The sequence below is a fragment of the Homo sapiens genome, chromosome 12, assembly GCF_000001405.40.
Source record: "Homo sapiens chromosome 12, GRCh38.p14 Primary Assembly".
In the NCBI taxonomy this organism is placed as follows: domain Eukaryota; kingdom Metazoa; phylum Chordata; class Mammalia; order Primates; family Hominidae; genus Homo; species Homo sapiens.
Window position 1 is genome coordinate 10,826,762 of NC_000012.12, and position 576,716 is coordinate 11,403,477.

At 37.4% G+C, this 576,716-nt stretch overlaps 18 protein-coding genes, 3 long non-coding RNA genes and 9 pseudogenes across 29 annotated transcripts, besides 11 other annotated features; 3 read left to right on the forward strand and 27 right to left on the reverse strand.

Annotated features, from left to right (window-relative positions):
• Positions 4,325-5,143, reverse strand: LOC100420580 (taste 2 receptor member 7 pseudogene; annotated as a pseudogene).
• On the reverse strand, positions 19,088-22,714 carry PRR4 (proline rich 4). 2 transcript variants are annotated; one of them, NM_001098538.3, is made up of 4 exons: positions 22,613-22,714; positions 21,611-21,646; positions 20,284-20,374; positions 19,088-19,189 (listed from the first exon to the last, which is right to left on the reverse strand). In NM_001098538.3, the coding sequence occupies exons 1-4, from the start codon at positions 22,674-22,676 to the stop codon at positions 19,183-19,185; spliced, it is 198 nt and encodes a 65-aa protein (NP_001092008.2). In that variant the 5' UTR covers positions 22,677-22,714; the 3' UTR covers positions 19,088-19,182. The 2 variants fall into 2 exon arrangements, with proteins under 2 accessions (NP_001092008.2, NP_009175.2); NM_007244.3 differs by having other exon boundaries at positions 20,284-20,606.
• PRH1-PRR4 (PRH1-PRR4 readthrough) lies at positions 19,088-344,864 on the reverse strand. The gene is made up of 10 exons (NR_037918.2): positions 344,661-344,864; positions 220,259-220,427; positions 208,021-208,124; positions 146,894-146,960; positions 57,393-57,514; positions 56,300-56,335; positions 55,456-55,937; positions 21,611-21,646; positions 20,284-20,606; positions 19,088-19,189 (listed from the first exon to the last, which is right to left on the reverse strand). It is a non-coding gene; the product is annotated as a PRH1-PRR4 readthrough (long non-coding RNA).
• On the reverse strand, positions 54,204-344,850 carry PRH1 (proline rich protein HaeIII subfamily 1). Of its 4 annotated transcripts, NM_001291314.2 has the most exons (7): positions 344,661-344,850; positions 220,259-220,427; positions 146,894-146,960; positions 57,393-57,514; positions 56,300-56,335; positions 55,456-55,937; positions 54,204-54,295 (listed from the first exon to the last, which is right to left on the reverse strand). In NM_001291314.2, exons 4-6 carry the CDS (start codon positions 57,454-57,456, stop codon positions 55,474-55,476), a joined length of 564 nt encoding a protein of 187 aa, NP_001278243.1. In that variant the 5' UTR covers positions 57,457-57,514; positions 146,894-146,960; positions 220,259-220,427; positions 344,661-344,850; the 3' UTR covers positions 54,204-54,295; positions 55,456-55,473. The 4 variants fall into 4 exon arrangements, 3 of the variants coding, with proteins under 3 accessions (NP_001278243.1, NP_001278244.1, NP_001380918.1); NM_001291315.2 differs by lacking the exon at positions 57,393-57,514; NM_001393989.1 differs by lacking the exons at positions 146,894-146,960; positions 220,259-220,427; positions 344,661-344,850 and having other exon boundaries at positions 57,393-57,494.
• TAS2R12P (taste 2 receptor member 12, pseudogene) lies at positions 68,173-69,120 on the reverse strand (annotated as a pseudogene).
• Positions 74,689-74,983: an enhancer, noted in NCBI's record as "tiled region #13514; K562 Activating DNase matched - State 13:Ctcf". NCBI's record gives its function as "activates a minimal TATA promoter and a strong SV40 promoter by Sharpr-MPRA in K562 cells {active_cell/tissue: K562}" and the evidence as "EXISTENCE:reporter gene assay evidence [ECO:0000049][PMID:27701403]".
• On the reverse strand, positions 81,165-82,801 carry TAS2R13 (taste 2 receptor member 13). The gene has a single exon (NM_023920.2). The coding sequence runs from the start codon at positions 82,535-82,537 to the stop codon at positions 81,626-81,628; it is 912 nt and encodes a 303-aa protein (NP_076409.1). The 5' UTR covers positions 82,538-82,801; the 3' UTR covers positions 81,165-81,625.
• Positions 102,475-108,084, forward strand: PRH2 (proline rich protein HaeIII subfamily 2). 2 transcript variants are annotated; one of them, NM_001110213.1, is made up of 4 exons: positions 102,475-102,576; positions 103,508-103,543; positions 103,901-104,319; positions 105,465-108,084. In NM_001110213.1, the coding sequence occupies exons 1-3, from the start codon at positions 102,513-102,515 to the stop codon at positions 104,299-104,301; spliced, it is 501 nt and encodes a 166-aa protein (NP_001103683.1). In that variant the 5' UTR covers positions 102,475-102,512; the 3' UTR covers positions 104,302-104,319; positions 105,465-108,084. The 2 variants fall into 2 exon arrangements, with proteins under 2 accessions (NP_001103683.1, XP_047285057.1); XM_047429101.1 differs by having other exon boundaries at positions 103,901-105,559.
• TAS2R14 (taste 2 receptor member 14) lies at positions 110,649-112,502 on the reverse strand. The gene has a single exon (NM_023922.2). It carries the CDS (start codon positions 112,444-112,446, stop codon positions 111,493-111,495), a length of 954 nt encoding a protein of 317 aa, NP_076411.1. The 5' UTR covers positions 112,447-112,502; the 3' UTR covers positions 110,649-111,492.
• PRH1-TAS2R14 (PRH1-TAS2R14 readthrough) lies at positions 110,649-344,850 on the reverse strand. The gene is made up of 5 exons (NM_001316893.2): positions 344,661-344,850; positions 220,259-220,427; positions 208,021-208,124; positions 146,894-146,960; positions 110,649-111,816 (listed from the first exon to the last, which is right to left on the reverse strand). Exons 2-5 carry the CDS (start codon positions 220,292-220,294, stop codon positions 111,493-111,495), a joined length of 531 nt encoding a protein of 176 aa, NP_001303822.1. The 5' UTR covers positions 220,295-220,427; positions 344,661-344,850; the 3' UTR covers positions 110,649-111,492.
• Positions 115,149-116,348: an enhancer, noted in NCBI's record as "MED14-independent group 3 enhancer chr12:11094509-11095708 (GRCh37/hg19 assembly coordinates)". NCBI's record gives its function as "activates an origin of replication core promoter dependent on BRD2, BRD4, P300/CBP and CDK7 cofactors, and independent of MED14, by STARR-seq in HCT116 cells {active_cell/tissue: HCT116}" and the evidence as "EXISTENCE:reporter gene assay evidence [ECO:0000049][PMID:35650434]".
• Positions 115,156-115,356: a silencer, noted in NCBI's record as "peak1572 fragment used in MPRA reporter construct". NCBI's record gives its function as "represses an SCP1 promoter by STARR-seq MPRAs in K562 erythroleukemia cells {active_cell/tissue: K562}" and the evidence as "EXISTENCE:reporter gene assay evidence [ECO:0000049][PMID:32103011]".
• Positions 137,642-138,625, reverse strand: TAS2R15P (taste 2 receptor member 15, pseudogene; annotated as a pseudogene).
• Positions 148,142-149,020: an enhancer, noted in NCBI's record as "OCT4-NANOG hESC enhancer chr12:11127502-11128380 (GRCh37/hg19 assembly coordinates)". NCBI's record gives its function as "activates a minimal SCP1, AML or CMV promoter by ChIP-STARR-seq in naive and primed H9 embryonic stem cells {active_cell/tissue: H9 hESC(naive and primed)}" and the evidence as "EXISTENCE:reporter gene assay evidence [ECO:0000049][PMID:30033119]".
• On the reverse strand, positions 159,152-160,151 carry TAS2R50 (taste 2 receptor member 50). The gene has a single exon (NM_176890.2). The coding sequence runs from the start codon at positions 160,097-160,099 to the stop codon at positions 159,200-159,202; it is 900 nt and encodes a 299-aa protein (NP_795371.2). The 5' UTR covers positions 160,100-160,151; the 3' UTR covers positions 159,152-159,199.
• TAS2R20 (taste 2 receptor member 20) lies at positions 169,200-171,543 on the reverse strand. The gene has a single exon (NM_176889.4). The coding sequence runs from the start codon at positions 171,112-171,114 to the stop codon at positions 170,185-170,187; it is 930 nt and encodes a 309-aa protein (NP_795370.2). The 5' UTR covers positions 171,115-171,543; the 3' UTR covers positions 169,200-170,184.
• TAS2R19 (taste 2 receptor member 19) lies at positions 194,858-195,859 on the reverse strand. The gene has a single exon (NM_176888.2). The coding sequence runs from the start codon at positions 195,808-195,810 to the stop codon at positions 194,911-194,913; it is 900 nt and encodes a 299-aa protein (NP_795369.1). The 5' UTR covers positions 195,811-195,859; the 3' UTR covers positions 194,858-194,910.
• On the reverse strand, positions 203,626-204,646 carry TAS2R31 (taste 2 receptor member 31). Its single transcript, NM_176885.2, has one exon. The coding sequence runs from the start codon at positions 204,572-204,574 to the stop codon at positions 203,645-203,647; it is 930 nt and encodes a 309-aa protein (NP_795366.2). The 5' UTR covers positions 204,575-204,646; the 3' UTR covers positions 203,626-203,644.
• Positions 221,545-222,553, reverse strand: TAS2R63P (taste 2 receptor member 63, pseudogene; annotated as a pseudogene).
• TAS2R46 (taste 2 receptor member 46) lies at positions 234,604-235,533 on the reverse strand. Its single transcript, NM_176887.2, has one exon. It carries the CDS (start codon positions 235,531-235,533, stop codon positions 234,604-234,606), a length of 930 nt encoding a protein of 309 aa, NP_795368.2.
• Positions 240,856-241,056: a silencer, noted in NCBI's record as "peak1573 fragment used in MPRA reporter construct". NCBI's record gives its function as "represses an SCP1 promoter by STARR-seq MPRAs in K562 erythroleukemia cells {active_cell/tissue: K562}" and the evidence as "EXISTENCE:reporter gene assay evidence [ECO:0000049][PMID:32103011]".
• Positions 244,490-245,184: an enhancer, noted in NCBI's record as "OCT4-NANOG hESC enhancer chr12:11223850-11224544 (GRCh37/hg19 assembly coordinates)". NCBI's record gives its function as "activates a minimal SCP1, AML or CMV promoter by ChIP-STARR-seq in naive H9 embryonic stem cells {active_cell/tissue: H9 hESC(naive)}" and the evidence as "EXISTENCE:reporter gene assay evidence [ECO:0000049][PMID:30033119]".
• Positions 250,531-251,533, reverse strand: TAS2R64P (taste 2 receptor member 64, pseudogene; annotated as a pseudogene).
• On the reverse strand, positions 264,526-265,552 carry TAS2R43 (taste 2 receptor member 43). The gene has a single exon (NM_176884.2). It carries the CDS (start codon positions 265,466-265,468, stop codon positions 264,539-264,541), a length of 930 nt encoding a protein of 309 aa, NP_795365.2. The 5' UTR covers positions 265,469-265,552; the 3' UTR covers positions 264,526-264,538.
• Positions 281,915-282,415: an enhancer, noted in NCBI's record as "H3K27ac hESC enhancer chr12:11261275-11261775 (GRCh37/hg19 assembly coordinates)". NCBI's record gives its function as "activates a minimal SCP1, AML or CMV promoter by ChIP-STARR-seq in naive H9 embryonic stem cells {active_cell/tissue: H9 hESC(naive)}" and the evidence as "EXISTENCE:reporter gene assay evidence [ECO:0000049][PMID:30033119]".
• On the reverse strand, positions 306,197-307,883 carry TAS2R30 (taste 2 receptor member 30). The gene has a single exon (NM_001097643.2). It carries the CDS (start codon positions 307,481-307,483, stop codon positions 306,524-306,526), a length of 960 nt encoding a protein of 319 aa, NP_001091112.1. The 5' UTR covers positions 307,484-307,883; the 3' UTR covers positions 306,197-306,523.
• Positions 332,015-332,933, reverse strand: TAS2R18P (taste 2 receptor member 18, pseudogene; annotated as a pseudogene).
• Positions 344,433-349,255, forward strand: SMIM10L1 (small integral membrane protein 10 like 1). The gene has a single exon (NM_001271592.2). The coding sequence runs from the start codon at positions 344,596-344,598 to the stop codon at positions 344,800-344,802; it is 207 nt and encodes a 68-aa protein (NP_001258521.1). The 5' UTR covers positions 344,433-344,595; the 3' UTR covers positions 344,803-349,255.
• TAS2R67P (taste 2 receptor member 67, pseudogene) lies at positions 352,780-353,701 on the reverse strand (annotated as a pseudogene).
• Positions 359,232-360,176, reverse strand: TAS2R42 (taste 2 receptor member 42). The gene has a single exon (NM_181429.2). The coding sequence runs from the start codon at positions 360,174-360,176 to the stop codon at positions 359,232-359,234; it is 945 nt and encodes a 314-aa protein (NP_852094.2).
• A 2,414-nt stretch (positions 360,177-362,590) lies between these two features.
• LOC107987435 (uncharacterized) lies at positions 362,591-458,874 on the forward strand. The gene is made up of 2 exons (XR_007063209.1): positions 362,591-363,350; positions 450,709-458,874. It is a non-coding gene; the product is annotated as an uncharacterized LOC107987435 (long non-coding RNA).
• On the reverse strand, positions 369,253-370,257 carry LOC100420583 (taste 2 receptor member 7 pseudogene; annotated as a pseudogene).
• On the reverse strand, positions 439,153-442,946 carry PRB3 (proline rich protein BstNI subfamily 3). 2 transcript variants are annotated; one of them, NM_006249.5, is made up of 5 exons: positions 442,845-442,946; positions 441,872-441,907; positions 440,839-441,387; positions 440,415-440,712; positions 439,153-439,268 (listed from the first exon to the last, which is right to left on the reverse strand). In NM_006249.5, the coding sequence occupies exons 1-4, from the start codon at positions 442,906-442,908 to the stop codon at positions 440,432-440,434; spliced, it is 930 nt and encodes a 309-aa protein (NP_006240.4). In that variant the 5' UTR covers positions 442,909-442,946; the 3' UTR covers positions 439,153-439,268; positions 440,415-440,431. The 2 variants fall into 2 exon arrangements, with proteins under 2 accessions (NP_006240.4, NP_001381791.1); NM_001394862.1 differs by having other exon boundaries at positions 440,415-441,387.
• Positions 463,470-463,971: an enhancer, noted in NCBI's record as "H3K4me1 hESC enhancer chr12:11443165-11443666 (GRCh37/hg19 assembly coordinates)". NCBI's record gives its function as "activates a minimal SCP1, AML or CMV promoter by ChIP-STARR-seq in primed H9 embryonic stem cells {active_cell/tissue: H9 hESC(primed)}" and the evidence as "EXISTENCE:reporter gene assay evidence [ECO:0000049][PMID:30033119]".
• Positions 463,972-464,471: an enhancer, noted in NCBI's record as "H3K4me1 hESC enhancer chr12:11443667-11444166 (GRCh37/hg19 assembly coordinates)". NCBI's record gives its function as "activates a minimal SCP1, AML or CMV promoter by ChIP-STARR-seq in primed H9 embryonic stem cells {active_cell/tissue: H9 hESC(primed)}" and the evidence as "EXISTENCE:reporter gene assay evidence [ECO:0000049][PMID:30033119]".
• Positions 471,113-471,708: an enhancer, noted in NCBI's record as "H3K27ac-H3K4me1 hESC enhancer chr12:11450808-11451403 (GRCh37/hg19 assembly coordinates)". NCBI's record gives its function as "activates a minimal SCP1, AML or CMV promoter by ChIP-STARR-seq in primed H9 embryonic stem cells {active_cell/tissue: H9 hESC(primed)}" and the evidence as "EXISTENCE:reporter gene assay evidence [ECO:0000049][PMID:30033119]".
• PRB4 (proline rich protein BstNI subfamily 4) lies at positions 480,316-483,675 on the reverse strand. Of its 2 annotated transcripts, NM_001261399.3 has the most exons (5): positions 483,574-483,675; positions 482,609-482,644; positions 481,888-482,121; positions 481,460-481,680; positions 480,316-480,438 (listed from the first exon to the last, which is right to left on the reverse strand). In NM_001261399.3, the coding sequence occupies exons 1-4, from the start codon at positions 483,635-483,637 to the stop codon at positions 481,478-481,480; spliced, it is 537 nt and encodes a 178-aa protein (NP_001248328.1). In that variant the 5' UTR covers positions 483,638-483,675; the 3' UTR covers positions 480,316-480,438; positions 481,460-481,477. The 2 variants fall into 2 exon arrangements, with proteins under 2 accessions (NP_001248328.1, NP_002714.2); NM_002723.6 differs by having other exon boundaries at positions 481,460-482,121.
• A 41,384-nt stretch (positions 483,676-525,059) lies between these two features.
• PRB1 (proline rich protein BstNI subfamily 1) lies at positions 525,060-528,830 on the reverse strand (annotated as a pseudogene). Its single transcript, NR_160307.2, has 4 exons — positions 528,729-528,830; positions 527,758-527,793; positions 526,313-527,241; positions 525,060-525,168 (listed from the first exon to the last, which is right to left on the reverse strand). The product of NR_160307.2 is annotated as a proline rich protein BstNI subfamily 1, transcript variant 1, non-coding (transcript).
• Positions 532,884-534,083: an enhancer, noted in NCBI's record as "P300/CBP strongly-dependent group 1 enhancer chr12:11512579-11513778 (GRCh37/hg19 assembly coordinates)". NCBI's record gives its function as "activates an origin of replication core promoter dependent on BRD2, BRD4, P300/CBP, MED14 and CDK7 cofactors, with strong dependence on P300/CBP, by STARR-seq in HCT116 cells {active_cell/tissue: HCT116}" and the evidence as "EXISTENCE:reporter gene assay evidence [ECO:0000049][PMID:35650434]".
• On the reverse strand, positions 564,779-568,806 carry PRB2 (proline rich protein BstNI subfamily 2). Its single transcript, NM_006248.4, has 4 exons — positions 568,705-568,806; positions 567,734-567,769; positions 566,033-567,216; positions 564,779-564,887 (listed from the first exon to the last, which is right to left on the reverse strand). Exons 1-3 carry the CDS (start codon positions 568,766-568,768, stop codon positions 566,066-566,068), a joined length of 1,251 nt encoding a protein of 416 aa, NP_006239.3. The 5' UTR covers positions 568,769-568,806; the 3' UTR covers positions 564,779-564,887; positions 566,033-566,065.
• Positions 568,807-571,875: 3,069 nt separating this feature from the next.
• LOC124902878 (uncharacterized) lies at positions 571,876-573,127 on the reverse strand. The gene is made up of 3 exons (XR_007063211.1): positions 573,050-573,127; positions 572,534-572,716; positions 571,876-572,079 (listed from the first exon to the last, which is right to left on the reverse strand). It is a non-coding gene; the product is annotated as an uncharacterized LOC124902878 (long non-coding RNA).
• Between the last annotated feature and the right edge of the window lie 3,589 nt (positions 573,128-576,716).

Genomic DNA, 576,716 nt, shown 5'->3' on the forward strand with positions numbered 1-576,716 from the left:
GTAGATACTTACTCTAAATGATCGATTTAATTTTTAATTAAAATTTAAGCTCAACTCTAGGTATGACAAGTTTCACAAATATGTCACAAATCTGTTGCTGTTGTTTTATACTTATGGTTATTACACCCTTGAATGCAGAAGATTATGTTGACTACCCTTGACATGAAAGGCTCTTAGGAATAATCTCTTCATTTAACACATTACTGTTTGCTGGCACCCATTCATTTATCCAACAAGTATTTACTGAATGTCTAGATACAACAAGCTCTCTTTTGATCTTTGAGGGAATATAGTGGTAGACAGAATTTCAAAACTTGTGTGATTTATGGAGTGTATATTCTAATGAGGGAGGTGGGAAACAATTAAGTAAATCAACATACTGATCTAAGAATTAAAAGTGAAATTAAAAGTGAAATCTAACATTTATTGAGCTTTTATTATATTCCTAGCGCTATGTTAAGTATCTTTTTCTCATCTTAATTTCACAAGCCTTCAATCCTTTAAAAGAGGGGCTATTTTTGTATTTACATTAAATATGAATAAACTAAGCTTTGGAGAAAAGAAGACCTTCTCTCACTTATCCTGGCATGACTACCATAAATAAAATTGCACAATGATTTCAAAATGAAGTTAAATTAAGCTTAGGAATAGACTACAAATGATAGCAAAACAAAACAAACCAACCAAAAGCAAGTAGAAAACTTAAATTCTCATGGGCTGCACATACTGAAATTGACAGATAAGAATATGTATAGATAAATTAGCTAATGTATACACTGTTTACAAAAAACAAGATGCAATTTCAGAGAAGAGCAGCAAGAGACTGTTAGAAAGAAATTGGAACATTTGGGGAAAAAACTTCTAGAAATGGAGAATATAATTATATAAAATGTAAATGAACTAAATACTCCAAGTAAAAAATTAATAGTAACAAAGAAGAATTTAAAACTCTGACTGTATACTGCTTACAAGAAACACAATTTAAATATAGAAAAGGAAAACTTTAAAGTAAAATTATGGAAAAATAAGCCATGCAAACATCATCCAAAAGAAATCTGGCATAATTATAACAATATTCTATAAAGCAGACTTTAAGGTAAGAAGCAGCATTAGAGAAGAAATGGGGAGTGTACTTTATAGTGATAAAAATGCTCAAATCTACAGAAAGGTAGGGTAATCCCAAAAATTTATGAACCAAATAATCTACCAAACATTTACAGAAAAGGAAAAATAAGACAAATCTACAATCACAATGAAAGACTGTAAAATACATAACTCAATAACTCATCTTAGAAACACCAAAAATCAATAGATGGAAAATACATGAAAAAACAATTGACAAACTTGTGTTCAACGGTAAAATAATTCATATTCTTTTCAAGTGCACATAGACTATTTTTACCAAGACTGATCATGAATCCAAAAGAATATCTCACAAGTGTTGAATGTTCTCTGAATTCAAAGGAATAAAATGAAGTTCAATAATAAAAAGATAACTAGAGAAAGAAACAATTTACTAAGACAAAAAACCTGTAAATACTCTTGAGTCAAAGAAGAAATAACAAAAATTACAAAAATATTTTTAAGTAAATAATACAGGTTGTGTATCCCTTATCTGAAATGTGTGAGACCAGAGAGCTTTGGATTTCGGATTTTTTTTTCTTTTTTTTTAAGTTTTGGAACATTTGCATCATACTGATTAAGCATCTCGAATTCAAAAATTTGAAATCCAAAATGTTCCAATGAGCATATCCTTTGAGCGTCATGTCAGCGCTCAAAGAGTTTCAGATTTTGGAGCATTTCAAATTTCAGATTTTTGGATTAGGGATACTCAACGTGTAATAAAGAAATGACCTATTAAAATTTACATAATCCAATTAAAGCCATTCTTTGAAGGAAATTTGTAGCCTTGAATGCATCTTTTAGAAAGGCAGGGTAAAAACAGATGAATTTTGTTTTCATCTCAAGAAGCTAGAAAGCTAAGAGTGAAAGAAAATAGAAGTCAAGAAATTATAGTAACAGCAGAAATCACCGATAGAAAAGAATTAGGTACAGTAATATACTAATGTTGGTCAAAAGAAAATACAAATTACTACAGTCCTTAGAGATATCAGAAATATGGCCTGGGTGTGGTAGCTAATGCCTGTCATTTCAGCACTTTGGGAGGCCCAGGTGTGAGAATCACTTGAGTCCAGGAGTTTGAGACCAGCCTGGGAAACATAGCAAGACCTTATCTCTACTAAAAAAAATAAATAAATAAAAATAATTTAGCAGGGCATGGTGGTGTGCACCTGTAGTCCCAGCTACTTGGGAGGCCGAGCAGGAGGATTGCCTGAGCCCAGGAGTTTGAACTTGCAGTGAGCTATAATTGGGCCACTGCACTCCAGCCTGGGTGACAGAGTGAGACCTCATCTCTCTCTCTCTCTTTCTCTGTCTCTCTCTCTCTCTCTCTATACATACATATATATACATATATATATATACATATACATATATATATATATATAATACTATATAATATAGTTACATATCCTTGTATATAATCTTTTATTATAAGACAATACTGTGAACAACTTTATACAAAATTTCATCAAGAATACTTATAAGACTATTACAGGCTAATATAGCCTGAACATAGATGCAAAAATTCCAAACAAAATAGAGTCCAGCGATATATAAAAGAATAATTCATTATAACAAATGGAGTTTTAAAAGCCAATTGTGAGATTAAAATGAAATAATTGAAGATACAGTCAATTAACACAAAAGAAAGCCAGAAAAAGGACAGAGGGACAAAAATAAGTGAGATAAATGAAAAACATTGAGCAAAATGCAAGACTTACAGCCAACCATACTGATAATTACATTAAACATGATTTGACTAAACACTCTGATGAAAAGATAGAGATCATCAGAATGAATAAATGAAAGCACAATTAAATGTTATGCCTAGAAGATAAAACATTAAACATAAAGGCACAGATAGATTGAATGTAAAGGAAAGAAAAAGCTATACTATGGAATTTGTAACCATAGAAAGCAGGACTGGTTCTATTCTCAAAGTGGCTATATTATCAAGACAAGTAGTAGAAAAATAGAGGGAAGTTGTATAATGATAAAATATTCAATTTATCAAAAATACTTAACAATCCTGAAGGTGTATCAGACTAATAATTGTGACTCAAAATAAATAAAGCAAAATTAACAGAACTAAAGCAAGTGATAGGCATAGCAAAGATTTAAAAACCCCTTTGCTGTGATCTGCATGTGTCTCCTCCAAAGTCTATATGTTGAAACTTAATTGCCAGTGTGCCAGTATTAAGAGATGGTTCCTTTAGGAGGTAATGAGGGCAGACCTCTCATGAATGAGATTAATGACCATTTTGATGTGCATTCTAGGTATGTTAACTCTACATGCCTTAGATTGTGCAATAGTAACTGGGCTCTTATGAAAGGGTTTTAACAACTTCCACAAGTTCTAGACTAATTTCTGCAGTTACATCAGCAGCAAAAATATTCACAAAAACAATGGTGCCACTGCATTTCAGCCTGGGCGACAGAGTGAGACTCCATCTCAAAACAAACAAACAACAAACAAAAAACATAAAGTAACTGGCTAAATCCATATTATTACAGAGACAAGATTGTTACCTAGAGGAAATAAGTGGTTTTCATTCTATTTTGCTTACTTCTGTTAAATTTCTAACATCCACCTTCTGTAGATCTGAATGAGTGGATTACAACTTATTCACACCTCTTTTTTATATATAGGTGATTATTTTCTCTTTAAAATATTTTAAAAACTATTTTAGAGGTCAGTCCTGGCCCAGGAAGAATTTATTTATTTTATTTTATTTATTTATTTATTTATTTATTTATTTATTTATTTATTTATTTATTTATTTTTGAGACAGAGTCTCTCTCTGTCGCCCAGGCTGGAATGCAGTGGCGCGATCTCGGCTCACTGCAAGCTACACCTCCTGAGTTCACGCCATTCTCCTGCCTCAGCCTCCCCAGTAGCTGGAACTATGGGCACCCGCCACCACGCCTGGCTAATTTTTTGTATTTTTAGTAGAGACGGGGTTTCACCGTGCTAGCCAGGATGGTCTCGATCTTCTGACCTCGTTATCCGCCCACCTCGGCCTCCCAAAGTGCTGGGATTACAGGCCTGAGCCCGCACCCGGCCAGGCCCAGGAAGAATTTAAATGGTACTTACTCAGTGACACAGGACATATACAAAAAAAGAGTACGATGAAGCAAGAAAGATTACACCAAGACTTCTTGTTGACTTCTCTCTGAGGCCTACCTGTGTAGCTAAGAGTGCCCGTCCTTTCAGGCCACATTTCAGGTGCCAGAGAATCCCCAAGAAAGTTTTCTTCATTTGGCCGTATCCAAAAATCACAACATATGAGTGACCCAAAGAATACTGACTTCATATCATAAACCAGATATCACAACCAGTTTGTTCTGTAGCAAAAAATACCCCTGTAAATGTCAAGAAAAGGGCAAATTTTTATAGAGCAACAAGACAAAAAAGGAAAACCGTTTTCTTGGCTCTGAAATGGGCCCGTATACTGGGGTTCTGCAATCCCTGAAATTGAACCTAATGTGTTTCATGTGTCTTCACGAAGAAAGGAGTAACAACAAAAAGAAAATCGAAGAAATAGAGAAAGAAGAGAGAGATCCAATAAAGAAGATTATTATATTATTAACATTTTTATTATTACTTACATTGAGTAATCCAGTCATATGTCTTTCATATTTTTTTGGACACGATACCAGAAGACATCAAAAGTGTACGTCAAAGGAAAGTTGGTAAACAGAAAAGGCAGATACCAGTGGAAGTATGAAAGCTACCTTGTTAATTCTCCATTTTAGCCAAAAGTAAAAGAGATAGGAGAAATTGACGATCTTTAGGAAATAAAAGACAGCAAGACAAGTAGCAAATCAAGTGCACAAGTGGTTGGCCAGTCTCCGGACAATGGTAAGGATATGGTTTCTTTCCCTAGCATCAGGGATTTTCTAATAGAAGAATATTGATTCTGGCTAAGGCCAAACTAGTAAGAATGAAGCCAACCATGCATAACTTCTGATTTCTCATCCAGGCAATGCAATCTGTGAGTCCAATGAATTAATTTCCTACATTCCTTTTATAAATCCCCTACCTATTACAGTCATGAAAACCTCCAATATATTCAACATGGCTACAAAGCGAAAATTCTGATCTGCAGTTTGTTGTGTGACTAATTTTCAGATGACTTACTGGATAATAACATAGATCTTATGTTTGATTGTGCAGTGTTTTTATTTTATCATGGCTTTTCTTTTTAGCTATAAAGTTTAGCAAACTGCAGTAAGACAGTGAAATCACTCTCTGTAACATTCATTGAAAATTTCTAACTACCTCTGCTAAGAATTTCCAGTCTTGGTCCAGCTGTCAGCTACAAACTGTAAATTTCTTTATAGAAAGATGATCACACTCTGGGGACTGTTGTGGGGTGGGGGGAGGGGGAGGGATAGCATCGGGAGATATACCTAATGCTAGATGACGAGTTAGTGGGTGCAGTGCACCAGCATGGCACATGTATACATATGTAACTAACCTGCACAATGTGCACATGTACCCTAAAACTTAAAGTATAATTTAAAAAATTAAATAAAAATAAAAAAATAAAAACAAAATTAAAAAAAAAGAAAGATGATTGACAAACCAAATTATCATTTGCTAACATGTAAATAAAGACACAGACTAATTTTCATTGTTTTGAATAAAATTAGTTCTCCTCTTCCAATGAAGTGTTTCATTTGATTTACAAATCTGAAGTTTGAAACAGAAACCTTTCACCACATTAAAATTATTCAACATGTAGGGAAAACCAGCAATCCTTATGCTAATTAATTATAATGCAGTCACAGTGTAGATTGCTACATTACAAAGTAAAATACAGAGCTTGAAATTTTCAAGAAACTTGGTGGGCAATATATGAATCTAATATGAGTATCATAATTATCAGGAAAACTTCCCCCACCGCTCCCCACCCCCCACTATAAAGATGCAGGCCTTTCAAATAATCTGTCAGTAGCATTTTAAACACATTTTTAAAAATGATGTCTTTCAGTGAAACATAAGCACCCCAAACTAAACATGGAAAAAGTGAACTTCTTTTGTTTCCTCAAAAACAAGATTCTAGCACTTTGGGAGGCTGAGGCAGGCGGATTGCTTGGGCCCAGGAGTTTGAGACCAGCTTGGGCAACGTAGCAAAACCCCGACTCTACCAAAAATACAAAAATTAGCTAGGTTAGGTGTGTTGGCACACGCCTCTGATCCCAGATACACAGGAGGTGGAGGTGGGAGGATCACCTGAGCCCAGGGAGGTTGAGGCTGTAGTGAGCCACGAAAAAAAAAATGTTTTTTTTGAGATATAAGAGTCTTCAAATATTTCCACAGAACTTTGTTAAGGTTACATTGTCTTGAGGGGAAAATGCTTAAAAAGTCATGAATATACTTAGGATGATCTGTTATGTGTATATCCATATACACAGATATAGGTACATATATGGCTACATATACATAAACATATACATGTATACAAATACACACAGACACATCTATTTATACACACATTGTACTGTGTTTTGTCCTCTACTTCTCTGTATTTTAGCTTGTCTGGTTTTTGTTACTTGGATTGCTTCTTTTTTTGCATTATTTTATTATTTTTAATAAACGCAATAATTGTACATATTTATGTGATACAGTGTGATATGTGAATACATTTATACAATGTGTAATGATCAAATCAAGGCAATTAGCATATCCGTTTCTCAAATATTTAACATTTCTTCGTGTTGGGCACATTCAAAATTTGTTTTTCTAGCTCTTGTAAAATATACAATAAATTGTTGTAATTGTAGTCACCCTACTGTGCTATAGAACACTAGAACTTGTTCCTTCTACCTGGCTATACTTTTGTATTCATTAACCAACCTTTGGCTATCTCCCTCTCCCTTCTCCCCTATCACATCTCTAGGAACCATTATTCTGCTTCCTACTTCTACGGAATCAACTTTATTAGCTTCCACATATGTGTGAACATGTCATGTTTGTCTTTCTGTATCTGGCTTATTTCACTTAACAGATGTTCTCCAGTCTCATGGATGCTTCCATAAATGACCAAATTTCCTTCTTTTAATGGCTAAATAGTATTCCATTCATTATGTGTATATATCATGTTTTCTAATCCATTCAAATGTTAATGGACACTTAGGTTGATTTCATGTCTCGGCTATTATGAATGGTGTTGCAAAACACATGGGAGTGCAGATATCACTTCGACATATTGATTTCCTTTCCTTTGGATACATACCCAGTGGTGGGATTGCTGAATCATATGGTAGTTATATTTTTAGTTTTTAAGAACTTCCATTCTGTTCTCCATAATGACTAAACTAATTTATATTTGTACCAACAGTGTGTAAAACTTCCTCCTCCACATCCTCACAAGCATTTGTGTTTTTTTGTCTTTTTGAAAATAGCCATTATAACTAGAATAAAATAATATCTCATTGAGGTTTTTATTTGCATTTCTCTGATGATTAGTTATATTGAGCACCTTTTTATATACCTATTGGCCATTTGTATGTCTTCTTTTGAGAGATATCTATACAGTTAATTTGCCCATGTTTTAATCTAATTATTTGTGTTTTTGACTGAGTTCCTTCTATAGTCTGGATATGAATTCCTTGATAAATGAATAGTTTTCAAATATTTTCTCTTATTCTAGAGGTTGTATCGTCAGTCTGTCGATTGTATATTTGTGTATGCTTTTATCAAATCAACATAATGTAAACTAAATGAGATAAAGCTAAAATGGTCATCGCTTGCTTAACATAAAATGCATTATTCATCTAATTTTATTGTTACTATTATATAATACTATAATTTTAATTTTGCCATTGATTATATAGTTGCAATTCTGATGGAAACAGTGAAATCACTTTCTTTTAACTTATTTCAGGCAGATAATTTCATCAATGAGGCTCAATGATCTATCACCAAACATAATAAAAGAAGTTGGATTAAATGAAAGGGATGTGTGCTGAGTTATTTGTTGTCTTCATTTTTGAGAGAATTACCAATCAATTCAGGTGTGTTTATGAGGATTTAGATTTCCTTATATTCATGTAACACCGAAGGTTCCTCAGGACACAGAGAGAAGCCTGTTTCAGTTTGCTGTTCCATAAAATCAGAAAAAAATGAATGACTGAATAGATAGAAAAATGCTAACTCAAGAGCAAAAATCTGTGCCACAATGCTATCTAGATTAAAATAATTTCGCTTTATAATCGTATTGCTCAAATAGTATATAATAAAGAGGAGCAGGAATGAAATTATAGATATTAGGGGATGTCAAACTTATCCTTGCATTCTTATTGTACAAAATTTCCTCAGTTTACATTTAAGCCCACATGTAAAATTACAGCAGAATATTCTGGAAATTGCCCAACAGGTGAGAATAAAATCTATCAGGGAGAGTTTCCAGCGCCTGATCCAATCAATGCAGTGAACCAGCACCATAACTCTACTTCTCTGAATCCCCATTATGAAATCTATAGCAGAAATCATTGTAAGCATATTCTTCAACATGTTTGCCATGCTTGATTATGGGATCTCTGCTTTCTGTACACCACTGATTTATAAATAAGATGTTATAAATTTGTGTATCCAAAGCTTTAGTGTTCAATATGTTTCTTTATCCTGTGCTGTTGATTGACACTGGAAAAGAATGGAATGCCTCCAGTGTGCTCCCAGACAAAGTCCTAGTTGTCTTTGAAAAACGAAAACTACCTTTATTTTTCTCAGAATTTCAGCTAGTGATTTTCAAGGCAGATATTATATTACCTGCTGTTGTGACACTGTTTATAATTTCCTTGTAAAGCTATCAACTAGGATTTGAATTCTGATTTGTTAAAATACAAAATAGAGATTTTAAAATATTTTTTGCATCTTTTTTTCCTTAAGATTTAAATGTTTTTTATTCATTCACCTTAGTTATAAGCTAGAAACATTAAAATATGGTGTCTTCATGGATCTCCTGAGAAGCAAGGCAGTCATTGGGATAAATGCCTATATGAGAAAGCAAGGAGAGAGCGAAAGGTGAACAGAGCTATTGTACTAGGATATAACTTTGACCCCTGTGAAGGAGAGAGAGAGGGAAAGAAGGAAGGTCTTAGGCAGCAGTGCAGTCCTGAGAACATTTCAAGATGTCCAGTAGGGAGTTATCAAGCCCAAGGTGCAAATTAGAGGAGTCCTGAGTCTCCCAGGAGCAGGCCTGACCATTGAATCTGCCCCCTTCTCTGTCTTTGGCTGAAAGCGGCTCATGGAAGTGAATGGGGTGATAGATTTCATAGCATAGGTGCCATGCTTGTTAGCTGTTGGGGAAATACGATTAAAAACAAAGTCTCCTCCCAACCCAGAAAGTCTCTCCACAAATGTAATAGAGAAAGAAAATAGTTTTCTTATTAAATAAATATTAAACCAGAATCTGATATACATTACAGGCAACCTACTAAGAGACTGCAAAGACAGAAAGAGATCTCACCCGTTTTTATATAGCCAATATATGCATATGACCCAATATATACATTTTCTCAAGTTAAGTGATAACTAATCCCCAAGAGAGAGGACTTGGCAGCATTATTTATTACGCATAGTTTATCTTAAATTTACCTGGAAATTGGGGTGGCCATCTGTGTTAGTTAACAGACTTTAAACAAAGGACAAATAAACACAGATCTTTATGTAGGAGATAGTCTTGCCATTTGGAGCCTGGTGGCCATTGAAGTTAGGCTCCTGCTCCCAGCAGAAACTGAGAGATAAGGGTGCTTATTTGTAAAAGAGATGATTAAGCTTCTTTATTTTTAGTGTGTATTTGCCCTTCTGCAGCTAATTGTGCTCCCTCAGGACAGAGATTTCAGAGGCACATTCCTATCACATGCCACAAATGTCTAAAATGACAGTTTATCTTCTTACTCACCTCGCCAATACATATTATGTATAAAGTACCCAAGGTTTAAGTAAATACACAAAATCTGCTTTCTGATACTATATCAGGATCGCTTAGAGTCTGTGGCAGTTTTGAAACATGGCTGCAAACTCTTTGATCCTCTTCCTTTTGAGGCCTAGGGTCTGCAGACCTTCCTCTTAAAACTGAGTGGGCTTGTAACTGCTTTAAACAATGACGTGTGGTGGAAACGACATCATATACTTTCTAAGGCTATCAAGAAAAACTGTATGGCTTTTCCGTTACTCACTGGAAAGTTTCCTCTTACAATCCTGAACCACTTCATAAGAAGTCTGACAAAGTTGAGACCAGCATGCTGTGAGGAAGCTCAAGCCACACGAGGAGGCCACATGTAGGCAATATAGTCAACCATTTCAAATGAGCCCGTACTTCTGATCATCCAAGTCCAGTGATAGACATGAGAGTAAAGGTCTGCTTGGTTATTGCAGCCCCTGCCACTTGAGTCATAGTCCGCTGTCTACATATTCTAAGGTGAAGGTCTAGACATTTTGAAGAAGAGACAAGCCTTCTCATAGTGCCCTGTCTGAATTACTGACCCACAGAATCTGGAAGCATAATAAAGTACTGTTGTTTTACACCCACTAGGGCCTATTGGGGTGGGGGTTGGGGGAGGAGGAACATCAGGAAGAATAGCTAGTAGATGTTGGGCTTAATACCTAGGTGATGGGCTGATCTGTGCATCAGACCACCATGGCACATGTTTACCAATGTAACCGCACATTCTGCACATGTACTTCAGAACTTAAAAGTTGAAGAAAAAATACACAAAATAAAATAAAATAAAATATTGTTGTTTTGTATCTCTGAGTTTTGGACTCAGGGTGTTTTAAAGATCAATGCATAACTAAAATAGAATTATTTAGCACATACATAAGGAAAGTCTTTTACTAGCTTAGTTTTTATTTTCTTAGCATCATTATTTATAGTAGCCAAAAGATAGAAAAAAACCCAAATGTTCATCAATGAATAAATAAATAGACAAAAGGTGGTTTAGTCATGTAATCAAATATTATTTAACTATTAAAGGGAATAAAGTACTGATACGTACAACATGTATGAGTCTTGAAATTATGCTAAGTAAAAGAAACCAATCACAAAAGATCCCATATTATATAATGCCATTCAGTCGAAAGTCCAGAATAGGAAAATATACAGATGCAGGAAGAAGATTAATAGATGCTTAGGCTGGGGTGGGGAGAAAGGTGGGATGATGGGGGAATAGGGAGGTGATATCTAATGGATATGGGGTTTCTTTTTGAAGTGATAAAATGTTCTACAATTGACAGTGGTGATGGTTGCACATGTCTGTGGAATATATTAAAAATCATTTAATTGAACACTAAATGAGTGAATTGTATATTATGTGAACTATATCTCAATTAAAGCATTTAAGGCAAAAACAAGTTACATATGACATTTTTCCTTATAGAATATGTAACATCTGTGTATATTTTTCATAATTTTATTATACCTTGTAGTAACACTATTAGCTCAGTCATCTTTAATTCTGGTGAGGTATAAATAAAATACCAAAAGCTTTACATCATTTCACTTTTGTTGACTATTACTTATTGAGAAACTTTTTACTCTTTGGATGAGACATGATAGGATAGGCTATGCTGTAGCATCTACAATGTAAGTTTCATGAAAGGTTCATTTCTCGGTTCACATTACATGACTAATTGAATTTAAAAATGCAGAGTGAGGTGAGGATAGTTTTCATGTAGTCTCTCAGGAATACAAGCTAGTGGAGTATCTAACACTAAACATGTGTCTTTCAAGTCCCTCACTTAGGAAGAAAAGAGACACGAAGAGCCTTCTTTTACATATGAATATTCAACTGTTCCAAAATGATTAGTTGAAAAGATAATCCTAATCTTTTTTTTTCAGTCTTTAAGTGCTCTTTTCTTTTATTCTCAGCCCCCTTTATTGTTATTATTATTTTCATTTCATTATTATTATACTTTAAGTTCTAGGGTACATGTGCACAACGTGCAGGTTTGTTACATATGTATACATGTGCCATGTTGGTGTGCTGCACCCATTAACTCGTCAGATTTTATGTTTCTTTATCCTGGCTTGATAAAACCCATTGTCTCAGGACTTTTCTTCTAAATAGAAAAGTAGTCTGAAGGCTCGTCCTGATTCATTTTAAGACTGTAGTATTTCTCTTCTGCCAGTTAATATGTTTTCACTTTTTCTATTTTCTTTTTATATCCAATACATTTCAGTATGAAATTTTGTGATGGTCCACTAGTCTGATGTGCACAATTTAGCCAGGAATAAATATTAGTGGATTCAAAATAGGCACTCAAACTATCTGTCCAGATTTTTTAAGTGTTGTTGGTTTTTTTCTTTCTTTTTTTTTTTTTTTCAAATTTCAACTGATGAATGAAAGTAGCTGCCTAGAGAATAATGAGGTGGGTGCCAAACCTGGGTTCATTGAAGGCGTTATAGCACCTGTGCCATGCTATAACTTAGATAAGTGACCTTATCTAAGCCCATGGCTTCAAATGCCACTGAAACTGGTGAATTTATCTTTTAGGAATGGAAGGGCTATAGAGATATTTGATGAAAGAAAACTAAGAGGATTTGTCACCAGAACATCTACCTTTTAAAAGGGGGCTAAAGAAAATTCTCTAGCCAAGAAAAATAAAAAAGAAAGTTTCAAACAAAAAGATTAAAGAAAACACAATGGAAAGGAAGAATGAATAAATTCATCTTCCTTTTCTTCTTCAGTTTGGTAAATGTATTTGACAGTTGAAGTTACAATTATGACATTATCAGCTGTGATTGTAAACTTGATTTCAGTAACATTTGAAGCCATGGGCTTAGACAAGGTCACTTAGGAATAGTGTAGATATCAGGACAAGTAAGACCTCTGAGACAGCCATGTGGGAACTCGACATAGCAAGCAAGCGATGGGGAGCCCCACCCAGTGACTGTCTTCACTCTAGCAGCTCTCAGTGAAGGCTTCTGTATTAGGCCATTCTTGTGTTGCCATAAAGAAATAGAGGGGCCCTGCATGGTGGCTCACACCTGTAATCCCAGCACTTTGAGAGGCAGAGGCGGGCGGATCACGAAGTCAGGAGATTGAGACCATCCTGGCCAACACGGTGAAACCCTGTCTCTACTAAAAATACAAAAAATTAGCCGGGCGTGGTGGCGGGTGCCTGTAGTCCCACCTACTCAGCAGGCAGAGGCAGGAGAATCACTTGAAGCCGGGAGGTGGAGGTTGCAGTGAGCCAAGATCGCGCCACTGCACTCCAGCCTGATGACAGAGCGAGACTCCATCTCAAAAAAAATAAAAAAATAAAAAATAAAGGTAATTAATAAAAGAGATTTAATTAGCTCATAGTTCTGCAGGGTGTACAGGCATGGCACTAGTATCTGATTAGCTTCTGATGAGGCCTCTGGAAGCTTACAATCATGGCAAGAGGCAAAGGGGGAGGAGGCGTGTCACATGGTGAGAGTGGGAGCAAGTAGAGGAGGCGCCACACACATTCAAACAACCAGATCTTGCATGAACTCAGAGCAAGAACTCACTAATCACCGAGAGAATGGTGTTAAACCAGGAGTGTCCAATCTTTTGGCTTCCCTAGGCCACGCCGGAAGAAAAAGAATTGTCTTGGGCCATACAAAAAAATATACTAACGATGGGTGATGAGCTAAAACAAATTGCCAAAAAACTCAATGTTTTAAGAAAGTTTATGAATTTGTATTGGGTCATATTCAAAGCCATTCTGGGCTGCATGCAGAATGCTGGCCATGTGTTGGACAAGCTTCTGCTACACCATTCATGAGGAATCTGCCCCATGATCCAATCACCTCCTACCAGGTGCTATCACAACATCGAGAATCACATTTCAACATGAGGTTTTCAGGGGACAAACATCCAAACCATATCAGCTTCCCTGTGCCAAGCATGGATGGAGCTGAGAGCTTTATATGGGTTACTTACAAAATATACATGTTTTATACAATAATATTAATAGTACAAAATAATTACTTTGTACCAAAAATTAATTGTACAAAATATTAAAATATTTAACATAACATTTGTACAATGTATATAAAAATATAAATATCCCATAAAATTTGATAATAGCATATGCTATTTTATTTCTATAATATAGACACTCTTCAATACTCAGCAACTTTGTTCACATTAGACCACTTTTATTTGTAATTATTGATATGTTGGGTCACAAACCTGCCATTTTACTTTATGATTTCTGCTTATCCGTTTTTTTTTCTTTTTTTGTAATTGTTGTTTTGTACGCCTTGCTTTCATGTGTGTTACTTTAATTTTCTTTTTTTAGAATTCCATTGAGGTTTATCTGTGGTATTTTTGAGTATATCTCTGTGTGCAGACATCTTAGTGGATGCTGTAGGTTTTACAGCACATGTAATAACTTATCATGGTTTAATAGGGTCAAAATTTTAGTACTTTGAAAGATGTACGGAAACCTTATTCCTTGATTCCCTATATGTCTCTTTACCCTCCTCTGTTCCTTATATAGTTGTCTTAAATATTTACCTATATACACTTAAAATCGCATCTGATAATGTCATAATTTTAACTTCAGCTGTCAAATAAATTTACCAAACTGAAGAGGAAAAGGAAGATGAAGTTATTCATTTTTTCCCTTTCCATTGTGTTTTCTTTAATTTTGGTGTTTTAAAGTTTCTTTTTTAATCTTTTTTCTTTTTTTTTTTCCTGGATAGAGAATTTTCTTGAGCCCCTTTTTAAAAGGTAGACCTTCTGGTGACAAATCCTCTCAGCTTTCTTTCATCAAATGTCTTTATAGCCCTTCCATTCCTAAAAGACAAATATACCAGATATAAAAACCAGAATTGAAAGTTATTTTATTTCATCACATAGACAGTGTTGTGCCACTTTTCTATGGCTTTCATCTATTTCTGATGTTTCCTGCTTCCATTTGTATTGTTTTCTCTCCTATAGATGAGCTATTTCCTCTAGCTGCTTTCAAAATTTGTTCTTTCTTTTAATTTTCAGATATTTTACCATGGTATACCTTAGTTTGGATTCTTTGTGTTTGTCTTGGTTAGTTTTATGCACTGAAAGTTTGTGTCCCCTCAAAATTCATATGTAGACATCCTAAATTCAATGTGATGTTATTTGGAGGTTAGGCCTTTGGGAGGTAATTAGGGTTAGATTAAGTCATGAGGGTGGGGCCCTCATGTTGAGATCAGAGGCCTTATAAAAAAAAAAAAGAGAGAGAGAGAGGGAGAAGGAGACAAGAGATATCTTTTTCTTTTCTCCAACATGTGAGGATACAATGAGATGATGTCCATCTATAGCCAAAAAATGTCTTCAGCAGAACTCATCTGTGCTGGCATTCTGATCACGGTCTTCCAGCCTCCAGTATTGTGAGCAACACATTTTTGTTTTTATAAACCACCCATTCTATGGTATTCTGATACAGTAGCCTAAAATGGCTAAGAGATTTTGGGTTTGCTTGAATTTAGGAATCTGTGGGTTTTTGCCTATTGCCAAATTAAGGAAGTTTTCAGTCTTTGAGACCTTTCTCAAAGTTGCCCATTTCTTCTCTCCTTCTGGGACTCTGATAACACAAAAATTAGGCCTTCAGTTATAATACTACAGGTCCCTGAGGCTGTGTTTATAGTTTTTTCCTGCTTACCTTCATGAATTTTTTATGTGGTTATTGTAAGTTTCAGTTCTAAAATGTCCATTCAGTTCTTTCATATATTTTAATTTTTTGGCTGAGATAATTTTTAAATTTGTTTCATATATGTTTGTAAGCAATATACTGGAAGCATTTTTATGATGACTGCTTTAAAATATTTTCTGAATAATTCCAACATCTTTGTCATTTTTGTTCTGGAATCTTCTAATTACCTTTTACATTCAAGTTGAGATTTTTCCTGGTTCTTTGTATACCAAATGATTTCTAAATGAACCAGGACATTTTAGGCATTATGAGACTCTAGAACTTATTTACCTTTTCTGTCTTAGCTAGCTTCCTCAGACACTACTCCAGCAAGGCAAGGGAGTGAGGGAGGGACACTGCATTACTGCCAGGTGATGATAGAAATAAAGGTTTCCTCTCAATCTCTGTTGACACCTAGGCAGGCGGAGGTTCCTCATTACTGCTGGCTGGAGGGTGGATTCTGGGTCACCACTGGGCCTCCACTGATAGCCTGTCTCGGAGGAAGAAGTGACTTGTTACTGTTTCCCACATGGCCTCCACAAGCACCACCTGGTATGGAAAGGAGGGTGCTTCTTCATTGCTGCTTTTAGAGTAGATCCAGCTCCCCATTTGCTCTCCAGTCATATCAAGGTGTGGAAGGAGAGTGAGGGGCTTATTACCACAAGTTGGGGATGAAAGTTCCAACTTCTGCTATTCTGAGATACTATTCTGGAGGAGGGTTGGGACACCTTGTCACAGCCTGGCTGGTATGAAGATCTAAAGATCTAAGCTCTTCACTTGAGGTAATAGTGTTTTCTGTGGTACTTGACTACAGTAGAGTGGTTATTGTCGAAATGTTTTCTGCCTTGGTAGACTATTTCCTTGACCTTTGCCTAAAATAATAGGCTTTTGTTGGGAAATTCTCATATGTGCCTGTTAGTATTTCTATGTTGATGGCATTTTCAGCTAAAAGTCTGCAAATTATAAAGCAGAAAAGAAAACTTAGAGGATTCATCACTATACAATTTATTAAGTCCCTACCACATCTGCCTTGGTCTCTCCAGGTCTGAGTTTTCATATATTTTATATATAATGTTCAGGGTTTATAGTTTTTCTTAGTAGAAGGAATAGGGCAAAATACATTTACTCCATTTTTCTGGAAGCAGAAATTGGTTTACTTTCTGTAAGAAAGCAGTTGGTGAATTTCTGTCTAAATTCTCTGCCTTTTCAAGAGGAACTGGGCTTTACTTCTCAGATAACAACTGAGCAACGATAGACCTACAGGTGGCATTACTCTCTGTATAGGTAGAGAATAGGCTGAATATTAAATGTTAAGGAGCAGAATCATTGGAATTTAAATGAGGAAGGAGACTTAGTTTTTATTCACGTTAACCAGCCACCTGATGACATGCAACAGTGCGTTTGTTCATCAACATACCTTTTAGATGGCCTTTCTGCTTCTTTTTTGAATGGCTTTAATGCTAAAGAAAGCAAGTGTTTATCAAATAATCTATTTTTTAGATAATTCATTATTAGAAGTTAATTCATTATTAGAAAGATAATTTATTATTAGAAGGTAATTCATTATTAGAAAGAACAAAACGAGTCTTTTTTAATAAAAGAATAAATAAATTTAAATGTATTGAACTTTTATTGTTGTATGTCATGTAGGGTAATTTTGTATACATGTTGCATTTTACAAGACTTAAATCGTGTAATTTTATATACATCTTGTAGGGTAATTTTATATACATTTTATAAGGTAATTTTATATATATTATGCATTTAATTCTTGTAAGTAGCCCTCTGCCTTAGCCAGTTCGAGCTGCTATTAACAAAATATCTTATCTTGGGTAATTTATAAATAATATAAATGGATTTGTCATAGCTCTGGAGGCTGGAAAGTTGAAGATTGAGATGGTACCAGATTTGGGGTTGAGTGAGAGCCCATTCCAAACAGACAATTTCTCCTGGCTTCTCTCTCATGAGGCAGAAGTATGAAAGAAACATGAACATTGAGTCCCTACATGTCAAAAGAGATGGAACAGCTCAGCAGCCTTTGGGAGCTTCTTTTTGTAGGGAAATTGATCCCATTCATGAAAGCAGAGTCCACACGACTTAGTCACTTCCCCCAAAGACTCCATCTCTTAATACTATTGCATAGGGAATTAAGTTTCAACATAAATTTATTTTGTAGAGACATAAACATTCAAACTATAGCATTCTGTCCCTGGTCATCCCCCGAAATATATGGTCTTCTCACATACTAAGTACATTTATTTCATCTCCCAAATCCCAAAGTCTTAACTCATTCCAGCATCCACTTTAAAATCTAAATCCAAAGTCTTATCTAAATATCATCAAAATCAGATATGGTGTGGCCAATTTTCTAATATTGAACCATCTTTAACATCCTCATCCTCTTTCAACGTGGTTTATTATTCTTTTAGCATACTGTTCGTTTGTTTATGTACTATTGAATAGTTTCCCTAACAGAGTATCCTTGCTGTCCTATATATTTTGTTTAATGAAACTCAGAATGAATTCAGAAACTTGTTGTTTCCTGTACTTAAAAAATCTAAAAAAGAATTATGTGCTTTTTAATGATAAAGATTAGATATTAAAATTTTCTGTATTCAGCGACATTGGAGGTGATAATGAGAGGTAGCTGGAGACAGTTACATATCAAATTCTTTTGCTTCTTAGGGTTATTTTCTATTCAACTTTGCCTCAGCAACTTGAGTTAAATTTGGTAGTCTATATTATCTGACAATAATACTGATATTGCTGGAATTTTTACAATCAGAACAGAGTTTTACTCAAATTTCTTGCCCTTTAAAGTACATTATGCTGCACCCTTTATGAAATCCACTCAAGTTTTTAAAAAGAATGGTGAACGACTTAGGGAGGAAGAGAGCTGAGCAATGAAAAAAGAGGAGAAAAGAGCATAGTGAGTTTTATAGAGAAGAGATCTAGAACTACATTTATGCCCCTAGAAACCAGGATTAATAGTTTTGGAAATTTTAAGAATTCCCCAGCACTTGCAACTCCCTCTCATTTGTTATATATTCCTTGTTTTCCTAGAGTTACAAGAATATCAATGAAAGATGTAAAAATAATTTTAAGAATTTGCATTTGTGCTATGCAATCTAGGACAGAAGGGGAACAATGGAACTCTTTCTCCTTGGCAGCTGGCTTTATTAAGATAAAGGAGGAGGGAAGCCTGCTGGAAGCATCAATGAGCAAGAGTCCCAGATATTCTTAGATTGTATTAATGGCCCTCAAATTCTAGACTCAGAAACACCCACAAAGAGAAGCAACAATCAGAAATTGCATGCTATTAATATTTTATTGGTATACTGAAGAAAGAGTTATGACCACATTATTTCAATGTCATGGCTTTCTGAAGGAAGTTATCTTCTTATTTATTTTCTGAAACAAAAAAAAAAACCAAGGAAATTTATACACAACATACAACATGGCAAAACTTATCTAATTCCTTGATGATATTACTGAAGTAAATTATTGCTTTCAAGATTAAGAAAACAGATTTTTTTATGGTGTTTATGTTTTGGTTACTGTTCAAAACATTCAAGGTTATATTTATGAAAATGACTGCAACTTGAACCTGTAGTAGTGAAAAACTAATACAAGCCTACATATCAATTAACAGTGGTTGACTGAGGAAATCATGGTACAGTCACACAAGAGAATAGTATACAATTGTAACAACAAAAGAAAAATGTACAAATAAATCACCAAGAAGATCTATAGGTCTCCGTGAAATGATAAAGTTGTCTAAGACATGTATTATTTGAAATAAGCAAATACAGATCTGCATATAAAATAATATGTCATTTGTGGGAAAAATAATGACGTATGCTTATATACATATAAATATTTCCAGGAGGATGTTCAAAAAATTAAGGGTGGTGACTTTTGGTGAAGGGTGTGGGTAAGTAGGATAAGGCGTCACTTTAAGATTTAGCTTCATACCATTCTGTTCAGTTAGATTTTTTTTTCCTTGAGCATGTACTAATTTCAAAATAAGTATTTTAAAAATTAAATAAGATATAAGAGCATCAAGTTCAAGTATCATTTAGCAGGGACACTGGACCTGAGAGGCTAGTGTGAGGCAGGACTGAGCAAAGAGTCCTCTGGCGGAAACCTGAGAGAAACCTGAGATGGAGAGTCCTTGGGTTTGAGAAGGCAGACTCAAAGACAGGAGGCAGAGCACCAAAGGGAGAGCACACCCCACTTCCTCATTACCAACTCATTTTAATGAGACAAGTCATCTTAAGAAAAAAGTTGGGGAGGTCAGTATTTCAAAAGATAAGAATTCTTTGAACCACTTGTTAAAAATACAAGGACTTGCAACCTTATCCAAGAATATCTGAATACAAATCTTTAGAAATGGGGTCCAGGATTATGTAATTTCAACATATTTCCAATTGATTTGTGAACACGATAAAGTTTGGGAATGGTAGCAGTTTGGGCATTTAATGGAGAATGAACTGGAATCATACCTGCCACTGAATTCTAGATTACCAGAGTGGTTGCTCCTGGGGATGTCTTGCTGGTCTGTCCCTCTGGAAGAATGATGATGCTTCCTGCAGGCTGACAGAAGGAAATCGGGGTAGAGAGAGTTGACGGTGTCCTCGTCGGGGTGGTCGTTGCTGATTTTGAAAAGGAGGTGGGGGAGGATGGCGGTGATGGCCTCCTGGTTTTGGTGGTCTCTGCTGAGGACCATCATCTTGGTTACCACTATCACCAGGGGGTCTAGGTAGGAGTCCTTCAGGAGGAGGTCTCTGGGGTCCCTGATCTGGTCTCTGACTTGAGTCCTCTACATCTGTGTGAGTAATTAATGGACAAGAATGCATGAGCTCAGTGAAGAAAAACTCTCCTCTCTTTATACTTCTCTCACCTTACCACACAGCCCTGTTCTCCCCAAACCTGCTGCTTGACTGTCAACTTCTTTTGTGCCCACTGTTTTTTTTTTCTTTTTATGCAGCTCTCAACTTAATCCATGTAAGAGTGATATGGAAAGTCTCATTTATTTGCTCCTGTGACAAGTATGTTTCCTTAAATGAAAAGAGGGGTTCTTGCATATCTTAGAGTTGCCAGAGGATGTCTCCAAGGACAGAAAAAAAAAAAAAAGCAAAAGCATTATAGCTTTCAGTTATGTTACTGGTTATTTTTTATTTTTATTTTTTGGTTGCTGTAATGACTTACAAACTGTGACTCCATCTCTGGGCACCTAAGCCCTATGTGGAAACTAGAGCTGATTTCCCAGGCTCCTGGAACCAAGTAGAGAAATACTAAGAGACAGAAGAGAAAGACAATGTGAAAGCCTGCACATGATCACTAAACAGCTGTGGCAACTATTTATCATCTGTAGTGACACAGCTGAGTGGGTCAACACAGAGAAAAGACATTCATGCAGTGATTTTTTTGTTTTGTTTTGTGTTACTCCCTGAAGCCACATAACCGTGCGGGGGAACACTGGGGGAAGAAAGAAGCAGTTAAGGATGGAGGAGTCAGAATGAGAACACTTCTCATTTGTTCATCATCTCTCAGCAGTCATTCCAGCCTGGGAAAAAAGCCTGCCCACTCCTATTGTCCTCAAAGCCAGGCATCTCTGTATTCAAGTTGGTGGCCTGGCTCATGGTCCCCAGAATCAAAGATGGGTAAGAATTGCCTATATATTTAGGGGCACTAATATTAATCAATGCCTGACCCCTCTTACCACCTCCTCCCAAAAAAATGATGAGAAGAAGACACTGAAGGAAACTAAAAAGAAATTCTAGTGGAAAAAGAAAGAAAAGAATTGGATTGAGGATCATTGGGATTTACCTGGTATGGTGAAAGTAAAGTCTTCATAGTTCACATCTAGGAAAAGAAGCACAGGATGAAGTGAACATTACCTCATAAATCTTTCAGGGCTCATAGTGGTCTATAGGGAAAGGGGTCTTCTGGCCACACCCTGTGCATCCCCTAAGTTACCTCATCAACCATGTTCTGTGAAGCTGCTGGAAGGGGAGGAAGATGTTAGGGGAGGCAGGATTGTTACTATCGCTGAGCATCAACCACGAATTCAATAGAAGAGTCCCTTTTTGTCATCCTTAGGATCCCTCAAACCCTAATGCTAATTTAGGCACACTTCTCTGGGTATTTTCATGTCATATTTTAGATCTTTACCTTCTTCCTTCTTTAAATATTTTGATCATATTCACAAGCTTGCCCAAGAGGAGCAACCAGGAGTAAATATTTGGATATAATCTTACACATGCTGCCTGCAACATATTGAAATTTTAAATGTGATTGGAAGAAAAATGGGAATTTGGGGACCTGATATTTCTATACCACTATGTAGAAAGACACAAATGTATTATCCAGTCCTCTATGTCTGACAGTACTCTGATGTTTGTTTATCTCTTTCATTGATTCTGCATCCCCTGTACAGCAAGGACACCATCATCGCTGTCCACTGAGATTACTGTAGCATCTTCATAGCTGGACTTCCCTGGATCAGTCTTGCATTCTCCACTGCATCCTTCACAGCACAGCCAGGTCTTTCTAAAAATACAAATCTTACTTTGTCATTCCTCTAATTGAAATTCTCTATTGGGTTCCAAGTGTATATCAAATAAAGTATAAGGCCTTGGCATGGAATGAGGGCACAACAGATGTCATCCTTGGAATGAGAGCTCCAAAGCCCTACCCTTCTTCTCAACCTCCTTCCTCCCCTCCTGCTCTTCCGCTGCAGTGGTGTAGGGTGAACCCCTGAGGCCCTAGAAGAGTCATGGCCCCTCATCCCACTCCCCATCTCCTTTTTTAAAAAAATAATTTTTTTACCATTATCTGTGCTCTGAGCTGAGCTCAGAGCCAGAAGGACCACTGAGAGCAGGACCAGCAGCATCTTGAAGGAGGCTCTGGAGTTGCTCCCAACTCTGCGTTGAGAGAAACATGGCAGCTCCCTTTATAAACATGAGCAGAACAATGGCACCTTTGAGCTCCATACTGGGTGGACCTCACCACCTGAAAGATTAGGTTTTGCTTTCCTCTCATAAAGTTGAATGCGTCTCTTATTACTTTTTGGGATTTTAGCCCAGCAGGATGTGGTGGTAGGATGTGGTTAGGTACAAACTGTGACTTGAGCATAGTTTCTGAAGAAACAGTATCCAAGCAATCAGCACAAATACTACAATTGAAGTTTGGTCATCATTTGATTTTCAATTGGGTTAGACAGTTAGTCTTTCCCCTTCATTGGTTGTCTGTGTGCACACGTGCTTACGTTTGTATATGTTTGTCAGCAGTGATCTTATAGCCAGAAGTGAAAATGATTAATATCTCTAGCTATTAGTGTAGCATAAATTCCATTTTTATAGCATATATACCTATATGGATGATATGTAGCTTAATTTCATAATAATATAGAGATCATTTCTGTTTAATGTTGAGTTGTGTGAGGACAACACACACTTGGGCACACGTGGATGACAGAAGTTTTACCCTCAGGCTACTCTGGCCCAAAGAGATTAAGATTCTCCTAATCTAGCATTAACCAGAGATACTTTATTGTTGTAGAACACAGGTATTAAAACATTCTATCTTTATTAATACCCTGGAGGTTAGTAAGGCAAAATTGGCCACAGAAAGCACCATTAGATTTCTGCATCAGAACAGTGTGAATACACAGTTCCTTGAACAAGCCATGCTATTTTATGTCCCTAAGACTTCTTCCATGATCTTTCTCTTTTCTAGAATGTTCTATATGATTCAGTTTAGGTCTTACTTCTTGTACCAAATATTTTAATCACACTGGTTATTGAGTGGACACAATAATACAATCTAATTAGATAGTATGATAGCCTGTTGAAAGCCTCAAGTATTACATTGATTTTCTATTTTTTAATTAGTTTCCATTCTATTTGCTTCTCAGATTGCCTTTACCAAAGATTATTTTCTCTGCAATATTCTTATACTCATTCTTCTTCACTCTTGTGCTGAACCTTACTTGTTGATATGTTATATTGTGAATCAATCCTCCCTATGTCTATGTTTTATATCTTACTGCTTTCTTCATGCGTTCTGGGAGAAATCTTTATTTGATTTTCTAAACAAGGTTCTGTACTTCTCTTTGCTTGCTTTCTTCTTTTTTGTTTTTAAAATTTGGCACCAAGGTTTTGTGTTTCTGAAAAGTTTGGTAGGGTCCTGAGTTGGTAGCTTAATCTTCACCTGCTGATTTTTCTGTCCTATCTAGTAGTTTTCTGCTTATATTTTCATGGAACCCCTAGATCAATCAGTATCACCAGCTGCCACTTTTCATTACAGGCATTGTATAGGTCTCGTATTATTGTTACATTTTTGTACAGGGCTGGTGATAATTTGAGGATAGCTTGGTTGGAAGTATGACAGGGTCGGGGGAATGTGACTGGAAATCTTAAAGACAGGCCTCTTGACCATTGTGGATAAGTGGATCCTGTGCTGTGCAGATGAAGGTCTGGTCTGGCAATTCTGAAGGGTTGGAGGTAATATTACAGGAAGATTTTCTAATCAATGGTGTTTGTTATGGATAACTTTACTTTGGCAAAGTGACCAAAAAATAAATATTTTCTCTGGCATAATTATGGACATATTTTGAAGGTGAAATATATTATGAGTTAGCAATTCTTCTCTATGTGGGAAGCAGAAGAGTTCTAGCTGTGCTTTAGGGTTTTATGGGTGAGAGAGAGTAGTTGTTTGGGCCTACAGACCCAGCTGTGTTACTAGGATTGCTGCCTCTGATTTCACCAGACACTGTTTAACATGGGAAGTGGAGATAAGTAGTTCTGCCTAGGTGGCTTATGGTAGACCATCAGGTAGGAAAGGAAGGTCAGCGAGAAGGAGCAGAGGGGCGTGCCATGCAGACATGATTCACTGTGTGGGTGGCTGAGGAAACTGCAGTCCTGGTGGAAGGCAGGCTTCTCCTTGGCTGGTGAGTGCAGGAAGACAACAGGTGATGCCTGCAAATATCACTCAGCTCAGACCCTTACCCTGACATTCTCCAGTGTAAGCAATGAGAGAAAGAGATTAATGTATCAGGAAATAATAAACATCAGCTATGATCTCACCACACACAACCACAACAGAGGTGACGGAGGAGCTGAAACAGACACTGTCAGTGAGTGAGGGTGGGGTCAAATCGAGAAGCAGGACTGCAGCAGGAGCTTAGGCACTTGTAGGTGAGTGGACACTCTCAGCAATCCACTTGCCTTTTACAACAGATGAAAACTTAACATACCCCTAATATAATTCTTGATTTCTACTTCCTAAAACCTGCTCTCCTTCATACTAATTTGTTATGGCTACCCTAAAAAAATGCCCCACAAGTGGCTTAAACAACAGAAATTTACTTTCTCATAGTTCTGGAGCTTGAAGTACAAGATTAAGGTGTCAACAGGTTTGGTGTCTTCTGAGGCCCTGTCTCCTTCACTTCTAGATGGCCGGTTCTTGCTGTATCTTCACATGGGGTTTTATCTGTAGACGTGCATCCCTGGTACCCCTCTGTGGTCTGTGCTAATGTTCTTTTCTTATGAGGACAGGTGTCAGATGGGATTAGCACCAACCCTATCAGCTTCATTTTAACCTAATCACCTCTTTAAAGGCCATGCTGCAAATAGAGTCACATTCAGTGGTATCGGGGGTAAGGGATTCAACATGAGAGTTTGGAGGGAACACAATTTAGCTGATAACACCTCACAATCTTTTCTCAGTTCATGACATTTGTTTCACTCAACCATTCAAAAACATAAGTGTCACTCTTGATTGTTTAGTCTCCTCCGTGTACTGCCCTTAGCAAATCCAATTGGTTCTACCTTCAAAAGATATCCCATATATGATCAGTTTCATAATCTCTATCAGAAGGTCCTGAGTCAAGCCATGATTCTCCCTCCTGGAGGACTTTCAACAGTCTCCAGCTGATCTTGGTGACATTCCTGCCCCTCACCACATCCCAAGCAGTTCTCCTTACAACAGCCAGAGTGATCTTTTAAAAATAGAATTTAGAACATCAGCAAGATGGCTGACTAGAGTTCCCTGGCACTCATTTCCCCACAAAAAGAAATCAAGAAAACAAACAATTTTATGTCAGCCAGTGTGATTTAAAAAGTATGCTGGAGACCACCAGGGGAACAGAAACACCTCTGTGAAGTACAGAAACTCAATATAGCATCCTGCCTCTGACATACTCTCTCTTCAGTCAAGGTTGGCTCAGGGTCATCAGTAACTCCATTCTACAGGAAAAAGTAAGCTGTAGTTCCCCAGTGGTCCACATTGCCATAAAAAATGTCAACAATCTTTGCCCCACTGTTCTCACTGGCACAAAAACCAGTCTGGAGAGCAGTTGGGATTTCCAAACTGCATTGCCTTACATAGTAAGAGACCACCTTGAGCACCCTCTGCCCCTGCAATGTAAGGTGCTATGGCTCAGTGCCATCTCCAAACTGAACCTACATAGAGAGTGTGTCTTGCTTTGAGCATCAGTAGCACCTGGCTCTCTATCACTTGAGGCCCCACCATCATTCCAACACATTCATACAGGTATCTGCAGCACCATGACCCTAGCTTCCCAGAGCCTAGCCAGATAAACTAATCAAGACCCCGGCATCCGAACCCATGTGGTGCACCACCAATCCAGGGAAGAAGTGAACAGCAGGGAAGCCACCCATCTGCCTACTAGCCACGACACCCACATGCACCCACACCTCACAACCAGCTAGTCTGCTGAGCCTGTGCATGCTGGTGCCCAGCCTGAAAACTGGTCCTGTGGTGGGCCCACCCCCAGGACTACAGCCTGCTTGGGCCACAACAACTCTGAGTTTGTGCATGGTCTAATAATTGGTCCTGCAGTGACCCTGCCTCCTCAGATGGGACTCTGCAGAGATGGATGGCCCTGCTACACCTGTGAGCACTGACAGCAACCCGCCCACCCAGCAGGAAGACAGCAGTGCATGTAAGTGCACACACCTTGAGAAAAGGCTCTTCCCACTGCTGCTGGTGGCACAGTTGCTGCTGTCACCACCGGGGGCTGCAGCAGTGAAATGCCAGTTGGACCCAGCAAAGTGGCAGGATCCTCAGCATTCTAGCATATGCAGTGTTCTGCACCTCAGGCACTGGAAAGGCTGTGAACCAGACATAGGGAGCCAAAGCACATGCTTTCCAGAACCAGAGAGCTGCCTCCCTGTGGCTGCTGACACAGACAGCAATGTCACCCCCGCAACACAGCAGCAGAGATGCTGCACACTTGCATGCAACCTGGGGACAGGCCCTCTCCATCTGCTGCTGAGTCTGCTGATGCAGCTGGGGGCCAGAGCATGTGCCACTGGCAGTGACCTGACTTCCACCAGCAGCAGAGCCACTGTGAACTTGCACGTACCCTGAGGACTGGCTTATGCTGCTGCCAGAAGCCAAAGTGTGCTCCACATTGCCAGAGAGCTGCCTGCTAGTGGCTGCTGCCACTGACAATAACCACACCCTGCCCTAGCAGCACAGCTGCAGCAAATTTGCATGTGCCTCGAGGACAGGCTTTCTTCAGGTATTGCTCCTGCTATTGGGAGATCCAAGGATTACCCCATCCAACTTACCACAGCCAACATCCATGTACATAACTAGGGGGACTGAGGACAGGCCTGCCAAGCCTGGTTCCATCATCCCAGTGCCCAGGCACACTACCCAGGGGTGTGGCAATCATCCTGCTTTGTCCACCACCACTGGCATTTGCACATTCCTTTAGGAGGACTGAGAATGGGCCCAACCAGCCTGACAGTAGCACTGTAGCCAGAAACAATATGCATGCAACATCTGAAGGTCTGGAGACTGGCCCCCAGCCCATCACAACCACCTCTAACACCAGAGCTTGCAACTTGAGAATCTGAGGGTTGTCCAACCAAGCTACAGAAATTGCCCATGGCAAGCACATTCCCAGAGGCCTAAAGGCCCACCCACCCTTTCAGCCTACCATTGCAACTGCTAGTACCCAGGTAAGCTACTTAAAGCCCCCAGAATTGTTCTGCTTAAAGCTGCTAAAACTGGTACAAACATATGTTGCCTAGGTGCCAAATATAGGCACTCTCAGCCCACTGTTACCCCTACTGGGGCCCAAGAACTGGCCCACCTAAAATCTCTGTCCCCAGGAAAACCTCACTACAGCCTCCAATCACAACTACAGCCTAAGCCACTGAGGAAGTCACAGACACCACTTATGCTGTTAATAGCTGAAGGAATAATATAAGACCACCTTACTGTACACACACAGAATCAAAGCCAAAGTGTCCTACTGAATCAACACCACAGATACATCTTCAGAAAGAAAAGTTAATGTTTTGGATCTATGTCACTGCCCAAATCTCATGTTGAATTATAATCTCCAATGTTGGGGGAGGGGCTTCATTGGAGGTAATTGGATCATGGGGGTGGATCCTTCATGAATGGTTTAGCACCATCCCCTGCGTACTATTCTTATGACAATGAGTGAGTTCTCATGAGATTTGCTTGTTTAAAAGTGTGTGTCACCTCCCCCCCACCCAGTCCTTCTCCTGCTATGTAAGATGCCTGCTCCTGCTTTGCCATTTGCCATGAGCAAAAGCTCCCTGAGGCCTCCCCAGAAGCAGATGTCACTATGCTTCCTGTACAACCTATGAAACTGTGAGCCAATTAAACCTCTTTTCTTCATAAATTACCCACTCTCAGGTACTTCTTTATAGCAATGTGAGAATGAACTGATACAGAAAATTGGTACCGAAGAGTAGGGCATTGCTATAAAGATACTAAAAATGTGGAAGCGATTTTGGAGATGGGTAATGAGCAGAGGTTAGAAGAGTTTGGAGGACTCAGAAGACAGGAAGATAAGGGAAAATTTGGAACTTCCTAAAAACTTGTAAATTGTGACCAAAATGCTAATACTGATATGGAAAATGAAGTCTGGGCTGAGGAGATCTCAGATAAAAATAAGGAACTTATTGGGAACAACTGGAGCAGTCACTTTTGTTATGCTTTAGCACAGAGCCTGGGTGCATTGTTCCCCTCCTTTAGGGACTTGTGGAACTTTGAACTTGTGAGTGATGATTTAGGGTATCTGGTGGAAGAAATTTCTAAGCAGCAAAGTGTTCAAAATATGACCTGGCTGCTTCTAACAACCTAAGCTCATATGCCTAAGCAAAGAAATGAGCTAAAACTCAAATTTGTATTAAAAAGGGAAGCAGAGTGTAAAAGTTTGGAAAACTTGCAGCCTGGCCATGTGGTAGAAAAAAAATTCCCATTTTCTAGAGAAGAATTTACCCTAGCTGCAGAAATTTGCATGAGTAAAGAATAACCAAATGTTAACAGCCAAGACAATGGGAGAAAGACATTGAAGGCATTTCAGAGACTTTCGTAGCCACACCCACATCACAGGCCTGGAGTCCTAGGAGGGCAGAATGGTTTCCTGGTCCAGGCGCAGGGCCCCACTGACCTGCACAGCCTCCAAACACTGTTTCCTGCATCCCAGCTGCTCCAGCTCCAGCTGTGGCTCAAAGGGGTCCAGCTGCAACTTGGGCTGCTGCTTCAGAGGATGCCAGCCATAAGCTTTGGCAGCTTCCATGTGGTGTTAAGTCTGTGAGTGTGCAGAGTGCAAGAGTTGAGGTTTGGGAGCCTCTCTTTTGATTTCAGAGGATCTACAGAAAAGCCTAAATGTCCAGGCAGAAGCCTGCTGCAGAGGCAGTGCCCTCACAGAGAACCTCTACTAGGGCAGTGCAAAGGGAAAATGTGGAGTTGGAACCCCTACACAGAGTCCCCACTGGGGCACTGCCTAGTGGAGCTGTGAGAAGAGAGCTGTCATCATGCAGACCCCAGAATGACAGATCCTCTGGCAGCTTGCACCATGCACCTGGAAAAGCTGCAGGCACTCAATGTCAGCCCTTGAGAGAAGCTGTGGGAAATGAACCCTGCAAAGCTACAGGGGTGGAACTGAAAAGGCCTTGGGAACCCACCCCTTCCATCAGTATGCCTGGTTGTGAAACATAGAAAGTCAAATGAGGTTATTTTGCAGCTTTAAGATTTAATGACTTCCCTGCTGGTTTCAGATTTGCATGGGGTCTGTAGCCCCTTTCTTTTTACAGCTTTCTCTTTTTTGGAACAGGAGTGTTTACCCAATGCTTGTACTCCCCTTGTATCTTGGAAGTAACTGTTTTTTGAATTTACAGGCTCATAGGTGAAAGAGACTAGCCTTGTCTGAGATCAGCCTTTGGACTTTCGACTTTTGAGCTAATGCTGAAATGATTTAAGACTTTGGGGGACTCTTGGGAAGGCATGATTGTATTTTGAAATGTGAGAAGGACATGAGATTTGGGAGTAGTGATGGGCTGAATGACATGGTTTGGATCTGTGTCCCCACCCAAATCTCATGTTGAATTGTAATCCCCAGTGTTGGGGAAGACTGGCATGTTGGGAGGTGACTGGATCATGAGGGCAGATTCTTCATAACTGGTTTAGTACTATTCTCTCACTGCTGTTCTCATGATGGTGAGTAAGTTCTCATGAGATCTTGTTGTTTAAAAGTGTGTTGCATCTCGCCCCCACTTGGTCCTGATCCTGCCATGTAAGACTCCTGCTCCAGCTTTGCCTTTTGCCACAAGTAAAAGCTCCTTAAGGTTTCCCCAGAAGCATATGCTTCTATGCTTCCTGTACAGCCTGCGGAACCATGAGCCAATTAAACCTTTTTTTGAAAAATAAATTACTCACTCTCAGGTATTTCTTTATAGCAATGTGAGAATGGACTGATACAAAAATCTTCCCCTATGAAAGCCAATTTAAAAAACAGAAGAAGCAACTATTTCACCAGATGCGCAGACATCAATGTAAGGACACAGGAAACATGAAAAAGCAAGAAAATATGACACCTCCAAATCAACACAATACTCCTCCAGCAGTAGATTCCAATGAAAAAGAAATTTATGTAATGTTGGGGAAAATATTTAAAAAATGATACTAATGGAGCTCAGTGAGATAGAAGAGAACACAGGTAAAAAATAGAAAGAAACCAGAAAACCATTTCAGGATATTAAAGAGAAATTCAACAATGAAATGGATATCATAAAAAAGAATCAAACAGAAACGCTGGAGATAAATAAATCAATAAATGAAAGAAAAATACATCTGAAAGCTTCAAAAATAGAATAGGTCAGTGAGAAGAAAGAATATCAGAACTTGAAAACAAATATTTTAAATAACCCAGTCAGACAAAAAAAGAGGGATAAAATGTGAAAAAGATGAACAAATCCTACATGACATATGGGATGCCATAAAGCAACCAAATTTTTGAATTTGGGTTTTTCCCAAAGGCAAAATGAAAGGCAAAAACATAAAAAACCTATATAATGAAATAATAGAAGAAAACCTCTCAAGTCTAGCAAGAGAGTTAAACACCTAGATACAGGAAGCTTAGATAGATACAACCCAAAAATATTTTCTTCATGTCACATTATACTCAAACTGTCAAAAGTCAAAGAGAAAAACACTATAGAAGTGGCAGAGCAATATGGTGGAATAGAAGGCTCCACCAATCATCCCACCCACAGGAACACCAAATTTAACAACTGCCTACATAATCAAAGCACTTCCATAAGAACCAAAAATCAGGTGATCACTCAAAGTACCTGCTTTTAACTTCATATTACTGAAAGAGGTACTGAAGAGGGTAGGAAAGACAGTCTTGAATTGCCATCGCCACCCTTGTCTTAACCCAGCAGCAACTACATAGAATGGAGAATCTGTAGACTTGGGGAGGGAAAGTGTGGTGATTTTGAAACTTCGCATTGAAATCAGTGCTGCCTTGTGACAATGGAAGGCAAAACCGGGGTGAACTCAGCTGATGTCCACCCACAGAGGGAGCATATAGACCAGCCCTAGCCAGAAGAGAACTGTACATTCCAGCAGCCAGAACTTGAGTTCTGGCAAGCCTTGTCACTGTAGGCTAAAGTAGTCTGGGTCTCTAAATAAATTTGAAAGGCAGTCTAGGCCACAAGGACTACAAATCCTAGGTGAGTCCTAGTGCTCAGCTGGGCTCAGGGCAAGTAGACTGGTGGGGGCGGTGGGTACATGACCTACTGAAACATCAGCTGGGGTGGCTAAAGCAGTACTTGGGCCATCCCTCCCTCAACCCCCAGCTACACAGCTTATGGCTCCAAAAGAGACCACTTCCTTCCACATGAGGAGAGGAGAAGGAAGAGTGAGGAGGACTTTGTCTGGCATCTTGGATACCAGCTTAGCCTCAGTAGGATAGAGCTCTGGTCAGAGTCATGAAGCCCTGATTTCAGACTCTAGCTCCCAGATGACATTTCTAGACACACACTGGGCTGGAAGGAAACCTACTGCATTGAAAGGAAGAGCCAAGTAATGAAAGAACCAATCACCTGCTGATTAAAGAGCACTTGGGCCTTGAATAACAAGCGGTGATATCCAGGTAGTATGCTGTGGGCCTTGAGTGAGACTCTGAGATGTGCTGGTTTCCAGTGAGACCCAACACATTCCTAGCTGTGGTGGGTATGGTCAGAGATTCCTCCTGCCTGAGAAAAGCAGAGAGAAAAAGTAAAGGGGACTTTGTCTTGAACCTTAGGTACCAGGTCAGCCACAGAGAAGTATAACACCAAGTGGGCTCTTGAGGTCCCCAATTCCAGGCCCTGGCTCTTGGACAGCATTTATGGACCTGCTCTGGTCCAGACGGGGAGCCCACCACTATAAAAGGTGAGTCCTAGATCTGGCAGCATTATTCACCACAGGCTGAATGAAGAGCCCTTGGTCCTTAAGTGAGCATCAGTGGTAGCCTGAGAATATTCCCATAGGCTTGTGGTGATGGTGGCCAGGGGGCAAGGTGCCTGCATATGAAAAGGGAAGATTAGAATGGGAAGAATTGCATCTACTGGTTTGAGTGCCAGCTTAACAGCAGTACAATAGAACACAAGGTAAATTTCCAAAGTTTTGGACTCTGGTCCGTGGCTCCTGGACAGCATTTTTGGACCTGCCTGGAGCTAAGGGATCTTGCTGCTATGAAGAGAAGCACATAAGCCTATCCGTAAGCCCCAAAGCAGTACTAAGAAGGAAGATTATTGCTATATGTGCCTACATCAAAAAATAAAAAAACTTCACATAAACAATCTAATGATGCATCTTAAAGAACTAGAAAAGCAAGAGCAAACCAAACCCGAAATTAGTAGAAAAAAGAAATAAAGACTAGAGCATAAATAAATGAAATTAAAATTAAAAAATACAACAGAAGAATGAAACAAAAAGTTTGTTTTTTGAGAAGATGAACAAAATTGACAAACCTTTTGACAGACTAACCAGGAAAACAAGAGAGAAAACCCAAATAAATAAAATTAGAGATGAAAAAGGAGATATTACAACCTACACCACAGAAATTCAGGGGATTATTAGAGACTACTGTGAGCAACTATATGCTAATAAATTGAAGAAACTGATAAATTCCTAGACAAATGTAACCTGCCAAGATTGAACTATACAGAAATCCAAAAACCTGAATAGACAAATAACAAGTGATGAGATCAAAGCCATAATAAAAACTGTCCTAGCAAACAAAAGACCAGGACCTGATGACTTCAATGCTAAATTTTACCAAATATCTAAAGAAGAACTAATACTGATCCTTCTCAAACTATTCTGAAAAATAGAAAGGGAAGGAATACTTTCAAACTCATTTGGTGAGGTGAATATTACCCTAATATGAAAACTAGACAAAGACACATTAAAAAAAATACAGGCCAATATTTTGGATGAACATTGATACAAAAATTCTCAACAAAATGCTAGCAAACAGAATGCAACAGCCCATTAAAAATACAATTCATCATTACTATGTGGCATTTATCCCATGGATGCAAGAATAATTCAACATGTGCAAACCAATGAATGTTGATAAATCATATAAACAGAAGGAAGGACAAAACTAATATGCATTGCAATAGATAATGAAAATCATTTGATAAAATTCAACATTCCATCATGATAAAAATCATCAAAAACTGGGCATAGAAGGAAAATGCATCAACATTATTAAAACCATATATGACAGACCCACACCTAATATCATACTGAATGGGGAAAAACTGAAAGCTTTCCTCTAAGATCTGGAACATGACAAGGATGCTCACTGTCATCATTGTTATTCAGCATAGTACTGGAAGTTCTAACTACAGCAATCAGATGAAAGAAAAGAGAACGGAAGGGAAGGGAAGGGAAGGGAAGGGAAAGGGAGGGAAGGGGAGGGAAGGGGAGGGGAGGGCAGGGGAGGGCAGGGGAGGGGAGGGGAGGGGAGGGGAGGGGAGGGGAGGGAAAAGAAAAGAGAGCATCCAAAATGGAAAGGAAGGAGTCAAATTATCTTTGTTTGCAGATGATGAAACTTTATGTTTGGAAAAAAATAAAGACTCCACAAAAATGTATTAGAACTGATAGAAACATTCAGTAAAATTTCAGGATACAAAATCAACATACAAAATTCAGTAACATTTTTATATGCCCACAGGGAACAGTCTGAAAAAGATCAAGAAAGTATTCTTATTTACAATAGCTACAAGTAAGATAAAATACCTAGGAATTAACCAAAGAAGTGAAAGATGAAAAGTATAAAAGTATAAAACATTGGTGCAAGAAATTGAAGATAACACACTAAAATGGAAAGACATTCTATGTTCACGGATTGGAAGAATCAGTTTTGTTAAAATGTCCATACTACCCAAAGCACTCTGCAGATTCAATGCAATCCCTATCAAAGTATCAATGACATTCTTCACAGAAACAGAAAATACAATTCTAAAATTCATATGGTACCACAAAAGACTCAGAATAGCCAAAGCTGTCCTAAGCAAAAAGAACAAATTTGGAGGAATCACATTACCTGACTTTAAATTGTCTTAAATACTACAGAACTATGGTAACCAAAATGGCATGACACTGGCATAGAAACAGACATGTTTGGACTGTGAGCCTGGCCTCTATGAACCATCGTTTCAGCTCCTGATTGGTCCAGAGCCAAGGCCCTGGGCCAAGCTGAGTCACAAGTTCTCCAAGACAGCCCATGGACTAAGTGCATTCCTTCCCCTTCCCAGTCCATAAACACCCTGGACCCCAGCCTCATAGAGGGCAATCCATTTGGGTCCCTCTTTCCGCTGGCAGAGAGCTTTCTTCTTTTGTTTGTTAAACTTATGCTTTAACCTCACATTGTGTCTGTGCTTCTCAATCATCTTGGACGTAGGACAAAGAACTTCAGATATTATCTCAGACAATAAGAGACTGCTATCTGGGTCCGTTGGCAAAACTACAACATTACAACAAGAAAACTTTGGGGAAACTCTCCAGAACACCATAGTGGGCAAAGATTTCTTGAGTAATACCTCACAAGCACTGGCAACTAAAGCAAAATTAAAATTAAAAAAAAACTTCAAAGATAAAAATTATTAAAAAGAGAAAAGCATCCAGTCATATGTAAGGGAACTATCACCAGATCAAAAGAGAATTTATCAACAGAAAGTTTATAGGCTAGGAGAGAATAGTATGGAATATTCAAAGTTCTGGAAGAAACACTTTCAGTCATACATACTATACTCAGAAATGTTATCCTTCATAAATAAAGAGGAAATAAAATCTTTCACAGATAAGCAAAAGCTTTAGACTAACCTTACAACAAGTGCTCAAGGGAGTTCTACATCTAGAAGCAAACAGATGATAATCACTATTTTGAAAATACATAAATACTCACTGTTAGAGAAGACACACAAAGAATAAAGAGAATCAAGCCTTATTATTTCAGAAAACTAAAAGAAATGATAAACAATAAGAGAGGAAGAAAGGAAGAAAGGGACATATAAAACAACCAGGAAACAATGAGCAATATAGAAAAACCAAAACCTCACATGTGAATAATAACCCTGAGGTAAACAAATTAAATTCCCCATTTAAAAGATATATAAGTCATATAAAAGGGAACCTCCATTAGATTAACAACGAATTTGTCAGAAGAAACCTTACAGGCCAGGAGAGAATGAGATGACATATTCAAAGTATTGAAACAAAAAAAATCTTATCAGCCAAGAATACTATTTCCAGCAAAGCTATTCTTCAAAAATGAAGTAGAAATAATGGCGTTCCTAAACAAGAAAAACTGGAAATTCATCACTACTACACTGGTCCTACAAGAAATCCTGAAGGAAATTCTATACTTTAAAGCAAAAAGACAATATGGTCCATCACAAAAACACACACAAGTATAAAACTCACTGGTAAACCAAATACACAAATGAAAAAGAGAAAGGATTCAAATTTTACCACTACATAAAATCAACAAATGACAATTATAAACAATAAAAAATATAGAAAGGTAAAAGGACATATGAAATAACCAGAAAACAATTAATAAAATGACAAGAATAAATCCTCCGGTAGTAATAAGCTTGATGGTAAATGAACTAAAATTTTCAGTTTAAAGATATAGACTGGCTTAATGGATTTTAAAAAGCGTGACACAAGTATATGCTGCCAATAATAAAGTAAATTTCTCTGTAAAGACACATGGACTTAAAGTGAAGGGATGAAAAATGATATTCTATGCAAATAGAAACAAAAAGTGAGAAGTACTATACTTGTATCAGATAAAACAGATTTTAATTTTTAATTTGCAAACAGCAAAAAGACACAAAAAAGGTCATCATGTAAGATAAAGGGATCAATTCAGCAAGAGGGATAATACAATTCTAAATATTCAAACAACACTGGAGCACCCAGATATATAAGGCAAATATTATTAGACATAAAGGGGGAGATAGATTCCAACAGAATAATAGTGAGGGACTTCAATGCCCCATTCTCAGCCTTAGACACATAATCCAGAGTGAAAATTAAGAAATAAACATTGGATTTTAACTGCACTTTAGACATGTCTCAAAAAAAAGTATACGAATGTCCAGTAGGTATATAAAAAATGCTCAACATCACTCATCATCAGGGAAATGCAAATTAAAAACACAATATCATCCTTCTCCAGTTAGAATGGGTATTATTAAAAAGAAAAAAAAAACAGATGCTGGTGAGGATTCAAGGAAAAACTCTTACATACCGTTGGTGGGAATGTAAATTAGTACAGTCACTATGGAAACAATATGGAGATTTCTCAAAATAACTAAAAATGGAATGACCATATGATCCAGCAATTTCACTTCTGGCTATTTATCCAAAGAAACAGAAATGAGGACATCAAAGGGATACCTATATTCAAATGTTGACTGCAGCACTATTCACCATAGCAAAGATATGGAATCAACCTAAGTGTCCGTCAGTGGACAAATGGATTAAAAAAAAACAGTGGTATATATACACAATGTAATACTATTCAGCCATAAAAAAAGAATAAAATCATGTAATTTGTAGCAACATGGATGGAACTGGAGGGCATTATGTTAAGGGAAATAAGCCAGGCACAGAAAAACAAACAGTGCATGTTCTCACTTATGTTGATCACACAGAGGTAGAGAATAGAATAATGGCTACAAGAGATGGACCAGTGTTTGTGAGGCAGGAGGACAAGTATGAAGAGAGGTTCATTAATGGGTTCAAACATACAGTTAGAAGGAATAAATTCAAATATTTGATAACAGATTAGGGTGACTATGTTTAACAATATTTCAAAATAGCTAGAAGAAAGGACTTGAACAGTTCCCCAAACATAGAAATGATAAATACTCAAGATGACAGATACCCTAACTTGATCATTATACATTCTATATGCTTATAACAAAATATCATGTGTCCCATAAATATGTACAAACATTATGTATCAATTTTTAAAAATCAGGATTGATAGCTTTACTGCTGAATTCTACCAGACATTTAAAGAGGAATTGATACTAATTATCCTGAAACAATTCCAGATATTGCAGAGGAAGTAATACTTCCAAACGCATTTTACAAAGCCAGCATTACCCTGATTCCAAAACCAAAGATACAACAAATAAAAAAGCCACAAGCCAACATCCCTGATGAATATCAATGCAAAAATTCAACAAGATTTTAGCAAAGTGAACGCAGCAGCACATGAAAACGATCATTCACTATGATCAAGTGGGTTTTATTCAACATATACAAATCAATAAATGTGATGCACCCTATTAACAAAATGAAGGACAAAGGCCATATGATCATCTCTATAGACACAGAGAAAGTATTTTATAAAATTCAATATCCCTGCATAAGAAAAGCTCACAAGAAATTAGACACACAAGATATGTACCTCAACACAAAAAGGCCATATATGACAAACCCACAAGTAACATCATGCAGAATAAGGAAAGGTGAAAGATTTCCTCTAAGATTAGGATAAAGATAAGGATGTTCACTTTCATCACTCCTATTCAACATAGTATTAAAAGTATTAGCTAGATATACTAGGCAAGAGATAGAAACTAAACAAATTGAAATTGAATAGAAGGAAGTCAATTGTTCATCTTTTCGGATGACATGATCTTATTTATAGAAAACTCTAAAGACTTCAACAAAAAACTGTTAGAATAAATCTGGTAAAGTTGCAGAATAGAAAATCAATGTACAAAAATTAGTAGCATTTCTGTATGCTAATGGTGAACTATATGAAAAATAATTCAGAAAACAATTTCATTTACAATAACCAAAAAAGAATAAAATACTTAGGAATAAACTTAACCAAGGAGATAAAAGATCTCTAATACTGCAAACTATGAAACATTGATAAAAGAAATTGAAAAAGATGCAAATAAATGAAAAGATACTCTATGTTTATGGATTGGAACAATTAATATTGTGGAAGTGGCCATACTAATCAAAATGATCTTCAGATTTAATGCAATCCCAAACAAAATACCAATCAGCATACTTCACAGAAATAAAAAAAGCACACACATATTTTCCGTCTTTGAGTAATGTATGCTCTGAAAGGGGAAAAAGGCATTGAGATACAAAAGCACATTATAAGATAGAAAGCTCTATGTGCCATTTCCTGTCATTTACCTTGATATTAGATCCAGGAAACTCTCTCTATTTTTAGGCCAAATTATTAGCAAACTTAATTGCCCTTCGCCATGTAATTTAACATAAAACACAGGTTCTGGGAATTAAGATGTAAACATCTTTGTGAGGCCTATATTTTCCTCCTGCAGAGAGAACAGGTAATCTTACATCTCTCAAATTTGTTTCAGTTGTGTATGGAGACAGCTATCCCTGATTTGGTAATGTTTAAACTAGACTTTTGCAAAAGGATATGTATGAGTTTATATAAAATTTGATAGTATTGCATGTATTTATACTGTGCAATATGTATATGCAATAGTTTAAGTGACAAAACTAAGTGGTACAAATTTACCTTGAGGTTGGCTGCATTTGTAAGTTGGGGCAGTCACTTCTTTGGAGTGTTGTGCAGACTTGGGAATGAGAAGCTGTAGATTTCATTCTAACTCTGCCACTTACAGCAGGACAACCACTTGCAAAGCCCAGCTTTCTCTATTAAAATAAGACCCTAAATCTTCCCAACACCAATAATGAAGATGACATTCTCAGATCAGGAAAATGAAGGGTTCTTCAGAAGGATCATCACTGTGTCAGGGGCAGCAACTGGAGATCTGAACAAAATAGCTACCTGGGCATCCAATCCCTCTACTGTGAAATGCATGATTCTCCAGACCTTTTCCAACACGCATAGAGCTTTCTGATCGTTTTAGTGCCTACTCTTAAGTATGAATTGAATCAAAGGTTGACCAGACAATTGAAGAAATTCTCCATCAAATGAGACTCAAAGAATCAGAACAAAGTGTAATTCTGAAGGAAAAGAGGTAAGATAAACAGCAGAAGAAACGTTTACAAGACTATAATTAATATATTCTGATATAACCATAAAACATAAAAGGATGCTATCAAATAGAAGATTGACCAGAGAACACAAAAGAATATGAGCAATTGTAAATTAAATTGATAAGTTCAATAAAATGTAAAGTTAAGGAAATCCCCTATGAGGTAGGGCAAAAAGGCAAAGATATGGTCCATAATGTGAAGACAATTAAAAAATTCACCCAACATGAATTTTAGAAAAAGAAAACAGAGTATATATTGGGAAAGACATTATCAATTAAATACTGCCATACATTACCCAGAACTTATGGATAATTCTCTCCATAATGAAAAAAGCCATTGATTATCTAAAAGACCAGATTTAACATTTTCAGGCCCCAGTGCAGGAAGACAAATGGAGGCTCACATACTCTATCTCTGAATAACCATACATTATAAAGTAAAATCGACCCTAGGTTCAGGTTAGGTTTCCATCCAAGTCCTGAAGCCTGTCCCTTGGAGACTGCCCTTCTAACCTGGCCTAGAGACAGAAGAATCATGTGTTTCCCTGCACCAACACTGACTGATCCTGCAAGCTGAGAGGTGGGAAAATACGGAGTGGCAGGGCTGTCTGCTGGAGCAGTGGGCAGGAGCTGAGATGAGGCCCAGCACTGACCTGGCCAAGAGACAGAAGAATCATGTGTTTCCCTGCACCAACCCTGACTGATCCTGCAAGCTGAGAGGTGGGAAAGTATGGAGAGCCTCTAATGAGTTTTCAGTTCAGCAAATCTAGTTACCAGTCCCCAGATTTCTGTTTGATTTTTCAAAATTATTTCAATCTCTGTTAAAATTCTCTGATAAATCAATAAATTGCTTTCCTATGCTATCTTGCAGATATCTGATTTCCTTAAAATTGTTATTTTGAATTCTTGATCAGAGAGCTAACCAACTGTCATGTCATTGGGGTCAGTAACTAGTTTGGTACCTTTGTCCTTTTGGGAAGGCCATGGCTCTTTGCTTGCTGTTGTTTCCTGTGGGTATACTTCTATGTCTTTCCATAGAAGGGTTATTAATTAATTCCAGTTTTTCAGGTCTGGGTTGTGTTTGTTGTTATTGAGTCTATTTGCTTGGCAAATCCTCACTGCTGGGCTGTTGCCTCCCTTTTGACTCTAGGTGGTGTCTCAACCTCACTTTTACCTTGTCTTTAGTAAACGGTTGGAGTATTAACTGTCCGAAATGGGAAATGTCCCAAAGGAATTACCCTGGAAGTATGAGAAACTTGGCTAGGGGTTATGGTCTGGTGACCTAAGGAATGTACCTCCTAAAGCATGGTGCTATTGAACATCTACCCTGATTTGGCTTCTCCTTTGGCCAAGTTATGAACAGTGTCCAGAACTGGAGATGATCTTCCCTCCTCCCTATTTTGTCTCTTGCTCTCTTCAGGAATATTCCTCCCTGAGGACAGAGAATATTCATCTTCCCTAAGGGAGTCATAATGCATCTCATGGGCTAAGGAAGAACAAGTTTCTTGCCAGGGAATCCAAGGTGGTAAATAATCTGTTTGAGAACATCAATTTCACTTTATTCACTCTAAAATCCATGAATTGGGGGAGATTCTCTGCATGTGTGGTGCCAGGAAGAATAGGAAGGAGGGACATCATGGAGGTGGAAGTCCCATCTCCTACTGTCTTCTTGATGATTTTCCACTTCTCTTTGGCCCTGAGAACCATCTCATTTTCATACTTGAGCTATGTATTTTTCCTGACATAGATCTCAAAGCTCTATATTTGTTTTTGGTATTCTGTTTGTTGGGGTAGTAAGTCAGCTTGCCTCTACAGCAACACTTTGGAACTAGTGGGTAGCTATTTTGTTGAGACAACCATATGCTATCTCTGAAACCACACTGACCCTTCAGAAAATTCCTCCCTCTTCCTGACCTGCAAGAATAATAATCACTGCCGACACTTTGGAGCTGGTCTGGGTTCATCCCATTCCATCCAGCACTGCTGGCACCCATGTACTTCTCTGATGGGTCTGAGGACAAACCTACACAGCCTGTGCCAAGACCATTGCCAGTACGTACCTGCATGTGACACCTTGGATTCTTAGGACTGGCCTACATAGGCCATTGCCATCACCATTACCACCAGCACATTCAACCTGGAAGCCTGAGGGTTGTCTTGCTACTGCTATTGCTATCACCCATGCCAGGCACATTGCACAAAGTCTCAAGAACCACTCACTCACCAGGCCCACCACTGCAACTTCCAGCACCACAGGAAACTCCCTGGAGGTACAATAATTTACCCAACTGAAACTGTGGATATTGGTGTCAATGTTTGTTGTCTGGAGGCTCAAAGACCGGCATGCTCATTCCACTGCTGCCACTAACATGTGTTGCAGACTGGCCCATCTAGTACCCCTGTTCCCATCAAAACCTCACAAAAACTTTTACTAACAACCTCAGTCTTAGCAACTGAGGAAATCACAGACCACTGATCCCGACTAGAGACAAAGAAACCATACAGATATTATGCTAGTGTATACACCCAGAATCAAAGCTAAAGTGCTGTATGCAACCAACACTACAGATATATCTATAGAAAAAATAGTGTTCCCCTATGAAAGCCAATCAAGAAGAGGCTGTTACTCCAGACGTGCATATACTAATATAGGGACTCAATAAACATGAAGATGCTAGAAAACATGACACCCCTACAGGACCACAATTATTCTTCAGCAGGAGATTGCAACAAAAATAAAATCTATGAACTTCTAAAAAATTCATAAATATGATATCATAGAAGCTTAGTTAAATATAATAGAGCAAAGATAATCAATACAAAAATCTGAAAAAAATCAGAATATGAATAAGAAATTCACCAGATACCTAGATGTCATGAGAAAGACCAAACAGATATCTTGGTAGTAAAGAATTCAATGAATAAAGTAAAAAAAAAAAAATATTTTCAAAAGCTTCAACGATAGACTAGGTAAGGCAGAAGAAAAAAATTCACCACTTGAGGACTAGATTTCTGAAATAAACCAGATAGAAAATATAATAAATCATCTAAATAAAGCCAGTATTCAATATAACATACCATGTAGTTACCAAAGGTTTGATTCTGAGTATTCCAGAATACTCAAGAAGAAGAGATGGGCAGAGGCATGACAAAAATTTTAAACTAAGCACATGTACCCTAAAACTTAAAGTATAATAATAATAAAATAAAATAAAAAAAGAAAAAAAAATAATAGCTGAAAATTTGTCAAGTCAAGTCTAGCAAGAGATTTAGACATTCAAATAGAGGACCTCAATGATACTCAAATTGACACAACCCCAGAAGTCCTTCTCCAAGGCATACAGTGGTCAAACTGTCAAAAGCCAAAAGTCGTTAATTCTAAAAACAGTAAGATAAAAGCATCGAGTCATGATAATGGAACCCTCATCAGATTAACAGTGATTTTCACTGTATAAACTGTGAAAGAGAGATAAAATCATATATTTAAAGTGTTCAAAGAAAAAAAATCTGCCAGCCAAGAGCACTATCTTCAGCACAGGCGAACTTCAAAATGAAGTAACAATAAAGTTTTTCCCTGAAAAGCAAAAACAGAGAATTCATCACCACAATGACTGCCCCACAAGATATGCTTAAGGGAATTCTGCTCCTGAAAGCAAAAGTACAATATCTACCGTCATGAAAACACAAAAAATTTAAAATACTCCCTAGTACAGCAGACAAATGAAGACTTGAAATGATTTAAATTTTACTATTATAGAAAAATACTAAACCACAATAATAAAAAGTGAGAGAAAAAGAAACAAAGTATATGTAAAACAAACAAAAACAAATAACAAAATGAAGTAATTTCTCACATATGAATAATAATCTTGATTGAAAATTGATTAAATTCTCCACTTGAAAGACATAGACTGGCTGAGTGAATTTTTAAAAAATATCCTAACTATATGCTGCTTACAAGAAACTGACTTCACCTAATAAGACACATATAGACTGAAAATGAAGGGATAGAAGAAAATATCCCATGTAAACAGAAACAAAAACAAGTCGAAATAGGTATATTAACATCAGATAAAATAGACTCTATGTCAAAAACAGTAATGAGAGAAAAAGAAGGTTATTATTTAAGAATAGAAAGATCAATTTAGCATGAGGATATAACAAAACTAAATATATTCCCCCAACACTAGAGTATACCTAGATACATAAAGCTATCATTATGACATCTAAAAGGATAAATAGATTCCAATACAATAGTAGTGTAAACTTTAACACCTGACTCTCAGCATTAAACAGATTATTTAGACAGAAAATCTACAAAGAAATATTGGACTTAATCTTAAGAATAAGGGGACCCAATATACATTATAGACATTTTTATTTAACAGTGGCAAAACATACCATTTTTCTTATTAGCCTGTGGAAGATTTTCTAATACAGACCGTATGTTAGGCCACAAAACAAGTCTCAGTACATTTTGAAAAAGCAGTATACTTTATTTTCATATACCACAATGGATAAAACTAAAAATCAATATTAAGAGGAACTTTGGAAATTGTAAGAATACATGGAAATTAAACAACATGCTCCTGAGCAACCACTGGTTCAATGAAGAAATTTAGAAGAAAATTAAAATGTTTTTGAAATATGACAATGTAAACACAACATACAGCACAAATAGTGCTAAGAGGGGAGATGCTCTGAATAAATTCTTTCATCCAAAAGTAGAGAGATTTCAATTAAACAACCCAGTGATCCACCTGAGGGAACTAGAAAACTAAAAACAAACTGAACCCCAAATTAGTGAAAGGAAAAATATAGTAAAAATAAGAGCAGAACCAAACAACTAGAAACTAAAAAAAAACAAACCCAAACTCAATGTAATGAAAAGTTGGTTTATTGAAACAATAAATAAAATTCCTAAGTGTCTAGCTAGGCTATACTATATATGTGTGTGTATATATATATATACACACACACACACGTATATATATATATGCTATACTATATATATAGTATAGATATTGTGTATCTATACATATATAAAAATATATATATAGACAGAAAAAACTGAATGAAACAAAATCAGAAACTAAAAAGAAGATATTACAACTTATATCATAGAAATACAACTGTATATTTTGGACAATAATACACTAATGAAACCGTATGTTTTGAACAAGTATACACTATAATTGAACACCATGGAAAAAGATTAATTCCCTGACATATACAACTCACACAAAATGAGCCAGGAAAGAAGGGTAAACCTGAACAGACTAATAATGAGTAAAGAAATAGAATCAGTAATAAAAACGAAATCTCCCAACAAAGCAAAGTCCAGGCCTAGATGGTTTCACTGATGAATTCTACCAAACTTATAAGGAAAAAGGAAAAGCATTCCTCATCAAACAATTCCAACAAATTCAGAGAAGAGAATACTTCCTAACTAATTTTACAATGCCAGGAATACCCCAATGCTAAAAACATACACGAACACAACAACAATAACTATAACAAAAATTAGAGGTCAGTATTTCTGATGAACACAGACACAAAAATCCTCAAGAAAATGTTAGCAAACCAAATCTAAGAACACATCAGAAAGATAATTAGCAATAATCAAGTGGTATTTATCCCAGGGATGCAAGAATGGTTCAGCATACATGAATCGATAAATGTGGTACATCACATTAACAGAATAAAGACAAAACCAAATAAGCATATGAATAGATGTAGGAAAAAGCATTTGATAAAAGTTAGCATCCATTTATGATAAAAGTTCCCAACGAACTACACAAAGAAGGAATATACCTCTATATAATGTAACCACATGTGACGAACTCACACCTAACATACAGAATGGGGAAAACTGAAAGCCATTTCTCTAAAAACTGAAATAAGACACCACTCAGTCAACATTTTACTTTATGTCATGTCCTAGCGAGAAGAATCAGGCAAGCAAAAAAAATAAAAGCCATCCAAATTGGAAAAGAGGAAGTTAAATTGTTCCTGTTTGCAGACGACATAGTCTTATATTAGGAAAAACACACTGGGGCCTTTCAGAGGGTAGAGGGTGGAAGGAGAAAGAGGATCAAGAAAAATAACTAATGGTACTAGGCTTGATACCTGGGTGATGAAATAATCTGTACGACAAACCCCCATGACACAAGTTTACCTATGTGACAAACATACAGTTGTACGTCTGAACTTAGAATAAAAGTTAAAAAAATTGTTAACATAAAAAAAGAAAAATCTAAACTCCACCAAAAAAATTTAGGACTATTCAATAACATTGCAGGATAAAATATCAATATGCAAAAATTAGTAGCATTTCTATATACTAGCAATAACCCAGCAGGAATGAAAAATCAGCTATGAAATTCCCTTTACAAAGCTATAAAAAATTAATTACTCAGTAATACATTTAAGCAAGCAGACTGATGTTTACCAGCTATATGACTGAAAATGTCAGGCAATCATATTGAGCTTTTGTTTTTTCATCTGAAGAGTAAACATAATGCAAGGAATTATTAAAGGGCTACCATAGGAATAAAAGAGCTAATGGTATAAAACATTATTAGTATTATTAGTATTGCATAGTATCTATGCAATAGTGTAAGTCAGAAACTGAAATGGCAGAAATCTACTTTTAATAACCATTTACATTTAATGTAATTATTGGTATTTTTGAGCCATTTTTGTTTTTCATATTTATACTACTTTTGATTGTTTTTCTTTTTCCTGATCTATGGATTCCTTGAAAATGTTTTTTGATTCCATTTTAGTTGATCTGTAAATTTTTTGCGTGACTCTCTGTACAGCATTGTTAGTGGTTGCTCCGTGTTACATTATGCATACATAGCTTTTCACAGCCTAGTGCTGTGCACATTTTACCCTATTCAGTAAAATATGGAAACCTTGCTTTCCTGTCTTTTTAACTGCTCCCCCTTTCCCACTGTTTGTAACAGAATCATATTAAATATATGTCTATGTGCATTTAGTGCCACAGTAAATTTTGTCATTTTTGCTTTGACATAAATTTATTGTCTTCCAGGTTTGCAGCTCAGAAATCTGAACTGGGTCTCACTGCGTTAAATCCATGTCTCAAGGCTGAGTTCCTTCCTGGAGTCTCTAGAAGAAAAGCTCATTATCTTGCCACATTCCTTGGCCCTCTTCCATCTTTAAAGCTAGCAATGGCCAGTTGAGCCATTTGAAACTCATGCAGAAAACGTGAGAAGAAAGATATTTTGTGTTTACCTACTTTGTATTTCCAATTTTTGTTTTTGGCTTGTTGTCATTGTTGTTGTTGTTGCTCATTCTTGTTGTTGTTGCTCATTCTTGATGTTCCAGAAAAATCCTATTCTATTTTTTCCTTTATGATTAGTGACCTTCATAGAACCATTTTATAAGATAGGTCTGTTGGAAAGAAATTCTCTTAGATTTTTTTTTCTGTCTTCTAAGAATGCCTGTATTTTCTCTTTATTGATGAGTAGTTATATTGGACATAAACATCTGGTTGACATTTTTTTTCTTTCAGCACTTTGAATATTTTAGCTACATCCTATTGGTTATTCTGCTCTCTGGTAATAACACCACTGTTACTCACATTGTGTTTTCCCTATAGCTATGGTGTCATTTGTTTCTTGCTGCTTTCAAAACATTTTTTTTAGTTTTTAGAAATTTGACTACAGTGTTGCTTGCATGGATTTTCTTGGGTATATTCTGGTTGGCAGTTGCTCATCTTCTTGCATCTGTAGGTTTATGCCCATTGCAAGTTTGGAGAATTTTCAGCCATTATGTCTTTGAGTTCTCTCTCAATAGCATCCTCATTGTTCTTCCCTTCTGAAGCTCAGATTTTATCATTATCACATTATTTGTTATAACCTTTCTTGTTCATAACAGTATTTAAAATTTTACCCTGTGTTCGAGTATACAGTTTCTATTAATCCAGCCTCAAGAATACTGACTCTTTCCTCCATCATTTCCTTTCTGTTAGTGATCACACCAAATAATATTTTATTTAATTTTTTACACTACATATCTCAGTATCAAAATTTCTATGTCATTATATTATATAGTTTCTTTTTTCTGCTGGGAATTTTTTTTCCATTTAAATTGAGAGTGTACACATTGACCTCATAATGGATGTTTGTAACACCTGCTTCAGTGAGATTGAAAATCTCACCGTTTTAATATCCAGATTGTTTCAAGGTTATCATCTCTTGATTATTTAACTCCTTGAGAATTGGTCGATTGTTTCTGATTTTATAAAGTATGTTGAGTAATTTTCTATTTTATCCCACACACAGGACTTTCTCTGTTTACAGTACACAATAAGTTCAATGAAGGAAGTTTTGGACATTGGAGGGTAGAGGCCTTCTTGCTTAATTGAGATCCACTCACTGGTTCAGATAGCAGGGGATTTTGTCCCACTAACATTTTTCTACTTGGAGCTTCTGCCTGGATGATCCTTTATGGCTCTTACGAGATAAAACTATAAGTATATTTAACATCATAGCATACATAGTGTGCACTGAAGGGGTCCCAAAAAATTCCTATTCACAAAGTCTTTTTTAGTTTTCTTTTGTGCATCATTTGCTCAAATCTCAATTGAATTTGAGGACTTCATTTTCCTTTCTTCCCTACAGTAACAACACAGTTTAACACCTGCTTAATTAGAGTCTATTACAGTACCCGGGTAGGCCTGCTGTCTTCTGACTGGGGATTTATAGAAAGTGGATAATACGGCTGAGGTAAAATCAACGACTACAGGCCTGGCGAAATGGCTCATGCCTGTAATCCAACTACTTTCAAGGGCAGAAGTGGGAGAATTCCTTGACACAAGGAATTTGAGATATGCTTGGGCAACATAGTAAGACCCAGTCTTTATAAAAAAATTACAAAAGGATCCTGGCTCGGTGGTTTGCACCTGTAGACTCAGCTATTTGGGAGGGTGAGCTGGGAGTATAGATTGAGCCTGGGAGAGCAAGGCTACTGTGAGCCATGATTACGCCACTGCACTCCAGCCTAAGAGAGAGAGCAAGTCAAAGTCTGAAAAAACAACAATGAAAACCACCCAAAAAACAAAAAAGACTAGGGCCACCAAAAAGGCTTTCTTTTTCACTTGACTTCTTGCTCCAGGGTTTACCTTTTTAAAGTGCACCTCCCAGTGTCTAGGGAGTCTACAGACTTGGAGTCTCTTCCTTTCTTGCCTCGGTATCACAAGTGGCTCCATCCTATATCCTTCAGCACTCCTTCCCCATTTCCCACAGAGCCAAGTAGAATAGTGATTTGAACACATATAAGCAATTTTAATCCCTACCCTCCTTGATGCTTTACAAAATTTTGGGATGGATCTGTTAAGCTTTTGTCTCATTTGAGTCAGGGATATCTCAGGCCCAGCTCAAATCCTTAAAGGAACTGAGATCAGAGTAGAGGAATAGAAGTGATAAGGGAGATATGTATAAAGTGTCTTCATGCAAGTAAACAAGACACATTTAATTTCAAATTCAAGCAGTGCAGACATTGCTCAAAACCAATTGAATAAACATTTGAATTTTAGGTCTCCCCAAAGGTCTACAACAGTGATGGAGTATCTTTAATTCTTCTACCTCTTGTTCTCTATGGAAAAAAGCAAATGTAAAGGTGTCATTTGGTAAGTTTGTTTCAATTCTACCATCAGATACTCAGTTTTCAACCATTTCCCTATCCTACTCATTAATGAACAGCATAAGGGAAATTTTCATACATTTTGGTCAACATACCAGCTATTGGTGTGTCCTTTTTACATTAACTGAAGAATAATAAATAGTCTTTACAGATGTTACGAGATTACAAAACAAAAAGCATCCAAAGGATCTAAATTAGGGTGTAATGTGGATGCCTAATGGTTTTCTATCAGAACTCTCACCAATTGCCCTGTCTGATGAGAGAAATGAGCAGGAGCTCTGTCGTGGTGAAGGACTCTGCTGAAGCTCCCCCAGGCATTTCTCTACTAGAGTTCTGGCTTTCTCAAAATATTCTCAGAATAAGCATATATTGTCCTTCTCTGGCCCTTCAGAAAGTCAATAAGCAAAATGCCTTGAGCTTCCCAATAAACTCTTACAATTACCTTTGCACTTTCCTCATCCACTCTTCTTTGACTGGACCACTTCCACCTCTTGGTAGCCATTGCTTTGATTGTGCTTTGTTTCATGATTGTACTGATAAAGCCATGTTATATCTGCTGTCACAATTCTTTGATGAAATGCTTCAGGATCTTTATCCCCTTATTTAAATTTTCAGGGAAGCTTCTTCTCTTGTCTGTAGCTGCTCTGGTTGCCATAGTTTTGGCATCCACAGAGTGAAAAATTTGCTCAACATTAATTTTTCAGTTAGAATCATGTAAGATGAACCAATTAAAAAACATGAAGGGTTGGCTATTGTTTGTACTCTTAATCTTCATTCCTCTTCTATCATGGTATCAACAAGATACATTTGATATGAATACTCTGTCACCGTAGACTTGAGGTTCAGCACCATTTCATCCCTTCTTGAAATAACATATCTACTTGTGAACTGCTGATTTCTTCAGCCATTATCCATATGAACTTTTCAGAAAGCATCAGTGGTTTTACCTTCTTTCATGCAAGCTTAACCATAAATTTTCTCTTTGTTTTCACTTTAATTTTAGAAAAATGTATTTTGCTCTTATAGGGGATGTTTTGAAACTCCTGTCTTATTTTTCATTATTCCTTGAAATAGCTCCTATTCAGACATCTTACAGCATATCAGTTTAGGTTCATTTTGATGCCAAAAAATGTGGAATCCTTTTATGGTATTTCTTAATATAACATACATTTTCATGAACTTTTTAAAGACCTACTACATTACAGGAAGGCCTTTCAATAATATAAGAATTGCTACAGGTAACATTGAATTTTCTAGTTGATTAGGCAGATTAACTTTCTGTTTTTCTGCTGACATAAATAGTGATGTGGGTTGAGAAGGAATATAATACCAGTGGTCAAATATTCTGCAGCTATGTGGAAAGTCAAACAGTTGCAACTAAGTGTCACATGCTTTAAGGGAGTCATAGAGTAGCTGCTTGGGCCTAGCAGGTACCCTGATGTTAACAGGATGATTGTCTCTGGTTTCACCAAACATTACTTCAAAAGAGTTACTGGACATGAGCAGTTTTGCCTAGGTAGCTTACAGTAGACCTTCAAGTAGGTAAGGAAGGTCAGAGAGAATGAGCAGAGGTGAATGCCAGTCAGATGTGCCTCTTTGAGTGGGTAGCTGAGGAAGTTCCAGTCCTGGTGGGAGGCAGGCTTCTCCTTGTCTCCTGAGTCCAGGAAGAGAACAGGTGATGCTTCCATATATCACTCAACTCACACCCTATTCCTGACCCTCTCTAATGTCAGAAATGAGTGAGAGAGATTTGTGTTTCAGGCAAGAATAAATATTGGGTATCAACCTACCAGACAACCAAAACAGAGATTACCAAAGAGCTGAAGGAGACACTGTGACTGACTTAGAATGGAGTCAAAGCCAGGAGCAGGACTGCAGCAGGCGCTTAGGCATCTGTACAGGAGTCAAGGACCTCAGCAATCCACCTGTCATTTAAAATGAATGTAAACATACCGTGTACCAAGTAGAATCTTGATTTCCACCTTCTATAACCTGTTCTCTTTAATATCAACAATCATTAATTTCAGACCAAGAAACCAGAATATATTGAGAAACACATCAATGAAACAATACATTTCCCAGAACTAAAGGTTAATTCTCCATATCGAAAGGGCCCAATGATTATCCAAAAGCCCAAATTTAACATTTTCAGGGCTCAGTGCAAGAAGACAATTAGTGGCTAACATACTCCAACTCTTAATAATCACACATTATAAAGCAAGCTAGACTCTAGGTTTAGATCACATTTCCATGTAAGTCCTTCAGCCTGTTGCTTGGAGATTGCTCATATAAGCTGGCATAGAGACTAAAGGTGTCTGTGTTTCCCTGTAACAATCCTGACCCCGCAATCTGAGAGGTGGGAGGAGGGGGGCACAGGGCTGTCTGCTAGAGAAGCACACTAGACGTTGGGCTGGAGCCCAGGACTGATCTGCCCAAGCTTCGAGAGCCCCTGCCAGGCATGTTATGCTCCCCTATGCCTCACTTCTGAGTTTGGACTAGTGGCAATGTCTACACAGCTCCCAATGATAACCCTACTGAGCATAGGACTGGCAGAGAATAATAACCAGAATATACAAACAAACAACTCAAAAACAACAAAATAGTCCATTAAAAAGTGAACAAGAGATAGAAATGGACATCTTTTCAAATAAGACATACAAATAATCAACAGTATGTGAAAAATACTCTATATCACTAATCATCAGAGAAATAAAAATCAAAACCACACTATCACCTTACCCTATTCAGAATGGCTATGATTAAAACAAACAAACAAACAAAACAGATGTTGGGATGGATGTGGAGAAAGGAGAGCTCTTATACACCCTGATTGGAAAGTAAATAGTATAAACTCTATGGAAAACAGTATGATTTCTCAAAGAACTAAAACTCGATTACTATTCAATCTAGCAATCTTACTACTGTATCTATGCAGAGGAAATGAAATCAGTATATGAAAAATAAATCTGCACTTCTATGTTTATTGAAACACCATACACAACAGCAAAGATATGGCATCAACCTAAGTAACCATCAATGGATACTAATGGGTTTGTAGGTAAAGAAATCGTGATATATACACAATGCAATACTACTCTGCAAAAAAAAAAAAAAAAAAAAAAAAGAAGGAACGAAATCACTCCTTTTGTAGCAATACGAATGGAACTGGATGTGACAGATAATATGCTATGTGACAAAGGCCAGATACAGAAAGTCAAGTATAACATGTTGTCACTAATAAGTAGGTGCTAAAATGTGTTTACATAGATATAGAGGGGAGAACTATAGACACTGAAGCCTTGGAAGAGTGAGTGGGTGGGAGGGAATTAAGAGTTAGACATTAATTAGTAAATGCAATATTTGTTATTCTTGTTATGGAAACCCTAAGGCCATGATTTAACCATTATGCAATGTATACATGTAACAAAATTATCTTTGAACCACATATATTTATAAAAATAAAGTTTAAAAATAAATTGAGGGTGACCGGGTGCGGTGGCTCACGCCTGTAATCACAGCACTTTGGGATGCCGAGGCGGATGGAACACGAGGTCAGGAGTTCGATACCAGCCTGACCAACATGGTGAAACCCCGTCTTAACTAAAAATACAAAAATTAGCCAGGCATGGTGGTGCATGCTTGTAATCCCAGCTACTCAGGAGGCTGAGGCAGGAGAATCGCTTGAACCTGGGAGGCGGAGGTTGCAGTGAGCCGATATCTTGCCACTGCAGGCCAGCCTGGGTGACAGAATGAGACTCCATCTCAAAATAAATAAATAAATAAATAAATAAATAAATAAATAAATATAATTGAAGGCAAATTTAAGCATATTTTTTCAAAAAAGAAAAAGAGGGAGATGGAGTAGGAGAAATAAAAAAGAAGGAAGAGGAGGAGGAGGAGGAAGAAAGAGCCTGCATTTCTAATTGTCATAATTAAATTTCCATAAGCAGATACTATTTTTTTTAAAAAAAACCTAATTAGAATTTTACGGGTCTGATAAGAAAGAAAATGCTAAAAAAAATATGAATACTCAGTGTGTTCCTATTTTGTTTGAAAGCCTAGAAAAAAACAATATCAGAGACTATTCTACTTAGATTTTTTGGACAAAGAAATCTTAAGATTTTTAACTCGGGAACATTTAATTCCTCACAATTTCATGTCTGCTGTTCTTTCCTAAAATCATTATTGTGAAGCAGACATGACTATATCCACTAGTGTTTCATGTATGTGATCTGCTTAGTCTTCATCCTTTAGGGGAGCCATTTTGATTATTCAAAAATTTAGAAGAGGAAACTTAGGCTCTGAGACTTAAGTAGCTTCCTATGAGTCCAGAGTTAGCAAGACATAGTTCTTAAACTGCAATCTGAGAGATTCCAAATTCTTTGCCCATTCAAGTCAGGCTGCCTCTGATGAAATCCATTTAGGTTTTCTTAAGAATAGTAAGACTCATAGGCAGGGACAGAACTGATCAGTGATAAAATATGGGAAAATAGGTCTAGTGGCTTCTGGGGAATAGAGGCATAGAACCATACTCATTTCCCTAGAAAACAAAATCGGTTACTTTTGAACTTGTTAAAATTTCTCTCAGCTTCTGGGATTTTCTTTCATTGGTATTGTTTTGCTTACATTCATAAGCTGACTAGAATATCAAGAAATGACCTGAAAATAATTGTACAACTTAAATTCGAGCTATAGAAGACAGAGAAGGAAAGAAACAGTGGAACTCCTTCCCCAGGTGGATGACTTAATAAGGATAAGGAGGAGAGAAGCTTGCTGGAAACATCAAGGAGAAGGGGTCCTGGATATTCTTACAATGTGAACATGGGTCTCAGATTCTAGAGTCCCAAACACTCAGAAAGAGACACCACCAGCAGAAATTGCAAGCTGATTGTTTTATTGGTATACTGAAGTTAGAGCATGATGCCATGTTTCACGGCATTTGAAACACTGTTATCTTCTTATTCACTTCCTGAAAAAGACAAGCAAACAAGGAAGATTACAGACAACACTTGACATGGCAGGAAATGTCTAATCCCTCACTGGGGGTTACTGCAGTGATGGAGATGCAAGCCCCTACTCTTGCCCTCTATCCCTTCTACAGCCCCCTTCTCCTTAGTAATATTTTCTTTGTTCACTCTTTAAGCCATTGCACATAATGTGATTTAAAGTGTTGCTTAGATGAGAAAGAGAAACAATTATTGTTATGTGTTCATGCTTTGCTGCTGTTGGTTATGTAAGGGCTATTTTTACAAAGATGGGCACTGCAACATATCATATAATAGTGAGAATGTGAATCCAGCCTTAATATCCAGTGACAGGGATTGGTTAAATAGATTACGGAACAACCAAACAATAGAATAGTATACAATTGTAAAAACAAACTAACCAATAAACACTGAAGAGATCTAAATGAACTCATGAGAAAGTTTTCTAAACAATAAATTTTTCCAGTGAGTAAGACACAAATCTGAATATACAGTATGGTATAAGTGCTTGTAATAAAAGCATTATATATATTTATGTAGCAATATATATTTCAAAAAGTAGATTCCAAAGAGTAAAAGGTGGGGGTTTTGAGAAGGATAGAAGGGAGGAAAGATGAGTTAGGCTCTTACTATTTAGCTCTGTACATTTCGGTTCAGTGAGATTAGTTTTTGTTAGCTTAAGCATGTATGACTTTAAATGTAAGTATACTAAAAATGAGATACCATTTTACAACTGAAAGTTCAAGGACCACTTAGCAGGAATACTGGACCTGAAAGCCTGATGTGAGGCAGGACTGAGCAAAGCATGTTCAGGTGAAAACTTTAAATGGGAGTCTGAGTTTGAGGAAAGAAAATAGAGAGAGCCAAAGGGGGAACATGGTTCTATGTCCTCATTGTCAACCCTACTTAAGACATGTAATTTGAAGATAGTGATTCTCAAAATCAGAATTGCCTTCAAGAGCTTCTGTAAAACACAGGGTCACAGGGTCTTGATACTCTATACAAGAATATCTGAATAACAATTTTTAGAAATGTGTTCCAGGACAGGGCAATATTAACAGGTTTTCAGAGGATTCATTGGCACAATGAAGTTGGAGAACTGTAGCAGTTGGAGCCTTTGATGGATAATAAACTGGAATCGTACCTGTCATTGAATCCTAGATTACTGAGGAGACTGCCCCTGTGGAGGTCCTTGTGGGCGGCCCCCTTGGGGAGGTGGTCCCTGGGGCTTTCCAGGAGGAGGTGGGGGAGGACCTTGCTGATGGCCTCCCTGTTGGGGTGGTCCTTGTGGCCTTCCTCGAGGAGGACGGGGATGGCCTCCCTGTTGGGGTGGTCCTTGTGGCCTTCCTTGAGGAGGAGGGGGATGGCCTCCCTGTTGGGGTGGTCCTTGTGGCTTTCCCTGAGGAGGTGGTGGACCTTGTTGCTGCTGGCCTCCTTGTTGGGGTGGTCCTTGTGGCTTTCCCTGAGGAGGTGGTGGACCTTGTTGCTGCTGGCCTCCTTGTTGGGGTGGTCCCTGCTGAGGGCCATCATCCTGGTTCCCATCACCAGCAGAGGGTTGAGATTGCTGTCCTCCCAAAGGTGGTCCCTGACGCTCCTCATCTAGGAACTGCTCAGAGTCTCCTCCATCTGTGTGAGTTGAAACAAGAAGAGCTGAGCTCATGCTGGAAAACCCTCCTGTCTTCATACCTCTCTGTCTTCACCACACGGCCGGCCCCTCTCTGCCTGACCTGCCTCTCAACTCCCAACCTCCCCCCTTCCCAAGGCTTCCTAATTAGAACTCCTCTTAATCCACATAAGGGTGATGAAAAATTGAATTTCTTTACTCATGGTCCCCAGAATCAAGGTTGGGAGAAAACTGTTTGTATCTTTGGGGCATTGGTATTAGCCAATTCCTGACAAGAAAATGGTGATAAGAAGACACTGGAGAACTCATCAATTTTTCAGGGAAAAATGGAGACAGAGTTTACTGAGAATTTATTGGGATTTACCTGATATTACGAGGGGAACATCTTCCTGGCTGACATCTAGAAAAGAAGTACAGGATGATGGGAAAAGTTACTTCCTGAATCATTCAAGGCTCATAGTGTTCTACGAGGATAAAGGACCTCTGATCACACCCTGTGCATCCCCTTTGTGATCTCATCAGCCACTCTCTGATGCTACTGGAAGTGGAAGAAGATGTAAGGGAAAGCAGTATTGTTACTACACTGAGCGTCAACCAGGAACTCAACATAGAAGGGCCCCTGTTTGTCCTCTTTTGATTCCCCAAGCCTTGATGAGGAATGAAGATACAATAGGTCTTCTGATCCTCGGCATGAAAATTCTGCAGTCCCATCTGTTTTCTCATCCTCCTCTCTTCCCTCCACTTTCCTCCTCTATAGCATTTGCCTGTAAACCCTTAGCGCTTATTTAGTTAAACTGCTCTGAGTATTTCAATGACATATTTGGGGATTCTTCTGCCCTCTTTCATCTGTAAATATGTTGTTTATGTTTGCAAGCCTTCTCAACAGGAGCCACCAGACATAGCCACTTGGATATAATCTTACGCATGCCATTCCCAGCACATTGAAATACTACATTCAGGAGACAGAAAAATGACAATGTTTCACTCTGGTTATTCTCTAACTCTATGTAGACAGAGACAAGTGTTTACCCAATTCTCTGCCTCGGCAGTAGCTCTGACATGTGTTTATCTCCTTCATTAATGCTCATCCACTGTACAGCAAGGCCACCATCATCCCTGTCTACTGGGATCAGTACAGGATCTTCACAGCTGTACTTCCCTGAATCTGTCTTGCATTCTCCACATCCTTCACAGCAGTCCCATGTCTCTATATAATGCAAATCTCACTCTCTCACACCCCTAGTACGAATTCTTTATTGGATTCTATTTGTGCAACAAATAAACTATGAGGCCTTGATGAGGAATGGAGGTACAATAGATCTTCTGATCCTCAGCATGAGAACTCTGCAGTCCCATCTGTTTTCTCATCCTCCTCTCTTCCCTCCACTTTCCTCCTCTATAGCATTTGCCTGTAAACCCCAATCAGAGTCACAATATCTTCCCCCAATTCATCTTACCTTCATTTAAATCCTGAGCTGAGCTGAAGGCCAGCAGGGCCACTGACAGCAGAATCAGAAGCATCTTGCAGGAGGCTCTGGTGTCACTCCCAACTTTGTGCTGGGAGAAACGTGTCAGCTCCCTTTATAAAGACAAGCAGGACAATGGTGCATTTGAGCTCCCTACCAGGTGGGCCTCCTCGCCTCAGAGACTGGCTTCTGCTTTGCTTACTTCAGGTCAAGTGTATCCCTCATTTCTTTTGGGACTCTAGCTCAGCAGGAAGGGTTGGGTAGGATATTGTTTGTGTCTAATTCCTAAAAGGCACAACTATGACTTGGACAAATGTTTTGACGGAACTGTGTCCAAGCAGTCGGCACAGTGTCAGGATTGAACTTTAGACATCTTTTGGTTTTCAATCTGTTTGGAAAGACTGCTATTCTGCTTTTCACTGTGCTTTTCATTTCTGTGTATGTGAGTTTGTGTGGGTGTGTCGGGGGGTGGACACTGATCCTACAGCTAACAGTGAAGATGGTCAATATCTCTGACTGTTTTGATAGCCTCTTTCCATCTCTCATGATGTGTGTGCGTGGATATTTTCACATTTAGCTAAATTTTTCATGTAACAGAGATGGTCTTGCTTATCTGTGAGATGTGTGAGGACAGCACACTCCCAGGCACACATATATGAGAGAAAGGTGCTGGCAGCCTGCTCAGGCTACAAGAATTGTCCAAACTTCTGTGAATCTCACTACACTCAGGCAAGCCTTGGTGCTATACAACACAGGCAAGCTAAAATATTTGTATTTTAAAAATATCTTTAGGGTTTATTAAAGCAAAACTGAACTCAGAAACCACCAAGGAATTTCTAGACCTGAACAAACTGAATATATGGTTCCCTAAGTGAGCCACACGATGTCATATAGCTAAGACCTCCACTTTCTCCAGAATATTCCATAGAATTCATCCTCTACTTTATTTCTTCTAATAAATATTGTAATTGTCATCACTGATAATTAAATGGCCACAATTATACATTCATCTAAGATAATTTGTAATACCTGTCCAAGCCTCAATTGCCTTGATTGGTCTTCTGCTTTTACTCAGTAATTATGTCACCTGTTTCATCAGAGTGTTCTTTCTCACCAAGGATTTTTATCTGTAATATTCCAATACTCATTCTTTCTCATTCTTTTTCTCGCACTTATTTGTTGAAATTTTGTATTCTGAGTCTACCTTGCCATGTTTACTTTTCGTCCTATATCTTTTTTTTTCTCCCTACAAAGGTGTCCTTTATTTATCCTTCTAAGTAAAGGTGTGTGGTACTCCTCACTACCTTTACTTTCATTTTTGTCTGTATAATTTGACAATAAAAAATTAAGTTTCCAAAAAGCCCTGTCAGGGTCCTGGTTTGGTAGCTCTCTCCTCAGCTGCTGATTGCTCCAAAAATTAAGTTTCCAAAAAGCCCTGTCAGAGTCCTGGTTTTGTCGCTCTCTCCTCAGCTGCTGATTGCTCTGTGATACCTAGAAATTCCCTGCTCATCAATTCATAAAATATACTACTCAGAATCACCAGCTGCACTTTCCATTTCAGACCTTGAGTAGGTCTTGTGTAATTTTTCACTTTTTGTGCATGGTTAGTCTTTATTTGAGGATAGCTTGGTTGGAGGCATGGCTGAGAAGCCAGGTGACAGAAAATCATAAAGACAAGGCCCTAGACAGGTGTGCATGAGTGGATCCTGTGCTGGGCATATGAGGGTCTGGTATGGCTCTTCTGAAAAGTTGCAGATAATAATACAAGAAGGCTTCCTAGTAGATTAGATTTTGCTACAGACGACATTGTTCTTGTAAGGGACCCAGGCAGATTGGTATTTTCCCTGGAATAAATATAGACCTATTTCAGGGGGGAATGCATTCTTAATTGGCAATTCTTCTCTGGCCCTGTGGGAAGTAGATCAGCTCTAGCTGGGCCGTATGAGTTGTATCTCAGGCACAGAGTAGTTGCTTGAGCCCAGCAGCTCCCAATGCGTTATGGAGATTATTGTCTCTGGTTTCACCAGGTACTGTTTCCCATAGGACCTGGAGATGAGCAGTCCTGCCTCGGTGACTTCAGGTCAACCATCATGTCAAAAAGGAAGGTCAGAGAAAAGGAACAAAGAGGAGTGCCAGGCAGATATTGCCTGATGATGTGGGGGACTGAGGAAGCTGCAGGCCTGGTGCAAGACAGGTTTCTCCTTGGCAGCAGAGTACAGGAAAAGAACAGGAAATCCTCCTAAAGGTCACTCAGCTCAGGCCTGCTCCCTAACCTGCTCCAATGTCAGCAATCAGCGAGAGACTAGTGTATCAGGAAAGCATAAATATCAGCTATGCTCTCACTAGACACATCAAAAACAGAGGTAATGGAAGAGCTGAAAGGGACACTGTCTGTGAGTGAAGGTGGGTGAAAGGGAGACGCAGGACTGCTGCAGGAGCTTGGGTACCTAGAGGTGGGTGGCAGCCCTCAGCACCACACTTGCCTTCTACTATAGATGTTCATATTCTGAGGCCCTGAAGGGCCAGTCTTCAACATATGAAATTTTAGGATTCATCTCTCATAACACATCCCAACATTTTCTCGGTCACTGACAGGTGTTTACCTAGTGGTTCAAAAATCCTCGCTCCCTCCAGGAACTTATGCATTAGCCGATCTAATTGCCTCCACTTTCAAAATACGTCCCAAATATGACCACTTGCCTGATCTTTACTAGAAGGTGATTGTTCAGCCATGATGCTCTCTCCTGGAGGACTTTACCAGCCTCCAGCTGGTCTTGGTAATGTTCTTCCCCCAGCTCATCCCATATCAGTTCCCTCACAACAATCAGAGTGATCATTTAAAAGTAGAAATTAGGTTATATCACATTTGTGCTTCAAATCTCCTGTTTTTTCTTCTGCACTTGTGATAAGATCCAAATTTCATGCCTCAGCTCTTTCACACCCACATGCCTCACTCTTTTTTGAAAACCAGGAAGCTCTCTGAATGGAACAGAAAGTAGAATCTTCTTCGACTTCACCATGCTCTAGTTTGCCTGGAACACTAAAGATGGTTTGCCAGGAAAGATGAACATTGACAGAGGGAATAAACTTCTCTGAGAGTCAGTGAGTTTCATTGGGTCGCTGTGGTCTGGCAGTGTTATGAATTGGCAGAATTATTCTATTAATTGCACCAACTAAGCATTCTGATAATACAGTTAGCAAATAAACACAATAGTCTCTGAGACTTCAACTTGCTTTGACTTGTCTAAAAAGTTTGGTGACACTATTATGGCCAATTAACTATTAAAAATATCTTCTATATTTTTAAATTTGATGTTAGTGGTCCATAAATATATATATTTCACAATTAATTTAGCATATTTCTTTTTTTTTTTTTTGAGATGGTGTCTTGCTCTGTCACCCAGGTTGGGGTGCAGTGGCATGATCTCAGCTCACTGCAACTTCCACCTCCCGGGTTCAAGCAATTCTCCTGCCTCAGCCTCCCAAGTAGCTGGGATTACAGGTCCCTCGCCACCATGACTGACTAATTTTTTCCCATCTCTACTAAAAATACAAAAAAAAAATTATATCTAAAGAAATTAAGTCACATGGCTAGGGTCACTGTAGTAAATGAGGAAAAATTAAGTTGATTTTCTCTTCTCTTTGTAATTCCAGTTTAACCGGATGTTGTCGATGTTGTTTTCAATTTAGAAAATATAGCAAATTGTTCATTAGCCATGAGTATCACTCTGCTATCCACCACTTTCTAAGAAGGCGCTTATTTTAGAACAAGGCTAACACTAAATTACAGGAAATTAAGTAATTGTGGCAAACTAGAGAAGCATAGTATGTATAATAGGTCTTACTCAGTTAGATCCACCTGTCAAGGCTGAGTCCCTTTCTGGAGTCTCTAGAGAAGCACCCATTTTTTGTCCACATTCCTTGGCCTTCTTCCATCTTCAATGCCAGCAATAGCCACTTGAGCCTCCCATCACATAGCATCACGTCGCCCTTGCACTGACTCTTCTGCCTCCCTCTTCTGCAGTTAATGACCTTATGGTTACATTGAGTCCACCTAGATAATCCAGGATAACCTTTCTAAATTCAGGTCAATTGATTCGCAAATGTAATTTCCCTTTGTCATGTAAGTTAATATATTCACTTGTCTGAGAATTAGGAAGTGTGTGACTTTGGGAGACTGTTAATCTTCATAGAACACACAGGATGGACACCTTACCCATCTAGACCTGGTTTGGCTCAGTGAGAGTTGGAGAGACTCACCCAGGCTTCTTCCAGATATTTGCATGAGAATATGAATGAGTTTATGTATAATTAGTTGTTATACAAATATTTGTGACTTAAAGTATATATCTATGCAAAAGCGTAAATCACAAACTGAGATGGCAAAAATTTACTTTCAATAACCATTGACACTTAATGCATTTTTTGATATTTTAGAGCTGTCATATTTTTTGTTTTTTATTTATACTACTTTTGATTGTTTTCTTTTTCCTGATCTCCTATGGGGCCACTGAAAGTGTTTTATAATTCTATTTTAGTTGATCCGTATAATTTTTGAGTGTATCTCTCTGAACAGTGTTTTTAGTGATTCTTCTATGTTTTACTTTACATGTACATAGCTTATAATCTAGTGGTGTACACTTTTTACCAGTTTTAGTGAAGTATGGAAACCTTACATCCCTTTATAATTTTTAGGTCAAAATGAATTTATTATTTTTCAGTTTTGTAGGTCAGAAATCTGAACTGAGGTTCACTGAGTTAAATCCATGTGTCAAGGCTGAGTTTCCTCCTAGAGGCTCTAGAGAAGAATGTCATTTTTCCACATTTCCTGTCTCTCTTCCATCTTCAATGCTAGCAATGGCTGGTTAAAACATATGAAGAAAACTCAAGTGAAAAAGGAAGATATATTGTGTTTGCCCACTTTCCCCCTTTCTCTTATTTTTACTTCATTCTTGATGTTCCACAAATTTCTCTTCTATTCTTTCCTTTATGTTTAGAGAACTTCATTTGGCTATTATTTAAAGATAGGTTTGTTGGAAAGAAATTCTCCTAGGTTTCTAGCTTTTCTTTTTTTCTTAGAATGCCTGGATTTCCTTTACATTAATGAAGGATATTTTTATTGAACATAAACATCTGGTAGACCATTTCTACTTTTGAGCACTTTAAATATTTGTGCTCCTTTCTACTGTTATTTCTGGTTTCTGGTGATAATAACCACTATTATTTATATTGCATTTTCCCTATAACTATGATGTCATTTCCTTCTTTCTGCTTTCAATATTTTGTCTTTAATTTTCAGAAATTGGACAATGAATTTTCCTGGAATGGATTTCATTGGTTGTATTCTGGTTGGGATTTGCTCAGCTTCTTGAATCTGTAGGTTTATGCTCTTTGCTGTGTTTGGAAAATTTTTGATCATTATTTCTCTGAGTCCTTTTTCAACATCAACCTCTTCTGCTTTTCTGAAACTCAGAATGCATGAATAGTACATCATTTGTTATAGCCTTTCATATTCATGATATGATGTATAATTTTTTCAATTATTTTACCCTGTATTGTTTAGAGTATATAATTTCTATTGATCCAACCTCAAGAACACTGTCTTTCCTCCATCATTTTCTTTATGCTATTTATCATGCCCAATAAAGGTTTTTTAAGACATTATATTTTTCATTTCTAAAATATCTGTTTTCTTAATTTATAATTTATAATTCCTATTTTTCTGCTGACAAGTTTTTCCTTTCCATTCATTTTGAGTGTCTACCTTGACCTCATGAAGGATGGGTACAACAGCTCCTGTAAAGTCTTTGGTCATTTTAATATCTAAGTAATTTCAAGGTTGTAATTTCTTGATTGTTTCATTCCTTGAGAAATGGTCGATTTTTTGTGAGTTGTTTTGAGTACATTGAGTAATTTTCTGTTTTATCTTGCACAGAGGGATTTTCTCTTTTTGCAATACACAAAAAGCCCAATAAGGGTAGGTTCGGACATTGGAGGGTGAAGGCACTCATGGTAAATTATGCTCCACCAACTGGCTCAAATGGCCAGGGAGTTTGTCCCACTAACATTTTTGGTGGTTTTCCCTGGGTCAATCTCTCTGGCACTTATGAGATAATATTTTAAGTATTTAATATCACACCATACATACAGATATAAAGACAATAAAAAGCAGTGCATCGAATGGGTCCAAAGGGCCCTATCCACAAAGTCTTCCTAACTTTGGTGTGTGTGTGTGTGTGTTTGTGTGTGTGTGTGTGCACTGTTTGTTCAATCCTCATCAGTTGAACTCAGGCACTTCTTTTTCCTTTTTCTTTCTAAACCTGCTTGTTAGAGGCTGTCACAGTAGCCAGAAGGCCCTGCTATCTTCTATTTGAGTATTTATAGAATGCAGGAAAAAAGAGGGTAAACTATAAAGAACGACTGTAGGCCTCCCCGGTGCAGTGGCTCATGCCTGTAATATCAGTACTTGGAGAGGCAGAGGTGGGAGGACTGCTTAAGGCCAGGAGTTCTAGACCAGCCTGGGTGACATAGTGAGACTCCTCTGTCTTTACAAAACACTAAAAAATTATCCAGGCATGATGGTGTGTGCCTGTTGTCCTAGTCATTTGGGTGGCTGAGGTGGGAGGAAAAGAAGGGAAGGAAAGAGGAGGGGATGGGAGGGGAGGGGAGGGTTGGCTTTTTTTTTTTCCTCTTGGCTTCTTGCCCTTCTTTCTAGTGCACCTCCCAGTAGGGTCTCTTTTGTATTTCCTCACATGCTATTGTCCTCCATCCCTCAGCACCCCTTCCCCCAACCCCCAGAACCAAGTAGAATGGTGATTTGTGCACATATATCCAACAGGGCTATACTAATTTGAGTCCCTACTCTCCTTGAAGCTTTGCAATATGTTGGGATGGTTCTGTAGGGTCTTTGGTGTCCCTTGGGTCAGGAAGATCTCAGGCCCAGCCCGAATCCCTAAAGCAATTGACATCAGAATAGAGGTAAAGAAGTTATCAGGGAAATATAGAGAAAGTGTCTTCAGGCCAGTATGCAAGACACATTTACTTTCAAATAAGCATTATTGCCACTACTCGGTGGTTAACTGAATAAGCATCTGAATGTAACAACTTTGGGAGATCCTTAATCTTTTCACCTTTCCACCAAAGGCCTGTAACAACTTTGGGAGATCTTTAATCTGTCTACCTAATGTTATCTGGAGAAGACAGCTAAATCTAAAAGTGTCATTTGGAAGTCTGTTTCAGTTCTACCAGTGGTACTCAATTTTCAACCACTTCCCAATCCTCCTCATTAATGAGCAACATAATAGAAGAATATTTATTTACCAATTACAAACATTTTAGTCAACATGTTAGCTACCAGTTCCCATGGACTTTCAGCAAATCCTATTAATCAGCTTGTAGGATCCTTCACTTTCTCCTCAGAAGGCCAGGTCTTTGGGCTGTGTTCCATCCTCGTTGCCAAAATTATTATAAGCTAACAACTTAGCTTGTCACTTGTTGTACTTGCAGAAGGCAAAAGATGGTTTATTATTCACTGAAGTACTAGCAGTAGTCAGAGGAATATCATCGTACTATTTCTTCAAGCTTCAGTCCCCTCACAGGGATAAGATGAGAAACTGATGTTACATGTGCAAGTAGTGGTGTCTATCAAAAGAGAAATCTCAAAATTAGGAAACTCCAGTCTTAAAAACTTTGATCACTGTGAGTAACCTGTCCATCTTGCCTTCTGAAGAAGAAGCTTTACACTGGAATGTAAGCAAATATCTCTGGAGAGAAGAAGAAGAAGAGAAGAGTCTTTATCTTTAAACAAATCTGCCTTCTGACCAAGAGGGATACCCTATTTCTAAATCCCAAGGCTCTTTGCCATGACCTGGTCTTGGGCAAAGTGAACGAGACTCCTAGGGCACAAAACGTAAAAAGGCATTCAATAGGTTGCAGGGCCCTAAAACCAAGTGGCTCCTCAAACTTTGCACCCTGCATGCCTTGCTCACCTGATCCTAGTTGAGGCCCTTCTGTTTGCTCATCAAACATACTGTTTGCTCACAAGATAAGAGCTAGACCATGCAGAAGTGCAATACATTCATGGAGAATTTTTTTCCCAACATCCATTCCCAAGATCAAGGTTACACAGTTGCCAAAGATTGTAGAGTATTCTGAATATATCATCTATTTTCTTCCTGGACAGAACTAAATCCATCAGAAGTAACTTTTTTAAAAAATGTTTCTTTCTTTTGCATACAATTTGTTTTTATTTTAGATTAAGAGATGAGTCCAGAGGTAAGGGGGACAGGAGAACTGTGACATCAGGGATGACACTACCCTTTGAGAGCACTGGAGCAGTTAGAAAGGATTGAAAGTGAATAATCTTATTTCATAAGGGGTATGTCATTTTATGATTCAAATTAAGTCTGTGATTATCACTTAGCAAAATTGCTAAAATCATTATCAGAATATCCCATATCATGATAGGAGGAAGAAAAAGAAGTAAAATCTAAAATTGTTATGGAGGTAAATAGAAGACTGCCATAAACAAGCTATCTACAGAATTATGGGGCTTAGGAATTCACAGTACCCTATAAACAAGAACACAGCTTTGAGAATTTCTATACTCTAATTTTTAAAAATGAAGTATATTTTGTGAATTTTTCACCCACAAATTATTTTAACTGGAAGCCATCACAGCTCATTAATCAGCAATTGGTGAAGGACTAAAGCAGCCCAAATCATTCCTGTCTCAAAGTAAGGCCTGCTTGTAAGCAAGTGTGAACTGGGGATGTATGTGCAGAAATCAGAGCCTAAGTATGGTAAGCTGGACATTTCAGAGATAAGGAAGGCAGCTGGTGTGTGTGAAATCTTATATCAATAACTGATTTTATTTTTTCAGTCCTAATTGCTATTATGGAATTTGTGCTTTTCATTATTACATCTTCACAAAGCATGATTTTTAACTTTAGAACAATTTACATTTTATGCTGGATAATTCTGTTGTGAGGGACTGTCATGTGCATTGTGAGATATTGAGCAGCATCCTTGTCCTCGTACAGTTATCAGGTAAAATACAGAGTGTGTCAGTTCAATTTGAATTTCAAATAAGCAACAAATAATTGTCATTGTCTGTGTATCCAATTATCAATGCTGCAGGTCTGTAATTGGTCCTCCATAGCACACTTACATTATGATGTAAACTCATATTATGGTTATCACAAGTAATACTTATTTATAAATTTATTCTTGTTGTTTTTTCTTTTGTCTGAAATGTAAATTTAACTAGGCCTCCTATATTTTTATTTGCTTAATCTGTTAACATTACAATAGATGCCAGCAGCATCCGTCCAATTTTAACTGAAATGTCTCCAGGCATTATTAAATGTCCCCTAGGGGGGCAAAATTGCCCTGTGTGGAGAACCACTGTCCTAAAGGGATTTCATCCTTTGCACATGGAAATCTCGTGGTCTATTCTCTGGATATTTTAATTTTATTCACACATTTAAAATTTCGTTTTAGGCCTGCAATGTCCAGGTTATTTTTCTAGGGTTTACTTTTTGTTCTATCGATTACCATATAATTAACTTTTTAAAATACTTTCTGCAATGTTGAAAATTTGTCTTTTGTCTTTACTGCTGAAAATTATATTATTTGCTTGCAATATGTTCTTTTTTTTCTTAGAGAGAACGTAATTGTTCTTCAAAATCTGCTTCCAATTATTTCATTTTAAATATTTATTACTGTTACCTTAAACTTGCGATTGTGTTCTTTTATTTAACCTGCTATTTTTACATGCTTTCTCATTACATTTTTAAGAGGAGACGTTCTTATTAAATTCAATTCTGTAAACTGATTGGTTATCCCTGATTTGTTTTTCTTTTCAAAACTTTATTTATTTTTCTTTCTTTACACAGTGACTTTCATCAAATGAGATCCTGTATTTGTTACTATCGTCTTGGTCTTCTATATTTTTATTTACTAAACCTGGTAACTCTACACTAGATGCCAGCAGCAGTCCTCCAATTTTGCTTACTTAAAATCTTACTGATTTTTTAATACGTGTCCTTGCCTTCCTTACACAGTTAACCAATTGAGTAAAATTTTATTGTTAGTCCAAAGATTCAGATTCTACAGTACAAGTCTGTTGTAGATGGTCAAGATTGTAACATTTTTGATGGTCAAAGTTGCTTAGTGTTTTTAACTGAAAATGACTGAAAATATTAACAGAATAGGGCTTATATTTGGAAATAACTCTTAGTGATGTACATTTCAATTGACTTTGTTTCATATCCTCAAAGTTTTCACTAAGCTGTAGACTCTACTAACTATTTTCATTTGAGTTTTCCTTTCTAGTTTTAAATTATCAATTGATCATCATTTTTAGGATAGGAACTAAATCCCTATGTGTTTGTACATATAAATCTGATTTTATATACACTCTATACACATACATAGATATTATAATTCTTGATGTATTTCTATTCTATTCTAATGCTTATGCAACATATTAATAAAATTTAAAGATAGAGTAATCTATTATATTGATCACAGTGCCTAATGAAAAATGCATTTTCAATATATTAGAATTTTACTATTAAATACATAATCTCCATATATGGTGCAAACAAGGTAGCAATCTGTTCTGCTTAATTTAAATCAGCAAGTATTTTCAATAATGCTCAATATATCATAGAACATAATGAGAAAATAAGAGGTAGGTGAAAGAAACAAATGTGTAGCCCTCCTGTTCTTCTTCCTTTTTTTCTTTCTGAGAATATCATCACTCATATCAGGCATGTTTATAAAAATGAGAGATTATGTCCTTTTTGGCATACTTCATCTTCTTCAGGACACAGAGAGAAGCTTGCTTCAGTTTGCTGTCCCGTAAAATTAGAAGAAATGAATGGCCAGATGGATGGAAAAATACCAGCACACTACTAAAAGTCCTTGCCGCAACGAAGTCTAGAAGAGGACAGGCCAATGTTAGTATGATACTGATGAAATAATGCACAATAAAGAGGAGTAGAAATGAAATTATAGCTTTTATAGGTTTTACATGGGCTTCTGTGCTGGGATCCCTGGAATAAATACCATGTAGCTTCATCTGCCTGGTGTGGCTCCATAAGGAGAGGATTAAGAGAAGAATGGAAGCCAGTGTTTCCACAAAAGGAAGGATGAACATCATCTGAAGGAGAAACAGAGAAGTGAAATCATGCATGGTATCCATATAATTAAATGTCAAGTTGCCTTTTATTGTTACCCGTTCTTAGATTAAACTATTAATTATTATTTCCTTCAGAATGGAAGTTGTGCAGAAAGAGATCGTTGCCTCTAGTACAATAAAGAGAAGCACCTTGTGAATTTTCCATTTCATCCAGAGGAAAATGGGATTGGAGAAGTTGGCTACCTTGAGGAAATAGAAGACACTGAGGCAAGTGGTACAGGACAGGCAGAAATAGCTGGATCCTGTCCAGAGAATGTCAAAACTTACTGCAAGATTCTTAGAATCAGGCATTTTCTCATAGCCTATATTGAAAGAGGTAGCTAAAATTGTTATCTACAGGAAACATATCCTGGAGATGGCCAAGCAGTTGAGAATAAAATCAATCAGGGAGACCTTTCAGTTCCTGATTCAGTCAATGATATTAACCAATACAATGAATCAATTTCCCACAGTCCCCATTATGAATTACACTACAAGAATTCTTATAAACAGTGTCTCCCAAATGCTTGACATGCCTCTACATAGTGAATCTCTGCCTTCAATACACCATTGGCTGATTGATCCTAGCTGCACTGTTATAGATTTATATATCCAAAGGAGTGACTTCTTTCTGTTTTATTGATGGCCATTGGTGTAGTCTGGAGAGATCCAAGGTGTGTTCTAAAATTAGATTTCAACTAAATTGTAAAATATACAAGTTTTTTTCCCTTGAGGGTATCAGCTAGTGATTTTCAAGGCAAATATTATATTCCCTGCTACTATTGACTCTGGTTGTATTTTACATGGAAAGTTCTGCATTCAAATTTGAACCCTCATTTGTTAACATGCAAAATTGAAGTAGATTCTCCTTTATAGTTTTACAATGCCATCTTTTGCTTAAAGGTTATTCATTTGTATGATGTATCCCTTTGATTCATCTACCACCCTGGGCTAGAAATTCTAAGCCCCCATATAGAAAAATGCAGTATATATTTAGAGTTTATGATCAGCATATTTCTTCATTATCAACCTCACTAATGCAGATTATTTATAAAATATGCAAAGTTTAAGAAAATGGAGAAAACTGCTCTCTGATATAATACCAAATCTTTTAGAGAGTATGGAAGTTTTTGGCCAGGCACGGTGGCTCACGCCTGTAATCCCAGCACTTTGGAAGGCCAAGGCAGGTGGATCACCTGAGGTCAGGAGTTCGAGACCAGCCTGGCCAACATGGTGAAACCCTGTCTCTACTAAAAATACAAAAATTAGCTGGGCTTGGTGGCATGCTCCTGTAATCCCAGTTACTCGGGAGGCTGAGGCAGGAGAATCGCTTGAACCCAGGAGGCAGATGTTGCAGTGAGCCGAGATCACACTACTGCACTCCAGCCTGGGTGACAGAGTGAGATCCGTCTCAAAAAAAAAAAAAAAAGAGAGAGAGAGTATGCAAGTTTTAAAACATACGATACATACTTTGGCACTTCTTCTATTGATATCTTAGGAGTCTGTGTACTCTGTCCTTAAATCTAGAATGGTTTGTGACTAATTCAACTAATAAAAATGCTATAATAATTCTAAAGCTAAATCATGAAAAGCCATGCAGTTTTTTCTTAATCACTGCAATATTTACTCTTGGAGTCCTAAGCCACATGTAAGTAGTCCAACTACTCTGAGGTCACAATGTCCAAACCCACATGCAGAGGCCATGTGCAGGCCCTCTGGCTCATTATCCCACGTGAGCCCAGCTTTTACGTCCTTTTACCCCAGGTACTAAACCTATGAGCCAAGAAAGCGATATTTGACCTGTCTGATACGGTAGATACTAGCCACATGTCACACGTGGCTTTTTAAATTCACATTAATAAAAATTAAATAAGATTAAAAGTACAGAGCCTCAGTATTACTAACCATATTTCAAATGCTCACTAGCCACGTGTGACTATTTTATAGCCAACATACATAGGGGATATTTCTATCATTGCCTATCATTGACATTTCTATGTATTTCTCAGCTCCGCCTTAGATAAGTTCAGCCCCTGGTCACTTGAATTGCCCCCAGTTGTTCATAACTTTCTGGCTAAAGGCTTAGACATTCTGGAACAAAAAGAAGCCATCCCTGCTATGTCTTGAACAAAACCCTAACCTACAGAATCTTTAAGTGAATTAGTCTATTCTTGCATTGCTATAAAGAAACACCTGAAACTGGGTTTCTGTAAGAGGTTTAATTGGCTCATGGCTTCACAGGCTGTACAGGAAGCATGGCGGCATCTGTTTCTGGGGAGGCCTCAGGAAATGTATAAAGATGGCGGAAGGCAATGGGGAAATCAGATACATCTTCACATGGTTGGAGCAGGAGGAAGAGAAAGATGGGGGAGGTGCCTTACACTTTCAAACAACCAAATCTTGTGATAACTCACTCACTCACTATTGCCACACCACCACCAAGGGGGAAACTGCCCCCCATAATCCAATCACCTCCCACCAGGCCCCACCTCCAACATTAGGGGTTACAATTCAATATGAGATTTGGGCGAGGACAGAAATTCAAACCATATCAACAAGCACAATAAAATGGCTGTTATTTTACACCATGAAGTTTCTGGGTGATTTTATTATGCAGCAATAGAGCATCAGAATAGAATTATTTAGCATATGAATGGTATCAATATTTTGTCATTTCTAATTTCCATGTCTGTTTTTCTCTTCTATCCCAAATAAAGGTATCCATAGCATCTTTATTTTCCTCAGTGTAAGGGGAACTTGTATAAATTTTCTATAATTTTTTCATACGTTGAGCTGAACTTAATCTTAATTCTGATGAGGTCAAACCAGGAAAGGCCAATTAGTCATGTTCTTTGTGTAATGCAACTGCTGCATTTCCCTCCCAAAGTAGCTAGTCCAAAATTTAGTGACATTCAAAACCAATGGAGATATAATATAGGCCTAAGAGGAGTCAAAGAAATGAATGAGTTGGACAGCCCACCAAAAGATACACCCTAGGTAAATTCACAAAGAAAACTCCATGACTAAAAGAAAGGCTAATTGTGATAGGCAAACATGAAATGCAAACAAAACTGAAACTGAAATAAACAAAGGGAAATTCAGGAAAATATTATATGCTGAAAAAGGGTTATTTTATTTGTCTTATTGAATATCTTCTTTGTTCCAGCCCTCTAGGAGGTGGGATGAAGCATTAAATACAACTATTTTTAAATGCCCTTAATAAGTTGACATTCTGAAAAGATGAACTCTAAACATATAACTAATAAAATATATATCATACAGATATAAAATATAGTTTATAAGAAGTTGCAAATATAAGTAGAGAGGGTCAATAGAAAGCATGTCAGAAGAGGGGTTGAAATTTTAAATAAGGTGCTTAGGGAAGGACTCATTGAGAAGGTGATGTCTGAACAAAGACCTAAAGTAGGTAAAGAAATTATCCATGTTTTGTCTGGGTAAAGTACATTCCAGACACACGGAACAGCATTATCAGTGTGCTAACATTGGATGTACCTAGTGTGTCTGAGGAAGAACAAGGAAAGCAGTGTGACTGTTGCGGAGATGAGAGAGTGAGACCACTAAGAGTGAAGTCTCAGAAAGAAGAGGCATGTGCCCAGAAGGCAGCACATACAGTCAAAAGAGATTATTTTAGAACGTTAATATTTAACGCCTGCCCTGCTGTGTTTTGTACTTGCGTGGTGCCTACTGCTCCTCTCTTGTGGCTGATTTCTCCCTTTTGGAATGAGAATGTCTATCCAATGCCTGTACAACAACTGTATCTTGGAAGGAAATAAATTGTTTTTTATTTCACAGGCTCATAGCTGGAAGGAACTTGACTTCCAGTCTCAAATGAGACTTTGGACTTCAGACATTTGAATTGATGCAGCAACGTGTTAAGAATTGGGGGACTATTGTTGGGATGGAAAGATTACATTTTTTTTTATGTGAGAAGGACACGAGTTTTCAGGGGACCAAGTCAGAATGCTATGGTTTGTACACGGTTTGTTTGTCCCCATCAGAACTCATATTGGGATTTGATCCCCAAAGTAGTGGTGTTGGGAGGTTGAGCTTAGTGAGAAGTGTTTGAGTCATAGGGTTGGTTCCCTCATGAATGCCTTGGTACCATTTTCAATGTAGTGAGTGAGTTCTCACTCTCACAAGACTGAATTTGTTCTAGGGGAATGAGTTGTTTTTCATGAGAGTGAATTGTTATAAAGCCAGGATGCCCCTTTGGTTTATTCTCTCTTCACATGTGCCCGCTTCTGCTTTGACCTTCTCCACCATGGTTTGACCCAGCACAAAAGCTCTCAGCAGAAACTAAGCAGATGCTAATGCCATGCTTCTTGTACAGCCTGCGGAACCATGAACTAAATAAACCTCTTTTATTTATAAATTACTCAGCTTCAGGTATTCCTTTATACCAACACAAACAGACCAAGAAATTGAGGAATAATATTTATAAAATTATTTCAGTGAATTAAATTAGATAAAATGGACAAATTCCCTGAAAGAAATTACTGAATCAGGCACACAAAGAAATAGAAAATCTTAGTGTCTATTTTTAAAAATTGAATTCTTAATTTAAAACTTTCACACAAAGCAAGGGATGACCTGAATGTTTATTTTCATCACATATTTAAGAAGAAAAAAATACCAACCTACATAAATTTTTCAACAAAGTCTCATAAAGGTTAACTCTGTGAGCTTTATTTCAAGAAGGAAAGTGGGAATCTACCAGAATCATAAGGACACACAGATCCCAGGGAGGGGAACATGGGCAAACAGCCCCCATGATGGCACCCAGTTAAAAAAGTGAATGAAGCTCCAGTAGGTGAGAGAGGCAGAGAGCCTCCCTCTGTGACTCACCTTTCCACTGGGGATCTGAGCAACCCAGTGCTCAGAGGGAAGAGTACCTTGTTTCTCCAAAGCCCTGGAGATAACTTGGAGAAAGGCTTAGAGACATTGTAAGGGAAAGACACTGGGAAAAGGTTCAGGCCTTTTCTCAGACCCAGGACTGAGAGCAGGATACCATTTTTAATTCAGATGCCACAAAGTCAATCATTCTTTGGTAACTAAGCAGCGTAGCTGTGCAGGCATTTTAGTCTTGGGCCAGATATTGGAGCACCTGCTTTAGAGCAGGGTGGGGACCTCCATGGCCAGAATTGTGGGGAAAAAAAACCTTAGCAGCAAACACTGAAACTGTGCTATCCCCCATCACAGGCCTGGGGCAGGAGGGGAGCTGCTACAGCCAGTTTATCCTATGTGATGAGACTTGCAACCAGGCAGCTTAGCTACTTGGAACTAGTCTGTGTGTGTCATTGCTGGGTACCCCACCCTGTTCCCCTGTGATTGTGGTGCAGCAGACTCTCCTCCACTCTACCTCTAGGCAGAAATCTGGGCATTTGGATCACTCATTCACCTGGTTCAGCAGCTTCATCTGCTCCACCCTTCTTGTGCAGAGATCCTAGAATAGGGAGGCCCTCTCTGCTTCATGCCTAGGCAGATCCCAGGATTTTGGAGCACCTGCTAGCAAGGTTCAGCACCCTGAACCACCTAACCTTCCTTGACGTAGGTCATGGTGCAATGGGGCCCTCTCTGCTCCACAGCCAGGCAGAACTCTAGATATCTGAAGCACCCATTCACCTGGCTCAGCAGCCTATCCTCCCCTACCCTTCCTGTGCAGAGATTTTGATGCAGGGAGGTCCTCTCTGCTGCATACCCTAGCATTCAAAGCACCTGCTCACACAGACTGGCAACCTGTGCTGCCTCACCCTTCCCGTTCACAGATCCATGTACTGGGCTGATCCTCTCTGTTTTATGCCCAGGCAAATATCCAAGCATTAAGAGCACCTGCCTGCCTAGTTAAGAAGCCTGAGTCACCCCATTTACCCTGTGCAGAAATCTTGGTTGGTGGGGGTGGGTTCTGCTCCACAAGCAGGCAGATTTCCAGGTATTCAGAGCCCCCACTCTCCTGGATTAAGAGTTTAGGCCAATCTCTCCAATATCCCTGTGCAAAGAACTTGGAGCCGAGGGGGTTACCTAGCTCCACCCCTAGACAGAACTCTGGTCACTTGGTAGCCACTCAGTAGATTCTCCCTCAGTGTTGGTGCTTGTGTCTGCCATTGGAAGACCTATAGGTGGACCTGCCTTGTCTGGCCCCACCCACCTTGCTCCCCACAACCCCCAAGGCTGAGCAGGGAGTTCACACCACTGTGTACTCCATGAGTCAGACCATTATCTGCAGCAACAGAGAGTTTCTTCCAGTAAACAAGGATCAAATATATAACCATCACATTGTCCAAAACTGGCTCTTACCTATAAGTGCCATCTACTGGCTTGTAGGTTGAACCGCACAGTCTAATATAAAACCTGCAACCTGTAAGTGCATAAGGCTATAGAAGCTGGGCAAAAGACCTACCCAGAATTCTCTAAAGTCATACCTCCTAAGGAGGGAGGGGGAATGGAAAGGGAAAGAAAAAAGAACAATAATATTATAGGGAAATAAAGAAAAAAATCCTACCTTATGGAAATAATTACAAAAATTAGAAGTGCCAGTATTGCCAGAGGAGGAGGAAAGAGAACAAGAATTCTACCACCATAAAAAAAGTGAATGTAATGAAATCAACACCATCAAAGGAGCACAGTACCTCTCCAGCAATGGTCCCTAACCAAAACAAAAGCTCAGATATGACAGATAAAAAATTCAAAGTATAGATTGCAAGGAAGCTCAATGAGATGCAAGACAAGGCTGAAAATGAATACAGAGAGATTTCTAAAGCAATCCAGGAAATGAAGGAAGACATAAACATCTTACAAAGAAATCAATCAGAGCTTCTGGAATTGAGAAACTTACTTAAGGAATTATAAAGTACAATTGAATTCATATAAAGTACAATCTCTCATAGACTGGACCAAGCAGAAGAGTTTCAGACCTTGAAAACTGGTCTTTTGAACTAACCCAGAAAAAAAAATTAAAAATAATTTAAAAATATGAATACAGTCTTAGAGCAATATGGGATTATGTGAAGCAACCAAACTCATAAACTGCTGGCATTCCTGAGAAAGAAGGAGAAATAGTTAATAACCTGGAAAACATATTTGAGGAAATAATTTAAGAAAATTTCCCTAATCTTGCTAGAGAGGTAGACATACAGATACAAGAAATCAAGAGGACACCTGACTGATGCTATAGGAAATGAACATCACCAAAGCATATAGTCGCCAGACTATCCAAGGTCTACACTAAAGAAAAAAATCTTAAAGGCAGCTAGAGAAAAAGATCAGATCACATACAAAGGGAACCCCATAAGGCCAAGTATATAGCTCAGCAGAAACCTTACAAGCCAGGAGAGATTGGAGGCCTACTTTCAGCATTCTTAAAGGAAAGAAAATTTTCCAACCAATAATTGTATATTCCATCAAACTAACCTTTATAACTGAAGGAGAAATAAAATCTTTTATAGACAAGCAAAGGGTAAAGGAATTTATTACCACTGGACCAGTCTTACAAGAGATCCTTAAGGGAGTTCTAAACATGAAAATCTGCTACCAAAATAGCACACCTAAGCACATAGCCCAAGACCCTATAAAGAAACCACACAATAGAAACTACAAAGCACCCAGCTAACAACTTCAAAATAGAATCAAAACCTCACATAGCAATATTAGCCTTGAATGTAAATGGTCTAAATACCCTCACTTAAAAGTCACAGAGTGACAAATTCAATAAAAAACAAAAGTCATCGGTCTGCTGTCTTCAAGAGACCCATCTCACATGTAATGTTACTGTTAGGCTCAAAGTAAAGGGTTGTAGAAGGATCTGTAACACAAATAGAAAAGAAAAAAAGAAAGAATCACTATTCCTATATAAGATAAAACAGATTTTAAACCAACAACAGTAAAAAAATGACACAGAAAGGCACTACATAATAATAAAGTGTTCAATTCAACAAGAAGACTTAACTGCCCCAAATATACATGCACTCAGCATTGGAGCACCAAGATTCATGAAACAAGTACCTCCAAACCTATAAAAAGATTTAGATACCCACTCAATAATATTGGGGGACTTCAACACCCCACTGAGAAGATTGGACAGATCATTGAGGCAGAAAACTAACAAGGAAATTCTGGACTCTTGAAAAAACGCTCAAATAATTAGGCATTGAAGGAACATACCTCAAAATAATAAGAGCCATCTATGACAAAACTACAGCTAACATTACACTGAACATGCAAAAACTGAAAGCATTCCCCTTGAGAACTGGAACAAGAAAAGGGTCCCCACTCCCATCACTCCTATTCAACATAGTATTGAAAGTCCTAGCCAGGACAATCAGGCAAGAAAAAAAAAGGCATCCAAATAGAAAAATAAAAGCCATAGTCAAACTATATCTCTTTGCTGATGTGAATCCATACATACAAAACCCTAAAGACTCTGCCAAAAGGCTCCTGGCACAGATAAAGGACTTCTGTAAAGTTTCAGGATACAAATCAATTCACAAAAATCAGTAGCATTTCTATACAATAAAAATCTTCAAGCTGAGAGCCAAATCAAGAATGCAATCCCATTTACAATAGCCTCAAAAAAAAAAAAAAAAAAAAAAACAACTAGGACTACAGCTAACCAAGGAGGTGAAAGAGAACTGTGAAACACTGCTGAAAGAAATCATAGATGACACAAACAAATGGAAAAGTATTCCATGCTCATGGATAGGAAGAATGAATATTGTTAAAATGGTTGTACGGCCCAAAGCAATTTACAGATTCAACTCTATTCCTATCAAGCTACCAATGTCATTTTGCACAGAACTAGAAAAAAAAAACTATTTTAAAATTCATATAAAACCAAAAAAAGAGCCCAAATAGCAAAAGCAACCCTAAGCAAAAAGAAAAAAGCCAGAGGAATCACATTACCTGACTTCAAACTATACTATAAAGCTACAGTAACCAAAACAGCATGGTAATATTATAAAAACAGACACATAGACCAATGGAACAGAATAGAGAACCCAGAAATAAAGACACACAACTACAGCCATCTGATGTTTGACAAAACTGACAAAAATAAACAATGGGGAAAGGACTCTGTATTCAGTAAATGGTGCTGGGATATCTGGCTAGCCATAAGCAAAATAATTAAACTGAACCTTTACCTTTCACCATATACAAAAATTAACTCAGGATGGGTCAAAAATTTAAATGTAAGACTTTATACTACAATAATCCTGGAAGAAAACTTAGGAAACACCATTCTAAACATTGGCCTTGGGAAAGAATTTATGACTAAGTCCCCAAAAGCAATTGCAACAAAAAACAAAAATTGACAAGTGGGACCTAATTAAACTAAAGAATTTCTGCACACATTGTATAAACTATCAACAGAGTAAACAGACAACCTATAGAATGTAAGATTTGCAAACTATGCATGCAACAAGGGTCTAATATCCCAAATCTATAAGGAATGGAAACAATTGAACAAGCAGAAAACAAATAACCCCTTTAAAAACGAGCAAAAGACATGAACAGGCACTTTTCAAAAGAAGACATACGAGCAGCCAACAAATATTTTAAAAGGCTCAACATCACTAATCATTAGAGACACGCAAATCAAAACCACAAAGAGATACCATCTCACACCAGTCAGAATAGCTACTATCAAAAAGTTAAAAAAAAAAAAACAGATGCTAGTGAAGCTGTGGAGCAATGGGAACGCTTGTACCCTGTTGGTGGGCATGCAAATTACGTCAGCCACTGTAGAAAGCAGTTTGGAGATTTCTCAAAGAACTTAAAATAAACTACCATTCAACCTAGTCATCCCATTACTCAGTATGGTGTATGCACGCCACACTTTTTTGGTCTAATCCATTTTTTTTTTTTTGAGACAGAGTTTCACTCTGTTGTCCTCTCACTCTGTTCACAAGAAAATAAATCATTCTACCAGAAAGACACATGTACTCTCACAATTTCATTGGAACACTATTCACAATAGCAAAGGCATGGGAATCAACCTACGTGCCCATCAACAATGGATTACAGGCCAGGCACAGTGGCTCATGCCTGTAATCCCAGCACTTTGGGAGGTCAAGGTGGGCAGATACCTGTGGTCAGCAGTTCAAGACCAGCCTGGCCAACATGGTGAAACTCTGTCTCTACTAAAAATACAAAAATTAGCCGGGCGTCCTGGCACCTGCCTGTAATCCCAGCTACTTGGGAGGCTGAGGCAGAAGAATCGCTTGAACCTGGGAGGTGGAGGCAGCAGTGAGCTGAGATCATGTCACTGCACTTCAGCCTGAGAAACAGAGTAAGATTCTGTCTCAAAGAAAAAAAAATGGATTAGACCAAAAAAGTGTGGTATATATAGACCATAGAATACTATGTAGCCATTAAAAAAAAATGAAATCATGTCCTTTGCAGCAGCACGGATGCAGCTAAAGGCCATTGTCCTGAGTGAATTAATGCAGAAACAGAAAACCAAATACTGCATGTTTCACTTATAAATAGGAACTATACAATTTTAACTAACACTACTAAGTGATAGAATTGAGAATTGTACCTCTGACTCCAGACTCAGTCCTTAACTATTATAGTGTTTTTTGTGGGGACCATATGAGTGCAGAGGTGAAAATACTGACAGATATTGAAAGATGCTATTGGGTAAATAAACTACAAGAGAGTTCAGAGAAATTAATGATAAAAATGATCATACTACTCCTCTCACTTACCTAACTTTTAAGCAAACCCATTTGGGAGGTCCTTTCTAAAAAGAAAATAAAAGAGAGAAAATGAGAATGCTCAAGTAGATAGTACTATTGAAACAGGTTACTAAAAATGCATGTGGTATCACCAAAGAACCTGTTCTGACAGCAGAGAAAATGAAATTAGGCTTTCTGTCCTTATACTCAAGGATAACTGTGCCTTATTGCAAATATTTATTCCAACTGTTCCATAAAATATCTTTGAGTTTTGAAAGCAAAAAAAGTTAAAAATAATTTTCTTACAGGAAAATAGTTGATTATTGAACTTCATTAAAAGTTTTTAATGTCCTCTCTTTGAAAGACACTGTAAAGAAAATGAAATGACAAGCCTCTGGCTGGCAGAAAATATTTATAAAACATATGTCTGATAAAGAACTTATATTCAGAATGATATGGTCTGGCTGTGTCCCCACCCAAATCTCATCTTGAATTGTAGCTCCCATAATTCCCATGTGTTATGGGAGGGACTCAGTGGGAGATAATTGAATGATGGGGGTGGTTTCCCCCATACTGTTCTCATGGTAGTGAATAAGTCTCATGAAACTTGATGTTTTTATAAGGGGTTTCCCCTTTCGCTTGGCTGTCATTCTCTCTTCACTGCCACCATGTAAGACGTGACTTTTGTCTCTGCCATTATTGTGAGGCCTTTCCAGCCATGTGGAACTGTCAGTCAATTAAACCTCTTTTTCTTTATAAGTTACCCAGTCTTGAGTATGTCTTTATCAGCAGCATGAAAATGGACTAATACAGAGACTATATAAAGAACATTTACAACTCAGTAATAAAAACAGAAAGCAATGAATCAAGCTAAGTAGTTGGCAAAAGGTTTAAACAAACATTTCATAAAAAGAGGTTGTATGAATGACCCAAAGCATATGAAAAAATCATCAGCCTCACTAGCCATTAGGAAAATGTGAATTAAAACTATGATGAGATGCCATTACATTCTGACTAGAATGGCCAAAATAGAAAACAAAACAGAGTACCTACCAACTGTTGGCCAGAATGTGAAATAACTGAAACACTCGTATATTGCTGGCAATAGTATGAAATGGTGCAACCACTCTATAGAACTCTGGCAGTTTTTTCTTAAGTTAAACATACACTTATCATATGATTTGACATTTTTACTCATAGGTATTTACTCAAGAGTGAGGAAATTGTATATCCAGAAGAAGAGAAATACATGAATGTTGATATCAGTTTTATTTATAATGGCCAATAATTGAAAACCATTTGAATGTTCATTAACAGGAAAGAGAAATTTTTTAATGTGGTATATCCAACACTACTCAGGAACACTGCTCAGGAACAAACTACTGATTAATACAACAAAACAGAAGAACTTCAAAAACATTATGCTGAGTTAAAGAAGCCTCACATATAACAATACACACTCTATAACTGTATGTGTGTGTGTGTGTGTGTATATATGGCATCTATATATCTATATCTATAGATATATAGATGCATAAAATTCTAGAAATCAAAAACTCTCTTATTGTTACCAAAAGCAGATAAGTAGTTGCTTGGGAAAAAGGGCTGGAGGGGAGAGGGTAAACTGCAAAGGGCACTGACATTGTGGTCACACAAGTGTATACATTGTCAAAACTCTAACTGAAATGTGGACTAACATGTTGCATTTTATTATATGTAAATTATACCTCAATAATATTTACTTTAAAAGGCATAATGTAAAATATGTATGTACACATACATACAATATAATTACTAAAAAACCGTTATCTTTTTATGTGGCAGTTACTCATATTAAACTTTTTAACCCTCTCAATTCTCTCAACACATCAGTATAGTAATAGTGGCAAGTCCAAACTTCCCTAATTCTATTCCAAATAACTGTTCTAATTATCTGTAGCTCACCATTTAAATAGGAGTACTTGAGATAATAAAATAATTACCTAAATCACCCATCTCAATGAATGATTTAGAATTGAAGAGCCATTGCCAAACAAAAGATTGTAGATTTACAATTAACATCTAAGTATGCTGTAGTATATGTTTTTAATTTACAATAGAATCTGCCAATAATTTCCTCAAATAAGTTTCAAATTCCTAATAATGTAGAAATACATGTCATAAATACATAATATTCTTAGGTAAGATGCTATTATAGAGAAGAATTTAAAACATTTACAGTGACCTTCACAATAAAAGAAACCAGGGGAAGCATAAAATATCTTTTAAACTCCTTGTAGACTCCTGTTTCTGTCTGCAATATTCAATAATCTGTGGTCTGAATGGCTTATGAAATTGTGAGTTTCTCATCGTTTAGCCCATACCTTAGCTGCCACCAAAAGAAAGGCCTGTCTTAACTTAGCGTTTCCTAGAATCAGAAGAAAGGAGTGGCTTGAAGGAGAGAAGACTCCAATCGTCTCACAAAGCATGTAGATCACTGTGTTCTGATACAGCTCAGAAATCCATGATATGAGAACACATAGAAAGAAACTAGCATAGAATAAAAGGAATGAGATCACAATTTTCAAGGCATTTGTATGGACCTTGGTCCTGGGGTCTCTGTGTCCTTTGTAATTGAGTTGCATTTTCTGGAGATGTTTCTGCAGGGAGAAAATTAACAGGAGAAAAGAGATGAAGGCCACAGTAAATGGTGTTAGACTGAACATAGTCATAGTGAATTTGACCGACACTGAAAATGTTTCAAAGTCACTCATACTGAAATTCCAAGTTGTGTTTCTTTCATATCGGTCCAGCCAGTCTTTTATATGCATGTTTATTTGTATCAGATTTAAAAATAAGAAGACCAAGGTTCCTAGCAGTATCATCAGAATCACTTTGTTTACTCTCCACTTCAAATAGAGAAAAGCAGGGCTAGAGAAACTCGCTATTTTGAGCAAATAAAAGATGCTGAAGATTGTAGCAAGCCAGAGATTGAAGTGATTAGAAACTATCCAGCTAAAAATCATAATTCTTAATCCTGTTCCAGACACAAATATGGCTAGATAATGCAGAGCTAAAAACCAACTTACTAATATTTCCCAGATCAGCCCAATTCTGGAGATTGCCAAGATAATGAGGAGTTTATCGACTGAGGACAGCTCTCTTTTACTGACCCAGTCAATGCAGTTGATCAGTACTATAAATCCATTGCTCAAATTCCCAATTATGAATTCTGCAATTATTACAAGAGTGAAGATACTCGGCAGGGCACTTTCCATGTCAGAACAGAGAAAGTTCAATGTCTAATGTCACTGCTGGTTATTCACTGATCTAAAATGCTATTCACATCCTTGAGTGTCCAGTGGAGTTCTTCTTCCTTCTCCTTTTTCTGCTCCTTCTTTCATTGTTGGCTCAACGTCAAAGCAGAAATCTCTAAAGTTTGCTGATCGATCTTCACATAACTGTTCTGGTGATATCTTTATTTTTCTTCAATTTCTCTGCTGAGCCCTAGCTAAGATATTTATGTCTTCACCATGGGCAGAAATATTTCATAGATGATTATGCAGCAAAGTTAAACTCACATTTGCAACCATGCAAATAAAGATATATTCTCTTTCATTGTTTTGTACTTTTTTGCCTTGTCTGAGCATAGAAAATTAGATTCAACCAGCTTGAGTTCTGAGGTACAAATATTATAAAAATCTGATTCATAGAATATGTAGCTAAATGAAGCTTTTATGGCTAATAGCATAGCCAATGAAGCTTTATAAAATATGCAAAGACTTACCTATGCTATTTCAAAAGAGTGCTCAATTTCTTGTGGAGCTAAAGCTGGATCTGGTCAATACTGTGACTAAAGAGAAACTCGTTTACAAAGCATCCATCTTTCTCATTCCCTGCCTCATCACTACTTAGCAGTGCTCACCACCATCCCTCCATAGGCACCAAATGCCTTCACATTTTATCCGCTTTTCCCCTCATATTTCTTTTTTAAACTTAAAAGTGATAAAAAAACAAATTTTACAAAATCAGCAACAGCTACCAAAGAAAGCAGTACTATATTACATCATAACTTGCAAAACTGAAAACCAAGCAAAGAAATAGATACACTAGTTCCCCTTATCCATGAGGCCTATGTCCCAAGACCCCCAGTGGATGCCTAAAACAGCAGATAGTACCAAACTCTATATACAATATATTTTTTTCCTGTATTCACCTACCTATGATAAAGTTTAATTTGTAAATCAAGCACAGTAAAAGATTACAAAAATAACTAATAATAAAATAGAACAATTAAAACAATATACTATAATAAAAGTTGCCAGGGGTTGTGGCTCATCCCTGTAATCCTAGCAATTTGGGAGATTGAGGCGGGAGGACCGCTCGAGCCCAAAAGTTTGAGACCGGCCTGGGCAACATAGGGAGACCCTGTATCTAAAATAAATAAAAATTAAAAAAATAAAAAGTAAAAAAATGTGTTAAAATATATAGTGTGGTGTCTCTCACTCTCTCAAGATACCTTACTGTACTGTACACACCTATTTTTGGACTGTGGTTGACCTTGGGTCACTGAAACTGCAGATAAGCGGGGACTAATGTGTTCATTGTGAAGAGTCAAGGTTCCTCACCCCGCCCCACTCTTTCAAAAACTACCGAAAAAAAGTGGATTACCAAAATTCTGAAAACGTGGAGACTCAAGAAAGATTGTCTAATTCAAAATTAATATAAATAAAACACTTTATCTTGATTATAAGATAATAAGTAGCCATTTAGCTAGATGAATACAAAGCTATTTTTATTTAATAAAGATATAATTTGTGAATTATGAATGTTTGTATTTTATTACTCATGCAATCTTTATTGGGTGATCTACAGAGTACTAAAAAATTTACAAAATAATTGCATCATCTTTAATGATTTGCAAGTTTCAATTATAACTTAAAATAGGTAGATATTTTCTATTTTGTTGTTATAATGGTATATTTGTCAAGATAGAATAGAAAATGTCTCCTTTAACAGTTTGTTAGGTTTGTATATTTATGACCTTTAAATATGTAGCTATGTGGCATGTGGTCTTCCATTTGCATTCTTGACCCAGGGCTGAAGAGATCTTTTATACTTTTTCATTTTAGGGTGTTCTTCCTACCTATCTAGAGAAAAGGGTTTGGGGATGCCGGTCACAACTTGATAATACCCCAAATCTGTACAAATAGGCCTGAGGAATGGTACTGTACTTGCTGGTATATGAAAAAATACCACAGTTTTTAGAACTTGTGATATAACACATGACAAAGACATAGAGAATGGATAACAGGCTTGCGGTTCTGAGCTGCATTTTCCTGGTGTGTTTCCATAAGAGAAAACATTTAAAAATATAAATTTAATCAAAGAGATGTAGTCTCTCACTTCTATAAGAGAAAGAGAATAGATGCTAGGGAGCATCACAGAAAAACTTTTTCAGCAGTCTGAACTGAAAAGGAAAATGAGGCAAAGGGCAGGAAGAGGAAACAATGAAAGGTTTGAGTATGTAAAGTATTTTTTAAGTCACTGATGGATGCAGTTTGCCAACGTTGTGTTAGGATATTTGCAGCTATGTTTTTAAGGAATATTGACATTTAATTTTCATTTCTCATATTGTGCCTATGAGAATTTGGTATTAAGATTTAGCTAACCTCATATCATTTGTTTAGAAATATTTCTTTTCTCTTTTTCATTTTTGCTGCCTATTATTGTTACATATAACAAATATAGAACATTTAATGAAGTTTAAATGCTATAGTATAAAGTGCACACTAATTTAAAAGCCTCCCATGGCAAGAAAGAGAACTTTGTAAACCCCATAACACCTTATTTGCTCCTTTCTAATCACAACCCCTATCTTCATTCCAGAAGTAACAACTATCTGCAATTCAAATCACGTTATTGTTTAACTTTGTATATTTTAATTTGAATATGTATCCCTAAGCACTAGCTTGGTTTTGCCTGGTTTTGGATTGCACATGAATGGAATAATACTGTACACAATATTTTTGAATTTAACTATTTTTGATCAATATTATGTTTCTAAAATTAATCATGTTGCATATAGAGATAGATCATTTATTCAATTGCTGTATAGTATTAATGGAATGACAATTCAAAATTTATCTAGTCTAGTGGAAACACAAAGTTGGTTTATTTTGAGTTTGGAGACTATGATGATGATGATGCTACGAACATTCTTTAACATGTAACTTATTATTGAGTACATGAGCATACATTTCTATGATCTTGATCTGGAACCATTCCGTTGCCTATTTCTTCTGGTCTTGTTTTGGCAGTTACGACTTTCTAGATATTTGTCAGTTTCAATTATTTATGTTTTCATGTAATTTTGATTATAATATCATCTTATTAAATTTTTAATACCAACAGAATATATCCTTTAAATTCTTCATATTATTTGCTTTTCTTTTCATGATTTATCTTACCAGAAGTTTGCCTATTTTGTTAGTCTATTCAAGTCTGTCTTGGTCGATCTTTTCAGATGTATTATTTTTCATTAATTTCATCTCTTATATTGTTATTTAATTATTTTTACTTCCGTTGAGTATGTTTGCTGTTATATTCCTGGCATACGTTTTCCTCTTAGAATTTTTCAGCATTTCTCACAAGGTTTTACTATATTTTATTATACTTAATTTTAAATATTTTCTAAATTTATTGTGATTTTTCTTCCACCATAGACTATTTTTAAAATATATGTTCGAGTTTCCATTTACATAAAATTTTCTCTGCTAAAATTTATGTTATGCATATATGGTCAATTTTGATAAATGTTTTGTGTTTGCTGAAAATAATGTGTATCCTGTAGCTTTGGGGTGCAGTGTTTCATACATCCACTAGATCTATTTGTAATCATGTTATTTAAATCCTATTTACCTTTTCTGAGTTTTGTCTTTTTATTCTATTATTTCTTGAGATTTAATGTTAAACTATCCTGCTATGAGTATAGGTTTATCTATGTCTTTTAGAAGTCCTGTCAACTTTTACTTTACATATTTTGATGCCATGCTGATGAGTGCATAGAGCGTTAGAATTGTAGTATCTTCATGGCAAATATAACCTCTACTCACATGAGGTGACATTATCTATTCTAATGTCTTTTTCCTTAAAATCTATTTAGCCTCACGCCTGAAATCCCAGCACTTTGGGAGGCCGAGGCGGGTGGATCATGAGGTCAGGAGATCGAGACCAGCATGGCTAACACATGGTGAAACCAAGTCTCTACTAAAACTACAAAAAATTAGCCGGGCATGGTGGCAGGCACCTGTAGTCCCAGCTACTCGGGAGGCAGAGGCAAGAGAATGGCAGGAACCTGGGAGGTGGAGCTTGCAGTGAGCCAAGATCACACCACTGCACTCCAGTGTGGGTGACAAAGCGAGACTCCGTCTCAAAAAAAAAAAATCTATTTAGTATATATTAAAATGATTACATTAGCTTATTTTTGTTAGTGTTTTATGGTGTGATTTTTCTAAATTTTACTTTTAACTTCTCTTTGTTATTAGGATTTAGATATATATCTTGTACATAGCATAGAGGTCGTAAAATGGGACCTAGAGCTATATGCTAACATTTTATTCCTTGTAGGATAAGAAATGTAGTCTTGTAGGAGTCCCCTCTCCCCCTTGAAGTTGTATATTATGTAAATTTTTGGTCAATAAAATATTGTGGAAATGACATGTTGCTTCAGAGTGAGAGCATTTACTCACCACTATAAGACTGCAAATTTCTCATCTTCTTGCCTTGACACTCAAACAAGGGTCAATAAACCATCTATCAGCCTGGATTCTTTTGTGACCACTATGAGCACAGGACATGTAACAGAAATCAAAAACAAAAACAAACAACAAAAACTTCTCCTACGTGGAGTCCCTGAGCTTTGGGGATCTTGTTAGTACAGCATAGACTAAGCTATCTTGGCAAGTATGAGACTGGCCTCTTGAACTGGTATGTTACTAAAACAAAACACCTAACTTATGTGACACTGGCTTAATACTTGATTCATTGGCAGTGAGTGGCAAGAAAAAACATTACTGTTTACTGTAAAACAAGATAGGGAGTGGCAAAACATTCGATAGCAGTCACCTGTGGTTATGTGGGAGGTAAATCACATATTTGAAAGTTTTGTAACTCTAGAAAAAAAATATAATTGAATATATTAATGGTTCATTTGACAATTAAAAAAATTGACTTTAGAAAATAATTGCCTACTGTCTAGCTAAATAGCAAACAGAGGGAGATGCTCTAAAAGAAAATGATATTTATTTGGGAGTAATATTGCAATGAGAATACATGTGCCATAGTAAATTATGTGTGTATTCAGGGACATTAGAAAAGACAAGGATTTCTAAAAGAGGAAGATTACATAATTGTTTTGAGATAATTAACCTTGGATCCAAGGATCAGGAACAAGGGTGACACCTGTCTAAGGTTAGACAAGGAGGTTCTGAGCAGATGTCCTTGCAGAAGTATCTTTTTGTGTAGGGTTGCAGTGGCCTTTGTGCAATGTTGTTGTTTTGTAGAGTCTTTTCTGGTAGCTCTTGTTATAAGTCGTATTTACATTAAGAACTCTCCCCTCATGGCCTTCTCCAGCTCCATTTGTCAGAGTTTTAACACAAGTGACTTCATTTTGATTCTGACAATTTTATACTACTTTGCAAGCAGGAAAAAAATATATCAGAAAGAAGAGTCTAGAAACTTGAGATTTTGCAGAGCTGGAAGAGGCAACTGCTTCTCAACACTGAATAGTATTTGAGTTTCTAAGCCTGGTTAAAACTCAGCCATGGCTGGGCACGGTGGCTCACGCCTGTAATCCCAGCACTTTGGGAGGCTAAGGCAGGTGCATCACAAGGTCAGGAGATCGAGACCACCCTGGCTAACACGGTGAAACCCCATCTCTACTATTAATACAAACAATTAGCCTGGCATGGTGGCGGGCACCTGTAGTCCCAGCTACTTGGGAGGCTGAGGCAGGAGAATGGTGTGAACCCAGGAGGCAGAGCTTGCAGTGAGCCAAGATCATGCCACTGCACTCCAGCCTGGGCCACAGAGTGAGACTCCGTCTCAAAAAAACAAAAAACAAACAAACAAAAAAACTCAGCCTTAAGACTAGGATTATCTCAAGGGTATGGTTGTTACATCCATGTTAAAAATTCTGACTAGATTATATTTACAGAAAAAGGTTCAACTGACAGTTACTGCTCTTTCAGTTTGACAAGGTAATATCAAGGCAGAGTGATTAAATATCTGGTTTCCTGAATGAAGCCTTACAATGCTCAAAGTATCTGATATTAAATCCAGAGAGAAAAGCAGAGGGGTGAAAAAGCAACAAAACACAGCAAATATAAGAAGCAGCAGACTAGACAAAAACTGTGACTTGTTTGCTTGTATGTGAAGCTGACAGGAATTAAGTAGACTAAAAAATTGAGTTTCTTAAAAAATTGTGCTTCTGAAAGAAATGCCAACCCAAACTAGGTCACACGTGTCAAAGTATATTAAAATGGAGGCCAGGTCTGAAGAATCCCTAGGCAGACAAAGCCAGTTAGGTCTCATATGACCTTAAAACTGATTGATTTACAAAAGTAAGCAAAAATTAACTTGAGCTATTTTTTATAAATGCCTATAGTAAAGAAAAACAGAACTTAAACTCAACCAATCAAAGACAGCCAACAGGATAGCCAAACATTTGATTGGTTAGCTATAAAGTTACCTTATTTCATCTGTCCTGTCTTTGCTTTTCTTCTTTGTCTGTCCTATAAAAGCATCCCCATCGCGTTCCCTCGGTAGAGCTCCGGAACCACCTCAGTTTGGAGCTTTCCAATTTATGAACCATCATTTGCAAATAAACTTTTAAAAAACTTTAGTGTGCCTTAGTTGACCTTATTAACACATGTTGAGCTAAAACCCTGTATTAGTCTGTTCTCATGTTGCTAATAAAGACATACACAAGACTAAGTAATTTATAAAGGAAAGAGGTTTAATGAACTCACAGTTCTACATGGCTGAGGAGGCCTCACAATCATGGTGGAAGACAAAGAAAGAGGAAAGGGACATCTTACGTGGCAGCAGACAAGAGAGAGTTTGCAAGGCAACTCCCCTTTATAAAACCATCAGATCTCATGAGAATTACTTATTCATTATCATAAGAACAACATGGGAAAGACCCGCCCACGATTCAGTTGCCTCCCACTGAGTTCCTCCCCATGACACATGGGAATTACTCGGGAGCCACAATTCAAGATGAGATTTGGATGGGGACACAGAAAAACCATATCAAACCCTGTTCCAGAGATGCAGTTTAACATATTATGAGACAAATGGGAGCTCACAGACAATATGAGAATCTCTTGAAGATTACACTTTTTTTCCTAGTTCTAAAATTACATCTTTTTTAATGAGACTTATATTCTTCCCCCAACTCAGAACATTTCCTTGTCTTTAAGGGAGACCTGCCACAGATAGAGAACCATAGAAAATAACAGTAACAACCACATAAACTGTCATGTTAGCTATGAAAAGAGTTGGTGGAAGGAATGGGCTCTCACCAAGACAGTGAAAAATAGAGGTAGGTGGTAAACAAATATGCAAAAGGACCATTCAGAAACCCAAGCAAACTATCATTCTCCCCATTTTACTGGTGCTATAAATACCTGAAAAAAAGTGCCACAGAAATGGATTAGTGTTATCATCAACAAATATATTTGAGCCGGGCACAGTGGCTCACACCTCTAATCCCAGCATTTTGGGAGGCCAAAATGGGAAGATATCTTGAGCCCAGGAGTTTGAGACCAGCCTGAACAACATAAAAAGACCACCTCTCTATAAAATAAGATAAAATAAAATAAAATAAAATAAAATAAAAAAAATAGCTGGGCATGGTGGTGCACATCTGTAGTCCCAGCTACTTAGAAGGCTGAGATGGAAGGATTGCTTGAGCCCGGAAGGCCCAGGCTGCAGTGAGCCATGCTTATGCCACTGCCAGTCAGCCTGGGTGACAGTGAGACTCATATATATGTATACATTTAAATATATGTATACATGGGTGAGACTCATATATACAGATATGTATATATTTGTACGTATGAGATAAGCTGGTGAGAATGAGGTCATTGAAGCAGATATCCTGTTCCTTGCCAATTAAGTCAGTGATGAATTCCATAGTTAATACCACCATGAAAATGTCCTCCTCTATACCTGGCTTCTCTTCAGAGAGAAAAATTCCTAATTTTATAATTTTTTTTATTTTCAACTAAGGGATTAATACAATAATTAAGGGATTAAATATTTAATATTTATTGTTTCAGTACTTCTCTCTTGCTATGTCCATTAATTCCATTGCTCATTGTTAATTTGTTGTTAATTACATTAAAATCAGTTCTTCTGTAGGATCATGTCATATTGATCTTTATGAAATCAGAGCAATCATTTTTCAAATGATTCAGCTGGCAATTTTCATACTAACAAATATTTTAGTTTTTTATAAGAGCCACAGGTGATAACTTTCCATATTCAAAAGAATACCCAGTGAAGTCTAGTGTTCTCAGATGCAGTTACGGACAGTTTTCCTTTCACTGTTTTCACTTGTTGCTTCACCCTAAACTTCAATTTATGTACACATTACAGTCCCCAATTAGGAGACTAACAGGATGTTGAAGAATGGCATTGGCAGGACATTTCTGAATTCAGTAGCAGGAATGAACTCAAAACCAGCAGTACTGAGTCAGTTCTTGTTCTCTTCTGACTGAATTCGTGTTCATGGAAATGTTTCTGCAAGACTGAGTGGTCACAGTGTCAGAAGGCTCCTCAGGTTTTGCCTCTTCACACATGTCCATTTCCCCTTTGACCTTCTGCCATGTCAAGATACAGCTGGAAAGCCCTCACCAGAAGCTGAGCAGATATCAGTGCCTGCTTTTGGAACTTCCCAGCCTGCAGAAACATTAGGTCTTTATAGATTGTCCAGCTTCAATATTATGCAGCCTTAAAAAGGAACAAGATCATGTCCTTTGCAGGGACATGGATGAAGCTGGAAGCCATTATCCTCAGCAAACTAATGCAGGAACAGAAAACCAAACACCACGTGTTCTCGCTTATAATTGGGAGGTGAACAATGAGATCACATGGACACAGGGAGGGGAACAACACTTAGCGGGCATGTTGGGGCAGGACGGGGGTGGGAGAGCATTAGAGAAAAGAGTTGATGCATGCTGGGCTTAATATCTAGGTGATAGGTTGATAGGTGCAGCAAACCACCATGGCACACATTAACCTATGTAACAAACCTGCATATCCTGCACATGTACCCCAGAACTTAATAAATAAATAAATAATACATTTTTAAAAGATCCACATGATCAAAAATGCAAAAAAAAATAAATTATCCAACTTCAGGTATTCTTTTATAGCAACATAAAATGGACTAAGACAAAACTCTGTGGTGAAATCTCCAATTATTTGTAAGATGAAGTCGTAGAAATGGGTGAAGTCCAAAAAGCAGGTTATAATCTATATAAACATTTAAGACTTTTATTAATATTGACAAAGTCCCCTACAAAATGCATGCACCAATGTAAGCTCTCACTAGCATTAAACGAGACTGCTCGTAACTTTGCACACATTATAATTCTATGTAACAATTTACAAAAGCAAAATGTGGCCAATTTGAAATGCAAAATAGAGCACTTGTTATTCATTTTACCATAGTACTATACTAAACTTACGTTTTTGTTTAAATGTGAGGCTGAATTTTTTATATATGATAATCTGGTTTTTAAAATTATTTTTATCTTTTTTATAAAACAGTAAAAGTATTAAATTTTTTTCTACTGTTTATATTGCAAATAGACTTTAAAGTTTTTAATCTATTATTTACCTTTCTATATTTATTTTCTTGAGGCATTCAGAAATTCTTCCAGTCATGCTATTAAATGCATTCATTTTAAATGTACTCTGCCTTTAATATCATGTTTAAACATGTCTTCCCAACTTTCAAGATTACAAAACAATTCTTGGTATTTTCTCTGTTTGATTGTTTACTTTTTCAATTCTATATTTAATCCTCTTATTTACTTTGGAAGAAGAAGTATGTTACACATTTGTCTTATTTCAAATTGCAATATTGTTGTTACAATACTAATTATTGCAGGGTTAATTTTTCTTCACATATTTAAGATGGAAAAATCTATCTCACACAATATATTTGTAAACAAAAAAAGATATTTATAAACTCTATAATTTTTTTGTTGCACTGGAGTTTCCTCATTCTTTCATGATGTTATTCTATGCCACTCTTTAAAGAGAAGTGTTGGAGGACATGAAAGGTGAGAGGATAGACATGTAACTATTTGTTGGACACCTAACTTAGGATGGACAGATTATATTATTTTTATCAGCAAATGTGAACTCATCAGTCTTTTCCTTAATGACATGTGCTTCCTCAAATTAAAGGCAGTAGAGTCTTATTTTGATTTTCTTGTAAAAGTTTTAAAGAATTGTTTTCAAATCTAAAGTGATAGTACATCTAATGTAGTTTTTCTGTTTGTTGTGAGTTAGAAATACAATTTTGTCCCAATATTAAATGACAGAGGTCTCAATATCATTAGTTGAACAGTCTACGTTTTTTTTTTGTTGATTTCTAATGCCAAATCTATCACGTACGGAGGTTCCTATGTGATAAGAATAAACAATCTGGTCTCACCAGACCTGTCTTTAGTTTGATCTGCTGACCTATTACTTATTATATACATTTTATTTCTGTGTCACAACCTTCATTGTTTTGATTTTTTTAATAATTTTTTTGAGACACGGTCTTGCTCTGTCTCAAAAAATATTAAAAAAATTTTTTTAATCTTTTTTTTTTTTTTCCTGACAGAGTCTTGCTCTGTAGCCCAGGCTGGAGTGGCTCAATTAAGGCTCACTTCAGCCTTGACCTCCTGGGCTCAAACAATCCTCCTGTTTGATTCTCTGTGTAGCTAAGACTACAGTTGCCACTATACCCAGCTACTTTTTTGATGCTTTTAGAGACAAGGTCTCACTGTGTTGCTCAAGTGGGTCTTGAATGCCTTAACTCAAGTGATCTTCCCATCTCAGCCTCCCAACATGCTGGGATTACAAGTATGAGCCACTAAATAAATAATTTAAATAAGTCTTGCTATCTACTGGATACCCCTACCTTAATTTTCTTTTTCAAGAATTGTCTGAATTATTTTTGAATACTTAATTCATGTGTAATTTAGGACTGTTTTGTCAATTTGAAAATAAATTTCTTTAAGATTCTGGTTAGAATTATATTGAATATGTGAATTAATTTGAGCATAATCAATGTCTTTGAAAATTAATTTTTGCATATCTATATAGTTCAAATCCTTCACTAAAGTATTATAGTTATGTAATTTCACAATATATAACATCATGAAACACTTTTCTGAGACTTAGTCATAATCAAAATATAGTTCTTATTTGTAATAAGAAAGGGAATTTTTTTAATTCCACATTTTAATGGACCAGTGCTGGTGAATAGGTGTAATTTTAGCCCATATATATTGATATTGTACTCAGCAAGCTTATCAAATTTGTGTTATTTCAAAAGTTTTCCTGTTGATTTTTAAATTATCTAGGTGGAATTACTACTATTAGTATATAATTTCTTTAAATTTCCATCCAAATTTCTATGTAACAATATTTTTGTCAAAGTGTATTAGTTAAATGACCTAACGAAATTGTCAATAAACAAGTATCTTTGTCTTAATCTTGATTAAATGAAAAGCTCTATGTTACACTAATAACTATGCTTCTGTATTTGTTTAGTAGACATACAAGTTATTAAATGTTGCTTCTATTTAAACTTGGTTTGGGTATTTATCTTGATTAGGAGTTAAATTAGATTAAACATTTTTGCAACATCTGTTGAGATAATTTTATGTAAATTAAAATTATTTACTTTCTAGTTTTAAATTATCTTCAAATTCTTAGAATGAATCTTTTCATTTGTAATATATTTTAAGTATATATTATGAGACTAATTTACTTTTACACTTTTTTTTAGCAGTTTTGTGCCTGTATCTAATTGCCTACCTTCTCATTATTTGCTGTCCTCTACTGTTTTTACTCACTTTGAGAATAATTTTTTAACTTCTTAAAATAAATGAGAATAAAACATTTAGGTTCACTGAAGTAGTTTGGAGAAGGTAAAAATTATGACATTTTTAAACTTAGTAAAAGTTTTTTATAAATCCATCTGAATTTGATATCTTGTGTATATTTTGATAGTCCATTCAAAATCTTTGAAATTGTTGATTTATTAAAGTTTTTTACTACTAATATAAATTTTTGTTAACCTATGCTTTTTAAAAACTTGGCAATTTCAACTGAGTTTTTAAATTTTGGAATAAAATTATTTAGAACTTTGATTATATAAAGCTCTGCTATTTAGTATTTTCTACATTTCATCAATTTTTCTGCTTCTCGTATTTCTTGATCAGTACCATCAGACTTTTGAATTTCCTAATCTTTAAAAGATTTTGGTTGTACTACCATTGTCTATTATATTTTGATTTTCTATTTATTTATTCATTCATTTATTTATTTACTACTTTGATTTTGGTTGACATCCAAAAGCATAATTACTGCCCTTCAGACAAATTCTAACTTTTCCTTTTGCTGAGTCTATGACTTGGGAAATTTACTTAACCTTGCTATCCCTTGGATTTTTGTTTGTTTAGTTTTTGAGACAAGGTCTCACGCTGTCACCCGGGGCTGGAGTGCAGTGGTGCGATCTTGGCTCACTGTAGTTTTGACCTCGCAGGCTCAAGTGATCCTTCCACCTCAGCCTCCCTAGTAGCTGGGACTACAAAGGTGCACCACCATACCCGGCTAATTTTTGTATTGTTTGTAGAGGGCAGTGGGGTCTCACCATATTGCCCAGGCTTGTCTCGAACTCCTGAACTCAAGCATCCACCTGTCTTGACCTCCCAATGTTCGGGGATTACAGGCAGGTGCCACAGCACCCTGTCATGCCTCTGATTCTTTAAAAACCAAAGGGAATGAGACTGTTTTTAGGAATAAATATAAAATAAATAGCACACCTAAACCACCTAGAACAGTACCATGTACTAAGTAAGCGCAAGGTACATATTAGCTCCTTCTTAACTTATTCACCCTTCTTTAAATTTTTCTGTTGTTCATTTTTCTTAACTGAAGGTGAATATGTGCCTCATTCATCTGGAAAACTTTTTTATAAAACATGTACTAATGGATATGGATTCTTAGCTTTAGCCGGTTTTTTCATTTTGATTGTGAAAAGCTTTTTCGTTGCTGAGTTCTAAACATTTATCTTTTATGTAGAAATGTTCATCTTTTTCTCAGTTATAGAGAATAGTTCAATTTTCAAACTTTTTTGATTGATTTAACATTTTACTACTTTACATTCTACGTAATACTTATTCCATGGAATCTGTTCTTTGTTATAGTGTACATGGTTTAGGTGTGTAAATGTTTCATGTGTATTTGAATGTTTGTGTCCAGATTTCTGTCAAGTACAGATTTCTACATAAAAGTATTGAATTAATTTTTGCTAATTGCATTCTTAAAATATTCCATATCATTCTTTCTTCTGCTTGATATGGCAGTTTATTAAGTGTGTCTTACATTCTTATTATTTGTGGATTCTTCAGTTTCTGTTTGTGAGGCTTCTGCTTTATCTATTTACGTAATGCATTGTTAGGTATGTCCAAATTCATGATTATTGCATCTTTTCCATGAATTTTTTCTTTTTCTTTTTTTTGAGACGGAGTCTCGCTCTGTCGCCCAGGCCGGACTGCGGACTGCAGTGGCGCAATCTCGGCTCACTGCAAGCTCCGCTTCCCGGGTTCACGCCATTCTCCTGCCTCAGCCTCCCGAGTAGCTGGGACTACAGGCGCCCGCCACCGCGCCCGGCTAATTTTTTGTATTTTTAGTAGAAACGGGGTTTCACCTTGTTAGCCAGGATGGTCTCGATCTCCTGACCTCATGATCCACCCGCCTCGGCCTCCCAAAGTGCTGGGATTACAGGCGTGAGCCACCGCGCCCGGCCCTTTTTTTTTTTTTTGAGACAGAGTTTTGCTCTTGTTGCCCAGGCTGGAGTTCAATGGTGTGATCTTGGCTCAGTGCCACCTCTGCCTCCCAGGTTCAAGTAATTCTCCTTCCTCAGTCTCCTGAGTAGCTGGGATTACAGGCACACGCCACCATGCACAGCTAATTTTTTTGTATTTTTAGTAGAGATGGGGGTTTCACCACATTGGCCAGGCTGGTCTTGAACTCCTGACCTCAGGTGATCTGCCCGCCTTGGCCTCCCAAAGTGCTGGAATTACAGGCGTGAGCCAACATGCCCAGCCTTCGATGAATTGTTTTATTCTTACTACTCTGTAATCACCTGTCTTTAACTGTTACTGTTGTTTACTTTAAATGTTATGTGATTATTAGTTATAATTCAGTTAAATATGACAAATATAAACAAGCAATTGAATATATGCATGTGGAAGAGCATCTATCTTTCACATAACTAAAAAATACATAGGAAAGTTTTTGTGGCACAAATTGTCCAAGGGAATAGTGTGATTCTATCACCAACAAATGATAGGATAATAGACATTAGGCATAAGTAGCAGTTACTGTGCTCATTAGTTAGTGGTAGATTCTACCCATTTATTTTCTGTCACTGTGGTTTTCTGCTTTAGGTATGCCTCTTGAAAGCAGAACATAGTCGTGTTTTGTTTTCTTATTTATTCTCTGTCTTTTGATAGATCAAGCAAATTTATTTAAATTCATGAACATTTCTGATAACATTGAACTTGCTTTTACTGTCTTATTAAAATTTTGCTAGTTATCACTCTCTTTTCACTCTTTTTTTGCTTTGAGATTAAAGTGATAAGTTCTTTTTATTCATTTCTCCATCTGTTTTTTTTTTTTTTTTTTTTTTTGAGACGGAGTCTCGCTCTGTCGCCCAGGCTGGAGTGCGATCTCAGCTCACGGCAAGCTCCGCCTCCTGGGTTCACGCCATTCTCCTGCCTCAGCCTCCCGAGTAGCTGGGACTACAGGCGCCTGCCACCACGCCCAGCTAATTTTTTGTATTTTTAATAGAGACGGGGTTTCACCGTGTTAGCCAGGATGGTCTCCATCTCCTGACCTCATGATCCACCCGCCTCGGCCTCCCAAAGTGCTGGGATTACAGGCGTGAGACACGGAGCCCAGCCTCATTTCTCCATCTATTCTAAGTTTCTATTTTTATATAACAAATCATTCCCCAAATTGCAGGCTTAAAACAGCAGTTTATTACTTTTTTCCTCACGATTCTGTGAATTGCCTGGACTTAGTGGATAGTCTCTCATTGTGGTATTTCATGTAGTTGCCATCAGATAAGGGATGGGACCACAGTCATCTGAAGGCTCAAATGGGATGAACATCTACAATGATCCAACTCAATGGCTGACATAGGGAGGATTCCCTCTTTTTCTACTGATTGGAATAGTTTCAGAAGGAATGGTACCAGCTCCTCCTTGTAACTCTGGTAGAATTCGGCTGTGATTCCGTCTGGTCCTGGACTTTTTTTGGTTGGTAGGCTATTAATTATTGCCTCAATTTCAGAGCCTGTTAGTGGTATACTCAGGGATTCAAATTCTTCCTGGTTTAGTCTTGGGAGGGTGTATGTGTCGAGGAATGTATCCATTTCTTCTAGATTTTCTAGTTTATTTGCATAGAGGTGTTTATAGTTTTCTCTGATGGTAGTTTGTATTTCTGTGGAATCAGTGGTGATATCCCCTTTATCATTTTTTGGGGGGTCTATTTGATTTTTCTCTCTTTTCTTCTTTATTAGTCTTGCTACTGGTCTATCAATTTTGTTGATCTTTTCAAAAAAACCAACTCCTGGATTCATGGATTTCTTGAAGGGTGTTTTGTGTCTCTATCTCCTTCAATTCTGCTCTGATCTTAGTTGTTTCTTGCTGTCTGCTAGCTTTTGAATGTGTTGGAGAGCAGTTTCTCATAAAAGCTTGTGGATTCAACTGTAAAAGTGGCAATCCACTCTGACTCCCCTCTCCACTGCAGAGAGCTTTCTTCTTTCACTTATTAAACTTTTGCTCCAACCTCACCCTTTTGTGTCCACACTCCTTAATTTTCTTGGTCATGAGACCATGAGCTCAGATAACACCTTAGTAATAATATCAATGACCCGGACCTGTTTTGGTAACACCAGCTCTGGGGCCAGGACACAGGGGCACTCTCAGGCAGAAGACTGAAATCTGTGCAAGTGGTATACAAATTTATCCCTTCATACACAAATCTCAGGCCAGTCTCTCTCTTGGACTTCTAAAATTTTACATTCATTGTGATGAGAATCAACATTTTTGGTTCATTTCAAAGGACAGGCTCAAGTTTTGCCAATGCTAATATGGCTCAGCAGAAAAATGCATGTGGCTTGTATTAAGAAAGCACATAAAGGATCTACATTGACTGGGTTTTCATAATCACAAAAAACGAATAAATTTGTATGAGTATCTTTATATGAAGGCAAGGAGGAAAACAGGTGAATGGAAGCCTACGTAAATGTGCTTATGATTTAAAACAAACTTATTTCCTCAGGAAAAATATATTTTTCACCTCACCTGTTAAAGTCTTAGGAAAGCTTAACCTTGATAATCTCCTAATAACAGAACTTATGTTTCTTTTCTGAACCTCATTCCTTCTCATATTGTAATAATGAAATGAATAAATGAATAGCAAGTGAGTAGTGGTGCACACTAAACTCTGAGTACTGACTGCCTTCTATTCCACTTAATACCTTTATAAGAACATTGTTATGTACCTAAGTCATGTCATCTATAAAACTAAGGTAATGATAACAATCATATGTCCCTAATATAATGGTTTTGATGATTAAGTGGAACATAGTAAATGTTTAAAAATGTTTTCTATTATAACCAATTTGGCTAGGATAGGTGGAAAGAATAGAAATATGATAATTAATTGTGAAATGTATAATATATATTAATAGGTCATCAACATCAAATTAAAAAATATAGATGATTACCATGATAGTGAAACCAAAGTTTTTAGACAAGTCAAAGCAAAGTTGAAGTCTCAGAGACCATTGTGTTTATTTGCTAACTGTATTATCAGACTGCTTAGTTGATACAGTGAATACAATAATTCTTCCAATGTACATAAACTGCCAGACAAGCAACTCAATGCAATTCACTCACTCTCGGAGAAGTTTATCCCCTCTGCCAATGTTCATCTTTCCTGGCAAACCATCCTTCAGTATTCCAGGCAAACTAGAGCAAGGTGAAGTTGAAGAAGATCCTACTTTATATTCCATTCAGAGAGCTTCCGGGTCTTCAAAAAAGATTTAGTCATGTGGGTGTGAAAGAGCTGAGTCATGAAATTTGGACCTTATTGTAAGTCCAGAAGGAAAAACAAGGGGTTTGAAGCACAAGGGTGATATGATCTAATTTCTACTTTTAAATGATCACTCTGATTGTCGTGAGGGAACTGATATGGGATGTACTGGGGGAAGAATGTTACCAGGACCAGGTCGAGGCTGTTAAAGACCTCCAGGAGAGAGCATTGTGGGCCGAACAACAAGCTTCTAGTAAAGATCATGCAAGTGGACACATTTGAGATGTATTTTGAAGGTGGAAGAAATTAGATAAGCTAATGGGTAGTGCCTGGAGGGAGTGAGGATTTTTGAACCACTAGGTAAACACCTGTGAGTAACAGAGAAAAAGTTGGGATGTGTTATGAAAGATGAATCCTAAAATTTCATATGTTGAAGACTGATGCTTCAGGACCTCAGAATGTGAACATCCATAGTAGAAGGGAATTGTGTTGTTGACGGCTGCCACCCACTCTAGGTGCCCAAGCTCCTGCAGCAGTCCTACTTCTCCCTTTCACCCACACTCACTCCCAGACAGTGTCCCTTTCAGCTCTTCCATCACCCCTTCTTTTGATTTGGCTGGTGAGAGCATAGCTGGTATTTATACTTTCTTGATATGCTAGTCTCTTTTGCTGATTGTTGACATTGGAGAAGGTCATGGAAGGGACCTGAGCTGAGCGACCTTTAGGAGCATTTCCTGTTCTTTTCCTGTACTCTGCTGCCAAGGAGAAATCTGTCTTTCACCAGGCTTGCAGCTTTCTCCGTTACCCACATCATCAGGCAATATCTGTCTGGCACCCCTCTTTGTTCCCTTTCTCTGGCCTTCCTTTTTGACATGATGGTTGACCTGAAATCACCAAGGCAGGACTGCTCATCTCCAGGTCTAATGGAAAACAGTATCTGGTGAAACCAAAGAAAATAATCCCAGTAACCCACTGGGAGCTGCTTGGCTTAAGCACCTACCCTGTGCCTAAGATACAACCCATCAAGCCCAGCTAAAACTGATCCAGTTTCCACAGGGCCAGAGAAGAATTGCCAATTAAGAATGCATTCCCACTTCAAATATGTCTATATTTATTTCAGGGAAAATATCAGTCTGCCTGGGTCCCTTATGAGAACATTGTTGTCTGTAGAAAAATCTAATCTATTAGGAAGCCTTCTTGTTTTGTTATCTGCAACTCTTCAGAAGGGCCAGACCAGACCCTCGTATGCACAGTACAGGATCCACCCATGCACATCTGTCTAGGGCCTTGTCTTTATGATTTTCTGTCACATGGCCTCTCAGCCATGCCTCCAACCAAGCTATCCTCAAATAAACACTAGCCGTGCACAAAAAGTGAAAAATTACACAAGGCCTACACAAGGTCTGAAATGGAAAGTGCAGCTGGTGATACCGAGTAGTATATTTTATGAATTGAGGAACAGGGAATTTCTAGGTATCACAGAGCAATCAGCAGCTGAGAAGAGGAGTACCAATCCAGGACCCTGGAAGGATTTTTCAGAAACTTAATAGTTTATTGTCCAATTGTAGAGACAAAAATGAAAATAAAGATAGTGAGGAGTACCATACACCATTGCTTAGAAGATTAAATAAATGTCATCTCCCACAAGTCATGTGGGGAGAAAAAAACTATATAGGAAGAAAATTACAAACGACAAGGTAGTCTCAGCATATAAAATATCAACAAATGAATGTAAGAAAGAGAATGAGAAAGAATTAGTATTAGAATATCATAGAAAAAATCATCTTTGTGAAAGAAAACTCTGATGAAACTGGTGACATAAATACTGAGTAAAAAACAGAAGACCAATCAAGGCATTTGAGGCTTGAACAGGCATTACAAATCATCAAGTTGAATATATAAGTATGGCCACTTAGTTATTAGTGGTGAAGACTACGGTATTTGTTAGAAGAAATAAAGTAGATGATGAATTCTATAGAATATTCTGGAGAAAGTGGAGGTCTTAGCTACATGACATCGTGTGGCTCACTTTGGGAACCATGTTTCAGTTTGTTTAGGTCTAGAAATTCCTTGGTGGTTTCTGTGTTCAGTTTTGCTTTAATAATCCCTAAAGATATTTTTTAAAATACAAATTTTTTAGCTTTCCTGTATTGTACAGCACCAACGCTTGCCTGAGTGTAGTGAGATTCACAGAGTTTGGAAATTTCCTGTAGCATGAGGAGGCTGCGGGGCAGCCTTCTGTCATCTATGTGTACCCAGCAGTGTGCTGTCCTCACACAACTCACGGATAAGCAGAAAGCATCTCTATTACATGAAAAATTTAGCTAAATATACAAATATCCATGCACACACATCATGAGAGATGGAAATAGGCTATCAAAAGAGTCAGACATATTGACCGTCTTCACTGTTAGCTGTAGGATTGCTGCCCAACCCCCTGACACACCCACACAAACTCACATACACACAAATGAAAAGCACAGTGGAAAGCAGAATAGCAGTCTTTCCAAACAGATTGAAAAACAAATGATGTCTAAAGTTCAATCCTGACACTGTGCTGATTGCTTGGACACAGTTCCGTCAAAACATTTGTCCAAGTCATAGTTGTACCTTTTAGAAATTAGCCACAAACAACATCCTCCCCAACCCTTCCTGCTAGGCTAGAGTCCCAGAAGAAATGAGGGATACACTTGACCTGAAGTAAGCAAAGCAGAACCCAGTCTCTGAGGCGAGGAGGCCCACCTGGTAGGGAGCTCAAATGCGCCATTGTCCTGCTTGTCTTTATAAAGGGAGCTGACACGTTTCTCCCAGCATAAAGTTGGGAGTGACACCAGAGCCTTCTGCAAGATGCTTCTGATTCTGCTGTCAGTGGCCCTGCTGGCCTTCAGCTCAGCTCAGGACTTAGATGAAGGTAAGCCGAATTGGGGGAAGATATTGTGACTCTGATTGGGGTTTACGGGCGAATGCTATAGAGGGGGAAAGTGGAGGGAAGAGAGGAGGATGAGAAAACAGATAGGACTGAAGAGTTCTCATGCCAAGGATCAGAAGACCTGTTGTGCCTTCATTCCTCATCAAGACCTCATAATTTATTGATTGCACAAATAGAACCCAATAAAGAATTTGTACCGGGGGAGTGAGAGAGTGAGATTTGCATTTATAGAGACATGGGACTGCTGGGAAGGATATGGAGAATGCAAGACAGATTCAGGGAAGTGCAGCTGTGAAGATCCTATACTGATCCCAGTAGACAGGGATGATGGTGGCCTTGCTGGACAGTGGATGAGTATCCATGAAGGAGATAAACACATGTCAGAGCTATTGCTGAGGCAGAGAATTGGGTAAACACTTGCCTCTGTCTACATAGAGTTAGAGAATCACCAGAGTGAAATATTGTCATTTTTTTCTCTCCTGCATGTAGTATTTTAATGTGCTGGGACGGGCATTTGTAAGATTGTATCTAAGTGGCTATGTCTGGTGGCTCCTGTTGAGAAAGCTTGCAAACATAAACAACATATTTACAGATGAAAGAGGGCAGAAGGATCCCCAAATATTTCATTGAAATACTCAAGAGCCCTTTAACTAAATAAGCACTAAGGCTTAAGGAATCATGAGAGGACAAACAGGGGCCCTTCTATGTTGAGTTCCTGGTTGACGCTCAGTGTAGTAACAATCCTGCTTTCCCTTACATCTTCTTCCACTTCCGGTAGCATCAGAGAGTGGCTGATGAGATCTCAAAGGGGATGCACAGGGTGTGATCAGAGGTCCTTTATCCTCGTAGAACACTATGAGCTCTGAATGATTCATGCAGTAACTTTTCCCATCATCCTGTACTTCTTTTCTAGATGTCAGCCAAGAAGACGTTCCCTTGGTAATATCAGGTAAATCCCAATAAATTCTCAGTAAACTCTGTCTCCATTTTTCCCTGAAAAATTGATCAGTTCTCCAGTGTCTTCTTATCATCCTTGTCAGGAATTGGCTAATATCAGTGCCCCAGAGATATAAACAGTTTTCTCCCAACCTTGATTCTGGGGACCATGAGTAAAGAAATTTGATTTTTCACCACCCTAATGTGGATTAAGAGGAGTTCTAATTAGGAAGCCTTGGGAAGGGGGGAGGTTGGGAGTTGAGAGGCAGGTCAGGGAGAGAGGGGCCGGCCGTGTGGTGAAGACAGAGAGATATGAAGACAGGAGGGTTTTCCAGCATGAGCTCAGCTCTTCTTGTTTCAACTCACACAGATGGAGGAGACTCTGAGCAGTTCATAGATGAGGAGCGTCAGGGACCACCTTTGGGAGGACAGCAATCTCAACCCTCTGCTGGTGATGGGAACCAGAATGATGGCCCTCAGCAGGGACCACCCCAACAAGGAGGCCAGCAGCAACAAGGTCCACCACCTCCTCAGGGAAAGCCACAAGGACCACCCCAACAGGGAGGCCATCCCCCTCCTCCTCAAGGAAGGCCACAAGGACCACCCCAACAGGGAGGCCATCCCCGTCCTCCTCGAGGAAGGCCACAAGGACCACCCCAACAGGGAGGCCATCAGCAAGGTCCTCCCCCACCTCCTCCTGGAAAGCCCCAGGGACCACCTCCCCAAGGGGGCCGCCCACAAGGACCTCCACAGGGGCAGTCTCCTCAGTAATCTAGGATTCAATGATAGGTATGATTCCAGTTTATTATCCATCAAAGGCTCCAACTGCTACAGTTCTCCAACTTCATTGTGCCAGTGAATCTATTGAAAAGCTGTTAATATTTCCGTGTCCTGGAACACATTTCTCATGAGTTTTGTTCAAATATTCTGGGATAAGGTAGCAAGATCTTGTTTTTAAACAATCTCTTGAAGGCAATTCCAATTTTGAGAATCACTATCTTCAAATTACCTCTCTTAAATAGGGTTGGGAATGAGGACATAGAATCATGTTCTCCCTTTGGCACTCTGTTTCCTTTCCTCAAACTCAAAGACTCCCATTTATTTAAAGTTTTACCTGAACACTCCTTGTTCAGGACAGGCTCAGTCCTGCCTCACACTAGCATTTCAAGTCCAGTATTCCTGCTAAATGGTCCTTGGACTTTTAGCTGTTAAATGGTATCTCATTTTTTAAAACACATTTCACATTTAAAGTCATACATGCTTAAGCTAACAAAAACTAATCTCACTGAATAGACATGTACCAAGCTAAATAGCAATTCATTTCTCCTCCCCTCTACCCTTACCAAAACTCCCACTTTTTACTGTTTGGAAACTCCTCTTTGAAATATTTATTGCTACATAACTATATATAATTTTCCCACCACTAATACCACACTTTATATTCAGTTCTGTGTCTTACTTATTGGAAAAATTTATTTCTTAGCTTTCACATGAGTTTATTTAGATCTCTTCAGTGTTTATTGGTTAGTTTTTTTTTTTACAATTATATATGATGCTATTGTTTGGTTTTTCCATAATTTACTTAACCAATCCTTGTCACTGAACATTAAGGCTGCTTTCACACTGTCCCTATTACAGGATATGTTGCAGTCCCCATCTTTCTGAAAATAACCCTTAACGTATCCAACAGCCACAAAGCATGAACAACCTAACAATAATCGTTTTTCGTCCTCATCTAAGCAACAGTTTAAAGCACATTACGTGCAATGGCATAGAAAGTGTGAACAAAGAAAATGATATTAAGGAGGGGGGCTGTAGAAGGGATAGAGGGCAAAAGGATGGTTTTGCATCTTCCTCACCGCAGTAAACCAATGAGGTATTAGACATTTCCTGCCATGTCAAGTCTTGCCTATAATCTTCCTTGTCTTTTTCAGGAAGTGAATAAGAAGATGACAGTGTTTCAAATGCCTTGAAACATAATGTGATCATGCTCTAACTTCAATATACCAATAAAATAATCAGCTTGCAATTTCTGATTATAGCATCTCCTTCTGAGTGTTTGGGACTCTGGAATCTGAGACCCATGTTCACATTGTAAGAACATCCAGGACCCCTTCTCCTTGATGTTTCCAGCAAGCTTCTTTCCTCCTTATCCTTATTAAGTCATCTGCCTGGGGAAGGAGTTCCACTGTTTCTTTCCTTCTCTGTCTTCTTAGCTCGAATTTAAATTGCACAATTATTTTCAGGTCATTTCCTGATAGTCTAGTCAGCTTATGAATGTAAGCAAAACAGGACCAATGAAAGAAAGTCCCAGAAGCTGAGAGAAACTTTAACAAGTTTGAGAGTAACTTATTTTGTTTTCTAGGAAAGTGAGTATGGTTCTATGCCTGTATTCCCCAGAAGCCACTAGACCTATTTTCCCCTATTTTATCACTGATCAGTTCTGTCCCTGCCTATGATTCTTACCATTCTTAAGAAAACCTGAATGGATTTCATCAAGGCGGCAGCATAATTTGAAGGGCAATTGCGTGTGAAAATTGATGTGACTTGATTTACACAATAGTCAGAAAACATTTTAGAAATTGATGACTTTATAATGCAACCAGGAGTATTGAAAAAAAAGTAAGCAATGAGCTCAAATAATTAAAAAAGAGAGACAAAATACACTTGGGAGAACAGAAATAAGAATTAATGAAAATTTAAAAGATTAAATGAATGAGAAGAAATGATTCATAAATTTTGAACTAACAGTAATAACTTCTTGAAAATCCAATAAAATTGGCAAAAGATTGTGAAAATTCTGGAAGAATAAGGGAAACAGATAATCTTCAGAGTAATCAGGTAAAGCTTAAACAAGTGTTTTAAAAGATGAGTTTTTCCTACATTCTGAAAAGCAAACATGAAAAACTGAACACAGTTTTTACAGATATACAATATGGAGTGACTTATATACAAAATGACCTTAAAAATATATTAAACTCATTATAGTAGTTAATATCTAAGTAAAATATGATGAAATTTAATAGAGAATTCACTCCTCCCAAAAGCACCTTCATGGAAGATTCCTCATTAACAGGCAGTCCTTTAGTATGCTGATTTATACAAAATGCTGAAAAGAAGAGAAATACCCCAAGTTCTTGAAAAAAAATTTTTTGATATGACTACTCTAACAGTAATAACTATAAATCTCACTTTAAATAATTTAAAACAAATTAAAGTGATATATGAGTTAAATGACCAAGCAGACTTGATTCCAGGAATGTTAAGGAATGTTCATTATTTGTTTTGGATAATGAAGTCAGCAGAGGAAAAAAAAATATGACCATCTCAAAAGATGCCAACGTTGTCTTTGATAATATTTAATATATTTTTTAAAAAACAATTCTTGTAAAATACTTTTTTGATTAGCCTTCTGACCATGATTAAAATGGTGTACCTCAAAGTAGCTGCTAACCTTATGTGTATCTGCAACACCCTGAAAAATTATCTAATAAAAAGGCACAAAGAAAAAGCTTGTCAATGTTGTGGATAATTAGAAAGTGAATAATTTTATTTAATATTAGATAAACAAGCACATAACAGAGATACATATATTCAAATGGAAGGAGTAAAATTACCACCACATGCAGATCTGTTTTTCTGTCCAGAAAATAACAAGAGATTCTACTCAGGTAAAAAAGGAAAGGAAGGAAAACCATTGTAATTAAAATAAAATTTAATACAATAGCCGTTTATTAATTCAACTTCTAAAGAATCTTTGTGATTACACAATGACCAGCTAGTAAATATAATAAGAAAATGATTATTCACAAAGGAACCAAAAGGCCTAGTCTTCGAATTTTTAATGCCATTGTGATAGCAAGCATCTGATTATTTTACTCTAAGTTATTTCCACTTCTGATTTTAAGAACAGCTTCTTTCCCAGGGATGGGTTCCCCCTAGTGATGTATTCTCTTCACCACAAGAGTTTGCAGCTCTGGCTTTCTTTCTGCTCATCTGTAAAGATAACTACAGCTCCTCTATAAACCATCTCACCATTATTACCGAAATCAGACAAATTCTGGAGATAGTCAAAGCTGTGAGGATTCGAAGATCTCTTTCACATCTTGACCCAGTCAATTCCGTTCACCAGTGTTATGAATCCATTCCCCAAAATTCCAATTAGGAATTATATATTTATTATTATAATGAGGATACTATACAAGGCATTTAGCATGGCTGCAAAGAGAGAGCTCCAATGTCTAAATGCAACGCTGACAATTTCTTCATCTATCACATGTACCTGTTATACATACTTATTAATTGGATGTGCAGTTAATTTCTTCCTTTAAAAAAAAAACTATAGGCTCAATATGAAAGTAGAAAGCACTAAGGTGTACTAATGAATGGGCACATAGCTTTTTTCACAAAAAGATTATTTTGCCCCAGACAGCTATCTGCATTCTGATCCAGATACTGTATGTTCTTAACATAAAGTGAAATTTCTCATACTTCATGATGAAAGAAAAAACTGAATTCTCATTGTTAATAAACAAATAAAGACAATTCTCTGCATCATTGTGCATGTTTGCTTTATCTAATCTCTTCACAATTTGCTTATTAATTTTAATTGTTATCAATTGCATTAAAATTCAATGGATAGAAGTATAACATATAGCAAATATGTAAATTAGTAGATGGAGTATATTGAGCACTAAAATCATCTCCACTGAGGAATGCTGAGGGAAGACTGAGGGGATATTTTCATAGTTTATCCAAAGCTCTTATAATTCAAAGCATTGAAATTTACTGAATGAATCCAGAGGAGCCATAACTCCTGAATGCTGAGTGCTGATAATTTACATTTATTTATCAATTAATTGTTTGCAAGTTCCCGTATACACACACTTTGCAGAATAACCTTATAGGATTATTGTCCAGGAATGACTGCTGTCTTTTTGGCAATAAGAATATAGGGCTCAGGAAATCACATGGATTCAAAATCTTCGATTTTCTAATAATTAATTCTTGCTTCCTTCATTAATATTTATTAAGCTTATCCTGACATTAAAAAATATTATATATCAAAATATTTTAAAAACATAATTACCCTTGATATTCTCTAATACTTAACTGAAAATATCCAGGAACATTTGAGAACCATTTACAGGGCTTATGAAAACTGATAGAACTCTATATTAATCCCACACAGCAGCCTCTTTGTTAAAGCCAGATAGGGACAATATTGAGAATGCAGAGGAACATCTGCAGAGCATGAATTGTCCTCATTTTGTACTTCTCCTCTACTCAGTAATACCCACTCCCCTAGAGTTATCAAAGGTTGGGTTTTATTCAGCTTCCCCACACCTCTGCTGAGCAACATCTGTTCTATGGCTGTTAAATCTTACTCCAAAGTAAGTAAGTATAGGTTTGCTAAACAACACGGTGGAGTTAAATCCCAATATATTCTTATTTCTTCAAGAAAATTTTTAAATCAATAGAGAGCAATAAACTACATCAGCAAAGATCTGTAATGTTGTCTATATGATCCTCGAATTTGGAGGGATCCAGATTGAGGAGTTAAGCAGGCAAAAATGGGAAATTTTAAGAAAAAACTTTCAAGGATAGGAGCGCCAACACATGACCCAGGCAGAGGTAGGATGGACATTACAGGCTTGGCATCTTCCAGGATATTGAGCTGAATCTGAGGAACACACCAATTCCTACAAGAATGAAAATGGGGTAATGGAGTAGGCTCTGAAACTGAATTTTCATGGGGCATTCGATGATGAAGCAGAACCTAGGCTCCAGGAAAGCTAGAACTCACTTCAGAGGAGCTCTCTGCTATTGCTCTCCTATCCCTCCCACCACCCCGCCCCCACACACATACACACACCCCTGCAGCTTTCTTCCCTTAAAAACTTACTACTGGGGAAGACAAACCAGTAAGGTAGATAAGACAACAAGAATTCCTACATATTTTATTCCAGTAAACATAAGGCCCAGGCTAAGATCAAAAAATAAGAATAGGAAATAATAATATTTGATTCTTCCAAAGTTGCAAAGAGAAGCTTTCTAAGAATGCATACTTATGTGCAGTTTTCCTCCTGAGTTGTTTCTAATATGCCACTTGAGGTATACTTGACATGCAATAAGTTGTACAGATATAAAGTGTACAATTTCATGAGTGTCTCACCATGTGATACTCATCACATGTGAAACCATCACTATAATCAGGTAACAAACATATATAGTACCCCCAAAACTTTCCTTTATGTTCCTGTGTTATTCCTCCAACTTACCACTGCCCATTCTTTATCAAACCCCCAGTTACCAGGCAACCATGGATCTGCTTTCAGTCACTATAGATTACTTTCCATATTCTAGAATGGTATATAAATGGAATCATACATCATTGTGTTTTCTCTGTGCCCACAGATGCCTGTTTCTTCCTCTTTTTATAAAGACACCAGTCCTATTGTACTACGGCCTCACTGTATGGCCTAATTTAACCTTAACTACCTACTTAAAAGCCTTATATCCAAATACAGTCACATTGAGAGTGTGGGCTTCAACACATGGATTTTGGAGACAAACAAGTCAGTCCATAACAGTCTTTCTGAAGCAGATTGGTTATTAGCATTTTCAGTAAGGACGTATGTTTAGTAAACAGCCCTCATCTTTTTTTAAGGGGAGAGGGGAATGTTATTATTTAATTCAAACCCCAGAACAAATTTTTAGCAAAGAATTCAGGATTACGGTTACATTCCTTAGCCCTTGAAAAAATGAATCAACTGTCTTCTGGCATACAGTTCTTTGACACAATTTTTCATGTTATTCAAACTGGGATTATCTTCCCCTTTTGGAGATTACCTCTCACTACCTTGCAGCTGCTTTCTGAATTCCCATTTGCCTCTAAGGTTGCAATTTTATTTCTCTCTCTCTCTCTCTCTCTCTCTCTCTGTGTGTGTGTGTGCGTGCGTGTGTATGAATATGTATATTGTATTTTATTAAATCTAGAATGCATAGACTAGAAGACATGTCATTGTTTTATGTACCACCATTAACAAGTATCATTATTTTAATTGGTCAGAGGAGAGGGAAAATATGATCATCTTAATAAACAGCAAAAAATTTGATAGTTTTTAACAGAGATTTTATTACAATACTATACACAGGAAGATAGGAAACAAATATTCTCCCTGAAGAATATTTTTAAAAGAATTTATCTCAAAGCTAGAGTCAGTATTACGTTTATTGTTAAAACACTAGAAAACACTCCATTTGCAAAGACAGCAGTTACGATCAGGATTACTTAACACTTTGAATGTTCAAACCATTTCATTATACAACTGATACCAAAAAAGAATTACAAGTAGTAAAATGGAGAAGTAAAATAATCATTATAAGTCACTATATGCAGATGATATAATTTTCTATCTGCAAAGCCAAGAGAATGAGCAAAGCAAATGTGGTAGTTTAGTAAGGCAGCTGGCTTCTAATTCAACAAACGAAGCAAATTACTTTTTTGCATACACGCTAATCAGGTACTAAATATTATACAAAAATTAAAAACACTTAATATAGGTACTAAAATTCCATATTCTTTTATGTACTTTATCTACCAGATTGAGATGTAAGTTTAAGAAGCCTATTTTTAGTAACTGTGTCACATACATACATACACACATGTATTTTATACATTATAGGTTTTCTCATTTAAAAATCTCAAAAAAGGTGAATGATTGATACAAAATCTATATTATCTGTTTGTATAAGAACTCTTTATAGTATTCGCATTCTTCTCTGTATGGTAATATACATACTTTCATATATCCTAATTTGTGATATGTTTGGATGGTGTTGATTCCAAGCATATCTTTGTAAAATTCACAAAGTTATACACAATGAAAGAATCTTAAGGAAGTATAAATTTATATAACATACAAGAATTTCTTAGGAGCTATTTTTTTTCTAATATATTCAAGATGATTCTCTAAATTCTTTGTGACCTGAGGGCTCCCCATCTTTGAACATGTACCTCAGCCACAGTAGCACTGACAGAGAGGCCTGTCTCAGCTTCTTGTTTCCAAGAATCAGAACACATGAGTGACATGAAGGATAAGCCATTCCCATCACCTGGGAAAGAATAATTAGATTTTCCTCCAACCTTTCAGAGGTCCAAACTGATATGAAAAAAGACAGAGAGAAAATGGCATAGAGTAGGAAGAAAGTGATCACACTTTTAACTCCTCTGTGGGCTTTGGTGCTGGCGTCTCCGGATATTTTGACAGTGTGCTGCATCTTCTTGCGATGTTTCCACATGGAGAAGATGAGGAGAAGAAACATTGCCAGGGACAAAGTAAAGGGTATGAAAATGAACACAGTGCTGGTTAATACAATAAGACTGGAAAATCGTGTAAAGTTACTTGAATCAGAACTGCAAGTCTTGTTTCTTCTGTATCCATTGATACTGGCATTTATATGGATGTTTATCAGTGCAATATTTAAAAACAAGAAGACCGAAGTCACAAGAAGCAGCACCAAAACCACCTTTTTAACCCTCCACTTTAGGTAGAGAAAAATAGAGTTAGAAAAATTGGCTATCTTGAGAAAATAAAAAGTACCGAGGCCTGTAGCTAACCAGACACTAAAATGATTGATCACTGTCCAGATATTAGTAAGCATTCTGAACATTTTTTCAGTGGCAAATAAAGCTGGGAAAAACACAGACACACACCAGCTTCCGAATATTAACCAAACCAGGCTAATTCGAGAGATTGCCAAAGCAGTGAGGATCCGATCAACCGAAGAGATCTTTCTTCCCTTGACCCAGTCAATACAGTTCACCAGTGCTATGAAACTATTTCCTAAATTTCCAATTATAAATTCCACAATTAAAACGAATGTAAATATGCTCTTTATGACACCACCCATTGCCTGTAAGAGCATGCCCCAATGTCTAATATCACTGCTGAAGACTTCTTAATGCATTCATCTAAAATGCTATGTATATCTGATTCTTGAAAATTCAATAATATATTCCCTTTAAAAAGGGAATGTTAAACCAGCAACCATCCAGATTTGCTAATGGCTGGGTTTAAAGCTCTCTTCATAAAAATCTCTGTATTTCCCCAGACAGCTCAGCTGAGCTTCATCCAGATGCTGTGTGCCTTATACACAGTAGGCTGAAGTCTTTTGTAGCTGGTGAGAAAGGAAACACTGAATTCTCATTTGTAAACATGCAAATAAGGACATATTTATTTTCATTGGTTTGTGTGTTTTTTTTTTTTTTTTTTGTCTTATCTACATACTTCAGTCTGTCAAATTGAGTTCTGGGGAAGTATCATTACAAAAATTGGTATATGAAACTTTGTAAGCACTGAGAATTTTTACATACTTCCGTGTTTGGGTGGAGAAAAATGGGGAGATGATGGTGAAAGTTTACAGAACCTCAGTTAGACAAGAGGAATAAGTTTTGTTCTGCTTTTCTGAGATCTATTGAACAGCATTGTGAATATGGTTAATAATAGTGTATTGTACATTACAAAATTGCTGAAAAAGTAACTTTCAAATATTCTCACCATAAAAAAATATTTGTTACCTGTTATCTGTTATATTTATTATCATTTGAATACGTTAATTAGTTTCATTTAATTATTCCACATAGTAGTCATAAATCATAACAACACCTGATACCTCATAAATGTATGCAAGTAAAATATGTCAATTTACAATAAAAATAAAGAAAATAAAGAAAAATCAGATGGTTTTTTAAAGTTAAGTCTGTAAAGGGACTTATTCATAGTTATCCAAAGCTCCTCCTACAAAGTAGCAGAGTTTTCTAATAATCTTGTGGAAGACATTATTCCTAGAATGCTGGGTACCAAGAATAATACTTTTCTATTATTTTACTTTTTACAAGTACATGCCCAGCAAACATGCGCGCACACACACAAACACACAAACGCATACATTTATTTGGGATCTAAATCTTTTTCTCTTTTCACTTAAATAATTCAGGCTTTTTACTTTCAGCATTTATTATGCATCTAGTTCATGTTTAGTACTGTGATAGTTTTAAACACATTTAAAAAGACTTGCAAGTTTATATTAAATAGTAATACATGTAAATATTCCGGAGACTTTGGAAATATTTTCTCTGTACATGTGAGAAGAGGTAGAAATCTATCTATTGTCTCATAAAGCAGTCATTGTGTTTGAATGAGTTCATCCACATGGCAAGAATTCTTATTCTGTGCCTCTCCCCTGCCCAGTAGGGCATATTGCTTCATCAGCACCAAATACCTTCACATTTTTTTCACATATACTCACTCTCCCAGCAACATCTACTCCATGATCCTCACTACAGGGACCAATGTAGATAAAGGATGACATACTGTCTAGCCAAGACGGGGAAATCAGCAGCATGATACAGTCATTCTTCTTCAATAGCTAAAAAAGTAAGTAAAGTGAGCAAAGCACCAATGAAACAAATTCAGCAACAGCTACCAAACAAAGTAGAAAAATATGCCTCATAAACGTCAAAGATGGCAGAGAAAGATGTAAGGTGTTCCACTATGAAGAACTGATCCCTCACCTTCAGTCCCCTGAAGCAAAGCTAAGCAAAAATAAAATAAAATAAAACCAAAATATCTTGGAAATTACCGTATATTTAGTCAAGAGAGCTATTGAAAAGGCAAACTCAGCTAGCATGGACAAATATTAAGGAAAAATCCCAAGGCTAGAAGTACAAACGTACTATCCACATAGAGACAAGAAGGTTACCCTGGCCTCGCTATATCCAGGCAATAAAGATGAGGTTGGGAAAGAAGACAAAGAGAAAGACAAACTACCATGGTGGGTGGGGGGTTGTGTGGTGGGTTCTGTTGAGACTTCATGGATACTTTGAAAAGAGAGCAGAGCTCACGTCTCCAGTGAGAGCTACAATAACCCCAGAGGGTCTCGCCCAAAGGACCTCAGCACTTGCATCATTCATGCTGGGTTGAAAACACTAGGTTTTCATTGGAACAACAGCTCTTAGGGAAAGGCAATCTTTTTCAGAAAAAGAGCAGCAAAAATAATAATTCCCACACACTACATCCAGAAATTAGAATAAAAACTCAGTTCCTCAGAGAAGAGCAGTGTCTTAATCCATTTCAGTGTCAAAGTTACATTTAGGTGTATACAGAACAGATTAGTGTGTTTCATTTTAACTTTTTTATGCATCAAAATTTATGTACTAACTGTATCAAATGTTTGAATTTATTTATTATTAAAATTTATTATTTATTTATTATTAAAATTTATTATTTATTATTAAAATTTATTTGAATATTTCTCCCTTCACTTCTTGTATCATATTTTTGGATTTCCTTGCATTGGGCTTCACTTTTCTCTGGTGCCTTTCTGATTAGCTTAATAACTAACCTCCTGAATTTTTTTTCAGGTAAATCAGGGATTTCTTCTTGGTTTGGATCCATTGCTGGTGAGCTAGTGTGATGTTTGGGGAGTGTTAAAGAGCCTTGTTTTGTCATATTACCAGAGTTGGTTTTCTGGCTCCTCCTCATTTGGGTAGGCTCTATCAGAGAAAAGATCTAGGGCTGAAGGCTGTTGTTTAGACTTTTTTGTTCCAGAGGGTGTTTCTTTGATGTAGTATTCTCCCTTTTTTCCTATGGATGTGGCTTCCTGACAGCTGAGCTGTAGTAATTGTTATCTCTCTTCTGGATCTAGTCACCAAGAAAGTCCACCAGGCTCCAGGCTGATATTGGGGTTGTCTGCACAGAGTCCTGTGATGTAAACCATCTGTTGGTCTCTCAACTGTGGATACCAGCACCTGTTCTGGTGGAGGTGGCAGGGGGGTGAAATGGACTCTGTGAGGGTTCTTAGCTTTGGGAGTTTAATGCTCTATTTTTGTGTGGTTGGCCTCCTACCAGGAGGTAGTTCTTTCTAGAGAGCATCAGCTGTGATAGTATGAAGAGGCACCGGCAGTGGGTAAGTCACTAGAACTCTCAAGAGTTTATGCCCTTTGTGCTCAGAATACCAGGGTGGGTAGGGAAGTACCATCAGGTGGGGCAGAGCTAAGCATGTCTGAGCTCAGACTCACTCTCTCCTGCTGTGGCTGCTAGGGGGGATGGGGCTGAGGTTTCCAGGTTAATGGAGTTATGCACCTAGAAGGAAGCTGCCTCTGCTGAGTCATGCAGGTTGTCGTGGAAGTGAGAGAACGCTGGCAGTCACAGGCCTGACCCAGCTCCCATGCAATCCAAAGGGCTGGTCTCACTCCCACCATGCCTCCCCAATGGCACCCTGTCTGTTTCCAGACAGTCGGCAAGCAGGGCTGAGAACTTGCCACAGGCTACCCACCTCCTAGCTGTGAAAGAAAGTAGGACTTTAGTTCTTCCCCTGCCTATTTAGTCTGCACAATGGATTTGAACTCTTCCCTCAGTTCTGGCCAGGAGGCTTCTTGATGACTTCAAATTGTTCCAAAATTCAGCTGGTGATTTCCTTCTCTCTGTGGCATTTCCCTCTTGTCACCCTCCCAAAGGATCTTTGTGATGCCACACAGGAATAGCCTGCTTGAGGACCCAGCGAGCTCACAGGGCCTTTTCTACTGCTCCCTCTATTCCTGTATTTTGCTCAGCTCTCTAAATTAACTCAGCTCCAGGTAAGGTTGTAATCTTTTCCCATAAAATAGACCTTCAGTTTTCCCAGGGGAGGTTGTGTTTGGGGGCAGAGGATCTCCCTTTCCCACTTCTGCAATTTGGGCCTTCACAGTATTTGGGGTGTCTCCCAGGTTCTGCAGGAGCAGCCCACTTTCTTCAGAAAACCTGTGGGTCCTCTCGCATTTCCTGATTTTTTTCTGCAGTCTTTCTGGAGCTAAAATTCATGATGCAAGCCTTCACAAGCTCCTCTGTCTTTCCAAGTCAGAACTGCAATTTAGTCCTGCCTCCCATCCACCATGATGGAGCTGATTGTTTTTCACATTTTAGTAATAGCCATTCTGACTGGTGTGAGATGGTACCTCATTGTGGTTTTGATTTGGATTTCTCTAATGATCAGTGATGTTAAGTTTTTATTCACATGCTTCTTGGTCACATGTACGTCTTCTTTTGAGAAGTGTCTGTTCAGGTCTTTTGCCCACTTTTTAATGTGGTTGTTTTTCTCTTGTAAATTCAAGTTCCTTATAGATGTTGGATATAAGGCCTTTGTCAGATGCATTGTTTGCAAATATTTTCTTTCATTCTGTAGGTTGTCGATTTACTCTGTTGATATTTTCTTTTCTTGTGCAGGGGCTCTTAAGTTTAATAGGATCCCATTTGTCAATTTTTGTTTTTGTTTGATTGCTTTTGATGTCTTTGCCATGAAATCTTTGCTCATTCCTAGGTCCAGGATGGTATTGCCTAGGTTGTCTTCCAGGGCTTTTACAGGTTTCTTTTTACATTTAGGTCTTTAATCCATTTTGACTTGATTTTTTTATATGGTACAGGGAAGAATTTCAGATTTGATCTTCTGCAGATAGCTAGCCAGTTATCCCAGTGCTATTTATTAAATACGAAGTCTTGTTCCCATAGCTTGTTTTTGTCAGTTTTGTCAAAGATTAGATAGTCATAAATGTGTGGCCTTATTTCTGGGATCTCTATTCTGTTCCATTGGTGTATGTACCTGTTTTTATGCCAGTACCATGCTATATTGGTCACTGTAGCTCTGTAACATAGTTTGAAGTTGGGTAATGTGATTCCTCTAGCTTTGTTAGCTCTGTTGTTTTCACTTAGTATTACTTTAACTATTAGGGCTCTTTTTTGGTTCCATATAAATTGTAAAATAAATTTTTCCAGTTCTGTGAAGAATCTCATTGGTAGTTTGATAGGAATAACATTGAATCTGTACATTCCTTTGGGCAGTACAGCCATTTTAATAATTGATTCTTTGTATCCATGAACATGGGATGTTTTCCCATTTGTTTGTGTCTTCTCTGATCTTTTTGGGAAGTTTTTTTATAATTCTTATTGTGTAAATTTTTCACTTCCCTCGTTTGCTGTATTCCTAGGTATTTTTTGTGTGTGTGGCAATTGTGAATGGGATTGCCTTCCTGATTTGATTGTTGTTGGTTTATAGGAATACAAGTGATTTTTGTACATTGATTTTGTATCCTGCAACTTTTCTGAAGTTGTTTATCAGATGAAGGAGCTTTTGAGCCAAGACTATGGGGTTTTGTAGATAGAGAATATGTCAACTGCAAACAGTTTGACATACTCTATGGTTTTTTGGGCGTCCTTTATTTCTTTCTCTTACCTGATTGCTCTGGCCAGGACTTCCAATACTATGTTGAAAAGAAATGGTGACAGAGGGAATCGTTTCCTGTTGCTGGTTTTCAAGAGGAATGCTTCCAGCTTTTGCCCATTCAGTATGATGTTGGGTGTGGGTTTATCATAGATGGCTCTTATTATTTTTAGTATGTTCCTTCAATATCTAATTTTTTGAAATAGTTTAACATGAAGGGATGTTGAATTTTTATCAAAAGCCTTTTCTGCATTTATTGAGACAGTCATGTGGTTTTTGTCTTTAGTTCTGTTTATGTGATGAATCATATTTATTGATTTTTGTATGTTGAACTAACTTTGCATGCCAGGATGAGGCCTATTTGATCATGGTGGATTAGCTTTTTGATGGGCTTGTGGATTCAGTTTGCAAAGGTTTTGTTGAGGATTTTTGCATCGATGTCCATCAAGGATTTTGGTCTGTAATTTTCTGTTGCTGTTGTGTCTCTGCCAGGTTTTGGTATCAAGATGATGCTGGCCTCATACAATGAATTAAAGAGAAGTCCTCCTAAACTTTTTGGATTAGTTTCTGTAAAAATGGTAACAGCTCTTCTTTGTACACCTGGTAGAATTTGGCTGTGAATCCAGCAGGTCTTGGGCTTTTTTGGGTTCATAGGCTATTTATTACTGATTCAATTTTGGAGTTCATTATTGGTCTGTGCAGGGAACAAATTTCTTCCTGGTTCAGTCTTGGGAGTATCGGGTGAAATTCACCCCCGATATTTCACTTAGGTTCTTTTCTATTTTCCCTAAGTGTCAGCCAGTCTGAGAAATAAAAAGACAGAGTACAAAAGAGAGAAATTTTAAAGCTGGTGTCTGGGGGAGACATCACATGTTGGCAGGTTCAGTGATGCCCCCTAAGCCATAAAACCAGCAAGTTCTTATTAGTGATTTTCAAAAGGGGAGGGAGTGTACAAATAGGGTGTGGGTCACAGAGATCACATGCTTCACTAGGTAATAAAATATCAAAAGGCAAATGGAGGCAGGGCGAGATCACAGGACCACAAGACCGGGGCAAAATTAAAATTGCTAATGAAGTTTCGGGCATGAATTGTCATGGATAACATCTTATCAGGAGACAGGGTTTGAGAGCAGACAACCGGTTTGACCAAAATTTATTAGGCAGGAATTTCCTCATCCTAATAAGCCTGGGAGTGCTACGGGAGACCAGAGCTTATTTCATCCCTCAGCTAAGACTGTAAAAGACAGCCGTCCCCAAAGCGGCCATTTCAGAGGCCTCCCCTCAGGGACACATTCTCTTTCTCAGGGATGTTCCTTGCTGAGAAAAAGAATTCAGTGATATTTCTCCATTTGCTTTTGAAAGAAGAGAAATATGGCTCTGTTCCACCTAGCTAACCAGCAGTCAGAGGTTAAGGTTATCTCCCTTTTTCCCTAAACATTGCTGTTATCCTGTTCTTTTTTCAAGGTGCCCAGATTTCATATTGTTCAAACACACAGGCTCTACAATTTGTGCAGTTAATGCAATCATCACAGGGTCCTGAGGCAACATACATCCTCCTCAGCTTATGAAGATGATGGGATTAAGAGATTAACGTAAAGACAGGCATAGGAAATCACAAAGGTATTGATTGGGGAAGTGATAAGTGTCCATGAAATCTTCACAATTTATGTTCAGAGATTGCAGTAAAGACAGGCATAAGAAATTATAAAAGTATTAATTTGGGGAACTAATAAATGTCCATGAAATCTTCACAATTTATGTTCTTCTGCCATGGCTTCAGCTGGTCCCTCCGTTTGGGGTCTCTGACTTCCAGCAGCAGGGAGGGTGTATGTGTCCAGGAATTTATCTATCTCTTCTAGGTTTTCTAGTTTGTCTGCACAGAGGTGTTTACAGTGGTTCTGATGGCTGTTTCCATTTCTGTAGGGTAAGTAATAACATTCCTTTAAATCATTTCTAATTGTGTTTATTTGGATCTTCTCTCTTTTCTTCTTAATTAGTCTACCTAGTGGCCTATTTTATAATTATTTTTAATTCCAACTCCCAAATTCATTGATCTTTTGAATGGTTTTTTGTGTCTTAATTTCCTTCAGTTCAGCTCTGATTTGTGTTATTCCTTATCTTCTGCTAGCTTCGGGGTTGATTTGTTCTTTTTTCTCTAATTCTTTCAATTTTGAATTTAGATTGTTAATTTGAGGCCTTACAAACTTTTTGATGTGGGCATTTAGTGCTATGAATTTCCCTCTTACTACTGCCTTAGTTGTGTCTCAGAGATTCTGGTTTGTTGTATCTTTGTTCTTATTATTTTTATAGAACTTCTTGATTTCAGACTTAAATTTATCTAAAAGTCATCCAGGAGCATGATGTTTAATTTCCATGTAATTGTATGCTTTAATAATTTTCATTGTGTTGACTTTTATTTTTATTGCACTGTGGCCTGAGAGTGTGTTTGGTATGATTTTGGTTATTTTACATTTGTTGAGGATTGTTTTATATCCAATTATGTGGTTGATTATAGAGTATGTGCCATGTGGCTATGAAAAGAATGTATATTCTCTTATTTGGGGATGGACACTTCTGTAAAGGTCTACCAGATCCATTTGGTCCAATGCTAAGTTTAGGTCCTAAATATCTTCATTAATTTTCTGCCTGTATGATCTAATACTGTCAGTGGAGTGTTGATGTCACTCACTATTATTGGGTGGGAGTGTATGTCTATTTGTAGGTCTCTAAGAACTTGCCTCATGAATCCAGACATTCCTGTATTGGGTGCATATCTATTTGGGATTGTTAGGTCTTCTTGTTAAATTGAATACTTTACCATTATGTTATATCCTTGCTTGTCTTTTTTTTAAAAAACTTTCATTTGTTTGAAACTTGTTTTGTCTGAAATTAGGATTGCAACCCCCCTTTTTTCTGTTTTCCATTTGCTTGGTAGATTTTTCTCCATTTATTTATTTTGAGCCTATGAGTGTCATTAAATTTGAGACGGGTCTCTTGAAGACAGAATACCATTGGGTCTTGCTTTTTTATCCTGCTTGCCATTCTGTGCCATTTAATTGTGTCATTTAGCCCATTTACATTCAAGATTAATATTGATATGTGTGGATTTGATCCTGTCATTGTGCTGTTAGCTTGTTATTATGTTGTCTTGTTTGTGTTGTTGCTTTACAGTGACACTGGTCTCTGTGTTTCAGGGTTTTTTTTATTAGCTGGTAGTGGTGTTCTTTTCTATACTAAGTGCCGCTTTCAAGATCTCTTGTAAGGCAGTTCTGGTGATAATAAATTCCCTCAACATTTGCTTACCTGAAAAAAATCTTCCTTCTCCTTCACTTAAAAAGCTTAATTTGGTTGGATATGAAATTCTTGGCTGAAGATTTTTTTCTTTAAGAATGTTGAATATAGGCCTCCAATCTCTTCTAATTTGTAAGAACTCAGCTGACAGATCTGCTGTTACCGTGATAGAAATCCCTTTGTACGTGACCTGCCCTTTCTCTCTGGCTGCCTTTAACATTCTTTCTTTTATTTCAATCTTGGGAAATCTGATGATTATATATCTTGGAGATGATCTTGTGTAGAATCTTGCATGAGTTCTCTGTATTTCCTGAATATGTCTGTTGGCCTCTCTAGCAAGGTTGGGAAAGAGTTCATGAATGATATTCTGAAATATACTTTCCAAGTTGTTTGCTTTCTGGCTCTCCCTTTCAGGGATTCCAGTGATTTACAGATTTAACCTCTTTTTATAATCCCATACTTCTCAGGGGTTTTGTTCATTTCTTTTTATGCTTTTTCTTTATTTTTGTCTGACTGTATTATTTCAGAAAACCAGTCTTCAAGTTCTGAAACTCTTCCCTCAGACTAGTATATTCTGCTGATAATCCTTGTGATTGCATTGTGAGATTCTTGTATTGCGTTATTCAGCTCTGTCAGACCCATTAAATTCTTTCTAATACTGGTTATTTCATCCTTCAGCTCCTGTATCACATTATTGTGATTCTTATTTTCCTTGGATTGGGTTTTGTCTTCCTCCCAAATCTCAATAATCTTTGTTTCTGCCATATACTGTATTCTGTCATTCTAGCCAGTTCAACCTTGTTAAGAACTCTTGTTGGAAAACTGCTGTAGTCTTTTGGAGGAAATATGATATTCTGGCCATTTGAGTTATTGCATTTGTTCTTTCTCATCTCTGTATGTGGGTGTTTCTTTAACTGCAGTGTATATTAGGCACAGTAAATAGACTTCCTTTCTGGATGTTTTCACCAGGGAGAGCCTTTGTGTAGGGTATTTATTTGAAGCTGACTTTGTGTCTCTGGCTTCAAAGGGGGTTATGTTAGTGAGGCATTTTTGGTGTTGAAGTTTTGGGGTGTAATCCAGCAGGTGACACTTATGCTTATTGGTCAGTTGATAGACTGTTGCTCAATTATATGTTTCCCCTATGTTTCCTCACAGTTGCAGCCATGTTCCCTCTCAGTGTTCTGAAGATGTAGGTTCCTTGTGCCCTTCAGTCCTGGCTACAGTTCAAAACTTGGCATTCCTGAGCTGCCAACTGCAGCCCTGGTGGAATCTCAGTGTTTATATTCCTTTCCCAGTTTAGAGGTAGCACTGAAGAGATCTTAGTAGTGGTTGTGGCCAAGAGTCAACCTCTGGGGGTTCCATCCCAGAGAGATGCAGGTCAGCAAACACTCAGTGCAGTCAGCCCAAGATGGAGGGTTTGTGCATTTGTGGGACCCATGGAAGTCTAACTGGGTTTCTCTCCTTGGGTTGACTGCATCTTGTTGGAGGTATGGATAAGGCACTTAGGATCTTTGCTCCTTCATTAGTCCAAGAGTGGCAAGGGCAGTTCTACTGCAGAGGCCAGTGGCAGAGAGGTTTTCAGTTGCTCCTGGAGGCTTTGTCCAAGATTAGCATTAAGAATTTAAATTTACATTTCTAGATTATACCTTCTTTTAAAAATTAATTTAAAGAAAAGCTTATAATTTTAACTTGTATTTCTTACTACCATAATGCACTATGCTTCTTTGTTAAGAAAAACATGATAATTATAATACCATTGTATCTATGCACATATGTAGTTTTGGCTTAATTTTTTATTATTTTACTTTATTTTCTGATTTTTAAATATTTTTACTATTGTCGAACATAACATAGTTATGAAAAGTAACAAAACTTAAATACACAGTTAGGGAAAAAATTATAAGTTTATCTCCCATGTTTACTACATCTTGGCCAAAAAATAAAATTTGCCAAAAATCCAGACACTCCCCATATATACCTTCTTGTTGATATTGTTTCTCTTTAGTTTTCTTCCTCCCACATATCCCAGTTGTTATGATAATCACTTATATGTTTCGTTTTAGAGTTTTGCCACCAATGTAATAAATTACAATGTATTAAAATATATTTTTGCAAACTTCATATAAATTGAATTATATTGAATATTTTTTCAATATTGATAATTCCTCTCACATCTGTATTAGCTATTTAGCTCAAATTTGTTCATTTTCTTTGTTATATAAATTCTTTGTAAACATGTCACTCTGGTTTGCTTTTTAATTGCTGTATAGTACTCTACCGCATAAGTATGCCATAATTTATTTATCATTTTATCACTGATGGACATTTGGGAGACTTCTCAACTTGAGCTATTAAAACACAGTGATACACACTTTTTTCATATGTATTCCAGTAGGAGTACAAATATTGGGTCTTATGAGGTGATCCTCCATCATAATCAGATTATGTCATACTCAGCCAAAGGAATTCTTTCAATTGATAATCCTAGGAGAAGTGTCTGAAAATTGTCAGTGCCTCATGCCCTTTTCAAAATTAGAAACATCAAAGAATAATTTTTGCACTTTTATATTTATATAAAATATTATTAAACTTAACATTTTACAATTTAAATTCACATTTGAAATGTAACTGTAGTTTAAAAATTACATATTACTCTTTTTTCATTCTACGACTCTGATTTCATATACATTTCTTAAGAATAAATTATATATTTAATATACTTATTTGTATTATGTTGTTAACTTTTCTAATCTTTTTTCTTGAAGTTTCAAATTCTCTTTTGTTATCAGCAAGTAGAGTCATACCAGAGATATTTTCTTCAATCAAACATTATGTCAAATGACTTTGAGAAAATATGATTAGCTATCAGCATATTGTAAGGGAAAATTAGATTGTTTAGATTGTTTAACAACCCTTGAAAGAACTCATTAAAAAAGTGTTAAAATATTAAAATGATTATACATTTAATATAGGCATCATAGGAAAATACAAATTCTATCATTACTAGTTTGGAAAAAAAAAAGATTGGTAGTAAACTTCCCATGTCTGAACAAACACACATTAAAAAAGGGCAAGCCCAGTATCACTGGTCATGATCCCCTTTAAGGTCTTGATCTTAAACTCTCTGCGATCCTGATTTCTGAATGTGCAGTAAAATTCTTGGTTCTTCTAAATTCAATTCTGGGACCAATGTCAAATAGGAAAGCGCTAGGGCATACTAATGGATGAGTTCAATGCTGCCTTTATGGAAAAAATGTAATTTTCAAAACGGCTCAAATTACCTACTATTTAAACAACGTCTCTTCTTGCTATAGGCTTTTTTCATAATAATTTGGAAGTAAAAGCTGATTTCTCATTTGCAAGCATGCAAATGAAGACATATTCTCTTTCACTGTTTTGCAATATTTTCCTCGTGTAGTCATAATTTGTGTTCAGCAACATCACTTGCTATGGAAATTTTTAAACCCAATACATAGATCATATATTGGATGTCTAAATTTCTGAAGGAAGCTTGATCATAACTTGTATCATGACTGCTGTTAATTTATTTTTCTCAATACCAGATACATGTAAACAGAATCTAAATTTTTCCTATCAAAAGCATTCAAGATTTTCTTGGGAAGACATATACACCCATACACATATACATATACCCCACATGAATGGGAATAGTTTTTGTCCTACAGTTTCCAAAATGGAAAATAAATTTTAGGGATGTCACATGCAGGTTGAAATGGCCCTATTTTCCTACTCATAATTTTCAGCCCATTTTCAATATTTATCGAACTGATCTCGCATCCTTAGGCTTTTAAGGAAGTCATTCTCTTAAGTCAATTTGATATACAAATATGAATTATTTAATTAAATATTCAGCATTTTTGTAAATATTCCTTGAGCACTTAAAAAATGTGTTTTCGATTGAAGAATATTGACTTCTCTGTATATGAATATTTGGATATTTTTCTTTCATTTTAACTTATTTTTATTATTTAATGGTTTAAGATTAACAGATGTTAAAATCAGTCTCCAATGTTGGGTTTTATTCATTCTCAGTTTTTACAGTATAATTGTTTCTAAGAAAGGATCTTGGAGTCAGACTGCCAGGAAAGGAAATCCAGTTCTCTGCTTCATATAGGTATGATCCGAGAATCTATTTTACAACAGCCTTAGGATAGCTATCTATTAAATGCAGATGATAATAATACCCTCTTTGGATAGTCTTTATGAAGAGTTAGTACACATTTGTATAACTGATTTCAATATCACCTGTCTGGTTCAGGCACGAAACAAGGATTGCTCGTGTTTTATTTGATCTTGTGTTACTTGATACAGAGAGGTTACCTGTGAAAACTTCCACTTTTGAATAGATGTAATAGGTTCAAGAAAGCAAGATGTCCTTCTGCAACAACTAGCATAAGATAAATAAAGGGGCCAAAATTATGTTTGTATTCATCAAAGAGCTTGCAAGCAATAAGGACCACCTGAAATGAAATCCAGCACAAGGCGAGTCTTTACGTGTGAAGAGCAATTTATAATGCAACCCTCATCACGTCACAGAAAGCTTTTTCTGCAGAAAATGTAAAACTACTCCAAAAATATGCCTGGAAATGCCAAGTGATTAGGCCAATAAAATAATTTTTTTTTAAATACAAAGTTGGAGGATTAGTTTCTCATTTCAAAGTTTACTGCAAGTTTACTGGACTAAATCAAGACACTGTGGTAATTGCACTATGAGAGACAAAAAGAACAATGAAACACAATTGACTGTCCAGAAATTAGTAATGACATTCATGGTCAGCTGATTTTTAAAATCATACAATTGCAATTCAATAGGAATTAATCATTTTTCTCAACAAATGATTCTGGGAAAATTAAATATCCACATGCATAAAGATGAATTTAGGCTACTGCCAATGCCCGCATGGAAGCTGGCAGCCTTGGGCCAGCCTGCACCCCATCCCGGTCCAAGAGCCTATACCCTGCCACACTGCTGCTGCTGGCATGTGTTAACAAGCTTGCGTTACACTGTCACTATTCAATGAAGAGCTTTGGCTGGTACCATCCTTCAGAGTGTTGTGGCCAGCAATTCAGGAACACAATGTCCCTTCCAGCACAGCAGATTCCCAATGTTGAGGTGCCAGAGAACAAAGTCCGGTGTCCAAAACTAGACCCCAGACTTAGAGTTAGAAATCTTTTCCCCCCTAAAATCTACCAGAAACAAACTCATTTGATGGAATCCACAGTGAAACCCCAAAGTGTGTCAAAGAAGATAAAAACAGAAAAAAAAAAATCCAAAGAATGGCAACTTCGAAGACTGAAGAATATCAGCCCACAGAGATGAGAAAGAATCAGCACAATAACTGTGGCAACTCAAAAAGCCAGAGTATCTTCTTACCTCCAAATGACCACGCTAGTTCCCTCCCATGCTGAAAAGGCAGAAATATGATTCAGACCATGGATAGGAACAAAGATCAATGAAATTCAGGAGAAAGTCAAAACACAATCCAAAGATTCTGAGGAACGCCATAAAATGATACAGAAGACACAAACAAAATGGTCATTTTAAGAAAAAATCCAACTGATCTGATAGAGCTGAAAACATCACTTCACGAATTTTGGAATACTAATGCAAGTGTTAACAACAGAATCAACAAAGCTGGGGAAAGAATCTCAGAGCTCAAGAGTAGTCCTCTGAAATTACTCAGTCAGGCAAAAATAAAGAAAAATAATGAAGAAGAATGCACAAAACCTCCAAGAAATATAATATTTTGTTAACAGACTAAATATATGACTCATTGGCATCCATGAAATACAGGAATAGAAGGCAAACAACTTGGAAAACCTATTTCAGGATATAGTCCATAAAAATTTCCTCAACCTTGTTAGAGAGGCCAGCATTCAAATTCAGGAAATGCAGAGAACCCCTACGAAATACTACACAAGAAGAATATACCCAAGACACATAGTCATCAGATTCTCCAAGGCGAAAATGAAAGAAAAAGTGCCATAGGCATCTAGAGAGAAAGGGCAGGTCACCTACAAAGGGAACAGCATTGAGCTAACAGTGGACCTGTTAGCAGAAACTCTACAACCAGGAAGAGATGGGGGCTCATATTCAGAAATTTTTTGAAAAAGAATGTCCGACCAAGAATTTCATATCCAGCCAAACTAAACTTCATAAGTGAAGGAGAAATAGGATCTTTTTCAGACAAACAAATGCTAAGGGATTTGATTACCACCAGACCCACCTCACAAGAGGTCCTGAATGGATTGCTAATCATAGAAAAGAAAGATCATTATCAGCCATAACAAAATCACACTTAAGGCCATAGACCAGTATACTATAAAGTAACCACAGAAACCAGTCTGCATGATAAGCAGCTAACAACATAATGAAAGGATCAAATTCCCACATATCAATACTAACCTCGAATGTAAACAGGTTAAACACCCCAACTAAAAGGCACATAGAGGCAATTTGGATAAAGAAGCAAGACGCAATGGTATAGTGTCTTCAAGAGACTCACTTACATGCAGTGATACCCATAAGCTCAAATTTAAAAGATGGAGAAAAATCTACCAAGCAAATGGAAAATAGAAGCAGGGTTGCTATTCTAACTTCTTTTTGTTTGTTTGTTTGTTTTGAGTCAGGGTCTCACTCTGTTGCCCAGGCCATAGTGCAGTGGCGCAATCTCAGCCTACCACAACCTCTACCTCCTGGTCTCAAGAAATCCTCCCAACTCAGCCTTGCAAGTACCTGGGACCACATGTGTGCACCACCATGACTGGCTAATTTTTGTATTTGTTTTTTTCTTGATAGAGACAGGATTTTGCCATGTTGCTCAGGCTGGTCTCAAACTCCTGGGGTCAAGTGATCCACCCACCTCAGCCTCCTGAAGTGCTGGTATTACAAGTCTGAGCCATGGCACCTGACCTTGATAATCTACTTTCATACAAAACTGTCTTTAACCAGCAAAGATCAAGAAGAAACAGAAGGGCATTGCATAATTGAAAAAGGCTCAATTCACCAGGAAGACATTACTATTCTAAATGTATATGCACCTGACAAAAGAACACCCAGATTCAGAAAGCAAGTTCTCAGAGACCTATTAAAAGATTTAGAAAATCACACAATAATAGCAAGAGATTTCAACACCCCACCAACAGCACTAGACAGAACATCAAGGCAGAAAACTAACAAAGTTATTCAGGACCTGAAATAGACACTTAACCAAATGAACCTAATAGACATCCACAAAACAGTTCACCCCAAAACAACAGAATACACATTCTTCTCATCTGCACATGGCATATAATCTAAAATCAGCCACACAACCTAACATAAAACAATTCCTAGCAAATATGAAAAAAAGAAAACCATACCAACCACATTCTTGGACCACAGCACAATAAAAATATAAATAAATACTAAGAAAATACCTTAAAACCATATAATTACATAGAAATTAAACAACCCTCTCCTGAATGACTTTTGGGTACATATTGAAATTAAGGCAGAAATCAAGAAATTTTTTGAACATAATGAGAACAAAGATACAACATACCAGAATCTCTGGGATATGGATAAGGCAGTGTTAAGAGGAAAGTTCGTAGCAATAAACACTCACATCAAAAAGTTAGAATGATCTCAAATTAATAACATAACTTCACAAGAGAAACTAAACAAACAAGAGCAAACCAATGCCAAAGCTAGCAAAAGACAATAAATAACCAAAATCAGAGCTGAACTGAAGGAAATTGTGATTAAAAAAAACATACAAAAGGTCAGTGAATCCAGGATTTGATGTTTTTAAAAAATTAATATGATAGACCCCTAACCAGACTAATAAAGAAAAAAAAGAGAGAAGATCCAAATAAACCCAATCAAAAATGACCAAGTGGATATTACCACTGACCCCACTGAAATACAAACAATCCTCCCAAACTACTGTCAACACCTCTATGCCCACAAGCTAGAAAACCTAGAAGAAATGGATAAACTGCTGGATATGTACAACCTTTCAAGACTGAATCAGTAAGAAATTGAATCCCTGAGCAAACCAATAACAAGTTCCAAATTGAAAGAGTAATAAAAAGCCTACCAGACAAACAAACAAAAAAAGCCTAGGACCTGATAGATTCTCAGCAGAATTCCACCATGTGTATAAAGAACTGGTACTATTCACACTAAACCTACTCTAAAAAACTGAGGAAAAGAAACTCCACGCTAACTCATTCTACAAGGCTAATATCACCCTGATACCAAAACCAGGCAGAGACACAACAATAAAAGAAAACAACCTCAATAAACATAGATTTAAAAAAAACACTCCACAAAATGCCAGCAAGTTGAATCCAGCAGCACATCAAAAAGCTAATCCACCATAATCAAGCAGGCTTTATCACTGGGATACAAGTTTGGTTAAACACATGTAAATCAATATATGTGATTCATCACATAAGTGAAACTAACAAAAACCACATTACTATCTCAATAGATGCAGAAAAGGCTTTCAATAAAATTCAATGTCTCTTCATATTAAAAACTCTCAACAAACTAGACATTGAAGATATATACTTCACAATAATAAGAGCCACCCATGACAAACCCACAGCCAATATCATACTAAATGGGCAAAACTGGAAGCATTACCCCTTGAAAACAGGAACAAGACAAGGGTGTCCTCTCTCACCACTCTTATTCAACAGTACTGGAAGTCCTGGTCAAAGCAATCAGGAAGAGAAATAAATAAAAGGCATCCCAATAGAAGAGAAGAAGTCAAATTATCCCTGTTCGCAGATAATGTGACTTTATACCTAGAAATCCCCACAGTTTCTGGCCAAAATCTCCTTGGTCTGATAAACAAACTCAGCAAATTCCCAGGATACAAAATCAATGTACAAAAATTAGTAGCATTCCTATAGCAACAAAATTCAAGCAAAGACAAATCAAGAAGGCAATCCCTTTCACAATAGTCCCAAAAAATAAAATACATAGGAATACAGCTGACCAGGGAGGTGAAATATCTCTACAAAGAGTATTACAAGAGACTGTTCAATTAAATCCAATAAGACATGGACAAACGGGAAAACGTTCCAGGTGCATGGATGGGAAGAATCAATATTGTTTAAATGCCCATACTGCCCAAACCAATTTATAGATTCAATGCTATTCCTGTCAAATTATCATTGATATTCTTCACAAAATTAGAAACAAACTATTTTAAAATTCACTGGGAATGAAAAAAAAAAAGCCCAAATAGCCAAGGCAATACCAAACAAAAAGAACAAAGCAGGAAGTATAACATTACCTGACTGAACCATACTACAAGGATACAGAGACTAAAACAGCATGGTAGTGGTACAAAAACAGGCACGTAGACCAAGGGAACAGAATAGAGACCCGAGAAATAATGCCACCCACCTACAACCATCTAATCTTCAACAAAGTTAACAAAAACAAGCCATGAGGAGAGACTCCCTGCTCTATAAATGGTGCTGGGATAACTGGATAGCCATGTGCAGAAGATGGAAACTGGACACCTTTCTTATACATACACAAAACTCAATGCAAGCTGGGTTAAATAATAAAATGTAAAACCTAAAACTATTTTTTTAAAAAACGGAAAAATAACCTAGTAAACACCATTCCTGCATAGGACCTGGCAAAGATTTCATGGCAAAGACACCAAAATCAATTGCAACAGAAACAAAAATTGAAAAGTGGAACCTCATTAAACTGAAGAGCTTCTGCACAAGAAAAGAAACTATCAACAGAGTAAACAGACAACCTGCAGAATGGGAGAAAATATTTCGTAAACTATGCAAATGACAAAGGCGTAATATCCGGAACATATAAGGAATTTACATTTACAAGCAAAAAACAAATACCACCATTAAAAATTTGATAAAGGACATGAACAATTTTCAAGTGAAGACATACACTCAGCCAACAAACATATGAAAAAATGCTCAATATAACTAATCATTAAAGAAATGTGATTCAAAACCACAATGAGATACTATCTCATACCAGTCAGAATAGCTATTACTAAAACCCCCAAAAAACAACAGATTCTGGCAAGATTGTGGTGAAAGGGAATGCTTTCACACTGCTGGTGGGGAGGTAAATTAGTCCAGCCATTGTGGAAATCAGCATGGCAATTTTCCAAAGAACTTAACACAGAATTACCATTCAAACCAGCAATTCCATTATTGGATATATATCCAGAGAAATATAAATTGTTCTACCATAAAGACACATGCATGAAAATATTCATGACAGAACTATTCATAATAGCAAAGACATGGAATAAACCTAACTGCCCATAAATAGTAGACTGGATAAAGAAAATATGGTACATACACACCATGGAATACTATGCAGTCATTAGAAAAAAACAAGATGATGTAGCAATATGGGTGGAGCTGGAGGCCATTATCCTAAGCCAATAAACATGGAAACAGAAAACAAATACCACATGTTCTCACTTATAAGTGGGTGCTAAACATTGAGTACAGATGGACACAAAGAAGGGAACGACAGACACCACGGTCTATGTGAACAGAGAGAAGGAGGAGAGTGAAGATAAAAGAGATACCTATCAGGTACTCTGCTTCCCACCCGAGTGACAAAATAATCTGTACACAAAGTGCCTGAGACATGCAATTTAGTTACATAACAAACCTGCACATGTACCCCAGAATCTAAAATAAAAGCTAAAAAAAGAAAAAAAAACTGCAAAGTGAAATGAGATTTATCTTTAAATAAGGTAGTATTGGAGGCCTCAATGATTCAATGATATCTGAGGAGTGATAACGTTCAGTGTTGATATCTGAGAAAGAGCAATCCAAGAAGAAGGGACACAAGTATGAAGTCCCTGAGGCAATGCTTGGCATATTCAAGAAGTGACACAAAGGCCAGTGTTGTTAGCATGGGATGAGCCAGGTGTTTTAGGGCACACAGGCAGACAAAATCAGATCATTCAAATGATTATAAGACTTCGTAAGGATTTGGCCTTTACTCTGAATTAGATGAAAGCCACTGAAAAATCTGGAGGAGAAGAATGGCATGATCAAATTTGCGTTTTTACAGGTTCTCTCTGGCTGCCACCTTGAGAATACATCAGGATAAAAGGATGTGCAGAACTAGAAAGAATAATTAGAAACTCATGGCAAATATCCTGGCAAGATATGCAGCAGTTTAGACTAGTATGGCAGAGTGATGACAAGGGATTGGATTCTGTAGGTTTTTGAGGGTAGAGTCAACAAAATTTGCTGATGCCTTAAAGATAGGTTCTGAAAGAGAGAAAATATTGACTCCATTTTTTTTTAGTCTAAGCATCTGAAAGTCTGAAGTGGTCATTAGCAGAAGAGGGAAAGACTGTAGAAGAAACAAATCTGACAATTGGGGGAAGAGCAGTATTTTGATTTGGACATGTTAGTTCAAGTTCCTGTTAGGCATCCAAATGAAGATGTCAAATAGTCTATTAGAGAAAGGATTCGGAGACCAGCGTTGAGATCTCAGCTGAAAGATTAAATGTTGGCATCATCAGCACACAGAAAATAAGTAAGGCCATGAGTAGATGAACTTACCTAAGAAGTGGGAGTTAAAAGAGAAGGAAAAAAACGTAAATTTAGACCCTTATTTTATACTGTACACAAAAATTAACTCATAAGTAATTGATCATAGAGAAAAAAACTTAAGAAATAAGATACTAACAGATACTGAGACATTGTACAAAACGCAAGAAATCAAAAATGGGTTAGTAAACCATAATTCTATCTATGTATTTCTTCACTTATATCATTATCTAATTATATATAGATCATCATATAATTAAAATTCCCCACATATCAATCTGCCAATATCTGCAATGCTATATTAAAATGATATATATGAATATATAGATGAATAATCAGCCTTATTCCTCTCTATTGAACCATTTGGCTACATTATCAGTAAGGAGACTGCATGAGATCACCAACAAAACAAGTCTGATTGATTAAAGATTGAAGAATTGAGACCTTCGGCAGTGTGACATTTTCAGTTTAGAGGCAAGAGAAAGAACTAGCAAAGGAGATTGAGAAGAGGTGCCCAGTGAACAACAATAAAATCAGAAGAGGGCAGCATCCCCCCAGTAAACCATGTCCAATGTTGCTAATAGAGCATGCAACATGAAGACTAACCATTGGCAACACGCACTCACTGGTGATCTTAACAAATGTCAGATTTAATGAAGTGGTGACAGCAACAGCCTCATTGGATTGGGCTGATAGGCCAATAGTTGAAGAGGCTTCATACTTTGCTAAATAACTATAAATCAAGAGGAAAACAGAGTTGAAAAAGCTGAGTCCTGAGGTCAGGCACTGATATGACAAATCAAAGACCCTCAGCCAGTTCTCAGGACTGAGCCAATTCACAGAAGCAGAGATAAACGACTGAAAGGAAGCTTAAGTCCTCTTGATAATGAACACTGGGGGTGGTAGTACATTTTATATCCCTATTCAGTTAACCTATCTGGCCTCTGCCAAAACCAGATGGATTATCAGATGAATGCACATTAGCATAAACTTAAATCGCACTTGCAGATGCTCTCTAGGATGTGGTACCTTCACTGAGCAGAACGTGGTTTCTGGTACTTTGTATGTGGCTTTTGATTTGGCGAATGTTTTTAAATCTACACCCTTTGTGAGAGAAAATCAAAACAATTTGTTTGTTGGGGTAAGAACAAAAGCACTGCTTCACTGTTTTATGTCAGAGCTGTGTCACTTCTGTTTTCAGTTTAATTGGCATTTTGCAAAACATCATGCTAACTCAATATATTAATAATATTACTTTAATTGGTATTCATAAGCAGGAAGTGGCAAGTTCCTTAAATATAGTAAAATAGTATTACTTTGAACAGAAGTAAAATATCAGAAGAAGAGAGACATAAACCTCAGCAGATTCAGGAACTTATAACATAGATGGTGTTTTTACAGGTCCATGCTCCTGGTCCTTGTGTCAAAACATCCTTTTTAAAGTAAACGGCATGTTTCCTGATACATAATTCTTCTCACTAAAAAAGAGGCACAGTGTTTTTTGGGCCTATTGGGATTTTGGAGTCAACATATTCCTCATTTGAGGATATTGCTCTGACTCACTAATGGAGTTTCCAAAGGCCATTGGTCTCAAGTGGAAACCAGAACAAAAAAGGGTTCCATAACAGCTATAGGGTCTGGCCTAAGCTGCTCTGCCCGTTGTGCCAGATGATCCAGCAGAATTCAAACATGCTAGAGGCATGCATAGTGGGCATTACAGGACTCTGTCCAAGTCTCTGACAAATCCACAGGAGAGGGGAGAGAAAACTCCTAGGGAATTAGTGCAAGACCATTCCCTCTTCAGCAGAGGAGTGCCCTCTGTCTCAAAAACAAAACAGCAGTTGCAGAAGATTAGAGACAAGAGAAAGAACCAGCAAAGGAGATTGAGAAGAGGTGCCCAGCGAACAATGATAAAATCAGAAGATGGCAGCATCCCCCAAATAAACCAGGTTCATTGCTGCTAATACAGCATGCAACAGGAAGACTAATGATTGCCCCTCTAAGCATGAGCGCCTCTAAGCACAAGACCCTGTGCAACAGTGGAAATCATATGCCCATAAAGCCAGCCATGATTGGAAGACATGAGCAAATCTGAGTGGTACAAGGAGTAGACAGTATTGGACTTAAACATGTGCTTCCTCAGATTCCCTTAACTGTCACTTATTCTCTAGGCCAGCACCTTGCCTGATCCAGATCATCCTACCATCCTTCCTTGAATGGAACACCACACTGTGGGCCTGAGGTCTGTCTTTCATAACAGCCACCAACGGACTGGATGATGGAAAGCAGAACAGCAGAGATGGTAGTTCCGCCTCAGGGAAACCCTGGCCAATGGAAAATGGAAGACAGAAGACAGCTGAACAGATACATTCTCCCTCCTCTCTCGCTTCCATGGACTAATGCTGGCTGTGGTATTCCCCTTGTAGCCTTTCCGGAAAAGTACTGGGGTCCAAGTGCATGCATCTGATGACCACCATGCTGTCTCTCTCACCTTATAATGAAGTTGCCACAACAGAGTCACATACACACAACACATTGTTACAATACATCCCAACACGTTCTTTCACATCTGCTCTTGCCTCACTTTCCACGTGCTCTTGCCTCAATTTCCACGCGTCCCTGCCATTGCTGCCCTGGACTTACCTTCCAAAGAAATGTTATCACTTTAATATCAGACACTGGCTCTAGTTCTAGACCTCCAAAGCTAAGATATTCATTCAGTGGTATAATTTATTTTTCACTCACTTTTCTGTGATTTTATAATATGGCAATTAAAATGTTCATTTAGAAAGGATATTAAAAATATTATATAAAAATCACATTTTAGTAAGGTAATTCATAACTAACTCAATTTTTAAAATTGAAATGCATTTTTTACATAATAACCAGCTAGAAATATCAGAATACAAATATATCATTCACAATCGAGAAAATATATACAAATATCCAAAAGTCTTTTATATGCTGTTTTGAAGGTATTGTAGTGGGTGCCATGTGATTTTGATGTTCCACCTTATCTCCATGTTTTTAGTCTGATATAGCTGCATCAAGGCTATATATAGCGATATTTCCCCTGCAAGTATGGAATAACCACACTTTTACTCTGAAAAATGCTTCTTCTTAGATAATTCTGTCATCTCAACCAGAAACCAGAATAGGCAAATTCATGCAACTGTAGATTTTGTGATGCTTCATTTTCACTGGTTCACCACCCCAAGACATGTAATTTATTACTCTATTCACTAACTCATTTGTTCTTCAAAATATTTTTGGCTATCTATTTTTTATGTGATCTTTTAGGTCCTGGCAGTCAACAATAAGCAAGGTCTGCAGGATCTCTGTTTTTTGTTGTTGTTGTTTTTTGAGACGGAGTCTCGCTCTGTCGCCCAGGCTGGAGTGCAGTGGCGCGATCTCGGCTCACTGCAAGCTCCGCCTCCTGGGTTCATGCCATTCTCCTGCCTCAGCCTCCCGAGTAGCTGGGACTACAGGCTCCCGCCACCACGCCCTGCTAATTTTTTTGTATTTTTAGCAGAGACCGGGTTTCACAGCGTTAGCCAGGACGGTCTTGATCTCCTGACCTCGTGATCCGCCCACCTCGGCCTCTCAAAGTGCTGGGATTATAGGCGTGAGCCACCGACCCCGACCAGGGTCTCTGCTTTTATGGTGCTTACGTTGTACCAGGAAAGATATATAATAAACAAACAAATAACTAAATCAAATGATTTATCTCAAGGTTTAGATAACATTGTTAAAATTTCATAACTCCGAGAATTGATACAGTCTGTAGAATTTACTTGTTTAATGACGTTATACATTTTTTCCTATAATAGAACTTGCTATCACTGAATATGTCAACACACTTTCTCTCACTGCATTATTTGCAACTAGATTATAATAAAACATATATTTAAGTCATTTCCTATCATCAATACATAGATGTCATAGACGTCATTTTAGAATTTGCAGAAAGTATAATTCAAATGATTTTCATAATTTCTATACTATTTTTACATGGAGTATTTTTTCAAGTAATAAAGATTTGAGTTCATTTATGTGATTTTTAAAAAGATTTTTAAATGTGGAAGATAGTGGAGAGAATCGGCAATTTAGGGGCTCTGAAGCAGTTTAGGAAAGAAACGGAAATATTTGGTATCCGATCTCAATTTCAAAAAAGGTTTTCTTTACCTCAAAAACTGGAAGAAATGACTTTTCTACCTGTATATGGAGACTTATGACAGCAGTTAAGAGGTCAGCATTGTGTTTCTTTCTTCATCCCTATTACAGATATGACTTTTTTCTCAGTTGTTCACATATTTGTATAAAATCTAATATTCCTCAGTACTGATGATGGTAGACATATACAAAATGTATTCCAAATATATTTTTCATCCTTGAATTTTATTTTGTGCATAGTTTTCTAACAATAATTGTTTGCTTTAAATTAAACATAAAATTAGAATTCATTATGCAACAAAAACTACCCCAAAGATAAAACTTCATTATTGATTTAGATTAGAATGCGCATACCATCCAAAAAACTAGACGTTCAAATAATCACGTTTAAGCACACTATGGTACATACGTATGGTACAAATAACAGTGGAAAAGAGCAATGATTTTGTGAAATAAGCTGTAAGTTCTTAACAATTATAAATAGAGATCATAAATTTTTCAAATGAAACATGATAATATGAACTGTATTGTGAATACACATGGCTTCATGATTCTGAAAAATTTCTTACAATATTTTCTATAATTTGGCAGTTTGTAAAAAATGATTATGTTATTGCCACTCTCTCTTAAGTGTTTCATATACACATACACATGCATATATAGATACTTTTTAGACTAACTTTAGGTAAAAGACTTTTCTAGATATACTTTTGGAAATTACTCAAAAACATACAATACAGAAAAACCAGTGGAAAGTATAAAATGTTCCAGACAACATCAGTTTGTTTTCTCTTGGAGACACACGATGTCCCACTTGTGAATCTAGAAATTTGAGAGTTTCAGGTCTTTTACTCAGCACTTAATCTGACACAAAATCAAAAGAAAGGTCTGTTTCAGCTTCTTGCTTCCCCAAATTAGGATGAATGAATGAAATGAAGGGTATATAATTGCAGTAGTTTGGCTGAGCATGAGGACAGGTTCGTTCTACAGCCTCCTCCTAAAATTCCAAATCGATGTGATTAGGGACAGAAAGTAAACAGCAAATAACAAGAGGAAGGAGGTCACCGTTTGCAAAGCTTTTATGTGGACCTTGGTGTTGGAATCTGGAGATCCTTTGCCATGGAACTGCATCTTCTTGAGATGTTTACACAAAGAACAGATTAAGAGCAGAAAAGATAACAGGGACAGAGTAAAGGGTATTAAGTTTGCAAGCGTGGTTACAGTCATATCTGAAAGGTGCGTCGGATCACTCAATTTGATCTCCCAACTCACGTTTCCTTCATATTCTTTTGTCCACATACTCTCATCCATGTTTACCACAACAAGATGACAAACCAAAAATAACAAAGACCCCAATAGTATCACTGGAATGACACTCTTAATTCTCCTTTTTAAGTGAAGAAAAATAAAGTTGGAGAAATTGGCAATCTTGAGGAAATAAAATATGCTGAGGCTAGTAGCAACCCAGATGCTGAAATGGTTGGTTACAGCCCAGGCATTAATAGTAGTAATTCTTACTCCTAAACTATATGAACCTGGATTCAAAACAGTTGCATACCAATGTAATAATATTACCCAGAGCAAACCAACTCTGGAGACTGCCAGAGCAGTGAGAATTTGGTCAGCAAAGGAGATCTTTTGTCTCTTGACCCACTCAATGGAATTTACCAACACTATGAAGCCATTAGCAAAATTCCCAAGAACAAATGTAACCACTACTAGAATGGAAAAAATGATGGGTAGAAAAGTTATCATGTCTGAACAGACAAAAAGATAGAATAAATGAAGGCCTAACAGCACTGGCTGTGATCCTTTAATATCCTGACCTTAAATTTTATGTGGACCTGATTTCTGAATGTGCAGTAACATTCTTTTTACTTTCAAATACTGTGACCAGTGTCAAACAAGAAAGTAGCAGTTTATGCTAATTGATAGTTCAATAATGTATTTATGGAAAACATTCTAATTTTCAAACAGCTCAACTTAATTCATTCATTCAATGTCTGTTCTTGTTAGAGACTTGTTAGATACTGAAGTAGAAGTGAAACCGGAATTTTCATTTGCCAGCATGCAAATAAAGACATATTCTCTTTCAGTGTTTTGCAATGTTTTCCTCATTTCACCTTTCCATAATTTGTGTTCAGTAACTTTAGCTGTTTGTTATGGAAAATGTGCCACATATTTCACACAGTAAATGCCTAAATCTTAAAGGGAGATTAGTTATAACTAGGATCATCACCATGACCAATTTTTATGCTAGATTTAAATAGACAAAATCCAAACTTTTTAATCAAAGTCATCGAAAATTTTCTTGGGAACCATGGGAATGCCAATACACCTTAAAATCTTATTCCTGCTAACCAGTACTTTTGTATGACATTAGTGTTAACAAGCTCATAAAACATACACACATAGACAGACACACACACATACACATACCCATCCAGAAAAAATGAACTTTTAAAATAATTTCCAAAATGGAAAATGCATTTCCAGGAGGTCATCCTGGTGAAATTAGTCCTATTTTCCCACTCAGGGTTTTCAGCCCATAAAAATATATTAAACATATCTCTCATACTTAGACCCTTGGTAAAGTTACTCTCAAGTCTATTGAATGTCTAAATATTTGTTATTTCATTAAAATATTCAACATTTTTGTAAATATTCCTGAGTATCCCATTATTTGACATATAATCTTGCAGTATTTTCCCACCACACACAGGGTGACTACCTTGCCCCTGGACTCTGAGTACACTCACATAGCTTGCTTTGATTAACAGAAAATTGGTAGACTTCACACAGAGGTTTGAGATGGTTTCCACATTGGAGTTTCTTTTCCTTTTCTGTTTATTATGAGAACATTGCCTGGCTACTACTCTGTTCCCAGAAGGAGAATGAGAAAATAATGGAGTCAGTTTGTCCTTGCCTGATCCAGCCTACTTTGTCCAAACTCTAACTAATTCCAAGATGCAGAACTTGGCCCATCTCATATCACCAGAGCCATCCAGCAAACCCAGCTTAGAAAAACTGAATCCAAAGACATGTGAGATATCAATATGTAATGTAGTGTTGGAGAGGTTTCTCTGGCAGAAAAACCTAACTGATATAGGTACTCTGCAAAACCAAGCGTGTGGGAAATATGTCCACCCTTGTTGTGTCAGGAATAGAGGAGCCAAAAGAAAAATAGATAAGGAATGGCAAAGTTTTGTCATGCAAGGTAGATAATTAAAGGTAGAGGCTGGGCGCGGTGGCTCACGCCTGTAATCCCAGCACTTTGGGAGGCTGAGGTGGGCAGATCAAGAGATCAGGGGATCGAGACCATCCTGGCTAACACGGTGAAACCCCGTCTCTACAAAAAATACAAAAAATTAGCCAGGCCTGGTGGCGGGCACCTGTAGTCCCAGCTACTTGGGAGGCTGAGGCAGGAGAATGGTGTGAACCCCGGAGGCGGAGCTTGCAGTGAGCGGAGATGGCGCCACCGCACTCCAGCCTGGGCGACAGAGCAAGACTCCGTCTCAAAAAAAAAAAAAAAAAAAAAGTAGAAAAAAACCTTTGGAAAGATCTGGGTACTTCAGGTAGCGTCTTCTCTTATTTCTACATGTTGTAACTAAAATAAAGTTCCCACTTCAACTCTCTTAGAGTTGTATGTAAAGATATATAAATGGTGAATTTTTTCCTAGGTATATAATGAGCAGAGTAATCAATAATTTTTATGGTGCACTTCTCCTAATAAATAATTTTCAAATAAAATTATAATGCACACTTAGAAATGAGTCAAAATAAAAATGGTAAACACAGCAATGTATTATAAACACTCATGTAACCATCAAATAAGGCAAGACGTGGAACATTGCAAAGAGCCTAGGTCCACCTCCATGCTGCTTTTCAAGCCCCTAAATGTTTCTTCACATCTGGTAACAATTTTCTACTTTTCCCAACACTTGGGTCACACAATACAATAAAAGCTTCGTCTAGGCCTTATCCTGCAAGTTGGAAGAAACAGGAAATTGATTTCATGTGATTAGCTTTTTGTTTTGTTTTGTTTTGTTTTGTTTTTGGCATAGCAGCTTGATGAGTCCAAACCACAAACTCTCCTTACAGGGAAATTCAATGAACAGCACTGGATCTCAAAATGCCATTCCAATAAATAAAATATAGTACCTCAATTACAAATACACCATTGTATTCCATGAATTAACTTTTATTTTGCTTATAATGTAGAAATGGGGCTCTTTGCCTTCAAACTGCATCATTACTCAAGTGAGAGATCAAAGAGGTGAGGGGAAACTTACATTTGATTTGTTTAGTCCTAAAATCCTCTTTTTAAAAATAAGAGATTAGGGTGTGGTGGCACGTGCCTGTCATCTCAGCTACTCAGGAGGCTGAGGCAGGAGAATCGTTTGAACCCAAGAGGCGGAGGTTGCAATGAGCTGAGATGGAGCCACTGCACTCCAGCCTGGGCTAGAGAGCGAGACTCCGTCTCAAAAGAAAAATAAATAAATAATAAAAATAATAAACAAAAATAATAGATTGATCATGAAATGGTTTATCTCTCTGATTGAAGAATTGTATTTACGTTAAAAACTAAATGTTTATTATAGTGTTCCTTGGATTAGTTTAAGGTCATCCATAAATAACTATTTTCTTAAGCAATGTATTTTAAACTAAACTAAACTTAATTTCTAAATCTAAATGTATTTAGCTTGACTTGAACTTTACCGTTTACTAATGTAACTTGCCCATAATGATATTCTTTATTTAAATTACGTAGGCATTATCCAATTTATGAATGTACATATTTCAAAAAGTAAATTATTTAATGGGATAGATGTAGATAGAGATGATGATGATAGCTACAAGGTAGACTGCTAGCTAATAAATGTGACCATTCATTTTTCTAAGTGCTACAATTCAGGGTAATGGGATAACACAATTATTCTTTCTCCTGGCTTTATGATTCTCATATTATTCTCAGCATCAGGGCTTAGACTGAAATAATACCTTTGATGGAGGACATTTCCCTTACCCCTTCATGGGAGGGAACTGGGGCTCACTGACGCTAGAACCAGCCAGCTGCTTTAGGGCTGGCAGGGGTGAAATCCACTCGCTGGGACCCACTGCGCCCAGCCCTCATGGGAGGGAGCACACAGGTGAACAGGTGCAGGAGCACTTTTGGATGCCAGCAGGAACAAATTCTGTGCAGGCCCCGCAGCAGCATCTGGGGGGGTGCCCGCACCCCTGAAACCTCGAGGGGGAGGGTGTTACAGTGCTCTTTTAGCTCTGCTATCTGCAGACGTCTTAAGTGTTAGTAGCTCAGTGGGCCCTTTGCCTTTTCGCTTGAGGCGGCTGCCTCTTGCCAGCAAGGGCAGAGGTTCAGTGTAACAACTTTTCGTATCTGCATTCCTGGCTCCTGAGCTCTTGTCCAGCTTCCAAGAAAAATGAGGTTGCACAACCGAATTGGAGAATGGTAAATGAGGGAGATTTTATTTTGATGGAAGTGACTCTCAGCAGGAAGGGGAGCTGGAAAGGGAATGTGAAGCAGGAAGGTAATCTTCCCCTGAAGTCCGGCTGTCTCCAGCCAGACTCTTCTCGAAAGTCACGCCTTCAACCTGTCCCTCTGAAGTCAAGCCACTTCTCTCCAACGTCCCACCATAGTCTACAACATTGAGCTGCTTCTCCTCTCGATCTTCAGCCACTTCTCACTACCGGTGGAGCCTGGGGTTTTATGGGCATAGGATGAGGGGTGGGGCAGGCCAAAAAAGGCAACATTTGAGTGGGAAAACAGGGATAGAAGTACTCCCTTTGGGCCACAGTCTCAGTCTATTTGGCTTGAGAGTGGGGCTTTAGCTGAGGACCCGCCCTTTTCTGTCTAGAATTTCCCAGCCTCCTGCTCCTATCACCTTCACATAGTATTTCATCAATGACAACTTTAAACCAACATATTTCCAAAAGTTTGCTAGCTATTTTTTTTCTTTTATTAAATTCTAAAAATCATAGCAAACATGTCTTCCAGCAAATAGCACCTGCTCTTTGGTTTTTCTGTTTTTTTGTTTTTTTGCATTTTCATATGAACATGTACAAATACTCTGTGCAATTATACAGTACGTAAAATTTATCATATGTATCAATAGCATCATTAGCAAGCCAAATTCTTTCAAATGGTTATTTGCATTCTCAGCTACTGTGATGAAATATGGAGTATTTTATTTTATTTTATTTTGAGATGGAGTCTCACTCTGTTGCTCAGGCTAGAGTGCCATGGTACAATCTCGGCTCACTGCAACCTCTGACTCCCAGGTTCAAGCAATTCTCCTTGCATCAGCCTCCTGAGTAGCTGGGATTAAAGGCATCCACCACCACACCCGGCTAATTTTTGTATTTTTAAGCAGAGATGGGGTTTTGCCATGTTGGCCAGGCTAGTCTTGAACTCCTGACCTCAGGTGATCTGCCTGTATCGGCCTCCCAAAGTGTTGGGATTACAGACGTGAGCCACTGCACCTGGTCCCTTGGAGTATTTTATTATAGCAAGCAATGCAGCACTACACATACAAAAACATACCCAAAGATTATACTAAGTAAGTTTTACACTTTAACACATTTAACTTTCTGGTTTTTTCTCTAATAGAGAGCCAAAAAATTATAGCAACAAAATATTTTTTCCAACATATATGTGTGCACATACTATGATTTTTGAATGGTAACAATATGACTGAAATTATTTTATTTAAGGATAAATTTAGGGATAATCATCCGTATAATTTAATATCTACAGTACCATAATTTATTGAAAATTCAGTAATTTCTGTCACTTTGTGCATTGTAAATAAATTGGAAATAAGAACAAAAGGTGTCCAGCAATGTATCAATATTCAAAATTTGATGTTTCAAATTAAGATTAGCATTAAGAATTTGAATTTATAGTTCTTGCTTATATATTATTTTTAAAATTAAAGAAAAGTTTTTTTGTTTTTTTTTTTCGTTTTTGAGATGGAGTTTCATTCTTGTTGCCCAGGCTGGAGTGCAATGGCACAATCTCAGCCCACTACAACCTCCGCCTCCCAGGTTGAAGCGATTCTCCTGCCTCAGCCTCCCTAGTAGTTGGGATTACAGGAGCCCGCCACCACAATCAGCTAATTTTTTGTATTTTCTAGTAGATACGGGCTTTCACCATGTTGGCCAGGCTGGTCTTGAACACCTGACCTCAGGTGATCCACCCGCTCAGCCACCCAAAGTGCTGGGATTACAGGCGTGAGCCACTTTGCCCGGCCCTAAAATTTTAACTTGTGTTTATAACTACTATAATAGTCTATTTGACTTTATTCAGCAAAAACTCTAATAATTACAGTTCTATCTATGAGAATATGTAGTTTCAGTGTAATTTTATATTCATTATTTTACTTTTTTTGCCTTTTAAATATTTTTATTATTGTGGAACATAGCATACAGACAGAAAGCAACAAAACCTAAAAGCACAGTAAGAGAAAAAGTTATAACTTTACTCCCCGTGTTTACCACATCTTGGTCAAAAAATAGAATTTTCCAGCCATCCAGACACTCCCCATATATGCCTTCTGTTGATCCCATTCTCCTCTTGTTTTCCTCCTCCCTACTATCCATATTGTTGTAATAGTCACTCATATGTTTCACTTTAGAGTTTTGTCACCAATGTAATAAATTGCAATGTATTAAAGATATATTTTTGAAAACTTTATATAAATGGAATTAAAATGAATGTTTTTCACTATGGATAGATCCTCTTACACTTGTGAGTATTATCTAATCAGCTCAAATTTGTTTATTTTCTTTGTTATATACATTTCTTGTAAACATGTCTCTCTAGTTGGTTCATTTTGATTACTGTATAGTACTATACTATTATATAGGTATGCCATAATTTATTTATCTATTTTATCACTGATAGACATTTGAGAAACTTCTCAACTTTAGCTATGAAAACACAGTGATATTCATGTGTGTGTATACATTTTCTGGTAAGAGTACCTGTACTGAGTCTTAAGATGTGCTCCTTCATCTTCATCAGATAATGCCATACTAAGCCAAAGAATTATATTAATTTATACTTCTAGGAGCAGTGTTTGAAAATTCTCATTACTTCTTGTTCTTTTCAAAATGAGTAATATCAGAATAATTTTCACACTTTTATATTTATATAAAAATTATTAAACTTAACATTTTATAATTCTTTTTCTATTCAATTTTAAAACGTAACTTTAGTTCAAAAATTACATATTACTCTTTTATCATTCTATGATTGTGATTTTATACACATTTCTCAAGAATGAATTGTATATTTTATGCACTTATTCGTATTCTATTATTAAATTTTCTAATCATTTTTCATGAAGTTTCAAATTCTCATTTGATATCAGCAAATAGAATTATACCAGAGATATGCCTTCAGTCAAACATTATGTCAGATCATTTTGAGAAAATATGATTAGTTATTGGCATGTTGCAAGGGAAATTTGGAGTGTTTAACAGGCCCTGAAAGGACTCATACAAAGTGTTGAAATATAAAAATGTTTATACATTTAATATAGGTGTCATGGGAAAATACAAATTCCACCATTACTAGTATGGAAAAAAATGATTGGTAGTAAACTTCCCATGAACTGAACAAACACACCTTAAAAAAAGGCAAGTCTAATATCACTGGGCATGATCCCCCTTAAGGTCCTGACCTTAAACTCTATGTGTACCTGAATTCTGAATGTGCACTAATATTTTTGATGCTTTTAAATTCAGTTGTGTGACCAATGTCAAGCAGTAAAGCACCAGCACATGCTTATAGATGAGTTCAATGCTGTCTTTATGGAAAATATGTTATTCTCAGAACAGCTCAAGTTAACTACTATTCATACACTGTTCTTTCTATTTTTTCTTTTGAAAAAATTTGAATAAAATTTTTCATAATGACGTTGAAGTAAAAGCTGATTTTTCACTTGCAAGCATGCAAATGAAGACATATTCTCTTTCATTGTTTTGCAATTTTTTCCCTCTTTAACTTCTCCATAATTTTTGTTCAGCAACATCAGTTGTTAGGAAAATTTTAAAACCCAATACATAGATTATATATTGGATATCTACATTTTTGAAGGGAGTTTGGTCGTAACTAGAATCATGGCCAAAGTGAATTTGTTTTCCTCAGTACCAGATTTATGTAGACAGAATCCAACTTTTCCTATCAAATGCATTCAAGATTTTTTTGGGAACCCCAGGAAGGCCAGTACTCTTTAAAATCTGGTTGCTGCTAATACCTCTGTATAACCTTATTGGTAACAAGCCAATTAACACGTACAAAGCACCACAACCCACCCCCCCCGCCCGCCCACACACACACCACATGGATGGGAGAAATTATTGTCCTATAATTTTCAAAATGAAGAATAAATTTCAGGGAGGTCATGTAGGTTGAAAAGTCCTTATTTTCCCACTCATGCTTTTTAGCCCATTTTCAATATTTATCAAACTGATCTCTCATGCTTAGGTCTATAAGTAAGTTATCCTTTTGGGTCTATTAAGTCTTTAAATATTAATTATTTAATTAAAAATATTAAGCAATTTTGTAAATATTCCTTGAGCACTTAAAAAACATGTGTTTTCCACTGAAGAAACTAGACTTCTCTACATGTGATATTTGAATATATTTTTTTCTTTTTAATTTATTTTTGATTACTTAATGGCTTAAGATTAATAGATGCTAAAATAAGACTCCAACCTTGGATTGTATTTCTTTTCAGTTTTGATAATATAATTGTTTCTAAGAAATGATCTTCAAGTCTGATGGCCAGGACAGAAACCCAGATACTCTGTTTCATATAGATATGAACTTAGACTATATTTTACAACTACTATCAGCCTTAGGATAGCCATCTGTAAAACGCACACAATAACAATACCCTCCTTGAGTAGGCTTTATGAGAAGTTAGTACACTACTTGTATAACTGCTTGCAATTTCACCTGTCTGATACAGGCAGAAACCAAGTGTTGCTAGGTTTTCATTTGATCCTGTGTTACTTGATATGTAGAAGTTACCTGTGAAAACTTCCACTCTTGAGTAGATACAGCAGGTTCCAGCAGGCAAAATATTCTTCTGCAGCAGCTAGGATAAGATAAATAAAAGGCCAAAATTATATTTTCAATTCATCGGAGAGCTGTGCAAACAAGGAGGGCCAGCTAAACTAAAATCCAGCACAAGGAGAGTCTTTATAGGTGAAGAGTCAACTTATATATTTAATGCAATCTCTATCAAATTCTGGCGGGCTTTTTTGGTAGACCATAAAAAACTACTCCTAAAATGTATCTGGAAATGCCAAGTGACAAGAGCACCTAGAGAAATAATTTAAAAAGAACAAAGTGGGGGGATTACAGTTTCTCATTTCAAAGTTTGCTAAAAGCTGGACTAATCATCAGGACACTGGCATTTTTAATACTATAGACAAGAATAATGAAACACAATTAAGAGTCCACAAATTAGTAACAACATTTATTATCAGCTAATTTCAAAAACCATACCATTTCAATTAAATAAGAATCATTTTTATCAATAAATGATGCTAGACAAAATGAATATTCTCATGCATAAAGATGAATTTAGGCTACTGCCAATGTCCATATAGAGGCTAGCAGCCTTGGATCCACCTGCACCCCACCCCAGTCTACGAGTGTGTACTCTGCCACACTACTGATGCTGCTGGCATGTGTGAACAAGGATGAGCCACAATGCCACTGCCCAACAAAGTGCTTAGGCTGGCACCATCCTTCAGAGTATCGTAACCAGCAATCCAGGAACACAATAGCCCTTCCAGCATAGCAGATTCCCAACCTTAAGGGGAAAGAGAGCAAAGCCAGGGGCCCAATACTAGCCTCCCAGAGTTACGGCATTCAGCGCGGGAGTGCTGAGCTGATCCTTGGCACCCCCAAAATCTACCATAAACAAAGCTAGTAAATGAAACCCACCTTATTCCGAAATCAAACCCCCAAGGGTATCAAAGAAGATAAAAGAAAAAAAAAGAACCCATCCAAAGTACAGCAATTTCAAAGATTCAAGGAACATCAGCCCACACAGATGAGAAAGAATTAGCACAAGAACTCTGGCAACACGAAAAGCCAGAGAATGTCTTCTTACCTCCAAACAACCACACTAGTTCAGCAGCAATGGTTCTTGACCAGGCTGAAAAGGCAGAAATGACAGAAATAGAATTCAGAATATGGATGGGAATGAAGATCAATGAGATTCAGGAGAAAGTAAAAACCAAATCCAAAGTTTTTAAGGAATGCAATAAAATGATGCAGAAGTTGAAATACAAAACGGTTATTTTAAAAAAGAAAAAAAAGTGTTCTGACAGAACTGAAAAACTAACATCAAGAATTTCAGAACACAATGGAAAGTATTCACGGCATAATTGAGCAAGCTGGGGAAAGAATCAACGAAGGAACCAAACTGATCTGACTGAACTAAAAACTCACAAGAAGACCATCCCCAAGGCACATAGTCATCAGCTTCTCCAAGCTCAAAATAAAAGAAAAAATGCTAAAGTCAACTGGAAGAGAAAGGACAGATCACCTACAAAGGGAACCCCATCAGGCTAACAATGGACCTTTTAGTAGAAGCCCTACAAACAGAAAGAGAATGGGGGCTTACATTCAGCAGTTTTGTTTTTTAAAAAGAATTTTTAATCAAGAATTTCGTATCCACCCAAACTAAGCTTCATAAGTGAAGGGGAAATAAGATCTTTTCAGACAAGCAAATGCTAAGGGATTTCATTACCACCAGCCGTGCCTCACAAGGGGTCCTGAAGGGAGTACTAAACATGGAAAGAAAAGATCTTCACTGACAACACAAATACACTTAAGTACATAGACCAGTAACACTATAAAGTAACCACACAACCCAATCTGCATAATAACCAGCTAACAACATGATGAAACAATCAAATCTTCACATATCAACACTAACCTCGAATGTAAAAAGGCTAATTGCCCCAGTTAAAGAGCAAAGAGTGGCAGGTTGGATAAAAAAGCGTAGCCTAATGGTATGCTGTCCTTAAGAGACCCATCTCACGTGTAATGATACGCATAGGCTCGAAGTAAAGGAATGAAGAAAAATCTACCAAGCAAATAAAAAATAGAAAAAAAAAAACAGAGTTACTATTCTAATTTCATAAAAAAAGTCTTTAAATCAACAAAGATCAAAAAAGACAAGGAAGGGCATTATGTAAAGTAAAAGACTCAATTCACGAGAAGACCTAACTATTCTGAATATATATGCAGCCAACATAGGAACACCCAGATTCATAATGCAAGTTCTTAGAGACCTATGAAAAGACTTAGATAAACACACAACACTAGTGGGAGAATTCAACACCCCACAGACAGCATTAGACAGATGATCAAGACAGAAAACTGACAAAGGTACTCAGAATCTGAACTAAACACTTGACCAAACGAACCTAATAGACCACCACAGAACAGTTCACCCCAAAAGAACAGAACACACATTCTTCTCATCTGTACATGGCATGTAATCTAAAATGAACCACACAATCTAACATAAAACAATTCCTAGCAAATACAAAACAACAAAAAATATACCAGTCACGTTCTTGGACCACAGCCCTATAAAAATGTAAGTAAATACTAAGACAATAGCTTAAAACCATATAATTACATGGAAATTAAACAACCCTCTCCTGAATGAATTTTGGGTACATATGAAATTAAGGCAGAAACCAAGAAATTCTTTGAAACTAATGAGAAAAAAGATACAACATACCAGAATTTCTGGGATATAGCTAAGGCAGTGTTAAGAGGAAAGTTTGTAGCACTAAATGCCCACATTGAAAAGTTAGAAAGATCTCAAATTAACAACCTAACATCCCAACAAAAAGACCTAGACAACCATGAGCAAACCAATGCCAAAGCTAACAGAAGACAAGGAATAACCAACATCAGAGCTGAAGTGAAGGAAATTGCAATGCATAAAATCATACAAAAGATCAGTGGGCTGAGGAGTTTTTTTTTTTTAAATTAAGATAGATAGAACACTAGCCACAATGATAAAGAAAAAAGAGAGAATATACAAATGAACACTTTCAGAAATGACAAAGGGGACATTACCACTGACCCCACTGAAATGCAAACAACCTTCACAAACTACTATCAACACCTCTATGCATACAAGCTAGAAAACCTAGAAGAAATGCATAAATTCCCGGGCATATACAACCTCCAAGACTGAACTAAGAAGAAATTGCATCCCTAAATAAACCGATGATGAGTTCCAAAATTGAATCAGTAATAAGAAGCCTGCCAACCAAAAAAAGCCCAGGACCAGACAGATTCACAGCTGAATTCTATCAAATGTATAACAAAGCACTGGTATGATTTATACAGAACCTATTCTAAGAAACTGAGGAAAAGGGACTCCTCCATAACTCATTCTATAAAGCCAGCAGCACCCTAATACCTAAACTTTTCAGAGACACAACAAAAAATAGAAAACTTCAGACCAATATCCTTAATAAACACAGATGAAAAAGTACTCAAAAAATACTAGCAAACTGAATCCAGCAGCACATCAAAAAGCTAATCCACCATAATCAAGTAGGCTTTATCACTAACATACAAGGTTGTTTCAGCATATGCAGATCAATAAGTGTGCTTCATCACATAAGCAGAACTAATTAACGAAAATCGCATTATCATCTCGATAGATGCAGAAAAGGCTTTCAATAAATTCAACATCTCTTCATATTAAAAACTCTCAACAAACTAGGAATTGAAGGTATATACTTCACAATAATAAGCACCACCTATGACAAACAAAGCCACATCATACCGAATGAGCAAAACTGGAAGTATTCCCCTGGAAGATAGGAACAAGACAAGGATATCTTCCCTCACCACTCTTAATCAATTACTGGAAGTCCTGGCCAAAGCAATCAGGCAACAGAAAGAAATAAAAGTCATCTAAGTAGGAAGAGAAGAAGTCAAACTATCCCTGTTTGCAGACAATGTAATCCTATACCTAGAAATCCCAACAGTATTTGCCCAAAATCTCCTTGATCTTACAAACAAACTCAGCAAATTCTCAGGATACAAAAATCAATGTACAAAAATTAGTAACATTCCTATATATCAACAACATCCAAACAGAGACAAATAAAGAAAGCAATCCCTTTCACAATAGCAGCAAAGGAATACAACATATAGAGGAATACAGCTGACCAGGGAGGTGAAATATCGCTACAAAGAGTATTACAAAACATTGCTCACAGAAATCAAATATGACACAGACAAGTGGAAAAAGATTCCGAGCTCATGGATAGAAAGAATCAATACTGCTAAAATGCCCATGCTGCCTAAAGCAATTTACAGATTCAGTGCTATTTCTGACAAACTACCAGTGACATTCTTCACCAAAGTAGAAAAAAACTATTTTAAAGTTCATATGGAATAAAAAAAAAAAAAAGAAAGAGCCCAAATAGCCATGGCAATCCCAAGGAAAAAGAACAAGCTGGAGGCACATTACCTAACTTTGAACCACACTGCAAGGCAACAGTAACCAAAGCAGCATGGCAATGGTACAAAAACAGGCACATAGACCAAGGAAATGGAATAGAGAGCCCAGAAATAATGCCACCCACCTACAGCCATCTGATCTTCAACAAAGTTAAGAAAAACAAGCAATGGGGACAGACCCCCTATTCAACAAATAATGCTGAGATAACTGGCTAGTCACATGCAGAAGATTCAAACTGGATACTTTCCTAATACATATACAAAAATCAAAGCAAGCTGGATTAAATACTAAAATGTAAAACCTAAAACTGTAAAAAGAAAAATAACACCTGAAAAATAACCTAGGAAATACCTTTCTGGACATAGGACCTGGCAAAGAGTTCATGACAAAGATGCCAAAAGCAATTGCAACAAAAACAGAAATTGATAAATGAAACTTAATTAAACTAAAGAGTTTCTGCACAAGAAAAGAAATTATCAACAGAGTAAACAGACAACCTGCAGAATGGGAGAAAATATTTTGCTAACTATGCATCTGACAAAGTCCTATTCAGAATCTATAAGGAACTTGATTTTGCGAGCAAAAAACAAACACCTCCATTTAAAAATGAATAAAAGGCATAGACAATTTTCAAGTGAAGACATACACACAGCCAACAAGCATATGAAAAAATGCTCAATATGAATGAATCATTAAAGAAATGCAAATCAAAACCACAACGAGATAACCTCTCACACCCCTCAGAATGCCTATTACAAAACAAACAAACAAACAAACAAACAAACAAAAACAGACTCTGTCAAGGTTGTGATGAAAGGGAATGCTTTTATACTGCTGGTGGGAATGTAAAACAGAAACAGCAAAGCAAGTACCACATGTTCTCACTTACAAGTGGGAGCTAAACATTAAATACATATGGACACAAAGAAGGGAGCTACAGACACCAGGGCCCACTTGAAGACGGAGGGCAGGAGGGGGGTGAGGATCAAAAAGTTACCTATCAGGTACTCTGCTTATCACCCCAGTGATGAAATAATCTATACAGCAAGTTCCCATGCCATGCAATTTACTTATATAACAAACCTGCACATATACCTCTGAACCTAAAATAAAATCTAAAAAAAATTTAAAACTGCAGAGAGAAGTGAGATTTCTCTTTAAATAAGGCAGGATTGATTTAGTGATTTAGTGATATTTGAGGAGTGGTAGTGTTTAGTGTTGATATCTGAGAAAGAGCATTCCAAGAAGAAAGGACACAAGTATGAAGTCCCTGAGGCAATGCTTGGCATATTCAAGAAGTGACACAAAGGCCAATGTTGCTAGCATGGGATGAGCCAGGTGTGTTTTAGGACAGACAGGCAGACAAAAACAGATCATTCAAATGATTATAGGACTTCGTAAGGATTTTGGCCTTACTCTGAATGAGTTGAGAAGCCACTGAAAAATCTGGAGCAGAAGAACAGCATGATCAAATTTGCACTTTTGCAGGCTCTCTCTGGCTGCTACATTGAGAATACATCAGGGGAATGTGCAGAACTAGAAAAAATTATTAGGAGTTGATAGCAATTATCTTGGCAAGAAATGCAGAAATTTAGATGAGTATGGCAGAAGTGACGACAAGGGATTGGATTCTGTATGTTTTTGAAGACAGAGTCTATAAAATTTGCTGAGATGAGATGTGAAGGAGAGAAAACGTGGACTCTATGTTTTTTGTCTAAATATCTGAAAGTCTGAAGTCTTCATTAACAAAAGGAAAGACTGTAGGAGAAACAGATTTGGGGATGGAAGGAAAGATGAGTAATTTGGTTTAGACAACTTAGTTCTAAGTTCTTGTCAGACATCCAAATGAAGATGTCAAATATGCTATTAGAGAAAGGATTCTGGAGACCAGGGTTGGGTTCTGAGCTGAAGGATTAAATGTTCACATCATCAGCACACAGAAAGTAAGGCCATGACCAGATGAACTTACCTAAAAAGTAAGAGCCAAAAGAGAAAGAAAAAACATAAATTTAGACCCTTATTTTATACCACACACAAAAATTAACTCATAATTCATTGATCATGGAGCAAAAACTTAAGAACTATGATTACTGCGATACTGAGACACTAACTGTACCAAATGCAAGAAATAAAAAATGGGTTAATCAATCATAATTCTATCTATGTATTTCTTTACTTAGATCATTATGTCCATAATGATTATCCCCTGCCTATCAATCTATCAATATTTACATTGCTATTTTAAATAAAACTAAATTAGATACTGAGTCACTATCACTCTGAATAGGCAGAAACTCAAGTGAAAACATTATTGATCCTCCCACATTCTCCCTAGATTTTTGGTCATGTTACTTTTAAATGTAACTGACATTTGAAGAAAAAAGCTTTATATAATGAGAAATATGTAAATAGATGTACATAAATAAATAATATATATAAATACATATGAATAATCAGCCTTATTCCTCTCTATTGAACCATTTGGCTACATTATCAGTAAGGAGACTCCATGAGATCACCAACAAAACAAGCCCGATTGATTAAAGGTTGAAGAACTGAGACCTTGGGCAGTGTGATATTTTCAATTTAGAGACAAGAGAGAACTAGCAAAGGAGACTGAGAAGTGGTGCCCAGTAAATAAGGAAAAAATCAGGAGAGGGCAGCATCCTGGAATGCAAATAAACTATATTCAGTACTGCTCACAGAGCATGCAACATGAAGACCGACCATTGGCAACACAGACTCCCTGGTGATCTTCCAAATGTCAGATTCAATGAAGTGGTGACAACAGCCTTATTGAAATGGGTTGATAGGCCAATAGTTGAAGAGGCTTCATACTTTGCTAAATAATTATAAACCAAGAGGGGGAAAGAGTTGAAAAAGCTGATTCCTGAGGTCAGCCTTTAACATTGAAAATGGAAAACCCTCAGCCAGTTCTCAGGGCTGAGCCAATTCAGAGAAGCAGAATTCAATGATTGAAGGGAATCTTAAGTCCTCTTGATGATGGACATTGAAAATGCACTGCAAGAACACTCAGGATGTATCATATGTTGCTTTCTCAAAGACCTGTAGCTATTCCCCAGAAAACAGTCCTCAGAGAACAGAACACACGTCCATATTATCTGAGACTTTTAAGTTTGGAGCCTGAACTAACACTAATATCTGGGTACCCCAAAAGACACAGTGGTCCATGGGATACGGTGGCAAATTTTTACTTCTGGATTTTTTTTTTTTTTTTTTTTTTTTTTGAGGTGGAGACTCGCTCTGTCGCCCAGGCTGGAGTTCAGTGGCATGATCTCAGCTCACTGCAACCTCTGCCTCCCGGGTTCAAGTGATTCTCATGCCTCAGCCTCCCAAGTGGCTTGGATTACAGGTGCAACACCACCACACCTGGCTAATTTTTGTATTTTTAGTAGAGGTGGGGTTTCACCATGTTGGCCAGGCTGATCTCGAACTCCTGACCTCAAGTGATCCAACCACTCAGCCACCCAAAGTGCTGGGATTACAGGCATGAGCCACCGCACCAGGCCCTTTTTGGGCTTTTGTTTGTTGTTTTTGTTTGTTTCTTTTTAGAGACAAGATCTTGCTTGATTGCCCAGGCTGGAGTGCAATGACACCATCATAGCTCACTGCAAACTCGAATTCCTGGGCTAAAGCAATCCTCCTGCCTGAGTCTTCTGGGTAGCTGTAACTACAGGCACACACTACCACAAACAACTAATTTTTTTTTTTTTTTTTACAGATTCTTACTATGTTGCCAAGGCTGATCTGAAACTCTCAGCCTAAAGTGATCCTCCCACTTCGGCCTCCTAAATTATTAGGATTACAGGTATGAGCTGCCTCAATAGGACTGGAGTATGAGTTTTTGAAGATCAGATGGTACATAGAGCTTTGGCCCATGTCCAACCCAAAGGGGTTCTAATGAGTTCATCGTAGTTACCCCTTCCTGAAAGTGTAATTGAAGTTGACAGGTTCAACAGCTGTCAGGACTCTTACATTTCTTCCTGACCTGTATACCAAGGGACATTATTGTAAGCAGGACCAAGGGGAGGCTTCTGAAATTCTACTTTCCTGGCAATAAAATGAATAAAACATAATAACTGCATTCTCCAGGAAACAGAATTGGTCGCTGCCACAACAAAAAACTCAAAAGTTCCAGGGGGCGGTCGTCCATTTTATATCTTTATTCAGTTAACCTAACTGGCCTCTGTCAAAACCAGATGGATTATAGGATGAATGCACATTAGCATAAACTTAAGTCACACTTGCACATTCGCTCTAGGATGTGGTATCTTCACTGAGCAGAATGTGGTTTCCAGCACTTTGTATGCGGCTTTTGATTTAGCTAATGCTTTTTAATCTACACACATTGTGGAGGAAAATCAAAACAATTTGCTTTGGTGTGGTAAAAACAAGAACACTGCTTCACTGTTTTCTGTCAGGGCTGTCACTTCTGCTTTCAGTTTAATTGACATTTTGCAAAACATCATGTTAATTCAATATATTAATAATATTACATAAAGTGGTACCCATAAGCAGGAAGTGGCAAGTTCCTTAAGTATAGTAAAATATTATAACATTGAACAGAAGTAAAATACTGGAAGAAGAGACATAAACTTCAGCAGATTCAAAGACCTATAACATAGATGAAGTTTATAGGGGTCCAATGCTTCTGGTCCTTTTGTCAAAACATCCTTTTTACAGTAAATGGCATGTTGCCCTATATATATATACTTCCTATCACTAAAAGGGAAATACAGTTTTATGGGGGCTTATTGGGGTTTTGAATTCAACATATACCACATTTAAGGATATTTCTCTGACTCACTAAAGGAGTTTGCAAGGGCTGCTTGTCTCAAGTCAAACCCGAAACAAAAACGGGCTCTATAGCAGATATAGAGTCTGGCCCAAGTTGCTTGGCCATTGTGCCAGATGATGTAACAGAATTCAAAGTTGCTACAGGCATGCATAGTGGGCATTATAGGACTCTGTGCATGCCTCTCACAAGCCCATAGGAGTGGGGAGAGCAAACTCCTAGCGAATTAGTGGAAGACTATTCCTTCTCCAGCAGAGGACTACCTTCTGTCTGAAAAACAAAACAGCAAGTGCAGAAGATTAATCCAAGCATAAAGCCCCTCTAAGCATAAGCACTTCTAAGCACAAGACCCTGTGCAACTGTGAAGTCATATGCCTATAAAGCCAGCCATGATTGGAGGGCATGAGCCAATCTGAGTTGCACAAGGAGTGGACAGTATTGCCCACAAACATATCCTTCCTCAGATTATCTTGACTGTCTTCTCTTTTCTTGGTCAGCACCTTGCTTGATCCAGATCATCCTTCCATTTGGGACTTCAATGGAACACCACACTGGGGGCATGAGGTTTGGCTTTCATAACTACCACCAAGGGACTGGATGATGGAACGCAGAACAGCAGAGATGGTAGTTCTGCCTCAGGGAAACCCTGGCCAATGGGAAATAGAAGACAGAAGACAGCTGAGCAGATACATTTTCTCTTCTCTTTCTCTTCCGTGGACTAATGCCGGCTGTGGTTTCCCCTTGCAGCCCTTCTGGAAAAGTACTGGGAGTCAAGTCCACGCATCTGATGACCACCATGCTGTCTCTCTCATCTCATTGTGAAGTGGTCATCAGCAGAGTCATATCATACATCACAAGACATGGTTTCACATTTGCTTTGCCTCAATTTCCACATGTCCTGGCCATTGCTGCCCTGGACTTATCTTCCAAATAAATGTTATCACTTTAACATCAGACATTGGCTCTAGTTCTAGACACCCAAGGCTAAGATACTCGTTTAGTGTTATAATTGTTATTTATGCATTTTTCTGTGGGTTTTTAATATGGCAATTTAAATGTTCATTTAGAAAGGGTTTTAAAATATTCTATAAAAGTCACGTTTTAGTAAGGTAGTTGGTAACTAACTCAGTTTTTTTTAATGAAATGCCATTTTTGTTTATACACTAACCAGCTGGAAATATCACAATACAAATATATCATTCACAACTGAAAAATTGTATGCAAAGATACCAAAATCTTTTATATTGATGTGCTTTTTAAAATGTATCACAATAGGTACAAGCTGATTTTGATGTTCCACATTATCTTCCCATCACACATCGAATATGGCTTCATCAGGGCTATCTTAGAGTGGTATTTCCCCTACAATTGTATAATGGCCATACTTCTGCTCTGAGAAATACTTCTTCTTAGATAATTCTGTAACCTCAAGTTGAAACCAGAAAATAAAAATTTATGCAACTTTGGATTTTGTGATGAAGTTTCATTTTCATTGGTTTGCCACTCCCATATAGTTAGTTTACTGCTTTATTCACCAATTTACTTGTTCATCAAAATATTCTTAAATACCTATTCTATGTGTTGTCTTTTAGGCCCTGGGAGTCAACAGTAAGCAAGATCTATATGATCTCTGCTTTTATGGTGCTTACATTGTACCAGGAAAGATATATGATAAACAAACAAATAACTAAATCAGATGTAGAGATGATTTGTCCCAAGGTTTAGATAATATTGTTAAAATTTCATAACTCCAAGAATTAATACAGTTTATAGAATTTAATTGTTTAATGATGTTATACATTTTCTTCCTATAATAGAACTTGCTATTACTGAATATATCAACACACTGTCTCATTGTATTATTTGCAACTAGATTATAATACAACATATATTTTAGATGTTTTCTATCATTAATACATAGATTTCATAGATGCCATTTTAACATTTGCAAAAAGTTTAATTCAAATGATTTTTATAATTTCTATACTATTTTTACATAGAGTATTTTTCTAAGGTAGGGAAGACTCAAGTTCTTTTATGTGAAGTTTAAAAAGAATTTCAAGTATGGAAGATAGAGGAGATCATTGGCAATTCAGGGACTCTGAGGTGGTTTAGAAAAAAAAACCTGAAATACTTGACATCAGATCTCAACTTCAAAAAAGGTTTTCTTTAACTCAAAAACTGGAAGAAATGACTTTTCTAACTGCATGTTGAGACTTATGACAACATAAGTCATCACGGTGTTTCTTTCTTCATCCTTATTATAGAAATGACTTTTTTCTCAAATGTTCACATATTTGTATTAAGTCTATTATTCCTCAGTACTGTTTATGGTAGACATATACAAAATGTGTTCTAAATATATTTGTCATCCTTGAATATTATTCTGTGCATCTTTTTCTGAAAATAATTATGCTGGCTATAAACTAAACATAAAATTAGAATTCATGATGAAATAAAAACTACCCCAAAGATGAAACCTCATTATTGATTTAGAATTGAGTGTGCTTACTATCAAAAAATTTAGATGTTTAAGCACACTGTGGTACATATGTGTGGTAAAAATCAGTGGAAAAGAGCAAAGATTTTGAGATAATGTGTCACTTCTTAACAATTATAAGTAAAGATCACACAGTTTTCAAGTGAAACATGATAATATGAAATGTATATGTGAAATATACATGGGTTCATGATTCTGAAAAACTTCTTACCATATTTTCTATAATTTGGCATCTTGTGAAAATATGATTAACATTATGTTATTGTCAATGTCTTTTAAGTCTTTCATATACAGATGCACACACATAGATACACTTTTAGACTAACTTTAGGTAAAAGACTTTTCTAGGTATGCTTTCAGAAAATACTCAAAAACATACACTACAGAAAAAACAGTAAAAAGTATAAAATGTTCCAGACACTATCAGTTTGTTTTCTCCTAGAATACACACACAATGTCCCACTTGTGAATCTAGAGAGTTGAGAGTTTCAGGTCTTTTACTCAGCACCTAATCTGACACAAAATCAAAAGAAAGGTGTGTTTTAGCTTCTTGGTTCTCCAAATTAGGATGAATGAGTCGAATGCAAGATATATGTTTCCAACAGCCTTGCTAACCATGACAACCGGGTCATTCCGCAGCCTCCTAGGACTCCAAACCGAAACGATTAGGAATAGAAAGAAAATGGCACATAACAAGAGGAAGGAGATCAGAGTTTGCAAAGCTTTTATGTGGACCTTGGTGCTGAGATCTTGCGATCCTTCTCCATGGAGCTGCATCTTCTTGAGATGTTTACACAGAGAACAGATTAGCATCAGAAAAGATATCAGGGACAGAGTAAAGGGTATGAAGCTCCATAGGGTAGTTACAGTCAAATATGAAAGATGTACTGTATTCCTCAATTTCATCTTCCCAGTCATGTTTCCTTCATATTCTTCTGCCCACATACTCTCATCCATGTTTGCCACAAGAAGATGACAAACCAAAAATATCAAAGTCCCCAACAGTATCACCAGAATGACACTCCTAACTCTCCTCTTTAAATGAAGAAAAAGAAGGTTGGAGAAATTGGCAATCTTGAGCAAATAAAATATGCTGAGGTTAGCAGCAAGCCACATGCTGAAATGGTTGGTTACAACCCAGGCATTATAAGAAGTAATTCTTAATTCTACACTATAAAAAGCTGGATTCAACACAGTTAAATACCAATTTAATAATAATGCCCAGAGCAAACCAATTCTGGAGACCGCCAGAGCAGTGAGAATTTGGTCAGCTGAGGAGATCTTTTTTCTCTTCACCCAGTCAATGAAATTTACCAGTGCTATGAAGCCATTGGCAAAGTTTCCGAGAACAAATAAAACCATTATTAGAATTGAAAAAAAAATGTATAGAAAAGTTATCATATCTGAGCAGAAAAAAAGAAAGAAAATGCAAGCCTAATATCACTGGTTGTGATTTCTTTAATACTCTGACCTTAAATTTTATGTGCATCTGATTTCTGAATGTGCAGTAACATTCTTTTTACTTTTAAACACTGTGACCAGTGTCAAACAAGAAAGTACCAGCTTATGCTAATGGATGAGTTTGATGTCATCTTTACGGAAAACATTCTTATTTTCAAAACAGCTCAAATTAACTCATTCATTCAATGTCCGTTCTTGTGATGGGCTTGAATTATTCATAATGAAGTTGAAGTGAAACCTAAATTTTCATTTACCAGCATGCAAATAAAGACATATTCTCTTTCAATATTTTGCAATGTTTTCCTTGTTTAACCGATACGTAATTTGTGTTCAGCAACTTCAGCTGTTAGATAGGGAAATTTTACCCCCGAGTCCATCGTTCATACAGTAAATGTCTAAGTTCTTTAAAAGACCTTAGTCATAACTAGGATCACCACCATAACGGATTTACTATTTATGCTACATTTAAACAGACAGAATCCAAACTTTTAAATCAAAATCATCCAAGGTTTTCTTGGGAACCATAAGAAGACCAAAACACCTTAAAATCTGGTTGCTGCTAACCCAATACTTTTGTGTGAATTTATTGTTACCATGTTCATAAATAGATACAAACACAGAAAGAGAGAGAGAGAGAGAGAGAGAGACTGTGACACCCCTAAGAGATGGAAGGAATTATTTTCTTATACTTTCCAAAATGGGAAGTAAGTCTCCTGGAGGCCATCCACGTGAAATTAGTCCTATTTTCCCAGTGAAAACTGAGGGTTTTCAGACCCCCCCCAAAAAAATGTATCAAACATCAAACATATCTTTCATGCTTAAGCATTTGGTAAACTTACTCTCAAGTCTATTTAATGTTTAAGTATTTATTATTTAATTAAAATGTTCAACAATTTTGTAAATATTCCTGAGTACCACACCCTATGACACATAATTTTGCAGTATCCTCCCACCATAAGCAGGTTGATTATCTGTCCCCTGGACTCGGAGCTCACTCACACAACTTTCTTTGATGAACAGAAAATTGGTAGATTTCACACCGAGGTTTGAGATGGCTTCCATATTGGGGTTTCTTGCTCTTTTCCATTGATCATGAGATTATCACCTGGCTAGTACACTGTTTTCAGAATGAGAATGAAAACTAATGGAGTCAGTTTGCCTGCACTTGATCCATCCTAAATTGGCCAAAGTCTAACTAGCTCCAAGATGCAGAACTTGGCCCATCTCAAGTCACCAGAGCTATCCACCAAACCCAGCTTAGAAAACCTGAATCCAAAGATATATGAGATAAAAATATCTAACGTAGTTTTGGAGGGTTTCTCTAGTAGAAAAACCTAACTGGTACAGCTACTATGCTACACCAAGAGTGTGGGGAAATATATTTGCCCCTGTTTTGTCAGGAATTCAGGAGCCAAAAGAAAAATAGATGGGGAGTGGCAAAGTTTTGTCATGTGAGGTAGATAATTAAAGGTAATAAAAAAATGTTTGAAAGGATTTGTGTGCTGCAGGTAGCATCATCTGAAATTTCCATATGTTGCAGCTAAAATAAAGTTCCTACTTCAACTCTCTAAGAGTTGTATAAAAATGTGTATAAATGGTGAATTTTTTGCAAGGTATACAATGAGCAGAATAATTAATATTCTTTATGGAGCATTTTTCCAGTTAATAATTTTTAAATACAATTATAATGCACACTTAGAAATGGGTGAAAACTAAGATGGTAAACATAGCAATGTGTCATAAACACTCATGCAACCATCAAGCAGGGCAAAACATGTCACATTGCAAATAGCCTAGGTCCACCTCCATGCCACTCTCCAAGCCCCTACACCTTTCTTCACATACCCTGAGGAGAGCAATAGCCATAATTTAGAATGATCATTTCCTTGATTTTCTTTTTTTTTGAGACAGAGTCTCGCTCTATCACCCAGGCAGGAGTGCAGTGGCGCGATCTCAGCTCACTGCAACCTCCACCTCCCGGGTTCAAGCAATTCTCCTCCCTCAGCCTTCCAAGTAGCTGGGACTACAGGCGCATGCCACCACACCCAGCTAACTTTTTGTATTTTTAGTACAGACAGGGTTTTGCCATGTTGGCCAGGTTGGTCTTGAACTCCTGACCTCAGGTGATCCACCCGCCTCGGCCTCCCAAAGTGCTGGGATTACAGGCGTGAGCCACCGCGCCTGGCCTTGATTTTCTTTATACATTAACAACTAGGTATGCAACCCTAAACTCTATGATACGGTTTTACCTACTTTAAACCTTTAAGCCATATGTAGGTGTAGTCCTGTATGTTCCTGTTCATGGCTTCTTGGACTCACCTTTACGTTTCTGAAATTTACTCACATACTTGCATCTTTATGTGATTCATTTCTTTTCACTTCTCTATATTATTCCATTGTATGAATGTGTTGTAATGATTCATTCATCTTTAGTTGATACATATTTGGGGGGTTTCTTTTTTGAAGAGTTATGAATAATTCTAGTATGACCATTCTTTCATATATCATTTGATTCATTTCCTTTGGATATATACATAGAAAGATAATTACAGGGTCATCAAATATAGCTTTCAAATTCTCTTCACAGACATAGAAAATTCCGAATTTAAATTAACTAAATTCACTTTTTGATACCTTTACTTACAGACTATATATGGCTATTTCTATATATCTTATTAAATACTTAACCCAAAAAGACACCACCACTTTATACAGTCAAAATTTATTTAGACTTATGCACATATTTACCACTTCTATTATTTATTATTCCTTCATGCATGTTCAGCTTTATATTTTTAGTAATTTTCCTTTTATCTAAAAAATATTCTTTTGAATTTCTATTTGTTAAAGTCCGCTATGGTTTTGAAACACACTGAAGACATGATTCCATTGAATTCTAGCTTCAATTTTGTCTGTTGAAAATAAGATTGTCATTTAGACAGTTGTTTCTTTTTACATAAAGTTTTTCCTCTACCTACTTTTCAGATTTTCGATTGGTCTTTGATATCCTGTGGCATTTGTTTTTAATTGGTTTTAGTTATCTCATCTAAATTTTAATGGCTTCTGAAAATATACGGATGTCTCAGAATAGCCAAAGTTATCCTGAGCAAAAAGAACAAAACTGGAGGAATCACATCACCTGACTTCAAAGTATATTACAGAGCTATAGTAACCAAAACAGCATGGTACTGGCATAAAAACAGACACATAGAGCAGCGAAATAGAATAGAGAATGTGGAAACAAATCCACACCTATAGAGAACTCATGACAAAGGTGCCAAGAACATACTCTGGGGAAAGGACAGTCTCTTCACTAAATGGTGCTGGGAAAATTGGATATCCATTTGCAGAAAAATGAAACTAGATGCCTATTTATCACCATATACAAAGATCAAATCAAGGAGGCCTCAATGATTCAGTGATGTTTGATGAGTGATAGTGTTTAGTGTTGATTTCTGAGAAAGAGCATTCCGAGAAGAAGGGACACAAGTACGAAGTCCCTGAGGCAATTCTTGGTACATTCAAGAAATTACACAAAGTCCAGTGTTGCTAGCATGGGATAGCCAGGCATTTTAGGACAGACAGGCAGACAAAATCCGATCATTCAAATGATTATAGGACTTTGTAAGGATTTTGGCCTTACTCTAATGAGATGAGAAGCCACTGAAAAATCTAAAGCTGAAGAATGGCATGATCAAATTTGCATCTTCATAGGCTCTCTTTGGCTGCTATCTTGAGAGTACATCAGGAGAAAATGATGTGCAGAACTAGAAAGAATAATTAGGAGTTGATGGCAATTATCTTGGCTAGGTATGGCAGCAGTTTAGATGAGTATGGCAAAAGTGATGACAAGGGATTGGATTCTGTATGTTTTTGAGGGTAGAACCAACAAGAGGGTAGAACCAACAAAATTTGCTGATGCCTTAGAGATGAGTTCTGAAAGAGAGAAAATGTTAACTCCGTGTTTTTGGTCTAAGCATCTGAAAGACTGAAGTGGTCATTAACAGAAGAGGGAAAGGCTATAGAAGAAACAACGCTGGAGACTAGAGGGAAGATCACTATTTTGATTTGGACATGTTAGTTCAAGTTCTTGTTACGACATCCAAATGAAGATGTCAAATGACTTCTTAGAGAAAGGATTCTAGAGACCAGGATTGACTTCTGAGCTGAAGAATTAAATATTGGCATCAACAGCACACAGAAAGTAACTAAGGTTATGACTAGATGAACTTACCTAAGAAGTGGGAGTAAAAACAGAATGATAAAAACATGAGTGTAGACCATTATTTCATACCATATATAAAAATTAACTCATAATTAATTGATCATAGAGAAAAATATAAAAACAGATTACTGAGATACTAAGACATTAACTGTACCAAGTACAATAAGTCAAAATGGGTTAATCAATCATTATTCTATCTGTATATTTCCTTACTTATATCATTTTTTTCTATAATGATAATCCCCTGCCTATCAATCTACATGGCTATTTTAAATAAAACTTAATTAGCTATCTGGTCACCATCACTCTGATTTAGCAGAAATTCAAGTAAAAACATTATTGATGCTCCGACCTTCTCCATAGATTTTTAGTATTGTGACTTTTAAATGTAACTTTGACATTTGAAAAAAAGGGTTACATAATTTGATATATGTAACTATATGTATATAAATAAATAACATATATGAATAATCAGCCTTATTCCTCTCTATTGAACCATGTGGCTACATTATCTGTAAGGAGACTGCATGAGATCACCAAAAAAACCAGACATAATTGATTAGAGATTGAAGAATTTAGACCTTGGGCAATCTGATATTTTCAGTTTACAGACAAGAGGAAGAACTAGCAAAGGAGACTAAGAAATTGTGCCAGTGAACAAGGATAAAATCAGGAGAGGGCAGCATCCTGAAATGCAAATAAACCAGGTTCAGTGCTGCTCATAGAGCATGCAACATGAAAACTAACCATTGGCAACACAGACTTATCGGTGATCTTGCAAATGTCAGATTTAATGGAGTGGTGACAGTAACAGCCTCATTTAAATGGGTTGATGGACCGATAGTTGAAGAGGCCTCATACTTTGCTAAATAATTATAAACCAAGAGGGGACAAGAGTTGCAAAAGCTGACTCCTGAGGTCAGCCTTTGACATTGAAAATCAAAAACCCTTAGCCAGTTCTCTGGACTGAGCCAGTTCAGAGAAGCAGAGTTCAATGATTGAAGGAAAGCTTACATGCCCTCGGTAAACAACACTGAAGATTCACCACAAAAATATTCAGGAAATATTCACTTGACCCTTTCTCAAGCACCTGTAGCCATTTCACCTGTAGCCATAACAGTACCCAGAGGAAAGGACATATATCCATACTCTCAGAATTTTAAACATGGGGCCTGAACTAACACTAATAATATTTGAGAACTAAAAAAAGACACTGTGTTTCACAGAATGGAGTGGGAGGCTTTGTTTTCGGTTGTTCGTTTTTTTTTGTTTTTAGAGACAGAGTCTTGTTTGGTTGCCCAGGCTAGAGTGCAGCCCAGGCTGGAGTGAAATGGCACAATCATAGCTTACTGCAGACTCAAATTCCTGGGCTAAACTGATCCCCCTGCCAGAACTTCCTGGGTAGTTGGAACTACAGGCACGCAGTACTACAATCAGTTTATTTTCTTTAACAAACAGGGTCTTGCTGTCTTGCCCAGGCTGATCTGGAACTCCTGGCCTCAAGTGCTCCTCCCACCTCAGCCTCCCAAATTGTTTGGATTACAGGTGTGAGCCACCTCACCAGTCCTGGAGTATGAGTTTTTGAAAGTCAGATGCTGCATAAAGCTTTGGCTCATGTTCAACCTAAGGTGGATGTAATGGGTTTATATTTATTATCTCTTCCAGAATGTTAAATGAAATTAACAGTTTCAACAGCTAGCAGAACTCTCACATTGCTTCCAGACCTGTATATTAAGGGACATTACTGTAAGTAGGACCAAAAAGAGTCCTCGGTAATTCTCCTCTTCTGGCAAGAAAATGAGTAAAACATACTAACCGCATTGTCCAAGGAATAGAATTGGTCACCGACATGACAAAAAACTCAAAAGTTCCAGGAGGTGGTTGTCCATTTTTGATCCCTATTCTGTTAACCTATCTGGCTTCTGCCAAAGCCAGATGGATTATCAGATGAATGCACATTAGCATAAACTTAAATCACACTTGCAGATGCTCTCTAGGATGTGGTACCTTCACTGAGAAAACATGGTTTCTGGTTCTTTGTATGAGGCGTTTGATTTGGTGAATGCTTTTTAATCTACATCGATTGGGAGAGAAAATCAAAATGATTTGTTTTGGTGAGGTAAGAACAAAAGCACTGCTTCACTGTTTTATGTCATGGCTACGTCACTTCTGTTTTCAGTTTAATTGGCATTTTGCAAAACATCATGCTAACTCAATATATTAATAATATTGCATTAACTGTTACCCATAAGCAGGAAGTGATGAGTTTCTCAAATATAGTAAAATACCATAACATTGAACAGAACTAAATACCAGAAGAAGAAAGATGAACAAGAAGATTCAGTGACCTATAACATAGATGATGATTTTAGGGGTCCAGTGCTCCTAGTCCACATGCTGAAACACCCTTTTAAAGTAAACAGCATGTTGCTCTCTATACATCTATTTCCTGTCACTAAAAATGAGACACAATATTTGTTGGGCCTACTGGGATTTGGGAGCCAACGTATTCCACATTTGAGGATACTGCTCTGATTCACTAATGAAGTTGCCAAAGGCTACTGGTCTCAAGTGGAACTAGAACAAAAAATGCCTCTAGCAAATGTAGGCTCTAGTCCAAGCTGCTGTGCTCATTGTGACAGATAATCCAGCAGAATTCAAACCCGCTAGAGGCATGCATGCATAGTGGGCATTATAAGACTCTGTGCATGCTTCTCACAAGCCCACAGGAGAGGGGAGAGCAAACCCCTAGCCAATTAGTGCAAGACCATTCCCTCTTTAGCAGAGGAGTGCCCTCTGTCTCAAAAACAAAACAGCAGGTGCAGAAAATTAACCCATGTATAAAGCCCTTCTAAGCGTGTGCGTCTCTAAGCACAAGACCCTGTGCAACAGTGGAAATTATATGCTCATAGTCAGCCATGATTGGAGGGCATGAGCACATCTGAATGGCACAAGGAGTGGACTGCATGGGACACAAACATGTGCTTCCTCAGATTTACTTGACTGTCTCCTATTCCCCTGGTCAGCACCTTGCCTGACCCACATCACCCTTCCATTTGGGACTTGAATGGATCACCACATTGTGGGCATGAGGTCTGACTTTCATAACCTCCATCAAGGGATTGGATGATGGAAAGCAGAACAGCAGAGATGGTAGTTCTGCCTCAGGGAAACCCTGGCCAGTGGGAAATAGAAGACAGAAGACAGCTGAGCAGATATATTCTCCGTCCTCTGTTGCTTCCATGGGCTAATGCTGGCTGTGTTGTCCTCTCGCAGCCCTTCTGAAAAAGTCCTGGGAGCCAAGTGCATGCATCTGATAACCACCATGCTGTCTCTCTCACATCATTGTGAAGTGGTCGTCAGCAGAGTCATATCACACATTACAGCACATAGTGTCACATCTTCTCTTGACTCAATTTCCACATGTCCCAGCCATTTCTGCAGTGGACCTCCTTCCAAATAAATGTCATCACTTTAATATCAGACATTTGCTCTACTTCTAGACCCCTGATAAGATATTCATTCAGTGTTATAATTATTATTCATTCATTTTTCCATCAGTTTATAATATGGTGATTAAAGTGGTCATTTAGAAAGGATATTAAAAATACTAAATAAAGATTATATTTTAGTAAGATAGTTGGTAACTAAATTTTTTAAATGAAATGTCATTTTTGTTTATATAATAACCAGCTAGAAATACCACAATATAAATATATCATTCGCAATAGAAAAGATATGTGCACTTATACAAAAATCTTTTATATGCTTAGTAAAAAGTATTGTAATAAATGCCATCTTTTTATTTTCCACTTTGTCTTTGTGTCACACATCTGATATAGCTGCATCACTGCTATATTATAGTGATATTTCCCCTAGAATTGTGGAATAGCCAAACTTTTGCTCTGAGAAATTCTTCTTCTTCTTGGATAATCCTGTAACTTCAATCTGAAACCAGAACAGAAATGTGCACCCAACTGTAGATTTTGTGATGTGTTACATTTTCATTGGTTCACCACCCCAATATAGTTCATATTCATTCATTCACCAATTAACTTGTTCATCAAAGTATCATTTTTCAATACCTATTCTATGTGCTATCTTTATGTCTTGGGAGTCTACAGTAAGCAAGATCTATATGATCTCTACTTTTATGGTATTTACATTGTACCAGGTAAGATATATGATAAACAAACAAATCAGATGTGGAGATGATTTATCTTAAGGTTTAGATAATATTGTTAAAATTGCATAACACCAGAAATTAATACAGTCACACAGAATTTAGCTGTTGAACTAGGTTATACATTTTCTTCTTGTAATAGAACTTGCTATTAGTGAATATGTCAACACACTTTCTCTCATTTCATTATTTACACCAAGATTATAATAAAACATATCTTTAAGACATTTCCTATCATTAATATATAGATTTCATAGATGCCATAGTTTCTATACCCTCTTTAGATTGAGCTTCTTTTTAAAGTAAGGAAAATTTGAGCTTTTTGAGGAATTTTAAGGATGGAAGATAAAGGAGGAAATTGACAATTCAGGAGCTCAGAGGTGGCTTAGACAAAAAACTGAAATATATAACATCAGATCTCAACTTCAAAAAGGTTTTTGTTTAATTCAAAAACTGGAAGAGATGACTTTTCTAATTGCGTATGGAAACTTATAACAGCACTGAAAAGAGCTCATGATCATGTTTCTTCATCCTTTTTATAGAAATGATTTTTTCTAAGCTATTAACATACTATATTAAATATAATATTCCTCAGTATTGCTTTTGATACACATAAAAATGTACACTAGATATATTTTTCACCCTTGAATTTTATTTTGTGCATTGTTATCTAACAATAATTGTATTTGCTTTATATTAAACATAAAATAAGAATTCATCATGAATGTCTATAATCCCAGCACTTTGGGAGGCTGAGGCAGTGGATCACTTGAGGTCAAGAGTTCGAGACCAGCCTGGCCAGCATGGTGAAACCCCATCTCTACTAAAAAAAAAAAGAAAAATACAAAAAATTAGCCACGTGTGGTAGCGCATGCCTGGAGTCCCAGCCACTCAGGAGGCTGACGCATGGAAATCACTTGAACCCCAGAGGTGAACGTTGTGGTGAGCCAAGATTGTGCTACTGCATTCCAGCCTGGACAACAGGGCAAGACTCCATCTCAAAAAAAAGAAAAAAAGAATTCATGATTAAAAAAAAAACAAAAAAACCTACCCCAAAGACACATTCTCATCGATTTAGAATTAAATGTCCTTACCATCCAAAAAATTAGAGGTTCAAACAATGATAGTTAAACAGTTAAACACACTATGGTACATATACGTGATACAAATTACAACGAAAAACAGCAATGATTTTACAACGAAAAACAGCAATGATTTTCTGATATAAGCTGTCAGTTCTTAATTATAAATAGAGATCATAAATTCCTCAAATGAAATATCATATAAAAAAATGTGTGAAATACACATGGGTTCATAATTCTGAGAAATTTCTTATCCTACTTTGGTATAACTGAACAGTTTATATGAAAAGTTGATTAAAGGTATGTTATGGTAAATATTAAATTTTCATATACATTCAGACATACACACACACGCAAATGTATATTATATATATATACTTTTATATAATAAACTTAGGTAAAAGACTTTTCTATGTCAACTTTTGGAAATTACTCAAATACATAGACTACGGAAAAACTTGTGGGAAATATAAAATGTTCCAGACACCATCAATTTGTTTTCTGCTAGAAAACACACAATGCACCTCTTGTGAATCTATGGAGTTGACTGGTTCTGTCCTTTTGCCCAGCAAGTCACCTGCCACAAAACTGAAAGAAAGGTCTGCTTTAGCGTCTTGTTCCCCCAAATCAGAATGAATGAGTGGAATGATGGATATATGATTCCAAAAGCTTGGCAAAGCATTAAGACAATTTCTTTTGGTCGCATCTTAAAATTCCAAAACGATATGATTAGACACAGAAAGTAAATGGCAAGTAATATGAGGAAGGAGGTCACAGTTTGCAGAGCTTTTATGTGGATCTTGGTGCTGGGATCTTGAGATCCTTTGCCATGGAGCTGCATCTTCTTCAGATGTTTACACAGAGAGTAGATTAACAGCAGAAAAGATATCAGGGTCAGAGTGAATGGTATCAAGTTTGCTAGCATGGCTACAGTCAAGTTGGAAAGGTGCATTGCATTCCTCAGTTTGATCTTCCAAGTTACGTTTCCTTCACATTCTTCTGTCCACACATTTATATACGTGTGTTTCATCACAAGGTGACAAACCAAAAAGAACAAAGACCCCAACACTATCACCAGAACTACACTCTTAGCCTTCCTTTTTAAGTGATGAAAAATAAGTCTGGAGAAATTGACGATCTTGAGCAAATAAAATATGCTGAGGCTAGTAGCAAGCCAGATGCTGAAATGATTGGTTACTGCCCAGGCATTAGAAATAAAAATTATTACTTTTAAATTAGATGAAGTTGGATTCAACACAGTTGAATACCAATGTAATAATATTACCCAGAGCAAACCAACTCTGGAGACTGCCAGAGCAGCAATAATTTGATCAGCTGAGGAGATCTTTTGTCTCTTGACCCAGGCAATGAAATTTATCAGTGCTATAAAGCCATTGGCAAAATTTCCAAGAATAAATGCAACCACTACTAGAATGGAAAAAACAATGTGTAGAAAACTCATCATGTCTAAACAAAAAAGCAAGTAAAAAATTCAGGCCTAATGTCACTGATGGTGACTCCTCTGATATTCAAGACTTTAAGTTAAATATGCACTTGATTCCTGAATGTCCAATAACATTCTTTATACTTTTAAATTCTGTGAACAATGTCAACAGAAAAGCACCAGCTTAAACTAATGAATGAGTTCAATGCTGCCTTTATGGGAAATACTGTTAGTCCCAAAACAACTCAAATTAATTCTTATTCATAAAGTCTCTATTCTTGCTATAGGCTGAAATTTTTCATACTGATGTTGAAGGGAAAGCTGAATTCTCATTTGCTAGCATTCAAATAAAGACATATCCTCTTTCATTGCTTTGCAATTTTTTCCTTGTTTCACCTTTCCATAATTTGTGTTCAGCCCTTCAGTTGTTGGGGAAATTTTAATACCCAGTACATAGATGACACAAAAAATATATTGTTAAAAGAGCCTGGTGAAATCTAGGATCAAAATCACTATGGATTTATTTTTAAAGCCAGATTTAAATACACAGAATCTAAACTTTTTATCAAAATCACCTAAGATTTTCTTGGAAACCACAGGAAAGCCAATACTCCTTATAATTTGGTTGCTGTTAACCAATACTTCTATATGGCATCACTATTAACAAGCTCATAAACACACACACAGACACACACACACTTTCACTCTTCAAGGATGGAAGGAATTGCTTTCTTGTAACTTATGACATGGAAAATGAGTTTCCAGGAGCTCGTCCTGGTGGAATTAGTCCTATTTTTCCCATGCCAGATTTTCAGCCAATGAATAATATTCATGAAACATATCTCTCATGCTTAGGCTTTTGGTAATGCTACCTGCAAGCTTGTAAACATTCCTGAGTACCAGACCTTTGTCACATAATTTTGCAGTGTCCTCCCACCACAGGCATAGTGACAACCTTGCACTAGGGCTCTGAGTTCGATCATGTAATTTGCTTTGATGAACAGAAAATTACTACACTTTACATCGAAATTTGAGATGACCTCCACATTAGGCTTTCTTGTTCCTTTCCGGTTTATAATGAGAACATGTCCACACTAACACACTGTTCCCAGAATAAGAATGAGTAACTCATGGAATCATATGGCTCCTGCCTGATCCAGCCTTAAATCGGCCAAACTCTAACTAGATCCAAGAGGCAAAACTTGGACCATCTCAAATCACCAGAGCCATCCACCAAACCCCAGCTTAAGAAAACAGAATCCAAAAACATGTGAGATATAAATATCTAATGTGGTTTTGGAGAAGTTTCTTTTGCAGAAAAAGCTAAGTGATATAGGTACTCTGCTAATCCAAGAGTTTGAGAAATATGTGCGCCCTTGTTGTGTCAGAAATTCAGGAGCCAAAGGAAAAATAGGTTGGAAATATCAAAGTTTTTGTAATATGAGGTGAATATCTAAAACTAGAAGAAAACTTTTGGAAAGATCTGGAGGCTGTAGGTAACAGCATCTCAAATTTCTCCATTTTGCAACTAAAATAAGAATTCACTTTAGCTCTCTTGAGTTGTATAAGAATGTACGTAAATGGTGGATTTTCCCCCTAGGTATATAATGAGCAGAGCAATTAATAATTTTTACGTGACATTTCTCCCAATTTGTAATTTTTTAAATAAAATTATAATGCACACTTAGAAATGGGCCAAAACAAAAATAGGTAAGAGCAATGTATCATAAACACTTATGTAACCATCATGCAGGATAAGACATGGAACACTGCAAACAGACTAGGTCCACTTCCAGGCCACTTTCCAAGCCCCTAAACCTTTATTCACATCTCCTGAGATAAGCAATATTCATAATCTATGATGATCATTTGCTTGAATTTCTTTATACTTTACCAGCTAGGTTCACAACCCTAAACTCCACAGCTTGGTCTGTCCTGCTTTGAACTGTGTATAGGTGCAGTCCTGTGTGTTCTTCTTGTTCATGGCTTCTTGCACTAGATATCATGTTTCTGAAATTTAGTTACATAGTTGCATGTACATGTGATTCATTTCTTTTCACCTCTATATACTGTTCCACTGTATGGATTTACTGTAATCTTTCATATCATTCAATCATCCTTAGTTAATATATATTTGGGCAGTCTATTTTTGAGCTATTATGAATAATACTACTATCAGCATTATTTCACATATCATTTGATGCAATTCCTATTATGGGGTCATTAAATGTGGTGTTCAAATTATCCTCACAGACATAGAAAAGTGCAAAAAATAATTTATCTAAATTTGTTCCTGTCACCTTTACCTCCAGTCTCTTTATCGCTATTTGCATATATCTTATCAATAATATATTTAACTCAGCAAGACGCTATTATTTTATTCAGTCAACATTCATTTAGAATTATGCACATATTTATCATTTCTGTTAATTTTTATTCCTTCTTGCATGCTTAACCTTGTATTTTCAATATTTTTTATCTGAAAAATATCATTTGGATTTCTGTTTATGAAGGTCCTCTATTCTTTTGAAACACACTAAAGACATGATTCCATTGAATTCTACTTTCCATTTTTCTGTTGAAAATCAGGTTGTCATTTAGAAAGTTGTTCCTTTTAAAATAATCTATCTTTTCCTCTGGCTACTTTTCAGATTTTCTACTGGTCTTTGATGTCTTGTGACATTTTATGTTAATTTGTTTTTAGTTATCTTGTCTGACCTTTGATGGTTACTAAAAATATATGGATTAATACATTTTATCACTTTTGGGAAAATCTCCACAACATTGATTCTGCCCTATTTTATCCCTTTTAATCTTCCAGAAATCCAGAAGTATGTTAGATGCTCTGATTGTAGCATCAATGCCTCTTATCCTCTTAGCTTGGCATTCTTTGTCTTGTGGTCTCTTTAGGCTTCTTTCTTTATAGTTGTCTTCCAATTCACTAATTCTCTCTTCTATGTCTAACTGGTTGTTAACTCTGTCTATTGGATTCTCAATATTGATTATTTATTTTTTGCTATTATTGTTTTAGTAGCAGAAATTATATTTTGTTCTCCTTCTATAAATCATTATCTATGGAGAAGCAGAACAAAGCACTCTTACCACCAAGTTTTTTAAAAAAAGTTGGGTTCTTTGTTCAGTTGGTTGGCTTTGTTTTTTTGTTTTTCGTATGCTTGACATGAAAATGCTAACAATTTTCTTCTTTTCCCAAGACTTTGGTCACAAAATAGAATAAAAGCTTGGTCTACACATCCTTCCGCAAGTTGGAAGAACCTGGAAATTGATGTGATGTTAGTAGCTTTTTTTTTTAGGGGGGGATAGCAGCTTGTCTGTTGATGAGTCTTCACCACAAACTCTCCCCACAGGGAAATTCAATGAGCTGTGCTGGATCTCAAGATGCCATTCCAATAAATAAATTATAGCACCTCAACCCTAGCTACACCATTCTATTTTACAAATTAAATTTTACTCTTTTTTTATTAGCAGAAGTGGAGCTCTGTACCTTCAAACTTCTTCACTATCAGGTGAGATATAGAAGATGTGAGGGCTTACTTCTATTTGATTTATTTAGTCCTAAAATTCTCACTTTAGATGTGCCAGCAACCTGTGTGGGCTGATGACTTGGGGCAGGATGGGAGAATGCCAGGGGATAGATGCACAAAGGACTGGACACCTCCTTGCCTCCTCCCATCCTCCTCAAAACTTCAGCACAACTCTGAAGCAAAGTGTGCTTGTGGGAGAACCCAGAGTTGCTTAAGATTTAATTTCTGCCATCAGGTTAATGGAGCACCTAGGGAAATTAAGCTGAGTTTTAAAAATATCCAGAAAGTTAAATTTGTTGTACATGTGAGTTTCTGAACTGCGATTAGGCTTTACTTTACCTGGCATCAGGGAGTGTTATAAATCAATTATTTAAATATTCATGTAAGGTGTAAAAAGGAGTAGAAGTACACGTATCAAATTTCCATAAATAAACTTTGCAATATAAACGTAATTTATACTATTAATTCTTTGTCAATAAAATGTGGAAAGGTTAAAAAATAAATAAAATAAAACCTTCACTTTAGAAGTAAGAGCTTGATCATGAAGTGGCTTATTTATCTTTCTAATTAAGGAATTTTATTAACACCGCAACTAAATCTTTCCTATAGTGTTCCTAAGATCAGTTTAAGGTTATCTATAATGATTTGCTTAAGCAATGTATTTTAAACTAAACTATACTTAAAAATGTATTTGGTTCAACTTGAAATTTTCCATTTTCTAATCTAACTTTCCCATAATAATAATCTTTTAAACATTTATTAGACATTATCCAAATTATTTATGTAAACATTTCAAAAATAAATCATTTAATGAGATAGATATAGATGATGATTGGTGATGATGATAATGTCAGTTAAAAGGGGCCATGCTCTTCTATAAATGTGACTTCAATCATGTTTTCTAAGTGCTGCGTTTCAGGGTGATGGGCTCATGAACTTGTTTCTTATATTATTCTCAGCATCAGGCACAGACAAAGATCCTCAGACAGTATTTCATTAAGAATAAGTTAAAACCAATGTATTTCCAATGATTTACTGGCTATTTTTTTTTCTTTTACCACATTCTGAAAATCATGACAAAAGTGCCCTACAACAAAGAGTATTCTCCTTTGGGCTGTTTAATTTTCACTGTACTTTCATATGAACTTCATATATACAAATCCTCTATACAATTATATAGCATACAAACTGTATTTTATCTTTTAATAGTATCATTAGCAGGCAAAATTCTCTCAACTGCTTATTTACAATCTCAGCTACTGTCACTAAATCTGGGTTATTTTACTATAGCAGTCAAAGTAATACTACATATACACAAGCACACTCAAAGATTACACTAAATATGTTTTATAGCTTAACAGTTATCTTTCTATGTTTTCTTCTCTAATACAGTTGAAAAATTTATAGTAACAAAATATTTTCCCCAACACATATGCTGTGCACATGCATAGTATTGTGATCTTTGAATGGGAACAACATGAGTATAATTATTTCATTTAGGGATAAATGTAGCAAAAATTGTCCTATACACTTAATATCTATAGTCCTACATACTTTAATATTTGTACCTTATGAAAAATTCCCTAATTGCTGCCAATTTGAAACGTGTATCATGAATAATTAAATTGGAAACAAGAAAAAAGTCTATTGCAATATAGTTGTTCAAAATCTATTGTTTCAAATTAAGATTAGCATTAAGAATGTGGATGTACACTTCCTGCTTATATCTTTCTTTTTTAAATTAATTTTTAAAAGTATAAAATTTTATCCCTATTTCTTACTACTATAATGCTGTATTCTTTATTCAGCAAAACTCTAATTACGATGGTACATGTAAGAATATATTGTTTCAGCCTAGTTTTATATTCATTAATTTACTTAATATTTCTGCTTTTAAAATATTTTCATTATTCGGGAACCTAACATATGTAGGGAAAGCAATAAAACCTAAATGCACAGTAAAAGGAAAAAAGAATGTAACATTAACACTCATATTCCACACTTTCGTCAAAAAGTAGAATTTGCCAGCAATGAAGACATTCCCCATATATGCTTTCTTGTTGATATGATTTCCCTTTTGTTTCCTCCCTCCCAAGTATCCCAGTTATGATAATCACTTATATGTTTCGCTTTACAGTTTTGCCACCAATGTAATAAATTATAAGAATTTATTTCAAATTATAAGAATTATAAAAACTTAAAATAAAATTTCTTTTATGAGAAGTTATAATTTCTTTTATAAAATGTTATAATTTCTTTGGTAAGGAGTTATAAGAATTTATAATTTCTTTTATAAGCAATTATAAGAATTTATTTGCAAAAATACAAAAATATTCTTGCAAATTTCATATAAATGTGATTATATTGAATGTTTTTGATGTTAATAATTACTATTATATCTGTATATATTACTATGCTATCCATGTAAATCAAATTTATTCACTTTCCTTTTCATATATATTCTTTGTAAACATGTCCCTCTAGTTTGTTCATTTTGATTGCTGTATAGCATTCTGTAAGTATGTCATAATTTATTTATCCATTTTATTACTGATGGTCATTTGGGAGACTTCTCAACTTTAGCTATTAAAACTCAGCGATATATACTTGTATATGTATTCTGATATGAGTGCAAATCCTGGGTCTTAGGATGTGATCCTTCATCTTATTCAAATAATGTCACACTCAGACAAAGTAATTGCACTGATTTATAATCCTAGGAGCAGTGTATGAAAATTCCCACTGCTTCATATGCTCTCCAAAATTAGTAGAGTAATTTTTGCACTTTCATATTTATATAAAATATAATTAAACTTGGCCAGGCACGGTGGCTCACGCCTGTAATCCCAGCACTTTGGGAAGCCAAGGTGGGTGAATAACCTCAGGTATGGAGTTCAAGGCCAGCCTGGCCAAGATGGTGAAAAAATACTAAAATACAAAAAATACTAAAAATACAAAAATTAGCCTGGTGTGGTGATGCACACCTGTAATCCCAGCTATTCAGGAGGCTGAGGCAGGAGAATTGAGTGAACCCGGAGGCGGAGGTTGCGGTGAGCTGAGATCACACCACTGCACTCCAACCTAGACCACGAAGTGAGACTGTCTCAAAAATAAATAAAATATTATTAAACTTAACATTTTACAAACCTTTTTCTATTATAATTCAGAATGCATCTTTAGTTGAAAAATTACATCACTCTTAATTCTATGACTATAATTTCATGCACATTTATTAGGGATTAATTATATATTTCATACATTTATTTGTTCATATTTCATTATTAATTTTTCTAATTTTTTCTTGAAGTTTCAAATACTTTTTTGTTATGAACAAGTGTAATTATACTGGAGATATTTCCTTTAATCAATCATTACGTCAAATGACTTTGAGAAAATATGATTAGTTCATGGCATATTGTAGGGGAAATTTCAGGATTGTTTAACAACTCCTAAAAGGAAACAAAGAAAAAATATTAAAATATAAAAATAGTCTATAAGTTTAATAATAGCTGTCCATGGTAAAACACAAATTCTACCATTACCAGTATGGAAAACATGATTGGTATCAACATATCATGTCTGAATTCTTTTTAAGGCAGGCCTAATATCATTGGATAAGATTCCCTTTAAGGTCCTGACATTAAATTCTATGTGCACCTGATTTCTGAATGTGCATTAACGCTCTTGTTCTTTTTAAATTCTCTGACCAGTGTCAAACAGGAAAGCACCAGGGCATGCTAATGAATGAATTCAATGCTGTCTTTATGGAAAACATGATAATTTCTAAAACAGTTCAAATTAACTTCTATTCAAACACTATGTCCTGGCTATAAGATGAAATTTTTCATACTGATGTTGAAGTGAAAAATGAGTTCTCATTTGCTAGCATGCAAATAAAGACATATTCTGTTTCCTTGTTTTGTAGTACTTTTCCTTGTTTAACCTCTCCATAATTTGTGTTCAGCAATGTCAGTTGTTAGGGAAATTTTAAAAAGCAACACATAGTTCCTACATTGGATATCTAAATTGTTAAAAGGAACTTTGTTGTAACTAGAATCATGACCACTGTGGATTGATTTTTTAAATGTCAGATTTATGTAAACAGAATCCAAAGTTTTCTTATCAAAAGAATCCAAGGTTTTCTTGGAAAGTGCAAAAAGGCCAATACTCTTTAAAATCTGCTTGCTGCTAATATGTTTGTATAAGTCTATTGTTAACAAGCTCATTAACACAAACACACACATGCATACACGCCCCTCATGGATGGGAGGAATTATTGTGCTGTAATTTCCAAAATGGAAAACCAATTTCAGGCAAGTCGTCCAGGTTGAAATAGCCCTATTTTCCCTCTCACCCTTTTCAGTCAATTTTCAATATTTATAAACTTATCTCTCGTGCTTAAGCTTTTGAATAAGTTATTCTCTCGAATCTAGCTAATATTTAAATATGAATTGTTTAATTAAAATATTCAGCAATTTTTAAAATATTCCTTGGGCACTTATTAAAAAATATGTATTTTCCACTGAAGACTCTAGACTTCCCTTGGTATGAATATTCACTTTTATTTTTCTGTTTAATTTATTTTTGATTATGCTATTAAGAAGAATAGATGTTAGTATTAGTCTCCAATCTTGTTTTTTACTTCTTTTTCAGGTTTTTACAGTATAATTGTTTCTAAGAGATCTTGGAGTCAGACTGCCAAGAGAGGAAACCAGTTTTTCTGCTTCATATACCGACGATTCTGAGACTCCATTTCACAACTGCTCTCTGCCTCAGTATGATCACCAAAAAACACAGATGATAATATTATCTTTGGGTAGTCTTTGTGAGGAGTTAGTATAGCATTTGTATAACTGCTTTCCATTTTACCTGTCTGGGACAGGAAAAAACAAAGATGGTTAGTTACTGATTTGATCCTGTGTTACTAGATATTTAGAAGGTGCCAGTGAAAACTTCCATTTCTTTTCTCCTTTTCTTTTTTTTTTTTTTTTTTTCTGAGACAGGCTCTTGCTCTCTCACCCAAGCTGGAGTGCAGTGGCACAATCATACCTCGCCGTAGTCTTGAACTCCTGGACACAAGTGATACTCTTGCCTTCCTGCCTCAGCTTGCCAAGTAACTGGAACTACAGGCATGCACCACCAAGCCTGCTAATTTTAACATTTTTGTGGAGACAAATTTCCAAGAACGAATGCAAACACACAGAGTTGACAAAATGATAAGTAGAAATTTTAACATGTCTGAAGAGACAAAAAGAAAGGAAAAATGCAGGCCTAATAACACAGATTGTGATTCCTTTAATATCTAGACCTTAAATTGGATATACACTTCATTCCTAAATGTGTAATAATATTCTTTGTGCTTCTAAATTATTTGACTAATGTCAACAGAAAAGCACCAGCATATGCTAATGGATGAGTTCAATGCTGCATTTATGGAAAATTTTCTTATTCCCAAAATAGCTGAAATTGAATCCTATTCCACTGTCTGTTCTTGCTATACGCTGAAATTTTTAAAACTGATGTTGAAGTGAAAGGTGAATTCCCGTTTGCTAGTATGCAAAAAAAGACATATTCTTTTTCATTGTTTTGCAATGTTTTTCCTTGTTTAACCTCTCCATAATTTGTATTCAGCATTTTCAGTTGTTTCATAGGGAAATTTTAAAACCCAATACATATGTCATACAGTAAATGTCTAAACTGTTAAAAGAGCTTGGTCATACCTAGGATCGTATAAATATGGATTTATTTTTTAATGCTAGATTTAAATATACAGAACCCAAACCTTTTATCAAAATCATCCAAGGTTTTCTTGGGAACCACAAGAAGGCCAATACGCCTTAAAATCAGGTTGCTGCTAACCAATACTTTTATATGACTTTATTGTTAACAAGCTCATAAACACAAAAACACACACTTAAACCCATTGGGGTTGGAAGGAATTATTTTCTTTTAATTTAAAAAAATGAAAAAATGAGTTTCCAGAAGGTCATCCAGGTGGAATTAGTTCTGTTTTCCCACTCAGGGTTTTCAGACCAGAATAATATTTATCAAACATATTTCTCATGCTTAGGCCTTTGGTAAAGTTACTCTCAAGTCTATTTAATGTTTAAATATTAATTATTTAATTAAACTATTCAGCTGTTTTGTAAATACTCTTGACTCCCTCATCCTTTGATATATTATCTTGCAGTGTCCTCCTGCCATAGGCAGGGTGACTACCTTGACCTTGGAATCTGAGCTCACTCATGTAATTTGCTTTGATGAACTGGAAATTAGTAAATTTTGTATACGTCTTTGAGATGGCTTCCACATTGGAGTTTCTTGCTCTTCTCCATTTACCACAAGCACATCCCCACACTAGTACACCATTCCCAGAAGCAGAATGAGAATGAGATCACCCCCTCCAGATGTAGCCTAAATTGGCCAAACTCTAACTTCAAGATGCAGAACATGGCCCATCTCAAATTACCAGAGTGATCCACCCAAACCCAGCTTAGGAAAATGGAATCTAAAGACATGTGAGATATAAATATCTAATGTAGTTTTGGAGAAGTTTCTTTTTAAAATGATGCTAAATGATAGAAATACTTTGCTAAGCCAAGAGAGTGGGAAATATGTCTACCCTTGTTGTGTCAAGAATCCTGAAGCCAAGGGAAAAATAGATGAGGAATATCAAAGTTTTGTCATGTGAGGTGCATAATTAAAGCTGAAAGAAAAAAACTGAAATAAAGCTACGGAAAAATACGGGGTTGGCAGGTGACATGATGTCAAATTTCTACAAGTTGTAACTAAAATAAGAAAGTTTCTACTTCAACTCTCTAGAGTTGTATAAGAATGCATATAAGTAGTTTCTTTTCCCCTTAGTACGTAATGAGAAGATTAATAATTTCTATGAGACATTTCTCCTAATTCAAAATTTTTATATTAAAATTATAATGCATACATAGAAATGTGCCAAAACAAAACTGGAAAACTGGGAAATAGAGCAATGTATCATAAACAGTCGAGTAACCATCATGTAGGGCAAGACAAGGAACACTGCAAACAGCCTAGTTCCACCTCCATGACACTTTCCAAGCCTCTATACCTTTCTTCATATCTCCTGAGGTAAGCAATATCCATTATTTGTGATGATCATTTCCTTGATTTTCTTTATACTTTATCAACAAGGTATGCAACCCTAAACTCAATAGCTTGGTTTGGCCTGCTTTGAACTGTGTATAGGTGCAATCCTATATGTTCTTATTCATGGCTTCCTGGACTTAACATTATGAATCTGAAATTTAATCAGACAGATGCATGTACATGTGATTTATTTCTTTTCATTTCTCTATATTGTTTAATTTTATGAATTTACTATAATTATCTATCCTTAGTTGATATATACTTGGACAGCTTCTTTTATGAACTATTATGAATAATGCTACTATGAGCATTCTTTCATATACATTTGCTACAATTCCTTTGCATATATGCCTAGGTATAGAATTATAGGGTCCTTGATTAAGATGTACAAATTCTGCCCACAGACATAGAAAAGTCCAAAAAATACTTTAACTAAATTTATTTCTGTAACTCCAGTCTCTTTATTACTATTTGCATATATCTTATCAATTACACCTTTAGTCCAACAAGAAGATACTATTATTTTAGATGGTAAACATTCACTTATAATTATGTACATATTTATCATTTTCATTAATTTTTATTCCTTCTTGCATGCTCAATTTTGTATTTTTGGTAGTTTATATTTTATCTGAAAAAATATCATTTTTAATTTCTGTCTATAAAAGTCTACTGTTCCTTGGAAACACACTGAAGATATGATTCCATTGAATTCCCGCTTTCATATTTTCTGTTGAAAATCAGTTTGTTATTTAGAATGTGGCTCTTTTTAACATAATCTACCTTTCACCTCTAGCTACTTTTCAGATTTTCTATTGGTCTTTGATGTCCTGTGTCATTTTATTTTAAATTTTTTAGTTATCTTGTCCAAAATTTGATGGCTCCTAAATATATAGAGATGGAAATATATACATTTCATCATTTTTGGAAAAATTTCCCAAACATTGCTTTTGCCCCATTTCTCATCTCTAATCCTCCAGAACTCCAGAAGTATGTTAGATATTCTGACCATAGCGTCAGTGTCTCTTACCCTCCAGCCTTGTATTTTTCTGGAGTTGTTAGTACTCTAGCCATGAAAATAGTAACAATTTTCTTCTATTCCCAACTCTGGTCAGATAATAGAATAAAAGCTTGGTCTAGCCATGTTCCTGCAATTTTAAAGAAACCGGATATTAATTTGATGTGAGTAGCTTTTTCTGGAAAACAGCTTGTCTGTTGCTGGGTCCTCACACAAACTCTCCTCATATGGAAATTCAATAAGCAGCTTTGGATCTCAAAATGCAATTCCAATAAATAAAAAATAGTCCCTAAACCACAACTACATCATTCTATTTTATGAACTAATTTTTACTTTGTTTATGTTGTAGAAATGGGGCTCTGTGACTTTGAACTCCATCATTACCCAAGCGAGATAGAGAAGATGTGAGGGCTTACTTCTGTTTGATTTATTTAATCTAAAATCCTCTCTTTAGGAATAAGAGCTTGATCATGAAACAGTTTAATTGCCTTTCTAATTAAGGAATTTTATTTACACTAAAATCAAACTCTTTCTTATAGCCTTCAATGGATTAGTTTAAGGTCATCTACAATTACTTGCTTAAGCAATGCATTTTAAACTAAACTTCACTTAATTTCTAAATCTAAATGTATTCAGCTTGACTTGAGCTTTGCTTTTACTAATGCAAATTTCCCAAAATGATAATCTTTTAAAAATGTCTTAGACATTATCAAAATCATGTACAATGAAAAATAAATCATTTAATGAGATAGGTGTAGATGATTGATGATGATGTTGATGTCAGCTAAAAGGGACTATTTTATTCTGTAAATGTGACTTCAATCATGTTTCCTAAGTGCTGGAATTCAGGGCAATGGGAGAACACTATTTTAATTTTTCTTCATGGCCTTATAATTCTTATATTATTCTCAGTATCAGGTCTAGACAAACACCCTCAGGTAATATTTCATCAAGAATAACTTAAAACCAACATATTCCCAATGATTTACTTGATATTGTTTCATTTTACCACATTCTAAAGTGTGGTACAATAAAAAATACTTCGCCTTAATCAGGTAATGCCATATTCAGCCAAAGTAATTGTACTTTATAATCCTAAGAGTAGTGTATGAAAATTTCTATTGTGTCATATCCTTTCCAAAATTAGTAACATCAGATTAAATTTTACACTGATATTTACATACACTATTATTAAAGTTAACATTTTAGAAACATTTTTCTATTATAATTCAGAATGTATTTTTAGTTCAAAAAATTATGTTGCTTTTTAATTACATGACTGATTTCATGCACATTTATTAAGAATGAATTATATATTCCATATATTTATTCATATTTCTTTATTAATTTCTCTATTTTTTCTTGAAGTTTCAAATACTCTTGTTATGAGCAGGTGTAATTATACTACACATATTTCTTTAATCAATCATTATGTCAAATGAATTTGAGAAATTATGATTAGTTTGTAGCATATTGTAAGGGAAATTTCAGGATTGTTTAACAACTCCTAAAAGAACTCAAAGGAAAAAAATGTTAAAATGTAAAAGTAGTCTATAAGTTTAACGTAGGTGTCCACAGGAAAAAATAAATTCTACCATTACTAGCACAAAAAAAGATTGGTAATAAACCTACCATGTCTGAATTTTTTTAAGGCAGGCGTATTATCACTGGACAAGATTCTCTGTAAGGTCCTGACCTTAAATTCTATGTGCACCTGATTTCTGAATGTGCAGTAATGTTCTTTTTCCTTTTACATTCTCTGACCAGTGTCAAACAGGAAAGCACCAGGGTGTGCTAATGGATGAGTTTGAGGCTGTCTTTATGGAGAACACAATAATTCCCAAAACAGCTCAATTAAATTTCTATTCAAACACTATGTCCTGGCTATAAGATGAAATTTTTCATGCTGTTGTTGAAGTGAAAGGTGAATTCTCATTTGCTAGCATGCAAATACAGACATATTTTCCTTCATTGTTTTGCAATATTTTTCCTTGTTTAACCTCTCCATAATTTGTGTTCAGCAATGTCAGTTGTTATGGAAATTTTAAAACCCAACTCATAATTCCTACATTGGATGTCTAAACTGTCATATGGAACTTGGTCATAACCAGAATCATGACCACTGTGAATTTATTTTTTCAATGTCAGATTTATGTAGACAGAATCCAAAGTTTTCTTATTAAAAGACTCCAAGGTTTTCTTGGGAAGCCCAGGAAGGCCAACATTCCTTAAAATCTGGTTGCTGCTAACTAATACTTTTGTATAACTTTATTCTTAACAAGCTCATTAACACAAACTTATGTGCCCACACACATACATGCTCCTCATGGATGGGAGGAATTATTGTCCTGTAATTTCCAAAATGGAAAATGAATTTCAGGCAGGTCATCCAAGTTGAAATAGCCCTAATTTCCCAATCATGTTTTCAGCCCATTTTCAATATTTATAAACTTGTGTCTCATGCTTAGGCTTTTGAGTAAGTCATTTTCTTGAGTCTAGTTAATATTTAAATATGAATTGTTTAATTAAAATATTTAGCAATTTTGTAAATATTCCTTGGGCACTTAAAAAACATGTGTATTCCATTGAAGAGCCTACACTTCTCTGTATGTGAATTTTCACTTTTATTTTTCTCTAATGTATTTTTTATTATTTAATGGTTTAAGATGAATAGATGTTAAAAATCGGTCTTCAATATTGGATATTATTTCTTTCCAGTTGTTATAGTATAATTGTTTCTAGGAGAAGATCTTGGAGTCAGTCTGCCAGGACAGGAAGCCAGATTTTCTGCTTTATATAGCTATGATCTGAGACTCCATTTTACGAATTCTCTCTACCTCAGTATAATTATGTATAAAACGCAGATGATAATAATACTCTGGGTAGTCCTTATGAGGTGCTAGTATAGTATATGTATAACTGCTTTCAATTTTACATGTTCAGTGCAGGCAGGAACCGAGGATTATTAGTTATTCTTTCGATTCTGTGTTACTTGATACTTAAAAGATACCAGTGAAAACTTCCACTTTTCCTTTTTTGTTTTGAGAAAGGATGTTGCTCTGTCGCCTAGGCTGGAGTGCAGTGGTAGTTCACTACAGCTTTGTACTCCTGGGCTCAAGAGATCCTCCCACCTCAGCTTCTGGAGTAGCTGTGACTATGGGCGTGCACCAACACAGCCAGCTAATTTTTCAGTTTTTTTGTAGAAATGGGGTCTCCCTATGTTGCCCAGTATGGTCTTGAAAACATGGGCTCATACGATCTTCCCACCTTGGTCTCCCAAAATGCTTGGATACAGGCGTGAACTGCACCTAGCTGAGAACTTCCATTTTTGAGCAGAATACAGAAGGTTCAGAAAGGCAAGATATCCTTCTGCAACAACTAGGATAAGAGTAATAAAAGGCAAAAATTATATATTCAATTCATCACAGAGTTGTACAAGCAAGGAGGGCCAGCTGAACTGAAATCCAGCACAAGGAGAGTCTTTGCAGGTGAAGGGTCAACTTATATACTCAGTGCAATCCCTATCAAATCCCAACAAGCCTGTTTTGCAAAAAGTGAAAAACCAGTCCTAAAATATATCTGAAAATACCCAGTGACCAGATCACCAAAATAAATCTTGATAAAATAACACATTTGGAGGATTACACTTTCTGGTTTCAAAGCTAACTACAAAGCTGCACTAATCAGAATTCTGTGGTACTGGCATTACAGTAGACAAAAGAACAATGAAACACAACTGAGAGTCCAGAAATTAACACTGACATTGATGGTAATTGATTTCAAAAATGGTACCACTGCAGTTCAATAGGAATTAATCATTTTTTCAACAAATGATACTGAGAACATTGAATATCCACATGCATAAAGATAAATTTCTATTCTTATTTCACACCATACACAAAAAATAACTCATATTTAATTGATTATAGAGCTAAATGTAAAAAGTGAGATTAGTAACTAAGATACTAAAACATACTAACTGTACAATTGCAAGTAATACAAGTGGGTTAATCAACCATAATTCTATCTGTGTATTTCTCTACTTAGATCATTATGTCTATAATAATAATAATCCCCTGCCTATCAATCTATTGATATTAAAATTACTATTTTAAATAAAACTAAATTAGATGCTGGGCTACCCTCAATCTCATTTAGTGGAAATTCAAGCAAAAATATTATTGATTCTCCCTAGATTTTTATTTTTTGAGACATGGTCTCACTCTGGAGCCTAAACTGGAGTGCAGTGGTTTGAGATTGGCTAACTGCAATCTATAGCTCCCAGCCTCAATCTGTTTCCCACCTTGGCCTCCCAAGTAGCTAGGACTACAGGTGGACACCACTATACCTGGCTAATTGTTGTATTTTTACTAGAGACTGGGTTTCACCATGTTTCCCAGGTTGGTCTCCAATAATTGGGCTCAAGAAATCTGCCTGCCTAAGCCTCCCAAGGTGCTCAATTACAGGCTTAAGCCACAGCATCCACCCTGGTACTGTTACTTCAAAATGTACATTTGACATTTGAAGGAAAAATATTTACATAATGTGCTATATGCCAACATGCGTGAATAAATAAATAATATAAATGGATAATCAGCCTTATTCCTGTCTGTTGAATCACTTGGCTACATTGTCAGTAAAGAGATTACATGAGATCACCAACACAACAGGCATCATTGTAGAGATTGAAGAATTGAGACCTTGGGCAGTCTGATATTTTCAGTTTAGAGACAAAAGAGAACTAGCAAAGGAGATTGAGAAGTAGTGCCCAGTGGATAAGGATAAAATCAGGAGAGGGCAGCATCCTGAAATCTAAATAAACTAAGTTCAATGCAGCTAATAGAGCATGCAACATGATGACTAACCTTGGGAACATAGACTCTCTGGTGATCTTGCAAATGTCAGAATCAATGAACTGATGACAGCATCAGCTTCTTGGAATGAGTTCATAAGCCAATAGTTAAAGAGGCTTCATACTTTGAAAAATACTTATAAACCAAGAGCAAGCCTTTTCACTTCAAAGGCTGAAAAACTGATTCCTGAGGTCAGCCTTTGAAGTGGAAAATCAAAGAACCTCAACCTGTTGTCAGGACTGAGCCAATTCCGAGAACAAGAATTCAATAATTGAAGGAAAGTGTAAGTCCCCTTGAAAAGGATGCTGAAAATTCACCACAAGAATATTCAGGACGTATTCATACGGTGCTTTCTCAAAGACCTGTAGCCATTTCCCAGATAACAGTACCCAGAGGAAAGGACACACATCCACACCATCTGAGACTTTTAGGTATAGGGCTCTTACAGTAGATAGTTAGTCAGGCATGAGCGGGGCAGAAGAAGGCTCTCACCACCCACCAGGAATGTCAGGTGGCCATCAGGTGATGGCCTGGCAGTTGTCACACTGCCTCTCTAAAAATGATAATTGCTCACAGGCACCAGGGAGAGGCAATTTCACAATAAGTAAAGATGCTTAAAATTGCTAGTCAGCAGCTCAGGAATAGGGCGAGTAGGCTGAGGCATACGTGTTAAGAGAGAAAAGGGTAGAAAACAACCTTCTGGGGGCATTCCACCAAAAAAGGGAAGAATGCCTCATGCAAGCATGTGTACAACTCCAGTAAACACACTGCGCATGCTCACCTCCAAAGTGTTAGCAGGCCACCACACATGTGAGCAGCCCACCCTAAGGGGCTGAATCATGGGAAAAGGAACACAAGACCCTAAGGGAAGAATCGTGGGAAAAGGAACACAAGACCCCAGAAGTATACCAACATATAAAACCACAAGTCAAAGGTCTAACACTGCACTTGACCTCCAAAATGCCCACTGTGGTCTCTTCCAAGTGTACTTTCCTTTCTTTCCTGCTCTAAATCTTTTTAATAAACTTCCATTGCTGCTCAGAAACTTCCCTCAGTCTCTTTTTCCGCCTTATGCCCCTCAGTTGAATTCTTTCTTCTGAGGAGGTTAGACTTGAAGTTGCTGCAGACTCGTACCAAATTGCCTCCAGTAAACCAGATATTGGCCACTCCAACAGAGCCTGAACTAACAGTAATATCTGGGTACTCAAAAGACACTGCAGTCCATGAGATGAAGTGGGAGATTTTTTAAAATTTTCTTTTTGTGTGTGTGTTATTTGCATTTGGGTTTTTTAGATACACAGTCTCAATCCTTCACTTAGGAGGTATGTAGTACAGTGGCAAATCATAACTCACTACAGCCTTGAATTCCTGGGTTTGTAACAGAGTGCCCCATTTTTTCTAAGAAACAGGGAATGAGTTACTATTTTTTTATTATTATTTTCTCTTATCTCCCCTTTCCTTTTGTTCCCTGTTTCCTGCTTAGCCCTTCATAAATGCAAATATAACCTTTCACCCCCACTCACTAGACATTCCCTGCAGGGCACGTTCTTCTAACTATGTGCAGCAAGACAGATCTCTTCTGAGAATTGACAGTCAATTTGCAGACCAAAGCACACCCACCAAGGAATGTTTACCTCCAGGAAATGGACTTGGAACTTCCAGACTGTGCTCCACTCTGGGAGTTGCCTGAGGACTTTCACCCAACAGAAGGGCATATTGAAAGCATACCCACTTGGCCACTTTTACAAGTTACTTCTGCACAGGAAGGCACCAATTCAACTGTCTGATAGATAAGGCACCAAGCCTGCATGAGGACCCTCTACCCTTGCTCAGTATCCCTCCTTACCTTATAAAAGTGTCTGCTTTCTGCTCCAAAGGTGAAGTGGTACACTTAAAGGCAAGACACTTTGTGCTCCTTCCCCAAGCTAGGTTTGGAATAAATTCATTACTTTTGTACCAGACCTCACTTTTGTTAACTGGACACTGCATGCGGCCAGCAACGGACTCGCATATTGGTTATAGGTCCAAAGGAGTCTCCTGTCTCATCTTTCTGGGTAACTGGGACTACAGGTGAGTACCACCATGCCAAACTAATTTTTTGTTGTTGTTTTTTCTGTTTTTTAGTTTTTGTACAGACAGGCTGTCACTGTGTAGCCCAAGGTGGTCTGCAACTCTGGGCCTCAAGAGATATTCCCACCTCCGCCTCCAAAAGTGCGGGGACTGCGGGCATGAGCCATCATACCCAGCCTGCAGAGGGAGTTTTGAAGGTCAGATGCTACCTAGAGTTTTGACTCATGTCCATCCCAAGGTGGATCTAATCAGTTTGCCGTTATTGCCTCTTCTTGAATGTGTAATGGACACACATGGCAGCTGGCAGGACTCTCACTTTCTTCCTGACCTGTAGAGTCAGGGACATTATTAGAGCAGAACCAAGGGGAAGCCTGTGAAATTCTCCTCCACTGGCAACAATGATTGAAAAATAATAATCACATTCTCCAAGGAATGGAATTGATCACTACCATGACAAAACACTTGAAAGTTGCAGGGGATGGTAGTCTTTTTATATGCCTATCCACTTAACCTATCTGGCCTCTACCAAAACCAGATACACTATAAAATGAATGCAGATTTCCATAAATTTAAATCACTACTTACAAATGCTCTCTAGGATGTGGTATCTTCCCTGAGCAGAGCAGAGCTCCTGGCAGTTTGCATGTGGCTCTTGATTTAGTGAATGTTTCTTATTTTACACCCATGGGTGGGTCAGCAGATTAAAACAATTGGCCTTTGTGTGGTAAAAACAAGAGCACTGCTTCACTGTTTTATGTCAGGGCTTTGTCACTTCTGCTCTCAGTTTAATTTACATTTTGGAAAACATCATGTTAATTTAATATATTAATAATGTTACGGTAATTGGTACAATAACCAGGAAATGGAAAGTTACCTAATTATAGTAAAATACTTAAACATTAAATAGAAATAAAATATCAGAAGAAAGAGACATGCCTGAAAATATTTAGAGAACACCAACGCAGATATTGTTTTCAGGGGTCCCATATTCCTGGTCCACATGTTGAAAAATCAATTAATTAATTTATTTATTTATATTTGAGATAGAGTCTCGCTCTGTTGCCCAGGCCGGAATGCAGTGTTGCAATCCCGGCTCACTGCAAACTTCGCCTCCTGGGTTCAATCAATTCAAATCCTTCAGCCTCCTGAGTAGCTGGGTTTACGGGCATTGGCCACCATGCCTGGCTAAATTTTTTTGTATTTTTTTTTAAGTAGAGATGGGGTTTCACCATGTTGCTCAGGCTAGTCTCAAACTCCTGGCCTCCAGTGATCTGCCTGCGTTGGTCTCCCAAAGTGCTGGTATTACAGGCGTGAACCACCATGCCGAGCAGAAACATCCTGTTTAAGGTAAATGGCTTCCTATATACTTCCTATCACTAAAAGAGAAGCACGGCGTTTATTGAGCCTCTAGGGATTTTGGAGTCCAAAAATACCACAGTAGAGGATATTGCTCTGATGTGTTAATAAAGTCCTTTTTAAATCCCTGTTCAGTTAACCTACCTAGCCTCTGCCAAAACCAGATGGGTTACAGAATGAATGCAAAGACTCCTGGTTTCAAGTGGAATCCAGAACATATAATATCTCTACAGCAGATACAGGGTCTGGCCCAACCTGCTCGGCCCATTGTGCCAGATGATCCAGCAGAATTCAAAGCTGCTAGAGGCATGCAACGTGGGCATCATAGGACTCTGTGCCTGTCTCCATCAAGCCCGTAGGAGAGGAGAAAGCAAACCCCTAGGGAATTACTGCAGAACTATTCCCTCTTCAGTGGAGGATTATCCGCTGTCTGAAAAATAAAAATGCAAGTGCAGAACATTAATCCAAGCAAAAAGCCCCTCAAGCACAAGACCCCGTGCAACTACACAAGGCATCTGCTTATAAAACCAGCCACAGTTGGAGGGCATGAGCACATCTGAGTGGCACAAGGAGGGGACTATATTGGACACAAACATGTGCTTCCTCAGATTCCCTTGACTGTCTCCTGTTCCCATGGTCAGCACCTTGCCTGATCTAGATCATCCTTCCACCTGGGACTTGAATGTATCTGTGGGCATGAAGTCTTGTAACAGAAAAGCTTAGTTGCTCACTTCATGTAAAGTCTAATTAACAAGAACAAGGTCTGATATAAAAATAGAGAATTTATTTGGAAGTTAGCTTGCTGGAAGGGGCACAAAGCATCCTGCCTTCCAACGTGACACTTCATCTTTGGAGCAGAAAGTGAACGTTTTATAAAGTAGGGAAGGAAATGAGCAGGACAGCAGTTGTAAAAGTGGCCACGTGGGCATCCTTTCCACATCCCCTCCTAATGGATGTGAGGTCTAAGGGGAACCCCTGGAGGTGAGAGTTCCATGAGGGCATACTTTTGTCTGCAAATCAACTGTCAAGTCTCAAGGAGAGATCCCTCGTGGAGCACATAGTTAGATGAACTCGCCCGAAGGGACTGTCTGGTGGGGGGAAAGTAAACAGTTCTATGTGCATGTCTAAAAAGTTAAGTAGAAAGCGGGGAAACATAGGGAAAGGGGAGAGGAAAAGAGAAAAAATAAATTAAAAAAAAACTATCTCTTAGAAAAATGGGGGTATTGGTTAGTGTGACTTTCCCAAACAGCCACCAAGGGGTTGGATAATGTAAGGAAGAAAAGCAAAGATGGTAGTTCTGCCTCAAACAAACTTTGGCCAAAGGGAAATAGAAGACAGAAGACAGCTAGGATACATTCTCCCTTTTCTCTCTTCCACGGACTAATATTTGTTGTGGCTTCCCCTTGTAACCCTTCTGGAAAAGTATGGAGAGCCAAGTGCATGCATCTGATGACCACCATGCTGTCTGTCTCACTAATTGTGAAGTGGCCACCAGCAAAATCATATCAACATCACGACACATGGTTTTACATCTTCTTTTGCCTCAGTTTCCACATTTACCCCTCATTGCTGCCCTGGACTTGCCTTCCCAAATAAATGTCATCACTGTAAACTCAGACATTGGCTCTAGTTTTAGACACCAAAAGCTAAGATATACATTCAGTTGCATCACTTTTCCATGCGTTTATAACATGGCAATTAAAACATTCATTTAGAAAGGATACTAAAAAAATATACAAATAATGTGTAAGAAAGGTGACTGGTTACAAACTCAATTTTTAAAAATGAAATGCCTTTTTGTGTATATGATAACCAGCTAGAAAATATCATAATACAAATATATCATTCATAGTAGAAAGTGATTAGGTACATTTCCAACCAACTTAATCAGTTGCAAAGTTTGCTAGCTTTTATTTTTACTTCTTTTGAGTTTACTTCTTTTGTATCAGCAAAGCATTGAAGGCAGCATAAGTCATACTGAAGGAGAAAGAGACGTTCCCTAAAAACAAAAGTGTGTTTGGCAGCTGCTGGGAAGTTCCCTAACATTCTTGTCATGGGGTCTGCTAGCCCCGAGCAGCTGGCACTCACAGGTGACCCTGACCCTGTGCAAATATACCAAAATCTTTAATATGCTTTTCAAAAAGCATTAGAATAAGTGCCATCTAATTTTGACGTTCCACCTTGTCTCTACTTCACACACCTGATATAGCTGCATCAAAGCTATATTACAGTGATATTTCCCCTAGAATTGTGGACTAGCCAAACTTTTGCTCTGAGAAATGCTTCTTCTTCAAAAAGCCTATAACCTCAACCTGAAAATAGAAAATTCAAGCAACTGCAGATTTTATGATGAGCTTCATTTTCACTGATTTACCACATCAAATTATCCATTTATCCAATCACTTATGTGTTCATTAACATATCATTTTTGACCAACTATTCTTTGTGCTGGCTTTTAGGTCCTGTGAGTCAAGAGAAAGCGAGACAGATATGACCTCTCTTTTTATGGTGATTACATTGTACTAGGGAGGACGTATGATAAGCGATATATATATATATATATATATATATATGTCTATAGATATAGATATAGATACATAGATATATATATGATGTGGAGTTAACTTATTTTAAGTTCTACATAATAATGTTAAAATTTCATAACACCAAGAATTAACACAGTCACACAGAATTTAGCTCTTCAACAAGGCTGTACATTTCCTTCTTATAATAGAACTTGGTATCAATGGATACATCAACACACTGTGTAATTTCACCATTTACACCATTATAATAATACATATCATTAATACATTTCCTATCAATTATATAGATTTCACAGATTTTTATGTAATTTTTACATAATTTTTAACATTTGAGGAAAGTTTCATTTGATTATCTTCTATAGTTTCTATACCCTCCTTTGATTGGCCTGTTTTTTTAAGATAGAGAATATTTGAGTTTTTTTGAGGAATATTAGGAATGGGAGACAAAGGAGAAAATTGGAAATTCAGGGGCTCAAGGTGGCTAAGAAAAACAAATGGAAATACTTGACATCAGATGTCAACTTCACAAAAGGTTTCCTTTAATTCAAAAAGTGGAAGCAATGACTTTTCTAACTACAGATAAAAAAATTATAACAGCACTGAAATGATCATCAGCATGTTTCTTCATTCCTATTATAGAAATGATTTTTATTCTAGGCTATTCACATACTGGTATTAAATCTAGTATTCTTTAGTACTGTTTTGGTATACATATACAAAATTTACTCTACATATGTTTTTCACTCCAATTTTATTGTGTGCATCATTAACTAACAACAATTCTATTTGCTTTCTACTAAGCATAAAATAAGAATTCATAATGAAATAAAACCTACCCCAAAGATCCATTCTTATCATTGATTTAAAATTGAATGTCTTTACCATCCAAAAAATTAGAGGTTCACCAATGATAGTTAAGCACATATATGTGGTACAAATTACAATGGAAAAGAGAAATGATTTCTTCATAAAAGCTGTACGTTCTTAATTATAAAGAGAGATAATAAATTCTTCAAATGAAATACTATACAATGAACTATAATAAAATATAAATACTATATATGTGAAATATACTCAGCTTCATAATTTATGGTCAACGTTGTTATTCACACACATGCACACATATACACCCATAAATATATATATGACTTTTCTAGGTATCTGTTTTGAAATTACTCACATACAAACACTATGGAAAAACTGATAGAAATATAAAATGTTCCAGACACCATCAGTTTGTTTTCTGCTAGAAGACCCACGATGCTCCCCTTGTGAATCTATGGAGTTGAGGGTTTCTCTTCTTTCACTCAGCGTGTCATCTGCCACAAAACTGAAAGAAAGGTCTGTTTTAGCTTCCTACTTCCCATAATCAGGATGAATGAGTGGAATGAAGGATACATGATTGCAACAGTTTGGCAAAGCAGGAGTACAAGTTTGCTCTGCTGTGTCCTAAGATTCCAAGTTGATGTGATTATACACAGAAAGTAAATGGCAAATAACATGAGGAAGGAGGTCACAGTTTGCAAAGCTTTTATATGGACCTTGGTGCTGGGATCTTGAGATCCTTTGCTATGGAGCCGCATCTTCTTGAGATGTTTACAAAGAGAACAGATTAACAGCAGAAAACATATTAGGCTCAGAGTAAAGGGTATGAGGTTTGCTAGAGTAGTTACAGTCAAGCTTGAAAGGTGTATTGCATTCCTCAATTTGATCTTCCAAGTCACATTTCCTTCATATTCTTTTGTCCACACTCTCTCATCCATGGTTATCACAGCAAGATTACAAATCAGAAATACCAAGGGCCCCAACAGTATCACCAGAACAACACTCTTAATTCTCTTCTTTAGGTGGAGAGAAATAAGGTTGGAGAAATTGGCAATCTTGAGCAAACAAAATATGCTGAGGCTAGCAGCAAGCCACATGCTGAAATGGTTCGTTACAGCCCAGGCATTAGAAGCAACAATTCTTACTTCTAAACCATATAAAGCAGAATTAAACACAGTTGCATACCAAAGGAATAACATGACCCAGAGTAAACCAATTCTGGAGACCACCAGAGCAGTGAGAATTTGCTCAGCTGAGGAGATCTTTCGTGTGTTAACCCAGTCAATGACATTTACTAGGGCTATGAAGCCATTGGCAACATTTCCAAGAACAAATGCAAACACTACCAGAATTGATGAAATGATGAGCAGAAAACACATCATGTTTGAACAGATAAAAAAATGCAGGCTTAGTAACACTTGTTCTGAGTCCTTTAACATCCAGATGTTAACTTCGATGAACACTTGATTACTAAATGTGCAATAACATTTTCTGCCTTTAAATTCAGTGACTAGTGTCAACAGGCAAGCACCAGCATATGCTAATAGATGAATTCAAAACTGTCTTTATAGAAATAGAAAAGGTCATTATTCTCAAAACAGCTCAAATTCACTCCTCTTCATATACATTCTCTCCTTGCTATATGCTGTACTTTTTTATACTGAGGTTGAAGTGGAAAATGAATTCTCATGTGTTAGTATGCAAAGAAAGGCATATTATTTTTCATTGTTTTGCAATTTTTTTCCTTGTTTAACCTCTCCATAATTTGTATACAGCATCTTCAGTTGTTCCATAGGGAAATTGTAAAACCCAATACATATATCATATAGTAAATGTCTAAATTGTTAAAGGAGCTTGGTCATAACTAGGATCATACCAATATGGACTTATTTTTATGCCAGATTTAAATACCAGATTCTAAACCTTTTATCAAAATCATCCAAGATTATCTTGGAAATCCCTGGGAGGCTGATACACTTTAAAATCTGGTTTCTGATAACCAATAAATTGATATGACATCATTGTTAATAAGCTCCTAAACACATAGACACACATGCACTCACACCCTTAGGGCATGGAAGGAATTATTTTCTTATAATTCCCCAAATGGAAAATGAGTTTCCAGGAACTCATCCAGGTGGTATTAGTCTTATTTTCCAACTCAGGGCTGTCAGACAATGAATAATATTTATCAAACATGTTTCTCAAGCTTAGGCCTTTGGTATATTTACACTCAAGTCTGTTTTGTTTAAACATTAATTATTTAATTAAAATGTTCAGCAATTTTGTAAATATTTCTAAGTACCCTACTCTTTGTCACATAATCCTGCAGTACCCTCCCACCTCAGGCAGGGTGACTACCTTGACCTTGGACTCTGAATTCACTCACGTAATTTGCTTCAGTCAACAGGAAATTAGTAGAATTTACAGAGATTTAAGATGGCTTCCATATTGAAGTTTCCTGCTCTTTTCCACTAACCATGAGGACATCATCTGGCTAGCACACTGTTCCCAGAAGAAGAAAGAGAAACTAATGGAGTCAGAATGCCACTGCCTTATCTACCCTAAATCAGCCAAACTAGCGGCAAGATGCAGTACGTGGCCCATCTCCAATCACCAGAGCCATCCACCAAACCTAGGTTAGAAAAATGTAATCCAAAGACATAATGATACACAATTATCTAACTCAGTTTTCTCTTGCAGAAAAACATAAGTGATGTAGGTATTCTGCTAAATCAGGAGTGTGGGAAATATGCCCACCATTGTTGTGTCAGGAATTCAGGATCGAAGGAAAAAATAGAGAATGTCCAAGTTTTGTCATATGAAGTGGGTAATTAAACCTAAAAGAAAAACCTATTCAGAAATCTGTGGTTGGCAGGTAACATCATGTCAAGTTTCCTAAAGTTGCAACTAAAATCAGAAAGTTTCTACTTAAAATCTCTTAGAGTTACACATGAATGTATACAAATAGTGGATTTTTCCCTTCAGTATATAATGAGCAGAGTAATAATAATTTTCATGGACCATTTCTCCTAATTAATAATTTTTATCATATAGCTAGACTGCACACTTAGAAATGAACCAAAACAAAAATGGAAAACATAGCAATGTGTCATAAACACTCATGTAACCATCATGTAGGGCAAGACATGGAACATTGCTAAGAGCCTAAGTTTACCTCAATGCCACTTTCTAATTCCCTACACCTTTCTTCATGTCTCCTGTGATAAGCAACATCCCTAATTTATGATGGTCTTTTTTTAATATTCTTTATACTTTACCAATAAGGTATTCGACCCTAAACTCAATAGCTTGGTTTGGCCTGATTTGATCTATGTATAGGTGCAATCCTATATGTTCTTATTCATGGCTTCCTGGAATCAACATTTTGTATCCAAAATTTAACCCCATCATTGCATGTACATGTGATCCATATCTTTTCACTTCTCTATATTTTTTTCATTTTTTGATTTTACTGTAATTATTTATCCATCCTTATTTGATATATATTTGGACAGCTTATTTTTTGAGCTTTTATGAATAATGCTACAATGAACATTCTTTCACATATCATTTGCTACAATTCCTCTGTGTATATATATCTGGGTGTAGAATTACAGGGTCCTTGATTATGATGTTCAAATTCTTCTCACAGACATAGAAAAGCCCAAAACACAGTTTGACTAAATTTATTCCTGTTACCTTTATCTCCAGCCTCTTTATTGCTATTTGCATATATCTTATCAATTATACATTCAATCCAAGAAGACACTATTGTTTTATATAGTCAACATTTATTTAGAATTACACACTTAGTTTTCATTGTCATTAATTTTTTTTTTTTTTTTTGAGACATAGTCTCCCTGTCACCCAGGCTGGAGTGCAGTGGCACGATCTCTGCTCACTGAAAGCTCCGCCTTCCGGGTTTAGCCATTCTCCTGCCTCAGCCTCCGGAGTAGCTGGGACTGCAGGTGCCCGCCACCACGCCAGGCTAATTTTTTTTTATTTTTAGTAGAGACGGGGTTTCACCGTGTTAGCCAGCATGGATTGTCATTAATTTGTAATGCTCCTTGCGTGTTCAACTTTGTATTTTCAGTAATTTTATTTTATCTGAAAAATATCATTTTCAATTTCTGTTTATGAAGGTCTACTACTCTTTGGAAACACATTGAAGACATGATTCCCATTAATCCATTGAATTCCTGCTTCCATGTTTTCTGTTAAAATCAGGTTGTATTTAGAATACAGTTCTTTTCAACATACTCTATCTTCTACCTCTAGCTACTTTTCAGATTTTCTATTGGTCTTTTGCGTCCTGTATTATTTTATGTTAATTTGGTTTTAGTTATCATGCCTGAAGTTTGAGATTACTAAAAATATATTCAGGGATACATTTTATACCTTTTGGAAAAATCCTTGCAACATTTCTCTTGCTCTATTTTCTCTCCTCTAATCTTACAGAACTCCAGAAGTATGTTAGGTGTTCTGTCTGTAGCATCAATGTGTTACCCTCTAGCTCTGTGTATTTCCATCTCTTCCCTTCTATGCTTCATTCTGTGTAGCTATCTTCCAATTCACTTATTCTCTCTTGTACTGTATCCAACTGGTTAACTCTGTCTATTGGATTCTCAATATTGATAATTCATTTTTTCAGTCTTATTGTTTTAGTGTTCAGAATAATCTTTTATTCTCCTTCCATAAATCATTTTCTATGGGGAAACTGAACAAACTACTCTTAACACCATGTTCTTTTTAAAAGTGTTTTTGACTTTTGGAGTTTTTAGTTTTTTGTTTTACTCGATACTGTTTTACTTGATGTTTAAGATACCGGTGAGAACTTATACTTGTTTTTTTTTCTTCTTCTGAGACACAGTCTCCCTCTGTTACCCAAGCTGGAGTACAGTGGCAGGATCATAGTCCACTGCAGCCTGGAACTCCTGCGCTCAAGCAATCCTCCTGCCTCAGCTTCCCAAGTATTTGGAACTATAGGCATGCACCAACACACCAGCTAATTTTTTAAATTTTTTGTACAGACGGAGTTTCCACATGTTGTGAAGGGAACTCCTGCTCTCAAGGGATCCTCCCACCTTCGCCTCCCAAAGTGCTAGGACTGCAGGCATGAGCCATCACATCCAGCCTGCAGGGGGAGTTTTTGAAGGTCAGATACTACCTAGAGCTTCGGCTCATGTCCATTCCAAGGTGGAGCTAATCAGTTTGTAGTTACTACCTCTTCCTGAAAGTATAATTGAAATAGATATGTATGGCAGCCGGCAGGACTCACATTCTTCGTGAACTGTAGAGTAAAGGACATTATTATAGCAGGACCAAAGGGAAGCCTCTGAAATTCTCCTCTACTGGCAACAAAATATATAAAATATAATAACCGCATTCCCTAAGGAATGGAACTGGTCAGTGCCGTGACAAAACACTTGAAAGTTACAGGGGATGGTAGTCCTTTCTATAAGCCGATTCACTAAACCTATCTGGCCTCTATCAAAACCAGACGGGTTATAGAATGAATGCAGACTACCAGAAACTTAAATCAACACTCACAAATGCTTTCCAGGATGTGCTGTCTTCACTAAGCAGAGCAGAGCTTCTGGTACTTTTTACTGGGCTTGTGATTTGCTGAATGGTTCTTAATCTACACCCATTATGAGGAAAAATCAAAACAATTTGCCTTGTATCATAATAATAACACTGTGTCACTGTTTTATATCACGGCTATGTCACTTCTGTTTAATTTACATTTTTTAAAACATCGTGATTATTTAATATATTAATAATATTACAGACCAGGCCCTGTGGCACATGACTGTAATCCCATCATTTTAGGAGGCCGACACGGGAAGATCATTTGAGCCCAGGATTTTGAGACCAGCCTGGGTAACACTGTGAAATCCTAGCCCTACAGAAAATACAAAAATTAGCCAGGCGTGATGTTGTGCCCCTGCAGTCCCAGCTGCTAGCAATGCAGAGGTGGGGGAATCACTTGAGCCCAGAAGGTTGAGGCTGTAATGAGCTGTGATCCTGCCACTGAACTCCAGCCTCAGGGACAGAATGAGACCCTGTCTCAAAATAATAGCAATAATAATAATAATATATTACTTGGTACAATAATCAGGAAGTGGCAAGTTTCTTAACTATAGTAAAATACTCTAACGATGAATGGAAGTAAAATACCAGAAGAAAAGAAATCAACCTGAGAAGATTCAGGGACCTACAGCATAGGTGATGTTTTAAAGCATTCAGTGTCCCTAGACCACACGTTGAAACAATCTTTTTTACAGTATATGGCATGTTGCTCTCTCTATAAATTTCCTATCACTACAAAAGAGACACAATGTTTTGGGGGCCTATTGGGATTTTGGAGACAACATATTCCACATTTGAGAATATTGCTCTGACTCATTAATGAAGTTTCCCAGGCTGCTGGTCTCAAGTGGAATCCAGAACAAATGAGGGCTCTACAGAAGATATAGACTCTGCTCCAAGCTGCTCTGGCCACTGAGCCAGATGATCCAGCAGGATTCAAAGATGCTAGAACATACATAGTGGTCATTATAGGACTCTGTGCATGTCTCTGACAAGCCTGTTGGAGAGGGGAGAGCAAATCCCTATGGAATTAGTGTAAGACCATTCTCTCTTCAGCAGACAAGTATCCTCTGTCTGACAAACAAAATAGCAAGTGCAGAATATTAATCCAAGCATAGAGTCCCTCTAAGCACAAGTCCCTATAAGCACAAAACCCTATGCAACTGTGGACGTCATATGCTCATAAAGCCAGCCATGACTGGAGGGTATGAGCACGCCTCAGTGGCACAAGGAGTGGCGGTACTGGACACAAACATGTGCTTTCTCAGATTCTCTTCACTATGTCCAATTCCCCTGGCCAGCACCTTGCCTGATCCAGGTCATCCTTCTATTTGGGACTTGAATGCATCACCACACTGTGGGCATGAGGTCTGACTTTCATGACCACCACCAAGGGACTGGATGATGTAAGACAGAACAGCAGAGATGATAGTTCTGCCTCAAGGAAACCCTGACCAATAGGAAATAGAAGACTAATGACAGATGAGCAGATACATTCTCCCTCCTCTCTCTCTTCCATGGACTAATGCCAGCTGTGGTTTCCCCTTGTAGCCCTTCTGGAAAAGTGCTGGAAGCCAAGTACATGCATCTGATGACCATCATGCTGTCTCTCTCACCTCACTGTGAAGTGGCTGCCATCAGGGTCATACCAGACATCACCACACATTGTTTCACATTTGTTCCGGTCTCAATTTCCACACGTCCTTGCCATTTTTGTCTTGAACTTGACTTCTAAATAAATGGTAGCACTTCAATAACAGGTATTACATTAAAAACATTTTGGTAAAGTAGCTGGTTACTAACTCAATTTTTTGAAATGAAATGTCATTTTTGTTTAAATAATCAACTAGAAAATATCATAATACAAATAATTGACAATAGAAAAAAATACATATTCAAATAGACCAAAGTTGTTTATATGATTTTTCAAACTATTATAATAGGTGCCATCTAATTTTGGTGTTCTACCTTGTCTCCAACTCAGACACCTGATACAGCTGCATCAAGACTATATTATTGTCATATTTCCCCTAAAATTGTGGAATAGCCAAACTTTTCCTTAGGAGAAGGATTCTGCTTGGATAAGCCTGTAATCTTAACCTGAGACTGGAACAGGGGAATTCATGCAACTGCAGATTTTGTGTGAGTTTCCTTTTCACTGGTTTACCACATCAACTTATCCATTTTAGCCACCCATTTATTTGTTCATTAAAGTATCATTTTTGACCATCTATTCTTGGTGCTGGTTTCGAGTTCCTGGGAGTCAACAGAAAGCAAGACAGACATTATCTCTTTTTTTACAGTCCTTACATTGTACTGAGGAAGATATATGATTAAAAAAATACACAAATCAGGTGGGGGGATGATTCATCTTAAGGTTTAAATCACATTGTTTAAATTTCATAACACCAAGAATTAATACAGTCAAGTAGAATTTAGCTGTGAACAAGACTGTACATTTCTTTCTTATAATAGAACTTCCTATTAAAGAATATGTCAACACCCTTTCATTTCATCATTGATGACAAAATTACAACGTTAAGGCTCATCTCATAATTAATACACAGATTTCATAGATACTTTTTTAACATTTACAAAAAGTTTGACTGAAATATTTTCCACAATTTATATATTATATTTACATTGATTTTATTTTTCAAAAAGAGAGGATTTGAGTTCTCTTATCTGAAGTTTAGAAGGAATTTCATAAATGGAAGGTAAGGATATAATTAGCAATTCAGGGGCTTAAAAGTGCTTTAGAAAGAATACTAAAATAATTTGCATGAGATCTCAACTTCAAAAACAGCTTTTCTTTAATTCAAAAGCGGAAGAAATGACGTTTCTAACTGCATATGCATAACTGATGATACCAATCCAGATCATGATCATGATATTTCATCCCTTTATTAGAGAAGGGATTTTTTCCTAAGCTATTCACATATGAAATCTAATATTCCTCAGTACCGCTTATGGTAGACATACATTAAATTTACTCTGCATATGCTTCTCACTCAAATTCTACTGTGTGCATTCTTTTCTAACAATAATTCTCATTGCTTTTTACTAAACATAAAATAGAAATTCATAATGGAATAAAACACCAAAGATACATCCTCATTATTGATTTAGAATTGAATGACTTTACCATCCAATAAATTCGAGGTTCAAGCAATGAATTCTAAGCACAATGTGGTGTATTCCTGTGGTTCAAATAACAATAGAAAAGAGCAATATTTATCCTGGGATAAGCTGTTACTTCTTAATAATTATAAATAGACATCATAAATTCTACAAATGAAATATAAAATACATGAATGAAATATACATGGCTTCAAAATTCTAAGAAATTTTTGTCATATTTTGTATAATTTGGCAGTTTGTATGAAAAAAACAGAAAAGAGCATGTTATTGTCAATGTTCTTAAGTTTTCATACACACATAAACACACACATATATATATTTTTTTTTCTAGACTAATATTAGGTCAAAGGCTTTTCTAGGTATACGTTGGGAAATTATTCATACACATACAGTATAGAAAAACCAGTAAGAAATATAAAATGTTTCATACACCACCAGTTTGTTTTCTGCTAGAAGACACACAATGCCCCTCTCATGAATCTATGGAGATGAAGGCTTCTCTCCTTTCACCCAGTACCTCACTTGCCGCAAAACTGAAAGAAAAGTCTGCTTTAGCTTCTTGTTTCCCCAAATCAGGATGAATGGGTGGATTGAAGGATAGCTGAATCTAATAGCTTTGCAGAACATGAAGACAGGTTTGTTTTCCAGACTCCCAAAACTCCAAACTGATATCATTATGGACAGAAAGTAAACGGCACATAACAAGAGGAAAAAGATCACAGTTTGCAAAGCTTTTATGTGGACCTTGGTGCTGGGATCTTGAGATCCTTTACCATGGAGCTGCATCTTCTTGAGATGTTTACACAGAGAACAGATTAACAGCAAAAAACATAGCAGGGTCAGAGTGAAGGGCACTAAGTTTCCTAGCGTGGTTACAGTCGCATCTGAAAGGTACACTGCACTCCTCAATTTGATCTTCCAAGTCAAGTTTCCTTCATATTCTTTTGTCCGTACAATCTCTTTCATGTTTATCACAAAAAGTTGACAAGCCAAAAATAGTAAAGGCCCCAACAGCATCACCAGAATGACACTCTTAACTCTCCTCTTTAAGTGAAGAAAAATAAGGTTGGAGAAATTGGCAATCTTGAGCAAATAAAATATGCTGAGGCTAGTAGCAAGCCAGTTGCTGAAATGGCCGGTTACTGCCCAGACATTATAAGCAGTAGTTCTTACTTCTACACTATAAAAAGCTGGATTAAACACAGTTGAATACCAATTTAATAATAATACCCAGAGCAAACCAACTCTGGAGACCGCCAGAGCAGTGAGAATCTGGTCAGCAAAAGAGATCTTTTGTCTCTTGACCCGCTCAATGGAATTTACCAATGCTATGAAGCCATTAGCAAAATTTCCAATAACAAATAGAACCACTACCACACTGGAAAAAATGATGGGTATAAAAGTTGTCATGTCTGAACAGACAAAAAAAAATTGTTTTAATGCTGGTGTTGTGTCCGGAGTTGGTTCCTGCAGGTGGGTTCGTGGTCTCCCTGACTTCAAAAATGGAGCCACCGACCTTCACGGTGAGTGTTGCTGCTCTTAAAGATGGCATGGACCCAAAGAGTGAGCAACAGCAAGGTTTATTGAGAAGAGAGAAAGGACAAAGCTTCCACCGGGAGGAAGGCGACCCAGGCAGGTTGCTGCTGCTGGCTGAAGCCATGAGCTTTTATTCCCTTATTTGTCCCCTCCCATTTTCCTTTTTTTGTCCTATCAGAGTGCCCTTTTTTCAATCCTCCCTGCCATTGGCTACTTTTAGGATCCTGTTGCTTGGTGTATTTTAGAGCGATTGGTGCATTTTACAATCCTCTTGCTAGCTACAGAGCGCTGATTGCTGTGGTTTTACAGTGCACTGTTTGGTGCATTTTACAATCCCCTTGCTAGCTACAGAAACGTTCTCCAAGTCCCCACTCGATTCAGAAAGTATAGCTCGCTTCATCTCTCAATGTAATATAACTGGGTGTGATTGCTTGAATATCCTGACCTTAAATTCTATATGCACCTGATTTGTGAATGTGCTGTGACATTCTTTTTACTTTTAATTGTTGTGACCAGTGTCAAGCCAGAAATAACCATGGCATGTTAACTGATGAGTTCAATGATCTCTTTATGGAAAACATTCTTATTTTCAAACAACTCAAATTAACTCATTCATTCACTGTCTGTTCTTGTTATAGGCTGGAATTATTCACACTGAAATTGACGTGAAACCTGAATCCTCATTTGCTAGTACGCAAATAGGGACATATTCACTTTCAGTGTTTGCAATTTTTCCTTGTGTAACCTCTCCATCATTTATCTTTAGTGACTTCAGTTGTTAGGGAAGTTTTGTAACTCAATATATATATCATATAGTAAATATCTAAATTCTCAAAGGGAGCTTGGTCATAACTAAGATCATCACCAATGCGGACTTTTTTAAATCACAGATTTAAATACACAGAATCCTAACTGCTTTTATCAAAGGCATCTCAGATTTTCTTGAGAACCACAGGCAGGCCACTACTCCATAAGATCTGGTTGCTGCTAACACTTTCGTATAACTTCATTATTCACAAACTCATAAATATGCACACAAATATACACATGTGCACACCACTTATGAATGGAACAAATTATTTTCTTGTAATTTCCAAAATAAAAAATGAGTTTCCAAGAGGCTGTGCAGATGAAATTAGTCCTATTTTCCCACTCAGGGTTTTCAGCCCATGAATAATATTTATTTATCAAAAACATTATCTCTAATTCTTAGGACTTGGTAAAGTTTCTCTCAAGTCTAATGTTTAAATATTATTATAAAAAATATTTAGCAATTTTATAAGAATTCCTCAGTACCAGACCCTTTGATATATAATCCTGCAGTATCCTATCACAGGAAGACTGACTACCTTGCCCCTGAACTTGGAGTTCAATCATTTCACTTACTTTGATAAACAGAAAATTACTACAGTTTGCATAGAGATTTGAGATGGCTTCCATACTGGGGATTCTTCTTCTTTCCATTTACCATAAGAGTATGGCCTATCTAGTACACTGTTCCCAGAAGAAGAATGAGAAACTAATGACGTGAGATTGCTGCCACCTGATCCAGATTAAATTGGCAAAACTCTAACGTCCTCCAAGATGTAGAATTTGGCCCATCTCAAATCACCACAGCCATCCACCAAACCCAGCTTAGAAAAATAAAATCCAGGCCCAGCGCAGGCGAGGTTGAGGAAGGCAGATTACGAGGTCAAGAGATGGAGACCATCCTGGCCAACATGGTGAAACCCCATCTCTACTAAAAATACAAAAATTAGCAGGGCATGGTGGTGTGCACCTGTATTCCCAGCTACTCGGGAGGCTGAGGCAGGAGAATGGCATGAACCCGGGAGGCGGAGGTTGCAGTGAACTGAGATTATGCCACTGCACTCCAGCCTGGGCGACACAGCAAGACTCTGTCAAAAAACAAAACAAAACAAAACAAAACAAAACAAAACAAAAAACCAACATCAAACGACATGTGAGATATAAATATCTAATGTAGTTTTGAAGGGTCTTCTCCTGCAGAGAAACATAACTGATAAAAGAACTCTTAAACCAAGAGTGTGGGAAATATGTACAACCTTGTTGTGTCAGGAATTCAGGAGCCGAAAGAAAAAATAGATGGGGAATGGCAAAGGTTTGTCCTGTGAGGTCGATAATTAAGGCTAGAAGAAATCCTTTGGAAAGATCTGGGGGTGGCAGATAACATCATCTCAAATTTCCTCATGTTGCAACTAAATAAGAAAGTTCCTATTTCAACTATCTTAGAGTTGTATAGGAATGTATACAAATAATTGATATTTCCCTTCAGTATATAATGAGACGAGTAATAATAATTTCTATGAGATATTTCTCCTAATTACAAATTTGTATATTAAAGTTATAATGCGCACTTAGAAATGAACCAATACAAAAATGGGAAATACCACAGTGTATCATAAACACTCAAGTAACCATGATGCAGGGCAAGACAAGGAACACCTAAAACAGGCTAGATCCACCTCCATTCCACTTTCCAAGTCCCTAAACCCTTCTTCGCATCTCCTGATATAAGCAATATCCATAATTTATAATGGTTATTTCCTCAATTTTCTTCATACTTTACCAACTAGGTATGCAACCCTAAACTCCATCGCTTGGTCTAGCCTACTTTGAACGCTGTATAGGTGCAATCCTACATGTTCCTCTTGTTTGTGGCTTCCTGAACTCAACATTATGTTTCTGAAATTTAGTCACATAGTTGCAAGCACATGTGATTTTTTTTCACTTCTCTATATTGTTCCATTGCATGGAATTACTGTAATGATTCATCCAACCTTAATATGTATTTGGCCAGTTTCTTTTTTGAACAGTTATGAATAATTCTACTAGAACATTCTTTCATATATCATTTGATACAATTCCTTTGCATATATACCTATGAGTAGAATTATATTATCATTGTTCAAAATCTCCTCATAGACATAGAAAAGTTCAGAAAATAATTTAACTAAACTTACTCCTGTCACCTTTACCTCCATTCTATTTTTTGCCATTTGCATATGTCTTATCAATTGTATAATTACCCCAACAAGACATTATTATTTTCTAAACATTCATTTAGAATTATGCACATATTTACCACTTTCATTAATTTGTATTCCTTCTTGCATATTCAACTTAATATTTTCAATAAGACCCTTTATTGGCCAGGCAGGGTAGCTCACACCCATAATCCCAACATTTTGTAAGGCTGGGGCAGGAGCACCCAGGAGTTCAAGACCAGCCTGTGCAACACAGTAAAACTGCCTCTACAATGAATGAAAAAGTTAGTCAGGCATAGTGAAGCTACTCACAAGGCTGAGGTGGGAGGATGGTTTGAGCCCAGGAGTTCCAGACTGCAGTAAGCCATGATCCTACCACTGAACTCCAGCCTGGATAACAGAGTGAGACTCCAACTCTACCAACAAAAATAATAATAATAATATTAATAATAATTTTTCTTCTATCTGAAAAGATGTATTTTAAGTTTCTGTTTATCAAGATCTATTCTACTTTTGAAATACACTGAAGACATGAATCCATTGAACTCTAGCTTTATTTTTGTCTGTTGAAAATCAGCTTGTCGTTTAGACAGTTATTCCCTTTAACATAATCTATCTTTTCCTCTAGTTACTTTTCAGGTTTTCTATTGGTCTTTGATGTCCTGTCATTTTATGTTAATTTGGTTTTAGTTATCGTGTCTGAAGTCTGATAGTTTCTAAAAATATATGAACTGATATACTTTATCACTTTTGGAAAAATCTCCACATTGCTTCTGCCCCATTTGTTCTCTTCTAATTTTCGGGAACTGCAGAAGTATGTTAGTTGTTCTGATTGTAGCTTCACTGTCTCTGACCCTCTAGCCTTATATTTTCTATCTATTCGTCTCTTTATCTTCATTCTGGGTAGTTATCTTCAAATTCACTAATTCTTTCTTATGTTTAACTGGTTTTTAACTCTATTGGATTCTCAAAATTGATTACTCTTTTTGTTTTTGTCTTATTGTTTTAGAAGTAGAAATGAACTTTTGTTCTCCTTATATAAATCATTTTTCTAACGGAGAAACTAAACCAAGTATTCCTAAAACCAAGTTATTAAAAAAAGAGTTTTTTTAAACTTTTAGTATACCTGACATGAAAATGGTAACCATATTTTTCTTTTTGTAATACTTTGGTCAAAGAAGAGAATAAAAGCAAGATCTAGGCATTCTCCTGCAACTTAGAAGAAACTGGAAATTGATTTGATGTCAGTAGCTTTTTTTGGATAGTATCTTATCTGTTGCTGGGTCATCACCACAAACTCTTTTCACAGGCAAATTCAATGAGCAGCACTGGATCTCAAAATGTCATTAAAATTAATTAAATAGAGCATCTCAACCACAGCTCCACCACTCTATTCCATGATTTAAATTTTACGCTGTTTTTGCTTTGTTTTGTTTTGTTTTTTGAGACGGAGTGTCGCTGTCTCCCAGGCTGGAGTGCAGTGGCGCGATCTCGGCTCACTGCAAGCTCTGTCCCCCGGGTTCACGCCATTCTCCTGCCTCAGCCTCCGGAGTAGCTGGGACTACAGGAGCCTGCCACAACGCCTGGCTAATTTTTTGTATTTTTAGTAGAGACAGGGTTTTACTGTGTTCGCCAGGATGGTCTCCATCTCCTGACCTCGTGATCCACCCACCTCGGCCTCCCGAAGTGCTGGGATTACAGGCGTGAGCCACCGCGCCCGCCCTATGCTGTTTTAATTAGCAGAAATCAAAACTTCTTAGTTTATAACAATCATTGAAAGATCAAATAGTAAAACAGTACTTACGAGTTTATCAAAAAATGAAGGACATCTGACATAAGTAGACTTTAAGTCCCATGGAAACAAAACTGAATCTGGTGCTTCTATGGAATTCCACCATTTAATCCTATCCATGAATATAGTTTTGGTTATAGAACTACAACCTTCTAACTCCATCATCACTCACTCAAGTGTGACAGAAGATCTGGGGTCTTACCTCTGTTTGACAGTTTGGTCCTAAAATCCGCTCTTTAGAAATAAAAGCGTGCTCAAAAAATGTGTTACTCGCTTTATCTTTCTTATTAAGGAATTTTATTTACACGAAAATCTGAATTGTTTCTATCATGATCATAGTGAAAGGAGGATTCATTGAAGGTCATCCATAAATAATTATTTGCATAAGCAATGTATTGTAAAATAAACTACACTTAATTTCTAAATCTAAATGTATTGGAGCTTGACTTGAACTTTGCTGTTTACTATTGTAACTTTCCCACAATGATGATCTTTTTAAAATTACTTATTTTCCAAATTATGTATTTAAATATTTCAAAAACAAACCACTTCATGATATAGATGAAGATATAGACGATGATGATAATGATGATGGCAGGTGAAAGGGAGAATGCTATTTGATCAGTGTGATTTCAGGCTTGTTTCTAAGTACTGGAGCTCAGCGTGATGAGAGAACACTACTATTCTTCCTCATGGCCTCATGATTCTTCTATGATTCTCAGCATTAGGCCTAGACAAGTACCCTCACATGGTATTTCATCAAGAATAATGTAAAACCAACATATTTTCAACGATTTATTTGCTTTTTTTTCTTTTACTACATTTTAAAATTCGATAAGAAACACGACCTCCAACAATTAGGATTCTATTTTGGGATTTTTTTTGGCATTTTTGAACACTAACATGGACAAATAGTCTATGCAATAATACAGTATATCAACTTTAGTTTATCTTTTAATAGCATCATTAGCAAGCCAAATTCTTGCAAATGCTTTTTCCCCTTCTTAGCTATGGTGACTAAATCTGGATCATTTTACTATAGCAGTCAAAGTTGAATTATATATGCACAAACATACTCAAAGATCATGCTAAATATGTTTTATACGTTAAAAAATTTGCCTTTCTATGGTATTTTTCTCTAATGTAGAGCCAAAAAATTTATAGTAACAAAATATTTAACCCAACTTACAGGTGTACATGTGAATAGTATTGTGAAATTAAAATGCTAAAAATATGAGTATAAATATTTCATTTAGAGACACATTTTTGGATATATTTATTTAATTTAATATCCATCGTAGTATAATTTATTGGAAATTCATGAATTTCTAACACTTTCAAATGTGTATCATAAATAATCAAATTGGAAATAAAAAGTGTCTATCAATAATAAATATTCAAATTTTGATGTTTCAAATTCATATTAGCATTAAGAAGGTGGATTTACAGTTCTTGCTTATCTCTCCTTTTTTAAAATTAATTTAAGAAAAGTTTTAGGTCAGGTGTGGTGGCTCACACCTATAATCCCAGCATTTTGAAAGGCTGAGGGAGGTGGATTGCCTGAGCACAAGAGTTCAAGCCCAGCCTGGGCAACATGGCAAAACCTTGCCTCTAAAAAAAAATAGAAAAAATCAGCAGGGTGTGGTGGTGCACACCTGTTGTCCTAGATATTCAGGAGGCTGAGATGGGAGAATCACTTGAGCCCAGGTGGCGGAGGTTGCATTGAGCCAAGATTGCGCTTGTGCACTCCAGCCTGGGCAACAGAGTGAGACGCTGTCTCAAAATAAAAAAAGAAAAGTTTTAAATTTTAATTTGGATTTCTTAGTACCATAATGCTCTATTCTCCTTTATTCAGCAAAAACTCTAATTACAATGGTATCTATGAGAATATGCTGTATCACCCTAATTTTATACTTAGAAATATACTTTATGTTTCTGCTTTTTTAACATTTTTTATTGTGGAGCATAACATACACATAGAGAGTAATAACACAACAGAAACAGAAAGAGAAAAAATTGTAACGTTAACATGGATGTTACCACACATTGGCAAGAAAAAAGAATTTGCCAGCCATCCAGATAATCCCAATATATGTCTTCTTGCTGACATTTTCCTCCTTCTTGACTATCCCAGTTGTTATGATGATCACTCATATGTTTCACTACAGAGTTTTATCACCAATGTAATAAATTACAATTATTAAAAAGAATGTTTTTCAAACTTTATGTAAATGAGATTATACTAAATGTATTTTTCCATCTTGATAATTCTTCTCATATCTGTATTATTATTTATGTAGCTCAAATTTGTTCATTTTCTCTGTTGTATTATTCTGTTGTAAACATGTCAGTCTTGTTTGTTAATTTTGATCACTGTATAGTATTCCATTGTATAAGTATGCCACAATTTGTTTATTCATTTGGAGGACTGATAGACATTTGGAGGACTTCTCAACTTTAGCTATTGAAACTCAGTGATATGCATGTGAATGTATATGTATTCTGATAAGAGTATAAATGCTGGGTCTTAGGATGTGATCCTTCATCTTAATCAGATAATGCCATACTCGGCCGAAATGATGTCACAGATTTATAATTCTAGGAGTGGTGTATGAAAATTCCCATTGTGTCGTATCCTTTCCAAAATAAGTAATGTCAATTTCAAATACTCTTTTGTTATAAGCAAGTGTACTTATACTGGAGATATTTCCTTTAATCAATCATTATGTCAAATGACTTTGAAAAAATATAATTAGTTAACAGCATACTGTAAGGGATATTTCAGGATTGTTGAACAACTCTTAAAAGGACTCAAAGAAAAAAATATTGAAATATAAAAATAGTCTACAAGCTTAATGTAGGTGTCCATGGGAAAATATAAATATATTATTGTTGTTATTGAAAAAATGATTGGTAGTAAACTTATCATGTCTGAATTTTTTTAAAGGCAGGCCTGATATCCTGACGAGATTCCCTTTACCTGACTTTTACTTCTATTCCTGATTCCTAAGTGTGCAGTAATGTTGTTTTTCCTTTTAAATTCTGTGACCAATGTCAAACAGGAAAGCATCTCAATAGGCCAACGGATGTAATCAATGCTCTCTTTATGGAAAATATGATAATTTCCAAAACAGCTCAAATTAACTCTTGTTCAAACACAATGTCCTTGCTGTAAGATAAAATTTTCCACATCGTTGTTGAAGTAAAACCTGAATTCTCATCTACTAGCATGCCAATGAAGAGTTTTTTAAATGTTCTGCAATTTTTTCCTTGTTTAAACTCTCCATAATTTGTGTTCAGCAATTTAACAACCCAATACACAGATGACACATTGGTTTTATTACCTGGTAAAGGGAGCTTGGGCATAACTAGGATCATCACCAAAGTAGATTTATATTTTCAACGCCAGTAATATGTAGAATGAATCCCGTCTTTTCCTACCAAAAGCATTTAAGGTTTTCTTGGGAACCTCAGAAAGGCCAATAATCCTTAAATCCTGGTGGCTACTAATACTTTTGTATAACTTATTGTTTACAAGCTCATTCATACAAACACATTCACAAACATACACACATACATACATACTCACCCCCTCATGGATAGAAGGAATTTCTGTCCTCTAATTTCCAAAATGGAAAATTAATTACAGGGACATCATCCAGGTAGAAATAGCCCTGCTTTTCCACTTGGGCTTTTCAGACCATTTTCAATATTTATCAAACTTATCGCTCATGCTGAGGCCTTTGACTAAGTTTTTCTCTAGAGCCCAGTTAATACTTAAATATTTATTGTTTAATTAAAATACTCAGCAATTGTGTAACTATTTTGGGTGACTTGAAAAACACATGTTTCTCACTGAAGAGTCTAGAGTTCTTTGTATATGAATATTTGGTTTCATTTTTCTCCGTTTAATTTATTTTTGATTACTTAAAGGATTAAGAGGAATAGATGTTAAAATCAGTCTCCAATCTTGGATTTTATTTCTTTTCCATTTAAAAAGTATAATTGTTTCTAAGAGAGGATTTTGGAGTCAAACTGCCAAGACAGGAAACCAGATTTTCTGCTTCACATAGCTATGCTCTGAGACTTCATCTTATAACTACTCTGTGCCTCAGTATAATCATCTGTTCATGATGAGTTCATGTCCTTTGCAGGGACATGGATGAAGCTGGAAATCAGCATTCTCAGCAAACTAACACAGGAACAGAAAACCAAACACCACATGTTATCACTCATAAGTGGGAATTGAACAGTGAGAACACACAGACACAGGGAGGGGAACATCACACACCTGGGCCTTTTGGAGGGTGGGGAGCTAGGGATAGCATTAGGAGAAATACCTAATGTAGATGACGGGTTGATGGGTGCAGCAAACCACCATGGCACATGTATACCTATGTAACAACCCTGCGTGTTCTGCACATGTACCCCAGAACTTAAAGTATAATTTTAAAAAATAGCTACAACAGGCTTTGAAGACATAGACAGTACAATAAGATATTAATAGTGAAAACAAAAAGTTAAAACCTGAGAAGATGGAGTTAAGGTGCAGAGTCCTCATTTGTTTTGTTTTTGTGCTTGTTTGTTTGCTTATGTAAACAGTACTAAGTGGTTATTAGCTTGAAATGATGGGTTAGAAGATAGCATTTGCAAGCCTCATGGTAATCTCAAACCTAACAGCATAGAATGGATACACAAAAAAATAAAAAGCAAGAAACTATATCATATCACCAGAGAAAATAACCTTCACTAATGAAAAATAGGAAGGAAGGAAAGAAAGAATAGCAGACTACAACATAACCAGAAAAGAAATAATAAAATGACAGAAGTAAGACCTTACTACCAGTAATAACGTTGAATGAAAATGGACTAAACTCTCCAATCAAAAGACATAGTTTGGCTAAATGGAAAAACAAAACAAAAAAAAACTCCAATCTGTTGCCTCTAAGAAACACACTTTGCCTATAAAGACATGCACAGAGAGAAAATAAAGGGATGGAAAAAGATATTCCATGTCAATGCAAACCAAAAAAAAAAAAAAAAAAAAAAACAAAAAAGTAGAGTACCTATACTAATATTAGACAAAATAGTTTTCAAGACAAAAACTATGAGGACATAAAGAAGGTCACCATATAACGATAAAAGGGTCAATTCACCAAAAGGATATAGCAATTGTAAATATATGTGCACTCAACACTGGAGCACCCAGATATATAAAGCAAATATTATTAGAGCAAAGCAAAGAGAAAAGCCTCAATTCAATAATAGATGGAGACTTCAACATTCCACTTTCAGCATTGGACAGATCCTCCAGACAGAAAATCAACAAAGAAACATCAGACTTAATCTGCACTATGGAACAAACTGATTATTAGATACTTACGTAACATTTCACCCAAAAGTTGCAGAATAAACATTCTTTTCCTCAGCACATGGATTTTTCTCAAGGATAGACCATATGTTAGATCACAAAACAAGTCTTAAACAATCCAAAAAACTGAAATATTGCCAAGCATCAACTCTGGCCACAATGGGATAAAACTAGAAATCAATAACAAGAATAATTTTGGAAACTATATAAACACATGGAAATGAAACAATATGCTCCTGAATGACCAGTAGGTCAACAAATAAATTTAAAAGGAAATGGAAAATTGCTAGAAACAAATGATAGTGGAAACAAAACATACCAAAATCTATGAAATACAGCAAAAACAATACTAAGAAGGAAATTTACAGCTATAAAAGCCTACATCAGAAAAGAAGAAAAATTCAAATAAACAACCTAATTGTGTATCTTAAAGAACTAGAAAAACAAAAGTAACCCAAACCCAAAATTAGTAGAACACAAATAATAAAAATTACAGCAGAAATAAATGAAATTGAAATGAAGAAAACAATACAAAAGATCAATGAAACAAAAACTTGTTTTCTTGAAAAGTTAAACAACATTGACAAACGTTTAGGCAGACTAAGAAAAAAAGATCCAAATTAATAAAATCAGAGATGAAAATGGAGATATTACAACTGATACAACAGAAATTCAAAGAAATATTAGTGACTAGTATGAACAACTATATATCAATAAATTGGAATCTCTAAAACAAATGGACAAATTCCTAGACACATACAACCTACAAAGATCGAACCATAAAGAAGCCCAAAACCTGATAAGACCAAAAACAGGTAATGAGATAAATTCTGCAATAAAATGTCTCCCAGTTTAAAAAAAAAAAAAAAAAAAAGCCTGGGAGCAGACGGCTTTAGATCTGAATTCTACCAAACATTTAAAGAACTGATGCCAATCCTACTCAAACTCTTCTGAAAAAATAGAGAAAGAGGGACTACTTCCAGGCTCATTCTTTTTTTTTTTTTTTTTTTTTTTTGAGGCAGAGTCTCACTCTGTCACCCAGGCTGGAGTTCAGTGGCATGCTCTCCACTCACTGCAAGCGCCACCTCCCGGGTTCACGCCATTCTCCTGCCTCAGCCTCCCGAGTAGCTGGGACTACAGGCGCCCACCACCACGCCCGGCTAAATTTTTGTATTTTTAGTAGAGACGGGGTTTCACTGTGTTAGCCAGGATGGTCTTGATCTCCTGACCTCGTGATCCACCGAACTCAGCCTCCCAAAGTGCTGGGATTACAGGCGTGAGCCACCAGGCCCGGCCCAGGCTTATTCTTGAAAATCTTATTACCCTGATACCAAAACCAGACAAAGACACATTGAAAAAGGAAAACTACAAGTAAATATCCCTGATGAACATTGATGCTAAAGTCTCAACAATATACTAGCGAATCAAATTAAATAATACATTAAAAAGATAATTCCTCATGGCCAAGTGGGATTTATCCCTGAGATGCAAGGGTGGTTCAACATACACAAATCAAAATCAATCAATGTAATACATCATATCAACAGAATGTAGGACAAGAACCATATGATCATTTAAATTAATGCTGAAAAAGCATTTGATAAAATTCAATATTCCTTCATGATAAAAACCCTCAGAAATCTGAATATAGAAGGAAAATCTAAACATAATAAAAATCATATAGAAAGACCCACAACTAGTATCATACTGAATTGGGAAAAACTAAAAGACTTTCCTCTAAGATCTGGAACATGCCAAAAATGCTCACAATCACTGCTGCTATTCAACATAATAGTAGAAGCTCTAGCTAGAGCAATCATGCAAGAAAAATAAATAAAGAGCATCCACATAGGAAAAGAATAAGCCAAATTATCCCTGTTTTCAAACAATATGATCTTATATTTATAAAACCTGAAGACTGTACCAAAAAACTATTAGAATTGATAAACAAACTCAATAAATTTGCAGTATACACAATTAACATAAAAATTAGTAGTATTTCTATATGTCAATAGTGAACAATCTGAAAACAAAATCAAAAAATTAATCCCACTCACAAAAGCCACACATAAAATTAAATAGCTGAAGATTAACTCAACCAAAGAGATGAAAGATCTCTATAATGAAAACTATAAAACACTAATGCAAGAAATTGAAAAGGACACCCAACAAAAGAAAAGATGGTCCATGTCCATGGATTAGAAGTATCAACATTGTTAAAATGGCCATACTACCCAAAGAATCTACAGATTCAATGTAATTCCTATCAAAATACTAAAAACATTCTTCACAGACATAGAGAAAACAATCCTAAAATTTATATGGAGCCACAACTGACCCAGAATAGCCAAAAGTATCCTAAGAAAAAAGAACAAAAGTGGAGGAATCATGTTACCTGACTTCATATTATACTACAGAGGCTGTAGTAACCAAAACAGCATGTTACTGGCATTAAGACAGACACATAGACCAACGGAATAGAATAGACAACTTGGAAACAAATCCACACACCTACAGTGAACTCATTTTTGAAAAAGATGCCAAGAACGTACACTGGAAAAAGACAGTCTCTTCAATAAATGGTGCTGGGACAACTGAATATCCCTATGCAGAAGAATGAAACTAGTCCCATATATCTATACAAATATCAAATCAAAATGGATTAAAGATGTATCTTTAAGACCTCAAACCATGAAGCTCCCATAAGAAAACTTCAGAGAAACTCCCCAGGACATTGGTTTGAGCAAAAATTTCTTGAGTAGTAATACCCCACAAGCACAGGGAACCAAGTCAAAAATGCACAATTGGGATGACATCAAGTTAAAAAATACTTCTGCACAGCAAAGGGTACAATCAACAAAGTAAAGAGACAACCCACAGAATGGGAGAAAATATTTGCAAACTACTCATCTCACAAGGGATTAATAACCAGAATATAAAAGGAGCTTTAACAACTGTATAGGAAAAAAAAAATCTAACAATCTGATCAAACAATGGGTGAAAGATTTGAATATGCATTTCTCAAAAGAAGATATACAAATGTCAAACACACATATGAAAAGGTGAAAAGGTGCTCAACATCATTGACCATCAGAGAAATGCAAACCAAAACTAAAATGAGATAGATATCATCTCAACCCCGTTAAAACAGCTTATATCCAAAAGGCATGTAACAAGTGCTGGTGAAGATGTGGAGAAACGGGAACCATTCTACACCTCAGGTGGGAATATAAATTAGTAAAACCACTATGGAAAACCATTGAAAGTTTTCTTAAAAGACAAAAATTAGAGCTACCATATGTTCCACCAATCTCACTGGTGTGTATATACCCAAAAGAAAGGAAATAAGTGTATCAAACAGGTATCTACACTCCCATGTTTGTTGTAGCACTGTTCACAATAGCCATGATTTGGAAGCAACCTGAGTGTCCAGCAACAGATTAATAGATAAAGATAATATGGTACATATACACAATGGAGTACAATTGAGCCATTAAAAAATGAGATCCTGTCATTTGCAGCAATATATGGATAGAATTGGAGATTATTATGTTAAGTTGAATACATCAGAAACAACTGCAATGTTTGCACAGAAGGCATGGACATAGAGAGTACATGGATGCTAAACAAAGGCTGGGAAAGGTAGTGGAGGCTAAAGGGAAGGAGTGGCTGGTTAATGGTTACCAAAAAAAAAAAAAAATAGAAAGAATTAATAAGACCTACTATTTGATAGCACAGCAGGGTGACTATAATCAATGATAATTCAGTTGTACATTTTAAAATGACTGAAAGAGTATAACTGAATTGTTTGTAACAAAAAAGAGTAAATGTTTGAGGGGATGGCTACCCCATTCTTCATTATGTGACATTGCATGCCTGTATCAACACATCTCATGTACCCAATAAATGTATGCACCTAGTATGTATCCACGAAACTTAAAAATACATTTTAAAAAAAGAAATTCCTAAACTTCCTATATCTGTTTACTGATAAGGTAAATTAATATGTCCACATAATGTTAAAATACCAAAAAATGTAAAATTATGCTTTCAAATAAACTGAATACAAATTATGAAAAACTCCACATATTGACAGTAATTATTTTCTCTAGCCTATCAGCTTAAATTTAATTTCCAAGATTCCTGGTGCAATTTAAGACCTTAGACTAATATTAAATTCAGTGAGTTGATGAAAATCTTCAGATAATTTCTAGTTAAGTTGGAATACTGAAATGTGGTCACCAATCAAAGGTTATATAATAAATAAATATAACTTTTATTCTTATATTTTATGGAGTGGCTATTTGTTTGGATTACACTATGAAACATGGGGGTTTTGTAGACCAATTCAAGCAAGTGTAAAAAGGATGTATATGACTATAGAAAGTTGTAATATATGCGCTTGAGAATTTTGCACATCTGCCAAAATAGTTATTTTTAATAGTCTTCAATTACATAACTTCCAGTTTTCTCCTTGAAAGAGAATTACTTTGATTAGTGTAATTAATAAAAGTAGGAGTTAGAACCAAGGTAGAAACCAGAATGGACAAGGAATATGACTGTTATGAAAGGTAATGGAATGTAGTTTAGGTTTTCAAGAATAGAGTATCTTTGCCTAAAGTAATATGTTTTGTTGCTATCTCTGTCTTCACTGTGCTTGATGATAACTGAAATCTCAATTTAATTATTTTAGCTGGGCTACATGAAGTCTGCCCTATACATGCATGGTATAGGGACCAGACAAAGCTTTGGATAGTTTATATTCAGAAGTTGGGGCTCCCCTTTTCTGGCCTTCTCCTTTCTCAGATTTTCTCCTGACCTCCTGCTGCTCGTGTTATGCCAAACTCAGTCCTCTGTTACTTCAACCCAGTAAGTCTACAGTTTTCTTCTGACGTTTTAGTCCTCTGCCTGGTGCACACTAGGGCCAGCTATAAAATCAGGAAACTCACTCCTTGCTATTCCCTTCTTCCAAGTGCTGACCTCTCTCTAGTATCTGCCTATTTTGTTCATTCTCCATTGCCAATGAATGGCTGTTTTTTTAAATATTTTATCCAGAATTTATAAAAAGTATCTGTGGGAGGCTTGGTCCTATGGGTTTTATTTGATCTTTAGTGTAAGAAAAAAATGTTGTATGTATATTTTTCTACTTATCATGTTTCCCTCTTTCTTTGGCCCACTATTTCATGTAGAATACATTGACAGTCATTAGTTTTACAACTTAGTCTACAGATTCTGAATTATAGAGAACAGCTCATGATGGAATTGGGGAGAATATTGGCATCATCCGGAGATGATACATTTGTATCAGGATGAAATTGGAAAAGGGAGCACATTTCTGAATCATCAAGATTAGTGGTTTGAAAACACGTCTAAGTGCTTTGACTCACCTCATATGGATAGATGGAGTCTATTCCCCTCCACATCCAAACTAGCCTTCATGATGTGTTAAGTAAATGTTCTGTCACAGAACTGACACAGAAGAACTTCCAATGTTTAAAAAGCTGGCGCCTTCTTGTCACATGTGCCCTTGGGGCCTTGAGCCAAATGCTGGAGAACCTATGTCAAGAAACAAAATAAAAATAGAAAGAGATGCTTGAGGAGCCTCAGCTCACTGCCCACCCACAATGAAACATATGATTAATACATTTCCTATCATCAATATATAGATTAGACAGATAATTTTCAATATTTGCAGAATGTTTCATTCAATTGTGATCCATAGTTTATATACCCTGTTTACATTGAGTTTATTTTAAGAGAGGGAATAATTGAATTTTTTTGAGAAATATTAAGAATGGGAGACAAAGGGAAAATTGGAAATTCAAGGGCTCAGAGGTGGCTAAGCAAAATAAATGGAAATACTTGACATCAGATGTCAATTTCAAAAAAAAAAAGGTTTTCTTTAATTCAAAAAGTGGAAGAAACAACTTTTCTAACTACACATTAAAAAATTATAACAGCACTGAAAGTATCATGATCATGTATCTTCATTCCTATTATAGAAATGATTTTTTTCTAATCTATTCACATACTACTATTAAATCCAGTATCCTTTAGAACAGTTTTTGGTATACACATACAAAATTTACTCTACTTATGTATGTATGTTTGTCACTCAAATTTTATTGTGTGCATCATTAGCTAACAACCATTCTATTTGCTTTATAATAAATATAAAATAAGAATTCATAATGAAATAAAACCTACCCCAAAGATCCATTCTCATCATTAATTTAGAATTGAATGTTTTTACCATCCAAAAAATTAGAGGTTCAAACAATGATAGTTAAGTACATATATGTGGTACAAATTACAATGGAAAACAACAATGATTTCCTGATAAAAGCTGTAAGTTCCTAATTATAAATAGAGGTAATAAATTCTTCACATGAAATACCATAGGATGAACTATCATAAAATATACCTACATATATATGTGAAATATACTCGGCTTCATAATTTGTGGTCAATGTTGTTATTCACACACATGCACACATATACCCACACACATATATGTGTGTGTGTGTGTATAGATAGATAGATAGATAGATAGATAGATAGATGACTTTTCTAGGTATCTGTTTTGAAATTATTCAAATATATACACTAAGGAAAAACGAATGGAAATATAAAATGTTCCAGATACCGTCAGTTTGTTTTCAGCTAAAAGATACACAATGCTCCCTTTGTGAATCTATGGAGTTGAGGGTTTCTGTCCTTTCACTCAGCATTTCACCTGTCACAAAGCTGAAAGAAAGGTCTGTTTTGGCTTCCTACTTCCCATAGTCAGGATGAATGAGTGGAACAAAAGATACATGAATCCAAGAGTTTGGTAAAGCAGGAATACAAGTTTGCTCTGCTGAGTCCTAGGATTCCAAGTTGATGTGATTAGACACAGAAAGTAAATGGCAAATAACATAAGGAAGGAGATCACAGTTTGCAAAGCTTTTATGTGCACCTTGGTGCTGAGATGTTGAGATCCTTTGCCATGGAGCTGCATCTTCTTGACATGTTTACATGGAGAATAGATTAACAGCAGAAAAGATATTAGTGTCAGAGTGCAGGGTGTGACGTTTGCTGGCATGGTTACAGTCAAGTTTGAAAGCTGTATTGCATTCCTCAATTTGATCATCCAAGACAAATTTCCTTCATATTCTTTTGTCCACACACTCTCACCCGTGGTTATCAGAGCAAGATTACAAATGAAAAATACCAAGGGCCCCAACAGCATCACCAAACCAACATTCTTAATCCTTTTCTTTAGGTGGAGAAAAATAAGGTTGGAGAAATTGGCAGTCTTGAGCAAATGAAATATGCTGAGGCTAGTAACACCCAGATGCTGAAATGCTTGGTTATTGCTGAGACATTAGAACCAAAAATTCTTACTTCTAATCTATGTGAAGCCAAATTAAACACAGTTGCATACCAATGTAATAATATGACCCAGAGTAAACCAACTCTGGACACCACCAGAGCAGTGAGAAATTTGGTCAGCTGATGAGATCTTTTGTGTCTTAACCCACTCAAGGACACCTACTAGAGCTATGAAGCCATTGGCAACATTTCCAAGAACAAATGCAAACACTACCAGAATTGATAAAATGATGAGCAGAAAACATATCATGTTTGAACAAATGAAAAGAAAGAAAAAATGCAGCCTTAATAACACTGGTTGTGATTCCCTTAATATCCAGACCTTAATGTCGATAAACACTTGACTTTTAAATGTGTAGTAACATTTTCTGCCTTTAAATTCATGACTAATTTCAACAGGAAAGCACCATCATATGCTAATGGATGAATTCAAAGCTGTCTTTATAGAAATAGAAAATATTCTTATTCTCAAAACAGCTCAAATTCACTCCTCTTCATACACTGTCTGTCTTACTATATGCTGAAATATTTTATATTGAGGATGAAGTGAAAAGTAAATTCTCATGTGTTAGTATGCAAATAAAGGCATTTTTTTAATTGTTTTGCAATTGTTGTCCTTGCTAACCTCTCCATAATTTGTGTCCAGCATCGTCAGTTGTTACATAGGGAAATTTTAAAACCCAATACACATATCATACAGTACAGGTTTAAATTGTTTAAGGAGCTTGGTCATAACTAGGATAATACCAATATGGTTTGTTTAATACCAGAATCTAAACCTTTTATCAATATCATCCAAGATTATTTTGGAAAGTCCTGGGAGGCCAATACACCTTAAAATCTGGTTTCTGATAACCAATACATTTATATGACATCATTGTTAATAAGCTCCTCAATACATAGACACACATGCACTGACACACTTAGCAGATGCAATGAATTATTTTCTTATAAATCCCCAATTGGAAAACGAGTTTCCCCAGGAGGTCATCTAGGTGGAATTAGTCATATTCCACTCAGGGTTGTCAGACAATGAATAATATTTATCAAACATGTTTCTCATGCTTGGGCCTGCCAAGACCAGCTCGGTTGTGGAGACCCTAATCCTGTGGCGCCAGAGGAATTAAGACACACACAGAAATATAGTGTGTGGAGTGGGAAATCAGGGGTCTCACAGCCTTCAGAGCTGAGAGCCCCAAACAGAGATTTACCCACATATTTATTGACAGTAAGCCAGTGATAAGCATTGTTTCTATAGATTATAGATTAACTGAAAGTATTCTTCAGGGGAAACAATGGGATGGGCCGAAACAAAGGGATGGGTCTGGCGAGTTATCTGCAGCAGGAATATGTCCTTAAGGTGCAGATCGCTCATGCTATTGTTTGTGGCTCAGGAATACCCTTAAGTGGTTTCCTGCCCTGGGTGGGCCAGGTGTTCCTTGCTCTCATTCTGGTAAACTCACAACCTTCAGCATGGGTGTCATGGCCATCACGAACATGTCACAGTGCTGCAGAGATTTTATTTATGGCCAGTTTACTGGGGCCAGTTTATGGCCAGATTTGGGGGCCTGTGCCCAACATAGGCCTTTGGTAAATTTATTCTCAAGTCTGTTTTTTGTTTAAATATTAATTATTTAATTAAAACAGTCAGCAATTTTGCAAATATTTCTAAGTACGCTACACTTTGTCATATAATCCTGCAGTATCCTCCCACCACAGGCAGGGTGACTACCTGGAACTTGGACTCTGAATTCACTCATGTAATTTGCTTCAGTGAACAGGAAATTAGTAGACTTTACACAGAGATTTAAGACGGTTTCCATATTGGAGTTTCTTGCTCTTTTCCATTCACCGTGAGAACATCATCTGGTGAGTACACTGTTCCCAGAAGAAGAATGAGAAACTAATGGAGTCAGAATGCCACTGCTTTATCCAGCCTAAATCAGCCAAAGTAGCTTCAAGATGCAGAATGTGGCCCATCTCCAATCACCACAGCCATCCACCAAACCTAGCTGACAAAAATGAAATCCAAAGACATATGAGACACAAATATCTAATGCAGTTTTGGAGGATTTTCTCTTGCAGAAAAACTTAAGTGATATAGGTATTCTGCTAAGCCAAGCGTGTGGGAAACATGTCCACCCCTGTTGTGTCAGGAATTCAGGATCCAAGGGAAAAATAGATGGAAAATGTCAATGTTTTGTCACATGAAGTAGATAATTAAAACTAGAAGAAATATCTACTGAAAAATCTGGGGTTGGCAGGAAACATCTTGTCAAATTTTCAGTAGTCACAACTAAAATCAAAAATTTTCTAATTAAAATCTTTTAGAGCTGTACATGAATGTATACAGTGTATTTTTCCCTTTGGTATATAATGAGCAGAGTAATAATAATTTTCATGGAACATTTCTTCTGATTAATAATTTTTATATTATAACTAGACTGCACACTTAGAAATGAGCCAAAACAAAAATGGAAAACATAGCAATATGTCATAAACACTCATGTAACCATCAGGTAGGGCAAGACATGGAATGTTGCTAACAGCCTAGGTTTACCTCAATGTGTTTCCATCCCTCTACACCTTTCTTCACACCTCCTGTAATACGCAACGTCCATAATTTATGATGATCATTTTTTAAAATTTTTCTTTATACTTTACCAACTAGGTATGCAACCCTAAACTCAATAGCTTGGTTTGGTCTGCTTGGAACTCTGTATAGATACAATCCTATATGTTCGTATTCATGGCTTCCTGTGCTCAACATTATGGATCTGAAATGTAATCACATAACTGCATGTACATGTGATTCATTTCTTTTCACTTCTCTATGTTTTTTCATTTTATGATTTTATTGTAATTATTTATTCATCCTTATTTGATGTACATATGGGCAGCTTCTTTTCTGAGCTGTTAGAATAATTCTACAATGAGCATTCTTTCACATATCATTTGCTACAATTCCTTTGCATTTATATAGCTGGGTGTAGAATTACAGGGTCCTTGATTATGACATTCAAATTCTCCTCACAGACATAGAAAAGCCCAAAACACAGTTTGACTAAATTTATTCCTGTCACCTTTATCTCCAGTCTCTTTATTGCTATTTGCATATATCTTATCAATTATACGTTTAATCCAACAAGACAATATTGTTTTATACAGTCAACATTTATTTAGAATTACACACTTATTTTTCGTCATTAATTTTTATTGCTCCTTGCATGTTCAACTTTGTATTTTCAGTAATTTTTATTATATCTGAAAAATATCATTTTCAATTTCTGTTTATGAAGGTCTACTACTCTTTGGAAACACACTGAAGACATGATTCCTTTGAATTCCTCCTTCCATATTTTCTGTTAAAATCAGGTTGTATTTAGAATGCAATTCTTATCAACATACTCTATCTTCTACCTCTAGCTACTTTTCAGATTTTCTACTGGTCTTTGGTGTCCTGTATTATTTTTTGTTAACTTGATTTTAGTTATCATGCCTGAAGTTTGTGATTACTAAAGATATATGCTGGGATACATTTTCACTTTTGGAAAAATCCCTGCAACATTTCTCTCGCTCTGTTTTCTCTCCTCTAATCTTACAGAACTCTACAAGTATGTTAGGTGTTTTGATGATAGCATCAGTGTGTTACCCTCTAGCCTTGCATTTTCCATTTCTTTCTCTCTATGCTTCATTCTGTGTAGCTATCTTCTAATTCACTAATTATCTCTTCTCGTGCTCTAACTGGTTGACTCTTTCTATTGGATTCTCAGTACTGATATTTCATTTTTTTAGTCTTATTGTTTTAGTGTTCAGAATAATCTTTTATTCTCTTTCTGAACATTATTTTCTATAGGAAAACTGAACAAACTACTCTTAACACTCTGTTCTTTTTAAAAATGTTTCTGATTTTTTTGATTTTTTGTTTTTTGTTTTAGTATGTTAGAAATGAAAACGGTAACAATTTTCTTCTTTTCCCAACACTTTAGTCAGAGAATAGAATAAAAGCTTTGTGTTAGAATTTACCTTCAATTTGAAAGAAACTGGAAATTAAGTTGATGTGAGTAGCTTTTTTTGGATATTAGCTTGTCTGTTGCTGGGTCCCCACCACAAACTCTGCTCAAAGGGAACTCAAAGAGCAGCACTGGATTTCAAAATATCATTGCAATAGATAAAATATAGTTCATTAACCACAGATACATCATTGTATTCCATGACATAATTTTCACTTTGCTTATGTTGTTGAAAAGGTGCTCTGTGCCTTTGAATTACATCATTATCCAAATGATATAGACAAGATGTGGGGGAGAGCTTACTTCTGTTTGATTTATTTAGCCCTAAAATCCTCTCTTTAGAAATAAGAGCTTGATCATGAAATGGTTTATTTATTTTTCTTACTAAGCAATTTTATTTATACTAAAATCAAAATCTTTTTATAGTGTTCCTTGGATTAGTTTAATATCATCTATAATTGTTTTCTTAAGCAATGTATTTTAAACTACACTACACTACACTTAACTTTCTAAATCTCAATGTATTCAGCCTGACATGAACTTTGCTGTTTACTAATGTAACTTTCCCACAATGATATCTCTTGGAAATTACATAGACATTACCCAAATTATGTATGTAAATATTTCAGAAATAAATCATTTAATAAGACAGATGTAAATGTAGATGATGATAATAATGATGATGATGTCACCTGAAAGGGAGAATGTTACTAAATAATTGTGATTCGAGTCTTCTTTTCAAAGCACTAGAGTTAAGGGTGGTGGGAGAACACTATTATTCATCCTCATGGCTTTACATTTTGTGTGTGTGTGTGTGTGAGATGGAGTTTCGCTCTTGTCACCCAGGCTGCAGTGCAATGGCACAATCTCAGCTAACTGCAACCTCCGCCTCCAAGGTTCAATTGATTCTCCTGCCTCAGCCTCCCAAGTAGCTGGGATTACAGGTGCTGTCCATCACATCCAGCTAATTTTTATATTTTTAGTAGACAGTGGGTTTCACTATATTGGCCAGGCTGGTCTGGAACTCCTGACCTCAGGTGATCCACCAGTCTCAACTTCCAAAGTGCTGGGATTACAACCATGAGCCATGGTGCCTGGCTCGATTCTTATATTATTCTCAGAATCAGGCCTAGACAAATACCCTCACATAGTATTTCATCAAGAGTAACACAAAATCAACATATTTCTAATGATTTGCAAGATATTTTTTCTTTTACCACATTCTAAAAATTACCCCAAAAGTGACCTCTAGCAAAGAATACTCTCTTTTTGGCTGTTTAATTTTATTCCACTTTTATATGAACTTACACAAATACTCTGTGCAATTATAAAGTGTATAAGCTTCATCTTTTAATAGCATTATTAACAAGTGAAATTCTCTCTACTGTTTATTTTTAATCTCAGCTACTGTCACAAAATCTGGGTGATTTTATTACAGCAGTCAAAGTAGTTACACTAAATATGCTTTATGCCTCAACAAAATTATCTTTCTACTAATTCTTCTCTAATATTCAAAAACTTTGTACTATCAAAATATTTTTCCTCACATATGTGTACACATGCATGGTATAATCTTTGAATGGTAAAAATGGGCATAATTATTTCATTTAGAGATAAATTTATAAAAATTGTCCTGTGTATTTAATATCTATATTACTATAATTTATTGGAAATTCACTAATTTCTGCCTCTTTGAAATGTTATCATAAATAATGAAATTGGAAATAAGAAAAAAAGGTGTCTAGTGTAATACAGATGCTCAGAATCTGATGTTTCTTTTTTTTTTTTTTTTTTTTTTTTTGAGACGGAGTCTTGCTCTGTCACCCAGGCTGGAGTGCAGTGGCGAGATCTCGGCTCACTGCAAGCTCTGCCTCACTGCAAGCTCCGCCTCACTGCAAGCTCCGCCTCACTGCAAGCTCCGCCTCACTGCAAGCTCTGCCTCACTGCAAGCTCCATCTCCCAGGTTCATGCCATTCTCTTGCCTCAACCTCCGGAGTAGCTGGGACTACAGGCGCCTGCCATCAGGCCTGGCTTATTTTTTGTATTTTTAGTAGAGTGTTAGCCAGGATGCTCTTTTGTTATGAACACATGTAATTATACTAGACATACTTCTTTTAACCAAATATTATGCCAAATGACTTTGAGAAAATATGATTAGTTAACAGCATACTGTAAGGCAACTTTCAGCATTGTTTAACAACTACTTAAAAGGACCCAAAGAAAATAATATGTTGAAATATCAAATAAGTATATAAGTGTAATGAAGGTGCCTATGGGAAAATACAAATTCTACCATTACTGTTATGGATAATAATGATGAGTAGTAAACATACCATGTCTGAATTTTTTTAAGGCAGGCCTAATATCAATGGGCAATATTCCCTTTAAGGTCCTGACCTTAATTTCTATGTGCACCTGATTTCTGATTGTGCAGTAATGTTCTTGTTCCTTTTAAATTCTCTGACTAATGTCAAGCAGGAACGCACCGGGCCATGCTACTGAATGAGTTCAAGGCTGTCTTAATGGAAAACATGATAATTTCCAAAACAGCTCAAATTAACTCCTATTCAAATGCTGTGACCTTGTTATAAGATAAAATGTTTCATGCTGATGTTGAAGTAAAAGCTGAATTCTCATTTGCCAGCATGCAAATCAGGTCATATTCTTATTCATCATTTTGCCATTTATTCCTTGTTTAACCTCTCTATAATTTGTGCTGAGCAATGGCAGTTGTAAGGGAAATTTTCTAACCTAATACATAGATCCTACATCAGATGCCTACACTGTTATATGCAGCTCGGTCAAAACTAGAATCACGACCACTGTTGATTCACCTTTTCTGTGCCAGATTTAGTGAGTCCTAACTTTTCCTACCAAAAGCATCCAAGGTTTTCTTGGGAAGCCCAGGAAGGCCAATATTCCTAAAAATCTCGTTGCTGCCAACTAATAATTTTGTATAACTTATTGTTAACAAGCTCATTAACACAAACACGTTCACACACACACATACACACACCTCATAGTTGGGAAATATTATTGTCCTATAATTTCTAAAATGAAAAAATAATTTTCTTACTTGGGCTTTTCAGTGCATTTTCAATCTTTATCAAACTTAGCCTCTCATATTTAGGACTTTGACTAAATTATTCTCTTGAGCCTAATACTTAAATATTAGTTGTTTAATTAAAATACTCAGCAATTTTATAACTATTCCTTGGGCACTTAAAAAACATGTTTTCCATTGAAGAGTCTACACTTCTCTGTGTATGAATAGTCAGTTGTATTTTCCTCTATTTAATTCATTTTTGATTACTTAATGGTTTAGATGAATAGATGTTAAAATCAGTCTCCAATCTTGGATTTTTATTTCCTTTCAGTTTTTACAGTATGATGGTTTCTAAGAGGGGATCTTGGAGTCAGACTGCCAGGACAGGAAACCAGATTCCCTGCTTGGTATAGCTATGATCTGAGACTCCATTTTACAACTACTCCCTGCCTCAGTATTATCACCTATAAAAAGCAGATGATTGGCCAGGCCCGTGGCTCCCAGCAATTTGGCAGGCTGAGGCAGGTGGATCACCTGAGGTTAGGACTTCAAGACCAGTATGGCCAACATGGTGAAACTCTATATCCACTAGAAATGCAAAAATTAGCCAGGTGTGGTGGTGCCCGTCTGTAATCCCAGGTACTCAGATGGCTGCAGCAAAAGAATCATTTGAACCCAGGAGGTGGAGGTTGTAGTTAGTCGAGATCACACCACTGCACACCAGCCTGGGAGACAGAGCTAGACTCCGTCTCGAGAAAACAACAACAAAAAAAGCAGATGATAATAAATCTGTCTTTGGCTAGTTTTCTTATGAGTTAACATACTATTTGTATAACTGCTTTCCATTTTACCTTTTTGCTATAGGCAGGAACCAAAGATTGTTAATTATTGATTTGAACCTGTTTTACTTGATATTTAAGACACCAGTAAGAACTTTCACTTTTTTTTTTTTTTCTTCTTAGACAGAGTCTCCCTCTGTTACCCAAGCTGGAGTACAGTGGCAGGATCATAGCCCACTACAGCCTTGAAACCCTGGGCTCAAGCAATCCTCCTGCCTCAGTTTCCCAAGTATTTGGAACTATAGGCATGCAGCACCACGCCAGCTAATTTTTCAATTTTTTGTAGACATGGAGTTTCCATATGTTGCAAAGGGAACTCCTGCTCTCAAGGGATTCTCCCACCTTGGCCTCCCAAACTACTAAGACTACAGGCATGAGCCATCACATCCAGCCTGCAGGGGGAGGTTTTGAAGGTCAGATGCTACCTAGAGTTTTGTCTCATGTCCATCCCAAGGTGGATCTAATCAGTTTGTAGTTACTACCTCTTCCTGAACGTGTAATTGAACTGGATACGTATGGCAGCTGGCAGGACTTTCACATTCTTCGTGAACTGTAGAGTAAGGGACATTATTATAGCAGGACCAAGTTGAAGCCTCTGAAATTCTCCACTGCTGGCAACCCAATGTATAAAATATAATAACCGCATTCCCTAAGGAATGGAACTGGTCACTGCCGTGACAAAACACTTGCAAGTTACAGGGGATGGTAGTCCTTTCTATAACCGGATTCACTTAACCTATCTGGCCTCTACCAAAACCAGATGGATTATAGAATGAGTGCAGATTACCATAAACTTCAATCAACACTCACAAATGCTTTCTAGGATGTACTGTCTTCACAGAGCAGAGCATAGCTTCTGGCACTTTTTACGGGGCTCGTCATTTGGTGAATATTTGTTAATCTACACCCTTTATGAGGGAAAATCAAGACAATTTGCCTTGTATTGTAAGAATAATAGCACTGCTTCACTGTTTTATGTCAGGACTATGTCACTTCTGTTCTCTGTTTAATTTACATTTTTTTAAAAACATCATGCTAATTTAATATATTAATAATATTACAGCCCGGGCCCTGTGGCACATGATTGTAATTCCAGCACTTTAGGAGGCTGACTTGGGCCCAGGAGTTTGAAACCAGCCTGGGTAACATGGTGAAATCCCAGCCCTACAAAAAATACCAAAATTAGCCAGGCAAGGTGGTGTGTCCCTGCAGTCCCAGCTGCTAGCAATGCTGAGGAGGGAGAATCAACTGAGCCCAGAAGGTTGAGGCTGCAATGAGCTATGATCCTGCCACTGCACTCCAGCCTCATGGACAGAATGAGACCCTGTCTCAAATAATAATTATATATTATTTGGTAAAATAAACAGGAAGAGGCAAGATTCTTAATATTGTAAAATACTATAACATTGAATGGAAGTAAAATACCAGAAGAAAAGAGATATGTGAAGATTCAGGGACTGACAACATAGGTGATGTTTTCAGGTTTTCAGTGTCCCTAGTCCACATGTCAAAACAATCTTTTTTAAAGTAAACGGCATGTTGCTCTCTCTCTATATTTCCTATCACTACAAAAGAGACACAGTGTTTTGGGGGCCTACTGGGATTTTGGAGCCAACATATTCCACATTTGAGAATATTGCTCTGACTCATTAATGAAGTTTCTATAGGCTACTGGTCTCAAATGGAGCCCAGAACAAAAGAGGGCTCTACAGCAGATATAGGTTCTGATCCAAACTGCTATGGCCACTGAGCCAAATGATCCAGCAGAATTCAAAGCTGTTAGAGGCATACATAGTGGGCATTATAGGACTCTGTGCACGTCTCTGACAAGCCTGTGGGAGAGGGGAGAGCAAATCCCTATGGAATTAGTGCAAGACCATTCCCTCTTCAGCAGAGGAGTATCCTCTGTGCAACTGTGCAAGTCATATGCTCATAAAGCCAGCCATGACTGGAGGGCATGAGTACATCTGAGCGGCACAAAGAGTGGTGGTATTGGACACAGACATGTGCTTTCTTAGATTCCCTTCACTATCTCCTATTCCCCTGGCCAGCACCTTGCCTGATCCAGATCATCCTTCCATTTGGGACTTGAATGGAACACCACACTGTGGGCATGAGGTCTGACTTTCACAACCTCCACCTAGGGACTGGATGATGGAAGGCAGAACAGCAGAGATGGTAGTTCTGCCTCAGGGAAACAATGGCCAATGGGAAATCAAATACAGAAGACAACTGAGCAGATACATTCTCCATTCTCCCTCCTCTCTCTCATCCCTGGACTAATGCCGGCTGTGGTTTCCCCTTGTAGCCCTTCTGGAAAAGTGCTGGGAGCCAAGTGTACGCATCTGATGACCGTCATGCTGTCTCTCTCACCTCACTGTGAAGTGGCTGCCAGCAGAGCCATACCAGACATCACCACACATTGTTTCACATTTGTTCCTGTCTCAATTTCCACATATCCTTGCCATTTTTGTCTTGAACTTGATTTCTAAATAAATGTCATCACCTTAATAACAGGTAATACATAAAAAACATTTTAGTAAAGTAGCTGGTTACTAACTCAATTTTTAAAATGAAATGCCATTTTTGTTTAAATAATAATCAACTAGAAAATATCATAATACAAATATATAATTCACAATAGAAAAAAATACATATTCAAATAGACCAAGGTTGTTTATACGCTTTCTAAAAATATTGTAATAGGCGCCATCTAATTTTGATGTTCTACCTTGTCTCCAATTCAGACACCTGATACAGTTGCATCAAGACTATATTATTGTCATATTTCCCCTAAAATTGTGGAATAGCCAAACTTTTCCTCTGCGGAAGGATTCTGCTTGGATAAGCCTGTAACCTTAACCTGAGAACAGAACAGGGGAATTCATGCAACTGCAGATTTTGTGATGAGTTTCCCTTTCATTGGTTTACCACATCAGCTTACCCATTTTATCCACCCATTTATTTGTTCATTAAAATATCATTTTTGACCATCTATTCTTGTTGCTGGGTTCTAGGTCCTGGGAGTCAACAGAAAGCAAGAAAGAGATGAGATCATCTTGCTCTCTGATCTTACATTCAACAGAAAGCAAGACAGAGATGAGATCATCTCTGATCTGATTTTACAGTTCTTACATTGTACTGAGGAAGATACATGATTTTAAAAAAACACATAAATCACATGTGGGGATGATTTATCTTAAGGTTTAAATCACATTTTTAAAATTTCATAACACCAAAATTAATACAGTCATGTAGAATTTAGCTGTGAACAAGACTGTACATTTCCATCTCATAATAGAACTTCCTATTAATGAATATGTCAACCACTTTCATTTCATCATTGACAACAAAATTATAACTGTAAAGCACATTCTATAATTAAAACATAGATTTCATAGATGCCATTTTAACATTTACAAAAATTTCATTGATTTATTTTCCATAATTTCTATACTATTTTTACATTGATAGTTTTTTTTTAGAATAAGGAAGATTTGGGTTCTGTTACCTGAAGTTTAGAAGGAATTTTATAAATGGAAGGTAAGGGTATAATTAACAATTCAGGGGCTTAAAAGTGCTTTAGAAAAAAATACTAAAATAGTTTACATCACCTCTCAACTTCAAAAAAAAAGCTTTTCTTTAATCCAAAAGCTGGAAGAAATGACTTTTCTAACTACATATGGAAACTGATAATAGCAATCAAGATCACAATCATGATTTTTCATCCCTATTATAGAAGAGATTGTTTTCTAAGCTATTCACATGCTTGTATTAAATCTAATATTCCTCAGAACTGTTTATGGTAGACATAGTTGAAACTTACTCTACATATGCTTGTCACTCAAATTTTATTGTGTGCATTGTTTTCTATCAATAATTCTGATTGCTTTTTACTAAACATAAAATAGGAATTCATAATGGAATAAAACCTCAAAGACACATCCTTATTATTGATTTAGAATTGAATGACCTTACCATCCAAAAAGTTACAGGTTCAAACAATGAATTCGAAGCACACTGTGGTATATTTGTGTGGTTCAAATAACAATAGAAAACAGCAATGTCTTTCCTGAGATAAGCTGATAGTTCTTAATAATTATAAATATAGATCATAAATTATTCAAATGAAATATAAAATACATAAATGAAATAGGTATGGATTCATAATTCTTAAGAATTTTTGTCATATTTTGTATAATTTGGCAGTTTGTGTGAAAAAACAAAAAAGAGTATGTCACTGTCAATGTTCTTTTGTTTTTCATACAAACATACACACAAAAATACATATATATACATACGCACTTTTTTAGACTAACGTTAGGTAAAAGACTTTTCTAGGTACATGCTTGAAAGTTATTCATATACATACATTACAGAAAACACAGTAAGAAATATAAAATGCTTCATATAACACGTTTGTTTTCTGCTAGAAGATACACAATGCTGCTCTTGTGAATCTATGAAGATGAAGGCTTCTCTCCTTTCACCCAGTACCTCACATGCCACAAAACTGAAAGAAAAGTCTGCTTTAGCTTCTTGTTTCCCCAAATCAGGATGAATGGGTGGGTTGAAGGATAGCTGAATGCAATAGCTTCGCAGAACATGAAGACAGGTTTGTTTTCCAGACTCTCAAAACTCCAAACTGACATGATTATGGACAGAAAGTAAATGGCACATAACAAGAGGAAGGAGGTCACAGTTTGCAAAGCTTTTATGTGGACCTTCATGCTGGGATCTTGAGATCCTTTGCCATGGAGCTGCATCTTTTTGAGATGTTTACACAGAGAACAGATTAACAGCAGAAAAGATATCAGGGTCAGAGTGAAGGGAACTAAGTTTGCTAGGATGGTTACCGTTGTATTTGAAAGGTACATTGCACTCCTCAGTTTGATCTTCCAAGTCATGTTTCCTTCATATTCTTTTGTCCATATAATCTGATTCATGTTTATCACAAAAAGATGACAAACCAAAAATAGCAAAGGCCCCAATAGTATCACCAGAACAACACTCTTAACTCTCCTCTTTAAGTGAAGAAAAATAAGGTTGGAGAAATTGGCAATCTTGAGCAAATAAAATATGCTGAGGCTAGTAGCAAGCCAGTTGCTGAAATGGTTGATTACTGCCCAGACATTGTAAGCAGTAATTCTTACTTCTATACTGTTAAAAGCTGGATTCAACTCAGTTGCATACCAATTTAATACTAATACCCAGAGTAAACCAACTCTGGAGACTGCCAGAGCAGTGAGAATTTGGTCAGCAAAAGAGATCTTTTGTCTCTTGAACCACTCAATGGAATTTACCAATGCTATGAAGCCATTAGCAAAATTTCCAATCACAAATGTAACCACTATTAGAATGGAAAAAATGATGGGCAGAAAAGTTATCATGTCTGAACAGACAAAAAGAAATTTTTAAAATGCTGGTGTAATATCACTGGTTGTGATTGCTTGAATATCCTGACCTTAAATTCTATATGCACCTGATTTGTGTATGTGCTGTGACATTCTTTTTACTTTTAATTGCTGTGACCAGTGTCAAGCCAGAAATCACCATGGCATGCTAATGGGTAAGTTCAACGCTCTCTTTATGGAAAATATTCTTATTTTCAAAACAACTCAAATTAACCCATTCATTCACTGTCTGTCCTTGTTATAGGCTGGAATTATTCATACTGAAGTTGACATGAAACCTGAATTCTCATTTGCTAGTATGCAAACAAGGACATATTCACTTTCAGTGTTTGCAATTTTTCCTTGTGTAACCTCTCCATCATTTGTCTTTAGTGACTTCAGTTGTTAGGGAAGTTTTATAACCCAATACAGAGATCATATAGTAAATGTCTAAATTCTTAAAAGGAGCTTGGTCATAATTAAGTTCATCACCTATATGGACTTTTTTAAATGACAGATTTAAATACACAGAATCCAAACTGCTTTTATCAAAAATATCTAAGATTTTCTGGAGAACCTCAGAATCTGGTTGCTGCTAATACGTTTGTATAACTTCATTATTCACAAGCTCATAAATACACACACAAACACACACATGTGCACACCACTCACGAATGGAACAAATTATTTTCTCATCAGTTCCAAAATAAAAAAAGGAGTTTCCAGGAGGTTGTCTAGGTGAAGTTAGTCCTATTTTCCCACTCAGGGCTTTCAGCTCATGAATAATATTTATTTATCAAACATATCTCTAATTCTTAGGCCTTTGGTAAAGTTTCTCTCAAGACTAATGTTTAAATATTTATTACTATACAAAACATTTAGCAATTGTATAAGAATTCCTGAGTACCCAACCCTTTGATATATAGTCTTGCAGTATCCTGCCATCACTGAGAAGGCTGACTACCTTGCCCCTGAACTTGGAGTACAACCATTTAACTTGCTTTGATAAACAGAAAATTACTACACTTTGCATAGAGATTTCAGATGGCTTCCATAATGGGGATTCTTCCTCTTTCCATTTACCATGAGAATATCACCTGGCTAGTACACTGTTCCCAGAAGGAGAGTGAGAAACTAATGAAGTCAGATTGCCCCCACCTGATCCAGACCAAATTGGCCAAACTCTAACTACTACCAAGATTCAGAATTTGGTCCATTTCAAATAAACAGAGCCATCCACCAAACCCAGCTTAAAAAAAATGAAATCCAACAACATGTGAGATATAAACATCTAATGTAGTTTGGAGGGTTTTTCTCTTGCAGAAAAACATAACTGATAAATCAACTCTGCTAAACCAAGAGTGTGGGAAATATGTACAACCTTGTTGTGTCAGGAATTCAGGAGCCAAAAGCAAAAACAGATGGGAAATTGCAAAGGTTTGTTCTTGTGAGGTCGATAATTAAGGCTAGAAGAAATCCATTGGAAAGTTCTGGGGTTGGAGGATAACATCATCTCAAATTTCCTCACGTTGCAACTAAATAAGAAAGTGCTCACTTCAACTCCCTTAGAGTTGTATAACAATGTATACAAATAGTTTATTATTGCCATCAGTATATAATGAGATGAATAATAATAATTTCTATGAGACATATCTCCTAATTAAACATTTTACATTAAAATTATAATGCACACTTAGAAATGAACCAAAACAAAAATGGGAAATACCGCAGTGTATCATAAACATTCAAGTAACCATGATGCAGGCAAGACAAGGAACACCAAACACAACCTAGGTCCACCTCCATGCCACTTTCCAAGTCCCTAAACATTTCTTCATACCTCCTGAGATAAGCAATATCCAAAATTTATGGTGATTATTTCCTTAATTTTCTTTACACTTTACCAACTAGGTATGCAACCCTAAACTCCATCGCTTGGTCTGGCCTGCTTTGCACTGCGTGTAGGTGCAATCCTACATGTTCTTCTTGTTTGTGGCTTCTTGGACTCAACATTGTGTTTCTGAAATTTAGTCACATAGTTGCAAGTACATGTGATTTTTTTTCACTTCTCTATACTGTTCCATTGTGTGGATTTACTGTAATGATTGATCTATCCTTAATATATATTTGGCCAGCTTCTTTTTTGAACAGTTACGAATAATTCTACTAGAGCATTCTTTCATATATCATTTGATGCAATTCCTCTGTATATATACCTTTGAGTAGAATTACAGGGTCATTGTGCAAAATATCCTCATAGACATAGAAAAGTTTAAAAGATAATTTAACTAAATGTACTCCTGTCAGCTTTACCTCCATTCTATTTTTTGCCATTTGCATGTATCTTATCAATTATATAATTACCCCAACAAGACATTATTATTTTATGCAGTAAACATTCATTTAGAATTATGCACATATTTACCACTTCATTAATTTGTATTCCTTTTTGCATATTCAATTTAATAGTTTCAAAAAGTCCTTTTATTGGCAAGGCAGGGTGGCTCACACCCATAATCTCAACATTTTGTAAGGCTGAGTCAGGAACACCCAGGAGTTCAAGACCAGCCTGTGCAACACAGCGAAACTGTGTCTACAATAAATGAAAAAGCCAGGCATAAGGAAGCTACTCACAAGGCTGAGGTGGGAGGATGGTTTGATCCCGGGAGTTCCAGACTGCAGTAAGCCATGATCCTACCACTGAACTCCAGCCTGGACACCAGATTGAGACTCCAACTCCACATAGAATAATACTGATAATAATAATAATTTTTCTATTATCTGAAAAAAATATCATTTTAAGTTTCTGTTTATCAAGGTCTATTCTACTTTTGAAATGCACTGAAGGCATGATTCCATTGAATTCTAGCTTCATTTTTGTCTGTTGAAAATCAGGTTGTCATTTAGACAGTTATTCCCTTTAACATAATCTGTCTTTTCCTTTAGTTACCTTTCAGGTTTTTTATTGGTCTTTGATGTCCTGTCATTTTATATTAATTTGGTTTTAGTTATCTTGTCTGAAGTTTGATGGTTTCTAAAAATATATGAACTGATACACTTTACCACTTTTGGAAAAATCTCCACAATGCTTCTGGCCCATTTTCTCTCTTCTAATCTTCTGGAACTGCAGAAGTATGTTAGTTGTTCTGATTGTAGCTTCAATGTCTCTGACCCTCTAGCCTTATATTTTCTACCTCTTGGTCTCTTTATGCTTCATTCTGGGCAGTTATCTTCCAATTCACTAATTCTTTCTTATGTTTAACTGGTTCTCAACTCTGTCTATTGGATTCTCAATATTCATTACTCTTTTTTATCTTATTGTTTTAGGGGTAGAAATGAACTTTTATTCTCTTGCTATAAATCATTTTTTAATGGAGAAACTAAACAAAGTATTTATAACACCAACTTCTTAAAAAATAGTTTTTGTAAATTTTTAGCACACCTGACATGAAAATTGTAGTGATTTTCTTCTTTTTGTAATACTTAGGTCACAGAAGAGATTAAAATTATGGTCTACGCATTCTCCTGCAACTTGGAAGAAACTGGAAATTGATTTGATGTGAGTAGCTTTTTTTGGATAGTAGCTTGTCTGTTGCTGGGTCATCACCACAAACTCTCCTCACAGGGAAATTCAGTGAGCAGCACTGGATCTCAAAATGTCATTACAATTAATAAAATATAATATCTCAACCACAGCTCCACCTTTCTATTCCATGATTTAAATTTTACTCTGTTTTTATTAGCAGAAATCAAGACTTCTTCATTTATAACAATCTTTAAAAGATCAAAGAGTAAAACAGTACATACAAGTTTATGAAAGATTGAAGAACTTTAAGTCTCATGGAAACAAAACTGAATCTGGTGTTTCTAAAGAATTCCACCATTTAATCCCTATCCGTGAGTATAGTTTTGTTTATAGAACTATAACTTTCGAACTCCACCATCACTCACACAAGTGTGACAGAAGATCTGAGGTCTTAACTCTGTTTGACTATTTGGTCCTAAAATCCTCTCTTAGAAATAAAAGCTAGCTCATAAAATGTATCATTTGCTTTGTCCTTCTTACTGGTTAGTTTTAGTTACACTAAAATCTAAATTGTTTCTATAGTGATCATAATGAAACAAAGATTAGTTTAAGCTCATCTATAAATAATTATTTGCTTAAGCAATATATTGTAAAATAAGCTATACTTAATTTCTAAATCTACATGTATTGAGCATGACTAAGCTTTGCTGTTTACTCCTGTAACTTTCCCACAATGATGGTCTTTTAAAAATTACTTATTTTCCAAATTATGTATTTAAATATTTCAAAAATATATCATTTAATGAGATAGATGTATATATAGATGATGATGATAATAATTATGGCAGGTAAAAGGGAGAATGCTATTTGATAAATGTGATTTCCATCTTGTTTTTTAAGTACTGGAGTTCAGGGTAGTGAGAGAACCCTACTATTCTTCCTCATGGCCTCATGTTTCTTCTATGATTCTCAGCATCAGGCCTAGAGAAGTATCCTCATGTGGTAGTTCATCAAGAATAATGTAAAACCAACATATTTTCAAGAATTTCTTTGCTTCTTTTTCTTTTACTACATTTTAAAAATTCATAGCAAAAGTGACATCCAATAATTAGGATTCTATTTTGGGGCTTTTTGGGCATTTTTCAATATGAATATAGAAAAATACTCTCTGCAATAATACAGTATATCAACTTCATTTCATCTTTTAATAGCATCATTAGCAAGCCAAATTCTTGCAAGCCTTTTTCACATTCTTAGCTATGGTGACTAAATCTGGATCATTTTACTATAGCAGTGAAAGTAGCATTATATATGCACAAACATGCTCAAAGATCATGCTAAATATGTTTTATACCTTAACAAATTTGCCTTTCTATGATTTTTTTCTCCAATGCAGAATCAAAAAATTTATATTAACAAAATATTTTACCCAACACACAGGTGTACACATGATTAGTATTGTGAAATTAGAATGCTAACAATATGAATACAAATATTTCATTTAGAGACACATTTTGGGATAATAGGTCTATATATTTAACCTCCATCATACTATAATTTATTGGAAATTCATGACTTTGTGACACTTTGACATGTGTATTATAAATAATTAAATTGGAAATAAGAAAAAAGGTGTTTAGCTGTCATAAATATTCAAGTTTTGATGTTTCAAATTCATATTAGCATTAAGAAGGTGGATTTACAGTTCTTGCTTATGTCTTCTTTTTAAAAAAATATTAATTTAAGAAAAGTTTCAGGGCAGGTCTAGTGGCTCACATCTGTAATCCCAGCATTTTGGAAGGCTGAGGCAGTTGGATTGCCTGAGCACAGGAGTTCAAGTCCAGCCTGGGAAACATGCCAAAACCCTGTCTCTACCAAAAACAGAAAAAATTAGCAGGGCGTGGTGGTGCACGCCTGTTGTCCTAGCTACTCTGGAAGCTGAGATGGGAGAATTACTTGAGCCTGGATAGCAGAGGTTGCACTGAGCCAAGATTCTGCTTGTGCACTCCAGCCTGGGCAACAGAGAGAGACCCTGTCTCAAAACAATAAGAAAAATTTTAAATTTTAACTTGGATTTCTTAGTACCATAATGCTCTATTCTCCTTTATTCAGCAAATACTCTAATAACAATGGTATCTATAAGAATATGCTGTATCACCCTAATTTTATATGTAGGAATGTATTTTATGTTTCTGCTTTTTTAACTTTTTTTTTTTATTGGGGAGCATAACTTACATATGGAGCATAATAAAACCTAATAAACAGTAAGAGAAAAAATTATAACATTAACATCGATGTTACCACACCTTGGTCAGAAAATAGAATTTGCCAGTAATCCAGACACTCCCAATATATGTCTTCTTGCTGATATTTCCCGTTTATCTCCTCCCTCCTGATTATCCCAATTGTTATGATGATCACTCATATGTTTCACTGTAGAGTTTTATCACCAATGTAACAAATTACAATATATTAAAAATATTTTTCTTGAACTTTATGTAAATGAGATTATACTGAATGTATTTTTCCATCTTGATAATTCCTCTCACATTTGTGAGTATTATTATCTATGTAGCTCAAATTTGTTCATTTTCTTTGTTGTATTATTCTGTTGTAAACATGTCTGTCTAGTTCATTAATTTTGATCACTGTATAGTATTCCATTGTATAAGTATGCCACAATTTGTTTATCCATTTGGAGGTCTGAAAGACATTTGGAGGACATGCATAAAGATAAATTTATATTCTTATTTCATACCATACACAAAAAATAACTCATATTTGATTATAGAGCTATACGTAAAAGGTGAGATTAGTAACTAAGATACTAAAACATACTACCTGTACAACTGCAAGTAATATAAGTGGGTTAATCAACCATAATTCCATCTGTATATTTCTCTACTTAGATCATTATTTCTATAATAATAATAATCCCCTGCATAGTAATCTATCAATATGTATAATGCTATTTTAAATAAAACTAAATTAGATGGTGGGTCACCCTCACTCTGATTTAGTGGAAATTCAAGCAAAAATATTATTAATACTCCATCTTTTCCCTTAGATTTTTGGTATTATTACTTCTATTTTTCATTTTTTGAGACATGGTCTCACTCTGTAGCCCCAACTGGAGTGCAGTGGTTTCGGATTGGCTCACTGCTCTCCACTGCTCTCTACAGCTCCCAGCCTCAAGCTATCCTCCCACCTTAGCCTCCCAGGTAGCTAGGACTGCAGGTGGACACCACCTCACCTAGCTAATTGTCATATTTTTGCTAGAGACTGGGTTTCACCATGTTTCCTAGGTTGGTCTCCAATAATTGTGCTCAAGAAATCTGTCTACCTAAACCTCCCAAGGTGCTCAATTACAGGCTTGAGCCACAGCATCCAACCTGGTACTGTTACTTCTAAATGTAAATTTGACATTTGAAGGAAAAATATTTACATAATGTGCTATATGCCAAGATGTGTGAATAAATAATTAATATAAATGGATAATCACCCTTACGCTTGTCTGTTAACTGATTTGGCTACATTGTCAGTAAGGAGAATACATGAGATCACCAACACAACAGGCATCATTGCAGAGATTGTAGAATTGAGATCTTGGGCAATCTCATGTTTTCAGTTTAGAGACAAAAGACAACTAGCAAAGGAGAATGAGAAGTGGAGTGGTGCCCAGTGAACAAAGATAAAATCAGGAAAGGGCATCATCCTGAAATGCAAATAAACTACGTTCAATGTGGCTAATAGAGCATGCAACATGAAGACTAACCTTGGCAACATAGACTCTGGTGATCTTGGAAACGTCAGAATCAATGAAACGATGACAGCAGTAGCTTCATTGGAATGAGTTCATAAGCCAATAGTTGAAGAGGCTTCACACTTTGATAAATACTTATAAACCAAGAGCAAAATGGAGCTGAAAAGCTCATTCCTGAGGTCGGCCTTTGAAGTGGAAAATCAAGAAACCTCAACCAGTTGTCAGGACTGAGCCAATTCCAAGAACAAGAATTCAATAATTGAAGGGAAGCTTAAGTCCCCTTGATAACAGATGCTGAAAATTCACCACAGAATATTCAGAATGTATTTATATGATGCTTTCTCAAAGACCTGCAGCCATTTCCTAGATAAACAGTACCCAGAGGAAAGGACACACATCCATACCATCTGAGACTTTTAGGTATAGGGCTTTTACAGTACGTAGTTAGTCAGGCATGAGTGGGGCAGAAGAGGGCTCCCACCACCCACAAGGAATGTCAGGTGGCCATCAGCTGATGCCCTGGCAGTTGACACCCTGCCTCTCTAAAAATAATAATTGGTCACAGGCGCCAGGGAGAGGCAATTTCACAATAAATAAAAACGCTTAAAATTGGTAGTCAGCAGCTCAGGAATAGGGTGAGTAGGCTAAGGCATGCGTGTTAAGAGAGAAAATGGTGGAATATGACCTTCTGTGGGCATTCCACCAAAAAAGGGAAGAATGCCTCAGGCAAGCATGTGTACAACTCCAGTAAACACACTGCGCATGCTCACCTCCAAAGTGTTAGCAGGCTACCACACATGTGAGCAGCCCACCCTAAGGGGCTGAATCATGGGAAAAGGAACACAAGACCCCAGAAGTATACCAACATATAAAACCACAAGTCAAAGATCTAACACTGCACTTGATCTCCAAAGTGCCCGCTGTGGTCTCTTCCAAGTGTCTTCCAAGAGACTTCCAATAAAGTCTCTTCCTTTCTTTCCTGCTCTCTTTTTAATAAACTTCCATTCCTGCTCAGAAACTTCCTTCAGTCTCTTCTTACTTATGCCCCTCAGTTGAATTCCTTCCTCTGGGGAGGCAAGACTTGACGTTGCTGCAGACTCGTATGAAATTGCCACCAGTAAACCAGATATTGGCCACCCCAGCAGAGCCTGAACTAACACTAATTATCTAGGTACCCAAAAGACACTGTGGTCCATGAGATGGAGTAGGAGATTTTCTTTTTAATTTTCTTTTGTTTTCTGTGTTATTTGCGTTGGCTTTTTCAGAGAGACAGTCTCAATCTGTCACCCAGGCTGTATCTAGTACAGTGGCATGATCATTACTCACTACAGCCTTGAATTCCAGGGTTTGTAACAGATTGCCCCATTTTTTTCTAAGAAAAAGAGAATGAATTATGATTTTTATTATTATTTTCTCTTCTCTCCCCTTTCCCTTTGTTCCCTGTATCCTGCTTAGCCATTCATAAATGCAAATAGAACCTTTCACCCCCACTCACTAGACATTCCCTGCAGGGCACATTTTTCTAACTATGTGCTCCGAGACCAATCTCTCCTGAGAACTGACAGTCAATTTGCAGACCAAACACACCCACCACAGAATTTTTACCTCCAGGAAGTGGACCAGGAAATTCCAGGCTCTGCTCCACTCTAGGAATTACCTAAGGACTTTCATCCAACAGGAGGGCATATGGAAAGCATACCTACTTGGCCACTTTTATAATGTATTTCTGCAAAGGCAGGTGCCAATTCAACTATCTGGTAGTGCAGGGGTTCAGTCAGAATGGTAGGGAAAATTATAAAATAAAAAAAAGACCTTCTTGGAAGACCAAAAGTTTTTGCATAACTTCAGATAGTTTGGCTGAAGGCAGCCAGTCTCTTTGCCAGAGCCAGAGCACTTTGGGCACAGACACAAAGGAATGTAGAGTAGTTTATCTAAAGAGCTTGTTTACTCAGGTAGTCCTAAAGCTAACCTTTCATCACTCACAGGCAGGATTGCTCTCCTGGGGGAAGGTGACAGAGTTGATTACCCTCTAATGGTGTTGACTCAAAGTTTTTGTCATTTAATGTGTTCTAAATAAATGCCAAGAAGGCCAGCAAGTTGGGGCGGCAGCTGACAGCACTCTTCCTTAGAGTCTGTTAAGTGGCCCGGATGCTCGGCTGGACTGACAAGCAAAACATACATGTCGGTGTATGTTATTCCTCTGTCATTGAGTCAGGGTCTGCTGGACAGACCCCTGCATGGTAGAAAAGGCACCAAGCTTGCAGGAGGACCCTCTACCCTTGCTCAATAACCCCCCTTACCTTATAAAAGTGTCTGCTTTCTGCTCCAAAGGTGAAGTGGTACACTTAAAGGCAGGACTCTTTGTGCCCCTTCCCCAAGCTAGGTTTGAAATAAATTCATTACTTTTGAACCAGGCCTCACTCTTTTTAACTGGATTCTGGATGCCACCAGCAACTGACTCGCATATTGTTTTCAGGTTCAAGGGAGTATCCTGCCTCATCCTTCTGTGTAACTGGGACTACAGGTGAGCACCACCATGCCAAACTAATTTTTGTTGTTGTTTTTTCTTTTTTTAGTTTTTGTAGAGACAAGCTCTCACCATGTAGCCCAGGGTGGTCTGGAACTCCTGGCCTCAATAGATATTCCCAACTGTGCCTACCAAAGTTCCGGGATTGCAAGCAAGAGCCATCATACCAAGCCTGCACTGGGAGTTTTTGAAGGTCAGATGCTACCTAGATTTTTGACTCATGTACATCCCAAGGTGGATCTAATCAGTTTGCTGTTATTACCTCTTCCTGAACATGTAATTGAAATGGACAAACATGGCAGCTGGCAGGACTCTCACCTTCTTCCTGACCTGCAGAGTAAGGGACACTATTAGAGCAGGACCAAGGCGAAGCCTGCGAAATTCTCCTCCACTGGCAACAAGGATTGAAAAATAATAATCACATTCTCCAAGGAATGGAATTGATCACTACCATGACAAAACACTTGAAAGTTACAGGGGATGGTAGTCTTTTTACATCCCTCTCCACTTAACCTAAATGGCCTCTACCAAAATCAGATACATTATAAAATGAGGGCAGAGTTCCATAAATTTAAATCACTACTTACAAATGCTCTCTAGGATGTGGTATCTTCCCTGAGCAGAGCAGAGCTTCTGGCACTTTGCATGTGGCTCTCGATTAAGTGAATATTTCTTGTTTTTCACCCACGGGTGGGTCGGGAGATTAAAACAGTTGGCCTTTGTTTGGTAAGAACGAAAGTGCTGCTTCACTGTTTTATGTCAGGGCGATGTCACTTCTGCTCTCAGTTTAATTTACATTTTGCAAAACATCATGTTAATTTATTAATAATGTTACAGTAATTGGTGCAATAACCAGGAAATGGAAAGGTCCCTAAATATAGTAAAATACTTGAACGTTAAATAGAAATAAAATACTAGCAGAAAGAGATACACCTGATAATATTTGGAAACCTGCAACATAGATATTGTTTTTAAGGTCTCATATTCCTGGTCTACATGTCGAAAAATCCATTTATTTATTTATATATTTATTTTTGAGACAGAGTCTTGCTCTGTTGCCCAGGCTAGAGTGCACTGGTGCCATCTCGGCTCACTGCAAACTTCGCCTCCTGGGTTCAATCAGTTCAAATCCTTCAGCCTCCTTACTAGCTGTATTTACAGCCATGTGCTACCATGCCTGGCAATTTTTTTTTTTTTTAAAGTAGAGACCTGGTTTCACCATGTTAGCCAGGCTGGTCTCAAACTCATGGCCTCAAGTGATCTGCCCACCTTGGCCTCCCAAAGTGCTGGGATTACAGGGGTGAGCCACCATGCCCAGCAGAAACATCCTTTTTAAAGTAAGTGGCCTGTTGCCCTATAAATACTTCTTATCACTAAAAGAGAAGCACAGTGTTTATTGACTCTCTTGGGGTTTTGGAGTCCACAAATACCACAATAGAGGATATTGCTCTGACTTGTTAATAAAGTCCTTTTTAAATCCCTGTTCAGTTAACCTACCTAGCCTCTGCCAAAACCAGATGGGTTACAGAATGAATGCAAAGACTAGTGGTTTCAAGTGGAATCCAGAACATAAGATATCTCTACAGCAGGTATAGGCTGTGGCCCAACCTGCTCTGCCCATTGAGTCAGATGATCCAGCAGAATTCAAAGCTGCTAGAGGCATGCATCGTGGGCATTATAGGACTCTGTGCCTGTCTCCATCAAGCCCGTAGGAGAGGAGAAAGCAAACCCCTAGGGAATTACTGCAGAACTATTCCCTCTTCAGCGGAGGAGTATCTGCTGTCTGAAAAATAAAAATGCAAGTGCAGAACATTAATCCAAGCAAAAAGCCCCTCAAGCACAAGACTGCGTGCAACTACACAAGGCATCTGCTTATAAAACCAGCCACAGTTGGAGGGCATGAGCACATCTGAGTGGCACAAGGAGGGGACTATATTGGACACAAACATGTGCTTCCTCAGATTCCCTTGACTCTCTCCTGTTCCCATGGTCAGCACCTTGCCTGATCCAGATCACCTTTCCATCTGGGACTTGAATGTATCTGTGGGCATGAAGTCTTGTAACAGAAAAGCTTAGTTGCTCACTTCATGTAAAGTCTAATTAAAAAGAGCACAGTCTGATACAAAAATAGAGAACTTATTTGGAGATTAGTTTTGGGGAAGGAGCATAAAGCATCCTGCCTTCTAATGTGACACTTCACCTTTGGAGCAGAAAGTGGACATTTTTATAAAGTAGGGAGGGAAATGAGCAGGACAGCAGTTGTAAAAGTGGCCACCTGAGCATCCTCTCCACATCCCCTCCTAATGGGTGTGAGGTCTAAGGGGAACCGCTGGAGGTGAGAGTTCCATGAGGGCATACTTTTGTCTGCAAATCAACTGTCAAGTCTCAAGGAGAGATCCCTCTTGGAGCACATAGTTAGATGAACTTGCCCGAAGGGACTGTCTGGTGAGGGGATAGTAAACAGTTTTGTGCATTTCTAAAAAGTTAAGTAGAAAGTGGGAAACATAGGGAAAGGGGCGAGGAAAAGAGACAAAAAATTAAAAAAAAAACAAAACAAGTATCTCTTAGAAAAATGGGGGTATTGGTTAGTCTGACTTTCCCAAACAGCCACCAAGGGGTTGGATAATGTAAGGAAGAAAAGCAAAGATGGTAGTTCTGCCACAAAATAACTTTGGCCAAAGGTAAATAGAAAACAAAAGACAGCTAGGATACATTCTCCCTTTTCTCTCTTCCATGGACTAATATTTGCTGTGGTTTCCCCTTGTAACCCTTCTGGAAAAGTACCGGGAGCCAAGTGCATGTATCTGATGATCACCATGCTGTCTGTCTCACCTCATTGTGAAGTGACAACGGCAAAGTCATGTCAACATCATGATACATGGTTTTACATCTTCTTTTGCCTCAGTTTCCACATTTACCCCTCATTGCTACCCTGGACTTGCCTTCCCAAATAAATGTCATCACTGTAAACTCAGACACTGGCTCTAGTTCTAGACACCCAAAGCTAAGATATACATTCAGTTGCATCACTTTTCCATGCATTTATAATATGGCAATTAAAACATTCATTTAGAAAGGATACTAAAATATATATATAAATAATGTGTAAGAAAGGTGACTCGTTACTAACTCAATTTTTAAAAGCGAAATGCCATCTTTGTGTATATAGTAACCAGCTAGAAAATATCATAATACAAATATATCATTCACAGTAGAAAGTGATTGGGTACATTTACAAACAGCTTAACCAGTTGCAAAGTTTGCTAGCTTTTTTTTTTTTTCATTTCTTTTGTGTTCACTTCTTTTGTATCAGCAAAGCATTGAAGGCAGCATAAGTCATACTGAGGGAGAAAGAGATGTTCCCTAAAAACAAGAGTGTGTTTGGCAGCTGCTGGGAAGTTCCCTAACATTCTTGTGATGGGGTCTGCTAACCCCGAGCAGCTGGCACTCACAGCTGAACCTGGCCCTGTGCAAATATACCAGAATCCTTTATATGCTTTTCAAAAAGTATTACAATAAGTGCCATCTAATTTTGACATTCCACCTTGTCTCTACTTCACACACCTGATATAGCTGCATCAAAGCTATATTACAGTGATACTTCCCCTAGAATTGGGGAATAGCCAAACTTTTGCTCTGAGAAATGCTTCTTCTTTGATAAGCCTATAACCTCAACCTGAAACTAGAAAATTCAAGCAACTGCAGATTTTGTCAAGAGTTTCGTTTTCACTGGTTTACCACATCAAATTATCCATTTATCCAACCACTAATGTGTTCATTAACGTATCATTTTTGACCAACTATTCTTTGTGCTGGCTTTTAGATCCCGTGAGTCCAGACAAAGCAAGACAGATATGACCTCTCTTTTTATGGTGATTACATTGTACTAGGGAAGATGCATGATAAATAAAATGTGTGTGTATATATATATCAGATGTGGATCTGATACATATATATGTGGATGTAATATATATATATATATCAGATGAGGAGTTGACTTATTTTAAGTTTTACATAACAATGTTAAAATCTCATAACACCAAGAATTAACACAGTCATGCAGAATTTAGCTGTTCAGCAAGGCTGTACATTTCCTTCTTATAATAGAACTTGGTATCAATGGATACATCAACACACTTTGTGTCATTTCACCATTTACACCATTATAATAAAACATATCATTAATACATTTCCTATCATCAATATATAGATTTCACAGATAATTTTTAACATTTAACGAAAGTTTAACATTTAACATTTGAAGAAAGTTTCATTTGATTATCATCTATAGTTTCTATACTCTCTTTGGGACTTTTTTTAAGATAGAGAATATTTGAGTTTTTTTGAGGAATATTAGGAATGGGAGACAAAGGAGAAAATTGGAAATTCAGGAGCTCAGAGGTGGCTAAGAAAATAAATGGAAATACTTGACATCAGATGTCAACTTCACAAAAGGTTTCCTTTAATTCAAAAAGTGGAATAAGTGACTTTTCTAACTACACATAAAAAATTATAACAGCACTGAAAGGATCATGATCATGTTTTTTCATTCCTATTATAGAAATGATTTTTATTCTAGGCTATGCACATACTTGTATTAAATTTAGTATTCTTTAGTACTGTTTTTGGTATATATAAATAAAACTTACTCTACATATCTTTGTCACTAAAATTTTATTGTGTGCATCATTAGCTAACAATTCTATTTGCTTTCTACCAAACGTAAAATAAGAATTCCTAATGAAATAAAACCTACCCCAAAGATACATTCTCATCATTGATTTAATATTAAACTTCTTTACCATCCAAACAATTAGGGGTTCACCAATGATAGTTAAGTACATATATGTGATACAAATTGCAATGGAAAACAGCAATAATTTCCTGATAAAAGCTGTAAGATCCTAATTTTAAAAAGAGAAAATAAAATCTTCAAATGAAATATTATACAATGAACTATAAGAAAATATACATACATTGTATATGTGAAATATACTCAGCTTCATAGTTTATGGTCAATGTTGTTATTTATACACATGCACACATATACAACCATATATATATGTAAGACTTTTATAGATATCTATTCTGAAATTACTCAAATACATACACTATGGAAAAACTGATAGAAATATAAAATGTTCAAGACATCATCAGTTTGTTTTCTGCTAGAAGACACACGATGCACCCCTTGTGAATCTATGGAGTTGAGGGTTGCTGTCCTTTCACTAAGCATGTGACCTGACATAAAACTGAAAGAAACGTCTGTTTTAGTTTCCTGCTTCCCATAATCAGGAAGAATGAGTGGAATGAAGGATACATGATTCCAAGAGTTTGGCAAAGCAGGAATACAAGTTTGTTCTGCTGTGTTCAAAGATTCCAGGTTAATGTGATTAGATACAGAAAGTAAATGGCATATAACATGAGGAAGGAGATCACAGTTTGCAAAGCTTTTATGTGGACCTTGGTGCTGAGATCTTGAGATCCTTTGCCATGGAGCTGCATCTTCTTGAGATGTTTATGCAGAGAACAGATTAACAGCAGAAAACATATTAGGGTCAGAATGAAGGGTATGAGGTTTGCTAGTGTGCTTACAGTCAAGTTTGAAAGGTGTATTGCATTCCTCAATTTGATCTTCCAAGTCACATTTCCTTCATATTCTTTTGTCCACACACTGTCATCCATGGTTATCACAGCAAGATTACAAATCAAAAATACCAAGGGACCCAACAGTATCACCAGAACAACACTCCTAATTCTCTTCTTTAGGTGGAGAAAAATAAGGTTGGAGAAATTGGCAATCTTGAGCAAATAAAATATGCTGAGGCTAGCAGCAAGCCAGATGCTGAAATGGTTGATTATTGCTGAGATATTAGAAGCAACAGCTCCTACTTCTGAACTATATAAAGCTGAATTAAACACATTTGCATACCAATGTAATAATATGACCCAGAGTAAACCAATTCTGGAGACCACCAGAGCAGTGAGGATTTGGTCAGCTGAGGAGATCTTTCGTGTCTTAACCCAGTCAATGACATTTACTAGAGCTATGAAGCCATTGGAAAAATTTCCAAGAACAAATGCAAACACTACCAGAATTGATAAAATGATGAGCAGAAAATATACCATGTTTGAACAGACAAAAAGAAAAAAATTGCAGTCTTAATAACACTGGTTCTGATACCCTTAATATCCAAACATTAACTTCGATAAACACTTGATTACTAAATGTGCAATAACATTTTCTGCCTTTAAATTCTGTGACTAATGTCAACAGGAAAGCACCAGCCTATGCTAATGGATGAGTTCAAAGCTGTCTTCATAGAAATAGAAAATATTGTTATTCTCAAAACAGCTCAGATTCACTCCTCTTCATATACTATCTGTCCCTGCTACATGCTGAATTTTTTTATACTCATGTTGAAGTGAAAAGTGAATTTTCATGTGTTAGTATGCAAATAAAGCCATATTCTTTGTCATTGTTTTGCAATTTTTTTCCTTGTTTAACCTCTCCATAATTTGAATCCAGCATCTTCAGTTGTTTCTTAGGGAAATTTTAAAACCAAATACATATATCATACAGTAAATGTCTAAATTGTTAAAGGAGCTTGGTCATAACTAGGATCACACCAATATGGATTTATTTTTATGCCAGATTTAAATACCAGATTCTAAACCTTTTATCAGAATCATCCAAGGTTATCTTGGAAAGCCCTGGGAGGCCGATACACCTGAAAATCTGGTTTCTGATAACCAATAAATTGATATGACATCATTGTTAATAAGCTCCTAAACACATAGACACACATGCACTCACACCTTTAGGGGATGGAAGGAATTATTTTCTTATAATTCCCCAAATGGAAAATGAGTTTCCAGGAGGTCATCCAGGTGGAATTACTCGTATTCCACTCAGGGTTGTCAGACAATGAATAATATTTATCAAACATGTTTCTCATGCTTAGGCCATTGATAAATTTAGTCTCAAGTCTGTTTTTTGTTTAAATATTAATTATGTAATTAAAATATTCAGCAATTTTGTAAATATTTCGAAGTGCCCTACACTTTTTCATATAATCCTGCAGCACCCTCCCACCACAGGCAGGGTGACTACCTTGACCATTGACTCTGAATTCACTCATGTAATTTGCTTCAGTGAACAGCAAACTAGTAGACTTTACGCAGAGATTTAAGACGGCTTCCATACTGGAGTTTCTTGCTCTTTTCCATTTACCGTGAGGACATCATCTGGCCAATAACTGTTCCCATAAGAAGAATGAGAAACTAATGGAGTCAGAATGCCACTGCCTTATCTACACTAAATCAGCCAAACTAGCTTCAAGATGCAGTACATGGCCCGTCTCCAGTCACCAGAGCCATCCACCAAATCTAGCTTAGAAAAATGAAATTCAAAGACATATGAGACACAAATATCTAAAGCAGTTTTGGAGGATTTTCTCTTGCAGAAAAACCTAAGTGATAAAGGCACTCTGCTAAACCAAGAGTATGGGAAACATGTCCACCCTTGTTGTGTCAGGAATTCAGGATTCAAGGGAAAAATAGACAGAGAATGTCAAAGTTTTGTCACATGAAGTGGATAATTAAACCTAAAAGAAAAACCTATTGAAAAATCTGGGATTGGCAGGTAACATCATGTCAAGTTTCAGAAAGGTGCAACTAAAATCAGAAAGTTTCTACTTAAAATCGCTTAGAGTTATACATAAATGTATAAAAATAGTGAATTTTTCCCTTCGGTATATAATGAGCAGAGTAATAATAATTTTCATGGAATCTTTCTCCTGATTAATAATTTTTATATTATAACTAGACTGCACACTTAGAAATGAGCCAAAACAAAAATGGAAAACATAGCAATGTGTCATAAACACTCATGTAACCTTCATGTAGGGCAAGACATGGAACATTGCTAAAAGCCTAGGTTTACCTCAATGCCACTTTCCATTTCCCCTATACCTTTCTTCATATCTCCTGTGATAAGCAACATCCATAATTTATGATCATCTTTTTTTAAATTTTCTTTTTACTTTACCAACAAGCTATGCAACCCTAAACTCAATAGCTTGGTTTGGCCCACTTTGAAATGTTTATAGGTGCAATCCTATATGTTCTTATTCATGGCTTCCTGGAATCAATATTATGTATATGAAATTTAACCCCACAGTTGCATGTACATGTGATCCACTTCTTTTCGCTTCTGTATAACTTTTCATTTTATGATTTTACTGTAATTATTTATCCATCCTTATTTGATATATATTTAGGCAGCTTGTTTTTGAGCTATTATGAATAATGCTACAATGAGCATTCTTTCACATATCATTTGCTACAATTCTTATGCATATATATACCTGGGTGTGAAATTACAGGGTCCTTGATAAACGTTCACATTCTCCTCACAGACATAAAAAAGCCAAAAACATAGTTTGACTAAATTTATTTCTGTCACCTTTATCTCCAGTCTCTTTATTGCTATTTGCATATATCTTATCGATTATACATTCAATCCAGGAAGACACTATTTTATACAGTCAACATTTATTTAGAATTACACACTTATTTTTCATTGTCATTAATTTTTATTGCTCCTTGCATGTTCAACTTTGTATTTTCAGTAATTTTATTTTATCTGAAAAATATCATTTTCAATTTCTGTTTTTGAAGGTCTACTACTCTTTGGAAACACACTGAAGACATGATTCCCATGATTCCATTGCATTCCTGCTTCCATATTTTCTGTTAAAATCAGGTTGTATTCAGAATGCAGTTCTTTTCAACATACTCTATCTTCAACCTCTAGCTACTTTTCAGATTTTCTATTGGTCTTTTGTGTCCTGTATTATTTTATGTTAATTTGATTTAAGTCATCATGCCTGAAGTTTGAGATTACAAAAAATACATGGAGGCATACATTTTATCACTTTTGGAAAACTCCTTGCAACATTTTGTTGCTCTATTTTCTCCCCTCTACTGTTACAGAACTCCAGAAGTATGTTAGGTGTTGTGACTGTAGCCTCAATGTGTTACCCTCTAGCTTTGTATATTTCCATCTCTTTCTCTCTGTGCTTCATTCTGTGTAGCTATCTTCTAATTCACTTATTCTCTCTTCTACTGCATCTAACTGGTTAACTCTGTCTATTGGATTCTCAATATTGATAATTCATTTTTTTCAGTCTTATTCTTTTAGTGTTCAGAATAATCTTTTATTCTCCTTCCATAAATCATTTTCTAGGGAGAAACTGAACAAACTACTCTTAACACCATGTTCTTTTTAAAAGCATTTTTGAGTTTTGGGTTTTTGGCTTTTTGTTTTAGTATGTTAGAAAAGAAAATGGTAGTGGTTTTCTTCATTTCCCAATAGTTTGCTGAGAGAATAGAATAAAAGCTTTGTTCTGGAATTTACCTTCAATTTGAAAGAAACTAGAAATTAAGTTGATGTGAGTAGCTTTTTTTGGATATTAGCTTGTCTGTTGCTGGGTCATCACCACAAACTCTGCTAACAGGCAAACTCAATGACCAGAACTACCTCTCAAAATATCATTGCAATAGATAAAATATATTTCACCAACCACAGCTACGTTGTTGTATTCAAAGAATTAATTTTCATTTTGCTTATGTTGTAGAAATGGGGCTCTGTGCCTTTAAATTTCATCATTACCTAAGTGAAATAGAGAAGATATGGGGGAGGGGTTACTTCTCTTTGATTTATTTAGCCCTAACATCCTTACTTTATAAATAAGAGCTTGATCATGAAATGGTTTATTTATTTTTCCTATTAAGCAATTTTATTTATACTAAAATCAAAATCTTTTCATAGTGTTACATGGATTAGTTTAATATAATTTATAATTGTTTCCTTAAGCATTGTATTTTAAACTACACTACACTTAACTTTCTAAATCTAAATGTATTCAGCCTGACTTGAACTTTGCTGTTTACTAATATAACTTTCCTACAATGATATCTCTTAGAAATTATGCAGACATTAACCAAATTATGTATGTAAATATTTCAAAAATAAATCATTTAATAAGACAGATGTAAATGTAGATGATGATAATGATGATGTCAGCTAAAAGGTAGAATGTTATTTAATAAATGTGATTTTGGTTTTCTTTTAAAAGCATTAGAGTTAAGGTTGGTGGGAGAACACTATTATTCTTCCTCATAGATACACAATTTTTTTTTTCGAGATGGAAATTCTCTCTTGTCACCCAGTCTGGAGTTCAATGGCACAATCTTGGCTCACGGCAACAGCTGCCTCCCTGGTTCAATCGATTCTCCTGCCTCAGCCTCCCAAGTATCTGAGATTACAGGTGGCTGCAACCACACCCAGCAATTTTTTTTTATTTTTTGTAGAGATGGGGTTTCATCATGTTGGCCAGGCTGGTCTGGAACTCTTGACCTCAGGTGATCGGCCAGCCTTGGCCTCCTAGAGTGCTGGGATTACAGACATGAGCCACTTTGCCCAGCATAATTCCGATATTATTCTCAGAATCAGGCCTTGACAAATACCCTCAACTAGCATTTCATCAAGAATAACATAAAACCAACATATTTCCAGTGATTTACTTGCTATTTTTTTCTTCTATTGCATTCTAAAAATTATGCCAAAAGTGACCTCCAGCAAAGAATACTCTTGTTCTGGCTGTTTAATTTTGTTCCACTTCCATATGAACTTACACAAATACTCTGTGCAATTATGAAGTGTATAAGCTTCATTTCATCTTTTAATAGCATCACTAACAAGTTAAATTCTCTCAACTGCTTAATTTCATTCTCAGCTATGGTCACAAAATCTGGGTGATTTTATTATAGCAGTCAAAGTAGTTACACTACATATGTTTTAAGGCTTAACAAAATTATCTTTCTATGAATTTTTCTTGAATATTCAAAAAATTTGTAATATCAAAATATTTTTTCACACATGTGTACACATGCATGGTATTAAAATCTTTGAATGGTAAAAAATGTGTATAATTATTTTATTTAGGGATAAATTTAGAAAAATTGTCATGTATATTTAATGTCTGTATAACTATAATTTATTGGAAATTCACTACTTTCTGCAACTTTGAAATGTTATCATAAATAATTAAATTGGAAAGAAGAAAAAAGGTGTCTAGCAAAATACAGATGCTCAAAATCTGATGTTTCAAGGTAAGAATAACATTAAGAAAGTGGAGGTAGACTTCCTGCTTACCTCTTCCTTTTTTAAATTAAAGAAAAGTTTAAAATTTTTCTTGGATTTCTTACTATCATAATGCTGTATTCTTCTTTATTCAGCAAAAATTCTAATTACAATGATGTCTATAAGAATATGTTTTTTCAGCCTATTTTACATTCATTCATTTAGTGTATGTTTCTACTTTTTAAATATTTTTATTATTGTGAAACATAACATACATATATATATAAAGTAATAAGGTCTAAATGTACAGTAAAGAAAAAACTTATAGCATTAAGAGTCATGATTCCACATCATGGTCATAAAGTAGAATTCACCAGCAATCCAGACACTCTCCATATACGCCTTCTTGTTGATAACATTTCCCTTTTGTTTCCTCCATCCCTACCATCCCAATTGTTATGATAATCATTCATATGTCTCACTTTAGAATTTCACCACCAGTGTAATAAATTTCAATTTATTAAAAATATATTTTTGTAAACTTTATATAAGTGGAATTATACTGAATCATTTTTCAAACCTAATAATTCCTCTCATATCTATGAAGTTCAAATTTGTTCATTTTCCTTTTTATTTATGTTCTTTGTAAACATGTTGCTCTAGTTGGTTCTGCTGGGACAATTAAGTTCCCTTCAAAGACTCAACCTTCTGGCCAACAGTTGCAAATGTTGTAAATCAATCCTACCTCACACCCCTCCTTCTTTTTGCAAATCCTGCATTTACCCTATTTGGAAAAGTTTAAGTCTTAGCCAATCAGGATCAGTTTAGATAGCACGGTCCAACCCCAGCCAACAGGAGAAGGACACAGAAACAGGAACTGTGTTAGGATTAAAAACTCCTTCCCTCCTTTGTTCCGTGGGCTCTTGGGATTGTAACGGGCACAAGCAGCACCCTTCTGCACCCTTCTGCCAAAGTAAAGATGCCTTGCTGAGAAATTTTCTGTCGAAGTGTTGGTTTCTTTTGTCTACTCTGAGCACTTGCTTCCAACAGTTCATTTTGATTGCTGTATAGTATACTATTGTACAAGTATGCCATAATTTACTTATCCATTTAATCACTGATGGACATTTGATAGACTTCTCAACTTAGCTATTAAAACTCAGTGATATGCATGTGTGTCTATATGTATTCTGATAAGGATACAAATACTGGGTCTTCAGATGTGATCCATCATCTTAATCAGATAATGCCATACTCAGACAAACTAACTGCTCTGATTTACAATTCTAGGAGCAGTGTATGAAAATTCCCATTACTTCATAAGCTTTCCAAAATAAGTAACATCAGAATAATTTTTACCTTTAATATTTATATGAAACATTATTAAACCTAACATTTTATAAGCCTTTTTCTATTATGTTTCAGAATGTATTCTTAATTCAAAAATTGTTACTCTTTTTAAATTCCATGACCATGACTTCATGCACATTTATTAATAATGAATTACATATTTCATTTATTTATTTATTTATTTATTCATATTCTTTTTTCTTTTCTTTTCTTTTTTGGAGACAGAGTCTTGCTCTGTTGCCCAGGCTGGAGTGCAGTGGCATGATCTTGGCTCACTGCAAGCTCTGCCTCCCAGAATCACGCCATTCTCCTGCATCAGCCTCCTGAATACTTGGGATTACAGGGGCCTGCCATCACACCCAGCTAATTTTTTTTTTCTTGGTATTTTTTGTAGAGACAGGGTTTCACCGTGTTAGCCAGGATGGTCTTGATGTCCTGACCTCGTGATCCACCCACCTTGGCCTCCCGAAGTGCTGGGATTACAGCTATCAGCCACGACACCCAACCCTTATTCATATTCTTTATTACTTTTCCTAATATTTTTCTTCAAGTTTTAAATACTGTTTTGTTATGAACAAGTATAATTATGCTAGACATATTTCCTTTAACCAATCATTATGTCAAATGACTTTGAGAAATATGATTTGTTAACAGCATACTGTAAGGCAAATTTCAGCATTGTTTAACAACTCCTTAAAAGGACTCAAAGAAAATAATATGTTGAAATATCAAAATAGTCTTTAAGTACAATGAAGGTGCCCATGGGAAAATACAAATTCTACCATTACTGTTATGGAAAAAAATGGTTAGTAGTAAACATACCATGTCTGAATTTTTTTAAGGCAGGCCTAATATCAAGGCCTAATGGACAAGATTCCCTTTAAGGTCCTGACCTTAATTTCTATGTGTACCTGATTTCTGATTGTGCAGTAATGTTCTGGTTCCTTTTAAATTCTCTGACTAATGTCAAAACGGAAAGCACCGGGGCATGCTATTGAATGAGTTCAGGGCTGACTTAACGGAAAATATGATAATTTCCAAAACAGCTGAAACTGACTCATATTCAAATACTATGTCCTTGTTATAAAATGTCTCATACTGATGTTGAAGTGAAACCTGAATTCTCAATTCCAGGCATACAAATCAAGTCATATTCTTATTCATCATTTTGAAATTTTTTCCTTGTTTAACCTGTCTATAATTTGTGTTCAGCAATGTCGGTTGTTAGGGAAATTTTCCAAACTAATACATAGATCATACATTGGATGCCTGCACTGTTATATGTAGCTTGGTCAAAACTAGAGTCATGACCACTGTTGATTCATTTTTTCAATGCCAGGTTTATGGAAAGTGAATCCTAAATTTTCCTACTAAAAGCATCCAAGGTTTTCTTTGGAAGCCCAGGAAGGCCAATATTCCTTAAAATCTGGTTGCTGTTAACTAATAGTTTTGTATAACTTATTGTTAACAAGCTCATTAACATAAACACATTCCCCCCCCCACACACACACCCCTCATGGTTGAGTAAATTATTGTCCTATAATTTCTAAAATGAAAAATTAATTTTCTTACTTGGGCTTTTCAGCGCATTTTCAATGTTTATCAAGCTTAATGTCTCATGCTTAGGCCTTTGACTAAGTTTTTCTCTTGAGTCTAATACTTAAATCTTAGTTATTTAATGAAAATATTCAGCAATTTTATAACTATTCCTCGGACACTTAAAAAACGTGTTCCATTGAAGAGTCTACACTTCTCTGTGTATGAATATTCAGGTTTATTTTTCCCTATTTAATTTATTTTTGATTATGAAATGGTTTAAAATAGATGTTAAAATCAGTCTCCAATCTTGGATTTTATTTCTTTTCAGTTTTTATAGTATAATGGTTTCTAAGAGGGGATCTTGAAGTCAGACTGCCAAGACAGGAAACCAGATTCCCTGCTTCATATAACTATGATGTGAGACTCCATTTTACAACTACTGCCTGCCTCAGTATAATTACCTATAAAAAGGAGACGATAGGCCGGGTGCGGTGGCTCAGGCCTGTAATCCCAGCACTTTGGGAGGCTGAGGCAGGTGCATCACCTGAGGTCAGGAGTTTGAAACCAGCATGGCCAACACGGTGAAACCCTGTCTCCACTAAAAATACAAAAAGTAGCCAGGTGTGGTGGCACATGCATAAAATCCCAGCTACTCAGGTGGCTGTGGCAGAAAAATCATTGGAACCCAGGAGTGGGGGGTTGTAGTTAGTTGAGATCATGCCACTCCACTCCAGTGGGGAGACCGTGCAAACTCCATCTCAAAAACACCACCACCACCAACAAAGGGCGATGAAAATACAACTGTCTTTGGTTAATTTTGTTAGGAGTTAATATACTATTTGTATTACTACTTTCAAGTTTACCTCTTATAGGCAGGAACCAAAGATTGTTCATTATCGATTCGATACTGTTTTACTTGATATTTAAGATACCAGTGAGAAGTTAAACTTGTTTTTTTTTTTTCTTCTGAGACACAGTCTCCCTCTGTTACCCAAGCTGGAGTACAGTGGCACAATCATAGCCCACTGCAGCCTTGAACTCCTGGGCTCAAGCAATCCTCCTGCCTCAGCTTCCCAAGTATTTGGGACTATAGGCATGCACCAACATGCCAGCTAATTTTTTAAATTTTTTGTAGAGATGGAGTTTCCATATGTTGCAAAGGGAACTCCTGCTCTCAAGGGGTCCTCCCACCTTGGCCTCCCAAAGTAGTAGGACTACAGGCATGAGCCATGACATCCAGCCTGCATTGAGAGTTTCTGAAGGTCAGATGCTACCTAGAGCTTTGGCTCATGTCCATCCCAAGGTGGAGCTAATCAGTTTGTAGTTATTACCTCTTCCTGAAAGTGTAACTGAAATGGATATGCATGGCAGCTGGCAGGACACTCACATTATTCGTGAACTGTGGAGTAAGGGACATTATTATAGCAGGACCAAAGGGAAGCCTCTGAAATTCTCCTCTACTGGCAACACAATGTACAAAATATAATAACCGCATTCCCTAAGGAATGGAACTGGTCACTGCCATGACAAAACACTTGCAAGTTACAGGGGATGGTAGTCCTTTCTATAACCTGATTCACTTAACCTATCTGGCCTCTACCAAAACCAGATGGATTACAGAATCAATGCAGACTACCATGAACTTAAATAAACACTCACAAATGCTTTCCAGGATGTGCTGTCTTCACTAAGCAGAGCAGAGCTTCTGGTACTTTTTACCGGGCTTGTGATTTGGTGAATGGTTCTTAATCTACACCCATTATGAGGAAAAATCAAAACAATTTGCCTCGTTTTATAATAATAATAACACTGTCACTGTTTTATATCATGGCTATGTCACTTCTGTTCTCAGTTTAATTTACATTTTTTAAAACATCGTGATTATTTAATATATTAATAATATTACAGACCAGGCCCTGTGGCACATGACTGTAATGCCATCATTTTAGGAGGCCGACACGGGAAGATCATTTGAGCCCAGGAGTTTGAGACCAGCCTGGGTAACACGGTGAAATCCTAGCCCTACAGAAAATACAAAAATTAGCCAGGCGTGATGTTGTGCCCCTGCAGTCCCAGCTGCTAGCAATGCAGAGGTGGGGGAATCACTTGAGCCCAGAAGGTTGAGGCTGTAATGAGCTGTGATCCTGCCACTGAACTCCAGCCTCAGGGACAGAATGAGACCCTGTCTCAAAATAATAGCAATAATAATAATAATATATTACTTGGTACAATAATCAGGAAGTGGCAAGTTTCTTAACTATAGTAAAATACTCTAACGATGAATGGAAGTAAAATACCAGAAGAAAAGAAATCAACCTGAGAAGATTCAGGGACCTACAGCATAGGTGATGTTTTAAAGCATTCAGTGTCCCTAGACCACACGTTGAAACAATCTTTTTTACAGTATATGGCATGTTGCTCTCTCTATAAATTTCCTATCACTACAAAAGAGACCCAGTATTTTGGGGGCCTATTGGGATTTTGGAGACAACATATTCCACATTTGAGAATATAGCTCTGACTCATTAATGAAGTTTCCCAGGCTACTGGTCTCAAGCAGAATCCAGAACAAAAGTGGGCTCTACAGAAGATATGGACTCTGCTCCAAGCTGCTCTGGCCACTGTGCCAGATGATCCAGCAGGATTCAAAGATGCTAGAAACATACATAGTGGTCATTATAGGACTCTGTGCATGTCTCTGACAAGCCTGTAGGAGACAGGAGAGCAAATCCCTATGGAATTAGTGCAAGAACATTCCCTCTTCAGCAGAGGAGTATCCTCTGTGTGAAAAACAAAACAGCAAGTGGAGAACATTAATCCAAGCATAGAGTCCCTCTAAACACAAGTCCCTATAAGCACAAAACCCTATGCAACTGTGGACGTCATATGCTCATAAAGCCAGCCATGACTGGAGGGTATGAGCACGCCTCAGTGGCACAAGGAGTGATGGTATTGGACACAAACATGTGCTTTCTTAGATTCCCTTCACTATGTCCTATTCCCCTGGCTAGTACCTTGCCCGATCCAGGTCATCATTCCATTTGGGACTTGAATGCATCACCACACTGTGGGCATAAGGTATGACTTTCATGACCACCACCAAGGGACTGGATGATGGAAGACAGAACAACAGAGATGATAGTTCTGCCTCAAGGAAACCCTGACCAATAAGAAATAGAAGACTAATGACAGCCGAGCAGATACATTCTCCCTCCTCTCTCACTTCCACGGACTAATGCCAGCTGTGGTTTCCCCCTGTAGCCCTTCTGGAAAAAGTGCTGGAAGCCAAGTACACGCATCTGATGACCGTCATGCTGTCTCTCTCACCTCACTGTGAAGTGGCTGCCAGCAGAGCCATACCAGACATCACCACACATTGTTTCACATTTCTTCCTGTCTCAATTTCCACACGTCCTTGCCATTTTTGTCTTGAATTTGACTTCTAAATAAATGTTAGCACTTTAATAACAGGTATTACATTAAAAACATTTTGGTAAAGTAGCTGGTTACTAACTCAATTTTTTGAAATGAAATGCCATTTTATTTAAATAGTCAACTAGAAAATATCATAATACAAATATATAATTCACAATAGAAAAAAAATTCAAATAGACCAAAGTTGTTTATATGATTTTTCAAACTATTGTAATAGGTGCCATCTAATTTTGATGTTCTACCTTGTCTCCAACTCAGACACCTGATACAGCTGCATCAAGACTATATTATTGTGATATTTCCCCTAAAATTGTGGAATAGCCAAACTTTTCCTTAGAGGAAGGATTCTGCTTGGATAAGCCTGTAATCTTAACCTGAGACCGGAACAGGGGAATTCATGCAACTGCAGATTTTGTGATGAGTTTCCTTTTCATTGGTTTACCACATCAGCTTACCCATTTTAGCCACCCATTTATTTGTTCATTAAAGTATTAATGAACGTAATAGAATTTAGCTGTGAACAGGACTGTACATTTCTTTCTTATAATAGAACTTCCTATTAAAGAATATGTCAACACCCTTTCATTTCATCATTGATGACAAAATTACAAAGTTACGGCTCATCCCATAATTAATACATAGGGTTCACAGATACTATTTTAACATTTACAAAAAGTTTGACTGAAATATTTTCCACAATTTCTATACTATATTTACATTGATTTTATTTTTCAAAAAGAGAGGATTTGAGTTCTCTTATCTGAAGTTTAGAAGGAATTTTACAAACGGAAGGTAAGGATATAATTAGCAAATCAGGGGCTTAAAAGTGCTTTAGAAAGAATACTAAAATAATTTACATGAGATCTCAACTTCAAAAACAGATTTTCTTTAATTCAAAAGCGGAAGAAATGACGTTTCTAACTGCATATGCATAACTGATGATACCAATCAAGATCATGATCATGATGTTTCATCCCTTTATTAGAGAAGGAATTTTTTCCTAAGCTATTCACATATGAAATCTAATATTCCTCAGTACCGCTTATGGTAGACATACATTAAATTTACTCTGCATATGCTTCTCACTCAAATTCTATTGTGTGCATTGTTTTCTAACAATAATTCTCATTGCTTTTTACTAAACATAAAATAGAAATTCATAATGGAATAAAACACCGAGGATACATCCTCATTATTGATTTAGAATTGAATGACCTTACCATCCAATAAATTTGAGGTTCAAGCAATGAATTCTAAGCACAATGTGGTATATTCCTGTGGTTCAAATAACAATAGAAAAGAGCAATATTTTTCCGGGGATAAGCTCTTACTTCTTAATAATTATAAATAGACATTGCAAATTCTACAAATGAAATAAAAAATACATGAATGAAATAAACATGGCTTCAAAATTCTAAGAAGTTTTTGTCATATTTTGTATAATTTGGCAGTTTGTATGAAAAAACAGAAAAGAGCATGTTGTTGTCAATGTTAAGTTTTCATACACAAATACACACACACACACACACATATATATATATATATATATATATATATTTTCTAGACTGCCATTGGGTCAAAGACTTTTCTAGGTATACGTTTGGAAATTATTCATACACATACAGTATAGAAAAACCAGTAAGAAATATAAAATGTTTCATACACCACCAGTTTGTTTCCTGCTAGAAGATACACAATGCCCCTCTCGTGAATCTATGGAGATGAAGTCTTCTCTCCTTTCACCCAGTACCTCATTTGCCAAAAAACTGAAAGAAAAGTCTGCTTTAGCTTCTTGTTTCCCCAAATCAGGATGAATGGGTGGATTGAAGGATAGCTGAATCTAATAGCTTTGCAGAACATGAAGACAGGTTTGTTTTCCAGACTTCCAAAACTCCAAACTGATATCATTATGGACAGAAAGTAAATGGCACATAACAAGAGGAAGGAGATCACAGTTTGCAAAGCTTTTATGTGGACCTTGGTGCTGGGATCTTGAGATCCTTTACCATGGAGCTGCATCTTCTTGAGATGTTTACACAAAGAACAGATTAACAGCATAAAAGATAGTAGGGTCAGAGTGAAGGGTACTAAGTTTGCTACCATGGTTACAGTCATATTTGAAAAGTACATTGCACTCTTCAATTTGATCTTCCAAGTCATGTTTCCTTCAAATTCTTTTGTCCGCACAATCTCATTCATGTTTATCACAAAAAGATGACAAGCCAAAAATAGCAAAGGCCCCAACAACATCACCAGAATGACACTCTTAACTCTCCTCTTTAAGTGAAGAAAAATAAAGTTGGAGAAATTGGCAATCTTGAGCAAATAAAATATGCTGAGGGTAGTAGCAAGCCAGTTGCTGAAATGGTTGATCACTGCCCAGATATTATAAGCAGTAGTTCTTACTTCTACACTATTAAAAGCTGGATTCAACACAGTTGAATACCAGTTTAATAATAATACCCAGAGCAAACCAACTCTGGAGACCGCCAGAGCAGTGAGAATTTGGTCAGCAAAGGAGATCTTTTGTCTCTTGAACCACTCAATGGAATTTACCAGTGCTATGAAGCCATTAGCAAAATTTCCAATAACAAATGTAACCACTACCAGACTGGAAAAAATGATGGGTAGAAAAGTTATCATGTCTGAACAGACAAAAAAAATTTTTTTAAATGCTGGTGTTGTGTCCGGAATTGGTTCCTGCAGGTGGGTTCGTGGTCTCGCTGACTTCAAAAGGGAGCCACTGACCTTCACGGTGAGTGTTGCTGCTCTTAAAGATGGTGTGGACCCAAAGAGTGAGCAACAGCAAGGTTTATTGAGAAGAGAGAAAGGACAAAGCTTCCACAGAGTGAAAGGCAACCCAGGTAGGTTGCCGCGGCTGGCTGAAGCCATGAGCTTTTATTCCCTTATTTGTCCCCTCCCATTTTCCTTTTTTGTCCTATCAGAGTGCCCTTTTATCAATCCTCCCTCCGACTGGCTACTTTTAGGATCCTGTTGATTGGTGCATTTTAGAGCGATTGGTGCATTTTACAATCCTCTTGCTAGCTACAGAGCGCTGATTGCTGTGGTTTTACAGTGCGCTGATTGGTGCATTTTACAATCCCCTTGCTAGCTTCAGAAACGTTCTCCAAGTCCCCACAAGATTCAGGAAGTATAGCTGGCTTCATCTCTCAATCTAATAAAACTGGGTGTGATTGCTTGAATATCCTGACCTTAAATTCTATATGCACCTGATTTGTGAATGTGCTGTGACATTCTTTTTACTTTTAATTGTTGTGACCAGTGTCAAGCCAGAAATAACCATGGCATGTTAACTGATGAGTTCAATGATCTCTTTATGGAAAACATTCCTATTTTCAAACAACTCAAATTAACTCATTCATTCACTGTCTGTTCTTGTTATAGGCTGGAATTATTCACACTGAAATTGACGTGAGACCTGAATCCTCATTTGCTAGTATGCAAATAGGGACATATTCACTTTCAGTGTTTGCAATTTTTCCTTGTGTAAACTCTCCATCATTTATCTTTAGTGACTTCAGTTGTTAGGGAAGTTTTGTAACTTAATATATATATCATCCAGTAAATGTCTAAATTCTCAAAGGGAGCTTGGTCATAACTAAGATCATCACCAATGCGGACTTTTTTAAATCACAGATTTAAATACACAGAATCCTAACTGCTTTTATCAAAGGCATCTCAGATTTTCTTGAGAACCACAGGCAGGCCAATCCTCCATAAGATCTGGTTGCTGCTAATACTTTCGTATAACTTCATTATTCACAAACTCATAAATATGCACACAAATACACACGTGCACACCACTTATGAATGGAACAAATTATTTTCTTGTAATTTCCAAAATAAAAAATGAGTTTCCAAGAGGCTGTGCAGATGAAATTAGTCCTATTTTCCCGGGTTTTCAGCCCATGAATAATATTTATTTATCAAACATATCTCTAATTCTTAGGACTTGGTAAAGTTCGTCTCAAGTCTAATGTTTAAATATTTATTATTATACAAAATATTTAGCAATTTTATAACAATTCCTGAGTACCAGACCCTTTGATATAGAATCCTGCAGTATCCTCCTATCACAGGAAGACTGACTACCTTACCCCTGAACTTGGAATTCAATCATTTCACTTATTTTGATAAACAAAAAATTACTACAGTTTGCATAGAGATTTGAGATGGCTTCCATACTGGGGATTCTTCCTCTTTCCATAGAGATTTGAGATGGCTTCCATACTGGGGATTCTTCCTCTTTCCATTTACCATGAGAATATCGCCTGGCTAGTACACTGTTCCCAGAAGAAGAATGAGAAACTATTGAAGTCAGATTGCCGCCACCTGATCCAGACTAAATTGGCAAAACTCTAACGTCCTCCAAGATGCAGAATTTGGCCCATCTCAAATCACGACAGCCATCCACCAAACCTGGCTTAGAAAAATAAAATCCAGGTCCAGTGCAGGCAAGGCTGAGGAAGGCAGATTATGAGGTCAAGAGATGGAGACCATCCTGGCCAACATGGTGAAACCCCGTCTCTACTAAAAATACAAAAATTAGCAGGGCATGGTGGTGTGGGCCTGTAGCCCCAGCTACTCAGGAGGCTGAGGCAGGAGAATGGCGTGAACCCCGGAGGCGGAGGTTGCAGTAAACTGAGATCACGCCACTGCACCCCAGCCTGAGTGACAGACCAAGACTCTGTCAAAAAAAAAAAAAAAAAAAAAAAAAACCCGACGTCAAACGACATGTGAGATATAAATATCTAATGTAGGTTTGGAGGGTTTTCTCCTGCACAAAAACATAACTGATAAAAGAACTCTGCTAAACCAAGAGTGTGGGAAATATGTACATCCTTGTTGTGTCAGGAATTCAGGAGCCAAAAGAAAAAATAGATGGGGAATGGCAAAGGTTTGTCCTGTGAGATGGATAATTAAGGCTAGAAGAAATCCTTTGGAAAGATCTGGGGGTGGCAGATAACATCATCTCAAATTTTCTTATGTTGCAACTAAATAAGAAAGTTCCTATTTCAACTATCTTAGAATTGTGTAAGAATGTATACAAATATTTGATATTTCCCTTCGGTATATAATGAGATGAGTAATAATAATTTCTATATTTCTCCTAATTACAAATTTGTATATTAAAGTTATAATGCGCACTTAGAAATGAACCAATACAAAACTGGGAAATTCCACAGTGTATCATAAACACTCAAGTAACTATGATGAAGGGCAAGACAAGGAACACCTAAAACAGGCTAGATCCACCTCCATTCCACTTTCCAAGTCCCTAAACCCTTCTTCGCATCTCCTGATATAAGCAATATCCATAATTTATAATGGTTATTTCCTCAATTTTCTTCATACTTTACCAACTAGGTATGCAACCCTAAACTCCATCGCTTGGTCTAGCCTACTTTGAACGCTGTATAGGTGCAATCCTACATGTTCCTCTTGTTTGTGGCTTCCTGAACTCAACATTATGTTTCTGAAATTTAGTCACATAGTTGCAAGCACATGTGATTTTTTTTCACTTCTCTATATTGTTCCATTGCATGGAATTACTGTAATGATTCATCCAACCTTAATATGTATTTGGCCAGTTTCTTTTTTGAACAGTTATGAATAATTCTACTAGAACATTCTTTCATATATCATTTGATACAATTCCTTTGCATATATACCTATGAGTAGAATTATATTATCATTGTTCAAAATCTCCTCATAGACATAGAAAAGTTCAGAAAATAATTTAACTAAACTTACTCCTGTCACCTTTACCTCCATTCTATTTTTTGCCATTTGCATATGTCTTATCAATTGTATAATTACCCCAACAAGACATTATTATTTTCTAAACATTCATTTAGAATTATGCACATATTTACCACTTTCATTAATTTGTATTCCTTCTTGCATATTCAACTTAATATTTTCAATAAGACCCTTTATTGGCCAGGCAGGGTAGCTCACACCCATAATCCCAACATTTTGTAAGGCTGGGGCAGGAGCACCCAGGAGTTCAAGACCAGCCTGTGCAACACAGCAAAACTGCCTCTACAATGAATGAAAAAGTTAGTCAGGCATAGTGAAGCTACTCACAAGGCTGAGGTGGGAGGATGGTTTGAGCCCAGGAGTTCCAGACTGCAGTAAGCCATGATCCTACCACTGAACTCCAGCGTGGACAACAGAGTGAGAATCCAACTCTACCAACAAAAATAATAATAATAATAATTTTTCTTTTATCTGAAAAGATATATTTTAAATTTCTGTTTATCAAGATCTATTCTACTTTTGAAATACACTGAAGACATGAATCCATTGAACTCTAGCTTTATTTTTGTCTGTTGAAAATCAGCTTGTCGTTTAGACAGTTATTCCCTTTAACATAATCTATCTTTTCCTCTAGTTACTTTTCAGGTTTTCTATTGGTCTTTGATGTCCTGTCATTTTATGTTAATTTGGTTTTAGTTATCGTGTCTGAAGTCTGATAGTTTCTAAAAATATATGAACTGATATACTTTATCACTTTTGGAAAAATCTCCACATTGCTTCTGCCCCATTTGCTCTCTTCTAATCTTCTGGAACTGCAGAAGTATGTTAGTTGTTCTGATTGTAGCTTCACTGTCTGTGGCCCTCTAGCCTTATATTTTCTACCTCTTGATCTCTTTATGCTTCATTCTGGGTAGTTATCTTCCAATTCACTAATTCTTTCTTATGTTTAACTGGTTGTTAACGCTATTGGATTCTCAAAATTGATGACCCTTTTTTTTGTCTTATTGTTTTAGAGGTAGAAATGAACTTTTTGTTCTCCTTATATAAATCGTTTTCTAACGGAGAAACTAAACCAATATTCCTAAAATCAAGTTATTAAAAAAAGTTTTTTTAAACTTTTAGTATACCTGACATGAAAATGGTAATGATATTTTTATTTTTGTAATACTTTGGTCAAAGAAGAGAGTAAAAGCAGGATCTAGGCAGCCTCATGAAACTCGGAAAAAACTGGAAATTGATTTCATGTCAATAGCTTTTTTTGGATAGTAGCTTATCTGTTGCTGGGTCATCACCACAAACTCTTTTCACAGGGAAATTCAATGAGCAGCACTGGATCTCAAAATGTCATTAATTACATATAGAATCTCAACCACAGCTCCATCATTCTATTCCATTATTTAAATTTTATGCGGTTTTTGTTTTTTTTGTTGTTGTTGTTGTTGTTTTTGAGACGGAGTCTCGTTGTCTCCCAGGCTGGAGTGCAGCGGCGCGATCTCGGCTCACTGCAAGCTCTGTCCCCGGGGTTCACGCCATTCTCCTGCCCCAGCCTCCCAAGTAGCTGGGACTACAGGCACCCACCACCACGCTCGGCTAATTTTTTCGTATTTTTAGTAGAGACGGGGTTTCACCGTGTTCCCCAGTATGGTCTGGATCTCCTGACCTGATGATCCGCCCACCTAGGCCTCCCAAAGTGCTGGGATTACAGGCGTGAGCCACCGCGCCTGCCCTATGCTGTTTTAATTAGCAAAAATCAAAATTTCTTAGTTTATAACAATCATTAAAATATCAAATAGTAAAACATTACTTACGAGTTTATCAACAAATGAAGGACATCTGATATAAGTAGACTTTAAGTCCCATGGAAACAAAACTGAATCTGGTGCTTCTGTGGAATTCCACCATTTAATCCTATCCATGAATATAGTTTTGGTTATAGAACTACAACCTTCTAACTCCATCATCACTCACTCAAGTGTGACAGAAGATCTGGGGTCTTACCTCTGTTTGACAGTTTGGTCCTAAAATCCGCTCTTTAGAAATAAAAGCGTGCTCAAAAAATGTGTTATTTGCTGTATCTTTCTTATTAAGGAATTTTATTTACACGAAAATTAAATTGTTTCTATCATGAGCATAGTGAAAGGAGGATTCACTGACGGTCATCCATAAATAATTATTTGCTTAAGCAATGTACTGTAAAATAAACTACACTTAATTTCTAAATCTAAATGTATTGGAGCTTGACTTGAACTTTGCTGTTTACTATTGTAACTTTCCCACAATGATGATCTTTTTAAAATTACTTATTTTCCAAATTATGTATTTAAATATTTCAAAAACAAATCATTTCATGAGATAGATGAAGATATAGATGATGAAGAGAATGATGATGGCAGGTGAAAGGGAGAATGCTATTTGGTAAATGTGATTTCAGGCTTGTTTCTAAGTACTGGAGCTCAGCGTGATGAGAGAACACTATTATTCTTCCTCATGGCCTCACGATTCTTCTATGATTCTCAGCATTAGGCCTAGACAAGTACCCTCACATGGTATTTCATCAAGAATAATGTAAAACCAACATATTTTCAACGATTTATTTGCTTTTTTTTCTTTTACTACATTTTAAAATTCGATAAGAAACACGACCTCCAACAATTAGGATTCTATTTTGGGATTTTTTTTGGCATTTTTGAACACTAACATGGACAAATAGTCTATGCAATAATACAGTATATCAACTTTAGTTTATCTTTTAATAGCATCATTAGCAAGCCAAATTCTTGCAAATCTCCACTCCACCCAGGAAGTCCAGCTGGCTTCACCTCTCAATGTAATATCACTGGTTGTGATTGCTTGAATATCCTGACCTTAAATTCTATATGCACCTAATTTGTAAATCTGCTGGGTCATTCTTTTTACTTTTAAATGTTGTGACCAGTGTCAAGCCAGAAATCACCATGGCGTGTTAACTAATGAGTTCAATGATCTCTTTATGGAAAACATTCTTATTTTCAAACAACTCAAATTAACTCATTCATTCACTGTTTGTTCTTGTTACAGGCTGGAATTATTCATACTGAAATTGACTGGAAACCTGAATCCTCATTTGCTAGTACACAAATAAGAACGTACTCTCTTTCAGAGTTTGCAATTTTTCTTTGTGTAACCTCTCCATCATTTGTGTTTAGCAACTTCAGTTGTTTGGGAAGTTTTATAACCCAATACATAGATCATATAGCAAATGTCTAAAGTCTTAAAGGGAGCTTGGTCACAACTAAGATCATTACCAATATGGACTTTTTAAAATGCCAGATTTGTATACACAGAATCCAAACTGCTTTTATCAAAAGCATCTAAGATTTTCTTGAGAACCACAGGCAGGCCAATACTCCATAAGATTTGGTTGCTGCTAATACTTTTGTATAACTTCATTATTCACAAGCTCATAAATATGAACACAAATACACGCATGTGCACACCACTTATGAATGGAACAAATTATTTTCTCAAAATTTCCAAAATAAAAAATGAGTTTCCAAGAAGTTGTCCAGATGAAATTAGCCCTATTTTCCCACTCAAGAGTTTTCAGCCCAAGAATAATATTTATTTATCAAACATATCTCTAATTCTTAGGCCTTTGGTAAAGTTTCTCTCAAGTCTAATGTTTAAATATTTATTATTATATAAAATATTTAGCCATTTTATAAGAATTCCTGAGTACCCGACCCTTTGGTATATCATCTTGCAGTATCCTCCTATCACAGGAAGACTGACTACCTTTCCCCTGAACTTGGAGTTCAATCATTTAACTTACTTTGATAAACAGAAAATTACTACACTTTGCATAGAGATTTGAGATGGCTTCCATACTGGGGATTCTTCCTCTTTCCATTTACCATGAGAATATCGCCTCGCAAGTACACTGTTCCCAGAAGGAGAATGAGAAAGTAATGAAGTCAGATTGCCCCCACCTGATCCAGACTAAATTGGCCAAACTCTATCTCCAAGATGCCGAATTTGGCCCATCTCAAATCACCAGAGCCATCCATCAAACCCAGCTTAGAAAAATGAAATCCAGGCCAGGTGTGGAGGAGGCTGAGGAGGGCAGATCACGAGGTCAAGAGATTGAGACCATCCTGGCCAACATGGTGAAACCCCATCTCTACTAAAAATACAAAAATTAGGTGGGCTCAGTGGAGTGTGCCTGTAGTCCCATCTACTCAGAAGGGTGAGGCAGGAGAATCGCTTGAACCCTGGAGGTGGAGGTTGCAGTGAGCCAAGATAGTGCCACTGCACTCCAGCCTGGGCAACAGAGTGAGACTCCATCTCAAAAAACAGAAAACACACACACACACAAATGAAATCCAAAGACATGTGAGATATATATGTCTAATGTTTTAGAGGGTCTTCTCTTGCAGAAAAACATAACTGATAAAAGAACTCTGCTAAACCAAGAGTGTGGGAAATATGTACAACTTTGTTGTGTCAGGAATTGAGGAGCCGAAAGAAAAAGTAGATGGGGAATGGCAAAGGTTTGTCCTGTGAGGTGGATAATTAAGGCTAGAAGAAATCCTTTGGAGAGATCTGCGCTTGGCAGATAACATCATCTCAAATTTCCTCATGATGCAACTAAATAAGAAAGTTCCTATTTCAACTATCTTAGAGTTGTATAAGAATGTATATACAACTAATTGATTTTTCCCTTCAGTATATAATCAGATGAGTAATAATAATTTCTATGAGACATTTCTCCTAATCAAAAACTTTAATATTAAAATTATAATGCACACTTAGAAATGAACCAAAACAAAAATGGGAAATACCGGAATGCATCATAAACAGTCAACTAACCCTTATAAAGGGCAAGAGATGGAACACTGAAAATAGGCTAAGTCCATCTCCATGCCACCCTCCTGACATGAAAATGGTAATGATTTTCTTCCTTTTGTAATACTTTGGTCAAAGAAGAGAATAAAACCAAGGTCTAGGCATCCTCCTGCAACTTGGAAGAAACTGGAAATTGATTTGATGTGAGGAGTTTTTTTGGATAGTAGCTTGTCTGTTGTGGGGTCATCACCACAAACTCTCCTCACAGGGAAATTCAGTGAGCAGCACTGGATCTCAAAATGTCATTTCAATTAATAAGACAAAGTATCTCCACCACAGCTCCACCATTCTATTCCATGATTTAAATTTTAAGCTGTTTTTATTAGCAGAAATCAACACTTCTTAGTTTTTAACAATCTTTAAAACATCAAATAGTAAAACAGTACTTAAAACTTTATCAAAAAATGACGGCATTCTCAGCAAACTATCACAAATGCTTTTTCTCATTCTTAGCTATGGTGACTAAATCTGGATTATTTTACTACAGCAGTCAAAGTAGCATTATATGTGCACAAACATACTCAAAGATCAGGCTAAATTATTTTTTATACCTTAAAAAATTTGCCTTTCTATGATTTTTTTCTCTAATGGACAGCCAAAAAATTTATAGTAACAAAAAATTTTACCCAACACACTGGTGTACACAGGAATAGTATAGTGAAATTAGAATGCTAACAATGTGAATATAAATATTTCATTTAGAGACACATTTTTAATACATTTAATTTAATATATTTAATATCCATCGTACTATAATTTATTGTAAATTCCTGAATTTCTTACACTTTCAAATGTGTATCAAAAATAATTAAATTGGAAATAAGAAAAAAGGTGTCTATCAATCATGGATATTCAAATTTTGATGTTTCAAATTCATATTAGCACTAAGAAAGTGGATTAACAATTCTTGCCTATCTCTTCTTTTGTGTGAATTAATTTAAGTAATGTTTTGGGCCAGGTGTGGTGGCTCACACCTGTAATCCCATCATTTGGGAGGCTGAGGCAGGTGGATTGCCTAAGCACAGGAGTTCAAGACCTGCCTGGGCAACATGGAAAAACCATGTCTCTACAAAAAAATAGAAAAAATTAGCAGGGCGTAGTGGTGCACGCCTGTTGTCCTAGCTACTCTGGAGGCTAAGATGGGAGAATCACTTGAGCCAAGGTGACAGAGGCTGCATTGAGCCAAGATTGTTCTTGTGCACTCCAGCCTGGACAACAGAGTCAGATCCTGTCTCAAAATAAAAATAGAAAAGTTTTAAATTTTAACTTGGATTTCTTAGTACCATAATCCTCTATTCTTTATTCAGCAAAAACTCTAATTACAATGATATCTATAAGAATATGCTGCATCACCCTAATTTTACACTTAGAAATGTACTTTAGGTTTCTGCTTTTTTAACATTTTTTATTGTGGAGCAAAACATACAGATACAGAGTAATAACAACTAATAAACAGTAAGATAAAAAATTATAAGGTTAAAATTGATGTTACCATACCTTGGTAAGAAAATAGAATTTGCCATTGTATATTTAGAAAACCTAATCTTCTCTGCCCAAAATCTCCTTAAGCTGATAAGCAACTTCAGCAAAGTCTCAGGATACAAAATCAATGTGCAAAAATCACAAACATTCTTATACACCAATAACAGACAAACAGAGAGCCAAATCATGAGTGAACTCCCATTCACAATTGCTTCAAAGAGAATAAAATACCTAAGAATCCAACTTACAAGGGATGTGAAGGAAATCTTCAAGAACTACAAACCACTGCTCAATGAAATAAAAGAGGATACAAACAAATGGAAGAACATTCCATGCTCATGGATAGGAAGAATCAATATCATGAAAATGGCCATACTTCCCAAGGTAATTTATAGATTCAATGCCATCCCCATCAAGCTAACAATGACTTTCTTCACAGAATTGGAAAAAAACTACTTTAAAGTTCATATGGAACCAAAAAAGAGCCTGCATTGCCAAGACAATCCTAAGCCAAAAGAACAAAGGTGGAGGCATCACGCTACCTGACTTCAAACTATACTACAAGGCTATAGTAACCAAAACAGCATGGTGCTGGTACCAAAACAGAGATATAGACCAATGGAACAGAACAGAGCCCTCACAAATAATATGACACATCTACAACCATCTGATCTTTGGCAAACCTGACAAAAACAAGAAATGGGGAAAGGATTCCCTATTTAATAAATGGTGCTGGAAAACTGGCTAGCCATATGTAGAAAGCTGAAACTGGATCCATTCCTTACACCTTATACAAAAATTAATTCAGGATGGATTAAAGACTTAAATGTTGGACCTAAAACCATAAAAACCCTAGAAGTAAACCTAGGCAATACCATTCAGGACACAGGCATGGGCAAGGACTTCATGGCTAAAACACCAAAAGCAATGGCAACAAAAGCCAAAATTGACAAATGGGATCTAATTAAAATAAAGAGCTTCTGCACAGCAAAAGAAACTACTGTCACAGTGAACAGGCAACCTACAGAAGGAGAAAATTTTTACAATCTACCCATCTGACAAAGGGCTAATATCCAGAATCTACAAAGAACTTAAACAAATTTACAAGAAAAAAATCAAACAACCCCATCAACAAGTGGGTGAAGGATATGAACAGACACTTCTCAAAAGAATACATTTATGCAGCTAAAAGACACACGAAAAAATGCTCATCATCGCTGGCCATCAGAGAAATGCAAATCAAAACCACAATGAGATACTATCTCACACCAGTTAGAATGGCAATCATTAAAAAGTCAGGAAACAACAGGTGCTGGAGAGGATGTGGAGAAATAGGAACAATTTACACTACTGGTGAGACTGTAAACTAGTTCAAACATTGTGGAAGACAGTGTGGCGATTCCTCAGGGATATAGAACTAGAAATGCCATTTGACCCAGCCATCCCATTACTGGATATATAAACGAAGGATTATAAATCATGCTGCTATAAAGACACATGCACATATGTTTATTGCAGCACTATTCACAATAGCAAAGACTTGGAACCAACCCAAATGCCCATCAATGATAGACTGGATAAAGAAAATGTGGCACATATACACCATGGAATACTATGCAGCCATAAAAAATGATGAGTTCACGTCCCTTGTAGGGACGTGGATGAAGCTAGAAACCATCATTCTGAGCAAACTATCGCAAGGACAGAAAACCAAACTCCACGTGTTCTCACTCATAGGTGGGAACTGAACAACGAGAACACTTGGATACAGGGTGGGGAACATCACACTCTGGGGCCTGTTGTGGGGTGGGGGGAGGAGGGAGGGATAGCATTAGGAGATATACCTAATGTAAATGACGAGTTAATGGGTGCAGCACACCAACAAGCACATGTATCCATATGTAACAAACCTGCACATTGTGCACATGTACCCTAGAACTTAAAGTAAAATAAAAATAAATAAATAAATAAAATATAAAAAAAATGAACAAAATCTCGTGTTAAGCCATAGGACTATATTAAATGAATTCATACACAAATTTCTAAGCACACAATAAATGCTCAAGAATGTTAGTGGCATTACTGTTACTGTGGCTGTTTATTGTATTTTAACACCTAAAGAAATTCCTCAAATAAAATTGGTGTTAAGTCATTGTGAGGTGCTTCAATATGTAATATTTTCTTTCTACAGTTCACTAAATTACTTTTTCTAGTAACCAGTTTCCTGGTTCTAATCAGATAATCACACGTGTTTAGATGGGCTTGTGCAACCTAACTAGGCTACCCTGTTGCTGTACCACCACTACCACTCCCCCATCCAACTTCATTGAGTGCTTTTGATGTGGACACTAGGATGTTCCAGATTCACTTTATTTAGATATTTGATTCAACGGTGACCAACACAGTCAAAGATACTTCGCACAGATAAGATCCAAATGAAAGAGTAAAAAAAAAAAAAAAAAAAAAAGGAAGAAAATAGAATTTGCTAGCAATCCAGATACTCCCGATATATGTCTTCTTGTTGATATTTTCCTCCCTTCTGACTATCCCAAATTGTTATGATGATCACTCATATGATGATCACTCATATGTTTCACTGTAGGGTTTTATCACCAATGTAATGAATGACAATGTATTAAAAATAAAGTTTTTCAAACTTTACGTCAATGAGATTACAGTAAATGTATTTTTCCATCTTGATAATTCCTCTCACATCTGTATTATTATCTATGTAGCTCAAATTTGTTCATTTTCTTTGTTGTATTATTCTGTTGTAAACATGTCAGTCTTGTTTGTTAATTTTGATCACTGTATAGTATTCCACTGTATAAGTATGCCACAATTTCTTTATCCATTTGGAGGACTGAGACATTTGGAGGACTTCTCAACTTTAGCTATTAAAACTCAGTGATATGCATGTGTATGTATATGTATTCTGATAAGAGTGTAAATACTTGATCTTAGGATATGATCCTTCACCTTAATGAGATAATGCCATACTCAGCCGAAATGATGGCACAGATTTATAATTCTAGGAGTAGTGTATGAAAATTCCCATTGTGTCATATCCTTTCCAAAATAAATAATGTTGGGCTAATATATACATTTTTGTATTTATATAAAATATTATTAAACAATATTTTCCAAGTCCTTTTCTATTCTTATTCAGAATGTATGTTTACTTCAATGAATTACATTAATCTTTTTCATTCTATGACTATTTCATATACACTTATTAATAATGCCTTATATATTATACATATTTATTTATATTTCATTATAAATTGTCTAACCTTTTTCTTCAAATTTCAAATACTCTTGTTATAAGTAACTGTAATTATACTGGAGATACTTCCTTTAATCAATCATTGTGTCAGATGACTTTGAAAAAATATAATTAGTTAACAGCATACAGTAAGGGAAATTTCAGGATTGTTTAACAACTCTTAAAAGGACTCAAAGAAAAAAAGTTGAAAAATAAAAAGAGTCTATAAGTTTAATGTAGGTGTCCATGGGAAAATATAAATATATTATTGTTGATGAAAAAATGATTGGTAGTAAATTTATCATGTCTGAATTTTTTTAAAGGCAAGCCTGATATCACTGGTCAAGATTTCCTTTAAGGTCTTGACCTTAACATCTATGTGTACCTGATTCCTGAATTTGCAGGAATGTCCTTGTTCCTTTTTAAATTCTGTGACCAATGTCAAACAGGAAAGCATCTCAATATGCCAGTGGATGAAATCAATGCTGTCTTTATGGAAAACATGATGATTTCCAAAACAGCTCAAATTAACTCCTATTCAAACACAACGTCCTTGCTGTAAGATAAAATTTTCCATATTGGTGTTGAAGTGAAAAGTGATTTCTCATCTACTAGCATGCCAATGAAGAGTTTTTTAATTGTTCTGCACTTACTTCTTTGTTTAACCTCTCCACAATTTGTGTTCAGCAACTTCAGTTGTTAGAGAAATTTTACAACCTAATACAGAGATGACACACTGGTTGTATAACCTGGTAAAGGGAGCTTGGACATAACTAGGATCATCACCAAAGTAAATTTAATTTTTCAACGTGAGTAATATGTAGAGTGAATCCAAACTTTTCCTACCAAAAGGATTCAAGTTTTTCTTGGGAATCTCAGAAAGGCCAATAATTCTTAAAACCTGGTTGCTCCTAATACTTTTGAATAACTTATTCTTTTTTTTTTTTTTTTTTTTTTGAGACGGAGTCTCACTCTTTCGCCCAAGCTGGACTGCAGTGGTGCTATCCCGGCTCACTGCAAGCTCCGCCTCTTGGGTTCATGCCATTCTCCTGCCTCAGCCTCCCGAGTAGCTGGGATTACAGGCGCCCACCACCACGCCCGGCTAATTTTTTGTATTTTTAGTAGAGACGGGGTTTCACCGTGTTAGCCAGGATGGTCTCGATCTCCTGACCTCGTGATCCGCCCGCCTCGGCCTCCCAAAGTGCTGGGATTACAGGCGTGAGCCACCGCGCCCGGCCATAACTTATTCTTAAGAAGCTCATTAATACAAACACACTCAAACCCATACACACATACTCACTCACTCATGGATAGAAGAAATTGTTGTCCTATAATTTCCAAAATGGAAAATTAATTTCAGGGACATCATCCAGGTAAAAATAGCCCTATTTTCCCATTTGGGCTTTTCAACCCATTTTCAATATTTTTCAAACTTATCTCTCATGCTGAGACCTTTGACTAAGTTTTTCTCTTGAGTTTACTTAATTGTTAAATATTAATTTTTTAGTTAAAATACTCAGCAATTGTGTAACTATTGTGGGCTACTTAAAAAACACGTTTTCCATTGAAGAGTCTAGATCTTCATATATGAATATTTGGTTTTATTTTTCTCTATTTAATTTATTTTTGATTACTTAATGGTTTAAGAGGAATCGATGTTAAAATCAGTCTCCAATCTTGGATTTTATTTCTTTTCCATTTTTACAGTATAATTGTTTCTAACAGAAGATTGTGGAGTCAGACTGCCAAGACAGGAAAGCAGATTTTCTGCTTCAAATATGGTCTGAGACTTCATTTGACAACTACTCTCTGCCTTGGTATAATCATCTGTAAAATGCAAATGATAATAATATTCTCTTCAGGTAGTCTTTATGAGGAGTTAGTATACTAGTTGTATAACTGCTTTCAATTTTATCTGTCTAGTACAGGCAGGAACCAAGAATTATTAATTTTTTGTATGATCGTGTGTTACTTGATACATAAAAGATAACCAGTGAGACCTTCTTTTTTGGGGTAGGGGAGCGAGAAAGACAGGGTCTTACTCGTCACCCAGGCTGGAGTGCAATGGCTTGATCACAGCTCACTCCAGTCTCAAACATTTGTGTCCTCCCACCTCAGCTTCTGGAGTAGCTGTGTCTACAGGCATGCATCACAACACCCAGCTAATTTATTAATTTTTTTGTTGAGACAGAGTCTCCCTATGTTGCCCAGTCTGGTCTTCAACTCCTGTTCTCAAGTGGTCCCCTCATCTTGGCCTCCCAAAGTGCTTGCATACAGGTGTGAACAACCACACATGGCTGAGAACTTCCATTTTTGGGCAGAATGCACAAGGTTCAGAAAAGCATGATACCTTCTGCTACAATTAAGATAAGAGAAATAAAAGGCCAAAATTATATTTTCAATTTGTCACAGAGTTGTACAAGCAAGAATGACCAGCTGAACTGAAATCCAGCACAGGGAGAGTCTTTATAGATTGCAGTTATATATTCAGTGCAATCCCTATCAAATCCCAGCAGATGTTTTATCACAGAAAGTGGAAAACTACTCCTAAAATGTGTCTGGAAATGCCAAGTGACAAGATCACAAAAAGAAATTGTTAAAAAATAACAAATTTGGAGGATTACACTTTCTGATTTCAAAGCTTCCTTCAAAGCTGCACGAATCAGGATTCTATGGTACTCGCATTAGGGTAGACAAAAAGAACAATGAAACACAACTGAGAGTCCAGAAATTAACACCAACATTCATGGTCAATTGATTTCAAAAAAGGGACTACTGCAATTTGATAGGAATTAATGGTTTTTCTCAAAAAACAATGCTGGGTAAAATTGAAGAAGACTACCTCAAAGAATTTAATAATCAATTTCCCTAAGCTCAAGGATAAAGAAAGGATTCTGAAAGCAGCAAAAGAAAAGGAACAAATAATGTACAATGGAGCTCCACTACATGTGGCAGCAGACTTTTCAGTGGAAAAAGGCCAGGAGAGAGTGGTATGACATATTAAAAGTGCAGAGAGTGGTATGACATATTAAAAGTGCTGAAGGAAGAAAACTTTCAGCCTAGAATAGTGTAACTGGAGAAAATATCCTTCAAACGTGAAAGAGAAATAAAGACTTTTCCAGACCAACAAAAGCTGAGTGATTTCATCAGCACCAGATCTGTCCTAGAAAAATTTCAAACGGATTACTTCAGTCAGAAAGAAAAGGACATTAATGGGCAATAAGTAATCACTTGAAGCTATAAAACGTACGGGTAATAGTAAGGAGACAGAAAACACAGACTAATATAACACTGTAAATGTGGTGCATAAACATCACTTAAATAGAAAAACTAAATGATGAAGTAATAATGAAAAAAAATAGTGGAGTGGCTGGCAAAATGTCCTAATAGGAACAGCTCCAGTCTGCAAATCCCAGCAAGATCAACACAAAAGGTGGGTGATTTCTGCATTTCCAACTGAGTTACATGGCTCATCTCACTGGGACTGGTTAGACAGCGGGTGAAGCCCACGGAGGATGAGCCGAAGGAGGGTGTGGTGTTGCCTCACCCGGGAAGTGCAAGGGGTCGGGGAACTCCCTCTCCTAGCCAAGGGAAGCTGTAAGGGACCATGCAGTGAGGGACGACGTATTCTGGCCCAGATACTACACTTTCCCCATGGTCTTCGTAACCCACAAACCAGGAGATTTCCTCCAGTGTTTATGCCACCAGGGCCATGGGTCTCAAGCATAAAACTGAGCGATCATTTGGGCAGACACCAAGCTAGCTGCAGAAGTTTTTTGTCATACCCCAGTGGTGCCTGGAATGCCAGCAAGACAGAACCATTCAGTCCCCTGGAAAGGGGGCTGAAGCCAGGAAGCCAAGTTGTCTAGCTCAGTGGATCCCACCTCCTTGGAGCCCAGCAAGCTAAGATCCACTGGTTTGACATTCTCACTGCTAGTTTAGCAGTCTGAAGTCAACCTGGGATGCTTGAGCTTAGTCAAGGGAAGGATGTCCGCCATTACTGGGGCTTGAGTAGGCAATTTTCCCCTTACGGTGTAAACAAAGCCACCAGGAAGTTCAAACTGGGTGGAGCCCACAGCAGCTCTGCACAACCACTGTAGCCAAACTGCCTCTCTAGACTCTTCCTCTCTGGTCAGGGCATCTCTGAAAGAAAGGCAGCAGCCCCAGTCAGGGGCTTATAGATAAAACTCTCATCTCCCTGGGACAGAGCACCTGGGAGAAGGGGCAGCTGTGGGAGCAGCATCAGCAGACATAAACTTTCCTGCCTGACACTCTGAAAAGAGCAGCAGATCTCCCAGCACAGCACTTGAGCTCTGCTAAAGGACAGAGTGCCTCCTTAAGTGGGTCCCTGACCTCTGTGCCTCCTTACTGGGAGACATCTCCCAGCAATGGTGGACAGAAACCTCATACAGGAGAGCTCTGCCTGACATCTGGCGGGTAACCCTCTGGGATGAAGCTTCCAGAGGAAGGAACAGGCAGCAATATTTGCTGTTTTGCAGCCTCCACTGGTGATACCCAGGCAAACAAGGTCTGGAGTGGACCTCCAGCAAACTACAGCAGACTTGCAGCAGAGGACCCTGACTGTTAGAAGGAAAATCAACAAACAAAAAGGAATAGCATCAACATCAACAAAAAGGATGTACACACAGAGACCCCATCTGAAGATCACCAACATCAAAGACCAAAGGTAGAAAAATCCATGATGATGAGGAAAAACCAGGGCAAAAAAGGCTGAAAATTCCAAAAACCGGAAGCCTCTTCTCTTCCAAAGGATCACAACTCCTCACCAGCAAGGGAACAAAACTGGACAGAGAATGAGTTTGATGAATTGACACAAGTAGGCTTCAGAAGGTGGGTAATAAACTCAACTGAGATAAAGAAGCATGGTCTAACCCAATGCAAGGGAGCCAAGAACCTTGAAAAAAGGTTAGAGCAATTGCTACCTGGAATAACCAGTTTAGAAAAGAACATAAATGACCTGATGGAGCTGAAAAGCACAGCATGAGAACTTTGTGAAGCATACACAAATATCAATAGGTGAACCAATCAAGCGGAAGAAAGGATATCAGACATTGAAGATCAATTTAATGAAATAATGCATGAAGATGAGATTAGAGAAAAAAGAATGAAAAGGAACAAACAAAGCCTCAAGAAATATTGGACTATGTGAAAAGACCAAACCTATGATTCACTGGTGTACCTGAAAGAGATGGGGATAATGGAACAAAGTTGGAAAACACTCTTCAGGATATTATCCAGGAGAACTTACCCAACTTAGCAAGACTGGCCAACATTCAAATTCAGGGAATACAGAGAACACCACAAAGATACTCCTTGAGAAGAGCACCCAAAAATACATAATAGTCAGATTCACCAAGGTTGAAATGAAGGAAAAAATGTTAAGAACAGCCAGAAAGAAAGGCTGAGTCACCAAAAAGAGAAGCCCATCAGACTAACAGCAGATCTCCTGGCAGAAACCCTACAAGCCGGAAGAGAGTGGGGACATTCTTCAAGAAAAGGATTTTCAACCCAGAATTTCATAGCAAGCCAAAAAGCTTCATAGTTGAAGGAGAAATAAAATCCTTACAGACAAGCAAATGCTAAGAGATTTTGTTACCACCAGGCCTGCCTCACAAGAGCTTCTGAAGCAAGCACTAAATGTGGAAAGGAAAAACCAGTACCAGCCACTTCAGAAAAACACCAAATTGTAAAGACCATTGGCACTATGAAGAAACTACATCAACTAATGAAGCAAAATAACCAGCTAGCATCATAATTATAGGAAAAAAATCACACATAACAATATTAACCTTAAATGTAAATGGGAAAAATACCCCAATTAAAAGGCACAGACCAGCAAATTGAATAGAGTCAAGACCCATTGTTGTGCTGTATTCAGGAAACCCATCTCATGTGCAAAGACACAAATAGTCTCAACATAAAGGGATGGAGGAATATTTACCACACAAATGGAAAGCAAAAGAAAGCAGGGGTGGCAATCCTAGACTCTGATAAAACAGACTTTAAACCAACAAAGGTCAAAAAAGACAAAGAGGAGAATTACATAATGGTAAAGGAATCAACGCAACAAGAAGAGCTAACTATCCTAAATATATGTGCACCCAATACAGGGGCACCCAGATTCATAAAGCAAGTTCTTAGAGACCTACAAAGAGACTTAGACTCCCACACAATAATAGTGAGAGACTTTAACACCCCACAGTCAATATTAGACAGATCAATGAGACAGAAAATTAACAAGGATATTAGGACTTGAACTCAGCTCTGGACCAAGCTGACCTAATAGACATCTACAGAACTCTCCACCTCAAATCAACAGAATACACATTCTTCTCAGCACCACATCACACTAATTCTAAAACTGACCACATAAGTGGAAGTGAAACACTCCTCAGCAAATGCAAAACAAAATAAATCATAACAAACAGTCTCTCATACCACAGTGCAATCAAATTAGAACTCAGGATTCAGAAACTCACTCAGAACTGCACAACTACATGGAAACTGAACAACTTGCTCTTGAATGACTACTGAGTAAATAACGATATTAAGACAGAAATAAATAAGTTCTTTGAAACCAATGAGAACAAAGACAAAATGTACCAGAATCTCTGGGACACAGCTAAAGCAGTGTTTAGAGGGAAATTTATAGCACTAAATGCCCACAGGAGAAAGTGGGAAAGATCTAAAGTTGACACCCTAGCATCACAATTAAAAGAACTGGAGAAGCAAGAGCAAACAAATTTAAAAGCTAGCAGAAGACAAGAGATAACTAAGGTCAGAGCACAACTGAAGGAGATAGAAACACCTAAAACCCTTCAGAAAATCAATGAATCCAGGAGCTGGTTTTTTGAAAAGTTCAACAAAATAGAAAGACAGCTAGCCAGACTAGTAAAGAAGAAAAGAGAGAATAATCCAATAGACACAATAAAAAATAATAAAGGAGATATTACCACTGACTTCAGAGAAATACAAACTATCATCAGAGAATACTATAAACACCTCTATGCAAATACGCTAGAAAATTTAGAAGAAATGGATAAAATACTGGACACATACAACATCCCAAGTCTAAACCAGGAAGAAGTCAAATCCCTGAATAGACCAATAACAAGTTCTGAAACTGAGACAGTAATTAATAGCCTAGCAACCAAAAAAAGTCCAGGAACAGACATATTCACAACCAAATTCTACCAGAGGTACAAAGAGGAGATGGTACCATTCTTTCTGAAACTATTCAAAACACTGGAAAAAGAGGGACTACTCCTTAACTCATTTTATGAGGCCAGCATCATCCTGATTCCAAAACCTGATAGAGACACAGCAAAAAGAGAAAATTTTAGGCCAATATCCTTGATGAACATCGATGCGAAAATCCTCAATAAAATACTGGCAAGCCAAATCCAGCAGCATATAAAAAGGCTTATCCACCAAGATCAAGTCGTCTTCAACCCTGGGATGCAAGGCTGGTTCAACATATGCAAATCAATAAACATAATCCATCACATAAACAGAACCAATGACAAAAACCACATGATTATCTCAACAGATGCAGAAAAGGCCTTTGATAAAATTCAACATGCCTTCATGCTAAAAACACTCAAGAAACTAGGTACTGATGGAATGTATCTCAAAATATTAAGTGCTATTTATGACAAACCCACAGCCAATATACTGAATGGGCAAAAACGGGAAGCATTCCCTTTGAAAATCGGCACAAAACAAGGATGCCATCTCTCACCACTCCTGTTCAACATAGTATTGGAAATTCTGGCCAGGACAATCAGGAAGAGAAAGAAATAAAGGGTATTCAAATAGAAAGAAAGGAAGTCAAACTGTCTCTGTTTGCAGATGACAGGATTGTATATTTAGAAAAACCCATCATCTCAGCCCCAAATCTCCTTAAGCTGATAAGCAATTTCAGCAGTCTCAGGATAAAAAATCAACATGCAAAATTCACAAGCATTCCTATACACCAATAACAGACAAACAGAGAGCCAAATCATGAGTGAACTCCATTTCACAATTGCTACAAAGAGAATAAAATACCTAGGAATACAGCTAAGAAGAGATGTGAAAGATCTCTTCAAGGAGAACAACAAACCACTTCTCAAGGAAATAAGAGAGGACACAAACACATGGAAAAACATTTCATACCATTGACTTTCTTCAAAGAATTGGAAAACACTACTTAGAAATTCACATGGAACCAAAAAAGAGCCCGTGTAGCCAAGACAATCCTAAGCAAAAAGAACAAAGCAGGAGGCATCACACTACCTGGCTTCAAAGTATACTACAAGTCTACAGTAACCAAAACAGCATGGTACTGGTACCAAAACAGATATATAGACCAATGGAACAGAACAGAGGCCTCAGAAATAATGCCACACATCTACAACCATCTGATTTTGACAAACCTGACAAAAAACAAGCAGTGAGGGAATGGATTCCCTATTTGATAAATGGTGTTGGGCAAACTGGCTAGCCTTAGGCAGAAAACTGAAACTGGACCCCTTCCTTACACATTATACAAAAATTAATTCAGGGTGGATTAAAAACTTAAATGTAATATCCAAAACCATAAAAACCCTAGAAGAAAACCTAGGCAATACCATTCAGGACGTAGGCATGAGCAAAGACTTCATGACTGAAACACCAAAAGCAATTGCAACAAAAGACAAAATGTACAAATGGAATCTAATTAAACTAAAGAGCTTCTGCACAGCAAAAGAAACTATCATCGGAGTGACAGGCAACCTACAGAATGGGAGAAAATTTTTGCAATCTATTAAACAAACAACCCCATCAAAAAGTGGGTGGAGGATATGAGCAGACACTTCTCAAAAGAAGACATTTATGTTCCCAAGAAAATATGGGAAAGAAAGAAGCTCATCATCACTGCTCATTAGAGAAATGCAAATCAAAACCACAATGAGATACCATCTCATGACAGAATGGTGATCATTAAAAAGTCAGGAAACAACAGATGCTGGAGAGTAGGTGGAGAAATAGGAATGCTTTTACACTGTTGGTGGGAGTGCAAATTAGTTCAACCATTGGGGAAAACAGTGTGGTGATTCCTCAAGGATCTAGAACCAGAAATACCATTTGACCCAGCAATCCCATTACTGGGTACATACCCAAAGGATTATAAATTATTCTACTATAAAGACACATGCACATGTATGTTTATTGCAGCATTGTTCACAAGAGCAAAGACCTGGGACCAACCCAAATGCCCATCAAATATAGACTGTATAAAGAAAATGTGGCACATATGTACCATGGAATACTATGCAGCCATAAAAAAGGATGAGTTCATGTCCTTTGCAGGGACCTGGATGAAGCTGGAAACCATCATTCTCAGCAAACTAACACAGGAACAGAAAACCAAACACCACATTATCACTCATAATTGGGAGCTAAACAATGAGAACACATGGACACAGGGAGGACACAGGGAACGTCACACAACTGGGCCTTTTAGGGTGAGGGGGGCTAGGGATAGCATTAGGAGAAATATCTAATGTAGATGACGGGTTGATGGGTGCAGCAAACCACCATGGCACATGTACACCGATGTAACAAACCTGCACGTTCTGCACATGTATCCCAGAAGTTAAAGTATAATTAAAAAAATAATAGCCACAACAACCTTTGAATACATACACAGTACAATAAGAAATAAATAGTGAAAACAGAAAGTTAAAAATGAAGAAGATGGAGTTAAGGTGCAGAGTCTTCATTTGTTTTGTTTTTGTGCTTGTTTGTTTGCTTATGCGAACAGTGCTAAGTTGTTATCAGCTTGAAATAATGGGTTAGAGGGTAGTATTTGCAAGCCTCATGGTAATCTCAAACCAAAAAGCATAGAATGGATACACAAACATAAAAAGCAAAAAACTATATTATATCACCAGAGAAAATAACCTTCACTAAAGAAAAATAGGAAGGTAGGAAAGAAAGAAGAGCAGACCACAACATAACCAGAAAACAAATAACAAAATGACAAAAGTAAGTCCTAACTACCAATACTAACATTGAATGTAAATGGGCTAAACTCTCCAATCAAAAGACATAGTCTGGCTAAATGGAAAAACAAACAAACAAACAAAACACCAATCTGTTGCCTCTAAGAAACACACTTTGTCTATAAAGACATGCACAGAAAGAAAACAACGGGATGGAAAAAGATAATTCATGGCAATGGAAGCCAAAAAAAGTGGAGTACCTATACAAGTATTAGACAAAATAGAGTTCAGGACAAAAACTATGAGGAGATAAAGGTCACCATATAATGATAAAGGGGTCAATTCATCAAAATGATATTGCAATTGTAAATATATATGCACTCAACACTGGAGCACCCAGATATATAAAGCAAATACTATTAGACCAAAGCAAAGAGAAAGCCTCAATACAATAATAGATGGAGACTTCAACACTCCACTTTCAGCATCAGACAGATCCTCCAGACAGAAAATCAACAAAGAAACATCAGACTTAATCTGCAGTATAGAACAAATTGATTACAGATATTTACATAACATTTCATCCAAAAGTTTCAGAATAAACATTCTTTTCCTCAGCACATGGATTTTTCTCAAGGATAGACCATATGTTAGATCACAAAACAAGTCTTGAACAATCCAAAAAATTGAAATATTACCAAGCATCAACTCTGACCACAATGGAATAAAACTAGAACTCAATAACAAGAGGAATTTTGGAAACTATACAGACACATGGAAATGAAACAATATGCTCCTGAATGACCAGTAGGTCATCAAAGAAATTTAAAAGGAAATTGAAAAAATGCTAGAAACAAATGATAGTGGAAACACAACATACCAAAATCTATGAAATACAGCGAAAGCAATACTAAGAAGGAAATTTATAGCTATAAGGGCCTACATCAGAAAAGAAGAAAAACTTGAAATAAACAACCTAAATGTGTATCTTAAATAACTGAAAAAACAAGAGTAACCCAAGCCCAAAATTAGTAGAAGAACACAAATAATAAAAATTACAGCAGAAATAAATGAAATTGAAATGAAGAAAACAATACAAAAGATCAATGAAACAAAAACCTGTTTTCTTGAAAAGTTAAACAACATTGACAAACGTTCAGGCCGACCAAGAAAAAAAGATCAAAATTAATAAAATCAGACATGAAAGCAGAGATATTACAACTGATACCACTGAAATTCAAAGAATTATTAGTGACTACTATGAGCAACTATATGCCAATAAATTGAAATCTCTAAAAAAATGGAAAAATTCCCAGGCACATACAACCTACAAAGATTGAACCATGAAGAAATCCAAAACCTGATAAGACCAAAAACAGGTAATGAGATTAATTCTGCAATAAAAAGTCTCCCACTTTAGAAAAAACAAAACAAAACAAAACAAACAAAAAACAAAAAACAAAGCCTGGGAGCAGATGGCTTTAGAGCTGAATTCTACCAAACATTTAAAGAATAACTGATACCAATCCTACACAAACTATTCTGAAAAACAGAGGAAGAGGGAATACTTCCAGGCTCATTCTTGAAATTCTTGTTACCCTGATACCAAAACCAGACAAAGACACATCTAAAAAGGAAAACAACAAGCACATATCTCTGATGAATATTGATTCCAAAGTCTCAATACTATACTAGTGAACCAAATTAAATAATACATTAAAAAGATATTTCCTCATGAACAAGTGGGATTTATCCCTAGGATGCAAGGATAGTTCAACATACACAAATCAATCAATGTGATACATCATATATACAGAATGAAGGTCAAGAACCATATAAACGTTTTAATTAATGCTGAAAAAGCATTTGATAAGATTCAACATTCCTTCATGATAAAAACCCTCAGAAAACTGGATATAGAAGGAAAATCTCAACATAATAAAAATCACATAAAAAGACCCACAACTAGTATCATACTAAATTGGGAAAAACTAAAAGGCTTTCCTCTAAGATCTGGAACATGACAAGAATGCTCACATTCACTACTATTATTCAACATAATAGTAGAAGCTCTGGCTGGAGCAATCACTCAAGAAAAATAAAGAGCATCCACATAGGAAAGGAACAAGTCAAATTACGCTTGTTTGTAAACAATATGATCTTATATTTGTAAAACCTGAAGACTGTACCAAAAACTATTAGAATTGATAAACAAACTCAGTAAATTTGCAGAATACACAATTAACATAAAAAATTAGTAGTATTTCTACATGCCAATAGTGAACAATTTGAAAACAAAATCAAAAAAGTAATCCCACTTACAAAGGTCACACATAAAATTAAATACCTGAAAATTAACTCAGCCAAAGAGATGAAATAGCTCTATAATGAAAACTATAAAACTCTAATGAAAGAAATGGAAAAGGACACCCAAAAAAAGAAAAGATAGTCCATGTTCATGGATTAGAAGTATCAACATTGTTAAAATGGCCATACTACCCAAAGAATCTACAGATTCAATGCAATTCCTATCAAAATACCAAAAACATTCTTCACAGAAATAGAGAAAACAATCCTAAAATTTATATAGAGCCACAACTGACCCAGAATAGCCAAAACTATCCTAAGAAAAAAGAACAAAACTGAAGGAATCATGTTACTTGACTTCATATGATACTTACTACTGAGGCTACAGAAACCAAAACAGCATGTACTGGCATTAAAACTGACACATAGAACGATGGAACAGAACAGACAACTCGGAAACAAACCCACACACCTACAGTGAACTCATTTTTGAAAAAGATGCCAAGAACGTACACTGGAAAAAGACAGTCTCTTCAATAAATGGTGCTGGGACAACTGAATATCCATATGCAGAAGAATGAAACTAGGCCCATATATCTATACAAATATCAAATCAAAATGGATTAAAGATGTATGATTAAGATCTCAAACCATGAAGCTCCCATAAGAAAACATCAGAGAAACTCCCCAGGACATTGGTTTGAGCAAAAATTTCTTAAGTAGTAATACCCTACAAGTACAGGCAACCAAGTAAAAAATGCACAATTGGGATCACATCAAGTTAAAAAATACTTCTGCACAGCAAAGGTATGATCAACAAAGTGAAGAGACAATCCACAGAATAGGAGAAAATATTTGCAAACTACTCATCTGGCAAGGGATTAATAACCAGAATATAAAAGGAGCTTAAACAACTGTATAGGAAAAAAAATCTAACAATCTGATCAAAAAAATGGGTGAAATATTTGGATAGTCATTTCTCAAAACAAGATATACGAATGTCAAACAGACATGTGAAAAGGTGCTCAACATCATTGATCATCAGAGAAATGCAAATCAAAACTAAAATAAGATATCATCTCATCCCAGTTAAAACAGCTTATATACAAAAGACAGGTAGTAACAAATGCTGGTGAGGATGTGGAGAAACGGGAACCACTGTACACCGCAGGTGGGAATATAAATTAGTAAAACCACTATGGAAAACAGTTTAAAGGTTTCTCAAAAGACTAAAATTAGAGTTACCATATGATCCAGCAATCTCGCTGGTGGGTATATACCCAAAAGAAAGGAAGTAAGTGTATCAAACAGGTATCCACACTCCCATGTTTGTTGTAGCACTGTTCACAATAGCCAAGATTTGGAAGCAATCAAAGTGTCCAGCAACAGATGAATAGATAAAGAGAAGGTGGTATGGCCGGGGGCGGTGGCTGACACCGGTAATCCCAGCACTTTGGGAGGCCGAGGTGGGTGGATCATGAGGTCAAGAGATTGAGACCATCCTGGCCAACATGGTGAAACCCCATCGCTACTAAAAATACAAAAAAATTAGCTGGGCGTGGTGGCTGGCGCCTGTAGTCCCAGCGACTCAGGAGGCTGAGGCAGGAGAACCACTTGAACCTGGGAGGCTGAAGTTGCAGTGAGCCGAGATTGCGCCACTGCACTCCAGCCTGGAGACAGAGCGAGACTCCATCTCAAAAAAAAAAAAAAAAAAAAAAAAAAGAGGGAGAGAGAATGTGGTACATATACACAGTGGAGTACTATTCAGCCATTTAAAAAATGAGATCCTGTCATTTGCAGCAATACGGATGGAATTGGAGATTATTATGTTAAGTTGAATAAGTAAAAAATAACTGCAATGTTTGTGCAGAAAGGCAAGCATTGCACTTTCTCACTCATCTGTGGTATCTAAAAATCAAAACAATTGAACTCGTGGACATAGAGAGTACATAGATGGTTAACAAAGGCTAGGAAAGGTAGTGGGGGCTAAAGGGAAGGTGTGGCTGGTTAATGGCTACCAAAAAAAAAAAATAGAAAGAGTGAATGAGACCTACTATTTGATACCACAGCAGAGTGACTATAGTCAATGATAATTTAGCTGTACATTTTAACGTAACTAAAAGAGTATAACTGGATTGTTTGTAACAAAAAAGAGTAAATGTTTGAGGGGATGGCTACCCCATTCTTATGTGATTATTACTCTTTGCATGCCTGTATCAACACATCCCGTGTACTCAATACAGACCTACTATATATCCACAAAACTTAAAAATACATTAAAAAAAAAGAAATTCCTAAACTTCCCATACCTGTTTACTGATAAGGTAAACTAATATGCCCACATAATGTTAAAATACCAAAAAATGTAAAATTATGTTTTCAAACAAACTGAATACAAATTATGAAAAATTCCACATATTGACAGTAATTATTTTCTGTAGCCTATTGTCTTAAATTTAATTTCCAAGATTCCTAGTTCAAGACCTTAGACTAATATTAGATTCAGTGACTTCATGAAAATCTTTGGATAATTACTAGTTAAGATGGAATACTGAAATGTGGTCACCAATCACGGGTTATATAAATAAATAACTAAATGTAACTTTTATATTTTATGGACTGGCTATTTGTTTGGATTACATTAACAAACATGGGAGTTTTGTATGCCAATTCAAGCAAGTGTAAAAAGGATGTATATGACTATAGAAAGTTGTAATATATGTGCTTGAGAATTTTGCACATCTGCCAAAATACTTATTTTTAATAGTCCTCAATTACATAACTTCCAGTTTCCTCTTTGAAAGAGAATTACTTTGATTAATGTAATGAATAAAAGTAGGAGTTAGAACCATGGTAGAAACAAGAATGGACAAGGAATATGACTGTTATGAAAGGTAATGGAATGTAGTTTGGGTTTTCAAGAAAAGAGTATCTTTGCCTAAAGTAATGTGTTTTGTTGCTATTTCTGTCCTCACTGTGCTTGATGATAACTGAAATCAATTTTATTATTTTAGCTGGGCTTCATGAAGTCTGCCTATACATGTGTGGTGTAGGGACCAGACAAAGCTTTGGATAGTTTATAGTCAGAAGCTGGGGCTCCCCTTTTCTGGACTTCTCCTTTCTCAGATTTTCTCCTGATCTCCTGCGGCTCATGTTACCCTAAACTCAGTCCTCTGTTACTTCAACCCAGTAACTCTACAGCTTTTTTACTGACGTTTTAGTCCTCTGCCTGGTGCACACTAGGGCCAGCTATAAAATCAGGAAACTCACTCCTTGCTATTTCCTTCTTCCAAGTGTCAACTGCTTTTCAGTATCGGCCTATTTTGTTCATTCTCCATTGCCTTCAGATGGCTGTTTTTTTTTTAAATATTTTATCCAGAATTTATAGAAAGTATCTGTGGGAGGTTTGGTCCTATGGGTGTTATTTGATCATTAGTGTAAGCAAAAAATGTTGTGTATATATTTTTACTGCTTATCATGTTTTCCTTTTTCTTTGGCCCACTATTTCACGTAGAATAGATTGACAGTCATTAGTTTTACAGCTTAGTCCACAGATTCTGAATTACAGAGAACGGCTCATGATGGAATGGAGGGGAATATTGGCAACGTCCAGAGATCATACATTTTTATCAGGATGAAATTGGAAAAGGGAGCACATTTCTAAATGATCAAGATTGGTGGTTTGAAAACATATCCAAGTGCTTCGACATACCTCATATGAACAGATGCAGTCTTATTCCCCTTCTCTTCAAAACAGGCCTTCATGATGTGTTTTAGTAAACTGTATGTCTCAGAACTGACACAGAAGAAGTTCCAAGGTTTATAAAGCTGGCACCTTCTTGTCACATGTGCCCTTGGCACCTAGAGCCAAATGCTGGAGAAACTACGTAGAGAAACAAAATAAAAATAGAAAGAGATGCCTGAGGATCCTCAGCTCACTGCCCACCCCCAATAAAACATATCATTAATACGTTTCCTATCATCAATATATTGATTAGACAGATAATTTGTAATATTTGCAGAATGTTTCATTCAGTTATGATCCATAGTTTCTATACCCTCTTTACATTGAGTTTTTTTTAAGAGAAGGAATATTTGAATTTTTTTGAGGAATATTAGGAATGGGAGACAAAGGAGATAATTGGAAATTCAGGGGCTCAGAGGTGGCTAAGCAAATTAAATGGAAATACTTGACATCAGATGTCAACTTCAAAAAAGGCTTTCTTTAATTAAAAAGTGGAAGAAATCTCTTTTCTAACTACACATAAAAAATTATAACAGCACTGAAATGATCATGATTATGTTTCTTCATTCCTATTATACAAACGAATTTTTTTTCTAAGCTATTCACATACTGGTATAAATCTAGTATTCTTTAGTACTGTTTTTGGTATACATATACAAAATTTACTCTACGTATGTTTGTCACTCAAATTTAATTGTGTGCATCATTATCTAACAACAACATAAAATAAGAATTCATAATGAAATAAAACCTACCCCAAAGATACATTCTCCTCATTGATTTAGAGTTGAATGTCTTTACCATCCAAAAAATTAGATGTTCAAACAATGATAGTTAAGTTCATACATGTGGTACAAATTACAATGGAAAACAGCAATAATTTGCTGATAAAAGCTATATGTTCTTAATTATAAATAGAGATAATTCTTCAAATGAAATATCATACAATAAACTATCATATAATAAACATACATATATATGTGAAATGTACTCGGCTTCATAATTTATGGTCAGTGTTGTTATTCATACACATGCACACATATACACACATATATATATGCGTGTGCACTCCTGTAACTTGCTTCAATGAACAGGAAATTAGTAGACTTTACACAGAGATTTAAGATGGCTTCCACATTGGAGTTTCTTGCTCTTTTCCATTTACCATAAGGACATCATCTGGCTATTACACTGTTCCCAGAAGAAGAATGAGAAACTAATGGAGTCAGAATGCCACTGCCTGATCTAGCCTAAATCATCCAAACTCTATCTTCAAGATGCAGTACGTGGCCCATCTCCAATCACCACAGCCATCCATCAAACCCAGCTTAGAAAAATGAAATCCAAAGACATATGAGATACAAATATCTAATGTAGTTTTGGAGGATTTTCTCTTGCAGAAAAACATAAGTGACATAGGTATTCTGCTAAACCAAAAGTGTGGGAAATATGTCCACACTTGTTGTGTCAGGAATTCAGGATACAAGGGAAAAATAGTTGGAGAATGTCAAAGTTTTGTCATATGAAGTCAATAATTAAACCTAAAAGAAAAACCTGTTGAAAAATCTGGGGTTGGCAGGAAACATCATGTCAAATTTCCAAAAGTTGCAACTAAAATCAGAAAGTTTCTTCTTAAAATCTCTTAGAGTTATACATGAATGTATACAAATAGTGGATTTTTCCCTTCAGTATATAATGAGCAGGGTAATAATAATTTTCATGGAAAATTTCTCCTAATTAATAATTTTTATAACTAGACTACACACTTAGAAATGGGCCAAAACAAAAATGGAAAACATAGCAATGTATCATAAACACTCATGTAACCATTATGTAGGGCGAGACATGGAACATTGCTAAGAGGCTAGGTTTACCTCAATGCCACTTTCCAATCCCCTACACCTTTCTTCACACCTCTTATGATAAGTACATCCATAATTTATAATGATCTTTTTTTATTTTCTTTGTACTTTACGAACAAAGCATGCAACCCTAAACTCAATAGCTTCGTTTGGTCTGCTTTGAACTGTGTATAGGTGCAATCCTATATGTCCTTATTCATGGCTTCCTGGACTCAACATTATGTATCTGAAATTTAATCACATGGTTGCATGTACATGTGATTCATTTATTTTCACTTCTGTATATTTTTCCATTTTATGATTTTACTGTAATTATTTATCCATCTTTATTTGATATATATTTGGGCAGCTTATTTTTGAGCTATTATTAATAATGCTACAATGAACATTCTTTCACATATCATTTGCTACAATTCCTTTGTGTATATATATCTGGGTGTAGATTTATACGGTCCTTGATTATGATATTCAAATTCTACTCACAGACATAGAAAAGCCCAAAACAGTTTGACTAAATTTATTCCTGTCACTTTATCTCCAGTCTCTTTATTGCTATTTGCATATATCTTATCAATTATACAATTAATCCAACAAGACACTATTGTTTTCTACAGGCAACATTTATTTAGAATTACACACTTATTTTTCATTGTCATTAATTTTATTGCTTCTTGCATGTTCAACTTTGTATTTTCAGTACAACTTTGTATTTTCTCTTGCTCTATTTTCTCTCCTCTAATCTTACAGAACTCCAGAAGTATGTTACATATTCCAACTGTAGCATGAATTTGTTACCCTCTAGTCTTATATTTTCCATCTTTCTCTCAGTGCTTCATTCTTTGTAGCTATCTTCCAATTCACTAATTATCTCTTCTACTCCATCTAACTGGTTAACTCTGTCTATTGGATTCTCAATATTGATAATTCATTTTTTAGTTTTCTTGTTTTAGTGTTCAGAATAATCTTTTATTATCTTTCCATAAATTATTTTCTACAGGGAAACTGAACAAACTAATCTTAACGCCATGTTCTTTTTAAAAGTGTTTTTGATTTTGGGGTTTTTTGTTTTCTGTTTTAGTATGTTAGAAATGAAAATGGTAACAAATTCCTTCTTTTTCCAACACTTTGGTCAGAGAATAGAATAAAAGCTTCATCTTGGAATTTACCTTCAATTTGAAAGAAACCGGAAATGAAGTTCATATAAGTAGCTTTTTTGGGATAGTAGCTTGTCTTGCTGGGTCCTCGCCACACAATCTCCTCACAAGGAAACTCAATGAGTAGCACTGCATTTCAAAATATCATTGCAATAGATAAAATATAGTTCATCAACCACAGCTATGTCATTGTATTCCATGAATTAATTTTCACTTTGCTTATGTTGTAGAAATGGGGCTCTGTGCCTTTGAACTCCATCATTACCTACATGAAATAGAGAAGATGTGGGGGAGGGCTTACTTATTTGATTTGTTTAGCCCTAAAATCCTCTCTTTAGAAATAAGAGCTTGATCATGAAATGGTTTATTTATTTTTCTTATTAAGCAATTTTATTTATACTAAAATCAAAATCTTTTTATAGTGTTCCTTGGATTAGTTTAATATCATCTATAATTGTTTTCTTCAGCAATGTATTTTAAACTGCACTACACTTAACTTTCTAAATCTAAATGTATTCAACTTGACTTGAACTTTGCTGTTTACTAACGTAAATTTCCCACAATGATATCTCTTAGAACTTATGTAAACGTTGTCCAAATTATGTATGTAAATATTTCAAAAATAAATCATTTAATAAGATAGATGTAAATGTAGATGATTATAATAATGATGATAATGTCAGCTAAAAGGGAGAATGTTATTTGATAAATGTGATTTGGGTCTTCTTTTCAATGTACTAGAGTTAAGGGTAGTGGGAGAACACTATTATTCTTTCTCATGGATTTACGATTTTTTTTTTTGACATGGAGCTTCACTCTTGTCACCCAGGCTGCAGTGCAATGGCGCAATATTGGCTCACTGCAGCCTCTGCCTCCCTGGTTCAATTGATTATCCTGCCTCAGCCTCCCAAGTAGCTGGGATTACAGGTGCCCGCCATCACGCCCAGCTAATTTTTGTATTTTTAGAAGAGATGGGTTTTCACTATATTGGCCAGGCCAGTCTGGAAATCCTGACCTCAGGTGATCCACCAGCCTCGGTCTCCCAGAGTGCTGGGATTACAGGCATGAGCCACCATGCCCGGCACAATTCTTGTATTATTCTCAGCATCAGGCCTAGACAAATACCCTCACATAATATTTCGTCAAGAATAATACAAAACCGACACATTTCCAATGATTTACTTGCTATTTTTTTTCTTTTACCACATTCTAAAAATTACAGTAAAATTGACCTCCAGCAAAGAATACTCTCTTGTTGGCTGTTTAATTTTGTTCCACTTTCCTATGAACTTACACAAATACTCTTTGCAATTATAGAGTGAATAAGCTTCATTTCATCTTTTAATAGCATCATTAACAAGTTAAATTCTCTCTACTGCTTATTTACATTCTCAGCTACTGTCACAAAATCTGGGTGATTTTATTATAGCAGTCCAAGTAGTTATACTACATATGTTTTATGCCTTAACAAAATTATCTTTCTACTAATTCTCCTGTAATATTCAAAAAATTTGTAGTATCAAAATATTTTTCCTCACACATGTGTACACATGCATGGTATTATAATCTTTGAATGGTAAAAATATGTGTATTATTATTTCATTTAGGGATAAATTTAGAAAATTGTCCTGTATATTTAATATCGATATTACTATATTGGAAATTCACTAATTTCTGCCACTTTGAAATGTTGTGATCATAAATATCTAAATTGGAAATAAGAAAAAAAGGTGTCTAGCAAAATACAGATGTGCAAAATCTGATGTTTCAAAATAAGAATAACATTAAGAGTGTGGAGGTAGACTTCCTGTTTATCTCTTCCTTTTTAAAATTAATTTAAAGTTTAAAATTTTATCTTGGATTTCTTACTATCATAATGCTCTATTCTTCTTTATTCAGCAAAAATTCTAATTACCATGGTGTCTACAAGAATGTTTTTTCAGCCTATTTTATATTCATTCATTTATTATATGATTCTGCTTTTAAAATATTTTCATTACTATGAAACATAACATATATATAAATTAATAAAGCCTGAAGGTACAGTATAGAAAAAAATTATAGCATTAAGGGTCATGTTACCACATCTTGGTCATGAAGTAGAATTTACCAGCAATCCAGACACTCCCCATATACACCTTCTTGTTGATATCATTTCCCTTTTGTTTCCTCCGTCCCTACTGTGCCAGTTGTTACAATAATCACTCTTGGGTCTCACTTTAGAATTTCGACAACAATGTAATAAATTGCAATTCATTAAAAATATAGTTTTGTAAACTTTATATAAATGTAATTATACGGAATCATGTTTCCATCTTAATATCTCTCGTATCTATGTAGTGCAAATTTGTTCATTTTCCTTTTTATTAACATTCTTTATAAACGTCTCTCTAGTTGGTTCATTTTGATTGCTGTATAGTATTCTATTGTATGACTATGCAATAATTTATTTATCCATTTTATCACCCATGGACATTTGACAGACTTGTCAACTTTAGCAATTAAAACTCAGTGATATGCATGTGTGTGTATATGTATTCTGATAAGAGTGCAATAGTGGGTCTTCAGATGTGATCCATCATCTTAATCAGATAATGCCATACTCAAAGTAATTGCACTGATTTACAATTCTAGGATTACAATCCTAGAGTGTAACTGTACTAGACATATTTCCTTTAACCAAACATTATGTCAAATGACTTTGGGAAAATATGATTAGTTAACAGTATACTGTAAGGCAAATTTTAGCATTGTTTAACAACTCATTAAAAGGACTCAAAGAAAATAATATGTTGAAATATCAAAATAGTCTATAAGCCTAATGAAGGTGCCCATGGGAAAATACAAATTCTACCATTACTGTTATGGAAAATAATGATGAGTAGTAAACATACCATGTCCGCATTTTTTAAGGCAGGCCTAATACCAATGGACAAGTTTCCCTTTAAGGTCCTGACCTTAATTTCTATGTGCTCCTGATTTCTGACTGTGCAATAACGTTCTTGTTCCTTTTAAATTCTCTGGCTAATGTCAAACAGGAAAGCACCGGGGAATGCTATTGAATGAGTTCAAGGCTGTCTTAATGGAAAACAGGATAATTTCCAAAACAGCTCAAATTAACTCCTATTCAAATACTATATGCTTGTTATAAGATAAAATTTTTCATACTGATGTTGATGTGAAAGCTGAATTCTCATTTGCTAGCATGCAAATCAAGTCATACACTTAATCATCATTTTGCAATTTTTTCCTTGTTTAATGTCTCCATAATTTGCGTTCAGCAATGTGAGTTGTTAGGGAAATTTTCCAACCTAATACATAAATCATACATTGGATGCCTACACTGTTATATGTAGCTTGGTCAAAACTAGAATCATGACCACTGTTGAATCATTTTTTCAATGCCAGATTTATGGAGAGTGAATCCCAACTTTTCTACCAAAAGTGTCCAAGGTTTTCTTGGGAAGCCCAGGAAGGCCAATATTCCTTGAAAACTGGTTACTGCTAACTAATAATTTTGTACAACTTATTGTTAACAAGCTCATTAACACAAACACATTCACACACACACACATACACACCCCTCATGGTTTGGAAAAATTACTGTCCTATAACTTCTAAAATGAAAATTAATTTTCTTACTCGGGCTTTTCAGCCCATTTTCAATGTTTATCAAACTTAATCTCTAAGGCTTAGGCCTTTAACTAAGTTATTCTCTTGAGAATACTTAAATATTAGTTATTTAATTAAAATACTCAACTATTTTGGCCGGACACGGTGGCTCACGCCTGTAATCCCAGCATTTTGGGAGGCCGAGGCGGGCTGATCACGAGGTCAGGAGATCGAGACCATCCTGGCTAACACGGTGAAACCTCGTCTCTACTAAAAATACAAAACCAAAGTTAGCCGGGCATGGTGGCAGGCGCCTGTAGTCCCAGCTACTCGGGGAGGCTGAGGCCAGAGAATGGTGTGAACCCAGGAGGCGGAGCTTGCAGTGAGCCGAGATGGCGCCACTGCACTCTAGCCTGGGCGACAGAGCGAGACTCAGTCTCAAAAAAAAAAAAAAGAAAAAGAAAAAGAAAAACCTCAACAATTGTATAACTATTCCTTGGGCACTAAAAAAACATGTTTTCCATAGAAGAATTTACACTTCTCTGTGTATGAATATTCACTTTTACTTTTCTCTATTTATTTTTGATTACTTATTGATTTATGATGAATAGATGTTAAAATCAGTCTCCAATCCTGGATTTTGTTTCTTTTCAGTTTTTATAGCATAACTGTTTCTAAGAGGGGATCTTGGAGTCAGACGCCAGGTCAGGAAATCATATTCCCTGCTTGGTATAGCTATGCTCTGAGACTCCATTTTCCAACTACTCCTGCCTCAGTATAATCACCTATAAAAAGCGGGCGCAGTGGCTCATGGCTGTAATCCCAGCACTTTGGGAGGCCAAGGCAGGTGGATCACCTGAAGTCAGGAGTGCAAATCCAGCATGGCCAACATGGTGAAACCCTGTCTCCACTAAAAATATAAAAATTAGCCAGGTGGTGGTGGCACGCACCTATAATCCGAGCCACTCGGTGACTGCAGCAGGAGAATCATTTGAACCCAGAAGGCAGAGGTTATAGTTAGTCGAGATCACGCCACTGCACTCTAGCCTGAGAGACAGAGCGAGACTCCGTATCAAAATAACAACAAAAAGGAGATGATAATAAAACTTTCATTGGTTAGTTTTGTTAGGAGTTAATATACTATTTCTGTAACTACTTTCAATTTTACCTGTTTGCTATAAGCAGGAACCAAAGATTGTTAATTATTGATTTGATCCTGTTTCTCTTGATATTTGACACCAGTGAGAACTTCCACCTTTTTTTTTGTTCTGAGACAGCATCTCCCTCTGTTACCCAAGCTGGAGTACAGTGGCACAATCATAGCCCACTGCAGCCTGGAACTCCTGGGCTCAAGCAATCCTCCTGCCTCAGCTTCTCAACTATTTGGAACTATAGGCATGTACCACCATGCCAGGTAATTTTTAAAATTTTTTGTAGAGACGGAGTTTCCATATGATGCACAGGGAACTCCTGCTCTCAAGGGATCTTCACACCTTGGCCTCCCAAAGTACTAGGACTACAGGCATGAGCCATCACATCCAGCCCGCAGTGGGAGTTTTGAAGGTCAGATGCTACCTAGAGCTTCGGCTCATGTCCATCCCAAGGTGGATCTAATCAGTTTGTAGTTATTACCTCTTCCTGAATTGAAATGGATACGTATGGCAGCTGGCAGGACTCTCACATTCTTCGTGAACTGTAGAGTAAGGAACATTATTATAGCAGGACCAAGGGAAAGCCTCTGAAATTCTCCTCTACTGGCAACAAAATATATAAAATATAATAACCGCATTCCCTAAGGAATGGAACTGGTCACTGTCATGACAAAACACCTGAAAGTTACAGGGGATGGTAGTCTTTTCTATAACCCGATTCACTTAACCTATCTGGCCTCTACCAAAACCAGATGGGTTATCGAATGAATGCAGACTACCATAAACTTAAATCAACACTCACAAATGCTTTCCAGGATGTGCTATCTTCACTGAGCAGAGCAGAGCTTCTGGTACTTTTTGTGGGGCTAGTGATTTGGTGAATGGTTCTTAATCTACACCCATTATGAGGGAAAATCAAAACAATTTGCCTTGTAAGAATAATAGCACTGCTTCACTGTTGTATGTCAGGGCTATGTCACTTCTGTTCTCAGTTTAATTTACATTTTTTAAAACATCCTGCCAGTTTAATGTATTGATAATATTACAGACCGGGCCCTGTGGCATATGACTGTAATCCCAACACTTTAGGAGGCCGACACAGGCAGATCACTTGAGCCCAGGAGTTTGAGACCAGCCTGGGTAACACGGTGACATCCCAGCCCTACAAAAAATACCAAAATTAGCCAGGCATGGTGTTGTGCCCCTGCAGTCCCAGCTGCCAGCAATGCCGAAGTGGGAGAATCACTTGTGCCCAGAAGGTTGAGGCTGCAATGAGCTGTGATCCTGCCACTGCATTCCAGCCTCAGGGACAGAAAGAGACCGTGTCTCAAAATAATACCAATAATAATATATTAGTTGGTACAATAATCAGGAAATGGCAAGTTTCTTCAGTATAGTAAAATATTATAACATTGAGCAGAAGTAAAATACCAGAAGAAAATAGATAAATCAGAGAAGATTCAGGGACCGACAACATAGGTGATGTTTTAAGGTTTTTAGTGTCCCTAGTCCACATGCTGAGACAATCTTTTTTACAGTAAACGGCATTTTGCTCTCTCTATATATTTCCTATCACTACAAAAGAGACACTATGTTTTGGGGGCCTACTGGGATTTTGGAGACAACATATTCCACATTTGAGAATATTGCTCTGACTCACGAACGATGTTTCTAAAGGCTACTGGTCTCAAATGGAGCCCAGAACTAAAGAGGGCTCTACAGAAGATATAGGCTCTGGTCCAGGCTGCTCTGGCCACTGTGCCAGATGATCCAGCGGAATTCAAAGCTGCTAGAGGCATGCATAGTGGGCATTATAGGACTCTGTGCATGTCTCTGACAAGCCTGTAGGAGAGGGGAGAGCAAATCCCTATGGAATCAGTGTAAGACCAGTGTAAGACCATTCCCTCTTCAGCAGAGGGAATGCTGAAGTATACTCTGTCTGAAAAGCCAAACAGCAAGTGCAGAACATTAATCCAAGCATAGAGTCACTCTAAGCACAAGCCCCTATAAGCACAAAACCCTGTACAACTGTGCAAGTCATATGCTCATAAAGCCAGCCATGACTGGAGGGTATGAGCACGTCTCAGTGGCACAAGGAGTGGTGGTATTGGACACAAACATGTGCTTTCTCAGATTCCCTTCACTATCTCCTGTTCCCCTGGTCAGCACCTTGCCTGATCCAGATCATCCTTCCATTTGGGACTTGAATGCATCACCACACTGTGGGCATGAGGTCTGACTTTCATGACCACCACCAAGGGACTGGATGATGTAAGACAGAACAACAGAGATGGTAGTTCTAACTCAGGGAAACCCTGGCCAAGGGGAAACAGAAGACTAACGACAGCTGAGCAGATACATTCTCCCTCCTCTCTCTCTCTTCCATGGACTAATGCCAGCTGTGGTTTCCCTTTGTAGCCCTTCTGGAAAAGTTCTGGGAGTCAAGTGCATGCATCTGATGACCACCATGCTGTCTCTCTCACCTCACTGTGAAGTGGCTGCCAGCAGTCATACCAGACATCACCACACATTGTTTCACATCGGTTCTTGTCTCAATTTCCACATGTCCCTGCCATTTTTGTCTTGAATTGGCCTTCCATATAAATGTCATCACTTTAATATCAGGTATTACGTTAAAAACATTTTAGTAAAGTAGCTGGTTACTAACTCAATTTTTTGAAATGAAATGCCATTTTTATATGATAATCAACTAGAAAATATCATAATACAAATATATAATTCACAATAGAAAAAAATACATACGCAAATAGACCAAAGTCTTTTATATGCTTTTTTAAAATATTGTAATAGTGGCATCTAATTTTGATGTTCTACCTTGTCGCCAATTCAGACACCTGATACAGCTGCATCAAGACTATATTATTGTGATATTTCCCCTAAAATTGTGGAATAGCCAAACTTTTCCTCTGAGGAAGGATTCTGCTTGGATAAGCCTGTAATCTTAACCTGAGACCAGAACAGGGGAACTCATGCAACTGCAGATTTTGTGATGAGTTTCCCTTTCATTGGTTTACCACATCAGCTTACCCATTTTATCCACCCATTTATTTGTTCATTAAAATATCATTTTTGACCATCTATTCCTTGTGCTGGGTTCTAGGTCCTGGGAGTCAACAGAAAGCCTGACAGACACGATCTCTTCTTTTATGGTTCTTACATTGTACTGAGGAAGATACATGATTCTAAAAAATACATGAATCAGGTGTGGGGATGATTTATCTTAAGGTCTGAACAACATTGTTAAAATTTCATAACACCAAGAATTAATACAGTCATGTAGAATTTAGCTGTAAACAAGACTGTACATTTCCTTCTTATAATAGAACTTCCCATTAATGAATATGTCAAGACAATTCCATTTAATCATTGACAACAAAATTACACTAGGACAAATCCCATAATTAATACATAGATTTCATAGATACTATTTTAACACTTAAAAAAAGTTTCACTGAATTATTTTCCATAATTTTTATACTATTTTCACATTGACAGATTTTTTTTTAGAAAACGGAAGACTGGAGTTCTCTTATCTGAAGTTTAGAAAGAATTTTAAAAATGGAAGATAAGGATATAATTAGCAATTCAGGGGCTTAGAAGTGCTTTAGAAAAAATACTAAAATAATTTACATCTGAGCTCAATTTCAAAAAAAGTTTTTCTTTAATTGAAAAGCTGGAAGAAATGACTGTTCTAACTGCATATGGAAGCTGATAATAGCAATCAAGATCATGATCATGATTTTTCATCCCTCTTATAGCAGAGATTTTTTTCTAAGCTATTCACATACTTGTATTAAATCTAATATTCCTCAGTACTGTTTATGGTACACATACATGAAATTTACTATACGTATACTTCTCACTCAAATTTTATTGTGTTCATTGTTTTGTAACAATAATTCTGATTGCTTTTTACTAAACATAAAATAGGAATTCATAATGGAATAAAACCCTGAAGATACATCCTCATTAGTGATTAAGAATTGAACGACCTTATTATCAAAAAGTTATAGGTTAAAACAACAGATTGTAAGCACACTGTGGTATATTTGTGTCATTCAAATAACAATAGAAAAGAGCAATATTTTTCCTGAGATAAGCTGTTAGTTCTTAATAATTATAAATAGATATAAATTCTACAAATGAAATATAAAATACATGTATGAAATAAACATGGCTTCATAATTGAGGAATTTTTGTCATATTTTCTATAATTTGGCAGTTTTTGTGAAAAAACAATAAAAAGCATGTTATTGTCAATGTTCTTCAGTTTTTCATACACACACACACACACACACACATCTATATATATGTACTTTTCTAGACTAACTTTAGGTAAAAGACTTTTCTAGGTATACATGTGGAAATTATTCATATACATATATTACAGAAAACCCAGTAAGAAATATAAAATGTTTCATACACCACCAGTTTGTTTTCTGCTAGAAGACACACAATGCCCCTCTTGTGAATCTATGGAGACGAAGGCTTCTGTCTTTCACCCAGTACCTCACATGCCGCAAAACTGAAAGAAAAATCTGCTTTAGCTTCTTGTTTCCCAAAATCAGGATGAATGGGTGGGTTGAAGGATAGCTGAATATAATAGCTTGGCAGAACATGAAGACAGGTTGCTTTTCCAGCCTCCCAAAATTACAAACTGATATGATCATGGACAGAAAGTAAATGGCACATAACAGAAGAAAGGAGGTCACAGTTTGCAAAGCTTTTATGTGGACCTTGGTGCTGGGATCTTGAGATCCTTTGCCATGGAGCTGCATCTTCTTGAGATGTTTACACAGAGAACAGATTAACAGCAGAAAAGATATCAGGGTCAGAGTGAGGGGTACAAAGTTTGCTAGCATGGTTAGAGTCATATTTGAATGGTACATTGCACTCCTCAATTTGATCTTCCAAGTCACGTTTCCTTCATATTCTTTTGTCCATACAGTCTCATCCATGTTTATCACAAAAAGATGACAAACCAAAAATAGCAAAGGCCCCAACAGTATCACCAGAACAACACTCTTAACTCTCCTCTTTATGCGAAGAAAAATAAGGTTGGAGAAATTGGCAATCCTGAGCAAATAAAACATGCTGAGGCTAGTAGCAAGCCAGCTGCTGAAATGGTTGGTTACTGCCCAGACATTATAAGCAGTAATTCTTACTTCTACACTATAAAAAGCTGGATTCAACTGAGTTGCATACCAATGTAGTAATAACACCCAGAGCAAACCAACTCTGGAGACCGCCAGAGCAGTGAGAATTTGGTCAACAAAGGAGATCTTTTGTCTCTTGACCCACTCAATGGAATTTACCAATGCTATGAAGCCATTAGCAAAATTTCCAATAACAAATATAACCACTATTAGAATGGAAAAAATGATGGGCAGAAAAGTTATCATGTCTGAACAGACAAAAAGAAATTTTTAAAATGCTGGTGTAATATCACTGGTTGTGATTGCTTGAATATCCTGACCTTAAATTCTATATGCACCTGATTTGTGTATGTGCTGTGACATTCTTTTTACTTTTAATTGCTGTGACCAGTGTCAAGTCAGAAATCACCATGGCATGCTAATGGATAAGTTCAATGCTCTCTTTATGGAAAACATTCTTATTTTCAAAACAATTCAAATTAACTGACTCATTCACCATCTGTTCTTGTTATAGGCTGGAATTATTCATACTGAAATTGACATGAAACCTGAATTCTCATTTGCTAGTATGCAAACAAGGACATGTTCACTTCCAGTGTTTGCAATTTTTCCTTGTGTAACCTCTCCATCATTTGTCTTTAGCGACTTCAGTTGCTTGGGAAGTTTTATAACCCGATATGTAGATCGTATAGTAAATGTCTAAAATCTTAAAGGGAGCTTGATCATAACTAAGATCATCACCAATACGGACTTTTTTAAATGCCAGATTTAAATACACAGAATCCAAACTGCTTTTATCAAAAGCATCTAAGATTTACTTGAGAACCACAGGCAGGCCAATACTCCATAAGATCTGGTTGCTGCTAATACTTTTGTGTAACTTCATTATTCACAAGCTCATAAATACACACACAAACACACACATGTGCACACCACTTATGAATGGAACGAATTATTTTCTCATAATTTCCAAAATAAAAAATCAGTTTCCAGGAGGTTGTCCAGGTGAAATTAGTCCTATTTTCCCACTCAAGGTTTTCAGCCCACGAATAATGTTTATTTATCAAACATATCTCTAATTCTTAGGCCTTTGGTAAAGTTTCTCTCAAGTCTAATATTTAAATATTTATTATTTAATTAAAATGTTCAGCAATTTTATAAGTATTCCTGAGTACCAGACCCTTTGATATATAATCTTGCAGTATCCTCCCATCACACGAAGACTGACTACCTTTCCCCTGAACTTGAAGTTCAATCATTTAACTTACTTTGATGAACAAAAAATTAATACACTTTGCATAGAAATTTGAGATAGCTTCCATACTGGGTGTTCTTCCTCTTTCCATTTACTATGAGAATATCACCTGGCTAGTACACTGTTCCCAGAAGGAGAATCAGAAACTAATGAAGGCAGATTGCCCCCCACCTGATCCAGACTAAATTGGCCAAACTCTAACGACCTCCAAGATGCAGAATTTGGCCCATCTCAAGTCACCAGAGCTATCCAACAAACCCATTTAGAAAAACAAAATCCAAAGCCATGTGATATATAAATATCTAATGTAGTTTTGAAGGGTTTCTCTTGCAGAAAAACATAACTGATAAAAGAACTCTGCTAAACCAAGAGTGTGGGAAATGTGTACAACCTTGTTGTGTCAGGAATTCAGGAGCCAAAAGAAAAAATAGATGGGGAACGGCAAAGATTTGTTCATGTGAGGTGGATAATTAAGGCTAGAAGAAATCCTTTGGAAAAATCTGGGGTGGCAAATAAAATCATCTCAAATTTCCTCATGTTGCAACTAAATAAAGTTCTTACTTCAACTCTCTTAGAGTTGTATAAGAATGTATACCAATAGTTTATTTTTCCCCTCAGTATATAATGAGACGAGTAATAATAATTTCTATGAGACGTTTCTCCTAATTAAAACTTTTTATGTTAAAATTATAATGCACACTTAGAAATGAACCAAAACAAAAATGGGAAATACCGCAGTGTATCATAAACATTCAAGTAACCATTATGTGGAGCAAGACAAGGAACACTGAAAACAGCCTAGGTCCACCTCCATGCCACTTTCCAACCCCCTAAACCCTTCTTCACATCTCCTGAGATAAGCAATATCCATAATTTATATTGATTATTTCCTTAATTTTCTTCACACTTTACCAACTAGGTATGCAACCCTAAACTCCATCGCTTGGTCTGGCCTGCTTTGAACTCTGTGTAGGTGCATTCCTACATGTTCTTGTTGTTTGTGGCTTCTTGGACTCAACATTATGTTTCTGAAATTTAGTCACATAGTTGCAAGTACATGTGGTTTTTTTTCACTTCTCTATATTGTTCCGTTGCATGGAATTAATGTAATGATTCACCCATCCTTAATGTACATTTGGTCTGCTTCTTTTTTGAAGTTATGAATAATTCTACTAGAGAATTCTTTCATATATCATTTGATGCAATTCCTCTGTATATATACCTTTGGGTAAAATTACAGGGTCATTGTTCAAAATCTCCTCATAGACATAGAAAAGTTCAAAAACTACTTCAAGTAAATTTACTCCTGTCACCTTTACCTCCAGTCTATTTTTTGCCATTTGCATATGTCTTATCAATTATATAATCACCCTCAAGACATTATTATTTTATACAGCAAACATTCATTTACAATTATGCACATATTTATCACTTTCATTAATTTGTATTCCTTCTTGCATATTCAACTTAATATTTTCAATAAGTCTCTTTATTGGCCAGGCAGGGTGGCTCACACCCATAATCCCAACATTTTGTAAGGCTGGGGCAGGAGCACCCAGGAGTTCAAGACCAGCCTGTGCAATACACCGAAACTCCCTCTACAATAAATGAAAATGTGAGCCAGGCATAGTGAAGCTACTCACAAGTTCTTTAAAAAGGAGTTTTTATAAATTTTTAGTATACCTGACATGAAAATGGTCACAATTTTCTTCTTTTTGTAATACAAAGGTCACAGAAGAGATTAAAATCATGGTCTAGGCATTCTCCTGCAACTTGGAAGAAACCGGAAATTGATTTGATGTGAGTAGCTTTTTTTGGATAGTAGCTTGTCTGTTGCTGGGTCATCACCACAAACTCACCTTATAGGGAAATTCAGTGAGCAGCACTAGATCTCAAAATGTCATTACAATTAATAAAATATAGTATCTCAACCACAGCTCCACCAATCTATTCCACGATTTAAATTTTACTGTTTTTATAAGCAGAAATCAAGGCTTCTTCATTTATAACAATCTTTAAAAGATCAAAGAGTAAAACAGTACTTACAAGTTTATCAAACATTGAAGAACTTTTATTCCCATGGAAACAAAACTGAATCTGGTGCTTCTAAGGAATTCCACCATTTAATCCCTATCCGTGAATATAGTTTTGGTTATAGAACTATAACCTTCAAACTCCATCATCACTCACTCAAGTGTGACAGAAGATCTGAGGTCTTACCTCTGTTTGACAATCTGGTCCTAAAACTCTCTCTTTAGAAATATAAGCTTGCTCATAAAATGTGCTATTTGCTTTGTCTTTCTTACTAGGGAGGTTTAGTTCCATTAAAATCTAAATTGTTTCCATAGTGATCATAGTGAAAAGAGGATTAGTTTAAGCTCATCCATAAATAATTATTTGCTTAAGCAATGTATTGTAAAATAAACTACACTTAATTTCTAAATCTAAGTGTATTGAGCTTGACTTAAACTTTGCTGTTTACTCCTGTAACTTTCCAATAATTATGATCTTTTTAAAATTACTTATTTTCCAAATTATGTGTTTAAATATTTCAAAAATAAATCATTTAATGAGATAGATGTGGATATAGATAATGATAATGATGATGGCAGGTAAAAGGGAGAATGCTATTTGATAAATGTGATTTCAGTCTTGTTTTTTAAGTACTAGACTTCAAAGTAATGAGAGAACAATATTATTCTTCTTCATGGCCTCATGATTCTTATATTATTCCAGCATCAGGCCTAGGCAAATACCCTCACGTGGTATTTCATCAAGAATAATGTAAAACCAATGTATTTTCAATGATTTATTTGCTTTTTTTATTTTATTATACTTTAAAAATTCATAGCAAAAGTGATCTCCAACAATTAGGATTCTATTTTGGGTTTTTTTGTGCAGTTTTCAATATGAAAATAGACAAATACTCTATGCAATATACAGCATATCAATTTTATTTCATCTTTTAATAGCATCATTAGCAAGCCAAATTCTTGTAAATGCTTTTTCACATTCTTAGCTATGGTGACTAAATCTGTTATCTTACTATAGCAGTCAAAGTAGCATTATATATGCACAAACATACTCAAAGATCATGCTAAATATGTTTTACACCTTAACAAATTTGCCTATGATTTTTCTTCTCTAATGCAGAACCAAAAAATATATAGTAACAAAATATTTAACCCAAAATGCAGGTGTACACATGAATAGTATTGTGAAATTAGAATGCTAACAATATGAATATACATATTTCATTTAGAGACACATTTTGGCATAATAGGTCTATATATGTAATATCCATCTTACTATAGTTTATTGGAAATTCATGACTTTCTGACACTGAAATGTGAATTATGAATAATTAAATTGGAAATAAGAATAAAGGTGTCTAGCAATCATAAATATTCAAATTTTGATGTTTCAAATTCATATTAGCATTAAGAAGGTGGATTTACAGTTCTTGCTTATCTTCTTTTTTAATTAATTTAAGAAAACTTTTGGGCCAGGTGTGGTGGCTCATAACTGTAATCCCACCATTTTAGGAGGCTGAGGCAGGTGGATTGCCTGAGCACAGGAGTTCAAGACCAGCTTGGGCAACATGGCAAAATCCCATCTCTACCAAAAATAGAAAAAATTAGCAGGGCGTGGTGGTGCACGCCTGTTGTCCTAGCTACTCTGGAGGCTGAACTGAGAGAATCACTTCAGCCCGGGTGGCAGAGGTTGCATTGAGCCGCGATTGCACTTGTGCACTCCAGCCTGGACAACAGAGCAAGACCCTGTCTCAAAATAAAAAAAGTTTTAAATTTTAACTTGTATTTCTTAGTACCATAATGCTCTATTCTCCTTTATTCAGCAAAAACTCTAATTACAATGGTATCTATGAGAATATGCTGTATCACCCTGAATTTATACGTAGAAATGTACTTATGTTTTTGCTTTTTTAACATTTTTTTATTGGGGAATATAACATACAGAGAGTAATAAAACCTAAAAACAGTAAGAAAAAATTATAACATTAACATTGATGTTACCAAACCTTGGTCAGAAAATAGAATTTGCCAGCAATCCAGATACTCCCAATATACGTCTTCTTGTTGATATTTCCCTTTTATTTCCTCCCTCCTGATTATCCCAATTGTTATGATGATCATTCATATATTTCACTGTAGAGTTTCATCACCAATGTAACAAATTACAATGTATTAAAAATTTTTTTTCCAAACTTTATGTAAAAGATCATTCCAAATGTATTTTTCCATCTTGATAATTCCTTTCACATCTGTGAGTATTATTATCTATGTAGCTCAAATTTGTTCATTTCCTTTGTTGTATTATACTGTTGTAAACATGTCAGTCTTCTTTGTTAATTTTGATCACTGTATAGTATTCCATTGTATAAGTATGCCATAATTTGTTTATCCATTTGGAGGACTGACAGACATTCCAAGTACTTCTCAACTTTAGCTACTGAAACTCAGTGATACGCATGTGCATGTATATGTATTCGGATAAGAGTGTAAATACTGGGTTTAGGATGTGATCCTTCATCTTAATCAGATAATGCCATACTCAGCCAAAATGATGGTACAGATTTATCATCCTAGGAGTAGAATATGAAAATTCCCATTGTTTCATATCCTTTCCAAAATAAGTAACGTAAGAGTAATATTTACAGTTTTGTATTTATATAACATATTATTAAACAATAGTTTCCAAGTTCTTTCCTATTCTAATTTAGAATGTATTTTTACTTCAATAAATTTCATTCTATGATAGTTATTTCATATACATTTATTAATAATGCCTTATATATTATACATATTTATTTATATTTCATTATAAATTTGTCTAACCTTTTTTTCTTCAAGTTTCAAATACTCTTTTCTTATAAGCAAGTGTAATTATACTGGAGATATTTCCTTTAATCAATCATTATGCCAAAGGACTTTGAAAAAATATAATTGTTAACAGCACTGTAAGGGAAATTTCAGGATTGTTTAACAACTCCTAAAAGGACTCAAAGACAAAAATGTTGAAATATAAAAATAGACAACAAGCTTAATGTAGGTGTCCATGGGAAAAATAAATATATCATTGCTGTTATTGAAAAAATGAATGGTAGTAAATTTATCATGTCTGAATGTTTTAAAAAGTAGGCCTAATATCACTGGTCAAGATTCCCTTTAAGGTCCTGACCTTAACTTCTATGTGTAACTGATTCCTGAATGTGCAGTAATGTTCTTGTTCCTTTTAAATTCTGTGACCAACGTCAAAGAGGAAATCATCTCAATATGCTAATGGATGAAATCAATGCTGTCTTTATGGAAAACATGATAATTTCCAAAACAGCTCAAATTAACTCCTATTCAAACACAACATCCTTGCTGTAAGGTAAAATTTTCCATATTGATGTTGAAGTGAAAGCTGAATTCTCATATACTAGCATGCCAAGGAAGAGTTTTTTAATTGTTCTGCAATTTTTTCCTTGTTTCACCTCTCCATAATTTGTTTTCAGCAACTTCAGTTGTTAGAGATATTTTACAACCCAATACATATATGACACATTGGTTGTATAGCCTGGTGAATGGAGCTTGAGGATAGCTAGGATCATCACCAAAGTAGATTTATTTTTTTTCAATGCCAGTAATATGTAGAGTGAATCCCAACTTTTCCTACCAAAAGCATTCAAGGTTTTCTTAGGAACCTCAAAAAGGCCAATAGTCCTTAAAACCTGGTTGCTACTAAGTAATACTTGTATAACTTATTGTTAACAAGCTCATTAATACAAACACACTCACACACATACACACATACTCACCCCTCATGAATAGGAGGAATTATTGTCCTATAATTTCCAAAATGGAAAATTAATTTTAGGGAGATCATCCAGGTGGAAATAGCCCTATTTTCCCATTTGGGCTTTTTGACCCATTTTCAATATTTATCAAACTTACCACTCATGCTTAGGCCTTTCACTAAGTTATTCTCTTGAGTCTAGTTAATACTTAAATATTTATTGTTTAATTAAAATGCTCAGCAATTGTGTAACTATTGTGGGTCACTTGAAAAACACGTTTTCCATTGAAGAGTCTAGACTTCTTTCTATATGAATATTTGGTTTTGTTTTCCTCTGCTTAATTTATTTTTGATTACTTAATGGTTTAAGATGAGTAGATGTTAAAATCAGTCTCCAATCTTGGATTTTATTTATTTTTCATTTTTACAGTATAATTGTTTCTAAGAGAGGATTTTGGAGTCAGACTGCCAAGACAGGAAACCAGATTTTCTGCTTCATATAGGTATGCTCCAGACAGACCTCATTTTACAACTACTCTATGCCTTGGTATAATCATCTGTAAAATACAGATGATAATAATATTCTCTTTGGATAGTCTTTCTGAGGAGTTAATATACTATTTGTATAACTGCTTTCAATTTTACCTTCTGGTACAGGCAGGAATCAAGGATTATTAATTTTTCATATGATCATGTGTTACTTGATACATAAAAGATACCAGTGAGAACTTCCTTGTTTTGGGTGGAGGGAGGGAGACAGGGTCTTGCTCTGTCACCCAGGCTGGAGTGCAGTGGCTTGATTACAGCTCACTGCAGTCTCAAACTTTTGGGCCCAAGTGGTCCTCCCACCTCACCTTCTGGAGTAGCTGGGACTACAGGCATGCACCAAAACATCCAGATAATTTTTTTTTATTTTTTTATAGAGACAAAGAGTCTCCCTATGTTGCCCAGTCTGGTCTTCAACTCATGTGCTCAAGTGGTCCCCTCATCTTGGCCTCCCAAAGTGCTTGGATACAGGCATGAACAACCACACCTGGCTGAGAACCTCCATTTTTGAGCAGAACACACAAGGTTAAGAAAGGCATGACATCCGTCTCCAACAACTAGGATAAAAGAAACAAAAGGCCAAAATTATATTTTCAATTCATCACAGAGTTGTACAAGCAACGATGACCAGCTGAACTGAAATTCAGCACAAGGAGAGTCTTTATAGGTGAAAAGTCAACTTATATATATTCAGTGCAATCCCTACCAAATCCCAGAAGACTTTTTTCACAGAAATTGGAAAACCACTCCTAAAATATATCTGGAAATGCCAAGTGACAAGATCACAAAAAGAAATTGTTAAAAAATAAGAAATTTGGAGGATTATACTTTCTGATTTCAAAGCTTACTTCAAAGCTGCCCTAATCAGGATTCTATAGAACTCACATTACAGTAGACAAAAAGAACAATGAAACACAACTGAGAGTCCAGAAACTAACACCAACATTCATGGTCAATTGCTTTCAAAAAAAGGTACTATTGCAATTCGAAAGGAATTAATCGTTTTTCTCAACAAACAATGCCAGGTAAAATTGAAGAAGACTACCTCAAGGAATTTAATAATCAATTTCCCTAAGGTCAAGGATAAAGAAAGGATTCTAAAGCAGCAAAAGAAAAGAAACAAATAATGTACAATGGAGCTCCACTACATCTGGCAGCAGACTTCTCAGTGGAAAAAGGCCAGGAGACAGTGGCATGACATATTAGAAGTGCTGAAGGAAAAAACTTTTAGCCCAGAATAGTGTTACTGGAGAAAATATTCTTCAAACATGAAAGAGAAAGACTTTTCCAAACCAACAAAAGCTGAGGGATTTCATAAACACCAGATCTGTCCTATAAGAAATGTTAAAGGGATTACTTCAATCAGAAAGAAAAGGGCATTAATGAGCAATATGTAATCACCTAAAGCTATAAAACTCACTGGTAATAGTAAGGAGACAGAAAAACACAGACTAGTATAACACTGTAAATGTGGTGTGTAAACCTCGCTAAAGTACAAAAATTAAATCATGAACTGACAAAAAAAAAATAGTTCCCGCAACCTTTGAAGATATAGACAGCACAATGATATATAAATAGTGACACAAAAAGTTAAAAACTGAGAAGATGGTGTTAAGGTGTAGAGTCTTCATTTGTTTAGTGTTTGTGCTTGTTTGTTTGCTTATGCAAACAGTGCTAAGTTGCTATCAGCTTGAAATAATGGGTTACAAGATAGTATTTGCAAGCCTCATAGTAATCGCAAATCAAAAAACATAATACAATGGATACACACAAAAAAATAAAAAGCAAGAAACTATATCATATCACCAGAGAAAATAACCTTCACTAAAGAAAGATAGGAAGGAAAGAAAGAAGAGCAGACCACAACATAACCAGAAAACAGATAACAAAATGGCAGAAGTAAGTCCTTACTACCAATAATAACATTGAATGTAAATGGACTAAACTCTCCAATCAAAAGGCATAGTCTAGCTAATCAGTTGCCTATAAGAAACACAATTCGCCTATACAGACATGCACAGATAGAAAATAAAGGGATGGAAAAAGACACTCCATGGCAATGGAAGCCAAAAAAAGAGGAATAGCTATACTAATATTAGACAAAATAGATTTCAAGACAAAAACTATGAAGCGACAAAGAAGGTCAACATATAAAGGGGTCAACTCATCGAAAGGATATAACAATTGTAAATATATATGCACTCAACACTGGAGCTCCCACGTATATAAGTCAAATATGATTAGAGCAAATACTGTAATAGATGGAGATGACAACTTATTAGCAAGTCTACTGGCTCCAGGCTGGTACTGGGAGTTGTCTGCACAGAGTCCTGTGATGTGAACAATTTATGGGACTCTCAGCCTTGGACACCAGTGCATGTTCCAGTTGAGGTGATGGAGGGTGCAATGGACTCCACGGGGGTCCTTAGCTTTGGTGGTTTAATGCTCTATTTTTGTGCTGGTTGGCCTCCTACCAGGAGGTGGTGCTTTCCAGAAAGCATCAGCTGTAGTAGTGTGGTGAGGGACTGGCAGTGGGTGTGGCCCTAGATCTCCCAGAATTATATACCCTTTGTCTTCCACTACCAGGGTGGATAGGGAAGGACCATCAGGTGGGGGCAGGGCTAGGCATGTCTGAGCTCAGACTCTCCTTCTGTGGGTCTTGCTGTGGCTGCTGTGGGGGATGGGGATGAGATTCCCAGGTCACTGGAGTTGGGTACCTGGGAGGATTATGGCTGCCTCTGCTGAGTCTTGCAGGTTGTCAGGAAAGTGGGGGAAAGCCAACAGTCACAGGTCTCACCCAGCAACCATGCAAACTGAAGGGCTGGTCTCACTCCCACCATGCCCCTCCCAGCCGACAGCACCGATTCTATTTCCAGGCAGAGGGCAAAATGGGCTTGAAAACTTGCCCAAGGCTATCTGCCTCCCAGCCATGAGAGAAAAGGGCTTTAGTTCTTCCCCAGCCTGTGACGTCTGCATGCCCGATTCACATCCTCCCCCGAGTTCTGGCCAGGAGGCTTCTTGACCAGTTCAAATTGTTATAAAGTTCAGCTAGAGATTTCTTCTGCCTGGGGGGTTTTACCCCCTGCTCCTCTGGCCACCCTCCTGATGGAGTACTATGGTGCCAGGCAGGAATCGGCTGTTTGGGGACCCAGTGAGCTCCCAGGGCCTTCTGCCCTGCTTCCTCTACCCCTGCATTTCACTCAGCTCTCTAACTTAACTCAGCTCAAGGTAAAGCCAGAAACTTCTCCTGCAAACAGACCTTCAGTTCTCCAGTGGTGGTGTGTGTTCAGAAGAGGAGGGTCTCCCTTTCCTACTCCTGCAGTTGGGGAAGTCACTGTATTTGGGTGTCTCCTGGGTCCTGCAGGAGCACTCTGCTTCCTTCAGAGGATCTGTGGGTCCTCTTGGGATTACTGGTTTGTTCTTGCAGTGGATTTGTAGCTAAAATTCACAATACAAGCATCCACATGCTGGTCTGTCTAGAGCTGCAATCTAGTCCTGCCTCACATCCATCTGCCACAATCCCCCGAAACTCTGTAGTGTTTATTGTTCCATCCGAACCTACACATGTGCCTATACTTTTTTTGTTTTGTTTTTTGTTTTTGGTTTTCTTTGAAACGGAGTCTCGCCCCATTGCCCAGGTTGGAATACAGTGGCGCAATCTCGGGTCACTGCAACCTCTGCCTCTCAGGTTCAAGTGATTCTCCCTGCCTCAGCCTCCTGAGTGTCTGGGATTACAGATACATAACACCATGCATGGCTAATTTTTGTATTTTTAGTAGAGATGGGATTTCACCATGTTGGCTAGGATGGTCTGAAACTCCTGACCTCAAATAATCTATCCTCCTTGGCCTCCCAAAGTGCTAGGATTACAGGTGTGAGCCACCATACCCAGTCTACATGTTCTAAAAAATGAAATTGTTCCTCACTGATACATAATCCCTCAATATTAGAATTTCTCAAATTAAATTCCTGAAAATGTTAGAATTAAAAGGTATTTTCTAAAACAGAAAAGGATTTCACAGAAAAGGAAATTTGGGAAACTCCACATAGAGCACTTCCTTTTACATACTAACAGAGTATACAGAAAGCTTATGATTTAAAAACAAACAAAAAGGTTAAAGTCGCTTAAGCCAGCATTGCCTAAAATATTTAAAAATTAAGAACTTTTTTTTTGTAACAACTATGAATATTCTGCTGAACTCTGAGAAATTCTGCTCTATATCTCTTTTAATGACAAATGTGTATTCTGCTATAATGAAGCATTATAATGTTTTTAAGCATAAAAAATGTTAAGGCTTTTATCTTAATGTTAACAAACTATACATAGCTCTATAACTGTTTTTGCATATCTGTAATCATTTTATGATTATTTTTAGAAACGTTTCAGAAATATGTAGTTATACATGCATATCAAAAAGTATGTGTACATAGATACATAGATATAAAGTGTATGTATTTTTATGCTAAATTCGCTTTGACTATATCCTACTATATGCTTCTACCAGTAGTGAAAGAGATTTTTCATGTTTCTGAGCTTTTTACTATCTGGATACCTTTTTAGTATTTTTATAATATATTTTACCAACAGATGTTCCTCATTCTGTGCGTCTTTACACATTTTTTTTCTTTCAGTCTTTTTCTAGTATTCATTCTGCTTTATTCTTCTAGGTAGTTTTTTTACTGAATCTAAAGTGTTTCCCAGGCCCTTAGCATAATAAACTACTCTAAATGAGAAAAAAAATGGCAATATTTGCCTTAACATCTTACATGTATACCTGAATTTGGCAAGAATTGATGTCATCACAACAATGAGAATGTCATCTAAGAACATGATTTTTTTATTAGGTAAAATGAGTATTTTTAATTTCATCCATATATTCCTAGTTTTAATACTCTTTCTGTATTCATTATCAAATGCCTAGATGTATAATTAGACTAGAGTCAGACAGCTAACTTAGCTGGATTAATTAACAGATCTTTCCAAGGAATTTAAAACTTATCAAACTTTTCCTTTATGTTTCGTGGTTTTTGTATCTTTCAGATAAAATCCTCACCTACCCTGAATTTATAAAATAATTTACATTTTTCTTAGCTTTAAATTTTGTTCTTAATGTTTAGATCTTAGTCCTTTTGGACTATTTTTTGTGATACAAGTTACACACTGATTTTCCTCCTTATGAAAAGTCCATTATCCAAACAATTTACTGCAAAAAACACATCTTATCTACTAATTTCTAATGATAATCTTATTATAAGACAAATTACATGTGCACAAAAAGTAAATTACCTAAATATATTCTGCCTTACTATTCCCTTTTGTTGTCTATTGCATCCTTCTGTGCCAAAATTCTTTCAATTTTCATAATTACACTATAATAAATCTTGATACCCAGTAAAGAACTTACCTCCTTCTTTTTCCAAGTTTTCTTGCCTATCTCCGAACTGTTAATTTTCTATATGTATTTTTCAAGTCATTTTTCACAATTTTCACAAAACTTTAATAAGACTTTGCCACAACTTGCATTGACTATATTAATCTAGAAAGAAATTATATTTTATAATACTCAGTTTATCTATGAACATGATACATCTCTTCATGTATTGTTTTTGAAACAATGTCTCACTCCAGTTGCCCAGGCTGGAGTGCAGTGGCACGATCTCGGCTCACTGCAGCATCAGCCTCCCAAGATCAGATCCTCCCACCTCAGCTTACTGAGTAGCTGTGACTACAGGTGTGTGCCACCACACACCGCTAATTTTTGTATTTTTAGTAGAGACAGGGTTTCACCAGGTTTCCCAGGCTGGTCTCGAGCCCCTGGACTCAAGGAATCCACCTGCCTGGGCCTCCCAACATGCTGGGATTACAGACATGAGCCATGACACCTGGCCAAAGAATTTTTTAAATTTACATATTGTAATTTACTGTTGGCAATAGATACACTGTTTTTTGGTAAATCGATGTTATATGAAGAACCTTGTTATCTTTTCTTATGCTAATAGTACCTGTTGATTCTTTAGGAGTGTTCATTTAAGCAGTGACATCATCACATCATTATACTGTAAATTTGTCTATCTCATTCCAGTTCCTAGATGAGTTTATATTGCTTGTCCTATTACATTAGCTAAAAGTGCTAGAACAATGTTGAGTTCTACAGATGTTAAAGAGCATTTCTGCCTTATTTAAGATATCAGTGAACTTTAAAGTAGTTTTCCAATTCTGTGAAGAAAGTCATTGTTAGCTTGATGGGGATGGCATTGAATCTATAAATTACCTTGGGCAGTATGGCCATTTTCACGATATTGATTCTTCCTACCCATGAGCATGGAATGTTCTTCCATTTGTTTGTATCCTCTTTTATTTCATTGAGCAGTGGTTTGTAGTTCTCCTTGAAGAGGTCCTTCACATCCCTTGTAAGTTGGACTCCTAGGTATTTTATTCTCTTTGAAGCAATTGTGAATGGGAGTTCACTCATGATTTGGCTCTCTGTTTGTCTGTTATTGGTGTATAAGAATGCTTGTGATTTTTGTACATTGATTTTGTATCCTGAGACTTTGCTGAAGTTGCTTATCAGCTTAACGAGATTTTGGGCTGAGACAATGGGATTTTCTAGATATACAATCATGTCGTCTGCAAACAGGGACAATTTGACTTCCTCTTTTCCTAATTGAATACCCTTTATTTCCTTCTCCTGCCTCATTGCCCTGGTCACAACTTCCAACACTATGTTGAATAGGAGTGGTGAGAGAGGGCATCCCTGTCTTGTGCCAGTTTTCAAAGGGAATGCTTCCAGTTTTTGCCCATTCAGTATGATATTGGCTGTGGGTCTGTCATAGATAGCTCTTATTATTTTGAGATACGTCCCATCAATACCTAATTTATTGAGAGTTTTTAGCGTGAAGGTTGTTGAATTTTGTCAAAGGCCTTTTCTGCATCTATTGAGATAATCATGTGGTTTTTGTCTTTGGTTCTGTTTATATGCTGGATTACATTTATTGATTTGCATATATTGAACCAGCCTTGCATCCCAGGGATGAAGCCCACTTGATCATGGTGGATAAGCTTTTTGATGTGCTGCTGGATTCGGTTTGCCAGTATTTTATTGAGGATTTTTGCATCAATGTTCATCAAGGATATTAGTCTAAAATTCTCTTTTTGGTTGTGTCTCTGCCCAGCTTTGGTATCAGGATGATGCTGGCCTCATAAAATGAGTTAGGGAGGATTCCCTCTTTTTCTATTGATTGGAATAGTTTCAGAAGGAATGGTACCAGTTCCTCCTTGTACCTCTGGTAGAATTCGGCTGTGAATCCATCTGGTCCTGGACTCTTTTTGGTTGGTAAGCTATTGATTATTGCCACAATTTCAGATCCTGTTATTGGTCTATTCAGAGACTCAACTTCTTCCTGGTTTAGTCTTGGGAGAGTGTATGTGTCAAGGAATTTATCCATTTCTTCTAGATTTTCTAGTTTATTTGCGTAGAGGTGTTTGTAGTATTCTCTGATGGTAGTTTGTATTTCTGTGGGATCGGTGGTGATATCCCCTTTATTATTTTTTATTGTGTCTATTTGATTCTTCTCTCTTTTTTTCTTTATTAGTCTTGCTAGCAGTCTATCAATTTTGTTGATCCTTTCAAAAAACCAGCTCCTGGATTCATTAATTTTTTGAAAGGTTCTTTGTGTCTCTATTTCCTTCAGTTCTGCTCTGATTTTAGTTATTTCTTGCCTTCTGCTAGCTTTTGAATGTGTTTGCTCTTGCTTTCGCCAAGTCAATCCTAAGCCAAAAGAACAAAGCTGGAGGCATCACGCTACCTGACTTCAAACTATACTACAAGGCTACAGTAACCAAAACAGCATGGTACTGGTACCAAAACAGAGATATAGATCAATGGAACAGAACAGAGCCGTCAGAAATAACGCCGCATATCTACAACTATCTGATCTTTGACAAACCTGAGAAAAACAAGCAATGGGGAAAGGATTCCCTATTTAATAAATGGTGCTGGGAAAACTGGCTAGCCATATGTAGAAAGCTGAAACTGGATCCCTTCCTTACACCTTATACAAAAATTAATTCAAGATGGATTAAAGACTTAAACATTAGACCTAAAACCATAAAAACCCTAGAAGAAAACCTAGGCATTACCATTCAGGACATAGGCATGGGCAAGGACTTCATGTCTAAAACACCAAAAGCAATGGCAACAAAAGACAAAATTGACAAATGGGATCTCATTAAACTCAAGAGCTTCTGCACAGCAAAAGAAACTACCATCAGAGTGAACAGGCAACCTACAGAATGGGAGAAAATTTTCGCAACCTACTCATCTGACAAAGGGCTAATATCCAGAATCTACAATGAACTCAAACAAATTTACAAGAAAAAAACAGACAACCCCATCAAAAAGTGGGCAAAGGACATGAACAGACACTTCTCAAAAGAAGACATTTATGCAGCCAAAAAACACATGAAAAAATGCTCATCATCACTGGCCATCAGAGAAATGCAAATCAAAACCACAGTGAGATACCATCTCACACCAGTTAGAATGGCAATCACTAAAAAGTCAGGAAACAACAGGTGCTGGAGAGGATGTGGAGAAATAGGAACACTTTTACACTGTTGGTGGGACTGTAAACTAGTTCAACCATTGTGGAAGTCAGTGTGGCGATTCCTCAGGGATCTAGAGCTAGAAATACCATTTGACCCAGCCATCCCATTACTGGGTATAAACCCAAAGGACTATAAATCATGCTGCTATAAAGACACATGCACACGTATGTTTATTGCAGCACTATTCACAATAGCAAAGACTTGGAACCAATCCAAATGTCCAACAATGATAGACTGGATTAAGAAAATGTGGCACATATACACCATGGAATACTAAGCAGCCATAAAAAATGATGAGTTCATGTCCTCTGTAGGGACATGGATGAAATTGGAAATCATCATTCTCAGTAAACTATGGCAAGGACAAAAAACCAAACACTGCATGTTCTCACTCATAGGTGGGAATTGAACAATGAGAACACATGGACACAGGAAGGGGAACATCACATTCTGGGGACAGTTGTGGGGTTGGGGGAAGGGGAAGGGATAGCATTAGGAGATATACCTAATGCTAAATGACGAGTTAATGGGTGCAGCACACCAGCATGGCTCATGTATACATATGTAACTTACCTGCACATTGTGCACATGTACCCTAAAACTTAAAGTATAATAATAATGAAAAAAGATATCAGTGAAAATATTTTTGTATTGATCCTCTATACCAGACTCCATTATATATTGCCCAGAAACACTTTCTATAGGTTTCATTGGTTTGTTTTGTTTTTTGCCAACTGTGTTCTTAAAGATGTCAGAGAGGTGGTTTCTCTTTTGAGGAGTCTCACTGAGCTGTGACAGGCCTTTGAAACTGGAGTCATATCATTCTGATACTCTGCCTCTTGCTGGGCTGGCTGGACCCTGCTTGAAGCTGCTCCAAGGAGATGAGTGCAGCCTGACTGCATTTCCCCTCAGTCATTAAGCCTGATACTACCCACCTCTCTTTTCCTGTCTTGGGATTTACCTGCAGCAGCTGAAGTGTGAGAACCTGCAAGAGTCTGTCAACATCCACACAAATGCACACGAAGTTGCAGGCTGCTGGCCAAAAACAGACTGCTGGTCATCCTTGCTTTTTTTTTTTTTCAATGTGCCCTGCTTATGCCATAAGTGCTGTTGCTGCTCTCTCGGGATCTTGCTACACCAGGGGCTGGTTAGAGAGGCTAGAAAATATAGTTGAGAAATGCACAGAGGGGACTCCCTGGAAACTCTGACCAATGAAAGATGAGAGCCAATATATACATTCTTTTTATTTCTTCCCTTGGATAGAGACAGAAATTTCACAGTCTCCTTTTAAACACATACGAAGAAATCAACTGTGATTATGAAGTGACAGCCAGCTAAATATGTCTTGTATTTGCTCTCTTCCTTTTTTTGCCTAACTCATCCTTTACTTCCATTCCTGCTTCCATGGTAATGCAGGCTCAAATAAATTACTAGGATACAAGATTACTTCAAGCCTCTTTTCTGTGGAACTCATAATATGATAAGCATTTGTTACAAGATTGCCTGTAGTTGTTTAGGGGATAAATTATATTAGGGAAAGAAAGTCTTTCTTTAGTTGGTTAAATTTTCTATTATAATTGGGTACTAAATTTATTTAAAGAGTGTGTTCACAACTATTTTATAAACATATTATTTCCCTCTTAAATCTATTAGTGAGTTGATTATCATAATATATTACCATGGGTTAAACCATCTTCACATTTCTGGAATCAGCATTTCTTTGGTATGTCATATTTTTTTTTTCATGATGGTAGCCAGATCTAAAATTTTATAATATAGCAATAATACATAGGTATTATTTTTACAGTCGGGTGTTTAGATTTTTAAATAACTTAATGTTTTTCTTTATTTTTCTTTTTCCATTTTCTTTCTTCTTTTTTTAATTATTATTATACTTTAAGTTTTAGGGTACATGTGCACAACGTACAGGTTTGTTACATATGTATACATGTGCCATGTTGGTGTGCAGCACCCATTAACTCGTCATTTAGCATTAGGTATATCTCCTAATGCTATCCCTCCCCCCTCCCCCCACCCCACAACAGGCCCCGGTGTGTGATGTTTATTATAAATAAAATTTTAAATATAACCTACAACTCTTTTGGAAAAGATAATTTGTGAGATAGTATAATAATACAAGAAAATTTCTTTCATTATTTTTGACATATGCAAGAGTATTTCTTCACAAGAAAATTTTGATAATCTATACTTTTTAGAAAATTGCACATTAGAATTTTTTATTTTTATCACAAAACTGTTTTAATATTTTTATAGAAGAAAATTTCTCTTCTCTCAAGATCAATTTATTTTTGTTTTATCACTTATCTGTACTATATTTTAGTTTTAACTATTCTCCACTTTTATGTTTATTGACATCTATGGTTAAGAAAGTTCAGCTTGGGAGATGACAGTAGATTGGATTTTTAGCCCCAATTATTTATTCCCTTTAATAGTATTACTCACAGCCTTTGCATGTAACTTTGCTGTGCTCTCCCACTGTGGGCAAAGTATAATTTCCATGCCCATTAATGTTGTACTTGTCTGTGAATTGCTTTAGAATATTAGCAGAATGTATATGAGCAGAGATCTTAAAAATGCATTATCAGTTTGTCTGGGCCTTCTTGTATTTTGATGATCACCATGAGAATAGCCACAGCTACACTTCAAGTACAGCTGCCCCTTCTGCCTGAGACTCAGAATGAGACTGTGGATCATGACAGAATCAAATTCCAAGTCTAGGTAGGAGTTGTCTGGTATTAGTTGTCTCATATAATTAGATTTAAGGGTATTCATGACCCTGTTTCCAACGGTAAAGGAGACACTGGCAATCCCTGGCATGCGGTGACACAACAGTTATTTAAATTATTGTCCATAGATGATCACTTACAAAATAACTTATAATCAAGTTCCTATAGAAGACAAGACATTGAGTGAGGCTGCCATAGAACATTTTAGTGAACATAAGTAGAATAGGGTTCGTTGCTGACTTATAAGTGTGCTAGAAAACTTGGAGAAAGAAAAATTATGAACTTAAGGCTTTGAATTACTAGCTTCGGATTATGTAAACTAACATAACATTCCTACGACTGTCTTCAAAAAAGTCCTTATCTCCTATAGCAGAAGTACTAAAATTTCTGAAAAGCAAACTCAAATCAATTTCTGCAATAAATAAATCATCTTGAAAATTGTATTTACAACTTCACAACTTCCTGTGTTAAAGTCAGGAAATTTGCTAAAAAAGAAATAGGAACTTAAAAATTGGGGTGGGCCTGTAATGGCAGATCCCAAAGAATCTGGAGGATCTTGAACCCCTAAATTCTGCTGGTGCACCGTTGCCAGGAGATGCACTCTTCCTCCCCTCGCTGAGAAGGTTAGTCTTCCTTCCCTTGCCTTAAAAACCTGTAATGAGTTACCTTGAGCTGTTTGGCTTACAGAGGAATGCTGATACCACTCTATATATATCCCTGCCTCCTCTTATGTTTAAATATATGATAACACTCAATTCCCAGCAGGCCCCAAATGACAAGATACAAAATGTGATACAGGACAAAGTAAAATTCAGACCAAAAGACTTGTAAGATTTTGTGAATTTTATACCAACACACACCTGAGATATATGAGTAGAAATGGATCTTATGAATGGGTAGATATAACAATATAATACATATAATGTGAATTATGATAAATATTATGAGCTCACTAACAGATATTACCCCCAAAAAAATGGCAAACAAGAGAGCGAAACAAGTGGTTTGTGTCCAGAGCAAAATAGTGGAATGTTTTTTCTACTTTAATATTGAAATAAAGAAGTAATATTTAAAAATAGTATAAAATATTTTTGAGTTTTGAAAAATAGTATATAGTATTCAACATACTCAATACTGGAGACAAATTTGTTAGAATAAAGTCACTCAAATAAATCTTATGATACATCAGCCAACTTTGGCAGTTTACGGATACAATCAAACAATGCCAAAATGTTTTTTATCAATAATTCTTTTAATTCTCCCATCAGTAGCATATACTCCAATTCAACTGAAATACATTAAAAGAGAATCAAGTATTGTAAGAAGCCAAGAGAAAGTTTTCATCTGCTCTGAGGGTTCATTGAAAATAAACTGACAATAGATAAATAAGAGAAAACACAAGTTTTTATTAATGTGCATATATAAATGACAGCCATATACCAAGTATGAGACCCAAAGCAGGGGCCAGACAATTGACTCTTAAGTATACTCTTAATTGGGGAGAGGAAAGCAAGGGATGTAAGAATAAATGATTTCCAGAGGAAATGCATAATCTAAAGAGCAATGGCCTAGGACAAATTTCCTCTGAGCTCTAGGGGAGGTGGAGGGAAGGTTAGGGCCAGAACTTCACTGTGAACAAAGGTTGTCTTATTATGCAGATGAAGTCACCCAGGGAATCTCTTGGAGCTGCCTTCAAAAGAACAACTGAAAAGTCTGTCTAGGCATATTGACAACTCCAAGTATCTTATCCAGTGGTTATTTGATCCAGTATCTTATCCTGGTCATTTGATGAGATTCCTAGACAAGGAGTCTTTTAAAAATTGCATTTCTTCTGGAAAGAAATTTTCTTAATCAGATAAGGAAATTCCAGAGAGAATTCCCTCTGGTGCTTCAGGAAAGAGGATCAGAGACACAGACAGAAGGGAAAACTTCAGACAGAGAATTTGAGGCTTCCTGTTTAGTCAAAGAGCGATATATTTTCAGTATCATTTTCTGAGCCCCAATAGTATACAGTTGTAGTTAGTTTCATGGTGCCATATTTCTTGCAGTGTGTCACATCTTCTGCTTAATTGTAGAGTTTTAATAGAAAAATCCTTCATACATGTGGGCACAAATTTTATATTAACATAAAAACATTTTCATTCCTATCAAACAGTTCTGCCAATCCCAGGCAGTAACACTCGATCTGTAATTTTGATTGAAGGGCTGGATTCAACTTTGATTACATGCAAATAGGAGAAAAAGTAACTTGCACTGATTTGCAATTTTCATTCTGCCCTAAAGCTTGGGTCACTTGGATCCAAATGCCAACTTTCCTAAATCTCTGCTCAAAAAAGAGAGGTGGAAAACTTTCCAGTATAATTCATGGGGGTGCTTAGGTGTAGCTTTTCTCACTTGAAAACCAGAGAACCAGAGAAGGTACAGAAACCTGGAAAAATGATTATAAGTCTTTTCTAGAACATTAGAAACCAATTAGGTCAGTTGTTAAAAATCAAAACTAGAATTTTATGTGACATATAGAAAGAAAATTTCCTGACTTTAACACAGGAAGTTGTGAAGTTGTAAATACAATTTTCAAGATGATTCGTTTATTGCAGAAATTGATTTGAGTTTGCCTCATTTTTGAACTCTTTATAAATACAACCTTAATATATTTTCTTCTTGTTTATGACTTCTTTTTTTAAGCATTATGTTGATAAAATGTATCCACTTTGTTGCATGTACATGTGGTTCATTGCTTTCAATTTCTCTATATTGTTCCATTATATGAATTTGCTATAATTATTAATCCTTCCTTAATTTATAGGTATTTGAGCTGTTTCTTTTTAGAACAATTACAAATAATACTACCATGGGCATTATTTTACATGTCATTCAATGCACTTCTCTTGGATATATAGCTAGAGTATATGCATTGAATTTGATACTCAGACTCTCTTCACAGACAATGAAAAGGTTAAATAATAATTAAACTAAATTTAATCTTTTCACCTTCACCCCAGTCTATATGTTATTGGCATACATTTTATTCATTACCTCTTTTAACACAAGATATTATTGTTCTATACAGTCAATAGTCCTTTTAGTTACGCACATTTGCCATTGCCTTTATTTTCATTCCTTCTTGCATCTTCAACTTTGTATTTTCAGTAACTTTTTTCTATCTGAAAATGTATCCTTTTGAATTTCTGTTTATGAAATGTCTGCTACTCCTTTGAAACGCACTGAAAATATATTACATTGAATTCTAGCTTCCATGCTTTCTGCTGAAAATCAGTTGTCATTCAAACAGTTGATCCTTTCAACATAATCTATCTTTTTTCTCAGGCTACTTTTCAAATTTTCTATTGGTCTTTGGTTTCCTGTAGCATTTATATGTTAATTTGTTTTCAGTTATCTTGTCTGAGGTTTGTTGGTTTCTCGAATGTATGGATTGATACATTTTATTATTTTTGGAAAGGTCTCAGCAACATTACTTCTTCCCTACATTCTCTCTTCTAATCTTCCAGAACTCCAAAAGTATGTTAAGCCTTTCTGACTGTAGCCTCAATGCTCTTCCCCTTTAGCCTGTATTTTTCCATCTCTTTGTCTAATTATGCTTCACTCTGTGTAGTTATCTTCCAATTCACTAATTCTTTATTCTACCATTTCTAACTGATTGTTAAATCTAATTGATTGTTAAATATTGAATTCTTAATATTAATTTTTTCAGTCATTATTTTGGTGGTAGAAAGAAACTTTCACTCTATTTCTGTAAGTTATTTCTATGGATAAATAAAATACTCATAATACCAAATTCTTAAAGATTTTTTAAAAACTTTTAGTAAACTTGACAAGAAAATACCAATAATTCTCTTCTTTTACCCACACTTTGGTCAAAGAAAACACCAATTTTTTTTTTTTTTTTTTTTAGACGCAGGCTTGCTCTGTCACCCAGGCTGGAGTGCAGTGGCGCGATCTTGGCTCACTGCAAGCTCTGCCTCCTGGGTTCACACCAGTCTCCTGCCTCAGCCTCCCGAGTAGCTGGGTCTATAGGCACCCGCCACCATGCCCGGCTAATTTTTTTGTATTTTTAGTAGAGATGGGGTTTCACCATGTTAGCCAGGATGGTCTCGATCTCCTGACCTCGTGATCTGCCTGCCGCAGCCTCCCAAAGTGCTGGGATTACCCACACTTTGGTCAAGAATAGAATAAAAGTGTGAGTCTAATCATTCTTAACCAAGTTGAAAAGAACTAAAAATAAATTTGATGCAAGTAGCAGCTTCTCTGTTGCTGCATCTTCACCACAGACTCTTATTACATGAAAATTCAAGGAGCAGAACTTGATCTCAAAATGCCATTACCATAAATAAAAGATAATACATCAATCACAGCAACACCATCTTATAACATGGCTTAATATTTAAGTAGTCCTTTTACTCTCCTTACACTGTTAGACATGGGGCTTTGTGCCTTACAAGTCCATCATCAAGAGAGTATGATATTGAAGATGTGAGGGCTTATTTCTGTTTGGTTCATTGACTTTTAAAGCCTCTCTTTTGAAATAAGAGTTTAATTATAAAATGGTTTATTGACTTTATCTCTCTTATTATACAAATGCTATTTACACTAAAAACTAAATATTTCTGGTAGTTAGCCTCTGATGAGTTTAAGATTATTTATAAATCATTTGTTCAAGCAATGCATTTTAAGTAAAAATACACTCAACTTCTAACTCTAAATGTATTAAGTTTCACATAAGCCTTGCTCTTTAATAATGCAACTTACCCACAATAATAATCTTTAGGAAATTACCTAGACATTCTCCAAATCGTGCATGTAAACATTTAAAAAACAAATAGTTAAATGAAATATATGATGATGATAGTGGTGGTGGTGGTGATGATGATATTAATAGCTAAATGAGAGAACCCTACCTGATAAATGTGATAGATGTGACCTCACTCTAATTTCCTGAATGGAAGAGTTCATTTTGTCTGGAGAAAACAACAATTCTTCCCTATGGCCTTATCATTCTTACACCATTCTCTGCATCAGGGCTTAACCTGGAAGAATATTTTCACCTACTACTTCATGAAGACTAATATAAAACCAACATACTTCCCATGATTTACCAGCTATTTTTTCCCTTTATTCCATTTTTAAAATTATGGTAAAAGTTACCTCAAACAACAGTGCTGGGTTTTTTTTCTTTCATATGGACATATCCATTTCCTCTATTAAAATAATACATGATCTTCATTTCATATTTTAGTAACATCATTTGCAAGCAAAATTCTCTTAACTGCTTCATTACATTCCCAGCTACTGTGATTACATCTGGGTTATTTTATTACAGTAGTCAAAGTAGCACTACACATCCACAAACATATCCAAGCATTACACTGATATATATTATGCTTTAACAAACTTACTTAATTATACTTAACATTTTATAATTTTTTCCCTACTGTATTTATAATTTTTTGTTCAAAAAATTACATTACACTTTTTTCTGTGATTTTATATATATTTATTCATATTGCCTTGTATATCATATGTGCATTTATTTATATTCCATTATAAATGTTTATCTTTTTCTCCAAGTCTCACATACTCTATTGTTATTAGCAGGCATTATTATAGTAGAGACATTTCCTTGAATCAGACATTATGTCCGGCAACTTTGAGAAAATATGGTTAGTGAATATTTTAAGGAAAATTTCAGAATTATTTAACAACACTTAAAAGGACTCCAAAAAAGAAATTGTTAAATATAAAATTAACTTATGAGGTCTTCTATTAAGTTATTTCTTTCATAGATGCAGAAAGTTAAATTTTGTCTATGAAGTTAAAGGTTTTGCTTTTTTCAGAGAGAATTTAAGATGCCACAGTAGTCTCAAGGAGCTCTGTCTTAGCTTGTTGTTTCCCAAAATTATAATAAATGAGTGGCCTGAGGGAAAGGCAAGTAAAATCATCATAATAAACGTCATGACCTGATAATTCTCTACCTCAAGGAAGATCCAATCTCCTATTAAAGTGGAAATAAAGTTAATAAAAAAAAGGAGGAGGAAGGCTATCACCATTTTCATGGCCCTTTTATGGGCCTCTGTGCTGGAGTCCCTTGAGCCCAGAGAGTTGAGCTGCAAATTCTTGGTGTGTCTCACTAAGGATATAAATAAAAGGAGCAAAGAGGTCAGAGTCAGAAGAAAGGGAATAACGTATGTCAAGCTGAGAAGCCTAAGGCCTTGAAGACAGACTATTTTACTTGTATCTGAGTGCAAAGTCATGTTTTTTTCACAACTCACTAATGGCATTGGACATAAAAAGGTAAACAAACGATAAGAACAAAGACCGCAGGAAAAGCACAAGAACCACTCTGTTCATTCTCCACTTCAGCCAGGCAAAAAATAAGCGGGAGAAATTGGCTATCTTAAGCAAGTAGAAAATGCTTAGGCAGGTGGCAAACTAGATACTTAACTGATTAATTAATGCCCAAAGAATAGTAAACAGTTTTACTAGTTTACGGATGGTATATAGATGAGGGGACAATACCATTATAAATGAATCAAATAGTATTAAATACAGTCGAATGATTCTGACTATAGCCAAGCTGGTGAGGATGAAATCAGCTGATGAGACCTTCCAACTCTTGGCCCACTCAATGCAGTTTACCAGTCCAATGAGCCCGTTTCCCAGCATTCCTAAGACAAGTCCTCTTGTTGCCACCACCAGAAAGAAAATATTAATTCCAACGAACATTTCTATGAAAATATTTCCGATATTCTACTTCACTGACAGCTTTATAGTCAAACAGTTGCAGATGGGCATGCATTTATGATGCTTTCTATCTATGTTTTCATCACAATTTCAGAAGGCATAGCCAAATTCAGATATATGTTCAGAGATCTTCATGAAAAAAATAGTTTGTTCTATTTATATTGTAACTCCGGTACTAAACCAAATTGTTAAGAGATACAAAGCTTCATGAATACCTTTCTTACCACTTTCAGTCAGCTACTATATAATTTCTAGAACAAACACTAATGATGTCTATTTATCTTCAGCATCAGCCACAATTTTCCATTCATGGTAATGACTAAAGAAGCGAAGTCGAGTATGTAAACATGCAAAAATGAGAGATCATTTTTCACTAATTTGCATTTTCATCTCCCCTGAGCCATACCACTTGAATACAAATATCTTAAATTTTGAATAGAAATTGTTAGAAATAACATTTATTTCAGTAATTATTTGTCTCTCATTCAGTAACATCCTTCTACATACCAAGCATTTTTGTTGATGCAATATGATTTATAGAAATAAGTCCCTAAAATTATTCATAATTCAAGAATTTCACCCAAGTCCTAAAACTATTAATATAAATAATTTGTATGCAATGTTACAGGAGCTAAAAAGAATAAACAAAATATACCAGAATTAAAGACGAGGAAGATACAAATGCTTCAGTGAAGAATTGACTATAGTTCTCTGAGGTTAGGGACATTCAGTTTGAACTGGAATTTTTGTTTGTTTGTTTGTTTGTTTGTTTTTTTGAGACAGAGTGAGACTCCATCACACAGGCTGTACTGCAGTGGCACAATCTCAGCTCACTGCAACCTCCGCCTCCCAGGTTCAAGCGATCCTTCTGCCTCAGCCTCCCGAGTAGCTGGGACTATAGGCGAGCACCACCACGCCCAGCTGATTTTTGTATTTTCAGTAGAGACGGGGTTTCACCATATTGGCCAGGCAGGCTGGTCTCAAACTCCTGACCTCGTGATCCTCCTGCCTCAGCCTCCAAAAGTGCTGGGATTACAGGTGTGAGCCACCACGCCTGGCCCTGGAATTCTTTAGAATTTATGAAAAAGAAGAAAAGAACTAATATTCAAGACAGGTTTAAGGGCACTTTCAAACTACAAAAGTGACATAAACAAGCTATACCATGCATCTATAGGCAGGAACTTTTTTGTTTCACATTTGTATGGCTATTTTAAGCAAAATGCACTCTCCAACTTCCATGTCCTAAATTTCATGTTCTACTCTTTTTTCTAAGCATATAGACTATATTTCCAAGCCTCTCTTACAGATGCAATGTGACTAAAAGCTGAACAATGTAATGTGAGTGGAAATTATGTGCACTACTTCCAGGCCCGTCCCATAAAAATTTGCCATGCATCCTCCTCCATGCACCTTTTCTGCTCCTGGCTGCCTGGAATAAGGTGACCCCAAGGCAATCTTGGAAGCTATGTGTTAAAGGTCACCAAGTGATCAGCCTATTTTAGTGAATAACTACATAGGGAAGGTTACTCAGACATATCAGTACCATTAAAAGAACAAAATTAAATCATATTGTTTGAAACGTTTTACATTTTGGAGCTATTTGTGATGCAGTTTGTCTACCCAGTCTAACACAGAAATTGGAACTGAAAGTGGGAGAATTTGTTTAGAGGATTTGGATAGTGAAGGAACAGATCTTGGAGACTGGCAACACGATGGCACATGTGGTGTATAAGCAAACTTTTTAAAAACATTATATGCAATAACTTAGAAGAAGGCCATGTTTAATGAGTCTCTGGCCCTAGGGGAAGTGGTTGATGAAAGTCAAAACGGTGTGCCAGGGTTGTTCTCCAAAATATTTTAGCAAGATATTATGAGAAGATGAGAAAGGAAAAGAATTGACTGGTTTGCAAATAAGAATTAAGAGCAAGAGAGAGTTCAGAAATCTAAGGTTTCAGAGGGGTATAAAATCTCACCGGTTTGGGGTATCAAACAGCAATAAGTGAGACTGAAAAAAAAATTAAGAGGCCCATTAAGACTTTTCAATTAAACATAGAGACCATTGTTTCGAATGCCTTCAAGATAACTGCCACCAAAGTGAAAGAAAGAGGCCTGGGATAAGTAAGGGAAAAATGTTTATCTATTTTCTTATTTATACAGACATGAAACATTTGTGTAAGGACAACCATTTTGGAAATTTTTGTAGGGTAAGATGGAACTGACCAGAAGCAAGTAGATTAAAAACTTTATATGTTGCTGAGGATATTGCATTTGTCAAATAAATTATGAGTGATTTAATTAAATATGTGATATTAAAATGACTCTCTGGCTTCCAAACTTGCATTATTGAAAAGACTTGAAATACGTACCTTCTCCAGGAAGGTACCCTTCTCATCATCCTTTTCAGATGCAGCCAAGGAGGATAATAATGAAGAACATCCAGAGGGTAAAGCCAGGATCCTCAGAAAATGATGGATAAGGGAGTTTCTCCCAGAGTCCAGACACAGGGACTAATCAGGAACTTCCCTGTAAATCCAGGGCAGGCGACTCCACATAGCCTATCAAGGAAGGTTTGTCACTGCTATGGCCAATCTACCATTGTATTCCTCCTGTTTTCTTTCTAAATGGGAGGAGTTTATTGTTGCCAGTCAGCCTGCCCCTAATCATCCACTTTATACTTTGAAGTGAAGATATATATATCTTGTGTTTTTTGTTTTCATTTATTCCCAGACCATGAGGGACTACATTTGGAAGTGGTAAACAGAACTGTCTATCACTCAGAAGCCCTGAACTTTAAGCTGATGTAACATAAGACTTTAATGCATCCCCAGGAAAGGAGCATAAGTGTGTTCTATATGTGGGAAGAAGGGTACATATGGTGATTTAAAAATAGGCATGAAGTCTGTGGCAGGTACTGTGTTGCTGACCAAAATCCTTGTTCTCCTCTTCCTGAGCACACATGAGACTACATTTCCCAGGATCCCATGCAGTTGGGTGTGACCCAGTGTCTGAGTTCTTGCCACTGGAGCTTGAGAAGTGATGTGTGAAAACTCTATGTCCCCAACAAATACAGCCTCACCCCAAACACACACATAAATACACATGCACACTTGTAATGAAGAATACCCCCTGGGCAACCATGGAAAAATGTGTTAATATTTGCGAAGACTTCTTTAGCCTGAGTCAATCAATAATTGCAGAGAGAAGGGATACATGGAACACTATTCAGCTGTAAAAAGAAATGAGAAAGATTGCTATATAGTACTATGAAGTGATACCTAATTATTAAATTATTTTAAAAGGAAAAATGCAGAACAATGTGTGTAGTATGTTCTATATTGTTTAAGAATGGTATTGTCAAAAGCTGACTTTAAAAAATGGTTACGTATAGTGTTCACTTCAGCAGCACATATACTAAAGTTGGAACAATTACAGAGAATATTAGCATGGCCCCTTCCATATCTTAAATTTTTAAAAGCAATTAAAAAAGGAAAAAAAATTGGTTACCTATAGGAAAGGAAACACAGAGCATATGACAGGAAAGAAGCTAGGCTTCTCTGAATACATTTTGTTTTGAAGTTTTACCCCTGGTACCATGAACATTTATTAAATAATCACTAAAAATTAAAATAAAGGAATATTAATCCTGAAAAATAAAAATAAAAACAAATGAACCTGTCTGATGGATGATTTAACTAAAAGAGGAATTGTTTCAAATGATCCTACAACATAGTTTTTTTATCTCCAGAAGGATATATGCTAAGATAAATCTGAAAGTGTTTTAATAATTAAGCTGTTAGAATAATCTAATCTGAGTACTGTTAGTTTGAAACTATTATATGCGCTGATGCACACAATTAATTATGTGAATGTTGTGTGGTTACGGACCAAGATTTTCAGCATGAGAAAAAAAGAAGTAAGAATATAAAATCTGAATTGGAAATATCAACATGAACTTATTTTTAAAATCTATTCTGGTAGTTTAAGCACAAAAGACATTTATTAAAGTGTATCAGAGAATCATTACAAAGTCTGCAGAAGCAGATTCAAAGCTAAGCATCTAGATACAATGTGTGTATCAGATTTTTTACTCTACCATATACCATCCCCAAGTTTCTAAAATCTCACATTTGCCACAGGGACATAAAAAAGAAGCTGGAATAACATTTCCCAGACCCCATGGTCAATTAAATTCCCCCTTAAAAAAAGACACTTTGAGGTAAAGCTATTATTTCTTGGGCAGCAATCTAGACTGGCACTTAGGTATCTACAGACTACAAGCATAAGGGTTGGATAGCTACAAATATACTCCTAGGAATCACCCACTTTGAGGCCAGAGGCACCTGATATCATCAGTAGCTGTGATGGTTAATTTTACATATCAACTTGACTGGGTTAAAGAATACCCGTATAACTGGTAAAACATTATTTCTGGGTGCCTCTGTAAAGGTGTTTCTAGAAGAGATGAGCATTGGAATCTGTAGACCGAGTAAAGATCTGCCCTCACCAATGTAGGTAGGCATCAACCAATCTGATGAGGGCCCTAATAGAACAAAAAGCTGGAGGAAGGGCAAATATACTCTCTTCTTGAGTGGAGACATCCATCTCCTCCTGCCCTTGGACATCAGAGCCCCTGATTCTCAGGCCTTTGGCCTCAAGACTACACCACTGGTTGTATCATGGGACTTCTCAGCCTCCATAATCAATTGAGCCAATCCCTATAATGAATCCCTTTTTACACATGTTTATTATGAAAATTGGCTCATAATTATGATTCTGTTGGATCTGTTTATTTGGAGATCCCTGACTAATACAGTAGCCTGCATAGAGGATGCAAGTAGCTGACACAAATGTTATTGCCTTCATGTACAACCCCTACAATTCTGGATTCCTGAAAGTAACCCTCCAGAATTAGTCTCACTTCCCCCAAAGCCTTCTAATGTTTGTATAGTGTCTAACTCCCTGATTAAACTTCTTCTAACTCAGAACATCTAAAATGTCTTGTTTTCTACCTAATGTGGTCTGAGGCTTCTCAAAAAAAAAAATGCTTCTTTTTGTAAATCAGCTTTACTGAAATATAATTTTTATAAATTATATGAAAAACCGTTTTAATTATACAGTTTACTTTTGGCAAATTATACAGATTAACTACCACAATCAAGATATAGAACATTTCCATCACCCCCAAAAACATCCTTGACATTCCTAGACCCCTTTGCAGTGCATTCTACCTCAGGCCTTTGGCTATCACTGATCTGTTTTCTGTCACTATATTTTTCTCTTTGTAGAAGAGAAAATGGTATCATGTTTGAACCTTTCTTTCACTTGGTAGAATGTTTAGAGTCATTTGTTGTTGCATGTAAAAGTGATTTATTCTTTTTTGTTGCTGAGTAGTATTCAATTTTACGGGTATGTTCTCATTTCTCTTAAGAATTGCTGGGTTTCATGGTATTTTTTACTTCATAAGAAACTATCAAACTCAACCAAAGAGGCTTTGCCACTTTGCATCTCCACCAGTAATGTATGAGGATTCTAGTTGCCCCCTATCCTCACAAATTAGTATTGCCAGTCTTCCCAATTTTTTCCTCCATCTCTTCTCTCCTTTTCTCCCTCTCTTTCATTTTTCTGTTTGAATAATATATAGTAATCTGCCTTCAATATTACTGATTCTGCCTCTGCCATCTCCAGTCTGTTGATAAATTGCCAAAGGAATCTTTCACCTCCAATACTGCTTTTCATTTCTAGCATTTTCATTTGAGCTTCTTATATAGTTTCTATCTCTCTGCTAAAATTTCCTGAGCATGTTATTTATCTTTTCCACTAGAATTTTAACACATTAATCATAATTATTTTTAAAGGTTCTGTCTGATAATTTCAACCTCTGGGCCATTATTTTCTCTTAACAATGCCTGGGTTTTTGTATGTGTGTATACATATTTACAGTAAATCCTGAGATAAATATTACCCCTCAAAAATGGGCTGCCTTCTTATTCTGTCAGACTACTAAGTGTGTGAAATTGTATCAATCCAATCTGTAGTTTATCTGTATTTAGATTCAAATGGCTCCAGTGGTGGAATGCCAGTAACTTGTGTTTTGGGGAAGACTGGAGTGCCAAAGGGATTCTCAGTGTTTGTGCTCAGCTTCAAGAGTCCACACATGCACTATAGAGAAGGCTCTTTCTACACTTGTGTCCCTCTCCCAGTATAGTGGCATTGCTTGTTAATCAGAGAAAAGTTCATGGTGGGGCAATGGGAGCTCTTTGTTCTTCTCTAGCAACTGCCCCTGTCTACGTACCTTTGCCTCAGACGTGGGACTTTTTTAATGCTCCTACCACTCCCACAACAAGAAAAACTGCCTAAAATCAGTGAAGGATCCTGGCTGAAAGCCGGTTTTCTCCCCCTCCTCCAGTAGCAACAGATGGCTTTCACCCAGTGTCAGCATGGGAGTCCAAGTCAGGCAATCTTCCTGCCCCTCCTTGAGTGTCAGTCAATCAATGTCTTGTATCAGTGGAGGGTCTTGATATCATCAGGTTAACTGCCCCCTTCCTGCAGCAAATGGGTTTTTCCTGGTGTTCATGCAGAGTCCAGGATTGGTGGGTTTTCTGCCTTCCTTCACTGGCAGATCCTTTCTGTTTAGCCAGCATGCAGCCCAGAGCAAGTGAGTTTCCTGGACTTCCCCTGTGACAACAGACTTCTAATATGTATTAATACAGACCTAGGAGTGCAGGCAGGTTTCTTACCCCACTCCTTGTGCCAATCAGCTATTGCCCAATATCAGAGTAGGGTCCAGGTTACAGTGTATTCCCTGCCCCTCACTCAGCAGCAGGCAGATTTTGCATAATAAAGATCCAGAACATGTGTAGTTTTCTTGCCTGTCCCCTAGCACTGGCCAACAACCACCTTTTACTCATGCAGGGTCCAGTGTAAATGGGCTTCTCCAGTTTCTATTACTCCACTTTAAAACTTAAGAAGATTTTGTTCCCATTTGTTTTAGATTTGCACTGCTGCTAAAACAAATTATCATAAATTTAGTGGCTTAAATACTACAAAATTATCTTAACAGTTCTACAGATCAGAAGTCTGGTATTTGTCTTACTAAGCTAAAATCAAGGTGTCAGCAAGGCTGCATTGCTTTCTGGAGGCTCTAGGAAGGAATCCATTTCCTTGCCATTCCCAGCTTCTAGAAACTACCTGCAGACCTTGGTTTGGGGCCTCCTTCATCTTCAAAGTCAGAAGTGTTGCATCTCTCTAACCCTAGTTAAGAAATAATCTGTTTTTAAGGGCTCATATGATTAGACTGAACCCACCTAAATAATATGGGATAATCTCCCATCTCAAGGTGCATACCAATAATCACATTTGCAAAATCTCCATGCCATATAATGTAACATATTAACTAGTTCCAAAGATTAAGTCATAGACATCTTTGGGAAAGCCATTATTCTGCCTCCTATACCGTGTACCATAAAGGAACTTTCCTAGGTTTCCTGTCTGTCCTCAACCTTTCCAGTAAGCATTCGGTAGAAGCCCAAGGGGAAAAGCTGGCAATTACAGACCACTCCTGTGTCTGGGGCTCCCAGGTATTCTAAACTGTCACATTAAACTACACTCAACCTTTGTAAGAATTTGTTAAAATTTCAGCCATTTTCTTGTTACCTACTGAAATGCCAGAGAACTCTTCTGGAGTTCTGCCACAGATGAAACAATTCATGTCTCCTATTTGGAAAGGCTTGTAATTTTTTTTTTTTTTTTTGATATGGAGTCTCGCTCTGTCACCCAGGCTGGAGTGCAGTGGCCCCATCTCGGCTCACTGCAAGCTCCACCTCCTGGGTTCACACCATTCTCCTGCCTCAGCCTCCCGAGTAGGTGGGACTACAGGCGCCTGCCACCACACCCAGCTAATTTTTTGTATTTTTAGTAGAGAGACGGGGTTTCACCATGTTAGCCAGGATGGCCCAGATCTCCTGACCTCGGGATCCACCCACCTCAGCCTCCCAAAGTGCTAAAATTCAGTTTACCTGCTCACCTTGTAACTTCAGTTCTAACAAGCTCAAAATAAATTATGACTTTGTAGCCTACCTAGTTTACTCTCTTTGTTAGAGCAGAAGCAACATTCTCTTTTGGTCTACTGCTAACTAAAAGGAAGTAAAATTCTCAAGCTGGTTTTCAAAATGCATGCATAAATGCATGCTATATCATATTCTTCCACATGCATGGTTTAAAAAATGTCTCAATTAAAAAATAGATTCATGTATAGGTGATTTTTTATGCACCTATGAAATCTGGCCTTGTAATGAAGAATACAATAGATCTTAATAATCTGACAATTATTAAATGTGTTTCATTGTCTAAAAGAGAGGTTTGAGGGGAGAAAAAGAAAAGTCTTTCTTGAAATATGGAAATAAGAGTATATATTTAGCTCTGAGTATGTTCTGGTAAGAATTACAATGATGTCAAACTATATGTACATATTAAAGCCATGGCAAAAAACGAAAGAAAGAAAGAAGAAAGAAAGAAAGAAAGAAAGAAAGAAAGAAAGAAAGAAAGAAAGAAAGAAAGAAAGAAAGAAAGAAAGAAAGAAAGAAAGAAAGAAGGAAGGAAGGAAGGAAGGAAGGAAGGAAGGAAGGAAGGAAGGGAAAGAAAGGAAAGAAAAGAAAGAAAAGAAAGAAAGAAAGAAAGAAAGAAAGAAAGAAAGAAAGAAAGAAAGAAAGGAAAAGAAAAGAAAAGAAAAAAGAAAGAAAGAAAGAGAAAAGAAAAATTAAAGAGTTTTTATGTGGGCTTCTACTTGATTTTATTTTTTCCTAATACAAAAAAGTTTTCGTCAAGGCTTTCAAGGAGCCAAGGTTTCCCATCATATCAAGAATCTAATCTTCCACAGCATTATCAGTGAGGTCTGACTCAGCTTGCTCTTCCCAAGAATCAGAATCAGAGTGATCAGAAAGGCAGAAGGCTCCTACTATCTGGAAAAGCATCATGCCCAGCAGGCTGTTTACCATAAAGTGAATCAAATCTGCTATAAAAGCTGAAAAACAGTACATGATAAAAAGAAAATAAGAAAGATTACGACTCCAAAATCATTTATTTCCCAATGGAATGTTAATAAACCAAGGACTCCATCAGAATCATAATATTCACATAATTAATTCTACACTTTATCCAAAGGAAAAATGGCTGAGAAAAATTAGCTATTGTGAACCACCCCCACCTCCAAAAATTATCAGGCAGATAGCAAACCAAAGGGTTGAGTACTGATCAGTGTCCAAAAGGAAACGTACTTTTTTTCTAGTTTGGCATTAGCACAAGTTAATGGTGTGGTGTGAACATAAGTATAAAAATATTAAGCAGTATTAAACACAGCTGTTAAATTCTGGAGCTGGCTAACCTGATGAAAAGTCAGTTAAAGGAAGCTTCCAATGCCCAAGCCAGTCAATGCAGTTAATCTGTACAATCAAGCCATTTCCAATCATGAATTTTCTAATTTGTACAATCAAGCCATTTCCAATCATGAATACTCTAATCATGAATTCTCCTAATATCACCCTCAGCAAAAGAAGTGTGGATTAGGCATTCAAATCTAAACATCAAGGGGCAGATAAAAACTACAACCACCTAAATTATTGCTCCTATCCCACTCTCAGGTGGAAAGAAGGAAATCTTTCTTCAGCTCTAGAGCATTAAGGAGTAGGATTTGGAGCTTTGTGACTGTTCTTTGCCTATTCCCGTCCCATTGGAATAGGCCCTCAATCTGGCCATGTTATCAGTGGGTGGCTGCTATTTTCCCCACGGTCTCAGGGTGGAAGATAAGGTTTTCATGGAGTTACCCAGAAACGGAGCAAGTAGGGCGTAAAGGGTGGCACAAAAGAGGAATAGAAGACAGAATGAGTCCACATAGCTTTACATATTTGGAAATGAAAAATCCAGGACGTAATGACTCCTGTGACTCTGAATGGCTCTGTGTATTAGTCTTTCAGTTTTCAAAGGGAGTAAATTATATGTGTGAACTGAAACTATATATCTTCTCCCAGTTCTCAGAATTGATCATTTATTTTACATCGCTCTTCAGTCTCTATACCAGTATTTTAGAAGTTGTCATAAGTAATTCCTCTAAGTGCTACCTCGCTGGAGTGGTACTGGAGCAGCAAAGTAGCAAAAGAATACTAGCTGGGAACACAAAATTAATTTTTACAAATTTATCAGTGGCACGTTATTTCTACCAGTCATATAATCAGTAGACTATATAGAAACAGAGGTACTCTAGGGTACCGTACTTGTGCTCTGAATAGCTGCTAGACATGCAGTGCACGGTGCGATGTGTGGTATCTCAACAATGCTTTTCAGAACAAGACTGTAACCTTAAGGTCATGATCAGAAATCACACATTTGAATAATCCATGAATGAAGACGGTGTGTGCGATTAAAAAATACAGTGCTTTCTAGTTAAAATGGGAGATAAGTGAAGGTAATGAAATGTGCACCATTTAAATAACAAAAGTATTGTGGCTATTAGAGATTCACTGTGCTGTTACTCTAATGGTATTAAGAGTTTGGAAGTACAGGCCGGGCGCTGTGGCTCACGCCTGTAATCCCAGCACTTTGGGAGGCTGAGGCGGGCAGATCACGAGGTCAGGAGATCGAGACCATCCTGGCTAACACGGTGAAACCCCATCTCTACCAAAAAATACAAAAAATTAGCCGGGCATGGTGGCGGGCGCCTGTAGTCCCAGCTACTCAGGAGGCTGAGGCAGGAGAATGGCGTGAACCCGGGAGGCGGAGCTTGCAGTGAGCCGAGATCGCGCCACTGCACTCCAGCCTGGGCGACAGAGCGAGACTCCCGTCTCAAAAACAACAACAAAAAAAGAGTTTGGAAGTACAGAGTAGTATTCCAGCTCTTGGAGCCTAGCCACAGGTTTCACAGATGCATCTCCATGCAGAAATGGCTGAAGCTTCCACAGCTAATCTGAACTTTTTAAGGGTTTACATGGCTGGGAATATAATTTTGTATGTATGTCCTTATGTATATACGCGTGTGTGTCCACTAGTTTTTTGCTTGAATGTTTATCATTCCTGTCACTTGCAATTTAAATATTCCTAATAAATAGAAAAATCCAAAGACTAAGATTGTGATCCTTTTTATGTCTATGGTATATTATGAATACAGAGACCTTGTGCTTTTATTGGCGTAGGAATCATCTTGCCCTAATATTAATATTATGAAATCAAAAGGGTAAGATTCCTAACATCCCACATAACACAGCAGACAAACTAAAGTTTTAATCTAGCTTTGGCCCTTACAAATTTTGTGCCCTACGGCAAGTTACATCTCGCTTAGATTTTTTCATTTTAAAGTGGAACTATCTGCATGGATGTTCGTACATGCTATATAACACATCCTATTCCAGAGCCACCTACCATCAGTTGAGCTCTAAATGGTAAATGCCACAGTGAGAAGCAGACAGGAAGGGGCGGAGCGCCAGCGGCGCCCGGGGCTACGCGCCGCACTGCACCGAGCGGCGGCAGCGGCAAGCTTGGGTGTGAGCCCGGGAGCCGCTTTGCTTACCGTCCTGCCGGTCCCAGCCGTCGCTAGGAGGTCCGCGGGCCCTGCGGCAACCCTCGCTACAGACGCTGGGCGGGCGGCGACACCTGGCTCATGGCCCCCGCGGCGGCTCCGTCCTCCTTGGCCGTCAGGGCCTCAAGCCCCGCCGCGACACCCACCTCGTACGGCGTCTTCTGCAAGGGGCTCTCCCGCACCCTGCTCGCCTTCTTCGAGCTGGCCTGGCAGCTGCGCATGAACTTCCCGTACTTCTACGTCGCGGGCTCGGTGATCCTCAACATCCGATTGCAGGTACATATTTAGAGCCATGACTAAGCTAACGGCCTCCGGGGCCAGCATGATGGCCGACTCCCAGGGTCCGTTGCGGCGCGGCGGAGCAGCCAATGGCGAGCCCCACAGTCTCGCGAGAGTGCTCAGGCGCTCTTCGTGGCTGCCCTCTTAGCTGCTAGCGGAGCTCCTCAGGGGGCGGCCGGGAGCCTACAATCCCTAGAAAGAGAATACGCTGTTCCGGAAACAGAACTGCAGTTAAGACCCTCGAAAACATCTAAGAAAGTGTGCATCCTAAAACACCTGACGAATTTCAGAATGTGACAAAGCGCAGAGGATGCATTATTTCAAAACAAAACAGAAGGCTAAAATTTGCAGGAAAAAGAAAATCAGTAAACCGGGAATCCTCGGACTGGATTGTAAGCAAGATTTCAATGAATAAGAAGCTGAAGGTATTAAGGCTGTGATATAGAAGGTACATATTTCATCCCACAAGAGAAAACAATAATAATCAGAAATTTTCGGTGAAAAAAACGCAAAACTGTACAGGAAAATCATCCTCCAAGTACCAGACATAAAATGCTGCAAGCTTTTGAACTAATGGCGAGAGTGTAAGAAAATGGGCTCTACTTCAGTGATCCTGTGGCAGGACGTGGATCAAGACTTGGAACCGCAGAAAACGAAATCCCATAGTAGCACAAAGCTTGGCTGTTCAGTGAATAACATTTAAATAATCGTAAAATACAAATGTTGTTTATGGTTTTTATTGTTTAAGGGCATACTTAATTATGGTTACAAAGTGGAGTGCAAATGTTATTTACCATGTTTTAAAAATACAGCCGGAAAATACAAGTGGGAATGTTGAAGGAGGGCGGGGGAAGTAAATGGAATGGGGGTTATGTCCTTATAAAGTGGAAACTTGAAAGGTACTGTCTGTTGTTGAGTGGGGAAAGACATTTTTATTACTTACAGGGTAGCCATAAAGTTTCTAAAACGGTAATATATTAAAGAGGGAGAGTGGTAGGGGAGAACAGTATGAAGTCAACAGGAAATGGCTAAAGATGGAGAGCTCAGGTAGAATAGTTTAAAAAATGAAAATTGATAGAGTACCTGGTGTATTTGAATACAGCCTAGAGAGCTTTCATTTTCCAAAGAGTGTGGGGATAAATTAGTGAATGCATATTTTTCAAAATTAAGAAAACAGAACATATAATTTTGAACGCTGAGAAAAATAAAAATTTAAAAACTACACTGTATACACGGTATACCTCAACTGTGAATAATAGTAGTCATGTAAAGTCAGTCATAATTATGTAAATACTGAATACTGATTTTACAACAAATGATTCTATAACGCTGGGAGGATGGGAGAAAAGAGATGTGTGTGTGTGTAATGGTGGTGAGCCAATCAAGATCTGATATAGAAAAATGCAGAAAAAGGAGTATACACATGTTTTCTTCGGATTAAAAAAACTAATAATAAATCACCAAGAGTGGTAAAGTTTTAAATCAAGATCTGATATAGAAAAGTGCAGAAAAAGTAGTATACGCATTTTTTTTTTCAGGAAAAAATTAACTAATAAACCACTAAGAGGGGTAAAGTGTTAAAATAGTTGCATTGTTCTATATTCCACTCATTGTGTCCAGCAAACAGTGTTCTATGGCTTTAAGTAGTAAGCATCTTGCCCCGTCCAACACCATGTCTGGCCTAGGGTAATTGTTCTTTCTAGTCTTTATTCTTTGTCTCCAGCCAAACTCCATTTGGGCACATTCTCCTATAGCCTTTTCTACCTGAAGATACTCTGTGTTTTAAAGCTAAGCTTAGGTGGCGCTTTTTCCATTAAATTTTTCCTGGATTCCACTGACCATATAGGAGCTCACTTCTTTTAATCCATAAGGCCATTTTCATAGGTTGCCTTATTTTTCCCTAATCGTGCATCAACTGTCTGTTTTATATACCCAAGACAGGTTTCCTAGACTGCGATAAGCCAAAACATTTTAGTCTAAAATATCAGAAGTGTAGTTTAATCAATGAAATAGTAATACCAAGGGATTTAGAATCGTGGACATCACTGTTTCCCAGAGCACTGATGTCCCAATTTGTAACACAAAAGACTGTCTAGTCTTAATCCTGAAATGGTGACAGAGTAGGATGCTCCATTTGGGTGACTATGTGAACATATTCCTATAACTTTTTTCCTCACATCAGTCATTTGTTAAACCGAAGATGAAGAAACAGACTTTGTATTTATTACATCCTCCAACATAATTGGCAGCTCTGTGAGGGAAGACACTATATCCTATTCAATTTTACACCCGGTAGTAACAGTATGTGTGTGTACTGTATATATACATATATATATACATACACATATATAAATTTAAGTAGTAACTATATATGTATATATGTATAGTTACTACTTACTATATATGTATACAGTATATAAGTATATATGTATAGTTACTACTTACAATATATGCATAAAGTTACAGCTTACATTTACCTCGTAATATATGTATATATATATATTAGGAGTTAAATGTATTAGGAGGTAAATGTAAACTCTGTGGTTTATCATTTATTCACAATTGCTCTTAATTCTTGGGGTATAGTTTGCCTCCTACATGATGCAATTCAGTGAAATTCCCAGGAGACAAAACAAGATTTTGACCTGAATAAACCACTTATTGTTGTAATTCACAAGTGAGTTTATTCTTCCTGGCACACTTCCAGGTAATATCCATTAGGCTAAGGATTTTGTTTGTTCACTGTTCTATCCCCAAGCCTAGAGCACTGCCCAGTGCGGAATAGCTAATAAATATTGTTGAATGGATAGATGAATGGCAATTTTGTTGGTATGCTCTACATAGTCAGCAGTCAATAAAGGAAACATATATTCGTTCCTGATAATAAGATGATTCACTTTATTGCCCATAAATTGGGCTTTTTCAGGCCATCATGCACGTTGATTGATCCAGAGATCCCTCAAGCATGAAAAAGCAGAGACATAGGTGGTATAGTTATTATCAATAGAGATAAGAAATGTAGCTGGCAAAAAAAAAAATGGGAAACGATGCGTTACAGCTTATTTTAACTATAAAAGGAAAACAGTGAACATAGCAACATATGTAACCTAAGGGATAGGGGAAAAGTTGTTTTTTTTTTTTTAATTCTGGGTAAAAATACATGTGATTACTTGACAAATAGCATATCATTACCATCAGCATCATTTTTAAAATATATTGAGTTTTTAATACCAGGAACTATGAAAAACTATTTATATACATGAGCTCCGTAATTCTCACATATACCCTGTGAGGAAAACATTTTTATCATTTTTCAGAGAAGCAAACCGGGATTTAGAGAGGTTAAGTAAATTCCTAAGGTCATGATAACCAACCAGACCTCAAATGAATCTCCAGTAATTCCTAAAGTTATATTTCATAAGGAGTTCAATTTTCTTAAATGTGTAGATAATTACAAATAATTCTGTTTCTCAAATTTCTGGACAGAAATATTACCTGGGTAATAGTTATTTTTTTTAACATAACTATTGAGGGTCTTTCATACTAAAATATAAATATTTAACATGATTTGATATGTAAGTTCAAGTATTTTATACTCTCTGCAGCCTTAAACCTATTGGCTTATTTTATTAGAGGGTTGGTGGGATTGAGGGATATGGGAGCAAAGGGAGAGAGAGGAAAGAACGTTGTCCTCAGAATGGAAGGGAAACACTTTCCTGTGCTACCCAGAGTAGAGATCAGACAATGTTAAATTTTGAAGCCATGTCTGTTCCTGTCCTGAGGATCCCTAACTAAATTTTGTTAGAAAATCTTGCAGTTTGCTTTTAATGGGAGATCTTTCTGGCAGGACATCAATAGCTTTTGATAGCGTCAAGAAGAAAATAAAGTTACATGCAGAAGCATAAAGGGGTAGGATGAAAGTTGAGGAATATAGGGACAAAAGATGAGGGAAAGGAATATCCTAATACTTGGAAGTTTGAGCATGGAAAGTAGTCTAAAGACGACTTGGGAAGTTCCAAGAAAATGAACCAAGAAAAGAACCTCTGCAAGAACTATGAGAATTCCCAACAATTGGGTTGGATTGATTCATATTAGTCTATTACTTGGGTTACCTTGAGTGTGGGGATTCTTCTTGCAGTTTTAACACTTGTACTATGGTCTGAATGTGCCCCCCAAAAATTCACATGTTGGCATTTAACCCCCAAAGTGATGATCTCAGGAGATGGGACCTTTGGGAGGTGATCAGGTCATAAAGATGAAACCCTCGTGAATGGGATTAGTGCCTTTATAAAGGAGACCCCAAAATAATTCCCTTACCCCTTTTGCCATGTAAGGTTATAGGGAAAAGTCATCTATGAACAAGGAAATGAACCCTCACCAGATACCAAATTTGTGAATGCCTGGATCTTGGACTTCCCAGCTTCTAGAACTATAAGAAATAAATTTCTGTTGTTCATAAGCACCCATTTTATGGTATTTTTTATAGCAGCCTGAACAAACTAGACTTAATAGGATTTGCTCAGCAGGATTACCACCAGGTCAAGTCATGAGATCTTTTCAAAATATAAGTAAACCTCCCCTTACCCCTACTCTCCACAAATACAAATTTCAGCAGTGCTCTTGGGACAACTAAAAGGCCCAAGGACCTTCCCAAAAGCCTACTACAAATGAAGAAACTATGGAAGTCTTAGTAGCTTAATTGCAGGACATCCCTGCCAGTTTCTATCCTGATTAGGGATCTGCAATGAACATTACAAAATCTTCACCATCTCCATGGCTTTCAACACCAAGCATATGGACTTAGCCACTGTAAAATAGTGGCATGCATCAATGAACAATAAAGAGAAATGGAGATCATTCATATTATTAGTGAGGGAAGTTGGGTACAACTTTTCATCAGCCAAAAAGAGGGAGAAAAAAATCACACCACCAAATAATGAAATACTGTAACTAAGATCATTGGCAGAGAATTAGAGATTATGTTCAGCAGATTAAAAAAAAAAAGAAAACAGCTGTGATCATGCCACTGCACTCCAGCCAGGGCTGCAGAGCAAGACCCTGTCTCAAAAAAACAAAAAGCCAAAAATACGAGATGCTTAAAAAAAGAACTGTTGTTCAAGAGATCATTTTCACTTTTTAATTGGTTTTTGAAAACTGTGAAAGTATCTCAAACTGAAGTCTAAAAGGAAAATAATAGAAGCTTCAAAGTTCAGGGGCCAGGTTATATCTATATAAAAGGGAAGCTAACTTATTTCCAGAACTGATTCATTTATTAAACATGGGGCTAAGGAATAGAGGTGGCAATATACAAGTCAGGATAATGCCTTTGTCTTCTGAAGCTGCATCTACATTGGTGCCCCTCAAAATAGCTAAAATTGAAAATAGTTTATCTGTCACCTGGGATTTCTTCTACAAATAACCTTCCCAAAAAAATATTGCCTAACATTTTTCTGAATTTATCAAGCCAACCATCTGATCAGTTTTCTAAATGAAGATTTATTCTTGGCAATAATCTAGCTCAGGGCCTAGGTCTTGTACACAGCATTAAGCAATGTAACAGATGAGTGCACTGGAAGTATGGATTTGCAGATGGCCTCCTTGTTTCTGTATTTTAATTAAGGAAGTCTCTAGCTCAAAGGACATGAGATTAAGGGCAGCAGCAAACCATGTGAACTATCAGAGATTCAACAGAGACAATCACGCCCTCTGAAATATGTATTGATCCATGCATATTTTCACTAGGATGTTTTCTTTGAGTAAAGCTAAGGACAACATGGCTTGCGCACCCAAAATATCTTCTCATCTTAAGTTCTAGGCCTAAGGCAGGGCTCAGGCATCAGCCGTTTTTGGCATTAGAAACAGGTTATTCAGGTTATTGGCAACTCTTCTATAAATCAACTGTGTGACCAAACTGGGTTGGGGGGAGGGCAGGGGCGGGAAACTCAAAAACTCTCATGACATCAAGACTATAAACTTACTTTAGGGGAAAGCAATTGGCAAAAAAAAAAAAAAAAAAATGTCGATCATTTTCTTTTCCCAATTATTTGTTCCCAGGATAGGATACAGTTCTCTCCAGATTGCCTGAAACTAGCTTTGGATGTAAGAGTCGTGGTTTTCTTGGATCGTGGCTTGCATCTCCAACCCAAGCTTTCATTATGGAAAATGATGGTGCAGAGCTTAATCTCAAAATGCCATTGTAATAGGGAGACTGCAATACAGTGGTAGCAACAGTCCCACACTTTCTCCCAGCCTTCATCATTTAATAGTCATTTTCTGTGCTTTTATTATCTGGAATAGGTCTCTGCTCCATATGGCTTCATCTCTGCAAGGATAGTACGTGAGATGTGAAGACTTAATCCTAATGAGACATTTACTTCTAAGTCCCACTCACTAGAAGCAAGGGTTGTGTATGGTTGTTTAAATCTTTTGAATCTTGATCATTAAAGAAAAGTTTAGTCTGGACGCAGTGGCTCACCCCTATAATCTCAGCACTTTGGGAGGCCAAGGCGGGCAGGTCACCTGAGGTCGGGAGTTCAAGACCAGCCTGACCAAAATGGAGAAACCCTGTCTCTACTAAAAATACAAAAAAATTAGCCAGGCATGCTGGCGCATGCCTATAATCCCAGCTACTTGGGAGGCTAAGGCAGGAGAATTGCTTGAACCCAGGAAGCAGAGGTTGCAGTGAGCCAAGATTGCGCCATTGCACTCCAGCCTGGGCAACAAGAGCAAAACTCCATCCCAAAAAGTAAAGAAGGGAAGGGAAGGGGAGGGAAGGGAAGGGGGAGGGGAGAGGGAGGGGAGGGAGTGGGGATGGGGAGGGTCAAGGGAAGGGGTGGGAGGAGAGGGGAGGGAAGGGAATTTAACTTATTTACTGAAAGGAGTAATTCCAAACCATATTATCCTCACTATCTGAACCTAAATATAGCCAGTGTGATTTTAATGTTGCCCTTTCTAAAGCAAGATAATGCCCATGATAATCATTAGGAAATTTATTATACAGTATCTAACAATGAATGGAGTTTTAAAAATCTAAATGTCTGTATAGGCCTGGACTGGCCTTAAGATTATATATTATATACATTTTCAGTTACTTTATTTTTTTGTAAAAGTCAACCTAGAACTATACACAAATACAAACATGCCTAAAATTTATGCAAATATGTGACATTCTCTTATAAATTTTCCTTTATGTTCTTATTCTTAGTGAGTTAGTTGGTTGTGTTAGTTTTCTCTGGTGTGACACACTAGTATTCATGGTATGACAAAAATATGTCATTACACATGTGCACACACACAGAGATCCTGTGTCAAAGTGTGGTTTTGATCCAAAAAAGTAAAAATATAAGCATCATTATGGACATAGGGATAAGTATTCAACTTCTTTTTAGAAATTCAATTGATTTTGCACTTATCCTACAAAGGTAGGATAGCTTGAATTCCTAGCTGGAGTCCTAATGAGAGAATGCTATTTTGTTTTAAAAGTTACCTCTATTGCTATGAGATTATATGCTTTCAATATTTTTAGTTCTTAATGTATTTGACTTAGTGTTATAAAAATATGCCACCTACTCCAGATTGGAGTAGGTATTAGGTTCTAATGGCATTTAGAACCATTTCCAAATATTACTGTTTTTTTTCCTCACATGTGAATGTAATCACACATTTGCCAGCACATATAAAATAAATACATGTTGCATTATATATTTTACATTTATATTAAGTCTCAAATATTTCCTAGTTACTAGCAAATATTAAAATGACAATGATACTTACTTTTTAAAAAAAATCCGGTATTACATTGGCTGACTTTATGAGTAAATCGTTCATTTATAGGCCATTCTAGGGAAATTTTGTGATGCTTAATTACACCTTAAAATAATCTGGGTGAAAAACACATGCTAAAATACATCTTCAATGTGTTCTCATTAATTCCCCTGGAATACAGAAAAATCCAGAAAAGTCTACAAAACTAAAGTTTCACTCTTTTTAGGTGGCACTTAAGATGCCACAGTGGTCCCACAGCAGTCTGTCTCAGCTTGCAGTTTTCCAAAATTAGGACAAATGAGTGGCTTGAAGGAAAAATAATTGACGTTAACAAGACAAAAAAATTGGCCTGCTATTTCTGCTGTATAAGGAAAATCCAACCTGTTGGTAGGAGAGAAGAAAAGTGAACCAAAAAGAAGAGGAGAAAAGACACCATCATTTTCATTTTCATTTTCATGGCCCTCTTATGGGCCTTCATTCTGAGGTCCCTCGGGCCCATGGTGTTGAGCTGCAAATTCCTGATATGTCTCATCAAGGACAGAATTAAAAGGAGCAGTGAGATCAGGGACAGAAGAAAGGAAATTAAGTAGATCAAACTGACAAGAATCCAGAGGCTACAATATAGAATTTTACTTACATCTAAAGACCAAGTTGAGTTTCTTTCATAAATTGTGTAGATGTTAATCCACAAGTCACTAAGTCCACCTGTTAATGCAAGGTTGAAAAACAGTAAGAGCAAGGACCCCAGTGGGAGTTCAAGTAGCGTTCTGCTAATTCTCCATCTCAGCCAGATGAAGCATGGGTGGGAAAAATAGGTATTTTAAAGAAGTAGAAAACACTAAGGCAGCAAGCCAGGTAACTAAGTGATTGGTCAGTGCCCAAAAAATATGAATAAATTTTATTAGTTTATTGAAGGCATATAGATGTGGCCATAATGCTGTTACAAATGAATCAAGTAGTATTATCCAAAGTTGACTGATTGTGGAGATAGCCAGGCTGGTGAGGATGCAGTTGTCTAATAAGATCATTTGACTCCTCACCAGTCAATGCAGTTAACTAGTACAATGAACCCATTCCCTAACATTCAGATTATGAATTCTCCCATCATTACTATCAGAAAGGTATTTCCAATTCCAGGTGGCATTTCTGGAGAAACAAATCCAGAAAGCTAATACTATGTTTCACTGATACTTTTGCTGTCAAAACGTTGCAGAATAATATCCAACTTGATGATTTTCAGATTTATATTTAAAATGTTCAGAGTAACTCAGAATGATCTTCTGTTTGATGCCACCTCACTTATCTTCACAAAAGATCTTTCTGTTTTTTTTTATATTCATCTCACTAGTAGGCCTGAAATATGTGCAAGAAGATCCAGTCTCACATATCTTAATTTAAAAAAAACTTTAACATTATTTTTAATCAGCTACTGACTTACAAATTAAATAGTAAATGTAGTAAATGTGCCCACTCATCATTGGCACTGAGAGCAATTTCCCACTTGTGAGGACATCTAGAAGGGCAAAGTCAGGTATGCAAATATCAAACAGATTTCTTTACACTGATTTGTAATTTTCTCCTCAACTGAAAGTCAATACCATTTGGATTTGAATATCTTAATTTTAAAAGAATTATCTAAAAATAACCTCTACAATATATGTATTACTCATTAGTTTCATTAAATAAACTCCATAATTTTCCAATTCTACTTTAGAGGAATTAAGTGTAATAAAAAGAAGCATCAAAAAGCTCACAGAGTAGTGAAAAGAAGCAACATTAAATGTGCTTTTACTACTGAATGTAACCACAGTTTGATCAAAATGCAATTACAACACAGAGGAGGGTGTTATAAAATCTATGGCCAATAACTAATTCTAGTTTCATGAAGATAATGACAGTTGGCTTGGGTCTTGAAGCTTTTAGGATTTCTTAAAGAAATAGACAAAAAGGGAGATGATTTTACATAATTATGTAAAAGCATATGTAAAGAAACAAAAAGTATTCCTTTATCTGAGCTATTTTACTGAACTTTTGAGCTTGGTTTCCAATGCCTTCCTGGCTATTTGATTTTGAATAAGCTCTTATCAACTGAAATGAAAAAAAAATAGTAAAAAAGGATGGAAAAATAGCAAAAAAACATAAGAGGGAGAATAGGAGGGAGATTCTCCTTTTCATTAATTCTTCCTTTGGTAAAATTCTTTGTCTCATAAAAATGTATCCACAGTAAAATACATTTTATAATTTATTTGTATTATTTTGTAACTCTAATACAATGTTTTTCAAACTTGACTGCACATTGGAGTTAACTTGGGAGATTTAAAAAAACATATTGATGCCTGTGGGCCACTCCCAGGGATTTTTTTTACCTAATTGGTCTGGAGTACATTGCTGGCACTCACTGAGAGGCTCTTGATGTATGTCTTACAGTGACTCCCAAACCCAGGCAAAAATATTTCTACCCAAAAGCTGCAAATCTATGATTCTGCAAGGACAGGACAGGATTTTGCCTGCCTTGTTCTCTAACAATGTGTTTCTCATTCAGCCAATTTTGACGCTGACTGGCAAACTGGCCACCAACTCTCTTAACAACCACATAAGCGACTTTTTTGTTGTTGTTCATTAGTCTGTTTCCAATTCACAGAACATAAAGGGCATGGATAATAGCAGGTCTTCCATAACTATTTGTTAAATGAATTAGTGCTAACTTAGTTGGCAGTCCCACTAGCAGCACACAAAAGGAGAAAATGAATTAGGCTTGACTGTGAAACAAGTATCAGAGCAAGAAAAGAAAGTACCTCCTTACAGAAAATGTTACATTCATGTATGAGCTTATGAAAGATTTCTGTTCTAATCCTGAAAAACCCAACACTGCTCTGTAATCTTTCTAGTTCAATCAAGAAATCATACAGAATCAAAAGGAACATGGTCTGCCACCCAAGATGGGGGAGGCTTGGTACTTTTCTTCATGAAAAGGAACTACTTCTGTTGAAGATGGCTAGAAAACTAGATTTCATGACCCAAGAAGCAAGATAGCCCTAGAGATCACTAATGTTTTCAGAAATGCTCTGCAAGTCATGTAAAGGCTAATTGAGAAGAAGATTCCATTGATAGGCATGGTTTAGCTGTGAAAAACACCGAAAACAAGTCAGTCAGGAGATAGTGATTAAAGAACATCTAAGTTTGTAGTTACGCTGAAGAAACTAAAAATAAAAGATGCAATAACAAGTATAAAAACCACAAGTCCCATATACTATGAGTTGTATTCAAAGTCCAAGTTAATAATCACAATTTTTTAAATCTACATAATTAATCTATGTCCTACTCTAGACAAAATATCATCCAGTGTCTAGAATGAAAGCAAAATGACTGTGCAAATATACAAACACCCCCTAAAATAACTATTGGGTAATAGGCTTAATACCTGGGTGATGAAATAATCTGTACAACAAACTCCCATGACATGAGTTTACTTGTGTAACAAACCTGCACATTTACCCCTGAAACTAAAAGTTTTTTTGTAAAAAAAAAAAAACACCCCTTAAAGCATGATCTGGCTCAGAGAAGATGCTGTCTAATGAAGATTTTGCTAGAAAAAGCCACCTACTAAGACATAGCAGATAAACCACCCAAGACAGTGAGGAAATTGGTGCTCCTTTTTCTTGGAAATCAGTATTGGTATGGGTTTCTACCTGATGTTACATTCAGTACAGTTTAAGAAAACATGCCTTGATATACTTGATTTGTGTCTTATTTGCCTTCAGAACTAGAGCTATGGGTTGGAGATAAGCCAATTTCAGCAGTAGAAACAGGTTATTTGTTCCTGTCCTATAAATTACCTGACTGTATGCATTGAAATAACCACAATGATTACACCCAGTATCTTGAAATGAGCATTTATTTGACAAGTGAGATGAGTGGGAGTCTATAAAAATGAGTGATAATTTCCCTCTTTCCCCAACAGCTGGGTCCCAGGGTAGGTCATAATCCCATCAGTCTTGTTGATGGGATGTTGCATGTTGCATGTGTCAGTGCATGTGTTGGGCATGGCTCTTGGATTGTGGCTTGGTGGCTGCTAAATTCCCACAAAGGCCTTGTTTGGGAGAAAGTGGAGGTGCAGAGCTTGCTCTCATTTGCCATTCAAATATGCAGATTACTGGCCAGGCACGGTGGCTCATGCCTGTAATCCCAATACTTTGGGAGGCCAAGGTGGGTGGATCACCTGAGGTCAGGAGTTCGAGACCAGCCTGGCTAACATGGTGAAACCCCATCTCTACTAAAAATACAAAAATTAGCCAGGCGTGGTGGCATACACCACCTGTAATCCCAGCTACTCAGGAAGCTGAAGCAGGAGAAGCACTTGAACCCGGGAGGTGGAGGTTGCCATGAGCCGAGATCGCCCCACTGTACTCCAGCCTGGACGACAGAGCAAGACTCTGTGTCAAAAAAAAAAACAAAAAACAAAAACGGATTACAATACATCAATTGCAATAACCAGAATATGTCCCGGGCTGCTCTTACTACTTTTTTGTTTTGCTTCTATTGTGAAGAATGGGGTCCTGTTCCTTGTAGTCCCATCTCCCTGGGGTTGCTGCCTACTAAGTGTTAGACATGTATTACTCTTAATTAGACATGTATTAATTTACCACTAAGGTTGCTTATGAGTTGGATCAACTGCTTATCAAAGAAAAGTTTACTGACACAAAAATATAAATAGTATTTTGTGTTTTAAAGAATACAAGGTTAAGTCATTTATATAAAAGAATATCTTTAAAATAAACTCAGTATCTAAGTCTAAAATATATTCAGCTTGATTTGCACATTACCTTTTATCAAGGCAAGAAAATTATAATTATAATCTTTGACAAAATACTAAATTAGTGATCAAAATAATATATGTACATTTTATTTTGTAAAATGCAAATTACTAAAAAAAGATGTTGTATTATCATTAAAACAATCATCAACATCATTGTTATTGATACATGATACCATATAGCCCAGATGTACTTACAATTTCATTTTATGCATATGGGGAGGGGGAAGTACTAATAATTCTAACATCATTTCCGGCTCCAGGGCACAGCTGTGGAGTCATGCCCTCAACTATAGCTTCATCAAGATTAATTTACAAGCATGTATTTATCAGTATTTAATAGCACATTTTTGTTTCTGTAATCTAGCACAATATAAAGAACATATCAAAAGTAAATTCTAAAAGGAATTCTTTGTTATTAAAAAGTTTCACTATACAGCTTCTGTACAGTGTTTTAATCTATGCCATCATATTCAAAATTTTTAGTAAATTTTCCCACCCTTAGCCTTATTTACAATCTGTAGTTTGTTACCTTATCTAATCTTAGATTATCACAGTCAAAGCAGCACTATGTATACATATGCTTGTCTAAAATTTACAATAAGCCTGCAACATTCTATAAACAACATCACTTTGCTTTCTGTGCCTTGCTGGTTAACATTGTTTCTATTTTTTCCTCTAAGAAATACAGTGATCAGATTGCAACAAAATGCATGTCACATAAACAAACACAAACACAAACATCCTCAGAATGTAATTATGATCTTTTTGTAGTAGCAATATGAGTATAATTGTGAATTAAGACATAAACTTCTATAATTTTAGTTCTATTACATAACATGGTAGAAACATTGGTTTCTGCCTCTCTGAAAATGCATATTGCATGTCCTAGAATTTAGCAAAATTAGCATGTGCCTAGAAACATCAAAATGTTTATTATTTGGGGTTTTAAATTGACATCAGCATTAAATCATGTGTTTCCAGTTTCCATTTAAAGATAATTTATTTTATTTCACACTACAAATCTTCTCCTTTTCTCACATAATCGTCGTATTTCCTTGTTATCAACAAGACTTCTAATAACAAAAAAAAACCACTTTTTTTCATTTAAAAAAAATGCTTGGGGCTGGGCACAGTGTCTCATGCCTGTAATCCCAGCACTTTGGGAGGCCAAGGCGGGTGGATCACCTGAGGTCAGGAGTTCGAGAACAGCCTGACCAATATGGTGAAACCCCATCTCTATTAAAAATACAAAAATTAGCCATGTGTGGTGGTGTGTGCCTGTAGTCCCAGCTACTCGGGAGACTGAGATAGGAGAGTTGTTTGAACCCAGGAGGTGGAGGTGGCAGTGAGCCAAGATCACACCACTGCACTCCAGCCTGGGCGACAGAGTGAGATGCCATTAAAAAAAAAAAAAAAAAAAAAAAAGTTTAGCTTTGAAGCTATGAGGCTATATTTTTCCTGCTGTGACTTTAGTTTTTAATTAGATTTTCTATCCACATTGTATATATCTTTTACCCATTCAAGTTTGTAATCTATCTTGCTTTTAAAGACACACACCTTTTTCTCCACAAGTTGCAATTACCTATCGTTTGCATATAAAATTAAATAATTTAGATTTTTTGAAATAATATGTGAGGTTAAAATATTGCTTGCCAATGCTCCAAACAAAAATGATTACTTTTAAAATGGTATCGACCGGCAATGTGTGAATTACCATCAAAAGCAACCTGGTAGGATTTCATTTATGTTCCAAAATACTTAGAGAAACCCAGTAGAAAAAAAAAAAAAAAACAGTGGAAGTGATCCCCAAATGCTCCTTGTTGAGTTATTCTCTTAGAAAAGCTTCTGTAAAGTCTGTCTACAAAGGTAAAGGGTTTGGTGTTTTTGTATAGTTCCTAAGATGCCACAGTAGCCTCACAGCTGTCTGTTGCAGCTTGCTGTTTCCCAGAATGAGAATAAATGAGTGGCACGAGGGAAAGGCATTTAAGGCTAACATGACAAACTTTATGCACTTGTTGTTCCACAACATAAAAAATATCCAATTGGCCACTTGTAAGGAAAAAAAATGAACTATGAAGAGGAAAAGGAAAGACATCACCATTTTCATGGCCCTCCTATGGGCCTCTGTGCTGGAGTCTCTAGAGCCCAAGGAACTGAGCTTCAAATTTCTAGTATGTCTCACCAAGGACAGAAATAAAAAAAGCAAGGAGGTCAGGAACAGAGAAAAGGGGATAAAACTGGTCAAGCTGAGAAGAGTTTTTAAAATAGAGAGTTTATCATAGAGAGTTTTACTTTCATCTAAATATAAAGTCAGATTACTTTTATCTATTATATTGAGTGAGATATCAATAAATATTTCTAGCACTAAACTGTCAAAAATCAGTAAGAACAAAGACAATATAAGAAGCATAACAATCATTCCGTTCATCCTCCACCTCAGCCAGAGGAAAAGGGAGTGGGGGAAGTGGGCTATCTTAAAGAAATAGAAAATGCTTAGGCAGGTGGCAAGCCAGGTTGTCAAGTGATTAGTCATGTGCCAAAGCATAATAACAGTTTTTCCTAGTCTATATGTGGTATATAAATGTGAAGCAAGTCCCACTAGAAATGAATCAAACAGTATCACCAACAGTTGTCCAATTGTGGAGATAGCCAAGCAGGTGAGGATGAAGTCAGCTGAGAAGACCTTTTGGTTCTTGATCCCTTCAGAGCAGTTTACCAGTCCAATGAACACATTCCCCAGCATGCTGATGATGAATTCTGCTATTGCCAGAATCAGAAAGATTTTGTCCAATTCGGTGGCCATCTCCAGAGACAAAAAAATCCAAGTTTTTAATACTTTGTATCATTAATAAATTTACAATCAAACCATTGCAGAAGAGCATTCATATCTGATACTTATCTTCATTGCTTTTATTGCACTTCCAGTCTTGATCAGAACCTTCTGCTGTTGGATAGAGTCTCATATACTTAAGGAAGTCTTTGCCTATTTTTACTATAATTCTGATCTTAATCCCAAAAGATCTACTAAGGGATGCAGTCTCACATACCTTCACGGGAGTGTTTTCATTTCTTTGAAAGAGCTGCTGAATTCTAAACCAAACAGTTTCTGTGTCCATTTATCATTGTCATGGGCTGAAACTTTCCACTTGTGGTAATGATTAAAAGGATAAAGTCAAGTATATTAATATGCAAATATAGACTGGATTCCCCCCCTTTCTCTGATTTGTACATTTCTGCTCACCTGAAAAACTACACCACTTGGATCCAAATATCTTTATTGTTTTTCAGAGGAAGCTGCAGATATAATCTAATAATTTTGTTATTATTCAACGAATATATTTTATAAGTGCCTGCTGTGTTTCTGATCTTATGCAAATGCAATATATTTACCACAAAAAAAAGCATTAAGAAGTCTATAAAATAGTGAAAACAGGAAAAAAACAATGAGACAGAATCAAGAATAAAATGTGCTATTAAAGCAGAAAAGGGAACTACAAACACTACTGTTGGGGAGAAAAGGGGGGTGACATTTGCTTTGGATCTGGAAAATACTTAGAATTTCATGAGGAAACTCAAGTCATATTTTGAACTCATTGAATAATATCCGAAAGATACCGAAACCCAAACTACTTTTTTGAAATTAAAGTCCTACTGATATTTCAGTCTAAATGTTCCTCAGGTATCTTATAGTAACTTGTTCAAAATTAAACATGGTTTTGCTCTTTACCTTGGTTTTATATATGTTCTATTTTTTTTTTGGCAAGAGATATATTGCTACCAATTTAGCCTTAATAGACAGGTAGAAAATTGTTTTAGATGAAATAAGGAAAGAGGAAACAAAAGTATTTGTTCTACATTCTAGGAACAATTATTTTGACAAAAACCCCCAATGCACCATAATTGAACTCAGAGTTACAGATTATGTGTCTTGGTTTATGGTCAGCAAACAGATATTCTATTACTAGAAATTAGTGTTCAAGTGTTGCCAGACAAAAATTAACCCAAAAAATGAATGAAATCATTTTTAAAACTTGGACCTTTTTAATGTTGCTGTCATACTCCTCAATTAAATTCTATTAATTAACATTTAAAAGTGTATATTTTAAGAATGATGTTGTATAAAGAACTACTGGTAAGTTATTTCCTATGAACAAAAATATTTTCATTTAGGACAGATATTTAAAATTATAGTAAGACAGGAGGAGAAAAAGAGTAAGCAAGAAAGGAAGGAAAGAAAGAAAAGAGGGAGGGAAGGAAGAGAATGAGAAAGAGGAAAGGAAGAGAGAGACAAAGAAAGAAAAAGGAGGGAGCTTCTGAGACAAAGGCTGAATGAAAATGAAGAAATGTAGCAATATCATAGGAAGGAGAATGATGGCTTCGGCCAAATTAGTGTCTAGAGATGGAAAGAAATATATGGCTATGAGAAACAATTAAGGGAAAGAATCAATAGTCTGTGTGATGGATTTGGAGGCTAGAAAAAGGAGGAGGAGTCTGCAATGAAATGCATTTAGGCTCTCCTTTCACTGCTGGATGCATGTGGTACTGTGATCTGAGGGAATCACTGGAGGAAGAATAGGCTTAGAAGCCAAAAAGTAGGAGAAAGAAGAAAAGTTTGAAGATGAGTTCTGTTTTGAACGTTTTGGAGTATCTGTAAAGTCATCGAAGTGGAAGGTTGGAGTAGGCACTTTGATATTTGTGACTGCAGCTCAGAAAAGAAATTTGGACCACATGGGGAGGTTTGGAGAACATCAACACATATTTGATTTTATTAGAGGTGAGGCGCTCCAAGGGCCCTGAGGAACACTAGACAATAAAGAAACCAAAGGAAAAATTAAGAAGCCATCAGAAGGAAGAGGAAAACCGAGAGACTAGGATTTCAAAGCTACTAAGAGCAAGGAGTGTTACAAGGAGGGTAATCAGTACTTCATGATATTAATGAAAAGTCACTTACTAGATTGAGGACCAAGGAACTACTTAGTTAACTTAGCAAGAGCAGCTCAACTGATGACAAAGCAAACTACCATGGATTAAAGAGTCAATGAGACCCCAATAATGAAGCATTAGAAAACCAATTAATGTAATTCAGTACATTAACAGATTAAAGGAGAAACATTCAGAAAAAAATTTGATACAATTCTGCATCTATTCACAAATATTCTTAGCAAAATTAGCTGAGCTAATTTTTAATCTGCAAAAATCTGCAAACATCTTTTGCATTTCTTCATACCATCAACAGTTTAAGTCTGAAAATACCTTAGCTTTTATGCCCATATAATTAGCTTATAATTAATACATATTGAATATAATCAAACATTCCAGAGTTTTAAAAAATTTAAACCATTATCACACTCTTTTTCTCATTTTACGTATTATTCAAGAACATTAAGTTCTCTGACTGTGTCATTGGATATATTCAGTTTTCCTGCTTGGTATCTTAATTATAGACTGTCTTCCAGTCTAAAGCAACTACCTCTAATATCATATCAGCCATCCCCTCTCTCCACAAAGACCAGCCCTGCTCCTTTTACCTAGTCCAGTCACTCAGTATTTTTTCTTTTTCAAAACCTATGGGCTGTACTTTTCCATGTGGGGTGATGGGTAACAAGAGAGTTTCTCCTTCACTATTATGCAAACACAGACCGATATTGTTACTCTTTTTGCATTTTCTTTGCCTAATGAATTTCCATTTGTATCTTTAGCTATGGAAGATCTAGAGGAAGAATTTACAGATCGTAAATATTAAAATTCAATCTAAAAGTCTCTTCATCCAAGCATGTGAGAAAAATCTTGGTCAGAATCTTGTTCAGAATAGGAGGAAGAGGATGTGTGGCATGCCTTATAGTCTTTCAATGGGCAGAGTAGTGGTTTGACCACTTACAAATTTACAAATGTGGATTGTACCATACTGTAGCCCTTATTCTCTGTTTTGTCCACAGGTACCAGGGGAATCTATACCTGAAGCATTACTGGAGTCAAGGTATAAAACATTTATGTTCTCTTATCTAATAAGTCTAAGAACTGAACTGCAAAGGATTTTAGTTTGCCAGAACTTGCCCTTCGTATGTTAATGTAAAGGATGTTGGTACTAATTAGAATGGTTCTTGCCAATGTGAGGGTACTAACCGATATGCTATTTATGTCCACTTGTTCAACTATATCTCTTTTGAAATACCTGAATAATTTTAGAAATGAACCAAGAAATTAGTTGAGAAGAAACCAAATAATATCTAAGGGAGAAATCATATACAACTTCAGGGATTATCTTAGTTTGTTTGTACTGCTGTAACAGACTATCACAAACTGGGTAATTTATAAGAAAAGAAACTGATTTCTCACAGTTTGAGAGGATGGGAAGTTCAATATCAATGTGTTAGCCTCTGGCAGAGGCCTTCTTGCTGCATCATCCCATGGCAGAACGTCAAAGAGAGGGAGACAGAGACAGAGTAAACTCACACTTTTAAAAGAAACCAACTCATGTGATAAACCCACTCCTGTGATAACAGCATGGATCCATCCATGAGGGTAATGCCCTCACGACCTAACACCTTTTAAAGGTCCCACCTCCCAATACCTCCAGGTCTCCAACAAGTGAACTTTGTGGGACACATTCAAATCATAGCATTTCACCCCTGGGCCCCCAAAGGTATGTCCTTCACACATGCAAAATTCATTTCCTCCCTTCCAGTAGCCCCCACATTGTAACTCATTCTAGCACCAACTTAAAAATCCAAACTCCAGAGTCTCATCCAAGTCAGATATGGATAAGACTCAAGGCACAATTCATCCTGAGGCAAATTCTCCAGCCATGAGCCTGTGGAATCAAAACAAGTTACCCACTTCCGAAATTCAGTGGTGGGACAGACATATGAAAGACATTTCCATTCCTGGGAAAAATAGGCAAGAAAAGAGGGGCAATTGGCCTTAAGTAAGTCCAAAACCCAGCAGGGCAAACCATATTAAATCCTAAGGGTTGAGAATAATCTTTGACTCCATGTCCCACCTTCTAGACCCACTGGGTCAGGGATTGGGCCCCCAATTTCCCAGGCAGCCTCACCTCCACAGCTTTGCTTGTCTCAGTTCACTCCTGAGCAGCTCTCACAGGTTGGAGTTTTGTGCCTATAGATCTCCCAGACTGGTTTTGTGAGGCAGCACAGGGCAGTGAATGCTGAGGTCTTTCAGGCACCTCTCTGGAAGCTTTGACCTTAAGGTCCTAACTTGCGTAACTTCTGGTCCTAACTCCATGATCTCGGAAATATCTTCCAGGTCATTCTCCCTTTGTCTTATGAATAGAACTTGGCTTCCTTCTAGCCAGATTAATATTTTCAGCAAATGACCACTTGGCCAAACCCTTCTTATTCTCTCTCGAACATGCTTTTTTATTCTTTATATGGCCAGGCTGAGAGTTCTCCAAATTTTTCTATTAGTCTTCACTTTTCATTATAAATTCCATCTTTAAATCATTTCTCTCTCCTCAACATTTTACTATATGTGCTTGAAAGAAGCCATGGAGCCCACTGAATGTTTTGCTGCTGAGATGTCTCTTCCATCAGATATCGTAGTTCACCTCTCTTAAATTCTGCCTTCCATAAAGCCAAAGGGCATGAACAGAATTCTGCCAAGTTTTTTTGCCACTTCATAACAAGGATGATCCTTACTCCAGTTTCCAATAAGACATTTCTCTTTTCCACCTGAGACCTCATCAGAATGGCGTTTACTCTCTATATGTCTACCAACATTCTCATCAGGACCATAAAAGTAATCTCTAAGAAGTTGCAGACTTTCCCTACAGTTATCCTCGCCTGAGACCTCAGTGGAATCACTCTTAATACAAAATTTGTGGCAATCTAGGCTTTTTCTAGCCTGCTCCTCCCATACCAATTTCCTGTCTTAGCCTGCTTTGTGCTGCTCTAACAAAATACCACAAACTGGGAAAATTATAAAGAAAGAAATTTATTCCTCAATTCTGGAGTCTGGGAAGTCCAATATAAAGGTGCCAGCATGTGGTAAGGGATTTCTTACTGTGTCATCTTATGGGAGAAGGGCAAAAAGAGAGAGAGAGAACGAGAATGGGGCTTAACTTGTCCTTGTATAAGGAATCAGCTCCTGTAATAACAAACCCACTACTCAATAATTGTGTTAAGCCATTTATGAGGGTTGTGCCTTCATGACCTAAACACTTCTTAAAGTTTCCACCTCCAAAAACCTCCACACTGGGGATCAAGCTTCTAACACATGAACTTTGGGGGACATATTCAAACCATAGCAGCCATGTATTTTACTAATTATAAAAAACAATAGTAACAACAACAATAATAAAAGGTATCATTTCTAGAACTCTTACTATATGCCTGGCTCTGGATAAAATGATTGACTTGCATTTGTGCATATATTAACTTAAGAAAATGCATGACAACCAATGAGCATATGAAAAGAAGCTCAATATCCCTGATCATTCAAGAAAAATTAATCAAAACCACAATGAGATATCATTGCACACCAGTCAGAATGACTATTATTAAAAAGTCGAAAAATAACAAATGCCAGTGAGGTTGTGGAGAAAAAGAAGTGCTTATACCCTATTGGTGGGAATGTAAAGTAGTTCAGCCATTGTGGAAGAAAATGTGGCAGTTCCTCAAAGATCTAAAGCCAGAACTACCATTCGACCCAGCAATCCCATTACTGGGTATATACCCAGAGGAATATAAATCATTCTGTTATAAAGACACATACATGCAAATGTTCATTGCAGTACTGTTCATAATAGCAAAGACATGGAATCAACCCAAATGCCCATCAATGATAGACTGGTAAGGAAAATGTGGTACATATACACCATGAAATACTATGCAGCCATAAAAAAGAATAAGATCATGTCCTTTTCAGGGATACGGATGGAGCTGGAGGCCATTATCTTTAGCAAACTAATACAGAAACTGAAAACCAAATACTGCCTGTTCTCACTTATAAGTGGGAGCTAAATTATGAGAACACGTGGACTCATAGAGGGGAACACCACACACTGAAGCCTCTTGGAGGGTGGAGGGTGGGAGGATGAAGAGGATCAGAAAAATAACTATTAGGTACTAGGCTTAATTCCTGGGTGATAAAATAATCTGTACAACAAACCCCCACAACACAAGCTTACTTATGAAACAAATCTGTGTTTGTACCCCTGAACTTAAAACGTGATTTCTGGGTGTGTCTGTGATGCTGTCTGAAAGAGATTAGCATTTAAATTGGTTGACTGAGAAAAGAAGATCATCCTCAACAATGTAGGTGGGTTTCCATTCATCTCTGGCCCTACTGCTGGGTCTGAGGACCATTCTTGGGACAGATGTAATTTAAAGCTGACACAGTGTTAAATGGTTGCATGAGAACCAGGTCTTGGGTGCTTTGGACTCAGATCTTCATCATCTCTTGGGGGAGCATAGTAGAGCTAGATATCAGAGTTCCATTCTACTGATTTTTTTTTTAACATCAATCATGTTATATCTAGTGAACATGGCTCCTTCCACCTCCATCTGCTTCTGTTCATGAGAACCAAACTAACTTTTCTCTGGTCTCTCTCTAAGGGTATGTGTTAGGGTGTGAGGGCAAGTGATTGTCTCCATTGATTTATTTCTTGTTATTTCATAGGCATAAGGAAGGGGGATCTAATTACTATTGGCTCAAGGAGCCATATTTAAGAAAGCAAACATTGGTTTTCTAAGTGAGTCATACAACTTGCATATAGTTAATTTTAGTTAATTTTTAAAAATTGAGGCAACTCATACCTGTTATTGAAATCCAACTATTTTCAATGAATACCAAGGTACTGTAGAAGAAAATTCCAGTTATATAGGATAATATCTGCTTTACTTTTTCTCATCCTAACAAGTTTTGATAATTATAAATGAAATTTAAATTCTGTTTTACTGTGAATCAAGAGTATAAAATTCTACTCTGGGCCTAGGTGATAAACAAAAGCTTTATTAGCACTTATTTGGAAAATTCAGATAGGGCAAGGTCTCTTTAAAATAATATTGGCGTCTGTTATTGAGCACTCAGCATGTGCAAAGCACAGTGCCAGGCATTTTTATACATTGTGCCATTTAACTAGCACAACAAAACTTCAAAGTGGTGGCATTACAGCCATTTAGAAGATTAAAAAGTTTTCAGTCCTTTAATTAAACGTAACAGTTTTGTAATGGCTACAATGTGAAAGAATGAAGCTAATAATTGTGTGCTGTTGTCATCTGAAATGCAACTGGACACTGTCACTAATTTTCTTATATATATCCACTCTTCCGTGATTTATTTGCTGTGTGTATGAATGTAATATGGCCCAGAAAAGAACCATGGCTCTCTGTTTTTATCTAAATTTCCTTTTCTTTTCTTTATATATTTTGAGAAATATATTTTTATTTAACTATTTAAAAATGAATCATCATTTTTCAGAAGCTAAAATACACAGATGGGTACAAACATCTGTGAGATGTTTTGAGATAGGGTCTTGCCCTGTCACCAAGGCTGGAGTGCAGTGGCACAACCATGGCTCAGTCCAGCCTCAGCTGCCTGGGCTCAAACAATCCTCCTCCTCCTGAGTACCTAGGATTTTAGGTACGCACCACCATGCCCAGCTATTTTCTTCTATGTTTTGTAGAAACAGAGTCTTGCTATGTTGCCTAGACTGGTCTGAAAGTCCTGATCTCAAACAATCCTCCCGCCTCAGCCTCCTAAAGTGCTGGGATTACAGGCATAAGCCACTATGTGCAGCTAACTAGATGGATTTTTATATCAAATTTGGAGAGTATATTTGGTATGGTTTGCCTTAATATATAGACACATATTTTGCAAATATCCATATAACTGTTCATGGCAGTTGTTCATTTACTTATTAGTTTGTCTGATATTAAAACTTTCAGTCTTCTGTTATTTTTGTGTGCTTGTATGTGATACTTATATCCCTATCTCTTTTTTTTGTTGTTATAAATAGTTTATCGTTGGATTTGACTTCTTCATACAAATCCAGCTACAGACCACTTATGGGAGAGATGTAATGGAATTAAACCATTTGTAGTACTGATTAGTACATTTGATCTTATGATTGATATTTTATTTTTGTCTTTTCTTGTTTATTTTGCTTTCGATTTATTTTCTTTCCTGACTTTGCTGAGCTGACCAAGACTTTATACTGCCTTTTCTTGTCACTCCAGTGGTTAAAAAAAAAAAAGTTCTTACCCGTATTTCTAATCTACTAGTAGTTATCATTGAAGTGTTTATAAAGCGAATTAAATTCATAATTTTCAGTAAACATAGCAAATTTAACAAGATTGATTATAATACTCCTGCTCCAAGAGGACCTCATTTATTATAAAATTATTTTCTCCCAGAGCTCTTCCTAGCTCTTAGATTTTGTTGAAAACATCTAGAATTTACTTCCAAACTACTGCTGATGGTTCTTTACATTATTAGTCATATAATTCATTTACTTATATTTTTAAATAAAATTCAAAACCACATAAACAAAAATTGTTTAAACAAGTAAAAGTTTTGCTGGTTTGAGTGCTCACTCACCACTGCTGCTTATTTGCCATGCTGTGCCTTTTATTGGTTGTTTTATCTTGACTTGGCTCAATTTTTTTCAGGAAAGATGCAAGTGTCGCAGTATTTCTGAGCCATGGCATTGTCCATAAATGACTTGATTTTACCCTCACACTTCAATGATAAAATGGCTGAACATATAAGATTTACACTTGTTTCTCTTCAGAAATCTGTGAATACTACTTTATTACCTTCTAACTGGAGAAAGGAAACCTTTGTTTCTGCTTGTTGCCCATAGGTTAAAAGCTGCCTATGGTTATCTGAAATACAGTTCTGACAATTCTTTGAAAATTCACTGGTGCTCAAAGACAAAAACAAATAAGGTGAAAGTTTTTAAGTCTGTATATGGAGTTAAGGATTTCCTCTTTTTGCTACTTTGAAGCATTTTTAAATTGACACGGCAATCTTTAAAGGGCTTTTCTAACCTTGTTGTTTTCCATAATCAGGATAAATGAGTGACTTAATGGATAGGTAGGCACCTAGTGCCACTATTTTCCTCTTGCATAGAAAGTAGCTGATGGATGAAAGGGAAGTTCCCAAACTGTAGAGAAGGTGGAAGAAGAAAGCAATCATAATGTTCATGGCTCTCACATAGGCCTCTGTCCTGGGTCTCTGGAGCCAGTCGCCTATCACTACAGCTGTACAGTGTTTCCCCTTAGGGAGATAACAAACAAGGAACATTAGATAGGAGAAATGGTAAAGTGAATAGACAACTCCAGGTTAATGAGCATCTGGTCAACAGGAAGGTGGGCTTCATTCACACCGACCTTCCAATAGGAGTTTCTGTTATATTTTATATCAACATTGATCCAGAAATAATTTGATCTTAATCATTGAAATGATGGATATGTAGAAAAACAAGAAGATCATTAAGAATGTAAAAACAGCCCTGCTAATCCTCCACTTCAGCCAGAGGAAAATTGCATGGTGGAAAAGTGCTACTTTAAGCAAATAAAAAATACTGAGATATGAGGCTAACCAGATACCTAACTGCTTTGAAACTAATCTGAGAATGTCAAATATTGTTATAATTTTAATTAGGTTATGATTAACGGCATCTATATTTGGATAGTCATTATAAGTACATCTAATAGCAACACCCGAGCAAAAGTGTTCTGCATATGGCCAAGCTTGAGAGGATGAAATCCATCAAACAAATCTGGTTCTCAGCCCAGTCAATTAAGTTTGCCAATTAAATCCATCCAGTCCATGAATATTTTTTTTCTTTATTTGAGACAGAGTCTCACTCTATCACCTAGTCTGGAGTGCAGTGGCACAATCTCAGCTCACAGCAACCTCTGCCTCCTGGGTTCAAACGATTCTCCTGCCTCAGCGTCCCAAATAGCAGGGATTACAGGCCTGCGCCACCATGCCCACTAATTTTTGTATTCTTAGTAGAGACGGGTTTTCACCATGTTGGCGAAAACTCCTGACCTCAAGTGTTCCTCCCACCTCAGCCTCCCAAAGTGCTGGGATTACAGGCATGAGCCACTGCACCCGGCCAGTCCCTGAAATTCTTATTGTGAATTCCACCATGGTTACAGTCGTAGAGATACTTTACACTGCCTTTGTCATAGCTCCAGAAAGAACGCCCCACTTGAATTTGCAATGTAAGTTCTGAATAATCAAACATCGATTCACCAATCGTTTATTGTAGTTAATACATACATCTGTTATTTGGTATTCATAAATGTCTCCTACCCATCACTCTTATCTCTGAATCCTCAATCAGGAAGTACTCCTGTCCCTAAAATTCGACATAGTTTTCAACCCAAGTTCTACATATGATCTTCCAATATGCCCTTAGATTGTGATTTCCACATTAGATTGTGACTAAAATATGTTTCTCTTTACTAAAGATGCAAATTGAAGACAAGTAGTTTTCTAAATTTTGCATGCCCCATCTCCAAATGATGTAGATGTCTCAAGATGATTTACTGAGTCTTTAGCAGTAGTCTAATACAAAGACTATGCATCGAACTTCTAATGTTAGAAATATAAATGAATAAACTGAATAATTTTTATCACCATCAGTAAGGAATATGCAACAGACTAAGAGTCCTTTGGAAATGATTTATGAATTGGAGCAGTGTAATATTTATTATGTAGTGAGTTATGCAGATAAATATTTTTCAATGTTTACCTGGGTTCAAGAAAAAAGACATCAATTTTTAAATATAGACTGAACCCCTGCCATACCATGTGCTGTATTAGGCACAGTTTAAAGTCTCATATAAAGAGGATCATATCCGATAATAGCTGTAGGCAAACTTAGGTGGCAAAAGATGTCTTCTATGCCCTGTACATGTTGCATAACAAAAGAGAAGGAGATAGGAACCGTCTTCTCTCAATAAGAGAAGTATTCTATCACTGACTTGCAAATCTGTCATAATAATAAAAAGTAGACTAACTTTTCATTGATTGCATTACAGTTTTAAGTCCTTTATAAGCAATATGCTTCTTTATCATTTGTGCTTGAGACAAACAGCTTTTATCTCTATTCACCCTAATATCTGATGCCCCATTTACCTTATACCTGCCATATTATTAAAATTTTGTTTCTACCTTTCATTCTACATTAAGGCCACAGCAGTATATAGAGTAGTCATTAGGATTGTTGCTGTAAGATAATTGCATGATCTAAGCTAATTTCAGATACATTACATCTCTCACAGTAATAAAAATACAAACAAGAGTTGACGTTTATTGAACTCTGTGAGCAAAACACTGTTCAATCACTCTACATGTCTTATTTCATTTAATCCTCACAATAGTCCTAGTAATAGGTATCATCATTGTCTCCATCTTACACATAAGGGAACTGAGATACAGAGTTTCAGGAAATGGATATATATGCATGGAATTCCAGGAAATCTTTAAAGGTATCTCTTAAAATTACCATAATGATAAAACAAATATGTAATACTATATTAACTTTGGAAATTAAACATAACAGTTAATCATATAATGGGAAAGGAAATAATTTTTGCCAACCAAGCCAATCCAACAAGATCAAGAAAACTAGTGTTACTAAGTGCAGTTGCTCATGCCTGTGATCCCAGTGCTTTGGGAGGCCAAGGCAGGAGGACTGCTTGGAGCCAGGAGTCCAAGACCAGCCTGGCCAACACAGTGAGAACCCATCTATAACAAATTTTAAAAATTAGCCAGACATGGTGGCATGCTGTATTCATCCACTCTCACACTGCTATAAAGAAATTCCTGAGACTGAATAATTTATAAAGAAAAGAGGTTAAATTGCCTTATGGTTCCTCAGACTGTACAGGAAGCATGGCTGGGGAGGCCTCAGGAAACTTACAGTCATGGCAGAAGGCAAAGGGGCAGCAGGCACATCTTACATATCCAGAGCAGGAGGAAGAGAAAGAAGGGGAAGATGCCACACACTTTTAAACAACCAGATCTCATGAGAACTCTATCACAAGAACAGCACCAAAAGGAGAAATCTGCCCCCATCATCACTGCCATCACCAGCTGGGATAGTGGCGGCCCAAGCCACCATCATGTCTCACCTAGATTATTGTAGAAGCTTCCCTACTGGCCTCCTGCTGCTGAGCTAGCCCCTACAGAGTGGTCCCATTCATATGCAGGTCATATCATGTCAGCACCCTGCCCAAAACCCTCCAAGTGGTTCCTTGTATCACTCAGAGTGAAATCCAAAGCTCTCATTGCTGTTTGCAAGATCCAGCATGATCTGTCCACCACCCTCTACCTCAGCCCCCATCTGACCTCCTCACCAAGCACTCTCCCCTTCACCCACCCCTCCCCTGCCCCACTGCACTCCATGCTGTTTCCCAAGCATTCAGGGCCCCTCCAGCCTCAGGGCCTTGGAGGGATCTTCCCTCTGACTGAAATCCATATAGTCCCAATCTCAGTGACTCTCCAAACCCAAGGTCTGGAGAGCTGGATTCAGAAACAAGATAGCAGTATACAAAACTAAGAAGGCTGTCATAGCAGATTGTTTTTGGCTGAGTCTGCAGAGAGACCAGCTGGTGTGAAGCTCTGTGAGGACTGCAGAGAACAAAAATCAATAGGTAATCGCTTCTTGTAGCAATTCAGAATAACAAGTTGTGGGTCAGGAGTGCCACCTACTGACAATATTTTTAAGTTGCAGAAAAGGATTTTAGGAAAATTAAACTTTCCAAGGATGAATCTATAAAGCTAAATAAGTGACAAGATAAACTACCTCAAGTATTAAGAAGCCATAAGACAATTTCTCGTTTAAAACTATAATTGGAGCCAGGTACGGTGGCTCATGCCTGTAATCCCAGCACTTTGGGAGGCCGAAGCAGGAGGAGCACTTGAGGCCAGGAGTTCAAGACCAGCCTGGCCAACATGGAGAAACCCCATCTCTACAAAAAATACAAAAATTAGCTGGGTGTGCTGACACATGCCTGTAATCCCAGCTACTCAGGAGGCTGAGTCACAAAAATCTCTTGAATCCAGGAGGCATAGGTTGCATTGAGCTGAGGTTGCACCACTGAGCTCCAGCCTGGGTGACAGAGCAAGACTCTGTCTCAAAAAAATGAAAAACAAAAACAAAACAGACAAAAAAAGCAACAACAACAACAACAAACCCTATAATTTAGAAGCAACCTCTGATACAGTTTTTCTTAAACTCCAGCAAATATATTTATAAAGCCACAATAAAAGCACAAATCACAAGCATCTTGAACATCAACAATAGCTTGGACATATTGAAAAAAGATCTAGGAGTGAGTTTCATTGATTATGAGGAAAATTGGTTTTAAAATGTAATTTATTATAAACCTAGTTTTATCTCATTAAATAAACACTATTTGAAAAGCGGCAGAGCCATATTATTAATTCAGGCTGTTTTTAAACAAATATTTACTGAGCAAAGTGTTGGGATCTGTTACAGTTGCTGGTGGCCTCACAAGACACAAGTCAGACCAGGTCCCTGTGAAGGTGAAGTTTCTATCCTCCTTGATGAATGCATAAAATAAACAACCAAAGAAATAAAGTAAAAGTAAACTTTCAGATATGTATAAGGGCTTTGAAGGAAACAAAGCAGAATGCCTGGACGTACTAATTCTAAAGGCCAGAGGACTTTTTGTTTAGGGCAGTTGGAAAAAGCCTATTTGAAGAGAGAATGTATCAATTAACAGTTACAGCATAACAAACCACATCAAAACTCAGTGGCTTAAAACAACAAGCATGTATGACCGTTCTCACAGTTGATTCTGTGGGCTGGCTGGGCCCTTCCCCTCTAGGCCGGCTCAGTTGGGACTGTATGACCTTGAGTAGCCCCACTCACAGCTCTGAGGCCCAGCCAGGATAGCTGGAGATCCGTGGGCTCTCTCCATAAATGACAGCAGAAGAGTTCCCAGCAGCAAGACTGGAGGATGGGCTTATGGTAAGGGGAGATGAGTGGGAAGTCACAGACATTAATGGTGAATAATTTACACTTTTCATCTTTACATGATTAAAAAAATCAGTTAAACTACTGAACACATGGAACATGGATTTACTTATTTGATCAGTGTGTTAGTTTTTTTATTGCTGCTGAAACAACTTACTACATATTTACTGTCTTAAAACAATACAAATTTACTGGAAAGACGTCCTGTGTTCATGGGCTGGAAGATTTAATATTGTTAAAATGTCAGTACTACTTAAAGCAATCTAAAAATTCAAAATCCCACAACGTTTTTGCAGAAATAGAAAAATCTCAACTAAAATTTATATGGACATTCAAGGTACACAAAATAATCAAAGTAGGCAAAATAATCTTCATAAAGAACAAAGACACTCTCCAAGAAGATATACAAATGTCCAATAAACACATAAAAAGATGCTCAACATCACTAGTCATTAAGGAAATGCAACTCCACGGTAAGATACCACTTCATACCCATTAGGATGGCTTTATCAAAAGAAAGAAAAAAAGAAAAGAAAAAGAAGAGAAGGGAAGAGAAAAGAAAAGAAAAAAGAGAGAAAAGAAGGAAGGAAAGGAAGGAAGGAAGGAAGGAAAGAAGGAAAGAAGGGAGGGAGGGAGGGTGGAGGGAGGGAGAGAGGGGAAATAAGTGAGAGTGGCAGGAGGCAGCCAAATGCCTAGGCAGATAGGAGTGGGTACCCAGTGAAACCCCACCTCCAAGCAGAAGACAGTTTAAAGCCTGAAAGCCAAGCTACAAGCTGAATTTCAGATGGGATTGATAACTTGTCTTCCTGTTTGGTTCACTTTCCTCTGATTGATCCTCACCTTTCACCTGTTTTACATACACCTACCCTTTCCTAATTGGTTTTCTACACTGTTGTGCCCACTTATGAGTGGTGTCCTTGCTTTAACCATTTTGGCATACTCACAAACCAATCAGCGTGCACTCCCCATTCTGAATCCATAAAAAGCCCTGGACCCAGCCACGTGGGGGACTTCCCACCATCGGGTAGGGGAACCCCCACCCCAGCATCCCCTCTTTGCTGAGAGCTTTCCTTTTGCTTAATAATTTCTACTTCACTCACTCTCCAGTGTCTGTGTGCCTACTTCCTGGTTGTGAGACAAGAACTTGGACCTAGCTAAGCTAAGGAGCAGAAAAACTGCAACAGAAGGAAAGAGGGAAGGAAGGAAGGAAGGAAGGAAGGAAGGAAGGAAGGAAGGAAGGAAGGAAGGAAAGAAGGAAGGAAGGAGTATTGGCAAGCATGGAGACAAATTGGAACCTTTGTACATTGTTTGTGGGAATGTAAACAGCAAATGGTGCAGCTGTTGTGGAAAATGGTGTGATGGGTTCTCCAAAACTGAAACACAGAATTCCCATACAATCTAGTAATTCTACTTCTAGATATATACTCAAAAGAAATGAAAACAAGGACTTAGATATTTGCACACCCATGTTCATAGCAGCATTATTCACAATACCAAAAGGCAGAAACAACCCAAGTGTCCATTGACAAATGAATATATACACAAAATGTGGTATAAACATGGAATGGAATATACCCAGTCTTAAAAAGGAAGAACATTCTGACACATGCTACAACACAGATGGACCTTGAGGACATTACACTAAGAGAAATAAGCCAGGCACAAATATGATGCCACTTATATGAGGCACTTACAATAGTCAAATTTGTAGAGACAGAAAGTAGAATGGTGGTTGCCAGGGGATATAAAAGGAGGAAATATCATATCATAATATCATATAGAATTCTGGATTACATAAGTTCATCTCTTTGGGATATAACTAGGCAGAATCACTGATTCCATTTGCTAATTGCTAAGTAGTTTACCTCCAAGTGTTGCAATGATTTCCAAACATCCAAACATTGCTACTGGTTGAATCACTGAGGAACTTGCTAAAAATACAGATTATAGGGTCTAAACTATGATCTCATAAATCAGAATCTCTACAGTTAGGGCTTAAGAATTTTATTTTGTTTAAGATACCCCCAATCTTTATTCTGATGTAGCTGGTCCAGTAAGATTGACATTTCTTAATCAACACATTAGGCATCCCAGTAACAAAATACAACAATAACTTTGTGCATTAAGTTGGAAACCATGACAAAATTTTCATTTTAATATGATGGTTTTTCAGAATGAATGATTTCAGGATCTTTGCCAAAGTCTCATGCTTCTGTTTCCAAAAAGCCCCAGCAAATGTTTACCTCAACCCATTAAGTAGGCTAAGTGCCAATTAATAAATAGAGATGAAAGTGGCATGTGAAAAACCAAAACTTTATGGATAGGCACTGAGAATCTTCCTCTGTGGAGGACAAAGAAGATATTATTCTTCTAGGTCATTATAAACAGGCTAGATGGCCCTTAACCATATAAAAAGACATTTGAATTCACTTATAAGAGAAAAGCAAATTAAAACTGTGCCTCATTTGTCACGTTGGCAAAAAGTTCTAAAAGCTTGTCAACCTATTTTGTTAGTGAAATAAGAAATAAAAACATTCATTGCTGGTGTTTGCAAATCAGTATAATGCTTTTAGAGATGTTAAAAAACAAAATTTCAACAAACTGATTTCAAAGATTTAATTGGCTTTTATTATCAATTATGAATTGGGCTGCATTCCATCTATAAAACAGAAAAATGCTCCATGGGCATAGCAGAACGATTAATATGTGTAAGGGAGTTTGAGCAGAAACAAGGAAATAGCATAATACAACAAAGTGGATTGGTTAACTTAGGGTTACTTTCCTTGAAAGGGTTAAAACAAGGGGTACTTTCATATCATGCCAGCCTAGGTTTACTGGGACCTTTTTAACTGGTTACTGTGAATCTCCTGTTTTTTGTTTTTTTGGGGATTTTTTTTTTTTGGAAAATTTGGCCTGATGGGAGATTTTCCTGTTTTTTAAAGTTTCAGTTTGACTACATGGCTCTTGTCAAGAGTGACTCCATTTTGGTTTGTCCTGTTGGGGGCTAGTGCAGGAATTCAACCCAAAACAATGACCTACCATACATTTTATTTAACAGAAGGAAAATGAGTAATATTTAACAAAACTGCATGTGTGTTTATTTTTGATCCAGCATTTCTTCATCTAGGAATTTATTCTAAACATGTACCACTAACAAAGAAATAAGCATGGACAAACTTACTCATTACAGCATTGTTTGTACTCACAAAATATTGGAAACAACCTAATTGCCCATACATAGGAGAGTGGTTAAATTAACTATGGTATGTCTACGTAAGGAAGTACTAAGCAGCTATAAAAAAGAATGAGGATGATCTCTATGAACTGATGTGGAACGTTCTCTAGGGTACATTGTAAAGTAGAAAAAGCAAAGGGGAAATGCATATACGCCACCATTTTTGTAAAAAAAAAAAAAAAGAAGGGACATAAGAATATATCCATAAATATGCTTATTTTTGCATAAAGAAATACATGAGAGCTGGTCAGGCATGGTAGCTCACTCCTGTAATTCCAGCACTTTGGGAGGCCAAGGCTGGCAGATCACAAGGTCAGGAGATCTAGATCAGCCTGGCCAATATGGTAAAACCCCATCTCTACTAAAAATACAAAAATTAGCCAGGTGTGATGCTGTGTGCCTGTAGTCCCAGCTACTCAGGAGTCTGAGGCAGAAGAATCACTTCAACCCAGGAAGCAGAGGTTGCAGTGAGCCAAGAGTATACCACCACATTCCAGCCTGGGCAACAGAGTAAGATTCTGTCAAAAAAAGAAAAAAGGAAAAGAAAGGAAAAAGAAATACAGGAGAGCTAAAATAGATATTAATAAGATTGGTTACCTACAGGAAGTGGGTGGGAATGGAATTTAAGGGATTGAGGATTGGGAGAGTACACGATTTTACATAGTTTTGATTTGGGGGTACCATGTTAATGTTTCATGTACTCAAAAGTGCCTAAAATCAACAAGGATGGTAACATGAAATAAAGTAGAATTTTAAAACAAAAAAAAAACAAATAAACTTAAATATTGCAAATGAATAGCATAACCAAACTGAAAGAAAAAAGTAACTGACTTATCTTGCAACATAGTACTTGGACTATACTCCCCAAGTCTAAAGACAAAAAAAAAATACTAAATAAATATTAAGCTCTAGTTAATGTTATCCCCTACCCTCCAGTGATATGGATTAGCAATTCTAAAACTACTTTTTGATATTCTAAGGTGGGACAAATGTATACAGTCAGCCATGCATTTCTGTGGGTTTGTTTTTCTTTTTTAACCTTCACCAGTTTATTATAAAGGATATTACTAAGGATACAGTTGAAGAGATGCATTAATGGGGGAAGGAGCCTGAAGCTTCCACGCCCTCCCTGTGCATACTGCCCTCCTGGCAGCTCTCCAAGCCTGTCTTCTTGTGTTTTTGTGGAGGTTACATAGGCATGATTGATTAAACCATTGGCCATTGGTGATCAACTTGACCTTCAGCCCTTCTCCCCTCCCTGGAGGTTGGGGGATGGGGCTGAAGGTCTCAACCCTCTAATATTGTCTTTGGTCATTCTGGTGACCAGCCTCACTCTGAAGTTATCAGTCAATATAAGTATAAAAAAAAGCAAGCACTTTGGAGAGTACAAGGATTTTAGGAGTTGTATGTTAGGAAACTGGGGAGGAAGACCAAATGCATATTTCACAGTATCACATCCTCACATCTGCCAAACCTAATTGAACATCTGAGGATTTTGGTATCCACAGGGGTCATGGAACCAATCCACTGTGGACACTGAGGGATGACTGTAAATATATTAAGCATAATGGAAGCCAAGTTTCTTGAAGGGAACTGTAAATGTAGAAAGGGCAAGAGTAGCATGTGGTCTTGAATTGGAATTGAAGAATATTAGTCTGTTCTCACACTGCTATAAAGAACTGCCCAAGACTGGGTAAACTATAAAGGAGAGAGGTTTAATTGACGCACAGTTCTGCAGGACTGGGAGACCTCAGAAAACTTACAATCGTGGTGGGAGGGGAAGCAAACACTTCCTTCTTCACATGGATCTCATGAGAACTTCAGATCTCATGAGAACTTACTCACTATCACAAGATTTGCATGGGGGGAACTGCCCCCATGAGTCAATTACTTCCCATCAGTTCCCTCCCAAGACTTATGAGGATTATGGGAACTAAAATTCAAGATGAGATTTGGGTGGGTTTGGCTCAAGATGAGCCAGACCATATCATGAAGTTATCAGTATGAATTCAGTTTTTAATAGAGAAGGAAAAAAAAAAAATATATATATATATATATATATTTTATGTGTTTCCTAGCTCTGTCTGCCTAAAAGAAAGAATATCACAGTTAATAATGAGCACCTTTACCTCCCAGATACTGTTTTCGAAATAGCATTCTGCACTCTAAATAGATCCCAAAGGATCTAGGGATCCCTGGAAAAATAGCTGATTTCAGGCCTATGGCAGTAAAAGCACAAGCTAATTCTTGATTCTTTTTTGGGATGCAAAATAAGGATATACTATAAAAAAAAAAAAAAAAAGACTCAGGAGCCAGCTTGAAGCTCTCCCATTGGCCAAATGCAGGATAATTTGAACATTAATAGTATGAATATGTCATAATACCAATGAACTATAGAATTCCATAATTACATAGAATTCTAATAATTATAGAATTAATTTTCTCCAAATAAAATATGAAGCTAAAAATGCAAACTGGAATAAATGATTAAAGGAAATCTACTTTATAAAGCCAATTATTGAATGTTGAAGAAATGATACAGTTAAAAAATAACTGTTTCTTACAACTATCATAGTAATTAATAATTTGCTTAAACAAGAATCATCAATGGATGCTAAAATTAATAGGTGAAATTTTAATGCTAAGCAGAGTATTTGCATAGTCTCAAAGTTTTTCCCTACAAATTACTTTTAATTATAAACACGGAAATAGTAATTTTAAAGCAGAGAAACCTGACAAACTCCACATTAACCAAGAGATCAAAGCTAACATCACCAATATTGAGACAAACCAGTATCATCTACCTTCTGATACTGATTCACTGAAAAAGAAACAGTATCACTCTTGTGGTGTTTTTCAAAAAAAAGAAAAGAAAAGAAAAGAAAAACCTAAATCTAATCATGTGGAAATCTCAGGGATACACAAAATCAGGAGATGCTCTAAATAACAACTGGCATATCCTTCAAAAATGTCAAGGTTATGAAAGAGACAGGACGGCTGAGAAACTGATCCAGATTAAAGAAAACCACAGAAGCATGACAAATAAATGCATGGCATGACTCCAGATTGGATCCTGGACCAGGAAAAATAATTTGTCTATAAAGGGCATTATCAGGACAATTAACTAAATTTACATTTGACTGTGGATTAGATAATGAGTGGGTCCTGTGTTAAACCTAAACCTATTGCTTTTGATCATGGCATGTGACGATATAAGAGAATGTCTTTGTTCCAAAATATACACATCCAAGTATTTAGGAGTAAAGGAGCATCGTGTTGCAACTTACTCCCAAATGCTTTGAAAAATATATATGTGTATATGTGTGTGTGTGTGTGTGTGAGCGGGAGAGAGAACACAAATGAGATGGCAAATGGGGCAAACTTAACAATTAGTGAACCTGGGTACAGGCTAAGAGTAGTTATTCTTACTATTGTTGTAACTTTTCTGTACTTCTGAAATTATATCGGGACTAAAAAATTACCAAAAAGTTGTTTAAACATGACTGAACTAAATGTTTGCTATAATACTTCCTCAGTCTAAAATCCATATGGCTAGGATTCTGATTTTCACCTCCTTTTCCTAAAAGGAGTCAATGCAAGTATAACCAGACAGTGCGAGTATAACTGACAAAATATACTCCGAAGACAACAGAAGTCTCTCTATTCCTATTTTCTATTTTTTGAATTCAATGCGCTACAGATTTTGTGATTGCAGGCTTCAGTTTTCTCACTATATAATCCTAAATAACAGTGGAGGTACAATGTCACAACATAGCTCCTGCCTCTGGTATAATCAGCTATAGAAGAGAAACTAAGAGAAACTGCTGGCACTAAGAACCATAGTTTGAAAAACTGGCTTCAGTTTCAACAACCGTAATTTTTAAGCCTTTATGTGTTTATTTAACTCTCCCGTGCACTGAAAATTCCAGGTTTGGTATTAGACAAAATATCTCTGAATTTCCTCCATCATCCTGACCCTATAGACCAAATAGTTTAATACCAATGAAATATAAAATGTACATGTAGAAATGAACTAGAAATTTTTTATTGGAATAACTAATGTTTTAATTTATATAAATTGACCCAGAGAAGACTCTCATGGCCCAGGGTAAGAGTATTGTTTGATTTTTTTTAATTTCTAGTCAAATGTTTCCACTTAGCACAGTAATCTTCATCCTCAACTCTCATGGTAGAATAATAACAACAACAATAATAATAAATAGCATTGCCAGGCACTGTTCTAAGTGATTTACAATACTGATTAATTTAAGTCATTAAATTATTTTATGGGTAATGTAATTAATGTGTTCTAACAATCAGGCCGGGCACGGGGTGGTTCACGCCTTTAATCCCAGGACTTTGGGAGGCCCAGGTGCGTGGATCACCTGAGATCAGGAATTCGAGACCAGCCTGACCAACATAGTGAAACCCCATCTCTACTAAAAATACAAAAAAAATTAGCCAGATGTGGTCGTAGGAACCTGTAATCCCAGCTACTTGGGAGGCTGAGGCAGGAGAATTGCTTGAACCTGGGAGGTGGAGGTTGCAGTGAGCAAAGAGAGTGCCATTGCACTCCAGCCTGGGCAACAAGAGCGGAACTCCATCTCAAAAAAAAAAAAAAGTATTATAACACTCCTTATTTTATAGAAAAGAAAAACCAAAGCACACAAATGGTTAGGTAAGCTGCCCAAGGTCACAAAGCTAGTAAGGTTGGGTCTGGGATTCAAACACAGACCCTCTCGCTCCAGAATCTGGGTTCCTAATACTTGTAAAATGCCACATTTCAGGCATCAGCAAGACCTTTTGCATATTACTTTCTTTTTTATCTTCCACAGAAACCCCAATGCTTGACTAAGAGGCTGATATTTGCAGCTGAGTATATTGAATTCTTTCCTCCTACCTGGGGAACAGGCGCCCTCTGTGTCCTAAATGCCACATTCCCATTGTGCTTTGTGTCAGATCTAATAGACCAATCCCTGCACAATCAGGCAAGCCAGAGTCAGTGAACTGGATTTCTACTCTGTGCCTCCAGATCTTGATGTCTGCTGGCACTTTGCTTTGTTCACTCCTTTGGGAAAAGAATAAAAGGGTAGGGCAGGATGTTGAATACCATGGAAAGCAGTGGGTGGTGCCTGGAAGTGAGAACAGCTTCTTTACTACCTATTTCTCTGAACCTTAGCTTCTTCCCTTACGATAAATAAATGCATTTAGTACTTAACAGCTTACTAGTGGCTTTTATGGGCAGTTTTCTTAAAATGGAGCATAAAATTCTTAGGTCACAAAATTACATATTAAGAAACATAGATTATGTAAAAATGATTGTAAACTTTTAAACTATGTACAAATATTAGTTATATTAACAGTCATTAACACCCAGGTCCAAGACCAGGAATTAAGTAATAATTATTTCTATCTTCTGTGAGATCATTGGAGCAGAAGTGGTTACAAATTGATACCTTGCATTTAAAGATTAAGAACCTATCAGATAAAACAAAACATCCTATTGGACTCCTTACTTTCCCATCATCAAAAGCCAGAAGACTAGTACAGACAGACTGCTAATCACTATTTGGGCTCATAAGTAAAACATAAAGAGTAACATGAAATAATCCTGTGTTTTTTTTTTACTCTATTAAAATGACAGCAAATTCTTAGGCAAACTCTACAGTTTCCATTCGTTGAAATTAGAAGAACCTGCTTGGAAGTAATGCAAAACTTGGGTTTCTAAGTGAAGAAGCACATATGAGCCAAAAAGCTAAGGGGACATTTAGAACTTGGTAAGAAATCTCTGTGGCTCTAGTGAGAGACCTTCATGGCCTTACTACAAGGCCACTGAAGCTTTAGTGTGAGAACTTTATGATCTTTACAAGGAAGGTTTCTAAGGTCCTGGTGTGAGGTCCTCTGTTACTGATGTGAGACCACTGTGGCTGGCATTACCTTGACTCACTGAAACTTAGCTTTGCATTTCAAAGCTCTTGGAAAAGGTATATAATGTTAGAGAACTAGCACTTCAGTCCCATTAAAACCCACAACAAGAGTACCATTTCAGATGGATGAAATGATTTTTACCTCCTGTAATATTTCTCAGGGAAGACCACAAGCCAAGACTATAAGAAGAAGCAAAGACCTAGAATAGCCACCATAATACTGAAGAAGAAAAAAGTTGAAAGGTTGGAATGATCAAAATCCAGAACACTGACAACACCAAACACTGGTGAGGATGTGGAGCAACAAGAACTTTCCTTCATTGCTGGTGGAAATGCAAAATGGTACAGCCACTTTGGAAGACAGTTTGGTGATTTCATTTACAAAACTAAACGTACCGTTACCATATGATCTAGCAATCACACTCCTTGGTATTTATGCAAAGGAATTAAAAACTTATGCCCACACAAAAATCTGCACATGAATGTTTGTTTATATATCCTTGTCAAAACTTGGAAGCAGCCAAGATGTTCTTTAGTAGGTGAATGGATGAATAAACTGCAGTACATTCATACAATGGAATACTATTCAGTGCTAAGAAGAAATGCACTATCAAGCCATGAAAAAACATGGAGTAAATCTAAATGCCTATTGCTAAGTAAAACAGGCCAATCTGAAAAGGCTGTATGATTCCAACTCTATGACATTCTGGAAAGGTTATAACAATAAAGACTATAAAAAGATCAGTGGTTGCCAGGGGTTAGGGAAAAGGAAGAATGAACAGTTAAAGCCAAAAGGATTTTTAAGGCAATGAAAATACTCTGCACGATACTATAATGGTGGCTATATGTCATTATAAGTTTGTTCAAATCCATAGAATGTACAACATGAAGAGCATATCCTAATGTAAACTGTGGATTCTGGGGGATAATGATGTTTTAATGTAGGTTCATCAAATGTAACAAATATACCACTCTGTTAGGAGATATGGACAATGAAGGAGGCTATGCATGTGTGAAGACAGGGAATCTATGGAAAATCTCTGTACTTTCATCTCAATTTTGCTAGGGACCTAAAACTGCTTTAAAAAATAAAGTCTTTATTACAAAAATATTTTTAAATAGGCAAAAAGATCTAAGGAGACACCTCAACCAGAGAAGATATACAGATGGCAAATAAACATGAAAAAGTGTTCCACGTTGTATGTTATTACGGACTGAAAATTAAAACAACAATAAGATATCACTATATGCCTATTAGAATGACTAAAATGAAAAAAAATCTGACAATACTAATTACTGGCAAGGATGCAGATAAACAGGAACTGTCATGTATTGCTGGTGGGAATGCAAAATGATAGGATCACTTTGGAAGACAGTTTGGTAGTTTCTTACAAAGCTTAACCTAGTTTTACTATGTAATTCATCACGTGCACTCCTAGCTATCCACTCAAGTGATTTAAAAACTTATGTTTCTGCAAAAACCTACATGCACAAGTTTATAGCAGCTTTATTTATAATCATCGAAAACCAGAAGCAATCAAGATGTCCTTCAACAGGCAAATGAATTTTAAAAAACTGTTGTGTACACATACAGTAGAATATTATTCACTGAGAAAAAGAAAGAAGCTATTGATCTATGAAGGAACATGGATGAATCTTAAATGCATGTTGTAAGTGAAAAGAAGCCAGTATAGAAAGGGTACATATGCTATGATTCTAATTATATGATGTTCCACCATGATTGCTAGATCATATGGTAACAGTAAGTTTAGTTTTATAAAAAAATCACCAAACTGTCTTCCAAAGTGGCTGTACCATGTTGCATTTCCACCAACAATGAAGGAGAGTTCTTGTTGCTCCACATCCTCACCAGCGTTTTGTGTTGTCAGTGTTCTGGATTTTGGTCATTCCAATCTTTCGACTTTTATTCTTGCTCAGTATTATATTGACTATTCTAGGTCTTTGGTTCTCCTTATAAATTAATAATCAACTTGTAAATATTTGCAAAATGTTTGCAAAACTCTATAAAGAAGATTAAAAATAGAAGGTTAGTGGTTTCCTGGAGGGAGGGAGAGAGGAGGGTTGAATAGGTGAAGCACTAGGGATTTTTTAGGGTGGTGAAAATATCCTGTACAATATTGTAATTGTGGCCAAATGACACTTTGCCAAAACGCATTGAACTTTGCAGTTCAAAGAGTGAAAATCCATATAAATTTTAAAAATCATTTAAGAGTTTGGGAGAATGTCAGGATGAAATGCAAAATGTGACAATATAATTTCTTTATTATTTATTTATTTTTATTTTTATTTTTATTTTATTTTACCTTTTAAATTTTTTATTATTATACTTTAAGTTTTAGGGTACATGTGCACAATGTTCAGGTTAGTTACATATGTATACATGCGACATGCTGGTGCGCTGCACCCACTAACTTGTCATCTAGCATTAGGTATATCTCCCGATGCTATCCCTCCCCCCTCCCCCCACCCCACAACAGTCCCCAGAGTGTGATGTTCCCCTTCCTGTGTCCATGTGTTCTCATTGTTCAGTTCCCACCTATGAGTGAGAATATGCGGTGTTTGGTTTTTTGTTCTTGCAATAGTTTACTGAGAATGATGATTTCCAATTTCATCCATGTCCCAACAAAGGACATGAACTCATCATTTTTTATGGCCACATAGTATTCCATCGTGTATATGTGCCACATTTTCTTAATCTAGTCTATCATTGTTGGACATTTGGATTGGTTCCAAGTCTTCGCTATTGTGAATAGTGCCACAGTAAACATACGTGTGCATGTGTCTTTATAGCAGCATGATTTATATTCCTTTGGGTATATACCCAGTAATGGGATGGCTGGGTCAAATGGTATTTCTAGTTCTAGATCCCTGAGGAATCGCCACACTGACTTCCACAATGGTTGAACTAGTTTACAGTCCCACCAACAGTGTAAAAGTGTTCCTATTTCTCCACATCCTCTCCAGCACCTGTTGTTTCCTGACTTTTTAATGATTGCCATTCTAACTGGTGTGAGATGATATCTCACTGTGGTTTTGATTTGCATTTCTCTGATGGCCAGTGATGGTGAGCATTTTTTCATGTGTTTTTGGCTGCATAAATGTCTTCTTTTGAGAAGTGTCTGTTCATGTCCTTCGCCCACTTTTTGATGGGGTTGTTTGTTTTTTTCTTGTAAATTTGTTTGAGTTCATTGTAGATTCTTGATATTAGCCCTTTGTCAGATGAGTAGGTTGCGAAAATTTTCTCCCATTTTGTGGGTTGCCTGTTCATGCTGATGGTAGTTTCTTTTGCTGTGCAGAAGCTCTTGAGTTTAATGAGATCCCATTTGTCAATTTTGTCTTTTGTTGCCATTGCTTTTGGTGTTTTAGACATGAAGTCCTTGCCCATGCCTATGTCCTGAATGGTAATGCCTAGGTTTTCTTCTAGGGTTTTTATGGTTTTAGGTCTAACGTTTAAGTCTTTAATCCATCTTGAATTGATTTTTGTATAAGGTGTAAGGAAGGGATCCAGTTTCAGCTTTCTACATATGACTAGCCAGTTTTCCCAGCACCATTTATTAAATAGGGAATCCTTTCCCATTGCTTGTTTTTCTCAGGTTTGTCAAAGATCAGATAGTTGTAGATATGTGGCATTATTTTTGAGGGCTCTGTTCTGTACCATTGATCTATAGCTCTGTTTTGGTACCAGTACCATGCTGTTTTGGTTACTGTAGCCTTGTAGTATAGTTTGAAGTCAGGTAGTGTGATGCCTCCAACTTTGTTCTTTTGGCTTAGGATTGACTTGGTGATGTGGGCTCTTTTTTGGTTCCATATGAACTTTAAAGTAGTTTGTTCCATGTACAAAAATCACAAGCATTCTTATACACCAATAACAGACAAACAGAGAGCCAAATCATGAGTGAACTCCCATTCACAATTGCTTCAAAGAGAATAAAATACCTTGGAATCCACCTTACAAGGGACGTGAAGGACCTCTTCAAAGAGAACTACAAACCACTGCTCAATGAAATAAAAGAAGATAGAAACAAATGGAAGAACATTCCATGCTCATGGGTAGGAAGAATCAATATCGTGAAAATGGCCATATAACTTAATTGTATCACAGTTAGTATAAAAAACTCTCACTGAAGACGGTAGGGACAAAAGTGCTGGCCTACATAACTTTGAAAATAAGTGGAGTCTGTAAAACTAAAGGTCAAAGAAACTACACATAAGTACTGCAGTATAGTTAATAAAGTTGTTTCTCATAAAGTTATTGGTTAACGATTCTGATGTTTTTACACATGTATACCAAAATTAAACAATTAATAAATGGATGGCAGATCATGGCAGGCAGTTTCTCACTGTTGGAGCAGGAGTTTGCAGATAAGCAAGGGGGAGATGGAATGATCCATGTACTAATGGATCAGAGTCGGAGATGTCAGTATGAACTTAAGTTTAGCTTAATATGGATATATATAAACACCAATTATTTCTACATAAAGAAATATTTCTGTATAAGTACATAAACACAGGTTACTAAGGGACTAGAAGCAAAGACACACAAGAGCAATGAGCATACCCAGATCTTGGTTTCTGATGCCACTATCTGAAAAAAGAAACTAGGACTCCTTAGAGAAATGGCTGATTCTACGACTGGGGCAGGAAATATACAAGATGAACCTGAAATCCCTTGTAGAACCAGAAAGTGAGGAAGGGCTCATTAAAAAGTGGGGGGAGTGGGGAGAGACAAGAGATGAACCTCTCATGCAGAATAGTTCTAAAGAATTTGTATGAATACTCAAGGAAGTGGAACATAACTCTCCACTCCTTACACTTGGAAAGAGGGAGGGAAAGAATAACTTTACAATGAAAAAGACTTTCAAACACTGTCTCCTCTGGGTGACGAAGGACAACATAGAAAGGGACAAGTTATGTTGATAGTATATACTCCTGATGTGACATGATGAAAATGGCACATTAACTTTGCCTCTGAGGTCTTTCTAATCAAAAATCCCATAACTCCAGTCTAATCAAGAGAAAATTATCAGACACATCTTCACAAAGAGACATGCTGCAAAATACCTGACCAGTATTCTTTAAATCATCAAGGTCATCAAAAGCAAGGAAAGTCTGAGAAACTGTCACAGCCAAGAGGAACCTAAGGAGACCCAACATCTAAATAAAATAAATAAATCCCCGTCCAGGATGGGGTCCTGGGACAGAAAAATACATGAGGCACGACTAAAGGAACCTGAATAAGATATGAACTTTAATTAATAATAATGTGACAATTGGTTCATTAATTGTAACAAATATACCATGGTATTGTAGGATAGGAGAAACTGAGTGCAAGACACATGGGAACTCCATGTGCTAGCTCCACAATTTTTCTATAAATTTAAAATTGTTCTAAAAATAAAGCTTGTTTAAGAAAATAAAAACAGGGGGATGGCAGCTAGATGCTAGGCTACAGACTATCAATGCATAAGATTTTAATCCCTAAATCATTAGTCCCTGCATCGTTAGGACTTAACCTGCATCAGTTTCCAGGGCGAAGGAAACTCGATGAAAGGAAACTTCTTACATTCATATGCCTTGTCACACTGTGAGTCACACTCACCAAATGGTCTCTCCAATTTACTGATTATATTAATACTCCTAAATTACTCATCTATACCTTCACCCACTTAAAATAATTGGGTTTTTTATTAAATACAGTATGTATGTTATTTTCTTGGGCTGAAACAACTCAATTAAATTACCACTAACTCAAAAGGAAATCAGAAATATAAAAAGTTTCATTCTCGGAATACTGTCTCTGGGAGAAAAAGGCGGGTTTTCGGTTTTTGCTTTATTTTAGTTTGTTTTTTGGTACTCTTCAATGTAACTATAAGAATGGAAGTCATGGGAGAATAAAGGGAAAACAAGAAGGCCTGGTTACTGTTGTGGAAGAAAGACTTTCTTAGGAGAAAGGTTGAGGAATTTACTAGAGAGCAATGTCAGGAAAAATGAGAATCTGGAGGCCGGGCTAGGCACACATCAAAGGAATCTGCATCTAATTACTCAGAAAGAAGAAACTGAAAAAGAGAGGTTTTTGTTTCTAGATTGGAAAGGGTGACTACTAACATCCAAAAAAGTAAACAAATAACAGAAAACTAACAGAAGAGACCCCTCCCCAGGAACTAGTTATATAAAGTGGGCACATATTTGAGAAGAGAAAACCAGGAAAATTAGCCGAAATAGTATTACGTGATTTTCAGATTCACATATATGTTGTAGGTAAAGATGCAGGTATTTCCAGTGTGAGAGAGAAACATAATCAAGATATTTGAAGAGTCAGCTCTCATAGAAAAGAAACAATGAAAATGAGATCTACTAAGGCTAGCAAGGGGCAGGAGTAATATATGAGGTCAAGGTTTAGGTCAGATGCTGTTCTGATAGAATAATTCCTAAGTGGCATTACCCACAGTGGGGAAAAGTTGGACAAAATATGTTTGAATAAAGCCTCTTTTATTAGAACTAGAATTTATCAACTTCCTATCTCTCACTGTGGAGAACTCCATAAACATATTTAAAGAAAGTATTTAAAAAAAACCACCTGAGAACGTGAAAGCAAATGGAATATTAAAGGAATTTGAAGGCATTATATTCCAACAAATAGTTACCCATAAGATGGTAGAAAAGGAAATAGATCACATTTAGAAATAGTTTGAGTTTATATATCACCTGACCATGCCTAAAATGAGTAGGCGAGTACAGCATGGAGACCATAATTTAAAATATTGTATTGAATACTTGAAATTGCCAAAAGGACAGATCTTGAGTGTTCTCACCACACATATACAAAAAAAAGGTCACTATGTGAAGCGATGGCTATGTTAACTAGCTAGATTATGGTGAGCATTTCACAATGTATACATAAATCAAAATAGGAAGTTGCACACCCTAAATATATACAATTTCTATTTATCACTTATACCCTAATAAAGCTGAAAATATTAAAATATTTTAAAAAATACATATAAAGTTGATTTTATTTAAGTACAAAAATAAAATGAAATGAGTGGGCATTCGTGAGGGGGCTTTAAACTGTAGAGGAATATCTCACCAGCAGGAGACAGGTTGGGGAGATGTCTTCAACCTAAATTTTACTCTCAAACTGGAACATTCAAAAGCAGAGGAAGACAGAGTTTTGAGGAGCCAATGGCAGAGATGTTGGCCTTGCTAGGCCCTTTGGGGTTATAGGATTCAGAAGCAGCAACAGAGTATACATTGGTTTTAGAGTGAGGGGGTTTATCACAAGCTTGAAATGTTTCTGTGTGGGGGAGAAGTTTATGTTGGGGTCAGACTGTCTCTGGGTGGAGGGGAGATTATCTCGGGTCTGGCATGCCTCTGGTAGGGGAGAGGTTTGGAATTTTTTTGGTCAGAGATATTATTTGTGGTTTATGGTCATGCTGACCTTAGCCAGAAGGCTGATGACCTTTGGATTTAGGCAGTTTTTGATCAAGGTGAACTTAAAATGACAGTGCTTGTCCAAGATGGCAATACTCCTGCTCTGTCACCAGCGATAACAGGTTTTTTAAAAATATTGCATTACAAACACATTTAAAGGAAATTTTACTATTAGGAAATATATTCACTTACAGGCAAACAGGATTTCTCTTCTTGCCTGAGAATACATGCTCCAGCTATCAATACCATTTAGTGTGGACACCCCTCATCAACACTAAGTTTTACCAAGCACATGAGGAAACATGCATCACTTACAGGACTTACTCAAAAACAAATCCACCTCCAGCCCCAGAAAGCAGACATAAAAAGAGACACAATTTTTTTCTTATTAAAATTATATTCTCAGGGATACTAAATTTAGAAAAACAAGCTATCACTGTAGAAGGAAAATAATTTTAATAAATTGAGAACATTGTTTTAAAGCACATGGTCTATGATTCACATTACATGACTCTGTGCAAACAACCCCAGGTACCAGCCCGGAGCCTGGTAGACCTGCTGGGTGGTTAGATCCAGAAGAACAATAACAATCACTACAGCTCAGCTCTCAGGAAGCCACATCCCTAGGAAAAGGGGAAAGTGCTATGTCAAGGGAACACCCCATGGGCAAAAGAATCTGAACAACAGCCTTGAGCCCTAGACTTTCCCTTTGACATAGTCTACCCAAATGAGAAGGAACTAGAAAAACAATTCTGGTAATATGACAAAACAAAGTTCTTTAACACCCCCAAATAATCACACTAGTTCACCAGCAATGGATCCAAACAAAAAAGAAATCCGTGATTTACCTGAAAAAGAATTCAAAAGGTCAGCTATTAACCTAATCAAGAAGGCATCATAGAAAGGTGAAGTTCAATTTAAGGAAATCAAAAAATGATACAAGAAATGAGAAGAGACATCTTCAGTGAAATATATAGCATAAATAAAAAAACAATCAAAACTTCAAGAAATAGTGGATGCACTTTGAGAAATGCAAAATACTCTGGAAAGTCTCAGCAATAGAATTGAACAGGCAGAAGAAAAAACCTCAACCTCAAAGATAAAGTTTTTAAATTAACCCAATCCAACAAAGACAAAGAAAAAATGAACAAAGACTCCAAAAAGATTTGGATTACATTAAATGACCAAACCTAAGAGTAACTGGTGTTCCTGAGGAGGAAGAGAAATCTAAAAGTTTGGAAAACGTATTTGGGGGAATAAATGAGGAAAACTCCACTGGCCTTGCTAGAGACCTAGATATCCAAATACAAGAAGCTCAAAGAATACTTGGGAAATTCATCATAAAAAGATCATTGCCTAGGCACATTGTCATCAGGTTATCTAAAGTTAACACAAAGGAAAGAATCTTAAGAGCCACAAGGGAAAAGCATCAGGTAACCTATAAAGGAAAACCTCAAGGGAAAAGCATCAGGTAACCTGTAAAGGAAAACCTATCAGATTAACAGCAGGTTTCTCAGCAGAAACCCTACATACTAGAAGGGCTTAGGGCCCTATCTTCAACCTCCTTAAACAAAACAATTATCAGCAAATAATTTTGTACCCAGCAAAACTAACCTTCATAAATGAAGGAAAGATACAAAGGGAAATCTATCAGATTAACAGCAGATTTCTCAGCAGAAACCCTGCAAGCTAGAAGGGATTAGGTCTCTATCTTCAGCCCCCTAAAACAAAACAATATCAGCCAAGAATTTTGTAGCCAGCCAAACTAACCTTCATAAATGAAGGAAAGATACAGTCTTTTTCAGACAAACAAATGCCGAGTGAGTCACCACTACAAAGCCAGCACTACAAGAACTGATAAAAGAAGCTCTAAATCTTGAAATGAATCCTGAACACATCAAAACAGAACCTCTTTAAAGCATAAATTTCACAGGACCTATAAAACAAAAATACAACTAAAAAAAATTAGCATGATAAATTAAACAGTTCCTCACATCTCAAAACTAATATTGAATGTAAATGGTCTAAATGTTCCACTTAAAAGATGCAGAATGGATAGGAATTCACCAATCAATTATCTGCTGCCTTCAAGAGACACATCTAACACATAAGGACTCACATAAACTTAAGGTAAAGAGGTGGAAGAAGACATTCCATGCAAATGGATGCCAAAAGCAAGCAGTAGTAGCTATTCTTTTATCAGACAAAACAAACTTTAAAGCAACAGCAGTTTAAAAAGACAAAGAGGGATAAAAGGCCTTGCCCAACAGGAAAATATGGCAATCCTGAATATGTATGCACCTAACTCTGGAGCTCCCAAATTTATAAAACAAGTACTATTAGACCTAAGAAATGGGATAGACAGCAACACAATAATAGTGGGGGACTTCAATACTGCCCTGAGGGCACTAGACAAGTCATCAAAACAGAAAGTCTCAATGGATTTAAAAGAAAGTCACAGAAAGAAACAATGGATTTAAACTATACCCTGGAATAAATAGACTTAACAGATATTTACAGAACATTCTACCCAACAACCTCAGAGTATACGTTCTATTCAACAGTGCATGGAACTTTCTCCAAGATAAACCATATGATAGGCCACAAAACAAGTCTCAATAAATTTAAGAAAATTGAAATTATATCAAATACTCTGTCAGACCAGAGTGGAATAAAACTGGAAATCAACTCCAAAGGGAACCTTCAAAACCACGCAATTATGTGGAAATTAAATAACCTGCTCCAGAATGATCATTGGGTCAACAATGAAATCAAGATGTAAGTTAAAAATTCTTCAAAATGAATGACAGTAGTGACACAACCTATCGAAACCTCTGGGATACAGCAAAGGTGTTGCTAAGAGGAAAGTTCATAGCCCTGAATGCCTACATCAAAAAGTCTGGAAAACTTTCTAAGTCTTTCTAAACAATCTAAGGTCACACCACAAGGAACTAGAGAAACAAGAACAAACCAAATCCAAACCCAGCAGAAGAAAGGAAATAACCAAGATCAGAGCAGAACTATATCAAATTGAAACCAAAAAAAAAAAGATAAAAGAAACAAAAAGCTGGTTCTTTGAAAAGATAAATAAAATTGATAGACCATTCACAAGATTAACCAAGACAAGAAGAGAGAAAATCCAAATAACCTCACTAAGAAACAAAACAAGAGATATTACAACTGACACCACAGAAATACAAAAGATCATTTAGGGCTACTATAACACCTTTATGCACATAAACTAGGAAACTTAGAGGAGATGAATAAATTCCTGGAAACATACAACCCTCCTAGCTTAAATCAGGAAGAATTAGATACCCTGAACAGACCAATAACAAGAAGCAAGATTGAAATGGTAGTTTCAAAATTACCGACAACAAAAAAAGTCCAGGACCAGACAGATTCACAGCAGAATTCTACCAGACATTCAAAGAAGAATTGGTACCAATTCTATTGATATTATTCTACAAGATAAAGAAAGAGGTAATTTTCCCTAAATTATTCTCTGAAGCCAGTATCATCCTAATACTAGGAAAGGACATAACCAAAAATGAAAACATAGATGCTAAAATCCTTAACAAAATACTAGCTAACTAAATCCAACAACATATCAAAAAGATAACCCACCATGATCAAGTGGTTTCATACCAGGGATGCAGGGATGGTTTAACTTACACAAGTCAATATGTAATACACCACACAAACAGAATTAAAAACAAAATCGAAAGATCATCTTGATAGATACAGAAAAGGCATTTGACAAAATCATTTTATGAATAAAACTCAGAAAAATCAGCATACAAGGATCGTACCTCAATGTAGTAAAAGCCATCTATGACAAACCCACAACCAAGTTAATACTGAATGAGGAAAAATTGAAAGCATTCTCTCTGAGAACTGGAACAAGACAAGGATACCCACTTTCACCACTTTTATTCAATATAGTACTGGAAGTTTTAGCCAGAGCAATTAGACAAGAGAAAGAAATAAAGGGCATCCAGATTGGTAAAGAACAACACAAACTGTCACTGTTTGCTGATGATATGATTGTATACCTAGAAAACCCTAAAGACTCCTCCAAAAAGCTCCTAGATCTCATAAATGAATTCAGCAAAGTTTCAGGATACAAAATTAATGTGTGCAAACCAGTAGCCTTCCTATACCCCAACAGCGACCAAACTGAGAATCAAATCAAGAACTCAACTCCTTTTACAATAGCTGCAGATGTATATAGGAATATACCTAATCAAGGAGATAAAAGACCTCTACAAGGAAAACTACAAAACACCGCTGAAAGAAATCATAGATGACAGAAACAAACAGAAACATATCCTATGCTCATGGATGGGTAGAGTCAATATTGTGAAAATGATCATACTACCAAAAGCAATCTACAAATTCAATGCAATTCCCATCATAATACCACCATCATTCTTCACAGAACTAGAAAAAAATCCTAAATTTCATATGGAACCAAAAAAAGCCTGCATAGCCAAAACAAGACTAAACAAAAAGAACAAATCTGGAGGCATCACACTATCTGATTTCAAATTATACTATAAGGCCATAGTCACCAAAACAGCATGGTACTGGTATAAAAATAGACACATAGACCAATGGAACAGAATGGAGAACTCAGAAATAAACCAAAATACTTACAGCCAAATGATCTTCAACAAAGCAAGCAAAAACATAAAGTGGGGAAAGGACACCGTATTCAACAAATTGTGCTGGGATAATTGGCAAGCCACATGTGGAATAATGAAACTGGATCCTCATCTCTCACCTTATAAAAATATCAACACAAGATGGATAAGGACTTAAATCTAAGACCTGAAATTATAAAAATTCTAGAAGATAACCTTGGAAAAACCCTTCTAAACATTGGCTTAGGCAAGAATTTCGTGGCCAAGAACCTAAAAGAAAATGCAATAAAAACAAAGATAAATAGCTGGGACTTAATTAAACTAAAGAGTTTTGCATGAAAAAGGAACAGTCAACAGAATAAACAGACAACCCATAGACCATGAGAAAATCTTCACAATCTATACATCTGACAAAGGACTAATATCCAGAATCTAAAATGAACTCAAACAAACTAGCAAGAAAAAAATAAACAATCCCATAAAAAGTGGGCAAAGGACATGAATAGACAATTCCCAATAGAAGATATACAAATGGCCAACAAACATATGAAAAAATGCTCAATATCACTAATGATCAGGGAAATGCAAATCAAAATCACAACACAATACCATCTTACTCCCGCAGGAATGGCCATAATCAAAAAATCAAAAACAATAGATGTTTGTGTGGATCCAGTGAAAACGGAACACTTCTATACTGCTGGTGGGAATGTAAACTAGTACAACCACTATGGAAAACAATGTGGAGATTCCTTAAAGAACTAAAAGTAAACTACCATTTGATCCAGCAATCCCACTATTGTGTATCTACCCAGAGGAAAAGAAATCGTTATACAAAAAAGATACTTGCACACGTATGTTTATAACACCACAGTTTGCAGTTACAAAAATGTGGAACCAACACAAATGCCCATCAACCAACAAGTGGATAAAGAAACTGTGATATATATATGTGTGTGTATATATATATCACATATACATATATATACGTGTGTATATATATATCACACATAGATATACGTGTGTGTATATATATCACATATATATGTTTATATATACGTGTGTGTGTGTATATGATGGAATACTACTCAGCCATAAAAAGGAATGAATTAATGACATCCGCAGCAACCTGAGTAGGATTGGAGACTATTATTCTAAGTGAAGTAACTCAGGAATGGAAAACCAAACATTGGATGTTCTCACTCATAACTGGGACCTAAGCTATGAGGATACAAAGGCATAAAAATGACACAATGGACTTTGGGGACTCAGGAGGAAAGGGTAGGAAGGGGGTGAGGGATAAAAGACTACAAATTGGGTTCATCGTATACTGCTCAGGTGATGGATGTATTCAAAATCTCACAAATCAGCACTGAAGAACTTACTCATGTAACCAAACACCACCTGTCCCCCCAAAACATATGGAAATAAAAAATATAAAATATAAATAAAATAGAGTACATGGTCTAAATGGCAGAATGAACTAGTAAAAATTGAATTAGAGGTATAGATAATGTTAAAATATTTTCTCAGAATACAACACAAAAGAACAAAGAGAAAAGTGTAAAAGAAAATTTTAGAGAGACAGAGAATAAATTCAAAATTTTTGATAAGTATCTAATATGTTAGATACTTATTCTAACATATGGGATACAAAATAAGAAATTTATGGGACCTAATATGGGATACAAAAGAAGATATATGACTTAATATGGGATACAAAATAAGAAAATATAAAGATTGTAAGCAATAAATCATCAATAAAATAATAGAAGAAAAATTTTCAAACGTGAAAGTGACTTAAGAGAGAAAATAATGTTAAAAACACTGCTAAAAGATTGTGGAGAGATTTCTGAATAGAAATATAAAGAGAAAATTTTCAAAGTCTTTAAAATGTAAAATAGGAAGAAAAAAATAAAAATTGCCAACGAAAACATGAACATCATACTGACCTTGACTTCTTTTTTTTCAAATTCCTAAAGGATAACTTCTAAAATAAGATTTCTACCATTTAATTGTGAAGTCAAATAAAGACACTTTACACTGGCAATGATTCTTGAAAGAATTTCTCCACTACAGCAAACACAAAAGGACCAAGAAAATAGTAGTAAGGAAGGAAGGCAATATAGATAATAATTGTCAACAATTACTAATAAAATAGCTCTAAAACTTAAAGAAATCAGAAATACTTCCTAAGACTGTGAAAATAATTTTTTTAACCTAGAAATAAACTTCTAGCTTAATCAAACATGAGTGGGAAGTGACATGGTGGAGAAAAAGAGAAGAGACAGCAGGCAAAGAGGATTTGTAGTATATCTATATGGAAACTTGATAGATACTGACTAGTTATCAATATTAATAGAAAAATATAAAATCCTAGACAAGTGGTTCATAAAAATTAACGTTGTTTCTATCTCTTGCCATAAGCAAATAAATTCAGTAGTTAAACATAAATGAATTAAATATTCATTTCAACCAAAATTGAATAATAACAACAGAAGAAACCTAAGGGAAATGAAGCAGGAAATCTATTACCCAGGAATAGAAAAGTTTATTCAGTTATATAATTAATAAGTATTTAAAATACATTTGGTTAAATTGTGTGCAAAGACATAATAATGCAGTTACGTATGCTCAGATATATATCATGTGTTATGTTAGGAAAAACAAAATGTCCTCAACAAGACTGCCTCCTGCTGAAGTTCTTAAATACTGTACATTGCCTCTTGGTAGGCACAAAAAAAGATGTTAGTTCAAAATTCTGCACCTATTCTTGATATAAACCCCTAAAAAATCAATTAATTAATGGTAATTCTTTAACATGACAAAGGAGATAAGTCAACAAATTTCTAGTGTTTCAAATGAAAAATCTAAAAGCCTGGATTGTCACAAATGAGTAAAGGTTTAAAGCTAGATTGCTTGGGAGCCTTAACAAGCTAATATTGTGCCCCGCTACAAATTGTTGTCTACTTTCCCTTGACCTTCATCCTTGGCAGGAAGCTCATGTAATTCCTCTTCTAGTGCTCTTTATAGTTCCTGTAGTGATAGAGTTTCTGATATTTATTCTGTTATGGTACATTGACAACTTCTATTCCTTCCCATTATTTTAACATGTTGGGAAAAGTGCCTGAGTTAAATGATACTTTTACAATGGACGTAAAAACATCAGTATTAAAAAAGAAACCTGCACATTGAGGTTGCTGACTTCAGGTAGAAAAAGAAAATTCGGATTTCATCTAGCTCTTTGTCTAACTTGAAATGTTATAAAATGATGAGAATCTGCCTAGGCGAATCTCTACAATGGCACAGAGCCTGTTCATGAGCATCTCTGGAAAAGATTGACAACCCTCATGTTCCTCAAGGGACTGAGGAACATTTCTTCAGAGTCTGATTATGTTCAGTTCCAATGGTCTAGTCACTGTACTTTGGTTAGTTAATGCTAAGGTTGATTTTATTTCCAACATTAATCAATAATGTTGATTTTATTTTCTAACGTACTGGCTCACACTTCTACTGTAACTCATATTGAACTAGCAATGAACTGAAACAGATTTTGCTTAAACTATTACTAGTGTAATTTTTAAATCTAATACAAAATTTCAAACATGGTTGATTATAGTTTTGAACTGAGAGGTTTCAAATCCTGATTTTGATATCTACCAAATTTAATAGAACTTTCAGCTTTATGTCCTCAAATTGATAAATTCATTCTCTATTTTCAAAATCAGTTATGTGTCTAATTTAATTTTGGCAAGTCTTAATGAAATTATCATAAACCTTAGTGATTATTTTTTTTGCTAAGGTACCAAATCATTTATTTAATAAATAACTCTAAAATATTATATGAATCACAGCAACTTATTTATTTAAACATTTATGCTTTATGCTTTCACTTATCACCTAGTATATATCAAGAATTGTACATGCTGCTAACAGACAAAATTGATGTGTCTTCTGTGTTCAATGACTCAGTCTATTGGTGGAAAAAATGACCCACATTCACAGTGTGATGTATTCTATAGTAGATACTTGTATGTAGTGTCATTAAATAGTTATCAAAAATTTATCTATGTTAATTTTAGGCTTTTTATAAATCTGAAGTGTCAACTGTGTGTATTTCTTCCTCTTACAAAAGATTTCATATTACAGAAAATGTAACATATTTGTATTTGATCTCCTGAATTTGATAATTATGTTAGACTTATATAACAGAATATTCTTGTTCTTAGGAAATACTGAGATGTTAAAAGCTAAAGACATGATATATGCAGCTCACACTCAAATTGATTAGAAAGATAGTGTATGTATGAGAGAGATAGGAAAAGAGAGAAAGAGAAATTTAAAAAGCAAATGTGCCAAATTATTAAAAATTTGAGTGAAGTATAAAAATTGAGAGTTCTTTGACTATTATTGCAACTTTTCTGCAAGTTTAAAATTATTTCAAGATTTAAAATTTAAAATTCCTAATGCCTGAGCAACACCCCATTCCAATTATATCAGAACCTCTGGGGATAAATCCAGGCATAAGAATTTTTTTATACTTCCAAGGTAATTCTAACGTGAGGTTCAGTTTAAAAAGCACAATACTAAAAATACCCAGAAGCATCAAGAATAGTTAACTCTCCCCTGTGATATCACAGCTCTATGTTACTATTTTACCTCCAAATACTATTGTCCTGTGACAGAAAAAGGGGCTACCAAACAGTCAGAATATCCATTTTATTGCAACGAATCCTCCAGATTTAGAAAGTTCAAATTTACGGAATTTGACAAAATAGCCCCTACTTGTTTCATAAAATGTGTGCTGCTCTCTTATTGAGAGAAGTTCAACACTGTTTCTTGCAGAAGAAATATGTCAAAATTTGTGTTTTGCAATGAGCACTTTTTCCCACCAGGATCATTCTGGTTCCAAATCAAAAAAGTCCAACTAAAATTAGTTTTTAAGTGAAAAAGAAAAATTGATAATGCAAATAACTTGGACTTCAAACATGACAAGATCCAATGGCTCCAACATGTTATCAAAAAGCTTTGATCAGTCTCTCAACTCTCTCCATCCAGCTGCCACGTGACTGCCGGCAACCCCGTATTTCATTGCCTCATCTTAGCAGTTTATTCATACAGCAAACACTTGGTGACACTGACTAGACCTGCTTTAATCACATGGCATTCCTCAACCATCGCTATGGTAAAAAGCTGGCTGCTGTGATGGGCACACATTGAATCACATGCCAACCCCATGGCCTGAGGTTTGGGCAACTATGATCAGAAGTTCTAATGAGACCACAAGGACTGAAGTAGTTTCCCCAAGAAAGGGAGGCTGGGCAGGCTGGCCAATAATCCAACACCTCTCCTATGGCTTCAGCACTGATCATCATCCCCTACACTCTTTTCTTTTCCTCTTTTTATGTTACTTTGTTCAATTATGTTTACGGCAGGGGTTCTAAAAGCTTGTGCTTATGCTCTCATCTCTCCTGGAACTTCCTTGCCTCAAATATTTCTGACTGTCTGATCACATCTACAAGTTCCCCATAACACAAGATGCGACTGATCTAAGAACATGAATATATTTGAAGTTTTATGGGTTTTCCTACTTCTTTATTATACACCTTGGATTTTAAGGTTGTTTTTCTCTACACACCACAAATGATCTCCTCTTGATGGAGAATATTAGTAGTGGAATGAACTGGGAAGATCCATATCCCTTCATTTATTAAAAGAAATTTTAAAAATATCTTTCTGGGTTATCAGAGATAACAACCCCCACAACAAATTACCTCCTGCATATCAGATACAATAATATCTGCCAGGCTGAGGAAATAGGTATGTTTTCCTTACCACAAGAGTTGTTTCTTTGAGTTTCTTGCAAGAGTTGTTGTTTTGGAAGGGGCAAGGTATTAACAGGAGGTGATTTGGTTATTTGTTGCTGTGCCACAAACTACCCCAAATTTAGCACCTTAAAATAATAAACACCTGTTACTTCACCATTTGTGTGGGTTAAGCATTCAGGAGCAGCTTAGCTGGGAGGCCCTGACTTATGGTCTCTCATGAAGTTGTGGTGGAGCTGTCAGCTAGAGCTGCAGTGACCTCAAGGCTCAGCAGGGGGAGATATATTCCCATGCTCATTCATAGTTGCTGGTGTCGGTCCTCAGTTCCTCGCTGTATAGACATAGGCTAAGTGTTCTCACAACGTGGTAAATGGGTTCACTCTCCCTAAGTTTCCCTATGACATGGCAACTGGATCCCCCACAGCAAGCTGTGATTCAAGAGAGGGCAAAAGAGTCCACCCACAATGGAAATCCCAGTCTTTTTGTGACCTAATATCAGAGATGACATCTCATCACTTCGGCCATATTCTATGCAGTTGAAGCAAGTGCAGCCCATCATTCAAAGCCCCAGTAATGAAGCTCCTCTGCTTGAGGGGAGGAATACCAAATAATTTGTAGTCATATCTTTAAAATCATTACAGGAGCACTGGCTCTCCGCATCAGAAATTATGCTATGTGTCTGATAAAAATTAATACTTGCCTTGGCAGCATTATTTGCATACTATATTTTTTTAAGTGGGGATTTAGCTACAGTGAACCTTGAAAGGGATACTGAATGCCATGTGGTACTCACATTCATGGAACTGGGCCTTATATCTCCATCTTTGGAATGCAGCTGCTACCTGGAAGATCTTTCTGTGCTAGCAGCTTAAGCTGGAGGAGCTCCAGTGCACAAATCATAACAAGAGCCTGAGTGTAGAACTAATATCTATGAGGAGAGATGGGTTTCCCCAAGGGGAAAGAGTGAAGAACACATGATGAAGGGAAATGTGGGTAAAGTCCATGACGTTGAGGAGAAAAAATGCAGTGTTCTTTTAGGACACCTCCTTTTCAAAGACCTAAGACTTCCCACTACATTAAAGTTATCATCTTTATACTTCCCATGTACATCACTGTCCTTTAGAAAGACTTTCTGATTTAAATAACTACATGTTCCCTCCCAATAATCTATTTATGTGATCTTTAACAGAGTGGGGACACAGTAGATATTCAGGGGAGAAGCAGTAAATATACCACATTATGCTGCAAGGACTCTGGTGTGAACAGAGCCCAAAATGGAAATATGATAGATTGTTGAAAGTGGAGAAAAGACATTAAAATGAGTGGAGAAGAAACCTGAAAGCGCCGCAGAGAATAAGACTAAAATTTCCAAAGGCCTCTCAGGGAACAGCAGGTGACATATATCAAGAAAGAAAAAAGAAAAAGAAAGCTTATGACAACCAGGTTACAAATATTTGATTGATAGACAAGGCGTGGGGGTCACCAATTCTACCTCGTACAACCAAAGATTGACTTGATCAAAAGAACCAAAAGAGTGTGATCAGAGTCAGCCTATTTTTCAACAAAGTCACAACAGAAATCTAGCATGGCTCTGTTAAGATGTTCTCAGCCCTCAGGAAAAGCAAGAAATAACCCAGCAAGAGCAAGAAAGAACCCAGCAGTTCAAATATCCTCTCATCATTTGAGCACCTTAAGTCTTAATTCTTACCACTATTGAGAAGAACCATGTTTCCAAATAACAGGGCCACACACCTGTTTATAGGAGAAAGGCTCCAATTTTAACACAGTTATCTCTAAGAAAAGGTAATAAGAGATGTAATTATCATCTCTGTACAATATCAATTAGGAATCTTGTCATTGAATTTGGGAGAAAATCCTATTCCAAATGCCTTCAGGCGAGCTTAAGAAACACTGCAGGTTTATATGAGGCTATACACTGGGATCTGGCTCAAATTCTCTGTATCTGATTGGGGACACAGCAAGATAGATTAGCATGGTAAGGGAACATTCTCCCCTGAGAAAAACTCTTCTGCCTCAATGTTATTGCCTGGCTGTCTTTGTGCTGGGCTTTTCCTGAGAACTCCAATAACAATTTCGCTTCTCAGTCTTTCCTCCTACAATCCCTAAAACTGTGAATCTTCCTCAGATTAGCTCTCTCCTCATGAAGCAACACAGGTATTCCAAGCTTCAGATATCTTTTCACCATTTGATTACCTTGTCTTAATTTTCTTATGTATTATTGCTAACTGTAGTCATCCTACACAGAACACTAAGACTTAATCCTCCTATCTGGCTAGTACCCTTTAACAAATCTCTCCCTATTCCTCCCTTCCCCCTTCCCTTCCCAGCCTCTAGGATTCTTGGTTCTACTTTTTACTTCTATGGGATCAACTTTTTTTAGCTTCCATATGTGAGTGAGAACATGCAGCGTTTAATTTTTATGTTCCTGGCTTATTTCACTTAACATAATGTCCTCCAGTTCCATCTGTGTTGCCACAAATGATAAGATTTCATTATTTTATGGCTGTATAATATTCCACTGTGTATGTATACCACAGTTTATCCATTCATTATTGATGAACACCTAGGTTGATTTCCTATCCTAGCTATTGTGAATAGTGCTGCAAGAAACATGAGAGTGCAGATGTCTCTTTAATATAATAATTACCTTTGCTTTGGATAAATTCCTAGTAGTGTGTTCTCTTTATCTTGAGCTTCTTATTTCACATCCTCACCCAATTCTGACAATCCTGGTATTTGAGCTCATTATGTAGACTCCTACTTGTGTTTCACTTTATAGTTCAGATGTGACAATTAGCTCCACATTTTTAGCTATAATGTGGACTGCTCTTATTGACCACAATCCTAATTTTTCTTCTGTCCAGGGTGTTCCAAGATGAAAAAAAAAAAAAAACAGAGGGAGACAAAAGTTAACTCTTGTCCAAGATCTGAGCTTAACTGTAAGTTTTAAAGAATACTTAGAAAGCACGGGTTCCCTGGCACAGATAAAAGTATCCTGGATTCAGGGGTAGAAAAAAAAAGATCTAAGAGGAATTCAACAGAGATAGATGCTTTATAGGTCTCTGAGAAGGGCCCTCTACAACCTGTCTCCCACCCCTAAAACCTACAGCAGATTTGAAGCACACAGGAGGGAGTAACAGAACCTCAAATAAATTTGGAAAAAGGAAAGTAAAAGACAATTGTGTCTGGCCTGGTGAAGCCTGAGGAGGCAGCAAGCCTGGTTAAAGAAAACTTTCTGTCCAGCAGGATAATCTACACAATAGATTAGAAATGACAGGATATGCTCAGTACTTTGGTTGTGGTGATGTTATCACAGGTGGATCCCTAGGGCCAAACTCATCAAGATATATATATACATATTAAATGTGTCCAACTTTTATACACCAATGATACCTCAATAAAGCTTTCAAAAGAATAAAAGAAAGAACTAACTGCATAAAGATGCTTAGACAAATGGTCACTGTCTACCCTGGCATGGTACAGTCAAGGGCAAAATACTTTCTCAGGTTACCAGAATAGGTATGAATATGGTCTGATGGCTGAGCCAGAGAGACGGGTAGTCCTTTGGACAGAGGGACACAGTAGTGGATGTCAGAGGGGACTAAGAACTAGAGCCAAGTAGAAGCTCAAAAGCTTCGGCCAGTGCCAGTGTCAGAGCAACCAGTGGAGACCTGCATGGATAAAGGTGCAGCAGCAGATGACTAACAACCAGGCCCACCCCAGCCCCACTAATGCTTGATAGAATTGTATGCTACCTCAGGAAGAAGGCAGGATGGACGTAGGAGTGGGAGGGCTCTGAAATTACTGGGTTTACCTTGAGTTGACTAGACTTTAACATAATACAGCAAGAAAAATTGACTAAGATCAGATAAAGAAAAGAAAGTGATATTTTTCCACACACTTGGACTCATGGTCTTTGGATTTCATATCCACTGAATAATCAAACAAATAATGGCAACAGGTAAGGTAGAGGTGGACAGGGGGCTGAGGAACCACAGAACAGTGAGATCTAGGAGGTATTGCAGGGCAGGCAGAAGAGTGGACACAGACTGGAAGGACAGATTTTAAACAATAAAATTAATGGAAAGATTTTCATATTGGATGAACGGAATATACAAAGTATTGAAGTTGAGACAAAGCACAGAGCCCTTGAAGAATAGAAAGATTTTTTTAATGTGGGTGGAACATGGAGTGAGATGACGGAGTGGTGAGAGATAGATTCAAGTATTAAACCAGAGTTTTGAATTCTAAAGCCTTTACAACCAACTTCCAGTTTCCAGGAAATACAGGGGATGGAGTGTGAAGTTAACTGACACACACACAAATAAACACCAAGCAAATCTAGAATGTGTGATAGTTCTGAGGACATGTCATCCACTTAATCAGTAAGTTCATTGCATGGGAAGAAAGGAGGGTGAATGTCCTTTGCCGAATATAAAACATAACAACTAAGTGTAGGGAAGGTTCCAGGTTTGGGGGAGACTAAAGTTGATGTAATTTCAATTGTTCTGTTTAAGAAAAATAATACAAAATTAGGAACAGAAATTTGCTAAGGCCCTTGCAGGGTCATGGAAAGGGCCTTTGCAAATGAAAGAATCCAAAAGTTAAGCTTCAATTGCTGTGTAGAAAATTCAAAACTGATCAAATGCAACATGTCAACCTTGTGTGGATCCTAATTTAAATAATTTGCATTCATTCTACAAAAGTGTAAAGACATTTCTGAGACAATCAGGAAAAAAGTATAAACTGAATTAAGCTGGAAAACAGAAATATTTAGTGGAAATTTAAGAGAAATCAAAAACCTTTCTGTATCTTATCATAAACTTGAGTTCTGCGCATGTCTGTATAATGGAAGGGACAAAGGATATTCCTGTCTATCCAGAGGGTTATTTTAGTAGTCCTAAAGCCTCTTCACTGGTAGGCTTGAAACTATAGGGGTTTGTTATAGGAAACTACATGTGCTAGAATATTAAAATAGAATGCAGTGTTCACTTAAAATTGTTTCCAGGGTTCAAAAAATAGGTTGAGTTTACTCATCAACCTTCTGAAAAATAACCGTATGATTATGAACTCATGGTCATGTTATATTTAATGCAGCTAGTAAAAAATGGTCTGCACAGATTCTTCTGCTAAAATTAGGAACACAGGTAACAGCAATCTGTGTTGTAAAGCAACTTGAATAAATTTTAAAAGAAAGAGATAAGCGAAGGAACCATTTACAGAAGCTCTTTAAAGCTATGTTAAGGAATTTCTCTTCAACCTAAGGATATTGGAATGCTATCAAAGAGTATGAAGCCAGTGTATTAGGCCATTTTCCATTTCTACAAAGGAATACCTGAGACTGGGTAAAGATGTTTATTTGATTCACAGTTCTGCAGGCTGTACAAGCATGGTACTAGCGTCTGCTCAGCTTCTGGGGAGGCCTCTGGAAGCTTTTATTCATGGCAGAAGGCTAAGGGCGAACAGGCGTGTCACATGGCAAAAGAGAGAGGAGGAGGTGCCAGGCTCTGTTTAACAATCAGATCTCATGTTAATAACTGAAGGAACTCATTCTTGCCTCGAGGACAGCATCAAGCCATTAATGAGGGATCCACCCTCATAACACAAACACCTCCCACCAGGCCCCACCTCCAACATTGGGGATCACATTTCAGAGTGAGATTTGCAGGGGACGCACATCTAAACCATATCAGCTGGGAAGTAACATGATGAACACTGCACATTAGAAATAGGACTCGTGTTGTTATTTAGACATGGTGCATTGAACACATGTATTTACTTCTGCTATTTCCCAATGTTCCAACAAAATTATAATACAGAAGTAAAAAGAAATACCCAGGGACAAGGAGAATGGAAGAGGAAATGTCAGCAAACAAGAAGTTAAACAAAACTGTAGAATTGGAATGACTCGATGAATATGTAGTGTGTAATCTGCACAAAAATTTGGTCATTTTTCTTCAACTAAAACCTGTGCATTTCTTATTATATGATCCTAGAAATTTTTAAATTGTTCTAAAGAAGGTTGTTTTCTCATTCTCTCTCTTTCCATTGTACTTCCTACCTATGCTGATACTTAGAAAGTGTTTAAGTGTATGGCTTTGTGAAAGTCACTCAATTATATTAAGCTTTTGTTCCTTTATCTGAAAAGTGAACATGATGCAAGAAATAATCAAAAGGCTAAATTAGGGATTAAAAGAGCTAATGAACATACAGCATATATCACCATAGTAGGCACACTGTAATGGTCAATAAATCTTGAGCTATAGAGCCATACATGTGTGAAAATTTAATATATAATTAAGATAGCATCAATCACTGAAGAAAACTTGGTTATTCAATATTTGGGGACTATTACCTACCTAGTTATTTTTAAAAACTAATTTCAGAGCTCTGCCACATAGTAATCACAATAGTTAATTTCAACTGGATGAAAGAGGAGACTGTGTTTTGTTGTTTTTTTTTTTTGTTGAGACAAGAGGCTCACTCTCTCACCCAGGTTGGAGTGCAGTGGCATGATCTCCCGAGTAGCTGGGATTACAGGCATGCACCACCACAGCCAACTCATTTTTGTATTTTTAGTAGAGACAGGGTTTCACCATGTTGGCCAGGCTGGTCTTGAACTCCTGTCCTCAAGTTGATCCACCTGCCTCAGCCTCCCAAAGTGCTGGGATTACAGGCGTGAGCCACCGCACCCGGCCAAATTTATCCTTTCATAGACAACTCTCTGACCAGTCTCCCACTTGGATTTCTAAAATTTTAGATTCATTCTTATTAGAATAATCCAAGTTTCTGCCACTTAAAAGGGCATCCACAAATCTTGCCAAAGATAATACGTCTCCCTAGAAAAATGCATGTAAGCACACATTAAGGAAGTACACACATGATCTACATTGAGAATTTGTAATTGCAACAACAAAAAATTAATCTATATGAGATATCTTTATATGAAAAGGAGGGGAAACAGGACACTAGAAACCTACGTAAATGTGTTATGATTCAAAAACAAACTTATTGGGCCGGGCACAGTGGCTCACACGTGTAATCCCTGTACTTTGGGAGGCCCAGGTGAGAGGAACACTTGAGCCCAGGAGTTCAAGACCAGCCTGAGAAACTTGGAAAAATCTCATCTCCACAAAAAATACAATAATTAGCTGGGCATGGTGGTGCACACCTGTGGTCCCAGCTACTTGGGAGGCTGAAGTGGGAGGATCACTTGAGCCAGGGAGGCAGAGGTTGCAGTGAGCCAATATCCTGCCACTGCACTCCAGCCTGGGTGACCGAGTGAGACCATGTCTAAAAAAAAAAAAAAAAAATTATTTACTCAAGAAAAAGTTTTTCTCTCACCTCACCTCCTAGGATCTCAGGAAAAGTTTTGCCTGAACAGTCCAATACAAGTGCCTATGTCTGTTCTATGGACCTCATTCCCTCTCACCTTCTAAATAAATAAATAGCGAGCAAGCAGTGGAACACAGCAACCAGGAACTTGTGCTCTGGATACTGCCTGCCCTCTATACCAGGTACTACCTTCACAACAACCTTGCCACGTGCCTTCGTCAGCTCATATGTAAAACTGAGATACTAGCAATCATACCTACCTAGGAAGATGGTACTGAAGATTCAATGCATATAGCAAATGCTTAATAAACACTTCCTATTATAAACAGTTGAGGCTATGGAAAGTTGACAAAATACATAAAAGGTAAAATAATTGTGGAATATACATTTATGAATAGTCAATATCCAATGAAATTATTAATATATAAATCACTATCATAATAGTGTAGCCTGAATTTTTAGGAATATCTATGCAATGTTTAATTTTCAGAGACAATTATGTTTAAATGCTAATTATATCATCAGAAAGCTTAATTAATTCAATGCACACAGCAATTTTTCCAATTCACATGAACTTCTCTCAGGCCACAGCGACCTAAAGCAACTTAGTCACCCACAGCACTAGTTTATCTACTCTATCAATGTTCATCTGTCCTGGTAAACCACTCTTTAGTGCTTCCAACAAACTAGTGCATGGTGAAGCTGAAGAAGATTCTGCTTTCTGTCCCGTACAGAGAGCTTCCCACTCATCAATAAAGAGATAAACATCTGGTTGTGAAGGAGCTGAGGTATGAAATTTAGATCTTCTTGCAAGTGCAATGGGAAAATCTTGGAGGTGAAACACAAAAGTGATACGATCTAATTTCTATCCTTAAAAGATCACTCTGACTATTGTGAGGAGACCTGATATGGGACGTAACGAGAATGTTACCAAGACAAGATGGAGGCTGTTAATGTCCTCCAGGAGAGAGAATCATGGCCTGAAGCAGAGCCCTGTAGTAAATATTATGCAAGTGGTCATATTGCAATGCATTATGAGGAGTGAAACCCACTGGATTTGCTAACAACCAGGGCTAGCAGAGAGAAAGGCAAATGTGAATCCAATGTTTGTGAATGACTGAATGAAATAGCTGTTGTTGACTGAGAAGAGATTGGGTAGTGTTCTGGGCTAACTATGCTCCCCCTACTCATATGTTGAAGCCGCCAGTTCCTCAGAGTATGACGGTATTTGGAGACAGGGCCTAAAAAGAGATGATTAAGTTAAATGAGAGTGTTACAGTAGAACAAAACCCAATCTTATGGTGAACTTATTGACTGCTCTATACCTAATTGACTCTGCTATGGCCACACTGATCTTCTTCTTCCTCTCCTTCTCATTCTTCTTCTCCATTTTTATTTTTGAAAGATATGCTTAGATTTGTCCTCTATTTATTTTTAAATTTTATATGTATAAATATATGTGGTGCAATGGTAATTTTGTTATGTGCATATATTGCATACTGAGTAATTCAGGGATTTAGGGTATCCATAACCAGAATAACATAGAGTGCATTTATTAATTAATGTCTCACTATTACCTCTCTCCCACCTCCTCACCCTTCCAAGTCTACATTGACTGTCATTCCACTCTCTACATCTATGTAAACGCATTCTTTTTTTTTTTTTAACACCACGTGTATGAGTGAGAACATGTTATATTTGATTTTCTGTGTCTGGCCTGTTTCACTTAACACATCATCTGTCATGCCCAGTTCCACTCATATTGCTGCAAAGTGAGTGATTTTATTTTTTTCTTTGGAGAGTAGTATTGCCTTGTGTATATGTACCACAATTTCTTTATCCACAAACCTATTGATGGATAGTTAGGCTGATGTCATATCTTTCCTATTGTGAACGTTGCTACCATAAACAGAAGTGCAGATATACTTTTCTTTTTTTTTTTTTTTTTTTTTTTCCTGAGACGGAGTCTCGCTCTGTCGCCCAGGCTGGAGTGCAGTGGCGGGATCTCGGCTCACTGCAAGCTCCGCCTCCCGGGTTCACGCCATTCTCCTGCCTCAGCCTTCCAAGTAGCTGGGACTACAGGCGCCCGCCACTACGCCCGGCTAATTTTTTTGTATTTTTAGTAGAGACGGGGTTTCACCGTTTTAGCCGGGATGGTCCAGATATACTTTTCATATACTGATCTCCTTTCCTTTGGATAGATATCTAGCAGTAAGATTGCTAGATTGAATGATAGTTCTAGTTTGAGTTTATTGAGAAATACTGTTTTTCATAGAGATTGTAATAATTTACATTTCATTCAGAGAGTATACGAGTTCTTCTTACTCCACATCTTCACCCACATCTGTTATTTTTTGTTTTTTTAATCATAGCCATTCTGACTGGGGTATGGTGATATCTCATTGTGGTTTTGATTTTTATTTCTCTGATGATTAGTGATATAGAGCATTTTTCACATACTGTTGGTCATTTCTATGTCTTCTTTGAAAAGATGTCTATTTCTGTCCTTCGTCTACTTCATAATAGAATATCTTCTTGTTGCTGTTGAGTTGTTTGGGTTTCTTGTATATTCTGGATATTATACCCTGTTGATACATAGTTTGCAGATATTTTCTCTCATTTTGTAGATGGTCTGTTGACTCTGTTGATGATTTTGTTTTCTGTGCCAAAACTTTTTAGTTTCAGTCCCATTTATCTATTTTTATTGTAGTTTTCTGTGCTTTTGAGGTTAGCCAACTGAATTGGACCAAATAGGACATCTAGGTAGACAGGTTCACCCACACTGCCCAACTTCACTCCCTACTAGTCCTGTGCTCAGTGGAGGTATTATTCGGAACTGCTAAGGACTTTCTGGTAGTCTAAAATTAGAAGCGAGGCATGGGGAAGCACAAGATGCCTGGTATGCTCTGTAGGAGCTTAACCAGATCAGTCCTGTTCCCCAACCCAGCTTCTGGTCTGCTGCTCCAGCAGACAGCCCTGTGCGTCCCGCTCCTCCCACCTCTCAGCTTTCAGGGTCAGGATTGGTGCAGGGAAGCACATGCTTTATAACATGTGATTATTCAGACATAGGGTATATAAGACACCATTTGTATTCTTGTACTGAGTCCTGCAAATGTTAAATTTGGGCTTTTGGATATTAATTGGGCCCTTTCAAAATGGTGATTATCCTTTAGTTCTGGGACATGTATTTTATTGTTTCATTGCTAATGTCTTTCTCAACATATTCTCAGATTTCTTGGTTTGAAATTCATGATAGTTGATATTTAAAAAAAAATTTGCATCTATGGAACATCTTTTTGCCTTTTTTCCTACTTTACATGAGAGTTTCTTAACTTTATATTTTATTGAATTTGTCAGCTATGTTTACAATTCCACATATTTCATTTGTTTTCTGGTCAATTTTTTAATTTAATTGCTTCCTATTCTATATGAGCATGGTGTCTATTTTTATCTCTCAGGATATATTAATTATCATCTCTTAAAGGTTTCCATTGCCTCTTGTCTCTGTTTTCTCTGCATTCCCTTTTTTTCCTGTTTCTCTGACTCTCATTTGATGGAGATAGTTTTTAATTGTCTAGTGTTCCTTTGATTCTGTTCATAATTAAGAGTAGACACTAAGACAATCAGAAAGCTATATGCAAATTGCAAGAGTTTTGAGGAATCACGTTCTTCACAGCTGGGGGATTGGATGCCCAGGAAGGTACTTTGTGAAGAGCTCCAGGTGCTGCCTCTGATGCTGGGCTGACTCTTCTGAATTATCCACCTGTCTCCTGACTTTCAAGCATCATACTCACTGCTGGCACTTTGGAGCTGGTCTGAGTAAGACTTAGGGTCTCATTTTATTAGAGAAAGCTGGACTTTGCAAGTAACTATCCAACTGTTAAGCAGCAGAATTAGAATGAGAATTCACAGTGTCTTATTACCAAGACCGCACAACACTCCAAGGAAGTAACTACTCAAACGCGCAAATGCAGAACAACCTCAAATTCAACATGTACCATTTTTGTTTTGTCACTTAAGCTATTCCATATACATGCTATAAGGTATAAGTACATGTAATATTATCTAATGTTCCAGAAATTCATACACACCCTTTACAAAAGTCTAGAATAAACAACATTACCATATCATGGATAACTGCCTCCATGTACCCCTGAAACAATGTTGAGAGGAGTAACATTACCTGTCCTGTCTGTAAGAGGAAGACATGGGTCTGTGAATGAAGACCATGTCCTAATGAAATAAAATTAATGTCACATTCTAATAAAATTGACATAGGGATAAAAATTACTCCTACTGAATAAGATGATTCAGAAGATTAAATGGCATTAGTAATGCATAATAGTTTTTTTATTATAATTAGTCATGGCTACAATAGGCTCATAGAATATGAAAACCACTAAACTATTTGTGAAATATATTTTTATGAAGACAACATGTAGTATTAAAATATATGGTCCAGTATCATAAAAGTGTAGCCACAATTGTTAGATAAATCTATGCAAAATTAATCCTCACAGAGAATTATTTTTAATTGCTAATTATATCAGGAGAACACTTAGTTGATTCAATGGACAGAAGGATTCTCCCAATTCACATGAACTCCTCTCACACCACAGGGACTCAATGCCATTCACATGATCTCAGCAGGAGTTAATCCATGTGGTCAAATTTCATTTTACCTGGTTATCCACCTTTTAGTGTTCCAGACAAACTAGCGTATGGTGAAGTTGAAGAAGGTTCTTCTTTATGTCCCATTTAAAGAACCTCCCACTATTCAAGTAAGGGAGAGCCATGTGGGTATGAAATAGCTCAGGTATGTTAGATCTTCTTACAAGTAAAACAAAAAAACCGTAGAAGATTTGAAGCACACAATTTATATGATCTCATTTCCATTTGTAAAAGATCACTCTGACTACTGTGGGGAGAATTGGTATGAGATGTAACAAGAATGTTACAAAGACCAGATGGAGGCTGTTGACATCCTCCGGGAGAGAGAATCACGGCACATACAAGAGCCATGTGCCAGAGAATATGCAAGTGATCATACTGCAATATATTTTGAGGTGGAATCCACTGAATTTTCTAATGGACCTGACCTAGGGAAGAAAAAGGCAAATGTGACTCCCATATATTTGAATAACTGAAGGAAACATCAGTCATTTACTGAAAAGGGATTGGGTGGTGTTATGGGCTGAATTCTGTTCCCTATATTCATATGTTGAAAGGCCAACCCTTTATTCCTTTGAATATGATTGCACTTAGAGAAAGAGCCTAAAAAGAGGTGATCAACTTAAAATGAGGGTGTTACAGTGGGACAAAATCCAATCAGAATGGAGTTCTTATAAGAATTGGAAATGTGCACAGACAGAGAGACTTGAGAAGTGCATATGCACAGAGGCAGCCCCATGTAAGGACACAGCAAGAAGGCAGATATCTAGATACCAAGCAGACAGGCCCCAGAAAAACTGAACCTGCTGACACCTTCATCATGAACTTGTGCATCCAGAACTGTGAAAAAATAATTTCTGTTGTTTAAGACACTCAGTTCATGATATTTTGTTTGGGCAGCTATAACAAAGAAATTCATAGGATAGCAGGTTTTAGGAAGTTGGAATTAAGATGCCTCCTTGGTGCATGGTAAATTTACGACCATTTTAGATGGAAGGTGGATGGCTGAGGTCTTTGACGCATGTACAGGTGCCTAAGCTCCTGCTACAGTCTTGCTCCTTGCTTTGACTCTATCCTATGTCACTGACAGTGTCTCTTTCAGCTCTTTGATCATCTCTGTTTTGGTTGTGTCTGGTGGGTTCATACCTGATATTTATTCTTCCTGATACACTAATCTCTTTCACTCATTGCTGACACTGGAGAAGGTCAGGAATAGGGCATGAGCTGAGTGATATTTGGAAGCATCACATGTTCTCTTCCTGGACTTAGCAGACAAGCAGAAGCCTGCTTCCAACCAGGACTACAGCTTCCTCCACCATACGCACATCTACCTGGCACTCCCTTCTGCTCCTTCTCTCTGACCTCCCTTTACTACCTGAAGGGCCACCATAAGCTACATAGGCAAGACTGTTCATGTTCAGTGTCTTTTTTGAAATAATGTTTGGTGAAACCAGAGATAATCATTTAACATCAGGGCATCTGGTCGGCCTAAGGAGTTACTCTGTGCCTCCCTTAAAGCATGTGAAGCCTAGTTAAAACCGTTTAACTTTCCACATAGCTAGAGAATGTTTCATCTATGGTATTATATTCCTCCTTCAACAAATGTCTCTATTTATGCCAGGAGAAATAAGAAAACAATTTGCCTAATCAGTAGGAAAACTCAAAGTTAACTATAGCAAACCTTATTGTATTAGGAAGCCTCCCTGCAATGCAATGGGACTTTAAAATGTTCAAGGAAAATGTATGTTATATTAAAAAATAACATGAATGGATTCCAATTTTCTTTTGCACCAAAATAAACTCAGACTGACATGCTCTAACATGTCTGAACAGGAGCTACTTGAGGCATCAAGAAAAATAAGAGCAGGTTCAAAAGATCCCCTATAAGAGCAACATGAATTCTTCTAAAATTAAAGAGAGTACAAACATCAAATTCATGGTGAAACTTGGGTAGAAGAAGGTGAAATCCACGATGCTTTCTGAAACACTGATGGGGATAGTGGCCCAAAACATTGGCAGTTTACAAGTAGGTAACTCATTTCAAGAAGGAATGAGATGACGTAGAACCTACAGCCCATAGAGACAGAGGATTCACATCAAATTGCATGGATAAAATTCATCTTGTTTATACTCTATTAGAAGACAACGAATGACTAACAGTACAAACAACAGCCAACACTACAAAATTCTCAATTGGTTTCCCTCACCTGATACTAATTGAATAATTAATGTTGAGTAAAGTTTTCCCTCAATGGATGCCAAAACTGTGGCAAAAAGATAAGCTACAGACAGGAGCAGAGCTTTCCATGAAGTTTTAAATAAGGGGGATGAAGATCTTGAAGCATTTCTTCAAGGAATTGTAATGGGAGATGCAATCTGGCTCTACAAGTAAAATCCGGTAAACAAATACAGTAAAAGCAATAGCTACCAAGAGGTGGAAAAGTCCAGTCAAAGCAAAAGTGGATAAGGAAAGTGCAAAGGTCATGGCAAGAGATTATTGGGAAGCTCAAGGCATTTTTCTCGTTGACTTTCTGGAGGGCAAACGATTGACAATAACGACTTATTCTGAGAATATTTTGAGAAAGCCAAAGCTTTAGTGGAGAAATGCCTGGGGGAGCTTCAGCAGAGTCCTTTACCACAACAGTGCTCCTGCTCATTTCTCTCATCAAACAGGGCTGTTGTGTGAGAGTTCTGATGGAAAATCATTAGGCATCCACATTACAATCTTCATTTGTTTCCTTTGGGTTCCTTTTTGTTTCATAATGTCATAATGTCTGTAAAGGGCATCCATTATTATTCAGTTAATAATGTAAAAAAGACACACCAATATCTGACATGCTGACAAAAATGTATGATGATTGGTCAATAAATATTCTCAATATTCTCCCCTTATGTTGCCCGTTAATGATTAGGATTGGGAAATGGTTGAAACCTGAGTATCAGGTGTTAGAATTAAAACAAACTTCCCAAATGAGACTTTAATTTTGACTCTCTTCCACATATAACAGGAGATAGAAGGATTAAACATCCCCCAAAGCTGTTCCAGGTCACTGGAGAGATTTAAATTTGGGTGTGTATTCAGCTGAGTCTTGAGCAGTGTCTGCACTACTTGAATTTAAAAGTACATGTGTCTTGCTTACTTGCATGAAGACACTTAGTCCATATCTCCTTTATTACTTCTTTTCCTCTACTCAGATCTCAATTCCGTTAAGGATTCAGGCTGGGCCTGAGATCTCACTGACCCAAGGGGGACCAAAGGTCCTATACACTCATCCCAAAATGTTGCAAGACATCAAGTAGGGTAGGGACTAAAATTGCTTATAGCTGCTCAAATCACCACATTACTTGTTTCTATGAGAGTGGGAGAAGGTATGCTTCGACACATAGGATGAAGCCACAGTGGCATGTGAGGGAAAGGAAAGGAAGAGACCTCAAGCCTGTGGCCTCCCTGGACACTGGGAGATGCACTTTAAAGAAAGTAGAATCTGGGCAAAAAGCGAAGGAGAAAAGGCCTTTTTGGTTGTTCTAGTCATTCTTTTTTTTTTTCCTTTTTAGAGACAGGGACCTGCTCTTTTGCTTAGGCTAGAGTTCAGTGGCACAAACGTGGGTCACAGCAGCCTCAATCTCCTGGGCTCAAGTAAACCTTCCATCTCACCTTCCCAAGTCACTGGGACTACAGGCACACCTACTGAGACAGGATAAATTTGTAATTTTTTGTAAAGACAGAGGATCTTACTATGTTGCCCAGGCTGACCTGGAATTCCTGGCATCAAGCAGTCCTCCCACTTCAGCCTCCAAAAGTAGTGGAATTACAGGCATGAGCGACCATGCCAGCCCTGTAGATATTCTTTTTACCTGAGCCTCATTGTCCTGCACTCTATCAATCCCCAATCAGAAGACAGCAGAGCCGCCTGACTACTGTGATAGCTTCTAATAAGCAGGTGTCAACTTCTGCTATTCCTGTAGGAAGAAAAGGAAAAAGAAGTACCTGACTTCAATTCATGTGCTTTGAGCCAACAGCACACAAAAGAAAAAAGATGGAAAGACTTTGTAAATAGGACTCTTGGGACACATTTGATGCACATTTTGTAGCTTTTACGTTTAAATGTATGGTATGATATTAAATACTTATAACATTGCCTCATTAGAGCCAGAGAGAAACATCCAGGCACAAGCTCCAAGTAGAAAAATGATAGTGGGACAAATCCTTCTGGCATTCGAACCACCGGGTGGATTACGATGTAGCATGACTGCCTCTGCCCTCCAATGTTCAGAGCTTGCTTTATTGTACTTTTTGTGTATTGCAAACAGAGCAAATGCATGTGTGCAAGACAAAATAGAAAATTACCCAGTGTACTTCAAAAAACAGAAATAATTGACCAATTATTAAGGAATGAAATAATCAAGAGATAACAAATTGGAAGCAACTTGGATATTGAAATGATGAGACTTTAAAGCAGCTGTTATAGCCATCCTTCAAGAGGTCAATGTGTACACTCTCAAAATAAAAGAAAAAACTTCTCAGCAGAGAAAAATGGAGTATATAAGATAATAAAATAGAAATTTTACAACTGTGATATATAATGTGTAAAATTCTTAAAAATCATTATATGTGATCAACAGCAGAAAGAAAATGATGGAGGAAATAGTGTTCTTGAAGTTGGATTAATAGCAATTATATACTCTGAACACGCAGGGTTAAATAATTGAAAAAAATTTACACTGTGTCACAAATATGAAAGGCTATAACAAATGATGTGATAATCATGCAGTCTGAGTCTCAGAAAAAGAGAACAATGAGGATGGTATTGAAAGAGGACTCAAAGATAGAAAGGCTGAAAATCCCCCAAACTTGGAATGGGCATAAACCTGCAGATCCAAGAAACTGAGCAAATCCCAACCAAAATACATCCAAGGAAATCTATGCCAAGCAACACTGTAGTCAAATTTCTGAGAATTAAAACAAAGAAAATGTTTAAAAGGCAGCTACAAATAAATAATACCATACTTATAGGAAAAACACAATGTGAATAACAGTGGCGTTACTACCAGAAAGAAGAAAACAACAGAAGAATGTAGCTCAAATATTTGAAGTGCTGAAAGAAAAAAATTGCCAACCAGAGGTTTATGTCCAGTAAAACTCTTCTGCAATAAGGAGACAGAAATCCAGTTATTCTCAGACGAATGAAAAGAAAGAAACCTAAGAGAATTTGCTTCTAACAAACCCATTTTTTTAAAAAAATGGCTCAAGGGGCGGGGCGCAGTGGCTCACGCCTGTAATCCCAGCACTTTGGGAGGCCGAGGCAGGTGGAACACGAGGTCAGGAGATCAAGACCATCCTGGCTAACATGGTGAAACCCCGTCTCTAATAAAAATACAAAAAATTAGCTGGGCGTGGTGGTGGGTGCCTGTAGTCCCAGCTGCTGGGGAGGCTGAGGCAGAAGAATGGCGTGAACCTGGGAGGCAGAGCTTGCAGTGAGCTGAGATCATGCCACTGCACTCCAGCCTGGGCGACAGAGCGAGACTCCATCTCAACAACAACAACAAAAAGGCTCAAGGAAGTTCTCTAAACAGAAAGGAGAGTACAGAGGAGGAATTTTCAGAACAGCAAGAATGAAACAAAGAAAGAAAAGAAAAACAAAGAAAAAGAAATTGGGGAAAAAGTAAGTAAACACAAAACATCTTTTCTTTTCAAGTTTTCTGCATGAGTTTCAAATGGCTCAACTGGCTATTGCTAGTGTTGAAGAGGAAAGACGTCCAGGGAATGAGGCAAAAAATAAGATTCTTCTCTGGAGTCCCCAAAACGAAACTAAACCTTGAGACCCAATTCAGAATCCTGAGCTACAAAACTGAAAGACAATAATGTCATGTTGAAGCAAAAATTATAAAACTTGCTGAGGTGGTAAATGCATGTAGAGATATATTTAAGATGATTATATTACAAACAGGGGTGGGTAAATAACGGGAATGTAAAGTTTTCATATTTCAACCCCATAGGGTAAAATGCCCACACCACTAGACTGTCACAAGCTGTGTATACGTAATGTAATACCCACAGCAACCATTAAAAATGCTGTATAGAGAAAGACACTCAAAAACTTTGCAGATCAACTAAAATGGAATCGAAAAAACTTTTCAAGGAACCCACACAAGATAGGGAGAAAGAAAACAAACAAAACAAGTATAAATATAAAATAAACAAAAATGGCTACAAATTATTAACAACTATGTGAAATGAAAATGGTAATTGAAAGTAAATTTCTGCCATTTCAGTTTGTGACTTACACTATTGTATAGATATATACTTAAAGTACAAATATTGACATTACAACTAATTTTACATAAACTCATTCATATCTGCATGCAAATATCTGGAAGAAGCCTGGGTAACTCTCCTTACCCGCCCTGAACCAAACCAGTTCCAGGGGAGTAAGATATCTGTCCTGTGTGTGCTATGATGATTAACAGTCTCCCAGAGACACACCCTTCCTAATTCCCATAACCAGTGTATATGTTAACTTACATGACAAAAGGGTATTAAGTTTGCTAATCAATTGACCTGAATATAGAGAGACTTTACTGAATATCTAAGTACATGCAATGTAATCACAACATCCCTAAATGTTGAGGAGGGAGGCAGAAGAGTCAGTGCCAGGGTGATGTGGTGTGATGTGATGTGATTGATGTGATGTGATGGGAGGCTCATCTGGCTATTGCTGGCATTGAAGATGGAAGAGGGCCAGGGAATGTGGGCCAGAAAATGGGTTCTGCCCTGAAGACTCTAGCATGAAACTCAGCCTTTCCACATGGATTTAAGCCCATGAGACCCATCCGTTACTTCTGAGCTACAAAGCTACTCACTTTATGGTAATGTGTTACTTACTTCAGCAATAGGAAAACTAATATACTTTCCAAACATTCATTTCATGCTTTTTTGTGGCCACTGTAATGTGTTAGTGTCAGTTCATAAAATTAGAGAAGAATAAAATTATCATGGCTATTAACACAAGGCAATTAAGCAAATCTTTCCTCATAAACTAAAAACCACTCTCAAAATTTCATTCCAATGAATAATTATTGAGCCCATATTCAATGGAGAACAGCTAATAATTGTCCCTCCCTCATCCTTGAATAATCCACTCCCCTCAGCCAGGATCTATGCCTCCTTTGTACATATCCTGTGCTTCTCTAGATTTCTACAATTATTCCATCTTCTGTCGTTTAGTGGTGGCCTTGTCCTACAGCTCAGAATCTTCTTAGAAAATGGGGGATAGCAGGAGGACACTCAGGGCTAATAAAAAAGTTGCTTCATTTTCTAAGTTAACAACAACAACAGGGAGAAAAGAGATTGTCTTTAACCTCCATGTTAGATTTTACTAATTGCAACTGGAAACTTTTAGGTTTGGAATGCTTTTATGGGACATTAAAATAACCCCATTGAAAATAGTATGAAATCTCTAGTAAGATAATCAGGGAGAACGAGATGAAAATCACAAACCAGTCCTGGAATGGGCTCTGTTTCCTGTGGAGGTGCTGGGTTTGTATTGAATTAAGAAATGCTTTGATTCACTTTAATAAGAATAATTCACCACGTGTCTAGCATTCTGTTGTCACCTTCCCATAGTCTTAGTAAGTGTAGGATTTCCCTGCATCTGTGGCACCAAAACCCTCCTTTTCCTAACTGCCAAGACCCTTTTACAGGGCTGATATCCTGACATAGAAATGGAGTGTAAATTCACTCCCCAAGAAGGATTTGGTAAAAACACTTGGTCCAGTCATACTCAGAAGTTCCTAAGGGTGGCAGGTGAATGGGACATGTCCTCATGAGCTAGCACCATTTTCTCTCTTCTGCCCAAATGTGGACTCAGCTAACTCAACATAATGCCTGGGAAACAAAGATACAAAATGCGAGCAGAATTTTAGAGTTTAACTTATTAAATCTCTCCTGGAATGTTTCCCAAGGAAAACCAAAGACCAGGAATAAAGAAAAAATACAAAAATCTATGGCCGTACCTAGTGTGCTAGTCATGAGCTCTTCAGAATAAACAGCAGTAATATGTACTAGAAATCAGTGAATAAATGCCTTCCTTTAAGGGTAAGCCTCAAGGGAAATTACACTTTCTCTTAAAAATCAAAGAACCTCCCTGTGTTGGTAATTGTCACAGTCAGCATCATCTCTGGATGGTGTGAAAATGGGTGTGGCCGGGACACAAGCAGAAATGCCCAAATGGATTTGGGCCATGAAGCTGCCCCTTGCTCTTGTAGTCAAATGTGAGATTTTCTCTGACTCCCCCACTGATTGTAAACGAAGGAAGACACAGCTAACATTGACTATTCACTCCATGCTTTGAAGTGAGAACCCTACAAATCCTGAAGAAGTGCAGCATTCCAGAGGGAGCATGTTCTGCAAAGGAGAAACTAGTGGAAGAGCAAGAATTTGAAGTCATAAACCAACCTCATTTCAGTAGGCCTTTGACCACCAATAAAATATGATTTCTAGATTCCTCCATCTACAATCTGCAATCCCCAGTGCATTTAGAGAAGTGCTGGAATATACTTTGCCATGAGAAGTGCTGGAATATACTTTGCCATTTTGGTGGATGTAAGAATCCGATTATTTAGAAATTTGCTCCTATAGGTATTCCCAAGCCTTCTTTCCAGAAGAAATCTCAAATATTCCTCAGGCTATTAAAGTATGTTTAGGGGACTGAGAGTCTTGAAATCTTATGACCCCATGGGTGAGTGGAAGATGGAAAGGGCTTGTGTGAAGGAGTAGGCAGAAAGAGGACCATTCCTAGTTCATAAAGCTTTTAAATACCTTTTTCTTCTGTTCAGTCTAAACAGGGTCTTGGAAGGGGCCTATGCAGAAGAGGGCCCCAAAGTTCAAGCTTCATTACCTTCATAGACCAATCAAATCCGACCAAATGCAACATGTCAGTCTTGTTTGGAGGCTCATTTAAATAAGCCTTTACTGTTGAATAAAATGTAAAAAGGCACATTTTAGACAATCAAGACAACTGCTGTATAAACTAAGTATAGCTATAACATAGTGTCAATATAAGACACATTTAGACTCTTTTTGTTTCTTATCATAAACTTGTGTTTCTGTCTATGTCTGTTTACTAAAAGGCACAAAAAAATTTTTTGTATGATACAGGGAGATTTGTTTTGGCAGTTCTAAAGATGAATAAGTGATAGACTTGAAACTATGTACTTTTACTCTAGAAAACTATATTTATTGGCCTACTAGAGTATGAAAAAGTATTTGTCACTTAAAATTGTCTCTAGAGTTGCAAAGACAGGTTGAGTTTACTCAGTAATCTTGTGAAAGCTAACTGTCTGATTATGAACTCATAGTCATGTTGTATTTAATGCAGCCACTGAAGAGAGGACAGCAGATTCTCCTGTTAAAATTAGGAATACAGGTAATAATAGTTTGTTGTAAAGTAATTTGAATACAGTTACAAAGAAAGAGAAATAAACAATAGGACAATTTGTAGTATCTGTTTTAAACTATAATAAGGAATTTGTTTCTTTATCCTAAGGGCGTTAACACACACTTCATTGAACACATGTACTGATTTCTGCTCTTTCCCAATATCCCAATAAACTTATAATAAAGAATCAAAAAGGAAATTAATACCCAAGGACAAGGAAAACAAAAGAGGAGACGACAGTATAAAATAAATGTAGACAAAACTGTAGAACTGAAATGATGACAATTAACTGAGTTTGTCAATCAACATTGCCGAAACCAGACAGGAAGAAAGGACAGTGGTGCAATCAATTTACACAGGAACACCTGGAAAATTGGCTCTATTTGAATGTTGCATTTTCCTATGCAGAAATTTACATGTACACACATTTTAGTTTATATTCTGTATCAATGTTTAATCATTCTTCAACTGAATCCTGTCCATTTATTGTTATTGGATCCTAGGAATTTTAAGCTGTTCTAATGAATAAGGACATTCTCTCATATTCTCGCTCTCTCTCTATTGTATTTTCTATGCTGATACCTATAAACTTATGGCTTTGGGAAACTCAGTCAATGATATTAAGATTTTTCATCCTCTGAAAAGCGAACATAAATGCAAGAAATCCTCAAACACTATTGTAAAGACTAAAAGAGCAAAGGCATCAGAAACATCACTATAATAGGTAGAAAGGGACAATCAATAAATCTTTAGCTACATAGCCATGCATGTACAGAAATTGAAAATATGATATAGATAACAATCCAATCACCAAAGAAAACTTGGTTATTCCATATTGTTTGGGCCAATCATGTATTCAACTTTTTTCACAATGTGGTGTCTTAATATTTGTATACATTAAGAAAGATTCAATCAAGCTAACCTATCATATTCCAACTTACCCTTTTTTTGTGGTGACAACATTTCCTTTTTTTTTTTTTTTACTTTAAGTTCTGTGATATATGTGCTGAACACGCAGGTTTGTTACACAGGTACACATATGCCATGGTGGTTTGCTGCTCCCATCAACACATCATCTAGGTTACAAGCCCAGTATGCATTAGGTATTTGTCCTAATGCATGCTGGGCTTGTAACCTAGATGACGTGTTACAATGCCTCTCCCTCCCCTTCCCCCCACCTCCTGATAGGCCCTGGTGTGTGATGTTCCCCTCCCTGTGTCCCTGTGTTCTCATTGTTCAAGTCCCACTTGTGAGTGAGAATATGCGGTGTTTGGTTTTCTGTTCCTGTGTTAGTTTGCTGAGGATAATGGTTTCCAGCTTCATCTATGTCCCTGCAAAGGACATGAGCTCATTCTTTTTTATGGCTGCATAGTATTCCATGGTGTATATGTGCCACATTTTCTTTATCCAATCTATCATTGATGGGCATTTGGGTTGGTTCCAAGTCTTTGCTATTGTAAATAGTGCCACAATAAACATATGTGTTCATGTGTCTTTACAGTAGAATGATTTATAATTGCTTTGGTATATACCCAGTAATGAGATTGCTGTGTCAAATGGTATTTCTGGTTCTGAATTCTTGAGGAATTGCCACACTCTCTTCCACAATGGTTGAACTAATTTATACTCCCACCAACAGTGTAAACATGTTCAGATTTTTCTGCATCCTTGCCAGCATCTGTAAATTAATTGGGTTATATGGTCATTTTTATGATATTGATTCTTCCTATCCATGAACACAGAATTTTTTTGTGTCATACTCTTATATTTTGGAAACACACACTGAGGCTTTTGGAGGGTGCAGGGTGGAAGGAGGAAGATGATCAAGAAAAATAACTAATGTTACTAGGCTTAATACCTGGGTGAGGAAATAATCTGTGCAACATACCCCCATCAGAAGTTTACCTATGTAACAAATGTGCACTTGTACCCCTGAACTTAAAATAAGAGTTAAAAAATTATTGTTAACATAAAAAAAGAAAAATCTAAACTCCACCACAAACACTTAGAACTAAAAAACAAGTTCACTAACATTGAAGGATAAATTATCAATATGCAAAAATTAGTAGCATATAACAACAATAAAATAGCATGAAAGAAAAATCAAATATTCAATTCCCTCTACAAAGCTACAAAAAATTAATTACTCAGTAATAAATTTAGCCAAGCAGATTAATACTTGTCAGCTATATGACAGAAAATGTCAGTCAATCATATTGAGCTTTGTTCCTTCATCTGAGAAGTAAACATAATGCAAGAAATTATCAAAGGGCTATTGTAAGGACAAAAGGGCAAATGATATAAAACAGGTATTACTATTCTAAGTATAATGGAATGGTTGTTACATCTTTAGCGATTTACCCATATCTGTATGGAAATTTATTGTATGATTCTGAAGCAATACAACCAATGACTAAAACTTGGTCATTAAATGTTGTTTGGGGATAATTCAATTTCCAATTAGTTTGCAAACTGATTTTAGATCTCTCTCTCACAGCATGGGCTTCCTCACGACATGTGGACAGGTTCCTGAGAGAACAGGTTAGAATTATATGGCATTTTTAGGATCTAGACTCAAAAGTTACTAAGCATCACTTCTTACATACTCTATTGGTCAAAGCAGTTACAATGGTCCACTGAGGTTCAAGTGGGAGGAATCCGATGTCACCAGTTGCAGGGAAGATATCAAGGTCCCATTGTCATCAGAAAGCATGAGGTGAGAGATGATCTTTTGGACGTTTTTGGAAGGTATGATCTGCCACACATTGCAAATTCCAAGATGTTAAAAATGTAAACACGTGCATCTAAAAATCAACAACTGTGGTAAGAAATGTATGGTAGAATTTCTTATCAATGTCATTAAGCAGAAGAGAAGACCCTGTTCTGAGAGAAAATCTATGTGTTCACTTAAAAGAAAAGTAAGTCTGTCATTAATCACTTGAAAATAATCCCTCTTTTAAAGATATCTGTATAATGTTATAACAATATGAGGAAGATTTCTGTTGCTTTGTATAACATATTTAAAAAGTTGTGATTGTATTTCTCCCAGATATCGCTAAAACAGTGGTAAACTAAGGCTAAAAACACTTGACTTTACACTACTCATATTGCCTCTGTCTACGGCCCCAACCACTGAAAAAGTAACACCAACTCTGGGGCCAGGACATTGGAGATGCTCTCAGGCAGAAACCTAATAGCTATCCATGTGATATACAAATTTATCTCTTGATATACAACTCTCTGACCAATCTCCCTCCTGACTTTCTGAAATTTTCAATTTCTTGTGATAAATGAACCAAAATTTCGGTCCCTTAAAATGGTATCCACAATTTAGCTGATGTTTCCTAAGACATGATATAGCGACCAGAAGTTTGATTTTGAGTATTCCAGAAGGAGAAGAAATGAGTAAGAGCATGGAAAAAATTTTTAAACAAAATAGTAGCTAAAAAATTTGTCAAATCTAGCAAGAGACTGGGACACCCAAATACAGGACCTCAAACATATTCAAATTGACACAACCCCAAAAGGCCTTCTCCAAGGCACATAAGAGTCAAAATGTCAAGATCAAAACCAAAGAGAAAATTCTAAAAAGAGTAAGATAAAAGCATCAAGACATATATTAGGGAAGCCTCATCATATTAGGAGTGATTTTCACAGAAGAAACTGTACAGTCTAGGAGATATGAAATAATATATTTAAAGTGTTCAAAGAAAAAAAAATTCTGCCAGCCACAAATACTATCTCCAGATAGATGTGCAGTCCAGAGATGTGCAGTCCAGCCTACATAGCTTATGGTAGCCCTTCAAGTAGGAAAGGAAGGTCAGAGAGAAGGAACAAAGGAGAATGCAGGGCAGACGTGCCTTGCTCTTCCTGTCCGATGAATACAGGAAGACAGCAGGAGATGCTTTTAAATATCAATCCGTTCAGGCATTTTCCTGACCTTCTCCAATGCTTGCAAAGGGTGAAAGAGATGGGTGTATCAGGAAAGAATAAATACCAGCTATAAACTCATGGGAAACAATCAGAATGGAGTTTGCCAAAGATTTGAAAGACAGAGATAGGGTGGGTAAAGCAACAACCATACTCTAGCAGCAGCTCAGGCACCTGGAGATGAGTCAAAGCCCTAAGTAATTCACTTGCCATCTAAAATGGCAGCAAATTTAACATGTCTCAAGTCATGTTCTTGATTTCAACATCCTAAAACCTCTCTCCCTCAAAATATTTTGTTACTTACCTAAGCAATTACCACAGAGTAGTGTCTTAAACAACAGAAATTCATTTTTTCACAGTTTCATTGAGATCATGGTGTCAACAGGTTCAGTGTTTCCTTAGCCTCTAGACATCTGCCTTCTTGCTATGTCCTCAAAAAAGGAGCTGCCTTGGTGCATGTGGATATTTGGTGTCTCTCTGTGTATGCAAATGTCTTCTTCTTATAAGGACACCTAGCAGATGGGACTATGTGCCCCCATAACAGCCTCATTTTAAGTTAATCCACACATTTCTGTTCTTGCCTTCAAATATGGTCATATTCTGAGAAACTAGGAGTGAAGTCTTTCATCATATAAATAAGGGGAAACAGAATTCAGCCCATAGCACTACCCAGTGTCTTCTCAGTCCACGACAGCAGTTTCTTTTTTTTGTTCAAATATATTGGAATCACGCTTGCCTTTCTCTCACCGAAGCCTGGTCCATGAGCAAATCCAGTGGGCTCACCTCTAAATCCCTCGCAATATGAACACTTGCATATTCCCTACTACAGAGCTGTAGTTCATGCCATGATTCTCTCTCAAGGAGGATGTTAAGAACCTTAACCAGGTCTTGATAACATTCTTGTTACATTCCATATCAGTTCTCCCCACAATAGCCAGAGTGACCTTTTACAGATGAAAATTAGATCATATACCATTTGTGCTTCACACCCACCACAGGTTTTTATTACACTGGTAATCAGATTTGAATTTCATATGTCAGCTTCTTCATACCCACATGACTTTCTCTTTCTTAAAAAATGGGAGATTCTTTGAGTAGGACAGAAAGCAGAATCTTCCTCAACTTCATCTTGAACTAGCTTGTCTGCAACGCAAGAGAGTTGTCTACCAGGAGAGATGAACATGAAGAGAGTGGATGGACTTGTGATGTGATTGAGTGAATTGCATTGAGTCCTGTGGTCTGGGAATAGTTCATGGGAATTGGAGGAATCCTTGTGCCCATTGAATCAACTAAGTATTATTTTAATATAATTAGCAATGAAACAAAAATGTCTCAAAAAATTCAAATTTGCATAGATTTTTCTATAAATCCTGACTACACAATTACCATATTGGTTCATATAGTTTATTATTATCTTTTCTCTTATAAACACATATTTCACAATTATTTTAGGGTATTCATATTCATATTCAATGAACACATTGTAGCCATGACTGATTATAATAAAAATATTTCTTAAGCATTTACTGTATGTCATTTAATCTTCAGAATCAGCTTATTAGGTAAGAATAATGTTTACTACTATCTCAGTTTTATAGGTGAGCTGACTGAGGCACATGCCAAAGTTGTTAGAATGGTAATAAGTGGTATAGATGGCTGTCAGTCTTCAGAGCCTATGTTCTTGCTTACTGTACTCCACTACTTTCTTGCTATTTACTTATATATTTATTTACTTCCAAAAAAGTCAGAAGAAACCAGGTCCAGAATATAAACTCAGGTACAAGTGATAGGAAATGTGTAAGGTAAAACTTCTCCTGAGATCTTAAAGGTGAGGTAATAAAAAACTCTTTTCTGAATAAATAAGTTTCTTTCTAAATCATAAACACATTTACACAGGATTCTCCAGACCTGTCTTTCTTTTCATCTTTACACAAAATATACTCATTAGAATATGAGCATCTTTGGGATGCCCATGTTTTCCTCCCACAGAGAGGATAGGTAATCTTACTTTTCTCCAATTTGTTTTAGTAGTGTGTGTGGAGGTACTTATCCAGGATTTGATAATGCACTACTTGGTCCTATTCAGTTGGCTCTCTTTACAGAGAAGCATCCATTTTTTTCTTGGGTGCCACATAGCAGACACAGTAAATTTATTATCTTTTCAAATTCTTCACCTGCCTCGTCAGGCCTGGAAGAGCATATAGCTCAGCCCCTGCTCACTCCTATAATTTCTGTTTTATTTATGAACTTTAAAAATACTTACTAATGAGAATAAAAAGAATGAACAATGCCTTTGATTTTGGTATTTTTGTGGAGCCCCCTCTAAACTGCAGGGCCTGGGAAAGCAGATCTTCTTGAAATACAGAGTGCCCAACATAATAAATGAAAAAGACCTACATCAACTTATATCTAATTAAATCTTAATGATAAGAAAGATCTTGAAGATTCCACTTTAAAAAAGCGTCATGATGTAGTAACAGCTCTGGTCTGCAGCTCCTAGCAAGATCAATGCAGAAGGCAGTTGATTTCTGCATTTCCAACTGAGCTACCCAGCTCATCTCACTGGGACTGGTTAGATAGTGGGTGCAGCCCATGGAGGACAAGCAGAAGCAAGGTAGGGTGTCGCCTCACTCCGGAAGTGCAAGGAGTTGGGAAACTCCCTCCCCTAGCAAAGGGAAGCCATGACAGACTGTGCCATGAGGAACAGTGCATTCCAGCCCAGATACTACGCTTTTTCCACGGTCTTCACAACCCACAGACCAGGAGATTCCCTCCGGTGCCTATGCGACCAGGGCCCTGGGTTTCAAGCACAAAACTGGGTGGCCATTTGGGCAGACTCCAAGCTAGCTGCAGGAGTTTCCTTTCTAACCCCAAGGGCACCTGGAATGCCAGCAAGACAGAACAGTTCACTCCCCTGGAAAGGGAGTTGAAGCCAGGGAGCCAAGTGGTCTAGCTCAGTGATTCCCACTCCCACAGAGCCCAGAAAGCTAAGATCTACTGGCTTGAAATTCTTGCTGCCAGCACAGCAGTCTGAAGTCCACCTGGGACACTCCAGCTTGGTGGGAGGAAAGGTGCCCACCATTACTGAGGCTTCAGTAGGCAGTTTTCCCCTCACAGCATAAATAAAGCCACCGGGAAGTTTGAACTGGGTGGAGCCCACTGCAGCTTGGCAAAGCCACTGTAGCCAGACTGTCTCTCTAGATTCCTCCTCTCCGGGCAGTGCATCTCTGAAAGAAAGGCCGCAGACCCACTCGGGGCCTTACAGATCAAAGTCCCATCTCCCTGGGACAGAGTACCTGGGGGAAGGGGCAGCTGTGGGCACAGCTTCAGCAGACTTAAATGTTCCTGCCTGGCAGCCGATCTCCCAGCTCAGTGCTCGAGCTCTGCAGAAGGACAGACTGCCTCCTCAAGTAGGTCCCTGACCCCCGTGGCTCATGACTGGGTGACACCTCCCAGCAGGGGTCAACAGACACCTTATACAGGAGAGTTCTGGCTGGCATCCGCTGGGTGCCCCTCTGGGACAAAGCTTCTAGAGGAAGGAACAGGTAGCAATTTTTGCTGTTTTTCAGCCTCTGCTGGTGATACCCAGACAAGTAGGGTCTAGAGCGGACCTCCAGCAAACTCCAGCAGACCTGCAGCAGAGGGACCTAACTGTTAGAAGGAAAACTAACAAACAGAAAGGAACAGTATTAACATCAACAAAAAAGTCATCCTCACCAAAACCCCATCCGAAAGTCACCAACATCAAAGACTTTGGTCTTTGATAAATCTTCATAGATAAATCCACGATGATGGGGAGAAACCAGTGCAAAAAGCCTGAAAATTGCAAAAACCAGAATGCCTCTTCTCCTCCAAATGATCATAACTCCTTGACAGCAAGGGAACAAAACTGGACAGAGAATGAGTTTGACAAATTGACAGAAGTAGGCTTCAGAAGGTGGGTAATAAAAACTCATCTGAGCTAAAGGAGCATGTTCTAACCCAATGCTAGGAAGCTAAGAACCTTGAAAAAAGGTTAGACTAATGGCTAACTAGAATAGCTAGTTTAGAGAAAAACATAAATGACCTGATGGAGCTGAAAAACACAGCACAAGAACTTTGTGAAGCATACACAAGTACCAATAGCTGAATTGAACAAGCAGAAGAAAGGATATCAGAGATTGAAGGTCAACCTAAAGAAATAAAATGTGAAAACAAGATTAGAGAAAAAAGAATGAAAAGGAATGAAAAAGCTTCCAAGAAATATGGGACTATGTGAAAAGACCAAACCTACATTTGATTGGTGTACCTGAAAGTGACGGGGAGAATGGAACCAAGTTGGAAAACACTCTGCAGGATATTATCCAGGAGAAATTCCCCAACCAAGCAAGACAGGCCAACATTCAAATTCAAGAAATACAGAGAACACCTCAAAGATACTCCTCGAGAAGAGCAACCCCAAAACATATAATCATCAGATTCACCAAGGCTGAAATGAAGGAAAAAATGTTAAGGGTAAGCAGAGAGAAAGGTCGGGTTACCCACAAAGGGAAGCCCATTAGACTAACAGTGGATCTCTCTGCAGAAACCCTGTAAGCCAGAAGAGAGTGGGGGCCAATATTCAAAATTCTTAAAGAGAAGAATTTTCAACCCAAAATTTTATATCCAGCCAAACTAAGCTTCATAAGGGAAGAAGAAATAAAATCCTTTACAGACAAGCAAATGCTGAAAGATTTTGTCACCACCAGGCCTGCCTTACAAGAGCTCCTGAAGGAAGCACTAAACATGAAAAGGAAAAACTGGTACCAACAACTACAAAAACATACCAAATTGTAAAGACCACCGACATAATGAAGAAACCCCATCAGCTAATGGGCAAAATAATCAGCTAGCATCATAATGACAGAATCAAATTCACACATAACAATATTAACCTTAAATGTAAATGGACTAAATGCCCCAATTAAAAGACACAGACTGGCAAATTGGATAAAGAGTCAAGACCCATCAGTGTGCTGTACTGAGGAGACCCATCTCGTGTGCAAAGATGCACATAGGCTCAAAATAAAGGGATGGAGGAATATTTACAAAGCAAATGGAAAGCAAAAAAAAGCAGGAGTTGCAATCCTAGTCTTGATAAAACAGACTTTAAACCAACAAAGGTCAAAAGAAACAAAGAAGGGCATAATGGTAAAAAGATCAATGCAACAAGAAGAGCTAACTGTCAAATATATACACACCCCATACAGGAGCACCCAGATGCATGAAGCAAGCTCGTAGAGACTTACAAAGAGACTTAAACTCACACACAATAATAGTGGAAGACTTTAACACCCCACTGTCAATATTAGACACATAAAAGACACAGAAAATTAACAAGGATATTCAGGACTTAAACTCAGCTCTGGACCAAGTGGACGTAACAGATAACTACCTGACTCTCCACCCAAAATCAACAGAATATATATTCTTCTCAGCACATCATCACACTTATTCTAAAATTGACCACATAACTGGAAGTAAAACCTCCTAAGCAAATGCAAAAGAACGGAAATCATAACAAAGAGTCTCTCAGACCACAGTGCAATCAAATTAGAACTCAGGGTTAGGAAACTCATTCAAAAACACATGACTACATGGAAACTAAGCAAGCAGTTCCAGAATTAAGGCAGAAATAAATAAGTTATTTGAAACCAATGAGAACAAAGACACAATGTACTAGAATCTCTGGGACACAGTTAAAACCGTGTTTAGATGGAAATTTATAGCTCTAAATGCCCACAAGAGAAAGCAGGAATGATAAAAAATTGACACCGTAATATCACAATTAAAAGAGCTAGAGAAGCAAGAGCAAATAAATTCAAAAGCTAGCAGAAGACAAGAAATAACTAAGATCAGAGCAGAACTGAAGGAGATAGAGACACGAAAAACTCTTCAAAAAATCAATGAATCCAGGAGCTGGTTTTTTGAAAAGATTAACAAAATAAATAGAGCACTAGCCAGACTAATAAAGAAGAAAAGAGAGAAGAATCAAATAGACACAAAAAAAGATAAAGGGGATATTACCACTGTCCCACTGAAATACAAACTATCATCAGAGAATACCATAAACACCTCTACACAAATAAACTAGAAAATCTAGAAGAAATGGATAAATTCCTGGACACATTCACCCTCCCAGGACTAAGCCAGGAAGAAGTCAAATCCCTGAATAGACCAATAGCAAGTTCTGAAATTGAAGGAGTAATTAATAACATACAAACAAACAAAAAAAAAGCCCAGGACCAGATGGATTCACAGCCGAATTATACCAGAGGTACAAAGAGCTGCTGGTACCATTCCTTCTGAAACTATTCCAAACAATAGAAAAAGAAGTACTCCTTCCTAACTCATTTTATGAGGCCAGCATCATCCTAATACCAAAACCTAGAAGAGACACAACAAAAAAAGAAAATTTTAGGCCAATATCCCTGATGAACATCAGTGCAAAAATCCTCAATAAAATACTGGCAAACTGAATCCAGCAGCACATCAAAAAGCTTATCCACCATGATCAAGTCAACTTCATCCCTGGGATGCAAGGCTGGTGCAACAAACAGAAATCAATAAACAACCCATCACATAAACAGAACAAATGACAAAAACCAAATGATTATCTCAATAGATGCAGAAAAGGCCTTTGATGAAATTCAACACCTCTTCATTCTAAAAATACTCAATAAACTAAGTATTGATGGAACACATCTCAAAATATTAAGAATTACTTATGAAAAACGCATAGCAAATATCATACAGAATGGGCAAAACTGGTAGCATTCTCTTTGAAAACTGGCACAAGACAAGAATACCCTTTCTCTCCACTCCTCTTCAACATAATATTGGAAGTTCTGGCCAGGCAATTAGGCAAGAGAAAGAAATAAGGGTATTCAAATAGAAAGAGAGGAAGTCTAATTGAATCTGTTTGCAGATGACATGATTGTATGTTTAGAAAACCCCATGGTCTCAGCCCCAAAACGCCTTAAGCTAATAAGCAACTTCAGCAAAGTCCTAGGATACAAAATCCATGTGCAAAAATCACAAGCATTCCTATACACCAATAACAGACAAGCCGAGAGCCAAATCATGAGGGAACTCCCATTCACAGTTGATACAAAAAATAAAATACCTAGGAATACAAGTTACAAGGGACGTGAAGGACCTCTACAAGGAGAACTACAAAACACTGCTCAAGGAAGTAAGAGAGGACAGAAACAAATGGAAAAACATTCCATGCTCATGGATAGGAAGAATCAATATCGTGAAAATGGCCATACTGCCCAATGTAATTTATAGATTCAACACTATTCCCATCAAACTACCATTGACTTTCTTCAGAGAATTAGAAAAAACTACTTTAAATTTTCATATGGAACCAAAAAGAGCCCATATAGCCAAGACAATACTAAGCAAAAAGAACAAAGCTAGAGGCATCATGCTACCTGATTTCAACTATACTAGAAGGCTACAATAACCAAAACAGCATGGTACTGGTACCAAAACAGATATATAGACCAATGGAACAGAACAGAGGCCTCAGAAATCACGCCACACATCTACAACCATCTGCTCTTTGACAAACCTGACAAAAACTAGCAATGGGGAATGGATTCCCTGTTTAATAAATGGTGTATGGAAAACTGACTAGCCATATGCAGAAAACTGAAACTGGACCCCTTCCTTACACCTTATACAAAAATTAACTCAAGATGGATTAAAGACTTAAACGTCAGACCAAAAACCATAAAAACCCTGGAAGAACACCTAGACAATACCATTCAGGACATGGGCATGGACAAAAACTTCATGACTAAAACACCAAAAGCAATTGCAAGAAAAGCCAAAATTGACAAAGGGGATTTAATTAACTAAAGAGTTTCTGTACAGTAAAAGACACTATCATTACAGTGAACAGGGAACCAACAGAATGGGAGAAAAATTTTGCAGTCTATCCATCTGACAAAGTCTGATTTACAGAATCTACAAGGAACTTAAACAAATTTACAAGAAAATGACAAACAACCATATCAAAAAGTGGGTGAAGGATATGAACAGACATGTCTCAAAAGAAGACATTTATGTGGCCAACAAACATGAAAAAGAGCTCATCATCACTGATTATTACAGAAATGCAAATCAAAACCACAATGAGACACCATCTCATGCTAGTTAGAATGGTGATTATTAAAAAGTCAGGAAACAGGCCGGGTACAGTGGCTCATGCCTGTAATCCCAGCATTTTGGTAGGCCAAAGTGGGTGGAGTTAGGTGAAGTTAGGAGTTTGAGACCAGCCTGACCCACATGGTGAAACCCTGTCTCTACTAAAAATACAAAACTAGCCAGGCATGGTGGTGCATGTCTGTAATTGCAGCTACTCAGGAGGCTGAGTATCGCTGGAACCCAGGAGGCAGAGGTTGCAGTGAGCCAAGATCATGCCATTACACTCCAGCCTGGGCAAAAAAGAACAAAACTCTGTCCAGAAAAAAGAAAAAATTCAAAAACTAGCCAGGCATGGTGGCATGCACCTGTAATCCCACCTACTCAGGAGGCTGAGGCAGGAGAATCACTTGAACCCAGGAGGTGCAGGTTGCAGTGAGCTGAGATCAGGCCACTGCACTCCAGTCTGGTGACAGAGCCAGACTCTGTCTCCAAAAAAAAAAAAAAAAAAGAAAGTCAGAAAACAACAGATGCTTGAGAGAATGTGGAGAAATAGGAACAGTTTTACACTGCTGGTGGGAGTGTAAATTAGTTCAACCATTGTGGAAGACAGTGTGGCAATTCCTAAAGGATCTAGAATCAGAAATATCATTTGACCCAGCAATCCCATTACTGGGTATATACCCAAACAATTATAAATCTCTCTACTATAAAGACACATGCACACATATATTTATTGCCATGCTATTTACAAGACCAAAGACTTGCAACCAACCCAAATGCCCATCAGTGATAGACTGGATTAAAAAAATGTGGCACATATACACTATGGAATACTATGCAGCCATAAAAAAGGATGAGGTCATGTTCTTTGCAGGGACTTGGATGAAGCTGGAAACCATCATTCTCAGCAAACTAACACAGGAACAGAAAACCAAACACCACATGTTCTCACTCATAAGTGAGAGTTGAACAATGAGAACACAGGGACACAGGGAGGGGAACATCACACACCAGGGACTTTCAGGGGGCAGGAGGCATGGGGAAGGATAGCATTAGGGGAAATACCTATTGCACACGGGGCTTAAAACCTAGATGATGGGTTGATGGATGAAGCAAACCACCATGGCACATGTATACCTATGTAACAAACCTGCACCTTCTGCACGTGTATCCCAGAACTTAAAGTATAATAAAAAAGAAAAGAAAAGAAAACCGTAATGAGATATCATCTTACCTCAGTCAGAATGACTATGATTAAAAGGGTGAAAACTGAAGAGATGTTGGCAAGGATATGGAGAAAGAAGAACTCTTATACACACTTGGTGGGAATGTAAATTAGTACAGCTTCTGTGGAGAACTGTGATTTCTCAAAGAACTAAAACTAGAACTACATTTGCATTGAGCAACCCTACTTCTGGGTATCTTCCCAAAGGAAAAGTAGTCAGTGTAACAAATACATACCTTTATCTGTATGTTTATTGTAGCAACATTCATGGGAACAAAGATATTGAATCAACCAAAGTGTCCATTAATGAATGATTGGGTTAAAAATGTAATTATATATACCCAATGCCATACCACTCACTCATAATGAGAGAATGAAATCACATATATTGTGGCAATATGGATGGAACTGGGGGTCATTTTCTTAAGCAAAACAGGCTAGATACAGGAAATGAAATATAACATGTTCTCACTCATAAGCGGATGCTAAAGAATGTGTATGCACAGATGAAGAGAGTGAAATAATACACAATGAAGACTTGGAAGTGGAAGGCAGAGGGGTTGAATATTGGGATATTAATTAATAAATACAGTGTTTGTTATTTGAATAATGAATACCTTAATGCTGTGACTTATGCACTATGTAATCTATGTAACAAAACTGAACTTGTAATACATACATTTGTGCAAATAAAATTTTTAAAAAATAACAGAAACTCTAGTCATACTGCTCCCCCATCCTCACCATTAAAAAGAAGAGGCAATGACCAGTGTGGCCATAGCAGAATGAATTAGGTATAGAGCAGCCACCAATTCCAGAGATAGTTAGGGCTCAATACATAGGACTTTAGGATAGTTGAAAATTAGCATCTTGTTCTTAGAGAGTAAAAGTGGTGGCCATCAACTGGAAAACATAGAAAAGTAATATAATTTTTAAATGGCCAAGGTGGGTAATTGATTGTTGGGAAATAAATAGAACTATTTGGTGTAAACTGCAGGTGAGGCTTGCTTAGATGGGCTGATAGATATGAAAGTGATGAAACTGGCTGCAGTCAGAAATTATTTTGAAGCTTGAACTTCACAATGATAACATAGTTGATTTGACTAGATGTAATGTGATGTAAGAGGAAAAGAGTCTAGAATAAATCCTAGTTTCCTTAATTAATTAGAGAATAATTTACCAAGAGCAAATAGAGTTGGAAGAGGAGTAATTCTGTAGTTGTAGGAGGGAGAGACAGAGGTAGAAGAAAACAGGGAAGAGAACAGGAGGTTCCAGGAAAGACTGATAGAGTGTTCCCCAAAGAAGGGTAGGATCAATGGTGTTAAACTGCTGAGGGGTCACAGGAGATGGATGACTGAGAATTGATTCCTGAAATGAGTAGAATGGAGGCAGTAGATGACCTTGACAGACTTGGAGTGGAAAGAACAAAAGCATCTTTAATGTGTGTTTTAAAAAAAAATGGAAGGGAGGGGATGGGGAAATAATCACATACATACGTTTCAAGAACTTTTGCAATACAAATGGCAGACAAATAATATGGTAGGAAAGAAGCACTAAGAGTCTTAGCAAAACCTCTGTAGAAATGGGTGATGTTTCAGCAGGTTTTTGCTGATTGAAGTAATCCCATAGAGCATAGATGTAAGAATCAGGAGACAAAAGGGTCACATGCAGAAGCAAAATCCTTGATTGGGTAATGTGGTTCAGAGTCATGAGGGTAGGTAAGAGATAGGGGTAGGGAGGCTTCAACTACAGTAATAGGAGAGAAGCCAGAGAACTGGGATTGAACTGAATGTGGGTTGCTCAACTTGGTGGTGATTATGGCAAGATCCTTCTATTCCAATTTTTCTGAAATTCATAGTGAATTATCTGGGCTATCGGTGGGCACAGGGGCAGTTTTCTAATATTGAACCTTCCTTGCTTGAGAAGCAGACATGCCAATCTCTGCAAGGTTTTTGGTATGTATGTTATCTGAATAGTCTCCATACTCTAAGGTAGTTGTTATGATTCTTCTCATTGTAGATAAGGAAATTGACGCTCTGAGAGACCAAGTAGCTTTTTAAGAGTTCAGAGCTAGCAAGAAAGAGTTATGTCTTAACTAAAATCTGAGAGTGTCCCAGTTCTTTGCTCCTAAAAGTCATGCTGACTTCTTGATGAAATCCATTCAGGTTTCATTAAAGAAAGGTGAGGAACATAGGGAGGGAGAGAAGTGATCACTGTTAAAATAGGGTCAATGGGATAGAGAGGGTTCTAGGGATAAGAAGCACAGACCCATATTCATTCACTTGAAACCAAACTCAGTTTCTTAGAAATTATAGGGATTTCTTTTAGTTTCTATGACTTATTTTCCATTTGTTGTGTTTTTTGTCCTTAAAATTACTGGAATATCAGTAAACAATCTGAAAATAATTTTAAAATTTCAATTTGTGCTGTAGAAGCCAGAGAAGGGCCAGGCATGGTGGCTGACTCCTGTAATCCCAACATATTTGGAGGCCGAGGCAAGCAGATGACCTGAAGTCAGAAGTTCTAGCCTAGTCTGGCCAACAGAGTGAAACCCCATCTCACATAAAATTACAAAAATTACCCAGGAATGATGGTGGGATCCTGTAATCCCAGCTACTGTGAAGGGTGAGGTAGGAGAATAGCTTGAATCCAGGAGATGCAGGTTGTAGTGAGCCAAGATTATGCCACTGCACTCCAACCTAGGTGATAGAGCAAGACTCCATTTCAGAAAAAGAAAAAAATAGAAGTCAGGGAAGGAGATAAACAGTAAAATATTTTTCATGGCAGCTGGCTAAATTAGGATTAAAGAGGAGGGAATCTCCCTGGAAGCATCAAAGAGAAGGGGTCCTAGATGTTCTTATAATGTGTTCTTGGTCCTCACACTCCACATTCACAAACACTGAGAAAGAGACACCACAATCAGAAATTGTAAGCTGTTTATTTTATTGGTATATTAAAGGTAGAGCTATGACCACCTTCTTCCAATGTCATGGCATTTGAATCATTTGAATCACTGTCATCTTCTTGTTCACTTCCTGAAACAAACAAACAAGGAATTTCATAGAGCAGACTTGACATGGCAGGAAATGTCGAATTCCTCACTGGTGTTACTGCAGTAGAGTACATGAGATCCCATCCTCTCTCCCCAATCCCTTCAACCTCCTGTGATTCTTTCCTGATTTTTTCTGTGTTCACTCTTTTGATGCCCTTGCACACAATGTGCTCCAAATTGTTGCTGAGAAGATGAAGAGAAAAGATCATCCTTAGGTTGTTATGACTCATTGCTGTTGAATTTGTTCAGGGATATATTTACACATATGATAATCAGAACCTATTTTATAATAGTGATAAGATGAAACCACCCTCAGTATCCAGTGACAGGGATTGATTAAAGAAATCATGGTGCAGCCACACAATGGAGTAGCATAAAATTGTAAAAGCAAACAGAAAACCACTGAAGAGATGTATTTAGCTTCATAAACTGATGTGGAAATTTTCAAGAAGTGTATTTTTAAATGACTACCATATATACCTGCATATAAGTTATGGTATTAGTGGTAGGGTAAAAGAATGCTGTATGTCTATGCACACATAAATATTTCAAAGAGAAGATCCCATAAAGTCAACAGTGGTAGCTTTTTGAAGGAAGGAAGGTGAGTAGGATGAGCTACGCCTTTAAAATTAACTTCATATTTTTCCATTCCATTAGATATCTTTTGTTAGCTTAATCATGTACTTACTGAAAACTAAGTATGTAAAAAATGAGACACCATTTAGCTGCTGAAAGATCAGGGACCATTTGGCAGGAATACTGGACTCGAGAGGCTGGCGTGAGGCAGGAATGAGCAAACAGTGCTCAGGTGAAAAATTTAAATGCAATATCTCTGAGTTTGTGGACCGAAAGCAGAGCACCAAGAATGGACATGGTACTACTTCCTCATTGCCAACACAATTTAAGACAGATTGTATGGTATGTTGTTTCTCAACATCAGAGTTCCTTAAAGAGTTTGTTAGAAATACAGGGTCTTCTTACCCTATTCCAGAGTATCTGAATACAAATCTTTAGAAATGGGTTCTAGGACAATACAATGTCAATGGGTTTTTAGTTGATTCATTGGCACAATAAAGTTGGAGAACTGTAACACTTAGAGCACTTGGTGAAGAATAAACTGGAATCATACCTGTCATTGAACCTTGATTACTGGGGAGGCTGTCCCTGGGGAGGTCTGTGTGGTCTGCCCCCTTGAGGAGGTGGAGGTGGTCCCTGGGGCTTTCCAGCGGGAGGTGGCAGAGGCTGCTGGGGATTGCCTCCTGGTGGGGGTGGTCCTTGTGGCCTTCCTGGAGGAGGGGGACGTTGAGGTTTGTTACCTTCTTGTGGGGGTGGTCCTTGTGGCTTTCCTGGATGAGGTGGGGGACCTTGAGGTTTGTTGCCTCCTTGTGAAGGTGGTCCTTCTGGCTTTCCTGGACGAGGTGGGGGACCTTGGGACTGGTTTCCTCCTTGTGGGGGTGGTCCTTCTGGCTTTCCTGGACGAGGTGGGGGACCTTGAGGTTTGTTGCCTCCTTGTGGGGGTGGTCCTTCTGGCTTTCCCGGACGAGGTGGGGGACCTTGGGACTGGTTTCCTCCTTGTGGGGGTGGTCCTTCTGGCTTTCCCGGACGAGGTGGGGGACCTTGGGACTGGTTTCCTCCTTGTGGGGGTGGTCCTTCTGGCTTTCCCGGATGAGGCGGGGGACCTTGGGACTGGTTTCCTCCTTGTGGGGGTGGTCCTTCTGGCTTTCCCGGACGAGGCGGGGGACCTTGGGACTGGTTTCCTCCTTGTGGGGGTGGTCCTTCTGGCTTTCCCGGACGAGGCGGGGGACCTTGGGACTGGTTTCCTCCTTGTGGGGGTGGTCCTTCTGGCTTTCCCGGACGAGGTGGGGGACCTTGGGACTGGTTTCCTCCTTGTGGGGGTTGTCCTTCTGGCTTTCCCGGACGAGGTGGGGGACCTTGGGACTGGTTTCCTCCTTGTGGGGGTGGTCCTTCTGGCTTTCCTGGACGAGGTGGGGGACCTTGGGACTGGTTGCCTCCTTGTGGGGGTCGTCCTTCTGGCTTTCCTGGAGGAGGTGGGGTACGTTGGGGCTGGTTTCCTCCTTGTGGGCGTCGTCCTTCTGGCTTTCCTGGAGGAGGTGGACACACGGCATTCACTGAATAGTTGCCGCAAATTTTTACAGTAACGCAGCTAAATGGGGAAATGCACAAAAATAAGACCCAGACACTAATTTCTTTGCATTTTCAGTGAAGCTCTAGAACTCTGGAGTGGAATGCTGGAGAAGAAGGAAGCAGTTGAGGGGCTCTCAGTCTAAGGAGGAGTCAGAATAAGGACACTGGCCATTTGTCTGTCATCTCCCAGCAGGCACTCCTGGCAGGAGGGAAGTCAACCCACTCCCGTTTTCATCTAAGCCAAGCATCTCTGCCATTCAATTTGGTGGCCCTGCTCATGGTCCCCAAAATCAAGGTTGCATGAAGATTGCCTGCATTATTAGGGGGACTAATATTAATCAATTTCTAAAGGAAAATGTTGGTGAGAAGACACTGGAGAACTGATCCATTCATAAGCAGAAGAAGATAGTTAAAACAGATTGAGAGTGAATTGGGATTTACCTGATATTACGGAGGGAGATTCTTCCTGGCTGACATCTAGAAGAGAAGCACAGGATGATGGGAAAGGTTACATCTCGAATTTTGCAAGATTCACAGGTGTTCTACAGGGAAAGGGGACTTCTCACCACACCCCATGCATCCCCTAGGTTAGCTCATCAGCTACCATCTGTGAAGCTGCTGGAAGGGGAGGAAGGTGTAAGGGGAGGCAGGGTTGTTACCACACAGAGCAACAGCCATGAACTCAATATAGAAGAGCCCCTTTTTTTCTTCCCTAGCATCCTTCAAGACTTAATGCTAATTTAGTTTACACATGCCAGGTACTTCAATGTGATATTTTGGTATTCTTATGCCCTCCATCTCCTATAAATACATTGCTTATATTCACAAGCTTTCTCAATTTCGGTAACCAGAAGTAATTGTTTCAATACAATCTTACCTATACCACTCCCAGCACATTGAAATACTGTGTGTAGGGGAAAGAAAAATCACAATGATTGAATCTGATATTTCTATATCTGTAGTTAGACACAGGCAAGTGTTTTATCCAGTTCTGTCTCTGCAGTATCTCTAATGTGTGTTTATCTCCATCATCAATGCTGATCCACTAGGTAGAGCAAGGCCACAATCATCCCTGTGTACTTACTGAGATCAGTTTAGGATCTTCACAGCTGGACTTTCCTGAATCTGCCTTGCATTCACCACTGCATCCTTCACAGCACAGTTCTATCTCTCTATAAATGCAAATCTTACCTTCTCATTCCCCTGGTACAAATTCTTTATTGGATTTTCATTGTACATTAAATAAATTAGAAGCCCTTGGTGTGGAATGAGGGCACAACAGGTCTCCTGATCCTAGGCATGAAACCTCTGCAGCCCCATCTGTGTTTTCATTCTCCTCTCTTCCCCATAATTACAACTATCACCTCCTAAGCCCCAAGCAGAGTCACCACATCTTCTCCTCCTTCTGTCTTACCTTCATTTAAGCTCTGAGCTGAGCTCAGGGCCAGCAGGGCCACCGACAGCAGAATCAGTAGCATCTTGCTGGAGGCTCTGGAGTCACTCCCAACTCTGTGCTGGGAGAACCATGGCAGCTCCCTTTATAAAGAGGAGCAGAACAGTGGCACCTTTGAGCTCCACACTGGGTGGGCCTCACCACCCCAGAGACTGGGTTCTGCTTTCCTTACTGCAGGTCAGGTGTATCCCTTATTTCTGTCTGGGACTCTAGCCCAGAGGAACAGGTTGGGTTGGATGTTGTTTGTACCTTATTTCTAAAAGGTACAACTATGACTTGAACAAAGGTTTTAAAGGAACTGTGTCCAAGCAATCAGCACGGTGTCATAATTGAACTTCAGACGTCATTAGAGTTTCAATCTTTTTGGTAAGACTATTGTCCACTTTCAACTTTGCTATTTATTTCTGTGTATGTGTGTGTGGGCAGTGAAGCTACAGCCAGCGGTGATGATGATCAATATCTCTGGCTGTTTTTATAGCCTATTTCCATCTCTCGTGATGTGTGTGTACAGAGAGTATCACATTTAGCTTAACTTTTGATGCGATAGAGATAGTTTCTGCTATCTGGGAGATGTTTGAGGACAGCACACTCCTGGGCACACAGATGACAGAAGGCTGCCTCACAGCCTACTCAGGCTACAGCTATTGTTCATGCTTCTGTGGATCTCACTCAAGTCAGGAAAGGCTTCTTGTTGTGAAACACAGGAAGGCCAAAATTGTGTATTTTAAAGTATCTTTAGGGGTTATGAATGCAAAATGGACACACAAACCACGAGGAAATTTCTAGACCTGAGAAAACTGAATATATAGTTCCTTGCAGGAACCATGCAATATCATGTTGCCAAAACTTCCTTCATGCTCTTCCCTTTCTCTAGAATATTCTACAAAATTCACCCTCTGCTTCATTTCTTTTAAGAATTGTATTGAATTCCTACCTCTGATAATTAAGTGGCTACAATTCTACATTCAAATAAGGTAATCAGATACCCTCATTAAAGCCTCAATTGCATTGTATTGGTTTTCTTGGTTTAGTCAGTATTTGTGTTACCTGTTTTCTCAGATTGTTCTTCCACAAAGAGTATTTTTTCTACAATATTCTGATATGCATTCCTCCCTGACGTTCTTTCTGGTACTTCTTTGTTCATATTTTATTTTCTGAGTCAAGCTCATTTTGTGTAATTTTCTTTATATATCTGGCTTTTTTCCCCAGGAATTTGGTAAGATTTCCTTTATTTAATCTTCTAAGTAATAAGCTATAATTCTCACCACCTTTGTTTCATTCTTGTCTGTGTAATTTCACAATAAATGTTGTGTTTCCAAAAAGCCCTCTCAGAGTCCTGCATTGTTAGCACTTCTTTTAGCTGCTGATTCTTCTGTTATACCTAGTAAATCCCTGCTCATCAGTTCATGGAATATACAGGTTAGTCAGTGAGTCAGCTGCCATTTACCACTTAGACCTTCTGTGTGTCTTGTGTAATTGTTCACATTTTGTGCATGGCTGGTATTAATTTGAGGACAGCTTGGCTGGAGGTATGATGGAGGTAGAGAGGGTATGTGACAGTAAATCCTAAAGACAGACCTCTTGACCATTGTGGATGAGTGGATCCTGGACTGTGCAGATGAGGGTCTGGTCTGGCCCTTCTGAAGAGTTGGGGGTAATAGTACAGGAAGACTTCCTAATACAGAAGGCTTTGCTACAGATAACTTTGCCCTTGCAAGGGAACCAGGAAGATTGATATTTTCCCTGGCAAAAATATAGACATACTTGAAAGGGGAATATATTATTAATTGGAAATTATTTCTGGCTCTATGGAAAGTGGACTGGTTCTAGCTAGTCTTCATGAGTTTTATCTTAGGCAGAGAGTACTTGCTTGTGCCAGCAGGTCCCATTATATTATTGAGATTTCTATCTCTGGTCTCCTCCATAGGAACTGGAGATGACCAATCCTGCCTAGGTGTCTTAAGTTAGACCATCAGGTAACAAAGGAATGTCAGAAACAAGGAGCAGCAGAGAGGCCAGGCCAACATTGCCTGATGTTGTCGCCAACTTAGGTTGCTGCAGGCCTGATACAAGAAAGATTTGTCCTTGGCAGGAGAGTAGAGGAAGACAACAGAAATGCCCCTAAAAGTCCCTTATCTCAGGCCCTTTCCCTGACTTTCTCCAATGTCAGCAATGAGTAAAGTGTATCAGGAAAGCATAAATATCAGCTATGCACTAACCAGACAAAACAAAAACAGAAGTGATGGAAATGTGGAAAGGGACACTGTCTGTGAGTGAGGGTGGGTGGAAGAGAGGAGCAGGACTGCAGCAGGAGATTGGGCATCTAGAGGTGAGTGGCAGCCCTCAGCACTCCACTTGCCTTCTAATATCCATGTTCATATTCTGAGGCCCTGAAGGAACAGTCTTCAACATATGAAATTTTAGGAAACACAATTCAGCTCTCATAACAACTCCCAACCTTTTCTAAGTCACTAACAGGTGTTCAGTGGTTCAAAAATCCTCACTCCCTTCAGGCACTGTCCTTTAGCAAATTGAGTTGCCTCCACTTTCAACACTCATCCCAAATAAAACCACTTGCATAATCTTTACTAGAAGGTGATAGTTCAGGCCACGATGCACTCTCCTGAAGAGCTTAATATCCTCAGCTGCTCTTGGTAACATTCCTACCCCAGCATTAGCTCTCTCACACCCACACATCTCTCTCTTTTTGAAGACTGGGAAGTTCTGTGAACGGAACAGAAAGCAGAATTTTCCTCAACTTACTGTGCTCATTGCATAAACCAGCCATTCTAATAATACGGTTGTGTGTGAGAATTCAGATTTGCTTGGAATTGTCTAAAAGCTTCGGTTACACTGATGTAATTGTCATCTTTATATTATATTATATTATATTATACTATATATTATATGATAACATAATATATATTATGTGATGGTCATCTTTATATTTTTATTTGATGTTGATGCTCTCTAAATATATATTTCACAATTATTTGAGCATATTTATATTCTTTCCATTTATCCTAGCAAAGGCTGATTATAATAGAAAACACTTCTTCAGCATTTACTATGATATTCAGTCTTCAGAACTATCATATTAGGGAGGTGTGATTATTATTATTATCTTAATTTTGTAGATGAGGTGATTTAGGTGCGTGCCTAGGTTCATGTAAAGGTAGTGAGTGGAATGGAAGGGAGTCAGTTCTCAGATCTGAGTTCTTGCCTACTGTGCTTCACTGGTTACTTGGTCTTCATTCATTCATTTCTTTACAAGAAAGTGAAAGGAAATGAGATTCAGAGAAGAAAAACAAGTTTCTCTTAGAATATTTTCAAGGTTAAATTTTCCTGAGACTTTAACAGCTGAGGTGAGAAAAAATATATTTTCCTGAGTAAACATGTTTGTTTGAAATCGTAATCACATTTAAAATGTCTTCTAGTATTCTGCTTTACCCCTTGCATTTATATAAAGATACTCAGGGGAATTAATTCCTTTTTTTCCTAGTTACAAAACTCTGTCAATGTAGATCCTGTATGTACTTCCTTAATCCATGCTACATGCATTTTTCTTGGGTAGCATATTAGCATTGGCAAAATTTGTGTATGCCCTTTTAAATTGACTAAATTTGATCCTTCTAATCACAATGGAATTAACATTCTAGAAATCCAAGAGGGAGTCTGATCAGAGAGTTGTCTAAGAAAGGATAAATTGTACACCGCTTACACAGCTTTCATATTCTGCATGAAGATGTCGCCTGTGTCCTGGCCCCAGAGCTGGTGTACCATCCTGAGTGGTTGGGGCTGTAGAAGGCATTGGTCATCAGCCTAAGGTCAAGTGTCTGTAGCCTCAGCTCACCACTGTTATCTCAATGTCAGAGTGTATTCTTGACCTTTCAGTTACACTTCCTAGCAGTTCATAGAGAAGTACAATCACAACTTATCTCATAAGAAATACAAAGCAATGTATATCACCCTCGTATTTTCCTGATGATGTACCAAGTCGGTAAGCTGATACATTTAAGAGGAATTTCATTAAAGTGATTAATCAATGACTCACTTATTAAACAGATAAACCTGTACCTATTTCTTACAAAAGACGTTTTCTCTTCTGCTTAAAAACCACAAATTATTATTTTATTTCATTGATATTGAAATCCACATGTATGCATATTTTTCATCTTGGGAATTGGAATGTGTGGCACATTGTGTTTTTAAAAGTTGATCACGACAGAATCATTCATCTAATGTTTTCTTACAATGGTACCTTGACATCCTCTCTTGAAGGGGTGAGGTCTGTTTTTACCCCCTTGAGCTTCGTTAGAACTTCGTTACTGCCATGACCAATAGATTATATCAGAAGTGATACTTTATGACTTTTGAGTCTAGATCATAGAAATGCCATGCAATTCCAAACTGTTCTTTATGGAACCTGCCACATGCTGCGAGGAAGCCCATGCTGTGAGACAGGGATAGAACATTCATTTTAAAAATGATTGGATACAAAATTATCGCTAAACAATATTCAATAAACAAGTTTGTTTCAGTGACCCAATTCCTACCTATACCACATATTATATTTCTACACATGCATGGCTACATAGCTAAAGATTTATGGATTATTCCTATCTACCTTGCATAGTGATGTTTCAGATGCCTTAGCTCTTCTAGTACTTACAATAGCACTTTGAGGATTTTTTGCATTTATGTTCACTTTTCAAAGGTAGAAATAAAATCTTAATATGATTGAATGACTTTCCCTTGGACATACACTTCATAGGTAACAGCATAATGCAATGCAAGGAGAGCGACAGAGTGAGAGAGAGAGAGAGAGAGAGAGAGAGAGAAATGAGAAAATGACCTTATTCATGAAAACAATATAAAATACCTAGGAACAAAGAGCAAGAAATGCACAGAATTCAGCTGAAGAAGAATGATCAAACTTTAATGCAGAATATGCACTAAAATGTATATACATGTAAATTTGTAGGGACATGGATGAAGCTGGAAACCATCATTCTCAGCAAACTATCGCAAGGACAAAAAACCAAACACCACACGTTCTCACTCGTAGGTGGGAATTGAACAATGAGAACACTTGGACACAGGAAGGGGAACATCACACACCGGGGCCTGTTGTGTGGTGGAGGGAGGGGGGAGGGATAGTATTAGGAGAAATACCTAATGTAAATGATGAGTTAATGGGTGCAGCACACCAACATGGCACATGTATACATATATAACAAACCTGCACGTTCTGCACATCTATCCTAGAAATTAAAGTATAATAAAACATATATATATTTAAAATAAAAATAAAAAGTAAAATCTTAATGTGATCGAGTGATTTTCCCTAAGACATACACTTCACAGGGAACAGCATAAGACAATGCAAGGAAAGAGACAGAGAGACACAGAGAGAGAGAGAGAGAGAAATGAGAGAATGACCTTATTCATGAGAACAATATAAAATACCTAAGATCAAATAGCAAGAAATGCACAGGATTCAGTTGAAGAAGAATGATCAAACTTTGATGCAGAATATGCACTGAAATGTATATACATGTAAATTTTTGCACAGGAAATTGCAATATTCAAATAGGACTAATTTTCCAGGTGTTCTGGTGAAAATTGCACCACAGTCCCCTCTTCATGTCTGATTTCAGCTTTGCTCATTCACAAACTCTTATTTTTCTATTTGTCATTCCATTTCCACAGTTTTGTTGTTTATTGTCATCTCTTCTTTCATTCTCTTCATCCTTGGGTATTAATTTCCTCTGTGCTTCTTTATTTTAATTTTACTGGGACATTAGGAAAGAGCAGAAATCAGTCCATGTTTATGTGTTCAATGCATTGTGCATTCCAATACCCTTAGTAGAGAGACAAATTCCTTATCACAGTCTATAGCAGGTTCTACAGATGATCTTTCTGTTTATGTCTCTTTCTATTTAAGTGTATTCAAGTGACTTTACAAGGCAGACTGCTATTACCTGTGTTCCTAATTTTATCGGAAGAATCTGCTGCTGTCTTTTCTTCCCTGGCTGCATTAGATGTAACAGGACCATGAGTTGATAATCACATGGTTATTTTTTACAATGTTATTGAATAAACATCTAGCAACAATTTTAAATGATGAATACATTTTTATACTCTAATAGTCTAACAAATATAATTTTTTAATAACAAATGTCCATTGTTTCAAGTCTGTTACTTATCCACCTTTAGAACTGCCAAAGCAAATCTCTCCATACTATTAAAAGAATCTTTTGTGCCTTTTAGTAAGCAGACATCATCAGAAACAGAAGTTTATGATATGATACATAAAGAGTTTGAATTTATCTCACATTTTTACTAACCTTATTTTTTAGCTAAACTTGGTCTATATTCACATTTTCTTGACTGAAATATGCCTTTGTACATTTTTATTGAGCAATTAAAGGCTCATTTAACCAGTCATCCTAACAACATGGACATATGGCTTTTGTCAGATTGGAATGATCTACAAAGCTTATGAGGCTTGACCTTTGGGGTCTTTCATGTGCACAGGCCCTTTTCAAGACCCTGTTTTGAGTGAACAGAATAAAAAGAGATGTAAAAGCTTCAGGAACTAGCAGTGGTCTTCTTTATGCCAACTCCTTTACTCAAGCCTTTATGTATTTTTCTGTCTTCCACTGACCCATGGGGACCATAAGATTTCAAGAACTTCTCCTCCCTAAAACAAACTCCAATCATTTGAGGGATATCTGATTTTTTTTCTGAAAAGAAGACTTGAGAATACCTATAGAAGCAAGTTTCTAAATAATCTGATTTTTATGTCTACAAATAATAGCTATCTTCCAGCACTGCTGTAAATGTAATGTGGGATTGCAGATTGTACATGGAAGAATCTGAAAAATGTACTTTAGTGGCTAAACTGAAGGGCCTATTGATATGAGGTATGGCTTTAAATTCTTGCTCTTCTACTAGTTTTTCCTCTGCAGAACATACTCCCTGCAGAATGGTGCCTTCCCTTAGTATTTGTAGTGTTTCTACCTCTCAGCATGGAACAAATGGTCAATGTTAGCAATGGGTTCTTTCCTTTACAACTCACGATGTGGTAAGGAAAATTCTCATGTTTGTTTCTGTCTTTTCACCTTTGCATTCATAATATAATCATCTTAAATACATATCTACAGGCACTTAGCACCACAGTAAGTTTTATAATTTTTGCTTCAACACAAATGTATTGTCTTTCAGTTTTGCAGCTCAGAAATCAGTACTGGGTCTCACTGGGTTGAGTCCATGTGTCATGGATGGAATTCCTTTCTGGAGGTTCTAGAGAAGAATCTCATTTTCTTGCCACATTACCTGTCTTTCTTCCATCTTCAAAGCTAGCAATACCAGTTGAGCCTTTTGAAACTCATGCAGAAAACTTGAGAAGAAAAGGAAGATATTTTTGTTAATTTACTTTTTTCTCACTTTGTTTCTTTTATTCTACATTCTTGAATTTCCAGAAATTCCTTTTCTATCCTTTCTTTTAGTTGAGAAAGTTCCATCGAGCCATTTTTAAAAGATTAGTTTGTTGGAAACAAATTCTTTTAGGTTTCCTTCTTTTCTTTCTTCTGAGAATACCTGAATTTCCTTTTTATTATGGAAGGACAGTTTTATTGGACATAAACATCTGGTTTGCAATTTTTTTTCCTTCAGCACTTTAAATATTTGAGTTACATTCTTCTTCATTTCCTGGTTTCTGATATTAACTCTATGGTTATCCACATTGTGTTTTTCCTATAATTATGATGCCATTTCTTGCTTGCTTTTTAAAAAATATTTTATTTGTTTTATTTTTCAGAAATTTGACTATGGTGTTGCTGGGCATGTGTTTCCTTGTGTATATTATGATTGGAATTTTCCCACCTTCTTGCATTTGTAAGTCTATGTCCTTTGCAAGTGTGAGCATTTTTTGGCCATTATTTCTCTAAGTCCTTTTTTAATATCATCCTCATTGTTCTGTTTTCTGAAATTCAGATTGCATGATTGTCGCATCATTTGTTGTGGCCTTTCATATTTGTGAAACTATGTTAAATTTTTTCAATTGTTTTACCCTGTGTTGTTCAGAGTATAGAATTTCTATTATTGCAACCCCTAAACACTGACTGAGTCTTTCCTCAATCATTTGCTTTCTGATAATTTTCACAGCCAATATGGTTTTTTCTTAATTTTAGACATTATATATGTCAGTTCTGAAATTTCTATTTTATAATATTTTATAGTTCCTTTTTCTGCTGAGAAGTTTTTTCCCATTCTTTTCTGCTGAGAAGTTATTTCCCTCTTTATTTTGGAAATGTTCACATTTACCTCAGAAAAGATGGCTATAAGAGCTGCTTTAAAGTCTGATCATTTCCATATCCAAGTTGTTTCAAGGTTGTCATCCCTTGGTTGCATGCTTCATGAAGAATTGGTCAATTGTTTACGGTTTGTAAAAGTATATTGAGTAGTTTTCTATTGTATTCCTCAGATAGGCATTTTCTCAGTTTACAATACATGAAAAGTTCAATAAGGCAAGCTTTGGACATTGAAGGGTGCAGGCACTCAGGCTGCATTGTGATCCACCTACTGGCTCCACTGGCAGATGGGTTAGTCCCACTGACATTATTCTACTTGGAGCTTCTACGTGGATGATTCCCCTTGGCTCTTATGAGATAAAAGCATAAGTATTTCACATAATACACACTTATAAAATTAAAAACAATAGAAAAGTGCACTGAATGAGTCCCAAGAGCCCTATCCACAACATCTTCCTAACTTTTCATCTTTTGTAACCCATTTGCTCAAAGCTCAATTGAACTCAAGCACTTCTTTTTTCTTTTGCCCTACAGGAACCGCAGAGTTTAACATTTGTTTCTTAGATGCTATCCCCGTAGCCAGGCAGCCCTGCTGTCTTCTGACTGGGGATTTACAGAATGCAGGAAAATGAGGCAGAGGTAGAAAGAGTGACTATACACCTAGCATGCTGGCTCATGACTGTAATCCCACTACTTTTGGAGGCTGAGGTTGGAGGACTATTGATGCCAGGAATTCAAGATCAGCCTGAGCAATGCAGTGAGACGTCCCCATGTATATAAGAAAATGTACAAAATCAACCTTGCATGGTGATTGGCACCTGTAGTCCCATCTAATTCAGAAGGTGATCTGGAAGAATTGTTTGATCCCAGGAGTTCAAGACTGCAGTGAGCCATGATTGCACCACTGTACTCCAGCTTAAGAGACAGAGCAAGTCCCTGTCTCTAAAAAGAAATAATACTAATAATAACATTAATAATAATAAATGACTGCTGCAACTGAAAAGGTTTTTTTCCCCCACCTTGGCTTCTAGCCCCAGGGTCTACTTCCTTTCAAATGCATCTCCAATGTCTATGGATTCTACAGACTTGCAGTCTCTTCCTTTCTTTCCCCTCATGTGCCACTGTGGCTCTATCCTGTATCCTCAGCAAGCCTTCCCACACTCCGACAAAATCAAGTACAATGGTGAACTGAGCAAGTATGGGCAATAGAGCTATAAATATTTATGTTTCTACCCTCCTTGATATTTTTACAATATTTGGAGATGGGTATGTAGGGCCTTTAGTCCTTCTTGGGCCAGGGTCATCTCAGCCTTAAAGGAACTGAAATCAGAGTAGAGGAAAAGAAGTGATAAGACAGATGTGAACAAAGCATCTTCATGCAAGTAAGCAAGATACATTTACTGGCTAATTCAAGCATTGTAACCGCAGCCTAAGACTCAAATGAATAAACACTGAATTTGAAGTCCCCCCAAAGGTGTGCAACAGCTTTGGGGGATTTTTAACACTTTACCTCCTGTTATCTGTGGAATGGAGCAAAAACTAAGTGTTACATGGGAAGTTGGTTTCAATTATACCACCTGGTACTCAGTTTACAACCATTTCCTAATCCTACTTCTTAATGAGCTATATAAAAGGAAAAGATTTATTGACCACTTGTCATACATTTTGGTCAATGTGCCAGCTATTGATATGTGTTTTTTACATTATTAACTGAAGAAAAATGAATGCCTTTTACAAATGTTATAAGATTACAAAACAAAAAGAAATCCAAAGGAAACAAATTAGGGTTGTAATGTGCAAGCCTAATGATTTTCCATCAGAACTCTCATATAATTGCCCTGTTTGATAAGATAAATGAGCAGGAGCAAGGTTGTGGTGAAGGACTCTGCTGAAGCTTTCCCAGGGATTCCTATACTAAAGCTTTGGCTTTCTCAAAGTATTCTCAGAATAAGCAGTTATTGTCATTCTCCAGAAAGTCAACCAGCAAAATGACTTGAGCTTTCCAATAAACTCTTGCCATGACCTTTGTGCTCTCCTCATCCACTTTTGTTTTGACTGGACTTTTCCACTTCTTGGTAGCCATTGCATTGATTGTATTTGTTTTCAGGATTTTACTGGTAAAGCCATGCGTTATCTCCTCTTATAATTCCTTGAAGAAATGCTTACAGTCTTCATTGCTCCTATTTAAATTTTTTAGGGAAACTTCTGCTCTTGTCTGTACTTCATCTTGGTGACACAGTTTGGGCATCCATCAAGTGAAAAGTTTACTAAACTTTAATCATTCAGTTAGAATCATGTAAACTGAACCAACTGAGAAGTCTGCAATGTTGGCTATTGTGTGAACTGCTAATCATCACACATCTTCTCCTGGGTATAAAGAAGATGAATTTATTCCTTGCAATATGATGTGAATCATCTGTCACTGTAGACTTTAGGTTCAACATTGCCTCATTCCTTCCTGAAATGAGGAACTCCTCATTGAATTTGTGAACTGCTGACTTCTTCAACCAATGTCAACTTACCATGTGCCAAGTAGGACAACTTTTTGGACACCATCAATGATTTCATCTTCTTCCACCCAAGCTTCACCATAAATTTGATGTTTTTACTCACTTTACTTTTAGAAGAATTCATGTTGCTCTTCTAGGAGCTCTTTTGAAACTGCTCTCTTATTTTTCTTGATGCCTCAAACTAGCTCGTGTTCAGACATGTTATAGCAAAACATTATGATTTCATTTTGGTGCCAAAAAACTTGGAATCCATTCATGGTATTTCTTAATAGAATATACATTTTCCATTAACATTTTAACAACCCACTGCATATAGGAAGGCGTCCTGATACAACAAGCTCTACTACAGGTAACTTAGACTTTTCCAGCTGACTAGGCAGATTGGTTTCTTGTTTTTCTCCTAGCATAAATAGGAATGTTTTCTGAAGGTGGAATATAATACCAATGGCCAAATTTTCTCCAGCTACATGGAAAGTTTAACATTTGTAAGTAAGAGTCACATGCTTTAATAGAGACACAGAGTGCTTGGGCCAACCTGGTGTCCTGATCTTATTGAATGATTTTCTCTGGTTTCACCAAACATTATTTGGAAAGATAAGCTGGCGATGAGCAGTCTGGCCTAGGTAGCTTACGATGGCCCATCAGGTAGGGAAGAAACACAAGAGAGAAGAAGCAGAGAGGAGTGCCAGGCAGATGTGCCTCCTTGTGGGAGTCAATAGTCCTGGTTGGAGGCAGGCTTCTTTTTGTCTACTGAGTACAGCAAGCCAAGAGGTGATGCTTCCAAATATCACTCTGCTCACACCCTATTCATGACCTTCTCCTATGTCAGAAATGCATGAAAGAGATTAGCATATCAGGAAGGAGTAAATATCAGGTATCAAGCTACCAGAGACAACCAAAACAGAGGTTACCAAAGAACTGAAGGAGACAGTGTCACTTAGGATGAGGTCAAAGCAAGGAGCAGGACTGCAACAGGAGCTTAGGCACTTGTCCATGAGTCAAGGACCTCAGTAATCCACTTGCCATTTAAAACAAATGTAAATTTACCATGTGCCAAGCAGGACTCTTGATTTCTACTCCTAAAACCTGCTCTCCCCTGAATTTCTTCATCATAGCCGTCAAAACAAAATATCACAGACTAGGTATTCTTAAGCAATAGAAATTACTTTCCAACACTTCTGGATGCTCAAGTTCCATGAGGAAGGTGTCAGCAGGTTTAGTTCTTCTGGGCTGTGTCTGCTTGGCATCTAGGTATCTGCCTTCTTGCTGTGTCCTTCCATGGATGTGTATGTACTTCCTGTGTCTCTCTCTACAAATTTCCAGTTCTTATAAGGAATTTCCACTTCTTATAAGGACAGCAATCTTATTGGATTTAGTTCCACTGAAACTCCATCATTTCAGCTTGATAACCTCTTCCTAGGGCTGTTTTCTAAACACAATCATATTCTAAGGGACAAGAAGTTGGTTGTGGATTTTTGTATACCTATGCCTATCATATTTTGCTAAATATTTGATTATATAGAGATTATTTCTTTGGAACTTTGAGCTGTGTGAAGACAACACAAACCTGGCCATTCATGGCTGACAGAAGGTTGGCCCTCAGCCTGGTCAGACCCACACAGATTGTCTAATATTCTTTGATCTGGCTCTAGTCAGAAAAGTCTTGGTGTTGTAGAATACAGGTGTCTTCACGCATTGTATTATTAATATTCATGGGGAGGTTAAAACAAAGTTGGCCCCGAAAACTACCAAGGGGTTCTAGAATGAACAGAATGAATACACAGTTCTTAAAGGGGACATCCTATTTTGTCTTTAAATTTTTTTCCTTGCTCTACCCCTTTGTTAGAATGTTTGATCAGATTCAGTTTGGGATTTACATCTTTTAGGAAATTTTGTTTTTTAATATAGATTCTCGCTCTGTCACCCAGGCTGGAGTGTGGTGTCATGATCCTGGCTTACAGCATCCTTGAACTCCTGTGCTCAGGGGATTCCCCCCGCTTCTGCCTCTTGAGTGGCTTGAATTACAGGTTCATGACACCATGTCCGTTTATTTTTTGTTTGTTTGTTTTAAACTTTTCTTGAAGAGATGGAGCCTCACTTTGCTCAGGCTGGCCTTTTTTTTTTTTTTTTTTTTTTTTTGGAGACGGAGTCTCACTCTGTCCCAGGCTGGAGTGCAGTGGCGCAATCTCTGCTCACTGTAAGCTCCGCCTCCTGGGTTCACGCCATTCTCCTGCCTCAGCCTCCTTAGTAGCTGAGACTACAGGCGCCCACCACCACGCCCGGCTAATTTGGTTTTGTATTTCTAATAGAAACGGGGTTTCACTGTGTTAGCCAGGATGGTCTCGATCTCCTGATCTCATGATCTGCCCGCCTCGGCCTCCCAAAGTGCTGGGATTACAGGCATGAGCCACCGTGTCCGGCCTGGTCTTGAACTTCTGGCCTCAAGGGATCCTCACACCTCACTCTTCCAAAGTCCTGCGATTATAGGCATCAGTTGCCACATTCAGCCTTTCTTCTAGGAAAAATTTTTAATCACTCCCAATTAAAATGCGTGGTCACAATTATATGCTTAAATAAGATGGTCTGGCACCCACATAAAAGCCTCAAGAGTATTGCATTGATCTATTTCTTAGAGCCTGTGATATCTGTCTCCCAGACTGTTCTTTCACACAGAAATTTTTTTCATTTTTGCAATATTCTGAAACTAATTTCTTCCCAGTCTCTTTCTAAAATGTATTTATTGAAATTTTGTGTTCTAAATCAATCTTGCCTGTGTTTACTTTTCATCTTATATCTGACTTCTTTTTAAATGAAATTTGGGAAAATTTTTAAATCTAATCTTCTAAGTAACCATCTATATTTCTTGTTACTCCTTTATTTTTCTTTTTGTTTTTAAAATTTGCATCAATATACTGTGTTTCCAAGGTCTTTTTACTGAGGTTCTGTTGGTAGCTCTCTTTTCATCTGCTGACTTTTCTGTTATATCAAGTAGTTCCTGCCCATCCTTTCATCCTTTTCATGGAAAGCGTAGGTGAGTCAGTATCAACAGCTGCCACTTATCATTTCAGGCTTTGAATAAGTCTCGTGCTGTCATTCAGTTTTTGTTCAGGGATAGTGATAACTTCGGGATGGCCATGTTAGAAGTAATGAGTAGGGGGATGTGACTGGAAATCCTAAAGACAAACTGCTTGATCAGTTGGATGAGGGGATCCTGTGTTGTACACATAAGAATCTGTTCCTGCCCTTCCAGAATGGTTTGAGAATAAAAGGGGATTTCAAAAAGTTTGTGGAAGAATATAATTACAATATGAAAGTAGACATTATGTAAACTTTATTTCTTAACGTAAGCTCCATCACATTCAAGAAGTTTAGCAAGTAATGATACAAGTAATTTAGCCTATCTATAAAAATTGACGATCCTGAAATTAGTTTCAGAATGCAGTCTTTTCACATCATTAACTGAAGAAAACAGAGTACACTTTAAAAATATTTCAATATTAGAAAAAAAATCTGAAGTCCAAAGATACTGCATCAGAACTGTAAGTTGGGTGCCTAGGGATTTTCTTTTTTTTTTTTTTCTTTTTTGTTTTATTTACATAGCTTGGGGAACAGGTGGTGTTTGGTTATGTGAATCAGTTCTGCAGTGGTGATTTGTGAGATTTTGGTGCACCCATCATCCGGGCAGTATACACTGCACCCAGTGTATAAGAGAGAGGTAAAAGTGACGTCTTTTACCCCTCTCCCCTTTCCCACTCTTTCCCCCTGAGTTCCCAAAGTCCATTGTGTCATTCTTATGCCTTCGCATTCTCATAGTTTAGCTCCGATTCATGAGTGAGAACATGCGATGTTGGCTTTTCCATTCCTAAGTTGCTTGACTTAGAATGATAACATCAACTTATGAGAGAGTATGGAGTAAGTTAGCCAAAACTTTAGCAGGGAAATGCCCGGAAAAGCTTTAGCAGAGAGTTCTTATCCATCACAACAATGCTCCTGCTCATTTCTCTCATGAAACAAGGGCAATTTTGCCAGACTTATGAGGGACATTCACTAGGCATCCAATCTCATCCATTTATCTGCTAAAGATTTGGCTAACTTTCTCCAAACTCCAAACTTATAAGCTGATGTCGTCATCTTTGACCCTCCAGAAAGTTAACAAACAAAATACCTCGAACATCCAAAAATACCGTTGACATGATGTTTGCTCTTGTCGCATTTATTTAGACTAGACCACTTCCACCTCTTGGTAGCCATTGCTTTGATTGTGTTTTTCCTTTAGGATGGCACTGGTAAAGCCATGTTTGATTTCCTGTTACAACTCTCCAAAGAAATGCTTTAGGATCTTTTCTTTTCTTTTCTTCTACTTCCTACTTCTTTAATTTTTCATTGAACCTTCTGTTCTTCTCTGTAGCTGACTCAGGTACAGCAGTTTTGGCCATCATCAAGTCGATAGTTTGCTCAACTTTAATTTTTCAGCCAGAAAAAAATTTATGTAATCTGAACCAATTGACAGTCTTCTTGTGCTAGCCCTTTTTTCTGCTGTTAACTGTGAGGTCTCTTCAATTGGAATAAAAGAAGATAAAATTTTTGCCCATAAGTTGCTGTGTATGGTCTGCTGCTGCAGAGTTCATCTTCACCATCATCTAGTCAATTCTTAAAAGGAGTTATCCATTTGTGAAGGGCTGATTTACTTGGGCACAAATATTTCATGATGCATCAGTGATTTCACCATCCCTCCGCCCAAGCTGCATCATAAACTTGATATTTGTTCTTGATACAATTTTAGTAGAATATTTGTTGATCTGATAGAAGTTGTTTTCAAACTGCTGTCTCAACCATGTTAGTGACTGAACTATATCCTTTTCAGACATGTTGTAACAAGTTAGTAAAAATGTATTTTGGTATGAAAAATGTTTGTATCCCTGCATAATTTTAAAAAATAATATATATTTTCCACAAACAGTTTGAAGATGCCTTATATTACTGGAAGTTGTCCTCATACAATGAAGTTTGTTGCTGATTACTCTGCCATTGGCTGGTGATCAGGCAGATTGTTGTTTTCCTCCCTCACCCCTTCTGGAATATTAGGGATGTTTGCTAAGAGGAAATATATTACCAGTTAGCAATTCTTCTTTGGCTATGCAATAATAAAACAATTGTAGCTTGGCTTTATGTGCTTTATGGGAGGCACAGAATAGTTGCCTGGCCTAGCAGGTACCCTAATGTTATTGGGATGAGTGTCACTACATTCCACACACACTAATTGGACAGGGAAACTGGAGATGAATGTTCCTGCTTAGTGACTTATGCTGGACCTTCTAAGTAGGAAAGGAAGATCAGAGGGCAGGCACAGAGGGAAGTGCCATGCAGACTTGCCTCGTTGCATAGGTTCCTGTAGAAGTGATAGTCCTGGTGAAAGAAAGGCTCCCCCTTGTCTTGGTGAATACAGGAAGACAGCAAGCATTGCCTTCAAATATCACTCAGCTCACGCCCTTTCCCTGACATTTTCCAATGTCAGCAATGAGTGAAAAAGATTAGTGTATTAGAGAAGAATAAAAATCAGCTATGAACTCTCCAGACACAAATAAAACAGAGGTGACAGAAGAGCTGAAAGAGACCCTGTCAGTGAGTGAGGATGGGGTCAAAGTGAGGAGCAGGACTGCAACAGGAGCTCAGGCACCTTTCTGTCAGTTGAAGCTCTCAACAATTTGCATCAATATACTGTGTTTCCAAGGTCTTTTGGGTTGGGAACCAACCCAAATGTCCATCAATGATAGACTGAATTAAGAACACGTGGCACATATACACCATGGAATACTGTGCAGTGATAAAAAACGATTAGTTCATGTCCTTTGTAGCGACATGGATGAAGCAGGAAACCATCATTCTGAGCAAACTATCACAAGGAAAGAAAACCAAACACCAAATGTTCTCACTCATAGGTGGGAATTGAACAATGAGAACACTTGGACACAGTGTGGGGAACATCACACACCAGGGCCTGTTGTGTGGTGGGGAGATGGGGGAGGGATAGCATTAGGAGAAATATCTAATGTAAATGATGAGTTAATGGGTGCAGCAAACCAACATGGCACAAGTATACATATGTAACAAACCTGCACATTGTGCAAATGTACCCTAGAACTTAAAGAATAATAAGAAAAAATAAAATAAAATAAAATTGACACCCTAACATCACAATTAAAAGAACTAGAGAAGCAAGAGCAAACAAATTCAAAAGCTAGCAGAAGACAAGAAATAACTAAGATCAGAGCAGAACTGAAGGAGATAGAGACATGAAAAACCCTTCAAAAAATCAATGAATCCAGTTGCTGGTTTTTTGAAAAGATTAACAAAATATATAGAGCACTAGCCAGACTAATAAAGAAGAAAAGAGAGAAGAATTAAATAGACACAATAAAAAATGATAAAGGGAATATTACCAGTGTCCCACTGATATACAAACTACCATCACAGAATACCATAAACACCTCTACACAAATAAACTAGAAAATCTAGAAGAAAAGGACAAATTCCTGGACACATTCACACTCCAGACACTAAGCCAGGAAGAAGTTGAATCGCTGAATAGACCAATAAAAAGTTCTGAAATTGAGGTAGTAATTAATAACCTACCAAGAAAAAAAGCCCAGGACCAGCTGGATTCACAGCCGAATTATACCAGAGGTACAAAGAGCTGCTGGTACCATTCCTTCTGAAAATATTCCATACAATAGAAAAAGAGGCACGCCTTCCTAACTCATTTTATGAGGCCAGCATCATCCTGACACCAAAACCTAGCAGAGACACAACAAAAAAAACAAAATTTTAGGCCAATATCCCTCATGAACATCAATGCGAAAATCCTCTATAAAATACTGGCTAACCGAATCCAGCAGCACATCAAAAACCTTATCCACCGTGATCAAGTCAGCTTCATCCCTGGGATGCAAGGCTGGTTGAACAAACAGAAATCAATAAATGTAATCCGTCAAGTAAACAGAACAAATGACAAAAAGCACATGATTATCTCAATAGATGCAGAAAAGGCCTCTGATGAAATTCAACACCCATTCATTCTAAACATAATAAACTAGGTATTGATGAAACATATCTCAAAATAATAAGACCTATTTATGAAAAACCCATAGCCAATATCATACAGAATGGGCAAAACTGGTAGCATTCCCTCTGAAAACCTGCACAAGACAAGAATGCCCTCTCTCACCACTCCTATTCAACATAGTATTGGAAGTTCTGGCCAGGGCAATTAGGAAAGAGAAAGAAATAAAGGTATTCAAATAGAAAGAGAGGAAGTCAAATTGTCTCTGTTTGCAGATGATATGATTGTATATTTAGAAAACACCATCATCTCAGCCCCAAAACTCCTTAAGCTAATAAGCAACTTCAGCAAAGTCTTAGGATACAAAATCAATGTACGAAAATCACAAGCATTCTTATACACCAATAACAGACAAACAGCCAAATCATGAGTGAACTCCCATTCACAATTGCTTCAAAGAGAATAAAATACCTAGGAATCCAACTTACAAGGGATGTGAAGGACCTCTACAAGGAGAACTACAAACCACTGCTCAAGGGAATCAGAGAGGACACAAACGAATGGAAAAACATTCCAGGCTCATGGATAGGAAGAATCAATATTGTGAAAATGGCCACAATGCTCAAAGTAATTTATAGATTCAACACTATTCCCATCAAACTACCATTGACTTTCTTCAGAGAATTAGAAAAAACTACTTTAAATTTCATATGGAACTAAAAAGAGCCCATATTGCCAAGACAATACTAAGCAAAAAGAACAAAGCTGGAGGCATCATGCAACCTGATTTCAAACTATACTACAAGGCTACAGTAACCAAAATGGCATGGTACTGGTACCAAAACAGATATATAGACCAATGGAACAGAACAGAGGCCTCAGAAATCACGCCACACATCTACAACCATCTGCTCTTTGACAAACCTGACAAAAACAAGCAATGGGGAATGGTTTCCCTATTTAATAAACGGTGTTTGGAAAACTGACTAGCCATATGCAGAAAACTGAAAATGTACCCCTTCCTTACACCTTACACAAAAATTAACTAATTGAAGAGGTCCTTCACATCCCTTGTAAGTTAGATTCCTAGGTAGTTTATTCTCTTTGAAGCAATTGTGAATGGGAGTTCATCATGATTTGGCTGTTTCTCTGTTGTTGGTATATAAGAATGCTTGTGATTTTTGCACATTGATTTTGTATCCTGAGACTTTGCTGAAGTTGCTTATCAGCTTAAGGAGATTTTGGGCTGAGACGATGGGGTTTTCTAGATATACAATAATGTCATCTGCAAACAGAGACAATTTGACTCCCTCTTTTCCTAATTGAATACACTTTCTTTCTTTCTCCTTTCTGATTGCCCTGGCCAGAACTTCCTCAACAAAATAAAAGAAGATACAAATGGAAGAAAACTCCATGCTCATGGATAGGAAGAATCAAAATCGTGAAAATGGCCATACTGCCCAAGGTAATTTACAGATTCAATGCCATCCCCATCAAGCTACCAATGACTTTCTTCACAGAATTGGAAAAAACTAATTTAAAGTTCATATGGAACCAAAAAAGAGCCTGCATTGCCAAGTCGATCCTAAGCCAAAAGAACAAAGCTAGAGGCATCAGGCTACCTGACTTCAAACTATACTACAAGGCTACAGTAACCAAAACAGCATGGTACTGGTACCAAACCAGAGATATAGACCAATGGGACAGAACAGAGCCCTCAGAAATAATACCACATGTCTACAACTATCTGATCTTTGACAAACCTGACAAAAACAAGAAATGGGGAAAGGATTCCCTATTTAACAAATGGTGCTGGGAAAACGGGCTAGCTATATGTAGAAAGCTGAAACTGGATCCCTTCCTTACACCTTTACACCTTATACAAAAATTAATTCAAGATGGATTAAAGACTTAAATGTTAAATCTAAAACCATAAAAACCCTAGAAGAAAACCTAGGCAATACCATCCAGGACATAGACATGGGCAAGGACTTCATGTCTAAAACACCAAAAGCAATGACAACAGAAGCAAAAATTGACAAATGGGATCTAATTAAACTAAAGAGATTCTGAGCAACAAAAGAAACTACCATCAGAGTGAGCAGATGCCACTCTGTAGCAACCTACAGAGGGGGAGAAAATTTTTGCAAGCTGCTCATCTGACAAAGGGCTAATATCCAGAATCTACAATGAACTCAGACAAATTTACAAGAAAAAAGCAAACAACCCCATCAACAAATGGGTGAAGGATATGAACAGACACTTCTCAAAAGAAGACATTTATGCAGCCAACAGACACAGGAAAAAATGCTCATCATCACTGGCCATCAGAGAAATGCAAATCAAAACCGCAATGAGATACTATCTCACACCAGTTAGAATGGCAATCATTAAAATGTCAGTAAAAGACAGGTGCTGGAGAGGAGGGGAGAAATAGGAACACTTTTACACTGTTGGTGAGAGTGTAAACTGGTTCAACCATTGTGGAAGACAGTGTGGTGATTCCTCAGGGATCTAGAGCTAGAAATACCATTTGACCCAGCCATCCCATTACTGGATATATACCCAAAGGATTATAAATCATGCTGCTATAAAGACACATGCATACGTATGTTTATTGCAGCACTATTCACAATAGCAAAGACCTGGAACCAACCCGAATGTCCAACAATGATAGACTGGATTAAGAAAATGTGGTGAGGCTGGAGCCAAGACGGCCAAATAGGAACAGCTCTGGTCTACAGCTCCCAGCATGAGCAACGCAGAAGATGGGTGATTTCTGCATTTCCATCTGAGGTACGTGGTTCATCTCACTAGGGAGTGCCAGACAGTGGGCGCAGGACAGTGGGTGCAGTGCACCGTGTGTGAGCTGAAGCAGGGCGAGGCATTGCCTCACTCAGGAAGCACAAGGGGTCAGGGAGTTCCCTTTCCTAGTCAAAGAAAGGGGTCACAGATGGCACCTGGAAAATCGGGTCACTCCCACCCCAATACTGCGCTTTTCCAACAGGATTAAAAAACGGTGCATCAGGAGATTATATCCTGCACCTGGCTCAGAGGGTTCTACGCCCACGGAGTCTCGATGATTGCTAGCACAGCAGTCTGAGATCAAACTGCAAAGCGGCAGAGAGGCTGGGGGAGGGGCGCCCGCCATTGCCCAGGCTTGCTTAGGTAAACAAAGCAGCCGGGAAGCTCGAACTGAGTGGAGCCCACCACAGCTCAAGGAGGCCTGCCTGCCTCTGTAGGTTCCACCTCTGGGGGCAGGGCACAGACAAAAAAAAAGACAGCAGTAACCTCTGCAGACTTAAATGTCCCTGTCTGACAGCTTTGAAGAGAGCAGTGGTTCTCCCAGCATGCAGCTGGAGATCTGAGAATGGGCAGACTGCCTCCTCAAGTGGGTCCCTGACCCCTGAACCCTGAGCAGCCTAAATGGGAGGCACCCCCTGGTAAGGGCAGACTGACACCTCACACAGCTGGGTACTCCTCTGAGACAAAACTTCCAGAGGAACGATCAGACAGCAGCATTCGCAGTTCACGAAACTCTGCTGTTCTGCAGCCACTGCAGCTGGTACCCAGGAAAACCAGGTCTGGAGTGGACCTCTAGCAAACTCCAACAGACCTGCAGCTGAGGGTCCTGTCTGTTAGAAGGAAAACTAACAAACAGAAAGGACATCCACACCAAAAACCCATCTGTACATCACCATCATCAAAGACCAAAACTAGATAAAACCACAAAGATGGGGAAAAAACAGAGCAGAAAAACTGGAAACTCTAAAAAGCAGAGTGCCTTTCCTCCTCCAAAGGAAAGCAGCTCCTCACCAGCAATAGAACAAAGCTGGACGCAGAATGACTTTGATGAGTTGAGAAAAAAAGGCTTCAGACGATCAAACTACTCCAAGCTACAGGAGGAAATTCAAACCAAAGGCAAAGAAGTTGAAAACTTTGAAAAAACTTTAGACGAATGTATAACTAGAATAACCAATACAAAGAAGTGCTTAAAGGAGCTGACGGAGCTGAAAGCCAAGGCTCAAGAACTACGTGAAGAATGCGGAAGCCTCAAGAGCTGATGCGATCAACTGGAAGAAAGGGTATCGTGATGGAAGATGAAATGAATGAAATGAAGCGAGAAGGGAACTTTAGAGAAAAAAGAATAAAAAGAAATGAACAAAGCCTCCAAGAAATATGGGACTATGTGAAAAGACCAAATCTACGTCTGATTGGTGTGCCTGAAAGTGACAGGGAGAATGGAACCAAGTTGGAAAACACTCTGCAGGATATTATCCAGGAGAACTTCCCCAATCTAGCAAGGCAGGCCAACATTCAGACTCAGGAAATACAGAGAATGCCACAAAGATACTCCTCGAGAAGAGCAACTCCAAGACACATAATTGTCAGATTCACCAAAGTTGAAATGAAGGAAAAAATGTTAAGGGCAGCCAGAGAGAAAGGTTGGGTTACCCACAAAGGGAAGCCCATCAGACTAACAGTGGATCTCCAGGCAGAAACTCTACAAGCCAGAAGAGAGTGGGGGCCAATATTCAACAATCTTAAAGAAAAGAATTTCAACCCAGAATTTCATATCCAGCCAAACTAAGCTTCATAAGTGAAACACAAATAAAATCCTCTAAAGACAAGCAAATGCTGATAGATTTTGTCACCACCAGGCCTGCCCTAAATGAGCTCCTGAAGGAAGCACTAAACATGGAAAGGAACAACCGGTACCAGCCACTGCAAAATCATGCCAAATTGTAAAGACCATCAAGGCTAGGAAGAAACTGCATCAACTAACAAGCAAAACAACCAGCTAACATCATAATGGCAGGATCAAATTCACACATAACAATATTAACTTTAAATATAAATGGACTAAATGCTCCAATTAAAAGACACAGACTGGCAAATTGGATAAAAAGTCAAGACCCATCAGTGTGCTGTATTCAGGAAACACATCTCACGTGCAGAGACACACATAGGCTCAAAATAAAAGGATGGAGGAAGATCTACCAAGCAAATGGAAAACAAAAAAAGGCAGGGATTGCAAACCTACTCTCTGATAAAACAGACTTTCAACCAACAAAGATGAAAAGAGACAAATAAGGCCATTACATAATGGTAAAGGGATCAATTCAACAAGAAGAGCTAACTATCCTGAATATATATGCACCCAATACAGGAGCACCCAGGTTCATAAAGCAAGTCCTGAGTGACCTACAAAGAGACTTAGACTCCCACACAATAATAATGGGAGACTTTAACACCCCACTGTCAACATTAGACAGATCAACAAGACAGAAAGTTAACAAGGCTACCCAGGAATTGAACTCAGCTCTGCACCAAGCGGACCTAATAGACATCTACAGAACTCTCCACCCCAAATCAACAGAATATACAGTTTTTTCAGCACCACACCACACCTATTCCAAAATTGACCACATAGTTGGAAGTAAAGCTCTCCTCAGCAAATGTAAAATATCAGAAATTATAACAAACTGTCTCTCAGACCACAGTGCAATCAAACGAGAACTCAGGATTAAGAAACTCACTCAAAACTGCTCAACTACATGGAAACTGAACAACCTGCTCCTGAATGACTACTGGGTACATAACGAAATGAAGGCAGAAATAAAGATGTTCTTTGAAACCACTGAGAACAAAGATACAACATACCAGAATCTCTGGGACACATTCAAAGCAGTGTGTAGAGGGAAATTTATAGCACTAAATGCCCACAAAAGAAAGCAGGAAAGATCTAAAATTGACACCCTAACATCACAATTAAAAGAACTAGAAAAGCAAGAGCAAACACATTCAAAAGCTAGCAGAAGGCAAGAAATAACTAAAATCAGAGCAGAACTGAAGGAAATAGAGACACAAAAACACTTCAAAAAATTAACGAATCCAATAGTTGGTTTTTTGAAAGGATCAACAAAATTGATAGACCGCTAGCAAGACTAATATAGAAGAAAACAGAGAAGAATCAAATAGACGCAATAAAAATGACAAAGGGGATATCACCACCGATCCCACAGAAATACAAACTACCATCAGAGAATACTACAAACACCTCTATGCAAATAAACTAGAAAATCTAGAAGAAATGGATAAATTCCTTGACACATACACCCTCCCAAGACTAAACCAGGAAGAAGTTGACTCTCTGAATAGACCAATAACTGGATCTGAAATTGTGGCAATAATCAATAGCTTACCAACCAAAAAGGTCCAGGACCAGGTGGATTCACAGCCGAATTCTACCAGAGGTACAAGGAGGAACTGGTACCATTCCTTCTGAAACTATTCTAATCAATAGAAAAAGAGGGACTCACTAACTCATTTTATGAGGCCAGCATCATCCTGATACCAAAGCCTGGCAGAGATGCAACCAAAAAAGAGAATTTTAGACCAATATCCTTGATGAACATTGATGCAACAATCCTCAATAAAATACTGGCAAACCAAATCCAGCAGCACATCAAAAAGCTTATCCACCATGATCAAGAGGGCTTCATCCCTGGGATACAAGGCTGGTTCAATATATGCAAATCAATAAATGTTATCCAGCATATGAACAGAACCAAAGACAAAAACCACATGATTATCTATGCAGAAAAGGCCTTTGACAAAATTCAACAACACTTCATGCTAAAAACTCGCAATAAATTAGGTATTGATGGGACATATCTCAAAATAATAAGAGCTATTTATGACAAACCCACAGCCAATATCATACTGAATGGGCAAAAACTGGAAGCATTCCCTTTGAAAACTGGCACAAGACAGGGATGCCCTCTCTCACCACTCCTATTCAACATAGTATTGGAAGTTCTGGCCAGGGCAACGAGGCAGGACAAGGAAATAAGGCATATTCAGTTAGGAAAAGAGGAAGTCAAATTGTCCCTGTTTGCAGATGACATGATTGTATATCTAGATAACCCCATTGTTTCAGCCCAAAATCTCCTTAAGCTGATAAGCAACTTCAGCAAAGTCTCAGGATACAAAATCAATGTACAAAAATCACAAGCATTCTTATACACAAATAACAGACAAACAAAGAGCCAAATCATGAGTGAACTCCCATTCGCAATTGCTTCAAAGAGAATAAAATACCTAGGAATCCAACTTACAAGGGATGTGAAGGACCTCTTCAAGGAGAACTACAAACCACTGCTCAAGGAAATAAAAGAGGATACAAACAAATGGAAGAACATTCCATGCTCATGGGTAGGAAGAATCAATATCATGAAAATGGCCATACTGCCCAAGGTAATTTCAATGCCATCCCCATCAAGCTACCAATGACTTCCTTCACAGAATTGGAAAAAACTACTTTAAAGTTCATATGGAACCAAAAAAGAGCCCTCATCGCCAAGTCAATCCTAAGCCAAAAGAACAAAGTTGGAGGCATCACGCAACCTGACTTCAAACTATACTACAAGGCTACAGTAACCAAAACAGCATGGTACTGGTACAAAAACAGAGATATAGACCAATGGAACAGAAAAGAGCCCTCAGAAATAATGCTGCATATCTACAACTATCTGATCTTTGACAAACCTGAGAAAAACAAGCAATGGGGAAAGGATTCCCTATTTAATAAATGGTGCTGGGAAAAGAGGCTAGCCATATGTAGAAAGCTGAAACTAGATCCCTTCCTTACACCTTATACAAAAATTAATTCAAGATGCATTAAAGACTTAAACATTAGACCTAAAACCACAAAAACCCTAGAAGAAAACCTAGGCATTACCATTCAGGACATAGGCATGGAGAAGGACTTCATGTCTAAAACACCAAAAGCAATGGCAACAAAAGCCAAAATTGACAAATGGGATCTAATTAAACTCAAGAGCTTCTGTACAGCAAAAGAAACTACCATCAGAGTGAACAGGCAACCTACAAAATGGGAGAAAATTTTCACAACCTACTCATCTGACAAAGGGCTAATATCCGGAATCTACAATAAACTCAAACAAATTTACAAGAAAAAAAACAAACAACCCCATCAAAAAGTGGGCGAAGGACATGAACAGACATTTCTCAAAAGAAGACATTTATGCAGCCAAAAAACACATGAAAAAATGCTCACCATCACTGGCCATCAGATAAATGCAAATCAAAACCACAATGAGATACCATCTCACACCAGTTAGAATGGCAATCATTAAAAAGTCCAGAAACAACAGGTGCTGGAGAGGATGTGGAGAAATAGGAACACTTTTACACTGTTGGTGGGACTGTAAACTAGTTCGACCCTTGTGGAAGTCAGTGTGGCGATTCCTCAGGGATCTAGAACTAGAAATACCATTTGACCCAGCCATCCCATTACAGGATATATACCCAAAGGACTATAAATCATGCTGCTATAAAGACACATGCACACGTATGTTTATTGCAGCACTATTCACAATAGCAAAGACTTGGAACCAAGCCAAATGTCCAACAACGATAGACTGGATTAAGAAAATGTGGCACATATACACCATGGAATACTATGCAGCCATAAAAAATGATGACTTCATTTCCTTTATAGGGACATGGATGAATCTGGAAACCATCATTCTCAGCAAACTATCGCAAGGACAAAAAACCAAACATCACATGTTCTCACTCATAGGTGGGAATTAAACAATGAGAACACTTGGACACAGGAAGGGGACATCACACACTGGCGTCTGTTGTTAGGGTGGGGGTAGGGGGGAGGGATAGCATTAGGAAATATATCTAATGTAAAAGACGAGTTAATGGATGCAGCACACCAACATGGCACATATATACATATGTGACAAACCTGCACATTGTGCACATGTACCCTAGAACTTAAAGTATAATAATTTAAGAAATTAACTCAAGATGGATTAAAGACTTAAATGTAAGACCAAATCCATAAAATCCCTGGAAGAATACCTAGACAATATCATTCAGGACATGGGCATGGGCAAAACTTTATGACTAAAACACCAAAAGCAATTGCAAGAAAAGCCAAAATTGACAAATGGAATCTAATTAAACTAAAGAGCTTCTGCACAGTAAAAGACACTATCATTAGAGTGAACAGGCAACCAACAGAATGGGAGAAAAATTTTGCAATCTATCCATCTGACGAAATCTAATATCCAGAATCTACAAGTAACTTAAACAAATTTACAAGAAAATAACAAACAACCATATCAAAAAGTGGGTGAAGGATATGAACAGACATATCTCAAAAAAAGACATTTATGTGTCCAACAAACATGAAAAAAAGCTCATCATCACTGATCATTACAGAAATGTAAATCAAAAACGCAATGAGATACCATCTCATGCCAGTTAGAATGGTGATTATTAAAAAGTCAGGAAACAGACTGGGCACAGTGGCTGATGCCTGTAATCCCAGCATTTTGGGAGGCCGAGGTGGGCAGATCACTTGAAGTCAGGAGTTTGAGACCAGCCTGACCCACATGGTGAAACCCTGTCTCTACTAAAAATACAACATTAGCTGGGCATGTTGGTGCATGAGTGTAATCCCAGCTACTCAGGAGACTGAGTATCACTGGAACCCGTGAGGCAGAGGTTGCAGTGAACCCAGATCCCACAATTGCACTCCAGCCTGGGCAACAAAGAACAAAACTCTGTCAAAAAAAAAATATATATATATACACAAAAATTAGCCAGTCATGGTAGTACGCACCTGTAATCCCAGCTACTCAGGAGGCCGAAGCAGGAGACTCACTTGAACCCAGGAGGCAGAGGTTGCAGTGAGCTGAGATCGGGCCACTGCACTCCAGTCTGGGTGACAGAGCCAGACTCTGTCTCCAAAACAAACAAACAAAAAAAAAGTCAGAAAACAACAGATGCTGGAGAGAATGTGGAGAAATAGGAACAGTCTTACACTGCTGGTGGGAGTGTAAATTAGTTCAACCATTGTGGAAGACTGTGTGGCAATTCCTCAAGGATCTAAAATCAGAAATATTATTTGACCCAGCAATCCCATTACTGGGTATATACCCAAATGATTATAAATCTCTCTACTATAAAGACACATGCACGCGTATATTTATTGCAGCACTATTTACAAGACCAAAGACTTGGAACCAGCGAAATGCCCATCAATGATAGACTGGATAAAAAAAATGTGGGTATTTGGCGGGGAGGAGCCAAGATGGCCGAATAGGAACAGCTCCGGTCTACAGCTCCCAGCGTGAGCGACACAGAAGACGGGTGATTTCTGCATTTCCATCTGAAGTACCGGGTTCATCTCACTAGGGAGTGCCAGACAGTGGGCGCAGGCCAGTGGGTGCGCGCACCGTGCGCGAGCCAAAGCAGGGCGAGGCATTGCCTCACCTGGGAAGCGCAAGGGGTCAGGGAGTTCCCTTTCTGAGTCAAAGAAAGGGGTGACGGACGCACCTGGAAAATCGGGTCACTCCCACCCGAATATTGCGCTTTTCAGACCAGCTTAAAAAACGGTGCACCACGAGACTATATCCCACACCTGGCTCGGAGGGTCCTACACCCACGGAATCTCACTGATTGCTAGCACAGCAGTCTGAGATCAAACTGCAAGGCGGCAGCGAGGCTGGGGGAGGGGCGCCCGCCATTGCCCAGGCTTGCTTAGGTAAACAAAGCAGCCGGGAAGCTCAAACTGGGTGGAGCCCACCACAGCTCAAGGAGGCCTGCCTGCCTCTGTAGGCTCCACCTCTGCGGGCAGGGCACAGACAAACAAAAAGACAGCAGTAACCTCTGCAGACTTAAATGTCCCTGTCTGACAGCTTTGAAGAGAGCAGTGGTTCTCCCAGCACGCAGCTGGAGATCTGAGAATGGGCAGACTGCCTCCTCAAGTGGGTCCCTGACCCCTGACCCCCGAGCAGCCTAACTGGGAGGCACCCCCCAGCAAGGGCACACTGACACCTCACACAGCAGGGTATTCCAACAGACCTGCAGCTGAGGGTCCTGTCTGTTAGAAGGAAAACTAACAAACAGAAAGGACATCCACACCAAAAACCCATCTGTACATCACCATCATCAAAGACCAAAAGTAGATAAAACCACAAAGATGGGGAAAAAACAGAACAGAAAAACTGGAAACTCTAAAATGTAGAGCGCCTCTCCTCCTCCAAAGGAAAGCAGTTCCTCACCAGCAACGGAAAAAAGCTGGATGGAGAATGATTTTGATGAGCTGAGAGAGGAAGGCTTCAGACGATCAAATTACTCTGAGCTACAGGAGGACATTCAAACCAAAGGCAAAGAAGTTGAAAACTTTGAAAAAAGTTTAGAAGAATGTATAACTAGAATAACCAATACAGAGAAGTGCTTAAAGGAGCTGATGGAGCTGAAAACCAAGGCTCGAGAACTACGTGAAGAATGCAGAAGCCTCAGGAGCCGATGCGATCAACTGTAAGAAAGGGTATCAGCAATGGAAGATGAAATGAATGAAATGAAGTGAGAAGGGAAGTTTAGAGAAAAAAGAATAAAAAGAAATGAGCAAAGCCTCCAAGAAATATGGGACTATGTGAAAAGACCAAATCTATGTCTGATTGGTGTACCTGAAAGTGACAGGGAGAATGGAACCAAGTTGGAAAACACTCTGCAGGATATTATCCAGGAGAACTTCCCCAATCTAGCAAGGCAGGCCAACGTTCAGATTGAGGAAATACAGAGAATGCCACAAAGATACTCCTCGAGAAGAGCAACTCCAAGACACATAATTGTCAGATTCACCAAAGTTGAAATGAAGGAAAAAATGTTAAGGGCAGCCAGAGAGAAAGGTCGGGTTACCCTCAAAGGGAAGCCCATCAGACTAACAGCGGATCTCTCGGCAGAAACCCTACAAGCCAGAAGAGAGTGGGGGCCAATATTCAACATCCTTAAAGAAAAGAATTTTCAACCCAGAATTTCATATCCAGCCAAACTAAGCTTCATAAGTGAAGGAGAAATAAAATACTTTACAGACAAGCAAATGCTGAGAGATTTTGTCACCACCAGGCCTGCCCTAAAAGAGCTCCTGAAGGAAGCACTAAACATGGAAAGGAACAACCGGTACCAGCCGCTGCAAAATCATGCCAAAATGTAAAGACCATTGAGACTAGGAAGAAACTGCATCAACTAACGAGCAAAATCACCAGCTAACATCATAATGACAGGATCAAATTCACACATAACAATATTAACTTTAAATGTAAATGGACTAAGTTCTCCAATTAAAAGACACAGACTGGCAAGTTGGATAAAGAGTCAAGACCCATCAGTGTGCTGTATTCAGGAAACCCATCTCACGTGCAGAGACACACATAGGCTCAAAATAAAAGGATAGAGGAAGATCTACCAGGCAAATGGAAAACAAAAAAAGGCAGGGGTTGCAATCCTAGTCTCTGATAAAACAGACTTTAAACCAACAAAGATCAAAAGAGACAAAGAAGGCCATTACATAATGGTAAAGGGATCAATTCAACAAGAGGAGCTAACTATCCTAAATATATATGCACCCAATACAGGAGCACCCAGATTCATAAAGCAAGTCCTGAGTGACCTACAAAGAGACTTAGACTCCCACACATTAATAATGGGAGACTTTAACACCCCACTGTCAACATTAGACAGATCAATGAGACAGAAAGTCAACAAGGATACCCAGGAATTGAACTCAGCTCTGCACCAAGCGGACCTAATAGACATCTACAGAACTCTCCACCCCAAATCAACAGAATATACATTTTTTTCAGCACCACACCACACCTATTCCAAAATTGACCACATAGTTGGAAGTAAAGCTCTCCTCAGCAAATGTAAAAGAACAGAAATTATAACAAACTATCTCTCAGACCACAGTGCAATCAAACTAGAACTCAGGATTAAGAATCTCACTCAAAGCCGCTCAACTACTTGGAAACTGAACAACCTGCTCCTGAATGACTACTGGGTACATAACGAAATGAAGGCAGAAATAAAGATGTTCTTTGAAACCAACGAGAACAAAGACACAACATACCAGAATCTCTGGGACACATTCAAAGCAGTGTGTAGAGGGAAATTTATAGCACTAAATGCCCACAAAAGAAAGCAGGAAAGATCCAAAATTGACACCCTAACATCACAATTAAAAGAACTAGAAAAGCAAGAGCAAACACATTCAAAAGCTAGCAGAAGGCAAGAAATAACTAAAATCAGAGCAGAACTGAAGGAAATAGAGACACAAAAAACCCTTCAAAAAATCAATGAATCCGGGAGCTGGTTTCTTGAAAGGATCAACAAAATTGATAGACCGCTAGCAAGACTAATAAAGAAAAAAAGAGAGAAGAATCAAATAGACACAATAAAAAATGATAAAGGGGATATCACCACCGATCCCACAGAAATACAAACTACCATCAGAGAATACTACAAACACCTCTATGCAAATAAACTAGAAAATCTAGAAGAAATGGATACATTCCTCGACACATACACTCTCCCAAGACTAAACCAGGAAGAAGTTGAATCTGAATAGACCAATAACAGGAGCTGAAATTGTGGCAATAATCAATAGTTTACCAACCAAAAAGAGTCCAGGACCAGATGGATTCACAGCCGAATTCTACCAGAGGTACAAGGAGGAACTGGTACCATTACTTCTGAAACTATTCCAATCAATAGAAAAAGAGGGAATCCTCCCTAACTCATTTTATGAGGCCAGCATCATTCTGATACCAAAGCCGGGCAGAGACACAACCAAAAAAGAGAATTTTAGACCAATATCCTTGATGAACATTGATGCAAAAATCCTCAATAAAATACTGGCAAACCGAATCCAGCAGCACATCAAAAAGCTTAACCACCATGATCAAGTGGGCTTCATCCCTGGGATGCAAGGCTGGTTCAATATACGCAAATCAATAAATGTAATCCAGCATATAAACAGAGCCAAAGACAAAAACCACATGATTATCTCAATAGATGCAAAAAAAGCCTTTGACAAAATTCAACAACCCTTCATGCTAAAAACTCTCAATAAATTAGGTATTGATGGGACGTATTTCAAAATAATAAGCGCTATCTATGACACACCCACAGCCAATATCAGACTGAATGGGCAAAAACTGGAAGCATTCCCTTTGAAAACTGGCACAAGACAGGGATGCCCTCTCTCACCGCTCCTATTCAACATAGTGTTGGAAGTTCTGGCCAGGGCAATCAGGCAGGAGAAGGAAATAAAGGGTATTCAATTAGGAAAAGAGGAAGTCAAATTGTCCCTGTTTGCAGATGACATGATTGTTTATCTAGAAAACCCCATTGTCTCAGCCCAAAATCTCCTTAAGCTGATAAGCAACTTCCTCAAAGTCTCAGGATACAAAATCAATGTACAAAAATCACAAGCATTCCTATACACCAACAACAGACAAACAGAGAGCCAAATCATGAGTGAACTCCCATTCACAATTGCTTCAAAGAGAATAAAATACCTAGGAATCCAACTTACAAGGGATGTGAAGGACCTCTTCAAGGAGAACTACAAACCACTGCTCAATGAAATAAAAGAGGATACAAACAAATGGAAGAACATTCCATGCTCATGGGTAGGAAGAATCAATATCGTGAAAATGGCCATACTGCCCAAGGTAATTTACAGATTCAATGCCATCCCCATCAAGCTACCAATGACTTTCTTCACAGAATTGGAAAAAACTACTTTAAAGTTCATATGGAACCAAAAAAGAGCCCACATCGCCAAGTCAATCCTAAGCCAAAAAAACAAAGCTGGAGGCATCACACTACCTGACTTCAAACTATACTACAAGGCTACAGTAACCAAAACAGCATGGTACTGGTACCAAAACAGAGATATAGATCAATGGAACAGAACAGAGCCCTCAGAAATAACACCGCATACCTACAACTATCTGATCTTTGACAAACCTGAGAAAAACAAGCAATGGGGAAAGGATTCCCTATTTAATAAATGGTGCTGGGAAAACTGGCTAGCCATATGTAGAAAGCTGAAACTGGATCCCTTCCTTACACCTTATACAAAAATCAATTCAAGATGGATTAAAGACTTAAACGTTAGACCTAAAACCATAAAAACCCTAGAAGAAAACCTAGACATTACCATTCAGGACCTAGGCATGGGCAAGGACTTCATGTCCAAAACACCAAAAGCAATGGCAACCAAAGCCAAAATTGACAAATGGGATCTAATTAAACTCAAGAGCTTCTGCACAGCAAAATAAACTACCATCAGAGTGAACAGGCAACCTACAGAATGGGAGAAAATTTTCACAACCTACTCATCTGACAAAGGGCTAATATCCAGAATCTACAATGAACTCAAACAAATTTACAAGAAAAAAACAAACAACCCCATCAAAAAGTGGGCGAGGGATATGAAAAGACACTTCTCAAAAGAAGACATTTATGCAGCCAAAAAACACATGAAAAAATGCTCATCATCACTGGCCATCAGAGAAATGCAAATCAAAACCACTATGAGATATCATCTCACACCAGTTAGAATGGCAATCATTAAAAAGTCAGGAAACAACAGGTGCTGGAGAGGATGTGGAGAAATAGGAACACTTTTACACTGTTGGTGGGACTGTAAACTAGTTCAACCATTGTGGAAGTCAGTGTGGCGATTTCTCAGGGATCTAGAACTAGAAATACCATTTGACCCAGCCATCCCATTACTGGGTATATACCCAAATGACTATAAATCATGCTGCTATAAAGACACATGCACACGTATGTTTATTGCGGCACTATTCACAATAGCAAAGACTTGGAACCAACCCAAATGTCCAACAATGATAGACTGGATTAAGAAAATGTGGCACATATACACCATGGAATACTATGCAGCCATAAAAAATGATGAGTTCATGTCCTTTGTAGGGAGATGGATGAAATTGGAAACCATCATTCTCAGTAAACTATTGCAAGAACAAAAAACCAAACACCGCATATTCTCACTCATAGGTGGGAATTGAACAATGAGATCACATGGACACAGGAAGGGGAATATCACACTCTGGGGACTGTGGTGGGGAGGGGGGAGGGGGGAGGGATAGCTTTGGGAGATATACCTAATGCTAGATGACGAGTTAGTGGGTGCAGCACACCAGCATGGCACATGTATACATATGTAACTAACCTGCACATTGTGCACATGTACCCTAAAACTTAAAGTATAATTAAAAAAAATAAATAAATAATTTAAAAAAAAAGAAAAAAAAATGTGGCACATATACACCTTGGAATACTATGCAGCTATAAAAAAGGATGAGTTCGTGTTCTTTGCAGGGACATGGATGAATCTGGAAACCATGATTCTCAGCAAAGTAACACAGGAACAGAAAACCAAACACCACATGTTCTTACTCATAAGTGGGAGTTGAACAATGAGAACACAGGGACACAGGGAGGGGAACATCACACACCAGGGGATGTCGGGGAGCAGGAGGCAAGGGGAGGGATAGCATTAGGAGAAATACCTAATGCATGCCAGGCTGAAAACCTAGATGATGGGTTGATGGGTGCAGCAAACCACCATGGCACATGTATACCTATGTAACAAACCTGCACCTTCTGCACATGTATCCCAGAACTTAAAGTATAATAAAAAAGAAAAGAAAGGAAAGCCACAAAGAAATACCATCTTACCTCAGTCAGAATGACTATGATTAAAAGCGTGAAAAATAACAGCTGTTGGCAAGGATATGGAGAAAGGAGAACTCTTATACACCCCTGGTGGGAATGTTAATTAGTACAGCTTCTATAGAAAACAGTGTGATTTCTCAAAGAACTAAAACTAGAACTATATTTCCATTGAGCAATCCTACAACTGGGTATCTCCCCAAAGGAAAAGTAGTCAATGTATCAAACACATACCTTGACCTGTATGTTTATTGTAGCAACATTCACAGGAACAAAGATATTGAATCAACCTAAGTGTCCATTAATGAATGATTTGATTAAAAATGTAATTATGTATACCCAATGCCATATCACTCAATCATAAAGAGAGAATGAAATCACATATTTTGTGGCAATATGGATGGAACTGGGGGTCATTTTCTTAAGCAAAACAGGCTAGATACAGAAAATGAAATATAACACGCTCTCACTTGTAAGTGGTTGCTAAAGAATGTGTTTGCACAGATGAAGAGAGTGAAATAATACACAATGAAGACTGGGAAGTTGGGGAGGCACTTGCCACACTTGAGCAGTTGAGCAGTAGGATATTAATTAATAAATGCAGATTTTGTTATTGAATAATGAATACTCTAATGTCATGGCTTAAGCACTATGTAATCTATTTAACAAAACCAAACTTGTAATACATACATTTGTGCAAATAAACATTTTTTAAAATTAACAGAAACTCTAGGCATACTGCTCCCCCATCCTCACCATTAAAAAGAAGAGGCAATGACCAGTGTGGCCACAGCAGAATGAACTAGGTATAGAGCAGCCACCAATTCCAGAGATAGTTAGGGCTCAATACATAGGACTTCAGCATAGTTAAATAATTAGCATTTTGTTCTTAGAGAGTAAAAGTGTGGCCATCAACTGGAAAACATAGAAAAGTAATATAATTTTTAAATGGCCAAGGTGGGTAATTGATTGTTGGGAAATAAATAGAACTATTTGGTGTAAACTGCAGATGAGGCTTGCTTAGATGGGCTGATAGAGATGAAAATGATGAAACTGGCTGCAGTAGGAAATTGTTTTGAAGCTTGAATTTCACAATGATAACATAGCTGATTTGACTAGATGTAATGTGATGTAAGAGGAAAAGAGAAGAGTCTAGAATAAATCCTAGTTTCCTTAATTAATTAGATGAATAATTTACCAAGACCAAATAGAGTTGGAAGAGGAGTAACTTTGTAGTTACAGGAGGGAAGAGGCAGAGGTAGGAGAAACCCGAGGAGAGAGTGGGAGGTTCCCGGAAAGATTGATAGAGTGTTCCCAAAAGAATTGTAGGATCAATGGTGTTAAACTGCCAAGGGGTCACAGGAGATGCAGGACTGATAATCGATTCCTGAAATGAGTGGAATGCAGGCAGTAGATGACCTTGACAGACTTGGAGTGGAAAGAACAAAAGCATCTTTAATGTGTGTTTAAAAAGAAAATGGAAGGGAGGGGATGGGGAAATAATCACATACATATGTTTCAAGAACTTTTGCAATAAAAATGGCAGACAAATAATAGGGTAGGAAAGAAACACTAAGAGTCTTAGCAAAACCTCTGTAAAAATGGGTGATGTTTCAGCAGGCTTTTGCTGATTGAGGTAATCCCATAGAGCATAGATGTAAGAATCAGGAGACAAAAGGGTCACATACAGAAGCAAAATCCTTGACTGGGTAATGTGGTTCAGAATCAAGAGGAAAGATAAGAGATAGGGGTAGGGAGCCTTCAACTATGATAATAGGAGAGAAGTCAGAGAACTGGGATTGAACTGAATGTGGGTTGCTCAACTTGGTGATGGTTACAGTGAGATCCTTCTATTCTGAAATTTCTGAAATTCATAGTGAATTATCTGAGGCTATCGGTGGGCACAGGGGCAGTTTTCTAATATTGAACCTTCCTTGCTTGAGAAGCAGACATGCCAATCTCTGCAAGGTTTTTGGTACATATGTTATCTGAATAGTCTCCATATTCTAAGGTAGTTGTTTTGATTCTTCTCATTGTAGATGAGGAAATTGAAGCTCTGAGAGACCAAGTAGCTTTTTAAGAGTTCAGGCTAGCAAGAAAGAGTTATGTCTTAACTAAAATCTGAGAGTGTCCCAATTCTTTGCTCCTAAAAGTCATGCTGCCTCCTTGATGAAATCCATTCAGGTTTCATTAAAGAAAGGTGAGGAACATAGGGAGGGAGGGAAGTGATCACTGTTAAAATAGGGTCAATGGGATAGAGAGGGCTCTGGGAATAAGAAGCATAGAACCCTGTTTGTTCCCTTGAAACCAAACTCAGTTTCTTAGAAATTATAAGGATTTCTTTTAGTTTCTGTGACTTATTTTCCATTTGTTGTGGTTTTTGTCCTTAAAATTACTGGAATATCAGTAAACAATCTGAAAATAATTTTAGATTTTCAATTTGTGCTGTAGAAGTCAGGGAGGAGCCAGGTGTGGTGGCTCATGCCTGTAATCCCAACACATTTGGAGGCCAAGGCAAGCGGATGACCTGAAGTCAGAATTTCTAGCCTAGCCTGGCCAACAGGGTGAAAACGCATCTCAACTAAAATTACAAAAATTACCCAGGTGTGATGGTGGGAACCTGTAATCCCAGCTACTGTGAAGGGTGAGGCAGGAGAATAGCTTGAACCCAGGAGGTGCAGGTTGCAGTTAGCCAAGATCACGCCACTGCATTCCAACCTAGGTGATAGAGCAAGACTCCATCTCAGAAAAAGAAAAAAAAATTGAAGTCAGGGAAAGAGATAAACAGCAAAACATTTTTCATGGCAGCTGGCTAAGTTAGGATTAAAGAGAAGGGAAACTCCCTGGAAGCATCAGACAGAAGGGGTCCTAGATGTTCTTATAATGTGTTCTTGGTCCTCACATTCCACATTCACAAACACTGAGAAAGAACACCACAATCAGAAATTGCAAGCTGATTATTTTATTGGTATATTAAAGTTAGAGCTATGATGACCTTGTTCCAATGTCACGGCATTTGTAGCAATTGAATTATTTGAATTCACTGATATCTTCTTATTCACTTCCTGAAATAAACAAACAAGCAAGTTCATAGATTCACTCTTTTGATGCCCTTGCACACAATGTGCTCCAAATTGTGGCTTAGAAGATGAAGAGAAAAGACCATCCTTAGGTTGCTGTGACTCATTGCTGTTGAATTTGTTCAGGGATATATTTACACAGATGGTAACTGGAACATATTCTATAATACTGAGAAGCTAAAACCACCCTCAGTGTCCAGTGACAGGGATTGGTTAACGAAATCATGGCACAGCTACACAATAGAGTAGTATAAAAATGTAAAAGCAAACAGAAAACCACTGAAGATATGTAGTGACCTTCATAAACTGATGTGGAAATTTTAAAAAAATGTATTTTTTAAATGACTAACATATATACCTGCATATAAGTTATGGCATTAGTGGTAGGGTAAAAGAATGCTATATGTCTATGCACACATAAATATTTCAAAGAAAAGATCCCATAAGGTTAACAGTGGGAGCTTTTTGAAGGAAGGAAGGTGGGTAGGATGTGTTATGCCTTTAAAATTAGCTTCATATTTTTCCATTCCATTAGATATTTTTTGTTAGCTTAATCATGTACGTATTGAAAAGTTAAGTATCTAAAAAGTGACACGCCATTTAGCTGCTGAAAGATCAGGGACCATTTGGCAGGAATACTGGACTCGAGAGGCTGGTGTGAGGCAGGACTGAGCAAATGGTGCTCAGGTGAAAACTTTAAATGGGAGGTCTCTGAGTTAGTGGATAGAAAACAGAACGCCAAGAATGAACATGGTACTACCTCCTCATTGCCAACACAATTTAAGACAGATCATATGGTATGTTGTTTCTCAACATCAGAATTCCTTAAAGATTTTGTTAGAAATACAGGGTCCCCTTACCCTATTCCAGAGTATCTGAATACAAATTTTTAGAAATGGGTTCTAGGACAATACAATGTCAATGGGTTTTAGTTGATTCATTGGCACAATAAAGTTGGAGAACTGTAGCAATTAGAGTCCTGATGAATAATAAAGTGGAATCATACCTGTCATTGAATCCTAGATTACTGGGGAGGCTGTTGTCCCTGGGCAGGTCTGGGTGGCCTGCCCCCTTGAGGAGGTGGAGGTGGCCCCTGGGGCTTTCCAGCAGGAGGTGCCTGAGGCTGCTGGGGATTGCCTCCTGCTGGGGGTGGGCCTTGTGGCTTTCCAGGAGGTGGGGGACCTTGAGGCTTGTTGCCTTCTTGTTGGGGTGGTCCTTGTGGCTTTCCTGGAGGAGATCGGGCACTTCGGGACTTGTTTCCTTCCTGTGGGGGTGGTCCTTCTGGCTTTCCTGGATGAGGTGGGGGACCTTGGGACTGGTTACCTCCTTGTGGGGGTGGTCTTTCTGGCTTTCCTGGAGGAGGTGGGGGACGGTGGGACTGGTTGCCTCCTTGTGGGGGTGGTCTTTCTGGCTTTCCTGGAGGAGGTGGGGTACCTTGGGACTGGTTTCCTCCTTGTGGGGGTGGTCTTTCTGGCTTTCCTGGATGAGGTGGGGGACCTTGGGACTGGTTGCCTCCTTGTGGGGGTCGTCCTTCTGGCTTTCCTGGAGGAGGTGGGGGACCTTGGGACTGGTTTCCTCCTTGTGGGGGTGGTCCTTGTGGCTTTCCTGGAGGAGGTGGGGGACGTTGGGGCTGGTTTCCTCCTTGTGGGCGTCGTCCTTCTGGCTTTCCTGGAGGAGGTGGGGGACATACGGCATTCACTGAATAGTTGCCACAAATTTTTACAGTAATGGAGCTAAATGGGGAAATGCACAAAAATGAGACCCAGATACTAATTTCTTTGCATTTTCAGTGAAGCCCTAGAACTCTGGAGTGGAACGCTGGGGGAAAAGGGAGAAGTTGAGGGGCTCTCAGTCTAAGGAGGAGTCAGAATAAGGACACTGGCCATTTGTCTGTCATCTCCCAGGAGGCACTCCTGGCCAGGGGGATGTCAACCCACTCCTGTTGTCATCTAAGCCAAGCATCTCTGACATTCCATTTGGTGGCCTGCTCATGGTCCCCAGAATCAAGTTTGCATGAAGATTGCCTATATCATTAGGGGCAATAACATTAATCAATTCCTGAAAGGAAAGTGTTGATAAGAAGACACTGGAGAAATGATCCATTTGTAAGCAGAAAAAGGGAGTCAAAACAGATTGAGAATGAATTGGGATTTACCTGATATTAGGAAGAGAGATTCTTCCTGGCTGACATCTAGAAGAGAAGCACAGGATGATGGGAAATGTTACATCTCAAATCTTCAAGACTCACAAGTGTTCTACAGGGAAAATTGTCTTCTCACCACACCCCATGCATCCCCTAGGTTAACTCATCAGCCACCATCTGTGAAGGTGCTGGAAGGGGTGGAAGGTGTAAGAGGAGGCAGGGTTGTTACCACACAGAGCAACAGCAATGAGTTCAACATAGAACAGCCCCTTTTTTTCCTCCCTAGCATCCCTCAAGACTTAATGCTTATTTAGTTTATGCATGCCAGGTACTTCAATGTGATATTTTGGTGTTCTTATGCCCTCCATCTCCTGTTAATATATTGCATACATACACATGTTTTCTCAATAGGGGTAACCAGAAGTAATCATTTCAATACAATCTAACCCATTCCACTCCCAGCACATTGAAATACTGCATGTAGGGGAGAGAAAAATTGTAATGATTGGCTCTGATATTTCTACATCTTTAGTTAGACAGAGACAAGTGTTCTATCCAGTTCTGTCTCTGCAGTATCTCTGATGTGTATGTATCTCTATCATCAATGCCGACTGTCTGTACAGCAAGGCCACCATCATCCCTGTGTACTTACTGGGATCAGTATAGGATCTTCACAGCTGGACTTCCCTGAATCTGCCTTGCACTCTCCACTGCAGCCTTCACAGCACAGTTCTATCTCTATAAATTCAAATCTTACCTTCTCATTCCCCTGGAACAAATTCGTTATTGGATTTCATTGTACATTAAATAAATTAGAAGTCCTTATTGTGGAATGAGGGCACAACAGGTCTCCTGATCCTAGGCATGAAAACTCTGCAGCCCCATCTGTGTTTTCATTCTCCTCTCTTCCCCATAATTACCACTGTCACCTCCTAAGTCCCAAGCAGTCACCGCATCTTTTCCCCCTTCTGTTTTACCTTCACTTGAACTCTCAGCTGAGCTCAGGGCCAGCAGGGCCACTGACAGCAGAATCAGCAGCATCTCGCTGGAGGCTCTGGAGTCACTCCCAACTCTGTGCTGGGAGGAACGTGGCAACTCCCTTTATAAAGAGGAGCAAAACAATGGCACCTTTGAGCCCTGGGTGGGCCTCACCACCTCAGAGACTGGGTTCTGCTTTCCTTACTGCAGGTCAGGTGTATCCCTTATTTCTCTTTGGGACTCTAGCCCAGAGGGATGGGGTGGGTTGGATGTTGTTTGTGCCTTATTTCTAAAAGGTACGACTATGACTTGAATAAAGGTTCTAAAGGAACTGTGTCCAAGCTATCAGCACTGTGTCATAATTGAACTTCAGACATCATTAGAGTTTCAATCCTTTTGGTAAGACTATGTCTGCTTTCCACTCTACTATTTATTTCTGTGTAATATTTGTGGGGGCAGTGAAGCTACAGCCAGCAGTGAAGATGGTCAATTTCTCTGGCTCTTTATAGAGCCTATTTCCATCTCTTGTGATGTGTGTGTACAGATAGTATCACAATTGGCTAAAGTTTTGATGCGATAGAGATGGTTTCTGTTACCTGTGTGATGGTGTGAAGACAACACACTCCTGGGCACACATAGATGACAGAAAGCTGCCCCACAGCCTGCTCGGGCTACAACTATTGTTCAAGCTTCTGTGGATCTGACTCAGCTCAGGCAAGGCTTGTTGTTGTGCCACACAGGAAGGCCAAAATTGTGTATTTTAAAGTACCTTTAGGGGTTATTAATGCAAAATGTACACAGAAACCATAAGGAAATTTCTAGATCTGAGAAAACTGAATACATAATTCCTTGCGGGAGCCATGCGATATCATGTTGCCAAAACTTCCTTCATGCTCTTCCCTTTGTCCAGAATATTCTATAATATTCACCCTCTGCTTCATTTCTTTTAATAATTGTATTGAATTCCTACCACTTATAATTAAGTGGCTACAATTCTACATTCAAATAGGATAATCAGATACCCTCGTTAAAGCCTAAATTGCATTATATTGGTATTCTTGGTTTAGTCAGTATTTGTGTTACCTGTTTTCTCAGATTGTTCTTCCACAAAGAGTATTTTTCTATAATATTCTGATATGCATTCCTCCCCACCTTCTTTCTGGTTCTTCTTTGTTCATATTTTATTTTCTGAGTCAAGCCCATTATGTGTATTTTTCTTTATGTATCTGGCTTTTTTCCCCATGAATTTGGTGAGATTTCCTTTATTTAATCTTCTAAGTATTAGGATATAGTACTTACCATCTTTGTTTCATTCTTGTCTGTGTAATTTCATAATACGTGTTGTGTTTCCAAAAAGCCCTATCAGAGACCTGCATTGTTAGCACTTCTTTCAGCTACTGATTCTTCGTTATATCTGATAAATACCTGCTTATCAGTTCATGGAATATACAGGTTACTCAGTATCAACAGCTGCCATTTACCACTTAGACCTTCCATGTGTCTTGTGTAATTGTTCACATTTTGTGCATGGCTGGTATTAATTTGAGAACACCTTGGTTGGAGGTATGATGGAGGTAGAGAGGGTATGTGACAGTAAATCCTAAAGACAGGCCTCTTGAACATTGTGGATGAGTAGATCCTGGGCTTTGCAGATGAGAATCTGGGTGGCCCTTCTGAAGAGTTGCAGGTAATAGTACAAGCAGACTTCCTAATAAAAAAGGCTTTGCTACAGATAACTTTGCCCTTGCAAGGGAACCACGAAGATTGGTATTTTCCCTGACAAAAATATACACGTACTTGAAATGGGAATACAACTGGAGATGAGCAATCCTGCTTAGGTGGCTTAAGTTAGACCATCAGGTAACAAAGGAATGTCAGAGAAAAGGAGCAGCAGAGGCCAGGCTGACATTGCCTGATATTGTCACCAACTGAGGTTGCTGCAGCCTGATGCAAGACCGACTTCCCCTTGGCAGGAAGGTACAGGAAGAGAATGAAAACCCCCCTAAAGATCACTCATTTCAGGCCCTTTCCTGACCTTCTCCAATGTCAGCAATGAGTAAAGTTTATCAGGAAAGCATAAATATCAGCTATGCACTCACCAGACAAAACAAAAAAGAGGTGATGGAAATGCGGAAAGGGACACTCTCTGTGGGTGAGGGTGGGTGGAAGAGAGAAGCAGGACTGCAGCAGGAACTTGGGCACCTAGACGTGAGTGGAAGCCCTGAGCACTCCACTTGCCTTCTAATATCCATGTTCATATTCTCAGGTCCTGAAGGAACAGCCTTCAACATATGAAATTTTAGGAAACACAATTCAGCTCTCATAACAGCTCCCAACCTTTTCTAAGTCAAGTGTTCAGTGGTTCAAAACTCCTCACTCCCTTCAGGCACTGCCCTTTAGCAAATCCAGTTTCCTCCACTTTCAACACTCATCCCAAATACAACCACTTGCATAATATTTACTAGAAGGTGATAGTTCAGGCCATGATGCTCTCTCCTGAAGAAGTTTAATATCCTCAGTGCTCTTGGTAACATTCCTACCCCAGCACATCCCATATCCATTCCCCTCATATCAGTCAGGGTGATCATTGAAAAGTAGGAATTAGATCATAACACTTTTGTGCTTCCAATGCTCTTAGGATTTTCTTCTGCACTTGTAATAAGATCCAAACTTCATGCCTCAGCTCTCTCACACTCACACATCTCTCTCTTTTTGAAGACTTGGAAGCTCTGTGAATGGAACAGAAAGCAAAATCTTCCTCAACTTACTGTGTTCATTGCATAAACCAACCATTCTGGTAATACAGTTGTGTGTGAGAATTCAGATTTGTGTTGACTTTTCTAAAAACTTCGGTTACATTGGTAGGATGGTCATCTTTATATTTTTATTTGATGTTGATGCTCTCTAATATGTATATTTCACAACTATTTGAGCATATTTATATTCTTTCCATTTATCCTAGCAAAGGCTGATTATAATAGAAAACATTTCTTCAGCATTTACTATATGATATTCAATCTTCAGAACCATCATATGAGGGAGATGTGATGATTATTATTATCTTAATTTTGTAGATGAGGTGACTTAGGTGCATGCCTAGGATCATATAAAGGTAGTAAGTGGACTGGAAGGCAGTTAGTTCTCATAGCTGAGTTCTTGCCTATTGTGCTCCACTGGTTACTTGGTCTTCATTCATTTCTTTACAAGAATGTGAAAGGAAAGGAGATTCAGAGAATAAAAACAAGTTTCTCTTACAATATTTTCAAGGTTATGTTTTCCTGAGACATAAACAGCTGAGGTGAGGAAAAATATATTTTCCTGAGTAAACATGTTTGTTTAAAATCATAATCACATTTAAACATCTTCCAGTATTCTGTTTTACCCCTTGGATTTATATAAAGACACTCAGAGGAATTAATTCCTTTTTTTCTAATTACAAAACCCTGCCAATATAGATCCTGTATGTACTTCCTTAATCCATGATACGTGCATTTTTCTTGGGTGACATATTGGCATTGGCAAAATATGTGTATGCCCTTTTAAATTTACTAAATTTGATCCTTCTAATCACAATGATTCTAAAATTCTAGAAATCCAAGAGGGAGTCTGTTCAGAGAGTTCTCTAAGAAAGGATAAATTGTATACCACTTACACAGCTTTCAGTCTTCTGCATGAAGATATCTCCTGTGTCCTGGCCCCAGAGCTGGTGTACTGTCCTGAGTGGTTGGGGCCACAGAAGGCATTGGTCATCAGCCTAAGGTCAAGTGTCTGCAGCCTCAGCTCACCACTGTTATCACAATGTCAGAGTGTATTCTTCACCTTTCAGTTACACTTCCTAGCAGTTCATAGAGAAGTACAATCACAACTTATCTCATAAGAAATACAAAGCAATGTATATCACCCTCATACTTTTCTGATGATGTACCAAGTCCGTAAGCTGATACATTTAAAACAGGAATTTCATTAAAGTGATTAATCAATGACTCACTTATTAAACAGATAAACCTGTACCTATCTCTTACAAAAGATGTTGTCTCTTCTGCTTAAGAACCACAAATTATTGTTTATTTCATTGATTTTGAAGTCCACATGTGAGCATATTTATCATCTTGGAAATTGTTTTTAAAATAATGATCATGACAGAATCATTCATCTAATATTTTCTTCTTACAATGGTACCTTGACATCCTTTCTTGAAGGGGTGAGGTCTTCTTACCCCCTTTAATTGGGGTAGAACTTCGTTACTGCCATGACCAGTAGATTATATCAGAAGTGATACTTTGTGACTTTTGAGTCTAGATCATAGAAATGCCATGCAATTCCAAATTATTATTTATGGAACCTGCCACATGCTGTGAGGAAGCCCATGCTGTGAGACAGAGATAGAACATTCATTTAAAAAATGATTGGAGGAGGAGCCAAGATGGCCGAATAGGAACAGCTCCAGTCTACAGCTCCCAGCATGAGCGACGCAGAAGATGGGTGATTTCTGCATTTCCAACTGAGCTTTGAAGAGAGTAGTGGTTCTTCCAGCACGCAGCTTGAGATCTGAGAACAGGTAGACTGCCTCCTCAAGTGGGTCCCTGATCCCCGAGTAGACTAACTGGGAGGCATCCCCCAGTAGGGGCCAACTGACACCTCACACGGCCAGGTACTCTTCTGAGACAAAACTTCCAGAGGAACGATCAGACAGCAGCATTTGCGGTTCACCAATATCTGCTGTTCTCCAGCCACCACTGCTGATACCCAGGCAAACAGGGTCTGGAGTGGACCTCTAGCAAACTCCAACAGACCTGCAGCTGAGGGTCCTGTCTGTTAGAAGGAAAACTAACAAACAGAAAGGACATCCACACCAAAAACCCATCTGTACATCACCAACATCAAAGAGCAAAGGTAGATAAAACCACAAAGATGGGAAAAAAACAGAGCAGGAAAACTGGAAACTCTAAAAATCAGAGTGCCTCTCCTCCTCCAAAGGAACGCAGCTCCTCACCAGCAATGGAACAAAGCTGGACGGACAATGACTTTGACGAGTTGAGAGAAGAAGGCTTCAGACGATCAAACTACTGCGAGCTACAGGAGGAAATTCGAACCAATGGCAAACAAGTTAAAAGCTTTGAAAAGAAATTAGATGAATGGATAACCACAATAACCAATACAGAGAACTCCTTAAAGGACCTGATGGAGCTGAAAACCAAGGCACGAGAGCTACATGATGAATGCAGAAGCCTCTGTAGCCAATGCAATCAACTGGAAGAAAGGGTATCAGTGATGGAAGATGAAATGAATGAAATGAAGTGAGAAGAGAAGTTTAGAGAAAAAAGAATAAAAAGAAACAAACAAAGCCTCCAAGAAATATGGGACTATGTGAAAAGACTAAATCTACATCTGATTGGTGTACCTGAAAGTGACAGGGAGAATGGAACCAAGTTGGAAAAAACTCTGCAGGATATCATCCAGGAGAACTTCCCCAATCTAGCAAGGCAGGCCAACATTCAAATTCAGGAAATACAGAGAACACCACGAAGATACTCCTCAAGAAGAGCAAATCCAAGACACATAATTGTCAGATTCACGAAAGTTGAAATGAAGGAAAAAATGTTAAGGGCAGCCAGAGAGAAAGGTCAGGTTACCCACAAAGGGAAGCCCATCCAACCAACAGCTGATCTCTTGGCAGAAACTCTACAAGCCAGAAGAGAGTGGGGACCAATATTCAACATTCTTAAAGACAAGAATTTTTAGTCCGGCATTTCATATCCAGCCAAACTAAGCTTCATAAGTGAAGGAGAAATAAAATACTTTACAGACAAGCAAATGCTGAGAGATTTTGTCACCACCAGGCCTGCCCTAAAAGAGCTCCTGAAGGAAGCACTAAATATGGAAAGGAACAACCGGTACCAGCCACTGCAAAAACATGCCAAATTTTAAAGACCATCAAGGCTAGGAAGAAACTGCATCAACTAACAAGCAAAATAACCAGCTAACATCATAATGACAGGATCAAAATTCACACATAACAATATTAACTAAAAAGGTAAATGACCTAAATGCTCCAATTAAAAGACACAGACTGGCAAATTGAATAGAGTCAAGACCCATCAGTGTGCTGTATTCAGGAAACCCATCTCACATGCAGAGACACACATAGGCTCAAAATAAAGGGATGGAGGAAGATCTACCATGAAAATGGAAAACAAAAAAAGGCAGGGGTTGCAATTCTAGTCTCTGATAAAACAGACTTTAAACCAACAAAGATCAAAAGAGACAAAGAAGGCCATTATATAATGGTAAAGGGTTCAATTCAACAAGAAGAGCTAACTATCCTAAATATATATGCACCCAATACAGGAGCACTCAGATTCATGAAGCAAGTCCTTAATGACCTACAAAGAGACTTAGACTCCCACACAATAATAATGGGAGACTTTAACACCCCACTGTCAACATTAGACAGATCAACGAGACAGAAAGTTAACAAGGATACCCAGGAATTGAACTCAGCTCTGCACCAAGCGGACCTAATAGACATCTACAGAACTCTCCACCCCAAATCAACAGAATATACATTCTTTTCAGCACCACACCACACCTACTCCAAAATTGACCACATAGTTGGAAGTAAAGCACTCCTCAGCAAATGTAAAAGAATAGAAATTATAACAAACTGCCTCTCAGACCACAGTGCAATCAAACGAGAACCCAGGATTAAGAAACTCACTCAAAACCGCTCAAATACATGGAAACTGAACAACCTACTCCTGAATGACTACTGGGTACATAACGAAATGAAGGCAGAAATAAAGATGTTCTTTGAAACCACCGAGAACAAAGACACAACATACCAGAATCTCTGGGGCACATTCAAAGCAGTGTGTAGAGGGAAATTTATAGCACTGACTGCCCACAGGAGAAAGCAGGAAAGATCTAAAATTGACACTCTAACATCACAAGTAAAAGAACTAGAAAAGCAAGAGCAAACATATTCAAAAGGCTAGCAGAAGGCAAGAAATAACTAACATCAGAGCAGAACTGAAGGAAATACAGACACAAAAAACCCTTCAAAAAAATTAATAAATCCAGGAGCTGGTTTTGTGAAAATATCAACAAAATTGATAGACCGCTAGCAAGACTAATATAGAAGAAAACAGAGAAGAATCAAATAGACGCAATAAAAATGGCAAAGGGGATATCACCACTGATCCCACAGAAATACAAACTACCATCAGAGAGTACTATAAACAGCTCTATGCAAATAAACTAGAAAATCTAGAAGAAATGGATAAATTCCTCGACACATACATCTTCCCAAGACTAAACCAGTAAGAAGTTGAATCTCTGAATAGACCAATAACAGGCTCTGAAATTGAGGCAATAATCAATAGCTTACCAAACAAAAAAAGTCCAGGACCAGATAGATTCACAGCCAAATTCTACCAGAGGTGCAAAGAGGAGCTGGTACCATTCCTTCTGAAACTATTCCAATCAATAGAAAAAGAGGGAATCCTCCCTAACTCATTTTATGAGGCCAGCATCATCCTGATACCAAAGCCTGGCAGAGACACAACCAAAAAAGAGAATTTTAGACCAATATCCTTGATGAACATTGATGCAAAAATCCTCAATAAAATACTGGCAAACCGAATCCAGCAGCACATCAAAAAGCTTATCCACCATGATCAAGTGGGCGTCATCCCTGGGATGCAAGGATGGTTCAACATACACAAATCAATAAATGTAATCCAGCATATAAACAGAACCAAAGGCAAAAACCACATGATTATCTCAATAGACACAGAAAAAGCCTTTGACAAGGTTCAACAACTTCCTTCATGCTAAAAACTCTCAATAAATTAGGTAATGATGGGACATATCTCAAAATAATAAGAGCTATCTATGACACACCCACAGCCAATATCATACTGAATGGGCAAAAACTGGAAGCATTCCCTTTGAAAACGGGCAGAAGACAAGGATGCCCTCTCTCACCCCTCCTATTGAACATAGTGTTGGAAGTTCTGGCCAGGGCAATGAGGCAGGAGAAGGAAATAAAGAGCATTCAACTAGGAAAAGAGGAAGTCAAATTGTCCCTGTTTGCAGATGACATGATTGTATATCTAGAAATCCCCATCGTCTCAGCTCAAAATCTCCTCAAGCTGATAAGCAACTTCAGCAAAGTCTCAGGATTCAAAATCAATGTACAAAAATCACAAGCATTCTTATACACCAATAACAGACAAACAGAGAGCCAAATCATGAGTGAACTCCCATTCACAATTGCTTCAAAGAGAATAAAATACATAGGAATCCAACTTACAAGGGATGTGAAGGACCTCTTCAAGGAGAACTACAAACCACTGCTCAGTGAAATAAAAGAGGATACAAACAAATGGAAGAACATTCCATGCTCATGGGCAGGAAGAATCAATATCGTTAAAATGGCCATACTGCCCAAGGTAATTTATAGATTCAATGCCATCCCCATCAAGCTACCAATGACTTTCTTCACAGAATTGGAAAAAAACTACTTTAAAGTTCATGTGGAACCACAAAAGAGACCACAGTGCCAAGTCAATCCTAAACCAAAAGAACAAAGCTAGAGGCATCATGCTACCTGACTTCAAACTATACTACAAGGCTACAGTAACCAAAACAGCATGGTACTGGTACAAAAACAGAGATATAGACCAATGGAACAGAACAGAGCCCTCAGAAATAATGCCACATATCTACAACTATCTGATCTTTGACAAACCTGAGAAAAACAAGCAATGGGGAAAGGATTCCCTATTTAATAAATGGTGCTGGGAAAACAGGCTAGCCATATGTAGAAAGCTGAAACTGGATCCTTTCCTTACACCTTATACAAAAATTAATTCAAGATGGATTAAAGACTTCAATGTTAGACCTAAAACCATAAAAAAACTAGAAGAAAACCTAGGCATTACCATTCAGGACATAGGCATGGGCAAGGACTTCATGTCTAAAACACCAAAAGCAATGGCAACAAAAGCTGAAATTGACAAATGGGATCTAATTAAACTCAAGAGCTTCTGCACAGCAAAATAAACTACCATCAGAGTGAACAGGCAACCTACAGAATGTAAGAAAATTTTTGCAACCTACTCATCTGACAAAGGGCTAATATCCAGAATCTACAATGAACTCAAACAAATTTACAAGAAAAAGACAAACAACCCCATCAAAAAGTGGGTGAAGGATATGAACAGACACTTCTCAAAAGAAGACATTTATGCAGCCAAAAAACACATGAAAAAATGCTCACCATCACTGGCCATCAGAGAAATGCAAATCAAAACCAAAATGAGATACCATCTCACACCAGTTAGAATGGCAATCATTAAAAAGTCAGGAAACAACAGGTGCTGGAGAGGATGTGGAGAAATAGGAACACTTTTACACTGTTGGTGGGACTGTAAACTAGTTCAACCATTGTGGAAGTCAGTGTGGCGATTCCTCAGGGATCTAGAACTAGAAATACCATTTGACCCAGCCATCCCATTACTGGGTATATACCCAAAGGATTATAAATCATGCTGCTATAAAGACACATGCACACGTATGTTTATTGCGGCACTATTCACAATAGCAAAGACTTGGAACCAACCCAAATGTCCAACAATGATAGACTGGATTAAGAAAATGTGGCACATATACACCATGGAATACTATGCAGCCATAAAAAATGATGAGTTCATGTCCTTTGTAGGGACATGGATGAATCTGGAAACCATCGTTCTCTGCAAACTATCACAAGGACAAAAAACCAAATACCACATGTTCTCACGCATAGGTGAGAACTGAACAATGAGAACACATGGACACAGGAAGGGGAACATCACACACCTGGGCATGCTGTGGGGTGGGGAGATGGGGGAGGGATAGCATTAGGAGATATACCTGATGCTAAATGACAAGTTAATGGGTGCAGCACATCAACATGGCACATCTATACATATGTAACAAACCTGCACATTGTGCACATGTACCCTAAAACTTAAAGTGTAATAATAATAATAAAGAAAAAGATCAGATACAAAATCGTCTCTAAACAATATTCAATAACCAAGTTTGTTTCAGTGACCCAATTGCTATCTAATCATTTATTTCTACACATGCATGGCTAAATAGCTAAAGATTTATGGATTATTCCTATCTACCTTGCATAGTGATGTTTCAGATGCCTTAGCTCTTCTTGTACTTACAATAGCACTTTGAGGATTTTTTGCATTCATGTTCACTTTTCAAAGGTAGAAATAAAATCTGAATGTGATTGAGTGACTTCCCTAAGACATACACTTCATAGGTAACAGCATAAAACAATGCAAGGACAGAGAGAGAGAGAGAAATTAGAGAATGACCTCATTCATGAGAACAATATAAAATACCTAGGAACAAATAGCAAGAAATGCACAGGATTCAGTTGAAGAGGATTGATCAAACTTTGATGCAGAATATGCACTAAAATGTATGTACATGTAAATTTCAGCACAGTGAAATGCAATATTCAAATAGGACTAGTTTTCCAGGTGTTCTGGTGAAAATTGCACCACGGTCCCCTCTTCATGTCTGATTTCAGCTTTGCTGATTTACAAACTCTGTTATTTTTCTATTTGTCATTCCAATTCCACAGTTTTGTTTAAATTTATTGTTTATTGTCATCTCTTCTTTCATTCTCTTCATCCTTGGGTATTAATTTCCTCTGTGCTTCTTTATTTTAATTTTATTAGGACATTGGGAAAGAGCAGAAATCAGTCCATGTGTTCAATGCACTGTGCATTCCAGTACCCTGAGTCTAGAGACAAATTCCTTATCACAGTTTATAGCAGGTTCTACAGATGACCTTTTTGTTTATGTCTCTTTCTATTTAAGTGTATTCAAGTGAATCTACAAGGCAGATTGCTATTACCTGTGTTCCTCATTTTATCAGAAGAATCTGCTGCTGTCTTTTCTTCCCTGGCTGCATTAAATGTAACAGGACCATGACTTGATAATCACATGTTTATTTTTTACAACGTTATTGAGTAAACATCTAGCAACAATTTTAAATGATGAATACATTTTTACACTCTAATAGTCTAACAAATGTAATTTTTTAATAACAAATGTATGTTGTTTCAAGTCTATTACTTATCCATCTTTAGAACTGCCAAAGCAAATCTCTCCATATTATAAAAAAAACCTTTTGTGCCTTTTCATAAACAGACATAGTCAGAAACAGAAGTTTATGACATGATACATGAAGAGTTCGAATTTATCTTACATTTTTACTAACCTTATTTTTTAGCTAAACTTTGGTCTATATTCACATTTTCTTGATTGAAACATGCCCATGTGCATTTTTGTTCAGCAATTAAAGGCTTATTTAACTAGTCATCCCAACAAGATTGACATATGGCTTTTGTCAGATTGGGATGATTTACAAAGCTTCTGAAGCTTGAACTTTGGGGTCCTTCATGTGCACAGACCCTTTACACGACCCTGTTTAGAGTGAACAGAATAAAAAGAGATGTAAACTAGCAGTGGTCTTCTTTGTACCAACTCCTTTACTCAAGCTTTTATGTATTTTTATGTCTTGCACTTACCCATGGGGATTATAAGATTTCAAGACCACCTTCTCCCTAAAACAAACTCCAATTGTTTGAGGGATATCTGAATTTTTTTCTGAAAAGAAGACTTGGGAAATGCTATAGAAGCAAATTTCTAAATAATCTGATTCTTATGTCTACAAATAATGGCTATCTTCCAGCACTGCTATAAATGTACTGTGGAATTGCAGATTGTACATGGTGGAATCTAAAGAATGTACTTTAGTGGTGACTGAGGGACCAATTGAAATGAGGTATGCCTTTAGATTCTTGCTCTTCCACTAGTTTTTCCTTTGAAGAACACACTCCCTGCAGAATGGTGCCTTCACTTAGTATTTGTAGTGTTTCTACGTCTAAGCATGGAAGGAATGGTCAATGTTAGCAATGTGATCTTTCCTTTACAACTTACAGTGGGGTAAGGACAATTCGCATGTTTGACTATAAAAGCAAGGGCAGTTTCATGACCCTAATCCATTTGGGCATTTCTGCTAGTGTCCTGGGCCCATCTGTCTCCACACCTGTGTATCCAGAGATGGTGCTGACTGTGGCAATTACCAACACATGGAGTTTCTTTGATTTTTAATAGGAAGAGTCATTTATTTCCCCAGAGGTTTTCTCTTTAAATGAAAACACTCCTTCCCTGATTTATAGGACATACCACTGTTGTTTATTCTGAAGAGTCCATGACTGGAACACCAGGGAAGGCCACAGATTTTTGTATTCTTTCTTTATACCTGCTCTTTGGTTTTCCTTGGGAGGGATTCTACAACAGACTTACTAAGCAAGACTCTGGAACTCTGCTCCCATTTTGTACCCTTCTCACCCAGGCATCATGTTTGCTTAGCCGCGTCCACTCTTGGGGACAAGAGAGAATATGGTGGTAGCTCATGAGGACAGGTCCAGTTTGCAGCCACAGCCTAAGACTCAACTGAATAAACACCTGAATTTTAAGACTCCCCAAATGTGTGCAACAGCTTTGGGGGATCTTTAACGCTTTACCTCCTGTTATCTTTGGAATGGAGGAAAAACTAAAAGTGTTACATGGAAAGTTTGTTTCAATTCTACCACCTGGTACTCAGTTTACAACCATTTCCCAACCCTACTTGTTAATGAGTTATATAAAATTAGAAGATTTATTGACCACTTGTTATACATTTTGGTCAACATTCCAGCTATTGATATGTATTTTTTACATGATTAACTGAAGAAAAATGGATGCCTTTTACAAACGTTATAAGATTACAAAACAAAAAGAAATCCAAAAGAATCAAATTAGGGTTGTAATGTGCAAGCCTAATGACTTTCCATCAGAACACTCATATAATTTCCCTGTTTGATAAGAGAAACCAGCAGGAGCAAGGTCATGCTGAAGGTCTCTGCTGACGCTTTCCCTGGGATTCATCTACTAAAGCTTTGGCTTTCTCAAAATATTCTCAGAATAAGCAGATACTGTCATTCTCCAGAAAGTGAACCAGCAAAATGACTTGAGGTTTCCAATAAACTCTTGCCATGACCTTTGTGCTCTCCTCATCCACTGTTGCTTTGACTGGACTTTTCCACCTCCTGGTAGCCATTGCTTTGATTGTATTTGTTTTCTGGGTTTTACTGGTAAAGTCACGTGTTGTCTCCTGTTATAACTCATCGAAGATGTGCTTACAGTCTTCATTGCTCATATTTAGATTTTTAGGGAAAGTTCTGCTCTTCTCTGTACTTGATCTTGGTGAGACAGGTTGGGTATCCATTAAGTGAAAAGTTTACTAAAATTTAATCATTCAGTTAGAATGATGTAAACTGAACCAACTGAGAAGTCTGCAATGTTAGCTATTGTGTGTGCTGCTAATCATCGGACATCTTCTCTTAGGGTATAAAGAAGATGAATGTATACCTTGCAGCATGACATGGGACATCTGTCACTGTAGGTTTTAGGTTCAACATTGCCTCATTCCTTCTTGAAATGAGGAACTCCTCATTGAATTTGTGAACTGCTGACTTCTTCAACCAATGTCAACTTACCATGTGCCAAGTAGGACAACTTTTTGGACACCATCAATGATTTCATCTTCTTCCACCCAAGCTTCACCATAAATTTGATGTTTGAACTCTAATTTTAGAAGAATTCATGTTGCTTTTCTAGGGACTCTTTTGAAACTGCTACCTTATTTTTCTTGATGCCTCAAACTAGCTCCTGTTCAGACATGTTATAGCGAAACATTCTGATTTCATTTCGGGCCAAAAAAACTTGGAATCTATTCATGGTATTTCTTTTTCTTTTTTTTTTTTTTTTTATTTTGAGATGGAGTCTCACTCTGTCGCCCAGACTGGAGTGCAGTGGCAAGGTCTCTCTGCTCACTGCAAGCTCCACCTCCTGGGTTCACACCATTCTCCTGCCTCTGCTTCCTGAGTAGCTGGGACTACAGGTGCCGGCAACCAGGCCTGGCTAATTTTTTGTATTTTTAGTAGAGACAGGATTTCAAGGATGATCTCGTTCTCCTGACCTCATGTTCCACCAACCTCCGCCTCCCAAAGTGCTAGGATTACAGGCTTGAGCCACTGCGCCTGGCCCATTCAAGGTATTTCTTAATAGGACATACATTTTTCATCAACATTTTAACAACCCACTGCATATAGGAAGGCATCCTAACACAAGAAGGTCTACTAGAGGTAACTTAGACTTTTCCAGCTGACTAGGCAAATTGGTTTCTTGTTTTTCTATTAGAATAACTAAGAATGTTTTCTGAAGACAGAATATAATACCAGTGACCAAATATTCTCCAGCTACATGGAAAGTGTAACATTTGTAACTGAGATTTACATGCTTCAAGAGAGACACAGAGTGCTTGGGCCTAGCGGGTGTTCTGATGTTATTGAGTGATTTTCTCTGGTTTCACCAAACATTATTTGGAAAGAGAAGCTGGCGTTGTGCAGTCTGTCCTAGCTAGCTTATGGTGGCCTGTCAGGTAGGGAACAAATGCAAGAGAGAAGCAGAGGGGAGTGCCAGGCAAATGTGCCTACTTGTGGGAGTCACTGGGGAAGCTGCAGTCCTGGTTAGAGGCAGGCTACTCCTCATCTGCAGAGTATAGGAAGACAAGACATGATGCTTCCAAATATCACTCAGCTCATGCTTTATTCCTGGCCTTCTCCTATGTCAGAAATGCGTGAAAGAGATTAGCATATCAGGAAGGAGTATATATCAGGTATCAAGCTACCAGAGACAACCAAAACAGAGGTTACCAAAGAACTGAAGGAGACAGTGTCACTTAGGATGAGGTCAAAGCAAGGAGAAGGACTGCCAACAAGAACTTAGGCACTTGTCCATGAGTCAAGGACTTCAGCAGCCCACTTGCCATTTAAAATAAATGTAAACTTACTATGTGCCAAGAAAGACTCTTGATTTCTACCTCCTAAAACCTGCTCTCCCCTGCCTTTCTTCATTATGGCTGTCAAAACAAAATATCACAGACTAAGTATTCTTCAACAACAGAAATTCCTTTTCAGCACTTCTGGATGCTCAAGTTCCACGATGAAGGTGTCAGCAGGTTCAGTTCTTCTGGGCCCTGCCTTCTTGCCATCTACATATCTGCCTTCTTGCTGTGTTTCCCATGGGGCTGCTTCTATACATACATAATTCTTGTGTCTCTCCTTGTGCAAGTTTCCAGCTCTTATAAGGAAATTCCACTTCTTATAAGGGCAGCAATCTTATTAGATTTAGTTCCACTGAAACTCCCTCATTTTAGCTTGATCACCTCTTCTTAGGGCTGTTTTTTAAACACAATGATATTCTAAGGAACAAGAGGTTGGCTATGGATTTTTGTATACCCATGCCTATCATATTTCGCTAAATGTTTGATTATATAGAGACATTTCTTTGGAACTTTGAGCTGTGTGAAGACAACACAAACCTGGCCATTCATGGCTGACAGAAGGTTGGCCCTAACCCTGCTCAGGCCCACACAGATTGTGTAATATTCTTTGGATCTGGCTCTAGTCAGCAAAGTCTTGGTGTTGTAGGATACAGGTGTCTTCATGCATTCCATTATTAATACTCATGGGGAGGTTAAAACAAAGTTGGCCACAAAATCTACCAAGGGGTTCTAAAAATGAACAGAATGAATACACAGTTCTTTAATGAGACATCCTATTTCATGCCTTTAAAATTTTTTCCTTGCTCTACCCCTTTGTTAGAATGTTAGATCAGATTTAGTTTGGGCTTTACATCTTTTAGGATTTTTTTTATATATATACAGACGCTTGCTCTGTCACCCAGGCTGGAGTGTGGTATCTCAATCATGGCTCACAGCATCCTTGAACCCCTGTGGTCAGGGGATTCCCCCAGCTTCAGACTCTTGAGTGGCTTGAATTACAGGTTCATGACACCCACAATGCCCATTTTTTTATTTTAATTTTTTTTTTTTTTGAAGAGATGGAGCCTCACTTTGTTGCTCAGGCTGGTCTTGAACTCGTGGCCTCAAGGGATCCTCCCACCTCACTCTTCCAAAGTCCTGGGATAACAGGCATGAGTCACCATGTTCAGTCATTCTTCCAGGAAATGTTTTTAGTAACTCCCACTTATAATGAGTTGCCACAATTATATATTCCAATAAGATAGTCTGGGGGTACCCACATAAAAGCCTCAAGAGTATTGCATTGATCTATTTCTTAGTACCTGTGCTATCTGTCTCCCAGATTGTTCTTCCACAAAGAAATTTTTTTCATTTTTGCAATATTCTGAAACGAATTTCTCCAGACTCTCTTTCTAAAATGTATTTGTTGACATTTTGTGTTCTAAATCAAATTTCCCTGTGTTTATTTTTCATCTTACATCTGGCTTCTTTTTAAATAAAATTTGGGAAAATTTTTTAAATCTAATCTCTAAGTGAGCATCTACAATTCTTCTTACTCCTTTCTTTTCATTTTTTTTTTAAATTTGGATCAACATACTGTGTTTCCAAGGTCTTCTTACTGAGTTTGTTTTAGTAGCTCTCTTTTCATCTGCTGACTTTTCTGTTATATCAAGTAGTTCCTGCCCATTCTTTCACCCTTTTCATGGAAGGTATAGGTGAGTCAGTATCAACAGCTGCCACTTATCATTTCAGGCCTTGAATAAGTCTCATACTGTCATTCAGTTTTTGTTCAAGGATAGTGATAATTTCAGATGACCTTGTTAGAGGTATTGTGTGTGGGGATGTGACTGGACATCCTAAAGACAGGCCACTTGATCAGTTGGATGAGAGGATCCTGTGTTGTACACATAAGAATCTGTTCCTGCTCTTCCAGAAGGGTTTGAGAATACAAGGGGATTTCAAAAAATTTGTGGAAGAATGTAATTACAATATGAAAGTAGACAATATAAACTTTATTTCTTAACATAAGCTCCATCACATTCAAGAAGTGTTGCAAGTAATGACACAAGAAATTTAGCCTATCTACAAAGAATAGAGGGACCTGGGAATTTCACCATATTAATGCAGTCTTTTCACATTATTAACTGAAGAAAACAGAGTACACTTTAAAGATATTTTAATATTAGAAAAAAAGAAGTTCAAAGGTACTGCATCAGTACTGTAAGTTGGATGCCTAGTGATTTTCTTTTTTTTCTTTTCTGTTTTATTTACATAGGTTGGGGAACAGGTGGTGTTTGGTTATGTATATAAGTTCTTGAGTGGTGATTTGTGAGATTTTGTTGCACCCATCATCTGGGCAGTATACACCGCACCCAATTTATAGTCTTTTATCCCTCACCTCTTTCCGACTCTTTCCCCCTGAGTTCCCAAAGTCTATTATGTCATTCTTATGCCTTTGCATCCTCATAGTTCAGCTCCCATTTATGAGTGAGAACATATGATGTTTGGTTTTCCAGTCCTAAGTTTCTTCACTTAGAATGATAACATCAAAAGATTGGAGAAAGTTAGGCAAAACTTTAGCAGATAAATGCCCAGAAAGGCCTTAGCAGACTCCTTGTCCATCACAATAATGCTTCTGCTCATTCCTTTCATGAAACAGGGGCAATTTGCCAGATTTTTGATGGAAATCACTAGGCATTCAATTTCATCCATATATCTGCTAAAGTTTTGGCTAACTTTCTCCAAATACCAAACTCTTTCATAAGTCGGTGTTATCATTCTTGGTCCCTCCCGAAAGTTAACAACCAAAATACCTTGAGCATCCAAGAACACTGTGGCATGATATTTGCTTTTGTCACATTTACTTAGACTAGATCACTTCCACCTCTTCGTAGCCATTGCTTTGACTGTGTTTTTCCCTTCGAGTGGCACTGGTAAAGCCACTTTTGATTTCCTGTTAGAACTCCTCAAAGACATGCTTAGGATCTTTTCTTTTCTTTTCTTCTCCTTCCTACTTGCTTAATTTTTCATTGAACGTTCTGTTCTTGTCTGTAGCTGCCTTAGGTACAGTAGTTTTGGCCCTCACCAAGTGGATAGTTTGCTCAAGTTTAATTTTTCAATCAGAAAAAGTTATGTAACCTGAACCAATTGATCTTCTTGTGCTAGCTCTTGTTCCTGTTTTTAATTGTCAGGCCTCTTCAATTAGGCCAAAAGAAGAAAAAAGTTTTGCCCATAAGTTGGTGTGTATGGTCTGATGCTGCAAGGTTTAACTTGACCATTATCTCATCAGTTCTTAAAGTGAGTTATCCATTTGTGAAGGGCTGATTTACTTGTGCACACATATGTCCTAATGCATTAGTGATGTCACCATTTCTCCACCCAAGCTTCACCATAAACTTGATATTTGTTCTTCCTAAAATTTTAGTAGAATATTTACTGCTCTGATAGAGGCTGTTTTCAAACTACTTTCTCAACCATATTAGTGACTGAACAAGATCCTGTTCAGACATGTTGTAACAAGTTAGTACAAATGTGTTTTGGTACAAAAAATATTTATATCCATGCATAATTTTTAAAAAATATGTTTTTTCCACTAACATTTTGAAGATGCCTTATATTATTAGAAGCCTCCCTCATACAACGAGGTTTGTTACAGATTACTCTGCCATTGGCTGGTGATCAGGCAGATTGCTGTTTTCCTCCCCTACCCCTTCTGGAATATTAGGGATGTTTGCTAAAGAGGAAATATATTACCAGTTAGTAATTCTGCTTTGGCTATGCAATAATAAAACAGTTGTAGTTTGGGTTTATGTGCTTTGGGTGGGCATAAAGTAGTTGCTTGGCCTAGCAGGTGCCCTAATGATATTGGGATGACTGTCATTGCTTTCTACACACACTACACACACTAATTGCACAGGGAAACTGGAGATGAATGGTACTGCTTAGTGACTTATGGTAGACCTTCAAGTAGGAAAGGAAGATCAGAGGGAAGGCACCGAGGGGAGTGCCTCACAGACTTGCCTCATTGCATAGTTTGCTGTAGAAGTGGTAGTCCTGGTGAAAAAAAGACTCCCCCTTGGCTTGGTGAGTACAGGAAGACAGCAGGCATTGCCTTCAAATATCACTCAGCTCAGGCCCTTTCTCTGACATTGTCCAATGTCAGCAATGAGTGAAAGAGATTCGTGTATTAGGGAAGAATAAATATTAGCTATGAACTCTCCACACACAAATAAAACAGAGATGACAGAAGAGCTGAAAGAGGCCCTGTCAGTCAGTGAGGATGGGGTTAAAGCAGGGAGCAGGTCTGCAGCAGGAGCTCTGGCACCTTTTGGTCAGTTGAAGCTCTCAGCAATCCACTTGCCTTCTAATATGGATGCAAACATAACATGTCCCAAAACAGAGTCTTGATTTCTGCATCCAAAACTCCTCTCCCCTGATGTAGTTTGTTATGTCTGCCCTAAAAAAAATACCACACACTGTGTAATTTGAACAACAGAAATTGATTTTCTCACAGTTCTGGAGGTTCACAGTCCATGAGGAAGGTGTTAACAGGTTGAGTTCTAAGATGTCTCTTCTTGGATTTGACTTGGCTAATTTAGTTTTTCTGTCTTCACACACCTCAATCATTTACTTTCTGAAAAATTTTCACAGTCTATACGGTCTTTTTTCAAATTTTAGTCATTATATATGTCAGTTCTGAAATTTCTATTTTATTATTTTTTATAGTTCCTTCTTCTGCTGAGAAGTTCTTTCCCATTTATTTTGAGCATGCTCACATTTACCTCAAAAAAGATGGCTATAAGAGCTGCTTTAAAGTCTGATCATTTCCATATCCAAGTTGTTTCAAGGTTGTCATATTTTGATTATACCCTTCATTAAGAATTAGTCAATTGTTTATGGTTTGTAAAAGTATATTGAGTAATTTTCTATTTTATGCCTCAATAGGCATTTTTCTCTGTTTACAATACACATAAAGTTCAACAAGGTGAGCTTTGGACATTGAAGGGTGGAGGCACTCAGGCTACATCATGATCCACCCCTGGCTCCACTGGCAGATGGGTTTGTCCCGTTGACATTATTCTACTTGGAGCTTCTACGTGGATGATTCTCCTTGGCTCTTATAAGAGTATAAGTATTTCACATAATACACACTTACAAAATTAAAAAACAACAGAAAAGTTCACTGAGTGGGTCCCAAGGGACTTATCCACAACGTCTTCCTAACTTTTCATCTTTTGCTCCCCATTTGCTCAAAGTTCAATTGAACTCAAGCACTTCTTTTTGCTGAGTACAGCAAGGGAAGAGGTGATGCTTCCAAATGTCACTCAGCTCACACCCTGACCTTCTCCTATGTCAGAAATGAGTGAAAGAGATTAGTGTATCAGGAAGGAGTAAATTTCAGATATCAAGCTACCAGAGACAACCAAAACAGAGGTTACCAAAGAACTGAAGGAGACAGTGTCACTGATTTAGGATGGGGTCAAAGCAAGGAGCAAGACTGCAACAAAAGCTTAGGCACTTGTCCATGAGTCAAGGACCTCAGCAATCCACTTGCCATTTAAAATAATGTAAATTTACCATGTGCCAAGCAGGACTCTTGATTTCTACCTCCTAAAACCTGCTCTCCCCTGAATTTCTTTATAATAGCTGTCCAAACAAAATATCACAGACTAATATTCTTAAGCAACAGAAATTACTTTTCAACACTTCTGGATTCTCAAGTTCCATGATGAAGGTGTCAGCAGGTTCAGTTCTTCTGGGCCCTGTTTGCTTGGCATCTAGATATCTGCCTTCTTGCTGGGTTCTCCCATGGGGCTGCGTCTGTGCCTACATACTTCTTGTGTCTCTCTGTGTGCACATTTCCAGTTCTCAGAAGGAATTTCCACTCCTTCTAAGGACACTCATCTTACTGGATTTAGTTCCACTGAAACTCCCTCATTTTAGCTTGATCACCTCTTCTTAGGGCTGTTTTCTAAACACAATCATATTCTAAGGAACAAGATGTTGGCTGTGGAGTTTTGTATACCTATGCCTATCATATTTCACTAAATATTTGATTATATAGAGATTATTTCTTTGGAACTTTGAGCTGTGTGCAGACAACACAAACCTAGCCATTCATGGCTGACAGAAGGTTGCCCTCAGCCTGGTCAGACCCACACAGATTGTCCAATATTCTTTGGATCTGGCTCTAGTCAGAAAAGTCTTGGTGTTGTAGAATACAGGTGTCTTAACGTATTCTATTATTAAAATTCATGGAGAGGTTAAAACAAAGTTGGACACAAAAACTACCAGAGGTTTCTAGAAATGAACAGAATGAATACAAGCTCTTGAATGAGCCATCCTATTACATGTCTTTAAGAATTTTTCCTTGCTCTACCTCTTTATCCCTTTATTAGAATGTTTGATCAGATTCAGTTTGGGCTTTACGTCTTACAGGATTTTATATATATACACACATATATATGCGAGCATATATATATATATACACACACATATATATGCGAGCATATATATATGCTCACATATATATGTGAGCATATATATATACACACATATATATGTGAGCATATATATATACACATATATGTGAGCATATATATATACACATATATATGTGAGCATATATATATATACACCTATATATGTGAGCATACACACACACACACACACACACACACACACACACACACACATATATATACAGGCTCTCTCTCTGTCACCCAGGCTGGAGTTGGTGTTGTGATCATGGCTTAGAGCATCCTTGAGCTCCTATGCTCAGGGGATTCCCCCTACTTCAGCCTCTTGAGTTGCTTGAATTACAGGTTCATGACACCCACCATGCCCATTTTTTTTTAATTTATTTTAAAATTTTTTTGAAGAGATGGAGCCAAAATTTGTTGCTCAGGCTGGTCTTGAACTCCTGGCCTCAAGGGATCCACTCACCTCACCCTCCCAAAGTCCTGGGATAACAGGCATGAGTCACCACATTCAGTTCTTCTAGGAAAAATTTTTCATCACTCCCACTTATAATGAGTGGCCACAATTATATATTCCAGTAAGACAGCCTGGAACCCACATAAAAGCCTCAAGGGTATTGCATTGATCTATTTCTTAGTACCTGTGCTATGTGTCTCCCAGATTGTTCTTCCACACAGAAATTTTTTTCATTTTTGCAATATTCTGAAACTAATTTCTCACCACTCTCTTTCTAAAACGTATTTGCTCACATTTTGTGTTCTAAATAATCTTCCCTGTGTTTATTTTTCATCTTATATCTGGCTTCTTTTTAAATAAATTTGGGAAATTTTTGAAATCTAATCTTCTAAGTAAGCATCTATAATTCTGTTTACTCCTTTCATTTTTTTTTTTTAATTTGGATCAATATACTGTCTTTCCAAAGTCTTTTAACTGAGTTTGTGTTGGTCGCTCTCTTTTAATCTGCTGACTTTTCTGTTATATCAAGTAGTTCCTGCCCATCATTTCATCTTTTTCATGGAAAGTATAGGTTAGTCAGTATTAACAGCTGCCACTTATCATTTCAGGCCTTGAATAAGTCTTGTGCCATCATTCAGTTTTTGGTCAGGGATAGTGATAACTTCAGGATACCTTCTTAGAGGTATTGTGTGTGGGGATGTGACTGGAAATCCTAAAGACAGGCCACTTGATCAGTTGGATGAGAGGATCCTGTGTTGTACACATTAGAATCTGATCCTGCTCTTCCAGATGGGTTTGAAATACAAGGGATTTCAAAAAGTTTGTGGAAGAATGCAATTACAATATGAAATTAGACATTATATAAACTTTATTTCTTAATATAAGCTCCACCGCATTCAAGAAGGTTTGCAAGTAATGACACAAGTAATTTAGCCTATCTATAAAGAATTGAGGGTCCTGGGAATTTCCCCATATAAAGGCTGTCTTTTCACATTGATAACTGAAGAAAACAGCATACACATTAAAGATATTTTAATCTTAGTAAAAGAAAAGAAGTCCAAAGATACTGCATCAGTAAATGTAAGTTGGATGCCCAGTGATTTTCTTTTTTTTCTTTTTTCTTTTCTTTTTTACTTCCATAGTTTGGGAAACAGGTGGTGTTTGGTTACTTGAATAAGTTCTTTAGTGCTGATTTGTGAGATTTTGGTGCGCCCACCACCCGAGGGGTAGACATTGCACCCAATTTGTAGTCTTTTATTCATCACCTCCTTCTCAGCATTTCCCTCTGAGTTCCCTAAGTCCATTGTGTCATTCTTATGCCTTTGCATCCTCATAGATTAGCTCCCATTTATGACTGAGTACATATGATGTTTGGTTTTCCATTTCTAAGTTACATCTCTTAGACTGACAACATCAACTTCTGAGACACTTCAGAGACAGCCAAAACTTTAGCAGATAAATGCCCAGAAAAGCTTCAGCAGAGGTTCCTTGTCCATCACAACAATGCTCCTGCTCATTCCTCTTATGAAATAAGGGCAATTTTACCAGACTTTTGATGGAAAATCACTAGGCATCCAATCTCATCCATTTTTCTGCTAAAGATTTGATAAATCTCTCCAACCTCCAAACTCTCTTATAAGTGGTTGTTACCATGCTTTGACCTTACAGAAAGTTAACAACCAAAATACCTTGAGCATCCAAAAAACACTGTTGGCATGATATGCTTTTGTCGCATTTACTTAGACTAGACCACTTCCACCTCTTGATAGCCATTGCTTTGATTACGTTTGTCCCTTCGAATGCCACTGGTAAAGCCACGTTTGATTTCCTATTACAACTCTTCAAATAAATGCTTTAGGATCTTTTCTTTTCTTTTCCTTCCTACTTGTTTAATTTGTCACAGAACTTTCTGTTCTTGTCTGTAGCTGACTTAGGTACAGCAGTTTTGGCCCTCATCAAGTGGATGGTTTGCTCAACTTTAGTTTTTCAGACAGAAAAATTATGTAATCTGAACCAATTGATCTTCTTCTGCTGCTGGCTCTTGTTTCTGCTGTTCATTGTCAGACCTCTTCAATTAGGCCAAAAGAAGATAAAATTTTTCCCCGTAAGTTTATGTGAATGGTCTGCTGCTGCAAGGTTCACCTTCACCATCACCTCATCGCTTCTTTTTTTTTTTTAATGTCAAGACCTTTATCTTTTTTTATTATTATACTTTAATTTATAGGGTACATGAGCACAACGTGCAGGTTTGTTACATATGTATACATGTTCAATGTTGGTGTGCTGCACCCACTAACTCATCATTTACATTAGGTATTTCTCCTAATGCTATCCATCCCCCATCCTCCCACCCCATTACAGGCCCCGGTGTGTGATGTTCCCCACCCTGTGTCCAAGTGTTCTCATTGTTCAATTCCCAACTATGAGTAAGAATATGCCATGTTTGGTTTTCTGTCCTTGCGATAGTTTGCTCAGAATGATGGTTTCCAACTTCATCTATATCCCAACAAAGGATATGAACTCATCCCTTTTTATGGCTGCATAGTATTCCATGGTGTACATGTGCCACATTTTCTTAATCCAGTCTATCATTGATGGACATTTGGGTTGGCTCCAAGTCTTTGCTATTGTGAACACTGCTGCAATAAACATACATGTGCATGTGTATTTATAGTAGCATGATTTTTAATCCTTTGGGAATATACCCAGTAATGGGATCACTAGGTCAAATGGTACTTCTAGTTCTAGATCCTTGAGGAATTGCCACACTGTCTTCCACAATGGTTGAACTAGTTTACACTTCCACCAACAGTGTAAAAGTGTTCCTGTTTCTCCACATCCTCTCCAGCACCTGTTGTTTCCTGACTTTTTAATGATTGCCATTCTAACTGGTGTGAGATGGTATCTTATTGTGGTTTTGATTTCCATTTCTCTAATGGCCAGTGATGATGAGCATTTTTTCATGCGTCTGTTGGCTGCATAAATGTCTTCTTTTGAGAAGTGTCTGTTCATATCCTTCACTCACGTTTTGATGGGGTTGTTTGATTTTTTTCTTGTAAATTTGTTTAAGTTATTTGCAGATTCTGGGTATTATCCATTTGTCAGATGGGTAGATTGCAAAAATTTTTTTCCATTCTGGAGGTTGCCTCTTCACTCTGATGGTAGTTTCTTTTGCTGTGCAGAGCTCTTTACCTTAATTAGATCCCATTTGTCATTTTTGGCTTTTGTTGCTGTTTCTTTTGGTGTTTTAGACATGAAGTCTTTACCCATGCCTATGTCCTGAATTGTATTGCCTAGGTTTTTTTCTAGGGTTTTTATGGTTTTAGGTCTAACATTTAAGTCTTTAAAACATCTTGAATTAATTTTTGTACAAGGTGTAAGGAAGGGATCCAGTTTCAGCTTTCTACATATGGCTAGCCTGTTTTCCCAGCACCATTTATTAAATAGGGAATCCTATCCCTATTTCTTGTTTTCATCAGGTTTGTCAAAGATCAGATGGTTGTAGATGTCTGGTATTATTTCTGAGGGCTCTGTTCTGTTCCATTGGTCTATATCTCTGTTTTGGTACCAGTACCATGCTGTTTTGGTTACTGTAGCCTTGTAGTATAGTTTGAGGTCAGGTAGTGTGATGCCTCCAGCTTTGTTCTTTTGCCTTAGGATTCTCTTGGCAATGTGGGCTCATTTTTTTTCCATATGAACTTTAAAGTAGTTTTTTCCAATTCTGTGAAGAAAGTCATTGGTAGCTTGATGGGGATGGCATTGAATCTATAAATTACCTTGGGCAGCATGGCCATTTTCACAATATTGATTCTTCCTATCCATGAGCATGAAATGTTCTTCCATTTATTTGTGTCCTCTTTTATTTTGTTGAGCAGTGGTTTGTAGTTATCCTTGAAGAGGTCCTTCACATCCCTTGTAAGTTGGATTCCTAGGGATTTTATTCTCTGAAGCAATTGTGAAGGGGAATTCACTCATGATTTGGCTCTCTGTTTGTCTGTTATTGGTGTATAGGAATGCTTGTGATTTTTGCACATTGATTTTGTATCCTGAGACTTTGCTAAAGTTGCTTATCAGCTTAAGGAGATTTTGGGCTGAGACGATGGGGTTTTCTAAATATACAATCATGTCATCTGCAAACAGGGACAATTTGACTTCCTCTTTTCCTAGTGGAATACCCTTTATTTCTTTCTCCTGCCTGATTGCCCTGGCCAGAACTTCCAACACCATATTAAATAGGAGTGGTGAGAAAGGGCATCCCTGTCTTGTGCCAGTTTTCAAAGGGAATACTTCCAGTTTTTGCCCATTCAGTATGATATTGGCTGTGGGTTTGTCATAAATAACTCATTATTTTGAGATACACCCCATCAATACCTGGTTTATTGAGAGTTTTTAGCATGAAGGGCTGCTGAATTTTGTCAAAGGCCTTTTCTGCATCTATTGAGATAATCATGTGGTTTTTATCTTTGGTTCTGTTTATATGATGGATTATGTTTATTGATTTGAGTATGTTGAACCGGCCTTGCATCCCAGGGATGAAGCCCTCTTGATCATGGTGGATAAGCTTTTTGATGTGCTGCTGCATTCGGTTTGCCAGTATTTTATTGAGGATTTTTGCTTCTATGTTCATCAGGGATATTCGTCTAAAATTTCCTTTTTTGTTTCGCCTCTCCCAGGCTTTGGTATCAGGATGATACTAGCCTCAAAAAAATGAGTTAAGGAGAATTCCCTCTTTTTCTATTGATTGGAATAGTTTCAGAAGGAATGGGACCAGCTCCTGTTTGTAACTCTCATAGAATTCGGCTGGGAATCCATCTGGCCCTGGACTTCTTTCTGGTTGGTAGGCTATTAATTATTACCTCAATTTCAGAGCCTGTTATTGGTCTATTCAGGATTCAACTCCTTCCTGGTTTAGTCTTGAGAGGGTGTATGTGTCCAGGAATTTATCCATTTCTTCTAGATGTTCTAGTTTATTTTCATAGAGGTGTTTATAGTATTCTCTGATGGTAGTTTGTATTTCTGTGGGATCGGTGGTGATATCCCCTTTATCATTTTTTATTGCATCTATTTGATTCTTCTCTTTTCTTCTTTATTAGTCTTGCTAGCAGTCTGTCAATTTTGTTGATCTTTTCAAAAAACCAGCTCCTGGATTCAACTATTTTTTGAAGGGTTTTTTCTGTCTCTATCTCCTTCAGTTCTGCTCTGATCTTAGTTACTTCTTGCCTTCTGCTAGCTTTTGAATGTGTTTGCTCTTGCTTCTCTATTTCTTTTCATTGTGATGTCAGGGTACGGATTTTAGATCTTTCCTGCTTTCTCCTGTGATTTAGTGCTATAAATTGCCCTCTCCACACTGCTTTAAATGTGTCCCAGAGATTCTGGTACAGTGTGTCTTCGTTCTCATTGGCTTCAAAGAACATCATTATTTCTGCCTTCATTTCGTTATGTACCCAGTAATCATTCAGGAACAGGTTGTTCAGTTTGCGTGTAGTTGTGTGGTTTTGAGTGAGTTTTTTATCCTGAGTTCTAATTTGATTGCACTGTGGTCTGAGAGACAGTTTTTTATGATTTCTGTTCTTTTACATTTGCTGAGGAGTGCTTTACCTCCAACTATGTGGTCAATTTTGGAATAAGTGTGGTGTGGTGCTGAGAAGAATGTATATTCTGTTGATTTAGGGTGGAAAGATCTGTAGATGTCTATTAGGCCTGCTTGGTGCAGAGTTGAGGTCAAGTCCTGGATATCCTTGTTAACTTTCTGTCTTGTTGATCTGTCTAATGTTGACAGAGGGGTGTTAAGTCTCCTATTATTATTGTGTGGGAGTTTAAGTCTCTTTGTAGGTCTCTAAGGACTTGCTTTATGAATCTGAGTGCTCCTGTATTGGGTGCATACATATTTAAGATAGTTAGCTCTTCTTGTTGAATTGATCCCTTTACCATTATGTAATGGCCTTCTTTGTTTCTTTTGATCTTTGTTGGTTAAAGTCTGTTTTATCAGAGACTAGGATTGCAACCCCTGCGTTTTTTGTTTTCCATTTACTTGGTAGATCTTCCTCCATCCCTTTATTTTGAACCTATGTGTGTCTGCACATGAGATGGGTCTCCTGAATACAGCACATTGATGGGTCTTGACTCTATCCAATTTGCCAGTCTGTGTCTTTTAATTGCAGCATTTATCCCATTTACATTTAAGGTTAATATTGTTATGTGTGAATTTGATCCTGTCATTATGATGTTAGCTGGTTATTTTGCACATTAGTTGATGCAGTTTCTTCCTGGTAATGATAGTCTTTACAATTTGGCATGTTTTTGCTGTTGCTGGTACCGGTTGTTCCTTTCCATGTTTAGTGCTTCCTTCAAGAGCTCTTGTAAGGCAAGCCTGGTGGTGACAAAATCTCTCAGCATTTGCTTGCCTGTAAAGGATTTTATTTCTCCTTCACTTATGAAGCTTAGTTTGGCTGGATATGAAATTCTGGGTTGAAAATCCTTCTCTTTAAGAATGTTGAATATTGGTCCCCACTCTCTTCTGGCTTGTAGAATTCCTGCCGAGAGATCAGCTGTTAGTCTGATGGGCTTCCCTTTGTGGGTAACCTGACCTTTCTCTCTGGCTGCCCTTAACATTTTTTCTTTCATTTCAACCTTGGTGAATCTGACAATTATGTGTCTTGGGGTTGCTCTTCTCGAGGGGTATCTCTGTGGCGTTCTCTGTATTTCCTGAATTTGAATATTGGCCTGCCTTACTATGTTGAGGAAGTTCTCCTGGATAATATCCTGCAGAGTGTTTTTCAACTTGGTTCCATTCTCCCCATCACTTTCGGATACACCAATCAAATGTAGATTTGGTCTTTTCACATAGTCCCATATTTCTTGGAGGCTTTGTTTCTTTTTACTCTTTTTTCTCTAAGCTTTCTTCTCACTTCATTTCTTCCATTTGGTCTTCCATCACTGATAACCTTTCTTCCACTTGATCAAATCAGCCACTGAAGCTTGTGGATGTGTCATGTAGTTCTCGTGCCATGGTTTTCAGCTCCATCAGTTCATTTAAGGTCTTCTCTATGCTGTTTATTCTAGGTAGCCATTCTTCTCATCTTTTTTCAAGGTTTTTAGCTTCATTGTGATGGGTTCAAACATCCTCCTTTAGCTCAGGGAAGTTTGTTATTACCATTCTTCTGAAGCCTACTTCTGTCAACTTGTCAAAGTCATTTTCTGTCCAGCTTTGTTCCATTGCTGGCAAGGAGCTGCGATCCTTTGGAGGAGAAGAGATGCTCGGTTTTTAGAATTTTCAGCTTTTCTTCTCTGGTTTCTCCCCATCTTTGTGGTTTTATCTACCTTTGGTCTTTGATGATGGTGATGTACAGATGGGGTTTTGGTGCAGATGTTGTTTTTGTTGATGTTGATGCTATTCCATTCTGTTTGTTAGTTTTCCTTCTCACAGTCAGGACCCTGAGCTGCAGTTCTACTGGAGTTTGATGGAGGTCCACTCCAGACCCTGTTTGCCTGGGTATCACCAGCAGAGGCTGCAGAGCAGCAAATATTGCAGAACAGCAAATGTTGCTGCCTGATCCTTCCACTGGAAGCTTTGTCCCAGATGGGCACCTGGTTGTATGAAGTGTCAGTCGGCCCCTACTGGGAGATGTCTCCCAGTTAGGCTACTCGGTGGTCAGGGACCCACTGGAGGAGGCAATGTGTCCATTCTGAGCCCTCGAACTCTGTGCTGGGAGAACAACTACTCTCTTCAAAGCTGTCAGACAGGGACATTTAAGACTTCAGAAGTTTCTCCTGCCTTTTGTTCACCTGTGCCTTGCTCCCAGAAGTGGAGTCTACAGAGGCAGGCAGGCCTCATTGAGCTGCAGTGGGCTCCACCCCGTTTGAGCTTCCGAGCCTCTTTGTTTACCTAGTCAAGCCTCAGCAATGGTGGCTGCCCATCCCCCAGCCTCACTGCCACCTCCCAGTTTGATCTAGGACTGCTGTGCTAGCAGTGAGCAAGGCTCTGTGGGCATGGGACCCACTGAGCCAGACACAAGATATAATCTCCTGGTGTGCCGTTGGCTAAGACCATGTAAAAGCGCAGTATTAGGGCAATAGTGTCCCAATTTTCCAGGTACTGTCTCTCATGGCTTCCCTTGGCTAGGAAAGGGAATTCCCTGACCCCTTGCACTTCCCTGGTGAGGCAATGCCCCGCCCTGCTTCAGCTCACACTCTATGGGCTGCACCCACTGTCTAACCAGTCCCAGTGAGATGAACTTGGTGCCTTAGTTGGAAATGCAGAAATCACCTGTCTTCTGCGTCACTCACACTGGGAGCTGTAGACTGGAGTTGTTCCTATTCGGCCATCTTGGAAGGATCTCCTCTCATTGCTTCTTAAAGTGAGTTATCCATTTGTGAAGGTCCGATTTACTTGGCCACAAATATTTCCTAATGCATCAGTGATGTCACCATCTCTCCACCCAAGCTTCACCATAAACTTGATATTTGTTCTTCCTAAAATTTTAGTGGAATTTTTGTTGCTCTGATAGAAGCTGTTTTCAAACTGCTTTCTCAATCATGTTAGTAACTGAACTAGATCTTGTTCAGACATGTAACAAGTTAGTACAAATGTACTTTTGTACAAAAAATGTTTATATCAATGCAAACTTTTAAAAAATAATATGTATTTTCCAAAAACAGTTTGGATACCCCTTATATTATTGGAAGGCCTCCTCATACAATGAAGTTTGTTGCAGATTTCTCTGCCATCGGCTGGTGATCAGGCAGATTGTTGTTTTCCTCCCCCACTCCTCTAGAATATTAGGGATGTTTGCTAAAGAGGAAATATATTACCAGTTAGAAATTCTTCTTTGGCTATCCAATAATAAAACAGTTGCAGTTTGACTTTATATGCTTTATGGGGGACATAGAGTATTTGCTTGGCCTAGCAGGCATGCTAATGTTATTGGAATGATGGTCATTGGTTTCTACACACTCCATTTGGACAGAGAAACTGGAGATAAATGGTCCTGCCTAGTGACTTACAGTAGACCTTCAAGTAGGAAAGGATGATCAGAGGGAAGGAGCAGACGGGAGTGCTTTGCAGCCTTCCCTCATTGCATAGGTTGCTGTAGAAGTGGTAGTCCTGGTGAAAGAAAGACTCTGCCTTGGCTTGGTGAGTACAGGAAGACAGGAGGCATTGCCTTCAAATATCACTCAGCTCAGGCCCTTTCTCTGACATTTTCCTAGGTCAGCAATGAGTGAAAGAGATTAGTGTATTAGGGAAGAATAAATATCAGCTATGAACTCTTCACATACAAATAAACGGAGGTGACAGAAGAGCCGAAAGAGACTCTATCAGTGAGTGAGGGTGGGTCAAAGAAAGGAGCAGGTCTGCAGCAAGAGCTCAGGCATGTTTCAGTCAGCTGAAGCTCTCAACAATCCACTTGCCTTCTAGTATGGATGCAAACATATATTGTCTCAAACAAGAGTCTTGATTTCTGCGTCTTAAAACTGCTCTCCCCTGACATAATTTGTTATGTCTCTCCTGAAAAAATACCACACATTGTGTAATTTAACAACAGAAATTGATTTTCTCACAGTTCTGGGGACTCACAGCCCATGATCAAGGTGTTAACAGGTTCAGTTCTTCTAAGATGTCTCTTCTTCCCTTTGACTTGGCTATTTTTTTGTTTTGTCTTCACACATGGGTTTCTCTGTACACATGCACCCCTGGTGTCCCTCCATGTGACCAAAAGTTCCTTTCTTATAACAACAGGAGTCTGATTAGATTGGGACCATCTTAATAGCCTAATTTTCATTTAGGTACCTCTATAAAAAGAAATTCTTTCCAAACACAATCATATTCTGAGGTACAGGGATAGGATTTCAACATACAAATTTGGGTAAAAACAATGCAGCCCATGATACCTCCTAATCTTTACTAAAACAATAACATTTTTTACAGAGTTCTCAAGAACATAGGAGTCACTTTTTACTTTTCACTCCACACCAAGCACTGCATATAAGCAAATACAGTGGGCTCCACTATAAAACACATCCCAAGATGACCCTTTCCATAATCTCTAATATAAGGCTCTAGTGGGGGCATGACCCTCTCTCCTGGAGGACTAGAACAGCCCCTAGCTGCCCTTGTAACCTTCCTGCTCCCACCACATTCCATATCACTTCTCCTCACAATAGCCAGTGTGATCTTTTAATAATAAATATTAAATATTACCTTCTTCCTTCATATCCTCTAAGTTTTCCTGATTTTCCTTTTAGTAAGATCTTGTAAAGTTCACACCTAAGTTTCTTCGTACTCACGTGTCATTCTCAAAGACTGGGAAGCTCTATGCATGGAACTGAAAGAAGAATTTTCTTCAACTTTACAATGCGCTGGTTTGTCTAGAACAACTAAAGAGTGGTTTGCCCAGAAGTTGAACATGGACAGAGTTGTGCTGATAGTGAGTGAATTGCATTTAGTCCCTGTGGTCTGAGGGGAGTTCCTCTGTGTGCCCATTTAATCAACTAAGCATTATGATGATACAGTTAACAATTCAACACAATTGTCTCTGAGAAGTGTACTTTGCTTAGGTTTTTCTAAAAATTCTGGCTACCCTATTATGATAGTGGTTCTCATATGCTGACTTACAGTAGAGTCTTCATAAACATAACTTTCACAATTATATTAGCACATTCATATTCTACAAGCCTATTGTAACATGATAGACTATAATAGGAAATATTTACCAAGCATTGACTATGTGCCATATAATCTTCAGAACCATCTTTTCAGGTAGTAATAATTTTTATTACAAGCTTCATTTTATAGATGAGATGATGGAAGCACATGCCAAGATAGTTATAAAGTTAGTAAGTGGTGTAGATGGCGGTAGTCTCCAGAGCCTCAGTTCTTGCCTCCTTTGCTCCACTGCTCTTTGCATTTATGAACATATTTGTTTATTTTCAAGAAAGTGAGAAGAAATTAGATCCAGACAAGAAACTCAGGTACTGGTTTTAGGACCTGCTTGAAGTAAAGCTTTTCTTAAGACATGACCAGGTGAAGTGAAAAAAAAAAACAAACAAAACTATTTTCTTAAAGTTGTTTCTAAATCATAAGCACATTACACAGGCTTCTACATTCCCCTTTTCTTCATCTTTGTGTATTTAGTCATGCACATGATTAATTTCTTCTTCTTCTTTTTTTTTTTTTTTTTTCTGAAGTCTCCCTCTGTCACCCAGGCTGCAGTGCAGTGGCACAGTCTCTGTTCACTGCAACTTCTGCCACCTGGTTTCAAGCGATTCTCTTGCCTCAGCCTCCTAAGTAGCTTGGATTACAGGCACCTGTCACTAGGCCTGGCTCATTTTTTTAGTTTTAGCAGAGACAGGTTTCACCATCTTGGCCTAGCTGATCTTGAACTCCTGACCTCGTGATACACCCGCCTTAGCCTCCCAAAGTGCTGGGATTACAGGCATGAGCCACCACCCCCAGCCACTTTCTTCTTTTTTATAAATGAAAAAATCACTGGCAATCAGGATCATGAAGTGCTTTTTATGCATGCTTACACACACTTTTCTCAGGAGACATTGGCTAAACTGTGGATACCATTTAAAGTGACCAACATTTTTATTCATATCTCACAAGAAATCCAAACAAAAAGAATTCCTCACCCTGTATATGCCAGGAAAAAAACAAAAAATCAATGTACCGAGTCACCTGGAAAAATCAAATTTATGTGTAGCAAATTTTATTGTATTAGAAAGCCTTTCTGTAATGCATTGGGACTGTAAAATGTTCATGGAAAAAGTATGTTATATTTAAAAAAGAATAGATTCCAATTTTTGCACCAAAATAAACTCATATTGACATGCTCTAACATGTCTGAACAGGAGCTACTTGAGTCATCAAGAAAAATAAGAGCAAGTTCAAAAGTTCCCCTATGAGAGCATCATGAATTCTTCTAAAATTAAAAAGAGTATAAACGTGAACTTCATGGTGAAGCTTGGGTACAAGAAGGTGAAATCAATGATGCTTTCTGAAACACTGGTAGGGATAATGGCCCTAAAAATTGGCAGTTCACAAGTAGGTAACTCATTTCAAGAAGGGATAAGACAAGGTTGAACCTAAAGCCCATAGACACAGAGGATTCATATCAAATTGCATGGATAAAATTGGTACAAGATGAATTTTTGTACCAATAATTCTCGGTACAAACAAGAGCCAACACTACAAAATTCTCAATTGGTTCCCCTTACCTGATTCGAATTGAGTAATTAATGTTGAGTAAATTTTTCACTCAATGGATGCCAAAACTATAGCAAAAATATAAGCTACAGACAGGAGCAGACCTTTCCATGAAATTTTAAATAAGGGGGATGAAGATCTTGAAGCATTTCTTCAAGGAATTCTAACAGGAGATGCAACCTGTCTTTACCAGTACAATCCTGAAAACAAATACGTCAAAGCAATAGCTATCAAGAGGTGGAAAGTCCAGTCAAGGCAAAAGTGGATAAGAAAAGTGCAAAGGTCATGTCATGGCAAGAGTTTATTGGGAAGCACGAGGCATTTTGCTGGTTGACTTTCTGGAGGGCAAAAGAATGACAATATCTGCTTATTCTGAGAATAGGGTCAGAAAGCCCAAGCTTTAGTAGAGAAATGCCTGGGGAAGCTTCAGCAGAGTCCTTCACCACAACAGTGCTCCTGCTCATTTCTCTCATCAAACAGGGCCATTGTGTGAGAGTTCTGATGGAAAATCATTAATGATTCACATTACAATCCTAATTTGGTTCCCTTGGTTTTCTTTTCATTTCATGATGTCATAATGTCTGTAAAGGGCATCCAGTATTCTTCAGTTAATAATGTAAAAAAGACATACAAATACCGGCCATGCTGACAAAAACGTATGAAGATTGGTCAATAAATATTCTCAATATTCTCCCTTTATGTTGCTCATTAATGATTGGGATTGGGAAATGGTTGAAACCTGAGTATCAGGTGTTAGAATTAAAACACACTTCACAAATGAGACTTTAATTTTGACTCTCTTCCACAGATAACAAGAGATAGAAAGATCAAAGATCCCCCAAAGCTGTTACAGTTCATTGGGGAAATGTATAATTCTGATGTTTATTCAGCTGAGCCTTGAGCAGTGTCTGCACTACTTGAATTTGAAAGCAAATGTGTCTTGCTTACTTGCATGAAGACACTTAGTCCATATCTCCTTTATTACTTCTTTTCCCCTACTCCGATCTCAATTCTGTTAAGCATTCAGGCTGGGCCTGAGATCTCACTGACCCAAGGAGGACCAAAGGTCCTATACACTCATCCCAACATATTGCAAGATATCAAGTAGGGTAAGGACTCAAATTGCTTATAACTGCTCAAACCACCACTGTACTTGGTTCTTTGAGAGTGGGGAAGGCATACCGAGAGCCACAGGATGTAGCCACAGGAGCATGTGAGAAGAAAGAAAGGAAGAGAAACCAAATCTGTGTCCTCTCTAGACACTGGGAGATGCACTTTAAAGAACGGTGAATCTGGGAAAAAGCTAAGGAAGAAAAGCCTTTTTGGTAGCTCTAGTCATTCTTTTTTTTCTTTTTCTTTTTAAATACTGGGACTTGCTCTATAGCTTAAGCTAGAGTGCAGTGGCACAATCCTGGCTCACTGCAGCCTCAATCTCCTGGGCTCAAGTAATCCTTCCATCTAACCATCCTAAGTCGCTAGGACTACAGGCACACCCACTGAGATACGATAAATTGGTAATTTTTTGTAAAGACAGAGGGTCTTACTATGTTGCCCAAGCTGATCTGGGATTCTTGGCATCAAGAAGTTCTCACACCTCAGCCTTCAAAAGTAGTGGAATTAGAGGCATGAGCCACCATGCCAGGCTAGTAGATATTCTTTTTACCTAAGCCTCATTGTCCTGCACTCCGTCAATCCCCAATCAGAAGACAGCAGAGCCACCTGACTACTGTGATAGCTTCTAATAAGCAGGTGTCAACCTCTGGTGTTCCTGTAGGAAGAAAAGAAAAAAGAAGTACCTGACCAACTGATGTGGTTTGAGTCAACAGTACACAAAAGAAAAAAGACAGAAAGACTTTGTAAATTGGGCTCTTGGGACACATTCGCACAGTTTTTTGTAGTTTTTACATTTGAATGTATGGTATGATATTAAATATTTATAACATTACCTCATTAGAGACAGAGAGAAACCTCCAGGCACAAGCTCCAAGTAGAAAAATGTTAGTGGGACAAACCCTTCTGGCATTTGAACCACCCAGTGGATTACAATGTAGCACTAGTGTCTCTTCCCTCCAATGTCCAAAGCTTGCCTTTTTGAAACTTTTCTGTATTGCAAACAGAGGAAATGCATATGTGCAAGACAAAATAGAAAATCACCCAATATACTTTAAAAAACCAGAAACAATTGAACAATTATTAAGGAATGAAACAATCAAGAGACAACAACTTCGAAGCAAATTGGATATTGAAATGATGAGACTTTAAAGCAGCTGTTATAGCCATCCTTTAAGAGGTCAATGTGTACACTCTCAAAATAAAAGAAAAAACTTCTCAGCAGAGAAAAATAAAGCATATAAGATAAAATAGAAATTTTAGAACTGTGATATATAATGTATAAATTTTTTAAAATTCATTATGTGTGATCAACAGCAGAAAGAAAATGATGGAGGACATAGCGTTCTTGAGTTTGCATTAATAGGAATTATATACTCTGAACAACACAGGATTAAATAGTCAAAAAAAATTTTGTTTGTGTCACAAATAAGAAAGGCTGTAACAAATGATGTGATAATCATGCAGTCTGAGTTTCAGAAAAAGAGAAAAACGAGGATGGTATTGAAAAAGGACTCAAAGAGAAAGGCTGAACCCCCCAAACTTGCAATGGGCATAAACCTGCAGATGCAAGAAATTGAGCAAATCCCAACCAAAATATATCCAAGGAAATCTATGCCCAGCAACATTGTAGTCAAATTTCTGAAAATTAAAACAAAGAAAATGTTTTAAAGGCAGATAGAAAGAAATAATACCATGCGTATAGGAAAAACACAATGTGAATATCTGTGGCGTTACTACCAGAAAGCAGAAAACAACAGAAGAATGTAGCTCAAATATTTGAAGTGCTGAAAGAAAAAAATTGCCAACCAGAGGTTTATGTCCAATAAAACTATCCTTCAATAAGGAGAAAGAAATCCAGTCATTCTCAGAAGAATGAAAAGAAAAATCCTAACAGAATTTGTTTCCAACAAACCAATTTTTTTAAAATGGCTCAAGCAAGTACTCTAAACAGAAAAAAAGTATAGAAGAGGAATTTCTGGAACAGCAAGAATGAAGCAAAAAAAGAAAAGAAAAAAAGCAACAGAAAATGGGGAAAAAGTAAGTAAACACAAAACATTTTCCTTTTTTTCTCAAATTTTCTGCAGGAGTTTCAAATTGCTCAACTGGCTATTGCTAATATTAAGGAGGAAAGAGATCTAGGGAATGAGGCAAAAAATAACATTCTTCTCTGGTGCCCCTAGAAATAAACTCAGCCTTGACACATGGATTTAACCAAGTGAGACCCGATTCAGAATCCTGAGCTACAAAACTGAAAGACAATAATGTCATGTTGAAGCAAAAATTATAAAACGTACTGTTTTTGCTAAATGCACGTAGAGATATATTTAAGATGATTATATTACAAACAGAGGTCGGTAAATAACAGGGATATAAAGTTTTCATATTTCGCCCCCGGAGGGTAAAAAGAGCACACCACTAGACTGTGACAAACTATGTATGTGTAATGTAATACCCAGAGCAACCACTAAAAATGCTGTATACAGAATGACACTCAAAAACATTGCAGATCAACGTAAATGGAATCAAAAAACCTTTTCAAGGAATCCACAGAAGATAGAAAGAAAGAAAACAATCAAAATGAGTATAAATATAAAGTAAACAAAATGGCTGTAAATTATTAACAATTACATGAAATGAAAATGGTTATTGAAAGTAAATTTCTGCCATTTCAGTTTGTGACTTACACTATTGTATATATATATACTTCAAGTACAAATATTAGCATTACAACTAATTTTACATAAACTCATTCATATTCTCATGCGAACATCTGGAAGATGCCTGGGCAATTCTCTCCACCTGCCCTGAATCAAACCAGTTCCAGGGGAGAAAGATGTCCGTCCCATCTGTGCTATGAAGATTAATGGCCTCCCAGAGACACACCCTTCCTAGTTCCCAGAATCAGTGTATATGTTAACTTACATGACAAAGGGGTACTAAGTTTGCTAATCAATTGACCTGAATATAGAGAGACTTTATGGGATCATCCAAGTACAAGCAATGTAATCACAACATACTTAAATGTTGAATGGGGAGGCAGAAGAGTCAGTGCCAGGGTGATGTGATGTGACGTGACGTGACGTGACGTGACGTGACGTGACGTGACGTGGCGTGATGTGTCATGATGTGATGTGATGTGATGGGAGGCTTATCTGGCTACTGCTGGCATTGAAGATGGAAGAGGGCCAAGGAATGTGGGCAAGTAAATGGGTTCTGCCCTGGAGACTCCAGCATGAAACAGCCTTTCCACATGGATTTAAGCCAGTGAGACCCATTTCTGACTTCTGAGCTACAAATCCACTCACTTTGCGGTAATGTATTATTTATTGCAGCAATAGGAAAGCTAATATACTTTCCAAACATTCATTTCATACTTTTTTGTGGCCGCTCTAATGTGTTTGTGCCACTTTATAAAATATTAGAGAGGAATGAAATTATCATGGCTATTAACACAGGGCAATTAAGCAACATCTTTCCTCATAAAGTAAAAACCACTCTCAAAATTTCATTCCAATGAATAATTGTTGAGCCCATATTCAATGGAGAACAGCTAATAATTGTCCTTCCCTCATCCTTAAACAATTTCCTCCCCTCAGCCAGGATCTATGCCTCCTTTGGAAATATCCTATGCTTCTCTAGATTTCTAAAATTATTCCATCTTCTGTAATTTAGTGGTGAACTTGTGCTATAGCTCAGAACCTTCTTAGAAAATAGGAGATACCAGGTGGACACTCATGGCTAATAAAAAAATATTGCTTCATTTTCTAAGTTAACAACTTAACAACAACAACAGGGAGAAAAGAGATTGCCTTTAACTTCCATGTTAGATTTTATAGCTGACTGCATCTCAGAATATTGTCATAATAAGCAGTTATTGTCATTCTTTGGCCCTCCAGAAAGTCAACAAGCAAAACACCGAGAGATTTAAAAATAAATTTTGCCCTGACGTTTGCCCTTTGCCCATCCACTCTTGCTTTAACTTCCACCTCTCCGTAGCCATTACTTTGATTGTGTTTGGTTGCAGATTGTACAGATCAAGCCATGTTTCAATTCCTGTTACAATTCTTTGAACAAATTCTTCAGGATCTTGATACCATTTTTTTGAATTTTCAAGAAACTTCAGTTCTTGTTTGTAGCTGATCTTGGTGCAAGAGTTTTGACATCCATCGGGTGGAAATGTATCCTCTACTTTCATTATCCAGTTAGAATCATGTCAGCTGAACCAATGGAGAAGTCTGCAGTGTTGGCTATTGTTTGTACTGTTAATCACTAATCCTCTTATATTATGGTATCAACAAGATGAATTTTTTCTTTGCAAATTAATATGAGTGGTCAGCCGCTGTAGGCTTTATGTTCAAAATCATATCATCCCTGCTTAAAGTGAGTTATCTATCTGTGAGCTTCTGATTTTCTTGGCCATTGGCCTCTTAAACTTTTTGAAAAGCATCAATTATTTCACCATTCTTCTACCCAGGCTTCACCATAAATTAGATGTTTGCAGTCACTATAGTTTGATCAGAGTACATGTTGCTGTCATAGAGGCTCTTTTCAAAATACTGTCTTAGACTTCTTGATGCTGCGAGGTAGATCCTGTTCACACATGTTGTGACAATACCGTCTGAGTTCATTTTGGTTCGAAAAATTTTGGAATCCATGCAGAGCTTTTTAAATGCAATATGCATTTTTCATGATCTTTTTAGGACCCAATGTATTACAGAAAGATTTCCTAATACAATAAAGTTCGCTATAGATATCTTTGTGATTTCCAGGTGACTAGGCAGAACAAAAGCATCTATAACGTGTGCATAAGAAAAATTTGGAGGTGGGGGGATGGGGAAATAATCACATACATACGTTTCAAGAACTTTTCCAATAAAAATGGCAGACAAATAATATGATAGGAAAGAAGCACTAACAGTCTTAGGAAGACTTCTATAGAAATGGGTGATGTTTCAGCAGGCTTTTGCTGATTGAAATAATCCCATAGAGCATAGATGTAAGAATCAGGAGACAAACGGGTCACATGCAGAGGCAAAATCCCTGACCACGCAATGTGGTTCAGAATAAAGTGGGAAGTTAAGATATAGGGGTAGGAAGGCTTCACCTATGATAATAGGAGGGAAGCCAGAGACCTGGGTTTCAACTGAACATGGGTTGCTCAACTTAGTGGTGGTTATGGTGAGATCATTCTGTTCTGATTTTTCTGACTTCTTACTGAATTATCTGAGACTATCAGTGGGCAGAGAGGCAGTTTCTAATATTGAACCTTCCTTGCTTGAGAAGCAGACATGCCAGTCTCTGCAAGGTTTTTGGTATGTATGTTATCTCATTAGTCTCCATACTCTAAGGTAGTTGTTATGATTATGCTCATTTTAGATGAGGAAATTGAAGCCCTGAGAAGCCAAGTAGCCTTTTAAGAATCCAGAGATATTAAGAAAAAGAATTAGGTCTTAATTAAAACCTGAGAGTGTCCAAATTCTTTGCTCCTTAAAATCGTGCTGCCTCCTTCATGAAATCCATTCAAGTTCCATTAAAGAATGGTGAGTAACACAGGAAGGGAGAGAAGTGATCACTGTTAAAATAGGGTCAATGAGATAGACAGGGTTCTGGGGATAAGAAGCATAGAGCCATATTCATTCCCTTGAAACCAAACTCAGTTTCTTAGAAATTATAAGGATTTCATTCAGCTTCTGTGACTTTGTTGCATTTGTTGTGTTTTTTGTCCTTAAGATCACTGGAATATCAGTAAACAATCTGAAAATAATTTTAAAATTTCAATTTATGCTATAGAAGTCAGGGAAGGGCCAGGCATGGTGGCTCACACCTATAAACCCAGCAATTTCAGAGGCCGAGGCAAGCAGACCACCAGAGGTCAGGGGATGGAGACCAGCCTGGCCAACATGGGGAAACCTCATTTCTACTAAAAATACAAAAATTAGCCAAGCATGATGGTGAGCACCTATGATCTCAGATACTTGGAAGGCTGAGGCAGGAGAATAGCTTGAACCCAGGAGATGCAGGGGGCAGTGAGCCGAGATCCTGCCACTGCACTCCAGCCTGGGTGATAGACCAAGACTCCATCTTGGGTGGGGGGGGAAATAGAAGTCAGGGAAGTAGAGAAACAGTAAAATATTTTTTCATGGCACCTGGGTAAATTAGGATTAAGGAGGAGAGAAGTTTCCTGGAGCATCAAGGAGGAGGGTTCCTACATGTTCTTATACAGTCTTCTTGGTCCTCAGATCCCACATTCACAAATATTGAGAAACAGACACCACAATCAGAAATTGCAAGCTGATTATTTTATTGGTATATTGAAGTTAGAGCTATGATGACCTTTTTCCAATGTCATGGAATTTGAATCATTTGAATCACTCTCATCTTCTTATTCACTTCCTGAAACAAACAAAGAAGGAAGTTCATAGACCAGACTTGACATGGCAGGAAATGTCGAATTCCTCACTGGTCTTACTGCACTACAGTACATGAGAGCCCATCCTCTCTCCCCCATCCCTTCTACCTCCTGTGTTTCCTCCCTAATTTTTTGTGTGTTCACTCTTTGGATGCCCTTGCACAAAATGTGCTCCAAATTGTTCCTTACGTGATGAAGACAGAAGATCATTCTTAGCTTATTATTACTTGCTGCTGAATTTGTTCACAGATATATTTACACAGATGGGAACTGGAACATATTTTATAACAGTGAGAAGCTGAAACCACCCTCAGTGTCCAGTGACACAGATTGGTTAAAGAAATCACGGTGCAGCCACATAATGGAGTAGTATAAAATGGTAAAAACAAACAGATAACCACTGAAGAGATCTACTTAGCTTCATAGACGTATGTGGAAATTTTCAAAGAAATGTATTTTTTAAATGACTAACATATGTACCTGAATATAAATTATGGTATTAGTTCTGGGGGAAAAATATTCTAGTAGTCTATGTACACATAAATATTTCAAACAGAAGATGCCATAAAGTTAACAGTGGCAGTTTTCTGAAGGAGGGGAGGCAGGTAGGATGAGTCATGCCTTTAAATTTAGATTCATATTTTTCCATTGCATTAGATATTTTTTGTTAGCTTAATCATGTACTTATTGAACAGTAAGAATTTGAAAAATGAGACACCATTTAGCTGCTGAAAGTTCAGGGACCACTTGGCAGGAATACTGGACTCAAGAGGCTGGTGTGAGGCAGGACTGAGCAAACAGTGCTCAGGTGAAAACTTTAAATGGGAGGTCTCTCAGTTTGTGCACAGAAAACAGAGCGCCAGAGAGAACATGGTACTACTTCCTTGTTGCCAACACAACTTAAGACAGATTATTTGGAATTTTGTTTCTCAACATCAGAATTCCTTAAAGAGTTTGTTACAAATATAGGATCTTGTTACCCATTTCCAGAATATGTCAATACAAATCTTTAGAAATGGGATCTGGGACTATACAATGCCAATGGGCTTTTAGCTGATTCATTGGCACAATAAAGCTGGAGAGCTGTAGCAATTAGAGCACTTGGTGAAGAATAAACTGGAATCATACCTGTCATTGAATCCTAGATGACTGGGGAGGCTGTCACTGGGGAGGTCTGGAAGGTCTGCCCCCTTGAGGAGGGCGTGGTGGTCCCTGGGGCTGTCCAGCAGGAGGTGCCTGAGGCTGCTGGGGATTGCCTCCTGCTGGAGGTGGGGGACCTTGAGGATTGTTGCCTTCTTGTTGGGGTGGTCCTTGTGGCTTTCCTGGAGGAGATCGGGCACTTTGGGACTTGCTGCCTCCTTGTGCGGGTGGTCCTTGTGGCTTTCCTGGAGGTGGGGGACCTTGAGGTTTGTTGCCTCCTTGTGGGGGTGGTCCTTGTGGCTTTCCTGGAGGAGGTGGGGGACCTTGGGGCTGGTTGCCTCCTTGTGGGGGTGGTCCTTGTGGCTTTCCTGGAGGAGATTGGGAACTTCGGGACTTGTCTCCTTGTGGGGGTGGTCCTTGTGGCTTTCCTGGAGGTGGGGGACCCTGAGGTTTCTTGCCTCCTTGTGGGGGTGGTCCTTGTGGCTTTCCTGGAGGAGGTGGGGGACCTTGGGGTTGGTTACCTCCTTGTGGGGGTGGTCCTTGTGGCTTTCCTGGAGGAGATCAGGGACTTCGGGACTTGTCTCCTTGTGGGGGTGGTCCTTGTGGCTTTCCTGGAGGTGGGGGACCTTGAGGTCTGTTGCCTCCTTGTGGGGGTGGTCCTTGTGGCTTTCCTGGAGGAGGTGGGGGACCTTGGGGCTGGTTACCTCCTTGTGGGGGTGGTCCTTGTGGTTTTCCTGGAGGAGATCGGGGACTTCGGGACTTGTCCCCTTGTGGGGGTGGTCCTTGTGGCTTTCCTGGAGGTGGGGGACCTTGAGGTTTGTTGCCTCCTTGTGGGGGTGGTCCTTGTGGCTTTCCTGGAGGAGGTGGGGGGCCCTGGGGCTTGTTGCCTCCTTGTGGGGATGGTCCTTGTGGATTTCCTGGAGGACAAAGAGAGAAGAGAAAGACAGAGTAAAAGCCCACACAAGATTCACTGAATAGTTGCAGTAAATTTTTATCAGCTTGGGTAACAAGCTGAGTGGGGAAATACACAAAAATGGAACAAAGACATTAATTTATTTGCATTTTCAGTGAAGACATAGAACTCTGGAGTGGAAAGCTGGGGAAGAACAAAGCAGTTGAGGGCCTCTCAGTATAAAGAGGAGACAGAATGAGGATGCTGCCCATTTCTGTCATCTCCCAGCAGGCATTCCTGGCCGGGGGGATGAGGCAACACACTCCTGTTGTCATCTAAGCCAAGCATCTCTGCCATTCAATTTGGTGGCCTGCTCATGATGCCCAGAATCAAGGTTGCACGAAGAGTGCCTATATTGTTAGGGGCACTAACATTAATCAACTCCTGAAAGGAAAGTTTTGATAAGAAGACACTGGAGAACTGATCCACTCATAAGCAGAAAAAGACAGTCAAAACAGATTGAGAACGAATCAGGCTTTACCTGCTATTAGGGAGGGAGATTCTTCCTGGCTGACATCTAGAAGAGAAGCACAGGATGATGGGAAAAGTTACATCTTGAACCTTTCAAGACTCACAAGTGTTCTACAGGGAAAAGGGTCTTCTCATGACACCCCATGCATCCCCTAAGTTAACTAGTCAGCCACCATCTGTGAAGCTGCTGGAAGGGGAGGAAGGTGTAAGGGGAGACAGGGTTGTTATGACAGAGCAACAGCCATGAACTCAACATAGAAGAGCCCCTTTTTTCCCTCCCTAGCATCCCTCAAGACTTAATGCTAATTTAGTTCACACATGCCAGGTACTTCAATGTGATACTTTGGTGTTCTTATGCCCTCCATTTCCTATAAATACATTGCTTATGTACACATGCTTTCTCAATTGGGGTAACCAGAAGTAATCACTTCAATACAATCTTACCCATACCACTCCCAGCACATTGAAATACTGCGTGTAAGGGAGAGAAAAATGACAATGATTGGCTCTGATATTTCTGTATCTCTAGTTAAACAGAGACAAGTGTTCCATCCAATTCTCTGTCTCTGCAGTATCTCTGATACTGTGTGTGTTTATCGCCATCATCGATGCTGATGCACTGTACAGCAAGGCCACCATCATCCCTGTGTACTTACTGAGATCAGTTTAGGATCTTCACAGCTGGACTTCCATGAATCTGCCTTGCATTCTCTACTGCATCCTTCACAGCACAGTTCTATCTATAAATGCAAATCTTACCTTCTCATTCCCCTGGAACAAATTCTTTATTGGATTTCATTGTACATTAAATAAATTAGAAACCCTTAGTGTGGAATGAGGGTACAACAGGTCTCCTGATCCTAGGCATGAAAACTCTGCAGCCCCATCTGTGTTTTCATTCTCCTCTCCTCCCCGTAATTACCATTATCACCTCCTAAGCCCCAAGCAGAGTCACCACATCTTTTCCCTCTTCTGTTTTACCTTCATTTAAGTTCTGAGCTGAGCTCAGGGCCAGCAAGGCCACTGACAGCAGAATCAACAGCATCTTGCAGGAGGCTCTGGAGTCACTCCCAACTCTGTGCTGGGAGGAACGTGGCAACTCCCTTTATAAAGAGGAGAAGAACAATGGCACCTTTGAGCTCCACACTGGGTGGGCCTCACCACCTCAGAGACTGGCTTCTGCTTTGCTCACTGCAGGTCAGGTGTATCCCTTATTTTTCTTTGAGACTCTAGCCCAGAGAGATGAGTTGGATAGGATATGTTGTTAGTGTCTTATTTCCAAAAGGTACAACTATGACTTGAACAATGGTTTTGAAGGAACTGTGTCCAAGCCATCAGCACTGTGTCATCACTGAACTTTAGATATCATTAGAGTTTCAATCTTTTAGGTAAGACTATCATCCACTTTCCACTGTGCTATTTATTTCTGTTTATGTGTGTGTGAGCAGCGATGCTACAGCCAGCAGTGAAAATGGTCAATATCTCTGCATCTTTTTATGCCCTATTTCCATCTCTTGTGATGTGTGTGTACAGATATTTTCATATTTAGCTCAATTTTTGATGTGATAGAGATGGTTTCTGCTATCTATGAGATGTGTGAGGACAGCACACTTCTGTGCACACATAGATGACAGAAAGCTGCCCCGCAGCCTGCTCAGGATAGGGCTATTGTTCAAGTTTCTGTGGATCTCACTCAGCTGAGGCAAGGCTTGGTCCTGTACAACACAGGAAGTCTAAAATTTTGTATTCTAAAGTATTTTTAGGGGTTATTAATGCAAAGTAGACACAGAAACCACCAGGAAATTTCTAGACCTGAGAAAACTGAATACATAGTTCTTTGAGGGAGCCATGCAATGTCAGGTCGCTAAAATTTCCTTCATGCTCTTCCCTTTCTCTAGAATATTCTATAAAATTCACCCACTGCTTCATTTCTTTTAGGAATTGTATCAAATTCTTACCACTGTTAATTAAGTGGCCACAATTCTACATTCAAATGAGATAATCAGATACCGCCATCAAACCCTCAGTTGCATTGTATTGGTTTTCTTTGTTTAGTCAGTATTTGTGTTACCTGTTTTCTCAGATTCTTCTTCCACAAGGAGTATTTTTTCTACAATATTCTGATATGCATTCCTCCCCACGTTCTTTCTAGTACTTCTTTGTTCATATTTTATTTTCTGAGTCAAGCTCATTATGTGTATTTTTTATTATGTAGCTGGCTTTTCCCCATGAATTTAGTGAGATTTACTTTATTTAATCTTCTACAGAATAAGATATAGTACTCCTAACCTCTTTTTTTCATTCCTGTCTGTGTAATTTCACAATAAATGTTGTGTTTCCAAAAAGCCCTCTCAGAGTCCTGCACTGTTAGCACTTCTTTTAGCTGCTGGTTCTTCTCTTATATCTGGTAAATCCCTGCTCATCAGTTCGTGGAATATACAGGTTAGTCAGTATCAACAGCTGCCATTTACCACTTAGACCTTCCATGTGTCTTGTGTAATTCTTCACATTTTGTGCATGGCTGGTGGTAATCTGAGGACAGCTTGGTGGGAGGTATGATGGGGGTAGAGAGGGTATGTGACAGTAAATTCTAAAGACAGGCCTCTTGGCCATTGGGGATGAGTGGATCCTGTGCTGTGCACATGAGGGTCTGGTCTGGCCCTTCTGAAGAGTTGCGGATATTAGTACAGGGAGACTTCCTAATACAAAAGGCTTTGCTATGGATAATTTTGCCCTTGCAAGGGAACCAGACAGATTGGTATTTTCCCTGGCATAAATACAGATGTACTTCAAAGGGGAATACATTACTAATTGGCAATTCTTTCTGGCTCTATGGAAAGTGGATTGGTTCTAGCTGAGCTTCATGAGTTTTATCTTAGGCAGAGAGTAGTTGTTTGGTCCCAGCAGATCCCACTGTATTGTTGAGATTTGTGTCTCTTGTCTCACAGACCCTGTTTTCCATAGGAACTGGAAATGAGCAATCCTGCCTAGGTGGCTTAAGTTAGACCATCAGGTAACAAAGGAATGTCAGAGAAAAGGAGCAACAAAGAGGCAAGGATGACATTGCCTGTTTATGTCACCAACCAAGGTTGCTGCAGCCTGATGCAAGACAGACTTCCCCTTGGCAGGAGAGTACAGGAAGAGAACAGAAATGCCCCTAAAGGTCACTCATTTCAGGCTCTTTCCCTGTTCTTCTCCAATGTCAGCAATGAGTAAAGTTTTTCAGGAAAGCATAAATATCAGCTATGCACTCACCAGACAAAACAAAAAAGAGGTGATGGAAATGTGGAAAGGGACACTCTCTGTGAGTGAGGGTGGGTGGAAGAGACAAGCAGTCCTGCAGCAGGAACTTGGGCACCTAGACATGAGTTGCAGCCCTTAGCACTCCACTTGCCTTCTAATATCCATGTTCACATTCTCAGGTCCTGAAGGAACAGTCTTCAACCTATGAAATTTTAGGAGATGCAATTCAGCTCTCATAACAGCTCCCAACCTTTTCTAAGTCGAGTGTTCAGTGGTTCAAAACTCCTCACTCCCTTCAGGCACTGCCCTTTAGCAAATCGAGTTGCCTCCACTTTCAACACTCATCCCAAATACAACCACTTGCATAATCTTTACTAGAAGGTGATAGTTCAGGCCGTGATACTCTCTCCTGTAGGACTTTAATATCCTCAGCTGCTCTTGGTAACATTCCTGCCCCAGCACATCCCATATCCGTTCCCCTCATATCAGTCAGAGAAGACATTTATGCAGCCAAAAAACACATGAAAAAATGCTCATCATCACTGGCCATCAGAGAAATGCAAATCAAAACCACAATGAGATACCATCTCACACCAGTTAGAATGGCAATCATTAAAAAGTCAGGAAACAACAGGTGCTGTAGGGGATGTGGTGAAATAGGAACACTTTTACACTGTTAGTGGGACTGTAAACTAGTTCAACCATTGTGGAAGTCAGTGTGGTGATTCCTCAGGGTTCTAGAACTAGAAATACCATTTGACCCAGCCATCCCATTACCGGGTATATACCCAAAGGATTATAAATCATGCTGCTATAAAGACAAATTCACATGTATGTTTATTGCAGCACTATTCACAATAGCAAAGACTTGGAACCAACCCAAATGTACAACAACTATAGACTGGATTAAGAAAATGTGGCACATATACAGGATGGAATACTATGCAGCCATAAAAAATGATGAGTTCATGTCCTTTGTAGGGACATGGATGAAACTGGAAACCATCATTCTCAGCAAACTATCACAAGGACAAAAAACCAAACACCACATGTTCTCACTCATAGATGGGAATTGAACAATGAGAACACATGGACACAGGAAGGGGAACATCACACACCAGGGACTGTTGTGGGGTGGGGGAGCAGGGAGGGATAGCATTAGGAGATATACCTAATGCTAAATGACGAGTTAATGGGTGCAGCACACCAACATGGCACATGTATACATATGTAACAAACCTGCACGTTGTGCACATGTACCCTAAAACTTAAAGTATAATAATAATAAAATTTTTTTAAAAACCTAGGAATTAGATCATAACACTTTTATGCTTCAAATGCTCTTAGGATTTTCTTCTGCAGTTGTAATAAGATAAAAGTTTCATGCCTCAGCTCCCTCACACCCACACATCTCCCTCTTTTTGAAGACGTGAAAGCTCTGTGAATGGAACAGAAAACAGAATCTTCCTCAACTTACTGTGTTCATTGAGTAAACCAACTATTCTGATAATACAGTCGTGTTCAAGAATTCAGCGTTGCTTGGACTTTTCTAAAAACTTTGGTTACATTAGTAGGATCTTCATCTTTACATTTTTATTTGATGTTGATGCTCTCTAATATATATATATTTCACAATTATTTGAGCTTATTTATATTCTTTCCATTTATCCTAGCAAAGGCTGATTATAATAGAAAACATTTCTTCAGCATTTACTATATGATATTCAATCTTCAGAACCATCGTATTAGGGAGGTGTGATTATTATTATCTTAATTTTGTAGATGAGGTGACTTAGGTGCGTGCCTAGGTTCCTATAAAGGTAGTAAGTGGAATGGAAGGCATTCAGTTCTCAGAGCTGAGTTCTTGCCTACTGTGCTCCATTGGTTACTTGCTCTTCATTCATTCATTTCTCTAAAAGAAAGTGAAAGGAAATGAGATTCAGAGAACAAAAGCAAGTTTCTCTTAGAATATTTTCAAGGTTAAATTTTCCTGAGACGTTAAGAGCTGAGGTGACTGAAAATATATTTTCCTGAGTAAACATGTTTGTTTGAAATCATAATCCCATTTAAACATATTCTAGTATTCTGCTTTACCCCTTGTATTTATATAAAGACACTCAGAGGAATTAATTCCTTTTTTTTTCTAATTACAAAACCCTGTCAATGTAGATCCTCTATGTACTTCCTTAATCCATGCTACATGCATTTTTCTTGGGTGGCATATTAGCATTGACAAAATTTGTGTATGCCCTTTTAAATTGACTAAATTTGATCCTTCTAATCACAATGGATCTAAAATTCTAGAAATCCAAGAGGGAGTCTGATCAGAGAGTTGTCTAAGAAAGGATAAACTATATACCACTTACATAACTTTCAGTCTTCTGCATGAAGATGTCACCTGTGTCCTGGCCCCAGAGCCGGTGTACCATCCTCAGTGATTGGGGCCATAGAAGGCATTGGTCATCAGCCTAAGGTCAAGTGTCTGTAGCCTCATCACACAATGTCAGAGTGTATTCTTCAGCTTTCAGTTAAACATCCTATCAGTTCATAGAGAAGTACAATCACAACTTATAAGAAATACAAAGCAATGTATGTCACCCTCATGTTTTTCTGATCATGTACAAAGTCAGTAAGCTGATAGGAATTTCACTAAAGTGACTAATCAATGACTCACTTATTAAACACATAAACCTTTCCCTATGTCATACAAAAGATGTTGTCTTTTCTGCGTAAGAACCACAAATTATTATTCTATCTCATTGATTTTGAAGTCCACATGTATGCATATTTATCATCTTGGAAATTGTTTTTAAAATGTGATCACAACAGAATCATTCATCTAATGTTTTCTTCTTACAATGGTACCTTGACATCCTCTCTTGAAGGGATGAGGTCTGTTTTTACCCCCTTGGAGCTTGGGTAGAACTGCATTACTGCCATGACCAGTAGATTATATCAGAAGTGATACTTTGTGACTTTTGAGTCTGTATCATAGAAATGCCATGCAATTCCAAATTGTTCTTTATGGAACCTGACACATGCTGTGAGGAAGTCCATGCTGTGTGACAGAGATAGAACATTCATTTTAAAAATGATTGGATACAAAATTGTCTCTAAACAATATTCAATAACTGACTTTGTTTCAGTGACCCAATTGCTACCTATATCATATATTATATTTCTACACATGCATGGCTACATAGCTAAAGATTTATGGATTATTCCTTTCTACCTTGCATAGTGATGTTTCTGATGCCTTAGCTCTTCTAGTACTTACAATAGCACTTTGAGGATTTTTTGCATTTATGTTCACTTTTCAAAGGTAGAAATAAAATCTTAATGTGATTGACTTTCCCTAAGACATGCACATCATAGGGAACAGCATAAGACAAAGAAAGGAAAGAGACAGACAGAGAGAGAGACAGAGAGAGAGAAATGAGTGAATGACCTTATTCATGAGAACAATATAAAATACCTAGGATCAAATAGCAAGAAATGCACAGGATTCAGTTGAAGAAGAATGATCAAACTTTGATGCAGAATATGCACTAAAATGTATATACATGTAAATTTCTGCACATGAAAATGCCATATTCAAATAGGACTAATTTTCCAGCTGTTCTGGTGAAAATTGCACAACAGTCCCCTCTTCATGTCTGATTTTGGCTTTGCTCATTCACAAACTCTATTATTTTTCTATTTGTCATTCCAATTCCACAGTTTTGTTTACATTTATTGTTTATTGTCATCTCTTCTTTCATTCTCCCCATCCTTTGGTATTAATTTCCTCTCTGCTTCTTTATTGTAATTTTGTTGGGACATTGGGAAAGAGCAGAAATCAGTCCATGTGTTCAATACACTGTGCATTCCAATACCCTTAGTATGGAGACAAATTCCTTATCACAGTTTATAACAGGTCCTACAGATGATCTTTTAGTTTATGCCTCTTTCAATATAAGTGTGTTCAAGTGACTTTACAAGGCAGACTGCTATTACCTGTGTTCCTAATTTTATCTGAAGAATATGCTGCTGTCTTTTCTTCCCTGGCTGCATTAAATGTAACATGACAATGACTTGATAATCACATGGTTATTTTTTACAACGTTATTGAGTAAACATCTAGAAACAATTTTAAATGTTGAATACATTTTTATACTCTAATACTCTAACAAATGTAATTTTTTAAAAACAAATGTACATTGTTTCAAGTCTATTACTTATCCATCTTTGGAACTGCCAAAGCAAATCTCTCCATATTATAAAAAAAAAACTTTTGTGACTTCTAGTAAACAGACATAGAAACAGAAGTTTATGATATGATACATAAAAGAGTTTGCATTTATCTTACATTTTTACTAACTTTATTTTTTAGCTAAGCTTTTGTCTATATTTGCATATTCTTGATTGAAACATGCCTTTGTACATTTGTATTGAGCAATTAAAGGCTTTTTTAACTAGTCAACCTAACAACATTGACATATGGCTTTTCTCAGATTGGAATGATCTACAAAGCTTCTGAAGCTTGAACTTTGGGGTCCTTCATGTGCACAGGCCCTTTCCAAGACCCTGTTTAGAGTGAATAGAATACAGACATTTAGAAGGTTCATGAACTAGCAGTGGTCTTCTTTATGCCAACTCCTTTACTCAAGCCTTTATGTATTTTTCTGTCTTCCACTGACCCATGGGGATCATAAGATTTCAGGACCTTCTCCTCCCTAAAACAAACTCCAATCATTTGAGGGATATCTGAATTTTTTCTGAAAAGAAGACTGGGGAATGCCTATAGAAACAAATTTCTAAATAATCTGATTCTTATGTCTACAAATAATGGCTATCTTCCTGCACTGCTGTAAATGTACTGTGGGACTGCAGATTATACATGGAGGTATCTAAAGAGTGTACTGTAGTGGTGACTGAAGGGCCTATTGAAACGATGTATGGCTATAGATTCTTGCTCTTCCACTAGTTTTTCCCTTGAAGAACATACTCCCTGCAGAATGGCACCTTCCCTTAGTATTTGTAGTGTTTCTACCTTTAAGCATGGAAGGAATGGTCAATGTTAGCAATGCTGTCTTTCCTCTACAACTTACGGCGGGGTAAGGACAATTCTCATGTTTGACTACAAAAGCAAGCGCAGCTTCATGGCCCTAATCCATTTGGGCATTTCTGCTAGTGTCCTGGATCCATCAGTCTCCACACCGGTGTTTCCAGAGATGGTGCTGACTGTGGCAATTACCAACTCATGGATGTTCTTTGATTTTTAATAGGAAGAGTGATTTCCCCAGAGGTTTTCTCTGTAAATGAAGACATTCCTTGCCTGATTTCTAGGGCATACCACTGTTGTTTATTCCGAAGAGTCCATGACTGGAACACCATGTAAGGCCATAGATTTTTGTATTCTATCTTTGTTCCGGCTCTTTGGTTTTCCTTGGGAGGGATTCTACGACAGACTTACTAAGTGAGACTCTGCAACTCTGCCCCCATTTTGTACCCTTCTCCCCCAGGCATCTTGTTCACTTAGCTGAGTACACTCTTGGGGAGAAGAGAGAATATGGTGGTAGCTCATGAGGACACATCCAGTTTTCATTCACAGCCTACGACTCAACTGAATAAACTCCTGAACTTTAAGTCTCCCTAAATGTGTGCAACAGCTTTGGGGGATCTTTAACCATTTACCTCCTGCTATCTTTGGAATGGAGGAAAAACTAAAAGTGTTACATGGGAAGTTTGTTTCAATTCTACCATCTGGTACTCAGTTTACAACCATTTCCCAATCCTGCTTCTTAATGAGCTATATAAAAGGAGAAGATTTATTGACCGTTTGTCATACATTTTGGTCAACATGTCAGCTATTGATATGTATTTTTTACATTATTAACTGAAGAAAAATGGATGCCTTTTACAAACTGTTTATAAGATTACAAAACAGAAATACATCCAAAGGAACCAAATTAGGGTTGTACTGTGGAAGCCTAATGATTTTCTCACATAAATGCCCTGTTTGGTAAGAGAAATGAGCAGGAGCAAGGTCGTGGTGAAGGACTCTGCTGAAGCTTTCCCAGTGATTCCTCTACTAAAGCTTTGGCCTTCTCAAAATATTCTCGGAATAAGCAGATATTGTCATTCTCCAGAAAGTCAACCAGCAAAATGACTTCAGCTCTCCAATAAACTCTTGCCATGACCTTTGTGCTCTCCTCATCCACCTTTGTTTTGACTGGACTTTTCCACCTCCTGGTAGCCATTCCTTTGATTGTATTTGTTTTCTGGGTTTTACTGGTAAAGTCACGTGTTGTCTCCTGTTATAACTCATTGAAGATTTGCTTACGGTCTTCATTGCTCATATTTAAAATTTTTAGGGAAAGTTCTGCTCATCTCTGTACTTGATCTTGGTGACACAGGTTGGGCATCCATTAAGTGAAAAGTTTACTAAACTTTGATCATTCAGTTAGAATCATGTAAACTGAACCAACTGAGAAGTCTGCAGTGTTGGCTATTGTGTGTGGTGCTAATTGTCACACATCTTCTCTTAGGGTATAAAGAAGATGAATGTATACCTTGCAATATGACATGGTTCATCTGTCACTGTAGGCTTTAGGTTCAACATTGTCTCATTCCTTCTTGAAATGAGGAACTCCTCATTGAATTTGTGAACTGCTGACTTCTTCAACCAATGTCAACTTACCATGTGGCAAGTAGGACAACTTTTTGGACACCGTCAGTGATTTCATCTTCTTCCACCCAAGCTTCACCATAAATTTGATGTTTGTACTCTAATTTTAGAAGAATTCATGTTGCTCTTCTAGGGACTCTTTTGAAACTGCTATCTTATTTTTCTTGAAGCCTCAAACTAGCTCCTGTTGAGACTTGTTATAGCAAGATATTCTAATTTCATTTGGTGCCAAAAAATTTGGAATCCATTCATGGTATTTCTTTCTTTCTTTCTTTCTTTTTTTTTTTTTTGAGATGGAGTCTTGCTCTGTCACCCAGCCTGGAGCCCAGGCTGCAGTGCAGTGGTGCGGTCTCTGCTCACTGCAAGCACCGCCTGCTGGGTTCATGCCATTCTCCTGCCTCAGCCTCCCGAGTAGCTGGGACTACAGGCACCCGCCACCACGCCTGGCTAATTTTTTGTATTTTTAGTAGAGACAGGATTTCAAGGATGGTCTTGATCTCCTGAACTCGTGATCCACCTGCTTTGGCCTCCCAAATTGCTGGGATTACAGGCGTGAGCTACCGCACCCAGCTCATTCATGGTATTTCTTAATAGAATGTACATTCTTCGTCAGCATTTTAACAACCCACTCCATATAGGAAGGCATCCTAACACAAGAAGGTCTACTAGAGGTAATTTAGACTTTTCCAGCTGACTAGGCCGATTGGTTTCTTGTTTTTCTTTTAGCATAAATAGGAATGTTTTCTGAAGATGGGATATAATACCTGTGGCCAAATATTCTCCAGCTACATGGAAAGTGTAACATTTGTAACTGAGATTCACATGCTTCAAGAGAGACACAGAGTGCTTGGGCCCAGCGGCTATTCTGATGTTATTGAATGATTTTCTCTGGTTTCACCAAACATTATTTGGAAAGAGAAGGTGGTTATGAGCAGTCTGGCCTAGGTAGCTTATGGTGGCTTGTCAAGTAGGGAAGAAATGCAAGAGAGAAGAAGCAGAGGGGAGTGCCAGGCAGATGTGCCTACTTGTGGGAGTCACTGGGGAAGCTGCAGTCCCAGTTAGTGGCAGGCTACTTCTCATCTGCTGAGTACAGGAAGACAAGAGGTGATACTTCCAAATATCACTCAGCTCATGCCCTATTCCTGACCTTCCCCTATGTCAGAAATGCATGAAAAGAGATTAGCATATCAGGAAGGAGTAAATATCAGGTATCAAGCTACCAGAGACAACCAAAACAGAGGTTACCAAAGAACTGAAGGAGACAGTGTCACTTAGGATGAGGTCAAAACAAGGTGCAGGACTGCAGCAGGAGCTTAGGCACTTGTCCATGAGTCAAGAACCTCAGCAATCCACTTGCCATTTAAAATAAATATAAACTTACTATGTGCCAAGCAGGACTCTTGATTTCTACCTCCTAAAACCTGCTCTCCCCTAGCTTTCTTCATTATGGCTGTCAAAAAAAATATCACAGACTAACTATTCTTCAACAACAGAAATTCCTTTTCAGCACTTCTGGATGCTCAAGTTCCACGATGAAGGTGTCAGCATGTTCAGTTCTTCTGGGCCCTGCCTGCTTGCCATCTACATACCTGCCTTCTTGCTGTGTTTCCCATGGGACTGCTTCTATACATACATAATTCTTGTGTCTCTCCGTGTGCAAATTTCTAGTTCTTATAAGGAATTTCCACTTCTTATAAGGAGAGCAATCTTATTAGATTTAGTTCCACTGAAACTCACCATTTTAGCTTGATCACCTCTTCTTAGGGCTGTTTTCTAAACAATCTTATTCTAAGGAACAAGAGGTTGGCTGTGGAGTTTTGTATACCTATGCCTATCATATTTCACTAAATATTTGATTATATAGATATCATTTCTTTGGAACTCTGAGCTGTGTGAAGACAACACAAACCTGGCCATTCATGGCTGACAAAAGGTTGGCCCTCAGCCTGGTCAGACCCACACAGATTGTCTAATTTTCTCTGGCTCTGGCTCTAGTCAGAAAAGTCTTGGTGTTGTAGAATACAGGTGTCTTCATGAATTCTATCATTAATACTCATGGGGAGGTTAAAACAGAGTTGGCCATGAAACCTACCAAGGGGTTCTAGAAATGAACAGAATGAATACACAGTTCTTGAATGAGACACCCGATTTCATATCGTCAAAATTTTTTCCTTGCTGTACCGCTTTGTTAGAATGTTTGATCAGATTTAGTTTGGGATTTACATATTTTAGGAATTTTTTTTTATATACAGACTCTTGCTCTGTCACCCAGGCTGGACTGTGGTGTCATGATCCTGGCTTACAGCATCCTTGAACTCCTGTGCTCAGGGGATTCCCCCGGCTTCAGCCTCTTAAGTTGCTTGAATTACAGGTTCATGACACTGACCATGCCCATTTATTTTTTAAATTTATTTATTTATTTACTTTTGAAGAGATGGAGCCTCACTTTGCTGCTCAGGCTGGTCTTGAGCTCGTGGCCTCAAGGGATCCTCCCACCTCACTCTTCCAAAGTCCTTGGATAACAGGCATGAGTCACCATGTTCAGTCATCTAGGAAAAAATTTTAATCACTCCCACTTATAATGAGTGGCCACAATTATATATTCCAATAAGATAGTCTGGTACCCACATAAAAGCCTCAAGCATATTGCATTGATCTATTTCTTAGTACCTGTGCTATCTCTCTCCCAGATTGCTCTTCCACACAGAAATTTTTTTCATTTTTGCAACATTCTGAAACTAATTTCTCCCGACTCTCTTTCTAAAATGTATTTGTAGACATTTTGTGTTCTAAATAATCTTCCCTGTGTTTATTTTTCATCTTACATCTGGCATCTTTTTAAATAAAATTTGGTAAAATTTTTTAAATCTAATCTTCTAGGTAAGCATCTATAATTCTTCTTACTCCTTTCTTTTCATTTTTGTTTTCAAAATTTAGATCAACATAATGTGTTTCCAAGGTCTTTTTACTGAGTTTGTGTTAGTAGCTCTCTTTTCATCTGCTGACTTTTCTGTTACATGAAGTAGTTCCTGCCCATCCTTCTACCCTTTTCATGGAAAGTTTAAGTGAGTCAGTATCAACAGCTGCCTCTTATCATCTCAGGCCTCGAATAAGTCTTGTACTGTCATTCAGTTTTTGCTCAGGGATAGTGATAACTTCAGGATGACCTTGTTAGAGGTATTGTGTGTGGGGTTGTGACTGGACATCCTAAAGACAGGCCACTTGATCAGTTGGATGAGAGGATCCTGTGTTGTACACATAAGAATCTGTTCCTACTCTTCCAGAAGGGTTTGAGAATACAAGGGGATTTCAAAAAGTTTGTGGAAGAACATAATTACAATATGAAAGTAGACAATATAAACTTTATTTCTTAACATTATCTCCATCACATTCAAGAAGTTTGGCAAGTAATGATACAAGAAATTTAGCCTATCTACAAAGAATTGAGGGCCCTGGGAATTTCACCATATAAATGCAGTCTTTTCACATTATTAGCTGAAGAAAACAGAGTACAATTTAAAGATATTTTAATATTAGAAAAAAGTTCAAAGATACTGCATCAGTACTGTAAGTTGGATGCCTAGTGATTTTCTTTTTTTTCTTTTCTGTTTTATTTTCATAGGTTGGGGAACAGGTGGTGTTTGGTTATGTATATAAGTTCTTGAGTGGTGATTTGCTAGATTTTGGTGCACCCATCACCTGGGCAGTATACACTGCACCCAATTTGTAGTCTTTTATCCCTCACCTCTTTCCGACTCTTTCCCCCTGAGTTCCCAAAGTCCATGGTGTCATTCTTATGCCTTTGCATCCTCATAGTTCAGCTCCCATTTATGAGTGAGAACATATGATGTTTGGTTTTCCAGTCCTAAGTTACTTCACTTAGAATGATAACATCGACTTATGAAAGATTGGGGAAAGTTAGGCAAAACTTTAGCAGATAAATGCTCAGAAAGGCTTTAGCAGAGTCCTTCTCCATCACAACAAAGCTCTTGCTCATTCCCCTCATGAAACAGGGGCAATTTGCCAGACTTTTTATGGAAATCACTAGGCATTCAATCTCATCCATTTATCTGCTAAAGATTTGGCTTTCTTCAGATTCCAAATTCTTTCATAAGTCGATGTTATCATACCTTGGCCCTCCCAAAAGTTATCAACCAAAATACCTTGGGCATCCAAACACACTGTTGGCATAATATTTGCTTTTGTCACATTTACTTAGACTAGATGACTTCCACCTCTTGGTAGCCATTGCTTTGATTGTGTTTTTGCCTTCGAGTGGCACTGGTAAAGCCACATTTGATCTCCCGTTACAACTCTTCAAAGACATGCTTAGGATCTTTTCTTTTCTTTTCTTTTCTTCTCTTTCCTACTTCTTTAATTTTTCATTGAATATTCTGTTCTCGTCTGTAGCTGACTTGGTTACAGCAGTTTTGGCCTTCATCAAGTGGATAGTTTGCTCAAGTTTAATTTCTCAATCAGAAAAAATTATGTAATCTGAACCAATTGATCTTGTTCTTGTGCTAGCTCTTGTTTCTGTTGTTAATTGTCAGAACTTTCCAATTAGGCCAAAAGAAGATAAAATTTTTGCCCATAAGTTGATGTGTATGTTCTGCTGCTGCAAGTTTTACCTTCACCATCATCTCATCGATTCTTAAAGTGAATTATCCATTTTCTGAAGGGCTGATTTACTTGTGCACACATATGTCCTAATGCATCAGTGATGTCACCATCCCTCCACCCAAGCTTCACCATAAACTTGAATTTGTTTTTCCTACAATTTTAGTAGAATTTTTGCTGCTCTGATAGAGGCTGTTTTCAAACCGCTTTCTCAACCATGTTAGTGACTGAACAAGATCCTGTTCAGACATGTTGTAACAAGTTAGTACAAATGTATTTTGATACAAAAAATGATTATATCCACTCATAATTTTAAAAAGTCATAAGTATTTTCTAGAAACAGTTTGAAAATCCCTTATATTATTGGAAGCCTTCCTCATACAAGGAGGGTTGTTGCAGATTACTCTGCCATTGGCTGGTGATTAGACAGACTGTTGTTTTCCTCCCTCACCCCTTCTGGAATATTAGGGATGTTTGCTAAAGAGGAAATATATTACCAGTTAGCAATTCTTCTTTGGCTATGCAATAATAAAACATGTGTAGTTTGGCTTTATGTGCTTTAGGGGTGGGCATAAAGTAGTTGCTTGTCCTAGCGGGTGCCCTAATGATATTGGGATGACTATCATTGGTTTCCACACACACTGATTAGACAGGGAAACTGGAGATGAATGGTCCTGCCTAGTGACTTATGGTAGACCTTTTAGTGGGAAAGGAAGATCCGAGGGAAGGAGCAGAGGGGAGTGCCTTGCAGACTTGCCTCATTGCATAGGTTGCTGTAGAAGTCATAGTCCTGGTGAAAGAAAGGCTCCCCCTTGGCTTGGTGAGTACAGGAAGACAGCAGGCATTGCCTTCAAATATCACTCCTCTCAGGCCCTTTCTCTGACATTGTCCAATGTCAGCAATGAGTGAAAGAGATTAGTTTATTAGGGAAGAATAAATATTAACTATGAAATCTCCACACACAAATAAAACAGAGATGACAGAGGAGCTGAAAGAGGCCCTGTCAGGGAGTAAGGATGGGGTCAAAGCAAGGAGCAGGCCTGCAGCAGGAGCTCAGGCACCTTTTGGTCAGTTGAAGCTCTCAGCAATCCACTTGCCTTCTAATATGGATGCAAACATAACATGTCCCAAATAAGATCCTTGATTTCTGCATCCTAAACTGCTCTCCCCTGATGTAGTTTGTTATCTCTGCCCTTAAAAAAAACAAAACACACTGTGTAATTTGAACAACAGAAATTAATTTTCTCACAGTTCTGGAGGCTCACATTCCATGATCAAGGTGTTAACAGGTTCATTTCTTCTAAGATGTCTCTTCTTGGATTTGACTTGGTTAATTTAGTTTTTTGTCTTCAAACACCTTGATCATTTACTTTCTGAAAAACTTTCACAGTCTATAAGGTCTTTTTTCAAATTTTAGACTTATATATGTTAGTTCTGAAATTTCTATTTTATTATTTTCTATAGTTCCTTTTTCTGCTGAGAAGCTTTTTCCCATTTATTTTGAGAGTGTTCACATTTACCTCAGAAAAGTTGGCTATAAGAGCTGCTTTAAAGTCTGATCATTTCCATATCCAAGTTGTTTCAAGGTTGTCGTATCTTGATTATACCCTTCATTAACAGTTGGTCAATTGTTTACGGTTTGTAAAAGTATATTGAGTAATTTTCAATTTTATGCCTCACATGGGCATTTTTCTGTGTTTACAATACACAAAAAGTTCAACAAGGCAAGCTTTGGACATTGAAGGGTGGAGGCACTCAGGCTGCATCGTGATCCACCCACTGGCTCCACTGGCAGAAGAGTTAATCCCACTGACGTTATTCTGCTTGAAGCTTCTATGTGGATGATTCTCCTTGGCTCTTATGAGATAAGAGTGTAAGTATTTCACATAATACACACTTATAAAATTAAAAACACAGAAAAGTGTGCTGAATGGGTCCCAAGGGCCTTATCCACAATGTCTTCCTAACTTTTCATGTTTTGTACCCCATTTTCTCAAAGCTCAATTGAACTCAAGGACTTCTTTTTTCTTTTCCTCTACAAGAACCACAGAGTTTAACATTGGCTTCTTAGAGGCTATCCCAGTAGCCAGGCAGCCCTGCTCTCTTCTGATGGGGATTTACAGAATGCAGGAAAATGAGGCTGAGGTAGAAAGAGTGACTATACACCCAGCATGCTGGCTCATGACTGTAATCCCACTACTTTTGGAGGCTGAGATTGGAGGATTGTTGATGTCAGGAATTCAAGATCAGCCTGAACAATATAGCAAGATCTCCCCATGTATACAACAAAATTTACAAAATCAACCTCGCATGGCGATTGGCACTTGTAGTGCCATCTAATTCAGAGGGTGATCTGGAAGAATTGCTTGATCCCAGGAGTTCAAGACTGCAGTGAGCCATGATTGCACCACTGTACTCCAGCTTAAGTGAGAGAACAAGTCCCTGTCTCTAAAAAGAAATAATAATACTAATAATAACAATAATAATAATAAATGACTACTGCAACTGAAAAGCTTTTTTCCCCCCACCTTGGCTTCTAGCCCCAGGGTCTACCTCGTTTAAACACAACTCCAGTGTCTATGGATTCAACAGACTTGCAGTCTCTTCCTTTCTTTCCCCTTATATGCCACTGTAGCTCTTTCCTGTATCCTCAGCACACCTTCCCCTACTCTGACAGAATCAAGTACAATGGTGAATTGAGCAAGTATAGGCAATAGAGCTATAAATACTTATGTTTCTACCCTCCTTGATATTTTTGCAAGATTTGGAGATGAGTACGTAGGGCCTTTAGTCCTTTTTGAGCCAGGTCATCTCAGGCCCAGCCCGAATCCTTAAAGGAACTGAGATCCGAGTAGAGGAAAAGAAGTGATAAGAGAGATGTGAACAAAGTGTCTTCATGCAAGTAAGTAAGACACATTTACTGTCTAATTCAAGCATTGTAGTCACAGCCTAAGACTCAACTGAATAAACACGTGAATTTTAAGTCTCCCCAAAGGTGTGCAACAGCTTTGGGGCATCTTTAACCCTTTACCTCCTGTTGTCTTTGGAATAGAGCAAAAACTAAAGTGTTACATGGGAAGTTTCCTTCAATTCTACCACCTGGTACTCAGTTTACAACCATTTCCCAATCCTACTTGTTAATGAGCTATATAAAAAGACACAAATTATTGACCACTTGTCATACATTTTGGTCAACATGCCAGCTATTGATATGTATTTTTTACATTATTAACTGAAGGAAAATGGATGCCTTTTACAAATGTTATAAGATTACAAAACAAAAAAAAATGAAAGAAACCAAATTAGGGTTGTAATATGTCCAAAATTGTTTTCTTCCAGTTGGTTCTTGGTCTCGCTGACTTCAAGAATGAAGCTGCGGATGCTTGCAGTGAGTGTTACAGTTCTTAAAGATGATGTGTCCATAGTTTGTTCCTTCAGATGTGCAGATGTGTCTGGAGTTTCTTCCTTCCAGTGGGTTCTTGTTCTCACTGACTTCAGGGGTGAGGCTGCAGACCTTTTCAGTGAGTGTTACAGCTCTTAAAGCTGTGTCCAAAGTTGTTTGTTCCTCCTAGTGGGTTGATGGTCTCACTGACTTCAGGAATGAAGCCGCAGACCCTCTCGTGGGTGTTACAGCTCATGAAGGTAGTGCAGACCCAAAGACTGAGCAGCAGCAAGATTTGTTGTGAAGGGCAAAAGAACAAAGCTTCCACAGCATGGAAGGGGACCCAAACAAGTTACCACTGCTGGCTCAGTTGGCCAGCTTTTATTCCCTTATTTGGCCCTGCCCACATCCCGATGATTGGTATATTTTGCAGAGTGCTGATTGGTCCATTTTGCAGAGTGCTGATTTGTCCATTTTACAGGCTGCTGATTGGTGCGTTTGCAATCTTTTAGTTAGACACAGAGTGCTGATTGGTTCATTTTTACAGAGTGCTGATTTGTGCATTCACAATCCTTTAGCTAGACAGAGAGCACTGATTGGAGCATTTTTATAGAGTGCTGATTGGTGCATGTACAATCCTTTAGCTAGACACAGAGGGCTCATGGGTGCATTGTTACAGAGTGTGGATTGGTGCATTTACAGTCCTTTAACTAGACCCAGAGCACTGATTGGTGCATTTACAATCATCTAGCTAGTCAGAAAAGTTCTCCAAGTCCACAGTGGACCCAGGAAGTCCACCTGGCATCACTTCTCAGTAATGTGAAAGCCTAATGATTTACCATGAGAACTCTCATATAATTGCCCTGTTTGATAAGAGAAATGAGCAGGAGGAAGGTTGTGGTGAAGGACTCTGCTGAAGCTTTCCCAGGGATTCATCTAGTAAAGCTTTGACTTTCTCAAAATATTCTCAGAATAAGGAGATACTGTCATTCTCCAGAAAGTCAACCAGCAAAATGACTTGAGCTTTCCAATAAACTCTTGCCAAGATCTTTGTGCTCTCCTCATCCACTTTTGTTTTGACTGGACATTTCCGCCTCTTGGTAGCCATTGCTTTGATTGTATTTGTTTTCTGGATTTTACTGGTAAAGTCATGTGTTATCTCCTCTTATAATTCATTGAAGAAATGCTTATGGTCTTCGTTCTTCCTATTTAAATTTTTAGGGAAAGTTCTGCTCTTGTCTGTACTTGATCTTGGTGACACAGTTTGGGCATCCATTAAGTGAAAAGCTTACTAAACTTTAATCATTCAGTTAGATTCATGTAAACTGAACCAACTGAGAAGTCTGCAGTGTTGGTTATTGTGTGAGCTGCTAATCATCACACCTCTTCTCCTGGGTATAAAGAAGATGAATTTATTCCTTGCAATATGATGTGAATCATCTGTCACGATAAGCTTTAGGTTCAACATTGCCTCATTCCTTCTTGAAATGAACTCCTCATTGAATTTGTGAACTGCTGACTTCTTCAACCAATGTCAACTTACCACGTGTCAAGTAGGACAACTCTTTGGACACCATCAATGATTTTGCCTTCCTCCACCCAAGCTTCACCATAAATTTGATGTTTATACTCACTTTAATTTTAGAAAAATTCATGTTGGTCTTCTAGGGGCTCTTTTGAAACTGCTCTTATTTTTCTTGATGCCTCATACTAGCTCCTGTTCAGACATGTTATAGCAAAAGATTATGATTTCATTTTGGTGCCAAAACATTGGAATCCATTCATGGTGTTTCTTAATAGGATATACCTTTTCCTTCAACATTTGAACAACCCACTGCATATAGGAAGGCATCCTGATACAATAAGCTCTACTAGAGGTAACTTAGAATTTTGCAGCTGACTAGGCAGATTGCTGTCTTGTTTTTCTCTTAGGATAAATAGGGATGTTTTCTGAAGATGGAATATAATACCAGTGGCCAAATATTCTCCAGTTACATAGAAAGTTTAACATTTGTAACTGAGATTCACATTCTTTCAGAGAGACACAGAGTGCTTGGGCCAATCTGGTGTCCTGATGTTATTGAATGATTTTCTCTGGTTTCACCAAACATTGTTTGAAAAGGAAGCTGTTGATGGGCAGTCTGGCCTAGGTAGCTTATGGTGGCCCATCAGGAAGGAAAGAAACGCAAGAGAGAAGAAGCAGAGGGGAGAGCCAGGCAGATGTGACTCCTTGTGGGAATCAGTGGGGAAGCTGCAGTCCTGGTTAGAGACAGACTTCTCCTTGTCTGCTGAGTACAGCAAGGCAAGAGGTGATCCTTCCAAATATCACTCAACTCATGCCCTGACCTTCTCCTATGTCAGAAATGAGTGAAAGAGATTAGCATATCAGGAAGGACTAAATATCAGATATCAAGCTACCAGAGACAAGCAAAATAGAGGTTACCAAAGAACTGATGGAGACAGTGTCACTGATTTAGGATGGGGTAAAAGCAAGGAGCAAGATGGCAACAAAAGCTTAGGCATTTGTCCATGAGTCAAGGACGTCAGCAATCCACTTGCCATTTAAAATAATGTAACCATACCGTTTACATTACACTCCTGCACTAAGCAGGACTCTTAATTTCTGCCTCCTAAAACCTGCTCTCCCCTGAATTTCTTCATTATACCTGTCCAAGCAAAATATCACAGACTAATATTCTTAAGCAACAGAAATTATTTTCCGACACTTCTGGATGCTCAAGTTCCACGGTGAATGTGTCAGCAGGTCCAGTTCTTCTTGGCCCTGTCTACTTGGCATCTAGATATCACCTTCTTGCTGTGTCCTCCCATGGGGCTGCGTCTGTGCCTACGTACTTCTTGTGTCTCTCTGTGTGCAAATTTCCAGTTCTTATAAGGAATTTCCACTTTTTCTAAGGACATTCATCTTATTGGATTTAGTTCCACTGAAACTCCCTCATTTTAGCTTGATCACCTCTTCTTAGGGCTATTTTCTGAACACAATCATATTCTAAGGAACAAGAGGTAGGTTGGCTGTGGAGTTTTGTATACCTATGCCTATCATATTTCGCTAAATATTTGATTATATAGAGGTTATGTCTTTAGAACTTTGAGCTATGTGCAGACAACACAAACCTGGCCATTCATGGCTGACAGAAGGTTGGCCCTCAGCCCGGTCGGACCCACACAGATTGTCCAATATTCCTTGGATCTGGCTCCGATCAGAAAAGTCTCGGTGTTTTAGGATACAGGTGTCTTAACGAATTCTATTATTAATATTCGTGGAGAGGTTAAAACAAAGTTGGACACAAAATCTACCAGAGGTTTCTAGAAATGAACAGAATGAATAGAAGTTCTTGAATGAGCCATCCTACTTCATGTCTTTAAGAATTTTTTCTTGCTCTTCCCCTTTATTAGAATGTTTGATCAGATACAGTTTGGACTTTATGTCTTACAAGATTATATATATATAAATATAGGCTCTCGCTCTGTCACCCAAGCTGGAGGGTGGTGTCCTGATCATGGATTCCAGCATCCTAGAACTCCTGTGCTCTTGGGATTCCCCCCACTTCAACCACTTGAGTAGCTTGAATTACAGGTTCATGACACCCACCATGCCCGTTTATTATTTTTTAATTTATTTAAAAATTTTTTGAAGAGATGGATCCACAATTTGTTGCTCAGGCTGGTCTTAAACTCCTGGCCTCAAGGGATCCATCCAACTCACCCTCCCAAAGTCCTGGGATAACAGACATGAGTCACTACATTCAGTTATTCTTCTAGGAAAAATTTTTAATCACTCCCACTTACAATGAGTGGCCACAATTATATATCCCAATAAGATAGTCAGGAACCCACATAAAAGCCTCAAGGGTATTGCACTGATCTATTTCTTAGTACATGTGCTGTCTCCCAGATTCTTCTTCCAAACAGAAATTTTTTTTATTTTTGCAATATTCTGAAACTAATTTCTCAAGACTCGCTTTCTAAAATGTATTTGTTGACATTTTCTGTTCTAAATAATCTTCCCTGTGTTTATTTTTCATCTTATGTCTGGCTTCTTTATAAATACATTTTGGGAATTTTCTTAAATCGACTCTTCTAAGTAAGCATCTATAATTCTTCTTACTCCTTTCATTTTATGTTTGTTTTTAAAATTTGGATCAATATACTGTATTTCCAAAGTATTTTTACTGAGTTTGTGTTGGTAGCTCTCTTTTCATCCACTGACTTCTCTGTTATATCAAGTAGTTTCTGCCCATCATTTCATCTTTTTATGGAAAATGCAGGTTAGTCAGTATTAACAGCTGCCACTTATCATTTCAGGCCTCGAATAACTTTTGTGACATCATTCAGTTTTGGCTCAGGGATAGTGATAACTTCAGGATACCTCGTTAAAGGCATTGTGTGTGGGTCTGCCACTGGAAATCCTAAACACAGGCCACTTGATCATTTTGATGAGAGGATCCTGTGTTGTACACATTAGAATCTGATCCTGCTCTTCCAGATGGGTTTGAAATACAAGGGATTTCAAAAACTTTGTGGAAGAATGCAATTACAATATGAAATTAGACATTATATAAACTTTATTTCTTAACATAACCTCCACCACATTCAAGAAGGTTTGCAAGTAATGATACAAATAATTTAGCCTATCTATAAAGAATTGAGGGTCCTGAGAATTTCACCATATAAATGCAGTCTTTTCAAATTATTAACTGAAGAAAACAGCATACACATTAAAGTATTTTTATCTTAGAAAAAAAACAAGTCTGAGGAACAGCTCCAGTCTACAGCTCCCAGCGTGAGCGATGCAGAAGACAAATGATTTCTGCATTTCCAACTGAGGTAACAGGTTAGTCTCACTGGGGATTGTCAGACAGTGGGGGCAGGACAGTGGGTGCAGCCCACCAAGCATGAGCTGAAGCAGGGCAAGGCATTGCCTCACCCGGGAAGTGCAAGGGGTCAGGGAATTCCCTTTCCTAGCCAAGGAAAGGGGTGATGGATGGCACCTGGATTATCAGGTCACTCACACCCTAATACTGTGCTTTTCCAATGGTCTTAGCAAACAGCACACCAGGAGGTTGTATCCCACACCTGGCTCACAGGGTCCTATGCCCATGGAACCTTGCTCATTGCTAGCAAAGCAGTCTGAGATCAAACTGCCAGGCAGCAGTGAGGCTGGGGGAGGAGCTCCCACCATTGCCAAGGCTTGAGTAGGTAAACAAAGCGGCCAGGAAGCTCGAACTGGGTGGAGCCCACCGCAACTCAAGGAAGCCTGCCTGTCTCTGTAGACCCCACCTCTGGGGGCAGGGCATAGCCAAACAAAAGGCAGCAGAAACCTCTGCAGACTTAAATGTTCATGTCTGACAGCTTTGAAAAGAGTAGTGGTTCTCCCAGCATGCAGCTTGAGATCTGAGAACATACAGACTGCCTCCTCAAGTGGGTCCCTGACCCCCAAGTAGCCTAACTGGGAGGCATCTCCCAGTAGGGGCAAGCTGACACCTCACATAGCCAGGTACTCCTCTGAGACAAAACTTCCAGAGGAAGGATCAGGCAGCAACATTTGCTGTCCACCAATATCCGCTGTTCTGCAGCCTCCACTGCTGATACCCAAGTAAACACGGTCTGGAGTGGACCTCCAGCAAACTCCAACAGACCTGCAGCTGAGGGTCCTGACTGTTAGAAGGAAAACTAACAAACAGAAATGACATACACACCAAAACCCCATCCGTACGTCACCATCGTTAAAGACCAAAGGTAGATAAAACCACAAAAATGGGGAAAAAACAGAGCACAAAAAATAAAAATTCTAAATATCAGAGTGCCTCTCCTCCTCCAAAGGAATGGAGTGCCTTGCCACCAGTGGAACAAAGCTGGACAGAGAATGACTTTGAAGAGTTGAGAGAAGAGGGCTTCAGACAATGAAACTACTCCAAGCTAAAGGAGGAAGTTCAAACCCAAGGCAAAGAAGATAAAACCTTGAAAAAAGATGAGATAAATGGCTAACTAGAATAATCAATGCAGAGAAGTCCTTAAAGGACCTGATGCAGCTGAAAACCATGGCAGGAGAACTACATGATGAATGCACAAGCCTCAGTAGCCAATTTGATCAATTACAAGAAAGGGTAACAGTGATGGAAGATCAAATGAATGAAATGAAGCAAGAAGAGAAGTTTAGAGAAAAAAAAATAAAAAGAAATGAACAAAGCCTGCAAGAAATATGAGACTATGTGAAAAGACCAAATCTACATCTGATTGGTGTACCTGAAAGTGATGGGGAGAATGGAACCAAGTTGGAAAACACTCTGCAGGATATTACTCAGGAGAACTTCCCCAATCTAGCAAGACAGGCCAACATTCAAATGCAGGAAATACAGAGAATGCCACAAAAATACCCCTTGAGAAGAGCAACTCGAAGACACGTAATTGTCAGATTCACCAAAGTTGAAATGAAGGGAAAAATGTTAAGGGCAGCCAGAGAGAAAGGTCGGATTACCCACAAACAGAAGCCCATTAGACTAACAGCTGATCTCTCAGCAGAAACTCTACAAGCCAGAAGAGAGTGGGGGCCAATATTCAACATTCCTAAAGACAAGAATTTTCAACCCAGAATTTCATACCCAGCCAAACTAAGCTTCATAAGTGAAGGAGAAATAAAATCCTTTACAGACAAGCAAATGCTGAGAGATTTTGTCACCATCAGGCCTGCCCTAAAAGAGCTGCTGTAGGCAGCATTAAACATGGAAAGGAACAACCAGTACCAGCCACTGCAAAAACATGCCAAATTGTAAAGACCATCGAGGCAAGGAAGAAACTGCATCAACTAACAAGCAAAATAACCAGCTAACATCATAATGACAGGATCAAATTCACACATAACAATATTAACTTTAAATGTAAATGGGCTAAATGCTCCTATTAAAAGACACAGACTGGCAAATTGGATAAAGAGTCAAGACCCATCAGTGTGCTGTATTCAGGAAACCCATCTCATGTGCAGAGACACACATAGGCTCAAAATAAAGGGATGCAGTAAGATCTACCAAGCAAATGGAAAACAAAAAAAGACAGGGGTTGCAATCCTAGTCTCTGATAAAACAGACTTTAAACCAACAAAGATCGAAAGAGACAAAGAAGGCCATTACATAATGGTAAAGGGATCAATTCAACAAGAAGAGCTAATTATCCTAAATATACATGCACCCAACACAGGAGCACCCAGATTCATAAAGCAAGTCCTTAGACTCCTACAAAGAGACTTAGATTCCCACACCATAATAATGGGAGACTTTAACACCCCACTGTCAACATTAGACAGATCAACGAGACAGAAAGTTAACAAGGATATCCAGGAATTCAACTCAGCTCTGCAGCAAGCGGACGTAATAGACATCTACAGAACTCTCCACCCCAAATCAACAGAATATACATTCTTTTCAGCACCACACCACACCTATTCCAAAATTGACCACATAGTTGGAAGTAAAGCACTCCTTAGCAAATGTAAAAGAACAGAAATTATAACAAACTGTCTCTCAGACCACAGTACAATCAAACTAGAACTCAGGATTAAGAAACTCACTCAAAACCTCTCAACTACATGGAAACTGAACAACCTGCTCTGAGTGACTACTGGGTACACAACAAAATGAAGGCAGAAATAAAGATGTTCTTTGAAACCAATGAGAACAAAGACACAACATACCAGAATCTCTGGGACACATACAAAGCCGTGTGTAGAGGGAAATTTATAGCACTAAATGCCCACAAGAGAAAGTAGGAAAGATCTCCAATCAACACCCTAACATCACAATTAAAAGAACTAGAGAAGCAAGAGCAAACACATTCAAAAGCTAGCAGAAGGCAAGAAATAACTAAGATCAGAGCAGAACTGAAGGAAATACAGACAAAAAAAAACCTTCAAAAAATCAATGAATCCAGGAGCTGGTTTTTCGAAAAAAATCAACAAAATTGATAGACCGCTAGCAAGACTAATAAAGAAGAAAAGAGAGAAAAAACAAATAGATGCAATAAAAAATGATAAAGGGGATATCACCACCAATCCCACAGAAATACAAACTACCATCAGAGAATAATATAAACACCTCTACAAAAACAAAGTAGAAAATCTAGAAGAAATGGATAAATTCCTCAACACAGACACCCTCCCAAGACTAAACCAGGAAGAAATTGAATCTCTGAATAGACCAATAACAGACTCTGAAATTGAGGCAATAATTAATAGTTTACCAACCAAAAAAAGTCCAGGACCAGATGGATTCACAGCCAAATTCTACCAGAGGTACAAGGAGCAGCTGGTATCATTCCTTCTGAAACTGTTCCAATCAATAGAAAAAGAGGGAATCCTCCCTAACTCATTTTATGAGGCCAGCATCATCCTGATACCAAAGCCTGGCAGAGACACAACAAAGAAAGAGAATTTTAGACCAAGATCCCTGATGAACATCGATGCAAAAATCCTCAATAAAATACTGGCAAACTGAATCCAGCAGCACATCAAAAAGCTTATCCACCATGATCAGGTGGGCTTCATCCCTGGGATGCAAGGCGGGTTCACCATATGCAAATCAATAAATGTAATCCAGCATATAAACAGAACTAATGACAGAAAACACATGATTATCTCAATAGATGCAGAAAAGGCCTTTGACAAAATTCAACAACACTTCATGCTAAAAATTCGCAATAAATTAGGTATTGATGGGACATATCTCAAAATAATAAGAGCTATCTATGACAAACCCACAGCCAATATCATACTGAATGGGCAAAAACTGGAAGTATTCCCTTTGAAAACAGGCACAAGACAGGGATGCCCTTTCTCACCACTCCTATTCAACATAGTGTTGGAAGTTCTGGCCAGGGCAATCAGGCAGGAGAAGGAAATAAGGCATATTCAATTAGGAAAAGAGGAAGTCAAATTGTCCCTGTTTGCAGATGACATGATTGTATATCTAGAAAACCCCATCTTCTCAGCCCAAAACCTCAAGCTGATAAGCAACTTCAGCAAAGTCTCAGGATACAAAATCAATGTGCAAAAATCACAAGCATTCTTATACACCAATAACAGACAAACAGAGAGCCAAATCATGAGTGAACTCCCATTCACAATTGCTTCAAACAGAATAAAATACCTAGGAATCCAATTTACAAGGGATGTGAAGGACCTCTTCAAGGATAACTACAAACCACTGCTCAATGAAATAAAAGAGGATACAAACAAATGGAAGAACATTCCATGCTCATGGGCAGGAAGAATCAATATCGTGAATATGGCCATACTGCCCAAGGTAATTTATAGATTTAATGCCATCCCCATCAAGCTACCAATGACTTTCTTCACAGAACTGGAAAAAACTACTTCAAAGTTCATATGGAAACAAACAAGAGCCTGCTTTGCCAAGTCAATCCTAAGCCAAAAGAACAAAGCTGGAGGGCTCCCGCTACCTAACTTCAAACTATACTACAAGGCTACAGTAACCAAAACAGCACGGTATTGGTACCAAAACAGAGATATAGACCAGTGGAACAGAACAGAGCCCTCAGAAATACTGCTGCATATCTACAACCATCTGATCTTTGACAAACCTGACAAAAACAAGAAATAGGAAAATGATTCCCTATTTAATAAATGGTGCTGGGAAAACTGGCTAGTCATATGTAGAAAGCTGAAACTGGATCCCTTCCTTACACCTTATACAAAAATTAATTCAATATCGATTAAAGACTTAAATGTTAGACCTAAAACCATAAAAACCCTAGAAGAAAACCTAAGTAATACCATTCAGGACATAGGCATGGGCAAAGACTTCATCTCTGAAACACCAAAAGCAATGGCAACAAAAGCCAAAATTGACAAATGGGATCTCATTAAACTAAAGAGCTTCTGCACAGCAAAAGAAACTACCATCAGAGTGAACAGGCAACCTACAGAATGGGAGAAAATTTTTGCAATCTACTCATCTGGCAAAGGGGCTAATATCCAGAATCTACAATGAACTCAAACAAATTTATAAGAAAAAAACAAACAACCCCATCAAAAAGTGGGCGAAGGATATGAACAGACACTTTTCAAAAGAAGACATTTATGCAGCCAAAACACACATGAAAAAATGCTCATCATCACTGGTCATCAGAGAAATGCAAATCAAAACCACAATGAGACACCATCTCACACCAGTTAGAATGGCAATCATTAAAAAGTCAGGAAACAACAGGTGCTGGAGAGGATGTGGAGAAATAGGAACACTTTTACACTGTTGGTGGGACTATAAACTAGTTCAACCATTGTGGAAGTCAGTGTGGTGATTCCTCAGGGATCCAGAACTAGAAATACCATTTGACCCAGCAATCCCATTACAGGGTATATACCCAAAGGATTATAAATCATGCTGCTATAAAGACACATGCACACATATGTTTATTGCGGCACTATTCACAATAGCAAAGACTTGGAACCAACCCAAATGTCCAACAATGATAGACTGGATTAAGAAAATGTGGCACATATACACCATGGAATACAATGCAGCCATAAAAAAATGATGAGTTCATGTCCTTTTTAGGGACATGGATGAAGCTGGAAACCATCATTCTCAGCAAACTGTCGCAAGGACAAAAAACCAAACACCTCATGTTCTCACTCATAGGTGGGAATTGAACAATGAGAACACATGGACACAGGAAGGGGAACATCACACACTGGGGCCTGTTGTGGGGTGGGGGGAGTGAGAGAGATAGCATTTGGAGATATACCTAATGTTAAATGACGAGTTAATGGGTGCAGCACACCAACATGGCACATGTATACATATGTAACAAACCTGCACGTTGTTCACATGTACCCTAAAACTTAAAGTATAATAAAAAAAAAAAAAGAAAAAAAGAAAAAAAGAAGTCCAAAGATACTGCATCAATACCGTAAGTTGGATGCCCAGGGATTTTCTCTTTTTTTTTTCTTTCTTCTTTTTTTTCTTTTCTTTTTTGCTTCCATAGATTGAGGAACAGGTGGTGTTTGGTTACATGAATACATTCTTTAGTGGTGATTTGTGAGATTTTGGTGCACCCACCACCCGGGGGTTTACACTGCACCCAATTTGTAGCCTTTTATTCATCACCCCCTTCTCAGCATTTCCTCTAAGTTCCCAAAGTCCATTGTGTCATTCTTATGCCTTTGCATCCTCATAGATTAGCTCCCATTTATGACTGAGAACATACGATGTTTGGTTTTCCATTCCTAAGTTACATCACTTAGAATGATAAGATCAACTTCTGAGACACTTTGGAAACAGCCAAAACTTGAGCAGATAAATGCCCAGAAAAGCTTCAGCAGAGGGTCCTTGTCCATCACAACAATGCTCCTGCTCATTCCTCTCTTGAAACAAGGGCAATTTTACCAGACTTTTGATGGAAAATCCCTAGGCATCCAATCTCATCCATTTTTCTGCTAAAGATTTGACTAAATCTCTCCAAACTCCAAACTGTCTCATAAGTGGTTTTTACCATTCTTTGGCCCTCCAGAAAGTTAACAACCAGAAAACCTTTAGCATCCAAAAACACTGTTGGCATGATATTTGCTTTTGTTGCATTTACTTAGACTAGACCACTTCCACCTCTTGGTAGCCATTGCTTTCATTGTGTTTGTCCCTTTGAATGCCACTGGTAAAGCCATGTTTTATTTCCTGTTACAACTCTTCAAAGAAATGCTTTAGGATTTTTTTTTCTTTTCTTTTCCTTCCTACTTGTTTAATTTGTCACAGAACGTTCTCTTCTTGTCTGTAGCTGACAGGTACAGCAGTTTTGGCCCTCATCAAGTGGCTAGTTTGTTCGTATTTAGTTTTTTAGACAGAAAAAATTATGTAATCTGAATCAATTGTTCTTCTTGTGCTAGCTCTTTTTTCTGCTGTTGATTGTCAGACCTCTTCAATTAGGCCACAAGAAGATACAATTTTTGTCCGTAAGTTAATGTGAAGGGACTACTGCTGCAAGGTTCACCTTCACCATCATTTCAACACTTCTTTTTTTTTAATGTCAAGATCTTTATCTTTTTTATTATTATACTTTAATAATAATAATGGAGAAATAGGAACACTTTTACACGTTGGTGAGACTGTAAACTGGTTCAACCACTGTGGAAGACAGTGTGGTGATTCTTCAAGGATCTAGAACTAGAAATACCATTTGACCCAGCAATCCCATTACTGGGTATATACCCAAAGGATTATAAATCATGCTGCTATAAAGACACATGCACACGTATGTTTATTGCGGCACTATTCACGATAGCAAAGACTTGGAACCAACCCAAATGTCCATCAATGATAGACTGGATTAAGAAAACGTGGCACACACACACCATGGAATACTATGCAGCCATAAAAAATGATGAGTTCATGTCCTTTGTAGGGACATGGATGAAGCTGGAAACCATCATTCTCAGCAAAGTATCACGGGGACAAAAAACCAAACACTGCATGTTCTCACTCATAGGTGGGAATTGAACAATGAGAAAACTTGGACACAGGAAGGGGAACATCACACACTGGGGCCTGCCATGGGTTGGGGGGAGGGGGGAGGGATAACATTAGGAGATATACCCAATGGAAATGATGAGTTAATAGGTGCAGCACACCAACATGGCACATGTATACATATGTAACAAACCCTGTGCACATATACCCTAGAACTTAAAGTATAATAAAAAAAGAAAAGAAAATTAGACCATATCGCATTTGTACATCACATCCATCACAGTTTTTTATTACACTGGTAATCAGATTTGGATTTCATATGCCAGCTCCTTCATACCTATATGACTTTCTCTTTATTGAAAAGTGGGTGATTCTTTGAATAGGACAGAAAGCAGAATCTTCCTCAACTTCATCTTGAACTAGCTTGACTGCAACACAAGAGGGTTGTCTACCAGGAGAGATGAACATTAACAGAGTGGATGGACTTGTGATGTGATCGAGTAAATTGCATGAAGTCCCTATGGTCTGGGAGGGGTTCATGTGTATCAGAGGAATCCTGGTTACACAATTATGATACTGGTTCATATATTTTTATATTATGTTTTGTCTTAAAAACACATATTTCACAATTATTTTGCGGTATTCATATTCTATGAACATATTGTAGCCATGGCTGATTATAGTAAAAATATTTCTTAAGCATTTACTGTATGCCATTTAATCTTCAGAACCAGCTTATCAGGTAAGAATCCTGCATACTACCATCTCAATTTTATAGGTGAGCTGAGTGGGCACAAGCCAAAGTTGCTAAAATAGTAATAAGTGGTAGAGATGGCAGTCAGTCATCAGAGCCTATGTTCTTGCTTACTGTACTCCACCACTTTCTTGCTATTTACTTCTACATTTATTCACTTCCAAGAACGTCAGAAGAAACCAGGTCCAGAAAATAAACTCAGATACAAGTGATAGATAATGGGTAAGGTAAAACATGCCCTGAAAAAGCAGTCATAGAGAAGATATTGAGTATCAGAAACTACATGGAAAAATAGAAGTCAGAAGACAGCCCAACCGTGTTTTTTTGCTGTTGTTTCTTTTGGTTTTGCTTTTAGATGTATGTTTACTAATTAGACCTCAGATGGGGTTGTGTGTTAGTCCATTTCTACTGTAACAACAAGACTGTAGACTGGGTCATGATTAAAGAATAGAAATTTGTTTCCCAATGTTCCGTAGGCTAGGAAGTCTAAGATTAAGGCATCAACAGATTCAGTGTTTGGTGAGGGCTTCTGTTTGCTTCCAAGATGGTTCCTTGTTGCTGTGGTGGAATAAAGGTTTAAAAACTCTAGGTAAAAATAGCAATCAAACTAGAATCCTATATCCATTCAGGTAATCACTTAAGTGTGAAGGTCACATAACACATCTGGCAACACGAAAAACCTTGAAATAGTTTACTTCTCATATGCTGAAGCTATGCTAGCATATGTTTCACAGAAGAAGAAAACCAAGAAACAGGAAGACAGTAACTCAGGATATGCATTATCCTACTTAAAAGGGAGAAATGGGAATTTCCAGGACAAAAGCCAATTATCTGACATTTGAGAGTGAGGAAAATTGTGCTAGGTGGGATTTTGCAGGTCCGTTGGAAGTTGAAGGAAGACTTAGATGTTTTTAAAACAAAGCAAATGATTGAGAAAACAGGTAATTACTAAATTTGTTGTTGGGCATGTAAGTTTTGCAAGGACAGAAAGATAAATGTAATTAACATGTAAATTCAGGCACAGAGTAGTGTTGACATTGGTGACAGTAGAGAACAATCATGAACACAACACAAAGAAAGCCTCCTCATTCTAAAAAAAAGGAAAAAAAATCACTAGTGAAGGGACCTCAGTAGTTGGAGCTGTCATCTGACTTTCTAGCAAGGCTAAGTAGGAGGCAGAAGAACCATGCCTGTCACTCACCACTCTGGTCTCCATATAGAAATCAACTCTAGAACAGTGAGCTTGTTATAGAGGTCAGGTGCAGACTGAAGAATTGGAGGTGGGAGACTTTTCCTTCTTCTCTGTAGGTGTCTACTCCTCTGTTGCCCCCAAGGGGAGAGATGTTTAGAGATTCACTCCATAGAGCTGCTTCACATGGCAGCTGGGTGTTCCCAGTGCAAGTGCTGTCTGAGAGAAGGAGACAGAGGAAGAGAAAGAGACAGAGAGAAGGGGCGAATTGAAAAATAAAAGATGAAGCCACAGTTTCAATTTTAACTTAATCTCAGTGGTAACATACCACCATTTCTGCCATATTTTGCTGGTCACAGAAACCAATCCTGATATAATGTGGTGGGGACTACATAAGAGTGCTAATATTAGATAGTAGGAATATTGCATATGACTATCTCAAAGTGACAATGATTTGATAAATCATTAAAGAAAGTTTAAGAGAATAAGGGGTTCTGTGTATTCAAAGAAGACTTTAATGTGGGAAGATGTGAGCATACTTGAATAAAATGCAAACACATGCTTGATAAAGTTAGGAACAAACTTAGTATGTTGAAAGAATGTTAACAAGGCCAACTGTAGTGTCCAAAGAAATCAACAGATTCAATCTTTATCAAAATATCAATGTCATTTTTCACAGAATTGGTAAAAAATAATCCAACATTACTTACAGAAGGAAAACATAAGAGCCAAAAGACCCAAAGCAATCCTAGGCAAAATAAACAAATTTGGAAGTGTCGCATTGCCTGAATTCAAATTATACGACAAGACTGCAGTAATGAAAACAGGATATGACTGGTCTAAAAATAGGCACATAGATCAATGGAACAGAGTAAAAGATCCAGAAATAAAGCAACATATTTGCAGGCAACTGATCTTTGACAAAGCAGACAAGAACGCACACTTGGGAAACATCACTCATTTCAATAAATGATGCTGAGAAAATTGGATTGCCATATGCAGAAGAATGAAACTGGAACACTATCTCTCACATCTCTCATATAGAAAAATAACTCAGGATGGATTAAAGACTTAAATGTAAAATGTGGGCATATATTAATACAAGAAGAAAACTTCTGGACATTGGCTGAGAAAAGAACTTATGACTAAGACGTCAAAGCACAGGCAACAAAAATCAAATTGGACAAATGGCACTTAATTTATCTAAAATATTTTACAAGCAAAATAAATCAACAGTGTCAACAGGCAACATGCAGAGGGAAAATATTTGTAAACTATGCATCATACAGGGAACTAATATGCAGAGTATACAAGGAACTCAAACTACTCAGCAACAACAACAAAAAATCAATTAAAAATAGACAAAGGACATGAATAGATGTGTTTCAAAAGAATACATACAAACAGCCAACAGTAAATGAAAACATGTTCAACATCTCTAATCATTAGAGTAATGTGAATGAAAACCACAATGAGATATCATCTTACCTCAGTCATAATGACTATTATTAAAAGGGTGAAAAATAACAGCTGTTGGCAAGGATAGGGAGAAAGGAGAACTCTTAAACACCCTTGGTGAGAATATACATTAGTACAGCTTCTATGGAAAACAGTATGATTTCTCAAAGAACTAAAACTAGAACTACATTTCCATTGAGCAATCCTACTACTGGGTATCTCCTCAAAGGAAAAGTAGTCAATGTATCAAATATATACATTTATCTGTATGTTTATTGTAGCAACATTCACAGTAACAAAGATATTGAATCTACCAATGTATCTGTCAATGAATGATTGGATTAAAAAATGTAAATATATATACACAATACCATACTACTCAATTACAAAGAGAGAATGAAATCACACATATTGTGACAATATGGATGGAACTGGGAGTCATTTTCTTAAGCCAAAGAGGCTAGATACAGAAAATCAAATATAACACGTTCTCACTGTTAAGTGGTTGCTAAAGAATGTGTCTGCATGGATGTAGAGAGTGAAATGATAGACAAAGAACACTTGGGAGTATGGGAGGCAGAGCGGTTGTATAGTGAGGTATTAATAAATGTAGTGTTTGTTATTTGAGTGAGGAATACCCTAATGCTGTGACTTAAGTACTATGTAATCTATGTAACAAAATCAAAACTTGTATTTGTTCAAAAATATTTTTTTAATTAACAGAAAATCTAAGCATACTGCTTCCATACCCCACCATAAAAAAAAGACAATGACCAGCGTGGCCATAGCAGAATGAATTAGGTGTAGAGCATCCCCCAATTCCACAGAGAGTTAGGACTGAATACATCGGACTTTAGCATAGGTAAAAATTAGCAGGTGGGCGCACTGGCTCACCTCTGTAATCCCAGTGCTGTGGGAGTATGAGGCAGGTGGTTCCCAAGGTCAGGAGTTCAAGACAAGCCTGGCTAACTTAGTGAAACCCCTACTCAACTAAAAATACAAAAATTTAGCTGGGTGTGGTTGCGCACACCTGTAATCCCAGCTATTCAGGAGGCTGAGGCAGTAGAATCACTTGAACCCAGGAGGCAGAGGTTGTAGTGAGCTGAGAACTTGCCACTGCACTCCAGCCTGGGAAACAGAGGAAGACTCTGTCTAAAAAAAAAAAATACTGTCTGGTTCTTATAGAGTAAAAGTGGTGGCAATCAACTGGAAAACATAGAAAAGTAATATAATTTTTAAATGGCCAAGGTGGGTAATTGACTGTTGGGAAATAAATAGAACTATTTGGTGTAAACTGCAGGTGAGGCTTGCTTAGAGGGGCTGATAGAGATGAAAGTGATGAAACTGGCTGCAGTAGGAAATTATTTTGAAGCTTGAACGTCACAAAGATAACATAGCTGATTTGACTAGATGTAATGTGATGAAAGAGGAAAAGAGAAGAGTCAAGAATAAATCCTAGTTTGCTTAATTAATTAAATGAATTCTTTACCAAGACCAAAAAGAGCTGGAAGAGGAAGAACTTTGTAGCTGTAGGAGGGAAGAGGCAGAGATAGGAGAAACCCTAGGAGAGAGGGGGAGGCTCCTGGAAAGATTGATAGAGTGTTCCCAAAAGAAGGGTAGGATCAGTGGTGTTAAACTGCTGAGGGGTCACAGGAGATGCGGGACTGAGAGTTGATTCCTGAAATGAGTAGAATGGAGGCAGTAGATGATCTTTACAGACTTGAAGTGAAAAGAACAAAAGCATCTATAACGTGTACATATGAAAAATTTGGAGGTGGGGGAATGGGGAAATAATCACATACATACGTTTCAAGAACTTTTCCAATAAAAATGGCAGGCAAATAATATGGTGGGAAAGAAGCACTAAGAGTCTTAGGAAGACTTCTGTGGAAATGGGTGATGTTTCAGCAGGCTTTTGCTGATTGAAGTAATCCCATAGAGCATAGATGTAACAATCACAAGACAAAAGGGTCACATGCAGAAGCAAAATCCTTGATTGGGCAATGTGGTTCAGAATCAAGTGGGAAGGTGAGAGATAGGGGTAGGAATGCTTCACCTATGATAATAGGAGAGAAGCCAGAGACCAGGGCTGCAACTGGGTTGCTCAACTTAGTGGTGGTTATGGTGAGATCATTCTGTTCGGATTTTTCCGACTTCTTAGTGAATTATCTGAGGCTATCGGTGGGCACAGGGGCAGTTTTCTAATATTGAACCTTCCTTGCTTGAGAAGCAGACATGCCAGTCTCTGCAATGTTTTTGGTATATATGTTATCTCATTAGTTTCCATACTCTAAGGTAGTTGTTATGATTATTCTCATTTTAGATGAGGAATTTGAAGCCCTGAGAGTCTAAGTAAACTTTTAAGACTCCAGAGATAGTAAGAAAAACAGTTAGGTCTTAATTAAAACCTGAGAGTGTCCAAAATTTTTGCTTCTTAAAATCATGCTGTCTCTTTAATGAAGTCCATTCAGGTTTCGTTGAAGAAAGATGAGGAAAATAGGAAGGGAGAGAAGTGATCACTGTTAAAATAGGGTCAATGAGATAGAGAGGGTTCTGGGGATAAGAAGCATAGACCCATATTCATTCCCTTGAAACCAAACTCAGCTTCTTAGAAATTATAAGGATCTCTTTCAGCTTCTGTGACTTTTTTGCATTTGTTGTGTTTTCTGTCCTTAAGATCACTGGAATATCAGTAAACAATCAGAAAATAATTTTAAAATTTCAATTTATGCTGTAGAAGTCATGGAAGGGCCAGGCATGGTGGCTCGCACCTATAATCCTGGAAGTTTCAGAGGCCGAGGAAAGCGGATCACCTGAGGTCAGGAGTTGGAGACTAGCCTGGCCAACATGGTGAAACCCCGTTTCTACTAAAAATACAAAAATTAGCTGTGCATGATGGTGGGCATCTATAATCACAGATACTTAGAAGGCTGAGGCAGGAGAATAGCTTGAACCCAGGAGATGCAGAAGGCAGTGAGCCGAGATCGTGCCACTGCACTCCAGCCTGGGTGAAAAAAGCTCCATCTTGGAGGAAAAAAAATAGAAGTCAGGGAAGTAGAGAAACAGTAAAACCTTTTTGCATGGCAGCTGGCTAAATTAGGATTAAGGAGGAGGGAAACTTCCCGGAGCATCAAGGAAAAGGGTTCCTAGATATTCGTGTAATGTCTTCTCTTGGTCCTCAGATCCCACATTCACAAATATTGAGAAACAGACACCACAATCAGAAATTGCAAGCTAATTATTTTATTGGTATACAGAAGTTAGAGCTATGATGACCTTTTTCCAATGTCATGGCATTTGAATCATTTGAATCACTCTCATCTTCTTATTCACTTCCTGAAACAAACAAACAAGGAAGTTCATAGACCAGACTTGACATGGCAGGAAATGTCGAATTCCTCACTGGTCTTACTGCACTACAGTACATGAGAGCCCATCCTCTCTCCCCCTATCCCTTCTACCTCCTGTGTTTCCTCCCTAATTTTTTGTGTGTTCACTCTTTGGATGCCCTTGCACAAAATGTGCTCCAAATTGTTCCTTACGTGATGAAGACAGAAGATCATTCTTAGCTTATTATTACTTGCTGCTGAATTTGTTCACAGATATATTTACACAGATGGGAACTGGAACATATTTTATAACAGTGAGAAGCTGAAACCACCCTCAGTGTCCAGTGACACAGATTGGTTAAAGAAATCACGGTGCAGCCACATAATGGAGTAGTATAAAATGGTAAAAACAAACAGATAACCACTGAAGAGATCTACTTAGCTTCATAGACGTATGTGGAAATTTTCAAAGAAATGTATTTTTTAAATGACTAACATATGTACCTGAATATAAATTATGGTATTAGTTCTGGGGGAAAAATATTCTAGTAGTCTATGTACACATAAATATTTCAAACAGAAGATGCCATAAAGTTAACAGTGGCAGTTTTCTGAAGGAGGGGAGGCAGGTAGGATGAGTCATGCCTTTAAATTTAGATTCATATTTTTCCATTGCATTAGATATTTTTTGTTAGCTTAATCATGTACTTATTGAACAGTAAGAATTTGAAAAATGAGACACCATTTAGCTGCTGAAAGTTCAGGGACCACTTGGCAGGAATACTGGACTCAAGAGGCTGGTGTGAGGCAGGACTGAGCAAACAGTGCTCAGGTGAAAACTTTAAATGGGAGGTCTCTCAGTTTGTGCACAGAAAACAGAGCGCCAGAGAGAACATGGTACTACTTCCTTGTTGCCAACACAACTTAAGACAGATTATTTGGAATTTTGTTTCTCAACATCAGAATTCCTTAAAGAGTTTGTTACAAATATAGGATCTTGTTACCCATTTCCAGAATATGTCAATACAAATCTTTAGAAATGGGATCTGGGACTATACAATGCCAATGGGCTTTTAGCTGATTCATTGGCACAATAAAGCTGGAGAGCTGTAGCAATTAGAGCACTTGGTGAAGAATAAACTGGAATCATACCTGTCATTGAATCCTAGATGACTGGGGAGGCTGTCACTGGGGAGGTCTGGAAGGTCTGCCCCCTTGAGGAGGGCGTGGTGGTCCCTGGGGCTGTCCAGCAGGAGGTGCCTGAGGCTGCTGGGGATTGCCTCCTGCTGGAGGTGGGGGACCTTGAGGATTGTTGCCTTCTTGTTGGGGTGGTCCTTGTGGCTTTCCTGGAGGAGATCGGGCACTTCGGGACTTGCTGCCTCCTTGTGGGGGTGGTCCTTGTGGCTTTCCTGGAGGTGGGGGACCTTGAGGTTTGTTGCCTCCTTGTGGGGGTGGTCCTTGTGGCTTTCCTGGAGGAGGTGGGGGACCTTGAGGCTGGTTGCCTCCTTGTGGGGGTGGTCCTTGTGGCTTTCCTGGAGGAGATCGAGAACTTCGGGACTTGCTGCCTCCTTGTGGGGGTGGTCCTTGTGGCTTTCCTGGAGGTGGGGGACCTTGAGGTTTGTTGCCTCCTTGTGGGGGTGGTCCTTGTGGCTTTCCTGGAGGAGGTGGGGGACCTTGGGGCTGGTTGCCTCCTTGTGGGGGTGGTCCTTGTGGCTTTCCTGGAGGAGATCGGGCACTTTGGGACTTGTTGTCTCCTTGTGGGGGTGGTCCTTGTGGCTTTCCTGGAGGTGGGGGACCTTGAGGTTTGTTGCCTCCTTGTGGGGGTGGTCCTTGTGGCTTTCCTGGAGGAGGTGGGGGACCTTGGGGCTGGTTGCCTCCTTGTGGGGGTGGTCCTTGTGGCTTTCCTGGAGGAGATCGAGAACTTCGGGACTTGTTGTCTCCTTGTGGGGGTGGTCCTTGTGGCTTTCCTGGAGGTGGGGGACCTTGAGGTTTGTTGCCTCCTTGTGGGGGTGGTCCTTGTGGCTTTCCTGGAGGAGGTGGAGGACCTTGAGGCTGGTTGCCTCCTTGTGGGGGTGGTCCTTGTGGCTTTCCTGGAGGAGATCGGGGACTTCGGGACTTGTCTCCTTGTGGGGGTGGTCCTTGTGGCTTTCCTGGAGGTGGGGGACCTTGAGGTTTGTTGCCTCCTTGTGGGGGTGGTCCTTGTGGCTTTCCTGGAGGAGGTGGGGGACCTTGAGGCTGGTTGCCTCCTTGTGGGGGTGGTCCTTGTGGCTTTCCTGGAGGAGATGGGGGACCTTGAGGTTTGTTGCCTCCTTGTGGGGGTGCTCCTTGTGGATTTCCTGGAGAACAAAGAGAGAAGAGAAAGACAGAGTAAAAGCCCATACAAGATTCCCTGAATAGTTGCAGTAAATTTTTATCAGTTTGGGTAACAAGCTGAGTGGGGAAACACACAAAAATGAGACCAAGACATTAATTTCTTTGCATTTCAGTGAAGACATAGAACTCTGGAGTGGAGCGCCAGGGAAGAACAAAGCAGTTGAGGGCCTCTCATTATAAAGAGGAGACAGAATGAGGATGCTGCCCATTTGTCTGTCATCTCCCAGCAGGCACTCCTGGCCAGGGGGATGAGGTAACCCACTCCTGCTGTCATCTAAGCCAAGCATCTCTGCCGTTCAATTTGGTGGCCTGCTCATGATGCCCAGAATCAAGGTTGCATGAAGAGTGCCTATATTATTAGGAGCACTAACATTAATCAATTCCCGAAAGGAAAGTTTTGATAAGAAGACACTGGAGAACTGATCCATTCATAAGCAGAAAAAGACAGTCAGAACAGATTGAGAATGAATCGGGATTTACCTGCTATTAGGGAGGGAGATTCTTCCTGGCTGACATCTAGAAGAGAAGCACAGGATGATGGGAACAGTTACATCTTGAACCTTACAAGACTCACAAGTGTTCTACAGGGAAAACAGACTTCTCACCACACCCCATGCATCCCCTAAGTTAACTCATCAGCCACCATCTGTGAAGCTGCTGGAAGGGGAGGAAGGTGTAAGGGGAGGCAGGGTTGTTATGACAGAGCAACAGCCATGAACTCAACATAGAAGAGCCCCTTTTTTCCCTCCCTAGCATCCCTCAAGACTTAATGCTAATTTAGTTCACAAATGCCAGGTACTTCAATGTGATATTTTGGTGTTCTTATGCCCTCCATCTCCTATAAATACATTGCTTATGTACACATGCTTTCTCAATTGGGGTAACCAGAAGTAATCATTTCAATACAATCTTACCCATACCACTCCCAGCACATTGAAATACTGCGTGTAAGGGAGAGAAAAATGACAATGATTGGCTCTGATATTTCTGTATCTCTAGTTAAACAGAGACAAGTGTTCCATCCAATTCTCTGTCTCTGCAGTATCTCTGATACTGTGTGTGTCTATCGCCGTCATCGATGCTGATGCACTGTACAGCAAGGCCACCATCATCCCTGTGTACTTACTGAGATCAGTTTAGGATCTTCACAGCTGGACTTCCATGAATCTGCCTTGCATTCTCTACTGCATCCTTCACAGCACAGTTCTATCTATAAATGCAAATCTTACCTTCTCATTCCCCTGGAACAAATTCTTTATTGGATTTCATTGTACATTAAATAAATTAGAAACTCTTATTGTGGAATGAGGGCACAACAAGTCTCCTGATCCTAGGCATGAAAACTCTGCAGCCCCATCTGTGTTTTCATTCTCCTCTCTTCCCCGTAATTACCATTATCACCTCCTAAGCCCCAAGCAGAGTCACCACATCTTCTCCCCCTTCTGTTTTACCTTCATTTAAGTTCTGAGCTGAGCTCAGGGCCAGCAAGGCCACTGACAGCAGAATCAACAGCATCTTGCAGGAGGCTCTGGAGTCACTCCCAACTCTGTGCTGGGAGGAACGTGGCAACTCCCTTTATAAAGAGGAGAAGAACAATGGCACCTTTGAGCTCCACACTGGGTGGGCCTCACCACCTCAGAGACTGGCTTCTGCTTTGCTCACTGCAGGTCAGGTGTTTCCTTTATTTTTCTTTGAGACTCTAGCCCAGAGAGATGAGTTGGATAGGATATGTTGTTAGTGTCTTATTTCCAAAAGGTACAACTATGACTTGAACAATGGTTTTGAAGGAACTGTGTCCAAGCCATCAGCACTGTGTCATCACTGAACTTTAGATATCATTAGAGTTTCAATCTTTTAGGTAAGACTATCATCCACTTTCCACTGTGCTATTTATTTCTGTTTATGTGTGTGTGAGCAGCGATGCTACAACCAGCAGTGAAGATGGTCAATATCTCTGGATATTATTATGCCCTATTTCCATCTCTTGTGATGTGTGTGTACAGATATTTTCATATTTAGCTCAATTTTTGATGTGATAGAGATGGTTTCTGCTATCTATGAGATGTGTGAGGACAGCACACTTCTGTGCACACATAGATGACAGAAAGCTGCCCCGCAGCCTGCTCAGGATAGGGCTATTGTTCAAGTTTCTGTGGATCTCACTCAGCTGAGGCAAGGCTTGGTCCTGTACAACACAGGAAGTCTAAAATTTTGTATTCTAAAGTAATTTTAGAGGTTATTAACGCAAAATGGACACAGAAACCACCAGGAAATTTCTAGACCTGAGAAAACTGAATACATAGTTCTGTGAGGGAGCCATGCGATGTCATGTTGCTAAAATTTCCTTCATGCTCTTCCCTTTCTCTAGAATATTCTATAAAATTCACCCACTGCTTCATTTCTTTTAGGAATTATATCGAATTCTTACCACTGATAATTAAGTGGCCACAATTCTACATTCAAATAAGATAATCAGATACCACCATCAAACCCTCAATTGCATTCTATTGGTTTTATTGGTTTAGTCAGTATTTGTGTTACCTGTTTTCTCAGATTCTTCTTCCACGAGTATTTTTCTACAATATTCTGATATGCATTCCTCCCCACGTTCTTTCTAGTACTTCTTTTACATATTTTATTTTCTGAGTCAAGCTCATTATGTGTATCTTTTATTATGTAGCTGGCTTTTCCCCATGAATTTGGTGAGATTTCCTTTATTTAATCTTTTAAGTAATAGGATATATACTCCTCACCATCTTTTTTCATTCCTGTCTGTGTAATTTCACAATAAATGTTGTGTTTCCAAAAAGCCCTCTCAGAGTCCTGCATTGTTAGCACTTCTTTTAGCTGCTGGTTCTTCTCTTATATCTGGTAAATCCCTGCTCATCAGTTCATGGAATATACAGGTTAGTCAGTATCAACAGCTGCCATTTACCACTTAGACCTTCTGTGTGTCTTGTGTAATTGTTCACATTTTGTGCATGGCTGGTGTTAATTTGAGAACAGATTGGTGGGAGGTATGATGGGGGTAGAGAGGGTATGTGACAGTAAATCCTAAAGACAGGCCTCTTGACCGTTGTGGATGAGTGGATCCTGTGCTGTGCACATGAGGGTCTGGTCTGGCCCTTCTGAAGAGTTGCGGATATTAGTACAGGGAGACTTCCTAATACAAAAGGCTTTGCTATGCATAACTTTGCCCTTGCAGGGGAACCAGGCAGATTGGTATTTTCCCTGGCATAAATATAGACATACTTCAAAGGGGAATACATTACTAATTGGCAGTTCTTTCTGGCTCTATGGAAAGTGGATTGGTTCTAGCTGAGCTTCATGAGTTTTATCTTAGGCAGGGAGTAGTTGCTTGGTCCCAGCAGATCCCAGTGCTTTGTTGAGATTTGTGTCTCTGGTCTCACAGACACTGTTTTCCATAGGAAATGGAAATGAACAATCCTGCCTAGCTGGCTTAAGCTAGACCATCAGGTAGCAAAGGAATGTCAGAGACAAGGAGCAACAAAGAGGCACGGATGACATTGCCTGATTATGTCACCAACTGAGGTTGCTACAGCCTGATGCAAGACAGACTTCCCCTTGGCAGGAGAGTACAGGAAGAGAACAGAAATGCCCCTAAAGGTCACTCATTTCAGGCCCTTTCCCTGGTCTTCTCCAGTGTCAGCAATGAGTAAAGTTTTTCAGGAAAGCATAAATATAAGCTATGCACTCACCAGACAAAACAAAAAAGAGGTGATGGAAATGTGGAAAGGGATACCGTCTGTGACTGAATGTGGGTGGAAGAGAGAAGCAGGACTGCAGCAGGAGCTTGGGCACCTATATGTGAGTGGCAGCCCTCAGCACTCCACTTGCCTTCTAATATCCATGTTCATATTCTCAGGTCCAGAAGGAACAGTCTTCAACATATGAAATTTTAGGAACACAGTTCAGCTCTCATAACAGCTCCCAACCTTTTCTAAGTCAAGTGTTCAGTGGTTCAAAACTCCTCACTCCCTTCAGGCACTGCCCTTTAGCAAATCGAGTTGCTTCCACTTTCAACACTCATCCCAAATACAACAACTTGCATAATCTTTACTAGAAGGTGATAGTTCAGGCCATGATGCTCTCTCCTGAAGAAGTTTAATATCCTCAGCTGCTCTTGGTAACATTCCTACCCCAGCACATCCCATATCCATTCCCCTCACATCAGTCACAGTGATCATTGAAAAGTAGGAATTAGATCATAACACTTTTGTGCTTCAAATGCTCTTAGGATTTTCTTCTGCACTTGTAATAAGATCCAAACTTCATGCCTCAGCTCTCTCACACCCACACATCTCCCTCTTTTTGAAGACGCGGAAGCTCTGTGAATGGAACAGAAAGCCAAATCCTCCTCAACTTACTGTGTTCATTGGGTAAACCAACCATTCTGATAACACAGTTGTGTTTGAGAATTCAGCGTTGCTTTGACTTTTCTAAAAACTTTGGTTACACTAGTAGGATCTTCATCTTTACATTTTTATTTGATGTTGATGCTCTCTAATATATATATATTTCACAATTATTTGAGCATATTTATATTCTTTCCATTTATCCTAGCAAAGGCTGATTATAATAGAAAACATTTCTTCAGCATTTACTATATGATATTCAATGTTCAGAACCATCATATTAGGGAGGTGTGATGATTATTATTATCTTAATTTTGTAGATGAGGTAATTTAGGTGCGTGTCTAGGTTCATATAAAGGTAGTAAGTGGAATGGAAGGCAGTCAGTTCTCAGATCTGAGTTCTTGCCTACTGTGCTCCAGTGGTTACTTGCTCTTCATTCATTCATTTCTCTAAAAGAAAGTGAAAGGAAATGAGATTCAGAGAACAAAAACAAGTTTCTCTTAGAATATTGTCAAGGTTAAATTTTCCTGAGACGTTAACAGCTAATGTGACTAAAAATATATTTTCCTGAGTAAACATGTTTGTTTGAAATCATAATCCCATTTAAACATATTCTAGTCTTCCGCTTTACCGCTTGCATTTATATAAAGACACTCAGAGGAATTAATTCCTTTTTTTTTCTAATTACAAAACCCTGTCAATGTAGATCCTGTATGTCCTTCCTTAATCCATGCTACATGCATTTTTCTTGGGTGGCGTATTAGCATTGACAAAATTTGTGTATGCCCTTTTAAATTGACTAAATTTGATCCTTCTAATCACAATGGATCTAAAATTCTAGAAATCCAAGAGGGAGCCTGGTCAGAGAGTTGTCTAAGAAAGGATAAACTATATACCACTTACATAACTTTCAGTCTTCTGCATGAAGATGTCACCTGTGTCCTGGCCCCAGAGCTGGTGTTCCACCCTCAGTGATTGGGGCCATAGAAGGCATTGGTCATCAGCCTAAGGTCAAGTGTCTGTAGCCTCATCACACCACTGTTATCACAATGTCAGAGTGTATTCTTCAGCTTTCAGTTAAACATCCTATCAGTTCATAGAGAAGTACAATCACAACTTATCTCATAAGAAATACAAAGCAATGTATGTCACCCTCATATTTTTCTGATCATGTACAAAGTCGGTAAGATGATAGGAATTTCATTAAAGTGATTAATCAATGACTCATTTATTAAACCCATAAACCTGTACCTATCTCTTTCAAAAGATGTTGTCTCCTCTGCTTAAGAACCACGAATTATTACTGTATTTCATTGATTTTGAAGTCCACATGTATGCATATTTATCATCTTGGAAATTGTTTTTAAAATATGATCACGACAGAATCATTCATCCAATGTTTTCTTCTTACAATGGTACCTTGATCTCCTCTCTTGAAGGGCTGAGGTCTGCTTTTACCTCCTTGGAGCTTGGGTAGAACTTCATTACTGCCATGACCAGTAGATTATATCAGAAGTGATACTTTGTGACTTTTGAGTCTGTATCATAGAAATGCCATGCAATTCCAAATTGTTCTTTATGGAACCTGACACATGCTGTGAGGATGTCCATGCTGTGAGACAGAGATAGAACATTCATTTTAAAAATGATTGGATCAAAACTGTCTCTAAACAATATTCAATAACCGAGTTTGTTTCAGTGACCCATTTGCTACCTATATCGTATATTATATTTCAACACATGCATGGCTACATAGCTAAAGATATATGGATCATTCCTTTCTATCTTGCATAGTGATGTTTCTGATGCCTTAGCTCTTCTAGTACTTACAATAGCACTTTGAGGATTTTTTGCATTTATGTTCACTTTTCAAAGTTAGAGATAAAATCTTAATGTGATTGAGTGACTTTCCCTAACACATACACTTCATAGGGAACAGCATAAGAAAAAGAAATGAAGGAGACAGACAGAGAGAGAGACAGAGAGAGAGAAATGAGACAATGACCTTATTCATGAGAACAATGTAAAATACCTAGGATCAAATAGCAAGAAATGCACAGGATTCAGTTGAAGAAGAATGATCAAACTTTGATGCAGAATATGCACTAAAATGTACATACATGTAAATTTCTGCACATGAAAATGCTATATTCAAATAGGACAAATTTTCCAGGTGTTCTGGCAAAAATTGCACAACAGTCCCCTCTTCATGTCTGATTTTGGCTTTGCTCAATCACAAACTCTGTTATTTTTCTATTTGTCATTCCAATTCCACAGTTTTGTTTACATTTGTTGTTTATTGTCATCTCTTCTTTCATTCTCCTCAATCTTGGGTATTAATTTCTGCTGTGCTTCTTTATTGTAATTTTGTTGGGACATTGGGAAAGGGCAGAAATCAGTCCATGTGTTCAATGCACTGTGCATTCCAATACCCTGAGTATAGAGATAAATTCCTTATCACAGTTTATAGCAGGTTCTACAGATGATCTTTTTGTTTATGACTCTTTCTATATAAGTGTATTCAAGTGACTTTACAAGGCAGACTGCTGTTACCTGTGTTCCTAATTTTATCAGAAGAATATGCCACTGTCTTTTCTTTCCTGGCTGCATTAAATGTAACATGACCATGACTTGATAATCACATGGTTATTTTTTACAACATTATTGAGTAAACATCTGGCAACAATCTTAAATATTGAATACATTTTTATACTCTAATATACTAACAAATATAATTTTTTAAAAACAAATGTACATTGTTTCAAGTCTATTACTTATCCATCTTTGGAATTGCCAAAGCAAATCTCTCCATATTATTAAAAAAAAAAAAAAAAAACTTTTGTGCCTTCTAGTAAACAGACATAGAAACAGAATTTTATGATATGATACATAAAAGAGTTTGTATTTATCTTACATTTTTGCTAACCTTACTTTTTAGCTAAGCTTTTGTCTATATTTGAATTTTCTTGATGGAAACATGCCTTTGTACATTTTTATTGAGCAATTAAAGGCTTATTTAACTAGTCAACCTAACAACATTGACATACGGTTTTTGTCAGATTGGAATGATCTACAAAGCTTCTGAAGCTTGAACTTTGGGGTCCTTCATGTGCACAGGCCCTTCCCAAGATCCTGTTTAGAGTGAACAGAATACAGAGATTTAGAAGGTTCATGAAATAGCAGTGGTCTTCTTTATGCCGACTCCTTTACTCAAGCCTTTATGTATTTTTCTGTCTTCCACTGACCCATGGGGATCATAAGATTTCAAGACCTTCTCCTCCCTAAAACAAACTCCAATCATTTGAGGGATATCTGAATTTTTTTCTGAAAAGAAGACTTGGGAATACCTATAGAAGCAAATTTCTAAATAATCTGATTCTTATGTCTACAAATAATGGCTATCTTCCTGCACTGCTGTAAATGTACTGTGCCATTGCAGATTATACATGGAGGAATCTAAAGAGTGTACTGTAGTGGTGACTGAAGGGCCTATTGAAATGAGGTACAGCTATAGATTCTTGCTCTTCCACTAGTTTTTCCCTTGAAGAACATACTCCCTGCACAATGGCACCTTCCCTTAGTATTTGTAGTGTTTCTACCTTTAAGCATGGAAGGAATGGTCAATGTTAGCAATGTTTTCTTTTCTTTACAATTTACGGCGGGGTAAGGACAATTCTCATGTTTGACTATAAAAGCAAGGGCAGCTTCATGGCCCTAATCCATTTGGGCATTTCTGCTGGTGTCCTGGATCCATCTATCTCCACATCTGTGTATCCAGAGATGGTGCTGACTGTGGCAATTACCAATTCATGGAGGTTCTTTGATTTTTAATAGGAAGAGTGATTTCCCCAGAGGTTTTCTCTTTAAATGAAGACATTCCTTCCCTGATTTCTGGGACATACCACTGTTGTTTATTCTGAAGAGTCCATGACTGGAACATCAGGGAAGGCCACAGATTTTTGTATTCTTTCTTTATTCAGGCTCTTTGGTTTTCCTTGGGAGGGATTCTACAACAGACTTACTAAGTGAGACTCTGAAACTCTGCCCCTATTTTGTACCCTTCTCCCCCAGGCATCTTGTTCGCTTAGCTGAGTACACTCTTGGGAAGAAGAGAGAATATGGTGGTAGCTCATGAGGACACGTCCAGTTTGCTTCCACAGCCTAAGACTCAACTGAATAAACACCTGAAATCTAAGTCTCCCTAAAGGTGTGCAACAGCTTTGGGGGATCTTTAACCATTTACCTCCTGTTATCTTTGGAATGGAGCAAAAACTAAAAGTGTTACATGGGAAGTTTGTTTCAATTCTACCACCTGGTACTCAGTTTACAAGCATTTCCCAATCCTACTTCTTAATGAGTTATATAAAAGGAGAAGATTTATTGACCATTTGTCATACATTTTGGTCAACATGTCAGTTATTGATATGTATTTTTTACATTATTAACTGAAGAAAAATGGATGCCTTTTACAAACGTTATAAGATTACAAAACACAAATACATCCAAAGGAACCAAATTAGGGTTGTAATGTGGAAGCCTAATGATTTTCCATCAGAACTCTCATATAAATGCCCTGTTTGATAAGAGAAATGAGCAGGAGCAAGGTCGTGGTGAAGGACTCTGCTGAAGCTTTCCCAAGGATTCCTATACTAAAGCTTTGGCTTTCTCAAAATATTCTCAGAATAAGCAGTTATTGTCATTCTCCAGAAAGTCAACCAGCAAAATGACTTGAGCTTTCCAATAAACTCTTGCCATGACCTTTGTGCTCTCCTCATCCACCTTTGTTTTGACTGGACTTTTCCACCTCTTGGTAGCCATTGCTTTGATTGTATTTGTTTTCCAGATTTTACTGGTAAAGTCTTGTGTTGTCTCCTGTTATAAATCATTGAAGGTGTGCTTACGGTCTTCATTGCTTGTATTTAAATTTTTAGGGAAACTTCTGCTCTTGTCTGTACTTGATCTTGGTGACACAGTTTGGGCATCCATTAAGTGAAAAGCTTACTAAACTTTGATCATTCAGTTAGAATCATGTAAACTGAACCAACTGAGAAGTCTGCGGTGTTGGCTATTGTGTGTGGTGCTAATC

What these genes read in the sequence shown, in the direction of transcription:
- PRR4 (NM_007244.3), bottom strand. Translation starts at nt 22,676, where the DNA reads ATGCTGCTGGTCCTGCTCTCAGTGGTCCTTCTGGCTCTGAGCTCAGCT. An exon ending in AGCTCAGAGCACAGATAATG is followed by an intron (nt 21,647 to 22,612) that starts GTAAAAAAATTA and finishes TTCTTTTCCTAG; the next exon opens with ATGTGAACTATGAAGACTTT. An exon ending in CTTTACTTTCACCATACCAG is followed by an intron (nt 20,607 to 21,610) that starts GTAAATCCCAAT and finishes TTACTCACACAG; the next exon opens with ATGTAGAGGACTCAAGTCAG.
- TAS2R13 (NM_023920.2), bottom strand. Translation starts at nt 82,537, where the DNA reads ATGGAAAGTGCCCTGCCGAGTATCTTCACTCTTGTAATAATTGCAGAA.
- PRH2 (NM_001110213.1), top strand. Translation starts at nt 102,513, where the DNA reads ATGCTTCTGATTCTGCTGTCAGTGGCCCTGCTGGCCTTCAGCTCAGCT. An exon ending in AGCTCAGGACTTAGATGAAG is followed by an intron (nt 102,577 to 103,507) that starts GTAAGCCGAATT and finishes CTTCTTTTCTAG; the next exon opens with ATGTCAGCCAAGAAGACGTT. An exon ending in CGTTCCCTTGGTAATATCAG is followed by an intron (nt 103,544 to 103,900) that starts GTAAATCCCAAT and finishes CAACTCACACAG; the next exon opens with ATGGAGGAGACTCTGAGCAG.
- TAS2R14 (NM_023922.2), bottom strand. Translation starts at nt 112,446, where the DNA reads ATGGGTGGTGTCATAAAGAGCATATTTACATTCGTTTTAATTGTGGAA.
- TAS2R50 (NM_176890.2), bottom strand. Translation starts at nt 160,099, where the DNA reads ATGATAACTTTTCTATACATTTTTTTTTCAATTCTAATAATGGTTTTA.
- TAS2R20 (NM_176889.4), bottom strand. Translation starts at nt 171,114, where the DNA reads ATGATGAGTTTTCTACACATTGTTTTTTCCATTCTAGTAGTGGTTGCA.
- TAS2R19 (NM_176888.2), bottom strand. Translation starts at nt 195,810, where the DNA reads ATGATGTGTTTTCTGCTCATCATTTCATCAATTCTGGTAGTGTTTGCA.
- TAS2R31 (NM_176885.2), bottom strand. Translation starts at nt 204,574, where the DNA reads ATGACAACTTTTATACCCATCATTTTTTCCAGTGTGGTAGTGGTTCTA.
- PRH1 (NM_001291315.2), bottom strand. Translation starts at nt 220,294, where the DNA reads ATGTGGAGGGGAATAGACTCCATCTATCCATATGAG. An exon ending in ACTCCATCTATCCATATGAG is followed by an intron (nt 146,961 to 220,258) that starts GTGAGTCAAAGC and finishes ATCTTATCCTAG; the next exon opens with CTGCTGCAGAAGAATATTTT. An exon ending in TGTTCCCCTCGTAATATCAG is followed by an intron (nt 55,938 to 56,299) that starts GTAAATCCCAAT and finishes CAACTCACACAG; the next exon opens with ATGGAGGAGACTCTGAGCAG.
- PRH1-TAS2R14 (NM_001316893.2), bottom strand. Translation starts at nt 220,294, where the DNA reads ATGTGGAGGGGAATAGACTCCATCTATCCATATGAG. An exon ending in CATCCTCCCACCTCAGCCTT is followed by an intron (nt 146,961 to 208,020) that starts GTGAGTAGCTTC and finishes ATCTTATCCTAG; the next exon opens with CTGCTGCAGAAGAATATTTT. An exon ending in AAGAGTGGAAGTTTTCACAG is followed by an intron (nt 111,817 to 146,893) that starts GTAACTTCTACA and finishes AAACATCGCAAG; the next exon opens with AAGATGCAGCACACTGTCAA.
- TAS2R46 (NM_176887.2), bottom strand. Translation starts at nt 235,533, where the DNA reads ATGATAACTTTTCTGCCCATCATTTTTTCCATTCTAATAGTGGTTACA.
- TAS2R43 (NM_176884.2), bottom strand. Translation starts at nt 265,468, where the DNA reads ATGATAACTTTTCTACCCATCATTTTTTCCAGTCTGGTAGTGGTTACA.
- TAS2R30 (NM_001097643.2), bottom strand. Translation starts at nt 307,483, where the DNA reads ATGATAACTTTTCTGCCCATCATTTTTTCCATTCTAATAGTGGTTATA.
- SMIM10L1 (NM_001271592.2), top strand. Translation starts at nt 344,596, where the DNA reads ATGGCCCCCGCGGCGGCTCCGTCCTCCTTGGCCGTCAGGGCCTCAAGC.
- TAS2R42 (NM_181429.2), bottom strand. Translation starts at nt 360,176, where the DNA reads ATGGCCACCGAATTGGACAAAATCTTTCTGATTCTGGCAATAGCAGAA.
- PRB3 (NM_001394862.1), bottom strand. Translation starts at nt 442,908, where the DNA reads ATGCTACTGATTCTGCTGTCGGTGGCCCTGCTGGCCCTGAGCTCAGCT. An exon ending in AGCTCAGAGCTTAAATGAAG is followed by an intron (nt 441,908 to 442,844) that starts GTAAGACAGAAG and finishes CTTCTCTTCTAG; the next exon opens with ATGTCAGCCAGGAAGAATCT. An exon ending in ATCTCCCTCCGTAATATCAG is followed by an intron (nt 441,388 to 441,871) that starts GTAAATCCCAAT and finishes CACCTCCTCCAG; the next exon opens with GAAAGCCAGAAGGACGACGC.
- PRB4 (NM_002723.6), bottom strand. Translation starts at nt 483,637, where the DNA reads ATGCTGCTGATTCTGCTGTCAGTGGCCCTGCTGGCCCTGAGCTCAGCT. An exon ending in AGCTGAGAGTTCAAGTGAAG is followed by an intron (nt 482,645 to 483,573) that starts GTAAAACAGAAG and finishes CTTCTCTTCTAG; the next exon opens with ATGTCAGCCAGGAAGAATCT. An exon ending in ATCTCTCTTCCTAATATCAG is followed by an intron (nt 482,122 to 482,608) that starts GTAAATCCCAAT and finishes CACCTCCTCCAG; the next exon opens with GAAAGCCAGAAGGACGACGC.
- PRB2 (NM_006248.4), bottom strand. Translation starts at nt 568,768, where the DNA reads ATGCTGTTGATTCTGCTGTCAGTGGCCTTGCTGGCCCTGAGCTCAGCT. An exon ending in AGCTCAGAACTTAAATGAAG is followed by an intron (nt 567,770 to 568,704) that starts GTAAAACAGAAG and finishes CTTCTCTTCTAG; the next exon opens with ATGTCAGCCAGGAAGAATCT. An exon ending in ATCTCCCTCCCTAATAGCAG is followed by an intron (nt 567,217 to 567,733) that starts GTAAATCCCGAT and finishes TTTGTTCTCCAG; the next exon opens with GAAATCCACAAGGAGCACCC.